General features: G+C 44.0%; 2 protein-coding genes and 1 long non-coding RNA gene across 22 annotated transcripts; 2 read left to right on the forward strand and 1 right to left on the reverse strand.

Annotated features, from left to right (window-relative positions):
• Positions 1 to 19,355: 19,355 nt before the first annotated feature.
• Positions 19,356 to 289,833, forward strand: MICAL2 (microtubule associated monooxygenase, calponin and LIM domain containing 2). Of its 20 annotated transcripts, XM_055094134.3 has the most exons (37): positions 38,936 to 39,114; positions 66,458 to 66,528; positions 90,095 to 90,435; positions 132,274 to 132,481; positions 136,048 to 136,164; positions 137,522 to 137,623; positions 141,285 to 141,440; positions 144,274 to 144,374; positions 148,267 to 148,524; positions 149,703 to 149,818; positions 150,675 to 150,801; positions 151,446 to 151,536; positions 152,708 to 152,855; positions 154,207 to 154,406; positions 155,060 to 155,166; positions 164,186 to 164,254; positions 167,456 to 167,605; positions 169,061 to 169,183; positions 170,235 to 170,453; positions 170,685 to 170,786; positions 172,001 to 172,126; positions 177,206 to 177,268; positions 183,617 to 183,724; positions 184,759 to 184,945; positions 186,445 to 186,533; positions 187,768 to 187,870; positions 203,994 to 204,174; positions 208,940 to 209,106; positions 215,101 to 215,178; positions 220,154 to 220,308; positions 221,571 to 222,849; positions 247,668 to 247,783; positions 251,953 to 252,045; positions 255,144 to 255,237; positions 277,511 to 277,610; positions 282,479 to 282,552; positions 285,997 to 289,833. In XM_055094134.3, the coding sequence occupies exons 3-37, from the start codon at positions 90,172 to 90,174 to the stop codon at positions 286,179 to 286,181; spliced, it is 5,856 nt and encodes a 1,951-aa protein (XP_054950109.2). In that variant the 5' UTR covers positions 38,936 to 39,114; positions 66,458 to 66,528; positions 90,095 to 90,171; the 3' UTR covers positions 286,182 to 289,833. The 20 variants fall into 20 exon arrangements, 14 of the variants coding, with proteins under 14 accessions (XP_054950108.1, XP_054950106.1, XP_057155080.1 ...); XR_008954575.2 differs by lacking the exons at positions 203,994 to 204,174; positions 208,940 to 209,106; positions 215,101 to 215,178; ... (6 more) ...; positions 282,479 to 282,552; positions 285,997 to 289,833 and adding exons at positions 190,482 to 190,637; positions 191,564 to 191,789 and having other exon boundaries at positions 38,894 to 39,114; positions 66,458 to 66,532; XM_057299097.2 differs by lacking the exons at positions 203,994 to 204,174; positions 208,940 to 209,106; positions 215,101 to 215,178; ... (6 more) ...; positions 282,479 to 282,552; positions 285,997 to 289,833 and adding exons at positions 190,482 to 190,539; positions 191,564 to 191,789 and having other exon boundaries at positions 38,894 to 39,114; positions 66,458 to 66,532.
• LOC134731225 (uncharacterized) lies at positions 22,372 to 38,832 on the reverse strand. The gene is made up of 3 exons (XR_010113416.1): positions 38,713 to 38,832; positions 37,644 to 37,861; positions 22,372 to 31,800 (listed from the first exon to the last, which is right to left on the reverse strand). It is a non-coding gene; the product is annotated as an uncharacterized LOC134731225 (long non-coding RNA).
• Positions 289,834 to 302,949: 13,116 nt separating the features above from the next.
• PARVA (parvin alpha) lies at positions 302,950 to 457,985 on the forward strand. The gene is made up of 13 exons (XM_003818174.5): positions 302,950 to 304,701; positions 400,946 to 401,035; positions 401,114 to 401,184; positions 404,987 to 405,089; positions 423,587 to 423,727; positions 431,442 to 431,557; positions 435,759 to 435,817; positions 438,673 to 438,692; positions 440,455 to 440,516; positions 441,153 to 441,221; positions 444,765 to 444,866; positions 445,620 to 445,692; positions 455,039 to 457,985. The coding sequence occupies exons 1-13, from the start codon at positions 304,446 to 304,448 to the stop codon at positions 455,113 to 455,115; spliced, it is 1,239 nt and encodes a 412-aa protein (XP_003818222.1). The 5' UTR covers positions 302,950 to 304,445; the 3' UTR covers positions 455,116 to 457,985.
• The last annotated feature ends 118,731 nt before the right edge of the window (positions 457,986 to 576,716 follow it).

Genomic DNA, 576,716 nt, shown 5'->3' on the forward strand with positions numbered 1-576,716 from the left:
GGTTTCATTTTTCCTGCAGGTTTTTGGGTAAATCATCTTTGATCCTTTTGAAAGTAAACAATGAGTAAATAAATCTGTGTAGAAGCTCTCTCAAACATTAACTCCTGTTGCGCAGTTAACTAATTTCTGTGTTGACCTCAGAATCGAGCTTTTCTAACAATCTGTTTATTGAAGAGTTTCTGGAGCTTACAAGTTAAAAAATACTTGTTACCATGTGCAGTTACTAATTTATGTTCATCAGAACTCCTTCAATACTGTGTAAGCAGTCAATACAAAACACAGAGACAAATCAGGTGCAGAGGGCGGACTACAGCTGAGTAGCAGAATCCCTGATTTCATTTTGTTGTTGGTCAAGGAAACTTCTTGTTCACATAGAGTTTATGTCATAGACCAACTTATTGTGAAAATAAGCAAATGCTATACTTACTTACAAAATTTAGTACCATATAACATTTATGAAGTATGTTTATGCAAATTCTTTTTTTTTTTTTTTTTTTAGAAACAGTCTTGCTCTGTTGCCAGGCTGGAGTACAGTGGCACGATCTTGGCTCACTGCAATCTCCACCTCCCGGGTTCAAGCGATTCTCCTGCCTCAGACTCCTGAATAGCTGGGACTACAGGCATGTGCCACCACATCCGGCTAATTTTTTGTATTTTTTTTAGTAGAGATGCGGTTTCACCATGTTGGCCAGGATGGTCTCAATCTCCTGACCTCATGATCCACCCGCCTTGGCCTCCCAAAGGGCTGGGATTGCAGGCATGAGCCACTGTGCCCGGCCTGCAAATTCTTTTAAAGTACACTTTTATAGTTGTATAATGCCAGTGTAGACTAACCTCTGTAACAACCAACCTTCAAATGTCAATGTCTTAATATCTTACTTTCATATCAAAATACAAAGTGAGTCAGCAGGGAGACTGTTCCAGTGTCATTCAGGGACCCTGACTTCTTCCATCCTGTGGTTCTACCTTACCCTGGGTACTCTTCACTCAACTTATGGATGGGCAAAGGGAAGCGTTCATCTGAGGTGGTCGTGTGAGTCTGTGTGAGCCTGCAAGCACTGCCCATCTCTTACACCCACACCCCATTGGCCAGAACTCTGTTCTCTGATAAACAGTGGCATCGTTGTTGTGCTTGACCACAAGAAAAGGAACAGTGTGTCCAGAAAAGAGAGAAGATGCATGTAGCTGAGGAGTGGCAGTTTCTGCTGTAAATATATAACCTCACCCAAGGGGGTGCTTCATCTAAAAACTTGCAGTAGGCAGAATGATGGTGTCCCCAGTGACGTCCACATCCTGATCCCAGACTCTGTGACTATGTCACCTTACATGCACAAGGACCTTGCAGATGGGATTAAGCTGAGAATCCTGAGATGGGGATGTTTTCCTGGATAATCTGGGCAGGCCCAATGTCATCACAAAGGTCCTTAGAAGTGCAAGAGGGAGGCAGGAGAGTCAGAGAGAGGTTTGAAGATGCCGTACTGAAGGCTTTGAAGGTGGAGGAAAGGGCAAGGAACCCAGGCAGCCTCTGGAAGCAGGAAAAGGTGAAGGAATGAATCCCAGGAGGACGCAGCCCTGCCAACACCTTAATTTCAGCACAGTGAGACCCATTTTGGACCTCTGATCTTTAAGACTATGAGATAATAAATCTGCATTTTTGTAAGCCTCCAAGTTTGTGGCAATTTGTTACAGCAGCCATAGGAAATGGATACGGAGCTCTCTCAATGTTGTATCCCTACTATGTGCCTGATCCATTGGAGGTTCACACAGTAGGCACATTTTTTTCATGTGGGTTTCAATGGGGGAGCAAAGGGCACCTGTGAAGCAGGAACTGAAATGATGGAGGAAGCGGGGACCATGTCCTAAAGGTTAGGAGAGTGTTTTCACAAAGCCAAGGTAAGACAGGGTGACTGAAATTGCAAAAAGGAGATGCCACGGAAGGCGATGTCCTGGAAGCCACAGAGTAAGAAGCACACCTGTTCCTTTCCTCCTGCCTCTTTGGGCCAGCATGTGGGGAATGGAGTGGTTTCTGATGATGACGAGGTGGCATCAGGGGAGCCATGCTTCTCTTCTGGTGAGGGAGGAGTGTGGGAGCAGAAGGATCACAGAGGAGACGGGGAGAAAACAGGAGAGTGGTTAGGAACTCAGACTCAGGAGTTAAACTGCTAGGGTTTGAAGCATCTTCACTCCCCTTCCTGTTACCTAGCAATGTAAACATAGGTATTCTATCTTCTGGCTGTGTAACAAGCCACCCCAAAACCCAGTAGAGTAAACATCCATTTAGTTATGCTTATTCTGTGGGTCGGACAGGGCACAGTGGGGACAGGAGTTCTCTGATCTATGACATCTGGGCCTCAAGGTGGAAGGTTCAATGTCTGGGGATGACTCAACAGCTGGGGACTAGAATCACCTGGATTTCCACCTAGACTGGAACACCTGCATGTGAGCTCTCTGTGTGTGCTAGGATTTCTCATAGCATGGCAACTTTGGGTCACCCGACTTCTTTCTTGGAAGTCCGGGCTTCAAAGGTAAGTGCCAGGCTGGGCTTGGTGGCTCATGGCTGTAATCCCAGCAATCTGTGAGGCTGGGGAGGGAGGATTGCTTGAGGTCGGGAGTTTGAGACCAGCCTGGACAACAGAGCAAGACCCTGTCTCCATTAAAAAAAAAAAAAAAAAAGCGAGTGCCCCAGCTCATAAGATGGAACTTGTAGCATCTCTTATGACTAAGCCTCAGAAGTCATGGTAGGTCACTTCTGCTTCATTGTATCGGTTTACAGTCAAAGCCCACCCAGATTCAAGAAGGGCATCAGACTCTGCCTCTTAATAGGGCCCTGGCAAGGTCCAAGCAGAGCATGTCAGTCGGCAGATATTGTTGCAGCTGCCTTTGGAGAATACAGTCTGCCACATTTGGCAATTTCTTTACCTCCTCTGAGATTTGGTTTCTTCATCAGGAAGATGGTGGTGACACTGTGACATTCTCATCTGGATTAAGCATGGAAAGCCTTTGGCAGTGCCTGGTATGTGATAATGTCATAAGTGTCCTGAGACAGCAGAGCTCATGTGCATTCTTTCTCGTGGCTGCATCCACAGTGCCTCCTACAGTGCCTGGCATGTGAATGAACTTGAAAGGGCTGTGTCGGATTGTCAGTGTATCCAGTAGTTATTGCTGTGTAACAAACCACCCCAAAACTTTGTGGCTTAAGACAACAGCCATTTTATTTGCTGTGGGTTTTGTGATTTCAGCTGGGCTCAGCTCTCCTGGGATCGTTCATGGTGTTGCAGTTCCTGGCAGTGTGGCTAAGGCTAGGTCTTCCGACGTGGCTTTACTCATGCATCTAGCAGTTAGTGCTGGCTTTCAGCTGGAACACCTTGGTTGGCGTCCACATGGCCTGTTCAGCAGGCTAACTCAGGCCTATTCGCATCCTGGCCTCAGGGCTCCCATTGTAGCCAGGAGAGCAAGCCCTGATAAGTGGGTGCTTCATAAGCCTCTATCTGTGTCTCATTTGCTCATTTCCTATTGTCCACAGCAAGTCACATGGATTGAAGCCTGGGTTCAAGGGATGAAGAAATAAACTCCACTGCTTGGTAGGAGAAACAGTAAAGTCATATCGCGAAGTGCACAGAGATAGGAGAAATCATTACAGTGATCTTTGCAAAGTTTCCCACAATCAATAACTGAAATAACTGAAAGGCAGGCTAGAGGTTGGGAAGGGGTGGAGGCTCAGTTAGCCTGAGATGGAGGTGGCAGGGAGAACCGCTGAGCACATGCAGTCGATCCATGGACACGTGTTAGGGGGCTTCACTCCAACTTCTGGCTTACACCACAGGGAAATGGATTGTTTCACATAACGGGGAGTGCAGAGGCAGGACAAGCAGCTAAGCTGAAATGGCCACTCAGCAAGGTCCTCTGCTGCCAGGTTCTTTCCATCCACTCTCTGTCCTTTTTGGCAAGGGCTTTGTCCCTTAGGCTCTCATAAGATGACTGCAGCAACTACTAGAGTCACATCTAGGCACAGGTGGGGGAAAGATCAGAAACCTTTCTCCAAATCCAGCCCAGCAGTCTTCCTCTTATGGTTCCTTGGCAAGGACTGGGCCAACAGGATGGGACTACCATGGTTGGCTACATGGTTTCCCAGGGCTGTGTAACAAAGTACCATGCACTGGGTGGCTTGAAGAAACAGAATTGTATTTTTTCACACTTCTGGAGGCTGGAAGTCCAAACTTGAGGTGTCAGCAGGGCCATTCCTCCTCTGAAGGCTGCAGGGGAATCCTCCCTTGCGTCTTCCTAGCTTCTGGTGGTTTGCTGGCAAGTCTTGGCCTTTGTGGCTCGTTTATGTATGATTCCAATCCTCTGTCTTCACATGGCCTTCCCTCTGTGTCTTCACATCAGGTTCCCTGTAGGCATGTCTGTGTCCAAATTTCTCCTTTTCATAAGAATACCAGTCAGATTAAGTCCCACCCAAATAACCTCATTTCAACTTGATCTTCTCTGTAAATACCCTATTTCCAAATAAGGTTACATTCTGAAGCACTGGAGGTTAGGATGCTTACATATCTTTTTTAAGGAACACAATTCAACCCATTATCCTGGCTAAGAAGATGAATCATCCGAGGTGGAATAGATGTTGGGAGCGAACCACGGTGACCCCTACAGCCACCGAATGAATCAATGAGTGAGTGAATGAGTGAACATGGTACACAGGGCTTCACACAGAGTCAAGCGATAGCTTGCTGGTGAGCCTTGGAGTATAATTTTAGCCTTGGAACTCACTGAGGATATTTGGGCACTTGTGCCTTCTGCTTACGACAGATTGTTGATCACAGTTATGATTTATCTCCGGCTGCGTCTTTGGGCAGGAACGCAACCCCTCGAGGAGAACAAATCCTGCTCCTCTGGGGAATTTTGATGAACCACATTATGACATGGTTTCAAGGAATGTATTGTGGTGGAAAAGTCCAGCCTGCTTATACAGACACTCAGCAAGTAACTACCAAGCACCCCCTCATACACACAAACCATCATCACCAGGGCAACTGCAGGACAGCAGACAGCTACCTAGCAACACAGCCTCCCCCTCCAGCACCTTCCATTACCCTAAGGCAGCTCCATGGGTGGAACAATTCGATTTCACTCGGGGAGGGAGAGGGCACCCATGGAGACCCTACTGTCAAAGCTTACTGAGGTTGCCTTGTTTTAGAATCTGCTTAGGTCTACACTGTCTCCAAATGTACTATGCACTTCTTAAGAAGCGAAACTTAAAATGTGCACCCACCATTGAAAGTCCTGAGTAAATGCATAATGCCAGATTAGGGATTGCCACATTTCTGAGTAGGCACTGTGTTCTTTTGAGGAGGAGGGAACTGGATGGAGTTGGGGCTTCAGAGTGGCCCTGGGAATGTCTAGAGTTAAAAGTAAAAACCTCCTTATCTTAGACTCTTAGAGATTCATCATAGTATATCCTTTAAATTGTGCAGTTCTATCCACAGAGAGCTAGCAGTCACTCAGTTTTTATTGGAACTGTTTTTTCTTTCAAGAACAGGTGTTTTGACTGATGGACAGGGGAGAGAAGTGGGGCAGAGAAATCCTTCTGCAGCCTGGGAAGCTTGAGGAGGGCAGACCTACACTAACATGGGTACTCAGGAGCTGCGGAGTGGTAGAGAAAAAGGCACAGAAGTGGAAGGAGAAGGACAGTAGAAACCGCTATGATTCCACCCAGCACAGGGACCAGGGAAGCCATCTGTCTCCCCGCCTATAGCAACCTTTGCTGGCTGGAAGACTGATTTCTTTGTCCAATAGCAGTGCCTTCTCTTAGAGACTCCCTCTGCTAGTTAATGGTGCCACCATCCGGCCTCCCTCCTCCTTTGTCTCTGTTCTACCTCGAATCCTTCTCTTCCTCCCCATTTCCATGATGATGCTTAATTCAGATCCTGAACTCTCTTCCTGTCCTCCTCCCTCTGCCTCTTTCATTCTCCACTCTGCCCAGATGGTCTTGCTGAACAGCTCATCCGATCACACCACTCATGCAGGACATCTTTCATTTGCTCCTCTGATCCACTCTCTGCCCTTCTCTATCCTGCTTTTTGCCCTGGGAGGCTGACCCATATGGACCATGACAATGGCCTCCCTTGGCTCTGGCTTCTGTTCGGTTTGGCCAGTGTTAGGGAACCTGCAGGGGGTCAGATGGTGGGGAGAGTGAGGTTGGGGTATTTATGCCCTAGCTTCCTCACTGCAACCAAAGGCCACAGCTTCTTCCAAAGTGACCTTCACATGACTTCAGCAACTGCTCCTTACGAATCTCTTCCTGCTCGGTAGCCCTGACATCACTTGCTCTGCATAGAGCATTACACCTAGTAGTGGTACTACACACTGCCCAAACCTTTGTAAATAGTCTCTTCATAAGACTCCTCAAATTACCCTCATCTGAATGTGTCATCTCTTTCTACTGGGTCCCTGAGTGATTCAGCTCTCCCATTCAAAACCCTCAATGGTTCCCACAGGCCTTTAAAATAAAGTCCCAAGCTGGGCGCTGTGGCTCACACCTGTAATTCCAACACTTTGGGAGACAGAGGCGGGCAGATCACCTGAGGCCAGGAGTTCGAGACCAGCCTGGCCAACATGGCAAAACCCCATCTCTACTAAAAATATAAAAAAATTAGCCAGGCATGGTGGTAGGTGCCTGTAATCCCAGCTACTTGGAAGGCTGAGGCAGAAGAGTCACAAGAACCTGGGAGAGGAGGAAGCTGCAGTGAGCCAATATTGCGCCATTGCATTCCAGCCTGGGCAGCAAGAGCAAAACTCCGTCTCAAAAATAAATAAATAAATTAATTAAATAAAGTCAAGTCCCCATTGATGATTTTGAGATTGAAAGCCCTGCATCATCCAGCCCGAGTTACCTTTCCAGCTTCATGCTTGCCACTGGCCCTCACTTACTCCAGAATCTAATCATAGTGGGTGATTTGCATTTCCTCTCAGACATTTGCACCTCTGCACACACTGTGCCTTACTTCTGAGCTGCCTTTCTCCCCTTATTGGCCTCAGGAAAACATGGTTATCTTTTTTTTTTAATTTTTATTTTTATTTTAAGTTCTGGGGTACATGTACAGGACTTGCAGGTTTGTTCAATAGGTAAACATGTGCCATGGTGGTTTGCTGCACCTATCAACCCCTCACCTAGGTATTAAGCCCAGCGTGCATTAGCTATTTTTCATAATGTTCTCCCTCCCCCATCCCACTCCCCAAAATGTCGCGGTGTGTTTGTTCCCTTCCCTGTGTTCTCGTGTTCTCATTGTTCAACTCCCACTTATGAGTGAGAACACGCGGTGTTTGGTTTTCTGTCCCTGTGTTAGTTTGCTGAGAATAATGACTTCCAACTCCATCCATGTCCCTGCAAAGGACATGATCTCATTCCTTTTAATGGCTGCATAGTATTCTATGGTATATATGTACCACATTTTCTTTATCCAGTCTATCATTGATGGGCATTCGGATTGATTCTATGTCTTTGCTATTGTGAATAGTGCTGCAGTGAACATATGTGTACACGTATCTTTGTAACAGAATGACTTACATTCCTTTGGGTATATACCCAGTAAAGGGATTGCTGGGTCAAATGGTATTTCTGGTTCTAGATCTTTGAGGAATCACCACACCATCTTCCACAATGTTTGAACTAATTTACATTCCCACCAACAGTGTAAAAGCCTTCCTATTTCTCCACAGCCTCGCCAGTATCTGTTGTTTCTTGACTTTTTAATAACTGCCATTCTGACTGACATGAGATGGTATTTCAATGAGGTTTTGGTTTGCATTTCTCTAATGATCAGTGATGTTGCGCTTTTTTTTTAATGTTTGTTGACTGCATGAATGTCTTCTTTTGCGAAGTGTCTGTTCATGTCAATACCATTCAGGACATAGGCACGGGCAAAAATTTCATGACCAAATTGCGAAAAGTAATTGCAACAAAAGCAAAAATTGACAAATGGGATCTAATTAAACTAAAGAGCTTCTGAAAGCAAAAGAAACTACCATCAAGGTGAAAAGGCAACCTACAGAATGGGAGAAATATTTTGCAATCGATCCATCTGAAAAAGGTCTAATATCCAGAATCTACAAGGAAATTAAACAAATTTACAAGAAAAAAATAATCCCATTAAAAAGTAGGCAAAGGACATGAACGTGTCATCTTTTAAGGCTCACATAAAAGTGTTAAACGTCTAGGGCAGTTCCTGGTAATTGGCAAATTCTCAGTCACTACATACGTGATGAATAAGTAAATAAATAAATAAATAAATAAAAATTATTCAGCGCCTTGTCCTTTTCTTCAGGTCCCGTGTCATGTATGCCCGGTATCATGTAAAGGCTTGTTTGTGGATACAGGACTTTATCCTGAATGAAAGTGATTTCGTACTAATGTAAACCCCAGGCACTATACGGTCTTCTGCCCTAAGTTTTGGGCGTAAGTGGCAAAGGGGAAATGAGGCTTCTAAGCACAAACCAGCACAAAGTTATATAACCTTGATCAAAGCTTGGGAGGGAAAAACGTCATCATCCCCATCAGGCTGTCTCTGATGATTGCTGGATGAATCACTGTTGGAAAAAATAAGAGTAAATGTTCTCAAGTAGCAGACATGTAATCAGTGGGAAAATGCTTCCCTTTAGGGCTTTCTCATTCAGTAAATATTCCTTCGCTGTGAGTTTCCCCAAGAGGCGGTGCCGTGGTGAGTTGCGGGGGGCAGCGGGAGGCAGCCCAAGTCCATTAGCAAGATTGCACTTGGAGCCAGGGCAGGGAGGCATGCTTGGGAGGGGGTCAGAGGGCCTGGAATGTTTTGGGTCTGTCCCCATTCAGGTGGGACCTCTAAGAGAGCAATTCTCCAATCCTCCTTTGCTCTGGGTCTGGTGGCTAAAGAAATAATCTTCTAGAAAGTAAGAAACTCTGATTAGTGGGTCCCTGTGGAAAGGGAGGCTAAGGAAGAGGATTTAGCTTTTTCTCATTTTACACCTTTCTCTATAAATAACATGCATGAGATCTTTTTTTTTTTTTTTAATGCCAAGGAGTTTGTCTCATCAGTGGGACTTTGGGCCACTTAGTTTTTACTTTTCTTTTCTTTCTTTTTTTTTTTTTATTATACTTTAAGTTCTAGGACACATGTGCACAACGTGCAGGTTAGTTACATATGTATACATGTGCCATGTTGGTGTGCTGCACCCATTAACTCATCATTTAACATTAGGTATATCTCCTAATGCTATCCCTCCCCCCTCCTCCCACCCCACAACAGGCCCGGGTGTGTGATGTTCCCCTTCCTGTGTCCATGTGTTCTCATTGTTCAATTCCCACCTATGAGTGAGAACATGCATTGTTTGGTTTTTTGTCCTTGCGATAGTTTGCTGAGAATGATGGTTTCCAGCTTCCTCCATGTCTCTGCAAAGGACATGAACTCATCATTTTTTATGGCTGCGTAGTATTCCATGGTGTATATGTGCCACATTTTCTTAATCCAGTCTATCATTTTTGGATATTTGGGTTGGTTCCAAGTCTTTGCTATTGTGAATAGTTCCACAATAAACATACGTGTGCATGTGTCTTTATAGCAGCATGATTTATAATCCTTTGGGTATATACCCAGCAATGGGATGGCTGGGTCAAATGGTATTTCTAGTTCTAGATCCCTGAGGAATTGCCACACTGACTTCCACAATGGTTGAACTAGTTTACAGTCCCACCAACAGTGTAAAAGTGTTCCTATTTCTCCACATCCTTGCCAGCACCTGTTGTTTCCTGACTTTTTAATGATTGCCATTCTAACTGGTGTGAGATGGTATCTCATTGTGGTTTTGATTTCCATTTCTCTGATGGCCAGTGATGATGAGCATTTCATGTGTCTTTTGGCTGCATAAATGTCTTCTTTTGAGAAGTGTCTGTTCATATCCTTCGCCCATTTGTTGATGGGGTTGCTTGTTTTTTTCTTGTAAATTTGTTTGAGTTCATTGTAGATTCTGGATATTAGCCCTTTGTCAGATGAGTAGATTGCAAACATTTTCTCCCATTCTGTAGGTTGCCTGTTCACTCTGATGGTAGTTTCTCTTGCTGTGCAGAAGCTCTTGAGTTTAATTAGATCCCATTTCTCAATTTTGGCTTTTGTTGCCATTGTTTTTGGTGTTTTAGACATGAAGTCCTTGCCCATGCCTATGTCCTGAATGGTATTGCCTAGGTTTTCTTCTAGGGTTTTTATGGTTTTAGGTCTAACATTAAAGTCTTTAATCCATCTTGAATTAATTTTTGTATAAGGTGTAAGGAAGGGATCCAGGTTCAGCTTTCTGCATATGGCTAGCCAGTTTTCCCAGCACCATTTATTAAATAGGGAATCCTTTCCCCATTGCTTGTTTTTGTCAGGTTTGTCAAAGATCAGATAGTTGTAGATATGCGGCATTACTTCTGAGGGCTCTGTTCTGTTCCATTGGTCTATATCTCTGTTTTGGTACCAGTACCATGCTGTTCTGGTTACTGTAGCCTTGTAGTACAGTTTGAAGTCAGGTAGTGTGATGCCTCCAGCTTTGTTCTTTTGGCTTAGGATTGACTTGGCAATGCGGGCTGTTTTTTGGTTCCATATGAACTTTAAAGTAGTTTTTTCCCAATTCTGTGGAGAAAGTCATTGGTAGCTTGATGGGATGGCATTGAATCTATAAATTACCTTGGGCAGTATGGCCATTTTCACGATATTGATTCTTCCTATCCATGAGCGTGGAATGTTCTTCCATTTGTTTGTATCCTCTTTTATTTCATTGAGCAGTGGTTTGTAGTTCTCCTTGAAGAGGTCCTTCACATCCCTTGTAAGTTGGATTCCTAGGTATTTTATTCTCTTTGAAGCAATTGTGAATGGGAGTTCACTCATGATTTGGCTCTCTGTTTGTCTGTTATTGGTGTATAAGAATGCTTGTGATTTTTGCACATTGATTTTGTATCCTGAGACTCTGCTGAATTTGCCTATCAGCTTCAGGAAATTTTGGGCTGAGACGATGGGGTTTTCTAGATATACAATCATGTCATCTGCAAACAGGGACAATTTGACTTCCTCTTTTCCTAATTGAATACCCTTTATTTCCTTCTCCTGCCTAACTGCCCTGGCCAGAACTTCCAACACTATGTTGAATAGGAGTGGTGAGAGAGGGCATCCCAGTCTTGTGCCAGTTTTCAAAGGGAATGCTTACAGTTTTTGTCCATTCAGTATGGTATTGGCTGTGGGTTTGTCATAGATAGCTCTTATTATTTTGAGATACGTCCCATCAATACCTAATTTATTGAGAGTTTTTAGCATGAAGGTTGTTGAATTTTGTCAAAGGCCTTTTCTGCATCTATTGAGATAATCATATGGTTTTGTCTTTGGTTCTGTTTATATGCTGGATTACGTTTATTGATTTTCGTATGTTGAACCAGCCTTGCATCCCAGGAATGAAGCCCACTTGATCATGGTGGATAAGCTTTTTAAATTAAAAAACAAACCTAATACATGCTATTAAAAATCAATGCAGCTACTGTACTTCTAGGATTTTCCAAGACAGCCATGAGTTCAAATATGCTGTCCGTTTGGTCTCATACACTAAAGAAATGTCCCAGAAGTTTTAACAGCATTTAGAAATGAAACTTCCTCCCCAACTTGGAAGTACTGCCAAATCTTAAATCAGACCTCAGGTTCCAATTTCTAGTATAGAAAATGTATTCAAAATTTTTCTTTAATAAGAACATTCCTTTTTTTTTCCTCTCTGGGAGTCCTCTCCAAATGCTCAGAATAATAATAGATTAACATTTTTAGGAATCTGAGGATGTGAACATGCCTTTATAGAGTTGTGTGTGTCTGCCAACCCCTAAGCTTAAAAGAGTGGTTCCCCAGGTACTAGGACCACCAGGGGGCACCCACTGTGTCCAGAGATGCAGGGGCACTTTCTGAGTTGTCCCCAGTTATAGATCCTGCCGATGACAGGACTGCTGCTGTCCATTCCTGTTCCAAGGTCTCATCTTTTCTGTGCATCTTCATCTTACCTTTTCTTGGTGATTGCTGACTCTCCTACAGCAGAGACAAGATATTCCAAGAACCCAGTCTGATGACATCGTTTGAGATTCTAGATCAAGCTTCTCTTAAAGGCAGGCCTATCATTATATTTTGTTACAAGCGCATAGATTCTCCTTTTTTGTTAAACTATTTATGTGAGTTTTTGGTCTTAATTGTAAGATTTGTAAGCCCCCATCCTGAGTCATCTCCTCTGACTTCCTGTCTGATGACTGGGGTCCCACTACCCTTGGACTAACCTTCACATGACAACTGCCCACCATGTCCTTAACCAGATGAGTCTGGAAACCACAATGAACTGAACCCGAGGTTGGGAAGTAGTGTGCTTTGCTATGGAGGGCTGCAATAGCAGAGTCTGGAACAATGAGGCAGGGACCGGCAGTGAGAAGAGAGAGAAACAAAGGTGCATACAGATTAATTTCTCTGGAGAAGTTTTTCCACCTGAAGCATCTCTGCAGGTCCAGCAATTCTGGACCTGTGGTCTCCTTCCCCAAGTATCTGTTGCAGTTGTCTAAAAAAGAGAGCAAAGGCACTACAACTTGGAAAACAATGTGTTGTTATCTGGTAAAGGTGAAGAAACACATACCCCATGACCTAGCAATTCCACTCTTAGATATAAACCCTGGGGAAATATGTGCACATTTACTTCAGGATATACATACCAAGAATACTTATTGCAGCATCACTCATAGTACTTAAAACCTGGAAACAACCCAAATGTTCATCAGTAGTAGTATGGATAAATAAATATGGCATATTTAGCCAGTGGAATACTATACAGCCATGAAAATTAATTCACTATAGCTACCACAACAACATGGATGAATCTCATAGACACAATTGAGCAAAAAAAGCCAGATATGGAGAAACCCCATAAACTCCATAATGTGATTCTATTCATGTAAAGCTCCAAGTAGGTAAAATGAAACTATTTTCTTTAGGGATGCGAACTCAGGTGGTAAAACTAAAGGGAAAGGACGGAGACACCACAAATTCTAGGGAAGAGGGGATGAGTATGATCAGATAGGGCCACGCAAGGGGTTTGGGGTGCTGGCAATCGTTCACATCTTTTTTTTTTTTTGAGACGGAGTCTCACTCTGTCATCCAGGCTGGAGTGCAATGGCCCAATCTCAGCTCACTGCAACCTCCACCTTCTGGGTTCAAGCGATTCTCCTGTCTCAGCCTCCCGAGTACCGGGGATTACAGGCATGTGCCACGACACCTGGCTAATGTTTTTGTATTTTTAGTAGAGACGGGGTTTCACCCTGTTGGCCAGGCTGGTCTTGAACTCCTGACCTCAGGTGATTTGCCCACCTCAGCCTCCCAAGGTGCTGGGATTACAGGCATGAGCCACCATGCCCAGCCAATGATTTATGTCTTGACATGAGTAGTGAGGACATGGGTGTTTGCTTTATAGTTATTTATTAGAATGTATAATTTTCTATGCACTTTTCTGCGTGTGCATTCATTTTCATGATCTAAAAAGTAGAAGTGGGAGACAGCCTTGTTTTAAGAGGAGGTTGGATGACAGTGTCACCCTCCACTTTCTTTTCACTTCCAAATTTACCACTGTGGTCCCAGAAGAGAAGTCCCTGCTTGGTGCTCATGTCTCCACCCTTCTCCTGGATCCCCCATCCCCTGGGGATCAGTCCGGAGACCTCCACTGTCAGAAGCAAACTCATCCTTGACTGCGCCTGACTCAGCCATCCCTGATGGCATCTTCTGGGCTCTTGTGCTCCCAAGGATGTAATTGAGTGTGCTATGTGGGGAGACAGTCTCATGATTTCCTCGGATGGAAACCAAGTGGGAATAAAAATAGTTGTGCCAGATTGTTGGTGTGCATCACAGCTCAGGAGTGGCCCTGGGATGCCTGGGCCTGGGCTGGAACCTGGCATCCATGTTGTATGCCTGATTTCCTCCACCTCCTCCGCTCAGGGTGCTGGTGTGTATGCCACCTCTCTGAGTGAGACAGGAAGATTGCGTTTAGCTCAGGCACCTTCTCATCAAGACTATTTCGGAGGGTTCAGAGGGCTTGTTTCTGAAGCACCCAGCAGGCAGCCTGGCATAAAGCAGATGCTCAGTGACCAGTGGGTATCAGTTGGTCCCTTGCTGCTTTGACTTGGGCAACACTGAGGTTGGGACTACAGAGGTCATTGCCCCTTAAGAAGAGCCTAGAGCAAGTTATCTCTGAGGCCCTCGGAAGCTTTGTTCAAGGGACATTAAGTCCTTTGTTTGGGGCTGGGGAGTACTGAGACTACAGTTTGGGAAAATGTTGGTCTCTGAGATGTAGGCTGCCTGATGACTAGCTGTGCAAACAGAACCTCGGACTTCCCTCCGCATTTCTTTCCTTTGACCCTTCAGGGTCAGCAAGCTCAGGGTCAGAAACCCTGCACTCAACTCCTTTGCTAGGGATTTGTGGAGGCTGATCAAAGCCCTCAAGGTGGCCAGGGCTGCTGGGCAATGTTGGCATCCTGCTGATACAAAAACTCAGCTTGGATCTCCAGCACCCTCTCCTCGGATAAAGCCGGTAATTTCCTGGAGCAACCACACTTGGAGAGAACCAAGCTTGCAGGGAGCTCAGAGCAGCCTAGGCAGGTCACAGTGGACAGGAGGGATGTGGGACTGGCAGGAGGAAGTCAGGAAGGAGCCTTGATCACTGACTGCAAATAAAAGCTTCATGTGGTGCAATGAAATCACCCTATATGGCTTGAGAGGAAATTCTCTGCAAGGAGCTGCATGCAAATAGGTCATCAAGTAATGGCAAAAGTATGCAGCCAAATGGAGGTGCCCCTGCAGTTTCTGTGTCTCCAAGGACTAGATAAACTCCAGGAAGGACTCAGGGCTTGATGCCACAAAGGATGGGGAATAAGAGATGCTCCCTCTGCCCCCATGAGCCCCCTTAGCCAGCCTCCTGCCTCCTGCTTCCCATCTCTCCAAGGGGATCCGCCCTGAGTCTGACCAGCATCCCCGTGTTCCCTGTGGCCGGGATCAGGCAGGGACACAGAGATTGCTTGAGACACTTTCTGGTGACTAATGCAGTATACTTGAACAGGAAACAGACTGGAAAGGACTTAGGAGGAGCTATAAATAGCCCATGTCCTAAAAAAATGAACTTGGGAAGAAATGGAATTAACAAACTGGGAGGAGAACAAGGAGATCACAGGCTCCAAGCAAGACCAAGCTTTCTCTTGGGAAATGAGCTTTTCTCCCAGATGGAGCTCCATCTGCCCTTGCAGGATCAGCTCCCCCAAGTGTGCCCTGCTCCACCCTGGGGTTGACCAGCCAGCTCAGCCTGCCTGCCAATATGATGCCTGGAATTGTCTGTGGTTCTGGGGACCAAGCCTTGTCAGGATCATCACGTAAGGGTGTGTATGTGTGGAAGGGCGGGTGGCTGAGGCTCAGGATTCAAGGACTATGGACCATGGTGGGAAAGTAGAGAATTGGAGCAGTGACAGGTCAGGGACATCCCTTCTGATGTTCCTCAGTTCTCTCCTGTTCTCTGGGCTTCAGCAATCTGCTGTCTCTTGAACCCAGTGAAGGGAGGGGTGAGTCAGGCAGGAGAATGAGCTCAGGTAGGATGGCACGTCAGCAGCCTGGAGTCTGACACCAGCCAAGACACTCAGTGGCAGAGTAATGTAGAATAGAACACTCCGTTTCACTAAGACTGGTTCCTTTTCTGTAAGATTGAGAGGTTAGACTAGTTCACTGGATTTGAAATATTTTTATTTTTTAAAGCTGCATAACCTTTCTCCAAAGGAAATCACAAGGAAGGAAGAGTACTGCCCTGGTTAAGGTGGGGACTCAGGGTTTCTCACACTTACACTCAACCATTTCCCTTGTGGTAGCCCTGAGAAACTGCCACAGTGCACCAGGGCGTCGCCCAGCACTGTTGAAAGCCACAGGACTGGAGCACGTGGCAAGTTTGGCTGGCCACCCAAACACAGCTCCTCACGGTTTCTTTCTGTCTTTCCTTTCTCCATAGAGGCTGGAAAGCTAAAACAGTGAAAGGTAATCCTGAGCAATGGAGGCTTAACTAATGATGTCAGTCAAAACGGAGAAGGAACTTGTAATTTACACTCCCCAGCTAACTTCTTCCTCCTCTTCTTCTTTTTTTTTTTTTTTTAAAGACAGCATCCTCCTGTCACTTAGGCTGGAGTGCAGTGGCATGATCATGGCTCACTGCAGCCTCAAACTCCTAGGCTCAAGCAATCCTCCTGCCTCAGCCTCCCAAGTAGCTGGGATGACAGAGGCATGCCACTATACGCGGCTCCTAGCAAACTTCTTAATATCCTCATTAGTTATTGTGATAGACTGATTGCAAAAACAGCCACAATCGTCTATCCCTTCCAGTCCACACCCTCTGCATCCTCAATCCACACCCTCTGCAATGTGACTGTGTAGCTCCTCCCATCAAGAGACAGAATCCATTTCCCCACCCTTTGAATATGGGCTGGACTTGAAATTTGCTTTGAACAGTGTTTATTGAAAGCGACAATGTGCCAGCTCCACGCTTAGGTCTTAAGAAGCCTGTGTCTTCTACTCTCTCTCTCTTAAACCCCTGCTGCTGCCATGAGAACAAGCTGGGGCTAGCCTATGAGAAATGAAATATCACACAGAGCAGAGCCGAGTTGTCCCAGCAGAGGCCACCCCAGGCCAGCCATCCTCCAGCCAACCTGCCAACGGACCCGAGATGCATGAGCAACTAGACTCATGAGAAATAATACATGTTGTTTTAAGGCATACGTTTTGGGGGTAGTCTATTTCTGTTCTAGTATTTATTGTTGAGTAACACACCACCCCAAAACTTAGTGATTTAAAACAATGTATTATATACTCATTTATTACAATCTCCCAAGGTTCTACGCATTGACTAGTCGCCGTGGGGCAATTCCCACCTGAGGGCTTTCAGATGATTAGTCAGATGTCGGCTAGGGCTGCAGGTATCTGAAAGGTTCAGCTTGAGTGGGTGCCTGGGATGGCTCACCCAGGTGGCTGGCACTGGATGCCAGCTGTCATGCTGGACTCAGCTGGGCTGTTGACTGCACATGGCCTCTGCATGGGCAAGGGCTTTTCACACCGGGGCGCTGGGTTCCACGAGGCAGGAAGAGGATGCTGCTAGGCCAGGTAAGAGTTGTGGCAGCACTGGCACGGCATCACTTTCTTTCTATTCTATTGGTCAAAACAATCACAGCATCGACCCTTGGAAACATAGATGTCACATCTTGATAGGGAAATGGCAAGGTCACATTTCAAAAGAGAAGATAGGATGGGAGATATTGTTGGGGCCATCTTTGGGAAATACAATCTGCCACAGTTGCATAGCATTATTGAAGCAATGAGTAACACAGACAGACATTTTTGTTTTCCAGGTCTCCATCTTCCTTGCAGCACTGCTTTCTGTCCAGCCTCCCTGCCTACCCACTTCATCACACAGGGAATGGCAAACACTGAGCTGCTGGGGGAAAGGCCTGCAGGGCCCTTCTGAGGTTTGTCACCAGCTCTGGGGTAAGCAGGAAAGAATGCAGTGACTGACCAGTGATCACTGCCTCAAGGACCACGAGAAGAGGGGAAAGCCCTGGTATGAATGAGCTTGTACCCTTCACCTCGCTGCGTCTTGGTTTCCTCTTTTACATTTTTCTAAGGATTCTTCATTATGGGTATGAGGAAATACAATTGTCTAATTTCATTAGAGAGTGGATCCAGGCAATGCAAGCCAAGTGCTTTGCCAGTACTAGGTGCGGTGGAGGAAAAAATTAGATTATTCACAGGTTCAAATTGAGATTCTCACCTTATTACTCACACAGAGAGACTAAAGGTATCAATTTCTGCTCTCCCCAGCCAGGCCTACCCACAGAAGCTAGAGATATTCAACTGCCTTATTTAGCTTCACCCAGGCCCAGGAGCTGCTGAAATTAGACCTGGCCTGGTAGTGGGAAGCCCATCTGGGCAGTGGGAGAGAAAGGGTTAAGATCTGTGATCATCGCATGTTCTTACTCATAAGTGGAAGCCAAACAATGGGAACACATGGACACAGGGAGGGGAACAACACACACTGGGGCCTGTGGCAGGGGCAGGGGGAAGGAGAGCATCAGGTCAAATAGCTAATGCACGCTGGGCTTAATACCTAGGTGATGGGTTGATAGGTGTAGCAAACCACCATGGCACATGTTTACCTATGTAGCAAACCTGCACATTCTGCACATGTATCCTGGAACTTAAAGTAAAACTAAAAAATTTTTAAAATAATTAAAAAGAAAAAAGATCTGCGTTTATGACCCAAGGTTCCTGAGAAGGCTCCCTGCCTTGGGCCTCCACCTCTGTTCTCAGCTCCAGCCTTTCCCCAGCCCAATCTGGGTAACTGAGCTTCTGCCCCAGGTTTTCCAGTGAGCAAGAAGGCCCCTTAACCCCGTTCAGCTGGGATTCTATGGTCTTGCCAACTTCCCCTATCATTTTTCCTTTTAGACCACGCCCTGTTCCTGAATCCAAAACCACTTCCTGCTTCAAAGAGGAAGTTCCTTCAGAAGCCAGATGCTGTTACCCACCTGAAAACAAGTATCTTTGGCAAAAGCCAGAGACTCCTCCTGTCAGAGCCCTGCCCACCTGCCTGAGAGCCCCTGCCAGGTCAGCAGCCAGTATGTTAACCCCCCTGAGGGCCCTAGGACCCCGCTACTCCTGTCCCGGCAGGTCTCAGAACTGAGCCCAGAGGGTTACGACAGGAAGAAGGCAGATGCCTCCCATACTGACTAGGTTTTTGGCTTGCTTTGCACCAACATCCTGTCTGCCCTGTTTCCTACTGAGGGCAAACTTGACTGGTTTTTAATTAAACCCATTCCCCCAGAGAGCTTGGGGGAGAGATAGCCTCATAGAATTCCTTCAGTAGTTATCAGAAGGAGACCCCGTGGAGGCAGAGGTTGCAGTGAGCAGAGATCGTGCCACTGCACTCCGGCCTAGGCAACAGAGTAAGACTCCGTCTAAAAAAAAAAAAGAAAAAAGAAGGAGCCGGGGTGGGGGGTGGGAACAGGAGAGAGGGAGGGCGGAAAGTGAAGTCACAAGTCCAGAGTGGTTCCTTCCTGGCTGAGCTAATGCCCTAGCAATGCACCTTATGTAATGGGCAACTCACCTGAGCGTCTGAGCCCATAGGAGTGCCAGCCCCTCCCTGTGGTGCCTCCCCTGCAGGGCCCACAGCCACACCCTCAGTGCACACACTTTCCTTCCTATCCGTCCACTGATACCTGGGGATGACCTTTGAACGATGTCCAGCAAATCAAGCAAATTAAAGGCAATCACATCCACTGTAATACATCTGCTTGGTAGAACATTTGAACAGAGAAAACATTCCCCAGAGCTCCACCCCTAGAGATAGTTTTTCTTTTATTTTTTTCACCCAGGTTGGAGTGCAGTGGCGCAATCTTGGCTCACTACAACCTCTGCCTCCCAGGCTCAAGCAATTCTCCCACTTCAGCCTCTCGAGTAGCTGCGACAACAGGTGCATACCACCACACCCGGCTAATTTTTTGTGTTTTTGGCAGAGACGAAGTTTTGCCATATTGCCCAGGCTGGTCTCAAATTCCTGAGCTCAGGTCATCCACCTGCCTTAGCCTCCCAAAATGCTGGGATTACAGGTGTAAGCCACAACACCTGGACTTCTAGAGATAGTTTCTATATTCTAGAGATGTTTTTATTTTTATTTATGTTTAACCAAATTAAACTCTTCAGTTCTTCTTTCGGTCTTTAGCTGAGTCCCTCTCCAAAACTAGAGGCCATAGGGTTGCTGTGGCTTTTCCATCCCCATCATAAAGGGTAGTGCTCCCTCAGTGATTGGTTTCAGGATTCTCCCCAATACAAATCAGGCCTCCAAGAACCATGTCCCCTTCAGAGAGGATTCCTAAGCTTCCTCCTCTTCCTCCTCTTCTTACTGCAAGGGAAATACAAGATCAGTCTGGAATGGGCTTCCAGATTCATAGGACCTCCCCCAGGACGCAGATTCCGGGAGAGAGAAGAGGAAGGCAGGTTTGGAGCCTCCACCACCACCAGTTTCCCTCACGCCCTCCTCTCTCCCTTCCCCTCTTTCTCAACTTCCTCCTTTCCCTCTCTTCCTTCTATGATCTGTCCCTGCCCCTCTGTCTCCTCTTCCTTTCCTTCCTTCCTCCCTTTTCTCCTCCCTTCCTTAGCAGGCAGCAATGAGCAGGTGGCACTGAACTTAGATTCCACCATCACAGGTGGGTAGATCTTGGCTCACAAGCCTGTCATTGAGTAGTTAAGTAGCCCTGATTGGAGTAGTCATTTTATTTCCCTGAGCCTTTGTTTCTCACCTGCAACATGGAGATTTTACCCACCACCGTGGTGCAGACAAAGTAGGACAAAGTATCCTTTAACCCAGGGCTTGACACGTGACACTCATCAAACATTGCTGAGCTCTAATCTGCATCAGGATATGGTAAGTGTCTACTGCGTGCTGGGACAAAAGGTACAGAAGGGAGCAAGGCAGAGATCCCTAAACAGACCTCTGTTGTGATCTTTATTGTAATACATGGTAATTATTTGTTTCCAAAAGAGGTGGAAGGAGACATAAATAGCTTCTACCGCCAGGCATTCAGGCACCAGCTGTGAAGGCCTTCTGCACATTGAAAAACTCAGAGTAGCCTGGTGGCTGGAATGAAAAGTCAACACCAGTTCCCCCAGCAAAATATTTCTCCATTCAGCCTTTTCGGCTCATTGGTTTGCCTGAAATCAGTTGTTTCTCCCTGGGGAAGCAATCTTTAAAATGGTGAGGAGAGTGTGCATCTGATGTGCCTGCACTTGTGCCTGTGGAACAGGGTAGGCTCAGAGCCCCATGCAGGCCCATGAAGTCCCCTCAGAGCCATCAGTGTTGGGTTGTCATAGGGTCCCAGAAAATGCCTGTCTGCTTCGTGAGATTTAGGCTGGGTGCACAGAGGTTTCACTTGGTGTGCCTGACTTATTTAGGGGACTGCCTGAAGTGCCATGTGAGAAAGGAGGCTGAGGGCTTTGGGTTTGGAGGAAGAGAGCACTAGGATGGATTAGCAGTATCTGCTGCAAGTGGAATTTGGAGGTGATAGAAATCGTGCGTTCAGCTTATTTGCCATCTCTGGGTTGGCCTCACTTTGGCAGTTGGTTCCTGCTGGCTGGACTCTGCTCACACGCAGTGAGAGGTCTCTCAGAGGCTCTTTGTTCTGCTGCTGGGGATGCCTTGGGAATGATGCCCTGGGGTGCACTGCCACATCCCACACAAAAGGTCTCCATAGCTGGAGAGCCTTACCAGGTGCATGGAGGGGAAGATGTGGTACCATAAAGATGAGGATTCCTCTCAAAGTAATATATGCATTGAATGAAATGCCTACTTCAATAAGCAATTTCACAAAGCTTTACAAGCTAATTCTAAAATTCACATGGAAGAGAGGCCAGAGAATAGCTTAAATTACTTTGAACAAGGAGGAGAGACTTAGCCTGCCAGCTATTAAAATCCATTATAAAGGCACTGATGTTAAAGAATCACCACACAAATAGACAAACAGACATTGGAGCAGAAGTCAGGGAACAGAAAGACGCTCATATGTATCTGGATAACATTGACAGGAAAATCAAATTGTAACGTCACATACAGGAGTCTTCATGAAGGTAAGATGTTTAAAAACATTTTTAAAAGTATAAAACATTGTTTAGAAACATACGCCTTTGTAGTAAATGTGTAAAAACACGCATTAGAATGATGAACACCAAATTCCAGAGAAAGGGAATGGATCCCTATGGGGCACAGAGTGTGCATTAACTATGTTTATGTCTTTAAAGGAAGAAAATATTTGAAGCAGATATGGCAAACGGAGAAGATTCATGAAAGCTGGATGGCCGGCGCATGAGCGTTTGCGGTGTCATACTTTGTTTCCTTATGTTTGAAATATTAGCATGGCTGGGCATGGTGGCTCACACCTGTGATCCTAGCATTTTGGGAGGCTGAAGCTGGGGGAACACTTGAGGTCAGGAGTTCAAGACTAGCCTGGGCAACATAGTGAGACCTCATCTCCAAAAAAAAAAAAAAAAAAGAAAGAAAGAAAATGAAACATTAGGGAAAAAAAATCCCCCATGTGCCTGGTCTGCAGGATTCCCCCAGTAGCCTGGTTATGGCTTGGGAGGGGAAAAGGAGGGGTGTTTTTGTCTATTTCTCATATATGACACTCAATGACTTCACAATCATTAATTCATCACCCACTAAGGGTCAAGCACTGAGGTACCAAGACTAATGAAGTTCCGGCCCTCCCCAGTGTAGGAGGCGGGTAAATGATCACACTGTGACAAATGCTCAAACGGGGATGTGCTTGCAAAGGCTAGAGACAGCACAGGAGGAAGGAACAGTCCATTCTGCTGAGAGGGTGAGTACCGAGAAAGCATGGCACTGGGCTTGAAGGATGAGGAGTTCGCCAGACACAGAGGATGAGGAGAGCAGCACGTGAGTAAAGAAAACAAAGGAACTGTCTGTCATGTTGTGGGCTGGAGGGCAGCATTCACACTGGACAAGTGCTTCAGAAAGATCCTTCTGGCAGGTAGTGGGCAGAAAAATGAGTGAAGTCAGAGCGATCGACTGGGAATCCACTGAAAGTGGATTTAAATGAGAGGTGATGAAAAACTCAGCTACATCTGGGCGAGGTGGCTCACACCTGTGATCCCAGCATTTTGGGAGGCCGAGGCGGGCGGATCACAAGGTCAGGAGTTTAGGACCAGCCTGGCCAACATGGTGAAACCCTGTCTCTACTAAAACAAAGAAAGAAAGAAACAAAACTCTCTCTCTATATATGTATAATATATTAATATATTATAGATCTATATTAATATAATATAGATCTATAATATATTAATATAATATAGATCTATAATATATTAATATAATGTATTATAGATCTATAATATATTAATATAATGTATTATATATAAATATATTATATATAATATATATTTTATATATATATATATACACACACACACACACAAATTAGCCAGGTGTGGTGGCAGGCACCTGCAGTCCCAGCTACTCGGGAGGGTGAGGCAGGAGAATTGCTTAAGCTCAGGAGACAGAGGTTGCAGTGAGCTGAGGTCACACCACTGCACTCCAGCCTGGGCGAAAGAGCAAAACTGTTTCAAAAAAATAAATAAATAAGAAAAAAAGAAAAGAAAAAGAAAAACTCAGCTACAACAGAGTGACTGGTTATAATTTCCCTGCAAAACTGCTAATTCTCTGATGGAGGGACAAGCGCCGAATCAGGTTTTGTTTATCTCTGCAGAGTACCTACATTGTTCCCTCTTATGATAGGAGCTCAAACACATGTTGATGAAAGGGAGGGAGGAAGGAAGCAGGCAGGCCCGCAGGCCCATGCCCTTCTTTTACAGATAAGGAGACAGAGCTGGGACGGGTGGAGGAGTGTTCAAGGACATTCTTGGCTAGAAACTTACTATCTAAAATAGTAAAGAGACCTCTAACCATTCTGCTGACAAACTTATAAGCACAATAAGCTCTGAATAACAAACACTCCGCAGGTAAAGTTCCATGACAACGATTCTTGTTATAAAGTTGTGGTCTTCATAGAGAAGTGCTTTCCTCTCAGGCAGGAAAAGAGTTCCTTTAAAATAGATCGAAATGCTCTGTGATGAATAATACGAAACAGTAAGGCCTTCACCTGGCCTGGGTCCAAATAACAGGTTCTATTCAGGTGGCTCCGAAAGCACCTGATTGTGTGCTGTCGCCACTGTGGGCAGGGCAAGTCCAGCAGAACTTTACAAGTCTTTTGTTCTGCCAGCAAGCAGTAATTGGTTCTCCACCCCAGTGCAGTAAACTTCCAGCCACCTGAATGAAATTCACCTAATTTAACAAACTGCACGAGAAGCAAAGCAACTCCCAGAGCACACACAGTTGTGAATATTGTGCATCTGTCTTCTCTGTGATTCCTCTTGTCTTGAGGCTTCCACACCCCTCTGGTCCTTGGTTCGTCCTGTCCCCTCTTCTCCAGACCCATCTCCCCATCTACTGCAGATCTGGCTCTATTGGGTATTGAATCTGCTTCTCTCCACACCTCAGTTTCCCCCTTTCACCTAGCTCTTCCTTTTAGCTTCTAAACATGCTCAAGGCTTGCAGCCTAAAAATGAAAGTACTACAAACTACTCTTTATTCTGCTTCTTCCCCCACTGTGTGCCCCTTCCAGTCATAAGCGATTCTGCAAGGAACCATCTATACTCAGTCTCTACCATCTCATTGCTTGCTACATAACAAACAACATTCTAAGAATTTTACATGTATTAACTTATGGAAGCCTGACAACATCACTGTGATGTAAGTGCTATTGTTATCTACATTTTATGGATGAGGACAAGGAGGCACTGAATAGCAAAGTATTTGCCCTGGATCACCAGGATTTGGGCAAAGGTACGCTCTTAGACCTTTTTCCCCACCTTATGCCCATTGCAAGGTACCTTGAATGAAAAAATACACAAGAACGTTGCATGGACCTGTCTCATTTATTGATTCATTCATTTCTTCATTATTTAACACTTACTGGAGGCCTACCATGTGCAAGACAAGAGAAAGACATGAGTCCGCTGTTGACATGCTCAGAGTCCAAAATGGGAGGCAGGCCTGCAATATAGCATAAGAAGAGCTCTGGTAAATCGGTGGCGGGGGCTAGGGAAGCCCAGGGGAAGCAGCTCACTTTGCTCATAGCGGTGGTTCCCGAATTTCACCATGCACTGGAATTACCTGAGATCTTTCAAAACTACCAATTCCTGCCTCCCACCCCAAGATATTATGACTTAATTGACATGGCAGTTGGATTTAAAAGCTCTCCAGGTGATTCTAATGTTCAGCAACATTTGGGAAACACTGGCTTCAAGGGTAATGAGTAGGGAGTTTGGTTTGTAACAACACAAAGCCTAGCTTAAACTATCTTAAGAATAGAAAATGAAGTGGGTAAGGTGTTGTGCCAAACCCCTATCAACTCCCAGAGAGATGGCACCAGCCTCAAGGGGCTGAAGAAGAGACCCAGAGCCAGCAAACGAGACATAGGGTTTTACTGAGGCTCACAAACAGGGAAGAGAGTCCAGTGGTGGCGGACTGGGCAGAAGAACCACATGCTGCGAAACCATGCAGTTTACATAGCATTCTCACTTAACACCCTCCCCCTAAAAACCTCCACTTGACAAACTGCATTTAACCCCTCAAAAGGGCCTGGATCCCATGTATGGAATTGTGGCTGGGCTGGGGGCGCTCAGATGTTCCTCATAGTTAAGGAATGAGTCTCCGGGTTGGCCACTCTGGGATTCCTTAGCTCAGAACTCTAAACACACATTCAGGTGCGTCTGTTACACAGGGTCGTTCTCAGGGTATGCTTAAGTTATGACTGCCAGTTGCGTCTACCAGGCACCGATGCGTCTACCATAAAGGAAGGGAGTTGTGTATTGGCTTACATTAGATTTTTAAAAGATGGTCAAAGGCTATATGGTTCTTGAAAGGGTTTGATCCAGGTCTCAAAAGATGTCACCAGGATAACGTTTTCCTTTTTTCCCAGTGATGGTTGCATTCTAAGTCTCCCATTGGTTGCAAGATGCAGCAGTTCCAATCTCTGTTCCTGCTTCCCTCACATCCAGTGCAAAGAAGAGGTCTGAGGTTCTTATATCTCAAAAACCTAGCATTGCATTTCATTGGCTCTGGTTTGGGCCTGAGCCAATGACTGGGGCCACAGAGGTGGAGACTGCTGATGGCTTAATCTAGTCATGTGCCCCACCTCTGGGGCCAGAAATTGGAGGCAGTCTCATCTAGAAGGCCGTGGTAGAGAATGGAGGATTTGTAACAGATCCTGCAGGGAGATGAGGGTGAGGAGGTAGTCAGGGCTAGACAGAGGAGAGTTGCTGTATTTTGTAGGAGGTAGAGGTATTTAAGTAGGAGAATGATAACATGACTTTTGTATTTTAAGATGCCACTCTGCCAGTTATGGAAAAAACATGTAACTTTTTTTCTTTCTTTTTTTTTTTTTTAAGACACAGTCTCGTTCTGTCACCCAGGCTGGAGTGCAGTGGCGAGATCTCAGCTCACTGTTACCTCTGCCTTGCAGGTTGAAGCGATTCTCATGCCTCAGCCTGCAGAGTAGCTGGGACTACAGGCGTGCACTACCACGCCCATCTAATTTTTTTGTATTTTTAATAGAGATGGCATTTTGCTATGTTGGCCAGGCTGATCTTGAACTCCTGGGCTGAAGCCATCCTCCTGCCTCGGCCCCAAAGTGCTGGGATTACAGGCATGAGCCTGGTCATGAATTTTTTAAAAAGGTGTATAGGCTGTGTACAGTGGCTCACACCTGTAATCCCAGTGCTTTGCATGCCAAGGCAAGAGGATAGGAGACAGGTAAATGACCATACTGTGACAAATGCTAAAATGGAGGTTTGCTTGAAAAGGCTAGGGAGAGCAAAATAGGAAGGAGCAATCTGAGTGTGACTTGAGCCCAGGAGTTCGAGACCCTATGTATTAAAAAAAAAAGAGAGAGAGAGAGAGAGAGAAATTAGCTGGATGTGGTGGTTCATGCCTGTAGTCCTAGCTACTCAGGAGGCTGAGGTGGGAGGATCACTTGAGCCCCAGGAGTTTGAAGCTGCATTGAGCTATGATCGCACCACGCACTCCAGCCTGGGTGACAGAATGAGACTCAGTCTCTTTTAAAAAGGTAATTGTAGTTGTTCAGAGGAGAGATATTGGGAACCTAAACTAAGACAGCAACAATAGGGATGAATAGTGGGGAGGGGATTCAAGAGATGTGTCTGAACTATAATTTAAAGGATTTGTTAACCAACTGGAAAAGAAGATTTAGACAAAGAGAGAAACCACAGAACCACAGAAGAACCACTAAGAATTCCAGTTCGGGAAATGGGGTGGATGGTGATACCATCAGTGAGATTTGGAATATAGATCATTAAGAGGGTTTTGGACAATGCACTTTGGACATGCTGACTTTGAGATGTGTTGAAGGCATCCAGGGAGCAACATCCAAGGGCAGAAGAACATGAATTTGGAATTTGGGAGACAGCTGGAATTCCAGTGCCCATATGATAGCTGAGACAGGGGTGAGGAATGTGGTCACTCAAGGAGAGACATCGAGGGAGAAGAGCAGGAAGAGAAGCTCTTATGGCATGGAAAATTGAGGTGGAGCAGTGGTGTTTGGGAAACAAAGGAAGATGGCTGGGCGCAGTGGCTCACACCTGCAATCCCAATACTTGGGAATGAAAAGGCAGGAGGATCACTTGAGCTCTGGAGTTCAAGACCAGCCTGGGCAACATGGCAAAACCACATCTCTACAAATCAAGAAAAAAAATAGGTGTGGTGGTGCATGCCTGTAGCCCCAGCTACCTGGGAGGCTGAGGTAGGAGGATCTCCTGAGTCGGGGAGGCAGAGGTTGCCTCAGTGAGCTGAGATTGTGCCACTCCAGCCTGGGTGACAGAGTGAGACCTTGTCTCAAAAAAAAAAAAAAAGAAAAAGGAAGAGAGAGTTTCAAAGAGGGGTGGTCAACTGTGTCCTGTGATGCAAAGAAATTAAGGAAGTTAAAAGCCAAAAGTATTTTTGGCTCTATAACAGGGATTTGACCACTAGGAGGGCTCTGGCATCCTAACAAGAGCCAGCTTATAGGGTTTAGGGTGAGTGAAACTGGAGGATGCAGAGAGAAAAAGCATGGATGGATCACTCTTAAAGAAGTTTGATGGTAAGAGACAGGGCCAGTGGCTCAAGTAGATGTGCCACATCTTTTTTCATTCTTTTTGTGATTTGTTTCCTTTTTAAAGTTCGGTTTGATGAGAGAAGTTTGACTACAATTAATGCTGCAGGAAAAACTAAAGGAGAGAGAAAGTCTGAAGATAAAAGATAGTGATTTTTCCATAGAGACAGAAAGCAGATTAGCAGTTGCTGGGGACTATGAGGAAGGGGGAGTGGAGTGACTGTTTAATGGGCGTGGGTTTCCTTTTGGGGTGATAAAAATGTTCTGAAACTATGTGTGAAGCAGCTCCCATATAAGAAAGAAAAATGTTCTGGAATCAGATAGTGGTGGTTGTACAACACTGTGACTTTACTTTGAATTTTATTTTATTTTATTTTGAGACAGGGTCTTGCTCTGTTACCCAGGCTGGAGTTCAGTGGCATCATCTCAGCTCACTGCAACCTCTGCCTCCCAGGTTCAAGAGATTCTCATGCCTCAGCCTCCCGAGAAGCTGGAATTATAGGTGTGTGCCACCACACCTGGCTAATTTTTGTGTTTTTAGTAGAGATGGTTTCACCATGTTGGCCAGGCTGGTCTTGAACTCCTGGCCTCAAATAATCTGCCCACCTTGGCCTCCCAAAGTGCTGGGATTCCAGGTGTGGGCCACCGCACCTGGCCAACTTTATGACAACTTTATAACAACTTCACTACCCCTATTTGATGAAAGAGGAAGCTGAGAATCAGAGAGACTCACTTATCCCAGGTCATACAGCTAGATTTGAGATTCCACCCCAAGCTGCTTTAACTACAACGCCCAAACCCTTAACCCTCTCATCTGGCCTCTACAGCTACAAGATTTCATAAGTACATATGTTGATAATGTGAATTGATCCATATTCTCCAAGGTGTAATGGCCCCAATCCCTGGATAATGAGAATGTCTTTTTTTATTTTTACATTATTCCTTTTGATTGACCTTTTTGATTGGGCACAGCTTTGATTATAAAAAAGATAAAGCCTATTTTTAATACAAGGAGGAAAAGATGTTAGAGGTAGGGCGCTTCTCTGAAGGAGATGTCATAGGCATGTAAGCAACCACTAGCGAGGATGTGAAACTTCACGGGGACGTGGGTGAGTCTGTTTGCAGAATGTGAAAGGAGCATGAACTGGGGCAATAAGGAAGACTTCCCAAGGTGGTGACCTGTAGTACAGTCTTCTCACTGGGTGGAAAGGAACAGGGAGGGCCTTTTACAAGGGTAGCACTAAGCCTGAAGCCGAGATCAGGAGGGATGGGGGAGGAACGGACAGACAGGCTGGATCCATAGGGTGATGTTTCATGCCATCTCTTTCCTGGTCCTCCCTCTGCCCCTCTTCCAGTTCCCATTCCCCCTCCTCTGCCCACAGTGAGCCATGCAACATAAATTTGCTTTGCTCTCTGCTGTCAACAGAGCAGCTATAGCCTTGTTCTAAGATGCTTCCCTTGGTCCTTAGGGAAATAGAAAACCTCGAGGGCTGGCCGCTCAGGCATTCTTAGAAGGCCGGGGTGGCTCGTGCCTTCCCACTTTGTTCTGGGATCCTGTGACTCTCGGGCACAGACCCAGCACAGCCTTCACTCAATGGCTTCTTTGATTTTCTCCCAGTTGGACTGTCAGAGACTGTTGGCCAGCGGGAAGAATGCTGAGTGGTAAACTGTGCAGAGAAACAACTATTGCATTTCTGCCAGAAGTCAAATTTCTTTTCAGCCTTGCCCTTATACAGAAGGACCAGACCCCTGCACTTGAGATATTGCCTAAACCAGGTTGCCCAATCTGCCACTTACCTGATGACCAGCAAGTCTACAATTCATTTCCTTTCATCTGTGTTTTAATATCTTTTGTGGGGGGGATGGCCTCCTTTTTTTTGTTTTTGCCACTTCTTTGGCAATGTCTTTGGATATATCTAAAAGTTTTTCCTATTTCTAATAAGTATATATCACATTTGCAGTAGTTTTACTGCTAATGAGATATGTGCTTGTGATAAGTTTCAGAGTGACTGAGTGACTAATTGACAAGAGCTGAGGCTCAGGAGATGGACAGATCAGGGTTTGAATGCTAGTTCTGCCTGTTACTATGACTTAACCACCCTGGTCTTTGGTTTCCCCAAGTGTAGAATGGGGTTAAAAATCTCAGCCTGCTATATGGATGTTGTGAAGATAAATAAGGTAATATATGGGCCCATTGTAGGTGCCTGAAAAACGGCAGTTTCTATTTACCTATTGTATCAGTTAAGGTTTGATCAGGGAAGCAAGACCATTAATATGTAGAAGAGGGAATTACTATAGGGATTAGAGTTCACATAATTGTGGGAGCTGACAAAGAGATCACAGAAAGCTGTTGCCTCAGTGTTTACTTGTGGACTTGAATTGCTGTAGATCCACAGGGTCATCAGGTGAGAAGAAAACCCGATGTGAAGAGGGGCAAATCAAGAGCCAGCTGAAACTTGGACAAATGGATCCCTTGAGGAGAAGGTGGAATTCATGTCTATTTCTCATCACCTCTAACTTGGACGATGTGGTGACCCTTAGAAGAAGGTTGCACCTTTCACCAAATAAGTGAACCCGCACCTGGCCCTAGATTCAGCAAAGCTGAAGGAGGAGAATCTGCGTGAGCTGCAGGAGCTGGAAGCCTGGCAACTGCCCCATGCCAGCAACACATGAGTGGCAGTGTTGCCTGGTGACCTGTGCTGATCTGGCGCAACGATTGCTTGCTACGGCTGGGCACAGTGGCTCATGCCTGTAATCCCAGCACTTTGGGAGGCTGAGGCAGGTGGATCACCTGAGGTAGGGAGTTTGAGACCAGCCTGGCCAACATGGTGAAACCCTGTCTCTACTAAAAATACAAAAATTAGCTGGCTGCAGTGGCGCATGCCTGTAATCCCAACTACTCAGAAGGCTGAGGCAGGAGTATCACTTGAACCTGGGAGGCAGAGGTTGCAGTGAGCTGAGATCGCACCACTGCACTCCAGCCTGGGCACCAGAGTGAGATGGAGTCTCAAAAAAAAAAAAAAAGAAAAAAATCCTTCCTGATCTCATGCAAATATCCCTTATGGCCAGTCCTAATTCAGAACCATCCAGGAAAGGAAATTCTGGAAAACAGGTCTAGCTTAGCAAGTTGTTATAATACAAAGCCACCACACTTATAAATAGGAGGGAAGGCAACTAACATTAATTGAGAGCCTTTACATATGCCATCTTATTTGATCTATGCTCTGATCTTACAAACACAGGGTTATTATCTCCATCTACTGGCTTGCTCCAATTCACACCATTAGGGAGCACACATGTTGGAATCCAGGTTGTTGGAGGTTGAACTCTTTTCAAGGGAATTTGACCAGTGAAGCTGGTTTGGGCTTTTCTATTTGGGAACTTGGTTCCATCACAGTAATGCTTGGAATGCCCCTGTGGACCTCGTTCACCTGAAAAGGAGGAGAACACCCCTTCTGAACCAATCAGAGCTAGTGCTGCCCTAGGTTGTCTCTTGGCATCTAAGCTGTTCCTAGGAGAAAGCTTTTAAGAGAAAAGTAGGTAGGAATTTAATTTTCATTTAAAAGTATTAATCTACTACACAATGTACTGCACTTAGAGAGCAGCTTAATGTGAGGGCTGATGTGTGAAAGTAGGGGTGGGGAGGGGATAATACGGGAGGAGGTCAGGATGATGTGACTTTCCCAGAGGTAAAAAGCATAAATTCCTCTGAAATTTCATATGGGCCCAGGTCTATAACTAGGGCTCAGGCTCATTAGCGAAATAGTTGCTGGGTGGTACAAGCACTTGTCTAGTCTATTTTTTGTTTGTTTTTAAATAGTTTCCTTTTATTCTTTCAACAAACATTTCCTGACACCTCCCACCTGCTGGGTGCTGTTTAAGCAATGTGCATTGAGGTTACAATGTTGCATACCACACGGAGGAGCCTCCTGAAGAGTTTTAAAGCCAAGGGCGCAGATGAGTTGCTCCTGTCTTCACGTGGGTTCCTGCAAAAGCCGACCCTGGGATAAGAGTCTGAATGTCAGCAGTTTATTGGGAAGTAACCCCAGGAAGCACCAGTGAGGGACCGGGGAAGTGTGATGGAGAAGTGGCAGGAGGAAGCCAATACAGGTTACTGCTGTGAGACCTGGAGCCCAGTCCTGCTGGGGCTCTCTGAGACAGAGCTAGAGATAGAGAACTCACCTTTAAGATGTCTTACCCGGAAGGGTGAGAAATTGGGGGTATATATCCACAAACCCTCGCCCACACTGTGTTGAAGGTTGCTCCCTGTGGTGTTAAATCACCTGTATTTCTGGTCTGCCCTGTGCATTGGCTGAGCTTACTGCTGAGGCTAGGGGAGAACCCTCAGGCAGAGTCCGAGATGTTTGCATTAGAAAGCCAGTGGCATATATGGAAATCAACTGCCTGTGCTAGATCTACCTGACATATGTATACATGTCCTTCCTCCCTTCCTAACTGCTCTCAGTGTTCACTCAGGTGTTCCCCCTCTCCCATGCAGCCCAGGTGTCTCAGGAAAGCTGAGTCCACCCCAGCTCTAGGAGGGGGCCTTGACTGGCATGGACAATCAGCACATTCCATTCCTCTGGCTATGGCACCAGTTCAACTGGGCATGTGACCCACTCCAATCCGATGAAGCTCAGGACCATGCTTGGAATGCTGGGCCAGAAATATTCTTTTGGATAAGGAAGCGTGTGGCAGTGAGAGCAATGACACTTGCTACCATGAGGAAAACCAGTCTGAAGAGAAGCTGACAGAGAGGAGGGCAGAGCTGAGACAACTGCAGAGTAAGGTGGCTGGAGCTTTCACCCCTGCAGTCTTCAGTTATAGGAGTTTCTTTCTCTCTTTCTCTTCTTGTGGTCAGGTTTCCTCCATGGCACCTGGCACACAATTGTTGGTAGCCCTAAGTTTCATGGAAAGAGAGCCTCTCTCACTGTGTATCTACACACTGGTCTTAAAGAATTCTGCTTGGACCAGGCGCTTGGCTGTTGGACTGATCACCATCGGGGCTTGATGTTTCACCAGGCCTGGGAACTGTGTCCAGTTCTGTAGCCAGGAGGGCAGGGATGTTACCAAAACAAGGAGGAATGGAGGAGCTGGCCAGTTAATTCCCTCCTCCACATACAACAACTAGCTTCCACAGTCCCCTGTGTGGTTCTTGCCACCTCTCCAGCTTCATCTTGGATTACTTTCATGTTTTATTCCCTGCTGCATCCCCTCCACTAAGAATAGTGCATGGAAGATGGCAGGCACTCAGTCAGCATCTGCTCAATGAATGAAGGAAGGAATCTCTTGCAGTTCCTGGCTCTGCCCCTCATCCCTGATTCCGTGTTTCAGTTGCTGCCTGTCCTGAGCACTCACCATACTCCTTCCCATCTGCCTGCCACTCATCTCTCAAGGCTCAGTGGAAGGGATGCCACCTCTGTGAAGTCTTCCCACTCCCCTCAGCCTCCTTGCTGTCCCCCAGCACCCCAGATAGATCTGGGGAGGCAGTATTGGGAATTGTAAAGAGCACGGGCTTGGAAGTCCACCAATTCGATACATTTTGCCAGATGCTGGCCCCTAGGAGACTCTGGGCCAGTGGTTTCACTTCTCCAAAATCCCATTTTCTCATCTCTAAGGAGTGGATGAAAATAGTACCTGCCTTTATAACATACACACAAGTCTGAGGCTGGGGACTAGGCAAGTCCCTGACCAGGAGTTGCTTACAGAATTGATGCCTCCTACAGACTCTAGTTCTCTATACCCTTAGTGGTATCATCACCAAGTATATTTACTCACAAACCCTTACATATGATTTATTATGTGCCTGGCACTGTACTAGCATGCATCTCCCCATTACTATTCCCCTACTACCTGCTGCACAAGGAAGTTAAGTCCCTTGCTCAAGGTCACACAGTTAATAAGTGGCAGAACTGGGATTCAAACCCGGTCATCTTGACTTCAGAGTCTGTGCTATTAATGGCTTGGCTATGACACCTCCAGCCTAACTGCACTGTACATATTTCTGGGGTGGACACATGATGGGTAGATAGACAGATGAACTTGATTGAGTTCCCTCCTTGGACTAGAACAGAGAAGAATATTCCTGTCCTTGCCTCTAGCCAGCTCTTCTGGGAAGGGTTTGGAAGTACAAGTTGAAAGCTGTCTCCCAAGATCCGTCAGTTACAGCAGTTCTGGAATGGGCTTCGGGTTTATGTGGACAGGAATCTGCCCAGGCTGCAGGTGTGGCCCAGCCTGCCATGAGGGTGCTCTGGGTTTTGTGGCATCGTTTGATCTCTAGAGGTCAGAATTATGTTATGCCCCTGGAATTCACAATTGTCTGTGAATCCCCAGTCTATCTGGGGCTAAGGCTAGACTACTTACATGACCTATGTTTCTTCCCCTCTCTTCTGCACACCCACTCCATCTCTGTTTGCTCTGGTTGCTACATCTGGCTGGGATGTCACCTCCTGCCTGCAGCCACAGCTGTTTGCTCTCCAGCACTGACTTTCTCACCATTGCTGGCAACGTGCACACATTCCCCAAAGTGCTGGGGTGCCTCCGAGGGCATTACTGACTTCAGCAGGTCCCAGACCGGTGCCATTTTTCTCTAAACCACCTCTGGAAAAGCCACTTAAAGCGTGGTAGGCCTGATGAGTTTTTAGTGACCTTGAAAACTTTTAGATGTGTTATCCGTGAACAAGCGGTTTGTTCTGAGGACTATGAAGATGATGAAGAGCTTGAACAAGGCCCCAGGGATCTTGCTTCTCACATACTGCTGAGTCTGTCTGCGGGAGATACAAATGTTTCCACTTCCTGGCTTAGAAAGTCCCCCAAGCACAGCTCCCAAGGTGCCCGGGGCCAATCAGCCCTTTCTCATCATTTAACCAGGTCACTGGACTCTGTCTAGATACCAGCCTTCCTCTTCCTTCCGAAAGACCAAAGCACTTTGATAGCAGCTTGGGGAGGAAGCCAGTGAGAACCACACTCACTGTTTTGCCCTTCTCTGGAATCTATGGCCTCTAGGAAGAGATCCAGAGCCCGGTGCAACTGTCTTCTCTGCCATTCAAATATCTTGAGGGGCACCCTGGCTTCATTACAGAAAATCTCTCATCAGGAGTCCACTTAGTTCAACTCTGACCTCTCTTCAAGCATATTGTTAGGCTGGAAATAAAAGGAAGCCAGAACTGCCACCCCCACAGTCCTCTGAACACCATCAGGTGGATAACCGATGATGCCCGTGAGCACCAGCTGGGTTCTTTCAGGGGGAGGCGTGCATAGTGCTGTGGAGGCCATTGCTTCCGTCTGAGATGAAGCTATATTTAGGGATGAATCTGGGCCTTCCTTCTCTTCCTCCCTCTCATGCTAAGTGGCCATCTGCATCTCCCAGACAACCTCCACAAGCAGGAAAAGTGGCCTGGGGAAGAGGTGGCTATTAAATATAGACTATTGAGCCTGCGCATAAAGAGATTGAGTTAGTTTGTCTGTCATGCTAAGAGTGAGAAAGGGACATTGCATGCCTGGAACACACTTATTCACTCACTCTGTGACCATCAGAAGCATCCTTCTGTCTCTGGGCCTCCGTTTCTTTCCTTTTCTTTTCTTTCTTCTTTTTTTTTTTTTTTTTTTTTTGTTGTTGTTGTTGTTGTTGTTGTTGTTGAGATGGAGTTTCGCTCTTGTCGCCCAGGCTGGAGTGCAGTGGTGTGATCTCGGCTCACTGCAACTTCCACCTCCTGGATTCAAGTGATTCTCCTGCCTCAGCCTCCTGAGTAGCTGGGATTACAGGTGCACACCACAATGCCCAGCTAATTTTTGTATTTTTAGTAGAGATGGGGTTTCACCATGTTGGCCAGGCTGGTCTCAAACTCCTAGCCTCAGGTGATCCACCTGCTTCGGCCTCCCAAACTGTTGGGATTACAGGCATGAGCCACTGTACCCGGCCTCTTTTTCTTTTCTTTCTCTTCCTTTCTTCCTTATTCTTTCTTCCCTCCCTCCTTCCCTCCTTCCCTCCCTCCCTCCCTCCCTTCCTTCTTTTTTTTCTCTCTCTCTCTTTCTTTTTTCTATTTTTGAGACAGAGTCTTGCTCTGTCGCCCAGGTTGGAGTGCAGTGGTGTGATCTCGGTTCACTGTAACCTCTACCTCCTGGGTTTAAGAATTCTCTGGCCTCAGCCTCCCAAGTAACTGGGATTACAGGTGTGTGCCACCACACCTAGCTAATTTTTATATTTATGGTAGAGACAGAGTTTCACCATGTTGGCCATGCTGGTCTTGAACTTCTGACCTCAAGTGATCCACCCACCTCAGCTTTCCAAAGTGCTGGGATTACAGGCATGAGCCACCATGCCTGGCCTCTTGTTTTCTTTCATCTTCTAGGTAAGGGATTAGATAAATATTCCTCTAAAGTTTTCCCTAACTTTAGATCTTTCATTTGAAGAGCTGAGTTGTATAATTCCTAGACATAGTCACAGCCCAGCAGGACATCCCATGGTGACTGCTTAGTCCAGAGGAAGGTGAGTTGTGACATCCTTAACCCATTCCTCTTCACTCTCCAGGAAGATGGTCAGCAAGGGTGGCTTGTGTGAGGTGGTGAGTGGCTCTGGTCACTGGCTCAAGAAGTCCCCAGGTTTATCTTCCTCCATGCAGTTAACCCTTCTCAGTTCCCAGGTTGCCCTGCATCCAAGGAAAAGCTCACCTCTCAGCCCTCAGATGCACCAACCTAGCAAGAGTCTTTCTTATCTGAGCCCCCTGAGTTAAAAAGATTGGGAGTAGGGTAGGGGAGAGGAGGCAGAGGTTCTGGGAATGCATTGGTAAGTTTGAATTTTTAAGTTGCTTGAACTTCTGTGCTGAGCAATGCTATCTTTGTTAAACTTGGTTGGCCCACAGTGCTCCTGAAATAGCATTAAGCTTGTTTTAATCTGAAGGGACAATGTTGTGCTATTGGTAAGGTGATAAAACTGTAAAAAAAAAAAAAAAAAGAGAGTAATAAAGAATACAGCTCCCAAAGCATTGTGGTCTTCTTCTTCTTCCTTTTCTTCCTTTTTTTTTTTTTTTTTTTTTTGAGATGGAGTCTCGCTGTACGAGCAATTCTCCTGCCTCAGCCCCCTGAGTAGTTGGGATTATAGGCATGTGCCATGATGCCCAGATCATTTTTTGTGTTTTTTAGTAGAAACGGGGTTTCACCATATTGGCCAGGCTGGTCTTGAACTCCTGACCTCAGGTGATCTGCCCACCTCAGCCTCCCAAGTGCTGGGATTACAGGCCTAAGCCACCATGTCTGGACAGCATTGTATACTTCTGATTATCCATCTGTTGCATTATAAGTTACATGAGTGCAGGAACCACATTTGGTTCGCAGTAGGGTTTGTTAAATGAATGAATGACTCTGTCTCCATCTCTGTCCACAACATGGGTGTCTCAGGTCCAGGCCAATAGCAAGAGGCTTTATGTCCAGTGCAGTCAAGGTGGGGACAGATGTAACACTGCTTCCTGAAGCTCCTCACTGCCTTGGGTTTTCCATATCACTCTTCTAAATAAGGTAGGGCCAGGCCAGTGGAGTCTCCTCTCCCTCACAGTGCCGTGGCCTGAGCTTGACAGACTGTTTGGATAGACTGGGAGTGGGTCAGGCCTAGAGCAGCTCTTTCAGGGTTAGACTTGACCTGTCAAGTACCCTAGAGGCATGGGCAGTGCTGTAGAGGCCCCAGCACATAGTGTTTAGGCATGTAGATTCTGGAACCAGATCTGGCTCAAATCCGGACTCTGATACTTACTAACCATGTGATCTTGACCAGTTGCTTTACCTCACTGGTCTCAGTTTCCACATCTGTGAAATGGGATGATGATACAATACATACCTGTCAAGCCAGGCTTAGATGAGATCACGTGTGAAGGGCACTCCCCAGGCTGGCATCACAGGCAGATTTCCATCAGAGTGGAGTGCTGGCCCTCGGAGAGTACAAGCTGACTGGGCCTTGCAAACTGGGCAGGAACAGCTTTTGCTGGAAAGTTCATCTACAGGAAGTTGATTGAATTCTGAAGAGAGAGCTAAGAGAGCTGCCAGGTAGGACAATACCTGGTAAACACCAAAGGGCTGAGAGTAGGATCACATGGCAAGAAGTAGAGTAGAGAAAAAATAATAATAAGCTGCAGGTTTGGGGAGGCAAACTGTTCTGTTTGCACTTGTCTGGCAAGGGAACATGGTGTCTCCTGGAGGTGGTCTTGTGCTGGGGAAATTCCAGCAGCCTGGAGCCACAATACTGTTTCTCACTGCTCAAGCCTGCCTGTTTTCCTCTGCCTAGGTAGCTCAGTTCCAAGAACACTTATTGATGCTTACACCGGGCCAAGCCCTGTGATGGGCCCTGGGTTCCAGAGGTGAGTCAGACATGGTTCCTGCCCATGGAGATCCCCATTTCATGATAACTGCTACAAGAGCCGTTTAAACACAAGGTGTTTTACAGTAGTTATAGTCTACAGAGTGCTTCTGATTGCTCACTAGGCCCCACTCCATTCACACTGTGTTGTCTGTGAATGTTGCTCTCTGGAGCTGTGGGGGGTAAGGGTAACCCGGGAAGGTGGGCAGAGCAGAGATTAAGATAGGGAACTGACAGCCAAAGGTAGAGGGTGTTTAGGTGATCTGACCAAGGTAACACAGGTAGTCTGCACCACCGCCCCCTTCCCACTAGCTTTAGCCTAAGCAAGGCCAGGTGAGGGGAAGATCCTATTAGCTAGCAAGGAGGTTTGCGGAAGCTCAGGATGGTCAAGGAACCAAGCAAAGAGGGAGGTCCACAGGACGTACACAGTCGGTACTAGAAGTGCCATGCTGCTCCCCCATGTCCAAAAGGGGATGCGGTGGCTTGCTTTCCAGCCGCCTAGACCAAGAAGCGTGAGGCCCAGGCCCTCGCCGCTCCCTTGATACCCGCTTACCAACACCGGGGGTTTCATCTCGCAGCGCCACCACGCCCCACTCCCAGCAGCCCTCCCCTGGTCTCCGACCTGCGCGGGTCAGGGTGGGAGCGCCCGGCCACTCCCTGCGTTCTGGGCCGGGCTACAGCCCACGTGCGCCGGCGGCAGCGGCGGTGACAGCCGGCCCCACGGGGGCGGGGCGGGCTCCGTGCTGTCCTGTCATTGGCCGCGCCGCTGTCGGGGGCGTTCCCCAGCCCGGTCCACCGCGCGGCGCAGAACCGCAGGCGCTCGGCTGGCTAAGCCTGCGCCGGGCCGCCTCGCTCGCTCCCAGCTCTGTCAGTGGCCCGCGGGGCCCGATCGCTGCGCCCGCGGCCAGGGCCGAGGCAGGCCTGACCCGGGGCCGGGCAGCCCGCGCGACTTTCGGTAAGGCGGGGGCGGCGCTGGCCTCCGGGTGGGGAGGGCGGGCGGGCGCGGGTGGGGACCGTGCCAGCCACGGCTGGACTCTGCGCCGTGTCCAACGCCCGGGAGGGTCAGGTGCGGCAGCAGCATCCCCCGCCTCAAACCCACCCGGCGGGGCGCACGGTGAGCAGGTGGCGCTGCGACGAAGCCCGGGGCGGCCCTGGCCGGCCTCTGAACCAATTAGAACGCAATAAAAGCCTCCCACCCGCACGCCGAACTACCTCTTACTCCGCTCCGCAACACCCAAACCCTGCAGTTCCAAGCCTAGAAAATCGCAAGCGCCAAAACGGGGTGGGAGTGACGCGCCTGCAGTGCTGCCTGTCACCTGGCAGAAGACCATCCCCAAACTTCCCAGGATTGGGGCTCCGAGCCTTGCGCGCCCCGTTCCAGCTCTTCACTGGGCGCCCTTTTCCCCCTCCCTTGTCCCCTCCCTCTTGAGTAACAGGAAGTTAAGTTGGGCCAAATGTCAGTGGCCTGGCTGGCCGCGGGCTGGAACCCAGTCGGGATGGGGTCGTGGCAGTGGTCCGAGGGGCCGCGGCACTGTCCGCTCTGCATCGCGTCTCCCGCATCCCCAGTAGCCCGCTCTCGCTCCAGGCCCAGGAGCACCCCCGCAGGGTGTCCGCGGCACCCACCCTGTAGGTGCCTGGCTGGCCCCGGGGAGAGGTGGGATCTTGCCCACAGCGTCTAAGCCGCTGCCGGGCCAGACGGAGCAGGTGGGGTTAATTTTATTCACCGCCAGACTCACTGGCAGAGCTGGGAACGGCCTTTACTGGATGGGGATGAGGGGATGTGGAAACCAGAGTAGTGTGCCTCCTTCCACATTGTTTATTCTGAGGCCTGGGTTCTTAAAGCAGAAAGAGCTTTTATTTGGAAGCCTGTAGGGCCCCGCCGGCTCTCTTGCTGTGATTGTCGCCTGTTAACTACAGTCTACAATGATTTTGGTGAAGGATGAAGTCACCAGCCAGGCCCCTTGTGGGCTGGTCCCACGGGAGAAAAGCCAGAGGTGAATTGGCCCTCCAACGATTGTGCCAGGTTCCCTGACACCTGCACTTACTCTGTCCTGCTCCCCCTCCCCAGTGGCAGTCGACCCAACAAGTGGGCCTCCGGTCTCCAGGGTAGTCCTGTGCAATGCCCTGGAGACTCTAATACCGTAAGAACTCACTTTCTTCATGCAGAGAGAAGATGGATTTATTAAGTGCCTACTGGGCAACAGGTCCTGTCTTGTGGCGCTTTTGCAGCCAATTTCATGGTTATTCCAAAAACGCTGAGAGTTTTGCCCTCCCCATTTTAGAGATGGGGAAAGAGGCTCAGGTATGGTAGGTGCCCAAGGTCACACAACAAGTGTCTGAGCCAGGTCCTGGCCCTGTCAGTGTGAGTCCAGTGCTCTTGTTTCATGGCTGTGGGAAGTGGCGTGCTGTGTGCAGGACTATGGCCCCACCGCGTGCTGACTAGAGCCTTCCAGCCTCTGAAAAGATGCTCTCCACCAGGATTTCAGGGGATGCTTCTTTGGCAAAACAGTTGAAGTGACCCAGGTTAGCCAAGTTGTTCAACCTGCAAACCCCTTATCCTCCCCCTAGTCAAGAGTAGTGGATAGTGTTGGCCAGATTGCTATGGGGAGGGATTGGGTGCTATTTTGGAAGGAAGCCTGCTTCTACCATTGACCTGGCCTCACCTCTGAGAAGCTGGCTTCTGGTATAGTCTAGGAGGACTGTGTTAGCTGAAATAACCTCTACCTTAGGACTGATTCTAGTTTCGTGGGGCTTTTGGGGGTGGGGGGGCAGGTGTTGGGGTGTAGTGTTATGGTTGTGGGGTAATTGAAATCCAGTTTGAACATACCTCTATAAAAACATGACATCACTTTTATCTCCACCCCCTTCTTCCTTTAGGCCTAGGGCTCTGGCTTTCTGCTCATCTCCTCTTTCAAAAGAAAATCATGATAAGTCATGATTTTCATGATGTCATGAAAATCATGAAAACTGATACCAATCCATTATACTTTAGTATAAATCAGCTTTTAAGAACTATGCCTGGTTGTGGCTGTGGCCATTGGAGGCCCATTCCCAGGCTGCAAGGAGCAGCCATATGATCCCAGATTCCTTCTCTGCCTATAATTGGGGTATGTTTCTATTCTCTCCACCCACACCTGGGTTTGCCTCCCAGCCATGGGCCTGCCCCCTTTGCTTCCCACTGCTGAAGTATAGAGGTCTTGTCTTCTTGGTGGAAGCCTTGGCTCTGGCAGGACGGGACGTGGTATGGGTAAAAGAATAACTTGGTTAAACATTGCTGATCCTAGATGTCCTCTGAGGGCTAACAGTCTCTATTCTTTAAAGAGTCAGAGAAGAGAATACTGTTCATCATGCTGAGATGTTTCATTCTTTACATCATTCTATTGTTTCATTCTGCCTCTGAAGAAGTGGGGTTAACTGCATTTTACAGATGAGGAAGCTGAGACCCAGAAAGGTTACAACTTGGCCGGGTGTGGTGGCTCATGCCTGTAAAACCAGCACTTTGGAGGCTGAGGTAGGAGGATCGTGTGAGGCCAGGAGTTCAAGGCCACCTTGGGCAACATAGCAAGACTGCTGTCTTTAGTAACAACAACAACAAAAAAGGTTACAACTTGCCTGCATCACACAGCATGTATGAGTGCGGTTTGAGTGTGGAGAATTAAATGCTATGGGAAGCAGGAAAAGCCTGTGGCTGTCTCTGCACTCTGGAGGCTTGGCAGGCACAGCTCCTCTGCTGCGCAGTCATCTCCCTTATCCGCGGTTTCACCTTTCGAGGTTTCGGTTACAGTCAGCCATGGTCTGAAAATATTATAGTATTTTGAGAGAGACGGAGACCACATTTACATCGCTTTTATTATAGTATATTGTTATAATTGTTCTATTTTATCATTAATGTTGTAATCTCTTAATGTACCTCATTTGTAAAGAAAACTTAGTCGCTCCTGCATGTATAGAAAAAAAAAACAGCATATATAGGGTTTGGTACTATCCAAGGTTTCAGGCATTTACTGGGGGTCTTGGGATGTATCTCCCTGAGATGAGGGGGGCTACAGTACTTACCCTTTCTCACCCTATATCATAATTATTTATGAACATGTCTTCTCACCTCACTATGAAATGGCATTTAAAACACTCATAAACTTGGCAGATTTATTTTCTGGTTTTGCAAATCCTCCGTGCTCTTTGCTCTGTATTTCCTTAGCCTTTATGCGAGCTATGTCCATGAGGGTATCTACCAGGATGTATTGCAGTCCTCTCTCAAAAATATTACAAACATTTTCACATACACAAACTCATAATGCATAATCAGCCCCATATACTCATTACCCAGCTTCCACAGTTATTGAGATTATGCCTGGTTGGCTTCCTCTCTCTCTTTTTCTCCCTTTCCCTCTGAAAGGAATATTTATTCCTGAGATATTTTAAAGCAAATGTCTGATGTCATGTCATTTGGCCTCTATATAATCCAGTATACAACTCTTTTAAAAAGGACATTGTCTTGCATAACCACACTTCACTACTGCACGTAACAGAATTAACTGTGCTTCTTAGACATCACCTGTCCACATGCAGATATCCTTGATTGTGTCAGAAATGACCTTTAGAGTTGGTTTGTTTGAACGAGGATCCAGTTTGTATGCCGCATTAGGCCGTTGGTCCTTTTATGCCTGGTTTTAGTTTAGAGAAGCGCCCCCTCTCTAGCCATTACCCTCTGTGTTAACTGCCCATCTCCCCTACTACATAGGGAGCACCTTAAGACGAGCCCACCTCTTGGCTGTGCTGGATCCTCAGCACTGAACGCCGTGACTGGGACACGCAGAGGCTCCATAAGCATTTGTCCAGTTGTATCATAGCCACTCAGGAAATGTGCTTTGAATTGATGAACCCAGTCACGGATTTGTGTGACTACCAGTGCAGGTGCTTAGATAAGAGGTTTTAAAAAAATGACTTGCTTACGTGTGGACGTTTCCTCAGCACGCGTCAGTCTGTAAACATCCTAAAATAATAGAAGAACTATCTGCTGCTCCCCCTCACTGTGCTGGTTTGTGGTGGGGAGCCGAGACAGCTGTGTTTGTGCCTTGATCAGCAACCGGCCTCCACAGGTCACGCGTGGGGCTGACGGAGACTGAGGTCACTTCTGTCCAAGCTTTGAATTCTGCCACAGGAATGACCATGTTATGACCCAGAAACCTGGCCCTGGGCTTGGTGGAGACCACTCATCTTTTCTTCTTCCTTCTGTCTCTGGACAGTGCTGCTTCTCCTGTGCCTTTCAGAGCCTTCTCTAACCTGCCTTACTCTTGGGAAAGTTGTGGTGCCTTCTTCAAATCACTATTCATCCACAACTGGGGCAGGTCGTGATGGAAAATAAGTGTTTATAACCTTCAAGTGTCTTGTCTGAATTTGTTCTATAGAGTTAGCACCACCACTGGCACATTTGTGGGTGACCTAATGAAGGAGACCGGAGGTTTAGGAGGGCAGGAGAAGATGTACCTTCTTCTCTTGGTAATGGACTTCACACCTGGTTCTCTCACCAGATGTCCTTAGGGGTGCTGGACACCTCGATAGGTGTCTTTTACCCATCCAGTAATGGCCCTTCCCTGCGAACAGCCCTCAACATGAAGACATGGTTTGTTTGGGGCTTTTTTTCTTTTTTTCCTTTTTAACACAGACAGGCTTTTAATTTTTATTTTTTATTTTTGGTAGAGACAAAGTCTTGCTATGTTGCCCAGGCTGGTCTCAAACTCCTGAGCTCAAGCAACTCAACTGCCTTGACCCTCCAAAGTACTGGGATCACAGGTATGAACCACTATGCCTGGCCTAGCCTTTTGCACTAGGACAAAATCTAACAAAATTTTAAGTCTTCTGACTCTGGATGGCAGTGCTACAGTTGATTTTTTCCTTTATCTTTTGCTTTTTAGTACTATTTTTCAAAATTTTTGTAGGACAAATATTTTATGTTTATAAAGAAAAATCCAAATATTTATTTTCTTAAAAAAGAAGACTTCTTTCAACCAATTTGAAGGAGGTAGACAGAATTATACATGTATTTGGAACGGTTATACATGCAGATAAAGCCCCAGCACTACTGGGATTTCGATATTTGCTTGGATCATTATTTCCACGATGAACATATCCCGACTTTCTGAAAGTTAGAAAATACTACCCTCTTTCCCTTTCTTTTTTTTTTTTTTTTTTTTTTGAGATGGAGTCTCGCTCTTTCACCCAGGCTGGAGTGCAGTGGGGCCATCTTGGCTCACTGCAAGCTCCGCCAGGTTCACGCCATTCTTCTGCCTCTGCCTCCTGAGTAGCTGGGACTACAGGCACCGGCCACCATGCCCAGCTAATTTTTTTGTATTTTTAGTAGAGACGGGGTTTCACCATGTTAGCCAGGATGGTCTTGATCTCCTGACCTCGTGATCCACCTGCCTCGGCCTCCCAAAGTGCTGGGATTATAGGCGTGAGCCACTGCGCCTGGCCCCTCTTTCCCTTTCTACTTCCTCCTTTGCTATCCCTCAGATGAAATCTTTCTAATGTTAGGCTCTTGATTTTGATTTTTTTTTTTAACTCAGGAAGTTTGAGCCCTCAGGGGAAGACAAAATGGCACAGAGTGCTAAGACAAGGCAGGGAAAAGTTCCACGCTCCAGTGGCCTGTCTTGTCCTCTCAGGAAAGTGCCCAATGGCCAAACACCCTGCTCCCTCACTTTGGGGTGCCTGGACTCCTCCCTCCTCTAGTTTCTGTTTTCCTCCCTACACCCTCCCCAGAGGTAGACAGCATGGCTGGCCTGGGCTGATAAGGCTTCTTCTTCCTAAAACATCGATCACGTGGCCTCAGAAATTCAGAGCCGGTGGGAGTGATAGGTGACTCTGGCCCTCTGTTCACGAACAAACTTTCTTGGCAGGATTGGGTCAACCATGGGGTCTGATTTGGAGATGCTTCCCTTCTCTGTCAGCTGCTCATGTCTCAAATGAAGAGCCTTTTGTGATGACCATGTATGGAATAGTGTCTGAAGTACCACTGCACTGTACCTGTCTTTGCGTCTAAACATCACTACCATCATCACGGGACAAACCGCCCATCTCAGTGGTGTCTGGCAGTGAGCTGTGCGTATGTGGATAGTGCTGGTGTTTTTAGGGTTGAAATTTTTAGTTTGTTCTTTATTTGAGCTAATGTTTCTCTCCCCTGAGGGTCAGGGTAATTTCCCTGCCTTCCTCTTTCTCTCAAATCCCCACCTCCCAGTGGCTGTCCTGATACCTTGAGGCACCTGCATTCCTTCCAAGGCTTGGTTAGATTTCTTTTGATGAATTACAGAGGTAAGGGCAGGCAGAAGAACCGGAGCTGTGCTTCCTGCTGGTTTGGGGCTCAGGTTTTTCTCCTTTGCTGGGCAAGAGAGAATGTCTAGTGCAGATGTTCTTTCTGCTGGCAGCAAGAGGAGGGCAGCAAGGGGTTGGACGGTGGTCCCTGGGCTCTGAGCCACTGCAACAGCAGGTTTCTGGGACATCTCCAGACCCAAGGTCTTGACACACACAGCCTGGAAGCCCAGCACATGCTGGAGACACGAGTGGGAGTCTAAGAACACCCTGTTCTGGCCTTGCTGCAGCAGTACCAACATGTTGAGGTGCAGAAACTACTTCTTTGTTCCCATGACTCTGAATGGCTGGCCCTGGCCACTTATCTGAATACTGACTTATCTGGTGAAGCTTTGCAGGATCTCAGTATATAGTGTGTTGGAGCCAGGATAATGAGGTGTAAGGGAGACTGAAGAAGCAGCTCTCACTAACAAGAGCTGCCCTCTGAAACAGAGTGGGCCCAGGGTCTGCCAGGGTCTTGGTTGCTGAGCCCTCATTGGACAACTGTTCATCCAAAAGGAGCAGAATGGGGGTTGGGTGCTGTGTGTAGAGTCTGTGGCTGCTGTCAAATCAGCTCCATGTATCAGGACAGCCAGGTTTTGCACAATCTGATGCAAAGGTAGTAAGATCAGGATCTCCCTGCTTGTAAGAAAGAGGCTACATCATTTGTCTGATGGCTAAATGAAAGGAAAACAGAATAGAGAAACACACAGGGGGATTTCCAACCTCTTTCCAGACCCTCAGGGAGAGGATTCACTCAGTCTTTTTCTTCAGGGAATGTCCTGTGAGGCTCATGCAGTTGGAGCCTTGGGGACCATGGGGTCCATGTCGGGAGAGCTTCCCGGCCACATGCCTGGAGTTGCCACACATTACTGTTGTGAAGGAGGAGTAGGAGGAAGCACTGTGTGAAATTTCAGGCTTCTTCTGGATTCCAGGTTTGCCCCAACCAGATGACCTAGAAGGTCTTGCTTGGGCGTGTTGGTTATCTTGTATCTTGGGCTTTCTTAAAAGTGACTTACCCACACATACATACATATATGTGTGGTACTCATCCCACACATACATACATATATGTGTGGTACTCATCCCACACATACATAGATGCATAGGACTTACCTTCACACGCACACACAGATGCACAGTAAGATATCCACTCAGTACAAAGGAAATTGAATGAAAAGTACATCTCCCTTCTTTCCCTGTCCTCCAGCCCTCAGTTCTTACTTCTTTGGCAGCTGTTGTCCCCAGCCCCCTGTGGATCCTTCCAGACATAGTCTAGGCATGTCCTGGTGCCTGTTCCCCTTCTGCTCTTCCTGCGGCCTGCCGAAGAAGCAACCAGGATGTAAAGAGACAGGGCCCACAGGGCTGCAGAGACTTGGCCATTGTCTCATTTGGCCAAGGCCTAACCATTTCCCCTTCCACTCTACTTTGCCAGCTCTCTCCTTTAGGAGCCCCCTTGTGTTCGATTTGGGGGTTCAAAGAGCCTGGAATCTGCGAATAAACCTCAGGGGCATGTTGTGGATGCAGGTGACATAGGCAAAAACAAAAAGCACTAAGACAGACCTGGGCTCAAATCCGAGCCCTGTGGCCTTGGGCGAGTTAATGAATCCTAGTATTTTAGTCTACATAAAGGAGGTAATTATACCTATTACAAGAGCTTGATCTGGAGATGAAATTAAAATATTTGTGAAGTCCCTTGCCTGGATATGCACTCCAAAATGTCAGGGTTTTTGTTGTTGTTGTTGTTGTTGTTTTGTTTTTTCACATTTAACGAGTGACCCATTGCCAGAATGAATGACACTGGTATGGAGTCCTCTGGATGGCTTTCTGAAAATCCTCTAGGTGGGTTCCTGACCTTTTCTTTCCCTGCAGAAGGCAACCAGTTCTCCATTTTCTACCAAGTTGAGTTGGCCCCACTACTTCCTCCTCCTGTAGGGAGCCACCCTCCATCCTTCCCAGCCACTGGATACCACCTCCTCCTCTGCCCTTGACCCCTGAACCCTCTTCTCTGTTTCCCTGGGCTCTGGGTTCCCCCCTCCTCCCCTCGTGAACAGGATGCTGCCTGCCGCCTGGAGAGTGCTGTGGGCTGTTTATGGCTGCTCTCTGGGGTGTTTATGTTGTATCTCTTCAGAAGCTCCTAGCAGATGTCTGTTTATTGCTGAAACTTCATCTACAGCATGAGAGGAGAGAGGCTATTTTTAAAGATCTTTAATTGGCATGGCTGCACAATACAGCTTAGATTGCCTCCAAGTTTAATTCTTCATCGCTCTTATGCTCTATCCATTATGAAACCCTTCAAATCCAGCCTGAGAGACCTTATATGTCCTGATTTTAGAGCAGCACTTAAATTTAGCAGACAGTTGTAATCTCTAAAAAAGGTAGGCCAAGGAGGTGAAGGCAACTGGCTGACTGTCTTTTGTCTAGGCCGAGACAGATGGCATGAATGAGAGCATAGAATGCAACACCTTTCCCCCACTTCTGCCCCTTCTTTCCACCTGCAGTGGTTGAGGCCCGCCCTCATAGGCCACCTGCAGATTGGCTGGGAGATCTCTAGCTCTCCCTTTCCCTTTGGACTCAGGTGGGGCTTGAGAGTGGGGTAGTTTCAAATGACACTGACCTCCCAGGAGGGAGGAGGCCACAGAGGCCATGAGTCACAGAGCCTTGGGATGTCAGGTTGGATGGGCCTCATGGGATGGTCTAGTTCTCATCCTGGCCACCTTGTTTTACCTATGAAGAAACTGACACTCGGATGCTTCCTGATGCTGAGTGGACAGAGAGGTGTGTTTCTTGCTCAAGGTCACCCAGCCAGGTCAGAGTCAGGTCTCTTTTCCATCTACCATTTCCCACCAGGCTGTGGTCCTTGATCAGTCGAATGCAGCTGTGCTTACAGTTGGCTGCGTGTACTGAAGGACAGAGCCTCATCCTCCCTTTCTAAAACCTCCCACATTCTTTGAATTTATGCTGTGTACGCTTGCAGCACTGGCTGGTCTCAGTCCCAAGATCTTTTCTTATCATAACCACCTCCCCCAGAGCCTTGGGGCTTAGAATTCCCACCTTTGTTCCTAGCCCTTGTCCTCAGAAGCCGTTTGTTAAAAATACAGAATTTAACTGGGAAGGACCATATGTTGACAGAGATGAGTTTATCTTTGATTAGCTGTCAGCCAAGGGCTGAACCTTAAGAGGATGGGGCATAGGATGAGTCAGCTGGGAACAGGAGGAGGAGGGAATCCTGAGAGATGGCAAATAGGGTGCTGGGGGCATCAACAGCCATAGGCCCAGGCTCGGAGCTCACAGTGTGCAGCTGCTGGGCTAGAGTCCCTGTAATGACTGGTGGAAGCTGCCTGCTCTTCTAACTCATGGAGGGAGGTGCATTAGACAAGCTCACCTGTGGCTGAACACCAAGACAGAGTATGGAATGTCCACAGAGTCCCACAGTAGGGGAACCAGGGGAGGCTTCCTGGAGGAGGTGGAGTTTGTAGATTGAGAAGGGTATTGGAAGATAGGTATGATTTCCATAGGCAGAGATGGGCAGAGGTAACAGCACAAAGAGATGTAGAAAAGTGAGGGCACAGTCAGGGTACCATGTGGTAGAAACGTGAGGGCTGCCTAGAGAAGCTGAGGCTGGAATCAGGCTGCTCTGAGGCATGGAGAGCCCTGAGTTCTGGGGGCGGTGTGGGTGTGGACTGAACCCAGCGGACTGTGGGAAGCTGTCAGAGAGGGATAGTCAGAGTCATCCTTCAGGACACTGCCCTCCGTTCACGGGAGGTGCACACTGCCAGACAGCTGCCATTCCCCTGGACTGAGGAGGGCTGTGGGGAACAGGGTGGGGGGCAGTAAGGCTGGGCCCCCAAAAAGACTTTGTCTGTATCCTGGCTTTTGACCCACAGCCTTCTTTGTGAAGGGAGTCTGCAAACAAAGGGTTGTCTTTGGTTTATCAGGAGGGCAGCCCTTTTTGGAACTCCTGGTTAGGTCTTAGGATATGGGACATCTGTCACATTCGGCAGCTTGTACACCCAAGTGTGGCTGTCTGAGCTTTGGTGGCTCTTGACTCTGTGTAGCAAATAGCATCTGCTTCACTTTCACCACCTCGCTGCGGGCTAAGCTCTTCACACCGATCTTCTCCTGACTCAAGGTCAATTTGAGGGGAATAAATAGGGCAGTCGAGGTGCTGAGCTCCTCTGGGGGCTACTGCTGGAGCAGGAGCAGGAGTTCCCTGTCTGTGTGTGAGGGAGGCAGCAAAGCTGGGATGGTGCAGGAACCCAGCTGACCACCTGCTCCAAAGAAAGCGCCTTTGGAAGAATTGGCTCTGTAGGAGTCAGCGGCTGTCAGAGCATTTGTACATCATCTGGAATGATGCTGATTCTCTCCTCTGCACAGCCTCACAATCACCTGAATATCCCCTTCAAGTGCATCCTGCCCTGGGTTTCCTGTGTGCACATTGAGTTTCCTTCTCTAGTTGAAGAGAGAGTTTGCAGAGGCTGGCAAACCTGGAGCTGGACTGAATGGCCTGGACAGGTGGAGCAGGTAGGGGGTTGGTTGCCTCCCAGCCCTCTGGCCATCGTGGCCACAGGGAGGTGGATAAAGGCTGAGCTCTGCTTCCGCCTGCTCCCGTGTTAACCTGGCAGATGGGAGGCACCACAGCCTGGTGCATTTTCAGCTTTGACATTTGAGCGGGGCTGGCACCTGTTCTCTTCCATGTATGTCTCAGGGACACTTTTGCTTTATGTGATGGAATAAATTGTTCCTGCAAGCAGCAAATGTAATGAGTTTAGTGCTATTGATGGGAGGTATTGATGGGATTTGGGGTGGGGCACTGAAATGGGCTTGCTTTCTTTTTTATTCTAGGATCAGTGCTACCCATATGAGAACAAGCTGATTTGTTCACTGATTGATACATTGATTGCTCAGTGCATTCATTCTGTCCACCAAGATTTTTGGAGTACTCTCAATTTGAAGCATGCTGTCACAGACAGACCATGGGTTTTCAGTCACTGTAAACATTGGACAAGACACACACATACTATCTCTAAACCTTGGGTTTGTTCTCTGTAAAATGGGAGTGATGCTACTTACCTCACGGGGAGGTTGTGAGGATTAAATGGGGTAATGGGCGTAGCACACCTCTCATGGTGCCTGGCACATAGTGGCATGCAGGTGGCCTGTTCCCCTCTGGCTCATTCCTGAATTGGCCTACAGGAGTCTTGGAGCACAGATGCGGGCAGGGTTCCTTGTTGCCTCAGGCCTCTCATTCGGTACTGGCCCCTAAGTGCCTTTTACCTTTAATAACTTTTAATTTTTTTTTAAAGACAGAGTCTCACTCTGTCACCCAGGCTGCAGTGTAGTGCGATCCTGGCTCACTGCAACCTCTGCCTCCCAGGTTCAAGCAATTCTCCTGCCTCGGCCTCCCGAGTAGCTGGGATTACAGGCACGTGTCACCACGCCTGGCTAATTTTTGTATTTTTAGTAGAGACAAGGTTTCTCCATGTTGGCCAGGCTGATCTCAACCTCCTGACCTCAAGTGATCTGCCTGCCTCAGCTTCCCAAAGTGCTGGGATTACAGGAGTGAGCTACCGCGCCTGGCCTGCCTTTAATGACTTTTTAAAGGAAATGGCTCAGTCAAAGCACCTGTGTGTGCAGTGAAGAACGATGGGCCACCTTTCACTTCCTGGTGAGAAGTTCTTCTCATAAACCTTGGAACTGCAGGTCTGGGAGAGCCTTATCATCAACCCCACTGGATGCTTGATCGCTCCCCAGTGGTGGTTTAGCCTGAGTTTATAGGTTGGAGGTGATCCATCCTGTCTTTGAACTCCTCCTCCTGATGGCTTCCTATAGCTTCTGGCATTTGGTCCCAGTTCTTCCTCTTGGGTGCCATGGAGAGTAGGTCTAATCTGTCTACCGCCCAATCAATAGCTCTTCAGAAATTTTTTTTTAAATCAAATCTCTAACACCATCAACTGAAAGATATACCATTATTTCATGTACCCTCAAGAAAGAAGAAGAGCTGCCAATTAAACTGTGGCACAATGCTTCGCCATTGCTTAAAATTTTTATTTTATATTTTCTGAATTTTTTAAGATTTTAGACATACTTTTTTAATTTTATATCACTCTTGCATATATACAAAAGTAAATTGGTTAAGGCATTTCTAAAACTTCGCTTTCAGAATCTAACTCTTCTGAATCACTTTTTGACTGAGATTCATCAATGTCCATGTTTTTCTGACTCACTGTTCTCTTCTAGTCAAGTGGGGATGTATTTCTTCATCTCTCTTGTCCCTGGAATTTTTTCCAGCTGCTGACACCCATTATGTCAGTTCTGGTGTTTTCTTGATTTTACCAGAAGGTATCAATGAAAGTTTTTTTGTTAACAACCAGGACTCACATTCCTTTCTTAAATGGTCCTTAAAAGTATTGGCTCCTGAAATGTTTTAGATCATGGTTGTTCAGATATGCCACCAGGAATGAGTCAAATTTCCATATGTGAGGCAGTGACAGCTATGCCACAGCTGCATCCCGGGAGAGATTGTTAGGTTTCGAGGGGTTTTAAGACACATTCTGCTTTCAGACATTTTATAATGGGAAAAATGCATTTCTGATCAGTGAAATATGTTATTTGAAGACAGCCCTCTGTTTCTCTACTGCATCTTCTTCCAGATTAACAACCCACTGTGTGGGTTCAGGATTTTTACCTTCTCTGTGGTTTTCCTCTGAACATGCCCTAGTTTGTTCAGATCTTTTTATACAGCGAAGGCAGTGTCCAGACCATATATTGTGTTTATGGTATGAGGATAGCAGAAGAAGGGAGCTATCACCTCCAGTTCCGGACATTCTGCTTCTCTTAATGCAGCCCAAGACTCTATGAGCTTTGCTGGCAGCAGCATCACATCACAGACATTACTGCTGACTAGGTCTTTTTAACATGTGCTGTTGCTAAGCTGCTTCTCCCCTGTCCTAAACTTGTGTGGCTTTAGAATTTAAAGGCAGAGCCTCCTATTTTGCTCCTGCTTGATTCAGAATGATCATTCCTGTTAAGTTTCAACTTGTTAAATTCAGTGCAGCCCTGTTCCATTGATCAGAATCCTATTTAAGTATGCCTTCCACAGCGTCACCCAAGTCATGATAAATGCTTATCAAAGGGACCCCTCTGTCACACTCCTGGAGACCTCCCCTCAGTGGACTTGCGATCTTTGACCAACTTACTTTGGGAAGAGTGATTGAAGCCGCCCCTAGCCTAGTCTCTGTCCTTTTGCTTCTCTGACCTAAGACGCCTTTCTGAAGCTAGATAGGCCATGCCCATTGCAGTTCTGCATCTACTATCAAGTGCTTCATCAAAAAGGACATGAACAGCCTTAACGTTACGTGTTCTCAGCTCCTCGAGGGCTCCAAGGTTGCTTTCAGCTGTTCCTGGGCTGCTCCCCAGAGATTGCACCAGGCAGCTTAGCATCTCATCTGTGAACGTTTTCAGTGCTCTGGAAGGTCACTTTCCCGGGCTAGGGGACTTGAAGTCATTGCAAATGTCTAAATATCCTTTTTAAAAAACAAAACAAAAAAACTAAACCCCTATCTCCACTCTACTCTTTATTCCAGTGTTGGTTCTTTGCTCCCCTGTCCTGGTCTCCTCAATTGTTTGGCTGGAGTTGCATTCAGAGTCCAAGTCATTAACTTCCTCCATCTCGCATCTAGCAGCTCTTCTGATCTCCCAGCCACTTGAAGTCTGTGTTCTTTGAGTCTCCAGCACCAACTTCCCCTTCTTGGTCTTTTGCTAATTTCACAGGAAATGATTGTTTTTCCTCCACAGTTCCTGTGTCCTTCTGGTCACTAACCCATTCCACCATTGTTGTGGGAATTAGGGAACTAGGTTAGTCCCTGTTTCTATGGACACATCCTCTCTTTTCTAGATGATGAAACTCTCTGCAAAGCCAGGCTTAGCCTTTAGCCACTGGGTCTTCCTGCGCTCTCAGGGTGTCTGATCTCAGCCCCACCCACCAGAGCTCATCTCTGGCTAGCCTGGGATCTGTATCAGCAGCAGCCCAGTGGGGTCCATTTCCATGGTATCTCTATGCCTTAGTTCTTCCCTTGTCACCCATGTGTTCTCCAGAATATTTCTCTTTATTTCATGGGCTTTTCACATAGCTGTACATCTTTTTTTTGAGACGTAGTCTCGCTCTGTCACCCAGGATGGAGGGCAGTGGCGCGATCTCGGCTCACTGCAACCTCCGCCTCCTGGGTTCAAGTGATTCTCCTGCCTCGACCTCCCGAGTAGCTGGGAATACAGGCATGCACCACCATGCCCTGCTAATTTTTTGTATTTTTAGTACAGACGGGGTTTCACCATGTTAGCCAGGATAGTCTTGATCTCCTGACCTCGTGATCTGCCCGCCTCGGCCTCTCAAATTGCTGGGATTACAGGCGTGAGCCACCGTGCCCGGCATCTTTTTTTTGTTATGTAGAGATACTCTATCTCTCTGCCCTGTCCCAAGTCTAGTCCTTTAAAAGATAAAGCCTGGGTGCAAAGAAGTGTGTCTAGTCTGCTATCAGTTAATGTAAAGAAAAGGACACATATTTATATTTGTGTATATATGCATAATCATGGTCCGGAAACAGACACAAGCAACTGATAATAGTGGTGACCTGTTTTAGAGTGGGGACGTGGTAGGTAGATGGGGACACGAGTAGGAGGGAAACTTTTTCTGAATACTTTTGTATTCTTTTGACTTTGGAATCCAGTGCAAGTATTTCTTATTCAGTTTTTTTCTTTAAATAACAGATAATCTGGGATGCCTGATTGGCTAATGTGAACTGGGGAGGCCATGTGGAGTGAGTGACTCACCTGCTTGAGTCAGGGCTCTGCAGCCTCCTACCCACCTGGGCCTCAGCTCCTCAGGTGTAAAGCTGGCTGGTCCCAGCCCACTTACCTTGCAGAGGGGACTCAGGGAGGCCCTCCTCCAGAGCCTGGCATAGGCCAGCACATGGAGGGTCTGCAGTAAACAGGGCCTCTCCCTCAGAAGTCATGTGGGATTTTAGGACCATTACAGTAAACTGTAATCTCGGTTTAGTGATAGCTGGTGCTCAAGGCGTGCACCTGAGCCTCATGTTGGTTTTCTGCTGTCGGTCACTTAAAACTTACACCATGGTTTTTTCCTCTTGTGAACTCCAGTATTTAAGGAGATTGGAAGCTCTGAATCTCTGGGTTTGCCTGGAAGAAGTATGTACTTTGCTTTGCCAGACCTGAGATGCTTTACAAATCATCTCGTCTGCCCAGTTCAGTGGAGTGAGATTAGAATAGGTCTAAGATCCTTTGAAAACATAGGCCCATGGTGAGGTTTGCAGGTAACCGAGATCACAGCTGGCTCTGAAGAAAAAATGCAGCCTCTTGGGAGTGGCCAGTCCAGGTACCTATAATTGAGGAAGTGACCTGATTGGGGAGGTGACTTATTTACCCTGGGCAATTAAGAAGCATTTATTGAACACCTACTATGTGCCCTAGGCTCTGTGCTGTGGGGATGACAAGATGCATAAGGCTCAACTTCTCCTCCTAAAGTATTTACAGGGGGCTTGGGAAAGCAAGGCTTATGTGTGTAAAAAAAAAAAAAAATTAAGTAACAGGAGATTTTCGCAACAGTTCAGCTCAATCATAGAAGAAAAACCACAAGGTAGTTCATGACTAATGTCCATCTGCCTGAAGGAGGCAGCAGTGGGTGTGGGGAGTGTTTTCTGTGGGCTAGGGAGGGCCTGGAAAGCTTCCTGGAGGAGGGAGCAGAGGTGGCGGCAGCAGCAGCATTTGATCTGGATCCTGATGGGTAGTTGCAGTGCAGATGGATAAGTTGGGAGTAAGAAGAGAGCATCTCTAGTGGGTGTTGAGGCCAGGAGAAATGGGGAATTGCCTGCTTTGAAGGTGGGCAGCGGGAAATGAGGCTAGGCAGGTGAGTTTAGGACAGATGCAAAGAGGCTTTAATGAGAGAGAGATTGAGTTGGAGTGTGTTTAACTTCAGAACAGGGATGGGAGGATGAAGGCCCAGGGTCTCACAGGTAAATCTCAGGAAGATAGGCAAGAAAGGGTCTAGCTCCAAGACATTTCAGTCTAGGCATCTCTAGCCTCCAGCCTCCTGGAGCCATTCTTTCACCATTGCTCTATGGGGACATTTTCTTCTTAGGCATTTTACATGTCTGCTCATTCATTCATTCAGCAGGTATTTATGAGCTCTTACTCTGTGGCAGGCACTGCTCTCAGTGCTGGGTTGCAGCAGGGAAAAAAACAAAACAAGATAACATCCCTTGCCACATTCCCAGAAGGGGAGAGGGACAATAAACAAGTGAGCTAAATGTGTGGGAGGCCAGGTGATGAGAGGTAGGGTGGAGAAAATCAAAGCAGGGAAGGAGATGGTGTGTGCTGCATGGAGAGGGGAGCAGCTTGGGGAGGGCTGTAATTTTAAACAGAGTGGTTAGAGGAGGTTTCACTGACTCACCCTGTCACTGGGACTTTGGGAGCACAGGGAAGGAGGCAAGGCCTGATCCTACTGGGATCTTGAGCCCACAGTTGATCCTCTTCCACCTGCTGGGGGTCTCTGACTAGGCAGTAGGGAGTCTTTGAGTGCTCTTGAGCAGAGGAGTGACATGTGTGGGGAGATCTCCCTAGTGGCTTTGTAGAGGATAGGATATTGGCGGCTGAGACAGGGGAGCAGAGGTTCAGGAGGAGATGACCACTGTAGACTAAAAAAGTCTACTCATTTGACACTTTCCTCACTGTGCTGCAAGCTCCACATCTGTAAATGGAGATAAAATGGTACTTACCATTTCAGGCACGTTTTCAAGAGGATGAAGTGGGTTACTGAATGTAGAATACTTAGACTAGCACCTGACCTATAATAAGTGCCTAAAAATATTGTCTTGCTCTACTGTCTGTCCCTCTGTCTGCATATACGTATGTGTGTGTAAAATTAATGTGTTAGGGACATCCTTTCTTGTCCTGAAGCCAAGTCAAATGAAGAAAATAATGGCGCTTTTCAGGATTAAATGAGATCATCCATGTTGTGGGTGTAGGTTAGTGGCAGATGAAAACCAGATGAATACTAGTTAAAAGTACTACTGTTACCACCAGATCTTACCTTGAAGAAAATGATTTTGCAATGGAAATCCTTTGTAAAGTCTTCCTATTTAACAGTTGTTTATCAAGACTGCAACATGCCAGGTGCTGCACTAGACATATCCCATTTCATCTTTGCAATAACTGCCCAAGATAATAAGTGTTAACCACATCTTACAGATGAGGAAGCAGAAGCCCTGGACTAAGACTTGACAAGGTCACATAGCTGGTAAATGGCAGAGCTGGGATTAATCCATGAGTGTTCCATTGTGTAAATGTAAACATTGACATATAGGTTCTCATATCAGTCTCTCTTGGTATTAGGTACCCACAAAGAGGTGCAGGGAGAGCAGAGGCATGGCCAATTTCCAGGACAGATCGGGGCAGTGTGAATGTAGTGGGGAAAGCATGGGTGGGAGACACTGTGGGTGAAACAGTACCTTTCTTCAATGACTCAGCCCTGCAGGCTTTATCAGAGCCTTTCAGCCACCCTCTCAGAGTCTATCTGAAACCCATTTTGGTTTCCCAAAAGGAGCAGAGCCTGACAAGTTCAAATCCTGGCTCCAGCACTTACCAGCCATGTAAGTCCAAGATAGAAGTCAATTTCTTTGTGCCTCAGTTTTGTCATCTGCAAACTTGCTTCATAGGGTTGTTATGAGAATATCAGAGAAGCTATGTCAACACTTAGAACAGTGCCTGGCCCATAGCAAGCACTCTGAAAGAGTTATTATTATGTTAACAATTCTTATATTATTTTTATATTATAATATTATTGTAAGTGCCTTCTTAATCTCTGAGGTCAGGATAGAATGTCCATCCTCTCTGCAGGATCATTCTGTAACACATTCTGTTTTGCCTTATTATATAGATGTGGGTGTAGGTCTCCCCTTTACAAGACCATGAATAGAATTCAATCAGCATCTTTCTAAAATCCCTGAAGACTTGTGCCTTGTCCTAGAAGCTGTCAATAGAGACTTGTGCCAAAAGAAGTGATTCTTGGTTTTCTTTTACCCTTCAAGCCACATATTCTGACCTGAAGACCCCACCTCTCAGGATTTGGAAAATGTCTGATATTTCCAAAGGTGCTTTACAGTTTGCCAAACACATTCCCATTCATATTTCATTTGGTCTTCACAGTTACCCTGTGCAGTTACTGGGTACTGTCCCCATTGAACAGGTCAGGAGACTGATGCTCTGCAGGGTTGAATAACTTGCTCCAAAACGTGCAAGTGGAAGGTAATGAAACACGCACCCCCCTTCCTATCCCAGAAAGCTTTGTTCTGGAGTTTCAGATTGACTCTTCCCCTAAAGCCAGTCATCATTTCCCCCTTAGCCCTTTTCCTAAAGAGGACTGGGAGGAGGTCATGGGTGACCAGCCGACCTTTATACAATTCTACTCTCTTTCTTCTTCTTCTTCTTTTTTTTTTTGGTGGTCCTCAATTACGTGGACAGTTTTTCATTTGTTTTTCTCTTAATTTTATGATTCATTTATTTATATGAGACAGGGTCTCACTCTGTCACCCAGGCTGGAGAGCAGTGGTGGGATCATAGCTCACTGCAGCCTCAACCTCCTGGGCCCAGATGATCCTCCCAGTTCTGCCTCTGGAGTAGCTGGGACTTCAGGTGCACGCCACCATGCCTGGCTAATTTTTTCTTTTGTTTTTAGTTGAGACAGGGTCTTCCTGTGTTGCCCAGGCTGGTCTCAAACTCCTGGACTCTAAGTTATCCTTCCATCTTGGCCTCCCAAAGTGCTGGGATTACAGGCGTGAGCCACTGCGCCCAGGCTATACAATTCTACTTTCACCCTTTGTTCCCAGGTCTTGTTACTCCTGAACTAAGCACATGGTGATGGCTTTGAGCAGAGCTGATTATTGGAGTTGCTCAAATCATCCCCACTCCATTGTCCTTTCTCTGTGGATCTGAGGTCTGGGCTGGGACTCAGCATTTGGAACTTGGTGGGGAGTGGGAGACAATGGGGGAGAGCATTGTAGCTTTAAGCATTTGCAGTGCCTGAGTATGAAATTGTCCTGAGCATAAATGTGCCATGAGGGACCCTGCAACTGAAGGTGGAGGAGGCAAGAGGAGGAGCAGGTGCTGAGGTGTAGAGCCCAGAATCACTGCCTGGAGCCTGGCCAGGGGCCTGCAGGGGGCTGAATCAGAGGCCACAGGGCAGAGGGATGGGATGGGGAGTACTTACTCCCTGGGAGGCAAACAGGCAAATGATCCTTCTAGCCAAGGTGGGACTAAACCCAGGGCTCAAAGTCAGCCCTTAATTCAGACTTGTTAAACTCCTTGGAGTTGTTCCTTAAGCCGAAGAATCTCCTGTTTAGTTCAGCCCAACAAAAGTTTATTGAGGAAGTACCTACAGTGTCCCAGCAGGCATGAGGAATACAAAGTCCAGCAAGACAGGGACCCTGCCACAAGGGGCTCAGGTCCTACAACCTCGGCTTTACCTGTGCCTCTTCCTCCCTCCTGCCAACTTTGAATGCTTGGGTGGAGGCTCTGAGGGTGGTGCTTCTTAAGTGCACATGGCAGCATTTTAGCTTCCTGGCACCCCAGCACTTGGGCTAGAATTAAGGCCTGGCAGGTCTGCAGAGCAGCACAGACTGGGAATTGGCAAACACACCTGCTTATGGAGGTGGACCCTGATCCTGCTGTGGGAAGAGAGAGGTTTCTGGGCTTTGGCATCTGGAACTGCTTCTCAGCTCCCTCTGTGATGGTCGCATGACTGGAGGAGCAGAGGCAGGAGGGCCTCTGGGTTGCAAGTGAGAAAGATCCCAGTAGAATTGCCCCAAGGTAATGGCTCAGGCTGCCCATCCCTCAGTCAGACCAGCTCCCCCTTCTCATCCTCCAAGCTGGCTGGTCTCCTCTCCTCTGCACCTGGGCCATCCCTGGCCCCAGTTCTTTGCTTTGGTTCTTCAGCACTTTCCTTCTTCTCTGCCTTTTCAACACCCTCATCCCCCAAGTCTGGATTCAGCCCTGCTGTCTTCAGAAAGGCTTCCTAAACCCTCTCAGACCCAGTTTCCGCTCCTTTCTCCATATGCTTGCTGGGCAGAGAATCAACAGCCCCCAGTTCAGCATTTACCTGTTTCCTGGGAGTTCTTTCTCACCCTCTCTGCTTCCTGAAGGGAAGGCAGGCAACATGTTTTGTGCACCCACCATGTTCCAGGCAGTTGCATGGAGGCTGGGTATGTCCTAGCTCTGTTTTTTATGAGCTGTGTGACTTTGGGTAAGTGTTTTCATTTCTCTGAGTCTCATTTTCTCATTTGAGATTGAGGATGTGATGCCTACTCAGAGGGAAGTTGTAAGAACTGGATGGAATAATCCATGCAAAGCACTTTGCACACAGGTCCAGGCTCATAGTAAATGGCTAACATATGGCAGCTTTTGTTATTCTTTGATAGGTATTATCTCATTGAATCCTCACCCTAGCTTTATAAGGTAGACATCATTCCACAAAGGGGAGCAAATGAGCCTTAGGGCTGAAATGACTTGCTTGAGGTCGCACAACAGACAGGCAGCAAGGCAGGGATCCAAGCCTAGGGGTGGGCTGCTCTGAGGCAACACCCATCCTTCTACCACCTCTGCTTCCTGAGTCCTGGCCCCTGTTTCCCATGCTTTTTAATGTTCCTCACAGTCCCAGCCAGGGCACTCAGCAAATGCTGTTTGAATAATCTTTCCTGGCTGGTTTAAGGGAAACCAGGTTTGCAGCAGGAGTGCAGGAAATGCGACCCCTTGAACATTCCACTCTCTTTCAGATTTCTATCTGGTCCAAGTTGCCCATGGATCCCTGCTAGTGTACTGCATGCCACTCCAACACCAGGCAGTGCTATGCTGTGTGGCACCATATCTCACCCAGGAGTGAAACCAAATCATGCCCTCAGGGAAAATGAGCCGGTTCCTTTTGATTTTTTAAATAGCAGAGAATAAAGTTATGAAAAGAAAAAGAAAAGTAAGGGAAATACCTGCCTGGATAATCCCCCATGACTGGGGCAACCACTGTCTGAAGCTGGCAGCTGGAAAACAAAGAGAATAGCCATTAGCTGCCAGCTGGGCACTGGGCGGTGTGGCATTATGAAGCCTGTGTCCTGTGAGGGTCAGCAGGCGAGGCTTCCTGCTTGGGATGGCTTCTTGATCTTCCCTATTCCCACAGATAGAGCCAAGGCTCTGCCAAGAGCTTTTCTTCTTGACATGATTGTAGTCAGGAAGATTTTCATGTCATTCCAGATCATAGTTCCCAGTTTAATTCTCTAGCAAATGCTAGAAGCTACCACTTCCATCTTGGCTGTGTGTTCTTTTGTACCAACTGATGCTTGTATCTTTACTCCTTACTCCACTGGTTATTTAGTTTATGCCCGTGCAGACCTCGGTGCTGGGTTCCCTGGGGCTTGTGGAAGAAGGCGCTTGCCTGTGCTCATTTGTGTGTTCATCTCATGGCCCATGCTGCAGGAGAGGTGGGCGGTTGTCAGCATATTTTGGTTCTTAGTTTTTGCTACCAGGCCATGGATTTTTTTCTGTTGCTTTGTATTTTGTATTATTTATTTTATTTTTGAGAGTCTTGCTCTGTCACCCAGGCTGGAGTGCAGTGGCACCATCTCGGCTCACTGCAGCTTCTGTCTCCTGGGTTCAAGAGGTTCTTGTGCCTCAGACTCCCAAGTAGCTGGGATTACAGGCGTGCGCCACCACACCTGGCTAATTTTTGTATTTTTAGTAGAGATGGGGTTTCACCATGTTGGTCAGGCTGGTCTTGAACTCCTGACCTCAAGCGATCTGCCTGCCTCGGGCTCCCAAAGTGCTGGGATTACAGGTGTGAGCCACTGTGCCCGGCCATTTTTTCCATTTAAAACCCTTTAAAAACACACCTGAAGGTGCAGCTTCCTTTCCTGAAGGGAATTAAAACCATGCTATTAGTAGGCATGGGATACGGGAATAGATCATCTTTGGGTGCTGGTCCAGAAAGTAGTGAGTAAGTGAGACAAGCAAAGATAATATTGTTTAGCACAATGCTTTGTGACAGGCACTATAGTCGTCCCTATTAAGTCAGAATCTCTTGGGACAGGTGACTGAGTAAAAAAAACAAAAGTAAAACAAAAAACATGCAAAGGAGATGATGTTTTACAGCCTGTTGGCTGGTTGTCAGGCATAGGCAAATCTTGCCCTCAAGAGCAGGAAACCCACTGATACATGCCATCCAGTAAAATCACACTAGAGCTCTTTGAGATTGAAATAACTAAGGTCTCGAAAAGGAAACTTGCCCAAGGATGCACCTGAGCTGTCAAGATACTGCCTCTCCTGTCTGTGTCTCAGGGCTGCGCTTTCCTCTGAGTAGTTATGAATAAAGGAGCAGCAGGACATTGCCATCACCTCTGAGGGATCTGAGCACAGATGTGAGTGACAGTAGAAATGGGCTGTGTGAGGAAAAGACCCCAGGCTCCACTGAAATCAGAGTGTACTGAGGAGGTGGTGTGCATTGGATGGAACAGGCATGAGGCACTAGTGGCATGACCTTGGCGAGTTAGTTATTGACCTTCATGAGCCTCAGTTTCTTCACCTGGAAAATGGGTTGGATGATCATCCAGTTCCCAGTGTTTCATTGAAGGTTAGACAAGATCATACAATTCAATGAGTGTGACCAACAGTGCATGGCACATTTAAGTACTCAAACAAGGCAAGTTTTCTTCCCATATCCATGCTCCCCACTTTCTCCCTTACTTCCTCCTTTAAAAAGAGTTGTTTTAAATAGCTATCTGGATTTTTCTTCTGCACCACTTCAAAGTCAATGAAAATCAGCTTTAGCTTCCTTCTTTCTCTTCTTCCCCTCTCATAATGGGCATGGCTCCGGGGCTGGGTCTGAGGCTCCGTTCTCAACCAGGAAGCACAGGGCTGGGCTGCTCGCTGTTGGTTTCGGTACCTTCTTCTCCCAGGAAGGGCCCTGGTCCAGGGGCTTGCAGTGGCCTCCCCTCACTTCAGTCTGTAGATACCTTGCTGTACATATTTGCTCTCCCTTGGCTGCCTGGGTCTCACTGGGTGTGCAGCTGGCTTTTCTTCCTGGGTGGGATTTGGTGATGATAAAGCAGGCACTTGTTGAGGGCTGTTATTACTTGGGAGTTTTTTGGTTTCAAGGCACAGGAACCAAACTTGAATGAGCTTAAGCAAAAATGGGATGCATAGCTCATGCCTCTCATACCAACACTTTGGGAGGCTGAGGCTGGAGGAGCACTCAAGGCCAGCAGTTCAAGATCAGCATGGTCAATATAGCAAGAGCTTGTCTCTACAAAAAAAAAAAAAAAAAAAAATTAAATTAAATTAAAAAGGATACATTGGAAGGTTTCGAGGAGGCTCAAAGATTCAAAAGAGGTGCAGAAGAATCAAGCCCCAGGAAGACAGCATGTGACCTCCAGCATCCCCAGACCAGAGTCCCCTGTTCAGTGCACTATGGCTGCAGGCAGCTCCCAGCTGACCCCACACAGCCCTGCCGCCAACCTAAGAGGACCAGGCCTTCCCCAGGAGTTTTCAGATTGGAATTTGGCCTGGCCTGGAGCATGTGCACACCCCATGTACCACTGCTAAGGAGAAAAGATACTCCCATGAGCCCACCTTGAGTCCTCTACCCTCCTTTTTGGCTGGAGAGTGGGAGATGGGGTGGAGTCTGTTATCAGGAGAGAGACACAGAGAGAAGAATACTAGTAATATTAATAATTAAGTATAATGCTCACTTTTCTTGAGCTACTTTATGCAAGTCACATTCTAAGCTCTTTACCTGCATAACTCATTTAATCTTCACAGTCAACCCATTTTACATACCAGGAAACTGAGGTAGAGAGAGGTTAAGCCATTTGCCCAAAGTCACATAGCTAGTTAGGAGGAGAGCTGGAAGTGAACCCAAGCAGAGGGCTCCAGAAGTGCCGTTACCCACCCACTCTGATGCAGACAATAACAGACATCACCTCCAAGCACCTGCTCTGAGCAAGCAATGGGCTAAGTCCTTTATAGCATTATCTCATTTAATCTTCAGAGAAGCCCTATGAAGTGGGTGCTAACATCATCCACATTTTAAAAAAAGAAATTGAGGCTCACAGAGATGATGTGATTTGCCTAGGGCCACCCAACTAATTTAAAGTGACAGAGCTGGGATAGGACCCTTGGTTTGACTGATCATAGGGCCCAAGTTCTTAACTGCCTCACTGGGTAGCCTGCACATTTAGACACTTCTCTTGCTCTGTCTGAAGCTCCCCTGGTTTGGCTCAGCACCTGAGTCTTTGTCCACAGTCTGGGGAGGGGCTGGGATGTGGAGACCCCTACCTGCTGCATGCTGCTGAGGGGTCGGCTGTGAGGTTTGAGCTGGTCTTGATCTATCTCACACTGACCTACACCAGATGGTTCTTGAACAAGTCTTCAGTGCATTGAAACTCTGAGTTTATTCATTTCTTCATTCAACAAATATTTACTGAGTGCCTGGAGGCTCCAGGCCCTGTCCAAGTGCTGGGGTCCCTCAGGGAAGAGCTTAGACTTGGAAAACATCCAAGAGGAAGGTTCCCGGAGTTCCTGTCACTTGGGCCTGTCATGTCCCACTCAATCTCACAGGAAACCTTCCCTGTATTACCCAAATCAGGCCCATGAGGGACCAGAGACCTCGTGCTTCTTTGCTTGGCACTGGCCTGATGGCAAGTCCAAGGAGAGACAGCATTTCTTCATTCTGGTTGATTACAAAGGAAAATATAGTGTCAGGGAATGAGCATGGGTGTGGACTCAGGCCAGCTCCATCAGGAGTCCCAGGGCTGCTGTGGTCTCTGCTAATCGAGACTTTGGGTGAAGCACTTTGCTGTGCCATGCCTCAGTTTCCCCCTCTGTAATGATACTGTACTACCTGTCTTACAGGGTTGCTGGGAGGATTAGCTGAGGTAGCAGTGTTAACTACCCAAGGCAATACCTCTACACAGGTTAATCCCTCCCTCTTATAACAACTAAGTAGTTTTGTCGGTGTCTCTAAAAGTCAGGGTACCTGGAGGGGGGCAGCTGAATGGGGTCTTAGGTGAGGAAATCACCAACTGTATCAAGCTCCTCATTTTACGGATGAGGGAACAGAGGCCCTGACCCTCAAAGGCCAGAAGGTATTGGGCTCTAGGACCTTCTAATTTGTTGGTGTTACAGGGAGCTCAAGTGTATTTGGCTGTTGGTCAGACAAAGTGTACGAGTTGGTCCTTTGAGTGGCTGGACACAGTGTGCCCAGGCTTCTGTGAGCATCTGACCAGTGGTCAGCCCTTGTAGCCTGGTCCAGTCATACCTGCCTCCAACCCACCATGAAGACAGCCTAAGCAGAACCTTGAAGAGCCCCGTGTCCCTGCTGCTGGTCTCCGTAATGCCTTAGGGTGGGTAGGGACTTTTGTTCCTGAGATCTAGAGAGCATGGCGGGGTCCCTGGCTTCTGAAACTCTGGTTGGACCAATGATGGAATTCTGTACCAGGATGTCCAGCTCCCCACCCACAGATCCCAGAAGCTCCCCTTGAGAAGCAGAGGGCAGACAAGTCAAGGCCTCTAGCCGCTTTGACTTCTGGCTGGAAGCAGCAGCACCGAGCCTGCAGCACAGGCTGATAGAATGTGGCCCAGGCAGGCCAGCCTGTTTGTCAGCTGGCACAAGCCCCGAGGTGTGTGGGCTTGGTAATGATGATGACGGGCGGGCAGGGCTGCCGCTTCTGCCCAGGTGGCCGCCCTTGGAGCTTGCCAGGCTTGCCCGGTGTGTGGGCCCACCAGGACTACAATCAGAGTCGATGTCCAGTACACCTTTCCCTCAGCTTGGTGGGAACGACCATGAGCACAGGGGCAGCCAGTCCTGGGCTCCAATCCTGCCTTGCTGTAGGGGCTTGGCAAGTGCCATCTGTTCTGTAAGCCTCTGTTTGCTGTCTGTGAGGAGCCACTGAGATAAAACAGATCTAGTCTCCACCCTTGATGGTTCCATGTGTGACCAGTACACAGCACTTCATAGGCTGTCTCCCATTAACAGGCTGAGAATTCTGAACAGTGAGTCCCATCTCCCAGCACTCTAACAATGTGTGCTCTTTGTGTGCTAGAGAGAGAGAGAGTGTGTGTGTGAGTGTGTGTGTGGGGGGGAGCACCACTCTGTTGAGCAAAGTGTGCGTATACCTCCCTGGAGTATGAATATTGCCTCTTATAGATGTCAAATTTCACACCTGTGTTAGTTTTTGTCCCTTTGAGGTTACCTCTTAAATATTTTGATTTATTTTTTAATGTGGAAGTAAATCATTAGAAATATTTTGTAACTCTGGGCTTCGTTTTCCAAACAGGTGTAGAGGCATTTTCTGCAGAAGCAATAGGATGTCATGAAATAATGTGGGTCGTCACTGGAAGCCAAGAGAAAAATTGGTTTAGGAAACTCAGCCATGATCAGCTGGTGCACTTTCATAACTCCCTAGTTTACTCAGTGTTAGAAAATGGGACCCATTTCACACTGGGGACTTGTTATCCAGTTTTACACCTGCTTGATTTACTTTCATTGTGCCTCACACTTAAAAATTCTGACACTTTCTGTTTTTACTAAAGCAGCGAATAAAGCATTGTTTTCCGGATCCCTCCTACTCCTCAGCAAAGTCTTTGTGTAGAGATCTGATAAGCCCTTAGGGTGCCCTGACTGCAGCCAACAATAGAATTTGTTTATCCATCTTGCTATTCCTTTCTTCACGTGCAAAACTTGTTGGAGGCCAGGGAGAGATTCTCTGTCCATTTCCTCTTGCTGGGTGAAGTGTCCCACAAGGCAAAGTGCACAAGCATGCGTGACCTCTTGGAGGAGACTAGAAAGGAGGCATAAGCTACGATGATGTCACTGACATTAATTGTTGGGCTCTTGTTTTTTAAAGGAACATGGCAACCCGTGTGTGTCTCATCCCAGAAAGAGAAGACTTTAACCACTGTGATGCCTGAGAATCCAGTGAGTAAGTCACAGTGGTGGATCTTGTTTACCGTGGAGTAGCTCCTGGGGGCTGGTCCTAGGCTTAGGAAAGTGTGGGATGTTCCCACCATCCTGGGGCAGCTTGCCGTGCCCAGGGCGCGCTGTTCCCTCTGAGTCAGCACCACCTCCTCTGCACTCCCCTAGCGCTGTGTTCTTGCCTCAGATACACCAGTGAGTTAGGGTTTGTTCACCTGCTTGTCCCACCTACCGGCTGTGGGAGCCTCAAGGGCAAGGAACCAGACTCCAGCCTTCCTGTCTGAGCCAGGCAGCAATTCCCGGCAGGCACAGTACAAGGCACATCACAGGTGACCAACAGCTGTTTGTGGACTCAAGGAGTCTCAACCCTGAGGTTTGATCAGGGCTTTTATGGTCCACAAAGCTTCATCACAAACAGTGTCTTATGGGAACCTTTGTGTCCTGGGTGGGGTGGTCATATTATCCTTGTTTATTTTATAGACATGGAGGCTGGGGTCTGAGGAGTCAGATAGCCTGCCACAGGTGGTAGCCTAGTAAGTGCCCAGGACTCATGTTTTCTGTGTCCCAGGCTAGCCTGGTTTCTGTAACCTTATAATTAGAAAGGTTGTTTAGAGTAAACCCCTCATTGCCAAACAGGGAGACTGAGGCCCGGCCTGAAGATACTTCCTCAAGGTGACAGGGCTCACTGGTGTCCAATGGAGAATTGAAACGCAGGCCCTGGACTTCCTGTCTGGCGTTTTGGCACCCCTCCTCCCTCCTCCTCTGCCCTGCTCCTGTATTCAGCAATCAGAGAACATTTTGGGACCATATATCTGTGTTTACAGGAGGGTGAAGAACTTACAGAAAGCCATGAGTTAGAGGGAACATAGGGATGAATAAAACCCTCCCTTCTCTCCGGGAGCTTCCCTGGACATGTGAGCCTTGGCAGGGCCTTGAAGCGGCTCAGTTTAGTTGTGGGAGGAGGGAGGATGAAGGTGAGGGTGAGGGGAGAGCATCAGGGCCCAATCCAAGAAGCTGGGGCATGGGCGGAGGCCCCGGCGGAGGGGCAGCCGGCATGCATGTCAGGGCATTTGGCAGCTGGCCTGGTGGGCGCTGAGGGATCATGTGGGGTGAGGAGTCCACGGGAGTCCTGAATGGCAGGATGACAAGGGGTTGACTGGACCTCAGGGAAAGCTGCTCCAGGAGTTCTCATTCTTAGTATCTGGGGAAAGACCCAGGCAAAGAGCTGATTGGCCAGTCTGCCACAGCCTGAGAAACTGTCCCCTCTCTGGAGAAACAGAATACAGAGTTTGTCCACAGAGGAGGGTCAGGCAATGAACAGTGAATTCCAATGTTGTCTGAAATGTGTGGGGAGGGGAGTGTGAGCAATTCTGGCTGGCTCAATCCTATTGCCCTCAAATGAATTTTTGTTTTGTTCTGTTTCTGTTGAACACACGTGCTGTTGTTCTCTCTTCCCTTTGGAATCTTGGGTCCCTCCTGGCTCATCCATTCAACCCAGGCTTGACCCAGGGCCAGGTGGGTCCTGGCTACTCTTCTGTGTTCATTCTACCTTTTCTTGCAACTTCCTGGACTTGAGGACTGGGACTGATTGCCAGCTTCATCTCCATTGGCAGGGTGAAACATAAAATTTCCCCAAATTACAGAGAATGTGATGCTTGCCAAATAGGTACCTTGGATTATTTTCCAAAGCATTCCCAAATTATACACTTCTCTAGGGCAGGGGAAGTGTGTCATGTTGTATCATTATTATTTACACTTCATATTTCTTTGCACTTTATGTTTTATAAAGGTCATTTCATCTTCATGATCAAGCAGGTGGACTTCTCCCATTTTACAGATGAGAAATTTGCCTTAGGCAGGCTGTAACCTGCCCAAGGCAATGCAGCTGTCTAAGGGCTGAGCTGGGACATGGCCCAGTCCTACTGTTTATAAATTCCATGTCTCTCCTCTGCTAAACTCCAACCATAGTAAATCTCTGGAGGGCCTGAGACATAAGAGGAGCTCAATAAACACTTGTGGAATGAGTGAACTTTGGCTCTTTTTTTTTTTTTTTTGGCCACTCTCAACCATAAGTGGACCCTCTTTGGCAGCAAAGAGAACACTACCCTGTGGAATATTTGAGTTTCTTGCCATGATAAGGAACTGGTGAGCTCTCTTCTCACCCAGCCTTACCTCTGGGAACTAGGTCATGCACACTGAATAATTAATTCCTTAACTTTTACTCGGAGCTTCCTCCTCCTGACATTGAGATGCTACGTTAGACATTGATCTATGAGAGGTCCTTGGGAGAAGCAGATCCTACTGTTTGTTGTCACAGACCTTCAGTGACCCATCTAATTGCCCATGAATAATACCTGTGGCCTAAACAGGTCAGCCTTCCAGGCAGTTCACTCATCTCCTCCTTCTACCCTTCCCCCACCAACCTTCTCTAGACTGAGGAAGAAGGACAGGTGTGTATTATCTTAGATATGCAGGGTTCTGTACAGTTAGGGGAGCCTACCTCTTCCTTCTCACTGACCTCTGAACTTTTCCATATGTTGTGGCAAGGGCTGGAGAAACAACAAGAAAACCATGTCAAGATGGGAAAGAATTCATGGGCTCCGGGAGGCAGTTATCAAAATATCCGCTGGGTCTGCTCTTTCCCTAAGTGATACTTGGGTCATCTTTCTTCGAGTCTGCAAGGGGTCCAGCTGGCCTTGTTAGACTCTTGAGGTCAACAGAATAGAGTAGAAATAAGAGTGGGCTGAGACCAAGAGAGCCATGTTCTAGTGTTGACTGTCCACAGCTTAGCTATGTGGCCTTGGGCGAGTCACAGAACCTCAGGGGCCTTCAGATTTCTTATTCAGGAATTCAGGGAGGGGTGGAGGTTTGGTGGTATCTTAAGTCTCCTTGACTTCTGTGGTCCTGGTCCTCAGTGTCTCTCTCAGTTTGTCCTTGTGATTAGCGCTGTCTTCTCCTCCAGGTCACCTCCTCCTCATGTGGTCAGAGCTTGCTTCTGTAAGCACTTTCATCCTGATCTTTGTAGCTTTGCCATCTCTCCCCTGAGCCACCCTGAGTTATGCCAGAGTGCAGATAAGAACTCCTTGTTGTTGCCCTACTCTTCTGCCAAGCAGCATGGGAGAAAACTCTAACCTTGTGAGATTCTTAGAGATCTAAGGAGTGAAAGTTGGTTGGTATCAGAGGAAAATGGGATTAAAGGTTGTTGGGATTTTCAAGTCCTTGATGCCCCAGGGTACCTGGATTGTACTGAATTTTTGATCAGAGGGTAGTCAATATGTTCTTAAGAATATGGCCCCAAGTTGGCCAACCCTTGTGATCAGGGGTGACCAGACACTTTGGAGAAATAAAGGGAATAGCATTGGTAGAAGGTTGCTCAGTGAGAGATGAGAGATACCTCAGATGGACAACCAATATGAAAAGGGGAAAGGCTAGGGAAGGTGGATTTGTCTCTAACATTTACAATTGTAAAGTATTAAAGCTGAAAAGAATGACGGATCCTTTAATCCACTTCTCCCGTTTATTAGTAAAGAAACTGAGGCCCAGAGACATGACTCAAGCACACCCATAGAGCACGCTGGTGGTAGAAGTGAGACAGAAGCTAAGTCTCCTGATTCCCAGCAAGTGGCTCTCTCTGCAGTTCCATGTTGCCTCCTCATGTGGGTTCAGCCACCGTGCCTTCCTCTTTTCTCCTCCACCCTGCACTTGAATGTCTAAGGTGTTAGCAGGGCCCCCACAGCTCCTACCTCATTGTTTATCAAGGCCTAATAAAACCTGGGTGCAACAGCATGGAGAGGTTGAGGCTTCTTATGTGCAGGCTGTTTTGATTTGTATTTAGTGACTTAACACTGTTGAGTTGCCGTTATTCTGTTTTATGATGTGTCTTGGGGTGAAAGATTAATTCAAGACAGGAAATGAAGGCTATAAGATGGCCCAGCCTTAGCAGGAGTAGCCTCTTGTGAGTTTGCCATTCAAATCAAAATCATATGAGCGTTGTTGCTAAGCAGGCCTTGTTGTGAGAACCTCCAGCAAAGGGCATGGATTACACTGTTGCTTGCTCTGAGAGGGGCTTTTTCAGTCAGAGACTGGCCATCCCAGCACTATGCTGATGGCACATAAACCAGAATGGAAACCACTCACTTTTTCTGTAGAACTCCATTTGGCCCAACACTTCCTGCTGAGCTCAAGGAAATGCATCTTGAGCACTTTGCATTGGGCAAGCACTAGGTTTACATATATTACCTTGTTTTTCCTCATAGCAGCTCTCTGAGAGATAGGCATGGCTACCTGTTGTATTGAGGAGAAAATTGAGACAGTTACAGGTTAAATAACTTGTCCATGCCCACAAGGGCCAGGACTCAAATGCAAGGTATCTGACTCTAAAGCCCTTCCTGGTTCCACATTTCACATGGCTCTCTGCACACAGAAGGAAGGGCTGGGGAAAAATAGGCAAGGCATTGACTGAAGCGTCAAACATTTATTGTGGGACTTCCAAATGCCAGGTCCTGGGCTTGGTTCTTGGGATGCAAAAGTGAGTAAGACCTAGTCCCTTTACTCCTAGGACTTGTGGCCTAGCCTGGTGGTGGGACAGATGTATATGATGACAGTCATAGCTCCCTTATCGCTCTGGAAGCACTGAGAAGAGAGCAGCACAGAGGGAAGACTGCACCAAGGAGGGGCTGTGAGACTTGGGTACTGAAGGATGATCAGAAGGTTGCCAGGCAGAAAAGGAGGCAGACAGTTCTCCAAGAAAACTGGGTGGTGGTGTGAAAGGGCCTGATTTGGTGTTTGGAAGTAAGGAGGAGTAGTGTGCCTGCTTTTTTCTTAGCTGAGGGTGCAAGGAATGAGACATTCAGTTGAGAGATCAGCTCTGAAGTGGGAGAGGAGGGGAGTTCAGAATTAGACTGTCAAGGGCTTTGCAAAACAGTTGCTGCTAGGTGAGATTCATTGAAAGAAACATTAGCAGAGACCAGGAAAGCTTCTCCAAATATGAATTCTGCAGCTGTCTGATGGATGTTTCCATATAGAGAAAGGAACTTCTGCTGGGGGCTCATTTTCAGAGAGTTTGTGTCCGTTTTCTGCATTTTGTGTCTCACACACCAATGGAAGTGATTATTGATGGGGCAAAGTGAATGGGGTGGGACGGGCCACACCAACAGTTCATATTTAAAATGTCTCAGATTCCTCTTGCCAGATAAGCTGATAGCAAACACCCTTGTGAGTTCCTGCACAGATTGACTCTCCAGGGATCGTTTTGCATTCCAGACAGGGTCACATAATATTTCTGCAGGAGCTGGGGCTCTGGGTTGAGAAAGCTACTTAAAAATAAAGACCCACAAAAAATATAGTTGTTTTTAAGGATGACATTTGCAAGGCAAAAGTATCCAGGAAGTAGATTATTTGTCATGAGGGTGAGCCAGAATTTTTAAAAATATCAGATCATTAGAGTGGAAAGAATAATGGCGGAGAGAGAGAGGGAAAGAGAGAGAGAGAGAGCTCCAGGAACTCTTGTCTCCTGGGCGTGGTTGTTCCCTCACACCCCCACTTTAATGAATACCTTGTGAGGTCTGCCCCAGGAAATGAGTTTCAAACATTGAACTTGGAGCCTGAATTGTCTTCTGTGGAGAGGAGCAGACCAATAAACCAGAGAGTGATTTGGAGTCTAAGACTTCTTGGTCTTGTATCAACAGTCCCTATCTGCTGCCCGTGGGTTTTGTATCTTTATGAGAAAAGAAAAAAATCTTTTTTGGAACAGTTGGGGCTTATTTTAGTAAACATGTTTTTCAGAGCATAAGCCCAAATACCAAGGAAAGAGTCCAATGTCTTTATTCAGCCAAGAGAAATGTATTCATCAGGATGATGGGAGGCTGTCTCCCTCCCACCAGGGAAGAGTCACTATCGGGGCCATACCTTCGGGGCTCCCCTCCTCTGGGGCTTCTGGATGTTGGGGTTTGGGGCTGGTGAGGGACATTTTGACCCCCTGAATGGTCAAGGCCCTTTCTGGGCCCTGGAACCTATGACCCAGCCTCTCTGAGCTCTCAGGAATGTGGCCTCTGAGTGTGGCCTGGAGAGGCAGCGTTCTTCCCCGAGACTGTCTCACACAGGTCTGCATTGCTCTCAATGTAGTGAATTGCTCAGAACCATAAATTGCAACGGTTCTGCAGCCTCCGAGCCAAGTAGGCAAATGTTATAGGACTTTCAAACCTCAGTGCTCGTGCACCTAGTTCAGGGAAGTGAAATACAACCTGTCAGACCAATAACCTCCTCCAGTCAGTTCAGCTACAACCTGTCAGACCAATAACCTCCTCCAGTTAGTTCAGCAACTGAGTATACATTAGGGACTGGTTCTACCCTGTCTTCTCAGACAGGCATTTTTGTATTTGCCATCTGTAACCTTACTTGGCTTTATAGACATCTGGGGAGAAGTTCCCGAGAGACTTCAGTTCCTCTGTATAGTAAAGGACTGGGTCAAAACTGTCCTGATCTCTTTCACTTCTGTTCAGATGTCTGAAATGCCTCCTGATAGCAGCATATTTTCCGTGGGCAGAGAGCTCCTCTCAGCCCACATCCTGATGAAGGAAGGAATCCTTTCTCAGAACTGTCTCACCTTGCCGGTTTCTGGTCTGTTCACTCTCCTGAGGTTGTACCTAAGAACTGTCCAGCTGGGTTCATGTAGCACATCGCCTGGCACATGGTAATCAGCGTTGAATGAATGACCAGCAAGGAAATCCTTCTGTTTTCCAGCAGAACAAAATGGAAGTGAACAGGCCTCAGACTATGTGGCCTGCATGCTATCAGGACCCAGCATGCACTTCAGAAAAGACCCCTTCGGTGTTTGGCATAAAGGAAGTTACCCGATAAAGGCATCTTCTAGGCCAGGGCCTGGAAAGACAGATGATGTTTAATCCACATCACCTCAAGATGACGAGTCCTGTTTTCAGGGGTTAAAACAAACAAACATCAATAGCGACAATGATCTACTGGGAATGCTGGCCCTGGAGAAAGCAGGGGGAGTCATTCTGCTGGCAACCCCTGCATACCTAGCCAACCCTAGCTGGCCCAATGTCCTGTGCTTGGACAGGTCTCCCAGGAACCTCATGATGGGGCTCTTCCTTTGTCATGCTGCCTCTCTGCAGCGCAGGCAATTTTACATCTAAATCTTAGATCCTGACTTCCCAAGTGTGTTGACATTTTGGTAGGCTTCGAATAGCCATTAGTTATTTCTGACTCAGGCAGGGCTCACCTGTCCATGCAGGTGTATACACCTGCTTATAAAGGCTGAATGCAGTGTATAGGCTCTTGTGCAGACTCTGGGGTGAGGGACATGGCCATTTGGACTGCCAGTTGGATGGACGGCCCAATGAAAGGCGTGCACAAGCATCTCAGAGGCCAGCAGACTACTGAGAGCCAGGAAGGTGTTATTTGTGTTGTTAATAACATTAATGACAATATAAACAACAAAGCTTCTGTAATTGTATATCAGGAAATTAATCCTGAAATTGGTGGTCTGTAATTCAAATGAAAAATTTAGAAATCGTGATGTGTAGAAAGCTGAAACTGGATCCCTTCCTTACACCTTATACAAAAATTAATTCAAGATGGATTAAAGACTTAAATGTTAGACCTAAAACCATAAAAATCCTAGAAGAAAACCTAGGCAATACCATTCAGGACATAGGCATGGGCAAGGACTTCATGTCTAAAACACCAAAAGCAATGGCAACAAAAGCCAAAATTGACAAATGGGATCTAATTAAACTAAAGAGCTTCTGCACTGCAAAAGAAACTACCATCAGAGTGAATAGGCAACCTACAGAATGGGAGAAAATGTTTGCAATCTACTCATCTGACAAAGGGCTAATATCCAGAATCCACAAAGAACTCAAACAAATTTACAAGAAAAAGACAACGCCATCAACAAGTGGGCGAAGGATATGAACAGACACTTCTCAAAAGAAGACATTTATGCAGACAACAGACACATGAAAAAATGCTCATCTTCACTGGCCATCAGAGAAATGGAAATCAAAACCACAATGAGATACCATCTCACACCAGTTAGAATGGCGATCATTAAAAAGTAAGGAAACAACAGGTGCTGGAGAGGATGTGGAGAAATAAGAACACTTTTACACAGTTGGTGGGACTGTAAACTAGTTCAACCATTGTGGAAGACAGTGTGGCGATTCCTCAAGGATCTAGAACTAGAAATACCATTTGACCCAGCCATCCTATTGCTGGGTATATACCCAAAGGGTTATAAATCATCCTGCTATAAAGACACATGCACACATATGTTTATTGTGGCACTATTCACAACGGAAAGACTTGGAACCAACCCAAATGTCCATCAATGATAGACTGGATTAAGAAAATGTGGCACATATACACCATGGAATACTATGCAGCCATAAAAATGGATGAGTTCATGTCCTTTGTAGGGACATGGATGACGCTGGAAACCATCATTCTCAGCAAACTATTGCAAGGACAGAAAACCAAACACTGCATGTTCTCACTCATAGGTGGATATTGAACAATGAGAACACTTGGACACAGGAAGGGGAACATCACACACCGGGGCCTGTTATGGGGTGGGGGGAGAGGGGAGGGATAGCATTAGGAGACATACCTAATGCAAATGATGAGTTAATGGGTGCAGCACACCAACATGGCACATGTATACATATGTAACAAACCTGCACGTTGTGCACATGTACCCTAGCACTTAAAGTATAATAAAAAAAAAAAAAAGAAAGCAAAAAAAAAAATTAGAAATCTTTTAAGTGAACTCTAAAGGTGCTACCATGGAAGCAGTTCCATCCCTCCTGAGCCAGATTTCTATGGTAAGCATTCATTGATTCAACAAACATATACTACCTACTGGGAGCAGGCACCATGTTGGCACTGGAATTACAAAGATGAAGATCAGTAAACAGCTCATCAATGAGTGAATTAGCTACAAAATACCATAATACAGAAAGCTGAATTATTTGAACCTTAAATATTGATTACCAACTGAGAACCCAGAGCTGGGGTGAATACTCTGGGAAATAGAAAATAAATTTAAAAATCTGCCTTTCCTTAAGTTTACACATTAAATTGTCCAGACAAGATTAGTGCACAAAACACATGATAGGTTCAAGACTAAAGGAAGAGCCAAATGGTGTGGTCTGTGACCTGTGTGGGAACTCTTCATCTCCCCCATTTCTCAGAAGATGGGAAGAAGCATCTTGTTCCCTTGGCATCCACAGCACCTACCAAGGCCCCAGTCACAATATAGATTCTCAGTAAATTGAATGAATGGAATTGAATGTGGCTAGTGGTTCCCAAAGTTGGCTGATCAACAGAATTCCCTGGGGGAGTTAAAAACATCTTTTCCTCTTGAACCTCAGGCTGCAGGGATTCTATTTGGGAACAGGCCCAGGAAACTGAGTTTTCATAGACTTCCTGGGCGAATCTGCCCGACAGCCAGGTTTGGTGAGCTTAGGCATAGACTCTGAGTTAGACGAACACAGATGGGTAAGGGATGGGGTGGTGGAGGGCTTCTGAACCTGAATGCTCCAGCCCATCCCTTAAGATCCTGCCCTGGTGCCACCTTCTCAGGGAGCTTTTCTCAGGTGCTGAGTCACTCCATCTTCCAACTCTGCATCCACATGTCTTGGCACTCACCTCCCCGGCAGCTCTTACCAATAACTGTTAGTTTGTTTGGATTCCCTGAATAGACTGTGAAGCTCCTAGGGGGCACAGCTTGTAGTAGGTTTTCAGTCAGCACCATGCAGCTGACTGGGCTTCAGAGGATGGGCGAGGTTTGAGAAGTAAGACAGAGACTTGATATGAGGGCAGCCACAGGATAAGCCCAAATGCCTTTGGGAATTGAGCCTAACAAGGAAGAGAGGGCTGCATGATGGTGGGTGGGAACCCACTGAGCCTGGCAGGAGGGTTTGGATTTGTACAAGGGCTGTAGGGAGCCCTGAGAGATTTATGAACAGGATAAAGGTGAAGCTGGTGAGTTGGGAAGGGGGAGATCAGTGAGGAGGCCCATGGTAGCTCAGGTCAGAGCTGGCCAGGTCCTGGATAAAGTGGCAGGGTTGTTGACAAAGGGCAGCCACACCCTAGCCACTACACACCCTGAATTGTGTGCGATACTCTTGATTTGATTGTATCTACCAGTGGTGGTTATTGAGCACCCACCATTGTCAGAGGCATGGGCACCAGGCCCCGGGGCTTGCAGCCTTCAGCTTCAGAGCGCACAGTCAGGTGAGGTAGGAGGGGCCACAAGTAGATCAATGCAAGGGTATGTGCAAAACCATCATACAAACTTCCCCAGAGTACAGTGTAGAAAAGGGGGCCCAGGGAGGGCAAAATAATGCTTCAAAGAAGAACAGTGCAGCTAAGGATGCAGCCCAGCCAGGCGTCACTGTGTTTCATCCTGAAGTCACCCAAGGGGTCAGGACTGTTATTATACCCATTTTATGGATGAAGAAACTGAGGTTCAAAGAGGTTAGGCAACTCCTCCAGGCTCACACACCTAGTAAATGGTGGGTTGGGTTTGGTGACCAGTCTGCCTGACTCCAGAGTCCAAACTGGGACCTGTGACACTCTGCTGCCTTTGATGTTTCAGCCCTAAAGACCACTGGGCTTTCACAAGGTAAACAGAGTCCAGATAGGCATTCCAGACAGAGGGATCAGCATCAGCAAAGGCATGTGGGTGGAAGTGTGTCGGAGTGGAGTTTATCAGGAAATTACAAATGGTTCCTGAGTCTAGAGTATGAGGGGGCGGGGAAGTGATGAAAGCAGAGGCTGGAGGGGCAAGCTAGGGCTGGATCACGAAGGTAGTTTTTGTTTTGCTCCATTAAGATGTTTGGACTTCACGCTGCAGATTGTCAGGGAGCTGTTGAAGGATTTTGAACGGCAATGGAACCTGACTAAGTGCACATTTTTGAAATAAAGATCTCTCTGGCAACAGTTTGAGGACTAGGCTGGTGGATTGGAGGGAGGTGAATCTGGAGGCAGGAAATGTTTTTACGAGGAGATTTTGAGAGTTCCAGGTGACAGCAGGTGGAGACCTGACCCTCCTAGGAAGGATGGGAGGCAGTAAATGGGGCTGCTGAAGAGGCAGGACTTGGTGACTGGCTGGCTCTGCAAGATGAGGGAAAAGGGGCAGAGAAATTTGACTCGAAGGATTTGGCTGCAGAGTCACGATGGGGCTGCTCACTGAGGTTGGGGCTGCAGGAGAAGGAACAGGTGGGGTTGCAAGGGAAATTGGCCACACGTGAGGTCTCTATAAGATAGTGAGAGGAGAATGTCCAATTGTTGGTGACACAAGGGCCTGAAATGCAGCAGGGAGCTGTGTGGTGCAAGTACAGCCTGGGGAGTCATGAGGACACAGATACTGGTTGAACTGTAGGAGTGTCGCGGTCCATGACAGTGAAGACCAGAACCTTCATTTTCAGGGGCAAGTAGAGAGGGGTCTGCCCTCTCTATGGGGCCTCAAGATAAGGCCCCATAAGTGGCGGTTGCATTTAGCAGCAGTTGGTGGTGACGTTGGCTTGATGCACCGGGTGGCGTGTGAGGAGAAACCAGACTGTGGTAGTTTGATGGATGAGTGGGAGGTGAGGAAGTGCACATTGCAAGGCTGGACTATTCATTTGGAAACCTAGGCTGTGAGGGGAAGAAAGAAGAGTGCTATTTGTTTTCTCCCATAAAAGCAAATATAGATCTAACTGTGGTTGGATTTGTGCGCATTTTGGGGAATGACTTCATATTGATAAATTCACAAATCAGAGAAACAAAAATAAACTTTTGTTGAGCAGTGAACTTTTTCTAAGGGTGTTTGAGAAAAATGAGGTCAAATGGTACAGTTCTTCAGAACAGAGGGATTGGCCCAGGAGGTCAAGGCTGCAGTGAGCCATGACCATACCACTGCTCTCCAACCTGGGCAACAGAGTGAGATCCTGTCTGAAAAAACAAACAAACAAAAACAAAAAATGCACACAAAACATAGGGGATCTTTGGGGGACAGACTCCATCAGATATAGCTGGGTTGTGAGCTGCTCTGGGTGGGGCGGCTCTGCAGTCGTCCTGGGCTCCAGGTATGGTACCATGCACACAGTGAACAGGCATAGAGAAATCCTTTTCAAGTTCACTTGGCTGTGACTTTGATGCCTCTTCCCCAGCATCCCTCTATGTCCTCCAGACTAATTACTCTACTGGCATCAAGTCCCAAAGGCCTAATTTCAGCAAGACGCAGTGCCATTCAGATACAAAGATTCCCCTGGAGAGTGCCTTTAAGAGGGTGCCGGGCAGAGACTTGGTGGAAAATCTGTTTTTAGCCATCTTACCATAGCAGAGAGTTGGTTAAGGCGAGGATGAGCTACGCTCAACTTTTATGTGAAAATGTATCAATTTCTGCCTTGGTTTGGCTTGGGCTACCTAGAGCTTGAGGTGGTGGGAGTTATCCCCATGCAGCTTCCCGGGAACTGATGCTTATTGAGCTCATCTGTGGGCCCAGCGCTGTGAGAGGCCCCTCCGTTTAATTTTCACAGGAACTCTGTTGTTTATGACTTGCTCAAAGGAGCACTTAGTGACTCAGAAGCCCATGTTCTTTCTACCACATCACATTGGCTTCCAGGGACTCAAGAGCTGAGTGCCTGGGGGTGTTTCTGAAACCAAGGAAATGAACTAGCTTATCTGTTCTAGTCTCCTGTCTTATGCTATTTGCAAAGAGGGAAAGGATGTCTTTTTCAAGATAGGGTGCACATGTGTGAGTGCCTACGTAGAGGGGTGGGCAGGCTTATTTCCGGGGGTCAGGCAACTTTTGCAGAACACTAAGGTACTAATAGAAGGTAAGATGTAAAATGACGGACCCGGTTGTTATTGGAAGTTGGCCTGCAACAGTCGGGTAAGAGACATCTTAATTCCCATGTGGTTGACCTTCACATTGGGAAGGAATGCCTTCTGATCCAGGCCAAATTTGACATACCCACTCCTAATACCTACTGTATTAGCTAGGGTAATGCCTCCTGCCTAAGAGATAAGTTCCCAGTTCTCAGTGACTTCGCATACTGCATATTTATAGCTCACATATGTAAAGTCCAAAACATGTGTTCTGGTCAAAGAGGGCTTTCCCCCATGCAGGCATCCAGGGGACTGGGTCCCTTCCTTCTTGTGGCTCACCAACTTCAACACACAGTTTCCAAGGTCTTTGTGCCCTGGCAGAAGTAGAAAAGGCACCAAAAACCACTATGGGGGATTCTTATGAGTCAGTCTTAGAAGTGGCATGCGCCATTCCTGCTTGGATTCCATGACTTAGAACCTGGTCACCTGGACTCACAGCTGCAAGCAAGGGTCCAGGAGGAAGGAGCGGTCCAGCTGGTGGTGAGCTAGCTCATCTCCACAACACCCACCAAGGCTCCAAAGATACCTCTCAGCTTAGCTTTCACTGGTGGATTGGATGCTGTTCTCATTTGATCTATAGATCCTAGCATTTTGGAGTTTGATGAAAGAAGGGCAGCAGAGTATTAAGAATCAAAGGTCTTAGCTGGGCTTGGTGGCTCATGCCTGTAATTCCAGCACTTTGGGAGGCCGAGGAGGGTGGATCACTTGAGGCCAGGAGTTTGAGACCACCCTGGCCAACATGGTGAAACCCCGTCTCTACTAAAAATACAAAAAAAAAAAAAAAAATTAGCCGGGCCTGGTGGGAGGCACCTGTAATGCCAGCTACTTGGGAGGCTGAGGCAGGAGAATCACTTGAACCCAGGAGGTGGAGGTTGCAGTAAGCCAAGATTGCACCACTGCACTCTAGCTTTGGCAACAAAGCAAGACTCTGTCTCAAAAAAAAAAAAAAAGAATAAAAAGAATCAAAGGTCTAGACCAGAGACTACATCCTGATGTGGTGTGCAAGACAGTAGTGCTTGTGTGCCTGTGGCCCCATCTACTTTGTGTGGGAGCAATATGGGTATGCTTATTTAGGGCACCACCCACTCTGTATAGGAATCGTTGGAACACAGGGTCTGAGTGTTTTTCCTGGGTAGGGCGATGTATGGTAGGCCCTGAGAGCTAAGACCAGGGAACTGGTGCCCAACCTTCCCTGGGGTGTTGAAGAATATTTCACAGGTGCAGAGTGGTGGGGGAGGAGTGTACCTGTGGTGAGAGTCTGGGGAAGACAGAATAGGAGATAAAAATGGGGAACTTGGCAAGGCTGAGCTTTGGTGGGCTTCCTGCAGTCAAATGAGATTTGGAAAGAATGAGAGAAGCCTAGATGACTTTTTAAAAACAGGTAAAAAATATTTCATTGAACCAATAAAAAACAGCAAATGTCTTTCATTGACCTAATGATTTATTTTGTTTATTGTATTTTAACTCAAAAGTATTTCAGAAAGTTAGCAAGATTATTAATTAGACCACAGATTCTATTCCCTGGCCTTGGGCAGCTCCCACTTATAGAAGGTGGTGATGGTGGTAGTGGTGGTAGGGTTTTTTTTTTGTTTGTTTGCATTTTATTATTGTTTTTGTGGTAAAATTTACATAACATACAATTTATCATTTTAACCTTTTTTTTGTTTGTTTGTTTTGAGGCAGGCTCTTGTTCTAGTCACCCAGGCTGGAGGGCAGTGGCATGATCATGGCTTACAGCAGCCTCGACCTCCTGGGTCCAAGCAATCCTCCCACCTCAGTTCCCCAAGTACCACAAGTGGGACCACAGACGCACCCCACCACACCTGGCTAATTTTTCTTTGTTTTTTTGTAGAGACAGAGTCTCACTGCGTTGCCCAGGCTGGTCTTGAACTCTTGGACTCAAGCAATCCTCCCACCTTGGCCTCCCAAAGAGCAGGAATTACAGGCATGAGCCACTGTGGCTGGCCCATTTTAACTATTTTTAATTGTAAGATTTAATGGTATTAAGTACATTCATGTTGTTATGCAACCATCACTACCATCCTTCCACAGAATAAACTGAAAGTTGGCACCTATTTTTTTCTGAGACGGAGTCTCGCTCTGTCACCCAGGCTGGAGTGCGGTGGCGCAATCTTGGCTGACTGCAACCTCCACCTCCCAGGTTCAAGCGATTCTCTTGCCTCAGCCTCCTCAGTAGATGGAATTACAGGCAGGCGCCACCACATCCAGCTAATTTTTGTATTTTTGGTAGAGATGGGGTTTCACCATATTGGTCAGGCTGGTCTCAAACTCCTGACCTCGAGTCTGCACCTATTTAATAATAACTCTCCATTCCCCACTTCCCCCAGATCCTGGTAACCACCCTTCTACTTTATGTCTCTATGAATTTGCTTATTGTGGTCACCTCTCACTGTTAGTTTTGAGATAGGCTGGCCTCCTAGAAATTGGGATTCAGAGTTCACAGTTTTCCTGGGCACCCAATGTGGGATCAAGATGATTCAGGTCACATGCAGAAGTGTCTGCAAAGGTTTTGGTGGTAAGATGAGCTCTGCATGTGGGGTAAGATGTACGTTACTTTGTCAACACAGCACAGGTTTCCTTCTTGGGGACTTCACCAGCAGGGGATCCTGCAGGAAATGAGATTTGGGTTGGAGGCAATGCCTTTCCCATTCTGCTCTGGAATGTGGGTGGGAGAGCATGGGCTTTGGAAGACACCTGCTGCACTGGATGCAAGGGCCCTGTAGTCCCTCGGGAGTGGAGCTGCTGGAAGGAACACAGCCTTGGGGGACTTGGCCCTGACCTGTTAACATTTAAGCTAATTCCTTAAATTAGCACAATGTCAGGGTTTCATGCAGGATGACCCTTTCTGTTTTGGAGAAAGATCACATTGCTAGTGCTGTGTAGCCACACAAGGGCCCAGGTGCTGAGTTCCACCAAGACCTGAGCGCTTGTTAGGCCTGGAGAAGATAAGATACAGGAAGCCCACCTCCTGTTGTTGAGATGGACAGTCAGGGAAAGAAGACTCCTGGCCTTGGAATGTGTATGTAAGAGGGGTTGTAAAAGTCATGCATGTTCCTGGTAGAAACTTTGGGAAATACAGAAAAGTATAGAGTAAAAGTATACTAACAGCTATCTGAAATGCGATCCTACACACACATCACCACTGTTCACATCTGGCTTATTTCTCTTTTCCTATAGACACTAGACATTATTTTATGGAGTTGAAATTGTATTGACTTTCTGGATCCATATCCTGCTCTTTTCACTCTGCATTATGGCATAAGCATTTTCCCATGGATTAAATGTCTTTATAAATATTATTTTTAAAGGACTGCCTGATACTTGTTTGGTTGTACCATGACTTATAAGACCATGCCTCATTTGATACTTGTAGACTCTCCAAGCCCAGAATAACTTGAGAGACAATAGAAGTTAACTGATTTAATTTACACAGCAGCTTCAGAAAAGGAAGACCATACGATTTCTGTATATATGGCTCATATGGACTGGGGCTAAGAGCATGGATTTCAAAGTGAAATGGCCTGGGCTCATTTCACAGCACCCCTACTAGCTGCCTGCATGATATGGAGGCATTTACTCACCTCTGTAAAGCTGTCTTCTATCAAACAAGGGTGGTGAAATGAGACAGGATGGTAAAGGCCTGGTACACTGTGAGTGCCCGCTGTCAGTGTCCTCACATGGGTGGTGCAAGGTGAGGGCTGGGCTTGAACCCAGGTATCCTCATGCCTAGGCCAGAGTTCTTTCCACCTCAAAGGCTTCCCCTGTTCTAGAAGGTCCTTGAAGAGAGACTTAGTGGTACAGATGAAGATATGGAGTGCTGGCTAGAAATCCTTATGGAAAATTTTAAATATATATATGTATATGATATATTTGCATACACACCACACATACATGTACATATACACACATGCACACATACACATGTACGTACACATGCTACATATACATGTGTGTTTGCACATACATGAATACACATACATATGTGCTCACATATACCCATATATACACAAACACACATATATACACACATGCACACATATACACATACATGTACACATGTATACCCTGCAAACATACACACATACACATACACATATACACACATTCATACATATATACACATATGCACACACATACACACATGCACACATATATACATATATGAAATAATCACACATGGCAAACATAGTTGTGTTACAGAAAAGGAAGATAGGCAACTTCTGCAATTACTTCTCTCTCTCTCTTTTTAAGGCCTTTGCTTTTTGCAGAATAAAAATGAAAAAAGAAAGAAAAAAGTCTTACCTCCCCCACGTCCACATAGACGTGTTGTGAGGATTCCTTAGGTTAACACTGGTGAGAGTGCCTGGGTGGTACTGGGCCCTGATGACGTTGGCTTCCTTCTGCCATTCCAAGCACTGTGACTGGTCAGCATACAGATGTTTCTTGATGCCAGGAGGGGAGGCCTGGAGGGTGGGCGCTGCCTCATTGGGACCTCCCGGCGCCTGGTACTGTTGAGTGGCTATAAGAAGCAATGGATGAGGTGAGGAAGGGGGAATGTATGAGGCGCCTTCAAGCTAGACCAGTGGAGTCTACTAACTATTGAAAAGGAGTGGGGAAGAGGGCTGGGGCCAGAAGGGCAAGAGTCAAAGAACTTGGGTTCTCAGTGAAGGAGCGGGCATAGAAGGCCAGGGCCTGCAGTGGACCTGGGGTCTCTCCCCAGCACTCCAGCCCTGAGGCTGTGTGGCAAAAGGGGGAAGGTCTGGGCCCTTGCTACCTCCTGGAAACTTGGTTGAGCTTCATGGTGAGTCTCTTGGGTGCTCTTTCATTGGCCTTTCCTAGTAGGGGTTTCAGACAGCATGTATAAGAGGACTCTCCATGTGTGCCTTCAGTGTGCATGGAAAGGGGCTTTGGCTTCCTGGAGGTGATCTCAAGGCAACACCCAGGAGCAATAGAGAAGGCTTTGGAGAAGTGGAACTTATCTTTCCGGGGAATGACTAAGAAGAATTATTTCACTGAGGCTGTCTTCCAGAGGAGGCAAGGGTGGAGCAGGCATCCCCAGGAGGCAGTACACACTCCTCTGTTTGTGGAAGTGACCGAGGCAAGGCTGGGGACACCTGGATGAAAGATTACCAAGAAGACAAGGTGGCCCTCTCAGTCCCTTCCCAACCCTGGAAGTGCTCCTTTTGGTTAAATTGGGTGCCTAGTGCCCTGGTAGGTGGAAAGCCAGCCCTACCTGGGCCAGGTGGGAAGATGGGGTCTGTAGGCCCCACCTGGGAGCCAGGTGTTCCTGCCCATGGTGGGCTCTGTGGGGATGCACCAGGTGTGGAAGGCATCTCGCACTGCTGAGCCCCTGGCTGGCTCCTGCCTCATCTCAGGTGTTGGATTCAGACGGCCATAACTGAAGGTCTTCTGTGTGCGAGAGTTAGAGCTGGAGCTTTTAGTTTCCTGAGCACCCTGCGAGTGTGGGGTGAACACCCCACTTCATTGCCAAGGAACCTGGGCCTTCCTCCAGAGCTCCTTAGTGACGTAGAGCTGGGAGAGGGTAAGTTTGAACAGGGCTGCTTGGCAGTATACATGGGTTTTGTTTTTGGATTGCATTGACCTTGAAACAGATTTTGTCTGTGAGCCTCAAGGGTGGGTTGAAAAATGAGCTTTTCTCCTGGGCAAACTGCTGCTTTGTGGGAAGGTTCTGCCTAGTGTCCACCCCCATATCTCCTTAAGTTTGTATAAACTCCATCATTTATCAAAACCCTGGTTGCACTGTCTGATATGCCATTTGGGAGAAGAGGCTCAGGGAAGGCAAGAGGCATCAGAGTCCTAAATTTGAGGGCACCTGCAGATCGGGATGGGGAGGCTCCTCCTCTCATTTGGAGGGGTGCTCAGGGACTCTGCATAAACCTTGAGCTTGACTCTCAGATTTTGTGGGCTTAGCCCATTACCAATGCTGTTGCCTGCAATCCGGGGCCCTTAATTATAATTTTTAGCAGCTAGAGGCAGGGAAAGGAAGTTGCTTTGTGACTCATGAAGTCACATAGGCAGGGGAGCAGAAGAACCACAAATAAGAGACTCCACTTGGCAAAAACCAAATTGCTTCAAAGCTATTTTTGGAAACTTAAAGCATCACATCTTGTTTCTTCCCAGAAAATGCAGAAAGCCTCATATTTCTGGCTAGTTGGTTTTATTTCTATTGCATATCAAACCTCAAAAAGGCAACAGCTGGGTGGTGGTTAACAAGGAAAACTTTAATAAGAGCTAGTTACCAGGATCCTCTGATAAAAAAAAAAAATCCTGACTACGTTCTTTTGGGGTGAGGGGAAGGATAGCCACCAAAGGTTTTGCATTCCAGTTCTCTGGAAGAAAGGTTTGAAGCTCAGAATCACTGAGTCCTTCTGAGTGCTAGGTCAGCCCTTCCCAGTTCATTCCCAGCACTGTCCTGAATTCTGTATGTTTTCAGTTCATTACCAAAACTACTTTCTATGAGGTTCCCTAGTTATACATGGGAAACTAAAACCCAAAAAATAAATGAGTTGTCCAAGTCTACACAGAGAGGAAGTGAGTTTGAACTCAGACCTTCTAAATGGAAGGCCCTTGTCCTCTAGTTTTAAAGTATACAGGTTGACTATACCTAAACTGAAATCTAGAATACTCCAAAATTTGAAGCTTTTTGAGTGCTGACATGATGCTGTAAGGAAGTGTTCATTGGAGTCTTCTGGATTTTGGATTTTGGGATTTGGGATGCTCAACCAAGTAAGTATGATGGACATATTCTAAAAAAAAAAAGAAAAAATAGAAATCCAAAACACTTCTGGTCCCAAGCATTTTGGATAAGGGATACTCAACCTGTATATAACTCCTTGACCCAGAAAGCTAGTCTCAGTAGTCTTGAATGATGTTTCTTTTGCCCTTCCTTTTGATGTGATGATGTTTGGGCTGTTTGAAGAATCATAATGAGTATTGGTTATCACATACATGATCTCACTGATTCCTTAGAGCCCCATGAAGTGAGAACAGGTGGCCCTCTGCATCCATTGGTCCCACATCACAGATACAACCAACTGTGGATTGAAAATATTCAGGAAAAAAAAAAAAGAGATAATTTCATCTGTACTGAATATGTACAGACTTTTTTACTGTCATTATTTCCTAAACAATGCAATGTAAGTATTTACATAGCACTCGTATTAGGTATTATAAGTAATCTAGAGATGATTTAAAGTATACGAGAGAATGTGTGTAAGTTATATGCGAACATGACATCATTTTATATAAGGGACTTGAGCATCTACGGATTTTGGTATCTGCATGGGATCCTGAAACCAATCTCCCATGGTTACTTAGGGCAGCCTGTATTATCCCCATTTCACGCATGAGAAAACTGAGGCCAAGATGGATGAGGGAACTTGCCTAGGGTCACATGACTAGCAAGTGCTTGAGAGCAGATTCACACTCAGGTTGCCCTGACTCTAAATATTCTGATGTTAATCCCACGAGGAAAGCTACCCGCCGTGGGTGTTAGAGTCATTTTTAAGGTCTATGACCTAACTTGGAAAGCCAGTTGTAAAGGGTGAGACGGGTGTTTAGGTCCAGGGTGGCAAGTCTGAGCCTGGTACAGGCTGCTGGGCTACATATCCAAGCTGCGCTTATCTTCTCCTGTCAAACCATCTCCCTCCACCTCCCCTTATCTCACTCTAGATAAGGGCTGGTTCCTGGAGCTCCCACGCCTATCCAGCCCTCAGCACCACCTTTAGCTCTTTTTCCACTGGAGCCCGAAGACGAAGTTGTTCATTCTTCTTCTAGGGGAGGAGGGGTGGCCATTGGGGTGCGGAGGAGACAGCTTCTTCCAGTTTGTAAATTATTGTCTGGCTTGATGCCTCTAAACTGTTCATAATTTTAGACAAGGAGGAGCTGGCAACTTGGAGAACTGATTTACAAGACTATTTTCTAAACTGGTACATTTCCCCAGGTACAAATCTGCCTCCTGTGGTAGATGCAGCGTGCGTTACCACATCTACTGAGTGCCTGCCGGGACCTGGCTCTGCCGTCATCCACATTTCTTGCCCTTCACAGCTACCCCGCAAGGATGAGATTATAATTTGTCTGTTACAGTAAGGGAACTGAGAATCAGAAGTGGCTTGTGTGAGGCAATAGCTCTGAAGCCTTACAGTTTTCTCTGTACTGCTTGCCTGTCCTCAGAAAAGACTGTAGTGTAGCAGGCAAGTTCAAATAGCCTTGTGTTTTTCGGCCAGCCACTGCAGCCTTTGTTCAATGCTGGGCACAGAAGTGGTTCCAAAGATAGATAAAGACTGAGAATGTTAATACGATCTGCAAAGCAAATGAGTCCTTCCTTCTGTTTATGCTCTCTGGGTGGCAACATTGCACATGGGGAAAGTGGAGACATAGTAGGAGGCAGTGTTTATGTGAGTCATGCCCAAGTAAGCACAGTGGACGCTCACAGAGCCCAGAGAGGATCTGTGAAGGAATCCATGCTTGTCGTACCAGGCAGGGCACAGAGCCCCCTTCCCCAGTCTACTGAAGTTGCTGAGTGTCATAGACCGGGGTCACTGGGTAAGGCCTCATGGAGGACCCAGCCTGGGTAGGGCAAGGAAGCTGGCCAGGCCTGAGCAGGGAATGAGTGCTAGTCTCCCTTCAGCCAAGCATAGTGCCAGGCACCTCGGAAGCTCTCCGGGAAAGAGGGAAGGTCGGGTAGGGCCCTACAAAGTTGCTGGGATCCTGTCACCCCCAAGTCTGGGCATCCAGTGTCTGAGACCTCGCCAGCCCCAGCAGGCTCCTCCTGGCAGGTGGTGCCCAGTGGGCTCCTATGCTCCTTTGCATGTGCTGTTCTTCCCCCTTCTCTTCCAGCTCCTCTCATTGCTGCCTGGACAGCCCCTTAGCTGCCTCCTTGCCTCCAGCCTCCTCCTCCAGTCCACTGCTGCCCTATCATCTTCCCAAAGACTTGTCTCTTCCTGCTCCTCTGTCTTCTGCTCCTCACCACCCACTGGAGAGGCCAGTCCCCCTCCTTGGCCTGGAGGGGACACCTGCCACCACGTGCGCTGGACATCCCCACCGCACCTCCTCACGAATCCTGAACCTTGAACTTGCTGTCATTCCACCACTGTCCCGCTCTTTCCACACTCACATCCCTGTGTGGGTATTTCCATGGCCTGGAATGTCCACTGCCCAGTCTTCTAGTAAAATAAATCTCATTCCTAAAATTGAAGCTTTCTTGAGATTTCTCTCTTGTGGCCCCTCTGGACTCCTCGAGGCTCTGTTGGACACCGCCTGCTCTGGGCTTCCATGCCCTTGGTTCATATTCCGCAAGCACTTGCCTGTGGTCTTGTAATCCATCTGCCCCTGTGGGCGGGGCCTGAGCCTACGTATTCCCGGCCCCTTGAGGGGTGCCCGACTCTTGCTAATGCACCAGTAATTGTTGCTGAGTGAATAAGTAAGAGATTAAGGAGGAAGATAAACACCATTCTCTGCTTTTAGTATTATAAAACCGTCCCACAATTCCAACTTGTCCACGATGAACACTGCCCCTCTGGGGAGTGCAGAGCTGCCGTGAGGCCTGCGCTCTGTGTGCTGCTGACCTCCTCTTACCAGGCCTCAGCGGTGGAGCTCGGTCTGCTGTGCCCTCTTGCTCAGAGACCCCTCCAGCCCTCCTGACAGCTGGGTCAGCCCCAGCTCCTCCACATTTGTTTTCTTGCGCCAGCTTTGGATTCTGGAAAAACAGCTAGTGCTTTGGAAAATCAGCTCTACTTTATTTTTGTTCCTTTGAAACTTAAATGACTTTCCTAAGAAATGTCTGAGGTTAGAATGGTGCAGAAAGGACCATGGCCAAAGCCCAGGCAAGCTATTTTTGGGATGTGAATGAGCACCCATCGCATTTTTCCCTTCCATGAGCCGGAGCACTTGTTCCAAATAGCTCACAGCCTGGACTTACGAAGCACAGGCCCCCTTTGCACAGGCGGAGGAGGTCCACGTGTCTCTGTCTGTCTGTCTGTGAGTCTGACTGAGGTAGATGGTGTGCTTCCAGCTGATACCAGGAGCAGAAGTTTTGAGAAGAGACTGTTTGTCATGTGTATAGTGGAAAGCCCTGCTCTCTGGTAACGAATGAAGAAAGGCTTTAAAGCTGGGTGTCTACGGAGAGGTGGGCAGTCATGAAATATCTAGAGAGATGTTCTCTGGAGTTTTTTCTGTCTGTGCCTTAGTATAATGTGGCTGGGTTATATTCACATCAGCCAACCAATTTGCAGCACCGAGAATGATAGACTTTCAATGGTGCTATATGTAGTGTACTTTTCTGGGTTTTTTTCCCTTTTCCTAGTCACTATTTGCAGAACCGCTTGGCTTAGAGCAAGATTGACTAGGTACTGTTGGCATTAGCCAGGGCATAGCCCTGTGCAATCTGTGGTACTTTTCAGCCAGCAAGAGGAGCAGAGCATAGGGGAAGAGATTACCTGCAATGCCACATCGACAGGCCAAAAGGCACAATTCTATATCTGTTACAAATATTTATGTTTAGTATTGAACACTAAATAGTGTGGTTAATATTTGAATGTCTTAAAGAAATGGTATTTTTACTTCTCAGCACCTATCCCCCACCCTAAGCTCATCGTCCAAAGCTGACCTCTGCCTCCCCCTACTTTCACAGGTGTGACGTTTCTCCAGATACTTCATGCTGTTCACCTGTGTCCTCGCCACACCACTGCCGCACACGACTCCTGAACCATGGGGGAAAACGAGGATGAGAAGCAGGCCCAGGCGGGGCAGGTTTTTGAGAACTTTGTCCAGGCATCCACGTGCAAAGGTACCCTCCAGGCCTTCAACATTCTCACACGACACCTGGACCTAGACCCTCTGGACCACAGAAACTTTTATTCCAAGCTGAAGTCCAAGGTGACCACCTGGAAAGCCAAAGCCCTGTGGTACAAATTGGATAAGCGTGGTTCCCACAAAGAGTATAAGCGAGGGAAGTCGTGCACGAACACCAAGGTAAGGGGAAACCCTCCTAGTCTTACCTTTGCAGGGCGTGTGGGTTGACATTTGGGAGGTTAGGAAGCTGTTGCCATTTTGGCACTCTACGGTTCTTAGGTGTGGGTGTGAATGTTGCATTGTTTTCCTCCGGTAAAGGTTTCCTTTGTCTCTAAGCATCAGCTTTTCCTGGCTGGGAGGTTCCCTCCACTCCTGCCCTCTCCAAGGGAGGGAAGCCAGAGGCAAAGTTGAGGGAGAGAAGCCCATGCTTGATATTACCCCCACTTCTATTATCCCTGCTGCCACTACTACTACTTCTAGTAGCTGCTATTTATTGAGCAGCTTCTAGGTACAAGGTACTTTATGTCCATGATTTCAATGAACAGCTACAGCAGTCCTTCAGGCCATTTTAGAGATGGGGAAATTGAGAAGTCAGTTGTGCCCAAGGTCACACAACTAGAGGGCAACCTTAGTCCGTCTGATTCTAGGGCCTAAGTCCTAAATCTCAGGGAGAGGCATAGTTACAGAGTTGTGTTCGCCTGGGTGTGGACATTTTAGAAAGATCCCCTGGTTTTGGATTAATTGGCTAAGAAATAGGTCTAGGTCCTTACTGCCTCTTCCTCCCTGTCTCTTTCTCTTCCTCCTGATACCCCTGCATTCTCCGCCTGCCCACTCCCTTCCTCAGGATGCATTTCTCTACCTAGGACCACACTCACAGTTAAGCCTACACGAACTGGTTGCATCCCCCATCATTTGGCCATAGACAGCATCGGCGAACATAGGCTCACTATCGCAACCTTTCTCTGACATTTCTGAAATGCCCAGCACCAGATGGGCAGGTGGGAGTCCAGGCTTCTCAGCTGACTTCCCTGGTGGCCGCTGGGGACTATCAGCCCTGAGCACTGGTGCAGGCTGTGTGTTTAGTTTAAAATCGAATGTGCTGTATTTAGACCTCACAGGAGGTAGCTCAGCTAGAACCCTAGGAATTCCAGCCGGTGCCAATCCCGGGACAAGAGGATTGAACTCTCCATGGCAATCGGGACTGTTGTGTTTTTGTTTTGGTGATGAGAAGCTGTCGAGTCCACCATGGGATATGCTGCTTTCCACTGCCCCTGGGGAGACAGCTGCCAAGCTCCTGTGAGCCTGGGGCACACTGACACTGCGGGACATAGGAAAAGCATTCCATCAGGTTGAAACAGACCAGTCGCCTCAGCCCAGAGCAGACTAGCTATCCAGGCAGTGCCTGTTCATAACCTACTATGCTCCAGCTAGGCAGAGGAGATGGGGGAGGTAGGGAAAAGGAAGGGGGAGGAGAAGGTGAGACCAATGTCCTGGGTGCCACTCCTGCCCAGTGCCTCCCTTCCTCGTTGTTGTGACTTCATGGTTCAGAGTTCACTGGGTGGCTCTTCAGAGTTAAAGGAGGGGAAGCTTTTCGCTTCCAAAGTGTCATCCCTCTTAGTAATTGTATATGGTGGCTTCTTTTTTTTAAAGGTCCCATAAAAGTCAGGTGGCCCAGTTGCACTATGTTCTCTCACAGAGGGTTTTCAGAGCTCTGGTTTTTATTAGGGAATGCTATTGCCCCATACACCCAACATGTTGTGGCTGCTGAGGGACCCTCTTGGTGATCTGAAGACAGATTGTCACAGGGAGTCAGCCAGCAGAGGGATGGAACGGAGGGCTGACCACCAAGAAGAGACCCTTCTTCCAAAACGTGCTAGCCAGTTGCCTAGCTGGTGTGGCCAGCCTCTATTTTACAAGCTTTGGTAGCTTGAAATAGAACAGTCATCACATCTTGTGGTTGGCAGGTCACCACTGGCTTCTGAGATACAAAGGGAAAGAAAGCTCCTTTTGTCAGGGATGCTGGGTAAGGTGCCTCTTGCCCAGGAATTTTTATGCCTGTCTTGTGAGGAGGAACAAAGACATTTCACACGTGAGATAACCCATCTTGTAAAAACCACCTGAATGCTGAGGAGTGGAAGATACATTTGAGAATGCATTGTAAGTATGAACTGTGACTGTGTTAGGCTACTTGAGCTGCGCTTTTCAGAAACGCAGCTCAAAATAACCACAAAGAACAGGAAAATCATTGACTCATATTAACAGGAAGGTCCAGACACTTTAAGTCCTGACCTTAACTTGGATGCTTTGATGCTTTGCTCTCTATTGGCTCCATGCTTCCCTCCTGCAAACACATTTTTCTCCATGTTCGAAGCCTCTCATTCAAATCTTTATAGCTCCATTCCAAAAGGCTGGAATCTGTCTTCCAGGTCAATATTGAAAAAAACCTCAGAGAAGGATTCCGATTGGCCCACTTCTGGATTTATTATGGCCAAAGCCAGAGGAACTGGTTACTGTGATTGGCAGCCCTTTCAAGCATCACATGATTGATGTGAGGGAGGAGCAAATCCCCAAGGATGTGGGAGTGTGAGACAGATAATCAACAGGTGTCCTTGGCTGGGCGTCACGGCTCACGCCTGTAATCCCAGCACTTTGGGAAGCCAAGGCAGGTGGATCACTTGAGGTCAGGAGTTCGAGATCAGCCTGGCCAACATGGTGAAACCCCATCTCTACTAAAAAATACAAAAAAAATTAGCCGGGTGTGGTGGCAAGTGCCTGTAGTCCAGCTACTCAGGAGGCTGAGGCAGGAGAATCACTTGAACCCAGGAGGCATAGGTTGCAGTGAGCTGAGATCACACCACTGCACTCCAGCCTGGGTGACAGAGCGAGACTCCATCTCAAAAAAAAAAAAAAAAAGAAAGAAAGAAAGAAAGAAAAAATCACACAAAAAATGGGTGTCATCTACAGTGAGTGTTGATTTGTATTCTGGCCATGATATAGGCCCCTGGCATATCACATTTATGTGTGGGTGGTTAATGGCCAGCTCCATGAGGCCGGTGCTTGTACTCCTTGTTGTGAGTCAAAACACAGAACAGGGGTCCTCACCTCTTCCAACATGAACAGACACTGTCTTGCTCACATACCATGTTCAGGCATCCTTTGGTGTCATGGTTTATGCTGAGCATTAGTCAAGGAAGAAATGCTGGGCATTTGCATACATGTGGCTGATCATTAATGCTAAGCCAGATGACACAGGTTTGTCAGGTACCAGGCATAAAGCCAAGCTCCTGGTTAGCCATAGGCAGAGCAAGAATAAATGTAATTCAGCCAGAACCTTGACCTTTGTGCTGAAGTGGATGCATCTCAGCACCACCTGGAGTGGGTCTGGGCTTAAGCATTTCACAAGCATTTATCAGCCCCTGCCATATGCTGAGCACCATGCTCCTGCCTCCGTGCCACCATATGTGTGTGTATACACACGTGCGTGTGACAGTGGTGAGAGATTGGGGACCAGGATCTATTTGGAGAAGAGGGAAGGACTCTAATGGAGGTGTCAGGGGACAAGGAGAGTGGCCTGAGAGCTCTCTAGAGCAGTGGCTCAGGTGCCAGTTCCAAAATCTCACTTGGGATTATTGTTTATTATTGATGATTATTTATGAGGGTTTTATTGGCACTGAATATTAATAATTATTTCCCTGGGCGTGACTGTGTTTGGATAAGAATGAGGGTGAACTGAGGATCATGCCAAATGAACTCTTTCAGGATTGATACTGGCTCTGTATTAGGGTAACACCTGACTCGAATGTCACACCCAACTGAGTAGTGTTACAGAGGAAAACAACCCAGAAGAACCTGCAATATGTAATTTGGTGTGGGAAATGCTATAATCACAAAATTTTGGACTCTGGTTATTTTTATATATAAATCTTTAATGCTAGAAGGAACTTAAGCAGATGTTATGTGCAATCTCTGCATTTAACAGGCCACAAACTGAGGTCCAGAAAGCTGAAGAGAGTGGCATTACTGGGATTTGGGCTCTATTTACTGGTTTGCTCTTATATTCTTTTGTTTATTTGCTCATTAGCAGGTGTTTCCAGTGCCCTACACCTTACCAGGCATTTGGCAGAGAGGATAGATAGTTTGGAAGATGAATAAGATGTGGTTCTTACTTGAGCTTTATGTAAAGACAGATATGTAATTATTTCTGTATTCACTTATTCATCATTAATCAGGTGAATAGTTATTGAGCAGCTACTATGTGTCAGGCATTTGTCTAGGTATGTAATAGCTCTGTAGCCTTGGGCAAGTTACTTAATATCTCTGGTCCTCAGTAGCATTCTCTGTAAAATGAGGATAATAAGAGTAGCTACTTCATGGAGTTACCATTAGAGTTAAATAAGGTAACCTTTGTAAAGTGTAGAAGGCTGTCTAGCATTCTGATAAGTGATCAGTAAACATTTAGCCCTTATTATCATTAATATCTTAAGAGCTATGAGAGAGGTATATATACTGGTCTGCAGGAGGATAGAAAAGCAAATGACTAACTGTGACAGGGGTAGTCTGGGAACGCTTCCTGGAAGAGGAGGTTTGATGTGGGGCTTGGCAGATGAGTAGGAGTTTGCCATGTAGAGCTGAGGAAACAGCTAAAGGGAGTGCATATATTCTAGGGAGAGTGTGTTGCTCTGTAATGGGAAAGGAGGAGTGTGTGGGGTGTGGGGAAAGGGTGAAAGCCAGAGAGAACAGAGTGGATGGATGGTAGGAAAGGCTGGAGGAAAACACCTCCTGGTCCAGGCTGTGAACAGAGGGTCTCGTACTCAAACAGAGGACCTGGGAAACCATTAACAATGAGCGCCTGATTCCCAATCCTGTCCAGGGTTCTTTCCACCACTCCCCACAGGATTGCTCAGTAATCACAGGTACCATTACAGACCAGGGGGTATTTGTACATTGTTGCCATAAAAACTCGCAGGAAATGACTCATGGACTCTTGTCACCAGCAGGAATCAGGCCAGCGTATGTAATGAAAACTCTTGCGTTATCTTTTTAGAAGGATGTGACTGTATTTTATGAGTATGCAGCAGGGTTACCACACACCTTTTGCTCCTGGGCCCCTCCCCTGTGTGTAGCCCAGTCCCCAGTTTGTGCTTGAGGGCCAGACGGCCCTATGGTCCCCAGTTTCCTCCGTAGATCACACAGGGAGGCAGCGAGGCAGGGTGCAAGGGTGTTAGGGGTGGAAGGGGTGACACCGGGAGCAAAGGCTGCTACCCCTTGGCCTGGATAAACCTGTCTGACATTCCCGACGTCTGAAGTCATCCATCATGGCTGTGCTGGCTCAGACACTTCAAGGGCCACTTTGCCTGATACGGGCAGTTCCAGTCATAACCGATAAAGCAGAAGATGGTCTCTGGGGTGTGAAACTCTGTGCGAGTTGAAGAAAAAGCTTAAAAGAACTCTGGATTTGTCTGCTTACCTGACAATAGACTGCCGGCCCTGCAACATTGAACATGTTTCTGAGCCTGGATTGCCAGTCGGGTTGTACCAATGGTTGCATTTGTTACCACAGCTGCACATGGAATGTGTGGGGTTTGCATGATTGTGTGTGTTGGGCATTATATGTGAGCTTGAGTAAGTCCAATTCACAGCAATGTCATATGGAGAAGAAAAAAACTTTCCTTTTTAGCTGTCTTCATAGGAAGTTGTTAATCCAGGTTTACTGAGTTCACTTTATAAATATATTTCTAAATAAAGACTTTTTTGTCTTTTTATGAAAAAACTAGGCCAGGTGGGATGGCTCACGCCTGTAACCCCAGCACTTTGGGAGGCTAAGCTGGGAGGAATGCTCAGGGCCAGGAGTTCGAAACCAAATTGGGCGACATAGTGAGACCTGGTCTCTACAGCAAATACACACACACACACACACACACACTTATGCACACATACACCATACATACACGTACACTTAGTCACACATACACACACCACACACACATACACACATAGATACACAAACATATACACCACACACATACACACATGCCACACACCATACACACATACATACACACATCACACATACATATATACAAATACACACATATATACATAAATACACACATACACACACATACCACACACACCACAAACCATACACACATTCACACACACCCCACACACACCATATACACACATACACACACCACACACACACACATACACGTGCACTTATACACACATATACATGCATACATACCACACACATACATAACACCACACACACACTACACACATATCTATTTCTTTATATAGACACATATATATTTCTTTAAATATGTATATATAAATATATATTTCTGCCCCCATACTTATCTATATATTTCCATATATATTTCTTTATATATATATTTTTTCTTTATAAGGAAAAGAAAAGGTTTCTTTGAAAAAAATGCCTGCTCATGATAAAAAATAACTCAAGTAGGGTAAGAAAATATAGGGTGAGACCAGGCAAGTGGGACCAACACAGTGAGAAAACAATGTGTTTTCATTAGCTGAGGGTGGTGCACCCCACCATGCCTGTGGTCCCAGCTACGTGGGAGGCTGAGGTGGGAGGATTGCTTGAGCCCAGGAGGTCAAGGCTTCAGTGAGCTATGATTGCACCAGAGTACTCTAGCCTGGGCAACAGAGCAAGATCCTGTCTCAAAAAAAAAAAAAGAGAAAAGAAAAGAAAAGAGAGAGAAAAAAAAGACAAGACAAGACAGTGTGGATTTGAGCCTAAGCCAAGCTAATTAAAAAAAAAGGAAAGAAAATTTAGTGTGGAAGAAGTTTCTTTTCTCCATTCCCCCAGTGTTCCTTCCTAGAGGCAAGTACTCTCCCATTTCTTTTGTGACCTTCCTGAAAATCTCTGCATGTTTGTGGATGTGTGTTATGGATGCATGCACTGCCCCCTTTATTTTCTTAATGGGAAAAAAAATCTACACACATTTTTTCTACACTGGTTCTGAACTTTTTTCACTGAAAAATATATCTTTGAGATTGCTTTATCTCAGTAGGTGTGGATCTAACTCTTTTATTCATGTCTTTTATGGTTTCTCATTTTATGGCTATAGCACAATAGCACCATTTCTTTTATTTATTTATTTATTTATTGAGATGGAATCTTGCTCTGTCACCCAGGCTGGAGTGCAGTGGCACGATCTCAGCTCACTGCAACCTCCGCCTCTCAGGTTCAAGTGATTCTCTTGCCTCAGCCTCCCAAGTAGCTGGGACTACAGGCATGAGCAACCATGCCCGGCTAACTTTGGTATTTTTAGTAGAAATGGAGTTTCACCATGTTGGCCAGGCTGGTCTCAAACTCCTGACCTCGTGATCTGCCTGCCTCGGCCTCCCAAAGTGCTGGAATTACAGGCATGAGCCACCACACCGTCTATAGCACAATTTCTTTAGCTTAGCTTATTTCCAGTCTATTGCCATTTTAAACAGTGCTGCAGTGCATTTCCTTAACCACACTTGTTGGTATACATGTGAAATTGTGAGACAAAGGGTATGTGTGCTACATTTAAAAATTATAGGCATTGTCAGATTCTCCTCCCTGGAGTGGATACTCCCACCAATAGTGCAAGGGAGTACCAAGAAGAGCCCTTCTTTAAAAAGAGAGTGCAGTAAGACATTGCCTACTTAGATTTCCTGGGCTTTGCTGAGTGGGCATTAATAGACACCCTCTGAGTCCTGCAGCCTGGACTAGGTGACCTTGAATGGGGCCACTGGGTGAAGAGCAGTCCAGCAGTGAAGTGGCAGGGATTACTGCCATCCTTGTAACAACAACAGTTTTATTACCACCACCAAACATTTGCGTGGTGCTTTACAGCTCACAACACAGTTCCATATACATCATTTCATTAAGAGATTTACTTTGTCAGTCCCCATTTCTCACTCCTATAACCCCAGCACTTTGGGAGGCCTAGGTGGGCGGGTCCCTTGAGCCCAGGAATTCGAGACCAGCCTGGGCAATATGGCAATACCCTGTCTATACAAAAAATACAAAAATTAGCCGGGTGTGATGGTGCATGCCTATAGTCTCAACTACTGGGGAGTCTGAGTGGGGAGGCTGACTTGAGCCTGGGAGGTCAAGGCAGCAATAAGCCATGATTGTGCCACAGCACTCCAGCCTGGGTGAAGAGCAAGACCCCATCTCAAAAAAATAAAAATAAAAAAGATTGCTGTATCAGTAAAAGTGAATGTTCTTTAAGAGAAGAACACATGTAAGTGTATCAAATCAAATGCACTTATATTTCTTTTGAAAATTTCATCAAATAATGGGAGACTTTAGGGCCCTGGCCCACAGAGGATCTGTCCTATCAGTGCTGAGCAGGGGCCTGGCCTGGCTAACTTGTTCTCTTTATGATTCAGTTCAAGCAGACATCACCTCCTCCTGGGAGCCTTCCCTGACCATCTCCTCCCCATTGCCTCCTCTTATTCCATCCCCAATCTGGGTTTGGTGCCCCAGTGGGCTCCTAGATTCTCTGGTCCTATTGCTATCTTGCTGATCAGTGCCCCACATTGATGGCTTTGTCTCTTTTGACGGTGAGCTCCCTAAGGACAGGGAGCATGCCTGGTTCATCCCCGGGTCTCAAGTCCCCAGCACAGGGCTTGGCACAGGGAAGATGCACAGGGATAGAGGAGCGAACTCTGTGGCTCAAAGGGCTTCTTTCTGGAGCTTTACTGTGTGAGCCCCGGTGTTTCCAAGCTTTGATGGTGGGTTTGAGGAAGACAAAACCAGACAATCCTTTCATTTCCTTATTTAAGCATCTGTCCAAGTTTGCATCTGAGCATTCCTTCCCTGCAGGGTGGGGATGGTGGCCACAGCCCTGTCTGGCCCTTGACTAGCATCTGGCTGCCCGTGGAGCTTTCAGAAGAGACGGGAAGTTAGCCAATAGGCTTGTGAAGCTGGAAGACTGAGCCTCCCTTTTCTTGGAGAAAAAAAGAAAACCCTCTTGCAGCTCCTGGCCCACCCAGGGTTGTACAAGGCCCTAGGGAGTCTCTGGCCAGGATTATCCAAATAAATGTGTATCTCTGGGCAGGGAGAAAGGAAACCATGAAGCAGTTTAACGCTCTCCTTCCCAGACTAAAAGGTAAACCCTGGCTTCCCTCTTCCTTGCTCACTGGGGACTCTTGTTCTGCTTTGTTTTTTTCCCACAATTAAAAATATCTTGGCAATCAGTGTATTCCTTGACCAGATAATTGTCCCACTTGATGTGAATGTATCTGTCTATCTCCTACTCAACACGGTGGAGTACCAGGTTCAGTTCAGCCTCCTGCCACAGGGAAGGTCCTGGGCAGTTCACTGAGCCTGATTCTCAGGTTGTTCTCCTGCGCTGAATTTGTAAGAGTGCATTCAGCTGCAGGTAACTGAGATGCTGACCAGAGGCGAAAACAAATAGGGGCTTATGTTTTTAAGGAGAAGTGAGGAGAGAGGCAGTGGCTGGAGGTTCAGTAGCTATATTCTCTGATTCTCTAGGCCAGTGCTGCCCAAAAGAAATATAATGTAAGCCCATATATAATGTTAAACTTTCTATTAGCCACATTTTAGAAATATAAAGATGTGTTGAAATTGTAATAATATATTTTATTTAACCTAATATATCCACACTATTTCAACATGTAGTAAATATAAAAAATGATTACTGAGATATTTTGCTTTTTGTATATTACATTTTTGAAATACTGTGTATTTTACAGCTCATCTCAGTTAAGTCTAGCCACACATCAAGTGCTTACTAGCCACATGTGGCTAGTGGCTGTCAAATTGGACAGTGCAGTTTTCCTCATGCTTGTCACCTTGTAGTCACAAGGTGGCTGCTGCAGCTCCAGCCATCACATTTGCTTTCAAAGCAGGAAGAAGGTAGATGGGGTTGCTCTAGCTACATACATCTCTTTATCATGTAGGCAAAAGTGTTCCCAGAAACTCTGCTAAAATGTAAGCTCCATGGGCACAGGAATGTTTGCCTATATGTTCTCGGCTGATTCCCCAGCACCTAGGAAAATGCCTGACACATAACATGTGTTTGTCTCAGGTTGAGTTCTTCAAATGCAGATGCTTAGTAGGTGTTTGGAGTGCAGGGTGCTCATTAGCAGTCAACATCTGTGAAAGGAATGGGGAAGACGATGATTGAGCTGAGGAAGAAGTCAAATTGTGTACAAGAGAATCAAATGTCTGCAGGTTCAAGCAATTAGGTCTCTTCCTACTTGGCCTTTCAGTAGATGAGTTTTGCAAGAAACAAGGTGGGAGACATCATGGTTCTCAGTTGATATTAGTGTTGTAGGACTTTCTCCTCAGTTCAGGGAAAAGCCGGGTTCTTGCCACATGGCCATGAAAGATTGGGCTCAAAGACACTTTGAAGGGTGAGAAAAATGGAATGTATTGGGCGAACAGGAAGAAAAAAAAACTCAGCAAACAGAGAGGCTCCTATTAACAGGCCCCCATCTCACACATTGAATCCCAGGTACCACCCAGAACAGGAGAGGTCAGTCTCCTCCCCCTGCTAATGGTGCAAACTTCCCGAGGCCCCAGCCCATCCTCCCAGTGCACAGGCAGGTCAGAGGTTCTCTGGAGATCTCTTTATACTCGGCTGTCTCCTTAGGATGGTCAGCCATAAGCTACCAGCTCTCCATGTAACATGTACTAACATATATCCCGATACAAATATTGAAATATATAACATACATAGTTATAGAAATATATACTTAAGAGAAGTTGTAAATATAGTATATACATATATTTTTATGTATTATAATTATATTACATTAAAAAGTTACTCATTTCAAACTTCTATGCAGCTTCTTAGAAAGATAAACCGAGTCTATTATAATTTCAGAGGCTGCTCAGAGCCTTTGGCTCTATGTGACAGATTTCACTGCAACCTGGCATATTCTACACCTCCTGCTATCGGTCTTATAGTCTTAAGAGATGTAAATACAGGGTAGCGAGCTATACCAAAGGGTGGTCTATGGGAAATCTGCAGTGGAAAGATTTTATTCTCAGGACCCTTTCTGCAGAGGACAGCTGTCAAAATCTGAGGAACATATAGGGGGAGATTTTTTTTAAGTTCAAATCTATAAGACTTAAGTCCAGGGGAAGTTTCATGTCCCCTTCCAGCCAAGGAGAACATGCTCATGTTTACGTGCAGCTGCCTGTTGCTCCTCTCTAGCTTTAAGAGAATGAGCTCTTGCATTTACTCTTTGCCCCTGGCATTCCCAATGTGTCTTTTTAAATTGTGGTAAAATATGTTTAACAAATTTGTCATCTCAACCATTTCTAAGTGTACAATTAATTCAGCGGCATTAATTACATTCTGGATGACGTACAACCATCACCACTTCCTGTTTCCAAAATTTTTCCTCACTCCAAATAGAAACTTTGTGACCATTACGCAAAAACTCCCTCTTCCCTTCTTCCCTCAGCCCCTGGTACCCTCTCATCTTTTTGTTTGTGTAAATTTGTTTGTAATATTTCATGTAAGTGGAATCATATTGTCTTTGTCTTTTTGTGTTTGGTTTATTTCACTTAGCATAATATTTTTGAGGTTTGTCCACATGGTAGCATGTGTTGGAATTTCATTCTTTTCTTTTTCAATCTTAATAATATATTTAACCAAATATATCCAAATTATTATTATTTCAGCATGTAATCACTGTGAAATTATTTAAAGCTATTTTACATTTTTTGTACTAAGTTTTTGAAATCTGGTGTGTGTTTTACTCTTATAGAGCATCTCAATTCAGATGCTAAATTTTAGTCAGAAATACTTAATCTATATTTAAATTTTATAAAACTTACAGTTGAAAAAAGTAGATTTACATATCCAAGTTATTCCAGTCATAATTAAAACTTTTCCAGTAACTGAATTGAGTTTGAGGTTTTTTTCAAGCAAAATGTGGTAAAATATACATAACATAAAATTTTAACCATTTTAAAATGTATAATTTGGTATCATGAAGTACATTTACATTGTGGTACACCCATTACTATCATTCATCTCCAGAAGGTTTTCCATCTTGCAAAAATGAAACTCTGTACCCATAATCAGTCACTCCCCTCTCCTCCCCACCCCCAGCCCCTGCCTACCACCATTCTACTTTCTGTCTCTAGAGTTTAACTATTAGGTACCTCGTTTAAGTGGAATTATACAGTATTTGTGGCTGGCTTATTCACTTGGCCTGATGTCCTCAAGGTTCATCTGTGACATATGCCAGAATTTCCTTCTTTTTAGGACTGAATAATATTCTATCCTATGTATGTACTGCATATGTTTATCCATTCATCCAGTGAGGAACCCTTGTTTTTTTTTTCTGCTTTTTGGCTAAGATGAATAATGTGGTGATGAACACTGACGTGCAAGTATCAGTTTGAGTCTTTGTTTTCAGTTATTTTAGGTATATACCAGGAGTGGAATTGCTGAGTCATACGGTAATTCAACTTTTTGAGGAACCACCAAACTGTTTCCATTTACCCTTATATTTTAAATTGCCATCCCTGAGTTAAACTTTTCGCAATTATTAATTCATTCAAAAAATCATTTTCAGCCAGGCATGGTGGCTCACTCCTGTAGTCCCAGCGCTTTGGGAGGCCAAGGTGAGTAGATTGCTTTAGCTCAGGAGATTGAGACCAGCCTGGACAACATGGCAAAATGCCATTTCTACAAAAAAATACAAAAAAGTAGTCTGGTGTGGTGGAATGCACCTGTAGTCCCAGCTACTTGGGAGGCTGAGATGGGAGGATCGCTTGAGCCTGGGAGGTCAAGGCTGTAGCAAGATGAGATGACACATCTGCATTCCAGCCTGGGCAACAGAGTAAGACTCTGCTTAAAAAAAAAAAAATCATTTTAAGTGCCTGCTACATGCCAGGTGCTAGGGACATAGCAGTAAAGAAAACAGACAAACCGAGCACGATGGCTCACGTCTGTAATCCCAGCACTTTGGGAAGCTGAGCCATGCAAATCACCTGAGGTCAGAAGTTCGAGACCAGCCTGGCCAACATGGTGAAACCCTGTCTCTACTAAAAATACAAAAATTAGCCAGGCGTGGTCGTGGGTGCCTGTAATCCCAGCTACTCAGGAGGCTAAGGCAGGAAAACTGCTTGAACCCAGGAGGTGGAGGTTGCAGTAAGCCGAGATCGCGCCACTCCACTCCAGCCCGGGCAACAGAGCAAGACTCTGGGTCGAAAACAAAAAAAAGAAAACAGACAAAATCCTTGTCCTCTTGGAGTTTATGTTCTTATCAGTGAGAGAGAGAGAGAAAGAGAGGGACAATAAGCAAATGCGTGGGGAGTGTGTGTGTGTGTGTGTGTATGTCAGGTGTGTGCATATCCTAGGTAGAAGATACAGCAGGGCAGGGAGAGGAGAGTAGGTTGCTGTTTGATATAGGATGTCCTGGGAAGGCTGCTAGAAGATGGTGACATTTGAGCAGAGACCTAAAGGAGCAAGGTGATGAGTGTGCAGTTCTTAGAGGGGAGTGAATGCTAGGCAAAGGAGCAGCAGGTACAGAGGTGCTGACAAGCAAGTGTGCTCAGGATGTTGTGGAAACAGCAAGGAGACCTATGTAGCTGGAAGGAGCCAGGCTGGGGGTGGTAAGAGATGGGCCAGAGAGAGAGTGGTGTTGGGCCTTGGAACTCTTGAAAGGACTTGGGCTTTCACTCTGCATGAGATGCAAAGCCACAGGAGGCTTTTGAGTGGAAAGTGACATGACTTCCTCAGGTAAGGAACTGTGAAATCTTGGGGATGAAAAACGTAAAGGAAGACTAGGGTCTCTCCCATCTGTGAGTCACAACCATCTCAGGCCTAAGGAATGTGTTACATCCTGTGCTCATCATGTCTTAGAGGAGCTGCTCACTCTCTCACCACAAACCAGCAGCTCAGGGACAGGCTGAAACCAGCCTCACTGCCAAGGTTAGGGCAGACTTGGCCATTCTGATTTAAAGTCTTTTTGGAAGAAAAAACCTTCCTGAGTACCCATGACACTTAACACTACCCATGACTTATTGTGTGATCTTGTATCTTGGAGCCTCTGATTCTTCACCTATGAAATGAGAGTAATATATGATAGTTGTTATCTCATAGGACTGGGGTAAAGGCTATATGAGAAAACACATGTAAAACATATTAAGTGCCCAGCAACCGTTAATCGCCTCCTTCTACTTCTTGAACTATCCCCTTGCCTTTTGTGACACAACTTTTTTTAACATAAAATTGACCATTTTAACCATCTTTAAGTGCACAGTTCAGTGGCAATACATTTTTGTGCAGCCATCACCAACGTTCATCCCCAGAACTTTTTTCATCTTGTAAAACTGAAACTCTACCCATTCAACAATAGCTGACAATTCTCCCCTCCCCTCAGCCCTTGGCAACCACCATTCTGCTTTCTGTCTCTATGAATTTGATTACCTAAGTATCTCATATGAGTGGAATCATACAGTATTTGTCCTTTTGTGACTGTCTTATTTCCCTTAGCATAATGTCTTCAAGGTTCATCCATGTTGTAATGTATGTCTGAATTTCCTTCTTTTTTATGGCTGAATAATATTCCATTGTATATATAGACCACATTTGTGTATCTGTTCACTCATCAATGGACACAGGTTACTACTAACTTTCGGCTATTGTGAATAATGCCACTATGGATATACGTATCTATTTCTTCATGATCTATGGCTATACATATCTATTTCTTCATGATCATGCTTTAATTCTTTTGGGTATGTGGTATACCCAGAAGTGAAATTACTGGGTCAAATGGTAATTCTATTTTTACTTTTTTGAGGAACTGTCCTATTGTTTTCAAGTAGTTGTACCATTTTATATTCCTACTAGCAATGTCCAAGGGCTGAATTTTCTCCACATCCTCATCATACTTATTTTTTGTTTTTTATATTAGGCATCCTAATGGGTGTGAGGTGGCATCTCGTTGTGATTTTGATTGGGATTTCCCTAATGATTAGTGATGTTAAGCATCTTTTCCTGTGCTTATTATCCACTCATAAGTCTTCTTTAGAGAAATGTTTATTCCAGTCCTTTGCCCATTTTCGAATCAGGTTTTTTGTTTTGTTTTTGTTGACTTTTAAGAGTTCTCTGTATATTCTGGATACTAACTCTTTGTCAGATATGGGATTTTTTGGAAATATTTTCTCTTATTCTATGGGTTATCTTTCTATTGTGTTGATAGTGTTCTTTGTTGCACAAAAGTTTTAAATTTTGATGAAGTCAAATTTGTCTATTTTTCCATTTGTTTCCTGTGGCTTTGGTGTCATATCCAAGAAATCCTGACCAAATTACTGTCATGAAGCTTTTGCCCTAAATTTTCTTCTAGGAGTTTTTAGTTTCAGCTCTTACAATTAGGTCTTTCATCCATTTTGATTAATTTTTGTATATGGGGTGAGGTACGGGTATGGCACAACTTTTCTGATTAATTTTTAAGAGTCTCATGCTTTATTTTTCTTTTCTGTAGTACATATTTGGTGTCTGAGGTTTGTCTCCAACTCCTTTTGTTTCTGTGAGGCCTGCTTTCTCAGGAAATCTCAGTTATATTTGCCTGTCACCCTCATGAAGATGACTCTCCACATTTCTATTTCTGGCCTGTACCTCTCTCTTGAGCCCCATGACCCCATTGAAGTAATCTGATATTGTGAAATATATATATTTGGTCTTCTCCCCTTGGAATCTCCAGGGTGATAAGAGTGTCTTCTGCATGCTGATAAGATGCTTGGTGGCTGGCAGCCCATAGGCAGCTTCAGGATGAAGGCTGCTGCCTGAAAGGCCAAGCCAGTTTCCAGGGAGGAGAGAAGGGCTGAAGGTTAACTCGCTCATCAATGGCCAATGATTTCATCAACTGTGCCTACATGATGAAGCTGCCATGAAAATCCAAAAGGACTGGGTTCAGGGATCTTCCACTAGCTGAACACGTGGCAGTGACTGAAGGGTGGTGTGCTCAGAGAAGGCATGGAAGCTGCTGACAAAAAACAAAGAACAAAAAAACCCCAACTTTTGTAAAATGTTTGAAGAGGTTTATTCTGAGCTAAATAAGAGTAACCATGGCCCGTGACACAGCCTCAGGAGGTCCTGAGAACATGTGCCCAAAGTAGTTGGGTTATAGCTTGGTTTTATACATTTTGGAGAGACAGAAATTATAGGCAAAGACATGAATCAATACATGTAAGGTATGGGGGGGGGCAGGCATGGGGGCTTCCAGGACATAGGTGGATTCAAAGATTTTCTGATTGGCAATTGGTTGAAAGAGTTAAGCTTTGCCTGAAGAGTTTAAGTTGGCATAAAGAAATGTTTGAGTTAAGAAAAAAGGGGTTGTGGAAGCTAAGGTTCGTGTTACCTAAATGAAGCCTCCAAGTAACAGGAGACTAGATGGTCTCCTTAAGAGAAACTAGATGGTAAATGTCTCTTATCAGACGGTATTATTATTATTACTATTATTTTTTTGAGACAATATCTCACTCTGTTGCCCAGGCTGGAGTGCAGTGGCATGATCACAGCTCACTGCAACCTCTGCCTCCAGGGCTCAAGCAATTCTACTGCCTCAGCCTCCCGAGTAGCTGGGACTCCAGGCCCATCTCCTTTCTTCCTCCCACATGCAATCACACCTTCCTTTGCAGTTCTCTTCATGCTTGTCCCCGGCTCTTCGCCCCCACTGTACCACTTTGGTTCAGGGACTGGCTGATTTCTTACCCAAGTGATCACACCTGCCAGCCTCTGAGCTCTCTTGGCCTTTCCTCCCCTCCAGTCCAGTACTGGCCCCTGCAGACTCACTCTTCCCAAGCACAGCTCAGATTGTAACTGCCCAAATTCAAAACTCCCACTGCCTGTGGATTAAAGTTCCAGCTGCAGCCTGGCCCAGTGACCTGTCTGATCAGCCCAGCTCCTGCCTCACCAACCTGTTTCCCACAACTCCCTTCTCACAGGCCGCCTTCTTGGCAGGCTCCTCCCCTAGTTCTCAGCCTCTCCTCCACCTGCCTCTGCCCAGCACTGTAGGCACTTTCCGTGTTCAGTCTGCTGAAATCCTGTCCTTGGAGATCCTCCACCTTTGCAGCTCCAGCAGCCTCCACCTCCTCCCACCTCTCACCTTCTCCCCAGCAGCCCAGCCCAGAGCCGCACCTAGGAGTTTTCCACTGCCCAAAACTGTCCCACCTAAACTCCCACTGGAAATGCTCCTCTCTAACCATGACTTGGAGCTGCTGCTTCTCTTACCATGTCATTCTCATGAGACCTGCTGCAAATCCACGTTCCCATCCTTAGCCAATGCCTGCCTGTCCTCCCCATCCACCTGCCTCCCAAGGGCTTCCTTCTTTTGCCCATCTGGGAGCCCACATTGTGCCTTTGCAATCATGTTCAGCAGCTGCTCAGTGCTCCTGACTTCAGGCTGGCCCCACCCAAAGAGACTCTAGTGTCTCTAATTCTGCGTCCTGCTCTCGAGGGCTGCCTGGCACTGTTAGAGAGAGCCGCAGAGCCCAGCTGGTTGGTGTTGTTACCAAGTTATGATAACTTAATGCTGAGCCTCTCAGTGCTGCTGGGACAGCCTTTTCAGAAAATCTAGCCAGTTTCCTGTCTGTATCAATTCCCACAGCAGCTGTTCCCATCCTTTACCTCCTTCTCTGTTTCTTCAGCCCCTTCCCTTTAAGCAGCCATCTGACTTCTCATGAAAATCAATATTATCAGCTCTGTTTCGTCTTCTGTTCTCCACCAAATTTCTGGGGAAAGTAACTCTGTACTCCTTGCTCCCATATCTTCACCTTCCCCTTATCCCCTAACACACTGAAATCAGGGTTCATTCCCCTGTGCTAGTAGAAATGCTTTTTTCAGGGCTACTAGAGGCCTTGGGGTTAGCAAAGACCGTGACTACCTTGTATTGTCTACTTGGCCTTTTTCAGACATCAGATGTGGTGGGTTGCCATCTCCTTGAAGTCTCTTCTCCTTGAAGAGACACCTTGAGGGAGGGGAGAATGAGGGTTATACTCCTTTGTGAGAAATTGTAAATCTGAGTTTTAAGAGGTCCAGACTCTTGCAGTGTTTATATATATATATATATATGTATATATATTTTTTGGCAGGAAGGTTTCCCATGAAGGGCATACCACTGGCCTTTCTTCTGGTGCTGCTGCACACGGCCACAGGTGTGGGTGACACTGATTTATGATCTCTTGTGCTGAAGAAAACTCCTGTATATTTTGCCTCCCACATTGATTCTGAAGCTCCTGATCATACCGAATGACTTATCCCTTGTTAGGGTTTAATAACATCACAATAGTATAAAGCTTTTCTGTTTACAGAGGAATTTTGCATTGAGTATCTCATTTGATTCACACAATAACTCTGTGGGGTAATAAGGGCTGGGATTATTATCCCCACTTTACAGATGAGGAAACTGAGGCTTCATTGGATTAAGGGACTTGCCTAGAATTTCCTGGGGATAAACGGAAGAATGTGACAGTGTTCAAAACCAACAGTCCTAGACTTTAGTTGCTCAACCTTTGAGGACTTCAGTGGAGAAAATGGGAAAGATATGAGATATATTGTATTTTCAAGTACACTATTTCTTCAACAGTTAATCTTGGGTGATAAGGATACAGAGAGGGCTCAGAAATTATTCTTGCCTTTATTTTCCTTTTTTTTTTTTTTTTTTTTTGAGATGGAGTTTTGCTCTTTTGCTCAGGCTGGAGTGAAATGGCATGATCTCAGCTCACTGGAATCTCCGCCCCGTCACACCCCACCCCCGGAGGTTCAAGCGATTCTCCTGCCTCAACCTCCCAAATAGCTGGGATTATAGGCGCCTGCCACCATGCCTGGATAATTTTTCTATTTTTAGTGGAGACAGGGTTTTGCTATGTTGGCCAGAATGGTCTCAAACTCCTGACCTCAGCCACCCGCCTTGGCCTCCCAAAGTGCTAGGATTACAGGCATGAGCCACCGTGCCCGGCCTATTCTTACATTTATTTTCAAAAGAAATTCTGTCAGAAATATTTAAGGAGGGCAACAGCATTATTTTATATTTATGAATGTCTGGTTTTAGAATTTCACCTTTGTTTATTAGAAATTCTCGATTAAAGTCCTGGTACTATGAATTTGATGGATTTAGTAGTTTTCAATTTGGAGTTAAGGATGGCATTTGTAGCCTTATATCAGCTTCAATGTCTAATTTATTTTGTTTTGTTTACGTGAACTCAAAATCCATCCAGCCAAGAAGAGAATTTCAAGTAAAATGGTTTTTTTTAACAGCTTACTTTACAGTCTCTTCAATTACAATAATCTGAAAACTTGAACATGAAGTAGGTAGATGTGTTTAACTTGCTTTAAGATTCAACCTTGAAACCAAACTTTTCTGCTTTGTAAGATCAAGGCAGCATCACCCACTTTAAAGAATAGCTGTCAGTAGGACATGAGTTAGCTTAACAGGGGCCTGCAACGTTAAAACATTCAATAAATCACAACTGCTATTATTTTGTCCTACAGGCTTAAGGAAAAGTTGACAACTGTCCCCCATGCTGGGGATTCATGGTAGTGCTAGTCTGGTACACGGATTTTTAATTTTCAGGGGTCTGTGAACTTGAATGAAGAAAAAACCCTTTATTTTTACTAACCTCTAACTGAAATGTAGTATATTCCCCAATTACAGGGACACTGTAGGCAACAAATCCATCTTAGGAGTGCCTGTGACTTCATCACTAATAGAAATCACAAATATTTTCATTCCTTCTTGCAGTGGTTGCAGATATCTCAAGCTAGGATTTACACTTACAACTAGAAATTATTATAAGTGAATAATTATTGAAATTATTGTAAGGTGTTAGACCTACAACTAGATCTTGTTACTTACTATTAGCTATGCTAGATCTGTTAATGTTTTGTTTTATGATTTAAAGAAAATATTCTGAGAAGGTGTCCATAGGTTTTATCAAGTTACTGAGATGGTTTGTGGCATAAAAATGGTTAAGGACCCCTGTTCTGATGCCATAGAGCTGGGAATAGAGGGGTCAGGAGCCATGTGGGGCCTGCCAGTATAGTGGGTCAGGGGTGGGGGAGTTGCTGAAAAGAACTTGGAAGGGATCCGGGTCAAATCTCTGCTCCTCTGCTTTTTAGTTTTGTGACTGGGGGCCAATTACTGGCTTGAGACCAAATTTCCACATCTGTAAAACAGCAATATTCTAACACACCGTAGCGGCTTTAGCACACACGACACCATTCCTAGCGATAGGAAATTGTCAGAAATGTAAATTCCTCTTTCCCTTCCTCCCAACTCTGTTCTGTTTCCTCTTGTGTGATATGAGAGATTTTAGTAGATGGCCTCTCTAAGGTCTTTTAAATCATTGTGATTCTACGTTTTTCCTTTAATTAAGGTCACACCACACAGTCCATTGTTCGAGTCAGAGGTGGTGTCGTAATGCCTCAATGGATGGCTAGTCTTCCCTTCCTGGAGCCGCAGTGAGACGTTCAGACCCTTTCTGACCCTCCTCCCACTGTCCACCTTGGCTCTCCCTGGCTCACCTCCAGCCTGAGCTCATGGGTTGGGAATGTGTAGGCTGATCCTCTGCTCACTGGAGTGCTTGCAAGAGGGCCTTGGGGTAACATGTTTTGAGACCTATTCCTATACTGCCTGCCCCAGCTGATAGCAGGCCTGGGAAACCCATTAATCATTGTCCTCGGTGGCCCCGCAGACCTGCGTTTACTCTCACTGCTTCTCTATCTGCTGTTCCAAGCCAACTGTTCTTAGGTGGAAAATGCAGCCTATTGTTGTCTTGGTGGAAAGGCGCTAAAATGATGGGATGCTTTCTTTGTTCAGGAAGTTAGGAGTATGTGGGGTGGGGGAAATGGCTTAATGCCTTCATGAAACCATATCCTGACTCCTTTTTTTTTTCTTGTTTTTTAATCCTGAATCAGAAAAGTTTTGTGGTCACTGGGTTTGGATGTAATGCATTGTTGTGGTTTTGTTGCTTTGTCATTTAACTGACCTGGGCCTTGGAATCATGCTCTATTTCAACTCAGTTTTCAGAGTGGGTGAACACGTTTGGTGTGCCCAGCTGACCGCTGCATTGCTCATTAAAATGATTGCCAGAGTCGTGGCCTGGTGGACATCTGTCCACACTCAGCTTGTCCTCCCCCTTGTCCTGGCCCAGACACAGAGCCTCTGCTCCAGCTCAGAGCCCAGAATCTAACCGCCTGTGCCCTTCTCAGGCACAGATGTTTCTGAGACTGAACTGAGCCAAGAGAGGTGGATGGTGCATTTGGGGTCTTAAATATCACTGGTAGGATGCTGGCTAGGGACTGTGGAGGTGAGAGGGACACTCTTGCTTCAGGACACAGGAGAAGTAGGTGTGCTGTGGACACTGTTGACATAGACTACCCTCGAAGCTCTTATTTCTTCAAGCCACAGAGTGAGACGGTGGTGTGGCACAGGGCCTGAGAGCATGGTCTTTGAGGTCAGACCAACCTGGGTTTGCATCCCACTTATGGCTGTGTGACTTTTTTTTATTTTTTTGAGACAGGGTCTCACTCTGTTGCCCAGGCTGTTGTGCAGTGGCACAAATCAGCTCACTGCAACCTCCATCTCCTGGGCTCAAGTGATCCTTCCACCTCAGCCTCCCGAGTAGCTGGGACCACAGGTGCGCACTACTATGTTTGCCTAATTTTTGTGTGCTTTTGCAGAGATGGGTTTTGCCATGTTGCCCAGGCTGGTCTTGAACTCCTGAGCTCAAGTGATCCACTCGCCTTGGTTTCCCAAAGTGCTGGGATTACAGGTGTGAGCCACCACGTCGGATCTTGGCTGTGTGACCTTAAGCATGTTACTTAACCTCTCTGTGCCTCAGTTTCCTTAATTGAAAAATGATAATAGTCTCCAACTTTGAGGGTGATTGTGAGGCCTGGATAAAATAATATGTGTAAAGCACTTAGAACAGTGGCCGGCATAGAGGAAGATGATTACCTTCGTCATGATTACTGTTTGTCAGGACTGTTTGAAAGGACTCTGAGCGGAAGCTCTCTATCTGGCTGCCTCCCTGTCCTGCAAGCCGCTCCCTGTTCACCATTCTCCTCCTGGTTAAGTACGGGCATCTGTGTCCCAAGAGAGGGCTCCACTGCAGACCCTGACCACCAGCATACCTGCCCACAGAGGCCGAAAATGTGGTAGTCAGCTGCTTCTCTGAAATTCCAGCCTGGGAGAGGTAAACTAAGGAAATGCCATCCTCCTGAGTGTCCTGAACTGTCATCTGTCCCAGCGAATGTCTGACATTAAGGTTTGTGATGGAATTAAGCTCTTCTGAGAGATTTCATAAATAAATTCCCAATACAGTATTAAACCAAGCCTACTGCTGGGCCTTTCTGTACTTTTACTGTCACAAGAATGAGCCTGGGAGAATCATTGTTTCAGTCAGTTGTGGGGAGGGAGTTCGGGTGAGTTTAATTTGGTGGCTGGTAACAACAGCAGTAACTGACCCATACTGAGCCATACAGTTAAAGCCCCCATCTGCTTCAGGTGTTGGTGAGGTTATCCCACCACACAGATTGCTCGAAGGAACTGTCAGCTCAGCTGCCTTGTGCTCAGAATCTCTCTAGTTAGCCAGGCCTCCTGAATCTATCTGCCTTGTGAGTTTGCATAGCAGAAGGGGAGGAAGCATGGCTTCATGTAGCCTAGTGAGTTAGGAAAAGGCCGATGACCCAAGGAGGGTGTCCCCATCTGCCCTCTCCATGATTCTTCCTGTTCAAATGAGGTGTTTGTAGAAGACCTAGAATAGCAGTTAGCTTTCATTCAGCAAGGCTGACTGGATGGGTGGGGGGATGGATAGGTGGGTGGGTGGGTGGATGGATGGATGGATGGATGAATGGGGGGATGGATGGGTGGGGGGATGGGTGGGTGGGGGGATGGATGGGTGGGGGGATGGGTGGGTGGGTGTGTGGATGAATAGGTGGGTGGATGGATGGATGGATGGGTGGGGGGATGGGTGGGTGGCAGGATGGATGGTTGGATGGGTGGGTAAGTAGATGGGTGGATGAATGGGTGGAGTCATGACTGCACTCTTCTAGATGCTGGAGGTAAAGCAGTAAGCACTCAATAAGCACTGCTGGGATAAAAACCATTACTGTTGTTCAGTGCTAGAGGGAATTGTGAAGACATATACACATTGGCCATTCCATCATGCCTTCCCACAAAGAAGATAAGCTTCTCTCCTTATATCCTTTCATCTTGATCCAAGCCACTCATGCTTCCTTCCCATCCCCATGACAGGATCTACCCATCTCAAAGCCGTCACTTGCTGTATTGCCTGGGGCTGGAAACTGAGCCTCCTACCAAGTCTCTGATGTGTGTTAGGTGTTACTGTTACCATTTCATGGATGAGCAGACTGTGGCTGGAGGAGACCAGGTACCTGAAGGGGAGGAGAATTTCAGTGTTTAATTCTTAGTTCTCTGTTCAGCCCTAGTTCTTAGTGTTCTTTGTACGGTACTCCGCACTGCTCAGCTCTCCCAGCAGAGGCAATAAAGACCAATAAAGTCCAAACCCATATACAGTGTGTAAAAAAGAAGATCCAGGATCTCTGGAGGCCTGGAGGAAGCCAAGGTGACCCTTTTGTACTCTGTCATGCTTCCTATAAACTGCTTCAGATTGAACCCCAACGCCAGCCTGCGATCATGTTTTCAAAATACTGCCGAGGCTTTGAAATTCTCTTTGCTACATATGATGTGCTTCCCAGGCACATAGCAGGTGCTCAGCAAAGGAGTCATGGAACTGGAGGGTTGGCCCAGTAGCTCTGATGGAGCCCCAGCTCTGGGCACTGGCGAGCATTTCCTCTCCACTTAGGCAGGGAGATGACAGCCCTCTTGCCAGCTGCAGGGGGAGGCCTTCCGTTATAGGATTAACTGGCGCCTGCACTTTTGCTGGAAACTTGTGGGAAGTGGCTGAGAGCTCTCCAGTGCTTAAGAAGTGGGTTTTGGAAAACAAACAAGATCTTGCCTACGCAGGAATAGGAATGAAGCAAAGGTTAGACATGGCTTGGGGGAGTTTTTTTCTTTTTTTTTCTTTTTTTGGTTTGGTTGAATAACAGGCTAGAAGGAACTCTCAAAGTTCAAAGTGGGCCTTAGACCCTTTAAAAGTAGGTCCATAAACTTGTGTAGAGGACAGTGAGTTCTCTGTTTAGAGTAAATTTAATGACAACTATCATTTGTAAAAGGCATCATAATTTACAAAGCCCTTTCCACATGCACTGTATGTGTATATAAATACTATATGTGACCTTCCCCTTTAAGATTATTTATCCCATGATTTGAGGGCGCCTAGACAATTTTTAAAAAAAGATTTTTTTTTTTTTTAAAGACGCACGGTCTCTTCATTTTGCCTGTAGTATAGTGGAAATAACACAGGCAGGCTTCCAGTCTCTGGGCCTCAGTTTACCCAGCTGCAAAACGAAGACAATAGGAGAGATGGATCCAGGGAAGGTTTGCCTCTTACGGGCTCAAGAGCCTACTGGGAGTGCAGAGAGTGGGAGCTGAGTTGACTCTGAACATATTGGGCCGTTTAAGGGTGCCCAGCACAGGTGGTGGGGACCCCAGACATCAGCGGCAGGGAGGTCCCCTTCAGATGCTGCCAGCTCAGAGGATGCAGAGCTGTCTCTTCCTGAAGCCAGATGGGGAGGCTGAGGCCCACGGGCCCATGAGCCGCTGGGCTGTGTACCCATCTGCCCTCCTACACCTGGTTCTCAAGGTGATCTGCCTGTGTCCCTGTCCCCGACTGTGCTAATTCTTGAGTGTAGTCCCTGAGTGGTGAATAGGATTTCCCTCCATGAATTGGAGCAGCGGTGTGCTTTCTGCCTGAGGCTCCAGCAAGGACTCTGATCCTGTGTCCCCTCTGCTCTCTCCCCGTGTGGGGCTCTGCCTCTTCCTCTTCCTGTGTGTCCTCCTCTGTCCTCTTCCTGCCCTCATTCATCTTTTCTTTCTCTTCTTCCCTCCTCTGTAATCCCATGGAGCTGACTGGTTTTTAACTGTATTTTATGTTTCTTGTTCCTTACATCAAACATTAATTCATTAAATGGTTTCATAGTCAAGGGAGAACATCTCTAAGATTGCTTTATTTGTGAATTATGTGTGCTTCAGTTAATATTTTTTTCTAAATAATTAGTGAAGCATCCTGGCCAGGGTTGTTTCTAGGGGTGTGGTCCTGGGTCTCCATCCTTACAATGGGGAGAGCAACACCTCCCCCTCCGGGGCAGCAGTGAGCAAATGAGGGACTGAATGCATCCAGACGGTGGCCGGCCCTGGCCCTTCTACTTGAGTTACCACAAGGATATGTCAGTTGTTACTGAGTGGTCCCAGGCAGCGGCCTCGGCTTTTCTGGAACTCACTTGAGATGGACTCAGACGCTGTGGTTTTGAAGGCTTTGTTTTAGCGGTTCCTTGGGCTGGAATCAGCCCTGTGTCAGCAGCTGCTGGTGGAGGTGACTGGGTGTACCCGAGAGTGGATGAGTTGTCCGTATCTGTCTTACTTCTCGGCTATCTTGCTGGTGGCTGGCAGCTGCCTCCCTGAAAGCCCAGGTTGACTCCCTGCTGTCTGTGTGGGTGGGCTTCCCAGGGCACCCTCCCTGGGCTTTCCCTCCACCTTTCTTCAGTCTCGTCTTTTGCCCTAGTTCCCTGGGGTAGGCGGGTTGTTGATAGGGAGGGGCAGTTCCCGGGGTGGGGTGGGGAAGGAAAAGCTTGAACTGCTAGGACCCCAGAGGTTGTCTGTGACCCTCTCTGCCCACTGTTCAGTGTTGCTTTTCCCCCTCCTCCTCCTCCCATCCATATATGTGGGCAATTCCCTCCTTTTTTCTCCAGCTTTTTGCTGTTCATTATGGGAGTCACAAGCCACGTGGCTAGGGCACTTGAAATGTGGTAAGTCCACATTGAGCTGCGCTGTAAGTATAAAATACTCACCTCATTTTAAAGGCTTAGTATAAAAAATGATTATCAAATATTTTATCGATACTTTTTATATTGATTACATGTTGAAATGATAATATTTTGGATATAATAGATTAGAACATCGAAATTAACTTCCTATTTCTTTTCACTTTTTTAGAAAAAATGTGGCTATCAGAAAATTTAAAATTGCATGTGTGGCTCACATTATATTTCTATTGCAGTGATTCTTAACTGGTGGCTGTTTTGCCTTCCAGGGACATTTGATAATATTTGAAGACTTTTCTTTACTGTCATGCTGTTGGGAGAGTGGCGTGGTTGGCACTAGCACCTAGCTGGAAGAGGCCAGGGATGCTGCTGAACATCCTACAATGCACAGGATAGCACCCTACAGCAAAAATTATCTGGTCCCAAATGTAGTAGTGCTGAGGTTGAGAAACCCAGTTCTATTGTATAGCACTGTTTTACTCTCACTTTTGATGAACCAATCTTCTCTCATTGACAATGACACTAAAATTGGAGGGCTTAGGGCATAGTAGAAAGAGCATAATGGCCAGAGTCAGATACCTGTGACCCTGGGCAGGTTATTTAACATTTCAGAGCCTCCACTTCCCCATCTGTGAAATGGACACAATCATACCTACTTTATAGGATTCTTGTTAGGACTCAATGAAATTGAACATAGCGTACCTGACACATGGTAGACCTCCACTAAGTAGAAATTAGCATTATTGTTAAAATTTGTGTCACTATGTGGACTCTCTGGATCAACTATTAGGATTTCTACACCTCTTTTAGATTTTCAATGAGTACCTTACACTCAACAAATAGAAAACTAAATTCATAATTTTACACTTCCTCTCCCCTCCCACTCCCTAAATTTATTCTTCTTTCTGACTTTCAGTCTTAGCGCACAGTATCACCATTCTCCCACTCTGAGAACCTGAGTCAGTTTCACTTCTTCCTTCTACCCTCTAGCCTGAATTTGTAATCTCTTAACCTTTATACGTTAACTGTGTCTCATCCAACCCCTCCTTTACATTCCTGCCTAGTGGGACCTCTGCATCTGCTGTAAGTGGCTTCCTTCCAGGTCCTTGCCTCTACTCTTTCCCAGTCCCCACTATGTGTAAAGTTCTTTTGCTCAGGAACCTTGATTTTTGTTTTGTTTTGTTTTTGTTTTTGTTTTGCTAAAGTGTGAGTACCTATGGTCAGAAAATGTGACATATCCATCTGTATTTCCCTAGCACCAGATATGATGCCTAGAAAATAGCTGTTCATTCAGTGTTTTTTGAATGAATGCATAGATAAATAAATGATAGATATCCTTTTCCCCTTGGTACATGGGTAGGATCAGGTATTACAGGGAGCTAGGGTAGCAGTTTCCAAATGCCCTATTTCCCTTTAATAGTTTTGCAGGGTTTAAATTATGCATTTCCTAACCTACCTTATCACACCACCCCCACTACCTCCACCACCTTCCTGATTTTGAGCTGGAGACTCAGTTTGTTTTCTCTGAAGGGTTACAGCAATGATGCATTAGACCTGGGTCTCGGAAATCCTGCCTTCCATATGTGGGCTTCCGCAGGCAGCCTGAGCCAGCTATGGCTCACGTTCTGCAAGCCCAGGCCTGCCACCAGAGGGAAAGTGCCCTAGATGCCCAGGCATGCCTTCCTCTTGGTGGCCAAAGATTCCCCAGGCAGCTCCCAGCAGGCTGTGAGGGGAGGCTTTCCAGAAATTTGCCCTTAAAGATGCTCTGATAGAGAAAACATAACATGTTCTTTGGCAGGTTGTGGGCATCTATCATACAGTAATCATGGGCAGTCGGGATGGTGTAGGATTGGAGCCTCCCGATGTCTAGACACTTTGGTCTGTTCACAGTTTCAAAAACATTTTAATTACAAACCACTTTATGGTGTAAGGTGACCCACATGGAGTTATCAAGAACTTCTGAGTAAGTTTGCTAACTTCTTTTGTGGCAGCTGCAAGTTGACTCAAAACTACATTCCACTGGTGAGTATGGGTTTTCTGGCCTGGAAGACATGTGTGAGTTGCTCTAAGGGGCTCGCTGTTCTCTTACTATCTGGAAGGCCTCAAAGTTCCTCTGGTGGGAAAGACTTTCTTCTGCAAACACCCTGGGATTTGTCTCTTGAAGAATCAGGGTTTTGGACTCTCCTACGTAACCATCTTCTGTGGGTTGGATATCAGATGTGTATCCAACCCCCAGAAGATGGATCAAGGTGCAGTTGACTAAATGGCTTTTCTCTTGGGAAACTTGAGGATTTTCTGTCACCTCTAACTGGCTTTGTGACATCTGAAGTTGTTTCCTGTATCTGAAGCTAGTTATTTCATTGGTAAAGGTAGTAAAACTCCCACCTATTTTCAGCTTTGATTCCTTTTCTCCCCTGACCCCAAAACTTGTGCTTCAGAATAAGTTGTTTCACAGACAAGGTTGCATATGTTAGGTGACAATATCTTCTCTCTGTTTTTGTAAAGTGTAAAGTCACATTACTGCCTGTCAGCATTTCTAATCAGCCACAGATAATTTGTGTTCACACTAAATTGTCACAATCCCATGCAAAATTAAGCAAGAGTGGTGATTAATAGCATGAGTCCAGAATTGAACAGATTTGGGTTTGAAACTTAGCTCTGCCTTTTACCAGATAAGCATCTTTAAGTAGCAGGACTTCAACTTCAATGTCCTCACCTGAAATCAGGAGATAAAATAGTTCCTACCTTATAAGTTAGTTTATCCCTTATTTAATAAGATAATATATGTAAAGCCCCAAGACAGTATCTTCTTAAATATAGACTATTATATTTCAGTTAGCCTCAGTGTGCATCCTGATTTGGGGTAAAGGTATGATTTGATTTGATTTGATTGACTGATTGATTTGGCAAATATTTATCAGTACCTGCTGAGGATGAGGGACTGCTCTAGCCTCTGGGGATACAGCTATGAATCAGAGACAAGGCCCCTGCTTTAGTGGAACTTATGTTCTAGAGGGAGACAAACAAAGTGAACTATTTAACAAATAAAAAAGATGGCCGGGTGCGGTGGCCCACGCCTGTAATCCCAGCACTTTGGGAGGCTGAGGCGGGCAGATCATTTGAGTTCAGGAGTTCAAGACCAGCCTGGCCAACATGGTGAAACCCAATCTCTATTTAAAAAAAAAAAATAGAAAAATTAGCTGGGTGTGGTGGCATGCGTCTGTAATCCCAGCTACTCAGGAGGCTGACGCAGGAGAGTTGCTTGAACCTGGAAGGCGGAGGTTGCAGTGAGCCGAGATCATGCCATTGCACTCCAGCCCGGGCAGCAGAGCAAGACTATGTCTCAAAAAAAAAAAAAAAAAATGATGTAGTCCAGATGCACCTGCAATCCCAGCAATTTGGGAGGCCAAGGCAGGTGGATTGCTTGAGTTCAGGAGTTTGATACCAGCCTGGGTAACATGGTGAAACCCCGTCTCTACAAAGAAATACAAAAAAATTAGCTGGGCATGGTGGTGCACACCTGTAGTCCCAGCTACTCGGGAAGCTGAGATGGGAGGATTGCTTGAGCCTGGGAGGTCAAGGCTACAGTGAGCCGTGATTGCACCACTGCACTCCAGGTTGGGCAAGAGTGAGACCCTGTCTCCAAAAAGAAAAAGAAAAAAAGAGAGAGATGTTGGGTTATGATAAGCACCATGCAGAAAATAAATGGAAATGTGAGAGAGTAATGGGTGGGGCTGAGAAGGTATCATCTCCAGGGAGTGGGATGTTTGAGCTCAGCCCTGAATGGTGAGAAGGAGCTGTGTTCAAAGATCTGAAGGAAGGGTGTCCAGGGCAGGAGGACCAGCAAGGAGCTCCCTTAGACTTTCAGAGGTACAAAAAATAGCCTCTGGGCTCCCTGAAATAACTTCTTGGAACCCCCACCCCCACCCCCGCCCGCCACCCAAAACCCACCAAAGGCAAGGGGTTATGGGGAGGGATGCATTGGACAGCATGATCTAAGCCTGCATTTGGTGAAAAGACTGAAATATTTACTATCTGGCCCTTTATAGAAAAAATGTGCTAATCTGAGGGATCTAAGGTCCCTTTCAGCTTGGACAGTGCACACACGTGCAAGTGCAGGTGGGCAGGGCAGCTCGCCAGTGCAGGAAAAGTCAGCTCAGCAGCCTCCTGGGCACCCAGGCTCCAGGTGGGACTCACTCACCACCTTGGAGATACCCCAACAGAGGCAGTGTGTCTGTCAAGCAATGCAAACTGCCATCAGCCTTCAACTGCTGGGATCACGGTGTCCATGTCCCCAAATGGGATGGACTGGACTCTGAGCTCTTAGAGGTCAAAATCTGATTTCACTTAAATGATTTCTCCTCTGAAGCAAGGCACGGTGGCTCACGCCTGTAATCCCAACACTTTGGGAGGCTGAGGCGGGCGGGTGAATCACTTGAAGTCAGGAGTTCGAGACCAGCCTGGCCAACATGGTGAAACCCCGTCTCTATTAAAAATACAAAAGTTACCCAGGTGCGGTGATGGGTACCTGTAATCCCAGCTACTTGGGAGGCTGAGGCAGGAGAATCACTTGAACCCAGGAGGCAGAGGTTCCAGTGAGCTGAGATCACATCACTGCACTCCAGCCTGGGTGACAGAGTGAGACTCAGTCTTAAAAAATAAAATAAAGGATTCCGTCTGAGAAAGGAGGGAGGAGAGGAGCCGTGGGTCATTGCTTGCCATTTACTGAGTGCTTGCCATATGCATACGAGGCTATTTTATGAACAATTCTGCAGTGTATTGACTCCATCCCCATAACAACCCTGCCTGGTAGGAACTGCTTTATTCCTCTTTTATGGTTGAGAGAACTGACATCAGATGTAATAAGCTGCTGTGTTCAAAGCTACATAGCGAGCAAACAGGCTGCCTGCTTCTAGTCTCAGGTCCCTCACTACACCACCATATCCGCTATTTTCCCAGTGATGTTCAGTCAAGGGCTGGTGAGTCTTCCTCTTTGCAGGCCTGAATTAAATCATGTTCAGACCCCTAAGCTGTGTTCATTCAGCACCTGTCTACAGGGCGAGAGACTTCATAGAAAGAGAAGGGGAACACTCTAAGGCTCTTGGCAAGGTGGTTAGCTGTGGACATAGCAGCCGGTCCAGATACGGCTGTAGAATAGCATGGTAGGCTTGCACTCCTTGGCTCCAGCTCTGGGCTGCAGCAACAGCTGCTAAACTCAGATAAGTAGTCTCTCCCTTGTTGACCTTAGAGCAATAGGAATTGGTGAAGTTGAAGGAATGCCTGACCTTTTCTCATACAGATCCACTTCCAGGCCTCATCATGGCCCTTCTATAGAGGCCAGCCTGAGACAAAGCTGTTGTCCATGGATAGGATCAGCCTTGTCTGTGGTCATGAGTGGTCATGGGATGAGGTGGTGCCAGTAGAGGATTCAAGTGCCTGTGAGGGAGAGAGAAGGGCCTAGAAAGACAGTGGGCCCTAATACCTCAAAGAAAGGTGGCAGAGATGGCAATGCAGGAGTCACACCTGGCAGTGACTCCCAGCTCCACCCTTTATCAGCTGTGTGAAGCCAGGCAGGGGTAACATGATGGATATGAGTTTCTGCTTTGGAGCTTAACCACCTGGATTCAGATGCCAGTTCCTCCACATACTGTGTGAGGTGACCTTGAGCATGCTACTTGAGCATTTCATGTCTTGGTTTTGTAATCTGGGCTTGTTGTGAGATTTGAATGAACTGATACATGTGACAACTGGTGCTGGATATGGAGTCAGAGTTCAGCACATGCTGGCTATGTTACATCATTTTGCCTCTGGACCTCAATTCCTCAACTGCAAAATGTGAGCAGCAATGCCATTTTCTTAGGAGTTCCTGCAAGGGCTAAATGAGTGAATACACTTCAAGCAGGTCTGGCAATAATATGGAAGACACTTAATAGACACCTTTACTGACCTCAAGTGGCCCCCGGCCATGGCACCTGCTGAGTGGAAATGTTTGTCATTGGGTAGATTGACAGCACTGCTTGCAGTCCTGCCTGGAGTTCTCTGGGCTAGGAAAGTCTAGGTGGTGGATGCCATTGTCCTCTCCCTCACTAACTGCTGTCATCTCTATGGCACAATGGTTAAAATCATGGTCTCTGAACCAGATACCGGGATTTGAATCCTAGCTTCACCACTGAATAGCTATAGCTCTAAGACATGGATGATGGATGTGCGTTGTTGTGAATACAGCCTTATAACAGGCCTGGCATGTAGTAAAGAGTGTTAGCTATTATTATTGCAGTGTGGGGACCCCTACATGACTGAACTGATAGGCTTTAACAGTTACTAAGCAACTAAGAAATAGAAAATGGCAGAAATGAACTGCTCTATTTCTGGATGTTATATTATTTATATATTTTAGCTCTGCTTTTTGCCCACATGTAGGTTACAACTGGCCCTACATTTTTTAGCTTTGAATATATCTTGACTCAGCCCATCTCAGAAGCCTCCCCTCTTTCTCCTAAAGAAATGTGAGATTTATCTGACACCCCTTTTTGGGTCTTGGAAGACCCTGTGTCTCCTGTTCTCCAGAAGAAGATAGCTGGCCAGACCCAGGCCTTACCCCTTGACTAGGAGCTCTGTGCTATTAAAAGAAAACACCAGGGTACCAGCACCAGAGCCCAAGGGACAAGAATTTACAGGGTCAGTTAGAAGAATGACCATTCACAGGGAGAAAACCGAGGCTATAAGAAGAAAATATATTGTAATTTTTCACATCAAATGATATGTTTAAGATATGTGCACCTTTCTGCAGTTATACAGGCAGTAGGAAAAAAAAGTATGTGGATTTCATTTTATATACATTTTACCTTAAACCTGGGCCAGACACAGTGGCTCATATCTATAATCCCAGCAGCACTTTGGGAGGCTGAGGCAGGATGATCGCTTGAGGGCCCACCAGCCTAGGCAACATAGGGAGACCCTCTCTCTACAACATTTTTTTGTAATTAGCCAGGTGTGGTGGTGTGTATCTATAGTCCCAGCTACTAGGGAGGTTGAGGTGGGAGGATCACTAGGGCCCAGGAGTTCGAGGCTGCAGTGAGCCATGATTGTGGCACTGTACTCCAGCCTGGGCTACAGAGCAAGACCCTGTCTCTAAAAACCAAACAAAACCAAACAAAACCTTGAGCAAATATTGAACTCTAGTCCATGAGATACATGCTGAAATATTTGGGAGGAAATGTATTGATTCTGCTATTTAATTGAAATGCACCACAAAATAAGATAAATTGACGAGTGAGTAGAAGGATAGACGGATGTGAATAGATACATGCTAAAGCAAGGAGAACAAAATCTAATCATAGAATCTAGGTGGTGAGTATTTGGATGTCTTGCAGCTTCTCTGTATATCTGAAAAGTATTATAATGAAATGTTGCCAAAAAATGTTGTAAAGCTACTAGATTAAAAACAAAAAAATTACAATGGGAAAATATAAAAGTAGATGCTGGAAATATTTACAAATGTTTAAAATGCTATTTGGAAAACTAGAGTTGAATATGAAGAAAAATAAAACTACGCCCGTGTATTTTCTGCAATAGATTTCTTTTTTTTTTTGTATTAGAAAATAGCAATATATATATTTTTAGAGGAAGAGTGTTCTAGACAGAAGACAAAGCGAGTGAAAAGCCCATGTGTGGGCTCAGTGAAGCCAGTACAGCTGGAGTGTGAGAGGAGGGGGTGGTGGGAGCTGAGGACAAAAGGGAAACTGTAGGTTGAGATCATATAGGGTCCTAAGGCCTAGCCACATCCTGTGATTCTGACTTCTGAGTGCCACAGGCAGACATGAAACGATGTGAGCTACGATTGAGTGACGTGATCTGACTTGAGGAGGACTGCTCTGGTTGCTGTGTGGGGACAGACTGCAAAGTGACAAGGGTGGAAGCTGGGAGACCAGATAGAAGCCCTGATATCAGTTCAAAGGAGAGATGGCCATGACTTGGATAAGGAGGCAGCGTGTGAGCCGGTGAAAATTGATTGGATTCTATATCTGTTCTGAAGATAGTCAACAAGATTTATTGGTGGATTGGTTGTGAGCTAAGAGGAGAAGAACCAAGACTGATTCCAGATTTTTGGTCTAAGCAAGTAGAAAAGTAGGTAGCACTTACCAAGACCATGTTGATGGGGGAGAAGCAGGTTTTTGCAGGGGGGGAATAAGAGTTCAGTTGTAGATCTGTTATGTGAGTAATGCGTATTGAAGCAGATAGAAATGTCAGTGCACAGTTGGCCGGATTCCGCGGGATATTCAGGGTTGAGCACCATCAGCATGTAGATGGTAATTAAAGTCATGGAAGTAGATGGTGTCAGGGTCAATAAGGGAAGGGTATAAAGGCTGAGCCCCAGGCACTTCCAGGTATAGAGGACAGGAAGATGAGGAGGAGCAGCAAGGGTGCCTGAGCAACTGCAGGGCAGGAGAGGATCAAGAAAGTAGGTCAACTGTTTCAAAGGCTGCCCTGACTGCCTCTCTACCTCTAGTTTCTTTTCTCTCTTCTTACCATCTTTGTTATTGCTCTGGAACCAATTGTCCTAAAGTAGCACCTCCATCCTATTCCAAGCTCATAAAATCCAAAGGGGAGGAATAAAGTCCAAACTCTTCAGTCTGCCATCCAAGTCCCTCCATGATCTGGCTCTTTCTTTCTCTTTCTCTCTTTCTTTCTCTACTCTCCTGGTTTCACCTTCCCCACCAACCCCTGACCCTCACTTCACTGGCCACTGCCCTGCAAACCACCTCCCTCTTTCTCAGCATGCCATTTGTTTTCTTTCTGCAAATCTTCAGCCTTAATTCTCCATTCATGGTCTATCTCCTGGAGGGATCCTTTCTTGACTGACGTCACTAATCTGTTTCTTCTCTAAATTCCTAAAGTACTCAGAGGTAATACCAAACAATCCAGCATTCATTGTATCTGTTTATCTTCTTCTGTAGTTCCCAGCCAATTTCCTGAGGTTTGGGAACATGAGCCTGTAATCCCCAGAGCCATCTCACCAGTCCTTTACATATCTTAGATGCTTTGCCACATAACACTCATGGAAACCTGGAAGGATTAATATAGGATTGGGATTTTGAGTATGGGCTCAGAGGCTAGGTTCTTCCCCTGGTTCTATTACCATGGCCAAGTCATTTAACCTTCCTGAGCTCCAGTTTTCCTATCTGCCAAATGGCTATGAACATGCCTAATCCAGGGTGATTGTAAGAACGATGCAGGATGCATTTCTTATAGTATGCTTAGCACACTTCACGTACATTATAAGCAGGCAATAAGCGGTAGCTTTGTCTTCATTATTGCTATTATTAATACTATTATTATTCTTGGTCTTTCCAACAGAGATGCACAGGCAACAACAAAGATGGGACTGTGTTGACCTGTTCACTCCATACTTTCAGATCTCAAGTGAAGTGTTCGACTCTGCTGCTGGCAGGGGTACGGGGGTGGCCCTCACACCCTGACTTCAGGGAACCTATGTGTTAAATGGGGAGATGCCATGAGACCCAACCGGTACCCAGAGAGAGGTACAAGCCCTGAGGATTGTGCTTATAACTTCTAAACTAGGCAGCAGTGTGAACAAACTTCTGAGGCCAAAAGGCAGAATGTCTGCGAATAAAACTGTCCCTGAAAATCCAGACCCTGCCGCTACTGGTTACAGTTGGTCACGGAGGAGAGCACTGGCTCAGGATGGAAGGGAAGAACAGAGAGAAACGGAATGTTTCTCAGAGGAATTAGTTGGTTTTTTTAGGGAACGTACAAAGCATAGGATACCTTTTTCCATTTTATTTCTGTAAATTTCTAAGATTGATAAGTGGTGTGTAATTGTTACTCAGGAATAACTGGATACAGAAGAGAGTCTGGAGATGTCAGGGCCATGTCAAGTCAGATGAGATGTAACTCCTTTCCCAGAGCAGCACTTGAAGTTCCCCTGGGGAGCCCCTACTGGCCAACCCCCTCTCAGAGATTCCTCCACAGCTAGAACCTCAGGTGATTTTGAGCATGTACCCTGGAATCAGAGGTTAGGTTTTCACCCTGGTTCTGTTACCACGGCTATGTCATTTAACCTTCCTGAGCTCCAGTTTCCTATGTGCCAAATGATGATGAATATGCCTAATTCAGGGTTATTGTAAGAATCAAGTGAGATGCATTTCTTAAAACATGCTTAGCACAGTTCTTATACATTATAAGCAGGCAGTAAGTGTTAACCCCATCTCTCATGAGTAAACCCCAGCACTGCCCTGCAGGGGTGAGGCTGTGCAGCCAGGTCCCTATTGCAAGCCCTCCCCCAACACACACATTCTGGCAGGTGGGTGGCACCTTGAATTTGAAAACTCTCCATCCTGCGATTCTGAATCAAGCTGTTCTTATTCACGGTAAACCAGTAACAGCCAGGGGCTTCCTGCCTGGATTCAGATAAGTGGCTGGAGCTGAGAGCCAGGGAGGCTGCAGAGCCACACCAGGAAGTATGGTGGCACGTCCCTGGCACCAGTGCACTGCCCTGGGGAGCTGGCCTGCAGGTCAGTGTGCTGGGAGGACTGCGGCTACCAGGGAGACAGCACCATGCATGACCTCCCCCATGCCCAGCTTGCTGCCAGGGCCACCCTCACCAAAGGAGGCTTGCACTATCCAAGCCCAAACTCCCACTGTGGTGGCACCTGCCAGTGTGACTTGCACAGGCTCAAGCTCTGTCCAGCCTATGATTTCCCACCCTGCGGAAGCACATGAAGCTCAGGCTGGACCTGGCTTGCTTGTTCCTTGCAGAGCCCCTGTGAACCCAGTCTGAACCCCAGCTCCTTTCAGGAGATCACAGTGTGTTCAATGCAGGGAAGGAGCCAAGTCCTCTCACTTCATCCTGACCTCACCACTGAGGTCGGGCTTCGCTGTCAGTCAAGCCGGTAAGAGCATAGACTTTAGACCAATACTACCTGGGTTAAAATCCAGATCTGACAGCTTATTTGTTATGTGACTTTAAAGACATTTCTTACCCTCTTTACTCAAAAAGAGAGTTAATAAGGGTGCCTGGAGCAAGTTGCTTAACTTTTCAGTGCCTTAGTTACCTCACTTATAAAGTGGGGATGATAATAACACTTTCATAGGGTAGTTGCAAGGATGAAACACACAAAGCAAATAGGACAGTGCCTGGCAAATAGAATGTGCCAGGCACCGTGCAGTTAGGTCTCACAACTGTCCTTTCTAGGTGAGGTGCAGGGTGGGTAAGCCAGCTGGAGAACGCCACAACCTGGTCAAGTGCTAGCTTCTGCACTCGACCTCGCTGCAGTGTCTGCACACACAGCTCTCAAGGAACACAAGGGCGGGATTCGGAAGTGGAAATGAAGCCTGCAGACTGCTAACCCCTGGCTTAGCACTTGGTCCCCTCAGCATCTCCCTCCTGACAGCCCCAGCACACTTGCCCACTTGTAGGCTGGTGAGAGGGGCGGCTGGAAGATGCACCATGTCAAGAAGTGGGTTGTGTTTGCAGGTTCCCCTGGGGAGGAGCAGAAGTCGCACATGAGCTGGGGCCGCCCAGTCCTTGTGTCCTGACTGTGGGCTAGTTGGTCACCATCCCCCCATCCTGACCCTTGATAAAGAGCTGATTTTTCCATGAGGCGTTTGTCTCTCCTCTGTGCTAACGTGGAGGCCTGAACACCGCCGAGCTTATCTATACAATGGATTTCCTGCAGGTGTTGGTTCTGCCCTGCTCCCCACTGGGTAATAATTTATGTCACCTGAGCACACAGATATGCTGACATCCATGATGCTGGTGGCCCTGGCAGACCCTGGCTCCCCAAGTCTGGGTGGAAATCTGCAAATGTGAACCCCCAACTGGTGTGAACTGAAACATCCCAGTTGTGAATGGAGAGCCAGAACTGGATGGGTGGAGAGGGTGTGGAGAGTTCATCAGCTGTCTATTGAGGCCTCCTAAGTAGCAGGCCTGGTACTGGGCTCTGAACACACAGAAATACAGAGGACAGGGGCAGCCTTAGAGGAACCCTTGGACTGGCTGTGGGTTAGACACAGACAATATGACCCGCAGAGCTGGTTCTGGGGAAGCAGAAAGGACAGAGCTCACGGGAGCACGGGGCAGGAGCACAAAATCTCATTGAGTTTTAATGAAAAGCTTTCCTTCCTTGGACATAAGGCCTAGCTGGGTCTGAGGAAAGAGCTCCTTCGGGTCGAGTTATCACAACCCTTTGCATCTGTGGTCTGTTTGGACCACATCCAGCATCCAGAGCTTCTACAGTGGCCATGCTGGGGAAGTCCTCGTCTCTCCCACTCCTCTGCCCGGGCATGTGGCTGCCATGGTATTTGGCCTCTTGTCAGAACACCGAGTTCCCGTATTAATCACAACAAGTGCGTTCAGAGAAGACCTGACTTGGCCCCTGCCAACAAGCCGTCTCTCTGGCCTTGATAACATCTGTACCAAATTTTCTCCCTTTATATAATTAGGCCCGTTGGTATTTGCTTTGAGTTTAGATTACGGTATGACTGGCATCTCTGAAATTTCAGGCCCAAAATATGTACTGGGGCCCAGGATGGTGGGAAAACCGAGCTTTCGCCAATGGGATTTTAGGTTTAGCCAAGAGAATCAGAAACTGTACACCAGCTACTGTTTGCGCGCAAAATGCATGGCAGCTCCCTGACTGGTGGGAAAGGGGTCTCCTGCCTTGTCCAGGGAGCAGTGCTGGGTCGGGCCTGGTGGACAGAAGGATGCAGGGGGCTCCCCTCCTTCTTTCCTGCCTCTCTTCACCCCACATCCTTCTACCCCTGCTCCAAAACAGGAAAAGATGTACTAACTGCAAAGAAATGCAGTGAATCCAGACTTAACCCCAAAGCAAACCTCACCAGTGTCGGGGCTTGGAGTCGTGCTTTGAAATGACTGTCATTGTCTGGCTATGTCCAAGCCAAGGAGCTGTTTGTGGAGTGAGATAAAGAGCAGTGCTGGGCTTGGGAAGCGGGGCTTGGTTCTTTCCCGGTGGCTCTATCCAGAGAGGAAGCACGTGGGCTTGCACACCCACTCACTCCCTGAAGTCTCGAGCTGGATCTCAGCGGTGACTTCATTTCCCCTAATTAGGTGTCTACAAACTCTCTGGAAGGTTCCAACCAGTAAGCCACACTGATTGTGGTGTGGGAGCTCTTGATATGCTTGTTTGCACTGTCCCTTTGGGACCCTGCAGGCCCAGCTGAGTGATAACTGGATGATGGAACGTTTGCTAGAGGAAGGGGAATGTGTTTTTTTAAGATAAGGTTTGATCTCAAGCAGAAGGGCAGTTACCAGATGCCTCTGCAATGTCAAGCAGTGAGGAGTGGGTGCACATTCCCTTGCCTGACGCCTTGCTGGGGGTAGTCAGATCCCCCAGGCAAACTCCTGCCTTAGGAAAGAGTTTCCTCTGATTCTTTCAGCCAGAGTATTGCCATTTTCCTCTGGTTTTAGACAGTATTGATGTTCCTCGTAAGATTTTCTGTGAATGAAAAGGCTTTTGCTCAATGTAGCTGTCCTAGGTCATTGTGGGGAAGTATCCTTGTCTTTTCCAGCATGCAGTGTCCGTTGAGGACCGAGCGTGGGACTTGTACAGAATCCTGTTTTGTCACTTCTGCCCACATGTCCCAAATGCCAACAGGACCAAGGCCATAAAATATGCCTTTGGCACTTAAGACTTTCACCGGCCGGGCACGGTGGCTCACGCCTGTAATCCCAGCACTCTGGGAGGCCAAGGCGGGCGGATCACCTGAGGTTGGGAGTTCGAGACCAGCCTGACCAACATGGAAAAACCCCATCTCTACTAAAAATACAAAAAAGTTAGCCAGGCATGGTGGCACATGCCTGTAATCCCAGCTACTCAGGAGGCTGAGGCAGGAGAAGCACTTGAACCCAGGAGGCAGAGGTTGCGGTGAGCCAAAATCACGCCATTGCACTCCAGCCTGGGCAACAAGAGTGAAACTGTGTCTCAAAAAAAAAAAAAAAAAAGAAGAAGAAGGCTTTTACCATTAGGCTGCAGACCAACTCTCATCTCTTTTCTCTCCTTCCCGTCTCTTCTCCCAAAGTATCCTTCTCTCCATCCACCTTGAGCTTCTTTCTCTTTCTCTTTGAAAGGGCAGTCACCTCTGCTGAAATGTTCTTTTTTCTTTTTTATTCCTGGCAAACCAGAAGCAGTCCAGCATGGTGGGCTCTGGAATAAGACTACCTGGGTTTGAATCCCAGCTCTCCCCCTTTCAATCTGTAAAAGCATGAGCCAATTAAGCAGCTGCTTTGTGCCTCAATTTCCCCATCTGTGAAAGGGGCACCGTAATAGTTCCTTAGATTTGTTGTGAGGATTAAGAGCTAAAACACAGAAAGCACTTGAAACCGTTCAACCCACAGTAAGTGTTCAACAAATGTAGGCCAAAGTAATAATTTTAAAGACTCTCCTCTGTGAAAATCTTTTCCAACCTACCAGGCAGGATTAGCTTTTCCGTCTGGGCTCCAGAAAAAGACCAGCCACAAGATGTTCTAGTGATTTATTTTATAAGTTAGGTATTTTACCCCTAGCCTGAGAATTCCTAGAAGACAGGGCCTAGGTCTAGGCAATAAGAATGACAACATTTACACCAGTACGTGCCAAGCTCTGTACCATGTTTTTTTCTCATGCGCTTTTTAAAATTATGACATAATTCACATTTACCCTCTTATAGTACACAATTCAGTGGTTTTAGTAAATTTACAAAGTTGTGCAACATCACCATTATCTAATTCCAGAACCTCCCAAAAATATAACCTGTATCCATTAGCGGTCATTCCCCAATTCTCCCTCCCCCATTTCCTGGCAATCACTAATCCACTTTTGTCTCATGGATTTGCCTATTCTGGACATTTCATATAAACGAAATACAATATGTGTCCTTTTGTATCTAGTTTCTTTCACTTAGCACAGTGTTTTTAAGGTTCATTCATGTATTAGAATTTGTTTCCTTTTCATGGCTGAATAATATTCCATGGTGTGGATATACCACATTTGGTTTCTTCATCAGTGGTGGCCATTTAGGTTGCTTTTACTTTGGGGCTATTGTGAATGATGCCGCCATGAACATTCACGTACAGGATTTTGTGTGAACATGTTTTCATTTCTTTTGGATATATATATCTAGAATTGCTAGCTCCTGTGGTTTAAACCTCTATGTTTAACTTTTGGAGGAATGGCCACGCTGTTTTCATGTATCTGCACCAATTTATTTTCCCACCAGCAATGTATGAGGGTTTCAGTTTTTCCATATCCTCACCACACTTGCCGTTCTCTTTTTTATCACAGCCGTCCTAGTGGGTGTGAAGTGATTTCTCCCTGTGGCTTTAATTTGCATTTCCCTGAAGGCAAATGGGGTTGAGCATCTTTTCATGTACTTAGTGACCATTTGTATATCTTCTCTGAAGAAAGGTCTACTAAAATCCCTTTGCCCAGTCTTTAGTGGGGCTATTTGTATTTTTATTATTGAGTTGTGAACATCCTTTATCTGTTTTGGATACAGGTCCCATATCAGATATATGATGTGCAACTATTTTCTCCCTTCTGTGTGGTTGTCTTTTCACTTTCTTCATGGTGGTCTTGGAAGCACCAAGTTTTAATTTTGAAGTCTCATTTATTAATTTTTTCTTTAGTTGTTTGTGCTTTTCCTGTTATATCTAAGACACTATTACCTAATTCAAGACCACAAAGATGTACCATATGCTTTTTAAAAGTGATCTTATTTACAATAACCTTATGAGGAGAGTAGTAGACCCACACAGATAAGGAAACTAAGTGGTCAAATGCTGGAGCTGAGACTTAAACCCAGTTCACTTTGACTCTGAAGTTCATGTGCATCTTACTGTGCCTCCTCGCCAAGTCCCTTTACCTCTGCACTCCTCACAGGGCTTGGTGCAGTGGCTGGTGCGTGGTAGGCCCACAGGTAAGGTACATTGGGTGGATGAATGACAGGCCCTAACAGGTACACAGCTTGCGCTTGCTGGTTGGTTCAGGAAGAGTGGGATTTGCGCTTCAGTTTTCCTGCTGACTGGGGGTTCGTGTCTGTGATGCTAGAGGTTACCAAGAGTCTCTCTCCTCTCTCACCTCTGCAGTGTCTCATAGTTGGGGGAGGACCCTGTGGCTTGCGCACTGCCATTGAACTTGCCTACCTGGGAGCCAAAGTGGTCGTGGTGGAGAAGAGGGACTCCTTCTCCCGGAACAACGTGCTACACCTCTGGCCTTTCACCATCCATGACCTTCGGGGCCTGGGAGCCAAGAAGTTCTATGGGAAGTTCTGTGCTGGCTCCATCGACCACATCAGTGAGTGGAGTCTATGGTGATATCCCATGAAGGGAGGGGACTGACCCTGGGTGGGACATATCTCTCCAGGTCTAGGAGTCCCCAGCTTGTTCCATCTTAGTCCCTGGGGGCACCATATATCAGACTAACAGACAACTAGTAAAAGGCCTGCTTTGTGCCTTGTTCTGGGCCCTGGGTTATCCCCCAGTGGACTGTAAGCACCATGAGGTCAGGGATTGCAGCATGCCTTAATCACCAGTCTATCTCCAGGACATGAAAGAGTGCTTGACTCATAGCAGATGCTTGATAAACATCTGTTGGATGATTGAGTGAAACAGAGAAACAGAGGCAGAGGTAAATAGCATAGTCTGCACCCTGATGGAGCGCATTGAGATTTTGTTGGTGGTAATGTGCTTCAACAGGGTTAGTCACACTTGCTTAAGGAATTTGGAGGAAGGGGCCACACAAAACCATTAATGGGCCAGATAGTCAAGACCTTCCATACAAAGGAGTTTGGACATTGTGCATTGTGCTGGTGTTGCTGGGGAGCCATGGCAGGTTTTAGAGCAGAGGAAAGAAATAATTGGATCCTTGTTTCCTGATGGATCCCATACCAAAGTTTTAAAAATATGAGCTTTAAAAAGAGAGAGAACATCATGATGGGACTTCAACCAGAATAGGAAGGAAAATAGAGAATGTGGACTTCAGGTCCTGGGCATCCCTGAATGCTTATATAGGGAGAGACGAGTGCTGAGGCCCTTCTGCTCTGATGTTCCTCAAGCCTGGAGCTCTCTGGGCTAGGTCTGTGCAGACAGGTTTTGGGAAAGGCAGCCTTCCTTCCTGCAGCTTTGCAGTAGGGAGGTCTTTAGCTGTTTTATATGCAGTTGACGCTTGAACAACACAGGTTTGAACTGCAAGGGTCCACTTATACATGGTTTTTTTCAACCAAACACCTGCAGGATGTAAAACCTACCTATATAGAAAGCTGACTTTTTGTATACTTGAATTCCACAGGGCCAACTGCAGGACTTAAGTATGCATGGATTTTGGCATACTCCGGGGTTCTGGAACCAATCTCCAGCATATACTCAGGGATGATTGTATAGCAATAGTGACCCATGAAAGGGAGGTTAACACTATGGGGAAAGCTCAAGAGTTTGAACAGATTTGGGTCCAAAATATGTCTCTTCCATTTCTGTCTGGCTTGGGGCAAATCCCTTACCCTCTTCAAGCCTCAATTTTATCTCCTGTAAAGTGTGATTAATTTCTGTCTCCTAGAATTGCTGAGAAGATTAAATGAGGTCAAGTTTATAATGTGCTTAGCACTATGCCTATCACATAGTAAGTGCTCAGGAAAACACATTGCATCCCATGCTGTACAGTGAGCAAGAAGCAGCCATCGTCCCCAGACTTCAGAATCCAGAGCTGCTTTCTCTGTAGGGGTAGGTGGGAGGAGGGCCCTGAGAGCCATGTTCTTATGAGGACAAGAATTGATGGGAAAAAGGAATGAGGCTTGGGCGGGAACAACTGGAGAGAATTATCAGTCACATAGGTTATAATTTATTCAGACACAGGAGAATTTACCAGCTGTGCCCCCAGAGTTTATTCACACTTTGAGATGAGAAAATTCCAGGAGTCCAGTGGAAATTTGGATTTACTCAGAAAGCTGCAGTGTCAGCTTTCAAGATGTGCTCTCCCACCTATGGAAGAATGTATGTCGGTTACCAATTTAGAACCACTGTATTGAGCACCACTTTGTCATCAAGTTCTCTTGGGGGGCAGAACTGGGTACCAGGATGCCTTGTGGGGCCCTGGGCTGGTTGGGCTGGCTTCCTGGCCAGGAGCCCTTCTCTGCCCTCATTGACGGGGCTTTCGTTTAACCCCTAGTCCTTGGAAATCCTGCAGCGTGCCGTAGTGCCGGTGGGACTCTAGAAATAACATCGAGATGGTCAGAATGATCATTGTCAAGGGTAGCTCCAGTACTTGTGAGAAAGGAGGCAAGGAGAATTTATTGAGCGCCTACTGTGTGCTGGAACCATACTGAATAGGAACCTCAGGACTATAAGGAAAGGCCAGGTCTCCCCTGGCAGGGTGGTTCATGGCAGGAGGTGGATTGGGCTCTTTAAGCTGATTGGCTTTGGATCACCCCAGCCACATCTCTAGCCTCAGCTGCACCATCATACTCAGCACTGCTCAGCAGTTCTCCATGTCTGTGTTAATTTCCTCCTCCAGTTCCCACTGTGGCCATTCCAAACCTCCAGCACGGTGACCTCGTTCCTAGCAGATGGCCTCCCTCCTGTGTTCCTGTTCTAGGCCCGCTTTTCTCCCCTGCTGCCCCAGCACCCTTTCCTTCCTCATGTCTCATGCCAGATCACAGCTTGTGCCTCCTTTCCAATTCCAATCCCTCTGGCTTCCTTCCTTCCTTTCTACCTGCCCCATCACTGAGTCTTCCTGCTCCTCCCCTCGTGCCAGCCCTCCAGCCCTGTTGTTGCCCTGCCACTTTTCCTTGCCGTAAGATATTTATTCTAGAAAGAAGGGCATAGACTTGGTCCATGCTTTCCATTCAAACCTTCTAACGTCGCAGTCTGCTGTCTTCCCCACCTGTGTGCTAAAGAGATTTTCAGCAGTGTCTCCAAAAGCTCCCAAACCCCCAAGTTCATTGGGCTCTTGTCACCTTCACAGCCCTTCCTCTCTCTGTGGGATTTGATATTCTTGGTCCCTCCTCTCTTGGCTTCCAGGACCCCCACTAAGGCCCTGTTCTACCACCACCACCCTCCCCCAACCACCATGTCTTGCCCCATTCTGTTTACCTCTCTTCCCTCCATTAGAGGGTGTGTTCTGTATCTCCTGTGCCTAGCATGGCACCTGACACAGTATAGATGCTCAATAAATACTAAGTAAATCAAACCCACCAAATACAGAAGGGCCCACAGAAAATTTAAAACTTCTCACTCTACAGAAAAGTATTTGGAGGCATACCCATTTGTGCTGAATGGCAGGAGACAAAACAGAAATGAGATTCCACTCACTAGGGGAGTTTTGAAGTGTGGGTAAGAGATGGGGAACCATGACCCAGCTTTGTGGGGAAAATTTCCTACCCACTCCTCACCACTGGATGTCTAAGAGCTGAGGCATAGGCCCCATGTAATGAGTCACTGATCACGGTCTTCACTGAGGCCCTTTACTCTTCATTTCATCAAACCCAGAGCCCAGCTGGGGAAGGAGGCTGGAAAGACAGAGCTTCCCTTGTTACAGCATCATCTAGCAGCTAGAACAGGGTCTAGAAATCAGACAGATGTGGGTCCATGTTCTAGCTTTGCTCTGTGTCGCCTTGAGCAAGTCATTTAACTTTGTTAAGCCTCAATTTCTCATCTACAGAATGAGAATAATAACGATTCCAAAGGGCCACTGTAAGAGTTAGATGAGAAAACACAGAGCTCTTGGTGCATAATCCCGCTCAGTAATGATCATTGTTGGTATACTGCTGTGCTCAAAGGTCACTGAGCGGCAGTGATTATGTAGCATTCTGCATATAGGTGGTGTTCAGGCATTGCTGTGACAGTTCCTCTCTCCTTCCTGCCTGACAGGTATTCGCCAACTACAGCTCATCCTATTCAAGGTGGCCCTGATGCTGGGAGTTGAAATCCATGTGAATGTGGAGTTCGTGAAGGTTCTAGAGCCTCCTGAAGATCAAGAAAATCAAAGTACAGTATAATTTTCTTTTTCTGCCTAGAAAGCAGATACTACAAAATAGAAATTCCACTTGCTGCTTCCAAAGGGTGTTTCTGTAGGAGTTATTCTTACTGGGAGCTGGTTGGCATAACGCCACTGAAGGGTATTTTACTGTTTTTTTTTACCATTGCTATGACTTTAGGTTTGCTGTTTGGCTCCAAGGGGATTTATGATTAAGCCATTAAACCTATAATTTGGTTACCCTGTCCCAAGGGGTTGCTACTTTGGCAAAGGAAATCTAATCAATAAATAGGACAGAAGACATAGATTTGGTTGTTTGGTAAGGTTCATTCACGTGTTCTTCAAGCTGTGTGTGTGTTTAACACATAGATGTGGTTGTACTTGTACCCATGGCACATTTTAAAATCCAGTAAAGTGAAGCTTCTAGAGCAACTGTGAAATAAGGTTCAAGATGTTATTTGGTATATAATACTCTTAACCATGTTGAGGTATCATTTATAAACTATGATATTTGCCCGTATAGGCATATCATAATGTTTCTCTTTTTTCCTTTTAGCATGTTTGTTTAAATTCTTATCCCTTACACACACCATGGTCAGAGAGTTTATTCAGGATGCCTCTGCATCTTACTTATTATTAAAAGTATCTACCGCCTGGGAAGGGCTTTGAGTTTGGGACCAGCTTAGTGTCAGAGACCTTGTGGTTTCCTGCTTAGGGTACATTTCTGATTTCTCCTGTCCTCTGCCCAGATTATTTGAGAATTTAGGGGAGGCTTTAGCTAGCTTTTGGAGCAGGACAGCATTCACTGTTTGGCATTCAGAGACTGTGTACTCTTAACCTTTTCCAGACCTCTGGTGGACATTAAATCTTAATTATCCAGGCTTCACCTGAATTTTTTTTTTTAAATAAAAGACAGTGTAGTGTACAACAGAACATTTTGAGCATACAATAGAAATTAAAAGTGGTTTCCTTACACCCTACATATCCTTTTGGGTCTGTTTAGCAATGAGAGGCACTGAAGGATGTGGGAGAAGGTGAAGAGAAGATGGTGGACTTTGTTGAGAATGATAAGGTGCAAATGAGAGTAGTTTATGGAGCATTGAGGATAGACTCCTAGCGGAGGCCAACAAAACCAGGCATGGAGTTGGTGTTGCTGGTTTACTTCATCCTGGATTGAACTGACACTCAGGTCAGAGGACACCAGATTAGAGAGTGAATCTGGACTGCTCTAGCCTTTCCCCTGGAGGCTCTCTCTGTGATACACAGACCTGGCTGCACTGTCCATTTCTCATAGCCACCACACGGGGGGTATAATCATTCTCTTCCCACCTCTCTCTGCCAACTCATCTCATTTCTCTGTCCTGGTAGAAATTGGCTGGCGGGCAGAATTTCTCCCTACAGACCATTCTCTGTCGGAGTTTGAGTTTGACGTCATCATTGGTGCCGATGGCCGCAGGAACACCCTGGAAGGTGAAGACTCTTCTTCTTGGTGTGGGAATGGGGGGATGGGAATGGGGGGATGGGAATGGGAGAGGGTACATTGGGGAAGAGTTGGAGAAAGTGGGCAAGATGCAGATGCCAGAGCTGGATGGAGGTCTTGATAGGAGGGCAGACCATCCTGTCCCTCTTGAGGTAGAACAGCCCATCCACCTGTGGGGTGGGCAGTTCAGGGGACAGCCATCTCATTCCGTCTGAACCTCGGTTTTCTCAACTGTAAGATGTGGATCACAGAACCCTTTCAAAGTGTTGTTATGCGGGCTGGGAAAGGACTGGTATGTGAAAATGCTTTATAAAGATAAAGTGTCATGGGGGAAAAATGAACATCCATTATTGAGCACCTCCTGGTGTGTGAGCCATGGTGCCGAGCACTTTCATACTTACTTCAGCTAAGATAAACATTTTTATAATACTATTAATGGTATTCGCTTACTTTCAAGTGTAATATTATTTATACTTGAAGGAGGAACTCACCTCTTTTTGTAACTTTTAAGCACACCCACTGCTGGGCAGGCAGGTATGTCTTGCCAAACTGTCAAGGTACAAAGGCCACACTTCTCTGAGTTCTAAAGCTGAAGCATAGTATCTTTCGTGGGGTAAGATCCTGTCAGTTTGTGAGAGAAACCCCATTGCCAGAAAATGCTTCCGTCCCCTCCACCTCAACACCAAGACTGATCCATCCACAGGCTGTACTCATTGATATTAACCATGCTAAATTGAGACCATGGGTTATAAACAACATGGCCCCAAATAGGGCAGTTCTGCTTTTTGAGCCTGCCCCCTCAAGAGCCACAGGCTGCAGATGCCTGACTGAGAGGATACGTCACTCTGAGGATGGGACATGCTCCCTGGAACAGGGCTAATCTTAGAAAACTCAGGATCTGTGGGCCGCCTGGCTCAGGACCTTCCCATCTGCCACATAACTGGGGCTGTTTGCCACTCCCTTTTCCCTTTCCATACCCACCTCGCCAACCATAGGTCATCAATATCTGACAGGGAATGTTTAAGCTGCCAACTTGGATGTAGTACTGTTGGAATTTTACACTTGGTAAAAGTGTAAGTTAGAATATTTGAGAATCCAGGACACATTTTCAGCTTGAGTATAGTTGGGCATTTCTTGAACATGGAAAGAAGGGTGGAGAGTGATGGAGCCATTTGAGCCACTCAAGGCCAAATGGGTAAACTAGAGCAGGGCTTCTTAGTATAAACACTGCAGACGTTTGGGGCCACACCATTCTTTGTCACAGAGACTGCCCTGTGCATTGTAGGGTGTTTAGCAGTATCCCTGGCCTCTGGCCCCCCAGACACTGGCAGCACCCCCAGGTGCGACAACCAAATATGTCTCCACACATCGCCAAGTGGCCCCTGGGAACAAAATCACCTCCAGCTAAGAAATGCTAGATGAGAATAATGGCCATTTCTGACCCTTTTGACAAAGGTCTAATGAAGGACAACTTAAAAGAGGACTATTGAATGGAAACCCAAGGTTGTTGGCCAGGCGTGGTGGCTCACACCTGTAATCCCAGCACTTTGGGAGGCTGAGGTGGGCGGATCACCTGAGGTCAGGAGATCGAGACCATCCTGGCTAACACGGTGAAACCCCGTCTCTACTAAAAACACAAAAAATTAGCCGGGCATGGTGGCACGTACCTGTAGTCCCAGCTGCTCGGGAGGCTGAGGCAGGAGAATCGCTTGAACGCAGGAGGTGGAGGTTGCAGTGAGCCAAGATCGCACCACTGCACTCCAGGCTGGGTGACAGAGCAAGACTCCATCTCAGAAAAAAAAAGAAAAAAACCCCAAGGTTGTCACTAAAAGGGATTTTTGACAGATGAGTGAGAATCAGCATGAGGCTGGAGTACATGGTGAGCAGATATGTGGGGCATTCCCAAAGGTGGCTAAGGAAAGGTTATGTCTGGAGGTCTGCACCTGTGTGACAGGCACCTGGCCTTACACAAAGTACACAGCATGCCTGGGGGCAGGGGCACTCAGGAAAGGTCAGATGACAGCAAGATGGGGGACTAGGAGGGAGACACACTGTTGAAAAGTGACCATCTGTTGTGTGGAACCCCTATTAACCTCAATAGGGAAAGTACCAAGTTCAAGAGGCCAAAGAAGAGACCAAGAGCCAGCAAAATAGACATGGGGTTTTATTAGGGATTCACAGGGGAGAGAGTCCAGTGGCAGTGAGTTGGACAGGAGACCCGGCTTCCCTACAGAAACGGTCCAATGGCGGCGGGCTGGACAGCACAACAGCCCAGTGGTGGCAACCTGGGCAGGAAAACCACAACTGCTTGCAAACAGCATGCAGTTTATTCAGCATTTTTACTTAACACCCTCCTCTTAACCTCCACCTGGCAACCTTCATCCAACCCAGAACTCAGGGCCTGGATCCCCCTGCATGGTCCATGTTCCACGGGATGGGCCAGGAGCTCAAATGTCCCTCATAGACAAAGAAGAAGTCTCGGGGTTGGCCACTCCTGGATTCCCCAGCTCAGAACACACATTCAGGTGCATCAGCCATACAGGGTCTTTCTAAAGGTGCGCTTCAGTTATTGCTGTCAGGTGAGTTTACCCTGCACCAGCTGCTCTGATCCTCCATAGCACTGCCATTCAAGAGCAATTTTAATGTAAATCATTGAAAACAAGAATTAGAGCGCTAAGCCTGGGCAACATGATGAAACTGTGTCTCCACAAACACTTAAAAAATAAATAAATAAGGCAGTCATGGTGACACATACATATTGTCCCAGCTCCTTGCCGGCTGAGGTGGGAGGATCGCTTGGCCCTGGGAGGTCGAGGCTGCAGTGAGCCATGACTGGCACCGCTGCTTTCCAGCCTGGGCAACAGAGCGAGACCCTGTCTGAAAAACAAAACAAAACAAAAAACGAATGAGAGCTAGAATTCCATTTATTCATTTATACATGCATTGTAGATGTACTAAATGCCAGTTACTGGGAACTGGTGCACTATTTTCCTCTTTTCAAAGGACACCAGTCATATTGGAGTAAGCTGGGTCCCACCCTACTCCAGTATGGCCTCATCTTGGCTAATTACACCTGCAATGACGCTATTTCCAATAGAGTCACATACTGAGGTACTGGGGTTAGGATTTCAACACATGAATTTGTGTGTGTGTGTTGGAGAGGCACATAATACAACCCAAAAAATTGGAGATACAAAGAAAATTTGTTAAAATCCCTGTCCTGCAGGAATTCAATGTAATCTACTTTTCAAGGGGGTCAGGAGCGGTGGCACCATGAGAAATGCTAACAGAGTAGTTTTAATCCTATAAATTCAAAGTGCATGTGGGTCTCTCATGAGTATATCTAGCAACGATGCCTGACACATCCTTAAAAGGGTACACCCTGTGACTGCCTGTTGGAAAGGATCGCTTTTCCTTTTGTTTATTGAAGCCTAACCAGGTCCTATAGATTTTAGAAACGGACAGTCTCACTGACTTTTAAAAGGCTTGGGAGCAAACCTCAGTATTTCTGCCCGCTCCTGTCCACTAGAGATCCAGAATCCTGGTTTCACTGGCCTGGGAGGCATCTGGGAACAGCTCTCCCAATAATCATTTTCAGTTTTCACACCAAGTCCAGAAGATAGACCCACTTTTTCGTTTCTCCTCATGCAGGATTCAGAAGAAAAGAATTCCGTGGGAAGCTGGCGATTGCCATCACCGCCAACTTCATAAACAGAAACAGCACAGCGGAAGCCAAGGTGGAAGAGATTAGTGGTGTGGCTTTCATCTTCAATCAGAAATTTTTTCAGGACCTTAAAGAAGAAACAGGTGGGACCTTCACCTTTCTCCCAACCAGACCAAGATCTAAAGTTTGCAGTTTCTAAAGTGTGCAGAGGCGTGTGCTGGCTTTCTGGGCTCTTGGGCCTCGAGGGACTCACTCTGATAGAGTGGAAGCAACGATTTTCCCTAGGATAGTGAATACAGACAGGATTTCTTCTGGGACAAGAGAGATTCTTGAGGGAATGTTCTGGATGTTGTACATGAAAGGAGATAGTGGACATTTGCTGAGTGCTCATTACATGCCAATTCTCAGTGTTAGGTAAAAAGTGGAGGTTGACACGATCCTTCCCACAGTGGCTCCCTGTCCAGTAAGGGATATCTGTATAAACCATCCTAAGGCAGGTGGCCAGCACTGCACCTGAGGTCAGCATGATATTTAGGGAATGCTAAGGAGGGAGCCAGTCACCTATGGATGGTTCCTAAAGGTTCCCAGGTGATTTTGTGCAATACAGCACTGCCCTTCCCCAAGAGGGACATCTGGATATGCTCAGGAACATAACCTATACTGGCATCAGTTGTCACCCAGCCATGGGCCTAGAGGATAGGAGGTATTGATTCATTCACTCAATATTTATTGAATGCCTACTATGTGCCAGATGCTGTTCTAGGGCTTGAGAATGAGCAGTGAGCAAAACAAAATCCGTCCCTCCTGGGCTTATATTCTACGAGAATAGACAGTCAATACACAAATAAACCAGTGACTCATCAGGTGGTAATAGGGACGGCAGAGAAAAACAGGGTGAGGGGAAAGGGGACGAGTCACCTGTCTCCAATTAAGTAAATTCCAGATACTTTTCCTTTCTTTTTAACCTGATTAAAAACACAGATTTCTCCTTGAAAAGCAATGTAACAACAATGTTAAATAAAATCTGTATATGGAAAATAAATCATCCGCAATCTGACCGCCCCACACGAGAATAGTCTTCAGACTCACCTACTCCTTTTCTGTAATTTTCCACCAGCGTGCTTGCTTGTTATGTGACTGTAGCTTAAATCGCAGTGTCCACACTCTTTAGTCAGCTTTTCTCATTCAGTGTCACATTCCAAACATCATCCTTCTGGTGGTGACTTTTAGGGGCTGTGGAATATCTCATCAAATTGATGTATTGTCACTGCCTAAGCATTGAAACCAGGGATTAGCAAACTATGGCTGGCCACATGGTTCTATACTGCCTTCGAGCTAAGAATGGTTTTATATATAGGCTGAATAAAACAATCAGAATATTTTATGACACATGAAGTTTATTTAAAATTCAAATTTCAGCATCCATAAATAAAAGCTGATTGTCGCCCAGCCATGTCCATTTCTTTACATAACTGTTGATGGCTGCTTCCACCATGAGAGGTCATGAAAGAGACCATAGGGCCCACAGGCCAGAAATATTTCCTAGCTTGTCCATCACACACACACACACACACACACACACACACACACACACACACACAACTTGCTGACCTCTGATTTAGGCCTTCCAGTTATTTACTGTTACAGATAACACTGCTTCTGTTAAATTATTTCTTTAACATCATTTCCTAGGAATGGCATTAGTTGTTGAGCAAGATTGTACTTCTCACTGGCCTGGAGGGTATGTGCTCACTGCACAACCCTCTCAGTTTCACCTCCATTGCATTATTTCATTAAAAGCTTGAATATTTCCTGCCAGCATATGGTGTCCTTTTGAATGCTTTGAGAATCCTCCAACCCTCCCTTCCCCTAAAAAACCAAGAAAATAAATACTTAAGTCACTCAATATAAATGAGAGCAGGACATTGAGTGTGTTTTTCCACGTTTCAGTGAACTTCCTTTAAACTTTGCTGTGGTTGTCACCTTCGGCCATTGTTTCACAACAGTGCCCTCAGACAGTGACAGTCGTGACCTTCCTGATTCTCCTGGGGGCCCTCTGCATTGATGCCTGTTTCCTATTTAACCGTAATAAAGGTGTTCCTATGGTTACCCAGCACGCCTTGTGTAAGTGCTGATATGTCGCCATGTGCCTGTTCCTTTCTCTCCCTTCAAATAAGCCAGTCAGCCTCACACTTGAGTATGAATTGGCATCACCTAGAGCTTGTTAAAGCACAGCATGCTGGCCCTATCCCCAGGGTTTCTGATTCAGTGAGTCTGAAGAAGGGCCCTGATAATTTGCATTGCTAGTATGTCCTCAGGTGATGCTGATGCTGTTGGCCAGGGACCTCCCTTTGAGAACCGTGGAGCTAAGCTCTCATTGCACAGCGTGGTTTTAAATGCAGGAACTTAGTGTGTAAAATGTCTTGTGATTGGTGGAAAGCACAAAAAGATACAGCCCAGCCTTCTAACCTGAGTTGTTCCTACCACTGCACTCGGGTTTTCACATACAAGCCGGGAAACAGTAGAAATATTCCTTGGCATAGTCATTGGAGAATTCCCACAGCTCTATGCTACTATGGGCACATGGAGGGCACAGTGGACAGGACTTGGAGCTAGATGGGCTGGGGTTCAAATCCCAGCCCTGTCATTGCTGAGCTTCTGTGGCCATGGCCGGCACTTGTCTTTTCTGCACAATTACCCGGCTCTAACTTACAAATACTGGCCCACAACCCCTACAGACATTGTGAGTTTTAACAGGAATAATGCCGCTATAGAACTATAGAAGCTAGCTGCTTTGACTTGGGTAGATTCTGGCACTCTGTTTTATCTTTGCCAGCCTTGTGTGCCTTAAAAACTGGTCTAACATGAATATTCTGCAGATAAATAACAAGACCAATAGTGAGGCAAAGTACAGTTCCTGGCACACAGTTGGTGCCGAGGAAGTAACACTGAGCTTGTGAATGCTTCTCTTTTCAGGCATAGATCTTGAGAACATTGTTTACTACAAGGACTGCACCCACTATTTTGTAATGACAGCCAAGAAGCAGAGCCTGCTCGACAAAGGTGTCATCATTAACGTACGTACCTCTTGGCCGCGATTTCCCGACTTCGCGACCTGGGCTGGTGACATCAGCAGGTGTGAAGGCAGATGTCGTCCTGCCAGAAACTGAGCGAGGGGAGGAGGGGGGAAGGTGCCACCAGCTTACACCCTTCTTTTTCTTGGTGTTACATGAGTGTTGGATAAAGGAGCCCACGCCAATATGCACAGAGAATTTTCTGCAGAGGGGCGTGTGCTGCTGTGAGACCTTTACCAGGTGTTAATGTGGATCAACTGAGTCTTTTCCTTCCCAAGTCTCATCCAGCCTTGCCTCTTCTCTGGGAGGTCACATGTCATTTGGAGGCAGATGGGGGCTCCTTGTCCTAATGAGACATAGGCATCCTTTGACTTGTGAATTTCATGCTGTGGAGCCTTGTCACAGTGTGGGGGAATTTCATTATTCATGCAGTCAAAAAGACTCGATCTGCATCTTGACTCTGCCACATACCTCCTCCAGACTGTGGGCAAACTGTGTTTCCTTCCTGAACCTCAGTCTTCTTATCTACAAAATAGGAATGATAGTTTCTGCCTGAAAGGGTTCTTGGAAGGAGCAAATAGAAGATATATATAGAGCACCTGGCACAGTGCCCGGCAGAGGATGGGTTTGTAGATTCCCTCTGTAACTTCTCAGCCTTGTTTGCACACTGGCTTTTTTGTCCTGCTGGCTTCCTGGCCTCTGCTTCGTGGCCTTGCGACTTCATGCTTAAGCACGGAGCAGGGTTGGAGGGAAGAAACATGGAGTAGTGGCCCCTGACTGGAAGCTTCTTCGGACAGGTGTACAACCCTTCCAGAGCCCCTGTTGTTGCTGCCACTGTCACTGCTGCTGCTGCAACCTCAAGATAAGGATCACACTGCCCAAGTTCAGCCTGCTGTCTGGGTGTCAGCCTGGAGCCCAGGCAGCACGGTGGCCATTCATTGCTGCTTGTCAGAGAAGAATGCAGCTATCTTCTTTCCTGCGTGTGCTGGCAGCCGTCTGGGTGGCATTAGTAACCCAGCCACCCCGTGGGCCTTCTCCACTTCAGCTCAGGTCTTTGCTGAGAGCCTGAGTTGTAGATGGAGGCTGTGAATACGGGCTTGGTGAAGTGGGCTGAGCACGCCAGCAGATGGGTGGGCGATGGGCTTCAGCAGTGTCCCACTGCTGACTGTCAGTCTGGGAGTGGTGGCATCCCCTTCTTCCCTCTGCCTCACAGAAGTTGCCTCCTGAAGTTGCCGCCTTAGTCTGAAACTGGGGGGGTGCAGGAGTGTAGGGGTAGCGGGCAGCTTTGCAGAGGAGAGGTTAGGCAGGCAGGCAAAGCTTGATGGGTTTTGTGTTTTGCAGAGCACCCTGGCCTCCTGGGATGCTAAGGTCACCCTCAGGTCATCCCAGGTGTTTGCTCATGGCAACTCGCTTCCCTGGCGGTTGTCAAAGCCCCTCCAGGCCCATGCTTGTCTTCACCAAGGCCTTTCTTTCTCCTTCAGAGGCCCCTGGGAGCAGCTCCTGAGCTGGTGCTGAGGAGCCTCAAGGTAAAAGATGGGAAAGAAATTGGAGGCCACAGGCTGGACACCTGATTGGAACAAGAGCTATAGCCTGAGCGTCCAGGTGTCCAGCCAAGTTCCCAACCCATCTTCCCTGAGCCGCTTAAATTTACATTGTTCTCTTGCTCCCTGGAGGAATGGCAAGTTTTCTGTTTTCCTCTCCCTACATGGATCCGTATCTTCCTATAGCCACACAAGGTGCCAAGTAAATGTTTGTTGAATGAATGACTGACCTCTGGACCAGAGGTTTTCCTGCTTCCCCATTGATTCCAGCTGATCTCTGGGCTTCTTTCCATGGCTACCGAAGGAAGAGTAAAGTTTCTCTTCAAGCAGCCGTGCCTCTGGGCTCTCAGCTGTGTCCATCTTCTCTTCCCCACAGGGAGGATGTCCCATCCCAGAGCATCCCTGGGCCCCTGCCTCTGCTGGCCCATACGTGTGTGGGCTGGGATTCTGTCCTCCTGTCCTTGTCCTCATCTGCTCCCTATGGTTTTGCTCCTTCTTCCATCCCCCCACTCATCTGGGACCCTCCAGCCGCTAAGAGACTCCACAGCAGCCCTAGGCCATTAGGCTTCCAGCCAGCTCTAGCCTAGTGTCTTCCCTTTGCTAGGTCCCCACTCTCCTGCATGAGGTGTCCACGCCAGGCACTGTCTTCATTGTGTAATGTCACCCACTCCATCTTAGGGATGCTTGGGGCATGTTTTGACGGGGGGGTGTTTGAGACCTCTCCCTTCTCTCTTCCCCCATCTCACCTCCACGCCTTCGGAGAGAGAAGTGATCATGTGACCGCGGAAACAGGGATCAGAAAGGAAATCAAATAACAGGAATTCCATCCTGGACACTGGGGCCTGACAAAGAGCTCTTGGACCAGTGCTGGATGCAATTTGGGTGGTTTGGTTTGGATGGGGGAAATATGAGTTTCCAGAACAGGGTATTTGAAATCATGGCTACTCAGAAAATTGAGGCAGTGGTCACTCTGGCTGTAAACGCGGCACTCTGTGATTGTCAAGCCCTTTGTAATTGAGGGTGCCTTGGCTGGGTCCAGGATATACTTCATCATAAGCCATATCTGGAGCCAGCATGAATTACAGGGGACAGGAATTCCCATTCGTCAGTCACTTCCCACATGGGGCTAGGGATTTCCTGTGTACACTCATTCCATCTTCTCACGTGGCTCTGTGAAGTAGGTTTTGATATTCCCTTTTTACAGATGAGAGAGTGGAGACTCTGAGAAGTTAAATAACTGGCCCAGATTTAGTTAGTAAACAGCAGAGGTGGACTTTGACCCATTGCTCTCACTGGCCCCAAAGCCTGTGTTCATGTTACACACTGGTCCCCTCCCACTCCAGGTGTCTGTACTTTTTGTGTCACCTTTGAGAAAGGTGGTCTTTTAGTTTCTTTAGCCACACGGTGAGCAGCTTGGACTCTGGGGATACACTAAACTTGCCAGCTCTCTTCAATCCTCACATCCTGTGTTTCATTGCTAGTGTCCCTCCAGGATGGATATTCCAGTCCTCGCAGCTCAGGGCTCTGCACTCCCCATGAAAGAAGCATAACAATTAGCACCAAAAGCAAGCTACTGGGGAGGCTGAGGCAGGAGAATTGCTTGAACCTGGGAGGTGGAGGTTGCAGTGAGCCAAAATCACACCATTGCTCTCTAACCTGGGAGACAAGAGTGAAACTCCATCTCAAAAAAAAAAAAAAAAAAAAAAAAAGCTATGCTGTGAGAGCCCTCGGCCCATCAAGTAAAGGAGTCACTGATTTTGGAAAGTGTGAGAGGTTTCCCATTTTCTTTTTCTGGTCTTGTTTGACCACTAAACATGGCATATTTGGATCATACTCGCTTAGCTGAATTTATTATAAAATCACACTTTCTGATGGCTCCTTTGTCTCTTAATTGTACTGAAAGTTCTCATGAGAACCAGACCTATGAAATGTGCTCGTTGTTTGCTCCAAGACCATTATCAAGTGCACTGTTCATTACAACTCTCAACGCGCCCTGTTGAAATTCCTACGTGAGACAGATCTTTTAGAATTTAATGCCAGGGAAAAATTGCCTTCCCTGAGGAATTTCTACACTTCCTTCTTTCTGATAAGGAGAGCTCTGGGGCATATCACATTTCCCTTTTGCCTTGGATGCCAGGAAGCTCAATGCCAAATTTGATGCTTAATCACAACCGTGTTAACCCTCACAGCTGGCTGATTTATTTCCTCTTTATTCCCTTGGTCCTGGTTTTTGTATGTCTTTTCTGACTAGCCTCACTGTATAGACCCATTCCAAGTCCTTTTGCCAAGAGGTGGGTATGAAGGCTAGCCCTTCAGAGGGGGAGGTTGCTGCACCATGTTTTCATCTTCCCCAGGACTACATCGACACAGAGATGCTGCTGTGTGCGGAGAACGTGAACCAAGACAACCTGCTATCCTATGCCCGGGAAGCTGCAGACTTTGCCACCAACTACCAGCTGCCATCCTTAGACTTTGCCATGAACCACTATGGGCAGCCTGATGTGGCCATGTTTGACTTTACCTGCATGTATGCCTCAGAGAACGCGGCCCTGGTGCGGGAGCGGCAGGCGCACCAGCTGCTCGTGGCCCTTGTGGGTGACAGCTTGCTTGAGGTACTGCCTGAGCTCGGAGCCCCCATGTTTCTCTGCGAGACAGATCCCACATTTGTATTCTGGCAGGCAGTATCTGCTGTTGTGCAGCGGGGAGAGGACAGGCTCTCAGCCAGTTGGCAGGACTCTGCCAAGCCTGTCCCGGCCTCAGAGCCTGTCCTGTTGCTGCACTCAGAGGAGCCTATTCTGCCTCTGTGTAGTTAGGAGAGACTTCTCTCCTATCTCCTGGCTCTTTTGCACTGACTTCTTTGATGAAGTACAAAATGAGGCAGCCCTGGTCTGGGCCGTATGAGCCATCCTTCTCAGAGTATGTGGACCCTCAGCTGGGCCAAGACTTCTTCCTCATGTGGGCGGCCCTTTGTGGCCTTTGAGATCACACAGAGTGCAGGAGAGGCCTATGGGCCCCAAAGTCTCCTTTCCATTCATAGCTTCCCTGCTGAAAAATTCTTCCCAGAAAATCTGCAAGGATCCTTAGATTAAATGAATGTTTTCAGAAAGGAGAAAGTTTTCTCTTTAGTGTGAGCACTGATTATGTATTTATTCCAAGTTAAGAGTCAAATTCCAGACCATGCTTTGGGTGCTCATGGAGCAGATTAGTCAGCACTCAGCTTGGTTGACTTGGTCCTTGGGCACTATTGTGCATGGACTTGAACCTAAGACCCTTGGTTGAGCCCTCAGTACCCATCCTGCTTCTGGCCCAGACTCCTTTCCCAGCTCAGTTTCTCCCTACCCACCTCCCATGCTCCATGTTACACCCAGAACAGACGGCTGTTCTTCCATCAGGCGCCAGCATTTTCCAACCACCATGCCTTTGCCCACACCATTCCCAAGTAGCTCAGGATCAGAATCTCATCCATTTGTTAAAATCAGCTTAATGCAACTCTTAAGAAGCTTATTCTGATTTCCATCTCCCTCTCCCAGGATGGGAATTTGTCTCGCCTTTTCTGAGCCCTAAAGCAGTTTTGCTATGCCTGCGTCATAGCACCGTTTACATTTAACCTTCTGCTATAGTTATTTGACCTTGTGATGAATCCTCATAGGTAGCAGGGTCCCTGCCCTGTCACCTCTCTGTCCCTCCAGTGCCCTGCACGGTCCTGGCAATCAGTGTGTGCTGGGTACAATGAGATCATAGATTGGGAGTCATCAGAATCAACTGGAATTTTGCACGTTTTCTTTTGCAGCCATTTTGGCCCATGGGTACAGGCTGTGCCCGTGGCTTCCTGGCAGCCTTTGACACGGCATGGATGGTGAAAAGCTGGAACCAGGGCACCCCTCCCCTGGAGCTGCTGGCTGAAAGGTGAGCTTTGACAGCAGGGCTCCTAACTGGGGGGCAGGGCACTCAGGCAGGAAAGGGGGCAAGATCACCCCGCAGGTGACTGCTGGATATACCTGGAGCCTCTGCCTCCTCCATTCTACCTTCCCATGTGTGGCCTGATTTGACATCAGCATCCCCAAGGATGCTTTCTCCATCATTATCTGACTCTTACAGTGACTTTCTCTGGGACCAGGACCTTGGGCCCTGGATGACAAAGAGAAATCTTCATCTAGGTTGGCCCTGCAGCTGGGGCTCCCCAGCATCACTCATTCACCGAAGAGCCAGAGAGGTTTATTTAAGGGAATCTTCCAGGGCAGTGCTGAGTCTCCTGTCCTGGATGTGGGTTGGATTCTCTGGCTTTCCAGGCCTCTCACACCACTGAGATCCTGGGCTTCTTCCCAGACCCCTGCTGCTGGCCACGTGGCTGTGACAGCTGGTGGACGGGGGGAGGTCAGGGCTGGTGGGCGGAGGCAGGCCCTGACAATCTTGGGTGTGGAAGCCTGTGGTCGTGGGGAGCAGGCCGCAGGAGGCAGCGTGGCTGAACATGGTTATGGCAAAACCACAGGCCACCGTGCTGCCAGCCCTGCATCCCTCCCCCTGCCTGGGTGGAGGAGCCCAGCATCCCCGTCACCCAGGCACCCCTTTCCTCTCGGCCCCTTTGACCTTCTCCCCACTTTGCAGATCTCAAGAACCAGGAGAGTCAGGTATTTCAGGGAAGGGTTAGACAAACATGTCCAGGAAGCCCTTGAGCCAGAGGAAGGGGGAAGTAGGGAAGGGTGGGGACAAGGCCTGAGGTGGCAAAAGTGATCCCTGACCTCCAGGCTCTGCCTCCCTCCAGGGAAAGTCTCTACCGGCTGTTACCTCAGACAACCCCGGAGAACATCAACAAGAACTTTGAGCAGTACACGTTGGACCCAGGGACACGGTACCCAAACCTCAACTCACACTGTGTCAGGCCCCATCAGGCAAGTCCATTGTTGCGGCCCTGTCTGAATCACTCTGCACTGAACAGTGGGAAGAGGCGGTGGGGAGGGGGTCACATTAAATTTTGGTCCATTCCTGGGACTAAGGCCACCAAGGCCTGCTGGCCTAATGGTGGGACCAGTTCTTCTCCCCACTCGAGTCAGCATTCTTTCTAACCCACACGACAGAACTAGAACACATGTAGGGGGAGAGATTTATATGTATATGTGCATATATTTATATATATTGTCACTATGCATATGCATTGCTGATCTTACCTGTCTCAAATAATCTACTTGGCCACATATGATCTCTGCATACCACCCTTGGTCCTGGGGTCCATTTCTTCTTCCACTAATTTAAAGCCACCAAACTCTCAACCTCTTTGGTCAATAGAACAGAAAATTGTGTGAATTTTTAAAATTAGCTACAGACATTCCCACTTAGTTTGCCTGCATCTGGGTGGAGGATTGAGGCCCATTGCTCTATGACTGAAGTTGCCTGCGTTCCCTTGCCGAAGGTCATGCCTCCCAGCAGTAGAGGAAAATGGTGGCAGGCACTGAATTGGGGGTGGGTCGAGTTTAGGGGCCCTGAGACTAGGATTTGGGGGAAAACTGGTGGGCAAGCATGTCTCTCTTGCTCATAGGTGAAGCATTTGTATATCACTAAGGAGCTGGAGCACTACCCTCTCGAGAGACTGGGCTCAGTGAGGAGATCTGTCAACCTCTCCAGGAAGGGTAAGCGGCCCTCCTGGGACCCTGGTGATTGGCTAGGAAGAGCTTTGAGGGGAGGAGGACTGCTCGGTGACCATGGTGACACAGGCACTGCAACCAGCCTGGCTTTCCCCCTTTACCTGTGTGGTCATGGGCAGGCACCTGTCCTCTTTGTACTCCAGTTCCTCCTCTGTGAGACCAAGAGAAGCCCTGCCCAGAGAATCATTATGAGGAGGAAAGGAGCTAGTGTGTGTCGAGAGCTTCACACAGTAAACATGAACCAGAGGATTATCTCACCGGGACTTGTTCTTATTTTGCTGTTGTTTCCTGCATGGGGGCCTTGTCCCCTTAAGTAGATAATGAGCTTAATGCACTTCACCCTTTTCCTGATCATCCTGGGCCTAGCAGTGCTCTGGACCCAGGACCAGTGCTCAACACAGGGAGATGGGATGGTTAAATGAGGAACTCCCAGTGCCCAGCTCAGCTCAGGATGCTCTCCTGCTTACAGACCTCTTTAGCTACCTGTGCCTGTCCAGGCTTTGCCTCCTCTCCTTCCTTAGGCAAACTCAGCTGTACTCCTCCCTCCCCTCCACACACCACGACATGCCCCACTGCTGTAATAAACCACTTACCATAATCAACCATTTTACTGTTACGCAAACATAGCAGGTTTTTCTAGATTCTTAGCCACCACACAGTCCTTTCTGTCTTCCTGGAATGACTTCTTCCGTCTGATAAGTTCCTAGGTGCTCTCAAAGAACAAGCTCAAACGTACCTCCCCATTACACTTTTCTTTGGAGAATTCCCCTCCCAGCGCAGACTCAGGCAAACCTGCTAATGTGCTCCCACAGCCCCCTGTTTCTCCCTCCATTGCAGCACTGTGTCAGCATCACCCCCTCTGTGACTATCTTCCCCACTAGATGAGCATGTTGTTGGCAGGGCCTAAACACAGTAGGTCTTAGGAACTCTGCTGGAAGAGAACATGCTTCCTCTCCCCTCCTGCCACACTCCTGACCAGGCGCCCAAGCAGCAGTCCTCAGGGAGCTGCACCCATGCCAGTGGCCCCCTGCCCTGGCCCCTTGCCTTGGGGCCGCTCCTCCTGGTCCCCAGCCATGGTGGCAATGAGAAGGGAGCGCCAGGGCAGACCGTGTGAGATTCCTGCAGAGCCTCACTGCCTGCGCTCTCCTTCTTGCAGAGTCAGATATCCGGCCCAGCAAGCTCCTAACCTGGTGCCAGCAGCAGACAGAGGGCTACCAGCATGTCAACGTCACCGACCTGACCACATCCTGGCGCAGTGGGTTGGCCCTGTGTGCCATCATCCACCGCTTCCGGCCTGAGCTCATGTGAGTCTGGGGCCCAGGCTGGCCCCTGGAGACGAGGGATGCCAAGGCCATTCTGCTGCATGTAGAATCTTCATTACTTGGTTCAATATTTCTCTTTCTGTGTTTCAATTTGAGATTTTTCTTAACATTTGTTCTTTTCCCTTTGCACTGATTACTCTGTCAGCAGTGTGTTTGATCTGTGTTCCTAATACGTGAGGATAAAAATTGGCTCAGGCTTAGTGATGGCACTCTTGACACCTCACCCCCCACTACCCTTCCCCCCCGAGCCCCATCACCACACTCTTTGGAATTTGAGCATTCACACCTTGGAGCTTCACCCTCAAGAGAGGAGTATGGGCCAGACCTAATTCCAGGGACTAGTTTGAGGGTTTTATAGAATTAGGTTTGAGACCCAGATCCATAAGCTGTGTGTCCTTGGGCAAGCCACTTACCTTCTCTGAGCTTTAGATTCTTCATCTCCAAATTAGAAATAGCAGCAGGGTCATTGGGGAGATCAGGTTATGTTTGAGGAAACACTGTGATGCTAAAGCATGGTGCATCTGTATTTAAATCAGCAGCAGCAGAACTTCACAGCCAGGTGCAAATCACAAAAAAGGCTGGCAGCAAACCTACCCAAGGGCTAGCAATTGGTACTTTAGGAAATGAGGTGGCCTTAGGAGGATGGACTGTCTTTTTTTTTTTTTTAAGCTGGAGTCTCTTGCTCTGTTGCCTGGGCTGGAGTGCAGTGACGCAATCTCAGCCCGTGGCAACCTCCGCCTCCCAGGTTCAAGCAATTCTCCTGCCTCAGTCTCCTGAGTAGCTGGGATTACAGGTGCCCACCACCACACCCGGCTAATTTTTGTATTTTTAGTAGAGATAGAGTTTTGCCATGTTGGCCAGCCTGGTCTCGAACTGAGCTCAAGTGATCTGCCCGCCTCTGCCTCCCAAACTGCTGGGATTATAGGTATGAGCCACTGCGCCTGGTCTCCCTTTTTACTTTATATGCTATATAACTCGATGTTTTTTACAAGATGCCCATTTTACTTTTGTAATTAAAAAGAAAAAAAGTAAGGGATATATTTAAAAGTAAAATAGCTCATAAATGTTCCCAAGAGGTTTAAATCATTTTCTGATGGCTTTAGCCCGGGCAGCAATAACGTCATCATGGCCCGAGTCTGATTTTGTCCCTTCCTGACCAGTGGAGTGGTGGGTGAGAACTGGGAGTAGGGGCTGGAGTCACTATTCCTCCCCTGTACCCTGCCGACACCTGGCAGAGTGTCACCCTCAGTGCTCCTTACCACCTGAAGGTGCTCAGCTCGTCACACCTCTGCCTCCTCTCCCTGAATTTCTCTGCTTTGTTTTGATTCTCTAGCAACTTTGACTCTTTGAATGAAGATGATGCTGTGGAGAACAACCAGCTCGCATTTGATGTGGCCGAGCGAGAGTTTGGGATCCCTCCAGTGACCACGGGCAAGGAGATGGCATCTGCCCAGGAGCCTGACAAGCTCAGCATGGTCATGTACCTCTCCAAGTTCTACGAGCTCTTCCGGGGCACCCCACTGAGGCCCGTGGGTAAGCACCTGCACAGAGGTTTTGCTTAGCCCCTTGAGCCAACTCTGTCCCTGTCTCTGAGTCTGGCTGCTCCTAACACTGTATGGTCTGTTCTGGGGCTGCCCAGTGTGTTCCCCTTGACTTTGAGGCCAAACAGGGGTGACTCCACTCACCCAGCCCCTGTGCATGTAAGTGGATCTGTATGCCATTTACATCTTGAGTTTGGGGTGAGAGAATTATTTTAGAGGGACCTGGTTACAATGACACCTCCTTGTTTTTGTTTTTTTGTTGTTTGTTTTTGGTTTTTTTTTTTTTTTTTTGAGAGGGAGTCTCGCTTTGTCGCCCAGGCTGGAGTGCAGTGGTGTGATCTCAGCTCACTGCAAGCTCTGCCTCCCAGGTTCACGCCATTCTCCTGCCTCAGCCTCCCGAGTAGCTGGGACTACAGGTGCCTACCACCACGTCTGGCTAATTTTTTTTGTATTTTTAGTAGAGACGTGGTTTCACTGTGTTAGCCAGGATGGTCTCGATCTCCTGACCTCGTGATCCGCCTGTCTTGGCCTCCCAAGTGCTGGGATTACAGGCGTGAGCCACCACACCCAGCCAACACCTCCTTGTTATAGCCATACTTCCCAGAGCCAGGTTCCAAATCACAGTTGCGCTTTATTTCCCAACAGATTCTTGGCGCAAAAACTATGGAGAAAATGCTGACCTCAGCTTGGCCAAATCATCCATTTCTAATAACTATCTCAACCTCACATTTCCAAGGAAGAGGACTCCACGAGTAAGTTTTGGCCTGGTTTTGGTTTTATTTCCCATTGCACATGGACGGGGTATGAGGAACGGAGATTGTCACATTCTCAGCCTGTTGAGACTAGTAAGTTACATGGATCAGGCGCTCCCGGAAGTTGCTAGTAAAACTTGGATTAGTGACTGAGTGTTTTTGGAAGTTCTTCCTGGCACTGTGTAGCTAGTTTCAATGACTTCAAAGTGGTTATAGGAAGGACATAGTAGCGAGCTGATAGAACATATTGGTGAATGCTTTTACAAGTAAATCAGATCAGCTCTGCTTCCTGAGGGATGGGGATGAAATGATTTCTCACTGTGCTGAGCAGTTTAGATCTGGAACATGACGGCCATCAGTTTAGTGGCAGAAGTGCATGGTGATGATGCTCTGTTTACACATCTGTTCCATTAATTTGTATTTATTCACTCATTCAACAAATATATATTGGGCTCTCCTATAGTTCAACTTCAGGGCTATATTTTTTGTTTCTGATGAGGGGAGCAAATATACAGAAGTGAATAATATATGGACCTTGCCTTTGAGGAGCTCGGAGCCTAATAAAGAGGTTCCCAAACTTTCTCAACTTATAGCACCCTTAGTGTCTCTGTAATTTTTTTCATGGTGTGCCTATACCAAAATAAATACCTAACAGTTTCATTTATTAAGTAGTTAAGACCAAATAACTTAATAGGAGCATTTTTCAAGATGTCTGACAGACATGATAGTGTTTTCCTAGAAAATTAAAAATATTCATGGTGCCATGGGACACAGTTTGGGCATCACATGCCTAAGGAGCAGTGACAGTTTTGTGTGAGTGCTAACATCTCTGTGGGAGGCATGATGCAAGTTCTCTTGCTTAATGTGCACATTTTACAGATAAAAATGGAGGCCTATGGTTGTGGTGGCTCACGCCTGTAATCCCAGCACTTTGGGAGGCCAAGGCAGGCAGATCACCTGAGGTCAGGAGTTTGAGACCAGCCTGGCCAATATGGTGAAACCCCGTATCTACTAAAAATACAAAAAATTAGCCAGGTGTGGTGACAGGTGCCTGTAATCCCAGCTACTCGGGAGGCTGAGGCAAGAGAATCGCTTGAACCCAGGAGGCGGAGGTTGCAGTGAGCCGAGATTGCACCATTGCACTCCAGCCTGAATAAGAAGAGTGAAATTCCACTTAAAAAAAAAAAATTGGAGGCCTAGAGAGGCTAGGTGCCTTGGCCAGCTCACCTGCTACTCTGTTGTACTTCATTACTTTGCCCCTACCCCATGCTTCCTTCACACTAATTAATCAACTCATCGAAAGGCATTTGTTGTGTATCCAGTGATAGGACATACAGAAGTAATGTGAGCCTTGACCTTGGAGTCCAGTTAGGAAGGTCGATGCTGGGAAGATAGGGAGAAAACTGAGAAGCAAGAGTCCGAACCTTGGGGAACAAGGGAGTTTGAGGCGCTGGCAGAGGCAGAGCAGCCAGGAAAGAAGATGGGAAGGGGAACAGACAGTTGGAAAGTCAGAGAGGGAGTCGGGAAGCCCACGGAGGAGAGCGCTTCTACGGGATGGGCCCTGGAGACCATGCCAGGCGACAGGGAAGCCAGCCAGGGTCGGGGCTGAGGACAGGCTATGGGATTTGGATGTGTTGGGGCAGATGGCAAATGTCAGAGTTCTAGGACTGGAGTGGGGAGTTCCTGGGGTGGTCAGTGGGAGCAGGGGAGAGAAGATGGGTGGAGGAGAATAGGACCAGAGTGAAGCCACTGGTGGGAGCAGGGGTGGCTTGGGGTAGGGGCAGTTGTAAGTACCTGCCCAGAGCTTGCCTGCCCTCTCCAGGATGGCAGGGTGCCCTCCACCAACAGGACAGTGGGCTGGAAGCCTCTGCAAGTTTCTGAGTCTCTCTAGGTGGCCAAGAGTCTATTTAAGCTTGGCCAAGGCAGCCATACCTAGCAGGGTGGGATGGGGCCACCCAGCCTCCTTTCCCTGGGCTGTGTGAGCAGTGGTCACTTTTTCCACTGAGGCCTGAACTCCCTGCTCCCTGGGATGCTGCAGCAGCTGTTTTGCCAACCCCAGGAGCAGGATACTTCATGCTTCTGTGGCTCCCTATCTCTAGGAAGGAATGGGCTAGCAAGGCCTTAGCTGGGCAAGGGAGATGGCAACAGAGCAGTTAAAATGATGAGCTGCACCCAGCCTCTCTCCCACTCTGAGCCGGCCCAACCTAGAGGCTCTGTGTGAGGGCTGCATTGTCCGCCATGTTCCCACTGAGTAAATGGGGCTGTCTTCTGGGTACCAGTGGTCAGCTTGTTCTACCTCCAGCCCAAGGACCCCTGTCTTGGGCTGTTTGGCCCCAGGCAAGCCAGTCAGTGTTTCTGGAAGCTCTCCGAAACAGACATTTACTGCCTTTCTCCATTCACCGCGTTTCTGCCGCTTGGCCCTCAGAGGGAACTGGAGAGGGATGTTTCCACCTTTCACTCACCACACCTCTATTTACAGAGTGACAGAATTGAAACAGCCTGGCCAGCACTGGCTTGGGAGCTGGGGATGGTTAAAAGTCAGGAATCAGCAAGGTTAGCCAGGCCTCCCAAGGGCTGAGGGCCTCACTCCACTTCCCTCTGGCTCTGCTAGAAAATGCTTGTGGTGGAGGGCTCTGCCCAGCCCAATTCTGGCCCCTTTTGAATCTTGTTCAGTCTTCTTCAGGGTGTGTCCCTTGGCTGCCCATTTTCAGAGGAGTCAAGGCCCACAGATCTGTCCTCTCCCACAGCCTCATTTAATCTTTGCACTCTACCCCATCTTTGGATAGGTAGAGATATTTGGCCATTGAGTTAAGTGCCTGGCATGGGCATTGTTTGTTCTCTCAGAGCGATGGAGCACTTCCTGTGGGTGGGTTAGGTTGTTTCGTAAGGCTACTGGGTCACCACACTGTGCCTTGGCCATCACTGAAATACCTCTGCATTCTGTCTACCACTCAATGCCAGCACAGTGATCAGGGCCACGTAGAAAGTACCTTCTTCCCATCCTACCAGATACCTTGTTGTATCTGAACGCTTTTTTGATTTGGGGAACCTAATGGCAATGCTCTTTGGCCTCAACATTTCCCTCTAGCAAAGAACACTGAGTCCACCCCGGTCTGGTCCTGCACAGCCACAGGGGATGTCTGCACGTAAGACTCTGAAATCCATACACAATTACACATCTGTACATAAAGGCTCCCTCACATTTACACCAAGATATCAGTACAACAAAACACGCAACCCTCAATGACCTTGCTCATCAGCCCTTCTGGAGTGGAGATACAGGGCAGGCATGCTTGCACGAGTCTATACAATAGCCCTCCCCACAAACACAGACAATATCTGTACATACAGGTGCATCCGTATTTGACCTTCCTCCCTGCCCCTTCCTAACTTCCTCTCCGTCTTCCAGAGGAATATATTGATGTGGGAATTGAGCTGTGAGTGCACATTTATTTACAATGTGGCGTCTTCATCTGAAGAGGATCTGCTGGTTCTCTGCTGAGTCAGGCTTAAGAACCTCCCTCCCTGATTTTCACTGACGATGTTAAATTCTTCTTCCCCCCCCATCTTATCTTCCTGATAACATGCAATCCAAGCAAGATGTATCAACTTCAAGCAAAATGAAAGGCTTTTTCTCCATCAAGGATCTCATTTACTTTTAAAGAGAGTAACTTTTCCATTCCCACCGTGAGTGGTAACCCATTGGGTTGATTAGTTCTGAAAACTGGGCAGCCCATGCCTGGAAAGAGGAGAGCTTGGGGAGTATATTTTCCTCTTAAAAGGCCCTTGGTCTGCTTCTGCAGATCTGTCTGTGGTCCTGGTGAGGATCTAAAAGCCTCATGGCATGGGACAGTTCCTGGGGGCTCCAGGGCTCTTGTCATCATGCATGTAGGTGACACCTGAACATATAACCAGGGCATCTATCATGCCTGTGTGCATGGGCACACACACAGACATACACCCTCAGACTCACAATACCTACCAGTACTCTCCTAGACCTGCCACACATGGTGACACCTGTACTTATGGCCACTACGGTCATTACTGTACACATATGCAGAACACCAATTTTTGTCCCATTCTGAGCCCACTCCTTGGGGGGATAAAACAGAAGTTGTTACTTGTCCCTGGAGAGCTCATCCCAGAAGCCAGATGGGTAGCCCCAGGTTTGATCCTGCTCAACCAGGTCCTCTTCCTCCTCCAGCACTGGTCCCTGACAGAGTGGCATTCACAAAATGTGACTGACATTTTTGTCAGTGTGTGGTCTGAGTGGTCCAGCTCCCCCTCCCCAACCCTCCTCTTCCTGAGCCACCTGCACACTTTCCGAAGAGCCGGGTGGCATTACGTGCGAAGGTGCCTCTTCCTTCCATCTACTCATTCAACAACTGTTTCTTGAGTGCCTATTTTATGTGGAGTTCTCCTCAGTACTGGGGATGGAGCAGTGAACGAAACAAGCGAGGACCCTGCCTAGGCAGCTTACCTTCTAGTGGGACTTACGAACTTCCTCTCACCTCACTTCCCCAACTTCTCTCACAGAACCACACGCCCAGCAGCCAAAGCTCCCTACTAGGTTTCCAGGACTTCTCATGGCAGAGGTTTGAAGAAGGCTTAGGGGAGTCAAGAGTGCCGCTTTCCAAGGCTGGGCCAGCACAGGGCCCTGGAGTATCCCCTCCAGGTGCGCGCAGGTCATGGCTGAAGCTACTCTCTCTCCTTTCCTCAGTGCAATCTCAGTCCAGGATTCAGAGCTGATTTACAGATTGGGAATGCAGTTAGAAGTCAAGCAGACAAACACAGATTTACGTCTGCTGGGGGTCTGGCAAATGTTCTAGCCTCTCAGAAATCTCCTTTGCTTGTCTGAAAAATGAGGGTAACAACATGTACACCATTGTATTGCTGCAAAGATGAGGTGATCAAATGCGTGCGGCAGGTCTGAGCACGATGTCTGGCAGGTGCAAGGCGCTTAGTAAATGATAGTTCTTTTCCTTTAGAAATGATGATTAAATGAAGATGCTTGTTTTCTCAAAAGATGAGTAAAATGATCTGGCTTGAACACTTGGTTCTGTACTGCAACCACAATCAATACAGCCCTTTGCAGCATACAAAACACTTTCACATGCATCTCATTTGCTCCTCATGTCACCTTTGGAGGAAGGCTGGGAACATATTTTCATGCCAGTTTTTAGATGAGGAAACTTGGACTTGGGGAGATTACATTTTGATAAGTCATGTAGGTGGTAAATGTCAAAGCCAGAAGTAGAACTCAGATGTTTAAAATTCTGTTACTCTGCCAAGCACGGTGTCTCATGCCTGTAATCCAGCACTTTGGGAGGCTGAGGTGGGCAGATTGCTTGAGGCCAGGAGTTCAAGACCAGCCTGGCCAACAAAGCGAAACCCTGTCTCTACTAAAAATACAAAAATTAGCCTGCGTGGTGGTGCACACCAGTAGTCCCAGCTTCTTGGGAGGCTGAGGCATGAGAATCACTTTAACCTGGGAGGCAGAGGTTGCAGTGAGCCAAGATCACACCACTGCACTCCAGCCTGGGCAACACAACAAGACCCTGTCCCCAAAAAGAGAATAAATAAAATAAATTATGTTACTAACACTAGCCTCACTAATAGTGTCTAATACTTGTACAGTAGTGCCCTCCTTATCTGCAGTTTTGCTTTCTAGGGTTTCAGTGACCTGTGTTCACCCATGGTCCAAAAATATTAAAAGGAAAATTCCAGAAACAATTCAGTTTTAGATTGCACACCATTCTGAGTAGCATGATGAAATCTCACAGCATCCCACTCCATCCTGCCTGGAATGTGAATCATCCCTTTGTCCAGCATATCCATGGTGTATTTGCTACCCACCCATTAGTCACCTTAGCTGTCTCAGTTACCAGATCAAAAAAACAGCATATCTAGGGTTTGGCAGTATCCATGGTTTCTGGATTCCACTGGGGGCCTTGGAATGTATCTGCCATGGATGAGGGGAGACTACTGTCTAGCACGTTATAGTTTAAGAAGTGTTTTACATCTGTGATTTCATTACTCTCACAAGAGCTTATGAACTAAACAATATAAGATCCCTTCTTATAGTTAAGGAAACTGAAGTCAAAGTAGTTGGATGGTTTTCCTGAGATCACACAGCTGGGAAATAATTAGTACCAATGCTCAAATCCATGATTCCTTGAAGAAAGAGCTCTCTTGCTATCACTGGCCATCTTCCTAACTATCATAGCTGCTGCCCAAATCAACAAAACCATAGCCTGCAATGGTCAACCTCTCTTCCTATGACCCATATCTAAATTATTCCTGGGCTAGGCTATACCAGCTAACTAAATATAAAGTTTGTTTGCTTTGAGCTAAAATCACATTAACTCGGGCAGTATGGGAACATGGTTATCTTGTGCTGATCAAATAAATGTTCAGATTGGCAGATATCTACGTCTTTGATTTTTTTTAATAGGAAAACCAATTAGTTTAATAAATGCCTTTTGGTATATAGACTCTTTCAAATCATTGGGAAATCATGATAAGAAAGTATTCTTAGGGCGGAAGAGCTGGAAACATTAATGGGAAAAGAACATAAGTTATTTATTCTCATGTTCTCTTTGGGCACAGTAAGTATTTTCTTTCTTCTTGTACTTTGAATTCTTTGTAGAGTGAAACAGGGTCCAAGGAAAAGGGAGTACTGAAGCAATTTTGGTTCACAAATATAGATATACAGATAAGAAAAAAGTAGATAAATCTCTAGGTTTGAGTGTTCTTAACCTTTTTGTTTTAGCCTAGCTCATAGTTGAGAATCAGTGCTTCAATGTTAAATTCATAAGGAAGAGTAGAAACCATTTGGGTATGTGTGTTGCTAACCTTTCCATAGACTGCATTTGGTTGTCCCATGGGTCAGGGTGGGTCAGAGGGGCTGAGGTTGTCCCCGTCCATGTCCTTTATTCCCCCTGAAGGATTTGGAGTCTTCTTAGGAGCTGCTGGTGGGCACGGCCTCCCCAGGAATGCCCTTCATAAGCCCATGGCTAATATGGCTGTCTTCAATCTATATAGGCTCCCGTGGAACAGTCCCACCCTGGGCTTGCTGAGTACAAAAGAGAGTAAAATGTTTTGCCCTTTGGAGGAAAAGCCAAATCCTCATTTAAGGTAGAAACCAAAAAAAAAACAACAGAAAACCCTAAGATTATGCATGAAGCATTCTTGTTGGGTAGGACATTCTGTACTTTCACAGGCCCCAGGTTTGGGCTGGCAAGAGTAGCATTCCCAGGCTGTGGAGCTGGGGGTCCAGACAGCCTGTTCCTCTAAGACCCAACATTGTTGCAAATAAGATCATCTGTTTCTCTTGGTGTTTGCCCAAGCTTTTGGCTTAAAATCTTTTCCATTCACAGAATAATGATTTATCAGAAGCTGAGGAAAATGTTCAAGAGAAGGCAGGGCCCTTTGATGTGTTGTTTTGTGCTGCCTGGGGCAAATTTTTGAACAAATGTCAATGGACTAAACTGTGATTGATCTTGTCTTTAAAAACAAACAAAAAAATCTGGTGCTGGTAAATATGGGGAGAGGGCAGGGGATGATGAAGAGGACAAGAGATGAGGAAGCAGGTGCTTTCCGTTGGAGGGAGGGGATGCGTACTGGGTTGTGTGTTGGGGCACCCATAGCTAGGGTTGTTGTTTCAGAACAACCAGGAGGTAAAAGAATCCTCCTGTGATCGGGTAGGTTAGGATTTACGGGGCTGATTGGGCTGTATGCCTGGGTTTGAGGTGAGCAGGTGGCCTGCAGCACTTCCCCCTGCATCCAAAATGGTAGAAAGGCTAGGATTTAATATGGGCCTGCAATGGAAGACCCCTCTGAGAGGGTAGATGGCTCCCTGCAGAAGCAATCTATGGTCAATGGGACATGGCTCCCTGGTTCTGACAGAACTAGCCATTTGGAGAAGGCTCCAGTGGCTGAAGACTGGTAGCAGAGAGGTCTTACCCCAGAAAAGGATGGGGGAGCCTAGGTGGACCCTAGCCCAGCGACAAGAGTAGGCTTACCCATGGGGTACGAAGGAGGTACTAAATTCAGTCTTTCCCACTCCAGCCATAGCATCAGCTCGGCCTCCAGAGTTCTGCTCATTCCCTGAGGAGACAAGCCTGACAGCCGAGTGCCCTTTGGGAGCCCTTGCAGGGTGATGCAATGGGCTTGGGTAGAGCAGGGCTTTCTGGATTTCAATGTCCAGATGCAGGCAGCAGAGAGTGGGCTGTGAGGCGTTCTCAGTAGGGCAACCATGTCATGTGTCATCTAAACCAGGAGACTTCTGAGAGTGAAGGGGGCACTGTTAACAATCAGGCTGGGGGTAAAAAGCGGTAAATCAGAACTACCCTCCACCTCCAACAAACTAGGCTGTATGGTCACGCTAGTCATCAGGCTATAGTTAATGCTTATTTGAAGTTAATAAAATATTGTTTACTAGGATCTGTGATGGTGAGTGAATTGCAGACTTGATTTGCCATCAAATCCCTAGGCAGCTCATTTGAGCCCTGAGAGTCCATGTGAGGTGAACCCGGTCACCTTCTTGTAGGAGAGAGGCTCCCTGGGTGCAGAGAGACCCCAGCTGGTCTCCATAAGGCAGCACACTGAAAGCATCAGCAGACCTGGCTGTGGCCTTGGGCAAACCATTAAACTGCTCTGAGCCCAAGGCCACTTTGCAATGGAGATCATCCCTGCCCTGCCTATGTCACCGGGATTCTTTTTGCTTTGATGTTTCATGAAGATCTTTTGGGATGTAATTCCAGCCCCTTCTGACGAAGCCTTGGCTCCCTAGGTGGAGTGAGGTTCTCTCCACTGTGCCTGAACAAAACTCTGTGACAGCATTTGTCACGGTGCGGAGTAATTTACTACCACTCCTGCCTGTAGGCTGACAGCTTTTTGTGGGCAGGGACACATCCTCAGCGCCAGCTCAAAGCCAGCCCTATGCCCTCAGGGATCTTAGTGGGACTGAAGCCCTTGGTGGCCCCCAGAGCTCACCCTGCTTTCTTGGCCATTGCAGGTGGATGGTCAAACCGGAGAGAATGACATGAACAAACGGAGGCGGAAGGGCTTCAATAACCTGGACGAGGTTTGTGTACACAGTGTGGGTTTAAACAGAGGCTCGTTTCCTGACAACCAGTGGCCACAGGCAGCCTCACTGTGATAGCAGCCTGGCCCTGTTCCTTCCCTCTCTCATGAACCACTGGGTTCCAAGCTTGGCGTGATGGAAAAACAGTTGGGGTTTTGGATCTCGCTTCACTGCTTACTAGCTGTGTAACCTTGAGAAACACAACCTCCCAGGATGTGGTTCATGTCTGTAACGTGCAATGATACACTTGAAATACATGAAACTTCGCAGGACTTTTAAAGATGAATAAGATGAACATGGTATCTGACACATGTTAATCAATATACAACCACTGTTAACAGTAAATAGTAAAGAGGCATCAGCACTCCCACTTTTCTCCCAATCATCGTTTGTATCCATTTGTGTTTCCCTTGCTTTTAGCCTTTAAGGCATATGTCCTGGTGCCCACAAGTGCCACCTTCTGGTGAAAGAAGAAAATTACAGGTTACTTTGTCAAAGGAGAGCCTGAATCTCTTGCCTGCTTCTGAAAAATTGATCAAGGGGAAAGAGTGTCAGTTCTTGCTTCCCTGGGCAGCTTTTAAAAGAGACCTGAGATATACACGTCATTCAAAAAAAGCCATTCCAACTCCACAAGCATGCATATTGTCAGCGAAGTGTGGGATGCCAGCTTTTGCCAGCCTACTGGCTGACCTCAAAATGATGACTTAGAGGCATGAGGGACGGTCTGTATAATACATTGATATCTGATTGATAGGAAGTAGAAGGGACTTTTTCTACTGTTTATGGTCGAAGAGTTTTTATTGCTGTATAGTTGCATGACATGGTTGTTCGTGTCTGACTTGCTGCCCCTCACAACAGTGAGCTTTATAATAAATAGAGTCATGAGGTTCACCTTGGGGAAAGCAGCAGCCAGCCATTCAACCCATTATCTGTGATGGTCAAAGGGAAGCGCTGACAAAGAAAAACGAGTTCAGTTCACATCTTAAAATATGAACAAACCCATTCTACCCAATGAGTTCAAAACACCCTGGGTGAACATTTTCCTAGAGCTTCTTGAAGGTGCACTTCAGGAAGCACTGTTTCTTCTCCACCACTTGGCTGTGGTGTAAGCAAGAAGCCAGCAAATAGAGACACAGAGAGGAAGCGGAGACTGCACAAGGCTACAGACACATTCCATTTCCCAGATTACGGGTGTCAGCTCTCTAGCTTCAGGGCCTGGGATTTGCTCCTGCCTGTTCCCAAGAAGCTTCCCTTGGGTACACTTTGTCTCAGGTGGAAGTCTTTTCCTACCTTTCACCCATGGCTTATTTAAGGGTATGTGAGTGTTGTTTCTGTTATTGGCAACCTAGGAGTTGGAGTGGGAAGAAATCTGGTTTGTGTCTACCCTTTCTGAGACAGCCCTGGACAGTCTCCTGGGGCAATGGTTTTGCTTAAAGTCAGTTTTAACAAAGCAATATTCTTTCTAAATTCTTGCTACTCAAAATGTAATCCAAGATCCAGGAGGAGCAGCAGCAGCTGGGTGCTTGTTAGAAGTATACAGGCTTTCAGGGCCCACCGCAGACCTATAGAAAGCAAATCTGCTTTTGAGGATTGATTTCCTGGTGATTCGTGGGCCCGTTAATGTCTGAAAGTGCTGGCCTGTATGGCCCACTGTCCTGGCTAACTTTGGTCTTGTACAAATAGTGATCACCCAAGTAAGCACAGCCTCTTCTCACTCAAGCCTGTGCTGTTGTGCACAGTTACACTTCACTTTGAAGGAGGGTATGCCTCTTCGGTTTGTGTTCGTCCAACACTCAGAGTGGCTCTACATACAAGGTTCCCCATAGGGCTGCCACACCTAGGGATCTTTTTTAAAAAAAAATTAACTATAGCTTGCCTTTTCCAGTGATTTTCTTCTAAATGAACACATCTTTGTTGTCGTGAGAATGTCTCTTCCTGTGAGGGACATTCCTGGTGTCCTTGGGAAAACTTACTGCCCACTTGCTGTGGCAGCACCATTTATACTCCTGAGGCCTGTGGGAGGAGATCCCGTAGTAAGGGGGAACAGACGTTCTTAGTAAACACTGGTCATTTTCAATTTTTTACTGTTAGCAGATGAGCTAGAGAAATCTTATATGGAACTCCGTTTTATAAAATAGCATAACCGAATGATCAAGGTCTACATCACCACTTATAAGTCACGTTGATATCATGCAGCCCGCTGTACTGGAATGAGAAGAGCATTTCACCTCGGTGGTGTCCTTCCCCAAAGTCTAATCATGAGAGAACATCAGACCAACCCAGACTGAGGGGCTTTCTATTAAACAGCTGCTCAGTACCCTACAAAAAGTGTCATTCTGTAACAGAAACTGTTACAGTTTGTAGGAAACCAAGGAGACAGGGTGATGAAATGCAGTGTGGGATCCTGGATTGAATCCTGGGACAGAAAAAAGATATTAGTGGAAAAACTGATGCAATCCGAATAAAGTGTATAATTTAGTTAATAGTATTGTGCCAGTGTTAATTTCTCAATCTTGATGACAGGAGCAATTATTCCAGATTTAACACTGTGGGCAGCTGGGTGAAGGGTATGCAGGGACAGTCTGTGCTATCTTTGCAACTTTTGTGTAAATCTAAAATTGTTTCTAAATTAAAAATTTTCTTTAAAAAGATAGCAAAAATAGAGCAGGGCTGGTTAAAGCTGGGGGTGGGTACAGAGGAGAAAGGAGAAAGATCTCCAGAGCCCAGGCCTTGCCTGAGTGACCCCCACCCGTGCTTCCTTCATTGGCCCCCAACCCCTGCTCTTCTCCTCTTCTCAGCCAGATGATGTATTTTTGAAAAGCATTTTGTTCAACACTTCATGATTATATTTGGTTTTTGCAGTAATCATGTGAAGTAGATTACTGTTCTCATTTTATACATGAAAAAATGTCAGAGAAGTAAAGTAAATCGCCAACATCACAGGGATAAGAAATGAGAGTCGGGATTCAAACCCCAACCACCTGGCTCCCAAGCCTAGCTGTGCCCATCCTTTGGAAAGACGCATCCCTCCTGTGAGCATTGCCTCTGCGGGGGTGGCCCTGCTGCCTCTGCCTCCCTTCCTCAGACCATGGAGGGAGCCCTTCTGCGGGAAGCTAGTCCCACGTCCTGAGTCCCCAAGTCTGCTTTCTGATATCCAGATTCCAGGATCCAACCATCAGTGTCCCGTTTCAACCTTTGCAGCCTTCAAACTTTTCCAGCCGTAGCTTGGGCTCCAATCAAGAGTGTGGGAGCAGTAAGGAAGGTGGAAATCAGAACAAAGTCAAGTCCATGGCGAATCAGCTGCTGGCCAAGTTTGAGGAGAGCACTCGGAACCCCTCACTCATGAAGCAGGTGAGTCATGTCAAATACTCACTGGATCTAACTTCCTGGTGACTTTTCAGCAGGAATGTTCTGGCTGCTGATAGACTTCAGATATGCCAGCCAGGCCTGGTCCCAAGGAGACTTGAGCTCCTTCTAGATCAGGAGTCAACAGACTTTTCTATAAGAGGCCAGATAGCTGTTTTTTAGGGCTTTGGAAGCCATACTGTCTCTGTTACAACTCTGCCATTGTAGTATGAAAGCAGCAGTAGACAATACCTAAACAAATGAGTCTGGCTGTGTTCCAATAAAACTTTATTTACAAAAAACAGGAGCAGGCCAGATATGGCCCATGGGCCTAGTTTGCTGGTGGTGGTTCTGCATTAAATAAATCCATTCCCTAATTTGGTTTTGCTTTCCAACCATGACTTGGTTTGCAGCCAGTTTTGAGGTGATACAGTTTGAAGGAGCTTTGAGAGGCTGGCTGGCTGGGAAAGTACAAAGTCCATAGTGAGAAGATCCATCCAAACCAGAGGAACTGAGTCCGAGCTCACAGTATTGAAGGCCAACCTCCCAGGTGTTTCCTGGCCCTCCCCTCTCTCCCTGCACCAGGGTCAGCCTGGCGGGGCTGTTTTGTCTGATGGGGGTTAGTGTGAGGCTGGAGGAGGCAGAATGCTGCGTCAGGCTGTAGGCTTCCTCCTGACTCCGGCTCCGAGGTCTGTGCCTCGTGGTTCCGTTTGCTCCCCTGAACTTCCTTTAGGGTGCTGTTGTCACATTACAGAAGCTTGGGAAAAGAGGTTGGGTTTTTCTATGGTGAACACCTGTCACATGACAGAATGAGACTCCTTTTGGGAGGACAGACTCATAGTTAATTAGCTTTTGAGGCAACCATAGATGTCTCCTTAGTCTTGATGTGGACTGTGTCCCTCCTGGGAGAATTGACCTTCTCCAGGAAGTGAAGGGATTTTATTATAAGGGGGCCATTTCCTTGAGACTTGTAACTCTCCACAAATTTTCTTGATTGCCCATTCTGGAGGCTTGGCCCCTCACAGTCCCCAAGTGCTGATGAGGGCTCAATTCCATCAGAAGCACTGGAGCGTCCCTGTCCTTGAGTGGGCAGGAAGCTTTTCTGTTTCCAGGTAGACTCCTGGGCCAGCCACCCTGGCCTAGCCACCCTGGCCTGGCATGGGTTCTGGCAGTGCCTGCTTAAGGCCCTGTGTCTGAGCCAAAAGCAAAGCCACCCTGGGATTCACACATTGTCCATAAGAAGGGGACTCCAGGACTTGCTGTTCACATGGACAGGGAGCCAGGGCTCAAGTTTCCCAGCTGGGCCCGGCTTGCAGGTGCTCAGCCCAGTGCTTCCTCTGCACTTGGAAACTTCGTCTCCCTGCTCCTCTTCTCTTCTCCCTCCAAGCCTCTCAATCTGACTCACCTTTTCCTTCATGTCTCCTGTGGCTGCTTTTTTTGGACTCGCCTTTCTTCTCCCAGGAATGCCGTGTCTCAGGGATAGGTAAGCCGGTCCTGTGCTCTTCCTCCGGCCCTCCTGCTCACTCTTGCTGCCCCAAGCCGGAGGAGGCCACACCCAGCCCATCACCTCCTCTGAAAAGGCAGGTAGGGCTCCTTCCAGTGGATGCTGTTTTGGTGAAGCCAGAGGGGACTTTGATCCAGATGGGTGGGGTCAGTGGCTCTTCCCACACCCCAAGTAGGGCTGATTGTAGATTTTCTGGACACACCTTGATGTCACCACACTTATAGGTAAGAATAACCAAGTATGCAACATCACAAAATACATTTTATTGATCCCTTAGCCAGTCAGAGGTATCAATTGACCAAATACCATGCTCTCGATGGTGCTGCTAGGGCAAAATAAACTGTACCACAGGGTATTTTGTATGATGCCCTATAACACTAAGCATTATCTGCAGACCATTCAAATAGGCTGATTTCCATATCAATGAAAAAGTGATGTTGGAATGGGCCCAGGTGGCCACTTGGCTGGACCCATTGAAGGGGTAAGGCTGGGATGTGGCGAAGGCCTTCCCGGTGCCAGAGTAGCTGAGGACCTGCATAGCGGGTGGGAAGGCAGCTGGCAGTCACGGAGTGTGGCTTATGGCAGGTAGTGCTCCTGAGTTTGGAATCTGAACCGAATCACTGTTATTGACCATAAGCCACAAAGTTGTCTGGTCAGCATTAGGATTTGTGTGTTGCTCCCAGGTGGTGGAGGTTGAGTAAAGTCGGTGTGACTACAGTGCAGCAATTTTATGTCTGTCTGCCTCACCTGGGGAGCTTTTAAAAAACTACCAATGTCTCATGCCCAGTCCAGAGCAATCCAATCGAAATCTCTGGGGGTTGGCCCCAGGCTTGGGTGTTTTTTTTTTAAGTACCCTAAATGTCAGTATGCAGCTAGGATTGAGAACCAGCATTGTAGAGGTTTTGATTCAGGGGGTTGGGGGTGAGGCCCCAGACTGTGTATTGTGAATGAGGAGGCCAGACAATTTTGATGCAGGTGGTGGAGAGTCAACACCTGGGGCTAGTTTGGAATCTTACTTAGGGTTGCACCTGGTGCGCCCTTTGTCTCTGGTCTTCACGGGGGATCCCTCATGGTGAGGGTGTATGAAAGGGCCGCAGTAGGGAAGGAAGCTTAATTTTCCCTCTTTCCCAGTTCCCCTCTGTGGTCGTGACGGGGCACGTGCTCAGAGAGCTCAAGCAAGTGTCTGCTGGCAGCGAGTGCCTGAGCAGGCCCTGGAGAGCCAGAGCCAAGTCTGACCTACAGCTGGGTGGGACAGAAAATTTCGCTACCCTGCCTTCTACCCGCCCGAGGGCGCAGGCTCTTTCCGGGGTGCTGTGGCGGCTGCAGCAAGTGGAGGAAAAGATTCTCCAGGTGAAAGACTCACTTTTTGCCCGTCTCCGTCCGTGTCTGGGTGACTTCCTTTCTTCCCCTCCCTCCTCCTACCCAGGTGGGTTCCTCCTCCCTCTGCCCACCCCCTGTCTCTCATCCTGCTGTGTGTGGTGAGCAGGCAAGGCCCCCGGCTGCCTCCCTCACCCACTTCTTGGAAGCCAACTGTCTCAGTCTCTGTCACTATCTCTCTTTTCTTTCTCACCTTCACTGCAGAAGAGGGCTCAGAACTTGGCCAACAGGGAATTTCACACAAAGAACATTAAGGAGAAGGCGGCTCACCTTGCCTCCATGTTTGGACACGGGGATTTCCCGCAGGTAAACATGGGGCTTTCAGAGCCCCCAGGAACCTGATGCTGGACATCCAGCCAGCTGACCTTGAATCAGGCTCTGAGCTCAATTTTCTCCTCCTTCCTCCTTTTATAGCATGAAGAGCTGTTTATTTTTCAAGCCACCAAATAATACAAGCTGGCATCTAGAAAAGACCCAAATGCGAAGATTCAAAATAAATAAATACATCATGAGAAAGGAAAAACTAAGACAGGAAAGTAAACACAGATCGAGAAAGGCATTACTATAAGAAGCACAAGCCGGTAGACCCTAGATATTTTCCAAGCAGGCTCTGAGCTTCCTAAGGGTCAACACAAAGAGGAAACAGTCATCAGTTGCAGAATCACAGTGCCTTTACCCAGTTGCTTGTGATGTTTTTGAGTGGGAGAGAAATCTCCCTGTGGCCCTGATCAGGAAGATACTGAATGATGAGGCCAACCACATGCTGTAACTGGGGCTCTGCTTCCCCATGGGATAAAGTCAAGCCAACAAGAATGGCTTTGCCTTAGAATTAGGAAGTACAGCCTCCTCCAAGCCAGGTACTTATTTGGAAATTTGCTGAAAAGAAGAGCATGTGCTCAAGAGGAAATGAAAGAGTTGATAATGAGATCCTACAGGTGGGTGTATGTGTAAAGTCCTCCCTCCCTCACAGCACACCTGTCCCTAGAACTTGCCTCTCCACTGTTTTCACTTAGTCTCCTCTTCTGCTACTTGGTGGAGTCACTGGCGTGGGAAGGATGCTTTACACTTCGTTCATTTTTAGGATTCCTCATGCCTGCCAGGAGGCTAGCACAGTTGCTTGCTGCAGCTATAGAGGCCCCTGCTGTGGCCACCTGCCCTAAACCAGCCCAGGGTTCTCCTCTCCTAAGCTCGCAGCTGCTACTTCATACCAAGCTCCAGGGTGAGGGCTTTGGTAATTGGCATCGGTGTCTGAGGCGGATGTAGGCAGGAACAGATTGAATCTGCATGAGCTATTTTGGTGTGACAAGGGAGCTGGAATAGTTGCAGCAGAATGCAGTGTAACCAGGAGCCAGATAATCCTTTCTGGCTCCAAAGACAGGGGTTTCTGTGTTGTCCTGAGACATGGGTCTCCTTTCTTTGCCTTCTTGAGTGCACAGGCATGGGACTGCATGATTGAGGCATGTATCACCATGTGTGACTCCTGGGATAATCCTTGTTTCTTCTATTTCTGTTCTGTGCAGAATAAACTACTCTCTAAAGGCCTGTCTCATACTCATCCTCCATCTCCTCCCTCTCGCCTTCCGTCTCCTGATCCAGCTGCTTCTTCCTCTCCATCAACTGTTGACTCTGCTTCTCCTGCCAGAAAGGTAGTTGTCCTGAACAATTTGCTTTCCCCATTCCCTGCATGTTCCCAGATGTTCTCATGCTCCACTTGACCTGCACAGACAAACATCTTGAGCCTGGCTTGGCTGGAATAAAAATTTGTAAGATATTTTACACCAGTGCTGGATTCGATTTTGTTTTTGTGTTAGAGCACACAACACGGCAGAACAGGCAGTGTACAAAAGCTTGCCAAACAGAGCTCATTCATTCAGCAAGCATTAATCAGGGCCCACCATATGCCACCCTTCGTGCCAGATGCTGAGAAAACAGAGAGGGCGGTGCAGTTCCCTTACTACAGTTGAGATAGGAAATAGCACATTAGCATAGAAATAAGTGACATTTTTATAATACGAAATATCACATCACATACTGCTGATATTTGCCTGTTTTGTCCTAATAAGATGGCAATTTCACACGATAAACTTAACGTAACCCTATTCATTCATTCTATAAGAGGTTTAAAGGGCAAGATTGTAGGAATGGAGAGGGGAGAAGATGGGGAGGTAATGCAGAGAAGGTAATATGGTAACTGAGTGAGTGTTGAAGGTTCCATGGGGGGATTTTGCTAGAGAGAAGTTTAGGGCAAGGGTGTTTTGGAGAGGGGCTAGCCTGTGCAAAGGCAGGCAGGCAGGGCTTACGTGACATGGAAAGATGGAATGTCTGGTGTGACTTGAACTTGGGGATAAAAGTATTTATGGGGGCATGGAGAGTGGAAGTGAGCACACTCTGTGTAAAGGAATTTCATTTTATCCTCTGGGTCATAGGAAGCCACTGCAGGATCTACTCTGTGTTCTAGAAGTACAGCTCAGATAGTAGTGCAGAGATCAGCCTGGAGGATGAGAAGAGTGGGGAGCTAACGTTGGTTAAGTAGTTAATGAAATGCACTGACAAACAATGATTAAGACTGGGTTTTGGGGTGCTTTTCGTGTTTTTCACTTGTCCTCCTGTTACCTCCTGTGCTGAGAACAATACCAGGCTGGGGTGGGAGAGGGTCTGTCTTCTGGGAAGGCTGGCCTCTGGAATGAATGAATCTAGAAATGGGCGTGAAGCCTACCTCGTGAGCTGTTCCTCGTGGAGTAGGTTTGGAGTCTTCCCCCACTCCACCCACCAACTGTGCTTCTCTGTTCACAGCCAGTGCGTCTGGCTCCCACCGAGGCTCTGTGTGTCATGCTGCACGTGCCGCTGCCGGAAGGAGTGCTGGTCTGTTTCTGTGCTGTTACACTGATGCACAAACCAGCTCCATGCTATTGCATTAGTGAAAAATTAGAAGCTGCCTCTTGGTGTGTAATTGGGGGTCCCACCCCTGTTGGCCTCCACCTCTGTGAGGAGAACGGTGTAGGTAGAGTCCCTAAGAAAGGAGCAAGGAATCTTACCAGCCCCATCCCATCTGAGGCCACCAGTGTTAATGGGAAGCACCCCAGAAAGGGCAGCAGCAGGTAACACAGAGAAACACTAACAGGATCTTCAATGCCACTGAAAATAGCCATGGTCAGCATATCAAGATCCCCAGCCACCTGCTCCAGGTCAGCCACAGGCCAGCTGTTTGACCTTAAGTCTCCTGACCTGTCTGGGCCTCCTCCTCCTCCTCAGTAAGAGTGGTTCTGGGTTCATGTTACAGTGAGCAACATGGGTGGAGACAGGCATTTTTGTCATCACCATCAGCAAGGTTGCAGGGTAGGCTTTTTGCCCAGTTAGGGAAAGGGACCTTCCCCAGGGTATACTCCCTACTACGGGAAAAGGTCATGGCACCCTTGGCAGGATGGTGGGAGGGGAGAAGGCACCTAGGCACAGACCAGGCAGTGGCTTGTGCCCATAGTTGGTCAGCCAGGCCCACACCTTGCTTCTCTCTGGCCCAGCCCACTCCAGCTGACTGGGCCCTTCAGGGTAGAGCCAGGCAAAGCCTTCTCTTGTCCCTGCTTTTCTCTCATCCCCAGAAAAGTCTGGCATGGTCACTGTTGGGGCCAAAACTGCTGCAAGAAAAGCTCCTACACCTCCCAAATACCCTGACTTGGTTTCCACCGGGCATTAGATCCTTCTAAGAGACGGCAGGGAGCAGCCTGCTGGAAACATGCAGAGCTGCTGGGTAAGACAGAGATGCTGTCAGCCACTAAGCGTGTCCCCATCACATCAGCATCACACCGGCTGAGGCCCTGCCTGCCGCTGTCTCTGGCTCTTCAGGCAGCCCTCCCCTGAGGACTCGGCTCCCTATCAGCCATTAGTTAATTTTGCTCCTCCAGAAGGGAGGCCATTGCTGATCTGGTCTGTGACATGGCTGCTGGCCATTTGCCATGCTGGTGAGCTCTTGCAAGAAGAAGAAGGCACAGCCTTTGCACAGCTGGGCAGGGGGGGCCCTTCACTGGGCTGGGAGCTACCCTTCAGTCCTCCTGGGTCAGAAGAGCACTGAGCATTGCAAAAGGAGCTTTCTCCACCAATGTCACTCCAAAAGCCAATGTGTGAACATTCATTCATTCAACAAATTTAATTTTTTTGTTTTTCTGGAGACAGGGTCTCTCTCTGTCACCCAGGCCAGAGTGCAGTGGTATGATCATAGCTCACTGCGTCCTCAAACTTTGGGACTCGAGTGATCCTCCTGCTTCAGCCTTCCACCCCTGAGTACCTGGGACTATAGACGTGAATCACCACCCTCAGTAAACAAATGTTTATTGAATGAAAATCCATTGTTAGGCATTTCAGGCTGTCAGGATATGCATTGATGAATAAGAGTTAAATCTCTGCCCTAATGAGGCTTACACCCTAGTAGCCTACAACAATCAATATATCAGTAAATTATATAATGTGTTAGAGGGCAAGATAATATTTCCTATGAAAAAATTAGAGCTGGTGGTGCGGACCTGGAATGCTGGGGAGGGAAGGGTGGCAATTTTAAATGGAGTGGTTGGGTGGGGGCTGGAGAGCTCTTCCTGTGATGGTGAGAACTGAGCAGGAGCAGAGTCACAGGTAAGAAGGCAAAGGCTCAGGGAGAAGACTGGAGCCCAGCATTCGGACTCCCAGGCCAGTGCTCTCCTGTGTCCTGCAGAAGCCATGCATGCATGGAGGCCTTGTCAGAGGCCCAGAGGCTGTGTGCATGTAAACCCTCACACTCAGGGACAGGGAGGGCTTTGGGGTGGCCAACCCCAGATCTGCTGTCCCCACCTCTACAGCTTTGTTCCTTGCTCCTCCCCAGTTGTGGTAGAACAATTGCCCCATTTTTGTTCTTTTAAAAAATTCTTTCTCCCTAGCCAGCGTTGGCCATTAGATGATGTAATTGGGCTATTTCGACAGCTTCCAACATCTTAATTATTGGCTGATGTTTCTTTCACAGTATGGCTGGGAATGATGGAGGACCTCTTAGAATGGACTCTTGGGCAAGTCACTTAGCCTCTCTGTGCCTCAGTTTCTCTGAATACCTACACTCGCAGGTTCATGCAGGTCACACTGTGAGGCCATTTTAGGCAGTTATGGATGGAGTGGTGAGTTTCTGGTTTCAAGCAGTCTTAGAAAGGATATTGCCAGCCTCACCCATTGCCTTGACTTCCCTCACTCCCCAAACTCTGCCCCACCATTGATTCAGCACTGGGCTTTGCACATGCAGAATTTGGCAGAATCACAACCTTCTCTAGGGAGAGAACTGGCTGTTCCTTAAAGTAGGTGATGATTTGGTGATAAACAGATTTATTCTATCCTGGTGCAGCTTAGGGAGTTTCTCTCCTAGAGTCTGGGGCCTTAATACTTCTTCCAAACAGATTTTGGGCTGCTCTTTTTGCTCAATGGACCCAAGTTCACCTGAATTCAGGGGAGCAAGAGGAAGAAAAATGCACTTGGAAACTGATGCTTAGTCCTTGACAACTTCCTGGCAGGCAGCATGTCTCTGTTCCTGCCCTATGGTCTTCCACACTGATTCCGAGGATCCGTGAATAATAATCTCCTCATGGGAACAGACTTAGCCAAACTTACTATGAGGAGCAATTGTTACTCACAGGGATGCAAACTTGAGTTGCTGACTCCAAGACAGGGAGCCAGGGCTCTGCCTTCAGACTCCACTTGCCTGCCCTCTCAGATTGATATTCCACTTTAAAATTCAGAGTGGTGCTGTGGGTTTCTTGGCCTGAATGGTCACAGGGAGTCTTGAGGGCTCTCACGGGGGGCTCAGATCCTTGGCAGAGTCTGTCTTTCCAGCCTGTGGACTGTGAGACCTATGCCCAGTTTTATGTCCCCAGCACCATTTCCTCATCTATCCCACCAAACCAGCCCTCTTCTGTGATCTCCGCTCCCTATCAGCCATAAGTTACTTTCACTCTTCCAGAAGGGAGGCCACTGTGCTGCTCTGGCCCATGGAATGGCTATTGGCTGCTGGCTGTTTGCCATGCTGTTGAGCTCTTGCAGGAACAAGAAGGCACTGAGCGTTTGCACAGCTGGGCAAGTGGGAGGGGTGGGGGCCTTCACTGGGCTGGGAATTGCCCCTCAGTCCTCCAGGGTCAGAAGAGCACTGAGCATTGCAAAAGGAGCTTTCTCTACCCTTGGGGTGTTTGTTTTAAAACTGGATTTGCAGGGTTTACTCTAGAGATTTGCATAGTAGAGAGAAACAGGGAAATGCTGGGAAGTTTTGTCTGGGGCATCCCGCCTTTGTTTGACCTGGTAGGAGGATAAATCTCAGGGACAGGTCTCAAGGCTGCCTCCAACCTCACTGTTCCTCCTTCTATCCTGGGACTAGAGCTAGGCAACCTTTTGGAGGTCTCCTGTGTGCATCCCAGCTTGGGGGATTTTAATTTGCAGAGTGCTGGTGTGGAAGAAGGATATGAGTTTCAAATCAGACTTCAGTTCAGAGCACCAATTACTCACTGTGTGGCCTTGGACAAGTTTGTGAACCTCTCTGAGCATTAGTTTCTTAACCTATAAAGTGGAGAGGACAGCAACTACTCTTGAGGGTAACTGGAATACTGCAATGTCCTAACCTATGCAAAATGCCTGAAGTATCCTGTAAAGCTTCTCTTTCCCCAGTGGAAGAGAATTCGGAAAGAAAGCTTATTTACCTAAAATGCATGTTGATCCCTCTCTTTCTAAAGGAAAAGAAGTCACCTTCAGGGTTCCATTTTCATCCCAGCCATTTGAGAACAGTGCATCCTCAGGTGAGTTAGAGCCTCCCTGAACTTCAGCTGCCTCACCTGCAAAGGGGGATTATCAGACCCACCTGCAGGGCTCTGGGAGTTAAGCGCATATGATCAGCAGCAGTACAGTGCCTGGCACCAGGGGACGAAGGTGGGCAGACATGTGCTTGTACTGGGAGCTCACAGCCCCTAAGGCCTGCCTGCGTCTCAGCTCTGAACTTGTAATTTCCAGACACCCTTGAACACAGTGATTTCAGTTCTTTGCCTGCCCTCCTACCCCCAGCCCTGGGCATATGGCCGAGGAATCAGATCCAACAGGCTGTCCTCTGATGTCTTCTCATACAGGGACTCCTCAGTGAGGATGTCCTTGCCCAAGTGGATCCAACAGACCACCTCTAGCCCTACCTGTCAAAAGCCCCCCTTCCTGTGAGCCCTCTCTTCTGAGGCCCTGCACATTCTGCTCTCACTGCTGCCTTACCCACGTGGGCTTGCTCGATGCTCCTGGCAGGCTGTGTGGCCACAGGTGGCCAAACTTAGCAGAGAAGTGTAGCCCGGACACCTGGTAATCTTGGCTCAGTTCCAGGCACAGGGAGGAACGTTTCCATTGTTCTCACACAAACAGGGCCTGGAGCCTACTTTTTCCTGCATTCACAGTTTCTGCCTTGTGCCAGGAATGTCGAGGTGAATAAGACAGGTCACTCAGGGAGTGCAAACTGAGGAAGAGATGGGCCAGCTCGGTGCAGTGTGAGGAATGCTCTGATATCTAGGCGGGGACCATCATTCTGCGTGGGGTCACAGGATCACTTGGAAAATGCCTCTTTGTAGAGGTCTAGCCATCGTCTGCAGCCTCTGACATGGGTGCATGTGACAACAGCTGCGTCGCCGTGTTTCTATCTAGATTGGCTCTGGGGAGAGGAGGCAGGGAGCTCGTCCTGTGTGGGCCATGCCACTCTTGTGCAGAGGAAAGTGATTTAAGACAAGAGAGAAGTCCCAGAACATGGAAATGCAAAGCTGCACAAACGGCCGTGCTTTGTTTTAATTTTTGTGGGTACGTAGTAGGTGTATATATGCATGGGGTACATGAGATGTTTGAATACAGGCATGCAATGTGAGATAAGCACATCACAGAGAATGGGGTATCCATTCCCTCAAGCATTTATCCCAATGGCCGTGCTTTGGACTCACTATCTGCCGCGTGCCTCCTGCATGGCCCAGGTTCTTTCAGGAGTCTTTTCCTCAGCCCTGCAAGGTTGGTGGAAGTCTCTCCATTTTACAGATGAAGAAGTTGAGGCTCACAGAAGGGAAATGGCGTATGTGAGGTTAACCTCGTGTAATGCAAGATGATTGCCCTCCTGAAATGTTCTAATTAATTTGCTGAAAAATAATTAGAATTCAAAAGGCAGGAAAAGGTAATGAAAAACACCTAAATTCTTGAAAATTACAAGAATATTGAGAGATATTTAAAGGGTTGCAAAAGCAGTCCCATGGGACTTTGAAATTACTAGTTCTTAAAAAACTAGAGGCTGGAACATGATCATCTTTGACCAGATCATCAGATTGCCCAACTTTGCATTTAGATGAATTGTTCCCAGCCTAATTATAAGCTCTTCTCTTGACCAGCCTCCCCAGGAGTGTGGTGTCTTGCCATCAATGCCTGCTTCTGTTTGGTAGGAACCACTGGACTGGCTCTAACCCTGAGGTCCACACCAGGGTGACTTATCTAGGATTTCTCCATGAGTTGAGCATTTATTTCTCAGGATCGTGAGAACCTGAGCAGTGCTACTCAAAGTGTGGGCCACAGGCAGGGACTGGGCTGTAATCCCATGATTATAGCAAGTGAGAGAGAGTAAGTGTTGGAAACTTGTAGAATCATTTGATATTGCCACACATTCAAGTGTGTGATCATATTTCTAGTTTATTTTCATTGTATCTGGAAATAACAGGCCATAGTGGATTAAATGTTTAAAAAGAAAAAACCTGTCATTAGCCACAGATAGTTTGAGGAGCAATGAGCTAACAGAAGCCAGCTAGTTAGTTATATCCTCACTCTGAGAGCCGGTAAGGCCGTCCTGCTGTCAAGAAATAGAAGATAACCCTTGATGCCCAGGGCAACATTCACCTTCACATTGGCCTTTGGGGTTGGCTTCAAAGGCTCTCCCCTCATCCCAGGAGACAAGTTCTCCATCACCTTATTTCCCTGTGGCCTCTCAAAGAAGTGCTGGTCTACCTCTTGGTGATTCTGGAATGCATTTCATCAGGTTGGGAAGGGCAGGTAGGAGACCCAGTACTGATTTCCTTAAGGGTGCTTCCATTTCACTTTAAAAAAAAAAAAAAAAAAAGGAATGTCACCGTCTCGGGGTGGATGTGTGGGTGCCACGGGGAGAAAGGGGGCTTTTGGACCTAATGAAAGGTGGGACCAGGTGTGGTCTGCATCCTGGATCCCCTGCGCAGATGACCCAGACTGTGCCCTGTGCTGCAGGACAATGGAGCAGCTCTGCAGCTGCTCAGTTTTGGCAGCACCTCCCAGCAACCTCGCAGCCCTCTGCATGCTTCAGTAATGCCTCCCCAAGTCACGGTTGCTCAGAAGCTCAGTGCACAAAGTGCTTATTAGCTAAGTAGTTAATAAGGTCTCATTAGGGATTTGTATTAAAAGCTCCAAAAAGTATAGTCTCTGCTTACTCAGGGGAGGCAGTAATTGTGCATGGGTATCTTGGCATCACTGTGGTGCCTTTCTGGGAGAATACTGTGGAGCCAGTTCACACACTGTGCCAGTGGAGGCAGTCACACAAGGGGCTGGGCAGGCAGTGCTGAGAATATAACTGACCTCCCTGCCTTTCCTCCTACAAAGCCCAGGAAGTCCTTTGTATCCTATAGCCCCTATCTGAGGGGCCAAGCTGGGGGCCCCAGCAGGGGATGGAACATCAGGCAAACAATGGCTTATTGTCCTGAGCTGATACACCTGAACCTTTCTTGGAAGCAGGGGCTAAATTTCTTGGCATTTGTGGCCTCCTGGAAATGGCAGACAGTATGCTTAGAAGCAGAATCCTAATCCCTCCCAGGTTGGGCCAGAGTAGAGGCCAGGGTGGAAGGGGGAGCCAGGCCTGACAGCTGCTCCCAAGAAGTGGCAGGCTTGGTAAACTCTGATGAGGTCCCATCTGTCTAAGTTCAAGGGATCAGACACCCCCAGCAAGCCTGCATCCATGTCCTCTGCAGGCCCCAAAGCCACACACATGGTCTGGAATGACCATTCCAAAGTTGCTGTAATGTTGGGCTTCCTAATGAGAAAGGGAGCAAGGAGCTCCTGGGCTTTGTTTGCACCAGTCTGCCAGGCACTCCTTTCCCTGCTCAGCCCTATTTAGTGCCTGTGCTTTTGCTGGAAGCCAGTGAGTTAGCCTTAGGCCCTGAGGATGGGCACTGCTACCAGGAATAGGGGAGCTGTGGTGAGCCCGTCATCTGCTTTGCAGTTCCCTGGACTCCCTGCTTTATATTTGAGGCTTTCTCTTATCAGTTTAGATGTGGCCTCCCAAGGGCAGTCTTGGGTTTTGATGGAAGTCATCATTTCACCCACACACAAGTTACTGTTATTTGGTGTGGTGATGGATATCAACCCCTGCCCAGAGGCCCTGCAGCCTCCATTGCTGCTCTCTCTGGCCACATCTCCCAGAGGCTGGGTTCAGAAGCTGGGGAGGACCTAGAGCTTCCCTCCCTCTACGATCTTGGGATCAGGAGCAGTGTTTCTAGAATCTCATGCTATGTGTATTTACCTCCCACAAGAAGAGACTGCAGCGATACCAGGGTGGGCTTCCAGAGCAGGCTTCCAGAGCCGGGGGTGAGGGGTGAAGGGGAGAGCAAGCTGGGGTTTGCAGAAGGGGGTATGTGTAATTGTGCCATGCTCTTTGGGCTGTCAGCTTCCACCCCTTCCCCAGCTCTTTGACACCTTGGTGGGGGTCCAGGCATTTGTAGGTACCCTCAGGAGCACAGGCACCCACAACCTGTCACTGGGCCATGCACCCCAGGGCCCAGGCAGAGCTGCCACCTCGCTGTCTCCAAGCTGACCTTGCCTGGCGCTAGCTCTGGAGCCTGCTGCAGTCCCCATCCTGTCCTACCTGCCCAGTGTGCGCCCATTCCACATACTGCTCTTGTTGGCAGGGTGGGCTGTGGTCCTGCTGGGAGGGACCTGGGAGCTTCAAGGCAGGCTAGGGCAGGCTGAATCTAGAGGAGGGAAGGGAGGGAGGAATCAAGGTATAAGAAAAAAACTGCTTCTCTCTACTCTCACACCACTCACCTCTGGTCACCAAATAAAGTGGGGATGTTTCTCCCCACCAACAAAATCTATAAATGGAAAGGTTTTCCCTGAGTTCTACGAGCGATCCTTGCAAATTAGTTAAACCCGAGGAGGGAAACACGGTTACTGGTTTATTATACAGGATCTTATCAAGGATAGGGAGGAACAGCCAGGTGAGGAGAGGCACAGGGCAGGGCATGTGGGAAAGGGTGGGCACCTCTCTGCCCTCTCTGAGGCACTGCCCTTCAGGGGCCTCTGCATGGTCCACCCTCCAGAAGCTCCAAACCCTAACCTTTTCGGTTTCTATGGAGGCTTCGTTATGAAGGGCATGATCTATTACATCACTGGCTGTTGGTGATTAACTCAACCTTCAGCCTCTCCGCCCTTGTAGGTCAGTGTGTGGGACTGAAAGTTCCAACCCTTTAATCACAGGGTTGGTTCCCCTGGCAACCAGCCCCATCCTGAAACTATCCAGGAGCTGAAGAGTCACCTCATTCCAGCAAAGGATGCTCCTATCACCCAGGAAATCCCAGGGGATTTAGGATCTCTGCATCAGATGCTGCTGTCACTCAGAAAGGTACAAAGGTCTTAGGAGCTCTGCCTCAGGAACCAGGGGGCAGAGTCCAAATATGTATTTCCGACCATATCACAATATCACACAAGGTAGTCCTGGCCCAGAGCCTGCTAAGTGCCAGGCAATAGGACACACATTCTCTCGTGTAGTCCTTCCCACAAACTCGGGAGACAGGTATAACTCTCCCCATTTTACTAAATGAGGAACTGAGCTCAGAAGTTCTGTGCTTTACGCCAAGTCTCAGCACTGGCCCATGGTGGAGCTGGGCCCATACCCTTCCCCTGGTCTTGCTGGTCCCTGAGCAGCTGCCTGCAGCCCTCCGGGAACAAGGGGTCTCTGGAAGAGGGTGGCCGCAGTCTGGCAGTCTACCTTTCTGTCTGAGGGGGCTTGGTTCCTGATTTTCTTCTCTTCTTTGCTTGGCTTGTCTAACTCGCAGGTTTTTGGGGCTTTTGGGTAATGATTGGGTCTGAGTATCACGTTTACCCCATGCCCCTGCTGAGTGAAGCTGTGAATGCCCCAGGGCTGGGGGGCAGGAGACCAGAGTACAGTCTGGAATATTGAATTTATTTGCTAAGCGGCCTCAGATAGACCGTTCCCTTCTCTGGGATTCATGTACGTATCTGTGCAATGAGAGGCTCAGGAACTTTGGAAGGCCTTGCACCCCACGGTGGATGTAACAGTCCCATGGCCCACCCAGGACTAAAAGGCTTTTGGTTTTTAATCTTTTTTTTCCTCGAATTTTTTTATTGTGTTAAAATATACATGACATAAAATTTACCACCTTAACTTTTTTTTTTTTTTTTGAGACAGTGTTTTACTCTTGTTGCTCAGGCTGGAGTACAATGGTACGATCTCAGCTCACTGCAACCTCTGCCTCCCAGGTTCAAGTGATTCTCCAGCCTCAGCCTCCCAAGTAGCTGAGATTACAGGCATGCACCACCATGCCTGGCTAATTTTGTATTTTTAGTAGAGACGTGGTTTCTCTATGTTGGTCAGGCTGGTCTTGAACTCCGGACCTCAGGTGATCCACCCATCTCGGCCTCCCAAAGTACTGGGATTACAGGCATGAGCCACCACACCCGGCCAGCCTTAACCATTTTTTAAGGGTACGGTTTAGTGGTATTAAATACATCCTTCATGTGCAACCCTCACCATCTTCCCACTCCAGAACTCTTAGTTGTTGTAAAACTGGAACTCTGTACCCACTAAACAACAGCAACCACTGTTCTACTGCCTGTCTCTACGATTTTGACTACTCTAGGTACCACATGTAGGTGGAATCCTAGAGTACTTGTGTTTTTGCGGCCACAGGGTTTTATTTAGTTTCTTTTCTCCACCTCCAGAATCCCCGCATTCTGCTCCTGGCTGGTTTTGCTTCTCCTGGGTCGTGGGGTGCTATTTGCATGTGGGTGAGGAGCCCTCTCCCCATCCATCCTGCTTGTGTTTTCCTCCTGGGTGCTAACTGGCCTCTACCTTTGTCTCTGTCTCCTCTGCCTCTGCTCTTGGTTAGCTGACGGTAGGGAAAGTGTCCAGCGGAATAGGGGCTGCAGCTGAAGTCCTGGTCAATCTGTACATGAATGATCACAGACCTAAGGCCCAGGCCACCTCTCCAGACCTGGTAAGGACATGCACCCCCAGCCTTCACCCACAGACACTGGCTCTGGCATCCCAGGGTGGGCACATGGGATGTGGAGAGGATGCCCTGGCCCTCCCAAGGCTCCTCTTCTCTTGGAACAAGAGGGGGCTGAGAATGAGCTGAATCAGGGCAGAAGTTAAAGGGAGCCTGCATTTCCTTAAAGACAGATCTGACTCAGGTCCCCTGCGGTCTTTTTGAAAATAGAGATCTTCCTGCTGTCTGTGGCTTTGGAGAACGGCCTGGTAGAAAGGCCCAGGTGAGGCCGTGAGAGTAATTGAATGGCCATCACTTTCAGTGTTTAGTGTCCAACCTGAACAGACTCTGTGCATTGGATTGAGAAAAAAGTCATGGGGAAAATATGCCTTTGATTTGAATTCTCCCTTTCTCTAAACTAGGCTGCTCGCTGCCATCACCAGGAATTTTAGTTGACCATTCTTTCTGTTTCCTTTTGGCACATTGCCCTGGAATCGCCCAGGGGTACTGCTGCCCTGGCCCGTGCCCTCCCAATTCACAATTAGGACTATAACTGACCAGATTTGATGCCACAAGCTTTCCTCACCCAACCTGTGCCACTGCAGGGGAACAGGACACCTAAAACATCCTCAGCAGGCCAGTTTCAGGACCTTTGTCCAGAACCAGGTGACACTTAATCCCAAGGACAGATCCTGGAAAGAATATCATGGGGTGGACAGGGTTGTAAGTAAAGCCCACTCCGTCAGACCAGGATCACTCCCACCCCAAAACCAGAGCAGCCAACCTCAGGGAGAGCCCCTCCCAGGCCCACCTTGTTGTCTCGGGCCTGTCTGGGAGTACAGTTAACAGCAGCCCCTGCAGGGTTGGGGTCTGGGTTGGGGGTGTATCTTCCTACCCCTCCCTCTTTGCTGCAGTGGCAGTAGCAGGAAGCAGAAGCCCACGAGGTCCCCAGCATTCAGTGTGGAATTTCTAAAAGCCTTGGCCTGGCATTTGAAGGCTCGGGATAAGCCATAATACACCCACTCTTCTCTCCCGATCCCCAGGAATCTATGCGAAAGTCATTTCCCCTTAACCTGGGAGGCAGCGACACATGTTACTTCTGTAAGAAACGTGTGTACGTGATGGAACGGCTGAGCGCCGAGGGCCACTTCTTCCACCGGGAGTGTTTCCGCTGCAGCATCTGTGCCACCACCTTGCGCCTGGCCGCCTACACCTTTGACTGCGATGAAGGTAACCCCAGGGGCCAGGGCAGTACTGGGCTCTGGCCTTGGCCTCAGGTGTGACCTTGGCTCAGGTTCCTGTCCCTCTGGTGGCTCTAGGACACCCAAACATACCCAAAAGAAAGTATGATGTCATCAGGAAAGCTGCTCAGGGAGACTGGGAGCTCCTGCTAGAAGGGGAGGCTGCCTGTGGTCCCAGGGAAGGGGTAGCATCAGCACTGTGGTATGGCATACCAGGTCCTGGTGGGCACCTGTGTGCCCAGGGCTCTATGTACCTCTTCTTATGTAGCCTCACCACCCTCCATTGTCCCTGTATGGCCAAGAAAATCCAACCTGATACTCTCTGTTGCATGCTCAGCACCACACCTGGCATGCAGTAAGGTTCACCAAATGATGCAATGTTAATATTACTTACATAGTATGTGTTTTTAAAATAACCATCATAATGACATTCCGTCTGATAAGTGGCCTAACAAAGACATCAATGGAGGAATCGTGCTCATCGGAACGAATGATTATTTTCTAATTTTCAGCAGTTGACATTTGCTCTGTCACCTATAACGAGAGGCAGTATAGCATGGTGCTCAATACACACCCTCAAACTAAACTGCCTGGGTTCCACTCCAGACTCTACCACCTCCTAAGCATGGAACCTTGGGCTTGTTACTTAAACTCTTCATCCCTCAGTTTCCTCATCTGTAAAATGAGGTTAACGGTAGTCCTTAGCTCTCAGGGTGGTTGTGATGACTGACGAGTTAATTCATGTGAAGCTCATAGCATCATGCCTGGCATACAGTCATTCCTATGTAAGTGTCCCCTACTGTTACAATTTTTACTATTGCTATTGTTACCAGTGTAGCAGTGAGCAAGGAAGGCTTTTCTGGAAGGCTCACAGTGGTCCTGGGCAGTGGCAGTTTCCCAGTGTGTGCCCCGTCTGGGTCTTTTCCTCCCCATCACTGCTGCCATTTGCTCTCAGCCTTTCCCACCCGCCAGGTATTCCACAAAGAAAGATTGAGGGTGTTCATACTCGAAGCTGTCTATTTAGCTGCCTGGCAACCGGTCTTATGAAGAAACTTGGCCTCAGTTTGATTTGGGGATTTTTTTTTTTTAATGTTGTCCTATTTATTATAAAGGATACAGAGGAGCAGCCAGATGGAAAAGAGGCATGGGGTGTGGTATGGGAGAAGGGGCTCAGAGCTCCCATGCCCTCTCCGGGTGCGGGCATGCCACCCTACGGGAGCCGGCATGGTTTGAAGGTCTTAGCCACATCCCCGGGAGCCCCCCATTGCTGGAGCTTGTCTCTGAGGCAGCAAAGGGCCCTCCTACGTCATCTCAGTGCCACTTCTTTAAGGAAGGTGACAGAAGCCGTTTCCCAAGTTTGAGCCACCCTGAGCTATTTCCATCGTTACTATTTTCTGACTTGGACAGTGGCGGGCACTTGGCTTTTGTCTACTTAGCTCTAGTTTACAGGAGAAAAATTTTTCTGTATATGTGTGCCTCTTTTTACAGGCAAATTTTACTGCAAGCCTCACTTCATTCACTGTAAAACCAATAGCAAACAACGGAAGAGACGGGCAGAGTTGAAGCAACAAAGAGAGGTATGTTTGTCTCAAACATGCTGGTGAAACGGGGAAGGCCCCTTGATAAGGGTTTCCAGTGATCCTCAAAGTTAGGCCAGCTTTGCTGGCCCTAGAGGGATTGAGATGACTCACAGATAAAGAAGAAAGCCTCTGCTTCCTGGTGTGGAGGGTTCTTTTGCTTCAGTCTGTTCCACAGCCTCTGGGGTGTGTCCCATTCCAGATGAGCTCCCAGGACAGTAGCCATGCTGGCTTCTCATAAGAAGCCTGGAAGAGCTTGCCCATGTGGCAGGGATGGGGTGATATGCTTAGCCACACAAAAGCCACGTGGCCCTCTGTACCTGGAACCCACCTGGCCACAAGGTGCTGTTTGCAAGAATGCCTGGTATAGGACCGACCCTTCTACATTTTCCAAGTCCTCTCCCAGGCTCTCGAAGTCAACAAAGTGACCAGCCCACTGAATTCATAGATGGTTTGTGGAAGCATCTCTTCTGGCATCTCTTAGCAAATATCTTCTCTCGGGCTTGATTAATCATCTACCACTAGCAACAACCCATAACTTAAAACTTTTTTCTAATTAGCCAAATATATAGGTTCAGTGTAAAAACATGGGAATGAAAGAATATAAAGAAACAAAGTTAAATCACCTGTAACCACTCTACCCTGAGAAAACCGCAGTTGACATTTTGTAACATCCCTTTCCAGGCTTTTTTCTATGTTAATGTATTTTAACCAAAGTGGAATCCTATGCCTAGAGTTTTATATTCTTCCTTTTCTTCACTAACTGTATATCAAGAATAGTTTCCCATGACATTAAAAATCCTGTTGGAGCATAATTTTTAATGCCTTTGGAAGATTCTAGTCTATAAATGGTCAATAATTTACTTCACTACTTCTGTATTACTGGATCTTTACGTCATTGGAATTTTTTATCTTACAAATGTTTTTACAGTGTATGCTAGTATGCCTATTGTTATCCATATTTCAAATTATTTACTTGATGTATATCATTAGGAGTGAGATTGCCGATCAAAAGGCATGCATATTTTTGAAGGCTCGTGACTCCTATGGTCAGTTGGCCCCTAGAAAAGTGCCCGTGTTCAGCACCGGCTTCAGCATGAGTCGGGGGGCTGAGATTATTGTGGGGGCTGGTTGCAGGGTCTGGCGAGTTCAGTTTGTATTGGCTGTTGGCTTTGTTGAAGTAGTCCTCTGGAAGACTTACAGACAAATGCCCTCATTTCCATCTCTTTCTCAGGAGGAGGCAACATGGCAAGAGCAGGAAGCCCCTCGGAGAGACACTCCCACCGAAAGTTCTTGCGCAGTGGCCGCCATTGGCACCCCAGAAGGCAGCCCCCCAGGTATCTCCACCTCCTTCTTTAGGAAGGTGCTGGGCTGGCCCCTCAGGCTGCCGAGGGACCTGTGTAACTGGATGCAGGGACTCCTGCAAGCCGCTGGCCTCCATATCAGGGACAATGCTTACAACTACTGCTACATGTACGAGCTCCTGAGCCTGGGGCTGCCACTCCTCTGGGCGTTCTCTGAGGTCCTGGCAGCCATGTACAGGGAATCTGAGGGCTCCCTCGAGAGCATCTGCAACTGGGTGCTCAGGTGCTTCCCAGTCAAGCTCCGCTGACATGGCTGGCTGCCCCAAAGTGCCTTCACATTTCCAGGGAGGCTTCAGATGGCAGTGCGTTTGCAGTTTGCTCAGGCTCTGGCCAGGAAGCCTAGCATTCTCTAAACAATTAGCTCAAAGCCAAAGAGTTTCACATGGGCCACCTCCGCCTGGCCTTATCAGGGTGAACATCTACTCACGGTGCTAGGGCCAGGGATGATATGAAGGATCTTTTCTATAGCTTTGTACTTTTATATATATATATATACACCAAAGTGAGCCATACTTCTGGGTTTACATTTCAATTTTTTAAATTTTAATTAGCCTAGAGAAAGCATTTTTTTCTATGAGTGTCAATTTTTCTAAACATGGGTTTGAAGCTTATAACCAGTTTTATAAACCCCTTGAACACTGCAGTGAGTTATCAAAGCCACTGCCTGCAAAGTGGATGATTTAAGATTTTACACACATGAAAATGAGTGTGCCATCTCCTGACCAGTGCCTTTTGACTTAGGTACCCAGATGCCACTTGTCAGCAGCAGGATACTTTTTACAACACGAAAGCATAATTATTTTAGAAGAAGAGAGTAGAAGGGCAGAATAGAATTCAACTTACAAAAGCACGGAGTAGTGTGTGGTTGGCTGTTATCTGTCCCCCTGGAAGGAGGACTGTTTTGCTCCCTTGTTTTGATGTTAAATAGTAGCTTAAAGGCTTTCCCCCGCATACCAACTCACAGCCAAATGACAAAGAACCGTGGGGTTTCAACAGATTCTACAAACATGCATTTTCCCTTCCCACTAATGGGCACTGCAGGGAAAGCCCATTGGCATTTGACCATGGAGCTGATGTGGTGCCGAAGATGAGCTCTTTCAACTGATGGCATTTTAGCCCCTGTGGCTCCCAGCAGATCCCCCAGCCCAGGCTGCAGGCTGAGCCAAGGCTGTGCAGGGTCCATATTGGTCAGGCCAAGTGGAGTGGAAGACTCTGTCCACTTATGTGGTGTCCTTTGGGACTGAGGGGGTTTGTTAGCACATCAGGCTATTGCTGGGAAGCGTGGCCTGCCCAGTGAGCATTGCCTGTGGACATCCTGACTGCTTAGCTGCTCCGCTGCCACACATATGTGGTCAAAACAGAAACCATTTTCACACTGCCCTGGGAAAGGAATGAGTCTGACCTCCAGGGGAAGCTCTACCATATCTTGACTGGCAGGGAAGGCTGGGAGTGGAAGCTATTTATGGACTGATCCACAGGAAATATGCATTAGTAAGGGTAAAAATGAGCATGCAGGTCCACCTACATTCTTCACTCTGGGTATCTAGAAGAGTCCTCAGCTCTCCCTACTCCACGCTGCCTAGACATACACAGCTGCAGGGTCTGCCTGAACAATCGAGGGGCTGCCAGAGAAAGGCCATCTATGGTGTGCAGTGTATCTGGAGTTGCTGGGCCCAAGATAGCTCTGTGGAGTTATCACTAGAGATGCCTCTGGATTAACTAAGAGGTGTGCCTGGGTGTGGGTGAGGAGTCAGAACCTTTGAGAGCTTTGAGATGACAGTTTCTATGGGGCGGGAAGAAGGAGGTGCATTTCTACAAACACTTCCCTGAAATCCTTGGGAAAAACAGAGGCATGGCCGTGGCCAACTCTGTGGGAACTGGCGCCTCTGTCCTTGTTGGCACTGTTCTCAGTCCGATGACTTGCATTGTGTTTTCTCCAATTTTTGCTGGGATTTTAATGTTCAGCATGGTGGGAGGAACCCTTGATTCCTTTTGTTTGAGTATAGAAAGTAAATTTTCGAGGTCGTGATGTGAACGGCCATGTTGTTGTGATTATCTTCAGCTCAGGATAGGCTGAGATGCTTTGTGGAGTGTTCCATGAAGCCCGAGTCGGAATCTGACTGTCATGTACAGCCATAAGGAGACTGGTTTGAATTACTGTGGTGAGACAGGGTGTGCCTGTCAGAAATCTGAGATGTTTGTATGCTCTGAGATGTTGAACCTTTCTGGTGGGCAGCACCAACACCCAGGGGTGGACCCCAGAGGTTGAATGCCTCTAGGCCTCCGCAACATATTCAAGAATGAATAAGAGACGCTAGAGTCAAATGGGGGCAGAGAGGATATCAGGGAGCAAGATGCAAACTGTGTGCATCCACTCTTGTAAACAAGTAGCTGCTCACAACCAGAAAGGTTCATCTCTCCTAAGCAAACAGCGACTCTTTCAGAGGAAGTTTCCCTCTTTCGATCGTTGACTTATTTTCAACTCCGGTGCCTTCTCGTGATGTTAATCATTTCCTTTTTTCCCCACACTAAGTTCTCTTTTCTATCTTTCTCTCTCTTTCCAATCTTACACCATGGCCATCAGTTCATTTCAGCCTTCCAGTGCTACACCCACTTCTTGGCTGACACACTTCTGCTCTAAGGTGACTGGTTTTCTTGCCAATTTTCAAAGAGTGGTACTAACCCCCAACCCGCTTTCCGCACCCCGTCCTCTCCGCCAGCAGTACTGGTTGCACTAACTGTGAGTGTCTTGCATACTGATGGACTCATTTGGTGGCATGGTTGGCTAACAGCATGGCGGGGGGGTGTTCAGCTTGAGACCCATGTCTGTGTTCATTTCCCATGGAGCTGGCAGCCTGTTCTACCCCAAGTGCATGCCCCGCCTCTCCTCTCTCCCTTGGGTCTGCCTGCGTGCATGCTTCTCCAGTTGCGCCTGCGAAGCTACCTACTTTCTTGGGAGGGTCGACCTCGATCATGAAACAATACCATGAGGGGGCCTCTGTCACCTTTGAAAAGAACACTTTTTGAGCAGCCTCAAAAAGCTCATACATACCAGCGCCTTCTTAAATTGGCTCTAATGTAAAGATTGTTAATGTCATTTATCAAAACCATAGGTGATTATTTGGAGGGATTTAAAAAAACTTAATTACTCTCAGGCCTCATCCCAAGCTTGACACATGCTCTGTAGGTTGAACACATAATCACAAATATTCTAGCAAATCCTGCCTTGGTTGCAGCCTGCACTGTAGACCCAAGGGTTTTGCTGTGGCTCTTCTTATCTCCCTTGGCTCATAAAGCCCCAGATGATGCCAGAGCTTCAATTAGAGCCATCATCATCCCAGGCAGGGATATCTTTGAGAAATGACTCAGTTCAGCCCCAGGCCCCTGTGACTCTGCTTAAAGCATACATTTCTGCTGACTCTTGTACCTGGGGCAGCAGGATAATCACCAATACACTCTTAACGAGAAACAACACACCAAGCACAGTGGAGCTGTCCTAGGCAACACTCGCGGTCTCAGGCTGCGGTGGGCGTCTGTCCTGCATGTGGCCCAGACCACCCTGACCCCTGGGCCTGCCTGCCTGGCCCTGCATGCTGCACGCTCACTGCATTTGTGCAGATCCTGGCCAGTACAAAGTCGTTGCTCTTGTCTTATCTTCTCTTACAGAGTCTCCCTCCCTTTATAGAATGTCAACCAAAGAGTGCTCTCCTCCCCTCTCAGCCTCCTCTTTAGCTAGCCTCCCCATCTCATCACAACGCATGTCTGTGACCTTTGGTAATCATTTACAGTGCCACATGGAACCCTGTATTTTGCACACAGCAAAACAAACAATGTTTAGCTTTATTTATGGTATTTGATGCTGTAAATGGAAATAAATATTGTTCTTTATAAAGCTCATTGTTTCCTCTCTTCTTTGCCGTGGAAGCTTCTAAAACCTCACACACAGGGATTGGTGTAGGGGGTTCATTTTCCCTAAACTGCTGGCGGGACTTGCACTTGAGGTAACACAGGACTCTCTGGGGCTGCACTGGGCACTCTGAAAGGAAATATTACCCCTGGGTAATATTTGGAAACTGTCACCAATGCTCCTGGGCCAGGCTTTGGGATCTCTTTCTTGAACACTCATTGTACTTTGCTGTTCTAGATGCTGGGCATAGTGGGTGAGGGTCAGTGTCCCCTCAGCGATTAGATACAGACTGTATTGACGGCTACCTGTACCCATTTCCCCCGCACACCCAAGCGTGGCTCTACAGGAGAGCTTTCCCTATGAACCTTACACTAATTTAGGTTCCTATTCAGCAAAGGTTGGTCTGGAACCCTTCACGCTGGTGCACAGCTGAGTGGCAAGTGGAAGGTAAGGAGGAAGGACTGGGCATCAATATTAGGATGGCAATGAAGTTGGCAGTGTGCTCATCAGATGGAGAGCCACTGCCATCCTAAGAGACCTCTCCTGTCCCAAAGGCTCAGGGTATTCAGTGTCTATGGTGTGAGGCCCTGCCCTAGCACCACCCTAAGTATAGTATTCATGGCAGGTCCCGGGCAACTCCAGGCTGTGTTTAAGGGAAAGATTTGGAGCCTCACTTGGCTATCCTGGGCAGTGCCAAAGTCATCTGGTCCTCAGACTCCCCTGGGTGGGATGCCTGCCATTTCCTGGCTGGGTGTAGCTGGGCTTCTGACACTGGTATGAAAAGTCACCTGGGAACCTCATGAGGTCCCTGGCACCTCCAAATGGGTGTTCCTGAGGCTGCGGTCTCTGATGCCTGGATCTACCTTCAGAGCTGCCTCAGGTCATGACCAAGGGTTCTGTACTCTTACCTGGGTGATATATTCCCACTTCCATTCAAGGAGGGATGTTAGGGACTGTAAGTCAGGTGCTGGGCTGTGCAAGTGACTCATTCCTTTATGCATTCATTTATTCAGCAAATGTTTGTCCTAGGCCTTATTCTAAGCCCTAGGTACAGCAGGGAACCATGCGAAGTCCCCACACCTCCCTGCACCTTAGAGATGTGGCTCAGTATTGCTGTACTAGATGAGATCTGTTATATTTAACTGTGCATGTGCTCATTTGTTTGCTCAACTATGTGATATTTCCTGAGCATCTACTATGTACTAGGAATACAGCAGGGAGTAAAGCAGACAAAAATTGTCACTTTATTGTCAAAGCGTGACACCCCAAGTGGTGCTTCACCAACAAAGGGGTCCATGATCACAACATTTGAGGAATATTTTGTACTGATCTTGCCAGTCCTCCCCCACCCTGGAGACTCGCAAGATTCATTAGCATGTTAAGTCTCTGAGGCATCCTCGTAGGGAAGTTTAATCAACTTTGTGAAAGTCAGCTGTCCCATACTTATGTGAACACTTTGTTTTTGTTTTGGTTTGCTTTTTTTGAATATTGCATTCTACATACATAGTTTTGGTAGACTAGTGTTTAATTCAGAGATATTGGATTAAAGACTTAGAATTTTAAAAGGAAAACCATATAATTAAATATTAAATGGAATTAAGTATTGATTAGATATGGGGTGATAACCTTCTAAGCATAAATCCTCTAATAGGAAGAACACCACACAGGGAAAACATGACACAAATCTGATTATATACATTTTTAAAACTTAATGTAGAGTAATAAAATATTAAATAGACCATTAGACTAGGGAAAAATATGAACTAAATGTAATAACAAAGAAGTTCATTGCATGGTATTTTCAAGGTTCATTTAAAACAGATGTTCCTGGGCACCTCTCATAGTGTAGATGATCAGTTAATATTTGTTGATTAAAGAGTCAATGATAAATAGGCAAAGGCTATGAACAGGCAATTTACCCTTAAGCAAATTTTAAAAGTAAACGCTAAAAAGAAAAAGCAAGCATTTACAAAAGTATTCCTACTTGGTTTTTAAAGGAAGTAAATTAATTATGATGCACATGGGCCAGGTGCGGTAGCTCACACCTGTAATCCCAGCACTTTGGGAGGCTGAGGCGGGCAGATCACTTGAGGTCAGGAGTTCATGACCAGCCTGACCAACATGACAAAACCCTGTCTCTACTAAAAAAAAATTAGCTGGGCATGGTGGCACATGCCTTTAATTCCAACTACTTGGGAGGCTGAGGCACAAGAATCTCTTGAACCCAGGAGGCAGAGGTTGCGGTGAGCTGAGATCATGCCACGGCACTCCAGCTTGGATTACAGAGTGAGACTCTGTCTCAAAAAGAAAATAATAAAAATTATAGTGCACCTACTGAATTAGTAAAGAAAAAAGTAAAACTGTAAGAAAAAAATATGAACTTCATCCCAAGTATTGAGTAAAAAGTAAACTGGGAGAATCTTTTCCTGGGAAGCATTATGGCAACCCTGATTAAGATCCAGAAAAGGGCTCTGACCTCTTGGCCTAATAATTCTACTGCAGGGAATTTATCCTGAGGAAATAATCCAGCAGAAGAAATAAATCTCTGTGCAACTTGAATGTGTAAGTCGGTCAAGCAGAGTGGGTGGGCTGTTCCCCTTTATTTCTGTAAATGCATTCATTTTTACAACTTAAGAAAAAAAAAGGCTTAAGTAAGTAAAAGAAGTTACTGCATCTTTTACTGCCCCCCAGCCAGCTGTTATATAGGGAACATTTTCTCTGTGCCAGGTACTGGGCCAAGAATTTTATGTGCAGAATTTCATTAGCTCTTCACCTCCTTGTGGCAACCTTGCGGTCAGTACTGATGTTAAAGAAGCTCCTGATACTAGGGAGGCAGAAGCAAGTCTAGAGCCACATTTTCCACTGTGAAGGGACTGAGTCCCACAGCCCAGGCTAGGAGTCAGGTGCCTGCTCTAAGAGGAACCTCGGTGCATGCTGAGGGCCTGGGCTCCACCAAAGACCAGGCTTTGCTCCCAGCAGTTGGTACTGACTCAGTGGCATTAGACAGGTCCCTTCTGTGAACTGGGGCTAAGGATGCCTCTAGTGTAGGGTTTTCCCTACACTAGACTCTCAGGACAGCAAGATCTCTTTGCCATGTTCTAGATAGCACTTTCCTGATCTTGCACAGCATAGAGCGCCCAGAGGAAAACTTGTCGGGCATTCTCGATTAACTGGGGCTCAGAACACCTGACAGGACACCTTCAGGTTGGGAACTAGACAGCAGTCTCGATTCACACTGGTGGCACCATCTGTTTTCCTCCAGGTTTCTGATTCCCCAGCCTTCTTAAAGGCAACAGCCACCTCCCTTTGGACACCCAGGCCTCAGCTCTGGAGCTCCCCTTCCCTCCCACCACCTGCCGGTGGACTTTGGTTTTGCCTTAGTGAGTGCCCGAGTCTCAGCAAGGAGGGGGCATAGGCTCTCACTTTGTGCCCAGCTGCCCGCTTGCTCCACACCTGATGTCTATTGGGCATGTCCAGCCCAAATGTCCACTCCAACTGCTGATTTTCCCCCAAACCAGGCTCCGCCCTTAGCCTTCCCCATTTCTGGAGACTGCAATTCCCCTTTTCTTGTTGCTCGGCCCAAAGGCCCTGGAGTCATTCTTGACTCTTCTTTCTCTTGACCTCACACGAAATCCATTAGCAAATTTGAGGAATATCCAGAACCTGTCCATTCCTCACCACCTCCGCACTAACCAACCTCCGCCACTGTCATCCAAGTTATTGCAGCCACCCCTCTGAGGCCTCCTGCTTCTCCCTTCACCCCTCAACCTCCTCAACAAAACAGCTGGATTATCCTTTTATTTATTTGTTTGTTTTGAGACAGTGTCTTACTCTGTCACCTAGGCTGGAGTGATGTCAGCTCACTGCAAACTTCACCTCCTGGATTCAAGTGATTCTTATGCCTCAGCCACCCGAGTAGCTGAGACTACAGGCACCTGCCACCACACCCAGCTAACTTTTGTATTTTTAGTAGAGACAGGGTTTTGCCAGGCTGTTTTCGAACTGCTGACCTCAAGTGATCCTCCCGCCTCAGCTTCCCAAAGTGCTGCGATTACAGGTGTGAGCCACTGTGCCTGGCCTGGATGATCCTTTTAGAATTTATGTCTCATTGCTGCTCAAAACTCCAGCAGCTCTCCAGCTCACTGAATGCAAACTCCATGAGGGCAGGGGTCTTGGTTGCCTTTGAATGCTTGTATAACCCCGACAGAATAGCACTTAGCACATAGTGGGCCCTCAAAAAATATTTTTAGGATATATTCCCTCTGGCCTGGACCTCAGACTGCAGAACATGCAGCCATCTCGGGCTGGGGAAGGTCTGGCTGGCATCCAGCATGGTTCAGGAGGGAGACCTGGAGGAAGAGAAGTCTGACATTGTGTGTCCTGGCTGCCACTGCAGACCCCCTGATTATGAGAAGGGAGTTTTGATTTTGCTTCTATTTTGCCTTCTGAGGGGCACCATTGTCATGTACAACTCTTGGGAGAGCTGAGTCTGCACAGCAGCAGGTGGGCCTTGGATGCCTCCTCTCAGGGACAAGCTGAGGTTGGCAGCAGAGAGCAGTTCCAGCAGCATCCCTTTTGGGGCATCGAGGCCCAGGCCACTGGCCCACACACATCCTCTGTCCCCTCTTCACTGTGCCTTGCTCTGGGGTCCTGACACAGGAATCCAGGTGGCAGATGTGAGACAAGGGACAGGGTGGGGAACACTCCACCCACCATAACCTGGGCTGGAGGGTGCGGCCCCCATGCCAAGGCATATGGGTGGCTCAGCATGGCTTTGATCCCCTGAGCCCAGTTATCCTGCAAGTGCCTATAACTGAGACCAAGAGAGGCTGCCTGCCCGGCAGCAGAGGGGCTGAGGAAGCAGGGGACCCACCCTCAGATAAAGAGGCCAACTCGGCCGGGCGCGGTCACTCACGCATGTAATCCAAGCACTTTGGGAGGCCAAGGTGGGCGGATCATGAGGTTAGGAGATTGAGACCATCCTGGCTAACATGGTGAAACACTGTCTCTACTAAAAATACAAAAAAAAAAAAAAATTAGCCGGGCGTAGTGGCGGGCGCCTGTAGTCCCAGCTACTCGGGAGGCTGAGGCAAGAGAATGGTGTGAAGCCGGGAGGCGGAGCTTGCAGTGAGCCAAGATTGTGCCACTGCACTCCAGCCTCGGTGACGAGCGAGACTCCGTCTCAAAGAAAAAATAAATAAATAAGAGGCCAACTCTTCCATTTGTAGGAGCCTAGAAATGCCAGAAGATCAGATTTTCTCTTTTCCCACCCCCAACCCACACTAGGCCCTGGCTGTGACTCCCTTGGGGACATGTGGCAGCTGGACGGGGATTGTTTGCTCAGTGCTGGGGTCTTGCTGCTGCTCTGGCCAGGTTCTGAACAGGAGGGAAGGACGGTGGGCCCCAGGCTACTTCCCTTCCTGCTTTACAGGATTGCTGCTGGGCTGCCTTCCCAGAAACTTAGAGTTCTTCCTGCCCGCCTCATTCAGAGGAATGCGGGTATAGGTCCTGGCTGTGCCCAAAGCTGAAGGCTCACAGCTGGCCAGACACAGTGCCTGTAGTGTCAGAATAAGAGGGAAGAAAAGAAGCAGGTTCCAAGAAGAAGGCTCCAGACATGCTGCTGTTAGCAAAGAAATTCAGCTTCCCTGATACTCTGGAGCCTGCAGAGCTGTTGGGAAGATACAGCGTGTGCCCCGACCCCTCACCTGAATGGAGGAGTCCTGGTGTCCAGAGGGAGCCATGTGTTGAGGGCTGGTGCCAGATCGCCAGCCGTCTGTGGCAGCATTTCCCTGTGTCTGGCCCAGTGTCCAGGATGAGGGCTTCGTGGGAGGAGCAGCTCAGCTCTGCTGAGGGCCGTGGGGAAGGGGCTGAGGCTTGGCACTACCTGTCAAAGGTTGCATCTTCCTCAGGTTTACATTTTAATTTATTGGTCCCTGCACAAAGGCTACTGCTAGGGCCAGCCAGGGCCCCTTGAATGACGCCATCCACCCTGGCTTGTGGGCAGTGGAGGGTGTGTCCGTGTGTATCTGCACACCTACACACACGGGCCAGGTCCACTCCTGGAAGGAGTACAGCAAGGCAGGACAGCCATGCCCCAGGGCAGAGGAGCCAGAGGCCCAAGATTGCCCATCAATTGGTTCACCCCCTGAAGATCCGTGGACTCCTGTTCCCATGACTGCACCCTGAGGGGTCACTCTCAGAAGCCCCCATGAGGGCAGCCAGCCCATCTTGGCACCTGTGCCTTTTCCCTAAAGGGCCACACACTGAAAAGGACTTTGGCTCTGGCATCGACTAGTCTCCTTCCCAGAGCAATTGTGACATACCCTGGCAGTGGGTAGAAGGACTGCCTGCCACAAGCATCTTCCTAGGGCCCTCCCTCATCCTGCTGGGGACTTGTAGTGTCCCCTCTTATAAGAGGGCAGGGAGGCCACTCTGCTCAGAATCCCAGATATCTGTCTGTGTGTGCTCAGATGCCTTCCCCGCCCTTCTCTGGCTGGCTCTGTATTGAAAAGGCGTATCCCTTGCAAACTACATTTTCCAGCTCCCTTGAAACTGGCTTACTGTTAGTTTTGACTGCTGGACGCGCTGGTGTGGGGCTGGAGGGCAGGATCCAAGGGGAAGCCAGGGTGTCCCTCCCAGCTCCCTGCCTTGCAGCAGTGGCAGTGTTGTGGCCTCTGCACTCTGGTGGCACCAGCTCTTCTCCTTGTCCCTCTGCTGTTGAGGGACAGTGGCCTGCTGCTGCTCCTCTCTGGGTTGCTTCATTCCCTGTTTGGCTTTTAGCTCTTCCAGCACCATTGCAGTTCATTTCCTGTCTGGATGCTTCTGTTGAACTCCCTGGCTTGGCCCTGTCTTCCTGACTGGATCCTGATCCTCTTAGTTTTGCCGCTTTCTTTCTCAACTTTTCTCTGCAGAGAGAACAGTGGACAGTGGCCAGAGATGGCTCTGGCCATTAGGAGCTGTGTGACATTGGTCAAGTGTGATAACTCCTCCAAGCTTTGGTTTCCTTTCCTGCAAAGTGGGGTTAATAGCAGCACACAGGAGGCCTGTTGCGTTGTCATCTCCCTGGGTTCTGGGGGTGAGAGGAAGAGTCTCAGACTTGAGTAGAAAGCAGCAGCAATTTCACCCGCAGAACCAGGGAGTGCCGCGCCTCTCCATAACTCTGCGGCAGGGGCCTGGCCAGGAAAGGGCCTCGGGACCTGGCTGTTGGGAGCTGTGTGTGAGGACAGACGTTTCCCCAGACCCTGCCTGGCTCTGCCTTTCCCAGGCTCATAGGTAGGCCTTGGACCCGGCACTTAGGATTTTTGGAGTCCTATCTTTTTTCAGGGAGCAGGTATCTGGCCAGAGCTGAGATGAGGCTGAGGTGCTCAGTTCTGGGCAAAGCTGCTTCGTGCCACAGGCTGGCAGCAGCTGCTCTGCAGGGTGCTGGATCCTTCTCACCCATGACTCCTAGGTACCTCCTCTCCTGTCATCCTCCAGCCCACATTAGAGTCCTTCATTCTCCAAATGAGCAAAGATGGCTTCAGGCAAAGTCTTAAAGAGCAGCCAGCCTCAAGGAGGCAGCAAGAGGGCTGGTGGTGTGGGCATGCAGCACAGGTGAGCACATCTGGCTCTTCACCTGGGGCTGGCCACATGTGCAGCTGCTCTGTGCCCAGCAGCCGGAGGCCCAGCTGCGGTGATACCCAGCACTGTGCACTCACTGGCTGGCCTGGTGGGTGTTCTCTCTGGACTCCAATCTTTTCCACTCATCCAGTGAGGATGCTAATACCATTGTCTTAGGGCTGTTGGGATGCTAGGGTGGATGAAGGCATATGGGCACTCGATGAGTCAGTGTTGCTTTTGTTACTGTCATTAGCATTATTTCCAGTGTTTGTACCAGTGCCACTAGTATTACTACTGTTATACGCACACAGACGGAGCTGTCTGGGAATGAAAAGAGATATCTGGAAGTAGCCACTTGACTGGAGGAATTTCCTCATGGAGGTGGCACTGAACCCCATAAAACCCAGCAGTAGCCATGGCCTGAGTGTTAGACTGCAGAAGTCGGGGAGGAGACTGGCCTCCTTTGAGGCTTTTTGCCTGGGCACATTGGCAAAAGGGGGCCCAGAGGAAGTACCAGCTTCTTTTTTACAGAGTCTCTACCTCAACACTGCTGCCCCTGCCCTGATGTCTGGGTTCACTGTGAGAGACGCTGGCCCTGGCTCTGTGCTCTGAGAGGCCATCTGTCAGCTGTGCCCTCCACCCTCCTGGAGCCCAGGGAGCCAGGCTGAGCCCTGGCCTGTTCCATCCCTCCATGGAAGGAGGAAAGAGAAAAGCAGGACACTGGTTGTTCCTTACAGGTTTGGTCTGGGCTCTGAGGTGTGGGGGCTGTGGGTCTGGTACCTCTGCAGACTGGCATAGCTGAGCTTGCCTTGGCCACCCGCAGCCGCCTCATCCTGCTAGGCCACCCTGGACTCCACCACTCTTGCCCCTCATCCCCAAGCCCAGTCATAGCAGTGCCTTTAAGCCAAAGCTGCTATTGCATGGAAGTCAGATCTCCTTCCCCTTCTGCCTCTTCCATGCCTCACTTTTACATGCTTTGTCTTATCACGTAGATATTTGTGAACATGCCTTATCTCCCTTGTGAGACAGAAAGAGATCCTTGAAGGCAGGGATTGTGGTGGCAGGTTCATCCCCAAACCCCTAGCACAGGCCTGGATCTGAGGAGTACACAGTTAGCATCTATTGGAAATACAAGCATTTGGGCACACAGCTCATAGGCACACAAGAAGCAAGGCACGGAGCTGGGTCTTTGCCACAGTCATTCTATGTAACAAGCCTCCCCAGTCTCAGTGGCATATGGCACCTATTTTCTTGCTCAGGAGTCTGTGGGTTGACTGAGTAGCTCTGCTTCAGGCTGTAGGTCTAAGGGCGAGGGAGGCCCCAAGGGATTGACTGGGTTGGCTCCAGGCTATAGCTTGGCTCCAGGTCTGTTTCATGTGCCCTCAATCAGGGACCCTGACTGAAGGGGTAGTGGCCACCTGCGACAAGTTCTTTTCATGGTAACCTAGCAGGAACGTGAGTGACAGCCAACTGGCAGGCCCACTTAAAGCCTCTGCTCACGTCCCATCCACGAGTTACCACAGGTCAAAGCAAGCCTTGCCGCCAAGCCTCACATCCATGGGGCAGGGCTATACACCCCACCAACTCCAGCAGGAAGGACTGCAAAGTCACAGCATAAAGCGCAACTCTAGTATAGGGAGGGAGTAAAGAACTGGGGGCACTTTCCAGCCAAAACCCCCAGCACAAAGGTCATGCGCAACAGTGTCCATTCATGGTTCTGTTGTGCTCACAGACACGCAGACTGATCCCCGTCCTCTGACAGAATACATGACCTTGTGCTGGTGTCGTAACCTCTCTGTGCTTGAGTTTTCTCAGCAGGAAAATGGGGGTAATAACAATGCTTTTCTGAGAGGATCGGGTGAGATTTAATAGACTTAATACATGTCAGATGCTCAAACAATTATTGGTATATATTGAGCACCCAATAAAAGTAAGCTGCAACTGCTTTTATTATGACTAATGCTGCCACCACCACCACCATCGCCATGTCATTATTATTATGTAGTGAAGCATCTGATTACATTCCTCAAATGCCTTCCATCCCCAGTTACACTAACTTAGAAGTGTAGACACGTGCACACAGCAAGCATCCACATGCACCAGGGGCTACAAACTAGCAACCCACTTGCTCAGTCTGCTGCAGACGTGTTTTTTTTTTTTTTTTTTGATGTGTCTGATATTTTAAGATGAGGTATTTCACATAAAAATCAAAATTTCTTCAGTCATCTTCACAGGTGATAAATACAGTTTGGGAAGAGATTGTATCTCCCAGAGAGAACACATGGGTAAAAAGATGAGAGGGCTCAGGTGGATGCATGGAGAACTCAGGTGTTTAAGGGTTGGCTGGAATACTGGATAGCTGAGACGGCCAGCCACAGGGGCAGGGAGAGAAGGTGTCCCCGGGAGCAGGGACAGGGCAGGCTCAAGGACCGCAGGAGGACTCCCAAAGTCCTGTGAATTGGACTTAGCAGCAAGGAGGTCACTGTGGACTGTGCTGGGGGTAGTTTGGGAGTGGTGGAAGCACAGGCAGGATTATAGGAATAGGGGGTTCATAAAGAAGAGGAGAGAGAGAAGAGTGTAGCCAACCCTTCCAGGAAGCTTGGCTAAGAAGGAAGAAGAAAGAATAGGCTGGGGGCTGGGGGTGAGGACTGGGATTAAAACAAGTTTTCTTAAGACAGGAGACTTTCAGCATATTTAAATATAGACAGGAAAGATTCAGTAGACAAATGAGGACACAAGAATGACACTGTGGAGAGGGAGGAGGGAAGTGAGAGGGAGCCAAGTTCAGGTGAAGGCTCCATCTTGAAGAGGAAAAATGACACCTGTTCTCTGGACACTGTCCCTGGAGATGAGGTCACCTAGCTAGTTAGTGGCCAAGACAGAGCTGGGCGCATTCACTCATGAACTCCTTCAGCAGACACTCACTAAACGCCTACCGTTCACCAGGTACCACCCTAGCAACAAATGAAACAGACAAAAATCACTGCTTACATTCTAGTCATAGAAGAAAGAGACAATAAACAAAATGAAAAAAGGAAATTGTATAGTTTATTGGAGGGTGAGACACAGTATGAATGAAAATCAAGGGGAGTGGAGAGCACTGAGGCATGGGCTGCAATATTAAATAGGATGGTCAGGGCGGGTGACGTTCCACAGGGACTTGAAGACAGCCAGTGAGTGAGTGAGGCCTGCATGGAAACGTCTGGGGATAACACCTTCCAGGCAGAAGCAAGAGCAGTGCAAGGGGTCTGAGAAGGACGTGTGCCCAGAGTGCTGGAGGAGCATCACGGAGGTGCCATGGTGAGGGCAGGGCAAGCCTGGGGCCAGTGCTAGGAGACAAGGTCATGGGACGCACGGGGACTACGTTATCTTGGACTTTGCAGGCCTCGGTAGGGCCTTCAGCTTTCACTCTGAGTAAATGAGGGGCCATTGGGGGATTTTAAGCAGAGGAGTGGCATGATCTCACTCAGGTTTTAACTGAGTCACCCTGGCTGCTGTGTTGAGAATAGACTGTGGGGGTGGGGCACAGCAAGAGGGCAGGGACGGAGGCCAGGCAGAGGCAGTTTCTATGATCCAAGCAAAAGACAATGGTGGCCGGACCAGGGGTGGGAAGCAGAGAGGCGGTGAGAAGGGTCTGGATTCCTGACGTGTTTTGAAGGCAGACCCACAAGGATTTGCCGATGGCTTGAATGAAGAATGAAAGGACGAGAGCAGTCAAAGATGCTGGCGAGGTGTTGGCTGGAGCAACAGGAAGCTGAAGTTGCCATTTACTGAGAGGGGGAAGGCTATGGGCAAGACATGTTGGGTGGGTGGAGAAGGTGAAGAACTCTGTTCGGACTTGATGAGTCTGATGTGTCTGTTAGACACTTAGATGGAGATGCAAGTGAGCAGTGGTCTATATAAGTCTAGAATCAGGAATGTCCGGGCTGGAGATAGAAATCTGGGGGTCATTGTTGCCTGGGGTTATTTAAAGCCATGAGACCAGATGAGGGCATCAAGAGCATGAGTGTAGACAGAGAAGAAAAGAGGTTCAGAGACTGAGTCCTGGGATCTTTCAGTGTTACAAGGTCAGGGGAAGAAGCTGGAGCCAGCAGAGGAAATGAAGGAGACAGCCAGTGAAGTAGGGGCTGGGGATTGGGCTGGCCTTGCCATCCTAGAAGCCGAGAGAGCTGTTTCTAGGACGGAGTGACCAGCTGGGTCAAAGGCTGCTGGTGTGTAGAATAGTCGAATAAAATGAGAACTGAGATGTTACCACTGGATTTAGCAACATGTTGGATGTTGCCGTCTTGACAGCAGCAGTTCAGAGGCTGGTTAGCCTGGAATGGCCCCTCTGAATGTTTCAGAACGTTCCCTGTGGACTAAATAGGATGATCTGTGCATTCACGCCCTACATGTGGGAAATATGCCCTAAATGCCTGGGCATCTGGCGGGCTTGGGGGTGAGGGTTCCAGAGGTGGCACAGAGGACAAGAAGGTCAGCTTTGGAGTATCTGAGTAGACCCCAGGCCTAGACGGGCCCTGAGCCCCTGGAAGGGTCCTGCTAGGCCATTCATTTGCACCATCTCTCTAGACCCTGCTCTCCTCTCAGCAGATGAGCCCACCTCCCCCAAGAGGCCGAAGAGCATCTCTGAGCCACAGCACAGTGATGCGGAAGGGGACGCCGCCTCTCCCCTGCCCTCCGAGTGGACCTCAGTGAGGATCAGCCCTGGGGAGGAAGCAGCTGGACAGGATGTGCTGGCTGTGCGTGTCCTGGTCACCAGCGAGGACAGCAGGTATGCTCAGGCTGCTGCCAGATGGGGACAGAAGCTGGGTTGGAGGAAGGGAATCACATTTGGGATTGGGTCTTCTCTCTACTTGCTTGCACTGTGGCCTCTCTGTGCCTCCATTTCCTCATCTGTAAAATGGTGACAATCATAGTACCCATCTCAGAGGGAGTGGTAAGATTCACAGAATTCATATGTATTAAGTGTATAGAACAGTGCCCACACATCATAAGCACTGTAAGTGTTAGCAATTGTTATTTTCTCGGGAAGAGAAAGGGCCTGGCCCCATGCTCTTCTCAGGAGGCAGTGTCATGCTAACTGTAGTGAGGGGTGCAGAATGGGTGTCACCTGTCCCTAGGGCTGCCCACTGCAAGATGGTGATGCACGGGGCTGGGCAGGCTAGGATTCAGAGTGGGGAACGTGAGGAGCGAAGCCCTGGTGCCTTAGGTGACTGTTTCTCAGAGCACTGTCCTCATCACCTGCATCAGAAGCACCTGGAGTGGTTATTAGACATGCAGACTCCAGGACTCGCCCAGATGCACTGAATTCACTCAAGAGGTAAGTCAACAGCAGGTATTGATTACTTATTATTTACTAGACTCTGAGGAAATAGCAGCGGCCAACACAAGACAAGGTCCTTGCTTTCCCATGGTTTCCATCACATTGGGAGCCATCTAGGAAGCAAGTTAAGTAGCTAAACAAGAAAAGCATCACCTATGTGCCAGGTCGATAAATAAAATAGACACATATGCTAGAGAGTGGCTGGTCAGCTGCCTTAGATTGGGTGGCCAGGAAAAGGCCTCTGTAGCAATTATTGATGCCCACAATAATGCTGAGTGACAAACCAGCCCCAAAGCGAGTGACTTAAACCAACCACCATTCATTACACCACGAATGTATAAAAAAGTAGACCGGAGTAAGCCAACCCTGACCAAGTAAGCCAGGTGCAGCTGGGCAGTTGTGGTCTTGGTGGGCTCGCCTGTGTGTTTGGGCCAGTAGGGTTCTGCTCTGGAGCCTGAGTGTCAGCTGGGGTGACAGAGGGCTATTGGGCCGTGGGTCTTTCATCCTCCAACTGGCAGCCCAGGCTTGTTAAGAGAAAGAGGGGAGGCATCCAAGATCTCCTGAGCCCCAGGCTTGACAATGCACAGTGCTATTCCAGTGCCATCTGATTGGCTACAGCATGTCACAAGGCCTAAACAGATTCAACAAGTGGGGAATAGGCTGCTCTCTTTAGGGGAAGAGCTGCAAAGCCCCCATTGCAAAGGGGCATGGATCTAAGGGGAATGATTGCAACCATCTTTGCAGACAAATTCCCACAGCCTCCCGGAGGAGGTGACATTTAAGCTGAGAATTAGTTGGCAAGAAAGGACAGCAAAGGGAGAAGGGGAATGCAGGAAGTGACAACAGCTAGTGACAGGCCCCTGGGTGAGACTGAGTGTGTCTGGGCTAAGAGAAGGTCGGTGCGGCAGGTACACCCTGAGTGGGAAAAGAATAAGAGATTACACCCCGAAGGAAGGCAGGAGCAAGGCTTATAAGACAAGGTAAGGAGTTTAAATTGTGTTCTAGGTATCCAGTCATGCATCGCTTAATAGCCGAGATATGTTCTAAGAAATGTGTTATCAGGTGATTCTGTCATTGTGTGAACATGATAGAGGGCATTTATGCGAACCTAGATGGGCAAGCTGACTCCACTCCTGGGCTATATGGTGTAACCTATTGCTCCCAGGCTACAGACCTGCACACTGTGTTACTCTACTGAATACTATCAGCAATTGTAACACAATGGTAAGTATTTGTGAATCTAAATATATATAAACATAGAAAAGGTACAGTAAAAATACAGTATAAAATATAAAAAATGGTTCACCTATATAGGGCACTTACTATAAATGGAGCTCACAGGACTGGAAGTTGCTCTGGGTGAGTGAGTGGGTGAGTGGTGTGTGAGTGTGAAGGCCTAGGACATCGCTGTACACTACTGTAGACTTTATCACACTGTGCACTTAGGCTACCCTACATTTATTTGAAAAATATTTTTCTTCAATAATAAATTGGCTTACTGTAACTTTGTTACTTTCTAAACTTCTTTATTGTAGTAACACAGCTTAAAACACACACACACATTGAATAGCTGGAAAAATATTTTCTTTCTTTATACCCTTATTCTATAAGCTTTTTTATTCTTTACTTCTTAACTGACTGGCAGCACTGTAGGTTTTAAACCAGCATCACCGCAAACACGTGAGTGACACCTTTCCCTATGATGTTAACAAGGGCTGCGGCATAAATAGGTGATAGGAATTTTCCTGCTCCATTATAATTTTATGGGACCACCATCAAATATGGGTTATATTGCTGACTAAAACATCATTATGAAAGACATGACTGTAATTCAAAGAATTTTTAAGTAGAAGAGTAACGTCTCATTTACAGTTTTCACAGATCAGCAGGCCTCGCTTTGGGGAATGGATGAAGCAGGGGTGTGTGAGGATAAAGGCAGGAAGAGCAGGTGGAAGCCTGGAGCTCGGGGTCAGGATGGGAGCAGTGGAGATGGATTTGTTAATGGACTGAATGAGAGGGAAAGAGAATTTCAGAGTGACTCTGAGAATTTTTCTAGAGTGACTGAATGGCTGGTATGGTCATTTCTAAAGTTATCTTGAGGTGGGGAAGATTTCAGAGAAGGTGGAAGGTGCACGTTAGTGGAGAAAGTCAAGAGTTCTGTTTTGGGCACGTTGGGTTTGAGATGCCGGTGTCTTTGTGGATGTCAGGTAAGTGGTTGAATATGTAAGTGTTCTGGGAGGCAGGGCTGGAGATGGTGATTTTAGAGGCTATTAAAGCCCAGGGCTCTGATGGGTTGTTTCCACAGTAAGAATATCTTCCTGTAGACAAAGAAGAGCTGGGCTCAGAAGAGAGCTCTGGGGCATTTGAACATTCAGTAGGCAAGTGGAGAAGGAGCTAGCAAAACCCACTGGGGAGCAAAGGAACCAGGAGATGGCACGTGGTGGAAGCCAAGAGAAGAAAGTGTCTCAAGAGGGAGGGTTTGGTTCTCTGCATCAGAGGCTGCTGGAGAGCCCAGTCGGATATGTATAGAGAAATGACCTTTGGACTTTCCAACGGGAGGCTCATTGTTAACTTGGACAAAGTGGCCTCAGTGGAGTGAACAAGTAGATGTGGGGAGAACATGAAGGGAAAGCAGGGACTGCAGTTGTAGACAACTGGCTCGTCAAGTCTTGATCATGCAGACTCTGGAATGGGGCTTGGGAACATAGGCTTGAGCATCCCACAGGTGATTCATTCTGATGCCCAGAGAAGGGAAATGACCTGCCCTGGATCACACAGCCTTCAGAGTCTTCTAAGCCTCAACGTAGGCAGGCCTGTTTCCATAATAACAGGCAGAAACCCAACTCAAACTAGCTTCGGTAACAAAGGCAAATGCATTGGCTCGTCTGACTGGGAAGTCCAAGGGTGGTCTTCCTTCAGGCAAGGCTGGAGCCAGAGTCTCAAACAGCCACTCTCCCTTCCTGCCTCTCTCTCTGCTGCTTTTACAGCCGTTGGCAGAGAGGCTGTCTCCACACATGGAACTCGGTTACTGAGGGTCTCAGACCATATCCATAAATTCATGTCCTCAGGTCAGGATGCCAAGGCAGGCCTCCAGCTGCTACTCCCACATCACATACTTCCCTCTGGGAACAATCGGTGAACAGGACTAGGGCACCATGACCAGCCAGGCTTGGGCACTCTGATGGATAGGGGGTCTGCCATAGACACAGGTGGACGAGTGGCAGTGACCTTGTGGAAGGAACCCTGCTGGATTTCCATGTACAGAGAGTGTGTGGATATATATAGTTTCACTAACACATCACTGCTTGACCAGTTTTGTACTTTCCCATCCTGGAACTGCGTGTGCTTGGGCTGCCCCTCTGTCTAGGACACCCTGCCTCCACGTCTTTGCCACTTGAATTCCAGTTATTTAAGGCCCATGTTAAATACTACCCACCCCTCACCCCCACCCAAGTAGAATTTTCCATTCCCTCATCCATTCCTTGGGAAGAGAGCAGTATTTAAATGCCTGAAGTTTCGGGACCAAGTCCCTAGTGATGAGCTTATCTGACCAGAGAGACCTTAGGAGTCATGCTCCGGGGCAGGTGCAGGTGAGCAGAGCAGGCTTTATTCAAACAGCTCCTCATGCATTGCTGGGCCCCTTCTGCTCTGAGCCAAGCCTGTATTGTTCTGCTCTGGCTGCCATAACAAAGCGCCACAGACTGGGTGGCTGAAACAACAGAAATGTATTTTCTCACTGATTTGGAGGCTGGAGTCTGAGACCAAGGTGTGGGCAGGGTTGGTTCCTACTGGGGGATTGGAGGGAAGGATCTGTTCCAGGCCTCCCTCTTTAGCTTGTAGATGGCATCTTCCTGTTTGCATAGTGTTTTCCTTCTGTGCATGTGTGTGTCCACATTTCCTCTTCTTAGAAAGATATCGGGTGCATGGGACAAGGGCCCAGCCTAATAACCTCATTTTACCTTAATGACCTCCTTAAAGGCCTTATCTCTAGATGCAGTCATATCTGAAGGTACTTGGGGTTAGGACTTCAGCATATGAGTTTTCAGGAATACAGTTCAACCCATAACAAAGTCTGAAGCTGGGCTCTGGGCACACAGGACTAAGCCCAGGCCCCCCAGGTGCACTGGAGCAGTGCTGGGCAGGACGCAGTGTGGGTGTGTTGGGGCGTGGGTTCCAGGCCCCCTGACACCCACCCACTCCTTCCTCCTTCCAGCTCTGACACAGAGTCTGACTATGGTGGCAGCGAGGCCTCCCACACAGAGCCCTGTGAAGAGAAACCCCGGCGGCCAGGATCCCCACATCTACCGCACACGTCCCTAGGGGAGGCCCTGAGCAGGGCGGTCTCTCCACAGTGCCCTGAGGAGCCCAGAGCTGTGCACGGTAAGCAGAGAGCCCACCAGGCTTGATTCTGGGAAGTGGGGAGGGAACAGAGACCCCCACAGCTGAATTTCCCTCTTGGAGGACCAGGTGACAGGAAGCCTCGCCCTCAGGCTCCAAGGCGGTGGGGCTAGGACCTTTGGGGAGTGGGACGCAAGTGGCAGTGAAGGGACTTGAACCAGGCCTGGCTTCCCTCTCCGTGAGAAGCTTTGGAATCCCAGTGGGGAAGACATCACGGGGCCTGGCTGGCTGTGGTTGGTCACAGGCTGGCAGGGATCAGGGGCCCGCAGGTCTCTCTTGCCTGGAGTGATCGCTCTCCTGCCTCCTGTATGGGCACCTCCTTAGGGGCCCCTCCAGCATCCCATAGCCCCTGAGGGAAGGGAGCTGGGTCCGGCTGCTGTTGGACAACATGCAGCCCTGGATGGCATCATCTCCCTGGGACCACCTGCACAGCACCGGGGCCATTACCAGTGTTTGGGGCTTGTGGGATGCACCCAAACTTCTACACAACAATTAATACACTTTTACTGCATAACTGTAATGGACCAGGACTTTTCCCATACGTGTGGTCATCCCAGGATGACCCTGTGGGGTAACTAGTGCGAAGCCTGTTTCACAGGTGAGCAAACAGGCTGAGTGGTCTCCCGAAGTCTCAGCCAGTGCTGGTGCCACCCTCCAGCCACCACTGCCCAAGCTCTGGCTTACTAAGAAGTAGCTGTCTTTAGCAGCCCAGCTTGTGTTTAATACAAAGTTGACCTGGAACTGAGTGTTTTGATTCAGTCAACAATTTGGGACCAAATCGTCTGATTTATGGGTAACTTCTGGACGAGCCTGGGAAGAAACAGGCTAACCTGACGGAAACGTGCTGCCCAATGGCCCCACAGCCTTAGTTGCCCTGGGAGAGCTGGAGCTCAAGTTGTCCTGCATCGTCACCTGGTGGTCATGAGCAGAATTGCCACCTGGTCCGTGAAATGTTTTCAGGAGTGATGGTTTCCCAGGAAGACGAGGGCTGGGGCAGAAAGAACTCATATAGATATTTTTAAATCCTGGAATTGTTGAATTTACTCTAGAAATGTTGAATTTTACCCTCATTTTTTAAAAAAGTGACACTTTTTAAAAAGGACAGATTATCATCCAAACACATTTGTTAAGTACCATTTGTGGGGCTGTGCAGAAAGGCTCAGCACTGGCACTGAACTGAGTACTCTCCTGTGCCCAGCTGGGTCCAGCCCCACCTCTGGTTACTGCGTGGCCTTGGTGTACCCTTCCATCCCCCTGGGCTCCAGCTCCCCATTTCCAAATATGAAGTTGGCCTGCCTTTCATCCCTTCCCTCCATTTCCCCTCCAATTGCCAGACGGTTTTAGGCAACTTACAAGAAAAACATAAAACAAAATTGTACATTTATAAATATGAAAGATCAAGCCTCAAAATCAGGTCTAACAAAACCAGTTTAGGAGGGATAGACCCCAGAGAGGCAGACCATAATCCTAAACAGTTGCTCTAATTGAATCATAAGTTTGATTCTGAGTTTTCTAGCTTCCAGCATTTAAAAGGAAACACAGAACATCGTTATTCTCATTGTTTATGAGGAAAACATATATTGGTTTGCAGCAGGTCTCTGAGTAGGCACGACTTCTCCTAATGTTTAACTCTGTAGTTTCTGGCTCATACCAAATAGATGATATTGAGAAATGTGTTCGATCATGTCTTAACAGTTCCTCAGAAAATGCAGCCTTAGTATTCTCGAGGCTGTTTCTTACAGCAACCCTTGCTGGAAGGTGAGGGCATGACAAAAAAACATGACTCAGTGATAGCAGTTTTCTTAGCGGGATGGGGTTGTGTTGAGAGACTAGTTGGGTTGGGTAGTGAAGCCAAAGCATTTTGTTTCTGACAGTCCAGTTTAACTCCAGAATAAAATACAGAGTAGGTAAGTGGGTAGAATGCGTGACTCTCAAACAATTCTTTGTTGAGTTAGTCTTCATCAGTCATTGTTTTATCATTGCTAGGTGGACCACATTGTACAGTTAAGCTCTCTGGCACAGGTCTAAGTGCTGTGCTTTGTGCTGCTGGTTATGGTAACCCCATCACTTTACCAAATAATGCAGGGTTGACCCCTTGTGTGGGTTTTATGGAGCTTCATTAACCACAATTCTCACCTGGATAAATGCCTCTAAGGTAGACCAAGGGAATGCCAGACAAGACCAGGATATTGCTTTGAAAAGACTCCTGGTTGCAGTGTGGAGTTGAAAAAAAAAAAAAAGACTCTACATTGGTCCAGCCATGCTCATAGAAGCATTATTCACATTAGCCAAAAGGGGGAAGCAAATCAAATGTTCAACAGACAAATGGATAAACAAAACGCAGTATATCCATACAGCAAAATGTTATTCAGACTTTAAAAGGAAGGGACTCTGACATGTGCTACAACTTAGATGAACCTGCAAAGCATGCTGCTAAGGGAAATAAGCCAGTCATAAAAGGACATACATCAGTTTGGGATGAGGGCAGAGTTCTGGAGATGGGTGGTGGTGAGGTGGTGATGGCTGCACAGCAGGGTAAGTGTACTTAATGTCACTGAAATCTAGACTTAAAAATGTATAAGTAACAATTTTTATATTATGTATATTATTTTCCACAATTTTTAAAAAGACTTCGGGGACTACCTTGGCACATGAAGAAACTTATTACATCCTCAAAGTTCACAGAGCATGCCCAAGAGAATGGCCTGAAATACAGCTCACACCCTATGTTATGGAGGCTGCAGAAAGCCCCCTAAAACATCAGGGTCAGTGATTCGTGATAATCTTGTTTAAAAGGCAGATTCCCAGGTTCTCACCATCAGAAATTCAGATTGAGTGGGTCTGGAGTGGTGCCAAGTGTGTGCATTCTGTGTAAGCGTCCCCAGGGGCTTTGACACAGTGGACCATGTTCTACACTTTGGGAATTTCAGAAATGCAGCTTTTATGGAAGGCCTTCCTAGATGAATTCACTGTGAAATCCACACCCAAGCAACTAAATGAATCGATCTAGTGCATTGGACTCTTAGCTATAAACTAATTAGATTTAGGAGAACAACCTGCCCCGAATTATTCTGGCTTAGAGGAATTGATATTTATCCATCTTTTTTTCTGGCAATAATTTGATAACAGGATGGTCCAATGGAATATGGAGGACACTTATCAGTTTGTAACAATAAAATGATATCATCAGCACCACATGGGAAAATACCCTCTCACTCCTTTTACAGTGGGTCATGCACTAAGATCTCTGAAAGTGCTCCTGTAAAATAAATAAACACACATAGAATATAAGCTAAAAAGAAGGGATCAGCCCACTTTATGCTGCTCAGCATTACTAGATGAAGTCATTACTACCCACCCTATTGTTCCCACTGTGGTAAAAATGTGTGCATGTGTGCTCTATTAACACCAGTGATGGAAAATCTCTCTTGAACTTTAGCCATTTCCAATAGCTTGCATTCCACAAAGTTACAAGCTAAGAAGAAGCAATTAGAGCTTTATGCAATTTTTTTTTTTAGAAATGTCTTCATTAAGTGATTAAGAGGCTAGCTTTGGCCAGCAGGATGTAGCTGTGCTTAAGACCTGCTTGCTCCTTATGGAAAACATCCAGCCTGGAAAGCCCAGGCAGCCAGCAATTGGGGGGTGGGCTATTCATCTCCTCATGGGGAGCTGGGAAGACTGTGTGCCCATCCACACAGGCTCCTCCTCAAACCCATGGGCTTGATTTTGAGAGCAGGCCTGTGGGATTGGGAACCTGCCAGACAGAGCAGACATGAAGCGCCTCCAAATGTAACCACCCGACGGGTTCTCCTTGCCTGCTGCCTAGACTGAGCTGATTTCTCAAGACAGGGGAATTGCGATAGAAGAAGAGTTTAATTTACACAGAGCTGGCTGTACAGGAGACCAGAATTTTATTATTACTTAAATCAGTCTCCCTGAAAACTCGGGGATCAGGGTTTTTAAAGATAATTTGTTGAGAAGGGGTTCGGAAAATGGGGAGTGCTGATTGGTCAGGTCAGAAATGAACTCATAGGGAGTCAAAGCTGTCCTCTTGCACTGAGTCAGTTCCTGAGTGGGGGCTAAAAGACCAGATGAGCCAGTTTATCAATCTAGGTGGTGCCAGTTGATCCTCTGAGCTCAGGGTCTGCAAAATATCCCAAGCACTGATCTTAGGCTTTACAATAGTGATGTTAGCCTCAAGATGCAATTTGGGAAGGTTCAGAATCTTGCAACTTCCAGCTGCATGACTCTTAAACCACAATTTCTAATCTTGCGGCTAATTTGTTAGTCCTGCAAAGGCAGTCTTGTCCCCAGGCAGGAAGGGGGTTTGTTTGGGGAAAGAGCTGTTATCATCTTTGTTTCCAAACTAAACTATAAACTAAGTTCCTCCCAAAGTTAGTTCAGCCTACGCCCAGGAATGAACAAAGACAGGGTGGAGGTTAGAAGCAAGAGGGATTGGTTAAGTCAGATCTCTGTCACTGTCATAATTTTCTCAGTTATAATTTTTGCAAAGGCATTTTCACAAATGGAGTAAGGGAGAGAGAGGAGCTGAAGGAGCTGGTCTTGAGGAAGGAAAGCCCCCAGGTAGTAATTGACACCTGTGCTCCATAGCCTGGCTGCTAAGAAAGAGTTCCACTGTGAGACCTGGCAGGGAGTGGAATATCTAGGACTGTTTCTAGACAGAAAGAAAGACAGAGGGCTGGGCTAGCTGGGCCTTGGATTTAGGGTCCTGGATTCAGACCCTCCCTGTGTCCATCTCCCACACCCACATCATGCCCTTGGGCTTCCTTTCCGTTCATGCTTCCTGGCCCTGCCTGTGTGCACACTCAGATGTTCACCGTCCCCATCCTTTCTCTCCAGCAATGATGGAGGTGCAGGGGCCTGAAGCCTGAGAATGCATCTGCAGGCCTTGCATGGGAACAGGGAACACGTGGACCCCACTGCTCACTCTCACACCCTAAGTGACCAAGACCTGTTTTTCTTCTGCATGTGATGTTCATTTTGCTCAGCTAATCCTCAAGGCCCAGCTGGCAGAGGGGTCTTCCACAGGAAGCACAGTGTCCCGCAAATATGTTTCCCTTGGAACCAGGCCAAGGGAGGGCCACAGCAATGATGGTCCACAGCCTCAATTAAACCTGGTTTCCAAAGGGTTTGGGGGGCTCTGTGGGGAAAGGGGAGGCAGAGAGTAGAACTTCCTGCAGCTTCCTGGCTTCAATCAGAGCAGCTCCAGTTTTTAATGTATTACATATATGGAACATTGATGGCCCGTGATGACCTTAGCTTTAAATAACTGTTCTGACATGAATGAATATGTGCATGTATGTATGTACACATGCCTGTATAAATATGTCTACACATATGCATATACGCATAGATGCATGTAGATGCTTACTGATGATCTTAGTAATGATGGTTCATAATTTGAGGCATTCTCTGAGGGTGGTACCTGTCCCATAGCAGGGTCTCAAATATTTGATGCCAGGTGTGGTGGCTCATGCCTGTAACCCCAGCACTTTGGGAGGCCAAGGTGGGAGGATCACTTGAGCCCAGGAGTTTGAGACCAACCTGGGCAACACAGTGGGACCCTGTCTCTATAAAAAATAAAAATTAAAAAATTATCTGCGTGTCGTGGTGCATGCCTATAGTCCCAGCTACTCGGGAGCCTGAGGTGGGAGTATCATTTGAGCCCAAGAGGTCGACGGGGCAGTGAGCCATGACCCCACCACTGCACTCCAGCCTGGTGACAAACAAACAAAAACACAGAAATATTTGATGTGTGAACAAATGAAAAGTTTGGTAGAGTGTGTTGTGGGGACAGCAGTATGGTGTGAGGGAAGGAGAGGGTTCAGTCTATTATAATCATTAGTCTATTGACTTGTGGTAATTGAGCTATAGGAGATAAATTCCTACTTACTCTACACATTTAATGGACTCTTCCTCCCACCCCATCTTCCCTGTCCCTTTCTTTTTCCACAGCAGCTCTGCAACGGGCCAATAGCTTCCAGTCTCCAACCCCAAGCAAATACCAGAACTGGAGGAGAGAATTCTGGTGGAGTGAGTCACTAGCTCTCTGGGGATGGGAGGCTGGGGCTGGGCAGAAGATCTCTGGTTAATTCTCAGGGGCAGCTGTTCTCATTCCTTACATGGTATCTCTCTGGCATGGCTCCTGGTTGTCAGAGGCAAGAAATAAAATATAAGGTTGACTTTATTTCCACTGCTGACTAGAGGGAGCCTTTTCCAAGGGACTCAAGATCTTCCCATCCCCCTCCACCCCACCCCTGGCTCAGGAATTATGGAGCCTTAGGATTCTACAGTTTCACCCAGACAGGGCCTTAGCCATCATCGCCTCTAAGCTTTTTGAAATACAGATGAGTAAACTGAGGTTCAGGAACTCTATGATTTGATTCTGTACACTGGAGTGAGACTGGGGCATCAGATTAACAGCCTCACACAAAACAGGATGCTACACACAGACACCCACACATCCACACACACACACATGCACACGCACACACACTCACACCCCTACACATACACACACGTACACACCTGCTCCTTTTTCTGAGTCACCCTTGGTCCCAGTGTCCTGGGGAAGAGCAGGGCTGCGGCAGGTGCTGAGGCAGCAGGCCCTGCCAGGGGGCGCAGTGAACACGCACAGTCTCACAGCATCTAGGCAGGCCAGGGATCCAGGGACTGCAGCACTTACTGAGCAGAGTTACCTCCTCAGGCCCTGAGCGAGGGGCAGAGACTCTTCATCCAGTTCCAGGCTCATCGCTGCCTTCCACCTCCCCCCACACCCACTCCCTCTCCAGCCTCACCCTAGGAAAGGAGGACCCAGAAAGGCCTTGGCTTAGACAGGGGTTTCTACCAAGAAATGTTGTTGCAGTTGGAACTGAGCCCTGGTCTTCCTTCCTTCTGAGTCAAGGCTCCCAGCCAGTGAGTCATTCCCCCACCATCCCCAGACGTACCACCGTCACACCAGGTCAGGCTGGGACAGGGGCACCTTGGGAGCAGGACCCAGGGCTGCACTCTTGGGCAGGCCACTTCATCTGGGGACAGCCTAGAGTCACTCCTGAATCCTCTGACAGCCCCCAGCGGCGACAGCAGAGGGCAGAGGAGCTAGCATTGCCACACATGGGTCATCGCCTTTACTGCCCTGCTCTGACCCTCCCCAAGTCCCTGGAAGCCTGCTGCCCAGGCCCGGACTGTATGGGTGTAGGGTCCATCCCAAGGCTTCCAGCCCACTCTACTGTGTGCCACCAGTGTGGGGGATCAGTCCCTCCTCAGGAAGCTCCCAGCCTGGGGCGAGAGCAGGGAGGCTGGTGGGAGACCCTCCCAATAGGGCTGGGTCGCTGGGGGAGGTGCAGGAACAAGAGGACTGCTGAACAGCCCCATGGTATCTGGGATGGGCCTGGGAAACTCAGCCTTTAGTTATCAAGGAGTATTGCACAGCGTTTCTCGAGAGTATATGAAAGCTGCTTTGAGGGCAGGGCTTGTGTTTTGATCATTTCAATCAGCCTAGTGTCTAGCATGGTCTGGCCCGGAGGAGGAACCCAATCCTTGTTTGCTGAATCAATGAATGAAGTAAGGAACCAAGGAGCCAGCTGGCTGGACTGAGTACAAAGGGAGGACATGGATTCAGGCCTGCTCAGGCTGCCGCCCCTAGAGGGCACTCCAAGACTTTGAGAGGGATTTGAGCCTTGCAAAACCTCCAAGTTCTGGGAAGCTGCACCGTGGAGTCCCAGTCTCCCGAAAATCCCCAGAGCTGAAAGCCACGAGAGCCATCTTTTTTATTGTCTTTTCTTTGCCCAGAAGAAAACCTCAGGGAGCAGGGCTGGCCTTGCCATTGGAAGCAGAATGCATGGTACCATCCCTCCTGTCCAGAGGCATTACTGCCCCATCACAGCTGGTTCTGGCCCCAAGCCCCAGGTGGGAGGGCCGGAGGGGCTATGTGGCTGCCCTGGGCACCCTCCCCAGCTGATCATGCTGCCAGATGACCTCTAGGATCTACGAGAAAGGTTGCTGCTGCCAGAGGGCCCAGAGAGGAGGTAGCACAAGCGCCTGACCCAGAGGTAGCCTGGATGCTGAAACTCAGGCGCTGGTGTGCGCATCAGCCTCCTTCGCACAAAACAACCCTAAGGGCCAGCTGCACGTGTGACTGAGACCCCTGCAGAAGGCAAGGCAGCCCCGGGTGGGCCATACCAAGGTTTCAAGGAAACGGCCAGCAGAGGGGGATGTGAGTTGGCCAATGAGGAGCTCTTGGCTCAAGAGTTGGAGAAATCCTGGCTGGGTAGAGTGTGCAGCCCCCTCTGGAATGGGCCAGGGCTTCAGCAATGTCTTTACTGGACGTGGCTTGAGTGCGTGAGAGGGTGGGAAACTAATGGAGTTCATATTTTGCTGACAACTAGCTTTTACTTTGTGTCCTGTGCCACTGGGCACCTCTTTTTTTTTTTTTTTCTTCTTGAAATGGGGTCTCACTTGGTCACCCAGACTGGAGTGCAGCGGCGTGATCTCAGCTCACTGCAATCTCCGCCTCCCAGGTTCAAGTGATCCTCCCACCTCAGCCTCTCGAGTAGCTGGGACCACAGGCGCGCACCACCATGCCTGGCTAATTTTTGTATTTTTGGTAAAAACAAGGTTTCGCCATGTTGGCCAGACTGGTCTTGAACTCCTGAGCTCAAGTGATCCATCCACCTCGGCCTCCAAAAGTGCTCTGATTACAGGTGTGAGGCACCATGCCTGGCCAACTGGCAATCTCTTTTTAGCCCATGTTATCCGCTCAACCACCCCATGAAGCTGCAGCAGACAGCCCACTTGTTGGATGAGGAGACAGGGGTTAAGTAACTTGCTCAGAGCCAGGCAGCTGGTATGTGTGTGAAGGAGTGGACTTCCAGGCTCCCCTTCACCATCTTCTGAGAGAACCCCAAGACACAGTGGGCATCAGGAAGGGTAGGTTTCTCATCACCTCTCTCCCCAGGCTGTGCCCACCTCCCAAGCAGTGGCTTGAATGGCAGCCCAGGGACAAGGGGCTCGGCCTGAGCTGGGGCTTTGCTTCCCCCATCTCCTCAAGCCCTGCTGGAGTTCCATCTTGAAGGCAGTGCATGAGGACCACATGTGGAGAGAAAGAGACCCCCTAGCAGGGGTGGGAGTGGGAATTAGAGAAAGGAGAAGAAGGGAGTGGCTTCTGGGTCATGACCTCGTGAGACCTGAGGTGTTTCTGTCAGGCTTGTTTCCTGAGGTGGCCCTGGCTTCCTGTCAGGAAGTCCCTGAGGGATGCTCAGGGGGAACAAAAAGGCAGTCTGCTGAGCTGAGGGGACTTGAGGCAAGTGAAGGAGTTTGATTCAGAAGATGGCAGAGAGGGAGAATGAGGGTGCAAGGAGGAAGGGAAGAAGGAATTTGGCAGGAATTTGGCAAGCTGAGGACAAGGACGGGAAGCAAGGCAAGGACTGACTCACAACTTTTGCCTTTTTAGGCTTGAACCTTCTAATCGTGGGCTGCGATGGGGGTGTGGTAGTGGGAGGCAGGCCAGCCGCCTCCCCAGCAGCTCCTTCCTGCCGCCCTCAGATCAGATCTGTTCCCAGAATTACCTTTTCCCTCCAAAGCTTTCTGCGAGGCCTCCCTCTGGGAGCTTGCTGACCGTGTGCAGTGGTGCCATCTGTTCAGAGCCCACGGCTGGGACACACAGTCGCACATGTTCGCATTGATGTATGGGAGAAGGCAGGACAGAATATCGAGAACGGTGTGGCCTCCTGGGGGTGGAGGGGACTCAATGGGACTCTTCTTGGGATGGGACGTGGGTTTGGCCTGGCCTGTGTGGGTCCCTGAGGAAGAGCTTATCACTCAGAGCTTTGGGGAAACTAAGACCAGGGGATTGTGTTGCGCTAAGAAGCGGATGAAAATCTGAAGGCTAGACACCCTGCAGGAAAATCTGAATGGGTCGGCTGAGTGGCCAGAAGCAGGGAGTTGAACAAGAGAGTGGACTCGTTCCACGTGGCGGTCCTGGGGAGTTTCTGGGGGACATCCCTATGTGCCACCACGGTTCATGGGAGAGCTGGTTGGGCTGGGGGTAGGTACTGAGAGGGCAGATCTGAAAAGGTGCATGGCATTTTACTGAATCAATTTGAGGACAAGTGATCTCAAATGACCCAATATGGAGACAAAATGTTTGAGATTTTAGATTTAAGGTTACCATGCTTGAGGGGAGGAAGGGGAGAGCGGGAGAAGGAGGGGAGAGGGAGAGGAAGACAGTGCGCACATGTGAGCTTGGTTGATCTTACAGTAGGCTATGACTGTCAGAATTCTGCTCTAAGCAGACTAGATGATCTCAGCCCCCCACAGCACTGAACCAGGCCTGTCCTCAGGGCCCTGCCCCACTCCTTTCACCTCCATCTCTGAGTAGCCACACTATATCCTGTTTGTTCCCTGACCAACAGGAGCTTGGCATGGGCCCACTCCATATCCTTCCAATGATTTGATACTCACTGTAACCTCCCTCTCTTGTGTGCTCTTCAAATCTCAAACGACTCTTCCTGTCTGAGAGCCTCTTGGCACACATTTGAGAAGAAAGAGCCCATCTCATTAGTTGTGGATGTCTATCCTGTCTGTGCCCATGGCTAAGGGTCTAGCATCTCGTGAGAAGAAAGCTCAGGTGGTTTATTGACTGAGTGATTTAACACAGCCCAGCTCCCAACCACAATGGTTTTAGGATGCTCTTTGGAGGCAGATGAGCATTTCTAAGAAATGTTCTGGAAATGCCCTGATACATTTCTCAAGAGCATCATCGCATGAGTCTGAAACACAATGGTTATTAGACTTCTTACCCTGGGACTTCCTTTGCCCCACGGGACCCTGCCACTGCTCTACCCATTCCTCTGAGTCCCACGCCTCGGGCACCAGGAACCTCTGAGTCAGGCTCTGACATCTTCCTCTTTCTGACTGTTTATAGAATTGGAGCTTCACTTAAAGCCTCCTCTTTTCTTGATAAAATAATAACACCTTTGTAATGAAGAGTGTGTTCTTTCCTTGGTAGGTTTGACGCCAGTGAACAAAAGAACTATGTCACCTCCTAAGGACCCTTCTCCTTCTCTTCCTCTTCCTTCATTGTCTTCCCATTCATCTTCCCCACCATCTTCTTCTTCAACCAGTGTTTCTGGGAATGCTCCAGATGGTTCCTCCCCGCCTCAGGTGAGTGTCCCTGTGGGTCCTGCCCAGGTGTCAGGAAGCTAAGCTACCTGTACTCTTCCCACCTTCCACACTTATCTCTGGATTCCACGTGCTCATAGGTCAACCTAAGTGCAAAGCCAGCGCCAGAAGATACTCTGTCAAGGGTCTACCCCAGCTGCCTTCATGTATACCTTTCACAAAAGCTCCTGCTGTTCCTTCACAGCCATCCCTGAGGACACAGTCATTCCCTCAGCAAACTTTACAGGGTTTAGACTCCATGCCAGGTCTCCATGAGATACAGAGCTGCTAGGACACCTTTCCCTTGAGAACTTGCAAAGGGCATTGAGGAATTTGCAGCTGTAGGATGGCAGGCACAGAAGTGAGCATCCCTTTGGTAGGGTCCAAGAACCTTGGAAGCAACATCTCCCTTGAATATAAAATGTCATCATTGGTATGCAGGCTGGACTCTTTCCTTCTGTATGTATTTATCAAGCCTCTGTTACCTGCCAGGCCTGTTCTAGACTCTGGAAAGTAGAATGCACAAGACAGAAAAGATGGGTGGTCTGGTGAAGCCCCTGTGCTATGACCTGCCCTTCAGGCACCAGAGCTCTTGGGAGGGCACAGCCACCCCTAGAGTCCACTCATGTTCCCTCTTTGCCAAGGGCCAAGTTCCTGCATGCTAGAAATAGCTACTTTCTCAGTGGTGCAATGTGGGAGGTTAAAAAGGGTCATTGAAAGGTCTTAAGGGCCACCCTTGTGCCACCAAGCTTCAGCCCAGAGAGTGACTGTCGCTTCTTACTTTGATGGCCTCCAAGGAAGAAGCCTTGGTTTCTTGGTTGTTGGAGGAACATACCTATGGGTGGATCATGCCTTTTAGTAGAGACAATGGCTGAGCAAGAAAATGAAGAGCTTATCTTCCCCTATGTGCCTGGCCACCCACAGAGGCCCAGCCAGTCCTACCATCATGGGCCCAGGAGCTTATCAACAGCAGGGTCCTACCTTTGCCTTCCCCCTGGCTTCCAACCCAGCTAATCTGGGATTCAGAAAAGCCTTTCGTCAGTACTGATTCGGGGGTTCCAGGCAGATCCTGGCAGGACCCAAGGCAGCTACTTAGAACAAAGAGTATCCCTTTAAAATCATCTTAGGCAAAATTATTTTTTAATTTGGGCATCTGAGATGGGAAGAAAAAACAGGGAGGGGGTTGTAGATTGAGATTTGCTTTCATCTTATAAATAAATGATGAAAATTTTTAAATAACTGCTATTTTTGCCCATCCCATCTAGATGACAGCTTCTGGGCCCCTCTCGCAAGTCTCGAGAGGTCATCCAAGTCCTCCCACCCCAACCTTTCGGAGGCGAGCCATAGCCCAAGGAGCACCCAGGGAAATTCCCCTGTATCTGCCTCATCACCCAAAGCCAGAGTGGGCAGAGTACTGCCTGGTGAGCCCTGGTGAAGATGGCCTCTCAGACCCTGCAGAGATGACTTCTGATGAGTGCCAGCCAGCAGAGGCCCCTCTTGGGGACATCGGAAGCAACCACAGAGACCCACACCCCATCTGGGGGAAGGACAGGAGCTGGACAGGCCAAGAGCTATCTCCCTTGGCTGGAGAAGACCGGGAAAAAGGGAGTACTGGAGCCAGGAAGGAAGAAGAGGGAGGGCCAGTGCTGGCAAAGGAGAAGTTGGGCCTGAAGAAGTTAGTCCTCACTCAGGAGCAGAAGACCATATTGTTGGATTGGAATGACTCCATCCCTGAGAGTGTGCACCTCAAAGCTGGGGAGCGACTTTCCCAGAAAAGTGCTGAGAATGGTAGAGGAGGCCGTGTGCTAAAACCAGTCCGCCCCCTGCTGCTCCCTAGGGCAGCAAGAGAGCCCCTGCCAACCCAGAGAGGGGCTCAGGAGAAGATGGGGACCCCTGCGGAACAAGCTCAGGGGGAGCGAAGCGTGCCTCCACCCAAGTCCCCACTGCAGCTCATAGCCAATGCCATCCGAAGGTCTCTAGAGCCCCTCCTTTCCAACTCTGAAGGTGGGAAGAAGGCCTGGGCCAAGCAAGAATCCAAAACTTTGCCCACACAGGCCTGCACTCACTCATTCAGCCTTCGGAAAACCAATTCCAATAAAGACAGGGACCAGCATTCCCCTGGGAGAAACCAGTCCTCAGCCTTTAGCCCTCCTGACCCTGCCCTCCGCACCCACAGTTTGCCCAATCGGCCATCCAAGGTCTTTCCTGCACTTAGGTCCCCACCCTGCAGCAAGATTGAAGATGTCCCCACACTCCTCGAGAAAGTGAGTTTGCAAGAGAACTTCCCAGATGCTTCTAAGCCTCCAAAGAAAAGAATCTCGCTTTTTTCCTCCCTCAGACTCAAAGACAAATCTTTTGAGAATTTCCTCCAAGAATCCAGACAAAGAAAGGACATCAGGGACCTCTTTGGCAGCCCCAAGAGGAAGGTGCTGCCTGAAGATAGTGCGCAGGCCCTGGAGAAGCTGCTGCAGCCTTTCAAAAGCACCTCCCTGCGCCAGGCAGCTCCTCCTCCTCCTCCTCCTCCTCCTACAGCGGGAGGTGCAGGTAAGTGGCTCTGTCCTGATAAATGTCTGCCCTTCATGCTGGGCAGTTAGTTATCTTCTTTGCATCGACAAGCAGGCATCTTTCACTTCGTTTTGCTTCTCAAATACTAACAAAAGTAGGAAAACTTTAAAGGCAAAAAATTTGAAAAAAATCTGAAAAAATTAGTTTTGAAATTATAGAAGGTTGAAAAGAGACCAGTCAACCATAACCCTACCACCACTTTCTCATTTATTTTCTTTCTTTCCATAGGAATATTTTTTACTAAGTTGTACATAAAATTTTGTATCTTTTTTTTTTTGAGGCAGAGTCTCACTCTATCACCCAGGCTGGAGTGCAGTGGCATGATCCCAGCTCACTGCAACCTCTGTCTCTTGGGTTCGAGTGATACTCATGCCTCAGCTTCCCAAGTAGCTGGGATTACAGATGTGTGTCACCACGCCCAGCTAATTTTTGTATTTTTAGTAGAGATGGGGTTTTACCATATTGGCCAGGCTGGTCTTAAACTCCTGGCCTCAGGTGATCCACCCATCTCAACCTCCCAAAGTGTTGGGATTACAGGCATGAGCCACCAGGCTCTTTTTTTTTTTTTTTTTTTTTTAGAGAAACAGGTCTTTCTCTGTCCCCCAAGCTGGAAGGCAGTGGCCTGATCATGGCTCATTGTAGCCTCAAACTCCTGGACTGAAGCACCCAGCTAATTTTTTATTTTTTGTGGAGATGGAGTCTCAATATGTTGCCCAGGCTGGTCTCAAACTCCTGACCTCAAGCAATCCTCTCACCTTGACTTCCCAAGGTGTTGGGATTACAGGTATGAGCCACCATGCCTAGCCAAAAATTTTGTATCATTTAAAAGTCAACATTATATCATAGATATTATGCCAATTACCATGTAGTATACATAAATGTGATTTAATTGAATATCCTGTCTGGTGGGTATGTTATTTAATGAACTATTGTCTTATTGTTAACTTATATTTGTATATATGTTATATATGCATATATTTATATTTTACATATGGTGTTGAATGAACATCTTTATGCATATAATGTTTTTCCCTTTAAACTCCTAGCCTAAACACTTAACGCGTATTTGCTTACCACCAATGAAAATGTAGGCTTTTTAATTTAAACCTGATTAAAATTTTTAAATTCTAAAATTAATATATCAAATAATCAGAGTAATCCAACAATATGGAAATATCTAATAAAAACTAAAATGTATTATCTCATCCCCTCTCCTCCTTGCCAAAGTTTTAGTCTATTCCCTTAGAGACAGTTTAGCTAAACATTCACATGAGTTCTTTTTTGTCGTTGATACTTGTTTGACTGCTTTGAACAAACTGTGATCCTACCATCCCTATTGTTGATCAACTTTGTTTTTCTTTTTTCCTAAAAAGCTTTTTTATTTTCTTATTTAACTTCTATTTTGAAACATAAGTTTTCAAGTAATATATTATTTCTCTTCAGTAGTACCTTAATCAAACAGCTGTATAGATTAACAAGAGACTTTATTTTCAACCAGGTTTAGGATAAGCATGGAAAGGCTGCAGTATAACTCTTAAACATGCATAATAAATTAATAAACTATTAAACTTTAGTTTAATAAATTAAATAGATTATTTAATAAACTACTAAAATGCATAACACATTAAATTTTGTGATGTGTGACATAAGGGTATATTATGTCACACATCGCAAAATTTAATGTGTTATGCATTTTTTGATAATACATTTGCATGGTTCAAAATCAAAGGGTACAAAAGGTGCAAAATAAAAAGTCCTCTTTCCCTTCCTTGTCCCTGAGCAATCCAGGTCCTATCCTGGTGATAGATATTGTCATCAGTTTCTTAGGCATTCCTGCAGACAGAATTTATGCATGTAAGAGCAAATTTATATACTATATTTTTTCTTTTTTTAACGCAAATGATAGCATGGCAGCATGCTGTGTGCACTTTTTTTGAACTTTTCATTTTATTTTGGAGCTCATTCCATATTAGTACGTAAAGCACTTTCTTCTTTTGTTTTATAGCTGTACAGTATCCCAGTGTGTAGATGTAACATAATTGATGTAGCCAGCCCCCTATGATGCAAAGTTTAAGTTATTTCAAATCTTTAGCTATTGCAAACAGTGCTACAATAATTAACTGATAGCTTAGGCCATTAAGCATGTGCGTGAATTTATCTTTAGGATAAATTCTTAGAAGTGGAAATGCTGGAGCAAAGGATATGTGAATTGGGAATTTTGATAGATATTGTCAACTTGTCCTTCATCACAGTGTGCTTGTTCACATTCCCAGCAGCAAAGTATGAGAACTCAATTTCTACATTTGCACTAACTGGTGTGTTACTGATCTGATGGTGAAATATAGATTTCGGAGTGGTGTGAATTTCATTTTTTGTTTAATAACGTGATTGAACATCTTTTTATATGTTGAGAAGCCATTTGCATCTCCATTTCTGTGACCAGTTGATTCTGTCCTTTGTCCAGTTTGCTATTGGTTTGTTGGGTTTTTCTTAATAGTATGTAGGGATTCTTTATCAAAAGGGAAATTTAGCCCTTTTTTGTAATGATACAAATTACAAGTACTTTTTACCAGTTTCTTGTTTGTGCTTGACTTTATTTACAGTGGCTTTTCTTATGTAAAATTTCTAGCTTTATATAGTAGTTTGAAACATTTTTATTGCATGTCTTCTGGGTTTTATATAGTAGTTAGAAAGAGCTTCTTCCAAGTTTGTAGAAGAATTTTCTCACAGTTTCTTCTAGTCTTCTTGATTGTTTTCAATATTTTTACATTTAAGTATTTACATCAAGAAATTATCCTAGTATAAAATGTGAGCTATAGATTCTGCCTTACTTTTTAGATGTTTCCCTGGCTATCCTAAAAAATCAGTGAATAATCTCTCTTTCCCTCTCTTATGTGAGATGACGTATTTATCATATATAAAATTCCTGAACTTGGACTTATTTCCACACCATCTATTATATTCCATTTAGTTGTCTGTTATATATCAATACCACACTGTTTTAAATTTCTAATTTTATGTATTTATATATTTTTTTATTTTAGGTATTTTACTATCTGATAGGAAGAGTATTCCATTATTGATTTTCTTTTTCTAAAATTTCCTGGCTCTCCTTGCTCCTTTGATGTTCTATATGAACTTAGTATAAGCTTGTCTATCTACCAAAAAAAAAGTCCTGTGAATACTCTCATGGGATTGAGTTAAATTTATAAGTAACTTGGCAAGAACTTATAAAATTATGATATGAGTTATCTTTCCATTTGTTCATGTCTTTTTTGTGACCCTCAGGAATATTTTACACTTTACAGTATATAGATCTAGCATAATTATTAATTTTATTAATAGATATATTAGTTTTTGTTGCTATTGTCAACAAGATATTTTCCAGTTTATCATTCTACTGTTGTTTGTATATATGAAAGTTATTGATTTTTGTGTGGTAATTTTGTACCCATCCATTTTATTAATTCCTCTTTGTTATAAAAGTTTTTCAATGGATTCCCCTGAGTTCCCCCCATATATACAATCATAACACCTGCAAATTATAACTTTACTTTTTGCTTTTAAATTGTATACCTCTGATTTATCTTGTCTCCCTGGTTTCTTTTGTTTCTAGACTCTCCAGAACAATGTTAAATAAAAGTAGTGATAATTATTTCCTTAATATATTCCTACTCATAATGAGAATGCTGCTGGTGTTTTTCCCAGTTAAGCACGGTAACTGGCTTCTGGGTTGACTGAGATATATTTTATCATTTGGAGAAAATAGCCATCTAGTTCTATTTCGGTGAGAGTATTTTTAATCACAGATGGATGTTGAATTTCATCAAATGTCTTTTCAGCATCTTTTGAGATGTCTGATTTTTTTCTTCTTAATTTGATTAATATTATGAATTATATAGTAGATTTATGGGTATTGAACCATCCTTGCATTGCTGAGATAAATACCACTTGGTCATGATGTGTTATTACTTTGTCTTATTACTTTACATGATGTCTTATTACTTTTTGATTATCTTTGATAATTTATTTAACATTTTTGCATTTAATTCATAGGGAATATTGGCCTACAGTTCATTGATATCACTTTTATATGATCTCTGTATGTGCTAATTACAATAACTTAGGGTAAATATATTTTCCTGGCTTGCTTAGCATGGAGAGCTACATTCATTTATATTCATCAGAAAATAGTATGACTTCCTTGCCTTGGAACAGAATGGGAATGTACAGAATGGAATTAGGTTAGAGTTAGCGCTGGAAGTAGTGCCTGCACCTATCTCTTAGAAGAGTTTTGTGTTTCTTTCAAGTGTTCTTAGGTCAGTATCCTAAGAATGTAAAGATTTTACCTAGCCTATCAGATTAGACCCATCAGTCTTTTTTTTTAGTTTCCTTGCTCAGTCCAGCAAACACACACTCACATATATGCACTGACACTGTTGCCTCCGCATTTAACTTGGGGGTACACACTTCCATGCAATGGAGAGAGAAAACAGCATCATGCTCATTCAAATTGAAGTACCTAATATTTATGATCATTTGAATAAGAGCCAGGCTGAAATTATTTAATTTGTTTGTATTTTTACAAGACAACTTTCCAATTAAATTAATGGTGTACATAAACTTATCAGCATATTTGAATTACTTGGAGGCATAAACTAATTGCAGGTACTTGTCAGTGGTCATCTTATAGAAACAATTTTAATGCTAGTTATCATTCTTGTGTATAATTAAAGAACATGCCCTGAGAACCTTTAATTTTTTGCATAAACATTTTTATTGCAGTATTACATACATACAGTAACATCCGCAAATATTAAGCCTACAGCTGATGAATTTTTGCAAAATGCACATTTGTGTAATCGCCCCTGAGATCAAGCTATAGAATGTTATCAACACCCAGAAGACTCCCTCATGCTTTCTCCCCATTATATGCCCTGCCCAACAAAGGTACTTATCATCTGCCTCTTATCATCTTAGATTACTCTTGCAGTTTTTATTTTATTTGGTTTTACTTTATAAAAATTGAATCATTCATTATTGTGGTAGGCAGAATTCTAAAAGGACCCCATGCTTCCTGCTCCCTAGTGTGCTTGCTGTGTAGAATCTAGTCCTCTAGACTGGGCATGGTGGCTCACAAATGTAATCCCAGTACTTTGGGAGGCAGAGGCGGGTGGATTACCTGAGGTCAGGAATTGAAGACCAGCCTGGCCAACATGGCAAAACCACGTCTCTACTAAAAATACAAAAATTATCTGGGCATGGTGGCAGGCGCTGTAATCCCAGCTACTCGGGAGGTTGAGGCAGGAGAATTGATTGAACCCAGGAGGCACAGTTTGCATTGAGCTGAGATCACACCATTGCCCTCCAGCCTGGGTGACAAGAGCAAAACTCCATCTCAAAAAAAAAGAATCTAGTCCTCTGGAATACGGTGGGAACATAAATATGATGGATTTCATTTCATCCCATGATTAAGTTAGGGGATTGTGCAAATATAGTTAAGCCCCAAAACAATTCACTTTGAGTTAATCAAAAGAGAGATTGTCCTGGGTGGGCCTAACTCAATCAGATGAGCCCTTAACAAGGACTTCCTGAAGTCAGAGACTGGATTCATAGCTTGAGAGAGACATGGTCCTCCTGGGCTTGAAGAAGTAGTAAATTTGCTATGGTGTGGGAGGGCCTATGAACAAGAGGCCTCTAGGAGCTGAGATTGACCTCCAGCTGACAAGCAGCAAGAAAACAGACCCTATGCCCTCTAACCACTAGGAAGTGAATTCTGCCAACAAACTGAATGTGCTTGGAAGAGAACCCTGAGCTATAGATGAGACCTGCAGCCCAGCTGACACTTTAATTGCAGCCTTATAAGACCCTGAGCAAAGGGCCCCATTGAGCCATGCCTGGACTTCCAACCTACAGAACTGTAAGATAATAAAAGGGTGTTGTTGTAAACCTCCAAACTTGTGGGAATTGGTTCCACAACAATAGAAAAACCCATACAAGTATATACTCTTTTGTGCCTGGCTTCTTTCATTAAACATTCTGTAATAGTCCGTTTTCACACTGCTGATAAAGACATACCCGAGACTGGGAAGAAAATGAGGTTTAATTGGACTTAACAGTTCCACATGGCTGGAGAGGCCTCAGAATCATGGCGGGAGGCAAAAGGCACTTCTTACATGGCAGTGGCAAGAGAAAATGAGGAAGATGTGAAAGAGTAAACCCCTAATAAAACCATCAGATCTCATGAGACTTTTTCACTATCACGAGACTAGCACAGGAAAGACCAGCCCCCATGATTCAATTACCCATCCCTGGGTCCTTCCCACAACACATGGGAATTCTGGGAGATACAATTCAAGTTGAGATTTGGGTGGGTACACAGCCAAACCATATCACATTCTTTGGAGGGGATTTATCCATGTTATGTGCAGAAGTGGTTTGTTCTTTTCCATTGCTCCATTTTATTCCATTGTATGACTATATCATAATTTATTCGTGCCTTCTGTTTTTGGGCATTGAGGTTGTTTTCAGTTGTTTTGATTGTGAATAGTGCTGTTAGGAGCACTCTTATACGTACGTATTTTTGGTGTACATATGTGCTTGTGTCTGTTGAGCATTGCTAAGGATAAATAAAGCTGGACACTAGTTAAAACAGTAAGGGCAGATTTTAATCAGTAACATGCTATTGCAATAAGATAGAGGTTCCAGTGTAAACTGAGCTCAACTTCAATTTCTACAGAAGCGACTGAGTGTTTTACAGGGAGAAGGAGGGCATAGGGAGGTGGTCAGGCTGGGGCTCAGTAGAGTCAGGGAAGTGAAAAATCACAAAGGGCTGGTCAGTGTCCATGCAGGTTAGTCCAGCTGCATCTGTTAGCTGGCAGTTAATAAAGTCAGAATTCTGTCTTTCCACAGAGACTGGGAGACAGTGGCCCTATCCTTCCGATGATTACATTTCAAAGGAATGGCTTATCAGGTCCTTGAGAAAGACACTCCTGAGTTGTAGGAGATACATATATGTCTCAAACGGACAGAGAAAGGATTCATGTTGTAAGCTCTTTTTAATAAATGTTCTGAGAACAAGTGACAGTGGTGCCTATCATCCCGTGTCGGCTAAAACAAGCAGTCCATTATTCTGGCAACCTTGAGTTTTCTTAGGCAGGAACTTTAAGGGAGGCTACGGCCATCTTAGTGATAGGGTCTTGAGCTTTCAGAGACTATGTTAGTGTTTGTTTAAGCCTTTTAATGTGGAGAGAAAAGGGATGGACAAAATCACTTATGTCACGAGTCTGTTCTTTTCATAGGCCAAGGTGAGGCCTAGTTAAGAAGAGGATTCAGAGGAGCCTGGCTTGGGTTTGGTTAAGAAAAGAACATTAGCATATACCTGGGGTGGAATTGCTAGGTCATAGGGTAGGTATGTATGATAGTTTTAGTAGATACTATCAAACAGTTTTGCAAAGTGGTTGTACCAATGTATATACTCTCAGCAGGGAATGAGAGCTCCCCTTGCTCCACATCCTTGTCAACACTTGACAGTCTCAGCTTTGTTTTGTTTTGTTGATGTTGCTATTTTTACAGGTGTACAGTGGTGTCTCATTATGGTTTTAATTTGCATTTGCCTGATAATGATTTTGCATAACTTTTCCCATGCTTATTTAGATATTCTTCTGTATGAAGTCTCTGTTGAAGTCTTTTGCCCATACTTTTATTGTGTTGTCTTCTCCTACTCTTTGGCTCCCTTTTTCACTCTCTAATGATGTCTTTGGATAAACAGAAGTACCTTTTTTTTTTTAAGAGACAGTGTCTGTAATAAAAGCCTGGGAATGCAGTGGCACAATCATAAAGTACAGAAGCCTCAAACTTTTGACTTCAAGCAATCTTCCCACTTCAGCCTCCCAAGTTAGCAGGGATTACAGGAAGATGCCACTGCACCTGGCCAGAAGTATTTATTTTAATAAAGCCAAATTTATCAATACTTTCTGTATTAGTTCTCACACTGCTATGAAGAAATACCTGAGACTGGATAATTTATAAAGGAAAGCGATTTAATCGAATCACAGTTCCACATTGCCAGGGAGGCCCCAGGAAATTTACAATCATGGTGGAAATCACCTCTTCACAGGGCAGCAGGACAGAGTGAGTGCAAGTAGGGGAAATGCCAGATGCTTATAAAACCATCAGGTCTGTGAGACTCACTCACTATCACAAAAACAGCATGAAGGAAACTGCCTCCATGATTCAATTACCTCCACCAGGTCCCACCCTTGATACATGGGGATTATGGGGATTACCATTCAAGGTGAGATTTGGGTGGGGACATGGAGCCAAACAGTATCACTTTCCTTTATTGCTGTTGATGTTTGCATCTTGTTTATGAAATCTTTCCCTACTCCAAGGTCATGTAGATGTTCTCGCTTACCTTCTAGAATTGTGCTGTCCAAATACAGTAGCCACTGTTTCATACTTGAGATGTAGCTAGTGTGAATGAGGAACTGAATTTTTAATTTTTAATTAATTTAAATTTAAAAACTGAAGCAGTGTAAAATGGTTTTCTATTAAACACAACTTTATTTGATAGGGTTACATTTCACTTTAACCATTAAAAATGTATCATCTGAACAGAGACATACTATATGTGTAAAATATGCATCAGATTCTGAAGACTTAGTATGAATGAAATAATGTAAAACATCTCATTAATAATTCTTGGCTCAGTGCAGTGGCTCATGCCAAATGATGTTGCATAACTTTTCACATGCTTATTTAGATATTCTTCTGTCAGAAGTCTCTGTTGAAGTCTTTTGCCCATACTTTTATTGTGTTATTAGCCCTTTTGTCATTGATTTGTAATCTGTATAGATTCTGGATATAAGTCCTTTGTTAGATATAAGAACTTTGAGAGGCTGAGGAAGAGGATTGCTTGAGTCCAGGAGTTCAAGACCAGCCCGGGCAACATAAGGAGACCCTGTCTCTATAGAAACTAAAAAAATTAGCCAGAGATGTTGACACATGCTCATAGTCCCACCTACTCAGCAGGTGTGAGGATCACTTAAGACCAGGAGGTCGAGGTTCAGTGAGCCACGATTGCACCACTGCACTCCAGCCTGGGCAAGAGACCAATACTGGTCACAAACAAATAAACAAATAAATAAAAAGTTGAAATGATATGATTTTTGAAATTGGTGGTAAATAAAATATATTAAAATTAATTTTATTTTAAAAATATTTTTAATGTAGCTATTAGAAAATTTTTAATTACATGCATGGCTTGTATTATATTTCTATTGGACAACACTGTTACAGAAGCCTTATTATTTTCCTTTCACAGTCATATCTATGATGAAACTGGGATAGATTTTTGGGTATTCTGTGAGGTAAGGTGAAGGTTTACTTTCTTCCATGTTGTTATCCAATCAATTAAGCAGCATTTATTAAAAAGGCCATTCTTCAGCCAGGCATGATAGCTCACACCTGTAATCCCAGCACTTTGGGAGGCTGAGGCGGGCAGATCACCTGAGGTGGGCAGTTTGAGACCAGCCTGACCAACATGGAGAAATCCCATCTCTACTAAAAATACAAAAAAAAAATTAGCCGGGCGTGGTGGCGCATGCCTGTAATCCCAGCTACTTGGGAGGCTGAGGCAAGAGAATTGCTTGAACTCGGGAGACTGAGGTTGCAGTGAGCTGAGATCGTGCCATTGCACTCCAGCATGGGCAACAAGAGCGAAACTCTGTCTCAAACACACACACACACACACACACACACACACAAAACATTCTTCTCCTCCCACTGTATTACAGTGACAGTTTTGTTATAAATTAGGCAGTCTGTTTTGGGTCCTTCTCTTCTGTCTCACTGGCTGGTTTGTCTGACCTTGTTCCTGAATCACACTGTTTTCATTATGCGGTTTTATAATAAATCGTCATAGTCTAGAGTAAATCCTTCACTTTGTTCTTCTTCAACATTGTCTTAGTATTCTTGGCTTTTGCATTGCCATGTGACTTCTGGAATGAATTCATCAATTTCTACAACATTTGCTGGGAATTTGAATGGGATTGTATTGAATCTATAGATAAATTTGGGGAGAATTAACATCTTTGCAATACAGTAGTTTCCCCCTTATCCACAGGGGGTACGTTCCAAGACCCCCAGTGGATACCTGAAACCATGGATAATACTGTATTAGTGCATTCTCACACTGCTATAAATATACTACCCAAGACTGGGTAACTTATAAAGGAAAAAGGTTTAATTGACTCTCAGTTCCACATGGCTGGGAAGGCCTTAGGAAACTTACAATTGTGGCAGAAGGGGAGGCAGGCGCATCTTACATGGTGGCAGGCAAGAGAAAGCATGTGCGAGAAGCAAAGCGGGAAGACCCCCTTATATAACCATCATATCTCGTGAGAATTCACTATCATGAGAACAGCATGGGGGAGACCACCCCCAAAATCCAATCACTTCCCTCTCTCAATATGGGATTACAGGTCCTTCCTTTGACACTTGGAGATTAGAATTGGAGATGAGATTTGGGTGGGAACACATAGCCAAACCATATCATTGTATTTACTACTACATTTTTTTACTGTACATACATACCTATGATAAAATTTAACTTATAAATTACCACAGTAAGAAATTAACAACTAATGATAGAATCATTATAACAGTATACTGTAATAAAAGTTGTGTGCCTGTGACCTAGCTCTCACAAAATATCTTACTGTAGTGTACTCACCTATTTTTTTACCACAGTCAACTGTGGATAACTGAAACTGAGGAAAGTGAAACTGTGAACATGGGGTACTACTGTAGCGAGTCTTCAAATCCATGGACATGATACATCCCTGAATTTATTGAGGTCTTCAATTTTTCTTAATGTTTTCTAGTTGTAGAGACCTTGTACAATTTTCATTAGATATTTTCCCAGGCATGTGGGGTTTTTTAAATGCGGATTCAAATGATATGGTTTTTAATTGATTAAAGACATTTGATAGCTTTAGAATATTGAGTCTTCCCATCTAAGAACACCCTATAGCCCTCTATTTAGTCAGATTTTTTTAAATTATTTACATTTGACGGTATTGTTGATAAAGGTATTTTGCATTTCTGAAGGTTTATTTCTAGATAGTCATTTTTCTTGCTTATAATACACAAAAGAAAAATACTCGTAAGTATAGAGCTTTTCACAGATTGAACACATACCTGTAATAGAAGCTAGATGAAGACATAACATTACCAGAACCCCAAAAGTCCTCTGTTTCTTTCAGTCACTAATCCCACATGGCTACCATCTACCACAAAGATAACCACTGATTTCTAACAGTATTCATTAGGTAAATGTAACCTTTTCTTTCAACATTTTTTTTTGAGATTTATCCTCATTGTTTCTTGTGGTTGCATTATTCTTCTGGTAAACTATATTTCATTGTGGGAATATACAGTGATTTATCCGTCGGTTCTGTGATTGACTATATGGTCATTTAGGTAGGAAAACAATTGAATTCATCTACTCTACCAAACTCTAATTTTTTATTGAGGTATAATTTACATGCAATAAAATTTACCCTTTTAAAATGTGCAGTTCCATGTGTTTTTACAGTTGTATATAGTAATGGAACTGCTTCCAAAATCAAAATAGAGATATTTTCACCATCCTAAATGGTCTTCTCATGACTCTTTAGAATTAATCCCTTTTCCATATTCCCAGTCCCTGGAAAACACTGATTTGTTTTCTGTCTCAATAGTGTTGCCTTTCCTAGAATGTCATATAAATGGAATCATACAGCATGTTGTCTTTTGTGTCTGGCTTCTTTCACTTAGCATAATGCTTTTGAGATTTATGCATGTTGTTGCACATTTCAGTAATCCATTCCTTTTTATTGCTAGTAGGATTTCATTGTATGGATGCGCCAACATTTGTTTATCCATTTACCAGTTGATAGACATGAGATGGGGTTTAGTTTTTGAATGCGAATAAAGCTTCTATGAACATTAATGCACAGGTCTCTGTGTAGAGACATGTTTTCATTTGCCTTAGCCAAGTTCCTAGCTATGGGGTTGTTTGGTCATTTGGCAAGTGCATGTTGAGTTTTATTTTTAAACTTGTCAAATTATTTTCCAAAGTGACATGCCATACAACCATGCACAAGAGTTTCGGTTACTGTACATCCATGCTAACACTTGACATTGTCAGACTCAAATTCTAGCCATCCTAATGCCTATGGTAGTATCTCATTGCAATTTTAATTTGCATTTCCCTAGTGACTAATGATGTTGAGCTTCTTTTAATGTATGAATTTTTTATTTGTATATTTTTTGGTAAAGTAGCTTTCAAATCTTTTGCCCATTTTTATATTGTGTTGTTTCTTAGTTTTGAGTTTTAAGAGTTCTGCATATAAATAAATCCTTTATCAGATATATGTTTGCAACATTCTTTCTTAGTCAGTGGATTGTTGTTTCATTTTCATTACAGTATCTTTCAAAGAGCAGAACTTTTTAATACGATGAAGTCAAATTTATTGATTTTTTCTTTTATAATTTGAGTTATAGTTAAGATATCTTTGCTAAACTCGAAGTCACTAAGAATTCCTCATATGTTTTCTCCCAAAAGTTTTATAGTTTCTAGATTTTCGGCTTCAGCCTTTAATCTGATTCTAGATAATTTTTTTACATTGCAATGAATGCAAGATTCTAGTTAATTTTTTATAGTGAATGTAAGTCATGGGTTTTGTTGTTGTTTTTGTTTGCCCAGAGGTATCTAATTGCTTCAGTACCACTTGTTTTAAAGACTGTTCTTTCCCCATTGAGTTACTTTGACACCTTTATATATAATCAATTGACCATATATGTGTAGGTCTATCTCTGTACTCTCTAATCTGCTCCATTGATCTATACAATCATCTTCACACTAAAAGCACACTTTCTTGATTATTGCAGCTTTAGAGTAAGCCTTTCTTTTTCTTGTCTTGTCTTTGAAACAGAGCCTCACTCTGTTGCCCAAGCTGGAGTGCAGTGGCTTAATCATAGCTCACTACAGCCTCCAACTCCTGGGCTCACGTGATCCTTCTGCCTCAGCCTCCTGAGTAGCTGGGACTGCAGGCACACACCAGCATGCCTGGCTAATTAAAAAACAATTTTTTTTAATAGAGACAAGGTCTCACTATGTTGTCCAGGCTAGTCTTGAACTCTTGAGCTCAAGTGATCCTCCTGCCTTGGCTTCCCAAAGTGCTGGGATTATAGGTGTGAGCCACCAAGCCCAGCTAGAATAAGTCTTGAAAACAGGTAGGGAAAGTCTTACAACTTTGTTTTTCTTAAAAATTAATATGGCTGTTCTAGGTCTTTTGTGTTTTCATATAAATTTTAGAATTAGCTTATCAGTTTCTACCAAAGAAGCCTACTGGAATTTTGCTTGTTATCTATAGATCAGTTTGGGATAAACTGACACCTGTTTGGTCTTTCAATCCATGAAAATGGTGTATCTCTCAATTTATTTAAGTTTCTTTCACTTTAATTTAGAATGTTTTTTTTTAGTTTTCAGTGTGTGGATTTTTCACACATATTAAATTTATCTTTTAAGTATTTCATGTTTTTGTTGCCATTGTAAATAAAATTGCTTCCTTAATTTTGCTTTTAAATTGTTCCTTATTAATATGTAGAAGCAAATTAACTTTATATTGACCTTACTAAACTCACTTATTATTGTAATAGCTTTTAAATAGAATTTTAGCAAGATAATCATGTTGTCTGCCAATAAAGACAGACTGACATCTTCCTTTCCAGTTTGTATACCTTTTTTTCCATTCTCTTGCCTTATTGCACTGCCTAGGACCTCCTATACAGTGCTGAATAGAAGTGGTGATAGTGTACACCATTGTCTCTTTCCCAATATGAGAGAGATTGTATTTCACCATTGAGTATAATGTTTGCTGCAGATTTCTTTTGTTAGTCCTTTATTAGATCAACAAAATTTCCTTCTATTCCTAGCTTGCTATGAGTTTTAATCATGAGTAATGATAAATGTAAGCAAATGCTTTTTCTGCATCTGTTGGATAATCATATGCTTTTGTTACTTTAGTCAATATGTGCTAAATGACATGATTTTATATGTAACTTTTTTGTATTTTTTACTTGATAAATCATAGTTTTATTTGTGTTTGGGATACATGTGATATTTTGATGCATATATGTAATGTGTCATGATCAATCAGTAATTGAAACATCAATTACTTCAAACATTCATCTCTTCTTTGTCTTAGGAAACTTACAATTCTTCTCTTCTAGCTATTTTGAAATTTACTATAAATCATTGTTAACTATAATTTTCCTATTGTACTATCAAATATTATAACTATTTCTTCTACTAATTGTATTTCGTACCCATTACCCAGCTTCCCTTTAGCCTTCCCTCCCCACTTCTGCTTCCGTGGTAACCACCATTCTACTGTCTATCTCCATGAGATCCACTTTTTCATTTTTAGCTCCTGTATAAGTGATAATATGTGATATTTGTCTTTCTGTGCCTGGTTTATTTCACTTAACATAATGACCTTCAGTTTCATCCATGTTGATGCAAATGACAAGATTTTATTTTTTATGGCTGAATAATATTCCGTTGTGTATATATATACCACATTTTCTTTATTCATTCATCTGTTTATGGACACTTAGGCTGATGCTGTATCTTGGCTATTCTGCTGCAATAAATGTGGGAATGTAGATGTCTCTTCAATATACTGTTTTCCTTTCTTTGCGTTATATACTCATCAGTAGGCCTGCTAGATCATATGGTAATTCTGTTTTTAGTTTTTTGAGAAACCGCCATACTGTTTGTCATAATGGTTTTACTACTTTATATTCCCACCAACAGTGTATAAGTAAATGTTCCCCTTTCTCCACATCCTTGCCAGCATTTTTGATTTTTTGGTCTTTTTGATAATAGCCATTCTAACTGGGGTGAGATGATATCTCACTGTGGCTCGGATTTGCATTTCCCTGATGATTAGTGATGTTGAGTATTTTTTCATACACTTGTTGGCCACTTGTATGTCTTCTTTTAATAAATATCTATTCAGGCCTTTTGCATTTTTTATTTGAATTATTTGGTTTTTTGTACTGAGTTGTTTGAGTTTCTTATATATTCCGGTTATTAATCCCTTTTCAGATGGATACTCTGCAAACATTCTCTCTCATTCTTTAGGTTGTGTCGTCATTTTGTTAATTGTTTCCTTTGCTGTACATAGGCTCTTTTGCTTGAATAATCTCAATAGCCTATTTTTGCTTTTGTTAGCTGTGTTTTGAGGTCTTTCCCAGAAAAATCTTTGCCCAGACCAATGTCCTATAGCACTTCTCCAGTGTTTTTGTCTAGTAGCTTCATAGTTTCAGGCCTTAAATTCAAGTCTTTAATTCACTTTGAGTTTATTTTTGTGTATGGTGAACGATGGAATCTAGTTTCATTCTTCTGCACATGAATATTGAGTTTTCCCAGCACTATTTATTTAAGAAACTATCCATTCCCCAATGTATGTTCTTGGCACCTTTGTTAAAATGAGTTTACTGTAAGTGTGTGGACTTATTTCTGGGTTCTCTATTCTGTTCCATTGGTCTATGTATCTGTTTTTATGCCAGTATCATGCTTTTGGTTACTATAGCTTTGTAATATAATTTGAAATCAAGGAATATGATACCTCCAGGTTTGTTCTTTTTGCTCAGGAATACTTTAGCTATTTGGGGTCTTTGGTGGTTCTGTACAAATTTTAGGATTTTTTTTTTCTATTTCTGTGAAGAATGTCATTGGTATTTTGATAGGGGTTGCATTGAATCTGTAGATGGCTTTGGGTAGTATAGACATTTTAACAATATTCTTCCATTTCATGAGGATGAGACTTCTTTCCATGTTTTGGGTGTCTTCTTCAATTTCTTTCATCATTGTTTTATAGTTTTTCTTGTAGAGATCTTTCACTTATTTGGTTAAATTTATTCCTAGGTGTTTTTTTTTATTTGTTTGTAGCTATTATAAATGGGATTGCTTTCTTGATTTCTTTTTCAGAAAAGAATCTTGATTGATTGCTCTTAGTGTATAGAAATGCTACTAATTTTTATATATTGATTTTGTATCCTGAAAATTTACTAAGTTTATCAGTTCTGAAAGGGTTTTTGTGTGGAGTCTTTCAGTTTTTCTGAATACAAAATCATGTCATCTGCAAATAAGCATTATTTGACTCCTTCTTTTCCAGTTTGGATGCCACTTATTTCTTTTTCTTGCCTAACTGCTCTGGCTAGGACTATTTAGATATTTGAATATTAAATCATTATTGTGTTCCTGAAATAAACCCAGCTTGGTCGTAATGTACTACCTTTTTATGTATCACTGTATTGAATTTACTAATTATTTTTCAGAGTTTCACACCTGTGTTTATAAATGATGTTGGCCTAAAATTTTTCTTTCTTTTTTTTTTTTTGGTTGGTGTTGTTGGTTTATTTTATTTTATTTTATTTTATTTTATTTTATTTTATTTTATTTTATTTTGAGACAGAGTCTTGCTCTGTTGCCCAGGCTGGAGTGCAGTGGCACAATCTTGACTCACTGCAACCTCTGCCTCTGGGGTTCAAGAGATTCTCCTGCCTTAGCCTCCAGAGTAGCTGGCGCACACCACCACACCAGCTAATTTTTGTATTTTTCTTAGAGACAGCGTTTCACCGTGTTAGCCAGGCTGGTCTCAAACTTCTGACTGCCTTGGCCTGATCCACCTGCCTCGGCCTCCCAAGGTGCTGGGATTACAGGTGTGAGGCACCATGCCTGGCCAAATTTTTCTTTATATCTTTATCAGGTTTTGGTATTAAGCTTACGCTAGTCTCATAACACAACTTGAGAGTGTCCTTTTTCTGTTCTCTGGAAGAGCTTTTTGTTTTAATATTGGTGACATTTTTATTAAACATCGGGAAACAAATGAAGTCATATAACCTAGAACTGTTTTTGTGGAACGTTTTTTAATTATAAATTTAGTCCCTTTAATAGAGAACTAATCACATTTTCTATTTCTTCTTGTGTTTGTTTTGGCAAATTGTGTTTCCAATGAATTTATTCAACCTACGTTTTTTAATTTATTATAATAGTTTATATAAAAACAAATTTTTAAAATTATTATTATATAATAGTTTATATAATAACTTCCTTTAATAATACTCTATGGGACTTCTCATCCCTAATATTGGTAATTTTTGTTTTCTGCCCATTTTTTGCTTAATCATTCTTAATTTTGTATTTTTAGAGTCAAATTTTCGCTTTGTTGATTTTCAATTTTATTTCTGCTTTATCTTTATTGTCTTTCATAATCTGTTCTTATCTTGATTATTTGCTTCCTTTTACATTCTTTAGGTTCAATTGTGGTTCTTTTTCTAGCTTCTTGAAATGGATCTTAGAACAACATTTCTCAACTTTTTTTTATTTTTTTTGCATGATGTGTGTTTTATGTAAGGCTCTAAATTTCTCTCTAATTACTACTTTAACTGCATCCCAGTCATTCTGTTATGACACACTTTTATCATCAGTCAGTTTAAATTTATTTATATTTTTTCTTCGATCCACAGGGTGTTTAGAAAAATATTACTTAATTTTGTCAAGTCCAAGAGAAAACTTTTCCCTCACCCTCTGAAAGGTTGCTGAAAATCACCAACAAAAGGCAGTTTAACAGGAGAAAAGGCATACAAATTTATTTGATCATAGTTTTTTGTGACATGGGAGTCTTCAGAATTCAGATCCAAAGATAGAGGGAAACTGTTCATTTTTATGCTTAGGTTCAACAACATATGGATTGTCATGAAGAAATATAATTGGACAAAAAGAGTAAAATCTTATGCTAATAGACTGGGGAAACCCAGCAAGGCCTGTCTCTTCAGATCTTTCTTGGCCTCTCTGTACAGCATTCCTTTATTTTGGGTATGGGGCAGGATCGTCTCTGGAATAGGAGTCTTAAGATCTAGAGTCGGCCGGGCGCTGTGGCTCACGCCTGTAATCCCAGCACTTTGGGAGGCCGAGATGGGCGGATCACAAGGTCAGGAGATCGAGACCATTCTGACTAACACGGTGAAACCCCGTCTCTACTAAAAAAATACAAAAATTAGCAGGGCGTCATGGCGGGCGCCTGTAGTCCCGGCTACTGGGGAGGCTGAGGCAGGAGAATGGCGTGAACCCGGGAGGCGGAGCTTGCAGTGAGCCGAGATAGCGCCACTGCACTCCAGCCTGGGCGACAGAGCAAGACTCCGTCTCAAAAAACAAACAAACAAAAAAAAAGATCTAGAGTCAAACAAGGCAAGTCAGATCATTTCTTTATGGACAGTATTTACACAGAAAGGTGGGTGGAAAGTTAGAGTAATATTTTTAGATTTTATGTCTGGCTTTGAGGGAAAGGGGTTCTGGTTGTTATGACCTGCCTTGAGGAAGAGGGAGTCTAGTTTCTATGAATAACCGCGGGGGGAGAATGAGAGGCCAGGAGGGCAGGAGAAGGTCAGAGAAAGCTGCTTCTGAGACCCTACAATTTCTACATGATTGTATTGATTTCTAGCTTAATTCCACTGTTATCCAAAGACATACTGTGTGTGACTTAAGTCCTTTGAGATTTGTTGATACTTGCTTTATAGCTTGACATATCATCAATTTAATAAATGTTTCTTATGTACTTCAAATAATTTATATATGTGTATATGTACATAGATATTAATATACTCTAGTTATTGGATGTGATATTCTATATTTGCTTATCAATTAGCTCAAATTTATTAATAGTGTTTAGTCATATCTTCTATATCCTTGCTGATTTTTTTTTATTTTGTCTGGTTTTTCTGTCACTTGCTAAGAGAGCTTTGTTTAAAATATCTAACAATGGTTGAGGAGTTTGACTATTTCTCTTTCTGGTTAAGTAAGTTTTTGCTTTATATAGTTTGAGGCTATGCTGTTAGGTATGTACACATTTCTGATTGTTATAGTATACTTTTGAATTGATGCTTTGATAATCATTACATGTCCCTGATTTTTGTTGTATTTCTGGCCTTAATGTCTTGGTCTGATTTTTTTTTTTTTTTTTGGATAGCTATACAAAGTTTCTTTTGGTTTGTTTTTCACATGATATCCCGTTTTCCTTCTTTTACTTTAATGTTACTGTATTATTATATTTAAAGTGTCTGTCCTATAAGCAACCTATAGTTTGGGTTTCTGAAAATCCAATTTGATGGTCTCTTTTATTTTGAATATTTAGTCTACTTACAATTAACATAATTACTGATATATTTGGGTTTAAATCTATCCGTTTACTGTTTGTTTTTCATTTGTCTCATCTGACTTGTTCATTTTTTCTCTTTTCTTGCTTTATTTTTAATTAATCCGGAATTTAAAAATTCAATTTCTTCTCTTTTACTTATTATTTATGTAATACATAGTATGTAGTGCTTGTCATTATGTATAGTTTGTTCATTATTATTTTGGCGGTTACCCAAGAGACTATAATGTTAATTGATAACTAAAATGAATCTATATTAAATTAATTCTCTTATCTCCTTCTGGATAACCTAAGACTTTAGAAAACTCTATTTTTTTTTTTTCTTTGAGATGGAGTCTCGCTCTGTCGCCCAGGCTGGAGTGCAGTGGCGCGATCTCGGCTCACTGCAAGTTCCGTCTCCTGGGTTCACGCCATTCCCCTGCCTCAGCCTCCCGAGTAGCTGGGACTACAGGTGCCCGCCACCACGCCCAGCTAATTTTTTTTTTTTTTTTTGTATTTTTAGTAGAGACGGGGTTTCACCGTGTTAGCCAGGATGGTCTCGATCTCCTGACCTCGTGATCCGCCTGCCTCGGCCTCCCAAAGTGCTGGGATTACAGACTTGAGCCACCTCGCCCAGCCAGAAAACTTTAAACTCCATTTATCTTCTTTCAACTTTTGTGTGATTGCTGTCATATATTTTAATTCAACACATATTTTAAACCCATAGATATTATAATTATGGTTTGAAACAGTCCTGAATGTGCATGGATTCATGCACATTTTCTATTTTAGTGGTTCTTCATCTTTTTCTGCATCACGATACTTTCATCTTAGATTGGTTTTCTTCTGCCTGGAGAACTCTCCGTGGCATTCCTTTTAGTGTGAGTCTGCTGAGGATAATTCTGCCAGGTTTTGTTTGAAAACATTTCACTTTTGCCTTTGTTTTTAAAGGATATTTCTTTAGAATATAGACTGCAAGTTGACAGTAGGCACTGTCTTTCATCATTTAATGATATCATGCCATTGTTCATAGCTTCCATTGTTTCTCTTCAAAGTCAATTGTCAGTCTTATTTTTACTTCTTTGAAATTAATACATATTTGTTAGCTTCTTACAGTATGCTTAAATCATTGATTTTAAACCTTTCTTCTGTTCTAATATAAACAAGGTAAAGCCATACATTTCCCTCTGGGCACTGCTTTAGCTGAATCCTACAAATTCTAATATGTTGTGTTTTCATTCCGTTCAAATTGTTTTTAATTTTCTTTGTAGTCTGGGTGACAGAGTGAGACTCTCTCAAAAATACATTGTTTTAATTTTCTTTGTGATTTCTTTTTTTGACCTATGGGTTATTTAGAAGTGTATTATTTAATTCTCAAATATTTTGTGGATATTCCAGAGTATCTTTCCGTTATTAATTTCTAATTTCTACTTTAATTCTCCTGTTGTCAGAGAACATGGTTTTTATTATTTCAATCTCCTTAGAACTTTATCAAGATTGTTTTAAAGCCAAGGATATCGTCTAACTTAGGAAATGTTTCCTGTGCACTTTCAAATAATCTGTTGCTGTTTGGTGAAGTGTTCTATGATGTGAAATAGGTCAAGTTGTTTAATAGCGTGTACAAGTTGCATACTCTTACTTTTGTGAACTTATTCTATCAATTTCCAAGAGAAAAGGGTTAATACCCCTTAGCTATAATTTTTGAATTGTCTATTTTTCTTTTCAGTTTGGTCAATTTTTGCTTCATGTATTTTGGAGCTCTGTAATTAATTAATATTTAATTAATCAAGCATGTCTGTATTTTGTTTCTTTAATTTAATCAAGTGCACACATATTTAAAATTGTTTCATTTTCTTGATAGGTTTACCTTTTATTATGGAATGTTCCTCTTTATCTTTGTTAATATTCCTGGTCCACAGATTACTTTGATACAGCCACATGATCTTTCTTATTGATTCGAGTTATCACACTCTAGTTTTTCTAAATTTTTACTTTTAATTTCTCTTTATATTTAAAATGAATTTATTATAGACAATATATAGCAGGTTCTTGCTTTTTTAAAATCCAGTCTGACAATATCTTCTTTTTAATTGCAATGCTTTGACTGTATATATTTAGTGAAAATGTTGACAGTAATTGTTTCAATACATTAACATGAGATATCTTTTGATTTCTTTGTGTCTTCAATTTCTTTTATTAATGTTTTATGATTTTCAATGTATAGGTCTTTCACCTCCTTGGTTAAATTTATTCCTAGGTGGGTTTTTTTTGAAGTTATTATAAATGAGATTTTTTTCATTCTTTTTCAGATAGTTTGTTGTTCATGTATAGAAATGCTCCTAATTTTCCTATGTTAATTTTGTGTACTGCAACTTTACTGATTTATTATAATAGTTTTTTTTGGTGGAGTTCTTGAGCACATTTATAATAGCTATTTCAAAATTCTCATCTGCTAATTCCCTCATATCTGTCATTTCTAGGTCTGCTTTTATTGACAAATTTTTCTCTTGATTATCAGACTTGTCCTGCTTTTTTACATATCTAGTAATTGTTCACCAGCTGCCAGACTCTGAATGTTACATTGTAGCATGTCTATGTTTTGTTTCTTTAATTAAGGAATTAAATAGGCAGTAAAGAATATTTGGCAGGCAGAAGTAGGGTAACTTGCAGATCACTTGTTTTCCTTTGAAGGCTTGCTTTTAAGCTTTGTTCAGGTGAATCTATAACAACCTTTACTCTAGGGCTAATTCATTCCCCGTGATTTTTCTGTGGTCTCTATCAATGCCTCAAATTTTTGTTCTACGCTGGCTAGGTAGAACTTGAACATCTCTCAGTCCTAAAGAAGCTTTCAAGATTGTTTAGGCTACAACTTTCCAGCAGCTATTTGCCCAACCTCATAGAGTTTCTCTTTATGCATCTATAGTTTACTATAAGCAATAGACTCAAGGGGATTTCTATGCTTAGGTGTGAATTTCTTCTTTTCATAGCTCCCTCTTCTCCAATACTCTGCCCCACGTATTCCAGCTGTCTCAGCCTGCCCAAACTTTCATCTATCTTTTCAACTCAATGAATCTGTTATGCTTTATTTAGTTTCTTCTTACCTGTACTGTGATCTGGAAAGACCCTCTAGGCAGAAAGTTACTGTGATTGTAGGACTTTCCTCATTTGCTTCTGTTCTTGCCTTTATCACAGTTCTGCACTGCCTGTTGTTCAGTGCCTGAAAATAGATGCTTCATGTATTTTGTCTTAATTTTCAGTGCTTTGTGTTGGGAGATGAATTCCAGAATCAGTCATTCTAACACAGCCAGAGTGGAACAATGCTGCAAAGTCTTCAAGATTTTACAAATGAAAAGTGTACTAGGCCAGGTGCAGTGGCTCACACCTATAATCCCGGCACTTTGGGAGGCCGAGGCAAGTGTATTACCTGAGATCAGGAGTCGAAACCAGCCTGGCCAACATGGCAAAACCCCATCTCTGTTAAAAATACAAAAATTAGCAGGGCATGTTGGTGGGCGCCTGTAATCCCAGCTACTCAGGAGGCTGAGGCATGAGAATCACTTGAACCTGGGAGGCGGAGGTTGCAGTGAGCCCAGATCATGCCACTACACTCCAGCCTGAGTGACAGAGCAAGACTCCATCTCAGAAAAAAAGTACTAGAATGATTGGTTCTGTAATGGAGAGAGTAACAAGAAAAAGACTCAGTGGCAACTATATAACTTCTTTCTTGCCAGAAGAGTAAGAAATGCCTTATCTTTGGAAGCATTTTCTCCTCAATTTCAAAAGAAATTTCAATGGAAATATTTATTTTTTGAAAGTTAAAAGAAGTTTCAACTTAAGTTTATATTTCTTCCATAAACAAAGGCTAACTAGGCAGTTTTCTAATGTTGCAGTATTGTTATTTTAGATCAGTGATGATGATCACGTGGTTCCTGCTGCTCTTGCTGCTACCAACAATAAGAACATTTACTCAGGCACTGCTAATATACCGGCATTGTGCTAGGCACTTTACACTGATTATCTCCACCCTTCCACAACAATTCTGCAAGTTAGAAATCATGATCCTGAGAAACTCAAGGAGGTAAAATTATTTCCTCAAGGTCATATGCTAAGAAGTGAACACTCAGTGACTGAATTACTCAGTGGTCATTTAGTGGCTAGAAATGGGAAACAATCTCAGCTCATCAGTAACAATGCTTCCTCCCATTATTATACTGCTCTCTGATTCTATCTTTACCTGAGCTTTCCATCTGGCAAATTAAACCAGAAAACAGGGATGTTTTGCATTATTTTGCTTTGAATAACAACATATGTAAATGTGCTCTTGGAGGCTAAAGCACCCTTATTTTGTCAAACTTGGCCTCTCTCACTAGGGTGAATAGTTGAAAATTTTAAGGAGGAAAAGGCAGATTGGAGAGAATGTTAGCTGACTTGGAGGTGCTTCTCCTTTCCCCCGATCCAACACCTATTTCTATTCAGACATAAGCAGCCACAGCAAAATAAAGATTAGTAAATTTCGTATCATGGAGTCCTAGCTGGTCCTGATATTCAGTAATCAGAGTGGGTTAATCCAGCTATTACTCATTAACTCTGCATCATGTTGATGTGTAGGGGCAGATGTTCTTGCTGAGAAGAATAAAAGCCTCCTGTGGCACCTGGAAGACCTTATCACACGTGGTCCCTGGCCCGATCACAGAGCGATTCTAGTTAACGTGGGCACTTTGCTGCCTCTAACCATCTACCTCTTGTTCAGAGACTGGCATATCTCCTCGAATTCGGCTCTCCCTTGGGCCCTGTGTTGTTGAGCCATCCCTATCTTAAACTGCCTTTCCTGGCATTTGAATCACCACTTCGATGATGTGATAATATCTGCAAGTTGGGAAAATAAAAATGGCATTTGTTTAGCCATAATTAATGAAATATTTATGTTGCATGAGACTATGTGATAAAACCTTAGGCTTAGAGTCCTTTTGCTTCTGATTACATTTGGGATTTTTTTTTCTATGACCAGACATTCTGACGCCAGCTCTTTTACACTGAGCAGATGTCATGTAGTAAAAATGGGTGCCAGATGCTGTGAGCCGCAGAAGGGCGATTTGTTTAAGAGCTGGCTCCAACTTTTTTGCATTCAATTACTCTGCAGAACGAACCTTACACAAGCATTTAGGTAACTCAACTAACTTCAGACATGCATTTTAATAATAGATTTTATCTCTGAATGCATTCTGAGCAACACACCATATAAATGGTGTTTAAGGAATTAATTGATTTCTGCATAATACCTTGGTTTTTTCTTTTCTTTTTTTTTTTTTTTAATGTGAAAAGAGAGCTGCAAAGCTCTTGGCAGGGACCCAGAAATGTAATTAACGTGGAGGGCCAAATTTTCAGTTGCCCTTAGGTACTGTTGCCTCATGCTCACGGCAGGTGCAGTGAGGGGAGGGCAGGGAGGAAGGGAATGAGAGTAAGTAGGGGAGGAGGAAGCAGCAGCTTTGGTTCATAAAGCAGGAAATGAAGCTAGCAGTTCATTGAGTTTTTCTGTTTCCATTTCAGACTCCAAGAACTTTCCCCTCAGAGCACAGGTAACAGAGGCTTCCTCTTCTGCCTCTTCAACCTCCTCCTCCTCTGCAGATGAAGAATTTGATCCCCAGCTTTCCTTGCAGTTAAAGGTAACAACACTTGACCAGCCAAAGAGGGCCTTGGCTGGTGGGGGCTGCTTACCATCCGGATTTCAGAACCAATGTGGGCTCCAGCTGCAGTGGTTTCCTTAGGAGGATCATGTTTCATTGCATCTGACAGAGTGCTCTCTTTACCTTGAACACCCAAAGAATTATCTTCTTTAAAAAAAACTTGTAGAAGTTTGCCTTTCTCAGACGCAAATTGGGGAGAAAAAAAAAGACATATTTACTTGAAACCATTTGGTGATGGCAGCTCTTAAAGTGGGTTTAATATGTGGTCCAACAAGCAAACCATCGAAAACATTACAACAAGCAGATGCATATTTCCCTGGGGGAAGCACAGCTTCATTTAAGAAGCACTAGAGGCAGATTGCATGGAAAATGTTATGTTTATTCTAATCAGAAATATGAAATGAACCATGCAGTTGCATCTAGACATGGATACTCCAAAGATCTCTGCTGTGGAAGGGACAAGCCCCGTGCCAGCTGGGGAGATGGCAGACTTCTTTTCTCAATGAACGTTAATGTTTTTGGAGAACTCTTTAAACAACTCTCATATCCATAGATTAAAAAACACAAACGTTTTATATGTTTATAAATGTGTCTGTATGTCACATACACAGAGACAGACGTCCCATAACCAAAGCCCATCATTGTTTTCTTTATCCACTGAAGCTGGAGCATTTTCACTGAGACAGTAGAGTACTTGGTGGGGTGGGGGTGGCAGGGGTTATTGAATGGTTGGACCTAAAATGCTTCCCGGGTAGAAAGAGAAGCAGTTCACTGCTCTGGTAGTGTTTATTTTTTGGAGTAGTGAGGATCTGGGGAGGGAGGAGGAGAACCAAATTTATTTACTTACACTCAACTTTTCCATATCTGGCATTAGGAGATTTGACATCATCTCAAGTCACTCTGGGGTTCCAACTCCCCATGGCCCAGCTTGGAGCAAGGCAGGAGGGGTCTGGGAGGTGTGGTGTGGGGAGGGGAGGAGAGAGGAAGAAAGAGGGAGGGAGAAGAGAGAGAGACAGAGAGAGTTGAGGGAGAAAGATGTATGAATTTCTCATTTCTAACAGTGGTGTCCCTGATTAATTCAGTATTCAACACAAATGAATTCCGTGTGTCTTGTGTTGATTTCTGTGGTTTTCTTACTGCCCCTCTCACCCCCTTGAATGACCCTGAGTTAATTCTATATTCAAATTAGGCAGAGATCCCAGCATCAGCCATCGTGACACTCATGGAAAATAAAAGAATAGAATGGCCCAAACATATTGAAATAGCAAGACGGTGGTATTTAGGACCAGTCTCACAAATAGCTCCTTGTTCTCCTGCTGGCCCAGAACAGAGCCCGCCATCACGTCAGCTTGCCAGGTGGTAAAGCATGCCCGCTTCACCTGGCTTCTGACCTGGCCCACTCTTACACTAAGGGAAGCTGGCAAGAAGATTTCTTTTTTCCAAGTTCTCGAGGGCTCACACTGAAGGAAAGAGAGGAGGTTTTCATCCTCTGGTTTCTTTGTCTCTTCTATCCCATGCAGGTGTGTCCCCAGCCAGGTGGCACGGAGACCATGACAGCTCAAATGAACCTTTGCACAGGAAACGAGGCAGGATGTGTCCTCTTGGCCTCTTCCCTTTGCTTCACCCTTGCTCCCCACTGCCTCTCCTCCCACACCACACCCAGATCTAAGAGACTAAGGCAGGAAGAGACGCAGCAGATTGTCTTTGATTCTGCCAAGTTTCTGCATCTTTTCTTCCCTAGCCCTTGGCGTCTTTCCCTCTCTGCATCATCACCATCAGTGAGGATATAAGAACTGTGCCTTGTATATGTAAGGCTGTGTGAGTGTTTATTAATGAAGCATTCTTCTTTTCTGTATCAGCAACTTTTTAATAAAAGGCAATACATGACTTTCTTTCCTCCTCTAGGTTCTGTTTTGCTGACTCTTGAGAAAGAGTCAGAGTTTGATAGCTTTGCTGCTGGGAAGCGCTAAGACCACATGATGCTGTTGAGGCAATTCCCCCCACCTTTCGCCTGGGAATTGCATTCAGTGGTCTTCATTTAGGGGGAACATTGACATTTCTTTTCCATAGTCCCACTATGGAAAAGTAGAGTAGGTCCTTGTTGTGTCTAAATGGTATTTGGCACAAGGAAAGGCAGTATAGACCAAATGAAATGTGGATACTAGATTCAGGCTACCTGTGCCGAACTCCTGGCTCTGCCTATTAATAATTGCATCATCTTGTATAAGTTAATTTCCTCTCTGAGTTTTTATTTCCTTACCTATAATGTAAGTGCAATTTGAGGAATAAATGGGATGATACATGTGAAATAATTAGCACAGTATCTGGCATATAACATTTGGTAAATGAGAGGATTTATTACATAGGTTAGTATAATGGAAGCTCAAGGGGCACTTGTTAATAAATGAACTGACTCCATATAGGCTAAGTTAGACAATCTCTGGATGACAGTTACCATTGATCCCCACCACCTCTTCCCTAGAGCCTTTCCAGAAAGATCCTAGCTGCCCCATGAAGAATCCCCCGTGCAAAAGGTCTGGAATCCCCATTCAGAGTGATTGACAGTCAATCTGGTAGTCATCTCATGGAAACAGAGATGATATGATATGGAATAAGTTGAGTTCTGAGAGTAAAATTTTCTTCCAAGGATGAAGATCTTTAGGATTTTAGGTCCTAAGGAGAATTCCAGAAAAATAGCCTGTAGGCACCAAACTAGCTACGACAATTTTTAAATTTCATATTTATTTATTCCAGCATTAAAAAGAAATGTCTAGCATGCTGTAATCCTCATCCTAGTATACAGAAAGTTGATGTGTATGCTCAGAGAAGGAAAATGAGTAAAAATAGCCCAATTTGAACATTTATTTTGTAGATACAGAATGTCTGTGTGTGTATGTATAATATATACTCCTACACACAAAAATCATAATAGATTTTAGTAAAATGTGATAATCATGCTAATTTAAAATATAATAATATACGAATGCTATAAAAATCATGCTATTAGTATTTACTGAGTGTTTATCCCATGTCTTTTTCAGGTATTCTACAAAAGGCTTAGCCTTATTATTTCATTTAGTCCTTAGTGTATCCCTACAAAGTAGGCAGTAAATTCTTCTCATTACTCTAAAGAGAGCACTGAAGTTCAGAATGTTGTGTGACATTCTGAAGCTCACACAGCTCAGCTGGGATTGGATGCCAGCTTTGCCTGTCTTGTGGGCCCAGTGCTCAACCATTAGTCTCTGCTATTTCTCCCATTTTTAAGTGCCTCCTGAACTTTCCAGTATGTGGAATTAACCACACCATCACTTCGTTTTTCTCTTGTGTCTAAAACCTGGAAGTGATACTATCAAGATCTAGACTTCTACTTTATATGCATCAATTTAAAATTTTTTTAACAAGCACAGGTACACACACAACCCAGTGACAGTAATGCTATAATTGTATAAACAAAGTGAGGTTGGGAAGAGAAGCAATCTCATGCTTCCCTCAAGCCAAAAAACACTTTCATTGGAATGATACATTTCTCCATTTCCAGGTTTAATTAGCCACTGTAGACTCAACCTAAGCACTATTTAAAGTTGTTAACTGGTTTTCATGTAGTGAGAGAGAGAGAGTATGTGTGTGTATGTCTGTCTACTTGCCTACCTGTCTCTCTCTCTCCCAAGCCCCTCATCCCTGGGCCATATCGTAGCACCCCTGTAAAGTATAATTCTTATACCATTCCTTCTCTCAGCTGAACCCAGACAGTATTCTATTATAGCAATTCCCAGCTACAGACCTACACATACACTCCCTCCCAATACACACATAGCAGCTTCCCAATCCAGAACCTACTAGCGACATGTGGCTACTTAAGTTTACATTTAAATTCATTAAAATTGAATAAAATTTAAAATTCAATTTCTAATCCACACTCACTTCGAGTGTCCACTAGCCACATGGGGCTTGTGGCTTCTGTATTTCAGACAGCCACAGCTATAGCTTATTTCTATCATTGCAGAGAGTTCTACCAGATGTCGTTATTTTAGAAGGTAAGCAGTGGCTGGGAATCATTAGTTGGAGAGGGTAGAAGCCTATAATGATATTTTGTAAATTTCAACCCCATTTTTCTCTGACATAATTTTTTTCTCTATTGGTTTTCATAGGAGAAGAAGACACTTAGAAGAAGAAAGAAGCTAGAAAAAGCAACGAAGCAGTTGGTTAAGCAAGAAGAATTGAAAAGACTCTATAAGGCTCAGGTCAGTAAATAGACTGGAGATGAGTGAGTGGGCCTGGGTCCAGGATCCTGGGACTCTGGATGGGAAAGAGTTTTGGGAGTCTGCACTGTATTAGGGAAAGCAGGCTGGAGAAAGGTCAGTCTTGTTCTCTGAGGAACCAGATTTGTGGCCGTTTTAAAGAGGCTCTGGCTTAGTCTCAGTAGGACTCTGGGTCCTGGAGAGCCCCCTTGTTAATCTGGCCTATTCTCAGCCACCCCTCCATCTGCAGACATGTGAGGCTGGAACAAGAGCCAACGCATGGCCTTGGGAGTCATCCCTGACTGCCACATAGCAGTGAACTTAGTTTTGTCTTCTGTGAGGACGCAAATCTTCCACCAACTCCCTGACAGTGTCTTTACTAAACTGACAGCTATTAAGGGCTGTCTCTATTTCAAGATTAGTTGAAATCATAAGTATCTAGCATTCCAATACAGATTTCCTGGCCTGATTGCTTACTTCAAACACTTCCTCCCAAGTTGCTCAGCCACAACTCCATCACAGACAGGCAAAATGAAGCAGAAATTCAAGGCATCCTCCACCTCTCTGAGGAACCCAAGCCTAGTCTTGAACAAGAGTTGGATTTTAGGATACACGGACTTAGAATGACCACTCATGTTAATCCAGTATACCCTCACATCCCTTTCTCCATTTATTCCCTTTATCTGGCTAATAATCCTATACACTATTTCTGACAGAGTGACGTCATTCAATCCACCCTCCTTTACCCTTCCCCATGGCTGACTTGGGAGCTACCTCTTTCACCTAGTGAATGGGGAAAAGTCACTTCTGTCTACTTGCAACCTCTAAAACAGGTTTCCTTGAAACACTGCAACTTTTCCTTCCAAGAACAAGACAAGTCTTATGATATTGATTGGCAAACTAGGCAATGCCTCTTCCTTGTATTTTCATCCCAGATGGTTGTGATGAGAGAGGAATTACAATGGCCTTTTGAGTCCTGCTGGCACCCATAGCAGCCCTTTTTAATCTCTGAGACTTTCATCCTTAGTTGTTTTTTGTTTTTTGTTGTTTTTTTATTTTTGAGACAGAGTCTTGCTGTGTCACCCAGGCTGGAGTGCAGTGGTGTGATCTCAGTTCACTGCAACCTCCACCTCCTAGGTTCAAGCGATTCTCTTGCCTCAGCCTCCTGAGTAGCTGGGATTACAGAAGCCCACCACCACGCCCAGCTAATTTTTGTATTTTTAGTAGAGACGGGTTTTCACCATGTTAGCTAGGCTGGTCTCGAACTCCTGAGCTCAAGTGATCCTCCCACCACATTTTCCCAAAATGCTGAGATTACTGGTGTGAGCCACCATGCCCAGCCTCATCCTTAGTGTCTAAAGAATGACACTGTATTCGTCTGCTTGGGCTGCCATAACAAAGTACCACGGACCGGATGGCTTAAACAACAGAAACTTATTTTCCTCATGTTCTGGAGCTGAGAAGTCCAAGATCAAGGTGCTGGCAGGTTTGGCACCTGGTGAGGCCTCTCTTCCTGGCTTATAGACAGCTGCCTTCTTCATGTGTCCTCACATGGTCTTTCTGTGAGTTCACATGAGCAGAGAAAAATATCTCTGGTGTCTTTTCCTCTTATAAGGACATCAGCTACATTGGATTAGGGCCCCAGCCCTGTGACTTCATTTCACCTGGATTACCTCCTTAAAGGCCCTATCTCCAAATATAGTCACACTGGGGGTTAGGGCTTCAACATATGCATTTGGGGTGGGACACAATTTAGTCTCTAAGAACCAGATAGCTGTTACTGCACAGTGTTCGGTAATAAAGCCATTTAGGTGCTTCCTTTCTTTAGCAATTCTACAGCATGCCAGCAAGAGATGGATTTATAAAGATATAATTGTCTTTAAGGGAGAGACAGGAAGAGGGCATGAAATTACAAATAGTTTTAAGTAGACTTTCCATCTATTTCAGATTTTATGTTGGGACTTAAGCACTCATAGCTGGGACAAGAAGAGCCCGGTGGCTGTGCAGGCCCCACCCCTCCCTGCTTGGGTCCCTTTCCAGGATTGGAGGGGCCTCGGCTGCTGTACTTGTGATTCCAGGGGAGATTTAGAAAGACGTGGGGTTAAGGAAGAAGGGGAGTGAGACAGAGTAAAGTAAAACAGAGGAGGAACACAGGCATTCTGTCTGCCCAAACAACTGACTGTTCCTTGAATATGCCTGTTCTGCCAGGTGCAAAGTCTGTTCTGCCAAGGGATGTGCCTTTTGACAGCATGGTATTTGAAAGCAGAGAAAATGGATGGGGATGAACAAAATTTATATAGGAATGGCTTTTCCCTAACTTCTTTCTAATATACACAAGAGATTAATAGTAAGGAAAATAAATATGTAAATGCAAATAAAGTCATGACCCCAGACCTTAACAGGTGTCTATAATGAACCTAAGGAGAGTATGATGTCATCCCCTAACAAGTTAAACATCTTGTGTCTCACCTTAATAACCTGCTAGTAACAAAGGCACAGTACACTTCCACAATGAAAGAACGCTGGGCATCTGCCCATGGTGCAATGAAAGAACAGGTACAATTTGTAGCTAAGGACAGGAGCAGGACAATCTAAAACAGGAGCACGAAACCCCGGGAGCTGGCCCAGTTCTCTTGCTCCAGACTGACTCCTTGGGAGGTATAGGCTGGTTCTTCTTGGGGAAAATAGATTATGCAAGTACTTTGTTTGCCCCTGGACCCCCTACCCTACTCTGAACAGTGGCTGCAGCTCCAATCATTATGCCACGGCCATAGTTAGGAGCCATGATGACTGCTCACCTCACCCAACAGCCTCTGTCTTGGAGGACATCTGTGATTGGCCTTGTCTAAGGGGACTGTTTTAATGTCTACTTAAGGGCCAGTTGAACATACATACAAATTCCTTGCTTTATGTTGCATGCTAAGGAAGGGAAACATCAGGGTATAGTTGTCTGGGAATTCAGAGGTCCTTGCCTAGTTATTCAAGGCAGGACCATCACAAGTGAAAGGGCCTCTTTCTCCTGGAAAGTAAGTGGCAGAATCAGCCCCTCTTGGGACTCTATGTGGAAAGTCCTTGTGTGACATCTGATCCTGGTGTTGCAGGCCATCCAGAGGCAGCTGGAGGAGGTGGAGGAGCGGCAGAGGGCTTCTGAGATCCAGGGTGTGAGGCTGGAGAAGGCGTTGCGAGGAGAAGCAGGTACGGCATCCCAGCAGATCCGGAGCAGTGGGCATGGTCTGAGAATAGTGCTAGCGTAACCATCTGAGGAAAACAGACCTTGTCACCTGCTGGAGATCTGTCAGCATGGACATATGGTGCTAAATCCACAACTGCCGCACACTTTAAACATCAAACTATTGTTTCTCGGCCTTTTGGCCAAGATCAAATGTAAAAATCAAACTAGTGGCCCACTTTGAAATTCCCAGGAGCATTGGTCAGCCCGCGGGCCTTGTAACTGGGCTTCTGTTCAGCCCCACCTCTCCACTGGCTAACACGAATGTTCTTTGCAATTCAAAGATTAAGATAAATTCAGGAGAAATATATGGGTATTGGAGCAGTATTGGTAGTAATTCAAAACTCAGAGTGAGAGTCAATGTCCTGGTTTTTCCTTTACTACCTGCATGACCTTGAGCCAGTCACATTATAAACCTTTATACTTTTTCATTTTCTCATCTAAAATGGGGATAATAGTGGTTTTCTCCTTTATAGAACTGATATAAGGATTAAAGAAGAAATTATATTTGATGCTTAAGTTAACACATTGCCTGGCCCAAGGTAAAGCAATAAGTGGTAACTTTTCCAGTAACAGCTTCAGATTCTTGGATTCAAACAGAACTCATCTGGTGAAGACCTACTATGCATTAGACATTAAAACACTGGGTCTGTAACAATGAGTATGATGCAGTTTCTACCTTGAGAAGTTTATAGTCCATTGAGAGACACACATAGGTAAAGAGGTAATCCACAATACAGTATGACAAATGCTGTCATAGGAACAAGCATTAGGGTACAACGTGAACAGAACCAAGAGGTTCCTAACTGATCTTGGGGCGAGGGAAGCCATCAAGCAAGGCTTCTGGGAAGGGGTGATCTATAAGATGAGAACCAGAGGAGGAACAAGAGTTAACCAGTAAGGAGGAGATTGTTTTGGCAGAGGGAACAGCACCTGCAAAGGTCAAATGTGGAAAGACATGAAATATCTTCACAAATGAGCTAGTGAAAGGTTTTCAGGTAAGGAGTGGCTTAAAGAAACCTACATTTTCGGAAATCTTTCAGTAGGGGTGTGGCTCATGAATTGGGGTGCCCTAAGAGTTTGTTGGGGGTATTGTCTCTTTAGTTTTATAATGTGATGTCTTCAGCCTTCAGCATTTGAGATATAAAAGGTGAAAAACTGAGCACTGAAATAATGTGCAATAATATAAACAACAGGTTACTTGTTACTTAACAAGTGAAACATTAGGATTTCAATTCTTTAAGAGTCCAGTTACATGAGAGCGATGAAACTAGCAGGTGCAGACCCAGATTTCCTGAGGCCTGGAGTTCATGCAAAGTCATGCATGTAAAATTGTGAGGGCTGCTTCCAGAACCTTGCAAGGACCCATCCAAGTAAGGGGTCCTGAGGTTTCAGTTTCATTAACTGCATGGTTAATTTAGCACTAGATTTCAGGGAAATGCTAGAGTCAGACTTTACCTCTTCTGTGCTTCAGTTTTCTTGTTGGTAAATTGGGAGTGCTAATAATACTTGTTACTTGTATTTGTGGTGAGGATTAGCTAAAATAATTTATGTAATATCCATAGCCAGTGCCTGGCATGGAGCAGATGATTAATCAATACCTGTTTGTTTTTTTTACTAAAATGCACTGGATTTCCTTGCAAAGATGACCCAAATTTGCTCATTAGAAATAGGCTTATTACAAATATAAAGAGTTTCTTGCTGCCTGGACTGAGAGTCACTGTCCATCTCTACAGCTGCTGTGGGACTTTTGGTAGAATGAACTGCCCTTGTTTGGTGCTTGGTCATATTCCCAGTCCAGAAGGCTCTGGTCCTTGTCTTTGACAATCTGCTGATCTCAGTGAGAGCATTAGAAAAGAAAAGGAAAAACCAGAAAAGCCAGGGTGTGCTTCAGTTTGCCGCCAGCAACACAGGCCAAGAGGTGGCATGGTGGGAAGTGGGGAGCTGTGGGTGCCAATAAGCCAATAAGCCCTGTGTTCAAATTCTATTCCACTCCACTTAGGCTGAATAGTCCTGGGAAAATCACTTAACCTCTCTGGTCCTAGATTTTTTGTCTGAAAAATGAAGATAATAATCCCCATATTATCAGGTCATTTTGAGAATTAGAAGTGTTGATAGGCAAAGTCTCTACCGGAGTATTGCCTACGTTGTAGGCATTTAGTAAACACTACTCATATCATTTTACAAAATATTACTAAGTATCCACACACATCTTCTTTTAAAGAATTTGTCTAATTTTTACTGCTTGAAATTTAAATGATAGAAACCAAAATTATAAAGCATCTTCTGAAAATCTTCCTCATCCCCAAATATGAAAAAAAAAAAAAAGAAAAGAGAGAGCTATTTTGAGTTATAGCAAAAGAAATCTGGCCAGCTTGTGACGTTTCAGAGGTGTGCCAAGCCAGCCAGAAGATGGATTCCATTCATTCCCTTTATATCCTTGGTAATTTAATTCCCCTGTTAAGTTTATGGGCCTTTTTCCCTTGATTGTCCTTGTGTGGGTGACAGATGCAGATCAACAAGGGGCTGGAGACTAAAAGAGTCAAGTCGGGAGAGTGGCCTCAAAAGCAACCAAATGGAAGTTTTGCAGACCAGCCACCAAAATTAATATACTCTAACTTGTAATAACATTTGTGCAATAATAATATTCCTTGGTGGTTTAATATTCTATTCAGTCCCTTTAAGAGATTGCCCTGTTGCTTAATGAATGACCAATGCTTATTAGGTTAAGTTGTATTTGAGCTGGCCTGTGCTGCTCCGGTTCAAGTGATTTAATGGGAATTATTTAATAGGTATTATTAGGATAATTAGAAAATGATCACAGTTAGGCAATAATATTGAGCTATAAAGGTTGTGAATAACCAAATTTAGAGACAGACCTGAAAACATGAGTAGTCTGCGACAGTTATGCAAGGCTCCTCTGATAATTATGTAGGCAGCCTGAAAGGGGCTTTTGTTCTGGGAGTTATTCATTAGGCGGGCATTGAATTAGAGGAACATGCGGGGGTGCGGGATGGAGGGCAATGATGGCTGATGAGCAAAATGAGGCTTTGATGAGCTCCTCATTGTCGTGACAACAATTCCTGCTTTCTTTTTTCCAGCAGTCAGAAATAAGCTCTCCCGCCCCCGGGAAGGGTTTTTCCCCATTTTGTCAAGGAAAGGGAAACAAAGGAAAACAAAAATCTAATAATCCACCCCAGATGACAAATCATTATGTTTTGCAGGACGTGGAGAGAGAGAGAGAGAGACAGAGACAGAGAGAGAGAGAGGGAGAGACAGAGAGAGAGAGAGAGAGAGAGAGAGAGAGTGTGTGTGTGTGTGTGTGTGTCTGTATGTGTGTGTGTGTGTGTGTGTGATGTCTTTGACAGAGGGAAGAGAGTCCCCTCTTGGTCCTAGCTGCCCAGGTGAAGGACCAGGATATGCAGTAACCTGATTCCTGGGGGCCCTACCACCTTCTGGAAAGAGGCCAGGCCCAGCTCTGCAGCCACTTAGACTCTTCTTGGTTGAGGCACTGTTACCTACTGGCTTGTTGCTTGTCAATATGATGATCAGTGTTACACACTAGGGGCATGGAATACCCCAGTCTAGCAAGAGACCACCATTCAAATTTAAATGGTCTGGATAACACAATCTGGGCTTTCTTTCAATACCTGGAATCTGATGAAAACCGAGTAACTTCGAAAGAGAAAGGATTTCTCCCCAGGGGAGGTCGATGAGAATAATTATTCCCTTATAGCTTTACCAGCTTTGGGGAAGATTTACCAGCTAGTTGTCTGCATGGAGCTTCTTGCCTTTTTTGGAGCCAGATGGTTTCTTCTTCCCGGAGATTGAGGGGTTTACCAAGAAAAAGTAGGATGCACAAGGTGCCAGCAGGTGGCAGCAGGAGCACACATTATGTGGGAAATGCTAGCGAAAGCCTCTCCAGGACCGGGGAAGTAGCTGAGCTTACACTCCATGGTTTTCACTGCAGCTGAGGACCCGAGGAATAAAAATTCCTGGATAATGTACAGTGAGGTGTCCTGGACAGAGCACAGGCATTAGAATCAGACACTCCTGAGTTTGAATCCCAATGTAGTCCTTATACAATTATTTACTTTTCTGCCAAATTTTCTCATCTGTAAAATTGAATGAATAATACCAACCTCACAGGGGTGCTATGAAGAAAAGATTAAGTGAAATAATGTTAGTAAAGTACCCACAAAAGGGCCTGAAATAAAATAGGTATCCAAAAATATTCCTTCTCTTTTATTTTATATCCCTATTATTATAAAACACAGCTGGATGGTCAATGACTTCTCAAATTGTATTTATTTGTTTGTTCATCCATTCACATTCATTTGTAACTATACTCCCTACAAGAGATTTAAGCCGGTTTCTCTAAATATTTGTAATACATGAATTTTGCGTGCCTGATCCAAACAAGGATCTCAATGAGGACTCATTGTTACCACTCCCACACCCCCGCCACCACCGCCCCCCAAAAACAGTAATGCAATAAAAGCTGTTCAACAAAGATAGCAGACTATGGGTTTTGAGGCATGCCTCTCTGACACTCTGCCACAATTTGGGAATGGGTTTTAGGAAATAGATATTCTTTAGGTTTCCTTCCATAACTATTTGTTCTCAAAAGGTACTGGAAGGCAATGAGTTAAAGGTTGTACCCTTTCATCCATCATTAGACATGGCTGGTTGCAGTGCATTCATAAGTCAGCAGAGCAGGGGAAGGCTTGAGATCTTCTGTGATTCTAAAGGAGTCTCTCTAAATACAGGTAGCCATGAACACAGAAACACAGATAATATTATTTTGTCACATAATATAATGGGATATTGTCAGAAAAGGACACCAACCTTATAGATAATGGTCAGGAGTAATAAGACTTCAAAGTGGATGATTAAGCATGCAAGGAACTTGGGTTGTTTGCCACAACTATGTAGGTGCAAAAAGTAAACAACAAAATTCAGTACATCAGAGCAAGAGAGTTTATTATTCACAGCATAGCAAACAGCAGGAACATCAGCTCGGTAGCCCAAGTTGCTGTGTCCCCAAGTCCCATGGTGTGACGTGATGAGCCCAGGTGGCACCTGTGCATGCAGTGAGTTGTCCCATAGCTAGGGAGCCCCAGGAAAAGGACTCAGCAGCTTTCATAGCAAGCAGTAAATGAGCTAATTCCCCTTTCCCAGGAAGCAAGTAGTTGTGCAGTAGTCACACAGTAGTATCCTGACCCACTTCTTGGAATTCTCTACCTGACTAGTTAGAGGAATGGCTAAGGTTCAGAGGATGGTAGGGCCTTGCAGTTTGACTCACTCAGCAAAGATGTACAGGGACACTCCTAGTCTATGGAAGACTGGCTCACTCAACAAATACCGACAGTCCGCTTGCTGTATATTCACCTCTGTTTCCAGCTTCACTGGCCACTCTGTAGGAAGGAAGTCCATGGCCTCATTGCAAGCCAAATATTGAACAAACATATTAATGAGAGACTAAAGCTGACCCTCGCAAGTTGTTTTTTAAAAATAAGACAGAAGACAGAAATAAAGAAGAAATGGAAAGGGCAGATGCAACCACAGATACAGCAAAGATTCAAAAAGATAAAAGAATATAACAAACACTTAATCCCGTTAGTTTTTAAATCTGGCAATCTAAGGGTGATTTTATAACTACCATATTGAAAAATTAAAGAGGAAAATCTTATGGTCTTTTCAATAGGAGAAGGAAAATCATTTGACACAATTTAACATCCATTTGCTAAAAACTTTTAGCAAAAAAAAAGCAATAGAACAGAATAGAACTTTCTTAATTGAAACATATTTTCCAAAACCATGCGGCAAACATCACTGTTAAATAGAAGCATTTCTTTAAAAATCAGTAATAAAATAATGTTGCCTACTCTTAAGTCTTCTATTTAACTTTGTGCAGGAGATCCCAACCAGTGTGGTAAGACAAGGCAGAGAAAGGCAAGAGGTTTGGAAAGAAAGAAAAAAAAATTTGTTGTTTCCAGATGCTAGGATTGTCTATATGAAAAAAACCCCAAAATGTACAAGTAAACTATTAAACATAATAAGGACCTAAATAACAGTGACTGGATATAAGCTCAAACTAGAAAAATTAATTGCATTTCAATATCTCAGCATGAAACACCTAGAAAATGAAGTAACAAAGATACCACTTATATTAACATCAAAAATATAAGGTACCTAGGAGTAAATCTAGCAAAAAACATGTACTATCTTATGGAGCCAATTTTAATACTTTTCTGAAAGTCATCAAAGGACCCAAACGTAATCTTATATATGTGAAAAGTTGATATAAGCCAGCAGTAGCATTAGAGATCACAGGAAGTAAGTGATTCTGAGACAATTGGTTTCCATAGAGGAAAAAACGAAATTGAGTCTTGTTTCGTACCATACAAACAAATCAATTCCATAAAGATTAAGGACTTTAATGTGAAAATTGAAACTTGAGATGTTAAGAAGAATCTTTTTTTGACCTCAAGTTGTTAGTCAATAGATACTATAAAGGAAATGAAAAGACACTCATTTGGAAAATATACAGTCACACTCTGTTATCCACAGAGGATTTGTTCCAGAACCCCTGAAGATACCAAAATTTGAGGATGCTCAAGTCCCTGATATAAAATGGCATAGTCACTGCGTATAACCTATGCAGGTCCTCTTGCATACTTGAAATCATCTCTAGATTACTCATAATACTGAATACAGTGTAAATGTTGTGTAAATAGTTGTTATACCATGTTGTTTAGGGAATAATGACAAGAAAAAGAGTCTGTGTATGTTCAGTACAGACACAACCATCCTTTTTTTATCCAGAATATTTTCTTTTTTTTAATTTTATTATTATTATACTTTAAGTTTTACGGTACACGTGCACAACGTGCAGGTTAGTTACATATGTATGCATGTGCCATGTTGGTGTGCTGCACCCATTAACTCGTCAATTAGCATTAGGTATATCTCCTAATGCTATCCCTCCCCCCTACCCCCACCCCACAACAGTCCCCAGTGTGTGATGTTCCCCTTCCTGTGTCCATGTGTTCTCATTGTTCAATTCCCACCTGTGAGTGAGAACATGTGGTGTTTGGTTTTTTTGTCCTTGTGATAGTTTGCTGAGAATGATGGTTTCCAGCTTTATCCATGTCCCTACAAAGGACATGAACTCATCATTTTTTATGGCTGCATAGTATTCCATGGTGTATATGTACATTTTCTTAATCCAGTCTATCATTGATGGACATTTGGGTTGGTTCCAAGTCTTGGCTATTGTGAATAGTGCTGCAGTAAACATACATGCGCATGTGTCTTTATAGCAGCATGGCTTATAATCCTTTGGGTATATACCCAGTAATGGGATGGCTGGGTCAAATGGTATTTCTAGTTCTAGATCCCTGAGGAATCACCACACTGTCTTCCACAATGGTTGAACTAGTTTACAGTCCCACCAACAGTGTAAAAGTGTTCCTATTTCTCCACATCCTCTCCAGCACCTGTTGTTTCCTGACTTTTTAATGATCGCCATTCTAACTGGTGTGAGATGGTATCTCATTGTGGTTTTGATTTGCATTTCTCTGATGGCCAGTGATGATGAGCATTTTTTCATGTGTTTTTTGGCTGCATAAATGTCTTCTTTTGAGAAGTGTCTCTTCATATCCTTCAACCACTTTTTGATGGGATTGTTTGTTTTTTTCTTGTAAATTTGTTTGAGTTCATTGCAGATTCTGGATATTAGCCCTTTGTCAGATGAGTAGGTTGCAAAAATTTTCTCCCATTCTGTAGGTTGCCTGTTCACTCTGATGGTAGTTTCTTTTGCTGTGCAGAAGCTCTTGAGTTTAATTAGATCCCATTTGTCAATTTTGGCTTTTGTTGCCATTGCTTTTGGTGTTTTAGACATGAAGTCCTTGCCCATGCCTATGTCCTGAATGGTATTGCCTAGGTTTTCTTCCAGGGTTTTTATGGTTTTAGGTCTAACATTTAAGTCTTTAATCCATCTTGAATTAATTTTTGTATAAGGTGTAAGGAAGGGATCCAGTTTCAGCTTTCTACATATGGCTAGCTAGTTTTCCCAGCACCATTTATTAAATAGGGAATCTTTTCCCCATTTCTTGTTTTTGTCAAGTTTGTCAAAGATCAGATAGTTGTAGATATGCAGCATTATTTCTGAGAGCTCTGTTCTGTTCCATTTGGTCTATGTCTCTGTTTTGGTACCAGTACCATGCTGTTTTGGTTACTGTAGCCTTGTAGTATAGTTTGAAGTCAGGTAGCATGATGCCTCCAGCTTTGTTCTTTTGGCTTAGGATTGACTTGGCAATGCGGGCTCTTTTTTGGTTCCATATGAACTTTAAAGAAGTTTTTCCAATTCTGTGAAGAAAGTCATTGGTAGCTTGATGGGGATGGCATTGAATCTATAAATTACCTTGGGCAGTATGGCCATTTTCATGATATTGATTCTTCCTACCCATGAGCATGCAATGTTCTTCCATTTGTTTGTATCCTCTTTTATTTCATTGAGCAGTGGTCTGTAGTTCTCCTTGAAGAGGTCCTTCACATCCGTTGTAAGTTGTATTCCTAGGTATTTTATTCTCTTGGAAGCAGTTGTGAATGGGAGTTCACTCATGATTTGGCTCTCTGTTTGTCTATTATTGGTGTATAATAATGTTTGTGATTTTTGCACCTTGATTTTCTATCCTGAGAATTTGCTGAAGTTGCTTATCAGCTTAAGGAGATTTTAGGCTGAGACAATGGGGTTTTCTAGATATATAATCATGTCATCTGCAAACAGGGAAATTTGACTTCCTCTTTTCCTAATTGAATGCCCTTTATTTCCTTCTCCTGCCTGATTGCCCTGACCAGAACTTCCAACACTATGTTGAATAGGAGTGGTGAGAGAAGGCATCCCTGTCTTGTGCCAGTTTTCAAAGGGAATGCTTCCAGTTTTTGTCCATTCAGTATGATATTGGCTGTGGGTTTGTCATAGATGGCTCTTATTATTTTGAGATACGTCCCATCAATACCTAATTTATTGAGAGTTTTTAGCATGAAGGGTTGTTGAATTTTGTCAAAGGCCTTTTCTGCATCTATTGAGATAATCATGCGGTTTTTGTCTTTGGTTCTGTTTATATGCTGGATTACGTTTATTGATTTTCATATGTTGAACCAGCCTTGCATCCCAGGGATGAAGCCGACTTGATCATAGTGGATAAGCTTTTTGATGTGCTGCTGGATTCAGTTTGCCAGTATTTTACTGAGGATCTTTACATCAATGTTCATCAAGGATATTGGTATAAAATTCTCTTTTTTTGTTGTGTCTCTACCAGGCTTTGTTATCAGGATGATGCTGGCCTCATAAAATGAGTTAGGAAGGATTCCTTCTTTTCCTATTGCTTGGAATAGTTTCAGAAGGAATGGTTCCAACTCCTCCTTGTACCTCTGGTGAATCCATCTGGTCCTGGACTTGTTTTGGTTGGTAAGCTATTAATTATTGCCTCAATTTCAGAGCCAGTTATTGGTCTATTCAGAGATTCAACTTCTTCCTGCTTTAGTCTTGGGAGGGTGTATGTGTCGAGGAATTTATCCATTTCTTCTAGATTTTCTAGTTGATTTGCATAGAGGTGTTTATAGTATTCTCTGATGGTGGTTTGTATTTCTGTGGGATCGGTGGTGATATCCCCTTTGTCATTTTTTATTGCGCCCATTTGATTCTTCTCTCTTTTATTCTTTGTTATTCTTGCTAGCGGTCTATCAATTTTGTTGATCTTTTCAAAAAACCAGCTCCTGGATTCATTGATTTTTTGAAGGGTTTTTTGTGTCTCTATTTCCTTCAGTTCTGCTCTGATCTTAGTTATTTCTTGCCTTCTGCTAGCTTTTGAATGTGTTTGCTCTTGCTTCTCTACTTCTTTTAATTGTGATGTTAGGGTGTCAATTTTAGATCTTTCCTGCTTTCTCTTGTGGGCATTTAGTGCTATAAATTTCTGTCTACACACTGCTTTGAATGTGTCCCAGAGATTCTGGTATGTTGTGTCTTTGTTCTCATTGGTTTCAAAGAACATCTTTATTTCTGCCTTCATTTTGTTATTTACCCAGTAGTCATTCAGGAGCAGGTTGTTCAGTTTCCATGTAGTTGAGTGGTTTTGAGTGAGTTTCTTAATCCTGAGTTCTAGTTTGATTGCACTATGGTCTGAGAAACAGTTTGTTATAATTTCTGTTCTTTTACATTTGCTGAGGAGAGCTTTACTTCCAACTATGTGGTCAGTTTTGGAATAGGTGTGGTGTGGTGCTGAAAAGAATGTATATTCTGTTGATTTGGGGTGGAGGGTTCTGTAGGTGTCTATTAGGTCCGCTTGGTGCAGAGCTGAGTTCAATTCCTCGATATCCTTGTTAACTTTCTGTCTCGTTGATCTGTCTAATGTTGACAGTGGGGTGTTAAAGTCTCCCATTATTATTGTGTGGGAGTCTAAGTCTCTTTGTAGGTCACTAAGGACTTGCTTTATGAATCTGTGTGCTCCTGTATTGGGTGCATCTATATTTAGGATAGTTAGATCTTCTTGTTGAATTGATCCCTTTACCATTATGTAATGGCCTTCTTTGTCTCTTTTGATCTTTGTTGGTTTAAAGTCTGTTTTATCAGAGACTAGGATTGCAACCCCTGCCTTTTTTTGTTCTCCATTTTCTTGGTAGATCTTCCTCCATCCCTTTATTTTGAGCCTATGTGTGTCTCTGCATGTGAAATGGGTTTCCTGAATACAGCACACTGATGGGTCTTGACTCTTTATCCAATTTGCCAGTCTGTGTCTTTTAATTGGAGCATTTAGCCCATTTACATTTAAGGTTAATATTGTTATGTGTGAATTTGATCCTGTCATTATGATGTTAGCTGGTTATTTTGCTCGTTAGTTGATGCGGTTTCTTCCTAGCCTGGATGGTCTTTACAATTTGGCATGTTTTTGCAGTGGCTGGTACCAGTTGTTCCTTTCCATATTTAGTGCTTCCTTCAGGAGCTCTTTTAGGGCAGGCCTTGTGGTGACAAAATCTCTCAACATTTGCTTGTCTGTAAAGTATTTTATTTCTCCTTCACTTATGAAGCTTAGTTTGGCTGGATATGAAATTCTGGGTTGAAAATTCTTTTCTTTAAGAATGTTGAATATTGGCCCCTACTCTCTTCTGGCTTGTAGAGTTTCTGTGGAGAGATCAGCTGTAAGTCTGATTGGCCTCCCTTTGTGGGTAACCTGACCTTTCTCTCTGGCTGCCCTTAACATTTTTTCCTTCATTTCAACTTTGGTGAATCTGACAATTATGTGTCTTGGAGTTGCTCTTCTCGAGGAGTATCTTTGTGGCATTCTCTGTATTTCCTGAATCTGAATGTTGGCCTGCCTTGCTAGATTGGGGAAGTTCTCCTGGATAATATCCTGCAGAGTGTTTTCCAACTTGATTCCATTTTCCCCATCACTTTCAGGTACACCAGTCATACGTAGATTTGGTCTTTTCACATAGTCCCATATTTCTTGGAGGCTTTGTTCATTTCTTTTTATTCTTTTTTCTCTAAACTTCTCTTCTCACTTCATTTCATTCATTTCATCTTCCATCACTGATACCCTTTCTTCCAGTTGATCACGTCAGCTACTGAGGCTTGTGCATTTGTCAAGTAGTTCTCGTGCCGTGGTTTTCAGCTCCATCAGGTCCTTTAAGGACTTCTCTGCATTGATTATTCTAGTTAGCCATTCGTCTAATTTTTTTTCAAGGTTTTTAACTTTTTTGCCATTGGTTCGAACTTCCTCCTTTAGCTCATAGTAGTTTGATCTTCTGAAGCCTTCTCTCAACTCATCAAAGTCATTCTCCATCCAGCTTTGTTCCGTTGCTGGTGAGGAGCTGTGTTCCTTTGGATGAGGAGAGGCGCTCTGATTTTTAGAGTTTCTGGTTTTTCTGCTCTGTTTTTTCCCCATCTTTGTGGTTTTATCTACCTTTGGTCTTTGATGATGGTGATGTACAGACGGGTTTTTGGTGTGGCTGTCCTTTCTGTTTGTTAGTTTTCCTTCTAACAGTCAGGACCCTCAGCTGCAGGTCTGTTGGAGTTTGCTGGAGGTCCACTCCAGACCCATTTGCCTGGGTATCAGCAGTGGTGGCTGCAGAACAGCGGATATTGGTGAACCGCAAATGCTGCTGCCTGATCGTTCCTTTGGAAGTTTTGTCTCAGAGGAGTACCCAGCCGTGTGAGGTGTCAGTCTGCCCCTACTGGGGGGTGCCTCCCACTTAGGCTACTCGGGGGTCAGGGACCCACTTGAGGAGGCAGTCTGCCCGTTCTCAGATCTCAAGCTGTGTGCTGGGAGAACCACTACTCTCTTCAAAGCTCATTTGGAAATGCAGAAATCACCCGTCTTCTGCGTCGCTCACGCTGGGAGCTATAGACTGGAGCTGTTCCTATTCAGCCATCTTGGCTCTACCTTCCAGAATATTTTCAATCCACAGTTGGTTGAATCTGAGGATGTAGAACCCTCAGATACAGATGGTCAACTGTGTTTGCAAAAAAAATAACCAAAAAAGAATCAGCATTCTAGAATATTCCCACTCTTACAAATCAGTAAGAAATAGGCAAACAACCCAATATAAATATAGACAAATAACATAAATATTCTCTTCACAGAAGAATACTTAATGTCCAATAAATCTATGAAAAAGACAGGAAAATACAAATAATTCAGACTGCAGTAAGAAACTATTGAAAACTATTAAATTATTAGAACTTTAAAAATCTGATAATACTAAGCATTTGGCAAGGGTGAGGGACAAGGGGCACTCTTATTCAATGCTAATGGGGACACAAATTGTCACAACACTTTGGAAAACAATTTGGCTTTAGGCTGTAAAGTTGAATATATGCATACCCTACAATTTAAGAATTTCATTCCTAATATATACTCCAGAGAAACTCTTACCCACATGGCCAAAAAGACACATACAAGAATGCTCATAACAGCATCACTCATAATAGCAGAACTCTAAGAACAACTCAGATATCCATTAACAGGAAAATGGATAATTTGTGGTATAGTCATACAACCGAATATTATATATATAGCAGTGAAAATGAATCAGTCACACGGATGCATTTTTACAACATAATTTTGAATTTAAAACAAGCAAGCTATGGAAGAATACATACAGTATAATATAATTTCAATAAAGCCCAAAGTCAATAAAAACTAATTTTTTTGTTTCTAAAAAATACACAGATTAAAACAAAACAAAAAGTAATTTAAAAGGGAAAGATTAGAATTTTTGTTTTTCAGCTGCATGCTCTGACTCCCAGAACAGAATTGTGAGCTAGCTACTAGCATCTTGGGCTTGTCAAGACTGAATCAGGCCAGATTCACAGCACAGCTTTCTGGATTATCATCATTCTGTGTAAGGAGCCTGTGGGAGGCAGACATACCCAGAGCTCCACATATGAAGGTTGGTAGAGACTTGAATGAAACAGGTCTATGCATGAGCTCCAGAGTGGAGTGCTGACCAGAGACCAGAGAACAAAAGGCAGGGACCGAAACCCAGCCATTCCAGGGGAGAGGCCCTGCACAGTGCTATTGAGAGTTCCTGCTCCACTTTCTCTAAAGCCCCTTGAAGGCCCCTAGATCATCAGTGAGGATGAAGACTACATCAACAAAATTGGAGCGAACACTGAATTAGGACTTCTCACAGATTCTAAGGAGGTGCAAAATCACATGAAAAGAGATAGATAGTTATGAACCACACGGCAAAACAAGACCCAACTTGGATAAAAAACATACACCAATACATAATCAGAGAAGCCTTCAGCATTACCTACAAAAAAAAATGGTTAAAAACAAACAAAAAAAAGACATGGGTTTAAAGAATAAATAGATCATTTTTTTCTCTACTACTATCCATTCCAAAAAATGTTATTGGCCCGGCGCGGTGGCTCATGCCTCTAATCCCAGCACTTTGGGAGGCCAAGACAGGCAGATCACCTGAGGTCAGGAGTTCAAGACCAGCCTGGCCAACATGGTGAAACCCCATCTCTACTAAAAATATAAAAATTAGCCGAGCATGGTGGCTCATGCCTGTAGTCCCAGCTACTTGGGAGGCTGAGGCAAAAGAATTGCTTGAACCCGGGAGGTGGAGTTTGTGGTGGGCCAAAATTGCACCACTGCACTCTAGCCTGGGCATCAGAGCAAGACTTTGTCTCAAAAAAAGAAAAGAAAAGAAAAAAGTTATTGACCTTTACATGCCAGTCATCGTAGGGTAAGTAGGGACTAAGATTTACCAGCCTTGGTGGTTGGAAGTAACATAGTATGCTTTGCAATTTTGAGAGTACTCTTGGGCAAAAGTGAGTCAATATAAATGACTCTATTAATAAAAAGTCATTTTGTGTTGGGTTTTGATCATTTCACCTCAGCAAGTGGGATACTTACATTTCGCACAGGAAAAGGCATGAGAGAGGACACAGGAGCAATTGAAGAGCCAGTTGACAGTGGACCCAGGCAGAGGGTGAGAGGAAGAAAGGGCTGGAGAACTGGGCCATTCTATTCACAGCCAGAGGCTGCTTGCCTTTTGGCTGCACCATTGCAGCTGCATCCTGGTTCCTAGCTGGTCATAAGAGTCCCAGCCGTGCCCTGTAAGGGCTTTCCATGCACCAGCAGCTATGGGACCAGATGGAGATGTGGATAAGCAAACCATCGCATAGGTACCAGGTGCTTGTGTCTTCCCAAGAAGTGCAGATGATCTACGCAGCCACATGACCTTTTCATTTACATGAGGCCAAAAAAAAATTATTATTTATGAGTTTTTGTTAACTTCACTTTAAGTTACAAAATAAAGTTTAGCCATGTATAATCAAGGCAGGGGTTATACTCTAGCTGAATTCTAAAGGTGAACAGAAAATAATCCATATTGAACTATAGAACTAGACATTGGAAGAAATGGCAAGGTAGGTGTGGTATGGTATAGTTTACTACAGAAATGGCATGGTATAGTTTACTGAGTGTTTACTACGTGCCAAGCACAATGCTTAGCCAAGCACAATGCTAAGCATTTGACATGCGTTAGCTCATTTAATCCAATTTATAAGGTAGGTACTATCATCACCATCCCCATTTTCCACAGGAGGAGACTCAGGCAGAGAGATGTGAGGTTACGTGCCCAAAGTCACATGTTTGTAAGTGGCAGAGCAAGGTCTGATTGACTTCAAAGCCCATGCTTCTTTCGCTTTGCTCTATTGCATTTATAGTGAGGGGCAATGCTGCCTTCGTCAGGACCCACAGGAAGGAATCTTACCGGGAGGGGGCAGGGAGCTGATGGAAATCGTAAAGGAGCCTCTTGGGGCGTGGTTGGAGTGGAGAGCAAGGCAAGGTTGAACTGGGCACAGTCATCCTGAACCCAATACTTTGGGAAGCCAGATTCCCTGGAAACCTGCACTTGATTCCACACCCAAAGATCCCCCAAAGTGCTTTTGACTACTGAAGAAAGGGAGACTGAAAAATAGGCTGGGCGCCATGGCTCACACCTGTAATCCCAGCACTTTGGGAGGCTGAGGTGGGCGGATCACCTGAGGTCAGGAGTTTGAGACCAGCCTGGCCAACATGGTGAAACCCTATCTCTACTAAAAATACAAAACTTAGCCAGGCATGGTGGCAGGTGCTTGTAATCTCAGCTACTCAGGAGGCTGAGGCAGGAGAATTGCTTGAACCCAGGAGGCAGAAGTTGCAGTAAGCCGAGATCATGCCATTGCACTCCAGCCTGGGCAACAAGAGCTTCATCTCATTAAAAAAAAAAAAAAAAAAAAAAACTGTAGCCAATAAAATTAGAAGTTATTCCACTGAAAAAATGATTAAATTGAGTGATTCTGTTCAACCTGTGTTTGTCAAGTACAGTGTCAAGGGGAATCAGTGTGGCAGCACAGGGAACTCTCTAACAGGCCAGATTTTAGGACACATAAGACTGAAAAAATGACATGTAATCCCGGATAAAAGTCTAGCTAGAACGTGTGGGTATAATGCAGCAAAGAGGCTGAATCTGAAAAACAACAACAAAAAATGCTCTAAAGACAGCAAAATAGTGTCTTGAAAGCTGCTTCTTTTGGATCGAGAACAAGGAAGGATAGGCCCAGTGCATGTGGCAGATGGTATAATGTTAGATGACGAGGAAAGGCAGAATTCTTAGCTCTCAGCTTTTCTGTTTTCTCTATCAAGGAAAAACGATCCTTAATCTAGAAACATTAAACAAATATCTAGAAGAGATTGAATCTAGATACGTGGAAAAAATGAGAGAGCTGTAAGGCCAGGTGAAAGATGGAACATAGAACAGTGTCTTGGATGTAGCATTACTCAATCAGAACTTGCTGAATTAAGCCCCTGCTTTTGAAATGTCTTGCACATTGACCGGGCACGATTGGGGACACCTGCAATCCCAGCACTTTGGGAGGCTGAGGCAGGTGGATCGCTTGAGCCCAGGAGTTCAAGACCAGCCTGGGCAACATAGCGAAACCCCATCTCTACTAAAAACACAAAAATTAGTCGGGCATGGTGGCACATACCTGTAATCCCAGCTACTCAGGAGGCTGAGGCAGGAGAATCTCTTGAATCGGGGAGGCAGAGGTTGCAGTGAGCTGAGATCATGCTACTGCACTCCAGCCTGGGTGACAGGGTGAGATTCAGTCTCAAAAAAACAAAACAAAACAAAAAAACAAAAGAAAAGAAATAGCTTATACATATGACCTCAGTCTTTGAAAACTCATGGAGAATTTTGGAACCAAAAGGCTAGAGGTCTTGGAGCACATTTTCTGTTTTTCGTATGGAAAAGAAGCATGAATTATGATCCTTGTCAAAATTCTAGAAACAATTATTATTATTATTATTATTATTATTATTATTATTATTTTGAGATGGAGTTTTGCTCCTGTTGCCCAGGCTGGAGAGCAATGGTGCAACTGGGGTTCACTGCAACCTCCGCCTCCCAGGTTCAAGCGACTCTCCTGTCTCAGCCTCTGAGTAGTTGGGATTACAGGTGCCTACCACTACGCCAAGCTAACTTTTGGTATTTTCAGTAGAGACGGGGTTTCACCATGTTGGCTCAGCTGGTCTTGAACTCCTGACCCCAGATGATCCGCTCACCTCGGCCTCCCAAAGTGCTGGGATTACAGGCTTGAGCCACTGCGCCCGGCCTAGAAATAATTATCAAAGAAATTGTGGACCAGGTGCAGTGGCTCACACCTGTAATCCCAGCATTTTGGGAGGCCAAGGCAGGCAGATCACAAGGCAGGATATGGAGACCATCATGGCTAACACGGTGAAACCCCGTCTGTACTAAAAAAAAGTACAAAAAATTAGCTGGTGTGGTGGCAGGTGCCTGTAGTCCCAGCTACTTGGGAGGCTGAGGCAGGAGAATGGTGTGAACCCGGGAAGCGGAGCTTGCAGTGAGCCGAGATTGCGCCACTGCGCTCCAGCCTGGGCGACAGAGCAAGACGAGAATCCATCTCAAAAGAAAGAAAGAGAGAGAGAGAGAGAGAGAGGGAGGGAGAGAGAGAGAGAGAGAGAATGAGAAATTGTGAGTATTTAGAAAGAATTTAGAGATTACTAGAAACCACTCGTGTTTCGTGAGAAGCTGTGAAAAACAAATGTCATTTCTTTTTCTGGATGGAGTTGCAAGGTTTGTAGTACCAATGAACATGACAGACATTGTGGAGCTTCAGTTCAGGAAATTATTTTGACCTTGGTCATTTCTCTGACAGCCTCATAGACAAGATATAGCAATGTGGGCTGGATGACACCAGTTTGATGCATATAGAGTCGGCTTCATCCAAAGGCTGAGAAAGGTCCCTAATGATGGTCCAGATGGCTGTCTTCCATGTCCAGTTCCATCTGACATTTTGCTTTCTAATATCACATAAATGTACAGGATGCCCATTTATCAATTCTGCAGAAATCTCAGGAGAAATGTATCAGCTGGATAAAATATTCAAAAGATGTCTCCATAACGTGCCAAATAAATAAGGTGATATTTAACAAGATGCATATAAAGTCTTGAATTGGGTTATGAAAAAGATCAGTTGCACAAGTAAAAGATGAAGGTATCAGACTTAACTACCACCATTGTGGAAAGGCCAGAGTTCATTTACTGGTAAATAAGAGCCCCAGTGAAGATGCTGCTAAAAAGACTTCTGCAATCTCTGGGCATAGGATGAAGGTGTGAGAGAGAGGGTCTCTCCATTTTGGGTTGTTTATATAGTGTTTAATTATAGACTATCTTTAAGATATATCTTGGAAAATTAGAGGGTAAACAGAATGGGCATCCTTCCTAGGACAAAATGACAGACGATCTGGAGGCGCTGTGAAAAGAGCAAACTTAGTGAATTGTGAGACGTGTCCTCAAATATCTAAAGGTCTGTCATGTAAAATATACAGTTACTGTTTTCCATCTTCCTCCAGGAAGAAAAACTGGAATCAGTGGTTAGCGGCCAACCCATTGAAGGCCAATAGAAAGAAGTTTTCAGGACTTAAAGTACACAGCCCTGCAGTGGGCTTCCTGGACAGGAGAGAGCTCTTTCATCCCATGGATAATTATAGAGCAGCCACCTGTGAGGGAGGAGCAGAGGGAATTCCTGCACTGGCTCATGGCTGGACCAGATGACCCCGGAGGGTTCTTCTACCATGTGTATTGTATGATTTCAATAGTGACAGTTCCCATTTATTGAGCTTATACTGTGTGCCAGGACTGGGATAAGGGCTTTGTGTGCATAATCCCACTGCAGCTGCATGGCAGATAGAGACTGAGGCTTAGGAAGTCTATGATAATTGCTCAAGCCCACACAATGGGAAGTAGAGGAGTGGCATTTTGATCCCAAGTCTGAGTTTAAAGTGTACATTCTTAACTTCTATGTTCTATGTGATCTCTGGCGTACATACTTCATTCTTTCATCCAATAACAAATGTCCGTGAATGCCTTGTTCTTCCCCTCCTCTCCTTGGCAAACTCTGTCATCCATTTAGACTGAGCGCACCTGCTGTCTCCTCTCTGAGGCTTTCCCTCGCTTTCTCCACACACAATTAATTGCCTGCCTCCTGTGTTCTCACAAGAGGCATGTTGTATTCTATTTGGCTACGTTGGTTTTCCCCAATGGACCATGAGCTCCCAGTTACCTAAAGAGCTGGAACCAGTGTTTACTCGCCCCTGTCCGGCACCACTAACAATGCGTAGAAGATGTTGGCCCTCAATGTTTATAAATTTGCTTGCTCATACATTCCTTCACTCAAGAAGCCTAAGAAAAATTAACACCTTATTTCCCTCCCTCCTCCCTTTCTCACTTTAGTCCTTTACACACAACACTTCACACATCATTCTCCTACTCCACCTCCTTTAATGTCCCTTTGTGTTCTACAGCATGACGTGCAAATGCCTTAGCACTACTCTCTGTGATGAGATCATCAAAAAATGCCAGGCCTCCTTGCCCACCCCTCCATGCCCCTCAGCCCCTCCCAATCTCTGTCTCCACCATCTTCTTCCCCATTGCCTTGTGTTTCCTCAAGTTGTTCCCTCTTCTTGAAAAATGCCCTCTTCCACCTTCATTATTTCCTCTCAAAAGTGTTACCTGTTCTTCCACCCCAGTCCCTCAGAAAGTCCAGCCTCACACCCTGATCAGGAAAATCCTCCCTCCCCTGTGTGCCCACAGTGCTTTTTGTTGCTTTATTGTGATTGTTTTCTAATATTCTATTTTATTCTAGCTATTTGAGTCCCTGTGATCCAAAGAGTATCTAATGATATCCTTTTTGGTAGGCACAATGCCTTACTATCTGCAAATTTCTCATGCAATGTAACATTATATATCACTGTATCTCCAGTACCTAAGGCAATACCAACACATAGGAGGTGTCTGATAGATAGATGTTATTAAGTGAATGGATGAAACAGAAGCCAAGCTCTGCATTCTAGCACCAGTTTCCCCATAAAGTAAATAATTTGGGATATTGCATATACAGTCCACCCTTCTGCATCTGTAAATTGAAAATATTTAGAGAAAAATTAAAATAATACAATAAAAAATAATACAAATAGAAAAACCAATACAATATGGCAAATATTGACATAGCATTTATATCATATTCAGTATTATAAATAATCTAGAAATTATATAAAGTATACTACAGGATGTGTATAGGTTATATGCAAATACAGTCACCTCTTGGTATCTATGTGGGACTGGGTCAGAACTCCTGTGCAGATACTAAAATGTATGAATGCACAAGACCCTGATATAAAATGACATAGCAGGCCAGGCACGGTGGCTCACACCTGTAATCCCAACAATTCGGGAGGCCAAGGCGAGAGGACCATCTGAGGCCAGGAGTTCGAGACCATCCTGGCCAACGTGGTGAAACCCCATCTCTACTAAAAATACAAAACTTAGCTAGGTGTGGTGGCGCACACCTGTAGTCCTAGCTACTCAGGAGGCTGAGGCAGGAGAATCACTTGAACCCGGGAGGCGGAGGTTGCAGTGAGCCAAGATCGTGCCACTGCACTCCAGATTGGGCAACAGAGAAAGACTCTGTCTCAAAAAAAAAAAAAAAGGCATAGTATTTGCATATAACCTATGTACATCTTCCCATATTTTAAAATCATGTCTGGATTACTCACCATACCAAACACAATGCCTACAAATTACTTCATTTGTATGGATTCAGCATAGTACTTGAAGTGCAGCAAATTTGTGTTTTTTGGAACTTTGTGAAATTTTTTTTCTGAATATTTTTGATCCACAGTTGGTTGAATCCACAGTTGAGGAACCCACAGATTGGAAGAGCTGACCATACTATGTCATTATATATAAGGGACTTGAGCACTCATGGATTTTGATATCCAAGAGGGGGTCCTAGAACTAGTCCTCCATAAATACTGAGAGATGACTGTAAATCTTTCTGGGCCCCGGTTTTATTATCAATAACAAGGTGATCCAGGAGACACGGAGAAAAGGGAACTAATTTTTATGGATTTCTTGCTATGTGCAAGGCAATGAACTAGGCATATTATTTATCTTAGACTATTTTAGCAGGAGGGAGGGAGAAATATACATAGCAGTGAAGATTGTGGGTTTAGGATCAGACACCGTTAAGTTCAGGCTCTAGCTCTGCTGCTTACTGTGAACTTGGGCAAGTTTAATCTTTTAAACCTCCATTTCTTCAGCTGTCAAGTGGTGATGATAAGTGTATCTACAGAAAAGTTTGTTATGAGGATTAAATTAGGTGCTGCATATAAGGCACATAGCCCATCAACTGGCATGTAATCACTACAAAATAAACAGCAGCTCATTATTATTGTATTGCCTGTGTGTCTTATTATTCCACTTTAACCAGTGAAGAAGCAGAGGTTCGGAGAAGTTAAGCAACTTGCACAAGGTCACACAAAGCTTCTGTCTGCCTTGTTTTCCCCTCTGTGTATGGGACCCTCCAGGATAAATCCTTCTAGGATGGCCGTGAGCTTTGCCATACAGCTTGTGTTCTCCTTTCAGGGTGAAATATTCGAAAGCCACCTTTTAACATTTTAGTACCTAGATATTTAGTATCTAACATTAAATATCTAAGAAGCAGTGCCAGTTTTCTTGTGATTCTTCTTCTGTTTAATAAAGGTCATAATCTAAGTAATAAGAATATATGGATATAACTTTTCCCCCATGAGACACAAAGCTAATAACTTTTTTATTATTATTATTTGGCTTTGTTCAAAAAATCAAAATGCCAGTCAGCACTCCTCTGTGACCAAATGTGGCACGAGCTTCCCTGCCCCATGGAAGGAGCCACATGCCACCTGGGCACTCAGTAGGCATTTGATCTGGGGGAGAAAAAGAAGAAGGAAATGATGACCAGCAGCTAGGGTTGTCCTTGGTGAAGGATGTGATGCATACACATATATAAGTTTTACAAAGAATATACGAGTAGGCGGGGGAGGGTCGTTTGTGGTGGGATGTTATCGTGGTTATGTGACAATTGGAACTGGAGTAGTCATGCCCTAAGTGTCCAAGAAGACCCCCCCCCGCGCACGTACCCACAGCATGCACAGGTGGATTTTATTTGTCATACCCATAACCTGGAGGCACCTACAGGGTGTCAGGGAGCTGCTGCCTGCAGAGCCCTTGTCACTACAAACATAACCTGCTAAAGTGGCTCAAAGCAGTTTGATCATGGGGAGAGAAATGCCAATCTAACCCATTTGCTGTTGATTTCTTAAGCAGATTCAGGCACACAGGATGAAGCACAGCTTTTGCAGGAATGGTTTAAGCTGGTTCTGGAGAAGAATAAATTAATGCGATATGAGTCGGAGCTCCTAATCATGTAAGTAAGGCAACACAGATACCAGCGAGTCCTAAAAGCAAAGGGGCAAAGGGGGGTGGCTTACCCTCCTAGGCCGAAGTCTCAGGACTTTTTCTCCTTGTGCATACAGAATAGTGATTGAGGCAAATTGATATTTTATGTCTTGCATATCATGCTGGCATTAGTGCAAAGAATCTTTAGCTGTCTGTTCTTTCTCTCTGCAGAGTCCTGTGGCTAAAATAGGTTTTGGGTAATGGGTCTGGAGCTGAAGGTCATTTGGATAAGGCATTTTCAATCCATCCCTGTTCCCTGGGTCCATCTTAAAAGAGGGATCACACACCTGCAATGGGAAGGCTGTGTCTGGCCTCTGAGTGTAAATCTTGGGAAGGACTCAGTGACATACGCCTGACCACTTCCTGTGGCTTTAAGCGAATGAAGGACTGAGATCTGTCTGGCTGTCCTCTCTGAATGCAGTTGCAGCCTCATTGGGAGACCAAAAAGTGGAGATGGATGTCACCACACTCTGAAAAAGCTGAAGGTCACTATACCTGTCATCATTCTAGAGGGAAAAAAGTAACATTTAGTATCAATTGAAGTGCCATAAGTTGTGCTGGGTGCTTCCATTTATGCTGTCTCGTTTCATTTTTGCCCCAACCCCAGGAAGTAATTTTAAGGGCTTTTGAAGGGGTGTAATAAATACTATCACTCTTCCCTGCCTGGGTTCTGAGCCAGGTGAGAAATAAGACAACCAAGTCAATAGAGGGAACATCAAAATATTATCTTTATTACCAATAATGGCTTATATGATAATGGCTTGTACCTGGCTAAGTATGACAGCCCAGATTAGCTTGCTACCTTTATTCGTTTCCTAGGCTGCAATAACAAATTGCCACAGACTGGATGGCTTACAACAGAAATTTATTCTCTCACTGTCTGGAAGCCAGAAGTTCAAAATCAAGGTGTTGGGGGAGCTGTGTTTCCTGCAGAAACACAAGGAAGGACCTGTCCTTGCCCTTTCCACTTTTCCTGGCTCCAGGCTTTCCTGAGTTTGTGGCTGCATCACTCTAGTCTCTGCCTCTGTCTTCACACAGCCTTCCCTGTGTGTCTGTGTCTTCTCTTCTGCTCTTATAAAGACACTTGGGTCATTGGGTTTAGGACCCACTGAGATAATCCAGAATGTTCTTATCTTAAGATCCTTAACTTAATTGCATCTGCAAAGACCCTTTACAAATAAGGTCACATTCAGTTTCCATGGGTTAGGACATGGACATATATTTTAGGGAGTCACCATTCAACCCACTACACTAACCAACCCCAGAATTAGACATATACCTACCTAATCACAAAAGGTAGTAGACTCACCTGCTCCTTAGGGGCAAGGCTGTTATCCTAGACCAGTGGGGTTCAGCCAGGGGCAATAACCTCAGAGGATATTTGGCAATGTCTGAAGACATTTTTGTTGTCACATCTAGGGGCAGGGGTGCTACTGATATCCAGTGAGCAGAGGCCAAGGATGCTACTAAACATCCTACAAAGTACAAGACAGTCCCTTCCTCCCACCAAAAAATAATTATTTGGCCTAAAATGTCAAAAGTGTCAGGGTTAAGAAACCTTGCCCTAGAACTATGGCAAGGCTTATTGAGAACACATGTTTGCTGAAGACTGGATGAGCCTGGGAGAGAAAGAGAGGAGTGAGTTGAGCTCACATAGTCTATTTTTCCCAAATTTACCTCCCCTGGGGTGAGAGTGAGGAAGGGTAGGGTTGGGAGAGGTGGCCCGGAGTTACATTCATTGAGTTCCATTGACATGGAAGGTAATGCCAGGAATTGGGAAGAAGGGGGGTCATCTCTAGTGATGATTTGTTTTATTATAACTTTTTTTTTTTTTTTTTGAGACAGAGTCTCGCTCTTTCACCCTGGCTGGAGTGCAGTGGCGTGATCTCGGCTCACTGCAGCCTCCACCTCCTGGGTTCAAGTGATTCTTCTGCCTCAGCCTCCCAAGAAGCTGGGACTACAGGTGCACACCACACCCAGCTAATTTTTGTATTTTTAGTAGAGACAGGGTTTCACCATGTTGACCAGGCTGGTCTCGAACTCCTGACTTCAAGTGATCCACCCACCTCGGCCTCCCAAAGTGCTGGAATTACAGGCCTGAGCCACCATGCCCAGCCTTATTACAACTTTTTAAGTTGATGCATATACTGAGATTCAGGGCAACTAAGTAATTTGTCCACTCTACCTGACTACAAAGCCCTTTTTATATAGCTACTGTGTCTGCATTGAGGCCAGGTATGAATGATAAATTGTAAAAATGTAAAAATTATTTTAAAAGTATAAAAAATTTATCAAGCAAATTCTATGCACCAGGGACTATGCTGGGTTCTGTGGAAATAAAGATGGATAAGGTCATAGACTCTATCTTCTAGGATCTTGTGGTTTTAAGGGAAACACATAGGCACGTGCATAGCACAGTAGTGATAAGAAAACTCAGAAGAGCTCCATGGCGATAGAAGGGTCTGCCTGAGAGTCAGGGAGGCATGGCTGCTGCCTGTGTCCCATAACTGCAGCTTCCCCGGTCAACGCGCTGTAGGAAGGACTTTCCTCTCCAAAGGAGGGTAAATAGGAAAACTTTGGTATGTGAACTAGACAAAGGCTAGTAGGAGCTCTGCTAAAGCATGGGTTTTAGTTTGGGGAAAGCCCTGAATGAGCATGGAGAAATGTCTTATTGGTATCTTGATTCAAGGCTTTTGGGAACCGGATGCCAAGACACTTCAAAGAACAAGAGGTCTATTGGGGAAAATGACTATGAAGGGAGAGGGAGCAGGAGGAAGTGAGAAGTCTTCAGACTCCACTGCAGTTCTGATGCCTGTAAAAGGAGAGTGGGGAGGGAGAAGAATTGGGCAGGAGGAGCCCCAGATGCAGCGCAGCTCTGAGAAAGTCTTGGCCAGGCCAATGGGAACATCAGTGCAAAGACTGCCCATCGAGGAATTCCATGCAGGCAGGAACGGGGCAACTGCAGCACCTCGTCTCTGCCCGGTCTGCATGACATGGAAGTGGATTTTGCAGCAGCAGTGAGCTCATTATGCTTCTCCCAGAAAGTTCTCTTAAAGGAAGATCTGACCGGTCCGTCTCCATTGGCTACCACAGTGGGCCACAAGAAGTTCAGGGTTGATAACAAGAAGCAGGGACCTTGGCCCACGTAGTAGCAGATGTAGTAAAAATAACGCCAGTAACTGGGTATAACAAAGTGACCCCAGCACCTATAGGGGTGATGTGTGATACACATGCAGATGGCAGGTGGAGGCTGGAAGAGGAGGCCCCACCAGGTCAAACCCAGGAACCTAGTCTCGGCCCTCACCCTCTTCAAGTCTCTGTTGCAGTGAACACCTTTGACCTTTCTCTTTTCTCTCAAAACATCCCTTGCTTGTCTCTGTGATGGTGCACTTCTTGTTTTGTTCTTCCAACCTTTGGATGGCTTCTTCCCTGGCTTCCTTTTTTGTTTGGCTTCTAAATGTAGGTATTTCTAGGCTTCTGTCTTCAAACTGTTTCTTTATCTATAGCCTTCCTTTTAGGGATCACACAACTTCAACTCTCACCTCTGACCACTGCCACATCTGTGTGTGGTCCTCCTTTCTTCTGAGAACTCCAGAGTGGCATTTGGGAGCCTCCACATTACCACATGGGCTAGCCTGTGGGGAGCTCACACACCCACGGTGATATCAGTGGGGCATCCCCTGGCATGGAAAACTTAAGTTCCATGTAACCTTCACTGAGGACTCACCTCATTTCTTGACTTTGCTGCTCCTCTCAGTAGAAATGTTGAGCCCCCAGCACTCAAGCCTGACCACCCCAAAGCATCACTGACTCTTTCCACCTCTCCTACAGCCAGCTGGAGAGTTGCCTGAGTTTTAAGTCCCCCACCCCACCCACACAAAATGTCTCACTTTTGTTTCCTCTATTTGGTTTTCTCATGTACCACAATCAGAGACTTGGGCATCATTGGAGTTAATGCTCTAAGTCAAGTTACTCCTAAAAGAGAGAAAAGCTTTTGATTGTCATTGCTTCTCCCGGGCCTATGCTAGTCATTTCTTCACTATTCTCCTCACCCCCACCCCATCCCTAAAGGGTGGTCTGGATGGCCTTCCAAAGCCTACTGAGAGCACATTGCAGCCTTCAGCTGCTCCCCCTGGTCTCTTGAGTTCAGTGTATCTCAGCAATCTTTCCATGTACCTTCAGAGATCCCAGCAGCAGCAGAACCTTCAGTTTAAAGACAGGCTAAGGCTGGGTGCAGTGGCTCATGCCTGTAATCCCAGCACTTTGGGAGGCCAAGGAGGGCGGGTCACCTGAGGTCAGCAGTTCGAGACCAGCCTGGCCAACAGGGTGAAACCCTGTCTCTACTAAAAAGACAAAAATTAGCCCAGTGGCAGATGCCTGTAATCCCAACTACTCAGGAGGCTGAGGCAGGAAAATCGCTTGAACCTGGGAGGTGGAGGTTGCAGTGAGCCAATACCGTGCCACTGCAGTCCAGCCTGGGTGACAAGAGCAAACTCTGTCTCCAAAAAAAAAAAAAAAAAAAAAAAAAAAAAAAAAATTAGCCAGGTGTGGTGGTGCACGCCTGTAATCCCAGCTACTTGGGAGGCTGAGGCAGAAGAATCACTTGAACCTGGGGGGCGAAGGTTGCAGGGAGCTGGTGCCACTGCACTCCAGCCCAGACGACAGGGTAAGACTCGGTCTCAAAAAAATAATAATTACAATAAAAAATAAAGATAGGCTAAAACTCTAGTCTTAATAAGGAAAAAAGAATGCTGTAGCTACTCTCAATGGGCTTATTCATCAATGTTTCCTCACAAATCTATAGTATTTATAAAATTTGAACATTTTCTCACCCAGGGCCCAGGAACTGGAATTAGAAGATCATCAAAGCAGACTGGAGCAGAAACTGAGAGAGAAAATTCTCAAGGAGGGTGAGTATGCTTGGGCCTTTGTTCAGAACTTCCCCCTAGAAAGGCTCCTGAGCAGCGTGTGCCACAAATCCCAGAGTGGGGCGCTTTTCCTGCCTGCCAGCCTGCAAGTCAGAGGAAAGTACAAAGCCAGCCTGCCTCCCACCAGCAGCACCACAAGCCCCATTTAGCCTCATTCACTTGGGCTGTGAGGGCAGTGCTTTCCCCCATCCCAAGTGGCAGTAGGAACAAAGTCCTATGTTCACTTATTCATTCACGTATCCACCCATTCATTTAACACACATTTACTAGGAACTGTGGTCCTGGTTTATGATGAAGAGCAAGCCCTGCCCTCTAGGAGTTTGTGGGCTCACTGGGGAGACTAACACCCCCAGTTCCGTAATGCTAGTTCAGTGAGATGAAGGCCACATCAGAAGGGCTTTGGGATCCCAGAGAAAGGCGGGCCTAGTGCTGCCAGGCACTAGAGCTGGTAAAGGAAACGTTCCCTCCCAGCGTGGGCAGGGCCAGGGCATCACACATGAGAAAACGATTCCACCAGGAAGCAAGGAGAGTAGAGATAAACTCAACTGACACAGTATACTGCTGTATGCATTTATTAGTTCCTGCCAGAAAGGCATATTCACTCTGTTTTGCACCTGTGTGTTTGCAGTGCCAGATCCATGCATGACCTTCCCATATTCAGACCTAGATCTAAAAGAACAACTTAAAGAATGTCTATACCTCAGGGATCTAATACTGCACCTACCTTATGAGGTTGCCCAGTATAGGGCAAGTGCTGAGCAAATGTTAGGCATTATTATCACTGATTTGTATTTAGGTATTTTCGTGCCCAATTTACAAATTAGAAAACTGAGTCTCAGAGAATTTAAATCCCATGCTCAAGGTGAATGGTAGGGCTAAGATTTAGGAACAGATCACAGATCAGGGTCTCCTGTTCTTTCCCATATGGCAGTAATTTGCAGACTGTTTCTTTATAGCAACAGAATTCTAACAAAATCCTTATGCAGCAGCTCTGTACAGACTAAAGTGGTATAAATCATTTTTTATATGTCAGAGGGGCTCAGATGGGTCCATCCATGACAAGCCTAAACTGAGAGAGGATTTTTTTCATTTTTCTGTGCTGTTTATTAAATGAATAGTAATCCTGGAATATACCTAACTTAATAAACCATAGGTTCTAACTGATATCTGATTTATATATCAGATTTGAAAAGTTTAATTTGTTCTGTTTCAGGATACTAAATAAATACCACCAAAGACTATTTGCCACCTTTGATTCTTTTTAAAAAAAATTCTTACTAAGAAGTGAAGGTCATAGGTTTTTCTCAACCCTGTCAGATGTATCCAAAAAATATAGTTTCTTTATTCTGTCTGTACCTGAGCTCATCTTCTGCCTACGCATCCTCCCACTGATTAGCAAGAAAAAAAAAATAGGAACTCTTTACCCCTCCATGGTAAACTTAATCTGATGCAATAACTTAAACAATCCGTGTAGGAGATGCTCGGTCTCTTTGGGATGAAAATGTGCAGTCTTGAAGATGCCACCCCTCCCTTCTCTGTCTCTCCCCAGGGTGACTGGCAGGTAATGGGAAAAGGCAGGTCTGTGTGACCTTGTGGTGGCATTAGGACTCTGTGTGGGGTGCTCTGCTTATTGAGTCCCCTCATGGCATCCCCCATCATTGGACTGCAACTCTCTCTGGTGGCATCTGCAACTGAGGTGTGTGCTGGTCTCATCCATAGCCTGCCCACTCTCTCAGGGTGCCTGAGAGCCTGCGGGCATTCCTGGCTCACCCAGCCTCACCTCAGCACATCCTCCATTCAGCATGGCTAGACAGTCTCTCCTGTGGGGTCACTCTGCCCCATGGGGGAACCCTATGGCAGGTCCACTAGCCAGCTATCTCTGGTAACAGTGGGGCAAGTGGACCCTTCTAGGCTCCACCCATGCCGCATACAGCACACCAAGATCTGAGGGGCCACACTCAGACCCTTCTTCTCTGCCCAACCATAACATAAGACAGTAGTCTTATGTTTATACATAGGGATGCCCTTTAAGCTGGCTTCTTTCCAGAATTCTGAACAAGGGCAGGGCAAGAGTCCTTTGCCCATCCACCAATGAGATATGACATTACCTGTCCCCTTTGGGGCTTCTAAGGCCCAGAATGGAGAGACCGAGCATGGGGCTGTAACCCTCTGCCCCTCCTGCCTCTCTTCTTTCTTCTTAAAACTTGAGGTGCAATGGGGTGGTGTTTCTTTGTCTCCCTTTCATCAGACCTACCTGCTTCCCGGCCCAGACCTCAGAGCTAAGCCTGATGAAGGAAGTGGCACCCTCTCTACTCTGGGAGGAGGCTCCCCACCCTGTCCTCTGTGTGTTAGACACAGGGGCTCTAGGAATTTAGAAAGTCTTCTCCCAAGGCAATTGTCTGCTTGACAAGACTTAAATCTGGCTTCAGAATCCTGTTTTCTGTGTCCAAAGCTCATTACTACTTGTTTCCTACTCTGTCCTTTCATTTTCTAACAATCCTATCTCCCCCAGGCAACCGAATGCCTCAGGCCAATTATCAAGAAGGTCAGGTACTCGAGAAGACAAAGGGAAAAGCAAAGTCAGTGTGGAAACACCTTCCTATCAGACAGTTGTAGCCTCACTTTGCTTCCCTGTGGTCCCTAAACAAAAGGCTAGTTTGTCATTAACTACACATGAAAAAGATTCTGGCTGGGCGCTGTGGTTCACGCCTGTAATCCCAGCACTTTGGGAGACTTTGGTGGGCTGATCACAAGGTCAGGAGTTTGAGACCACCCTGGCCAACATGGTGAAACCCCGTCTCTACTAAAAACACAAAAAATTGGCCAGGCGTGGTGGGAGACACCTGTAATCCCAGCTACTCAGGAGGCTGAGGCAGGAGAATCACATGAACCCAGGAGGTGGAGGTTGCAGAGAGCCAAGATCATGCCACTGCACTCCAGCCTGGGCAACAGAGTGAGACTCCATCTCAAAAAAAGAAAAAAGAAAAAAAAAGATTGTGGTCATTGAAACAGTAGCCACTGGTGCAGGTGGTTTACTTAGAAACTTCTCACAGATTTCTTTGCTGTGGCTCAGCTATGTTTATGGAAACCGCCTTTTTTGTTGTTTTGTTAGCTTCTCTTTGGGGCAGAGGGAAGGTTGGGGGATTTGATAGGGTTTGGCTGGTATTAAATTCCTTTTCTTACAAAGGGGTTTTCCCTGTCGCTTTGTACATATCTTCAAGATGAAAACTGAGTGAACTGCTTCACCGCACCCACCTTTCTCATTTCTCGCTCTAAGGGCGGTTCCTTGGTGTTAAATTCATTTCCTTGTTTTCTCCATTAAAATTAAAGGCAGAACAAGTCCATAACAATCGAGAATGTCCATGCCAAAAACTCTCCCGGGGCCCAATCTTCTCTGAGCCCAGTGGTTTTCTTTTTTTTCTTTAGAGAGCCAGAAAGATGAGAAGGATCTAAATGAAGAGCAAGAAATATTCACCGAGCTGATGCAAGTGATTGAGCAAAGGGACAAACTCGTCGATTCCTTAGAGGAACAACGCATCAGAGAAAAAGCCGAGGACCAGCATTTTGAAAGCTTCGTATTCTCCAGAGGCTGTCAGCTGAGCAGGACTTGAGGAGGCCCGTAGTCCCTCTCCCTGGCTGCACGTTGGGACCGAATCAGGCCAAGTGCACCACACACCCTCATGGGTCTTTCTGCAGGATTTATCATCCCTGGAACTTAAGTTATACCTTACTGCATTTTTTAAAATTAAAATTCTCTTGCACGCATGGCAGCTTCCCAAGGTCCTTCCAGAGATTCAAATGAAGAAAACCCAAAGACTGTTTGGCAATTGGCAGTCAACTTCAGCCAGGCTCTCAGACTGGAGGTGTTGTTGGCAGATGACCAGCATTGTTTTCCCTAGAAAGTGACACAAAGACTTGACTTTCCTGCTACTTTTATCATTTTCCTTCCCAATTCATTGAGTTACATACTTTAAGATTCTTGAGAAGCTGCCTTTTCATTAATATGTCCATATTTGCCTTTTTTGTATGGATGACCAGTTTCCAAATGTCAGAAAGAAGCAGCCGCAGTTTAAAGATTAGGTTAATATTTAAATTGTGTTTCCAGAGAAAGAGGAGAAACCTTGAGATTACTGATTACATAAAGCAAATAACTCATATAGCAGGTGTTAATTCAATCCAGGGTGAATTTAATTTACCAGGTGCATTTATAAGCCTTAATATAATATACATAAGCAATGAGAGCTTAATAGAACATTTGAGCCTTAATTTTATTTTAAGAAGAAAAGAAAAAAGGAAATAAAACTTTAACTTTATGCCAGTGGGATTGTTAGTGTTCACCAAACACTGCTGGCTTAGAAAAGCTTTTCGTCCCCGTGCTATGCTTTTTATGGACCCTGGAAAATAATGAAAAGCATTTTCAGAAAATGAATGATTTTAAAGTACTTTTTAAATAAGTGTTGATGATGGCAGAAAACAAAAGAGGGGAACTTCTTTTATTTGTTGATAAAATATTGGTGAGGTTGGTGCTGCTACTGAAACGGAACACACTAGGGTACAAGAGAAGGAATGCTTCTTGCTGGTGCTCTTCTTAAAGAGAGAAGTATCTCTCCCTCTCCCCAGGAACTCTACAGAGCAAGGACAAAACCACTTCTGACTTAGAGGGAGGGCTGAATGCAGTGACCCTATTTACCAAATCCCAAACTGGGTCATGAATTTTTTTAATGACATTTCAGTTTGAAAAGAAAGCTGGAAGATGGAGTTTGTGTGCTGACATGTTGGAATTCCTGGGGCATTATGAGGGTTCCCATGGGGGCCAAAGAAGAGAAGATTTAATATGGTGATGTGTTGTCATAAAACATTTGATTGTTTTTGCTCGGATTCTTTGAAGATTTAGTCTATTATCGATAAGAGAAACACTAAAGAACTCTTGGTTGTGTATTTGGCCGCTCTCATTTCGGCAAGTGTTTAAATGTGTCATTAGACAAAAGGTGCTCTGCAACAGTTGGCTCTGACTGGAGACCAAGTTTCTCTCAAATCAATCCATGAACCACTTCTGTCAGAGACGCTCTCTGCACGCACCAATCTGGCCAGCTCACAAGCCAGAAATTAGATGTATAACTGGATTTCCTCTGAGTCAGCCAATGCTTTGGGTTACATTTAAGCACAACCTTTCTATGTTATAGCAAGTTCCAAAGGTTGCAGTTCTTTTTCCTTTTCTTTCCTTCCTTCCTTTTTTTTAAAAAAAGATAAGAATCGGGTCTTCCAGGGCCTGAATTCTATTATTAGGCAATATGAGGAGGCACCTACCTACCTACCTACCTACCTATGAAAACTGTACCACCTCTGGATATTTATCTATTTTTATTTATTTGTGTATTGGTGAGAATTGATAATATCATTTCCTCATAATTCAGGTTTTCAGGTGTTATAATTTGGAGAAGACCTATTAGCACTAAGAAATTGGTACATAAGCTATTTAATATACAAATAACCCAGATGTTTGGGGCAGTGAGTTGTATAGTATTAAAGATTTCAGCTATCAGGCATTTAGAGGTAAGACTATGGATGCACAAGAATATCAACTCATTATAAGAAAAAGATTTATAACTTCAGTTTTCATTCTAGAATATGTAGCCATATTCAGGCCCCAGTCTTTTCTGTCAGTTGCATAAAAGTGCATCCTTTGATGCCTGCATACATTTAACAGATGATGTTCAAGTGTGTCATGTTTGAGTTGTTATTGTGCAAAAGAATTAATTGCCACTTACTTTAATTTGTTATATTTCCATCCCAAAGAATAAATCTCCCAAGAGGGCCAAGAGAGAAGATGGTTTGGCCCCTAGTATTCTGTTAATAGATGAGAGAAGCAATTTGTTCACTTGCTTTCACAGGCTGTGCTCTGTGGTTTATGGCTCAGTTTTATCTGGCCAAGTTAAAACGTAAACTTCATCCTTAACAGTTTTCTATATACACTGGCCTTTCTGTTTTACTAGTACATAAAAACCATTTCAACATTTCCAATGGACACAAATATTGTGTCTGTTGAACTATCTAAAATGATTCCATTCCTTATTTACAAGAGAGAGCATTCTAAGACTCTCAAAATGTAAAATACTGTACATTTTGAAGACAGTTTCTTTGTATGCAATATGAGTAGGATTATGATGAAAACACACAGAGTCTGCAGTGCCCCATAAAAGGGCACTAGTGAATGTGATCAAGGCCAAACTATATAGGACTCTGAATGGGACAGAAAGCCCAGCCTCAGGTCATATTTCACAGTCAGTCTCACACAGCTTCTAAGTTAAATCAAAGTGTTTATGATAGTTATAAGGTCAGAATTGTACCTAAGTTGGGCCAAGAGGACATTTCTTAAGCTTGCTCTCCCAAACCATTGATTTATTGGTCTATTTATTTAACATCCTCTGAATGCCCATGGGGTTCTGCAGCCCTGTGCCAGATGCTGAGATACAGAAAGAATATTAGTCCTTAACTCCACCTCCAAATAAATAGAAAGATCAAGAAGTAGGTACCATCCCCAAATACAAAGATGAAAAGCTATTTTTATTATAAGCATCAACCTATTCTACTCACGTTTATCTCAAGCATAAAGAATATCCCCCACTATCACAGGGCTTCTTGGGCTGTATTTAGAAATACAAAATAAGTTTGTATTTCTAAAACTGTGAAAAATCATCTCAGGTTGTACTGTTCATTTAAACCTTGACTTTGGCAGTGTTAGGCTGCTTGGAATCAATCAATGCCAAGATGCACCATGTTAATTGCAACCGAGAAAGGAAGTGGCAGGTGTTTCCAACCCTGATGAGCTGCAATGAAATTGATGTTTTCTGCATTCTGGAGGCAAATGACAATTCAGCAGTGTCTCTCTTCCCAGGAAGCAGATTTACAGGCTTTTCCTTCCAAACTGAAAATGGCAGCATGCCCCACCCAGGTGGCTGATCAGAGAACTACCTCAGCAGGGCAGAGGTGGCAGGGGGCAGCCGGGGCCGCCACATGAACAGAGAGCGGCAGTCATTGGATGTGGTGAGCTCAAATGTAGGAGTTTATTGTAATAAGAAAGTTCACATACAGGGGAAAGTGTACAATTTCATCTACTGTTTATCTTCTAACCTCACTGCTGAGTAGCTTGTAAAAGATTAATTTGCTCCAACAATTGGGAACTATTCATGTGGATGGAAATGTGTTATTTGTGCACTGCTATAGATACTGAAATGAACCAAAAATAAATGGTTTTGTGTCTCAGGAATCAAAACATTTTCATGTGGGCTTGGTCTGGCACCTCTGAGGGCAGCATCCATTTCATTTATTTGTTCTCAGTGAAAGAGCCTGGGCAAGGCTTTGATTTTGTGTGGGAGTCTGTTAATTAACCTGGGAGATTTTATTACCATGGGGCATCTAGAAGGACTTACCTGACCAGCAAATTGGATTTGAATGGGAGGAGAAGCGAAGAAGGCTCACCTCAGGTGTATTCCTTCAACAAAGAAAGCTGTTTTCAAGGCTGGGGAAGGGGAGGGATGAGGCTTATGGTAGCCCCAGATGTCCAGCCCCTTGCACAGCTCTTTGGCCAATACTCCTTCAAGTATACCCTTTAGTGTTTCCAGCAGACAACATCTGGCCTTGGTGATTTGGTTCCATTTCATTGTTAGATATAAGACTTCTAACCTTCCTCCCTAAGAGGAAACATCCAACGTATGAATAGCTATAATATCTCCCCCCAAGAAAGATGGAAGCGGGGTCTCTCACTCCTCCAGATCACACTGACCTAGGAAAGAATTGGGGAGAGGAAAATCAAGACCATGGGTATAATCTCAGTGGCCTGGGACATGGACCACACACCAGTATAATCACTGGGGCCCCAGGTATTCCCCCTTGCCTGGCTGAGTCTGCACTGGCTCACACCTACTGCTTTCTGCCCTTAAAAGCATTGCTGTGCTCTTGTTTACCTGTGTGTTATTCATTCCTCTGTTAGATTACCCAAGAAGGAACTACTGATTTTAGGGCTTCACTTCTGCAGCTGGCCCTCAGCTAGCATGCTGAGGTGAGAAAATCTCTCCACCACTGTCTGTAGTTCATTATTACCCCTGAAGGGTAGGTGAGCAGGTCATCTGTCTCAAAGAACTTTGGACTCATTCCCCCATGGCTGAATCAGAGGCAATTTGAGTGGCATCATCCTGTGTGGTCCTCAAAAACAGCCCTGCCTTCAGTCTACCATGTTACCAACTAAGGCTGAGGTTGTCCAACTTCCTCCTGTCCTGTGACTTCCCTGCCCACCAAAAGAATTCCTATTCTCCCACTCCATCCCTGCCACCTGGACAGCCTTCACCCAGACAGGTAGAATTCCTGGAGGACATGCTCACCGGCAGGCTGACCTTCAAAGGCCACCACTAATATTCCGGAGTTCCCAAGGGGGACATGCAATGAGGCTTGTCCCTTAAGACCCCCACTCCACAGACATTTCATTTCTCAGGCATTCCTTTCATCCTAAGAGCACATCTTGCTTGCAGTGATCAAAGAGATCCTCAAGAGGCTCTGGCTGGCTTCTCTCTTCCCCCTCCTGCTTTGCTGCAGTCAAATAACTCTGACTATTGTTTGGGATCCAGAGCTTTTGTAAAACCCTCATCTTGATCTGCAGGGGATGCCATTTTATCCCTTAGATGGTATGTGGTCCATGTCCCAGGCCACTGAGATGACACCAAGTTCTTGATTTTCCTCTCCCCAATCCTTTCCGAGGTCAGTGTGATCTGGAAGAGTGACAGTCTCCTAGGGCTGCTGTTACAAAATACAGCAGGTTTAAAACAGCAGAAATGTATTATCTCCCAGTCCTGGAGGCTAGAAATCCAAAGTTAAGGTGTCTGCTGAGCCATGTTCCCTCTGAGACTCTAGGGGAGGATTCTTTGTCGCCTCCTCCACCTTCTGGAAGTCCCAGGCATCCCTTGGCATGTGGCTGCATCACTCCAATGGCCATCTTCTTCCTGTATCTTTGCATCACATTCCCTCTGTGCATATCTGTGTCCAAATTTTCCTCTTCCCATAAAGATACAAGTCTCATTGGATTAGGTGCCCACCATATTCCAGTATGACCTAAATACAATTTTTAGCAACTAATTACATTGGCAATGACCCTACTTCCAGGATCCCATTCTGAAGTATTGGGTGTTACAGCGTCAACTTATCTTTTTTAGGGGACAAAATTCAACCCATAACAGATGGCCTTCACATTTAGGAAGAATATCTTTTCCTAGTGAAAGCCACTTTGGGCTTGAATTTTGCCTTAATTTGCTTTGATATGATTGGTTTACCTCTATCCTGGGTTTTTAAGCTATTCAATAAAAAGCAACCCAGTAAAATAAATAGATAACAGAATACAAAAGAAAAGCTTCCTTCTATATGACAGATATAGATCACATGTAATTTATGAAATCTGAATGCAGCACCTAGACTCCAATTTTCGTTCCATTATCTTGGTACTTATAGTTACTATTTTATTATTCCTTTAATGGTTACCCTAGAGATTACAACATGAACCTTGATTTATCAGAGTCCAATAGAAATTGCTACTTTTACTTCTTCCCAGACAATGCCTGGATCTTAAAACACTTAACTCCATTTATTCACTTCCCGATTTGAATGCTTCTGCTTTTGTGTATTTTATTTTGATTTAGTTTTTAAATCCTGTATTATTTATGTTGTTTTGTATAGTGAATAGGCTTTTATGCTTACCCATATACTTACCCTCACTTGGGATGATTTTCCTTCTGCCATTCACTTCAGTATTTCCTCTTGTTTGGATCAACTATTAATAATTTTTCTCATGGTGGATAAGCTTTTTGATGTGCTGCTGGATTCGGTTTGCTAATATTAGTCTCTCAGTTATTGGCTACATGTGATCTCTAGCCCATAATTTAAATTCTGGGTTTTGAATTACTTGTCCATAAAATGGTGGTGATGATAATATCATGTATGAGTCTCAAATGAAATACTAATAGCTTGGCTGGGCCCAATGGCTCATGCCGGTAATCCCAGCATTTTGGGAGGCCAAGGCAGGCGGATCACGAAGTCAGGAGTTTGAGACCAGCCTGACCAACGTGGTGAAACCCTGTCTCTACTAAAAATACAAAAATTAGCCAGGCTTGGTGGCATGCGCCTGTAATCCCAGCTACTCAGGAGGCTGAAGCAGGAGAATCGCTTGAACCCAGGAGGCAGAGTTTGCAGTGAGCCAAGATCATGCCACTGCACTCCAGCCTGGGCAACAGAGTGAGACTCAGTCTAAAAAAAAAAAAAGAAAAAAGGGCACTTTTAAGATGGCCAAATAAGAACAGCTCCGGTTTGCAGCTCCTAGCGAGATCGACACAGAAGACAGGTGATTCTTGCATTTCAAACTGAGGTATCTGGTTCCTCTCATTGGGACTGGTTGGACAGTGGATGCAGCCCATGGAGGGCGAGCTGAAGCAGGGCAGGGCGTCGCCTCACCCAGGAAGTGCAAGGGGTCAGGGGACTTCCCTTTCCTAGCCAAGGGAAGCCATGACAGACTGCACCTGGAGAAACGGTACACTCTTGACCAAATACTGCGCTTTCTCCACAGTCTCAGCAACTGGCAGACCAGGAGATACCCTCCCATGCCTGGCTTAGTGGGTCCCACGCCCACGGAGCCTTGCTCACTGCTAGCACAGCAGTCTGAGATCGATCTGCGATGCTGCAGATTGGCAGAGGGACGGGTGTCTGCCATTGCTGAGGCTTGAGTAGCTCACAGTGTAAACAAAGAGGCCAGGAAGCACGAATTGGGTGGAGCCCACTGCAGCTCAGCAAGGCCTACTGCCTCTGTAGATTCCACCTCTGGGGGCAGGGCATAATAGAACAAAAGGCAGCAGACAGCTTCTGCAGACTTAAACATCCCAGTCTGACAGCTCTGAAGAGAGCAGTGGTTCTCTCAGCATGGTGTTCGAGCTTCGAGAACGGACAGACTGCCTCCTCAAGTGGGTTCCTGACCCCCGTGTAGCCTGACTGGGAAACATCTCCCAGTAGGGGCCAACAGACACCTCAAACAGGTGGGTGCCCCTCTGGGACGAAGCTTCCAGAGGAAGGATCAGGTAGCAATACTTGCTGTTCTGCAGCTTCCGCTGGTGATACCCAGGCGAACAGCATCTGGAGTGGACCTCCAGCAAACTCCAACAGACCTGCAGCTGAGGGGTCTGACTGTTAGAAAACTAACAAACAGAAAGGAATAGCATCAATATCAACAAAAAGGACATCCACACCAAAACCCCATCTGTAGGTCACCAACATCAAAGATCAAAAACCACAAAGATGGGGAGAAGCCAGAGCAGAAAAGCTGAGAATTCCAAAAAACAGAGTGCCTCTTCTCCTCCAAAGGATCACAGCTCCTCGCCAGCAACAGAACAAAACTGGACAGAGAATGAGTTTGATGAGTTGACAGAAGTAGGCCTCAGAAGGTCGGTAATAACAAACTTCTCCGAGCTAAAGGAGCATATTCAAAACCATCGCAAGGAAGCTAAAAACCTTGAAAAAAGGTTAGACAAATGACTAACTAGAGTAAACAGTGTAGAGAAGACCTTAAATAACCTGATGGAGCTGAAAACCATGGCACAAGAACTTCATGATGCATGCACAAGCTTTGATAGCCAATTCGATTAAGTGGAAGAAAGGATATCAGTGATTGAAGATCAAATTAATGAAATAAAGCAAAAAGACAAGATTAGAGAGAAAAGAGTGAAAAGAAACAAACAAAGCCTCCAAGAAATACGGGACTATGTGAATAGACCAAATATACGTTTGATTGGTGTACCGGAAAGTGATGGGGAGAATGGAACCAAGTTAGAAAACATTCTTCAGGATATTATCCAGGAGAACTTCCCTAACCTAGCAAGGCAGGCCAACATTCAAATTCAGGAAATACAGAGAATACCACAAAGATACTCCTCGAGAAGAGCAACCCCAAGACACATAATTGTCAGATTCACCAAGGTTGAATTGAAGGAAAAAATGTTAAGGGCAGCCAGAGAGAAAGGTCAGGTTACCCACAAAGGGAGGCCAATCAGACTAACAGCAGATCTCTTGGCAGGAACACCATAAGCCAGAAGAGAGTAGGGGCTAATATTCAACATTCTTAAAGAAAAGAATTTTCAACCCAGAATCTCATATCCAGCCAAACTAAGCTTCATAAGTGAAGGAGAAATAAAACCCTTTACAGACAAGCAAATGCTGAGAGATTTTTGTCACCACCAAGCCTGCCTTATAAGATCTCCTGAAGGAAGCACTAAACATGCAAAGAAACAATCGGTACCAGCCACTGCAAAAACATCCCAAATGGTAAAGACCATTGACACTACAAAGAAACTGCATCAATTAATGGGCAAAATAACCAGCTAACATCATAATGACAAGATCAAATTCAAACATAACAATATTAATCTTACATGTAAGTGGGCTAACTGCCCCAATTAAAAGACAGACTGGCAAATTGGATAAAGAGTCAAGACCCATCAGTGTGCTGTATTCAGGAGACCCATCTCATGTGCAAAGACTCACATAGACTCAAAATAAAGGGATGGAGGAAGATCTACCAAGCAAATGGAAAGCAAAAAAAAAAAAAAAAAAAAAAAAAAAAGCAGGGGTTGCAATCCTAGTCTCTGATAAAACAGACTTTAAACCAACAAAGATCAAAAGAGACAAAGAAGGCCATTACATAATGGTAAAGGGATCAATTCACCAAGAAGAGCTAACTATCCTAAATATATATCAGGAGCACCCAGATTCATAAAGCAAGTCCTTAGAGACCTACAAATAGACGTAGACTCCCACAGAATCACAATGGGAGACTTTAACACCCCACTGTCAATATTAGAGAGATCAACGAGACAGAAGGTCAAGGATATCCAGGACTTGAACTCAGCTCTGGACCAAGCAGACCTAATAGACATCTACAGAGCTCTCCACCCCAAGTCAACAGAATATGCAGTCTTCTCAGCACCACATCACAATTATTCTAAAATTGACCACATAATTGGTAGTAAAACACTCCTCAGCAAATGTAAAAGAACAGAAATCACAACAAACTGTCTCTCAGACCACAGCGCAATCAAATTAGAACTCTGGATTAAGAAATTCACTCAAAACTGCACAACTATGTAGAAACTGAGCAACCTGCTCCTGAATGACTACTGGGTAAATAACAAAATGAAGGCAGAAATAAAGATGTTCTTTGAAACCAACGAGAACAAAGACACAACATACCAGAATCTCTGGGACACATTGAAAGCAGTCTGTAGAGGGAAATTTATACCACTAAGTGCCCACAAAGAAAGTAGGAAAGATCTAAAATTGACACCCTAACAACACAATTAAAAGAACTAGAGAAGCAAGAGCAAACAAATTCAAAAGCTAGCAGAAGGCAAGAAATAACTAAGATCAGAGCAGAACTAAAGGAGATAGAGACACAAAAAAACTTTCAAAAAATCAATGAATCCTGGAGCTGGTTTTTTGAAAAGATCAACAAAATAGACCACAAGCAAGACTAATAAAGAAGAAAAGAGAGAAGAATCAAATAGACACAATAAAAACTGATAAAGGGGATGTCACCACCAATCCCACAGAAATACAAACTACCATCAGAGAATACTATAAACACCTCTATGCAAATAAACTAGAAAATCTAGAAAAAATGGATAAATTCCTGGACACATACAACCTCCCAAGACTAAACCAGGAAGAAGTTGAATCTCTGAATACACCAATAACCGGTTCTGAAATTGAGACAATAATTAATAGCCTACCAATGAAAAAAAGTCCAGGACCAGAACGGATTCACAGCCGAATTCTATCAGAGGTACAAAGAGGAGCTGGTACCATTCCTTCTGAAACTATTTCAATCAATAGAAAAAGAGGGAATCCTCTCTAACTCATTTTATGAGGCTAGCCTGGTAGAGACACAACAAAAAAAGAGAATTTTAGGCCAATATCCCTGATAAACATCAATGTGATAATCCTCAATAAAATGCTGGCAAACAGAATCCAGCAGCACATCAAAAAGCTTATCCACCATGATCAAGTCAGCTTCATCCCTGGGATGCAAGGCTGGTTCAACATATGCAAATCAATAAACGTAATCCATCACATAAACAGAACCAATGACAAAAACCACCTGATTATCTCAATAGACGCAGAAAAGGCCTTCAACAAAATTCAACAGCCTTTCATGCTAAAATCTCTCAATAAACTAGGTATTAATGGAACATATCTCAAAAAAATAAGAGCTACTTATGACAAACCCACAGCCAATATCGTACTCGATGGCAAAAACTGGAAGCATTCCCTTTGAAAACTGGCACAAGACAAGGATGCCCTCTCTCACCACTCCTATTCAACATAGTGTTGGAAGTTCTGGTCAGGGCAATCAGGCAATAAAAAGAAATAAAGGGTATTCAATTAGGAAAAGAGGAAGTCAAATTGTCTCTGCTTGCAGATGACATGATTGTATATTTAGAAAACCCCATCATCTCAGCCCCAAATCTCCTTAAGCTGATAAGCAACTTTAGCAAAGTCTCAGGATACAAAATCAATGTGAAAAAATCACAAGCATTCCTATATACCAATAAAAGACAAACAGAGATCCAAATCATGAGTGAACTCCCATTCATGATTACTACAAAGAGAATAAAATACCTAGGAATTCAACTTACAAGGGATGTGAAGGATCTCTTCAAGGAGAACTACAAACCACTGCTCAATGAAATAAAAGAGAACACAAACAAATGGAAAAACATTTTCCATGCTCATGGATAGGAAGAATCGATATTGTGAAAATGCCCACACTGCCCAAAGTAATTTATAGATTCAATGCTATCCCCATCAAGCTACCACTGACTTTCTTCACAGAATTGGAAAAAACTACTTTAAAGTTCATATGGGACCAAAAAAGAGCCTGCATAGCCAAGACAATCCTAAGCAAAAAGAACAAAGCTGGAGGCATCACACTACGTGACTTCAAACTATACTATACTACAAGGCTACAGTAACCAAAACAACATGGTACTGATACCAAAACAGATATATAGACCAATGGAACAGAAAAGAGGCCTTAGAAATAACACCACACATCTACAACCATCTGATCTTTGACAAACCTGACAAAAACAAACAATGGGGAAAGGATTCCCTATTTAATAAATGGCGCTGGGATAACCCGCTAGCCATATGTAGAAAGCTGAAACTGGATCCCTTCCTTACACCTTATACAAAAATTAATTCAAGATGGATTAAAGACTTAAATGTAAGACCTAACAGCATAAAAACCCTAGAATAAAACCTAGGCAGTACCATTCAGGACATAGGCATGGGCAAAGACTTCATGACTAAAACACCAAAAGCAATGGCAACAAAAGCCAAAATAGACATACGGGATCTAATTAAACTAAAGAGCTTCTGCACAGCAAAATAAACTATCATCAGGGTGAACAGGCAACCTACAGAATGGGAAAGAATCTTTGCAATCTACCCATCTGACAAAGGGTTGATATACAGAATCTACAAAGAACTTAAACAAATTTACAAGAAAAAAAATCCCATCAAAAATGGGCAAAAGATATGAACAGACACTTCTCAAAAGAAGACATTTATGCAGCCAACAAACATATGAAAAAATGCTCATCATCACTGGTCATCAGAGAAATGCAAATCAAAACCACAATGAGATACCATCTCATGCCAGTTAGAATGGCCATCATTAAAAAGTCAGGAATCAACAGATGCTGGAGAGGATGTGGAGAAATAGGAACGCTTTTACACTGTTGGTGGGAGTATAAATTAGTTCAACCACTGTGGAGGACAGTGTGGTGATTCCCTAAGGATCTAGAGCTAGAAATATCATTTGACCCAGCTATCCCATTACTGGGTATATACCCAAAGGGTTATAAATCATGCTACTATAAAGACACATGCACATGTATGTTTATTGCGGCACTATTCACAATAGCCAAGACTTGGAACCAATCCAAATGCCCATCAATGATAGACTGGATTAAGAAAATGCACATATACACCATGGGATACTATGCAGCCATAAAAAAGGATGAGTTCCTGTCCTTCAAAGGGACATCGATGAAGCTGGAAACCATCATTCTAAGGAAACTATTCACAAGGACAGAAAACCAAACACTGCATGTTCTCACTCATAAGTGGGAGTTGAACAATGAGACACATGGACACAGGGCGAGGAGCATCACACACTGGGGCCCGTTGGGGGGTGGGGGGCTAGGGGAGGGATAGGATTAGGAGAAATACCTAATGTAAATGACGAGTTGATGGGTGCAGCAAACCAACATGGCACATATATACCTGTGTAACAAACCTGCACATTGTGCACATGTACGCTAGACCTTAAAGTATAATAAAAAAAAAGAAAAAAAAAAGAGAGATACTAATAGCCAGTATTTATTAAACTAAGGTCTTATCATCTGCTAGGCACTGAGCTGAGTTGCTTATTTATTCTCACTCTCTTGGTCCTCTCAACAACCTCATGAGGAATTACTCATTTTATGATAAAAGTGAGGCAACAGCAAGGTTAAGTAACTTGCACAGGATTATACAGCTTTGGCTGCAGAATGGTGATTTGAACCCATATGCTTCACCACTACGTGACCCTTTCTTGTACAACACACAGCCTGCCTGTTGGCATTCTTGAAGGAAGATGACAGGACCGGGATAGGAAAGCTGCTGGGTGGCTGAGAGTAGCCACAAGTTTATCTAGAAATGTAATTGCCTAAGAAAAGGCTGGGGACAGAACTGGCCTCATTTAGGAACTGTGAAGTTTTGAGTGACATGGGCCACCCAGGGATTTGGAGGAGACTAGACATAAACCCTACAGGGCATATAGTCCCATGGCTTCATTTTTAAAAATTAATCATGTTTGTGATAAATTCATAATTTTTTTTTGAGACAGGGTCTGGCTCTGTTGCCCAGACTGGAGTGCAGTGGCACAATCTCGGCTCACTGCAGCCTTTGCCTCCTTGGTTCAAGCCATCCTTACACCTCAGCCTCCTGAGAAGCCGGGACTACGGGCGCATGCCATCATACCTGGCTAATTTTTGTATTTTTTGTAGAGACAGGTTTTTGCCATGTTGTCCAGGCTAGGTTTTTGCCATGTTGTCCAGGCTGGCCTTGAATTCCAAACTCAAGCAATCCACCCGGCTCAGCCTCCCAAAGTGCTGGGATTACAGGCATGGGCCACCATGCCCAGCTGTAGATTTTTATTGAAGTATAAAATACATACAGAAAATCTGCTGAAAGTACTATGTGTATGTCTCATTGATTTTTAAAAGTGAATATATCCACGTAACCAGTATCCAGATCAGGAAACAGAACATTAGCAGCTTCAGTGGTTTCCCTCATGCCACCCACTCCATTCTAGTCACTACACCGTCCAAGGCTAATCAATATCCTGACTTCTAACATTATAGAGTAGTTTTGCCTGTTTGTGAACTTTACATGAATACAATTATACAGTATGTGCTCTTTTGTGTCTGATTTCCTTCGCTCAACATTATATTGTAAGATCCATTCCTGTTGCTGCTTGTAGTCGCAAATTGTTCACTCTCATTGCTGTGGTTATCACAATCAATTCAACTGTTAACAGGCAGCTGAATGGTGCTGCTGTGAACTTTCTAGAGCCTATATCTGTGTGTACACATGTACTTATTTTTGTTGGGTATAACCTATAATTGAAATTGTTGATCATAAGGTATGTATGATGGTTGGCTTTAGTAGGTACTGCCTTGGCTTCATTTTATAGATGATGGGAAAAATAAATGCAGAAAGGGAAGAGATTTATCCAAGATCACCTGGCTGCTAAGCTAAGATTGGAACCTGAGTTTATTCTCTTCCAGTGCATTTGTCTAGGCCCCAATTTCAAGAAGAGGCAGCCTAGAGATTCAGCAGAGTCTTACGTATCACACATTTAATTGATGATCTGTCCTTAGAATCAAACCCCTTGGGTAAGATGAAAACAATGACTGAGCATGAGAGGGGGGTGCTGTTCAGTGGGGACATAATTGTAAATACCAATTTAGAGTGGAGGGAGCTGGTACAAGGTCTTCCCATCCTATCAAAGAATAGCATGCAGCATGTCTCTAAGTAAGATTTAGATTCAGCCTACTTCAGTGCCAGGCCCTGTAGATGGTGCTTTCCCATAGATTATCTCATTTCCTCTTCTAAACAAAAACCAGATCAATTCACATTCTTAAGGATTCTAAAAGCATTATATCAAATGAGAGTAGATGAACTCTGTAAGTAAACAAGAGCAATGTAGAACAGTGCTTCTCAAACAATCTGCTAAAGGACCAATTCATCATACAGCAATATTTTTGTAAATAAAAATAAAAAATTACTAGAAAAATAGAATGAAAAGATATTCAAAATATAAGCTTCTGATTTTTATTATTAAACAGACATAAAGTGTTGTTAAATTGCTATAAAAGTTTCTAAAAACTCTCAATTTCTACATTTATGTCATTGGCTAATTGTTGGGAACAGGCCCCCCAAAATCTGGCCATAAACTGGCCCCAGAACTGGCCATAAACAAAATCTCTGCAGCACTGTGACATGTTCATGATGGCCATAACGCCCATGCTGGAAGGTTGTGGGTTTACCGGAATGAGGGCAAGGAACACTTGGCCCGCCCGGGGTGGAAAACCACTTAAAGGCGTTCTTAAACCACAAACAATAGCATGAGCGATCTGTGCCTTAAGGACATGCTTCTGCTGCAGATAACTAGCCCAACCCATCCCTTTATTTCGGCCCATCCCTTTGTTTCCCATAAGGGATACTTTTAGTTAATCTAATATCTATAGAAACAATGCTAATGACTGGCTGGCTTGCTGTTCATAAATACGTGGGTAAATCTCTTTTCGAGGCTTTCAGCTCTGAAGACTGTGAGACCCCTGATGTCCCACTTCACACCTCTATATTTCTGTGTGTGTGTCTTTAATTCCTCTAGCGCCGCTGGGTTAGGGTCTCCCTGACCAAGCTGGTCTTGGCAGCTAATAATGGTATCCAGATCAATACTGGTTTGCAGACTACACTGTGAGTAGCACTGATTTATAATTCACCACCCATTCCCACTGGCCTTTCCAGAAAGATTGATAATGATCTTACCAGTAGAAATGCTTGAATAACAAGGTATCAGCATAATATTGAGGAGACCCTGGGAACCATTCCCACCAATGCAGGTTACTGCATACATTAACAGGACTTTATTGTTCCCCTGTCTTCCAAAAATTTCTTGCCCAGGAAGATAAAAAGCTATGAATAACTTTCTTGTTCTTTTCAAGAACTCCCCACCAAATCTCATTGAAGTGAACATAAACCCATTAGACTTTTCAATAGATAGCATTAAAAAGACTATTTACTCTCCAAGACTCTTGGAAAGCTTTGCCTAGGGTCTACCAGTCCTTATCTATTATATCATGATCCTTAGTCAAACTTAATCAAGCACCATCCCACTGGAAGGCCTGTCTTCATCAAGATTCCAAAACCTTATAAATATCCCTTCCCCTACTCCAAGATGCTACTGAGACTCTGCCCAGGCAGGGCTCTCCTTATCATGGTGTACAAAAAAATTCAGCTTTGCCTTCTTCCACAGCTTATTTTGCTGATATTTTCTGGGAGCTAGCATTCAACAATCAAGACTTTACTCCTCCTTTTAGCCTTGCTTAGTGGTTTTCCAAGTTTAATGAACGTAACAATTACTGAGGAGTATTATATATGCAAAAGCATGCATGGGCAACTGAAGGAATCTCCATGGGTAATTTTGATTATGGCACATTTAGGACTAAGCCTTGCATACAGATATTAGCAATTTTTGAAAGAATAAAGAACCACAGACTGTTAAGAGCTGAAAGTAGCCCTAAATGGCAAGACATCAGGGTGTGAATCAGCTATTAATACATTGAAATCACCTGATGTAGTCTCTTTAAAAAACACCTATCCCTTGGTTTCACCTGAGATCCACTGAATCAGAATTTCTGGAGATGGGGCCTGTGAATGCAACAAACTTCTAAGGGACTGTGATGCACGATCAAGTTTGAGAACCACTGTTCTGTGCCAACCATTTCATTTTGTAGACGAGGAAATGGAGACTCAGAAAAGGGAGTAAACCTTTCCAAGATCACACCGCTATTGAGCTACGTGTCTCTTAATTCCCTGACAAGAGCTCTCGGGGCTGGAGATACGCTTTTGGAGATGTCCTATATCTGATATCCTGAACAAAAATGATTAATGATGTAATCAAAACACACTTATATTTTGGCTTGTCACCATCCCTTTAAGATTTATTGTCTAGGAGGAGTTGTAGTAATCTTCCCAGGCTAGCAGACATCATGACTTTTCTGCTGTTAAGTAAGAGGCACCAACTAAAGCAGAATTTTTTTTTTTTTTTAAAAAGGTAAAATTAAGACTCAAGATAAAATGAACCTATATGGTGTTGAGAATCTGTTGACTATCTTTTTGTTAAATTTTAGTTCTACTCAGAAACTGTTGCTTGTCACTTTATTTAGTTTAAGGAACGGTGGATGGGTTAATAAAAGGCTGAGTAACATCTCCTGCGAAGAAGCACAGCTGGCCCTGGCAGGAAGTGCAAGTGGGGTCTGGGAAAAGATTCAAGGTCCAAGCAGCTACTCCCCACGGTTTCCATTACTCAGACCACGTGGCTTCTTGAGCACACTTCTTTGCTCCATTCTTTGGTTTCCCTACTCCTCAGCATGCACGTGGCTAGAAACAACCACCCTAGTTTTGATTGCGAATGATCATCAGTCACGAGCACAACTTCTGACAACAGTCTCTCCAGCTTAATGCAGTCTTAACTGGGGCCAGCTGATCGGCTGCTCTTCAGTAAAGCAGTAGCGCCCTTTGGATTAGGTGTTCACCCAGGTTCAATCAGCTGTAGCCTAGAAGGAAGGGGCCACAAGGAGGAAACACAGTTGCCAAGGTGCTGTGAGTCTGTGTGTGAGAGAGAGACAGAGGGACAAAGAGCCCGAGTGAGAACTTGAGATGGGCAAGCTCAATAACACGTGCCTTTTAATCATTTCCAGTATGAGTCCTTCAAACACTGTGCTTTGTGTGACTCCCCTGTTATCTCAAATGAGTCTGGTTGTCACTCTCTTGCTTTTATTTAGGCAGGATAAATTTTGCGGAAAGTCCTGTAGGAGCTCATGGTTGTGCTTTTCCCATTCATGTTTCCACCACCATGTGGGATCTTCCTTTGTATAAGCTGCTAGAAACACGGATGTCTTACAAGAGTAAGAAGCCTCGGCTTTACCCTTGTGCACTCCAAGCTTCTCAGTCTTGGATGGGAGTAGAGACGAGGAGGTTGACGGTCATGGATAGGTTCAGGAGTGATTGGTTCTGCCCACTTTGGTGGGGCCTGGACACATTTTGGTTCACTGCAATAATTTCTTCCAGGAGCTGCAGTCTTGTGGGCGCAAGACGTGGGCCTGATAACCCCACAGGCAGTAGTGCTGGGGCAGAGCGAGCTCACCAGCCGCCGGCTGGAAGACCCCGGGAGAGTAGCAGGGTTGGGTTGGTTCTCAGATGTGTTTTGCGCCAGGCTGTGTGGTGGGTGCAGAGCCTGGGTAAATGAAGCTTTCCGGCTCGACCGCTCCCAACCTGGGCACACACGGCCTCCTGTCCTGCAAGGGGCAGTTTTGGGGCATCCTCCCTGCTTGGGGCAACCCGGGGGCGCAAGGCGCGGCCCCGGGAGCACAGCTCCTTCCAGGGCAGAGGGCGGCGCGAGGGAGGGAGCGAGGGAGGGAGCGAGGGAAGGGAAAGGCGAGCGTGAGCTGCCTCAAATGCTTGGAATAATTCCGCTTCCGTTTGGAAAGCCGCAGCCTCAGTCCCGCCGCCGCCCGCTGCGTCCGCCCAGCGCCAGCTCCGCGTCCCGACCGGCCCGCGGCAGCCTGCGCCGCGCCATGGCCACCTCCCCGCAGAAGTCGCCTTCTGTCCCCAAGTCTCCCACTCCCAAGTCGCCCCCGTCCCGCAAGAAAGATGATTCCTTCTTGGGGAAACTCGGAGGGACCCTGGCCCGGAGGAAGAAAGCCAAGGAGGGTGAGTGCGGCCAGGCCGGCCGGGCGGGTGGTAGGAGCCGGGGGTGCCGTAGGGGCCGAGGGGCCGGGGCGCTGGGACCGGGCGGGAGCGCGCCGCGGGTGCCCGGCGCGGTGGGGCGCGCGGCGATGCGTGCGCGCGCTTCCCGGGTACGTCGGGCAGGAGCGACGCGCACCCCACACTGAGCCCGGGGCTCGCGGGCCATCGAGGCCACCCCGCCCGCTCGCGTTCGCCCGGGCGCTGCCCTCCTGGGCCGGGGACCAGGCCAACGCCCCCGCCGGGCCGTGGGCGGGCGCCGCTTGGCGGCCGGAGGCGGCGGGACCGGAGCCCAGGCGGGGCCCCAGCCCGGGCCCCAGCCCGCAGACAGCGCGATCCAGTAGGCCCTGCCCCGCCCTCTGCGCCCGAAGGCTGGCATTTCCCAAGTTTCCGCTGCAACTTTCCTGGGCGCCGTCACTCTTACTCGTTGCCTTCATTGGTCCTTAAAATCAGGTCGTTTCCTGGACCTGCTGACGTCCTCTGGCAGCGGCGTCGTGGCTTTGGCCTCTTCGGGATCTTTTGTCCATCCCGAGGGCTGAGAAGGGCTCTGTTAATGGAGTAGGTGGACATCGAGTGTTTGTTGAATGAATGAGCGAAAAACTGGCAAACCTAGCGTGCCCTCGGTGTAATACACAATAAACTCCCACCAAACGAGAAAACCTGCGTGAGACACAAACTTCGTCATGGGCCTGCTGTGAACTCAGGCATTCAGGGCTTTTGTAAAAACCTTTGTTTTTTCCCCACCAGAGTGAATTGAGGCGACCTTATTCTTTTTTTTTTTTTTTTTTTTCAGGGTAGTTTGCATGTAGCATATTTTTTTCCCATGCACAGATTTTGCGTCCTGGTTTTTGGTTTGAAAACTGAGGTGGCAGTTCTCAAGAAGCACTGTGGTGAGTGGTGTGTGGATAGAAGTTGCTGAGTTAAACATTTTTGTTTTAAACATTTTTTAGTTGATGCATGATGTACATAGTTTTGGGGCACATGTGATAATGTAATACATTCATATAATTTGTAAAGATCAAATTGCACAGGAAAGGGGTCCCAGTCCAGACCCCAAGAGAGGGTTCTTGGATCTCACGCAAGAAAGAATTCAGGGTGAGTCCACACAGTAAAGTGAAAGCAAATTTATTAAGAAAGTAGAGGAATAAAAGAATGGCCACTCCATAGACAGAGCAGCCTGGGGCTGCTGGTTGCCCATTTTTATGGTTATTTCTTGATGGTATGCTAAACAAGGGGTGGATTATTCATGTCTCCTCTTTTTAGACCATTTAGGGTAACTTCCGGACGTTGCCATGGCATGTGTAAACTGTCCTGGCGCTGCTGGGAGTGTATCAGTGAGGACGACCAGAGGTCACTCTTGTCGCCATTTTGGTTTTGGTGGGTTTTAGCCGACTTCTTTACTGCGACCTGTTTTATCAGCAAGGTCTTTATGACCTGTTTCTTGTGCCCACATCCTATCTCATCCTGTAAGTTAGAATGCCTTAACCTTCTGGGAATGCAGCCCAGTAGGTCTCACTCAGCCTTGTTTTACCTGGCCCCATTCAAGATGGAGTTGCTCTGGTTCACATGCCTCTGACAAAATCACTGTACTTGGGATATCCATCACGTTAAAGATTTGTCTTTTCTCTATGCTAGACCATTGGAATTCTAGATATTTTGAAATATACAAGAGGTTATTGTAAAATATAGTTAGTTTACCAGTCTAACACTAGGTCTTCTTATATCAAATGGTATATTTGTAACCATTAATCAACTTCTCTTCCCCCCTAAAAAATGTTTTTAATAGATTGCTCCGTGAATTGGAAATAACCTTTTGAAAGCTGTGATGCTGTGTGAAATGTTTCATGTTTGTAAGTCATCTTAAAGTATAAAAACATCTTCAGCGTTGAGGATTATCAGACTTGATGAAGAACTAGACTTCTATTCCCTAGATTGAAACGAGAAGCAGCAAAAACATACGAAAGTTTCCCCACATTGGTTATTTTGGTAACCCATTGAGTAGTGTACAGTTGGTGGCAAATCATGAAACCCTGGCTTGGAAAGCTCTTTTCTAGACCATGTTTCTAACTTCTTCCTTGCAGCATTCCTGACATAGTCTCATCCAGTTTAAGATGGGGCAGCTGAGAAATATTGAAGCTCATGACCTACCAGGATAACCATCTTTACCTACTCTGTAGAAATTTATCTCTCTGTACCTGTCACTGCTGGTAGAGCCAGAGAATGAGTCTGGGGTGGCCTTTTATTAATACCTTGCTGAAGTAGGCTATCCTGCTTTCTAGAGTCTTCTCTCCAGCAGGCCCAACATCCTCTATTCATCACAGACATAATTTTAAGGACTTTTGCATCCTGTCTCTTTAGTTTCAGACAGGGTCCCTGCAGGAAAAAGAAGGCCAATTTAGTTGAGATTTTGAAAATAATTTAGTGAAAGGGCTGTTGACAGAGCTGTGGGCAGGGTTAAGGGAACTAAGAAGGGATGCTGAGGTCCCTAGGGGCTAGCAACAGGAGGAAGCTCTTAATCACTCCGAGGCCTGAGGGACAAGGGAAGCAAATTGGAACCTATTACAAGCTGGGGTTATGGACGAGGGGCTGCTGGACTGGAACTATAGTCATAGAGGGATGCAGCTACTGTCCGAAATATGCAGACAGAGCAAGGAGAGAGTGGCACAATAAGTGCACATTCTGCATGTTCTCTGTCTTCTTGCCCGTGCGTCACCTACTGGTGCTGAACCCAGTGGGAAGCCATCAGAGCAAGGGATCTGCAATAGATAGGGGCAGCGTCCATAGGGCACAGAGCAGTGCAGAGAATAGATCACAGTGGGGACGGTGGAAATGGAGAATACCTAGCAGATCAACCTGTTACCAGACCCGCTCAAAGTGAGCTCTCCAGAAGTCACCATAGTACAGTTGTAGTGCAAGCCAGCCACCCCAGATTAGGACTGTCACCTCCCTTATTCTAGCACAGACACAATGTTCTTTTAATGCAGCTAAGGTTGCTTCTAACTATTCTGCCAGCCACGTTGCACTGTGATCTCTCATTGAGCTTGCTATCAGCTTACTCAAAGACATTTTTATATTTGTTGCTCCTAAATCACAGCCTTCCCTACCTTGGATTTACTCAGTTGGGTTTTTGAAACCAAGTGTAAGATCTTATTTTCATCCCTGTTATATTTCACTGTAAAGTCCTGATTCCTTCATTCAGTCTGTCAACTAATCCAGGGGCTGTAAATGGGTGAATGGAAGAACACAGAGGCTCTTCTGAAGGGCCAGCCACCACCCAGCTCCAGCTGCTTGCTGCGGCATATGGTATTTCTGCAAGCCCAGGCAAAGAAGGCAGTGGGTTGGTTTGAAATGACTGTCCTTAGTGAGTATGTGCTGGATCTCAATGATCAGTGCTGAAGTGATGGTCAGTAGGTGTGGGGCCCCATTAACCATCACTTCAGTAAAAATAAGGCCGGATATTGCTCTGCATCCTGGATAAGCTCACAGCTTTGTGCTCTGTAGAATCTGCCTTCTTCAACTTTCTCTTTGGTGTTCTTGAACCTCTCATTCTTCATTCCTCAAGATCACTGCCATCAGTCTGTCCACAGATTATCTCAGTGCTTTGGTGTAGCATTCTCCGAGGCCCAAGGACTCCCATTCATTCATTTGGTACCTGCTATGTCCCACTGTAGGACACAACAAATGGAAAGATATAATACTTGTTAGAATATAGTTGACCCTTGAACTATGTGGGGGTTATGGACATTGACCCCCTGTACAGTCAAAAATCTGTGTATAGTTTTTAACTCCCCACAAACTTAACTGCTAATAGCCTACCGTTGACCAGAAGCCTTACTGATAATAGTCAATCAACACATATTTTGTATTGTATACTGTATACTTACAATAAACAAACTGGAGAAAAGAAAATGTTACCCCCTAAGAAAATCATAAGGAAGAGAAAATACATTTGCAAAACTGTGCTGCATTACCGATACTGTAAGTTTACATTGTCTGACTGAAATGGTAGGTAACCACAGCTGCACACCTCAACCTATGGTACATATCAAGCAATTCAACTTTTCTTATAATGTCATGACTTTTCTCTGATACTTGGGAGTACTTCCAGCATCTCTAGTGGCACTTTGTTAGAGTCCCATGGTGTTAGTCAAGGTTTATGGTATTTCACTAAGCATGAAAAATATGCAAGAACCTCAAGAGATCACTTTTAACTGCGGTACACAATTTACTGGAGAGATGAACTGTTCACGTGGAGATGATTAGCGTCACACGGTGTTTTAAGCAGATACTTGCAGCGCTTGAGCTCACCACAATAGCAACAGGAGGTAGCTGTGAAATTATTACAGTGGTACAGTATGTACTACAGTTCATTTCGTGCAGTGAGGATTTAATCTTTACGTTTACATTTCTCTCATCTGCAGATGGCATCATGCACAGTTCTTGTGTGTATGTGTACATTTTGACATTTCGATAAGTTCTAACTTTTTGTAATAGATTTGTTTATATTTTATGGTAGTAAATGAGAAGGCAGACAAGTATCGATGTATATTTTATGCATTCGTGACATGAGTAACTTTTTCTTTTTTTTTTTAATATTTCTAGGCTACATGGTTCATCTCAAGGTTTTTCTAATTGTCACAGATCTCCAAAAATATTTTCCCATATAGTTATTGAAAAAATTTGCATATAAGTGGACCCTCGCAGTTCAAACCTGTGTTGTTCAAGGATCAACTCTATTTAGGTTAATAATTTCATGTAAAAAATGTCCTCCTAAGGAAAACTACATCATAGAATGACTATGAGTCTCATAAGAATGCACTCAACTTGTCATCACTCCTGTGTTTTCATAAGAAAAAACTGTCAGAGTCCAAGAGAGAACAAGGGTTAAAAGCATGGTCTTTAGGATTAGACACATTTCAATTGGATTTCTGGTTCAACCCCTTATTCATTCTATGACTTAAGACAAGTTACTTAACCCCTGTAAGCCTCTGTGTCTTCATCTATAAAATGAGAATAAGAATTCCTTCTTTACATGGAAGTTGTGAGGTTTAAATGAGATCGAGAATGTAAAATGCATTGCATGGCACAAGTAATGGTAGCTATTAAAATTGACAACTCAATTTTCATTGGTCTTTGAAATTTGAAATAGTCTTTTTATTATGGACTGCACTGGCTTTTTCAGGTTCTGTAAATAGCCTAGTAGCCCATGACTATGTGCCTGTGGGACACTATTTTGTCCCTTTAGGAGTTAAGGGATCTTTCTTTGCAAGTGAGATCCTCCCTTTTCCCAAGATGACACATTTCAGCACTTTATCTGGGCCCCTTCTTATGAGTTGTAGCTTAAGCGGCTTTTGTTTTTCTCTGTTGATCTTTTTCTTCTTCTTTTGGGTTTTCAATTCCATTTCTGTTGGACATGGCCCTCCTGTGTGGATTCTTTCACTGCCCTTTCAGAGTCTACTTGCCAGAGGGCCACTTTTCAACTTTCTTTCCCTGAAACTGTCCTCAAGACGTGCTCTTTCAAGCAACACTAACTTGAATTGTACCTCTCTGCTGAAGGCACCCGAATTAGGCCAGCAGCACTGGTCATTCCTGTCGTTTACCCATTCATTTAAGTTTTTATCCCCCAGAGTTTTACATTTTGATCAGGACCTGAGGTATCCAATGAAGGCTTTAATTTCATAATTCTTCTAATAATACTAGTTCTTACCACTTGATTCTCATTGGCTGCCCAGTGTTGCTGGAGAAAAATCCACAAACCTTGCAACAAATTTATGGTTTCTAGAGTGAGTAGAACCCTTAGCACTGCAGAGCTACCCTTTTCTTCTAATCAGGGTGCATTCTCATTTTTCCAAAGTACATCTTTTTCTGTAGAGACACAGTCTTGCTATGTTGCCCTGGTGGGTCTCAAACTCCTGGGCATATCTAACTTTTTCTTAATTTTTTTTGATATTTCTAGATCACAAAATTCATCTGCAATTTTTTCAAATTGTTGCAATTCTCAAAAAAGTTTCTAATACATTTATTTTAAAAATTTGCATATAAGTGGACTCCTGAAATTCAAACCTGCATTGTTCAAGGGGCACGCCTTGAACAATGGCACCCATGTTGTTGTCCATAGCCCCTAAAACCCTTCCCTGGATTTTCAAATAGAAAATTGAGACCAGCTATGAGCTCCTTCAAGTTCCCTTTCTACCATATCTGGCCAGTCCCACCCATATGTGCAACTGTCTTTGTGCTCCCCACCTGCCCTAGTCCCTTCCAAGGAGGGTCCCTTCTCTCCTTGCTCATAAGGCCATTTCTTTCAGCTTCCTCCCAGACTTGGCATAGCCAGATATGCTATTTCTCATATCCCATCTTTTTTTGCCACTCTGTTGCCCTGACGTTCTGTAAATATGCTTGAGTCTTTCCTATTTGGAGAAAATCTCCTGATACTGGTTTCCTCTTTAGCTACTCACCAGATGCCTTGAAAGAGTTATCTCTACCTGCTTGTCTTTTCTTATCTCCCAGTCACTTTCTGATCCATTATTCCCATTCTTTCAGCAACTATTTATTGAGTGCCTAACATGTACCATGCACTGTACTAGGTGCTAGAAAGGAAAACAAAACAAAAACTCTTGCCTTCCTGGAGCTTACATTCTAACAGGGGAGACAGGTAATAAACAAGATAAATTGGTAACGTATGTATTTTGTTTGAGTGGTAGTAAGTGCTAGAGAGCAGAATAAAGCAAGAAAAAGAGAAATAGAGGGTTGTGGTATGAGGATGGTTGTCAGTATTAAGTAGGATGGCTAGAGAAGGCCTCACTAAGAAGGGTAGATTTGAGTCCCAATCTGAAGGAAGTGAGGAAGAGAACCATATGTATATCTTGGAAAATAACATTACAGGTGGAAGGAATGACAGATGCAAAGACCTTGAGGCAGGTGTGGACCTGGTACATTATTGAGGACCAAGAAGGAGGTTGATGTGACTGGAGAAGAGAGTGAGCATGATTGTGGAATGGGGGTTGGTCCCGGGTGTAACAGGAAGGGCAGAGGCAGGTTTTGTAGCGCCCTGGAAGCCATTGTAAAACTTGGGCCTTTACTCAGAGTTAGATGGGAAGGCTCGGGAAGACTTTGTGCACAGGAATGGCGTGATCTCACTTCTGTTTTAACTGATGGTGCTAAAACACCATCACTCAGATGGTGTTAAGTGACTGAAGCAGGCAGAGATGAAGCAGGGAGATGAGGCAAAAGGTTTCTAGAATGAGGCTGGGCATGGTGGCTCACGCCTGTAATCCCAGCACTTTGGGAGGCGAAGTGGGTGGATTGCTTGAGCTCAGGAGTTCAAGACCAGCCTGGGCAACATGGCGAAACCCCATCTCTACAAAAAAATTAGCCATGGGTGGTGGTGCACACCTGTAGTCCCAGCTACTCAGGAGGCTGACATGGGAGGATCGCTTTAGCCCAGGAGTTTGGGACTGCAGTGAGCCATGATCACACCACTGCACTCCAGTCTATGTGACAGAGCAAGACCCTGTCTCAATAAATAATAAATAAATAAAGGCTACCAGAATGACCCAGCTGAGAGATGATAGTGCTCAGGAACAGAGTGGTAGCAAGGGAAGGAGTGAGGGTCAAATTCTGGATATATTTTTAAAATACAGCAGATCTTGATGAAAGATCAGATGGCAGCTAAGAGTAGAATTAAGATGACCCCAAAGGTTTTGGTCTGGGCAACTAAAAAGATGAACTGATTTTAATTGAGTTGGAGAATCCTGAAGGAGGTCAGCAACTTTTTCTGAAAGGGCCAAATAGTAACTATCTAAGGCTTTATGAGACCTATGACCTGGTTTGCACTATTCAGCTCTGCCTTTGCTGCCAGAGACAATAGGTCAATGAACAAGTGTGGCTATGTTCCCATATAATTTTAGTTATGGTCACTGAAATTTGAATTTCCCATGATTTTCATGTGTTACAAAAGATGCTTCTTTTGTTTCTTCTCAGCTATTGAAGGAAGCATGTACATGTACATGAGAATGTAAAAACCATTCTTAGCACTTGGGCTGTACAAAATAGATGGCAGCCTGCACATGACCCAAGGGCAGTAGTTTGCTGCCCCATCCTCCATTTTATTCCCCATGTCTAATCATCTTTTATGAAATCCTGCTGAGTCTACCATCACTAAATATCTAAATATCACTGCTTTAATTCAGCCTTCACAAGTGCTCTGGATTGTTCGTTCATTTTCAAAATTTTTACTCTTATTTTCCACCTGAAATACTGTGTTATCCACCCAGCTAGGCTTCCTATCATGGGTCCATTTTTGTTCAACCCATTCTTCATCCTTTTGCCACTACATTGTTTTTTAAAGCACAAAGATGACTTCTCTCCAGGACAAACTTCTTAGCATGCCATCCAAGGCCTTCACAGCTACTCCTTCCCTTACCTTTTTGCTGTCTCCTCTATTTCCCTTCCAATAAATCTCCATTTTTACCATAGGAAACCACTCTTTATCCCCCAAACATGTCATTTTCTTTCACATGTTTATGCCTTTACATGCTGTTCCATATTCTGGAAAGACCTTTTCCCTTTCCTATACAACCAACTTCTATTCATTCATAAAGACCCAACTCAGAAGTCCTCTTCTGCATGAAGCCTTCCACAGTGCCCCCAGGAAGAGTGAGATGCTTCCTCCTCTGTGATTCCACAGTGCCTTGTCTATACTCTGTGCTAGCACTCGTCATGTTGCATTGCAGCTGCTTGTCACACACTATGGTGACAGCCCTCTTGCCTACCATAATATCATCAAACACATAGTTATTAGAATTTCTGTGGAATGAATTTCCCCATATTTACCTTGATGAAAATAGCCCACCATTAACTGGCCATGTAATCTTAGACAGATCTCTTCCCCTTTTGGTGTTATTTGCCCATTTCTAACATTAGAAGATTAGACTAAATAACCTCTTAGGCCCCTGCTGCACTGGTATTCTACGATTTCTGAGCTCTTATTTCACCCAGCTTCTCTCAAATTCAGTTTTATTGTCTGTGTAGGGTGGTCTGGGAATTACATCATCACAAAGACCTCTTTCTTTCCTCTACTAATGAAGGCACCTCTGTGTCGGGAGGAGGAGATGGATACCAGGATAAGTGGGCCCCGGCCCAAGGACACCTCCATATTAGGAATCAGCCGTCTTGTCTCATGGAATATCTCTATTTGGTTAACAAGCACAGTTCATAATTATGTTCCAGCCATGAGTCCAGGAGAAGAGATGAAATCCTCATGTAAACATTTGTAAGCATCTAAAATCTCCACTCACTGTCATGGAACAAAGAACAACATTTGAGGAAAGCCCTACAATCATTTCAAAAATAAAATACTTTTTAAAAGTATATGTAAACACATTCTGTTAGGTTTTCAATAGGTTGTGCAGCCTGAAATCAGTAGGAAATCCAATGAGGGCTTTGCCCGAGGACCAGAGCACCAGCACAAGGAGACCTCCTCCTGCATAGGCCCTAGGCAGCATCCTTTCTTTTCTGTTTTTTCTGCAGATGCCATGAGGGGAGCCATTGTGGTATCTTTGGTGCCTAGCATACTACCTAGTACTTAACCAATGCTCCCTAAAATGCTTCTTAACTAACTGTCTGAATCATCATTGGGCATCTTATTCCCATAGAGGGAGTCCCCAGGTTACCCCAAACTCTGCTTTAACCTTGGATGGCTCTTCCGGTCCCCAGATTCTATCCAGGTCTCTATTTTTGAGCGTGTGTGTATGTGTGTGTGTGTGTGTGTGTGTGTGTGTGTATGTATGTATGTATGTAGCTTATGAAAATGCCTCATCCCTACCCCCTAGGAATCTCTTTTCCTTTTGCGGGAAGACATTGTCAGTTAATCCTGTTATTTGACAAAGGCCTGTGAGACCAGAGGGTCCTAGAGTCCATGGGCACTGATTTCCCAGTGGCAGCAGTGAGCCCGGAGGAGGCCCATCGGTTGGGGGTTTGGGGTGGGGGTGGGGGTGCAGGGGGTGACCAGATGGAATGTGAAGGCCAGTTGACTTCTTTGTTTTCATCCAGAAAAGCTTGCTTTTCTGAAATGGCATGGCATGTATTTATATGAAGGAGGACTAAGGTAAAAGAGCCCAATAGCAAGATTTAGGAGAGATAAGAGACTTACAGACCAAAACTCTATAGGAGAGATTCAGAGTTCCCTTAATTCCCCAAAGTCTGTCTCATTCTCCCTCCCCTGCCTATTCCATCCCCTCTTGCCCATCTCAGCTTCATTTCCTCACTAAAGTGCAAAGTGAAGGCAGCTGAAAATCAGCCAGATGCAGAGCCACTATCATTCCTCCTCAACAAGAGTCTCCTCACTTCAGCCCTCCCCCAAAAGACAGAACTCACCAAGAGGAGAAGATGGCTGGAGGGCACACCTTTGGTGAGCTTTGCCTAGCCTCAGTTAATTGCAGCTGCTTAATTTTTGTTCAGGCCTGGGACAAATGTTAGCTGAATGTGTGGATCACTATAGGACTTACCTAAAATCTGGTTCTACTAGCATTTAATAAGTGACAATTCTGTTTGCTTGGAACAGGCCAGCCTGCCAAAGCCTTAGTAAACCGACACGTGACCAGTGTCACTGTCTTTGCTTCAAACCAGCTTTAGGGCAACGAGAGGCCATGGATGGAAGAGGCAGTGAACTTTTATCAGCTTAAACAGAAACATTCTTAATGACTGCACACTCTCTTGGGGGAAAGAAGAATGAACCAAATCACTTACCATCTGATTTTTTTTAATAAAAGTTTTTCCTTCCCCATTATAAAATTAGCCCATGCATATGGGATTTATGGAAAAATAGATAAAACCGTTGTGCAAAGTTCCAGCTCCCAAAGGCAATTGCTATTAGCGTTTTGCTTCATTTCTTTCTATTCTTCTTTATTATAATTTTTTTCTTTTTTAGTATTGTGAGTATACTATGTATGTTGTAAAGATAAGTTTTTTTATCTTTTTCATTTATTATAATGTAAATATTTTTGTGTTATAAATCTTATTAAACACAATTTTATAGGCACATAATACTCCATTGAGTGATTATCTTGTTGTTTACTTTGGTCTCATTTTTTTTCTTCTGTAAATAATGCAACCTAAAGCTTTTTTAAAAAAATTCAGAGTACTTTACTTTGGGTAAAGTCCTAAAAGTGCAATTACAGGGCCAGAGTGTGATAATTAGCTTATCATCAATAGGTTAGAACTGATAGCCAAGAAGAAATGATTGCCATTAATCATTATCAGAGGGATCTGAGTGATCCCTCTGATAGGTTGCTTGGAATTAAAACCAACATTGTGAGGCTGAAAGTTTCTATTTGCTCTGGGCTGGCAGGACCAGGTTACCTAAGGTGTAGGATGGGAGGATGATGGGTCAGGGAGAGGAGATTTCCAGCCTGGCCAGTAATGTGCTCAGAAGCAGGCCTTTATTTGAGAATGTTCTCTATGGCCATCTTTCCATCCATAGATGGCCCTGTATATCACCCTAGTGTCTACTCCCTTCTGACAGAGCCCAGAGCGTGGCTGCCCTGGGAACTGCCATCCTTGAAGCTGTCTGAGAAGCATGGCCACCATCCCCTCTTCCCCTCTGAGCCCTCGCCACTCCTGTGTGAGACCCAGTGGAGGTCTGGTCAAGAAGTCTCTTTCTCTTGCACACTTTTCTCCCCACCTCCCAGCTTCTGAGTTCTTGGACTTACCCCAAACTTGGCAATTACAGACACATGGGAGGTAATTGCAAGAGAGTGGGCTGAGTGCTGCAGTAGAAGCATTTAGGTGGAACCCTTAGGAGACTAGGTGATTTCAAGCTGGGTCTTGAAGCCAGCAAAGGGATCCCCTCCCACCCATTTCCCCTCCAGGGCAACAAGAGAAGGGATGGGCTTTGGGAACCTGAGTTTCAGCTGGTTTTGACAGAGTGGGTTGGGCTGATGCCTCAGGGGCTCAGTTTCCTGTACCTGCATTAGAAGTCAGTAGGCAGGTATCTCATTGCATCTCTGAAGAATGGATCTGAGCCAGTTGGAGCACGTCATTATCACACCTGACACCTCAGGGAGTGTTTCTGGGGAGTCACTGGAGGAGGTGGATGCTCTCCCTGGGAGGGATGTGTCAGGGCATTTATTTCATCATTGAATCATACTCTTTTCCGTTCACTCATTCCCTTATCTCTTTTAAAATCCAGAGGCAATGCTCCTCTTCTACTCTGAAAAGCAGCCTGGCTCTGGGGAGCTGTGAATGAGGCTCTTCATGAAAATGCAGCCCATCTCTTGGGGATGATGATGAACTACCAAGGGGCTTGGCTGGGGGCCTGTTTCTCCTCCCTTGGTGACATAAACCCAGGTGGAGCAGACTCTGTGCTCATTTCTTTCCAGGAAACATTCATAGGCAGAATCGTTAATCTGCCAATTGCAGTATTACATTGACTTTCCAATTCAAAACAATTATTCTGAAAGCATTTTTTGTCTTGGCTAGCATGGTTTTGGCTGTGGGATGTGTTGAGAGCCCCTGGTGGGGATGGGGAAGGAGAGAGGAATTCAGGAGGGGTCTGTAGTTCTAATCACCATGTTTAGGAAGCAGGGCACACCAGGTCTGTTGAGGTGGGCAGTGAGATGGCAGGGTGCAGAGATTCTGAGCAGAGAATTCTTGGCATCTCTTGAGTGCCTGAGTCCTGAATGAAGGAGACTCCTCAGAGTCCAGGGTGAGGTCTCAGATTCAGAGTCCTGGGGACAGAACCTGGCAGAATGTAGCAGGCAGGTTACGACCCTAGCTGAGTAAGTAAGGGGCAGAGGCTGCTGTAGTCTCTATGTGGAATTAGAACTCCTGGCCCTGCAAAGTAGAGGTCGGTGGGGAGGCTCACAAAGGGACCCTGGTTCTTGCCTCCCTCACTCCATTCTCCCACACTTGAGACTTGAAAGTAAACTTTCCTCTCTGTTGGGAGGGGTTTTCCTATTTACCGTGAGGCTGAGTTCTCCCTGGCTCTCAGCCCTGGTGAGGCAGACCTGCAGATGACAGGTAATTAATAATGACAGCTGGGAGAAGCTGGGGCAGCAGGAACCAACAGTTTTGATGCTGTTTGCAAAACACAGGAGGAGGGTAACACAATTCCATTTTAAAGCAGCTCTCAGGATACAGGCAAGTCCTGAAATAGCCCCATGTAAGGAGTAGCAGCTGCCTCTTGGCTGAGTGTTACAAGGCCTCTCTTGGTGGGCTCAGCAGCTCCTTCAGCACATGCCCAAGTTCCCAGAGAACAGAATGATCCCTTCGCCTGCATTTCCTCCATGGCCATCATTACAGTAAATTGCAAGGCTCTCATGATGACTATAGAGAGGCAGATTGATTTGTTCCTTCTGATTGTCACTGTGCTGAATGTGGCCAGAGTGATGGGCACCCAGATTTCACACCTTGTAATGGCCCTGCCAGGGTGGATGTTAGCGCAATTGGGACCTGACGCTTCAATAAATCTGAGACATTCTGCTGTGGAGATCAAAGTTCGGAATTGCTTAAATTGGTGTTGGAGCAGGTGGGAAACAGGAGTCCAGGGCCATGAATTGGCTAGATGGCAATTGTCGTTCAGTTTGTGAGATCCCAGTGTCGCCTCTTCAGATGATATGGCATCAATTTAAGTAATTTGGGCTCCCAGCTACCTAGCCCTTTCAGTATTACTGGTTCTGGGAAGTGTGATTCATGGTCTAGCTTATGCTCTTGTGTGAAAAAGAAAAACAACACCCCTGCTTGTATCTCTGGGGTTGGAAGGTTGTGTTTGTGCAGGTTGGTATCAATGGGTTATCAGTTTTCACGTGAGTGTGGATGACAATTTCATCTCCTACCTGCATATGCTGCTAACTCCCCAAGCTACACTTCCAGCCATGACCTCTCATCTTCACTTCAGACTCATTAGCATGTGTGTGTCATGTCATTGTCACTTGCACACAGAAATGGACCTGGATTTTAACACACAGCATGGAATTCCCAAAGACTTCTTATGAGCTGGAAACGTGCTCTGCCTTCTGATGGAAGCTCAAGTCCAGAGGAGAGGTGGTCTGATCCATTTGGAGGAGTGGGCACTTTTTTAATATAGCAGCTTTATTGAGATACAATTCACCCATTTAAATGGCATAATTCCGTGGTCTTTAGTATATTCATAGTTGTGCAACCATTGCCACAATCAATTTTAGAGCATTTTCATCATCCCGAAAAGCAACCCTGTACCCATTAGCAGTCACTCCTCCTCCCCTCCCCATTTCCTAACCCCAAGTTGTCACTAATCTACTTTCTGTTTCTCTGAATTTGCCTACTGTGGACATTCCATGTAAATGGAATAATATATATTATTATAATCATGGAATAATATATGTGGAATAATGGAATAATATATGGAATAGAATAATATATGGTGTTTTGTGACTGGCCTTTTACACTTAGCATAATATTTTCAAGGTTTCATCTATGTTGTAGCATGTATCTGTACTTCATTCCTTTTTTTTTTTTCTTTCCTGAGACAGAGTCTTGCTCTGTCACTCAGGCTGGAGTGCAGTGGTGCGATCTCAGCTCACTGCAACCTCCGCCTCTTGGGTTCAAGCGATTCTCTTGCCTCAGCCTCCCAACTGGCTGGGATTACAGGCACCTGCCACCACGCCCAGCTAATTTTTGTATTTTTAGTAGAGACGGGGTTTCACCATGTTGGCCAGGCTCGTCTCGAACTCTTGACCTCAAGTGATCTGCCCACCTCGGCTTCCCAAAGTGCTGGGATTACAGGCATGAGCCACCACACCCTTCATTCCTTTTTATGACTAAAAATATTATTTGAATATGCCACATTTTATCAGTTGATGGACACTTGGATATTCATACTTTTTGGTAATTATGAATAATGTGACTATGAATTTCCATATACAAGTTTTGGTGTAGACACATATTTTTATTTGTCTTAGGTATATACCTAGGAGTATACACTCAAGTGTATTTAAAAATTTTACAGAGTTCAGTGCCCATCTCCTCAGTCCTGAGCCTTATGAGTTATCTGACTGTTAACCCCGAAAGGTACACACTGAATCTCCTTCACCCATTTTTTAACCCTGACTGGGACACCAGAGACATGCTGCATTTTGTATTAGGTGTTTCATCTTGCAGAATGGCTGTGCTCCTGAAATATTTCCTGTGAAGAAAATTGTTACAATCCCGTTACATCACTGGCTTTTATTATTAAATTGGAAATTGTTGGCTGGAAACAATTTTAACCTCAAATTGTAAAAAAAAAAAAAAAAAAGAAAAAGAAAGAAAAAAAATACCAGAAAAGTAGCAAAGATTTACACGTAAGTGAAATGTAGACATTCTCGATGATGTACCATTATTTTTCAAATAATACTACTATTAATAACAACAATAATAATGTAAGTGCAACAGGGACAAGCACTTATAAAGTGCGATTATGGGCCAGGTAATGTGGTAGCTTTACATTTGTTAACATATTTGGTCTTCCTAACAACCTCACAAAATACGTATTAATATTAGCATCTTTGCCCCTTTACAGATGAGGAAACTGAGGCACAGAGAGGCCAGGTAACTTGCCCAAAGTCAAGACTAGTGTACTAGTTAAGATAACATTAGCTGCTGTAACAGATAAGCCCCAAGTTCTTGGAAGCTTAACATAATAAGCTTATTTCTTGCTTACAGCACAACCTGGTGGCATTGTTTTTGATTGAGTTGTCTTCCACATGGTCATTCAGGGATCCAGGCCCCTTTCATCTTATGGCTCTACCTTCCTGAAGGTTTTTCAAATCCTCATCACTCAGCTGGTGGGTGAGAAAGAAAGCAAGGACCCACAGTGGGAGTTCTTGGGGGACCAGCCTGAATGTGGCATATGTCACATCTGCCACTTCCCACTGGCCAGAACTCAGCTGTGTGGCCACACCTAAGTGCAAGAGATATATAATTTTGTTCTTGGCCCCAGGGGAAAGGAAATGGGTTTGAGCAAACACATGTTTCATTTTGGCACTGGTAGCAAGTGGAAGACATGGATTTGAACCCAGACAGTCTGGCTCCAGAAGCTTGCTCTTGAGTGGCACGCTCCTCTACCTTCCTCTGAATAGTAGCTCAGAGGTCTGGGAAAAATGTGTGGTTGCACAAGTTTTTACTCAGTTTTCTTCCCACATATAACTATATTTGGTTGCCTGGATGCTGTTGAAGTCATTGCCTTTTAGAAAAAGAGAAACAATAAAAACCAATATTAATCAAGTATTTGCCCTATGCCAGGCACTGTTGTAAGCATTTCACACTTACTATTTTGTTGAATTTTTACAAAACCCTATGGGATAGGGAATTATTGTTATTTTCATTTTTCAGGTGAGAAAGCTGAAGCAGAGAGCTTGGTTCCATGTCCAAGGCCATATTATTAGTAAGAGGTATCACTGGGCTTGGAATGCCCCCATACAACTACTGTGCTAGGAAGGGATTGAAGGGAAGAAGAAAGAAGATGAAAGATCCAAAGCCACCAGAGACACAATTCAAAGTCAAAACCCAAGCTAGTTGTTTTGAATCCTGCTTCAAACAAATCAACTTCTACAAGTCACTTATGAGACTATCAAGAAAATGTAAACACTCATGGGAGATCTGATGATATTAAGGAATCATTGTTAACTTACTGGGTGTGAGAATGATGTTGTGGTTATCTTACCAAAAATGTCCTTATCTTTTCAAGGTACATACTGAAATGTTTGTGGATGACACAATGAAATGTCTAGGATTTGCATCAAATAATGCAGTGTAGGGGTCAAGGTAAAGATGGAATGAAGAGTAGGCACAAGTTGTTCCTTGTTGTAGAATGGTGGTGGGTATGTGGAGAGTTGCTGTAGTATTCTGTCTACTCTGGGTATATCTGAAATTTTCCATTATGATTACAATCATCCTCCTGTATACACAAGAGATTGGTCCCAGGACCCCTGTGTATACCCAGATCCGAGCACACTCAAGTCCTGCAGTCAGCTCTACGGAATCCACCTATATGAAAAGGCCCTACAGGCTGGGCATGGTGGCTCAAGCCTGTAATTCCAGCACTTTGGGAGGCCGAGGTGGGCAGATCACCTGTGGTCACGAATTCGAGACCAGCCTGACCAACATGGTGAAACCCCATCTCTACTAAAAATACAAAATTAGCTGGGCGTGGTGGCTCATGCCTTTAATCCCAGCTACTTGGGAGGTGGAGGCAGGAGAATCGCTTGAACCCGGGAGGTGGAGGTTGCAGTGAACCGAGATCAGGCCATTGCACTCCAGCCTGGGCAACTGGAGCGAAACTCCATCCCCCCGAAAAAAAAGAAAGAAAGAAGAGGCCCTATGGAAGTTTTTACATGGGTTTTGCATCTTGCAGATACTTTATTTTTGATTCACGTTTGGTTGAAAAAAGTCCACATATAAGTGGGTCTCACAACTCAAACTGCTGTTGTTCAAAGGTCAACTGTATAATTTAAAAAAAAAGACTTTAATGAATCATGAGTGTAGACTTTCTGTAGTCCCCAGATAGTAAACTAAGAGCACCGAATGTGTTTACCGAAGAATAGCTTTACACAGGTCTTCAGGGGCTCTGTTTGGGAGCCATTGGTCAGCTTTTGAACTCTGATTCTGAGATACTCCTGGAGGTAGTGGTCAGTGCCGGGAGAATCGGGCTGCTGAAGATGAGCGCCGGAGCCTCTAAAAGTTAGAAGCACAGGCTTCCTGGGTAACAGGGAAGCCAGGCCAAAGTCTGGGCTCTGCCCTGGCCAGATTGGCTCAGCCTGGGTTAGTTGTTCAACCCATGACACATATCTTGCTTGAAAGGTACGGTGCGGCCCAGATCCCAGCTGCACGTTAATTAAACAGTGAAAATCCATCAAAGACTCGGCCTCTTCCACTGGCTAGTTCTCCTGAGTCCCAGGTGAAGCTTGCTCATGGCTGGCCAGGAGGACCTCCCAATTCTCCACCTAAAATCAACGGCCAACACTTGGCAGCCCAGCTTCTGACCCAGTGCAAATTAAGCCTGGCATTTGGAGATGGTATTAAATGTCCTAAATCAATATTTTGGAGGCAGAATCAGAACAATTAAAACCCTGCTTTCCTATTCAGACCATTGGAATATGAGTGGATATAAGACTTTCAGTTCACTTTTAAAACTCAGAAGGTCGAAAAAGAAAGATTATCCTTGGCAATGCTCTGAGCATAGTTTATTCCATCTTCAGCATCTTTTCCTTTTATTTGTATACGTATCCAACATATGTCAAGCACCTAGGGACCTCCATATATGATATCACATTTAATCCTTACAGGAACCCTGGGAGGTCCCAATTTTACAGATGAGGAAACTGAGGCCCAGAGAAGTGAACTGACTTGTCTAAGATCTCTCAGCTATTAATTGGTAGAACAGAGATTTCAACTAGTTTCTTCATACCAAAGTCTAACTCTTTGCCCACTATACCACAGCTGGCTTTTCGGAAGTATTTATTTTTCATTCATCAATAATAATTATTAATAAGATAAATCAACAGTAACAATAGAAGCTGTTTAATAATTTACCATTTTTCTAGTCTTTAAAGGTGCTGGCAATTTGTCTAGTTTGTCCATTTGTTCAACAAATGTTGATTGTGAGGCAAGCCTGTGAAGGAGGTGTCTGGGCCCTGGAAGCAAAGTGCCTGGTCCTAACACGCACTGGCTGTGTCACCTGGGACAGTTTCATCATTCTCTCTGAGCTCCAGTCTCCTCATCTGCAAAATGGCATGACTAGCACTGTCTCATAAGGTTGTCTTGAAGATGAAAGGAATTGATACTTGTGAAGTGTTTAAAACAGGGCCTGGCCCTCAGTGGGCATTCCAGAAATAGGATCCCCTGCCAGGCATTGCCCAAGCTCTATGTCTTTGCTCGCATGGAACTTCCTCTTGTTCACAGTACGTTTAACCAGTTGGTATTATGACTTCTATGTGTATTAACCTAGCTAAAACTGTTTAGGTTTATGGTAAAACAGAATTTTTAAAGGGTAGAAATATAAACTGAAAAGTAAGGGCCCCCTCTTTCTTACTTCCAGGCTTTGACTGTAGTAGTGTAGCCTGTGAGAAATGCTTGTTTTGTTCTTTCTTCCTTTCTCCTTTCCTTTCCTTTCATGTACTTGTTTTCTTTCCTTTCCTTTCCTTTCATGTACTTGTTTTGTTTATATACAACTGCAATATTATTGTTAAGAGTGTTCAGCGGTTTATTCTTTTTCACGTACCTATTTGTCCTGGGTATGTTTCACATGGGGAATTGACCTCATTTTTATAAGCAGCTTTATGCATTGCTTGGATGTGCCACTCAATGCATAAAGGTGTTTAATAGGTTCCCTATTGATGAACATTTAAGTTTTTTCATAGGCTGAAAGATAATTTATTTAATCATATCTTTCATTTATTTATTATTATTTTTAGAGATGGTATCTTGCTATATTGCCTATGCTGGACTTGAACTCTTGGGCTCAAGCAATCCCTCTGCCTCAGCCTCTCCAGTAGCTGGGGCTACAGGCATGAGCCACTGCACCCAGCTTAAATTTATTTTAGCGTTTTGCTACTCTGAACAATGCTGCATTAAACATGCTTGCAAACAACATTCTATGCCAGTTTATCTGCACAATAAATTCTTAGAGGTGGAATTGCTGAGGCAAAACGTTTTTAAGTTTGGATTTTGCTGGATTTTACCATATTGCTCTCCAAAAAGGAAATGCTAGGGAAGAAAAACACCTACACACATTTTAGTAAAACTCTTATTCTTGTTAAGAATTCGGTCTTGAAAAGAGAGGGTGGAAACTAAAAGTTATCCCGATCTCTAATCTTATTGGAAATACTTCTCTTTAGCCACACATTTTTAGGCAACAAATTCTCAGGCTCCTAGCTTCAGCATGTTGGTTCAGACAGGATGTTCTGGATCTCAAGGCGAAATCCTGTGTGTTCTTAACCATCTCTCCACTCCCAAGTCCCCTGCCCCCATTTTCTGGGGGAAGGTCTTTTTTTTTTTTTTTTCTTCAACTTTGAGGATAAACATTTAGAGATTTCACACTCCTCTGGATGCAGAGGGGCCAGATTTCTGACTAGAGGAGGAAGTCATGGAAGAGCATCCACACGCAGAGGTCTGAAGCCAGTGGTTGCTAAGTGTTCCACTAGCCCAGCACGGGCCTCTCTGCCCCCTTGAATTCCTCCAGGCCCAGAACAGCTGGGCCCTGCCAGTGTCCTTCCCTCTGCTTCCAGTCCATTTGGCAGGGAGAGATGGGAGTTGTTAACAGGCTGATTTCCTTTTAGGGATGACTGCTCCACCAACCCCCAGCCAACTAGGAGCAGACACCCAAATGATGAAGGTAATAAATTACATCCAAAGCCATGGTGAGGAGGGAGTGTTGAATGACTCAAGAGCCCCTGCATCCTCCCGTTACATTCCAAGAGCTGCCCTCCTTGGGACTTAGATCACTCCCTGAGAACAACACCCCAACCAGGCTGCGGAGGAAGACCAGCTGCTGTTTGCTGGCCTGCATGACAGGGACCAGGTGAGGGCCCTGGCTGGAAACAAGTTCTGGATTTTTATTTTGGCCTGGTCTTTTGAATAGGCTGGTGACCCTGGCTATTGTAAGAGCCCTGACTGGGGTAGGCACAGGAGGACAGGGGTCCCTAGAGGCTAGACCGTGAACCCCTTATAAGAGCAGAAATGAGACACAGGGCATTTCTACTTTTATAAGGGGTTCACAGTCTAGCCTCTAGGGACCCCCGTCCTCCTGTGCCTAGCCCAGTGTCCTGGAGGGAGACAGACCTAATAGCTTGGTGACCCTGGGCATGTCAGTTCATTTCTCTGAATCTTGGTTTTCCCTTCTACAAAATGGGCATAAGAACTCAATACCAGATCTCTAGTGTTAATAATTAAGGAGCTAATTCATGTTAAGTGCTTGGCATGGAACCAGGCTCATATAAAGCACTTAATATTCCTTGCTGTTATTACCACATATACCACTCCTCTTAACCCATGTTGCAAATAAGACATTGGAAGATATGGTCTGACTGTGGCTGTCACCCATGCCCATGACTTGTGATAATAATAGTGGGCACTTACATAGACCTTATTGTGTTCCATCACTTTGTATTTATTGAATTATTTAATCCTGCCGAACCCTATACGTAACTATGAGATAGGTTCTGTTTTTATCCCCATTTTATGCATGAATAAACTGAGGCACAGAGAGGTTGAGCAACTAGCCCATAGTTAGTAAATGGTGGAGCCAGGATTCAAACCAAGATTGTCGGTTCCAAAATCTATTTTCCTAACCATGATGTCATTCTGCCGCTCAGTATATATTACATTTCTATAGAAAAGTTTTCCAAACATAGCAGTCCACTGACATTTACTTTTCTCTTTTTTCTTTCATTAAAAAAGTTTTTTCTTGTAATAGCTATAAAGCATTATAAAAAATTTTGAACATATGGAAATATAACAATATTTTCCCACAGTGCTACTACCTACAGCAGAGGGGCAGTTCTTTTTTATTTCCAATCCTTTGTGGACTGTGATGTCCTACTGTGTGTGACTACTACGCAGCTTGTGTAACCTGTAATTCTCCACTGGAGTTGGACAGCAGTCAAGCTGGTGTATACCCTGTTCAACTAGACAGTGCCATGGTACACCCTCCTGAATGTCATAGCAATATCAAATTGCTAAATATTTCTAAATGTTTATTATAAGTTCTTGTCTTATCATGGACAGGGAGCAAACAGTTCCCAGGCTGATGCTGGTCTGCAGATCACACACTATGTAGCACTGACCTAGATAAACACTGTTTGCATTTTATCATATTTATTTCCAAGTTTTTTGTGTGTGTGTATTTTGTTGTTTTTAGCTTGTATATACTTTTTGATTTTTTTCTCATTACATTTCCCATTACAATGTTACAGTAAATAATTCTTGTATATCTTCTTTAGTGACTATAATGTAAATAATATAGCCATTTGGAAGATGTACCATAGATTACCAACCTTTTCCCTCATTGTTGGAGCTTAGGTATGTTTTCAGTTATTTGCTGTCATAAAAATACATTGATTAAGTTTTATATAAATATTTTTTCCATATTTAGTGTTACTTCTTTAGGGTAAATTTCCTAGAATGGAATTACTGGGTCAAACTTTTTTTTTTTTCTTTCTTTCTTTCTTTATTTTTTATTATACTTTAAGTTTTAGGGTACATGTGCACATTGTGCAGGTTAGTTACATATGCATACATGTGCCATGCTGGTGCGCTGCACCCACTAACTCGTCATCTAGCATTAGGTATATCTCCCAATGCTATCCCTCCCCTCTCCCCCCACCCCACCACAGTCCCCAGAGTGTGATATTCAACTGGGTCAAACATTATGAAGGCTTTTAAATTTCTTGATAGATGGCAGAAGGATCACTTGAGCCCAGGAGTTTGAGACCAGCCCGGGCAACATAGTGAGACCCAATCTGTATTAAAAAATAAAAATTAAAACATAAATAAATAAAAATTACTTGATATATATGCCTGATCAAATTCAAATTACTTTTTAAAAGGGATGTGCCAACATATGTTCCCAGCCATAGTCTATGAGAGTGCTTATTTAACTATATTATTTTTAGCATTTATTGTTTTAATTTATTACATTTGCTTTGTGGAAACAACTTTAATTGTTTTTATTTGAATTTCCATGATTACCAGTGAGGTTGAATGTTTTTCGTGCATAAACCCATTTATATTTCTCCTTTTGCTTTATAATCAGTTGAGCACTAGAATAAAAATATATTACTTTGAGTAGATTTCAAACTTCTTCAGATTGGAGGGCAAGTCAATGTGTGTAGAAAGTCTGTGCATATGGACATACCTTATCTCCACTGTCTGGATCCTTCTCCTTTTCTCTGCTCTTGGAATTGGGGAGTACTTTTATATGACCTTGATGGTCCTTGTCTTTAGAAAAATGCACTTGAATTCCAACCAAATACTATGTATTGATAATGTAGCAAGTGTATGGGACTTTTCTTGAGTATTTCCAATTATTTCTTCAGCCTTATTAAAAATTTTTCTTTCCTTCCGTCTCTTTTTTGTGAGTTGGGCCTATTTTGTAAGTATTACATACCAGTTTGAATTAATTTTTGCAACTGTTTTGTATCCAATGGAATTTCTGACATATTTTTGTTAATTATAGGGAAAGCAAGAAGAATATTTGAAATCTGGGTTATTTTGGGAACTTCTAGATGCCTGAACACAAATATTTAACTGTATTCCCATGTGATCTGTGCTATACTAGCAGTGTGGGCAAAGGGAGGCCTGAGGAGCAACATAGGCAGTTGGGGCTGGAGTCTGGCAATAAATGTTGACCTGTATTTCCCTTGAAGACTTTTTGAGGGCTCATTTGTTGTTTAATAACATGAGGAGATGTTTATCAATAAGACAGTGATTTCTCAGTGTGCACCAAAGTGCACACTTTCAAAATGTGTGCCACTGCGGCATGTAGTGGGACCAGGGTATTCCATCACGGTCGATTCCCACCTTAACAAGCCTTGGGTCCTTTCCCTGGGCTGGTAGTTATTTTTAAGCAAGACAAAAGAGCATACTTGGAATCTGCAGCGACCTCACAGGCAAATAATTATAAGTGGTTAAAATATGTGGATATCTGTTTTACATTTAGGAAAGCTATGTTAATAAATATCTACAGAAAAAATGTATTATGCTCAACTTTTTGGAAGAAGCAAGGTTAAAGGGACTTCTTTTCCTGCTAAGGCTTAACACACTATTTCAATTTCCAAAGAAGAGGCAAAGGTGGGATTTAATATGCAGTTTTTTCAGAACTTTTTTTGCCAATGGGATCCTATTTTTCAAAAAGCACCTACTAACTTCTTGCACAGTACCATTCTGCAGCACACACAGACAATGGAGCATGCTGGTGCCAGCCCAGTGTCTGTGGCATTGATGTTTACCTTGGTCATGAATCTTACGAAGTTGAGGACATCGTACTGAAGTATAGAATTATCTGTGAAGTGGGAATGATGGTCCCTACTTTAGAAAGGGCTGGATTTGAAATGCATTCACGTCCCTCAACTTTCCTTTGTGTCCAGTGACAGAACAGTAACATTTAGGGAACAATAGGATTGGGAAACCATGATCGCAGGGCATGAAAAAATGTTTTTAAAACAATCAAGACAGCCTAGTATGTTAGGATATTTTATACAATTTACAATACCAGTGCAATACTTACTGCACAGTAGCTAAGGTGTAATATAGGCATGGGAGTGTGATTGCTTGTGTCAAATCTAGACTTTGCCACTTAATTACCTTTAAGCAGTTAGTCAACCCATCAGAATTCTCAAGTTCCCCAACTAGAGAATGTAGATAATAATTTCACCCATTTATAGGGTTGATAGAGGGATTAAAAATTCATGTAAAGTGTTATAACCTCGTGTATGAGTCAAGGCCCTGGGAGGGAACGCTTTGCATACTCTATGGAGTGATTGAAGAGAGTAGTGGAGGGACCATTTACGAAGAGTGGGTTTGAAGGGAACCAATGAGGGTGAAATGCCCCAAGGCAACAGCAGGGAGCAGTGACTACCCTTAGATAAGAGGTAAGGGGACAGGATATTGACCAGCAGCTGGGGAGAAAGCTATTGGCACAGAAGAGGGCCTCAGCAGGAACTGTGGCCCTCAGAAGAGCAAAACCATAACTGCCAATGTGTGGCCCAGCAGGGAGGGAACCAGGGGAATAAACATCCATTATTCCTGACATCATCCATTGGCCAAACTCAACCACAGTACAGAGTGGATCTGGAGGGGCAAGTGGATATTTAGCATAGTAAATGTTAACTAAGGTTGATGGGTACTATGCAGTTAATTTCCTTTTCCCCCCTTGGTCACAAGAAGTTCTATAGGATTGCTATTACTATATGCGTAAGTTTTGGAAAATTGAAAATTACTTAACCACATGGTGCCTAAGCTTTTTCTGTCTTGGTAAAGGAGATACTACTAGTATATTCCCATGATGTAAGTAAGATAATGAGTTAATACACATCAAGTGCATAGAACAAATAATGTCTGACCCATAGTAGGCTCTCAATAAATGTGAAGCAGTGAGCTGTTTTCCTTCTTCACAATTTCAAAGAGATGTTGACATGTACATTCTGCTTTGTTTCAGAGACTACGCACACATACGTAAGAAGGAGCTTATTTTCCTCCTGGGTCTGGCCCTCTGTCAGAAAGTTGAATGCCTCTCTCATTTTCTTACTCAGAGTGGTTGAGTCTCCATTCTGGGCCTCGACTGAGTCTCAGAAATCCAAATACATTTTTCTGTTGCTGATGGTAACTTTTCTGTAATGTACTTGGCACGGCTGAGAATATGTCGTTCTCGTTCCCTCTCTATAGCCTGTGGTTAGCCCTGCCCATTAAATCTTGGTACTAAAGCACATATTATCAGCCCTGCTGGCACATGCCTCGCTGCCTCCTTCCCCACAGGGGCCAGCACAGGGCAGCTCGAAGGGCCTGTCCCCTCTTCTCAGTCTCCCTTCTCTCTCCCTTTTTCCCAAGGCTTCATTGTGAAACCCCTACTGTACTCTGCCTTGTATTTAACCCACTCCTGTCCCCCTCCCTCTTCCATTCCTATTTATCGTAATAGGAGGAGGGGGAGAAGGAATCTTCTTGTTTTTCCAGTTTTGCCAGGAGCAGCCTGAGTCCTTAGTTTTGAGGTCACTAGGATGGGGAGCAACAGGTACCCTGATTAGTCCCCTAGCAGGTGATGGAAGCCTACACAACCTTTAGGGAAGCTGAAGGCTTTTGCATGGTGATGATAGGAGGCCCCCAGCCTTCTCTGTGCCCAGCCAGTGCTCTGAGCATTTCCACTGTGTGCGTGGGAGGTTCTGATGCGGTGGGACTCAGAAGGTAGCAGGTCAAATACTTGAGGTATGTGCTCAATGTTTAGTTATGAGGAGAAACTGACATTACATTATCAAAGCCAGTAAGCCGGTTTCTTTATATTCAAAATAAGAGATTAGATTTGTTTATTTCATGTCATTTTCTGCACTAGGCAACGTCTTAGAAAATACAGTAAAGGAGTTAAAATTTAGCTACTCAGATACATTGCTCATTCCCACCAAACAGCTCTAATGTCTAGGGTTAGTTTAGTTTCAAACTTTCAGCTGACCTGCACCTCCCAACATCAGGTTCTGTCAGCCAGCTGGTTTTGGGGTTGGTGGCACCTCTAGTTACACCTTGCACCTTGCACTTTTGGCAGTGTAAACATGTTCATCCAAAGTAGCTCTCAGAGAGAACTGTGATTTTTAACCCTCTCTCACCAAATGCACTATCTTCTTTGACAGAAATGGAAACAATTTACACTTTACCAGTTATGGAAGAAGCAGCATGTAGAAACCTGAGTTAACTGGTACCATATTTCCAATTTATTCTAGGGATATTTCAGCATTTCTTATAAACTCGCACCCCAGGCAGCTGCCCAGTTGGCTCACCGTTTAATATAGCTCTTTTTTTTTTTAATCACTGAGAAATGCTTGGATAGGAGGCTTGCCAGGACCTCAGTAGTATGGCCTATGTGTAGTCTATTTATTCATTTTTTCAGCAAATACTGGAAGTTATCCCAGCCTGCATTACCATCAGGTCTTAGGGTTGCAGATTATAGCAGGATATTCCAGGGTACCAGTGCTTAGGAATGAAAGGCTTATGATTTGGAGAGATCAGTCCATTTGTTGCAGGGATGCTGATAGAGCAAGGTCCAGTTCCTTGGGGATGCAAAGGAGAGCATGAGGGCCCCAAAAAAGGGTCCAGTCCTAAAGGGATTCAAGAGTGCGCTCAGTCTGGGTGGGCCCAGGAGGGAAGAGGGAAAGCCCTTGGTGCTAGGACCCAATCAGAGCCTCCACAGAAGCAGAATTTGAAGTTGCTGGCAGAAGGAGTTCCTTTTGTATCCTAAATCTTCTGCAGTTGGGCTATCCCTTCATGGGCATGGGATGGCAGGTGGCCAGGGCCATGTGCCAATAATTAGATGGGGACTGGAGAGGCTGCTGAGACTGAAAGAAAGTGCTGAATTTGGCCCCATTTAGGGTAGCGCGGGTGGCCCTGTTCGCTTACAGCTGTGGAGCTTGAGTCATTAGGGGTCCTGGCCAGATGCTTTGGACACGTGGCATAGCCCAAAGCACTTTTTGTCCTGGCACCTGACCCTGGCCATCGTTACATCCTCATCTTTTCTGGAGCTTAATGACCCATTGTCTGAAGTCACTGAAGAAAGCTGTGGAAGGCCAAGGAGAAAACCCTGTAATGTAATTGACATGGTTCTCCCAAGGTCCATATGGGAGCAGTAGTGAAAGTCATTCACATGTGTCTAGTTTTACAGTTTACAAAGGTGGGAATCTGGGCTGGGTCAGCTACCGTCTGGGTATCTAGGTGCAACTCATTTAAACCCTTTTAGCCTCAGTTTCCTCATTTATAAAACAGATAATAAAAGTCTCTGCCTGACCCATCTAACAGGTTTTTCGTTTGAGAGAATAGGCTTTTTCCTTCTGGGCAAGAAAAAAGAGTCCAAAGGCAGAAAGGAACAAGAACAACAAAAAGGTGGGGCTGGGACAGGTCCAGAGGAAAGGCCAGGAATCAGATTTTTGATGTGAGATGGTAAAGAAGCATGCTGTCTTCTTCAGATTGCCTAAAATTGCACCATATACCTTTGAGTGGGCATTGAAATTGCTTTACTGAATTCAAATTACATTGTAATTATGTTTTCCCTGATTACAAATTTAACACATGCGTATAGGAAAAAGTTTAGAAAAATATATTAAGTATAAAGAAAAGCCAGGAGTGTTGCCTCATGCCTGTAATCCCAGCACTTTGGGAGGCTGAGCGGGAGGATCACTTGGGCCCTGGAGGTCAAGGCTGCAGTGAGCCGTTGAGTCCACCACTGAACTCCAGCCTGCATGACAGAGTGAGACCCTGTCTCAAGAAAATAATAATAAAGACAAAAAATAAACCATAGTGTTTTTGCTATTAATATTTGTATATGTTTTCTCTTTCATTGTTCATATATCTAATATTGCAATAATAGAATTAGAGCTGGACACAGTGGCTCACCCCTGTAATCCCAGCAATTTGGGAGGTTGAGGTGGGTGGATCACTTAAGGTCAGGAGTTTGAGACCAGCCTGGCCAACATGGTGAAACCCCATCTGTACTAAAAATACAAAAATTAGCTGGGTGCAGTGGCAGGTGCCTGTAATCCCAGCTACTTGGGAGGCTGAGGCAGGAGAATTGCTTGAACCTGGGAGGCGGAGGTTGCCGTGAGCTGAGATCCTGCCACTGCACTCCAGCCTGGGTGACAGAGAGTCTGTCTCAAAAGAAAAAAGAATTGGAATCATACTATATGTTCAATTATGAGACCCGAGCTTTTTCAGTGTTATTTATACATGTATATGTTTTTAGCTTTGTTTTTACAAAAATGAAATCATACTGTGTATTAGGGTTATCCAGAGAAACAGAACCAGTAGGGAAGATATACACACACACAAACACACATTTATTTTAAGGAGTTGGCTCAGGTGATTGTGGAGGCTGGGAAGTCCAAAATCCATAAGCAACCCAGCAGGCTGGAAATTCAGGCAGGAATTAATTAATTCTATTGTTTTACGATAGAATTCCATTTTCTCTGAGAAATCTCAGTTTTTGTTCTTAAGGCTTTTGACTGATTGGATGAGCTCCAGCCACGTTATGGAGGATAACCTCATTTACTTAAAGTCAACTGATTGTGGACGTTACCCACATCTACAAAATACCTTCAGAGCAACATCTAGATTAGTGGTTGATTAAATAACAGGATACTGTATCCTAGCCAAGATGACATATAAAACTAAAGTATAACATGCTGCATATCCCACTTTTGTATTTTGATTTTTTTTTTACTTTACATGTCATGAACATTTTCCCGTAACACCAAACGTTCTACAAGAATTTGATATTTAATGACTATATTGACTTTTCATCAAATGGCTTTCTCATGATTTATTTAAAATTTCCACATTGTTAGCTATTTAGGTTGTATCTTTTTTTTTTTTTTTTTTTTTTTTTGAGACGGAGTCTTGCTCTGTTGCCCAGGCTGGAATGCAGTGGCGCAATCTCGGCTCACTGCAAGCTCCGCCCCCCAGGTTCACACCATTCTCCTGCCTCAGCCTCCCAAGTAGCTGGGACTACAGGCACCCGCCACCATGCCTGGCTAATTGTTTGTGTTTTTAGTAGAGATGGGGTTTCACCATGTTAGCCAGGATCGTCTCGATCTCCTGGCCTCATGATCCACCCGCCTCGGCTTCCCAAAGTGCTGGGATTACAGGCGTGAGCCACCGTGCCTGGCCTGTATCTGGTTTTTATTATAAACATTCTTATTGACATCTTTTTGTGCATTTTCTTCTTATGTATGTCTTATTAGACCCTAGAATATATTCATTAGCCTGGAATTACTGGGTCAAAAGGTATGAAGATTTTAAGCTTTTGATGTACATTGCTAACATTTCCCTGGGATGTTGCTTCTCAAAGTGTGATCCTTGGGCCAATATCATTAGTATCAAAGCAGATTCACTGTTTTGATGTTTAAAATGTGTATATCTGTGATATATTAGCATCTGGAAATATCAATTCCTTGGGAGGCTGGAACCATCTTTTTTAAGGCTTATTTCTGATGTTTCAGTTCTACCTTGCGTGCCTTCAGGAAAAATAGTGGATAAATTTAGCTTTCTACTGTAGGCATCATAGATAGAACTGATGCTAGGGAAAGCCCATAGACATGTACACTGCTATTCTTTGGAGTTGAAGCATAGAGGAGATAAACCATGAAAGGATGTTTTTTAATGTTTCATTTAAAAGATGCCCAGTAAACAGTTCTTTCCAGCCAGCTTTTAAAGGTGTTTTTTGAAATCAGGAAATTGTAAATATTCACTATGGGGACATGGGAGAAGGGATTTCTTAGGCTCCAGTTACATGTTACAGTGTCCAATTTTTTCTCCTCTTGGTCTCTTCTCACACCCTCCTAAATGTCCCCAGCTGCTCAAATGATCACCAGCACAGAGGAAAGCAGTTTGATGCTCTAAGGCCTGGAAGTATTAGGTTCTCCCTGCATCACCCTCAGAGTGTACATGGCTCAGCCCTCTTGAAGGACCTCAGCATGAGGACAGAGCCCTGACAGGTGGCTTTGAGGTGCAGAAGTGTTTTGTGATTGGAGGCCTTTTTGCACCTCATAAGGAGTAGGTCTCCCTGCCATCTGATCCATCCTGCCTTTCATTGCTAAAATAAGTCTTCCTAAAACACAGGCTTCTCTGTTGTTCAGGAACCTGCAATGAGTCCCCATCCTTTTAAAGAGGAAGTATAAATTCTTTAGTCCAGGTTTAAGGACTCTAGAGTCTGGCTCTTACTTGGCTTTGTTTTCCTTTGCTTTATAATAGCAATTTCTACTGACTGTTTTTCACGTGTGTCCTGCCAGTTCTAAGGTCTGCACCTTTGCTTGGGCATTTCCCTGTTGTCACCACATGCCCCCACCCCGACCTGGCCCTACTTATTAAATCCAGCCACTGCGACCCCATTGTCTCTCACATGTCTGGCCCTGCAGCCTTTCCTGTCGCAGCAGTGAACCCAGGCTCATATGCCTCCTGTGCCACTGACCGTTTCATGTTTGGGGTTGGTTTTCCCAAATTGATTGTGCATTCCTGGTTTGTGGTGACCACACCCTCTCCTGTTCTCAGCCCTCTCGGTTGGCTGAGCTGCAGACCATACCTAGTGATGCACTGATTACTTGGGCCACAGCAGCCTCTCAGGAGGCCTCTGTCTTGGTTTCACTGCACTTCACAAAGCTGGGGACTGCTTGGGAGCTGGACCCAGTGTTTTCATCCCTGTGCCTCTCAGCCAGACCCTGTGATGAAGAGGTCAGTGATGGTTCCTTCGGAGGCTGGGGTGTAGAGTACATGCTTTGTTGGAATCCCAGCTAACTAGTTCTGGGAAGTTGGCCATATCACTTAGTTTTTTTCATTTATCCAGTTCAGAACTGCTCACTTAACAAATATTTCTTAAGACCCTACTATTTACTAAGCCCTATGTTAGGGGTTGGAGGATATAGCAGTGAATAGGGTAGACTAGGTTTCTGACCCCATGGACCAGACAGGCGATATAAAACAAATAATGATAATTTTAGATAATAGTGGCTTGGTGGGAAGCGGGGTGGTCACTTCAGAGCAGATGGCTAAGGAAGGCCTCCCTGAGGACAGATATTTCAGTGGAGATTGGAATAATGAAGTGGGACTAACTATGATCTTGGGAATGAATGTTCCAGAAAGAGGGGTCAGTAGGTACAGCCACGAGAGTTCAAGGAACCAAAAGGAGGCCCCCATGGCTGAAGCACGGAGGACCTAGGAGAGGCCGAGGGGGATGGTGCTAGATGTTGGGCCACAGGTAGGTCCCACAGGGCCTTGCAGGGCCACTGGAAGGCTATGAATTTTCCCAAGGACATATGGAAAGTCATTAGAGGATTTTAGCAAGTGAGTGACCAGTTCTGGTTTCTTAACAGTGCCTGCTTCATTAAACATCAAATACAATTAAGTAAGGTTATATATATAAAATATGTAGTGGTGTGCCTGGTACACAGAGATGCTTCAGAAGAGGTAATTATTGTTTTCACATTTTGGAGACAGAATGGTTATCTCCTACAGTTTGACCTTAAAATCTGGGGTTGTGGTAGGCTGAATAGTGGCAGCCCAAAAGTGTCTATGTCCTAATCCCTGGAATTGTAGGTATGTTATCTTCTACGGTAAAGGAGAATTAAAGTTGCAGATGGAGTTAAGGTTGCTAATCAGCTGGCCTTAACATAGGGAGAGTTTCCTGAGTTATCCAGGTGCACCGAATGTGATCACAAGTGTCCTTAAAAGTGGAAGAGAGGACAGAAGAAAGAGTCAGAAGGAAGTGTGACTGTGGAAGAATGGCCATGAAGATGTGACATCACTGGCTTTGAAGATGGAGTAAGGGGCCACAAACCAAAAAATAGGGGTGGCTGCTAGAAGATGGGAAAGGCAAGGAAATGGATTCTCTCCTAGAGCCCTCAGAACGGAATGCAGCCCTGCCAGCATGTTGATTTTAGCTCGACTTCTAACCTCCAGAATTGTGAAATAATAAATTAGTGTTGTAAGCCACTTAGCATTTAATAATTTGTTAGAGCCGCAGTTGGAAGCAAGTACGAAGTTTTTGCACCAAACATTGTCAACTGCAGTTTAGTACATTCCAGTATTACCCTTGACCCATGCAATTTTAATTCTTTCTTGAGTTCACTGCCTATTAATTGGTACCTGCTACATGCCAGGCTGTCTGAGACAGCATCTTTGCTTTTGCAGAGTTGACTATCTAGGGGACTTGCTATTGTTTTCTGTAAACTCTAGGAGTACCAAATTCCAAATGTGCCTCTAGGTGGCACATAGTAGCCTCTCAAGTACACTGGTGAAGTGACTCCCACTTTTAATTGATCCAGGAGGGCAGGAGAGACTACAGAGCTCATGGTAAGGCATTAGGCTCTCAGCCCTAGGCATCTCCGGGCTGGGCCACCCAGGCCCCGGGACTGCAGGGCAGGGATCAGGTTTGCCTTGTGCTGGCCTGGGCTCTGCTTGAAGTCCTCCTATCTGCCCTTTCCTCATCTTCAGGGCTCAGCCCACAGGCCTCCGCCAGGAACACCCCTGCCTACCCCAGGCCACAGGAAGCATTCCCTCCAAGGTCTGCCTTTCCCCCCGGCAGGGACTCCGGGCCAGCTGCTCCATCTCTTGGGCTGTGGTTATTTTCTCTTTACTGTCGGCTCCTGTCTGTGGAGACAGGCCTGTGCCAGGCATACATTCAGGGGCTCAGCAATGCCTGTGGTTTGATTGGTTGGGGCTAGATCCGAAGGATTGCTATACGAGGGCTTTTGCTTTATCCTTTTAGGGAAGTTCATTCTCTCTGGTTGCTTCTCCTCCTCCTCTTGGAGACATCACTAGAAAATCTCAGCAGCAGGAGCCCAGTGCCTACGCCAGCCCATCTTTCACACTGTAGCTGCCAGAATGTTCATTCCCAAACCAAACTCTGACCTAGTTCCTCCTCCAGTGGAAAACTACTGAGGATCCCTTCTTCTCCCCACCCCATCTATAGCTATGGCTTTCAGTGTTAAAAAGAAAGAAATAAATGAAAGTTGTGTGGACCCTTCTTTTTCAATAAAGTATCGCATGGAATGTTCGTCATTAAGCATCTGGACTCTGGCATCAGACAGACCTGGGTCCAAATGCAGGCTCTGCCACTTACCTGTATAACCTCAGGCAAGCTGTCTAACCTCGCCATACCTCACTTTTCTCAGCTGTAAAATGGGGGTGTGATACTGACGATCCCTAGTTCATGAGGCTGTTGTGGAGATCAAGTATGGTACTTAGCAGAGTACCTGGCCTGGTATAGCTACCAAATAAATGTTAGCTAATGTTACTAGAGCACAAGTTAATTTTCTAAGTTCTAACTTATAACAGTTATAAAGCCCATCAGTGACAATAATTTGGCTGTTTGGATGAACAAAGGATTTTTAAAAACAGATTTCACTTTTTATTAGGTTGCTGCAAAGGTAATTGCGATCTTTGCCATTTTAATGGTAAAAACCACAATTACCTTTGCACCAACCTAATAGAACAGTTTTAGATTTACAAGAAATTGTGGGATAGTGCAGAGAGTTCCCATATGCCCTGTACCCAGTTCCCCTATTGTCAACATTGTACATTGGTATGGTACATTTATTATAATTAATGAACCAATATTAATACATAATCATCAACTAAAGTTCATACTTTATTCAAAACTCCTTAGTTTTTCCCTAATAGATTTCTTTTTCTGTTCCAAGGTTCCACCAGGGAAGGTACCATAGTACATTAGGTTGTCACGCCTCCCTAGGTTCCTCTTGGCTATAATAGCTTTTTTACTTTCCTTGTTTTTGATGGCCTCGACACTTTTTAGGAGTACTGGTCAGGTGTTTTGTAGGATGCCCCTCTACTAGAATTTATCTGATATTCTTCTCATGGTTAGACGGAATTGAACACAGAAATGTAAAGTTAGCGGCTTATGGATGACCACTCCAATTTTCCCTTGGTCTCAGCATCCATGAAATTAGAATCAGATGTTTATGGGGAGTCTAAAAACATGGTTTGAAAAATCACTGGAGAAGATCAAGTCTACACTCCCTGGTGTGACCTACGAGGTCCTTCTCACTCCAAGCCCTGCCCACATCACCAGCCTGCTTTATCACTCCTTCCTGCTGCAGGCACCCCCAGCGTCTCAGCATTCCCCTAATAGGTCCGGGCATTGAGGCATATCGACTCATCCCCCAGGAATGCCTTCCCTCCTTTCTCTGCCTGCCTAGTTTCTTTCTAATCTCTATGCAAAGACTCTAAGATCCAGTTTAACTTATCCTTCCTCCCTGATGCAATTCCCACTTTCCTCACAGAGACTAACACTGTCCCTAGGGTTCCCTGGGCACATCTCTCTATTGTCCTTCTCAGCTCTCATGTCTGCCTCTTCCTGTACACTGGAAGCTTCTTAAGAGCAGGAGCTGAGTCATAATCCTCTATTCCTCATGTCCAGCGTGAGCCTGGCACACAGTAGGTGCTTAAGAGATGCTTAATGAGTGACTCTTGATGTTAGAGAAAGCTGCCATTTCTATACCATCTTTAACACAGAGCATGTTGCCTTCATCCTAAGAAAATGGGGTGCCCCAGTGGATGATGGATACCAGAGATTAACCCTTGGGTGGATCTTTTAAGGCCGTTTTCTCCCTGCCCCAGAGGGTGTGGGAATGAGGTGTGAGTATGGAAAGGGCCACCAGGGGGCTCCGGGATGCAGTTCACCAGCCCAGGCCTAGAGGAAGGCTCAGTGGTGGCTTCAGCAGCAAGCCTGGGTCTGGCAGAATCCTCAAAGAAAGTGTGTCAAAAGAGAGGTCTGTTTTGCTACTGATGTGCCAGGCTCTGTAGCAAGGACAGGATGTACCAGCCTGTTCTTCAAACATGTGTGGGCCCCTCACTGTCCTTTGCCTCAGAGGTCCCAGCCTACAGAGAAAGGGACAAAAGATCCTGAGAGCCAAGAAATAATATTTGCAGGAAAAATGGTCTTGTTATATGTGCAAGCAGACCTTTACTTCATTCAGACTTCCTAATTTCCCTTTCCACGCCAGTGTTAATAGTTCTCCTTGGATCGCAAACTCTTAATAGATATTCCTAAGGCCAAAAGTATCACTGAGAAGTTGGAGCCAAAATCTCAGGGCTTTTTTTTGAATTCTATAAGAAGAGGGGAAAACAGCTGAGTTAATTTGAAATAATGAAGCTGGAATTAGAAATTGCTCTGGTCAGTAACATCCACTGTTTTGTTTTTTTGTTGTTTGTGTTATTAACAGTAATAATAACAATAGCTCTTGTGCATTGGGTGCCAACTCTGTGCCAGGCATTGGGATGCAGGTGTCTGCCTGTGCCAGGCATTTGTCTTTGGGCATACAAGGGGAATTAGGCCAGGATAATCTCTGCCCATTCTGCCACAAAGGTATTATCTCCATTTCATAGATGAGGAAATTGAGGCCCGGAAACATTGCATGATTTGTTAAGGCTAGAAATCAGATTCTCTCCAGCTTCAAGATCTGAACCCTTTCCAATCACCCAAACATGCCTCAAAAGGATATAAAATAGTTGCCAATCTTAAAACATGACTGTGCTCCAGGGGAAGGGAAGGGATTATCACACGAGGCAGAAATGTATAGGCATTACAAGTACATCCATCGTTAATAATAATGACGAAAGGATGATAATATCTTACTGTTTTGGGCCATGGGCTTCCTAGCATTCATGTAGGCAAATGAAAATACAGAGGGATGTCTGCTAGAATGCGATATGGTTTGTATTCAAAAGATTCTTGTAGTTTACTTTAAAAGCAGTGTTATGATGGAACCTGTACACTCACACATTTTTAAGAAGCAGACTCTTCCTTCCAAGGGTTTTGACCCAGCTGCACATGATCTTACGTGCACCTCTCCTCTGCTTTAACCTCAGTAGTCAGGCGAGGTGCCCCGTAGGCTCCAGGGAGCTGGCACGGGCGGCTCCCTGTCCTGAAGGCTCTCTTCCCTCTATTTCCCAAGATGGGGATTCTAAACAGCAGAGCCCAGAACCAAACTTGGAGAACACTCGAGCCCCCAGCTGAAAGACATTAATCACCCATGGACAGGTTTCTTGAACAGGAGAAAGTTTGTAACCAGAGAACAAAGCAGTTTCTGCACAAAACAATCACTTAAGAAGGATATTCAAAAACCTCTTGGACTTTTGTCTCATGCCATAGCCTAAGTCCCTCTCAAAGCTGCCCAGATTCTCAGGACCAGACGTGTACCCTGCCTTTGGCCGGGCCCCTGGGATTCCAGGGCCACACGGCAGCCGTGCGTGGCACATCTTCAAGTTCACTTCTCCAAGCTCTGGGACTCTCCCCGTGCCAGCACAGAACTATTAATTATTTTTCTCTGTCAAACCTTTGTCAGCAACTTCATCCCAAAAGAGGAGGTTTATTTTCCCTTCGGCAGTGTTTGTGACTCTTGTAAATAAGAGATAATTACACTCCAGTTTTTAAATTAAAACAAAAAGAGCTAGAGATGCCCGTTAGGAGTTTACATTTTACAACCGCCCACTTCCTTAGTCAAAGATCCAACAGACTTCGTTTGCTGAGTTTTATGCAGATTCTGAGAAGTTTGAGTGGTTTAAATGCGAAACTTTTGTGTTAGCCGCCTGAAATGCCTTCGCTTTTGCTTCGAGTTAGTATTAAATAATTTTTAAATTCTTTCATCTTTCAGCGCTGCTGGAGGATCTTAAGGCTCTAAAACTGCAATTAAAATGTGAACATTAAGGAGTTATAAGATTAAATGAGAGAATGTATCAGAAAGCGTTTGGAGATGTTTTTATTGCACCATGATCTGACTTGGTAGCCGGAGAAATGCATTCTTGTCTTGTGGCTGCTGAAAATTTCATTTTTTTTTTTGTCTCTAAGTTTGTGCTTGGAAAGTGAAAATATATTCAAACGAGTCCTTATAAACATTTGATCTTGTTTTCATATGAAGTGAAAAGAATTGTGAAAAGTAATTCAAAACATGGAATTAGATTCTTACAGCGTTAGTTGCGTGGAGCCATCTGCAGGGCTAGGCCAGGAGTTCTGTGGGTTGTGGCCAGCCCTGGATCGATGTGAACTAACATCTAATTAGTGGGCCTGGTGGAAGTTGGCAAGCCTTTGGACAAGAAGGCTTTGGGGAGGTGAAGACATCTTTCCTCCCTAAGGAGGAATCATCCCACAGTCTCAAGGGCAGTGTTCTTCACAGAATGTAAGGGTGGACCTAGCGTCGGCTGTCAGGAACCAGCCTGGGCACTGGTGGGCTGACTTAACCCCTTGTTTTCCATCCCATCCCAACACCTTGATGAAGTGATGTGTTAACAACAGGAAAGGCAATATTGAGAATGTCATGACTTAGGGAGAGAGTTTATTTGACATGTCAGCTGCAGGCTGTGCTTACACAGATGGGCGTTTTGGGACTGGAAATCTGTGAATACCCCCAAAAGACACTATGAGGCTCATGGGAGCAAACATGGCATGAGAAACTTGAAACTAGGATTCCAGCATGGCAGAATAAGAGTACACAAAGTTTCATGTGTCATATGCTAAGCTTTCTCCTAGGCCTTTCATTTTTGTAAATCAGAGGAGAAAGCCGTATGTTGACAACCCTGCATTTAAGACATACCAACCACTTTGACAATGAAGTGGCGTGGCCTTGCCCACCCCATCCCCTTCCCCACCCCAACATGTGCTTCAATAACCAGGCAGCACTCCCTGATGTCATCAATACTTAGATTTATTGGGAGGGACCAGGAGAGCTTTAGTCTATGAGAAACAATGGCCAGACTTTACTCTCAAGGGGAATCAGCCTTTACATCATCTGAGCCTAAGATGTTTTCTGGACTACAATATATATTATCACAGATCTTAATTTGAGACATACATGTTAGAATAATTTCATTTTGAAATATGGTGGCAGTAAAATTCAGCATTAACATGAGCAGTCAGTAATTCAAATTTTATTTGCTCTGATATCAAAGGGATATCTTTCTGCTCCCACCAGCCAGGAAAAAGAGAGAGAGAGAGATTAGGCATTTTGCTGAGTACTTTTTCAGCCCAATTTTATTTAAAGATGAAGCCTTGTAATTGATTTGTTTGGTCTCTGAAACCCACAAGAGTCCCGCATAGCCCCCTGGATCTTGGTGAAAAGGCATAGCGCCTTCTCTACTTAGCTGTTGGCACTAATCTATGCTTGCCTTATTAGGGGCAGAAAGTTTGAAAACTTAGAACTGTTTATAACCTCCATTTGTTGTCCCTTTCAACATCATAATGCTGTGGTGAACTGGCTGTTTTGGGAAAGAGGTTGAAAGTGGAATGATTGAGGGGGAATTTTCCCCCTTGGTGAAACTGATTGACTAGCACAGTTTTAGAAAAATTTTCATCCGTAGAATAATTTTGGCCATTATGAACATAAATGGCTTTGTCACCCGTTAGCAGGCAGATAGAGCATGTGTTTCACATTATTAATTCGAGGCAACCTTAGGGCTGGTTGAGGCAGCTTTTAAGAAAGCAGAGTCTACACGTCCCCATCTTTCATCCAGTTCCACCTCAAGAGACAGCATTCAAACTGTCCCTAGCGGGAGAACAGCCCCTCTGGTGGAAATGCTGTGTGACATCAATCTTGCCAAAAACTAATGGATCATTTACAGGAAATAAGAAGTTGAAGAGAAGGATGAGTTAGTAGACTTCAAAGCAAACTCATTTCCACAGAACCTAAATAATGAATACCAAAACCTGAAGATTTCACAGACAGCTTATATGGCTCTCTGTACAGCTGGAACCTTCGCCGACTCCAGCGCCATCTGCCCTGATGAAGGGTCCCTGCTGCTTCAGGAAGGAAGGAAGAAAAGGAAAGAAGGAAGGAAATCAGGGGAGAAAGAGAAAGAAGGGAATGGAGAGAAAGAAGGAGAACAATTTTACAAAGAAAGGGAGAGGAGGAGAGAGGAAAGATAGGGAGGAGGCAGAGAAGGAAGGAAGAAAGCAATGGAGGGAGAAAGAAGGGAAGAGGAGGGAGGGAGGGAGAAAGGAGGGGAGGGCACGAGGGCAGAGAGATGGAAGGTGAGAGCATGAGGGCTGATCACAAGGTGGGTCGTTAAGTCTAATTTTGCACAAATGGGTTTTGTATGGCCAGTATCTTGGGACATCTGTCTTGTGGGTCTCTAGTAATCTTTAGATTACTAAAGTCAAAATAAAATTGTGTATCTTTTAAATGCCCCTGAGTCACTTTGTTGGAACTACTTATAATGGAGAACTGTGTTTGAGAAGGCCAAGGGCTGGTTCAGACTATAAGCACAATTCCAAGGTCTGTCACTATAAGGAAACTTGTATATCAGTGAAATCGACTGATTAGGGAGATTTATGCATATTACAAAAACATTTTGATCCAGCAATTCCACCTTTAGGAATTTATTCTTAATAAATAATTGGACGAGGTTGTAAATCCTGTGTAGATAACAGCATTGTTCACACTTGTGAAAAACTTGAAATAAACTATAAGTCTAATATGAAAAGATTGGTTAAATAAATTATGGTGTATCATAATAAAATACTGTAACATTAAAAATATACTGCAGTTCTATATTATTTTCTGGAATAATTTTTATGCTATATTAACTGAAGCTTTTTAAAAACAGTATTTATATATATTTGTAAGGGTATATATGTAAAAATATATATGTTTATACTTGCATTGAATAAAGTCTGGAAATGTGTACCTACAGTATTAACAGTGACTAAATCTGGAAGGTAGGATTTGGAGTGATTTTAATTTTTCTGTCTGCATTTTCTAATTTCTACCATGAATATGTATTACTTGCCTAATATAAAAAACAATCAGTAGGAGAGGAGGATTTTTCACTCTGCAAGACTGAAAAATGCAAGAGGATTTATTTAAGTGTTTTTCCACAGAGAAGGGCCCAAGTTAAGTTTGTATTTACAGAGTCCCTCCCAATGTTGGGAAGGGAAAAAACTTTCCCAAATGTCAAAATCCTGTTTCTGCATCTTTTTTGTCCTCAGGGCCCCCCGGTGCCAAGCCTTCCTTCTTGCTTATGGCCTGACCTGAGTTTTCTTCTGGAGCCAACAGCCCCTTCTAGCTGGGCAGCTCCCAGGGGCGAGGCATCTCTGGCCAGGGAGCACCTCCTACAAAGCACCCTTTCCTCCAGATTAGAGACCCCAGCAGTGCCAGATGCTGATGCAGAGTGCCTGTAGGCCACCTAAGGCTGGCTTGGAGTGGGGTAGGGAAGAGAAGTCACTTGAGAGAAAAAAACAAAAAACATCTGAAACTGCAAGTCATTGGAAGGTTCCTGCTGGCACCCCCTCTGGGCTCAGATAAGAATCAGGAACCGAATTCCTGCCACATTTCAGAAATTTTCTAAGGAAATCAGCATGGGCCAAGGGGCCCAATGAGAGTCTGAGGTGGAAGTGGGTCATTGGAGCCCAGACCGCCTACCTGGGCCTAATACTCTGTGACAGACACTCCTGGTCCCTGGGTGGGTGATGTGAGTTTTGTTCCCTTAGTTTGGGCTGGGTGATGGTGCCCAGCAGGCCCCGCCCACAGGCCTCTGTGGCTTCCTGTTTGGGTCTTGCCCTTCCGTCTGCTTGAGGGCCGTAGTGGTGACCTCTGGATCCAGCTTCCCACTTTGGGCTTGCATTCTCTTTGTTGGATCCAGCTGGTCTCATCCCTGGGGCAGGATGGGTGTGGGAGGAGGGCGAAGACAGTTGGGATTCTTTAGCGGGTGGGTTGTTGGCTTGGAGCAGAGCCCAGCTTCTCAGCGTGCCTGCCACAGCCTCCCCCACCCAGTTCATGGTCTGGGCCAGCATGATGACTGCTTGATTCTCTATCAGGCAACTGCACCTCACTGGAGCCAAATTCCATCTTTATTCTGCTCCCCATTACCACCCCGCCACCGGCTTTGTGACCTAGACTGATCACTGAATGCCTCTGAGCCTCTATGTCCTCATCTGTAAAATTTAGCTGTGTTGAGAGTGGAAGTGGGGGGTTGAAGACTAAATGCCACAACATAGGAAAGCACTTTGAATGCTGCCTTGCACCCTGTAACAGTAATAACCATTATTGCTGTGATAACTGATGTGTATTGAACAATACTTTGCACCAGGAACTCTTAGAAACCCTTTACATGTAGTAATTTACTTAATCCTCACAATGGTTTATGAGGTAGGTACTAATCAATCCCATTTGCAGATGAGTAAATTGAACCATGAAGAGATTGAATAACTTGCCAAAGTTATTAAGTGGTTGAATTTATGAAGTAACCAGGCTCTGACCAAGGAGCTGCTTTTTAAAAATTTTTTGGTTTTAAAAAGTCTTTCCAGCCATCTTAAAAAAATTGTAGTAAAATACATATAACTTAAATTCTTAACCATTTTAAGTGTACAGTTCAGTAGTATAAAGTGCATTCACACTGTTTTGTAACCAACCTCCTAAACCCTTTTCATCTTGCAAAACTGAAACCCTATACCCATTAAACAACTCCCCATTCTCCCCACCCCCCAGGCCCCAGCAGCCAATATCCTGTTTTATGTCTCGATGAATCTGAGTACTCTTGGTACCTCCTATGAGTGGAATCATATGATATTTGCCTTTTTATGACTGACTTATTTCACTCAGTATAATGTCCAGAGCTATATCTGTGTTGTAGCATGTGTCAGAATATTCTTTCTGTTTGAGGCTGAATGATATTCCATTGTATGTGTATACCACATTTTGTTTATCCATTCATCCATTGTTGGACACTTGAGTTGCTTCCATCTTTTGACTATTGTGAGTAATGCTGCTCTGGACATGGGTGTACAACTATATCTTCAAGACTGTTTTCAATTCTTTTGAGTGTATGCAGAAGTTAAATTGCTGGATCTTACAGGTAATTCTATGTTTAATTTTTTGAGGAACGGCCATACTGTTTTCCACAGTAGCTGCACCATTTTACATTCCACAGCAGGGCACAAGGGTTCCAGTTTCCCAACATCCTCACCAATACTTATTATTGTTATTTTTGTTATTAATAGTAACCATCCTAATGGATATGAAGCAGAGTCTAGCCCTACCATGGTTAATGTCAAACTGAATTCTTCTTACGTTGTTGCTGAAGGTGTGGGGGCAAAACCTAGGTAAATGCTGGCAGAAACACTTTTAAGATTCATATATACTGCTGTTCAGAATGTCTCCCATCATTATGAGGAAAATATATTATTTTTAGCAGATGTTAAATCAACTATATTAATTATAAGTTCTGTTCAGTAATATTCCGAATACATATGTAGCTAGTTCTCAAAATGCATTCCTTGAAGTCTTTGAGTTTCCACTAATAAAGAAAACTAAGGAAATCAGGCATTCATGGCTCTAGACAGGAATGAAGACTTTAGGAGAAAAAAAGGGTTAGTTCTGGGAGACTCACCTTCTAATGTGGACCCATTAAAAATTCCTAATAGGCATTTATTGTACACATCTGTTATTCCTTTTGGAGGCACTAATTTCAGCAAAGAATGTACGTTTGTGGTTTTTTTGAAAAACACTAGATCAAATTATTGTGTGTTTAATTTGAACGGGAACTTCATGAATGAGATGTCTCCCAAGTGCACCAAGCAAGAGTGAGGAAATGTAGGTTTAAACCTTTTGTTCTGTTTGGAAGTGTAAACAGTGTATTCAAATTCTTAAATATAGAGAAAAGATCTAGAACAGAGGGACAGTGAAGCTAATGTGTCTTGAGAGATTGGAGCAGACACATGGAAAATACCTATACCTAAAAGCACTGAGGATGTTTCCACCTAATAATAAGGAGTATGGTTCTGTAAGCTCCTGGAAGTAAGGATTGTCCTTTAGGCTCAGATCCAGAGCCCAACACCTGTTTTTAGTGGATGATGAGAATGATAATAATAGCTAACATTTATTGATTGCTTACTACATGCCAAACACTGTTCTAAGCACTTTACAGGTCTTAAATCACTTAATCTTCTTACCAATCTTGTGGGGCAAGAACCATCATTATTCTCAATTTATAGATGAAAAAGATGAGGCCCAGTGAAGTTGTTTGCCCATGTTCACACAGCTAGTAAATGGCATAACTAGCATTCAAGTCCAGGCGGTAGAGTCCAGAGCCTGTCCTCTTCACACCACCCCACCCAGCGAGAATGGAAGGAGTTAGCTGCCAGAGGTCTTAAATTCCTGGATCCTTCAATGATCACTCAAACGGTGGTCAACCATCTGTTTATATCAGCATGTTAGGACTTTTTTTTTTTGTACTTCTCAATCAGTACCGGCTCTAAAGGTGATACTACCATGATTTACTACTTGGTGTGTCTTGGTGGACTCGGAGCTTGCCATTATGGATTGCTAGGCATGAGATGGACAAGGTGGTGGGCTGGTAAGAGGGGCAACTAAGGATCTGACCCAGCTACAAAAAGTTGCACAGATGAGGCTATCCAAGCATGGTACCCAAGAGGGATTAGAAATATCTCTGCCCAAAACTGAAGTGTTTACATTATATACTTAGGAAGTCCAAGTAAAGACATGAGACTAGACTTTAGGTTGTGGGGCACTGGTGGTGGCCAGTAAGCCATGAGAATGGATGGACTTTCCTAGAGAGAGTGTGCAGGATGGTAACCTCAACACCATTTATCAGATTCTTCCTCTGGAAGTCTAAATTCCAGAAAAATCCCAGCAACAGATTTTTTTTTCTTTAATCTGCCTTTTAAAATCTTATACCTTTGAAGTGATTGCAGAGTACAGTTTTGCTGAAGTGGACTTCTCATGGTCTTAAGATAGCCAGAGGGGCATCTGTCAGCTGCCTACATGGTGGTATCACAGCTGTCCAGGCCATGCTCTGTGGACAGATCAGTGATGATACCATGGGCTGTCACAAACCAGGCTCTCACCAGCAATGCTCTAGTTGTAGTGTTTTTAGTTATTGATGTGTTTCAGGGGCCAACAATGGCCTTAATTCTTGAATTGCAATTGTGCAAATATAGTTTGTACACTCCATTCCTTAATCCACATAATAAAAGGAAAAGCCAAAAGGATGCATTCAACAAATATTGGGGCTGATCAGATCTTTATCTGATTATGTTCTTTTGGAGTTAAACTAAGTTCTAGAAATATGGAACAGGTCAGGCCCAGAACATTCTTGATTGAGTAGTTCAAGATCTTTTGATAGAATTCAGAGCCTCCATGGTGGCTAAGCCAGTTATTGCTGCTTTAACTTGACTTCTCCCCACATTTGGAGGATATGCCAGCCAAGAAAGGACTTTGATTCATAATCATCATCTTCTATGTACAATTTGAAATGTTTTGCATTTAGGGTTCTTATGCTTTTTTCCTAACTTAAAATTGTTTTGTATTTACATTTCTATCCATAGGTCAATTCACATGATCACTTAAAGTTTTAAATAATGTCATAGAAATCCTACTGAATTGCTATATTGAATTTACTTCACCCATTTCTCTGTGGTTGGATATTTAGACAGATCCCATTTTAGTTCTTAATAATATGCTGTTAGAAACATTGCTCACATTGGTTACGTTTCTTTCTGTGGGTCTCTTTTTTGAGCATTTCTTCAAGATATAGTCCCTAAAGAAGAATTAAGGATAAAAAATATGGATGGTTTTATAGCTCTAGTTCCATATCGTTAGACAACTGAGAGAAACACTAGAGTAATGTACAATGCCCCTGGCAGTAGTTGAGTGGGCTTGTCGTCCAACAGCTCTGCCCAGTATTTTACCATTGTGTTTCTTATTGTGTTCAAGTAGGTAAACAGTTATTTTCATTCATGTTTCTTTAATTGTGAGACTGAACACCTTCCCTGTGTTAGCTTATAGGGTACATTTCCCAGTGTGTGTAATGCACCTATAAAGTGCCTGGCACAGGGCTGCCACCTGCTAGTGTCCTTCTCTTTCCTGCTTTCCCCCTTTACTCTTTAGCCATTTGTCAAATGAAGTCTCATTACTGATGACAATATATGTTTATCTCACACTATAAGATTTTATTATTATTTTGGATTATAAATATTTATCCATTATATTTATCATAATTTAAAATTTTGGGGGGCTCCCTTGGTATTTGTTTTGTTACTTTTCTTATTTATTTATTTGATACTGAGTCTTGCTCTGTTGCCCAAGCTGGAGTGTAGTGGCACAATCTCAGCTCACTGCAACCTCCACCTCCCGGTTCAAGCAATTCTCGCGCCTCAGCCTCCGAGTAGCTGGGATTACAGGCTCCTGCCACCACGCCCAACTAAGTTTTGTATTTCTAGTAGAGACGGGCTTTCACCATGTTGGCCAGGCTGGTCTCGAACTCCTGACCTCAGGTGATCTGTCCACCTTGGCCTCTCAAAGTGCTGGGATTACAGGCGTGAGCCACCTCGCCTAGCCAGATGTTTTGTTACTTTTCATTAAGGAGATTTTTTTTTTTTTTTTTTTTTGAGACGGGGTCTTGCTTACCCATGCTGGACTGCAGTGGCGTGAACACAGCTCATTTCAGCCTTGACCTCCAGGGCTCAAGCCATTCTTCCACCCCAGTCTCCTGAGTAGCTAGGACCACAGGCGTGCGCCACCATGCGCGGCTAATTTTTGTTTGTTTGTTTTTTTTTTTTTTGGTAGAGACAGGGTTTTGCCATGTTGCCCGGGCTGACCTTGAACTCCTGGGCTCAAGCAGTCTGCCTTCCTTGGCCTTCCAAAGTGCAAAGAGACTTTAAATAGACTTTATGATATTCGAGTTCACCTACCTCAGTCTTATAATACTATTTAGTTTTTTAATCATGAATTTCTCTCTCTGCTATAGCTGGGATAAATATGCTCTCCTTTTTTTCTTTTAAATGCTTTCCATGTTTAATTAGTTCACTAACCAATTTAGAAAGTACTATTGTATATGGTGAGTTATGGATATAATATACTTTTCTTCATATTGATATCAGGTTGTTCCACCAGCATTTATTAAATGGTGATTCCGACATCTATTATCGTGATTCTTAGTTTTGTTTGGTTTGCCATGTCCTCAGGACTTATAAGTGCTTGAATCCATCTCTGGAGTCACTATTTTAGTAGAGTCTTTGTCCTGGCTTTGATTCAGCAAAATTCAGTTTTGATGAAGATCACTTTATAATATGTCTTAAAATTTGATTATTACATCCTCCTGCAATCTTCTTTGGAATTATTGTGTATTTATTTTTCTTTATTAATTTTGCCAGTCATTTATCACATTCTAGAATATTCTTGCAGGAATATAATTGTTATTATGTTAATCTATTTTTTGTTTTATGGATTAATGTTACTGGTATTACTCTAAATTTTCTAAATCAAGAGCAATGGATATAACTTTGTTTCTTTAGGTATTCCTTTATTTTTCCCATTATAATTGTATTATTTTTATCTCGCTAGATATTTATCTAGATATATAAATTCTCAGATGTTCTTTAATATTGTGAATAGCACCATTTTTCATTGCCTTTTCTAACTTTATAGCAGTGGTATGCATTTGGTTAATCTTGCTTTTTCTATTTACACTTTTATATCATCTGCAAAACAAGTGGTATGTCCATTTCCATCTTTCCTATATTTATTCTCTATTTATTTTTCATCTTGTCCTGCAGCATTTCCTATTACCTCCAACATGAGTACTGAGAGGAACATCTTATGCTTCTACCTGTGTTTGCAAAGTGAAGTCTCTAAGACAGTGCCATCATTACAGTAGCTAATAGCCACTTCTGGCTATTCAAATTTAAATAAATTTAAAAATAAAATAAAAAATTCAGTCCTTCAGTCACATTAGCCACATCGAAGTCTCAATAGTCATCCATAACTAGTTGCTACCAATACTAGTTGTCCAGTTGTACTGGACAGTGCGGAAATAAATATTTCCATCATTGCAGAAAGTCTTAATAGATAGCATTGCTCTAGAATTTCCACATAAAGAATAACCCTCAAGCCCAGATTTACGTCTATAATCATTGTTTTATCCTAAGGAATAAATCTCCTCTTCTGATTTTGAGTTCTTTTGAAGATTTAATGTTGAATTGATGGCCTCAGCATCCACCAAATAATTCTTACAGTAAAACCCTTTTTTTCTATCAAAGTTTTGAACTACCCTAATCATTTCCCTATGTGCTAGCTCTGTCTTTGTAGGATACCTCATACTTGTTTGTTTTTGAAACATTTCCCTTTTCTGTGTGTAGGATATTATTTGTGATTAAACTATATTTATGAATTAAATGGCCTGTAATCCACATGCTCTGTCTCCCCCTCTTTCAATTGGTGTTGTCCTCAGGTGTTTCAGATCAAGATCTTATTTATATAACATATAATCTTGTCTGTATTTTGAAATCATTTATGTAACTGGTATTTGAACAGTTCGAGATGTTCTGAGAATCCATTAGGGGCTTCCTTTAGAAGTGTGTAGAGAGGACAGAACTTTCCCTAACAGTTTCTCTGTCATTTGTCTGTGTTTTTAATTTTTTATTCAACACAATTAGTTCAGCAAGCACTGCTGAATGTAAACCACCTGTGAAACACTAGGCAACGTGCTGGAGGATAAGATGAACACAGTTTTGGCCATCAGAAAGAAATGAGAATGGTCATATCACCTCTTCATTGGATTCCTCAAGGCCTTCCCTCAGCCTGCAGTTTCCCCAACATGAATCTTACCAGGTCAGTCTTCTAGTTGCACCCCTAACCCCAAAATACCTTGATCTCCTCATTGCCTCTTCCCAACACAAAAGTTCTCTTGCAGAGAATGCCCTTTTTCTTTTCACCTCTCACTCATCCCAAAGTTCCTGTCTTTGTGATTCTCCCTGAGTGATTTCTCTCTGCTCTCATCTTAATGTTTCCCTTCAGTGTGCCTTCATCTTGGCAAATAATTATTCATAGCCTTGTCATATTATCTAGTTACCTCCTGTGTTATTATGTACATCTCATATGTCTAATATCCCTGTAGGGATGGGGCAGAGGGAGATCTGAAGTCTTCTATTTCTTTTGTTTAGCAAACAGAGTCCACTATACAGTGCTAAATATATGGCAGATGTTAAGAAATACTTATTGAATAAGTGTGTTGAGGCGTTAACAATTCTTACTTCGTTACCAGGCAGAGCCAGTAAAATCTGTGGCCAAGGACAGGTTTTATTCGCTTTAGTAAACTATTATAACCTATTTGGAGATAAAGGCAAAAGTTTCTACAAAGAACCAAACTCATCTTCGAAGTTCATTAATCAGCCATCCACTCCCATTCATTCAACAGATAATGATTGAGTACCTCCCATGTGCCAGGTGTTGGGGAGACAGGGTCAAGCAAAGCAAACATGGTTCATGGTGTTCACAGTACCGGGGGAGACGTATTAAACAAGTCAACCGACAAATAAGTGTATAACTTCAAATTTTGTTAAGTACTGTAAAGGAATGACAATGACATGGACCATTAAAGTTAGCCTGGGTGGTTGAGCAGGGCCTCAGATTAGGAAGTGACATTTAAGCTGAGAGCTGAAGGATGGGTCACTAACCATGTGAAGCTGGGTGAAGAAGCCTGTCTGAGGGAACAGCATATGCAAAGGCACTGAGGTGTGAAAGAGCTTAGTAGGCCTGAAAGGCAACCAGGAGCCAGTGTGTGGCTGGAGCGTGGTGAGTAAGGAGGGGGAGTGGCATGGGGTGAGGCAGGCCCTGATCTTGAAGACCCTTATGATCCAGGGCAGAGTATTTGGGTTGAAGTGGGTTTTAAGCAGTTTGATATATATTTTCAGAGATGTTTCAAAGTGCCTAAAGCCAGTTTATTGCTCCAAGCAATAAATATATTCTCTCATTTAATACTGAGAGCATCCAGATGACGTATGTGCTTTTAATTATGGGATTTTAATATGCTCATTTTCAGTGGAGGAAACCAAGGCCCAGAGATGTTAAGCAACTAGCCCAGGGTCACATCGTATGTTTGTGAAAGGGGCCAGGGTATCACCAGGTTGTCTTGTGCCTCCAGAGCCTAAGCTCTGCCCGCTGCCTGACCACCACAAGATTACTTGGCCACTGTGTGGCTGGAGGAATTGGTCAAGTATAGGAGCAGGTGAAATTAGGAGGCTCTTTCAGCAGTCCGGGTAAGAGGCCGTAGCTTGGACCAGGGTATGCAGTGTGACTGGAGAGGAATGGATATTCTGGGGGCAGAATGAGGACGGGGGAGAGAAAGGGAACTATGTGTTGAAATAAATAGACATGATTTATTTGGACCAAAAAAAGGCTTTGAAGTCTCATTTTAAAGAATTTAGAATCTAGAAAAGAAACAAAGTAGTAAGCTAAAGCAAACAGCATGAGAAAGAAAATAAAAATATGAACAGAAATGAAGTAAAAATCAGGCTAATAAGACAGGGTTTTAAATTTTAATTAATATAGTAGAGCTACTGAATGAGAAAGGAAATATAATTATTATAAAAGAAATTTGTCATATGTATGGCATATTATTTATAACTCTTGCTGAATTAGCTGACCCAGCTGAAACAGATACTTAGATAGCATGAGATAATGAAATTGGTCAACAATTTGTTGTCATAAAATCTGATATGCAGTCTCCTGCCCTGCATGTGGCCTACCCTTTCACTTTCTCCCCTCTCCCTTCCCTGCCTGTTGAAGTCTGACCAGTCTTCATGACCCTGTTCAAATCCCTTCCTAGGACAGAAAAATGAAAATCATTGACATGAATACATGGCTATTTTAGCCCAAATCAACAGTTATCAGCGTTAAGGATGGCCTTGAATTAGTGGAGGCAAAGGTTAAATTATGTACAGCCTTCTCTGTTGATGGAAGCAAGTATGGGCTTAATCTTCTTTAGAAATGTTTCCATCTACAACAGACATTTTTTTTTAAAGCAAGTTTTGACACTTTTAAAGGCATACAAAAAAACAATTATCTTGAAACTTTTGTCTTATGGGTCATCAGCAGGGTTGAATAAAGTCAGAATGAAGTATCTGTTGGCAAATTGAAGTTGTAAGCTTTAGGTAAAAACATCAAATACAGCTGCTATGTTCCTAACTTTTACTCTCTTGAGAAAAGGTGAATGACAGTGGTTAGAAGTCAGTTGCCCTCAGGTTCTCAAACTGAGAGATGAGGAAGCCTGTTCCCGATTTCTAGGTAACACAACTGCTTCTGGTCCAGGCGTGTGTCCCCGAAGCTTGTATACTGACCAGGGCGGAAAAGGGCAGCAGAACCTGGAGGGCAGCTGACATTGCCCACTGCATGCCCATCTCCAGGCCTCCCCTCCTCCTGGGAGAAGTCTCCCCATTTGTGGAGAACTTCACTATTGGGACAGGGCTCACTACCAGCCTGTGAGACCTCCCTTAGAGAGTGAGCAGCCATTTTAAATGGTGCCATGTGCTTTCTGTGAGGGGACTGGGAAATTTACAGAGCAGTAGCAAATGATGAGCAGAGAAGTTGGGCAAATGTGGAGTCTCTAGCCATGTGCTGCATTAGGTATTGCCGGATTACCAGTCTTAGGAAAGTAATATGGCTTTTCTATATCGTGTGCAGGCCACTTCAGCTTCCTTTTCCATATAGAGTCTCTCATATGAAAGGAGGGAAAGAAGGAAGGTAAGAGGAAAGAAGAGAAGACACAGCAGATCTATAACTAAATGCTAACAGTAGGGTACTCAATCAATCATTCATGCAGACATGTATGCTTCAACATTACTAAGCCAGGACAGGGCTGGGGCCTGAGGACTGAGATGACCAAGACCCAGTCTCAAGTCACTATCTTTGACTAGTTAGCCACATGTTCACAGATACCGCTGTATCTAGATAGTATATGCAGAGTCCCTGGCATAGTATCTGGCACCTGTTTGGTCCTCAGTAAACTCTGGCCATCATGGCATTACCGTCATCTCCATCATGATGAGATATTCATGCGTGTCTGAATCCCTGGTTTGGCTCAGTGTCGGGTGCAGAGGTCAAGATGGTAAGTTGGCCAATTGACTAACGGAGCAAATACAATTTTTTGGTGCTCACCCCACGCAGGCACCTTTAAAAGGCTCGGAGAAAGCTTCTGAGACTGACCTTTGTCTAAAACGAGAAGGAACATAAATTTAAAATGTTATAAATTGAAAAGCCAATACAGGGGTATCATTTGCTAAGTGAATAAAAACAGAAGGAGCTTCAGGAATTTGGGGGAAGGGTAAATTGTGTGGGTTGGTAAAAGCATGATGTGTATTATTAATCTAGAATCAAATCAGGTTCAGAGTTTTTGTTTGTTTTGTTTGAGACACAGTCTCTCTCTGTTGCCTAGGCTGGAGTGCAGCAGTGCGATCATAGCTCACTGCAGCCTCGACCTCCTGGGCTCATGTGATCCCCCTGCCCCAGCTTCTTCCCAAGTAGCTGGGACCACAGGTGCACATCACCATGCCCAGTTAATTTTTTAATTTTTGGTAGAGACAGGGTCTCACTTCATTGCCCAGGCTGGTCTTGAACTCCTCGCCTCAAACAGTCCTCCTGCCTCTGCCTCCCTGGGATTATAGGCATGAGCCACCATGCCTGGCTCAAAGTTTTAAAAGAAGTACTAACCCTTTAGCCCTTTAGCAGTGAGAAATAGGGAGAACAAACCCCTCCCTGAAGCCTGCATTTGCAGCACCCTCAATAAGTTGCACGTTGGTAAATGTTTAACAACCAGCTTTCCAGTAAAAAGTGTGTGTACAAATGCATATATAAGTTAATTATAAACTTCACTGATATAAAGGATATATAGCACACAGTTTACAAATAATAATAAAATATCAACACTGTTTATTGTAAATTCCATATGCCAATCCATTCTCACAGAATACTTTTGATACTTTGAGCTTTTGTAGCCATAGCTAACCTATGGTTAGCCATGATTTGATGCGTGGAATTTCATCAGTCCACTAACCTTTTCCCAATAAATTTATTGTCATTAAATCTGACATGTGATCACTAAACTATTTTTCATCTTTGTATCTATTAACCCATTTATGCTGGTGGTTGCAAATTTTTTTGTGAAAAATCAGACCTTGGCGATGACCTTGAGCAGTAGGATATAAATAACTCCCACAAGCTTAGCGTTCCAATAATGGAACACTAGGCATAACTGGGAAAAACTGAAACCTCTTTCAGCTTCAGTACTGAGTATAACTTCATTCACCAATGGCATGAGCACCTTCTTTGCTGATCGTATAACAGTTTTAAATACTGGAAGAATATTTTCCTTTTTTAATGTTATTCATGATATAATGACTACAGACACTTTTAAATTTTACAGACTCACTTTAAGTTTAATCTGCATCATTGACATTCCTTCATCATTTTCTTAAGTCTAGATAATCAACAGAATGAGAAATCAAACCCTGATTTGCAATGTTGGTTGATTTCCCAGAAGTAAATACCCCCACTAGGGCCAATTTTGTGGTATCCCTGAACATGGAATTGGGAAGAGCAGCACACCATTGTGTAGTAGTACTTCTGCCATATAGATGCAGAACATCACCTCAAGAACGTAGATCATCAATGTAAGTGATGAGTTTTGAGTATTACCTTTCTAAGTATAATTTACTTAATTGCAAATTTGTATTTTAAATTTTAATAATAACTGTATTTAACAACTGGCTCCCTGAATCCCTGAAAATTTAACATTTGAGAGCTGGTAGGAGCCAGTTCCAACACACCCATTGCCCTCTTGCCTAACGAGGGTAAAAGTCTCCTCTTTGGGTGAGTGAGTACCTTTCGTCACCTTGCCCCTCCTGGACACACAGGTCTTTGTTGCTCACGCTGCCTCCAGCAGAAAACCCACACACAGAGGCTCCTTTCTTTCCTGAATCTCATACCAAGATGCTGTGGGGGGTTTGACATGGATCTTGCCTAAGCCTTATTACTCACATGAATCATGCCGTTTAATGCATTTACTAATACCTTTCCATCTCACACTTATTTTCCCTTATATCTTAAAAAAAGGAATAAGAAAGAGGGCCCATGCCTGGCTATAATAGAGGAAAGTTATAGACATATCACTTGGGCAGCTGTCAAATTAGTTACTCTAAAGTGTTCAAAAGTTCCCTCCTGATCTCACCTCCTAAAAGAAATCCAAACCTGCTTGACAGGGCGGAGAAGTCTATGACTTTCTTTTCCCTCAACCATGCCACAACAACAAAGAGACACGATTCCTAATCGCAAAAGCACAAGCTTTTGTTTGTGCTAACCAGCAAAGCAAATGTTTGAGAAATTTGACAAAAACAAGCTCCTCCTGGCTCCACCCTCAGCCTTATTTTCCTTTCTTAAGCAATATCCCTTTCACACAGATGTGGACAGAGTGCCAACTGGAAGGCGGGAATAACCTGTCTGCCCCTGCTCCCAGGGCTGACTCACAGCAGTTTATTTTAGCAGTGGTTGATAAATAGCTGATCCCCCAATACCCCTGCCAGTGTTTCCCATCCTGTGTAGGCAGCCTTGTCCCCATTGGGGCCTGCCAGACCCTCCCATAATCTAGCAACAGCAAGTGCTTCCAGACCCTGCTGTGGTATCAGACTGGATAGTGCCTGGATGTTACGCATTGTTACATATCTGTCACCCCTGCTTCCATTCTTTCAATCTTGGCCTTGAGCCACTTAACACCCTGTGCATTCAGCCCCTGCCTGCAATCCAAACCAGGAGGCTCAGGCCCACCACGTGGCTGTGGGACCCATCTGATTTTTGGTTTTTCAATAGAGAAGAACTTAGCAGCTTAGAATCAGGCAAGAGTCTGCAGAACCCAAGGCCCCTTCTCTGAAGTTCTTGCCCCACATTTTTCAGTCCTGACATGTTCCCAGATGGCTTCACTCATTCATTCCCACACCCTAGGTCTTTTAAATGGGTTAAAGGACCTGTGTGCTCTCACCTGACCTGAAAGGCCACCTGTCCCATGCTAGGGCCTAACCATCTATTGGACCGCCTAAATGCAGACCCTGTGCTCGGCTGGGCCTTATGCCTGTATCTGCATGGCCCTGAGGCCAATGCCACCATGGGCCCCCCACTCCCTGCCAACTTCCTTCACTCATGTTACTCTTTTTGCTACCATCAACACTTAGCCACACTGCCTTGCTTGCCCTTTGGGACTTTTTTCTCATCTTGTTCTGTGGCTTCTAAATCTAAGCAACCATTTGAATCTAGCAGTTGTTGGAAATTCCCAACTTTCTTACTCTGGCTGCAGCCTTGGTCCTCACAGAGGTGAGGATACTAGTTTACACTGGGGTTGCTTGTCCATTGAATCAGAATCATAAACGAAATGAAACTCCTTTCTCCAAAAGGGAAGAGCTCTGCAAAGGAGCTATAATACGCCCAATATCTGATTATAAAATCAAAATAAAATTCTTTTTACAATTAACATAAAATTTTTCCTACTTTGCTTTGGGTTGGGAAATTACTACTATAGTTGAGTAGTGACTCGTTTTTCCTCATTTTCTTTCTCACCTGTCTCTTGAAAAATATTGCTCACACATGTTAAAGAATTTATATTAAAAGTGAATTCCAATAAAAGGCCTATTAAATTAGCCTGATTCATTAACTCTTTTTGAAAATAATGTGCATGTTTAGGACAGTAGTATCTTTCAGTTTTTATTTCATGAGATAAATGTGTTGGGAAATGGAGAGAGTACAAATAGATGTGAATGTCATTTTATCTAATTGAAGATGAATGCTGAATTTGGGAGCTGTAGAATTTAGTTTAACTTGCCTTGAAAGAGATTTATGATCATGGGATATGATGCTTTGTCTCCCAACGGCTCTGCCGTTAACCGTTCACCTCTTGTCTTTCTGAATCCAAAGAGGTAACTTGCAAGGTGGATGGGGGAAGAAAGAAGGATGTTGAAGTTTGTTTGGCAAGTCAACAGAACGAAACCAAACCAAAAAATAACTGCTTATCTGGGCCTGTGCAAGTTAAAGTAATTTGACAAAGAACTACGTTCTGTCATGTGTACGTTATTTAGGCTCTTGCTTCATTTTTTTCTGTATCAAGATTTTCGAGAATATTTTAAAAAGTGGAGAGCTGTTCTAGCACTGTTGGTGCTGCATTGTTGAAGCCAGGCATAGCCATTGTATTTGAACCTGTTTTCTATCATGACCTCTGAAAATTCCTTCCCAGAAAACTGATTGCTTAGGTCCTGTGGTTACACACAAAGGAGATGATGGCTAGAAATGAGGGCTCTGTCATAGCCGTGGTACTGAAAGATGCTTCCTTGATGGAATGTTGCCAGACACGATTTAAAAAATTAAAAGGTATATTAAATTGAATTGTTTTGAATCGTTTTAATACCCACAGGAGAAGCTAGGGAAAGCTAGAGTTCTTATTGACCTATTTGAAGAATAAAATACACCCGAACCTCTAGGTCAAATGCTAAATTCCTTCTGCAGGTGGAAAGGCTGCACCTCACAAGGGAGGCCAAGTTTCATTTTTGCGATGACCTTACCCAGCTGAAACTTTCCCGGAATCTTTTATCATTAGCTCCCCACCCAAAGGATGAAAAACACCATCTGATTTACAGTTTTCCCATCTCTTATTTGAGTTTGCAACTTTCTTGGATAACAGATGGCCACAAAATGTGTAAGCCCAAATAAAAGCAAAGCATGGGCTTCACTGGTTCTTCACTGGTATCAGCTGCTTCTTAAAATTAAAATTATGTAAATGATACCTTAGTTTTAAGTGAGAGAATCAGCAATGAAGGAAGCAACCCCAGCACTTGAGAGTATTTCAATTTGGGTTGTGTGGAAGGTTTTTTTTGTTTTGTTTTGTTTTTTGGTTTTTTTTTTTTTAAGCTTCTAATGTTTCCTTTTAAAGAGAAATAAAAGAGGCATTTCATAGAAGCATTTTGCAAGTTGCTCATTCACAAAGCTCGCAGATTCACCAGCAGCCGGCCTAGAATCAGAGAGAATATTAGGATTGGCAGAGACCTTAGAGGTTGTTGTTTTAACTGACTTGAAGAGGGAGGAAAAGACTTGGAGTAAGAGCCCCGAAAAAGGCCCCGGCCTCTCTGGGTTTGGCATCTTTCTTACCTCAAGGAGTTAAAAGTCCGGGCCTGGGCGTGATCGGCCAGATGGTCTTTAACAGTAACATGGTTCATATTGTTTAGATTATCCTGTTGCAAGTACCGTGCCTCCTTTACCTTTTATGGAATAAAGTGTGGAAAATTGACCACAGATGTAAGTAACCAAGAATGACGGGGAAGCTGTTGTTACCAGGCCTCTCTTGTTTCTCTCCAACACGCCTGATCCCACAGATAAAAATAAGGAGAAAAATGTGAGGCTGGCCGAGAATGAGCTTGCCTTACCTCGATGGCTCAGGTCTGAGCACCGCGAGCACTATGTTCTACGTGTTCATAAATCCAAGGTTGGCCTTAGGACTTGTGTGCAGGCTACCCTCGAATTCTGATTTTCCAAGTGCCCTCTGGTTAAAATATCATACCACGTAAGCAGTTTTTCCATCCTGTTTTGAAAGGCAGTGGGGGGCAAGGCCCACATACTGACACCGAGGAGTTTTGCAGCCCTGCGCTCCCTGAGGGAGAGCAGTGAGTGGCATTTTGCAGCCTGAGAAGTGTGGATAAATTCTGCATTCCCACTGCTTTGATGGCTATCTCAGCTGCAGGTCCCGCCTGCTGGGACCCCCAGTACTTTTCGTACTTACCAGGGACTCTGGCGCTTGGTCCCTATCAAATAGGCCTTCTCTTTCCCGGGTGAGTTTAACAGCCTCCCTCCTGACCTGTCTCCCAGCCTTGGAGTTCCTCCTCAGCTCTTCTGGCTGTCACAGCCCCCAACCATGTGACTTTGCTCCCATGGTTCATGGCTTGGATCATTCTATGTCTGAACACATAGTGCCCTCTGGGCTTCCCCTTCTTGACCACAATCCTCCACCTCCTGGTCTCTTCTACTCTGTAACTCCCATGAAGACTTGCTCTCAGCCTCTAGCTTCTGGGCCTCTATCCTTCCAGACCCTCCCAACCCAGCCTGGTTATCTGTTGATTATTCTAGCCACACTCACAGCATCCTCAGTGGCCCCCACCGCCAATCACCAACCCCTTTTGTTCTTACTGCTCAAACTGAGCAGTCCCCAACTTGAATCAACCCAGAAGGCATTTTTACCGAGCCTGCTCCAGGTCTGAAGATAATCACTTAGTCTGCCTAAATGACTTGGTTACAAACCCCCAGCTTCTAACATAACCCCAGTCCTCAGTCCGCCACCCCACACACCAGTCCCTTCTCAATCAGCTTCTTTCCTGCCCGTATTCACCAAATGTCTTGAAAACTCACGTATAGATAAGGTGCTGCTTTTTTGCTTCTATTCATACACCAAACTGCAGTCTGACTTGTACACCCATTGAAACTGTTCTGGCAAAGTTTACCTGGGACTTCCCAATTTCCAGACTTTCTTTCCTAATCTTACTTGATCTCTCTCTTCAGCTGCCTGCTTCTTGAAGCTCTCCTCTTCCTCAGCTGTGACAGGTGTTGCTCAAGGCTCCCCCCTCTCTCTGATCACTTGTTCCATTTTCCCCACTGACTCTCCCTTTTCTTCTTAAAAATTATTCCTCCTTAGTTCCCATCCTCTTCCCCTTCTCCTGTCACTCCAGCCAAGATCCTGATTCCAGAACATGGGGAAAAGTACAGAGGGTTGACCATTCCAAAGCTGCTTCTGAAAATATCCCTGTCATTCAACACAGATGAGATGTGAAACACGCAGATGGGTGACAGAGCTTCCGGTCTATTTCTAAGTCCCAGGACCGAAGAGTTCTTGTTTTTGTCATGATAGCAAGTGCTTGTGTTTGATGCTCCAAATAGCCAAACCCGTGGAATTACAGGGGGGTTTGAGCTGCATGTTGGATGTACAAACTCTCATAGGTCGTAAGGAATGATGAGTGGGTGGTTCCTAAACTCCGGAGAAGAGCTTCCATTTCAAAAGCTGGGCTGTGCAGTGGAAACAGTGTAGGGTTTGGAGTTACACATTAAATTTAGAATCCCTCTCTCCTCTCAACAGTTGTCTGATTTTGGGGCAAGTGACTTCTCCTGGCTATATCTCTGTTTATTTTTGTTGTTGTTGTTGTTGTTTTGTTCTGTTTTGCTTTGTTTTGCTTTTTGAGATGAAGTCTTGCTTTGTCGCCCAGGCTGGAGTGCAGTGGCGTGATCTCGGCTCACTGCAACCTCTGCTTCCTGGGTTCAAGTTCCCAGATTCACCTGCCTCAGCCTCCTGAGTAGATGGGACTACAGGCGCGTACCACCACACCCAGCTAATTTTTTGTATTTTTAGTAGAGATGGGGTTTCACTGTGTTAGCCAGGATGGTCTCGATCTCCTGACCTTGTGATCCACCTGCCTCAGTCTCCCAAAGTGCTGGGATTACAGGTATGAGCCACCTCACCCAGCCTCTGTTTTTATTTGTAAAATAGATAGCAATATCTCCCTCTTCTGAGGATTAGGGATAATGTGCATATTAGGAACATACTATTTGCTAGACTTAATTCGGTAGGATGATTGAGTCCGTATAGTGAAATTCTCTTAGACTAATTATAAACCTGACAACTCACCAAAAATTTTTTATTAACCTGTCTCATACACTGGTATCAGAGTTGAAGGGAGAGAATTAGCAGAACTGGTTGCTGGTCTCAGACTACGGAAACTACACACAACACAATTAGAGCCCATTCAGTAACAGTCTCCCATCAAGGTCTCAGTGGCCTTGGGAAGTAAGAGTCCTGGAGATGGAGAGAGATCTGTGTGGGCCAGAGCAGAGGGACATGTGACAAGTGGCCTAGGAGGACCTTTGGCTGCCTGTATAAAGTGAGTAATGAGTGATAAAGGCTTCTATGAAAGTTAGGGGAACTAAAATTGATGCCAGAGGCCACAAGGAGCCATTGAGTATTATTGAGGGAGAACACCAAGAAACAGTGTTTTGGGAAGATCAGTTTAGCTTCCTTTTATATATAAGGCATTTTTGCTTGGGAGGATGGGGGCAGGAAGGGTATTCAGCAGGTTGTTGCTGGAACCAGACCCTGATCTGAAGAAGTGTGGGGTTAGATTGGGAAGGAAAGGATGGAAATGCAAACTATTTCAAAAGAAAAAATGATTAAAAGTACTGATGATAAATTTGGTATTGCAGATGAGAGCAAAAGTGGCTTAAGAACAACTCCAGAGTTTCAATGAAACTTGAAATATGGGCATACTATGAAAATGAAAGGGAAACTTTTTTGTGTGTTGAAGTATACATTACATAAATTTTGCTGTTTTCACCATCTTTAAGTGCCCAGTTCAATGTGGTATCATCACCACCAAGGGAGAAACTTTTACAGCAATTTGACATTGTTGCAACATCTGAGCATGGGATTGGCATGCTAGTATTTTGTGTTATAATCCAATATTTTATAGTAGTTTATTTTATTATATTTTTGCAAAGTATCAGTCTGCAATTATTTGGAAATAAAAAGAAAAGAAACTGGTCCTTTACTTCAGAGAACTTAAGGAACCCTCTCCTAGAAGAACAAGAAAGGACTTCAGAAAGAAGAGGTGAGGTACAAGAAGGATATCCTCTCCCTGCCTTTGCCAGGCATGTGCCTATTCATTCTGTGAAGCCCAACTCCTGGGTCCCTCCTTCCAGGAAGCCTTCTCTTCCCTACATCCTCCCCAGCCTCCTAAGCCTCCTATCACAAGTTAATTAGCCTTTGTGGTGCTATTGTGCCCTGGACGTATTTCTATTGCCAGCATCATCACAGTGTATGAACTGGCCATCTTGGCAGTCTTCTCACTAGAATATGAGCTCTGTGAGTAAAGACTATGGCCTCTTCATCTCTATATCCACTTTGTCTTGCACATCTTAGGTGCTCAGTGAAGGTTTGTTCACATGAATTAAGAGAGCAGACTTAGAGAGTGGATATAGGGATGATGCTATGTTGGGGTAGGGGGTGGGAATAAAAGAGCATCAGGGCTGTGCTTAGTGTCCAAGTCTCCTTTGGGAAGGAATCAGATGGTGTGGGGAATACGCTGAAGCTGAAGACAGAATCAGGTTGAGCAGCCCATGTGGGGAATGTGCAGGGGAGGCAGAGAGAGAGTAAAAAGGAAAGGTGGCAGCTTGGTCGGTGCTTCCCATTCACCCCGTGACTTTGTACCTCTGCTGAAGCATTCATCATGGAGTTGCATCAATATCCAATCATCAGATGTACTTCCAACCTTGTCATTCATTGTCTTAGTCTGTCTTCTGGTTCTATAAAAGAATACCATACATAGGCCGGGCGCAGTGGCTTACGTCTGTAATCCCAGCACTTTGGGAGGCCGAGGCGGGTGGATCACGATGTCAAGAGATCGAGACCACCCTGGCTAACACGGTGCAACCCTGTCTCTACTAAAAATACAAAAAATTAGCCGGGCATGGTGGCGGGCGCCTGTAGTCCCAGCTACTTGGGAGGCTAAGGCAGGAGAATGGTGTGAACCTGGGAGGCGGAGCTTACAGTGAGCAGAGATGGCGCCACTACACCCCAGCCTGGGTGACAGAGCGAGACTGCATCTCAAAAAAAAAAAAAGAATACCATACATAGACTAGTTTTTGGCTCATGGTTGTGGAGGCTAGGAAGTACAAGATTGAGGGGCTTCATCTGGTGAGGAGCTTCTTGTTACTTTATCCTATGATGAGAGAGCAAGCAAGCACACCAGAGACAGGAAATCAGCCCAAACTCATCCTTTTTATCAGGAGTCCACTCCCAGGATAACTAATCCACTCCTGCAATAATGGCATTTATTTCGTCATGAGGGCTGAGCCTTCATGGCCTACTCACCTCTTAAAGTCCCCACCTCTTAATACTGTTACAATGGCATTTAAATTTCAACATGAGTTTTGAAGGGGACATTCAAACATAGCATTCATTAATTTATTCATTTATTCAATAAATATCCACTAAGGGCCTACTTTGTCTCCAGCTTCATGCTAGAGACTTGACTTTTATTGTTCCTAACCCCTAAACACCTCCTTAAAGTAGGTATTATTGTTCCCATTCATAGTTGAGACTCAGGGAGGTTCAGTTATTTGCCCAAATTAAGATAGTCAGTGGCAGCATTAGGTTTTGAACCCAGGGCTTAAATCCCTCCTGCCTTGTACAATGCCACAAGGTTGGCACTCAGTAGACATTTGCTTGATCAATTCCAGGAAAATTGGGAAACCAGGATGGGAAGAAAGAGGCTCTTTGGGATTAAAAATGGGCCCAGCAGTTCAGAGGAAGATTGAGGCAAAATGGTGTTAGGGTAGGTACTGTAGTGCCTGGGATGGCTCATGTCTTCAGAAGGGCCTAATGATATGGGAAAGAGAGGATGCATGAATAAGACTGTGTTTGGGATGGACAGTAGACTGGTTTGGGAAAGTGACAGAGGAGACCACTAGTTCTGATCCCAGGGGCACTTTAGGAACAGTAATTCTTTTGGAGTCTCTCTCATGGTTTCTGAGCTGTGTTCTTTTGATTGGATGCATCTCTCTAGGAATATGAGGGTGAATGGGGAAGGGGACAACTCCTTGGCCAGTGGTTCTGCTAATTCTTCCCCCAAACTACACTGCAGGAGAGATGAAAAGAAGGCCCAGCTATCTCTGTAGACTTTGGTATAGACACTGTCCCTTCATTTGCCACTGACCTTCCATTACATCCTGTGGACTCTGCCCGTTTGATTCAGTCCTCCAGCTTGAATCAAAGATGGTTGAGACATTATTGAATTAACCAAAGTTGTTCTTAGTGATAATGGGAGCATGAAGTAGATGTCTAGCCTGACTCACTCATCACCCCCATTCTTTGGGAATGATGGCACCCGGAGGCCCAGCTGAAGGGACAGGCCTGGGTTGCCATGTTTGAGACCTTGTTTGGATCTCTGACTGAAGACCAGCAATCCGTGTCACTACCTCGCAGTAAACTCCTTGATGGTTTTCCCATATTGGCCCTACCTGTGTTGGCCCATGTTGCTCCTCCCACCCCACTTCCTATCCTCCTCCCTCTGCTTTCTCTGCCCCAGCTGCCCTGGCCTTCTTGTTCCCTACAGGAGCAAAGTACATTTACATTTCAAAGCCTCTGCACTTCCTGTTTCTTCTTCCTGAATGTTCCCTATGTATTTGCATAACTGGCTCCTTCACTCCAGCCTCTGTTCAAATCCTCCTTATGCACAACCCTTCTTAGAGAGGCCTATGACCACCTGTTTAAATATAGCACTTCCTGGTTCTCTTTATTCCCATCGCCCTATTCTGCTTTCTCTTACAACCTGTCACTGCTGGCGTAGCATGCATGTTTCCTTGTTTGCCTTTCCATTGTTTCTCTCCTTCACTAGAATATAAACTCCCTGTGAGCAGGATGGCATCTTGTTTATTGCTGTATCCCCAGCACCTGGAACAATTCTTGACCATTGTATATGCTCAGTTAACATTTGTTGGATGAATAAATGGCCAACGACCAACTGGCCATTCATTCCAAATTCTCAGAATTTGAAGTAAGGACACAGTGGCTTTTTTGGTCAGTGATTGGTGCTGGCCCCGTGAGTTCAGTTAGGGTTGGGGCCAGCAGTCATATGTCATCACAGATAAGTGTAGGAAGCCGGTCAAGATCAAAAGAGAAGCTAAGGGGGAGAGTCCAGGTGGCCGGTGGAGAGGTTTTGCTTCCTTGGGACTTCTCTCCTTCCCACTGGGGCCTGGCCACATTTGGGTTCCTGTGCCCATGAACTGGGGCTCTGTATTAGTGTTCTAATGCTGTGTAACAAATTATCACAAACTTAGCAGCTTAAAACAATCCATGTATTATATCCCAGTTCTATAGGTCAGAAGTCCAGTGGGTTCAACTGGGTTCTCTGTTTAGAATCTCACAAAGCTGACGTCAAGTTGTTGGCTGGGCAGGGTTTTTATCTGGTGGCCCTGGAAAAGAATCTGCTTCTAAGCTCATTCAGGTTCTTGGCAAAATTTGTTTCCTTGCATTGTAGGACTGGAGTCCCTATTCCCTTGCTGGCCTTGGCCAGGGACTGTTCTTACCTCCAAGAGGCCACTCTCAGCTCCTTGCCACAGGGCCCCTCCATGTCAGCAACAGAGAATCACCCACACAACGAATCCCTCTCATACTAAGTCTCTCCGACTTCCTCTTCTGCTACCTGCTTTTAAAGGGTAAGAATGATTAGGTTAGGTTTATGCAGATCATCTCCTTTAGGGTAACTCAAATCAAAACTAGTACCCATGATTACATCTACATAATCCCTCTATCAGGTAACCTAACATAGCACATGATATCTCATCACATTCACAGTCCCAGGATTGGAGCAGGAAATCTTAAGGCACAGGATTTTGCCTACCACTGTATTTTTAAGCAATCTCCTTTAATTAATTAGCTTAGGGGAGGGGGATTCTGTTTCTTACAACTAAAGAGTAATGGCCCATAATCCACAGAGGCCCCAGCCTTGGGGGTGGAGGTGGGGCTGAAGTTACAAACTTTGCGTTCCTGACCTCTACTAAATTGTGGTTCTTTATTTTTCCTCTAGAATTGAGTTCAGACTATAGAGATGCAAAAGATTAGACCATCTGCCATGCTTCAGATGCCAAAAATAATGATAATTTTTGCCTCTATACTCTGGTAGAAAACTTTTTTTCTTTAATTGCTTTTCCTTGTGGATCACTCTCCAAGTGAGATCATTGGTGATCCTGAGCCTTTTCCCATGACTTAATTGACCAAGAGAAGACCGCCCAGCTAAATCTCACAGAATACATTCGGGGGTAATTGGCTTAAAGCCTCCAGGATCTTGTTAAAATGAGTGGTTTTGGTTATTCCACACCATAAAGCCGAAAAGCTATTATGTATGTATATTTTTGTCCTGAGGTATTATCAAGAAATTCCACATAGACGGGAATAAAGTATGGGTTGAGAATGAAAAAAAAAAAATTAAAACGCAAGACATAAACTCTATTTCCTACAGATGTAAATCAGAGCAAGTTTTAAAGCCTTTTTATGACTCAGAGAGAGGTCACCAACCAAATCTGCTGAGGGAGGCAGGATTAAACAAAGACGACTACATTTTAATGATTTTTCCCCCTGCTGCTGTTAGCTCTTTCATTTGCCCAATGTAACACAATTTTCCACAACGCTGTAGGAAATTGGAGATAGGGAATTGCTATCCAGTTGACTGCCTAGCTCCACAAAATGTATAGTAATAGTTGAGTGTCAAAAAATAGCATGTGGTAAGTTGGGGGGAGTTGAAGGGAGAAGCTTGCTTTGTGGAAAATTGCCGACAGGTCGAAGGATTGTGGGGTTAGAGAGTCAGAGAGACTCAGAGTTGGAAGGGGCCTTGCCCCTTGTAGCCTACCAATCCAAACTTTACTTGATGCGTGGACCAGTTCAGCAGCATGGAGGCAGGAAGCCATCAGCTCTACTTAATCATACTCTTCCGAGCAAGTGAGAAGTAGCGAGGCAGAAACTGTGACTGAGGATAAGGAGTCCTGGACAGGGAGGACCTTTGGGCAGTGCCCGATGCTGCTGTCCAGCTGAACAAATTTCTTACCTCTTTTGAGCCTCAGCATCAAATGGAGATCACAATACCTACTTAGCAGGATTGCTATAGAGTTAAATAAGATGCATATGTAAGCTTTGGGAAGCATTAAGCAAATGTAAGGTATGGTATTCATACTATTAACAGGAAGAAAGTGAGACTCTAACCTAGGATGGTGGATGGCCAGTGCCTGAAGAAAAGGTATGTGGAGCCCAAGACAGGTATTGGGAGTGCAGCAAAAGACTGCATTTTCAAGGTCAATAGCTGTGACACTAGGAGCTTGAGGCTGCTTTAAAGAGGGAGATGTGGAGGAGATATAGGGCAGAAGTCTCAGGTACAAGACAAAAAGCCCTCATTGCTTGGCTGTCCACAGGTACATTGACTAAGCTCTTAGGGGTACAGCCTAAGAGCAGAGCCCCTATGATCTATTCACCAGGCCCACTGAGAATCCAGGCACCATGAGAACCGAGGGGAAAAGAGCCTCCCCACGAAGCTTCAGGAGGGTAGAAGGCAGAGGCTGCTACACATAAAATAAATGACATAAGGGCAGTTTCCAAAAGCCATGGGACAACGTGGGATGCTATATATCAAGGTGTTTTGTACTGTTTGCTGACTTGACTTCCTTTTTTTTTTTTTTTTTTTTTGAGATGGAGTCTCGCTCTGTCTCCCAGGCTGGAGTGCAGTGGTGCGATTTTGGCTCACTGCAAGTTCCGCCTCCCGGGTTCACGCCATTCTCCTGCCTCAGTCTCCCGAGTAGCTGGGACTACAGGCACGTGCCACCACACCCAGCTAATTTTTTGTATTTTTAGTACAGATGGGGTTTCACCGTGTTAGCCAGGACGGTCTTGATCTCCTGATCTTGTGATCCGCCCGCCTCGGCCTCCCAAAGTGCTGGGATTACAGGCGTGAGCCACCATGCCCGGCCCCCCCACCTTTTTTTTTTTTGAGATGGAGTCTCGCTCTGTCATCAGGTTGGAGTGCAGTGGTGCAATCTCAGCTCACTGCAACCTTCGCATCCTGGGTTGAAGCGATTCCCTTGCCTCAGCCTCCTGAGTATGGGACTACAGGTGCGTGCCACCATGCCCAGCTAATTTTTTGTATTTCAGTAGAGACGGGGTTTCACCATGTTGGCCAGGATGGTCTCGATCTCCTGACCTCATGATCCGCCCACCTTGGCCTTCCAAAGTGCTGGGATTACAGGCGTGAGGCACCACACCTGGCCAACTTGACTTCTTAAAAGCATCTGTCACACACCACTTCTTCTCTTGGGTGACCTGTTTCCCCTGCAGGTGTAGGATTCAAAGGAACTACTGAACTCTTGGCTTTTGGCAATAACAGTTAAGTATATTCATTCATGCTTTTTAAGTATATTCATTCATGCTTTTATTTTACTGATACTTTCTCAACCATGTTTCTAGGCTCTGGGGATTCAGAGATGCAGCCTAGTGGATATCAGATGGGAACACGAGGTGCTTGGATGGAAGCAGGTGTAGCATAATTTTTGTTTTCCCTTGCCTGTACCCTTAGGCAATATGGCCACCATTGCTGATTCCTGCTCTGAAGACTTTGCTTCTGGGCTTGCTTCTTCTCCTCTACCTTCAAGTTCTAGGTTGAGCCCTGCTTCTTCTCCAAAGCCTTACCAGTCCTGTCACCACTTGCTTGTTGTCTGTGCTCCCATTTTACTGCCTTACTATCTCATTCCCGTTTGCCTCATGTCATTTTCAGCGTGCCTTTGTAGTACTGAACCTGGCTCCATGAATGCTTGTTGAGCTGAATCTTGAGGTCCTCACTTCAGACACCATGTGGTGGCTTCAGGGAGGCAGGTTTGCAGCTTCCTACCCACCCCCTAACGCCCCAGCATCCCTTTGCTCATGGTTTCCTCACAGAGAGGGGCATGTTGAGGTTGGCCCCAAATGGTAAGGATTTGGCAGAAGCGGAATCCAGGTTGTTAATGGGAACACACAGGAGGACATCAGGCAGTGCTGTTGGTAAGAGGTGGGTCAGTGGAGGCATTGCAAAATCTTCCAAAGAGCACCAAAAGCAAAATTCAAGGACCCAGAAGAAATGGATAGCCCATAAAGATGGGTGTTGAGGGCCAGAACAGGCAGCTTAGACAATTAATACTCACTAATTCATGGTGATGACTGAACCAATCCTTATGTATAATACTTACTCAGCCCAGTGTATCTTTCTTTTCTTTTCTTTTTTTTTTTATAGAGATATAGGGTCTCACTCTGTTGCCCAGGCTGGAGTGCAGTGACAAGATCAAAACTCGCTGCAGCCTGGAACTCCTGGGTTCAAGTGATCTGCTCACCTCAGCCTCCTGAGTAGCTGGGACTACAGGCATGCATCACCTCACCCAGCTATTTTTTAAATTTTTTTGTTGTTGCCCAGTCTGATCTCAAACTCCTGGCCTCAAGTGATCCTCCCACCTCAGCCTCCCAACCAGTTTATCTTAAATGCATTATATAATCTCTGGTATTCTGGTTGCCCCTGAAGGAAGAAGCCACTGGTTATTACTACATAGATGAACCCAGAGGCATGCTGAGACCTCAGCGTTGGCCCTAGGGGAAAAGAAAGCAGCTAGGACGGGGTAGAACCAAGACTGGAATTCAGGATTTCAGGTCAGCATGAGCAGCTGGATTGCTGTGCGTGGTGGTCTATCTGGAGTGTAGCAATTCTGCTGTCCGTAGGTGGAGTTGAGAGGGCTTGTCGTATAAAGAAGGGGCTGGCAAAGTAGCCAAGTAGGCAGTGGTCTAGGGGAGGGCTGTACTTCTAGGAGGAACTAGACTTTTAACCCTTGAGTGCACAGAGCCAACTGTAATGGGGTCTGGGGAAAACTAACTCTGATTGTATATGTACTTGTTCACTGAGGCAGCCTGGGTACTGGGTATATGAGGAAGGGTCCCCGCTGGACACCATGGCACACTCCAATTGATTAACATAACTACAGTTTAATAAAGGGTTTCTTCACATAGGAATGGGCTAAGTATACTCTATCCTGGGGCTGGGAACTGTGGGGAGCTGTTATTGCTCCTAAGCCTGAAACGGGAGGGATGTGAATGGTTACTAAATTCCAGGATAGAGAAGGTGGTGTGGGGAGGGCCACCCAACAGACAAGGCCTATGACCTTTGATCATGGTGACCTTACAGCAGGGGAATCAGGACATAAATACCCTGATTGTCTCTCCCCTCTCTCCCAGATTTCTTGGGGTACTTCCCATTGATCTAATGGGAGCTGAGGAGAGACAGCAAGTGTGCCCACTGAAACATGGAGCGGGGAACAAGGTGGGAAGGCATGGATCTAGAGGGGCAAATACCAGGCTCTTTGTAACATAACTAATTCTGGATCCTTCCTTCTGGTAGGAATGGCTGTATTGCCATTCTGCCTGCCCTCGTAAGGTTGGGCTCAGGACTTGGGTGACATTGAATCTTAGGCTAAAAAGCTCTATTGCTTAGAGTTGATAGGGGCTGAAAAAAGCGGGACGTTTAAAATAACAGCCTGCTCCATACATATGGGGGCCATATGTCCTTAATTTTCCAGGAAAGTCTCAATTTCAAATATTCTGTCCCATTTTACCCATGAGAACACTGGCATTTGTCAGATCACATGTTCCAATTTTTGATTCAGAAAATATGGTCAGTGTATCCCTATACCGCAACAAATGCCAGATGGTTTAAAGAGCTAATTTTTAAAATAGTATTCTTATCCCAATTGTTGAGGAAAGACAATTTTCTGACTATTGAAGCAATTGAAGAAATTATCAGTGACAAGTTTGTCGGGTTCAATTACTTTAAAAAAAAATACACACCTTTTTTTGTACAAAGAAAATCAACAAAACAAAAAGGTAAAAAGAGAAGCAACAGATTGGGGAAATAATTGTAATAAACATGACATCTAAAAACATAATATCCAAACACTTCGAGGGAGTTTTAGAAAAATCTGAGAGGTCCCAATCAAGACTTCATTGGACAGATGGTCAAAGGTTATGTGTAGACAATTCACACAGCTGTACACAAATCCTAGGGAGGTAAGTTAATAAATTCAAGTTAAAACAACTGTGAGTTACCACGCCCACCTACTACAATATCAAAAATAAAAAGACCTACAAAATCTAACATGGGCAGAGATACACCCATACACTCAAGAAGGCATTATAATTTTTTTTTCCTTCCTAGAGAACAGTGTGATGATATGCAAAAAATATCACCAAATCAGTCCTCCACTCTGACCCAGCAATTCTACTTTTAGAAATGTATCCTAAAGTAATAAAAAATTATATGGAGAGTTTTACCTAGACTGCAACAACCCAATGGCCAACAATTGTGTGATGACTTAAATATATTAAAATAGGCTAGGATCAATGAATATTATTAAAATATCAAATAGGTTCACTTTGTAAGTATGTGGAGAGATACACTTTAAATATTGACAAAAATACAATAATATAGCAGTAATGATTGTCATCATGTGAAAGCTAGCCTTGTCCAATTATAAGGATCAGATGAGTCTAAATTTTGCAGTTCATTGCTTTCCTGTGGTAAAAGTGTATTCTGTGGTTTCTGGCCCGCTGTTTCATGATTGTTGGTTTCATACATTCTCAATGTAGCCAAGTTTTCCATAAAAATAGAGAAAATTAAGAACATGGCTATGACTCCTATAAGTCTATAGGTTAAGTCTCAGGATAAATGTTGGTTGTGTCTTTAGAAAAATTCCCATACAGGATGAGTAACTTCTTCCAGGCCTGTGTTATATGCTTGGCTCTCTGTCTCCTCTCTGTGTCCTAAATGTGACTGATGAGCATGCCCAGGCACCTGGCTGTAACAGGTGATGAGGTTCCATCTATGTGTTACTCAAACCCTGTAATGTAGCAGTTTATACTTGACTGTAAAATTGCTCAGGTCAACCCATGTAAAGGTCAATCTAATGACACAACCCTGCCATGCCTCACTGTAGGGAAAAGCCAGTATAATCTCTAGTGTATTTTTTTTTGGTGGTATTTTTAAAGCCTTAAATGCTAATCTTAAAAGTGGGGGTGGGATCAGGAGAGGAGATAATTCATTATGCAAATGTGAAGTTTTCAAATACCTTGCCCTGTGTCCCTTTCATAAACAGCACCCCATCAGGGCTGGTGTGTAACTCACCATGGGCAATCCCTGGCATTCAGCAGAGAGAGAGAGGGACCAGAGCGCCTTGCCGAGCCCTGAGCCCTGTAGATATGGTCCCAGTCAGTATGGGTGCATTGACTTCCTTCTGGGAAATCCAAGTCTCACTCATGCCTTGCTTGCTGGGACAGCAGCTCCCATAAAGTTATAATACTTATTTGTACTCAGCTCCCTTGAGAGAGTTTGGAGAACTCCACATTTCATCTTCTGTGTGACCTGAATTTTAATAGTAGAAAAAAACTGGGAGAGGATGCTGAGAGCAGTTTGTATGAATACTCTGAGTACAGTCACTAACCCTGAAGGTAGATGCCCAATATATTATCAAAATTTATAAAAGGAAGAAAGGAAAAGATAAAAACCTCGTAGGGTTCCAGGCACCCATCAAAAAGACCACTCCCAGTGTTGGGGAATGAACATGAGGTTTGAAGTCAGTGAGACCCCTGTTGAGGGCCCTGCCTGATGCTTTGCTGGCTCTTTGAACTTAATCTTCTCATACACAAAATGTTAGTGATGATATATCTACTTCTTGGGTTTGTTATGAGTTAAAATAATTGTGTAAAGCAAGAAATCAATGTCTGGTACAAAATAAACCTTCAGCATTAGTTCTCCTCTCTTTCCCTCACCTGTCAAGGTATCTTACATACAGGAGGTGCTCAATTTATAATGTGTATAAATTACAATTGAATCACGTGCAGGGCTGCCGTCTGATTAACCTACCTTACAGTAGAGATAACCAAAACTCAGAGATTTTGGTCGTGTTGCAGCATGGCCAGTTACCTACAATGGAATGAGGAAGGCAGGGGGTCATAGAGATCTGACCCTTCCGCCAGGCTAGGATTGCACTAGGATTGCTGGCCTGCACACTAATGGTGAAGATGCAGCCTGGCCAGCATGGGTGCAGCCGTGATCCTTCTGAGATTCAACAGCAACACAGAAGGATCCAAGACAAAGTAGTAGGATGTTTCCAAGGGCAGATAAGTGCGGCAGCAGTTGGATGGGATGATGCTCAGATGTCCAGAAAGGCAGGCTTAGGACACCCAGGAGTTGTAGCTCCAGACATTGGGTAAGGGTGCTTGGCAATTCTCTGGGATGAGGTGCTCAGCAGATTCTTGGACAGGGATTCATCAACAGGGACCAAGGCAGGTCTTCAGTTATAAGAACCTGAGTAATGGATTAGAACTGTCGTTTATTGGAATGAAGCAGTGCCCTGGGATCAGACAGTGATGCTGTTGAGCCCAAGTCAGCCTCAGGTCAAGATGTGTCTTAGAAAATGAGGCAGAACTGAGTTACAGCAGAAGGTCAGCTGGTCCCTGTCATGGGGACAGGATGGAATGGGATACAACAGCTGGAAGCCAGGGATCATTGTCTATCTTGAAAGCAGACTCACTACTACTTGGGTAAAATTTAGACTCATTTCCAGAGATATCAGCAGACGTTGCTCCAAAGTTCTCCAAGTTCTTCAGGGATGACCTAGGTTCTCTGTCCCCTCTCCCTTCTGTCTGTCTTTTATCTCTTCCCAGCTTATTTAAACCACTGTGAGTTGACATTTAGCTAAGAAGCTTTATCAGAATTTTAGTGAGAGGAAGGAACTGTTTGTAATGCAAAATAATATTCACTATATTATAGTTGCTTTAATTTGGGTTTAGGCATGATGTTTGTTTTGAAATTTCAATCTCAATAAAAAGATTTTTATGTTTACCAAAAGGGACATTTATTTATTTATTTATTTATATTTTATTTTATTTTATATTTTTTGGAGACAGTCTCCCCGTCGCCCAGGCTGGAGGGCAGTGGCGCAATCTCGGCTCACTGCAACCTCTGCCTCTCCGGCTCAAGTGATTCTCCCGCCTCAGCCTCCCTCCAGGGTAGCTGGGATTACAGGTGTGCACCACCATGCCTGGCTAATTTTTGTATTTTTGTAAAGACAGGGTTTTGCCATGTCGGACAGGCTGGCTTCAAACTCCTGGCCTCAAGTGATCCGCCTGCCTCACCCTCCCTAAGTGCTGGGATTACATGTGCGTGAGCCACAGCACCTGGCGGGACATACATTTAAAATGGTCATGAAGCACCATTTAAGGCTCTGTCTTCTAAGGAACCTTCCCTGTTTCTGTCAATGAGTTCCTTTCATGGACTTACTGCTGCTCTTTTACCACAGGTTCTAGCTCCGCATTCTTCTTTCTTCCTCTCTGTATGTGGTACTTCCCAGCTAGATCAGTAGTTCTCCATGGGGGTGACTTTGCTCCCACCAGGCTCTCCTCTGGGGAACACTAAGCAATGTCTGGAGATATTTTTGGTTGTCACAACTGTGGGAGTGGGGGAATGCTACTGGCATTTAGTGGGTAGGGGCCAGGGATGCTATTAGACATTCTACAGTGTGCAGAACAGCCCCCCACAACAAGGGATTATCCTGTCCAAAGATCAATAGTGCCTCTGTTGAGAAACTCTGAGCTAGATTGTAAGCATATTATGAGCTGATGTATTGTCTTAGGATTCTACTCCCCAGATTCTTGCAAAATAATAATCACCACTAGCGACTAACATTGATCAGATAGATTCTTACCATGTGCCAGGTATTGTTCCAAACCCTTCCTGCATATTTACTCATTTAATCTTTTTCATGAAGAATTGTTGTTATCCCATTTTACTAAAACTGATCATTATGGGAAAATTGTAACATGAGAAAACTGAGACATGAGAGAGTTAAGTAACTTGCCCAAGGTCACACATCTGGTAACAGCTGAAGCTACACATTAGTAATAAGAATAATAGTAGTGCCAGTAGAATTTTTATTAAGTCAAGATCTTTGTACATATTGACTCATTTCATCTTTGCCACGACCCCATGGAATAGATATTCTCTAAATCTATTTCAGATATGCAGAAACTAGGACACAGTAGAACTTTGCTTGTATTTATTAATTTGTGTATTTCTTAGATTAATGTCTGTTTTCCCCACTGCACTGTAATCCAAAGAATGCAAGGACCTTGCTGATCTGGTGGATCTTGTGTTAACCCCACTATTCAGCTCTGGGTCTGCCAATACTACATATGCTAAGTGATTAAGGGAAAAGAGAATGAAGCCTCAGGGTGTTGGATGCCCATGTGTATTAGTCAGGGTTCTCTAGAGGGACAGAACTAATAGGATATAAGCATACATGAAAGGGAGTTTATTAAGGAGAATTGACTCACACTCTCACAAGGTAAAGTCTCACAATAGGCTGTCTGCAAGTTGAGGAGCAAGAAAGCCAGTGGTGGGTCAGTCTGAGACCCATGGCATTCAGTCTGTGGCCAAAGGCCTGAGAGCCCCTGGCAAACCACTCGTGGAAGTCCAAGAGTCCAAAAACTGAAGAACTGGAGTCTGATGTTTGAGGGCAGGAAGCATCCAGCACAGGAGAAAGATGAAGGCCGGAAGACTCAGCAAGTCTGCTCTTCCATCTTCTCCTACCTGCTTTATTCTAGCTGTGCTGGCAGCTCATTTAGATGGTGCCCACCCAGACTGAGGGCAGGTCTGCCTCTCCTAGTCCACTAACTCAAAATGTTAATCTCCTCTGGCAACACCCTCACAGACACACCCAGAAACAATATGTTACCAGCTATCTAGGCATCCTTCAGTCCAATCAAGTTGACACTCTATGTTAACCATCACACCCTGGAAGGACCAGTTGAGGCCTAGCTGTGGCTTGGTCAGTGTGCTGTGTTTTTCTTGCCCTGATGCTTTCCTGTGGCTCCGTCTTTCCACTAGACCTCAAAACTGCCCCATGAGAGGATCTGGTCCTTATCACTATACAGGGTCCCCAAACTAGTGGAAGTTTATTGAGAGTTCTCTGGTTTCTCCTGGGGCTTGTCAAAACAAGGAGAGCATCTCATCTCTAGCAGCTAAAAGCTCATGAGTATGTTAAACCCCAGATTTTCAGGCACCTTCGAAAGCCTTATGACTTGCTCTCAGAGGAGGGAAGGGTTTTCCTGCTGCTGGATACTCACGTCCCTACCTAATGAAATTTGATGACACATGAGGCTAGGTAGAGATGCTTTTTTTTTTTTTCTGTCTGATATCTGGATATTTTCAGAACCTAGATAATTTTATCCTATTTATATCAAACATGCAGGTAACTCTAGACTTTTATATCTGTATTATTTCTGGGGAGGTATAATATGATTATGAATGACAGTAATTGACATTACATGCTTTAATTAAATTTCTTTTGCCATGAATCAAAACCTTTTAGTTCAGTCCTACAGTGCTATTTCTAGATTTCTCTTTTACATACTCTAATGCATTAGGCAGTAGGTATGATAAATTCATTTACAAAGTCTGCATCCTATAGATTAAATGAGATAATGTGTGCAAGAGGCTCAGCCTAACAGTTACATAATAGTTATTAATCCAAGAATGTTAGCTAAATTTGCATACTCTGTACCTTTTAGCCATTGGCTCCTTGAAGAACATCGCGCTTCTTAGCTGATCATCATAAAGCCGATGGTTATGGAAAGAGCCCCTTTCTCAGATGATCATGGGTAGCATAGTAATTACATCTCGGGATTCCTCCTTCTAGGGCTTTTAGGGGATCTGTGGAGACTTAGAGTTTTGTCCTTTTCCAAAAGGGTGAAGTACCCCAAATAGTCTCCTGCCACCACCCCCCTGCAGGGCTACTCCAGCAGGGTGCAGATGAACTGGTCCCGGCACCTGAGCAATCCATTTAGCCGAGGGCCAGTGCTGCTCATCTCCCTGCCTTATATGCAAGCGGAAACAGGTATACGGTTGGTTCCAGGGCCTGCCTCCAGGCAGGGCTTAGCATTTAGCCAACCAAGCAGCAAACCCAAAGGGCCAGAATGACAGTTATTCAAAAATGAGAAAGTTTTCTTCTTTTCCTTAATGCATGCCTAAGATTACACACTTGTGCTTAGAAAAGTGTATGTAAATGCCCTCCTCTCCTGTGGGGAGAGCCTGTCCTATCATATGAGACAACCTAAACTAGTAGTTAGATCTTTGTGATCTAGTTTAAGTTATCTCACCTGATAGGACAGGCTCTCCCCACAACAATTGAGAAAAAGCTTTGAGAGCACAGCATAGCCACTCTGTGTCCAGTGTGGCCTTGGGGTCACCCAGCTATACCCACAATTTACCTCTGCCTTTGTCAGATCCCCATGACCTTGAGTCTGTGAGTCAGCTAAGAAATTTCAGATCCCCCCAGGTGAGACTCTTTTCTCAGTAGCCCCCAGCATTTGAGTACCCAGCCCAGCCTTCACCCCTACCCTGCTCTACAGGTAACTTATACCCCGAATGAGCAGAAACAAGCAGGCACTTCAGATTTCAGGTTGCCAAGAGGCGAGAGGCAGAATCCTGCTTGCTTTGCAGCAGGTCTGTGAGTCTCCAGTGGCATCGTATTAAATTATATAGGCAGCCACTTGTTTGCAACTGACGCACTGAGCTGAGAGTTGTGCCGAGCAGGAGGCATTCTCTTCGGGAAGCATTTGAGAAGATCCTATACTTCACAGACCTCCAGTTGGTCTGAAAGCAGAAGGGTAGAAACCATAGGGAGGGGGTCAGCTCTGGGCAGAAGATGCCATGATTGCCATGAAATCCTAGACCATGGGCTGCGGGGCACTTTGCCCTCAAGGTAGGTCAGAGCCTGGACAAAGTTGAACGTGCTGTGGTGGGAGCGATTCTTTGTTGGGGGGCGCCCTGGCCACCTCCCAGGCTCGTCTCTGGGGTTTGAGTTGAGATGGTGAGTGCTCCTCCTCTTGCATTTGAAGGGTTTTTATAGCATCCTGACCTGCCTTATTGTGGCTCTGTTGTTAGAGGTAGCTATGGGGGGTAGGTGGGGGTGTCTGATATTTAGAGATAGGAGGGAAGGGGTGAAGATGAACAAAGAAATGAAGGAGTAAAGGACTTGTGGAAGAAAAGCTCTACCTAAGTTTACTGCTTGCTGTTCTGTGCTCCTACATAATGGTAGGATTCTGAAACAATACAAAGAAGCTTTGGGCCTTTGTGAGTTGTGAGCCTGCTACTTGCTTTTCCTAAGACCTGACAGTGAGCTCCACTCCATAGCTGGAGTAGAGAGGGTGTTGTCATTCTGATTAGTGACGGTAATAGGAAAAGTACAAGTATCTTACTGTAAGAGCTCCTAATCAGTGAAGGCTAATAGGCCTTTCCAATTCTCCCACATAGTTTGGAATAAATAGATTAAAACAGAAACGGAGGTGGGTTTTATTGATGTGCACATAAGTTTTTGGCAAGATTTTCCATTCGGCTTCCACCCATAGGTTAAACATGGTTTTGAAAATTCATATGTTTGGGTTGATGGCTGAGCTGAAACGCCTCCCTGTAGATTTTGACAGGTTAAAGGTTACATTGGTCTGGGCTCACTGATTGGGTTCTGAAAACACACATAACTAATAAAGGAATAAAAAGGGTGGCTCTAAGCAACCTTCAGCCACAGTGGAGCCCAAGGGATGGCCATGGTGAGCGAGCCCTCTTGGTTCCCCTGAAGACGTATTGGGGGGGACACAGCATCTCCCTGGGGTCCTTTGTGCTGTCATCACAGATTAGCAGCCCCTTCCTAACGGATGAATGTATAAACCACAAATCCACTCCTTTGCCCCTTCCAGGAAGGCATTTGTATTGAAGGTCACAGCCAGAGAAGACAGTAACTTGGGGGGAAAACAGGAGACTTTGAGGGATCCAGAGGTCACAAGCAACCCCTGGAGGCTCCTCAGCAGAGCTGGTGTTTGCCCTTGGATCCAGGAAGTGGGCGGAGCAGATATGAAGGGAAGAAGGTGGTGAGAGGACCCTGGGCTGCTACTCATAGAAAAGAGCCCTTTCACTGTTTCACCTACATTTCAGTGGAGACCAGTGAAGATGGATATTTTCTCCAATATTGACTAAATAGTATAATTTTTTTCTTTACACAAATTGCCACTTAATGTAATTTGTTGACTTTCCTTAGGGGCTTTGATAGACTTTCATTATGGATTTTGACAGTAAAGTCATTATATATTAAATATAGTAATCTGTGCTTGCTACATTAGTTGAATATTTTTTTCAGATGGACATTATTCTGAGTCTGAAAAGCTTCTTGCTTTGATCTGCCTCCTTATGTTACAAAACAAGCCTGTGTGTCACTTCTGCTTTACCCCCGCAATCCAGTTCTAAAGTATCATTTAAAAAAAAAAAAAAAAAGAAGAACTTCTGACTATGGAAAACTTCTAACAATTACAAAGGTAGATAGTGTAATACACTACCAATGCACCCAGCAGCCAACAATGATCAATCCATGGCCAATCTTGGCTTCATTCACACTTCCCATCTGACCCTCTGCCCCTGCTGGAAGATTATTTTATTATTTTGAAGTGGTTACCAGATATATCATTTTAGCATATATATTTATAGCTCTTAAAAATAAGGATCCTTTTTAAAAAACACAACTATATTCATGTAAAAAAATTAATAATTCCTTAACATGTTCAGCTATTCAGTCTCATAGTTTTGATTGTTTCATCAGGCATGAGTCACATGCCCAACTTATTATTTGTTGTTTTTCTGGTTTGTTAGAATTAAGATTGAAATAAGGCCCATGCACTGCAGCTGGTGGACATCCTGTCATAAAATATATTTATTAAAGAAACCTGTAGAGTTTTCCACAGTCTAGACTTTGCTACTTGTATCTTGATGGTGTCATGTTCCCCTGACCCCTGCATTTCCCAAAAACTGATGGGTAGATATAGGACTGATGGTGGTGAGTCACTTCAGGGAAGATGGGGAAGCATTACTTCTGGTTGTCTCTCTTTTTGTGATGTTAGGAGCTATTGATGATCATTGCCTAGATAATTAATCCATTAGGGATTTCCAAGTGGTAATACTCTCATTCATTAAACATTTCCTCATTAAGTATTTGACCAGCCAGAGATACATTTCGATTTAGAAAAACAGGATATATGTTAGATTATTTCCCTTTATTTACCAGTTTTCAAAATGAGTGGGTTTCCTAGCATCCTCCAGAGGTGACTAGCAATGTGTTATATATTGTTTTTCTAGTGTCATTATTAACTCATGGATTTAAATATTTTTGATGTGTTTTGGTCCATTGCTGATATCCTTATTGATGCTCAAATTTTTCTGTCCTTGGCCATTGGAAGCCTCTTTGATACAACCCTATCTAGTAGAAATCTATTGCTTACTGGTTTCTAGTTCCAGGCTCTTCTCGTCTATTTTTTGTTCTATATATTTTTAGATCTAAAATCAGCCATTCCTCCAAGGAGCTCTGATTGCTTTTAGTGGGTAATAGCATTCATATTTATTTAGAGACCACAGTTCAGGTGCTGTGAGAATTGAGCACCATTTTTTTTCTGCTTCTTGCCACCTCTGAAACTTCATCTCAACACAGTTTCCACTATCAGCACCACCACCCATTACAGCCCCCAGGCCATCACCATACCATCTTCATCTTTCCTCAAGTGTCCAGCTTCCAGACTCCATTAACACCTGTAAAATATTCCTTCTCCAGTCTGCCTGGGTACTTTCACCATGCCACCTGTTCCAAAATGTCCTTCAATGTCATGAAGCATTGTGTGGGGCTTTTCTAGTCCCTTTTTCACCTTGCTGTCTCTTTGCATCTGTTTGAAACCCAAGACAAGGAGATAGATGATAATTTCTTAAAGTCTCCTCCAGTTTTGTTTTTGAGCTCTGCTGGCTTGCCAAGTCATTCTTATTCCACTAGGTCATCACTGGGCAGTCCTTCCCTCCCTCCCAGTATGTATGCGTTGTTGGCATGTACTGAGAAAAGGTAGGGAAAGGGTAAACCAAGAGTTAGAGGATGCTTACGAAGGCATGCACTACTGTGCTGGGCATTTCATATGTGCTGTGTCATCTAAGCTTCATTATAAACCTGTGAGCTAAGTATCATGATTCCCATTTTAGAGGGGGAACAAGTTAAGTAATAGTCAGAGCTGGGATTAATCCAAGATCTACCTTTCTACAGAGCCCAGGCTAATTCAAACTGTATCATCAGGGTAGTGTACATCCTATGAAGACTTCTGCTTGAATGGATCCATTAGGGAACCTGTTCCCAGCCATCCTACAGACTTGCAAAACTCTGCTTGTATCTTGTGGCTCCCCATTGCTTTCAGGATTAAACTCATACTTGGTATGTTCTGGCTTGTATGGCCCTGACTTAATTCTCTAACGGCACTCCACAGTTCCATTACCCTCCAGCAAACCTTCCCAAAAATGTTCCCTGTTCTCATGTCTCCAGCCCTTTTGTATGTCTTGTTCCCTCTTCACCTGGTGAACTCCTAATCCCCTTTAAGAAGCAACTGAAGCATGTCCTCCCTCGTGAGGCCCTCCCTGATTTCCACTTTCAGATGACTTAAGTGATATCCCTGGGCTCCCATAGAGTACTATGCTGTACTCTGGGGCTGGTTCTTACTCATCCCTTTTACCCCAGGACACAGCACAGGGCCTGACCTGGGAACATTGGTCAGCAATGCTGTCAAATGCACATTTAAATGAATGAGTCTGTACCAGCTACCCCACACTTGCTCACATGGGTAAAATGTTATCTTCTTTGAAATGGTTTTTATAGTTTCTTATGGCCTTTGCCACTCTATGCTTATATTGTGCGTGTTTATTTTTGTGTACAAGCTAAATTATGCTCTAGGCCTAGAAGATGCAACTGGAATGAGGCTCTCATCACATTGCCTTGCCCACAGTCAAGACTGAATAATTATCCATTGAATCGAATCAAATGGAAGGTTGTACAAAAGGAAGCTATAGTGGAAGTGTCAGGCATGCAATCAGCAGAACGTCAGACAGGCAGTTAAAGCATCTTCGATTTACTACAATTTCTTTTAATAGGTTCTCTGTACAGATTTGCTGTCAACATGAATTGTTGGTTTAGGAAAAAAAATCAGGGTGCTGCAATGGGTCTGTGCTGCACAGTGACTGGCAATGTTTTGCTGTTTCAAATGCAGTAGTCCATGGATTTCCAGTTGCTGACAGGGCTTAGTCATTCATGCTAAAAAGGCCTAAGTTATAAGCAAAAATGCTTCACAGTCAATGTCCTGAACCCCTACTCTCAGAATCAGCACTTGCTCACCCTCTCTGCTTCCTCCATTGCTGCCTCAGTTCCTCAGCCTTCCCCATTCCAGCTTCTTTTCTTAAAGCCCAGACCCTCTGATGATTAACGTCCTGGCTCTGGTGTAGAAGGGAGAGCTGTGTATTTGGATGTGGGACTCTGCTGGAAGGGGAAGACTGCTCAGGGCCGGCGTCGACAGACCACTCATCCATTCAGTAAATATGTATTTAGCATGTGTTGTGTGTCAGGTCCTGGCAGGACAGTGGTACGCAAAGCCTCAGTCCTCTTGGACCACTCAAAATAGTTGGGGGAGACAGGTGTCCTTCAGATATGCACACAGATGCACAGTTGCAAACTGTGGTGAGTGAGATAGAAGAGTAGAGATCTGTCCACAAAAGGGTCTGGCACTGCCTTTGCCATGAAGCCCTCCCTGGTCCCCCCTGGCAGTGTAAGGCTCACCTGGGGGTGCTCCTTCACCACTGGAGCTAGACCAGAGTCGGCCCTCAGCCCACTGAGACTGGGGTCATGTGTGACTGTGAGCTCCTGGGGCCAGGGTTCATTCTTTCCTAGAATAGTGTGTGGCATACAGTAGGTACTCAATCATTCTGTAAGACTGGGAGGAAAGGAATGAGTACATTTTCCAAGTCCCCATTCCATCAGATGAAGGGGTCACTGGCTTTCCCCAGTGCTGTGATCATGATTGTATTAACATGATGCACAAGCTCCAAAACTTCAGCCCCGTTCCCAGGAAGGTGTCTCTTCCCAGAAGAGTTGTAAAGCATGAAGTAATGAATGGACAGTCCTCGGCGCAGGGCCTGGCCCCAGGAGTTTTCTCAGGACAGTGTCATACCCTACTGAGAGTGAGCTGCCCAGCCAGCATGGCCTGCATTTTCTCAGACCAGACCTGAGCCAGGCTAGGGACAGGACTGACATCCTGATCATCTCAGCAGCATGGGCTTGCCATAGAGTTGGGACTGAGGAAATGCGTTTTTGCATGGCATTGGCCTAGTGTCATATATAAGGAACAGGATTCTGCAACCTGCTCATTCTTGGTTGCTTCTTCCTTGGAGGAAAAGAGCATGTTCTGTTCCCGGATTTGCTCCTAAAAATATACTCTCTTAACTCCCCGCCAGTTTCCTGTGATTTCTCTCCTGGGGAAAGGGGAGCAAGACTCTGGCCCCCAGTTCTCTGGGTGGGCACAGCAGATGCTTGTGCACCCCACATCCTACCCCCTCTGTGGCAGCCCAGGGTGGCAGCTTCTCACACCTCCCCATTTCTGTCTCAAGGCTTTGGCTTCTGAAGCCCCCTCAGCCTGCACTCTGCACAGCCTGGAAGTGTGGAGAGAGAGAACTCCCTGGGGGTAACCTCAACTAGTGGGAAAGTCGCCTTGAGACACTTTCTGCAGTTTCTCAGAGAGCCCCAGTAGGGATTAAGCCCCAGTTACCCCCACAGGACCAGCTCAGAAACTCACCTTTATTGTCTCTTCTTGGGTCTGTCATACTTTCTTTGTTCTTCTTTCCTTTCCTGGGATTTCTTTCCTGCTTTCAAGCAACTCCAAACTAAGACATTGGAGAAAGGAGACAACTCACTGTTAGGATCATCCTGTTAGGGATCTTTTCAGGGAAGTCCCTGAAGTTTTCCGGATGTTGGCTTCCCCCATGAAAGAGAAAGGATATAGCCTGTGCCAGCTGGGCATGGTGGCTTGAGCCTGTAATCCCAGCATTTTTGAGCCCAGGGGTTCGAGACTAGCCTGGGCAACATGGTGAAACCCTGTCTCCACAAAAAAAAGTACAAAAATTAGCTGGGCATGGTGGAATATGCCTATAGTCCCAGCTACTCAGGAGGTTAAGGTGGGAAGATCACTTAAGCCCAGGAGGTCAAGGCTGCAGTGAGCTGTGATCATATTACTGCACGCCAGCTTGGGTAACAGAGAGAGACCCTGTCTCAAAAAAAAAAAAAAAAAAGAAAAAGAGAAGAAAGAAAAAAGAAGAAGAAAGAATATAGTGTGTGCCCTAACTCTTATATAGAACTGTGCACGAGTTCCCAGAGGCCCCACATTCCTTGCTGGTCTGCCTGTGAGCACCCACTCACCCTTCATAGCTGGGAAATGACTCAACTGTCCCCTTCCAAAAACTGGAAACTACCTAAATGTTCAACAGTTACGGAATGGTTATGTACGGTGTGTACCTTCAATAGAGATTGAGAAGCCACTTAAAGTGATATTTTTTATGGCATATAGAAATATAACAAGATTGTATGACATGAAAAAAGCAGGCTATAGAACCCAGTATGTTTTGAAACTATATATAAAACATAGACACACTTGTGAGAAAATATAACATGTTACAGAGTTTAACTCTAAGCAGTAGGATTATTTTCTCTTTTTAAAAATATTTTCCAAGTTATCTTAAAGAGCATGTTTTTCTTTTATAGTCAGAAAAAAAATCAACCATTATTTAAAACAAACAAAAACACTGCTCAAATATCACCTCCTTTTTAATCTGTCCTTGCAGGGGCTGAGCCTCCATAGAATGACCAGGCAACCCCTAGGGCTTAGCTTATGCAAGATTATTCTCCATTAAATTTTCTCCTGGCTTTACGTGGGAATGCAGAAGTGACTGTGTTCCCATGCCTTCACAACAAATGTGGTTTGCAAAAATGGCGTGATATGTATTTTCAGGCCTTTTTTAGAGATATGCATTGTGTTTGGGGAGCACTTCCTCTGCCTAACCTAATGGACGAAACATTTTCGTATAAAAAGCAAATGTTGCTACATAAAACTGGGACAACATATAGCATAGTGTTAAGGATGTGAGAGCTGTGCAGCCAGCTGGCTCAGGATCAAACCTTGGCTCCACTTTCTAGCTGTGTGGCCTTGTTCAGAGTATATAACCTCTCTGGGCCTCATTTTCCTCATCTGTAAAATGAGGATAATAATAGTACCTACTCATTGGATTGTTGCAAAGATTATATGAGTTAATACATGTAAAAAACAAAGTGTTATATCGATGCACCTGATACAAGGGACATACAATGTGTGTGCCCTCACCATCATCATCATCGATGACAGGAGAGAGTTTCCACAAACAATGCTCTTCAGGGTAAACCACTGACTCTTCAGACAAACCCAGAATTAACTCACCAGCAAATCGATCCAACCAGAACACAGCATGTCTGTTTGCTTACTAGCCCCACTGAGAGCTGTTTCCAAGGTTACCTCTTAGGAATTCAGTGGACTAGTAGTTGATGTGGCACTTTTTAAGCAGCACTGAGCCACTGCAAAAATAAATGACTAGCTGTTCAGGATTCATAAATAAGAAGGATATAGACATGAAGGTCAAAGAGCCACAGAGAATGAGATGAAGAGAGGAAACTTAACTCAGGTGATGCATGAAGACGAAGGCCAGTGAGATGACAAGGCTTCACCAGGTGCCTCTTGTGCCCACATGGCCTTTGCTTAGGGGTCCTGCTGACAGCCTGTGGCTCCAAAATGCTCATCTATTGCTGCCTCAACCCTGGAAGAGTACGCTGCTCTCTGGTTCAGGACTGTGTGAGGGCCCTCATATTGCATTGCAGTTTGCGGGATGCAGTGTCCCCCCCTCTCACATTAAAACATCCTCCAGGTACTTAATAAGTGCTTATCAGGTACCTGGCACTGTGCTAGGCTCCGAGGGCCAACAAGGTGGCTGCCCTTCAGGAACCAACTAGCTCTGGAAGGCAGGTAGTTGTCTTTGTATTCATAGCTCCTGACCCATCTCCTAGCACCAGAGATACTCATACATGCTTATGAATCTGTGAGATAAGTAATGCCAGCTCCACCCTGGCTGTCCTTGGTTTAGGTGGCTTATTGTATCTACATTTCCTATGTAATTAGCCAGCCTACCAGGTCAAGTTCTATGTTCTCCCCAAGGCCATTACAAATGCTTAGGGCATGTGGACACACACAGATGCACACCCATGCACAAAGGCATGGCACTTCTTCTCTAAGTAGGAGCAGACTTTTAAACCAAGGAAATGGTTCTCATTCTCAATCTAAAAAGATAACAGTGTATGGCACGGCAAAAGACAAAGAACAGTGATGAATATTGTTCCCTGGGCCCTGTATGCCTGTTTTGTGTTTAAATTTAACTCCCATGGCTTACATGAGACCTCAAATAATGTTTTAACTCAGATTGTTTCGACTGCATGAAGCCATCCAATGGTGCTTCCATCTCCTTCCGTGCCTACGAGCAATTGGAGGACAGCCGCATCACATGGTTGGCTGAACAGTGAATAAGTGCCTAGGGGCCATTTGCTTGGCAGACTTCCAACTCTGCAGAGCCTATGAAACAGACCAAAACAAAGATGGGTGGAAACTGTAGGACTTGGGACTATAGATCCTGCTGTCAGCTCCCATCACAACACCGCCTCTAAGTTCTCTTTTTTGGTTGTGCTCCAAGGGCCATATGTCAACCTTGGTGACTAGACAGCTGTGTCAAGTACAAGAGAGTGTGGTGAGGCCCCAACATTCTGCTGAGACCACCAAGAGCTGGCTCCCATGTTTACCTGAAGCCACATATTGTAACCACTGAAACAAGTATCCTTTTAGTTAAATGTAGTAAAACTTCTCTTGTTTAAGGGACTGGGTTGGGGGGTGCAGATTTTGCATTTTCTTCTGGCAATCTCACGTGGGAAAAAAGTGAACCCATATGTTGTAGAGAAGGGTATTAAGAACAGAACTTGTTCCCTTAACAGAAAAAGCTATTGTAGGCAGAATAATCACTCTCCCAAAGCTATCCATGCCCTAATCCCTAGGATCTGTAAATATGTTACTTTATGTGGCAAAGGGGAATTTCAGTTGCTAATCAGCTGATCCTAAAATAGGGAGATTGGCCTGGATTATTCAGGTGGGCTTAATAAAATCACAGGAAACTTAAAAGTAGAAGAGGAGATTTAGAGTATGCAGTGAGAGGGATTTGAGCCTTGCCCCCACTGCTGGCTTTGAGATGGAGGAAAGGGACCACAGACCAAGGAATGAGGGCAGCCTCCAGATGCTAGAAAAGGAAAGAAAATGGATTACCCCCTAAGCCAGTAGAAAGGAACACAGCCCTGCTGACACTTTGGCTTTAGCCCAGTGAGACCCATGTTGGTCTTCTAACTTACAGGTCTGCAAGGATAATACATTTGTATTGTGTTATGCCATGAAGTTTGTGATTTGCTACTACAGCAATAGAGAACTAATACAAAAGCCCATGGTATAAAGACCTCCATAGGTGACCATGGATAGATGCAATTCCAGAGAAAAGTCATTGAAGAGACCACCGAACTTTCAGTGACACTTGTACTAGTGAGACAGACCCCTTTTTAATAAAGTAGAAATGACCCTGCCAGGCATCCCTAAGTTAGGAGGAAGCTCTGTCTTCTCCTAAATTTTCTCATCTCAGCCCTGGAAACAACCAACAACTTTGAGTTCTCAGGTGCTGTAGTGATCTTTGGGCTTTGCCTCCTGTCCAAATGCTTCTACAGAGCTTAGTCAGATAAGTTACTACTATCTCCTTGGTGATGGGAGGAAACATTTGTGTCTCATAAAATCTTGGATTTCCACCCCCCCTTCATGAACACTATATATTTTTAGGATAGTTTTAGATCTACCAAAAACAAAAAAAATTGCAAAGGGAGTACAGAGTTTTCGTATATCCCACGCCCACTTTTCTTTCTTATTAACATCTTAAATTAGTATGGTACAATTCTTAAAATTAATGGACAGTAGTGATATATTATTACTAACTTACAGTTACTGATATATTACTTTTGTTATATTATTGATATTACTATATTTTGTCTAAAGCCATAGTTTATTCAGATTTCTTTAGCTTGTACTTAACATACTCTATCTGTTCCACATTACGTTTTGTCTTCACGTCTCCTTAGGCTTCTCTTGGCTGTGACAGTTTCTCAGACTGTTTTTTTATGACTTTGACAGTTTTGAGGCGTACTGGTCAAGTATTTTTTAGGATGCCCTCCTGTTAGAATTGACATTTTTTCATTCTTAGGCTATAGTTATGGGTTTCTGGAAGGAAGGTCACAGAGGTAAAGTGCCATTTTCATCACATCATATCAAGGGTACATAACATCAACATGGTTTATGACTGTGGATATTGGTCTTGTTTTCCTGGCTGAGGTGGTGTTTGTCACATTTCTCCACTGTAAAGCCTAACTTTTTTCCTCCTTCCTATACAGTACTCTTTCAAAGGAAGTCACTAGACGCAGCCCACACATAAAGAGTGGGGAGTTATGCTCCATTCTTTCAGAACAGAGGATCTATGTAAATTTGAAATTCTGCACAGATTAGTTTCTTCTCTTCCATGTGTTAATTTATTCAATTATTTATATCACTATGGATTCACAGACATTTATTTTATCTGTGGGCTTCAAATTATTATAATACAATTTATATGATAATCCACTTTATTATAATCCAATACTACTTTATTTTGTTATTCAAATGGTTCCAACTTTGGCCAGCTCTTTCAATCAGCTCCTGTGAGCCTTTGACATCCCTCCTTTTTTTTTTTTTTTTCCTGAGTACTTCCTTCCTTTCTGGCTCCAAGCTTATCTCATATATTTTCTCTGCAGTCCTAGACTCAGCCATTTTTCCAAGGAGCCCTGGTTACTTTTATTGGAGAACAGGACTAGAAACAAACATCTGGGCTCTATGTACATTCATTGCTACTGGAATATTGATGCATCTAGGCCCTCTCAGTTAACACAGTAAGGAAATATATGTGTGTGCACTAATTTATAGAAATACTTAGAGATATATACACATATCTTGTAACCATCTGTATCTATATTAAGGTAAACATAAGTTCTTACTGATGTCTCTAACTCCAATGCATTACCACATGGACCATTCTAGCTTTCTCCCCTTGTTTATCTATAACCTCCCACTCCGGTGAGAAAACTGGCTCCTACCATCCACCATGCATTTACTTAATTGTTCAATTCCAGCATACACATATAGCAATATCAGCACTGTTAACCCATACCCTATGGGAAACAACTTTATCAACTAGAGTGCAGTGCCTAAATGCAGTTCCTTTTGCCTTTGGTCTTATAGAATCATCTCATTTCCAGAGATACTTAAGTTAGTACCATTCCCATCACCCCTTCCACTGAGGTCATCTCATACATTTGTAATACAGTTAGATTCTATTGTCACAATCTGCATTCCATCCTTGGGTCCTCTAACCTTCTAAATGATTTTTTAATTTGCTTACATTAAGGTTTACTCCTTGTTAGGGTTTGAATATTTGTCGCCTCTGAAACTCATGTTCAAACTTAATCCCCAATGTGGCAGTATTGAAAGGTGGGGCCTTTAAGAGGTGATTGACTCATGAGCACTCTACCTGGATTAATCCAGTAGTCCCCAACCTTTTTGGCATCAGGGACCAATTTCATGGAAGACAGTTTTTTCCATGGACATGGGGTTGGGTCGGGGGTAGTTTCGGGATGAAACTGTTCCACCTCAGATCATTAGGCATTAAATTCTCATAAGGAGCACACAACCTAGATCACTTGCATGCACAATTCACAATAGGGTTTGCGCTCCTATGAGAATCTAAGCCACTGATCTGACAGGAGGCAGAGCTCAGGCAGTAATACTCACCCACTGCTCACCTCCTGCTGTACAGCCTAGTTCCTAACAGGCCATGGACCAGTACCGGTCCACGTTCTAGTTCATAGCCTGGGGGATGGGGATGCCTGGATTAATCCATTAATGGATTAATGAGTTATGGAATAGGACTGGTGGCTTTATAAGAAGAGGAAGAGAGATGTGAGCTGGCACACTCAGCCCCTTTGCCATGTGCTGCCTCAGGACCCTGCAGAGAGTCCCCACCAGCACAAAGGCCCTCACTAGATGTGGCCCCGCAACCTGGGACATCTTAGCCTCCATAACTGTAAGAAATATTTTTTTTCAAGTTACCCAGTTTCAGACATTCTGTTATAAGCAACAGAAAATGGACTAAGACATTTCTTATACTATAAATATCATGTGTCTGCCATTACAGTATCATACAGAACACTTTCACTGCCTTAAAAATCTTCTGTACTTTGCCTATTCAGCATTTTCCCCCATTTATCTTTTTACTCTCTCTAGTTTCGCCTTTTCCAGAATGTCCTATAATTAGAATTGTATAGCATGTAGCCTTTTTAGACCAACTTCTTTGTCTAAGAATATGCATTTAAGGTTCTTTCATGTCTCTTCATGGCTTTATAGCTCATTTCCTTTTATCACTAAATAATAATTTTCATATAGATGTACTACAGTTTATCTACTCACCTATTAGAGGATATCTTGGTTGCTTGCAGTTTTGGGTGATTATGAATAAAGCTGCTATAAATATTCACATTCAGGGTTTTGTGTGAACATGTTTTCAAATCAGTTGGGTAAATACCTAGGAGCTTGACTGCTGGATTATATGGTAAAATTATAGTTTTGTAAGAAAACGCCAAAGTGGCTCTTACTATTTTGCATTCCTACCAGCAATAAATGAAAGTTCCTGTTGCTCCACACCCCTTGCCAGTGTTTAGTGTTGTCAGTTTTTTTTGGATTTTAGCCATTCTAATTGATGTCTAGTGATATCTCATTGGTGTTTTGTCATTCCCTAATCACAAAGGATAATGAACACCCTCTCATATGCCTCTTTGCTATATGTACATCTTCTCTGGTGATATGCTTATTCAGATCTTTTGCCCATTTTGTAGTTAAGTCAGACTTGCATACAAGTCTTATCAGATAGGTATTTTGCAAATATTTTCTCTCAGTCTATGCCTTGTCTTTTCATTCTCTTAACAGTATCTTTTGTAGAGTAGAAATATTTATTTATTTAGGTTTTTTTTTTTTTTTTTGAGACGGAGTCTTGCTCTGTTGCCCAGGCTGGAGTGCAGTGGCCTGATCTCAGCTCACTGCAACCTCTGCCTCTCGAGTTCAAGCAATTCTTCTGTCTCAGCCTCCCAAGTAGCTGGGACTACAGGCATGCGCCACCATGCCTGGCTAATTTTTGTATTTTTAGTGAGACGGGGTTTCACTATGTTGGCCAGGCTGGTCTCAAACTCCTGACCTTGTGATCCGCCCGCCTCAGCCACCCAGAGTGTTGAGATTACAGGCATAAGCCACCACGCCCGGCCTGTAGAGTAGAAGTATTAATAAAGCCCGACTCACCAAGTTTTCTTTCACTGATTATCCTTTTGGTGTTGTATCTAAAAACTCATTATCCAACCGTAGGTCACACAGATTTTCTCCTATGTTTTTTTTTCTAGAAGTTTTATAGTATTATGTTTTAACTTAGGTCTGTGATCATTTTAACAACTGATGATTGTATGTTTTTAGTAGTCTTGAAGTATGGTAGTGTTCGTCCTCCAACTTCGTTATTCTTCCATATTTTGTTGGCTACTCTAGGTCTCTCGCCTTTTTGTGTAAACTTTAGAATCAGTTTGTCAATATCCACAAAATAGCTTTCTGTGATTTTGACTGAGATTAACATTGAATCTATAGATGAAGTTGGAAAGAATTGAAATCTTAAGTTTTCCAGTCCATGAACACTGAATATCTCTTCCTTTATTTAGATCATCTGGGTTTTATAATCTTCTGCATATCAGAAGATATAGTGTGCCCATTATTTTAGATTTATACCCAAGTATTGCATTTTTTGTGCTACTATAAATGATACTGTGTTTTTAATTTTAAATTTCAACCATTCAGTGCTAGTATATAGGAAGCAATTGATTTTTGTATATTAGCCTTGTATCGTGCAACCTTGCTAGAATTGCTTATAGTAGGAATTTTAGGGGTGAGGAGCATTGGTGTTTTGTTTGTTTGTTTTATGGTTGATTCTTTAGAAATATCACTGGCAAACAAAGACAATTTCTTCCTTCCCAATCTGTATACCTTTTATTTTCTTCTCTTGTGTTTGTTATTGTACTAAGATTTCTAGTATAATTTTGAATAGGCATGGTGAGAGGAGACATCCTTGACTTGTTCCCATTTTTAGGGGCAAAGCATCCAATTTCTCACCATAATGTATGATGTTAGGCTGTAGGGTTTAATTTTTTTGTTGTTGTTGTTGTTGTAGATGTTCTTTCAGATTGATTTTTCACATAGAGAAACATTGCTGGGACTTGCTGACCAGATAATATAGCTGCCAAGAGCTTCTGTATAGGCCCTGGAACTATTTAGAAATTAAGAGAACTTTAATAACTTTCAAGAGGACTAGAAATTAATAATCAGAGTTCTGATAAGGATCTAGAGCAGCCTAAACATCTCACTGGGGCCCACTGGCCCTGAAGGAGAAAGAACATCCTGGTTCTTTTCTTGCCCTCTCTCAGAATGGTTTTTTGCAAGTACAGATACAGTGGGCGTGGTTCAGGGAATGTGGAGAATAGATGAATTCAAGACCCTAACACTCTGGAACCCTGCCCTACTTATCTGCTATTCCATTCCTCACCCCCTTCCCCTGTGCACATTTACATTCCCTGTGCTCAGACATAATCACTACTCCCTCAACACCTGCCCTGTTTTTCCACATCTTGCTATTTTTACACAAGATGTGCCTTTTGTAGTGCACCTGTGTTGGTTGAAAATTTACATTTTCAAGGTCCAGTTCAAATGTTCCCTTTTTAGGACTCTTTCCCAGTCTTCTCCATCCAAAGTTAGCCTTGTTCTACATGAGCCCTGTGGCTCTCTCCTTACATCTCTATCACCTCTGAGTGTAGCACCGTGTGCATTGCATCTGTGGGCCTGCCTTTCCCACCACCTTGAGCAGACTGAGGCAGGCCTATGTCAAATCCCCAAACCTGTATCACCAGTGCTGGCATGGGGACTGCTTCAGGGGAGGCACCCAGTAATGCTTATTGGTTGAATGAATGAAATTACTGGCCTTGCATATTTAGAGACCTCTGTCTATTCTCTCCATGTTTGCTTTTCCCCTGGTATTCTTTGAGTCCCTAGATGTATTCTGGAGTAAAAGAGATGCCATAGCATTTCTTTTCTTCATGAACAAAAATCAGGGGAAATTACCATTCATTGCAGACCTACTCTATTCACCCATTGACTTTAGAATCCTGGTATCCCCATGTTATCAGTTAGGGAGTTTGGGCTCTGAGGCCCAGAAAAATACCTCTTCTAATTGGCTCAAACAGTAAGGGAATTTATTGTATCTCCTATAACAAGACATATAGAGCTTGAGTGGTTCCAGGGGTGGTGGCTTAATAGTATCAACAAGAACCCCATCTTTCTATATTTTTTCTCTGCCAACCTCAACACACTAGCTTCTTCCTTGAGCTTACTCACTGCATGGCTACAAAATGGCTGCAACAAATCCAGGTATAATATCCTGACACAATAATGATTAGAAGGAGAAGGTTGCCTTTTCTTCCTTGGGCCTTTCTTCAGAATGAAGGAAAGTGATTCCAGAAGCTTCTAGAAATTTTCTGTCACAGTTCATTGACCAGAATTGACATGATGATGCTTGAGCCAACCACTGCTACAGGGATCAAGATCATCATGATTCGTTTAAACCAATAATGGCTTTACCTGGAGGCATAGGAGGGAGGGGTGTATACTGGAACAAAATGAGGGTTCTTTCAGCAGGGAAAACGGATAAATGTTGGGGAGCAAACCACCAGTGTCAGCTATACCCTTGTTATGTACAGAATTGTTTTATACCGAATTTCAGGGAGGTTAACCTACTTATATAAGGTTCCACAGCTGATAAAAATAGAAGTAGGGTTCAAATCCACACGCCAAAGCCCATCCAGGTACTTTCTTCTGCTCATGTGGCCTCAGAGTCAGACCACATATCCCTGGAAACAAAAGCCCCTTTTCTCACGGTGAGCACTTCAGGGGTTCAGGCAATCTCCCTGCTTTCCCTAGCCGGACCTTCAGCTGGGCATTTGATCTGTTTATTAAGTTATGACTTAATGGCGCTGCGAGACATTCGGACCTAGTTTTAGATTGTTAGAGGAGCTTCAGTGGATAAACATCAGATTCCCATTCTGTGCCGAGAAAATTCAGTTGTAGCTCTTTCTCTTTCAGTGTGTGAGGATTGGCAAGGGGCTTCTGCTGGGTCCTGCTTTGGTTTAATAGAAATGAAACCTCCAAAGCAGGAGGGCTGTTTTGGGAAAGTGGCCACTAATGGGGCCCCATGGGGCAAGGGCCAGGCCTGCACTGGGCAGTTTGCATATTCACTTTTACAAACAGTTGGCTCAGAGTCAGCAGTTAATGGAATGGGAATGATGTTCCTGTACCAAATCGTTTCCTGAAAAAAACATTTCCAATTGCAAACATATCTTGGCCTTTCTTCTTGGATTTGTTATGTCTCTGTGAGTGAATTAAAGAGGCAGGGCAGAGGGGAATGTTTCTGACTGGGGATTTTTCATCTGAAAACATTTTTAACAATGATCTACACAGAAAAAGAGATCCTGTTCAGACCCACCTTTAGGAGTCCTGGCTTCAAATATTGCGTTTCTAGTCACACTTTAGAGATGTTTCAATACCTCTCTATTTACAAATTGGCTCACTTTGGCTATACAACAAGTCTTGGGACAGGTGTGACTTTACTTACCTTATAAAATGTAAGCTGGAAATGCTGCCCCAGAAATGTGCGTGCATGTGTACGCACATGTGCACACACACAGTCAGGCTAAAATGGAAATGTATTTTGTTTTTCTGGGAAAAAGGTAAAATCCTTTGCATCCCATTCTCTGCTTTGGCAAATTCTGCCTCAACTCATAACCTGTGCAGTTGAAGGGTGGTCTTGACAGTTTGGATTATGTATTCAACAAATATTTCTTGAGTGCTTACAATGCTTGAGGTGTTGTTTTAAGTAATAATAATAGTTGCATGTATTTACCTAGCTCTTACCAGCTGCCAGGCATGCTTCTGGGTACTTTGCATATATTAACTCATTTAATCTTCTCAGCAACCCTTGGAGGTTGGCAATATTGCTGTCACTCCCATTTTGCAGGTGAGGAATCTAAGGCATGAGAGGTTGATGAACTTGCCCAAGACCACAGAGCTGGTGAGTGGTAGAGTCTGGATATGAATGTAGGCAGCTTGGCTTCTAACCACTGTGCCCTCTGGCTTCATGGGGCATCTAATAGTGAACAAAAGAGAAATAGTGCCAGTCCTTACAAAACTTACATTCTGGTGAGGGAGAGAGTTAACAGACATGTAAGTTTTTATTTCAGATCATGATGAGAAAATAGATCATGATTAGAAAATAAAACATGAGAGGGAGGTGGGAGGGTGCTAATCAGAGTCTCATAGAATAAAACCTCAACTCCTACCTATGACCTGAGTATGATGGGAAGTCACAAGAAAGCTTGAAGTGGGAGAATGTATGATCCTATTTACATTTTTGTAGAACATTCTGGCTGCACTGTGGGAAGTAGGTGAGAGTGGGGGAAATGCAAGCAAAGCGGTAGACCAGTTAGAAGGTGGTTCTGATAGGCCAGGCAAAAGATAACGGTGGCTCAAGTCAGGATGGTAGAGCAGGGAGATGGTGAGAAGTGTTTGGAATTGGGTCCTGGTTTGGAGGCGGAGCCCACAATACTTGCCAGTGTTTTGGACAGATGCAAAAGATGAGGAAAATGAGAACTTAAGAGTGATTCCTCGGAGCTTGGCATGAACCATGGTGTAAACAGTGGTGCCATCTACTGAAAAGGATAAGAATAAAGAACAGGTTCATTTTAGTGCTGGTATGGTGGGTATGAGGGTGTTGAGAATCACAAGTTCTGTTTGGATGTGTACATTTGAGATCTCTATTAGTAGACTTAAGAGGAGACATTGAATAAGTGATTAGATTCATAAGCTTGGAGCTCCAGGCTGGAGATTTAAATGTGGACATGGACATTAGTTGAATGGGATGACCTAGGACATTATCCACTTAATCTCTTTTAAAATTTTTATTTTTTAACTTTAAGTTCAGGGGTACATGTTTGTTACATAGGCAAACTTGTGTCCTGGGGGTTTGTTGTATGGATTATTTTCCCATCAACTATAGACTGGATAAAGAAAATGTGGTACATATACACCATGGAACACTATGCAGCCATGAATAAAGAAAGGATCATGTAATTTGCAGTGACATGGATGGAGCTGGAGGCCATTATCCTTAGCAAACTAACACAGGAGCAGAAAACCAAATATGGCATTTCCTCACTTAAATCATGAGAACATACTTGATGATCTTGTGATGGAAACTTTCTACATCCATGCTGTCCGGTGTTGTAGGTACCAGCCACCTGTGGCCATTGAGTACTTGAAATGTGGTTGGTGCAGCTAAGGAGCGGAATTTTTAATTCATTGAAATTTAAATAGCTCAAGTGGCTAGTAGCTACTGTATTGGACAGTGCAGATCAGTGTAGCTACAGGAGAGAAAGTCCCAGGCAGGAGCAAGTTCCTTCATTGGCCAGTAAGCCTAGCCTTGCAGCCACATTTAAACATGACTTTATTTCCACTGCTCACTCCTTGCGTAGCAATGCTTGTTAACAAAGTAATGAAAATTGTGCTTCTTTGCGAGAAATAGCCTGAGAAAGAAAGAAAACTGGTAGTTCTAGGGGAGATATTAGAAGAAACTATAGAATTTTAAGGAAACAGTTGTGCTTAGCTGGAAAACAAACACAATCTGTACCTGCAGAATCATTTAAGCCAGGGATGTCCAATCTTTTGGCTTCCCTGGGCCACATTGGAAGAAGGAGGATTGTCTTAGGCCACACATAAAATACACTAAACACTAATGATAGCTGATGAGCTATTAAAAAAAATTCTCCAGATAATCTCATAATGTTTTAAGAAAGTTTATGAATTTGTGTTGGGCTGCATTCAAAGCCATCCTGGACCACATTGCAGCCCATGAGCTGTGGGTTGGACAAGCTTGATTTAAGCTTTGAAGGTACCCCTTCTGTGTTTCTGTCATGTTTTATGGAGAATTCTATGAAATAGTCGGTGTCTGTGAATGTGGAGATCAAGGTGGTGACTGGCTGGTACCCTATGTGAATGTCAAAGGCCTGCTGCAAAGGTACTAAATACCAGCCTCGCCATGCAAGTAGTGTCTCTTAGGGCGTAGAGAGTGTTTCACTCCCTTTGTTTCTCAGTCTCCTTCCAGTCCAACTGCAGCTATCAGTGAGTGTATTGAGGTGAAAGAACTCTTTGTAAGTGGCTGCCTTGTGCTTAGGATTTCTTGCAAGTCTATGCTGGCAATTGGTGAGGCCAGAGTCAATAAAAAAAAATAAAATGGAAAGATGGGATGCTGCTTTTATTAAGGTTGATTGCAGCTGCTGTATTAGCTCTTTAAGAACCTCTTGGTGACCAATGCCTTCTGAGAAAATGGCCTTTCTGTGCTTAATTGGCAAAAAGCAAGGGGATTTAAGTCACTGCTTTTAGGAGGGGTAATCCAAGGTCAGCACTCACCAAACGTCTGTCACACAACTGGTTTTGTGGGAGGAATTTTTTTGTACTAAGGCTCCATGTGGGGGCTGGTCACTTGGAGGAGCGTGGGCTGGTAATCTTTGGTAGTTTTTACCTGTTTTTGTTTTTCTTTCTGAGGAAGGTGGAATTACAGATTTCTAGGATTTGAAGACTGTAAAAGAGCTTACTGTTCATCCAGTCAAACTCTATCTTCAGCTGAGGAAATGGGCCAAGGGAGATGAAGTGCCTGGCCCCAGGTCCCACAGCTGGTTCCATCTCAAGGGATAGGACCAGAGCTCAGGGAAGGGCCAGAACTGAGGTATTTTTGAGCAGTGGCTGGGGTTGGGTGGAGGTGGGAAGGCAGATAATTAGGAGAGTACCTCAGGGAAGCCAGGAGAGGTGAGAAGTCAGAGGACGGTTGAACTGAGGATGGAAATGCCTTACAGCGTACATATAGCCTCAAACCCATGACCCCATTCATCCTGTCAGCACACAGTCACCGGGCACCAGACAGGAAGTCCTGGAAGATGGGACAGGCAGGAGGTAGAGACTCAGAAAGAAGTCAGTGCCCACCTCGCTTCCATTCATTCCGAAATCTTTTCTGAGAGGAGGGAGATTTCTGTGCTTTTGAGACCTCCCTGCTTCCCTGAGGAAAGCAAGTGAAGTGACAGCTGGCAGAGGTGAGATTAAGGGGACAATTAGGTCCTTTCAGCCAGGCGAGGCCATGAATTGATCGTAGGCTGAGTAACAGCTGTAATCTACCCTTAGTGGGTTTTTTTCTCAGTGTCAATATCGAACACCCTTGTTACAGAGCTCCAACCCCCTGCCGTCCGTCAGCTGAAATGTGACCCTGCTCTTCCTTTTCTTCCAGTGTCCGAGCTGCAGGAGGAGGGAATGAACGCCATCAACCTGCCCCTCAGCCCGATTCCCTTCGAGCTGGACCCCGAGGACACGATGCTGGGTAACTGTGCTCTTGTCTCTGAATTCGCTTAAGCTTTCCTATGCCAGCACCCCCACTGAGTTCCTTTTCTTTTTAAAGAGGAGAATGAGGTGCGAACAATGGTGGATCCAAACTCACGCAGTGACCCCAAGCTTCAAGAACTGATGAAGGTAAGAAGAAATCAGGAGCGGCTTCAGGTGCCTCACTGACCCACCACGTGTCCATATGCCACCTGCTCTGTGCAGGCACCCCACGAGCCCCTCAGAGAAGGTAAAAAGTCATGGCAGCCCCTGCCTCAGGCAGTGAGTGGTCTAGCAGATGGCCATTGAAAACGTAACCGATTGTGTAAGCGTGGGATGTGACAAATGCCCAGTGAGTGGTGCTGGTCACAGCACCAGACAGTTCAGTACAGGTAAGCTCACGATGGCCAGGATTCCAGAGTGCACAAAATGCTTATTTTCTCAAGGACCCTCAAAAGCAGGCAGTGGAGCAGTAATTAGTCTCATCCCCATTTTCCAGATGACAAAATCAAGTTTCAGAAAAGCCAGATGCTTTGTTTATGGTCATAAACAAGGAGATGGAACTCAAGCAGAAATAAAGGAGATGAAGTGACATACTGTGCATAACGTACCTGTGCAGTGGCTGGCGTGCGCTTGTCCTTTCAAAACTGTTCATTTCTCCCCTGCGTCTTATTCCCTGTCCTATGTGCCTCCTCTTCAGCTTAACCAAGCTGCACTTAAGACAAAAGGCACTCATGAGTGTCATCCCAGCACTCTGCAGAGGCCAAGGCGGGCGGATCACTTGAGCTCAGGAGTTCGAGACCAGCCTGGGCAATGCAATGAAACATCATCTCTACTAAAAGTACAAAAAATTAGCTGGTGGGTGGATCACTTGAAGCCTGGGCAACAGGGTGAAACACCATCTCTACTAAAAATACAAAAAGTAGCCAAGTGTGGTGGCGCATGACTGTAATCCCAGCTACTCGGGAGGCTGAGGTGGGAGGATGGCTTGAATTTGGGAGGCAGAGGTTGCAGTGAGCCATGACCACGCCACTGCACTCCAGCCTGACCCTGTCTCAAAAAAAAAAAAAAAATAGCACTGAATGTCAGAGTGATTCATTCCCCCATGCAAATCTGAATACACGGTTCCCCTGTGCAAGACCTCTCAGAGTTTCTCATCCACCACAGGTTGCAGTCGACTCCTAAGAGGTGGTATTTAGACGCCTTGCTCTAGCTGCCTCTTCAACCTGAGATCAGCCACTACCCAGCAACACAAGGATGCCAGAACTGCTGCTCCCAGCAGCCCATGCGTGCTCCCAGCGCTCCCCACCGCCAAAGCCTGGCTAATGCAGTCCACTCTGAGTAGAATGCCTCTCATGCCCCTCATCTGAAAGTCTCAGCATGGCTGCTTGCTCCAGGAAGCTTGCTCTAAACTCTAGTGCCATGGCTCAACCACTCCACGGCTACTATAACCCTATCCTTAGTTCTGTTGTCGTCTCCACGTAATATTATAGCTTCTCATTTACTTCTCTGTCTCCTTCACTAAATGGTGAGCTTCTTGGGGTTAGAGACTGTCTTTTTTTTCTATCATTGTACCCCAAGGACCTAGCACAGAATGTCACATATAGCAGGTATTTAATAAACATTAGAGGATGGATGGAGGAAAGGAAGGGTGGGTGGATGAATGGGTAGGAATTTCAAAGTCAGCCAGGGGTATTCAGAAGTAAAATCAAACCCATGTGAGGGTTGGGCCATCTCACTAGGGACTGGAGGACTGAGGGCAGTCATCTCAGAGGAGATGTGTAAATGTCCCTTCTGTCTGCTGAAGGGAGTCTGTGCCCTGACCCCAGAGTTTAAGAGAAAGGAGGCAGCCTTGGCTAGGCCGCCATGCAGCCCCTTGCTCCCCTGGATCACAACCGGAGCCCCACAGGCAGCTAGGCTGTGCATGTTGGGTATCTGGCCTTTCCTGATGCAGTCTGTGCTGCATCCACAGATGACTGCCCCTGCCCAGTGAGACCCTGAGCCCTCACCTTTCTGTGCAGGAAGAAGATGGAACAGTTGAGGTGCAGGCCGTGCCTGCCGCTGCACACTCTCCGGGGTGCTGGGCCTGTGTGGGCAAGGGTAGGGGGAAAGGGGCTAGCCCTGGGCTTGCTCCTATCAGAGGGCGCTCACCATGCTAGAATGGGTATGCTACTACTTGCTCAGGAGACCTCTAAGGGTAAGGATGGTCAGAATGGGCTCCAAATGGTTTAGGCTTCAATGTTGATCTCCCAGACCTAGACCTGCACTCGGGCCCTGTTTGAGAGAGTGAAGGATTGGAGATGCACATAGGCCTGAGCACCGGGGTGCTGACCAAAGGCACAGCTACCTCCGTACTTCCAGAGGGAGGTTCAATTTTCTAGATCTAGGCTGCTTTGACCACCTTGAAATCCTACTCTTTCTGGTCAACTCCTAGTTTAAGAGTCTTCTTAGGAGCTGGGCACAGTGGCATGTACCTATAATGCCAGCTACTTTCAGATGAAGGTTTGAGGCCAGAAGTTCGAGGCTATAGTGCACTATGATTGCACCTGTGAATAGCCACTGCATTCCAGCCTGGGCAACATAGCAAGACCCTACCTCAAAAGGAAAAAAAAAAAAGTCTCCTCAAACACAAGGCTTTCTGGAAGCCTCCCCTCATTCCTGATCTCTCCTGCCCACTCCCAGCCTGTTGGGGCCTCTTCTCTACTCTGTCATAGCACCATGTCCTCCCCACCCCAGGATTTGAACTCTTTATGTCATAATCCTTTGGTTGACCGGTTTTCTGCCCCCATAAGCCTCTCCAGGACAGAGGCTGGGTCTTACTCTACTGGATACAGTGCAGTGCCTGGTATACAGTAGGTATTACAGTTGCCATCCTCTTGCCTTGGGACAGCAGAACAAAAGCCTCCAGACTCCAACATCAGCCCACCCAGGGATGGCAACGCCGTCTGGCTATTGCTGTGTTATAAAGGCAGCATACTTATGCTAAGGCAAAGACGTCCAACACAAAGGACGATGTCCACTTATAAGAAATCGGAGAAATGTCAAAACTGTCGTGGGTCCCCCAGGCCTGTGGTCAGGGATGAGGATTGAGTACAAAGGGACCTACGGAAGCATCCTACTGGGGAGGGAACTGTTCTGTATCTCGATTGTGGTGGGGATTAAACTACTGTGCACAATGACCAAGACATATCACTGTATACTTAACTTTTTTTTTTTGAGATAATAGAGTCTCACTCTGTTGCCCAGGCTGGAGTGCAGTGGCACGATCTCGGCTTACTGCAGCCTTGACCTCCCGGTTCAAGCAATTCTCCTACCTCAGCCACCCAAGTAGCTGGGATTACAGGCACCTATCACCACGCCTGACTAATCTTTGTAGTTTTAGTAGAGACGGGGTTTCACCATGTTGGCCACGCTGGTCTCAAACTCCTGACCTCAAGTGATCTGCCCGCCTCGACCTCCCAAAGTGTTGGGATTACAGGTGTGAAACACCACGCCCAGCCTAAAATTTTTTTTATGGCCGTACACTGTGAGTGTTGCTTGCCATTAGAGTAAGGAATAATAGGGGACATAGATATTAACAGGGACATGGCACTAGCAGGATATACATCTGAAAATTAAGAAGGCCAGTAGGGCTCACACTTACAGCTACCTGTGCACACACTGGGTTATGTGGATAGTTCTCCTGCTTTTAAAATCTGAAGTTCAAAGCAGGGCACAATGGAACACTCCCATAGTCTCAGCTACGCAGGAGGTTGAGGCAGGAAGATCACTTGAGCCCAGGAGTTTAAGTCCAGCCTAGGCAACATAGTGAGACCCCATCTCAAATAAAATGAAACTTAAAATCTAAAGTTCATTTAGATTTTAATTGTTTAGGATAAGAAAGCTGGTCTGTAAGAAAATACCCCATAACTCTTTTCTTACTATTGCACATTCCCTTTCTCTCTCTCTGTAGGTATTAATTGACTGGATTAATGATGTGTTGGTTGGAGAAAGAATCATTGTGAAAGACCTAGCTGAAGATTTATATGATGGACAAGTCCTGCAGAAGCTTTTCGGTAGGAGAGTTGAGTGCTGCAATGGATGTGTGTTTAATTGCAGGTGGTTGGATCACCTACTTGTAGCTAGAAGGAGTTATTCTCAGTTTACAGTGGCTTCCCTGGAAATGGATTACAAATGTGTGGAGCATGGAATAACAGCTCAGTGAAGGCTTTAGATGTCCTCTTGGAATGTTTCATATGAATGAATTGTAGAGGGAGTCTCCATGACTAGGTGGGCCTGCTCCTTCTAGCAGCCAAGAATCATCAGCTAGATGAAAAGACCCCACTGTATATTAATAACTAGAAAGCACGCCTCCGCCTCTCCAGAAAAGCATGCCTGTGTGGCCTCTGTCGGTATATTTACATGCATGGGCATGAGTATGCATTTTTACACCTGTGTCACCTTCAGATGCATGTGTGTGTGTTCCTCTGTCATCTGTGGACTTGTGTGTGTGTGTGTATTCCTCCCTGGGTCACTTTGCAGCTGTTCATGTGAAAATGTAAGGACAATGGGGAGAGAAAGGAGAATTCAGGGGTAATCTTAGTGTTGAAAGGACAAATTTCAGCTTGAATGGAGTTAAGGTGTCCCCCACTGCTCCTAATCTAACTGTGGCCCAAACCGTCCCCTCAGATTCTCGACTTCAATCCTTAGCTGCTCTCTGGGCACCTCTACCTGAATCTGCTTTGGACTGAATTCATCCACTTTTCTAAAGCTGTTTCATCCCCTCTGAGTTCATAGAATCCTCTCCCTTCCTCCTCTGCCCCCATGTATACAGGGATCAGCAAGACCCATTTCTACCTCTCCTGAATACATCCTCTGCCATTTCGACTTCTCTGAACTATTGAAAAAGCTTCCAAACTCACTTCTTTGCTTCCCCCGTCTCACCTCCTCCAACCTATTCCCTACACAGCTAGCAGAGGAAACTTTTAAAATCACAAGTCCAGTCTTGCCTGTACTTATTTATAACTCTTAGTGCCTCTCTCCTGCTGGACAAAGTCCAAACCCCTTGGCACAACATTCAAAGCATTCCATCATCCGATGACCCCCAGCTGTCTCCTTGGTCTCACCCACACATGTGGCTCATCCGTGTGGTAATACGTGTAAAGTGCTTAGGATAGTGCCTGACACATAGTAGATGCTCGATAAATGTCTGTCATCATTGGTTTTACTATTTTTTTTGTATACCATTGCTGCATTTTTATATATGCCACACATATTAACATGCCTGTACCTTTGATCATGCTAGTCCTTCTGCCTCTAAGGCCTGCCTTCCTCCTTTACCCACCAGGGCAAACCATTATTGCTCATCCTTCTGATCTCTAGAATTAATCAAATTAATCAAATGTGCCTCCCTATTATAGCCTTTACAGTACTGTCACTTTTTTTTTCTTGAGACAGATTCTCGCTGTCACCCAGGCTGGAGTGCAGTGGCATGATCTTGGCTTATTGCAGTCTCGACCTCCAGAGTTCAAGTGACCCTCCTGCCTTAGCCTCCTGAGTAGCTGGGACTACAGGGCATGTACCATCATGCCCAGCTAATTTTTGTATTTTTTCTGGAGACGGGGTTTTGCCTTGTTGCCCAGGCTGGTCTCAAACTCCTGGGCTCAAGCAACCCGCCTCAGCCTCCCAAGGTACTGTGATTACAGCAGTGAGCCACTGCGCCTGGCCCTATAGTCACATTTAGAAAAGATAGTCATATACTCTTTTTTTTGTGTTCCCCCTCCCCCCCACACACAAATGTTTCTCTCTCTGAGGGACTATATATACACTTGCACATATGTGCATATATGTATAGGTGTGTAGATATAAATGTGTACACACATATCTGTATACATACATGTAAGTATATATACATGCCTTATTATAAGACTTTCCATGTCATCTGTAGCTGTTTAGGTAAATGTGTATAGGCTTCCCAAGGGCACGAGCCATGTCCTATATATTTATCCAGGCTTCTCCAGCACCATCAGGTTGTCTAGCATATGTTGCCTAGCACTTAACCAATGTATATTGAGGCTGGGCGCGGTGGCTCATGCCTGTAATCCCAGCATTTTGGGAGGCCGAGGCAGGCAGATCACCTGAGGTCAAGAGTTTAAGAGCAGCCTGGTCAACATGGTAAAACCCTGTCTCTACTAAAAATACAAAAATTAGCCAGGCGTGGTGGCGGGTGCCTGTAATCCCAGCTACTCGGGATGCTGAGGCAGGAGAATCGCTTGAACCTGGGAGGCAGAGGTTGCAGAGAGCGGAGATCACGCCATTGCACTCTAGCATGGGGGACAGAGCAAGACTCCCTCTCAAAAAAAAAAAAAAGTGTATTGAATGAATGAATGGCTAATGTAATTTCTAGGAAGTTAAACTGATTTGGTTCTCAGACATCAGTATTAATGAGTGTTAATATTTAAAGGCTTGTAAACTGCAACTGAATACAGAGAGGAAATGAAAAAGCTTCGGCACATGAAGACATGGCTAAGCCGGGAGCCTCACCACGCATCTGTCCCAGTGACTACAGCTTTTAACTCCTCCAGCAGACATCTAGTCAGGATCTGAAACTGCCAAAATGTTCTATGCTAGGCTGTCAAAGCAAGGTAGAACATGGCCACAGAGTAATGGAACATGGTTGTGGAGGAATCTTGCCTCCAGGAATGGTTACAAAACCATCCAGCATCACATCTATGCAACCCCAAGTGAGGCATTGCGTACAAGCAGATTAGATCATTTCACATTTCACCCTTCATGCTGAAAAGGTGATTCACTATGGAGGTGATGCTTCTTTTGTGAACTTAAGTTTAGACCCTAATCTCAAAGGTCTGAGGCAGGGCATACACATTCAAAGCCCATAATGGGTAGGATACTCAGGTGGAGGGAACCAGTTTGCGGTAAAAAAAAAAATATGCATCAGGAGCTCCTGGGAGGGATCAGTCTGGAAGCAGAGATTTTGGGGAATGTTTTGGTTTGTTTTCTTTTTTTAACGACCCTGTGAGTATAAAGGAGGCAGAGTTTTGAGTGAGCACTCTGACCTTACGTTCCCCTCTGGCTATTTTTCGTGTCACTGGTCATGTTAACCTCAGTCACATTGTCAGGGTGGTATCTGCCAGATTTCTTCCTTATAAAGTGACTGTTTTCTCTTTGTAATTAATTTAAGTGGGGAGAGATACTTTGAGACCAGGTAAATATCCTGTTTCTCCTTAAACTTCTCCCTCTAGTTTTTGCATCCATTTAGAATGCATCTGCCGCAATTCTTATGGTAGTGTTCTAGCAGAGATGGTCTCTTCTCTGTATTCCTTCTGCATTTATTAACTGGAATTCTAAAAGGAAGAGTTGTCATTTCTATTTATTTATATCACTATGGACATATTTATTTTATACTTTGGGTTTAATCCAGTACTACTTTATCGTTCACTTTTTTGCTCATTGGCCTCCAGCTTCGGCCATTGGGAGCTCTTTCAGGTTGCCTCCTGGACACTTTCAACAAGCTGCCCATATTTTTTTTTTTTTCTGAGCATTTCCTTTGTTTCTCACATCATAAGATACTCCAAGACCATCTTATATTTTTCTTACTCCAGTCCTGAAATCAATCGCTTCTCCAACGAACCCTGATTTATTTTATTGGAGAATGGAATTTAGATATCAAGATTTGGGTATATTAGTGGATGTTTTTAACTTGTTGTCTGCAGCATAAATAACCAAACATCTGTACCTAGGTACAGTGCCCTTACGTGGTGGTATTAACCAGGCATGATTGTTCCCAGAAATCCAGCTTCTAATCGTACTGGGGCTTGAGCTTCCTTAATACTGAGTTGTTTGGGCAGCGAGCTGGAGGGGTCTGAGTTTGAGATTAGTAAAGTAACTATGAAACACTAGCACTTAGAAGATGATGGAAATGGCATAGGGGCCTCTCGTAGCCCAGGAGCATACACATCTGACATCAAGAAAAGGATACAGAGCCAGGCGTGGTGGCTCACACCTGTAATCCCAGCACTTTGGGAGACTGAGGCAGGTGGATCATCTGAGGTCAGGAGTTCGAGACCAGCCTGACCAACATGGTGAAACTCCATCTCTTCTAAATACAAAAAATTAGCCGGGCATGGTGGTGCATGCTACTTGCGAGGCTAAGACAGGAGAATCACTTGAACCCAGGAGGCAGAGGTTGCAGCAAGCCGAGATCGTGCCATTGCACTCCAGCCTGGGCAGCAAGAACAAAACTCTGTCTCAAAAAAAAAAAAAAAGAAAAAGAAAAAAAAAGGACATGGAATCCAGGAAGCCATGTTGATTACATTGTGGAGCAAAGACCCAGAACCTAGAGGCAGAAGTGTGTGAGAAGGTGTGGCAGTGTATTAGTCTGTTCTCACACTGCTCATAACGATATACCCAAGGCTGGGTAATTTAAAAAGGAAAGCTGGCCGGGTGTGGTGGCTCACGCCTGTAATCCCAACACTTTGGGAGGCCGAGGCAGGTGGATCATGAGGTCAGGAGTTCGAGACCAGCCTGACCAACATGGTGAAACCCCCATCTCTACTAAAAATACAAAAATTAGCCAGGCGTGGTGGCAGGCACCTGCAATCCCAGCTACTTGGGAGGCTGAGGCAGGAGAATTGCTTGAACCCAGGAGGCAGAGGTTGCAGTGAGCCAAGATCATACCATTGCACTCCAGCCTGGGTGACAGAGCAAGTCTCCATCTCAAAAAAAAAAAAAAAAGGAAAGAGGTTTAATTGACTCACAGTTCCACATGGCTGGTGAGGCCTCGCAATCATGGCTGAAGGCGAATGAAGAACAAAGTCATGTCTTACATGGTGGCAGGCAAAAAAGCTTGTGCAGGGGAACTCCCATTTATAAAACCATCAGATATTGTGAGACTTATTCACTACCCCATGATTCAGTTATGTCCACCTGGCCCCACCCTTGACACATGGGGATTATTACAATTCAAGGTGAGATTTGGGTAGGGACACAGCCAAACCATATTAGGCAGGGACTTCTTGGCAGAGAGTTGTATATGTTTCGTTGCTGTGGTGAAAGCCTGAACAGGTGAGCGTCTTTGAGATGCCATGTGACTTTGGCTGGCAAGGACTGGCTGGGTGTTCTCCAATTGTGAGCTCAATGGGGAGCAATAGCATGCCTGGCTCACCTCTGTGTGGCCACATGCCCCTTGCTCACAGCAATGTCTGCCTTCCTTGCAGGAAAATCACCCTTCTCACAGGCCCCAGGCATTTCTGGTAGATTCTATCAGAACAGCCTCTCCCTAGTCCTTTCTTAGCTGCCCAACCCAGCTGCCCCATTGCTGCATGTATTCCCTGGGTCTTCCCACTTGCCCTGGCAGCAGATCTTAGTTTAGGTTTTCCCAAAAGCAGATGCCAAGACAAGGATGTGGGTGGAGGAAGCTTATATAGAAGGTGACCTTAAAACCTACAAATAACTGAGTAGGGCACGTGAGAGGGGAAGAGAGAAATGCCAAACACGAGTATGTTAATCAGAACAGCAGCTCTGTTTCAACCAGGGCTCATAGCTGGGCCCTCTGAGAAACCACGTAACAACACATCTCAGAATCACCCTTCCCAGTGCAAGGTAGCAAGGGCGTTTATCCTATGGCTCCTTTCCCCCTGTGGTTGAGGGTGACCTGTGCAGGAAAGAAAAACTTCCAGGCTGTGCTCCTGTGGTGACAGAGGAGAGAGCCTTGGGGCCAGAGATGGCCATCAGTGTGCTAGGAGCTGTCTGTAGCTGCAGATGAATGCAGGTGGGCCAAGGAGCTGGGGGAAGGGGCATCGCTGTCATCCAGAGAGACCACAGGGACAGCAACCCCGCTGTGGGGACACTGGCCACTTCTCTGCGCTGTTGGTGTTGCTGCCAATAAAATATTAGCTGCCAGCAACGCTGGCCTGCCTCTTCATGATGTACACTTCATCCTCTCACGGGAGCAGCCCTAGCCCTTTCCAAACCTCAGAGCAGAGGTTTTCGAACCCCAGAATGAGGAGGAAGTTCCTTCCTACCCCAGCCAAAAAGTCACCTCATTTCTTGTCCAGGATTACCCCCTTCCAGGGTGATTGATGGAAGAAAGAGCCTTAGGTCTCCCAGAATATACTCTTACTCCATGGCATCAATAAGAAGTCACAGAATCATCCAAAGTTGGGACACATTTCCGAATACCTCAGTTATACAGGTATGTCCATGGTCACCTGGTTATATTTACATTCACAACACCTAGGCAGTAGGCATGACTGAGTGAGAGATGGGATAAGCGATTCCAGGAAGATGCCTATACAACATAATTCATCACTTCATTTGAACATGGCCCACTGCCTGCTTCTTATTGAGGTTTCCTGACTTGGGATGTCTATGTGAATTTCCTTGTGGTATGTTTCATTTGACTGATCCTTATGTTTGAACATGTACATGTGCTGGGAACAGAAAAGGCCTATTTTCAGAGATGAGAGTCATAAGCTTCCAGGGCTCTTCTTTCTGGTTTTCACAGTAACATGTGACTGAAACAGGATATCATTCTTCAGGCTTGAGACCAAAAGGTTCCCTGTGGCAGTAAAGTTCTGCAGGAGGGTGGTTTGGTTTTGTTTTGTGTGTGTGTGTGTGTGTGTGTGGTTTTCTTTTTCCCTGATAGACCCTAAAGAGTGCATTTTACACTGATCTTAATCAGTCAGATAATAATATCCACTAGGCAAAAACCATTTGGTGTGCTGTATGCTAACTGCTGAGTTCAGGAATATAAAAGTAAATGTGTCATATTGCTGTCTTGTGGAAACTCACAGCCTGGTAGTATACAGGTCTGTAAGAGATCAAGTAGGAGTTTGGGAAAGGTTTCAGGAAAGAGGGGGTATTTTGGTGTTTGATTTTTGTTGACTTTTTTTTTTTTTTTTTTTTTTTTTTGAGATAGGGCCTCACTCTATTGCCTAGGCTGGAGTGCAGTGGCACAATCATAGCTCTCTGCAGCCTTGACCTCCCCGGGCTCAGGAGATCTTCCCATCTCAGCCTCCCAGGTAGCTGGGATCACAGGTGTGTGCCACCACACCCAACTAATTTTTGTGTGTTTTGTAGAGATGGAATTTCACCATGTTGCCCAAGCTGGTCTTAAACTACTGGGCTCAAATGATTCACCCACCTTGGCCTCCCAAAGTGGTGGGATTAAAGGCATGAGCCACCTCACCCAGCCAGAGGGGGCATTTTGAATGGGGCCTTACAGAAAAAGATTCTCAACCATATGAGGAAGGAGGAAGGGCACTTTAGCCAAGACAACAAAAGAGTTTCCAGGAAGCCTCTGTTAATTTTGGTGCTAATGGAGGGAAAATGCTGTAGAGTCCAGGAGCCAGTGGGTAGATGACCATCAGGGTTGGGTGACTGGGATATGAGGCTAACAAAGAAAATGAGACCCAGCTCCCAGGTCGTGGTTTTTAGCACCATTTCCAACAGGAGAAACCAGGACTTCTTGGAGAAATGGCTAATTTTAGACCGGGGGCAGGGAATAGATGAGCCTAGAGCATCTTGCAGTGCCAAAAAGAAGTGCTAAGAAAAAATATATATACAGGGCCACACATTGAAAATGTCCGAAACCAACCTGAGGGAGCTCCCAGTGGCCAAAGCTGGAATTATTTGGGGGAAAAATTAATAATAGCAGTATTGGATTATAACCCAAAGTCTAAATATCCTTAAATTGATACTGATATAAATAACTGAACAAATAAGCAAATGGGAACAAAAAGACAACTCTGCCTTATAGAATTTCAAATACTTTGTGTAGATATAACCCCTTCAAAAAGGGTGGCAATTAATTCCACAATCCTTGAGTGGCTGAATTTAGTGACAGGCTTCCCATGATTAGGGTGTGGAAGTGGGGACAGGGTAGGGGGAGGGTGTAATGAAAGGGTACTTCACTTCTGTGGTCTTCCTCCCCAGCCTACCCATGAGAAAAATATAGGAAAAATCAAGCAGTCCTGACCATCACTTCTCAAAACTGTCAAGGTCATGGTAAAAACAATGAAAGTGTGAAAAACCATCACAGAACAGAGGAGGCTAAGGAGACATGAAGAAGAGAAGTGGTATCCTAGACCATTTCCTGAAACAGAAAAAGGGCATTAGAAAAAACCTAGTGAATCCAGATAAGATATAGAGTTAACAGTCATGTACTAATGTCATACATAAATAGCTGTGACATATGTACCATAGTAATGTGAGCTGTTAACAATAGGAGGGGAAACTGAGTTCGGAGTGCATAGGAACTGTCTGTACTGTTTGTAACTTTTCTATAAATCTAAAAACCATTCTAAAATGAAAAGTCCATTTAAAATAAAGGGCTGGGCGCCGTGGCTCACACCTGTAATCTCAGCACTTTGGGAGGCCAAGGTGGGTGGTTCACCTGAGGTCGGGAGTTCGAGACCAGCCTGACTAACATGGAGAAACTTTGTTTCTACTAAAAACACAAAAATTAGTCGGGCATGGTGGCACATACCTGTAATCCCAGCTACTTGGGAGGCTGAGGCAGGAGAATCGCTTGAACCCGGGAGGCGGAGGTTGCAGTGAGCCGAGATCACATCACTGTACTCCAGCGTGCGCAACAAGAGCGAAACTCTGTCTCAAAAATAAAAATAAAAATAAAATAAAATAAAGCTGGGTGCGGTGGCTCATGCCTGTAATCCCAGCACTTTAGGAGGCCGAGGCAGGCAGATCACTTGAGGCCAGGAATTCAAGACCAGCCTGACCAACATGATAAAACCTCATTTCTACTAAAAATACAAAAATTAGTGGGGCATGGTGGTGGGCGCCTGTAATCCCAGCTTCTCAGGAGACTGAGGCAGGAGGATCACTTGAGCCCAGGAGGCAGAGGTTGCAGTGAGCTGAGATTGTACCACTACACTCCGGCCTGGAAGACAAAGTGAGACTCTGTCTCAAAACAATAAATAAAATAAAGGAAGAAGATGAAGCTCACATTAGAGGACCATGAACTAAGAGTTTTAGACTGTATTGTTTTGGTAGCGGCAACTAGTGATGCCTTATGAGCAAAACAACACAGTCAGAAATGGGGCTTTAGGAAATAACATAGGAGCAGTATGGGAGATGCTCAGAGAGAGTGGAAGGAACTCCAGCAGAGCATCTCCTCATGAGAAAAGGATAGTAGTGTCAAACTAGAGGAGTGTCAGTTTGGATGGGGAAAAGCTTGAAGAGGATCTAGAGATGTAGGGAGAGTAGCCAGAGTAAACCAGGCTGATTCTATGTGGTGGATGTTGAACAGGTATGACTCCATGAACCCCAGGAGGAGATGCATCTTGAAGAGTTTGATCTTGTTTACTTTGAGAGTCACTTTTCTATGCCCCAAAATGCTGGGCTGAAGTGGCAGCTATGCTAAAATTGAAGCAGGAATGAAGAAACAGGAGATCTCAGTTCCAGTCTTGGTTTCACCACTAAAACATACCTCCGTTACTCCAATCACTCTCCTGTAAAGTCAGGAAGGTGGCTTTAAAAACCTCTATGGCTGAGCTATCCAATTCAGCAACCAATAGCCATATGCAGCTGTTAAAAGCAATTAAAATGGAACATTCATTTTCTCAGTTACACCAGCTAGATATCAAGTGCTCAATAGCCAAATGTAGCTAGTAGCTACCATGTTGGACAATTAAAAAATGAACATTGCCATCATACCAGATAGTTCTGTTGAATAGCACTGCTTGAAGATCCTCCTCCTATAATAGTCTGATTTTAGGATTGTTGATATATGCTGCTATTCTTAAACTGAAAGAGTTATTTTCTCATCTCAGAAACTCAAAAGTTAGATGAAAGTTTTTTATTATTATTCTTTATAAATAATAGAGAAGCTCTCTAAAATGTCTTACTATATAGAAAAAGGCATGGTAGAGAACGACTGTGTGTGTGTGTGTCAAGGGACACATACAATGTTTGTATGCATAGAATATTTCTGGTAATAGTCATAATAAACTGTCTCTATGAATGGGACTAGGGAACTTGGGACTGCCATGGAGAGGAGACAGTTTTCACAGCTTGAATTTTCTCTGTTTGTATATTATCAGTCTTATTGAAATTGGTTGAGTGCATATGTAAATTTCAGGAGCAAAACTGAATTAACCCATCAGTAGATATCAAATAACATTTGATATATATTTGAACAGTCATTTCAAGTAAAATAGAAAGAGGAAACTACTTAAATATGATAAAGACCACTAAATAAAACCTAACTGAACATATTAAATAGTGAAATATCAAAGATGTGGTATTAGGGACAAATGAGAAATAATGGCTGTTACAACTATTATAAGTGTTTCAGAGGTCCTAATTAATATAATAAGAAAATAGATTTTCATTTTTAGCATTATGGCTGATGACTAGATGTTCAGATAAATCTTATTGGTACCGCATACTTTTAAAATCTGGATAAGCCTTTAAGAACATATTTTTGTATGGGATGGCTAAACTGGTGTGAAAAGGAAGGAAATTCTTCTGATTCCAAGAACAAGAAGGAAGTATAAATCTAGTGGGATAAGTGCTAATTCCTAATAATCTATCATTCCTAATGGCCTATAGCCTGAAGTTTAAAGGGTCACACATACAGGGTCAGGAGACAAATCTTGGGTAGAGTCTGAGCAAGAAAGAGGGTTGGATTCGAGCCCCCTGAATAGAGCCATGGTCTTGAAAGGGCAACTCTTTCAATGAGTACAAAATTTGTCCCACAGAAGGAGGCAATAAGGATAAATTATCTTAGCCTTGGATGTGAACAGAACAATTAAAAAGAAGTCTGCTTCAGATAACTCCTCATCAAAAGTCTATACTCACACAGATTTAAGGCTAGGATTCACAGTACTTATGTGACTTTAAAAAATCTAAATTGAAATTTTAGTTACAAGTTGTCCCAGGTCACTAGTGCCCCAAGACAGAAGCAAACATATGTCCTTCTTTTAAAGAGGAAGGAACTCTAAACTCAGACCACAAAGAACTCCCAGAGTTAAAATTCCAAGGAATATGACCTCAAAATTAGAAATCACCAAAGACATGAGCGTAAGCCACCATGAGCACTGTCAACAGAAACAATAATCTATAGATTCATCCCACAAATACTATAAATATTAGAAACTGTTGAGCTATAGACTGGGTATGGTGGCTCATACCTGTAACCCCAGCACTTTGGGAAGCCAAGGTGGAAGGACTGCTTGAGCCCAGGAGTTCAAGACTAGCATGGGCAATATGGTGAGACCCCACCTCTATTTAAAAAAAAAAAGAAAAAGAAAAAAAGTGTTCAGTTATAGAATATAAAATGAGTATGTTTAATATGTCAAAATAAATGTTTTTAAAGACTTAAAAATGATAAAAGAACAAGAAACTATTAAGACTGGAAGGTAGATATGAAAAACAACCAAATAGAACTTCTAGAAATGAAAAAGTATGAATAATAATGAAACTAGAAACCTCGATGGATTAGACACAGCTAAAGAAGGAATTAATGAACCAGAAGACAGCACTAGAGAAATTACCCAGAATCCAGTATAGAGAGACAACAGAATAGAAAACGAGAAAGAGAATTTGAAAACATAGAGGTTAGTCTAAGTAGATGCAACATACATAGCTAATTGGAATTCTAGAAGAAAAGAAAATGGAGTAAATATTTAAAGAAAACATAATGAATGAGAATTTTCTAGAATTGATGAAAGACATGAATCCTCAGATTCAGGGAGCTCAGTGAATCCCAAATAGTATAAGTAGTGACAAATCTACACCTACACATTTTACAGTGAAACCTAAGAACACTGAAGACAAATGATTAAAAGCATAGAGGAAAAAATCAATTATTTATAAAGGAACAACAGACTGAAAGCTGTCTTTCACAAGGAACAAAAAAAGCCAAAAGATATTAATATTGAAGATATCAAAACACTTTGATGTCTTTAAAGTGCTGACAAAAATGATCAACTTGTAAGTTCATACACAGCCAAAAAAACTGTTAGGAGAGGCTGCTTTAAAAAGTTAGGAGAGGCAGCCAGGTGCAGTGGCTCACGCCTATAATCCCAGCATTTTGGGAGGCCAAGGCAGATGGATCACAAGGTCAGGAGATCGAGACCATCCTGGCTAACATGGTGAAACCCCGTCTCTATGAAAAATACAAAAAATTAGCCGGGTGTGGTGGCGGGCACCTGTAGTCCCAGCTACTCGGGAGGCTGAGGCAGGAGAATGGCGTGAACCAGGGAGGCAGAGCTTGCCGTGAGCCGAGATCGCGCCACTGCACTCTAGCCTGGGTGACAGAGTGAGACTCAGTCTCAAAAAAAAAAAAAAAAGTTAGGAGAGGCGGGGCTCAGTGACTCACGCCTGTAATCCCAGCACTTTGGGAGGCTGAGGCGAATGGATCACCTGAGCTCAGGAGTTCAAGACTAGCCTGATCAACATGGTGAAACCCCATTTCTACTAAAAATACAAAAATTAGCCAGGCAATAGTGGCGCACACCTGTAATCTCAGCTACTTGGGAGGTTGAGGCAGGAGAATCACTTGAACCCAGGAGGTGGAGGTTGCAGTGAGCAGAGATCGAGCCGCTGCACTCCAGCCTGGGTGATAGAGTGAGACTATGTCTCAGAAAAAAAAAAGAGAGAGAGAGAGAGAGAGAAAATAAAGGCATTTTCAATAAACACAAACTGAGAGGGTTTATTACCAATAGACCCCCGCAAAGGAATTTCTCAAGAATGTAAAATAGGAAGGAAAATGAACCCCCCAAAAATATCTAAAATGCAATAGTGAACAAAGATTATCATGGTGGGTAGATCAAAGCCACAATTAAATGAATATAAAATAATCACAATAATGTCTAATTTGTTAATTAAAACAAGATAGAATCAGAATCCCATACAACCGTAGCACATAAATCAGGAATTATGTAATTGGAGTCAATGCGTGCTGAGGTCTTTGTATTGTTTAGTATATGGGTAAAGATACCAATTAGCTTAAGACTTTATTAAGTTAAATATGAATGATAAATTTTCTATCATAAATACTGAAATAATAGAAACAGAGTATATAACCTCCCTACTAATCATGGGAAGAAAATGGAATGAGAAAGAATGAAAACATTAATCCAAAAAAAAAACAAGGCTGGAAGTGGGAGAAGAATCGGAAAACCCACTAAATAGAAAGTTCAGAATAAGTTGGTAGAAGTGAATCCAAGTATACTGGTAAACTCAATATCAGACCAAATAACAAAACAAATTCTTGCCAAATACTATATACAAGAGATAGTTTTGTTTTGTTTTGAGACAGGGTCTTGCTCTGTTACCCAGGCTGGAGTACAATGGCACAATCACAGCTGACTGTAGCCTCTACCTCCCAGGCTCAAAAGAAATCCTCCCATCTCAGCCCCCCAAGTAGTTAGGACTACAGGTGTGTGCCACCATGCCCAGCTAAGTTTCTTCTTATTTTTTGTACAGACAGGGTCTCACTATGTTGCCCAGGCTGGTCTCCAACTCCTGGCCTCAAGCAGTCCTCCTGCCTCAACTTCCCAAAGTGCTGGGATTACAGGCATAAAGCCACCACGCCCAGCTGAGATAGTTTTAATAAATGAGGGACACGCAAAGGTTGAAAGAAAAAGGGTGGAAATAATTATGTATACTGGACTAATTTTTTTAAAGCTGGGGTAACTATTTTACATCATACAAAATAGACTTTAAGGCAAAAGGCATTACTACAGAGAGTCACTACATATTAATAAGAAATTAAAGTCACTAGGAAAATATAGAAATTTTAAACTTATATGTACTTTTGTATATCAAATATTTAAAAATTTAAAATGATAATCATTACTTCAAGAATTTGACAAACCTATCACAGTGGTAGTTTTTAACATACTTCTCTTAATAACATATTAAGAAAAAAGTTCATAGAGAATATTTGAATAATACAGTTAATCAGCTCTAACTAATCTGTATATAGCATATGATACCCTGCAAACTGTATTCTTTTCAACTGCTCGTGGAACACTTACGAAATTTGACTATGCCCATAAAGCAAATCTCAACAAATTAGCATACAGACCAAATTCTCTGACTACAATGCAAGTTTCTCTCCTAATATACTTGGAGACAAAAGTATTTTTTAAACAACTCAGGAATTGTTCATACTGGAAAGAGTATTTTACATATTTTAGTTCTTGAAGGGTGGTTACATTAATATAGTGTGGTATATATGACAATTGTGTTTGTTAGAACATCTCAGTTCTCCCACCATTCAGGGTAATTGAGTTTATTCTGCCTTGTCTTTATGCGTCAGAACTTTTGAATACTGTTTCATTGTTTTCTATATATAATCTCTCCAAAAGCAAATTTGGGTAATACCTTCAAAAACAACTCAAAGATTCACAAAATAATCCACCTGAGAAAATTTTCTAAATCACATCCTATCAATTTCAAAATCATGCCTAATACTTATGAAGAGTTAAACTAGTTATGAACAATTTGTGTAACTATGGAAACATGAGAGAAACAGTTTCCTGGAAGAATAAAACTTCAGCAATAGAAAACTTTATGGAGCTAGCTGAAATTAGCCCACAAAAGAACATTATCTTTAAATCCTTAGTAATGTTGAGTAAATTACTATTAAGCTATAGAAATATTATTTGAGTGGGCCTCTTATATTTTAAGGGTTGAATACCTTAAAGATAAAGGAGGGGGTAGGAATAGCAGAAGAAGTTCGCAAATTAATCTTTTATTTAAAATGTTAGAAAATAAAATATGTCACATAAGCCTGCAAAATAGAGATAATGATGTTTTATTTGCATACCCAGAGAATGCTGAAGACTCAAACCGCAATAAGACTAATAAAGGGATTTGGTAAGATGACAACATACAAGGAAAAAATCTGTAAGGCAATAGCTTTCACGTTTACCAGCAGTAATCAATTAGTAATACATACACACACACACAAGATGTTTATTGCAACTTTATTACAAATACAGAAAATGTGGGTTATAACCTGGCTGTATATCAAGTTATAAGTCATATAATGCAATATGCAGTTTTGGAAAATAATGAGTTATATTCATATATTGACCTGAAAAGACTTATGATATATATATGAGTGGAAAAAAGCCAATAGCAAAAATATATATATACTATAATCTCATTTTCATTAAAAGAGAAAGAGAAGGCTGAGTGTGGTGGCTCATGCCTGTAATCCCAGCACTTTAGGAGGCTGAGGTGGGTGGATCTCTTGAGTCCAGGAGTTCGAGACTAGCCTGACCAACATAATGAAACCCCATCTCTACTAAAAATACAAAAATTAGCTGGGCGTGGTGGTGCATGCCTGTAATCCCAGCTACTTAGGAGGCTGAGACAGGAGAATCACTTGAACCCGGGAGGCAGAGGTTGCAGTAAGCTGAGATTGTGCCACTGCACTCCAGCTTGGGCAACATAATGAGACTCCATCTCAAAAAAAAAAAAAAAGAGAATATTAACACACACACAATAAGGATTACTTCGAGATATATTTTTATGCAAATCCATTTAATACCAATATCAATGCCTAAACTAAAATATCGAACAGCAAAAATTCAAAGCAAGAATATAAACCCAAAGCATAATGACTAAAATGGAAAGAAGTAAAGCAGAATTACATTTTATAAAACATTTGCAACACAAAACAAAGCCACAAAAATGCTTCTCCTAAATGAGAAATACCAGACGCTAAAAAAAAAAAAAAAAGGAAAAAATTTAATTTTAGGAAGAATGCACTACAATTTTAGTATCATAAACTAGTTAAATATATTAGTGGAAACAGAAAAACAATGGATGCTTCAGTAAGTAAGGTGTGAAATCCAATAATGGAAAACACATTTCTCTATACTCCTAACACTTCTGACACCAAATATGTGGGTTTTCCACACTAAGCAATTTTCCAGTTCTCTATGGACAGCAACAGGGTGTCCTACAATTTAATTTTGATACTACTGTCCCAAAGTTAGCACAGCCCTCGCAGGTTAAGGGCTCAGTGCCATAAGAGTGTCCCCACTTCAGTTGGCATTCGCCAAGTTCAGACCTCCGGTACTTCTGACCGACTAGCTATAATAGATCAGGGGTTTCCAAAACCCTTTCCTCAGATATGATCATTTGCTAGAATGGCACACAGAACTCAGGAAGGCACTTAGGTTTACTAGTCTATTATAAAGGATAAAACTCAAAATCAGCCAAAAGGAAGAGATGCATAGGGCATGGTTTGTGGGAGAGGCACAGAGCTTCCATGCTTTCTCATGTGCACAACCCTCCAGCACCTTCATATATTTAACAACCAGGAAGCTCTCTGAACATTTTCGGCCAGAGTTTTTATGAAGGGTCATTAAGTAGGCATAACTGATTAAATCACTGGCCATTGATAGTTGACCTCCAGCTTCCTTCCCCTTTCTCAGGGGTGGGGGGTATGAGGCTGAATGTTCCAATCCTTTAATCATATGCTTGGTTCTCCTGGCAATCAGCTTCCCCATCCTCAGAGCTTTCTAAAAGTTGCCTCATTAACATAAACTCAGATGTAGGTGAAAGGGGCTTGTTATGAATAACAAAAGATGTTCCTTTTACCTTAATCATTTCAGAGCTTTTTCAGGAACTGGGGACAAAACCCAAATATTATAACCATAGATGCCACTATCATCTTTCAGAAAGTTACAAGGTTTTTAGAAGCTCTGTGCTAGGAAGGGAGATCAAGGAGGCAAGATGTATATTTCTTCTTATGTCACACCATTTTTAAAAAAATAAGAATTAACTAGACAACTGTGCAAGAAAAAGTTATTGACCTAGAAAACAGACTCAGAGACCTAAGCTGAAAATCTGTTCAATGCCAGATTTTAAATATGAAAATTTATAGACAATGATGTAACACAGCAGAGCTAGCAAACAAGTGGCTCCTCCTCACTCCTCTCCTCCCCACCCAACCCTCTCTCACAACAGTCATCAGTAATCTTTGCCTGCAATCTTTGCCTCTGAGCCAAGATAAGACCAGAAGGTTCTTAACCTAGCATTTTGGGCAGCCTCTATCCAATGCTTGTAGTTGCAAAGTAAGATTAAAATAACTTGCTTCTATAGAGACAATTACATCATCTGAAAATAATGGGAAAAAGTGAAAGAAAATAACTTGTCATTTTTTCAGTAGGAGAGGATCCAAGATAAGAATTCAGCCTAAAAATGGATAAGGCACACACAAGGTCTCTTCGAGATGTAAGAAGAAGACATTTAGATATATTCTTGTTAAATCCCTGAACTTTAGAGATAAAAATGGCTTAAACAACTAAAGAGAACATTTCAGGCCATCACAGGTAAGAATAGCTTGAGATTATCCTACTGAGGTGCTTTAAAAAATTCACAAATCCACAGAACCTGCATAAATTCTCCACTGGGCAACTTTATCTTCAAAGAATGACTCAAGGGGCATTTGACTTAGATAAACCACAGTTACTTGAAAATAAATTATGTAAGCATTAGGGAAAATATTGATACATAGTAAAATTTAATTTGTATAGCAGCCCTTAAAAATTAGGAGAAAAGATATTTTAAATGTGTGCAGTTCTGTCAATCTTAAATTAATTAGAAGTGATTGGGTGAGTTCCAGTGGTAGGCAACCAATTTCCTGTTAAGGAGTCCAAAGTTGTTTTTTTCTTTGTAATAGATTAAAATATGAATTTAGATTAACAAAATGATTAGACTGAGTTTTTCCTTTTTTTTAAGTATTAAGGTGTTATGTCATTGCATAAAAAAACTATTGATTTTAAAACACACCATTATATAAAAACCACTCAGAAAGAGAAAAATCACTTTAAGCTATTACTCAATGCTTTCTTGTTGCTGAGAATTTTTATTTTATACTTTTTGAAGGTGCTCATGTAGGCTTATTGAGACATGTAAGTAATCATACTGTGAAGAGCTACAAGCAAGTTCACGCCCGTGGAGACAATGATAACTCTTAGACCTTCCACCTAGCTGGCAGCCATTGTAGGATGCCAGTAAAACACAACCTGACTTTAAGGATGTTAAAATGTGAAAAATATGTGCCTTAGAATTGATTAAATACGACACATTAAGTAAGTTACCTTCCAGGTGGGTTTAAAAGGAAAGAAGGTACTTAAAACAGATAAATATGATTGGACCTGACCAGACTGTACTACAGGAATGTACAAAATGCCTTGACTAACTCTACAGAGAAGGCTTTCCAGTCGGAGCACAGAGATGTCCTTGGAGAAGATAGAATTGAAAAGAAGGAGAAAACTCCAGAATGATAGAGTTCAAATATGACAGGCTAGGTTAAATGCCCCTGGGATCTGGGGATTCAAGTCATGATCATGAGGCTCTCACAGTACTGATGCTGCTGGTGCCACCATAAGGTGATGAGGGGACAGCAGTGTCCCTCTGCTGGTAGGCATCCAGTATCTATTGTTGCAAAAGTACATGCATGCATGAGTGCATGAGATACCGAATAACTGAGTAAGTGCATGCAGTAGGGTTGTCTGGGGCCCAGCATAACAGCTGTTCTCTTTTCCCTTGTCACCCTCAGAGAAACTGGAGAGTGAGAAGCTAAATGTGGCTGAGGTCACCCAGTCAGAGATTGCTCAGAAGCAAAAACTGCAGACTGTCCTGGAGAAGATCAATGAAACCCTGAAACTTCCTCCCAGGAGCATCAAGTGGAATGTGGATTGTGAGTTGAACAAAGTAAAGGGGCACCATTAAACAATGCCTGTGGTCCCTGCCATGGGGCTTCCCCAAGAAGCCATCCATAAGCTTGGCAGGCTTCAGGGGAGGGGTGTCAAACTCATTTATCTTTGAACAAGTTGCCCCGCTTCCTCAGAACTTGGAAGAAGTTCCATCCATACCATTGGGGAAAAATAACAGAATGTCAAAATCTCACGTTCCTCTTCTGTAAAAGGCTTTGCATAGAAACCTCACGTGAAATGGGGAAGGGAAGGAAACTCATTCACTGAGCTACTTCTTCTAAGTCCCAGCACAGCCTTTTGAGAAAGCTGTTGTCTGCAGCTTGGAGAGGCTTGGGAAGCTGAGGTCCCCACATTCACACAGCTGAGAAGCAGGGAGCAAGGATTCAGTTCTGTCTATTCCAAAGCCCACGCCCTTCCAATCCCCCTTCATTTTCTAGAAAGAGCAAAGATATGGCTGAAATCATAGGCACTGAAACAAGATGTTAAAATTCAGCTTTTTACAGCTAGCATAGCTCAGAGACCTCAGAAAGCATAAATTATTAGTTTATAATAATCATTAGTTTATAAATTATTAGTTCATTTGCTGCTCCAAAGGCCCGGTGTCTAATACGGACTTAATGAGTCCCTATCAGAATTATTCAGGGGATTAGGTGAATCTAGCAGTAGCAACTGGATTCCAAAGTTTATTGTAATAGATAAAAATATGAATTTAGATTAATAAAAGATTAGATTAGACTGTGTTTTGCCTTTAAGTATTAAGGGGTTAAGTACTATGCTTTACTGCGTCTCACTTACACAACTTAAAATCAACAGCCCCCTACAAAAAAAAAAAATACTTTTCAAACTTGGGAAAGAAAATGGAGTCTTCACCTCTAAAGTTAGAAACCCAGTAACTGCCAGTCACAATCTCTCCAGCAGGTCTCTAACATCTGACACTGGGGCTGAGACACCAAGTACCTCCTCAGCATAATTACACGTTTTTGTGCACAGCCTGATCAGCTGCTTTGCACAGCAGTGACGCTGGGAACAGGGCACAGGGCATTCTTTGCCTGCAGAGGGAGACACCTGAGGGCAGGAGGAGGGGAGGCCGTGCCCTGGGCCCTAGATGCTATCAAGGAGAGGGGCTCTGTTTCACTGTGTTCCAGGAATGCTAGTATTGTCAATGGGGGAGAACAAGGCAGGGCAGGGAGGTTGATGACTAGTTTGGGAAATGTATCTGCATTTTAAAAATCCACAATAGTCATAAACATTAGAGAAGTCCTCTAATGAAGACTGCTGTTTAGTTTGGTTTGATCCTATCTCCCGCTCCTTTGAATATGGACCACCTCCCTGTACCCCTCCAAAAAAAACAAGTCAAACATATTTAACTTATCATGGCACCCAATTTGGGAAAGTCTGAGATAGAAGAACGGAGTCTTTTATTATTATTATTATTGTTTTGTAGAGACAGAGTCTCACCCTTGCCCAGGCTGGAGGGCAGTGGTGCGATCTCAGCTCACTGCAACCTCCGCCTCCCAGGTTCAAGCGATTCTCATGCCTCAGCCTCCCGAGTAGCTGGGATTACAGGCGTGTGCCACCAAGCCCAGCTAATTTCTTTTGTATTTTACTAGAGACAGGGTTTCACCATGTTGCCCAGGCTGGTCTCGAACTCCTGAGCTCAGGCAGTCCGCCCGCCTCGGCCTCCCAAAGTGCTAGAATTACAGGCACAAGCCACTGTGCCCAGCCTAGAACAGGGTCTTTTAAAGCCACATGAAGAACATTGTCTCCAATGGCTTTGAATGATTTGTTTGGTTTATGCTTACTTTAATTGCTTACGGGGAAATGTGTGCAAGAAAAATCATCACTCGTATTACCATGCTAATCTAGCTTTTCATTTGTTTGTTTTCATTTGTTTCTTTTCACTGTTTCATTTGTTACTAGTTACATCACTGCATCATTTTGCTTGGTCAGGTCATATACACTTTTTTTTTCTTTTTTTTTGAGATGGAGTCTCACTCTGTTGCCCAGGCTGAAGTGAAGTGGCACAATCTTGGCTCACTGCAACCTTCGCCTCCTGGGTTCAAGCAGTTCTCCTGCCTCAGCCTCCTGAGTAGCTGGGATTACAGGGATGCCCCACCACGCCCACCTAACTTTTGTATTTTTAGTAGAGACAGGAATTCGCCATGGCCAGGCTGGTCTCAAAGTCCTGACTTCAGGTGATCCACCCGCCTTGGCCTCCCAAAGTGCCAGGACTACAGGCGTGAGCCACTGCACCTGGCCCAAGTCATATACATTTTTGTGTTTTGTTATTTTTCGCTTGATCTTACATCACACGTATTTTCTACATTCCCTCGTGGTCTTTGTAGTTAAAATTTTTGATACCTGTTTCTATTTTCTAGGGTAGATATCCCACAGTTAACTTAAACCCTAGGTTGATGCCTATCCTTTTAGGATGTTTCCCAACCTATTTCTAATATCAGATAGCACCAAACTGAATGTCTTAGCTTGTGCCTCTTTTTGCTTCTCTTGAATTACTCCCTTTAGATAAATTTCCAGAACTGAGATGGATTACTAGGTCAGAGGGAATAATTATCTCATCTTGGTGGCTAGCTCCCTGTGATGCCTTGGGGCTTTTGAAGAGCTGGGCTTGTTTACAAAGTCACAGTGGCTTGTTCCATAAGGAATGTGGCAGGCTCAGCTCCTGGGGGAAAAGCTCTGTCTTCCTCTCTCAGTTACCTTCCGTGGATGTAAACCTGAGGACACTGTGGCGCCTCTCCGCTCAGGATGAGGGTGGTAGGGACAGGCTGCTGAGTTACCAAGGTCCTTGATCTGGGGCTTTAGGGATTTCTTCCTTTTTTTTTTTTCTAAGTCACAACAGTAATTTTCATTATTGAAAATTTACAAAGTGCAGATAAATTTAAATATTAACATTTAACATATGTATTATGCTTATTGTATGTCTTGTCCTCTTCTAAACACTTTATGTATTTTAATCTTTGTAATCTTCACTCACCCATCTGAAGTAAAAATTCTTTTATTCCCATGTTACAGATGGGAAAGTCAGGGCATACAGAGGTTAAGAAACTATGAAGGTAAACTTCATGAGGGCAGGGACTTTTGTCTTTTCACTGCCCACCTAGAGACAAGAACCGTGAACATTGTGCTGTGTTCTTCAAGTTCTGTGTGTGTCTGTACGTGTGTAATAAGTAGTGTATAATATTTTATATATGTATATATAAAAAACTTTTAGCAAAAATGAGATCAACCTGTTTATGTTGTTTGGAAGATGTATATATTGACAAATCATTAAATATTCTTCTGTATGTCACTTCTAATACTATATAATGTGACATTGTATGGATCTACCATAATTTATTTAACTGATAATGGATTTTCAGATTGTTCTCCGTTTTCCCACTGATATCAATACAGCTGGATGCATTCTCCCTGCTTGTAGCCATAATTACTTCTTTAGGATAAATACTCAAGAGTGGTATGTTAGGGCCAAAGGGTGAGAGCATTTTTAAGGTCATAATACATAACGTTAAATTACCTCCAGAAAAATTACACCAATTTCTGTTTCCACCACAGGACGTGTTTGGAAGACTATTTCTAACTCAGCAGCCCTGTTTTAAATACTGCTTTCCAGCCCTAGAGTGACACTCTTAGCCTTGCAGCTGCGGTTCCCGGCTTGCACAGTGAGGCCTGGGCGCTTACTCTTATCCCATACATTCCCTCCTGACTTGACTGCGGGCACATGTTGGCCTCAGCTTCTGTTGAGCATAGGGAGAAAATTCCCAGGAGACGTGTTGAGAGGCAGCAATGATGAGGGTGCACAAATGTTCAACAGTGGGTAGAATCTGTTTTAATTGGAAAAATGGCATATTTTTGTTCTAAAGAATATTTGAAAATAGGCAAAAAGGCTGGGCGCTGTGGCTCACACCTGTAATCCCAGCACTTTGGAAGGCCAAGGTGGGTGGATCACCTGAGGTCAGGACTTTGAGACCAGCCTGGCCAACATGGCAAAACCCCGTCTCTACTAAAAAATACAAAAATTAGCCCAGCGTGGTGGCAGGTGCCTGTAATCCCAGCTACTCGGGAGGCTGAGGCAGGAGACTCGCTTGAACCCAGGAGGCGGAGCTTGCAGTGAGCCAAGATTGCACCAGTGCACTCCAGCCTGGGTGACAGAGTGAGACTCCATCTCAGAAAAAAGAAAAAAGGGGGGAAAAAAAACCTATCTGGCGGGGCATGGTGGCTCACACCTGTAATCCCAGCACTTTGGGAGGCCAAGGTGGGTGGATCACCTGAGGTCAGGAGTTTGATACCAGCCTGGCAAACATGGTGAAACTCCCTCTTTACTAAAAGCACAAAAATTGCCCGGTATGGTGGCATGCACCTATAATCCCAGCTACTCGGGAGGCTGAGTCAGGAGAATCACTTGAACCCAGGAGGAGGTGTTTGCAGTGAGACGAGATCTAGTCATTGCACTCCAACCTGGGCGACAAGAGCAAAAATCCATCTCAAAAAAAAACAACAACTATCTTTCCACTCTAGCATAACTATTTTCATTTTTTTAAATATATTCCTTTCCAAATGTTGGCCACAAGCACATGTTTGTGTGTGTATATGTAGATATACATACATATGTATATGCTTTTATGTATGCATATATCCATAAATGTATATTTATAGCTATGTATATTACACACATATACACATGTGTATATAGATATATACACATATACACATATATATAGCTATACTATCTTAACTATGATTTTCAAGCATGCAAACTATTCATTATGTGTATATACCATAACTTCTTAAAGCAGTGGTTATTCAACTATGGTTGGTCCAAAACTAGGGATTTGCAAGGAGAAACTCTAGCATCACCAAGGAGAAGACAAGAAGTCATGGGTAGGCTGCAGTTAGGACTCCAGAATCCTCGCTTTAAGCGGAGCAGTTGTACTTTTTTCATCAGTTTTAACTGTCAACTTTTAGAACAAAGGATTTCCGTGCTTAATATTTAAAAGTTTGAAAAATGCTGATCTAAACCATCCTCTTGTTATTGGACATAGTGTTTTCCAGGGTTTTAAAACATCATAGTATATTACACAGTAACATCTTTGTACACGTAGCGTAGTATGTATGTGTGTGAGACTATAGACTATTTCTTTCTCAAAAAAAATCCCAGGAGGATAGAGCATTCATTGAATGAGTCTGACATCTATATGATGCTTATGGTATAGCTCTGCATAGCTCACTAAGACAATGGAGATGGTGTACAATGTCACCAGGGTATAAGAACAACTTATTTGATCACAACTTTTCTAGCATTATATTTTGCCATTAAAGGGGAGAGGGGTAGCAAATGTTCTTACAACCCTCAGTGATGCCAGGTGGTGGGCCGGTAGTTCTGATGAGAAGAGCAAACCTGGATTTGCCTCTGATGGTGACCACACCATGTCAGTGGGTCACAGTGGGTCAGGATCTTTTTTTGAGGCTGTAAGTCTGGGTAAAACTTAGTTAACAAGGCCCGAAAGCCCAAAATTGAAACCTTCTGGAAGGCTAGGAGTTCAGAGCAGTTCAGCTTCTGTTTGTGGTGATGGTGAGCTGCTGTTCATAATCAGTAGAAAACCTTCTTTGAAGTAGCAGTGATAACCAGAAACCCTAATGAGTTACAAAGGAATGTCTGAATCATTCTCTTTTCTTAGTGATTTCTCAAAGCTTCTGCTAAATCAGACTCACTGATCCCAGGGAAGACAGAATGACATCCTAGTAATGGGCCTAGTGCATGCGAAGAACACAAAATAGGCATTTTTTTGTTGTTGTTATTCCCTTAAATGCCCCCTGTAATGAAAAGCTGTGAAGCTGGTAGGACTGTGAAGGCAGGCAAAATATCTGATGAATCTTCCCTTTGATGAGAAAGAAAGGGAATAAAGCTGGCATGTTTTAATTGCCTAGGTGCCAGGTAAATTCACATAAGGTATAATAAAAAAAAAAAATCAGCCATTCCTGGCCACCTGTTGTGTTCCAGGAGCATCAGAGAGAAAACTCCCAGGAGACATGTCGAGAGGCAGGAATGATAGGGTCACACAAATGTTCAACAGTGGCTAGAATTTGTTTTAATTGAAAAGATGGCAGATTTTTATTCTAAAGAATATTTTGAAATAGGAAAAAAATTAAGACTATCCACTCTAGTGTAACTATTTTCATTTTTTTTTTAATGAAGGCTTTTGGGGAATCTTTACAACCTGTACATGCACATAGGTTCTGTTACCTCCATTTGTAAAGATGAGCAAATTAAGGTTCAGAGGCCTTCGGTGGCCTACCCTACCCAAGGCCATGTAGCCAGTAAATAAGTGGTAGATTATAAAGTTAGAATTCAGGCTCCAGTCTGCCTGACCCTCTGTGCACCTCACTGAGTCTTTTTCTCCTCATCTAGTGAGAAAACTACAACCCAGTGTGACCCTGCCTTCTCTGGTGTAAATGGCTTGACTTTGAGCACATGACTCAGCAGCTTTGGCAGCCCCCTGGCTCAGTAACATCCCGTCCCAGCTGCTCCTTAAAGGGCATTGCCTACAGTGACCATAGTGACACTCAAGCAAGTAACATAGCCCTTTGAATGTCTCTCTCATGGCTTCTTCCAGGGATCTTAAAGCCCTGAACCAAGGAAGAGACCTAGTGTTCCTGACTCAATGTTTATTTATTAAGGGTGTGCTTTATGTGCAGTCTTGAGACAAGGGTAGTAGTGATAATCCAGAGTTCATGGTTAAGTGGGAAGGGAGAGGGAGTGCAGAGCAGACATGCTTATGGTGATTGGAGTGGAGTGGGCAGGGACATGGGACTGGGAGAGAGCTGATCTGAGCTCAGAGCTCAGCAGTTGTCAGGATCCTCATGGGAACCTGGGATTAGAGAGGTGCCACATTGGAAATCTGGCAATAATATGACCCAAGAAGGAGCCCCATGGGACCTGGCAAAGAACTGAGGGGGCCAGGCGTGGTGGCACATCCCTGTAGTCCCAGCTACTCCACAGAGGCCAAGGCGGGAGGATTGCTTGAGCCTAGGAGTTCGAGGCTGCAGTGAGCTAGGATTGTACCACTGCACTCCAGCCTGAGCAACAGAGCAAGACCCTGCTTCAAAAAAAAAGAAAGATTTGAGGGGGCCCAGAGTGAGGCCTGTGATGACCACAGGTGTCCCCTGACCCTCAGGCATGGTATAAAGGGACATTGGGTGGATATATTAGGCTGTTCATGCATAGCCATTAAGAAAGGCTGGAGGCTGGGTAATTTATAAATAAAAGAGGTTTAATTCGCCAGCATCTGCCTGGCTTCCAGGGAGGCCTCAGGGACCTTTTACTCATGGCAGAAGGCAAAGTGGGAACAGGCACTTCACATGACAAAAGCAGGAGCAAGAGAGAGAGTGGCCTGCGGGAAGGTGCCATATACTTTTCAACCACCAGATCACATGTGAGAGCTCAAGTGTACTTATCACCAAGGGGATGGCACTAAGCCATTCATGAGGGATCCACCCCCACAATCCAAATACCTCCCACCAGGCCCCACCTCCAACACCGGGGATTACATTTCAGCATGAGATTTGGGCAGGGACAAATATCCAAACTCTATCAGTGGGGTACTACTACACTTTGAACATCTGCTTAGATTGCCTAGAACCTGAAAGAAGATGCTGTAATTTTTCAATCTTCTTTCATTTCAGCTGTTCATGCCAAGAGCCTGGTGGCCATCTTACACCTGCTCGTTGCTCTGTCTCAGTATTTCCGGGCACCAATTCGACTCCCAGACCATGTTTCCATCCAAGTGGTTGTGGTCCAGGTAAGACAGATAACACTACAAACATCTGTGTCTTTGAAGAGTCGTGGAGGTCGAGTTCCTATGGTGCGTCGAGTAGATCATTAGAAGGATGGCTGCATGAATGTTGAGTGAGCCTGGGTGTGCAGTATATTGTGAGGCACTGAATGAGCTTTCTGTTGCATGGTGGCTTCCCCTGGTAAGTGTACACAAGATGGAAGAGCGTGTGCTTGTGTATAGATAGCTTTGTGTGGGGTATGTGCCTATTGTTTATGTGTTTTTGTCTGAGTTTTCTGTGTAATGTGTAGATGAGGGTTTGTGGTATGTATGTGAGCTGTGTGTCATGGGGTCAGGAGGAAAGGTATGTGGGTATGTGGGTATGTGTGTGTGTGTGTGTGTGTGTGTGTGTGTGTGTGTGTGTGTGTTTGTGTACAGGAGTGTACAGGTGCCCTGCAAACCATGGAGAACCATAATATTTTGGTTAAACAAATGATACTTAGGTATGGGGAGAACGATATCTGTGCATATAAGGGAATGTGTGTGTACATGTGCATGTGTTTGAGAGAGACCCCAACTGGCCATGTCTGTATTGAAGGCACTGCCACTGTTCACCCACTCACAGAAGCACAGCTGGGATCTCAAGTCATCTTTTCCAGATTGTTGGATGGAATTTCCATTCACATATGGCTGTGTAATTTCCACAATGAGGGTGTGCTCTCTCCCTGTGACTATCTCACTCCGCTCCTAACCCCATTAAATACCCAAATTCAATTTTATTTTCCAACTTTATACCCATTTAGCAAAAGGTCATCCTTTTGTTTGCTTGTTCCTGTTCTTTTCCGAATAAACATGCAGCAAAGGAGAGCTCTCCATCTAAGCAGCTCCCTGGCGATCCAGGCTCTGGAATAGGGAATGATAACAGTGGCTCTGCCATCCCTTGATAAGAAAAAGCCTTGAGGGCTGGTAGACTTTGCCCTATCAGATCAGGCCAGTTTCCAAGACAAAAGGACTTTGAGTTGAACTTCCAAGGATCAGCTGTCAACAGGAGGAGACGAGGAAATGGTCCTCCTAATCAACTGATCAGTTGTCCCCCAGTGAAAAACTATTTATTCCACACCTCTGGGTACTTAACTCCACTAAGCATTAAGAAGGTATAACAGGAATATGACACCTCGGCCCTGCCTGCTGAGGAGATAGGACTACAAGTAAGAAGCAGAGAGGGCTCATAGGAAATGGGAATGTGTGTGGCTCAGATACCGAGTGCCACTGGCCAAAAGGTCCTAAATGTCCTCGTTATTGAGCTCTTCACTTGTATCAAACATGGCACTAAGCATTTTATGTCTGCTATGGATATGTGGCCAACTCAGACTACTCTGGTTCAAGCATCTTCCTAGTGAGTCCAGGTCATCTCTGTCATGTTATTTTTACCAATCAATAATGTGTGAATGCAATTCTTTATGTTTTTAAAAACTACAATTAGGGAGGCAGAGATGAATAGGTGGACATCGTCCCCATAGGTGGGAGCACAGAGGATTTTTAGGTACATGTCACTATACATTTGTCAAAACCCATAGAATGGACAGCACCAAGAGTGAACCCTAATGTCAGTTATAGACTTTGGGTGATAGTGACAGTATCAATTATAAGCTCATCGGTTGTTAAAAGTGTATCATTCTGGCGTAGGATATTGAAAGTGGGTGAGGACAAGTATGTGTCAGGGCAGGGAATATATAGGAAATCTCTGGAAATGTCTGTACCTTCCTCTCAATTTTGCTGTGAACCTCAGACTGCTCTGGAAAATATAGTCTGTTTTTTTTAATCATGGTTCCTGGAACAGTTCATGAAAGAGTACTTTAAAAGTGACCACATATCACTAACATTGAAATTTTTAAAAATTATTTTCATAAGTAAACATACTGCTGTTATATTCATTTATAATAGGTCTCTTATCACTAGAGGAGATAAATACTTTTATTTAAATTGCCCTTCTTTATCTTCTCTTTTGTGACAAATCCAGTCCAGTTCTTTGTGCATGAATTTGTTGAACATCTTAAGACTTTTCTTATCAGCTAGAATAAACAGCCCTCTAACAGAAATAATAAAATCTGCCTGTTGGAATTACTACAGACTGAACGATGACTGAAAATATGAGCAGGAGAGAGGGGGCTTCTATTTTGAAACAGTGGTCATTGCGAGCCTGTGTCTCCTGCCTTATTTTGAGCTCAATTATAGGCCATCAGAAGCCTGTTGTCGGTTTAATTTCTCCTGTAGGCTGTTTTGTTAGCATGAGGGAGAAAAGAGGACATGTTCCATAGAATGGCATTAATGCACGTCAGGTTTTATGGGGTGTTTTTGCCTTATCAAGTTGAACAGGCACAGAAGCAAGACTCAGAATTGGTGGTGAGTCACAGACTGAACCACAGGGAGAACTCTTTAGGGAACAAATAATGGGTGGAGGTGAATCAGGATGCTGTGTGAGGGGTTATTGAACCCAGATTTCTTTTCCATTCTATGCAGAAGCATTTAATTTTGCATAAAGTTGGAGATGAGGTTTTATGTCTATGAATGGCCATGCAGGACAAGGACACAGATTCCATTAACCCCACATGAAAACACTGCCTGTGTTGAAACTGCATGTGGAAAGAAGTCCTGATTTATCTTCACCTGGTCCTCTTTAAATGATAGATTTTTTTTTCTTTTACCTCCTTTTTTGTTTTGATTAGTCCATTCTTAATCTAAGCCAGATAGACTCTTGGCCTTATCCAGTTCTTCCTTTCTTCTGTAAAAGTATTTTGCAAGGACGCTGGGTTCTGTGGAACTTTGGGCAGGAGGCTGGAGAAGGCAGGGCTCAGATGAGCCACCCAAGTTCAGAGGCTCCTTACTTCTTCACACTCATCTCAGCCTTGGGGAAGATGCATTTGCTTGGTCAATCGCTTGCTATGTCACAGCATCCTCCAGGTGTCTGGTGCTGGTGGTGGAGGGACGTAGTAGTATGAATCTCCCTCCTCACACCCATCAGAAAGTCTTCCTGCACCCCAACATTACCTCCTTCGTCAGCTCCCATGCCCACACAGTGCTTTTTAAACCCTCCAAACTGGCACTCAGAGCTGCCCCCTGACTGATGGCAGCTGCCCTCCCCTGGATGGCCTCTGGAACACATTTGTGCGTCCTGCCTCTGCCTCTTGGCTGGGGCCATTCCCCTTGGACCCCTGAAATAACCCCTTCTCAGTGTCCAGCTCCAGGGCCCCCTCCCCTTGGAAGGTTTCTCTGACCATTCTAGCTAAAAGTGCTTGCTCCTGGCCTGCGTTCAGCACTTTCTGCCGAGGGTGACCACGTAATCTATTATTCGTAACACTTTTGAGATGAAAGGGAATCTTACTAATATGCTGGGACATTGGGGATAAACCAGGACTGTTTTGGGGTAACCATTCTCAGGTGTCTACTTCATCTATCCCGATTGACTTTAGCTCCTCAAGGGCAGAAACTATATCATATACTCCATAGTATTTGTTCTAACTCCAGCACAGGGCCTTGTACATAGAAGGCACTGATTAATGAAATAAACAAGAAAGAGGATAAGTTGATGGGAGAAGTGTGGACGGATGGATGGATGGATGGATGGATGGATGGATGGACGGACGGACGGACGAGTTTCTAACGTGCTTAACCTTTTCTCAGAGAATAAGCTAGTTACCTGAGTGAGGACTTACTACTTATTTAAAGCTCCCATATTTATCAGTTAAAAAAAAAAAAAAAAACCAAAAACCAAAAAAAAAACCCTCTGCCTCTTGTCTGAATTCCGAGTTGGCCTCAGTTCCTCCACCCAGCCCCCCAGTTAAATGTGTTTCTCAGCTTCCCTCTGTGGCCCCAGCTGGAGGGCAGACACACCCTGGCCTTCATTTCCATTTGGTTTATTGTGGATTACTCCAGGAGGCAAACAGTTTGCTTCCAGCAGAATGTCTTCCAATAAAGAAAGGAAAGATTCACCATCCAAGAAACAGCCTACTTGTTTGGACTAAACACTAATTGCACTTGCGTCCTAATGGTTCAGTCCAGTCCCTGAAAATCAAGACCTCCTTTCACTTCCAGCATTATCTTATCTTGGGTGCATTTCTTAAACACCAGTAACTTTCTCATTATCAGGAATGCTCATCAGTGTTTCTGTATTTTTCTAAAGCATAGTTTTCTCTTCTCCTCCCAATCCCTTTCCCCACCCCCATTTCAGAAACGAGAAGGAATCCTCCAGTCTCGGCAAATCCAAGAGGAAATAACTGGTAACACAGAGTATGTCAACACCATTGTTGCCAGCGATTCTGTAATGGAACACAGATGTTTCTCTGAAATTCATCCATTTGCTGATATTTAGTTTTCATTTATTGGGATTGCAGGAGGGATTAGACTTCAGCCAATGATTATAGTTTAGCCTTTTCCATGCATTCAAAACATGCCTCTCAATGCTTAAGGTACAAACTTGGGTGGGGAAGTAGGGAGACGGAATTAGCAGTGATTGAAAAATTCTAATTTTGTGCCACTCCAGGAAAAAGTGTGCCCAAAAAAAGCCAACCCAGCATGAAATCATCATGCCATAAACACTGGGTTGAATTTAAATTGTTAACCTTCAAAAGGACGTTTTTCTTCCCTTTCTGAATCTGATTTGGTCATGTGCCATGACCCAGAAAGCCTCTCTACCTTAGATTTGTCTTTTGGTTTGGGGTGGGTTTTTTTTTTTATTTATTTTTAGAAATTGGGATATCAGAACCTATCAAAATTTTGCCATGGGGAACAGGAGTTTTCTCCTCAAGCAGAAAAAAAATTCATAGTGTGGGGTGAGTTTGTGATCCCGAGAACTGAACCCTGGCCCCATGCAAAGTCAGGCAGTTAGCTTTCAGCATCCCCTGCTCCCCAGACTTTTCTCTGAGTCTCCCTTGAACAAGAGCAGCATAGTGCAAAGAGCAGAGGCTGCTAAGCCAACCCAACTTGACTTCAAATACAGGCCCTGCCACTTACTCACCAGGTGAGTCCCTTAACCTCTCTGACCTCAGTTTCCCCACCCAGAGAGGTAGGAAAGATTTATTGTGGTCACAGCTGTGACTTCGTTCCCTTGCCCTCCGTAGCTGCTGTTCCATCTTTTCTCCAGCACAGCTGACCCGTACCTGCCAAGCCCATCCAGTCTCTAGGAGGTTCCTGCCCTCTGCCCAGCCATGGCTGACAGGAGTCTGGGGCACTGCCCGTCTAGATCACATTGTGTACATGGCTTAACAAGGACTAAGGGGCGTGGGCATTCCAGGCTGAGACTAGGGGCCAGAGATGTAAAGTGGCCTTTCCCAAGATGCCCTGTTTATGGCCTATTGAGACCCCATCAAGCAGCCTCTGTATCACCTCAGAGGCCAGTCTTGGTAGCTGAAGGGTCAACTGATCTATAGGGCACAACTTGGCCTTGGTTCTGTGAGGGATGGGAGGAGCCAGGCCTGTTGGGAAAGGAGAATTCCTCACTGTCCCACCGCCCACCACCCCTCCCCTATGCTGGGCTTGCCTGTGCCCACTATTTCACCTCTGGGAAAGAAGACGACAGAGCAGAGAGGAGCATGGCCTGGGAGAAACTCCCAAACCAGGGAGTGTGAAGTTTCAGATTATTGAACAATCTCTCGGATGCATGTTATGCTTTCTATGGTCCCTCTCTCTGCCACAAAGACATAAACATGGATGCAATGTCCTAATAATGACAACACAGTACAATTTATGGGACACTTTCCTATCTATTGATATTGATAGTAAACACATGAAGCCATGATTACACCCCCTAAAACCCCACAGCCCAAGGGTGAGGAAGGAGACTGTGCCCTTGGTTTATCCAGCACTTAACTCCAAGTTCATTATTCTTTCTAGTGCACTACTTGCAAGTGCTCACTTAGTGGGTGACAGGTGTGCTGATGGATAAACCAATATAATAATCATTATGAGAACCAAAAGTGTATTTGGAAAAAAGTGTTTTGAGCATTTACTACATACTAGGAATTATGCTAAAATATTTCTAGATATTAAATCATTTAATAATCACAACATCTGATTGAAGTATTTACCATAATTATCTTCATTTTAGAGATGAGAGACCTGGTGCCCAGAAAGGTTCATTAGCTTGCCCAAGGTCACTGTATGAGTTTTTTTTCACACTTCTGATAAAGACATACCCGAAACTGGGAATGAAAAATGGTTTAATTGGACTTACAGTTCCACATGGCCGAGGAGGCCTCAGAATCATGGCAGGAGGCAAAAGGCTCTTCTTACATGGTGGTGGCAGAGAAAATGAGGAAGAAGCAAAAGAGGAAATCCTGATAAACCCATCGGATCTCATGAGAATTATTCATTATCATGAGAATAGTATGGGAAAGACCAGTCCCCATGATTCAATTACCTCCCCCTGGGTCCCTCCCACAACACGTAGGAATTCTGGGAGATACAGTTCAAGTTGAGATTTGGGTAGGGACACAGCCAAACCATATCAGTCACACAGCAAAAAAATCACTCAGTGCAATTTAAACCTCAATGATGTGTCTTTAAAGCTTGTGCTCTTGATACTATGCTGCTTCTCTGCTATGAGTGTGGTTCCAGTTCCTGCACTCTTTGAGAAAACCTACCCTGGGTCAATGGCAGGTACATCTTGGTGGGTACTACAGGGTGGACAGGAGAGAGACAAAGCTGACCTGCCCACAGCAACCTAGGCAGTAAAATTCTGCATTGAGGGGTTGCTTGAGCTCACTCGTAAGAATTCTAAGATTTTCTGGTTGGAAATCTTCAGCCCCTGAGTCCAATATTCTTTAACTGCAGGCAATAATATGATTTTATTTAAGGCAAAAAGTGATCCTTTAGGCATCACTATGCCAGGCTTTGCATTACACCACTATATGGGTGTAACAGAGCGGGGGAAATGGGTGGTAATGTGGTAAAGTCTCAATAATTGGAGGCCGTGCAGAATAAAATGCCAATGGAAGGAGGCTTTTTGAGCTCCTCAACCAAGGGCAGGTGGGTGGCAGGCAGCATGGGGTGGGCTTCCAGCAGTGATGGAGTGTCCTTTCAGAGGACTGGCCTCTTATAAGGGACAAGAGAAGAGTCACACTATTTTCTTTCTCTTTTTCCTCCAGGGCTCTTTCCGGGAGGCATGGTAAGTCACATAAGATTGTCCTCTGGCACTGGTGGCTGCACTGGGGCTTTAGTTAATTCTGCAGCAGCTGGGAGGAACAGGCTTTCAGCTTGTCACCTGGATATATGTCTTCACCAGCCTGGGTGATATGGCCAATTGGGTTGGGAGGGACAGCTTACTGGCGGGAAGAAGACTACCTACACCTGCACAGTTGTCTTGAAAGTTATCAGGCCATTGACCTTGCCATTTACAAAGCACTTTTGTAGCTACTGATGTTCACAGTAAACACATGAAGCCACGATTACACCCCCTGGGACCCCACAGCCCAAGGGTGAAGGAGGAGATTATGATCTTGGTTTACCCAGCACTTAACTCCGAGTTTATTATTCTTGCCAGTGCACTACTTGCAAGTGCTTATTTAGTGGGTGATAGGTGTGCAGATGGATAAACAACAATCAAAAAGAACCAAAAGTGTCCTCAGAAAAAAATGTTTTGAGCATTTACTATGTCCTAGGAAGTATGCTAAAATATTTCTAGGTATTAAATCATCTAATGCTCATAACATCCCACTGAAATATTTACTGTAATTATCCTCATTTTAGAGATGAGAGACCTGTAGCCCAGAAAGATTCATTAGCTTGCCCGAGGCGTCTGGATGGGTCCTGGGCATTTTCAGGGCAGTTTTGCTCTAATTGTCTCGTGGAAATAAAGGAAGACATGCATGAACACAAGGACTGTCCCCTCTCCCCACTCTGTCCTTCTAGAGACTGTCTTCTCTTTCTTCCCTCATCACAGCTCTTATCTCTTCCATTTATCACGACTGGGTTTGTTTGTTTATGAAGTCCATGAATGTTAGGGATCACCATCCCCTTCCTGGTAGTCTCAGATTTACCCACTGGTGCCAGAGTTGGAAAAGGCAGGCCTGAGGGCCTCGCACCCTCCCAGCCCCAGGTTCACCTTGGAGACCCTTCTCCTTTCCTGAGTCAGATCCCTTCCACTGTGTCACCTCTCGGTTCTGAGAACACGGAGGCTGCAGCAAGGAGAATCCCTGCAGGGAGCATGGCTTTGCTATTTTCTATGATCCTGATATTTACTGTGGGTAATATTTTGAAATATTTCAATCATGCTAAAAATTATTCACTTCAGGAGAACATGTCAGAGTTTACAGAGCACGCACATGCTTGTTCTCACACTTCATCTTCATGACAAACCTGAGGGAGGGTTATTTTTAAAATGACATTTTATAGAAGAGGAAACTAAGGCACAAAGAGTTGAAGTGGCCTAGATCACTTAAGAGGAAGAGCTCATATCCCATCCTGGAGCTCCCTGGCTCCCAGCCCTCTTCTCTGTGCCCTCTGCCAGCTTGTTTGTCATGGGTCTCCTGTTTTTGAAAATTGGGGGGTGAAGTTATTTAATATTTGGATAACATTCTCCCTCTACAGAGGTTCAGAAACACCTGAACAATAGCTAAGTTAGGATATAATGGAATACAATGAAGGGAAATGACTAATCCCGGGTCACACTACCTAAAAGAGCCCTGAGCCTGCCCCAATCCAATAATGTACACATGCACGGACACAGACACAGGCTCCCAGGGTGAGAATCACCCCAAATCTTAGCCCCAAATCACATTCCAGAGTTCCCAGCACAGTCTATACCCCAGAGGCTTCCCATCGGTAGTTGACCTTGTGACCTTGAGAGGCGCATGGCTCTGGGACCCAAGGTGGGCTTCCCTGCCAGGGATCGGCTCTTGTGCTCCACATTGTGTTTCCCTCTTTTTCAGAACGTGATGCCTTTGACACCTTGTTCGACCATGCCCCAGACAAGCTGAATGTGGTGAAAAAGGTGGGAAAGGGGTGCCTGGGATGGACAGAGGGAAGCGAGATGCAACAGAACATTGGGAAAACCCATCCCTGCAGCTTGCGAGCTTCCTGCCAGAACTGGTGGCATCACCTAACCTCTGCACACACAGGGCTTTCCCCCTTGCCATCCATGTACCTGTCTGTTCCTCACTGGATGTTGCACCTGGGCCTTTTCCCCTCCATCAGCATGAACAGCCTGTCTTCCTACCCAGGCTAACCCCAGCAATCTCAGCCTTCCCCACTCCTCACAGAATTCCCTGTCTCCCTGGCCTAGGCACCTGTGCCGAAGAAGGGACAGGAAGGAGAGATCCAGTGGAATCATTTTATTTCAGTTCCCCCACCCAGACACTGGCTCAGACACTCCACCTATCATTCTGCCTCTTGGGACCTCCTTGTTCCTTACACGCCCTGAGTTGTATGGGACTGCAAAGTAGAGCCTGTGGCCCTCCCTGTGCACTCAACGGCCTTTGCAGAGAGAGCTCCTGGGCCCGGGGCTCTTGGCTGGGCCTGATCCCCTGCTTTCACCCTCACCCTTGCCCTCACGGGAGTCACGGAGCAGCCACAGGCTCCTGCACTAGTGCGAGTCCCCAGCTTAGGGCCTGCTTTGCTTCTCTTTTAGACACTCATCACTTTCGTGAACAAGCACCTGAATAAACTGAACCTGGAGGTCACAGAACTGGAAACCCAGGTGGGTGACAGACCCCAGCACAGCTAGAGGCAGGGCCCTGCCCTACAGCCCCTGTTCCAAGTGGCCCACCACACTTGGCCAGGAGGGCTTTCCCAGCTGAGGGGGATGAGGGCATGGGAATCTGTCCTACTCGGAGGGGTGGACTGAGTCTCTGTGGATTTTTTCCAACTTTTTATTATGAAAATTACAAGAATGAATACTCATATACCCTTCACTGGGATGCACCGATTGTTAATATTTGGCCACGCCTCTCTCTCTTTTTCTGCACCCCTAAATGCTTGAGCATATGTCTCTCAAGAACAAGCACATTCTCTTAGGTAACCACAACACAATTATCAAAGGCAGGCAGTTTTAACATAATACATTAATCTGTTTAGATTGAATCATATGAAATTGCTGACATTCGACTGTTTTTGTTTTTTGTTTTGTTTTGTTTTTTGAGATAGAGTTTCACTCTTGTTGCCCAGGCTGGAGTGCAGTGGCAAGATCTCGGCTCACTGCAACCTCTGCCTCCCAGGTTCAAGCGATTCTCCTGCCTCAGCCTGCCAGGTATCTGGGATTACAGGCATGCGCCACCAAGCCCGGCTAATTTTTTGTATTTAGTAGAGACGGGGTTTCACCATGTTGGTCAGGCTGGTCTCAAACTCAGACCTCAGGTGATCCACCCACCTTGGCCTCCCAAAGTGCTGGGGCTATAGGCATGAGCCACCGCGCCCAGCTGACTGTTCTTAACCTACTAAAATGGCAACATCATGTGGTTAGAAAAAACACTCTGTTCAGATTTTGCCAGTTGTCCAGTTTGCTCACATGCTGCATTTACTTGTCACATCTCTTTAGTCTCTTTTTAACGTAGAACAACTCCTCGGCCTTTCTTGTTGTGGCACTGACACTTTTTGAAGTGTTCAGGCCAGTTGGTTTATAGACTGTCTTTTCTGCACCTATTAGATTCAGGTCATGCATTTTCATTAACAGCACGCCCCAAGTAAGGCTGTGTTCTTCCCGGGGCATCCCAGGAGGAGGCACTCTGTCCATTAGTCCCACTGCTAGTGATAACGTGGATTATTTGGTTAGGATGGTGTTCACCGGATTTCCCTATTATAAAGTTATTTTTCCTCTCTTTATACTTAACTAATCTTTATTGGGGAGATATTTTGAGCCTGATGAATCCTGTTTCCCCACCTCCTTTCATTCTTGCTGAGCTTCTGCCTTATACTTCTCTTTCAGTCATCTGGGTACCTCCTTTTATTTTAAAGACAAATGCCAGCCTGTTGCTGAGCTCCATTTGAGTGTGTCTAGACTGTGTGAAATGAGCTTCATGTACTCTTGTAGGAAATAAGGAATGTTCTAGAAAAGTGACGCTTCCTTGAGTGAGCTAGAATGGGCCCTGGAATGATCAGCTCCGTTTTCAAGGGCAGGGAGTGCTATGACAGGGGTCACTGCCAAGCACTTTGGGTCTCTACAGTTTTATCTACGATTCCTACCAAGTCAGTGCAACCAGCCATGGGAGGTGAGGAGCAGTCTAAGCCTGGCACTCAGAGCTGTCAATGACCCCAACCCTAACCCAAGGTCACCCCTGAGCTCACAGATTGGATTCTTTTACTCCTAACTCCTTCTCACCACAGCTTGAATGAAGCCCAGTTGCTCAGTTCCCACCAGAAGGGCCTTGATCTTGACAGACTCTGGGGTCTGCTCTCCCGTGTCCACCTAGGGTGAGTCATGCTCAGGCCGTTCCCACCTGAGTTGCAGGCCTGATGGATGGAAGCTGGGAGGAGCTACCCTTTTGTTTTTGAGACAGGGTCTTACTCCTGTCATGCAGGCTAGAGTGCAGTGGCACGATCACGGCTTACTGCATCCTCAACTTCCCAGGCTCAGGTGATCCTCCCACCCCAGTCTCCTGAGCAGCTGGGACTACAGGCATGCACCACCATACCCGGTTAATTTTTTTGTATTTTTAGTACAGACAGGGTTTCACCATGTTGCCCAGGCCAGTCTTGAACTCCTGAGCTCAAGCGATCCGCCTGCCTCAGCCTCCCAAAGTGCCGCGATTACAGGCATGAGCCACCGCACTCGGCCAGGAGCTGCCTTTAAGGCAAGCCCAAGCTCAGGGTCTTATGCCCTTAATGACGGCTGAGCCGCAGGCCGGCTAGCTGGCTACCTGGAAAGCTCTCTGAGCAGACTCTGGGCTCCTAAGGTGATTCCAAGAAATGTGGCCTTCTGTAAACCCCAGCAGCCATATACACTCATAAACATTTGGTGGCCCAGCCTCCTTTGAAAGGGTTCTAGAATGTCAGATGTGCATCTGACCTCTATGTCTTTGCTAGGCCATCCCCCCTACCTGGAACCCCTGCTCCTCCCAAGGTCCATCATCCCCGGCCTCCACAAGCCTGTCCTGAGCCCTCAGTGTATGCCCACTTCACCCAGCCCTGAGCAGAAGAGCAGCAGCCTCCGCACTTAGCTGAGGGACTCTCCTGTCCCTTGGGCCTGGTTTCCCAACCAATCTGGCCTCTTCTGCCTAGGAAGGGACCGGGCTGCAAGCCTCCTGCCAGGGCCCTCAGCACATAGTTCTGCTTTTGCCAGCAAGAGCAAGTAAGTCATGTCCTGATTGCTTTGTTGTTTTCCCAGACAGTAATAGCAATATTTAATATTTATTCAATGCTACATGCCTAGCAGTTTACAGGCCCTCTCTGCATATTTAACTGGCTTAGTCCTCACAATAACTCTGTGACGTAGATGCTATTCTGTTACCATCCCTGTTTTACAGATAAGACATATGAGTACAGAGAAGTGACATAACTTGCCCAAGGCATATAGCTAGTAGGTGAGAGAGCTGGAATTTGCACCTGGGAGGCCTGGCCCCAGAGCCCACATTCATAACAGCTGCACTCTGCTGCTGTAATACTGGAGAGAGATGGGAGAAAGAATGCCCAGCCCTGTGTGACACTAGTCCTTTCTCTGTTCAGAAAGCACCGATCTCCCTAGGAACCTCATGCCATTCACCTTGGACATCACCTCCCCCTCCTCCCTCTGTCCCACTCTAGCCAATCCTGCTCATCCTCAGCTCTCCACTCAGGCTCTGTCCCCTCCAGAAGACTCCTCTGATGCCTTCAGTGCTTGTGGGCGACCTTTCTCAACCTCACTCAGGCCAGCGAGCTTCCTTCCATCAGAGAAGCTGTGCCTTACCCCCACACCAGTTTCCCTATTAGACTGTGTACTCCTCCAGGGCAGGAGCCACACTGACCACCCCCCACCCCCCACCCCCCGCCATGCTCTGGTCCCCATGCCTAGACCAGGAGTTGGTACACAGCCTCTGTTCAGTAAATGCTGGGTCAGCTGAGATCAGGGCCTGGGCTTGTGGCTCCTGTGCCAGCCAGACGTGGGGCAGAGCAGACCTCCTTGTCTCGGGCCACTGCCCCTACCCCCCAGCTAGCAGCCTGGCTGGGGTGGTAGGCTTCAGGTGGCATAGCACAGAAGTCGATGGGCCCCCTGGATGGGGATTGGCTGGGAGGCTCAGGGGCCAGTGCCATCACCTGGCTCTTCCTCCAGTTTGCAGATGGGGTGTACCTGGTGCTGCTCATGGGGCTCCTGGAGGGCTACTTTGTGCCCCTGCACAGCTTCTTCCTGACCCCGGACAGCTTTGAACAGAAGGTAAGGAGAAGGGACATCAAGGGAGGCCCCCTAGCCCACATCCCCTGACTCATGTGCCCACACCCATGCTGGGGCTATCCAGAAAAAAGGCAGAAGCTTCCCCTCTGCTCAACGTCTTCAGTGCCTGGAGGTGGGACCCATTATAAGAGCTGAGCTGGGAAGGAGCTACCTGCAGACCACTGGGCATCCCTGACTGCCTTTCCCTTCCCCTGAAGCCTGGCCCTGGTCCCCTGCCCTGTGTTCCTGTCAAGTGCCCCAGCCCAGCCTCCTCTCTCCCCAGAGATGACAAGGAAAGTGACTGTGAAGCTGGTCAGACCTGAGGCTCATGCTTAGCCTGGTTCCGATGGCCTCTCATAGGCTGCCACATCCTGCTCGCTACACAAAGGCATTTGGTCCACAGCAGAAAGCCTGCTCTGCCTGTTGAACATGTCCTGCCATCTGATTCTTCCAGACGTGTGCACTGACACCCCCAATTTGAAGTCCTGGCAGTTTACACAGGAACACAGTAGGATATGAAGGGAGTTTTGTGCTTCTCCAGGAGTGCTTCTCCAGGAGTGCTTCTCCCAACAGCAAGCTAGGTTCAGCTAGCTCACCCTCCCGGTGGCCTGCCCATTTTGGTAGCCATATTTCTCCTTGAAATTAGTTCAGCCTCTGTCCCTCTGGCTACAGTGCTGGGCTCCTTCACTTCCCAGGGCCAGGTCCTGGGGCTCCTGGGTGTGCAATGGTACATGCTGTCTGCATCTCTCTTGCCAGGTCTTGAATGTCTCCTTTGCCTTTGAGCTCATGCAAGATGGAGGGTTGGAAAAGCCAAAACCGCGGCCAGAAGGTACTTTGTTCTTTCCTGGGTTTGTGACAACAGAGTGAGACCCTCTCCCTGCACATGAGTACTCAGATTTTGTAGCAGAGGGAAGCATTTTCTGAAGCCTTCATTGCTGGGGAAGGTGGGACTCGGTGCAGCTGCTCAGTCCCAGAGACCCTTTGTGAGCTGCCAGCTGCACAGCCAGGGGAAGAAAAGAATCTGAAATCCCACACATGCCATGCATGGGATCACGGGGATCAGGGACCGAGCAGAACTGCTGCTGCAGGAACTGCCCTGTGCCCAATTTCCAGGTTTTCCTGTCCCTGCACAGGGTGCTGACCTGCCAAAGAGCTGTGTCCCCGCCAGTCGGGGTGAAGGTGCAGCGCAGACAGTTCTGGGCTGAGCAAAACTGCTTCTCTCCTTACAGATGCGGAGCTCTGCCTGCTCAGACTCTGTCTGAGGACAGGCCATGATTTGTGGGGTTTGGGTTGTAAATATAAGTCTGAGGGGAAATGCAGAAGGAACAAGTGCTTCTGCAGCCCTTGCATACTCGAGCTAAGAGTGCACACGTGCACTCGTGAGCAGAGGAGGCACACTTCTCTTAGTAGTCTTGGTACGGATGTTTGCTTTCTGCCCCTTACTGACTGAAGTATTCCATTTCACCAGAGCTGGCAGGTCACCACTGTGCTGCAGATAATCTCCTGCATATGTCCCCTGGGAACACTGAGAATGCCATCTGTGGCCCTTTTGCTCGCACTTTTCTGGTAGTTTATAGGCAAGTGGATGAGTAGGAATGGTGGGCTCTCATGCCCCCTTCCTGCCTCTGCTCTGAGCTCCTCTATCCAAACCCCCACCTAGTGGGGGCCATGCCCTGGTCTAGTGGGCTTGAGACCCTGTAGACCATGATATAACAAGAGGGGTAAGACCTTCCTGAACCTCAAGGCATGTGTAGCCAACCAGGGAAGAGAAAAGTTGCAGCCAGTTAGCAAAATGAAATGACAGTCTTGGGAACTGTTACGAAAGAGGTACAAGGAAGAGTCTGTGAGGACTGAGGAGGTGATACCACTTCTGTCTTGGGGGAGGAACAGTTTGATGGAGACAGTGGGGCTCAACCATAAGGACCAGGTAGGGCTTTGGTATATGGAGACTGGGAGAGAAGTATGTGCATGCCACACAGAATGACAGCATGAGCAAAAGTCCCCCCTGGGGAAGAATGGGGACCCTGTCTCATGACTCCTTCCAGACTCGTTATCTATTGACTCTAGCCAACAAAGGTCAACTCCTGTTCTCATTTATTACCACCTTGTCCTAAGCCCCTGGTCAACTGAGACCTGGGGAGGGCCTCTAGTAAGGCTGGTGTCCCCCTGGGGCTCTCTCTTTGGCAAGGCCACTCCAGCCTTCCTAATGCCATTAGGAATGGACTCTTCTTGTTCTGTGGGCAGATGATGAGCACCCTGCTTCTGGGAGGACAGACACAGTGAGAAAGTTCTGACCATCATTTTGCTTCCACTTTCTTCAACCACTTAATATGAAACTTCCTGGTTACAGATTGGAAGTACTTCTGATATTTTAGAATTGGGATATTTCTTTCCCTTGGGACAGATAATTTTCCCAATATAAATCAATCTATAGGAATATTTTGGAATATAGGTATATTTTTATGCAATTATTAAGTTGCTGAATGTGAAACTAACAGACTGATGTGGATGGAAAAACACATGTTTTATTTGTTATGACACAGGGCATTATGCCCATGCTGCAAATTTCCAGTACGTAAAGGGGAATGGAAATAGCATTTTATGAAATTGTACTTTGAAAGAAGTGAATCCCAGCATTCCGTCTGGTTTTTATGCTTCTACCTGGAAAGTGAGATTTGGAAGTAAATGATGCAGACATTTCAAAGGGTGCCAATGTGGGTAATTCTTTGAGGGCATTTCAAAATCAAACTGGTTGTGGTGGAGGCATTTTTCATGGCAACATGTTTTTAAGGTCAGGAAAATGCATTCTCTGCTGTGCTGTTTAACACTCAAAGCTCTGTTGTGCCTTGAAATCCCCTAGAAACTGGGTTTGTATCTGAGATGACTTGCTGCCCAGGCTTCATGACTGTTTAGTGCCTGAGTTAGCGTAAGCCAAGGGTTAGCATCAAGTTCCTAACCGGTGGAGCAGTCGAAATAATGGCCAGGCATGGAAGCTCACACCTGTAATCCCAACACTTTGGGAGGCCAAGGTGGGCAGACGGCTTGAGCTCAGGAGTTTGAGACCAGCCTGGGCAACATAGTGAGACCCCACCTGTACAAAAAATACAAAAAAATCATCCAGGTGTAGTGGTGCATGCCTGTGGTCCCAGCTCCTCAGGAGGCTGAGGTGGAAGGGATCGCTTGAGCCTGCGAGGCGGAAGTTGCACCACTGCACTCCAGCCTGGGCAACAAAGTGAGACCCTGTCTCAAAGAAAAGAAAAGAAAAAAAAAGGAAAGAAAAAGAAATATTGTCATGCAGCTGGCAGCTTTTTATTTAGGGCATTGTGCCACATGTCTTCAAATGCACATGTCCACCCTGTTATCACCTTTCAAGTAGACTCATCATCAATTATGGTTAAGACTCCAGAATAACAGGCAGGCAGGGACTCAGAAGACATCTAGTACCAGGCAGGATTGAAGTCTGTAGGACTAAATATCTAAAATTTAAGAAGTCTTATAGCTGGGACCAGATGGCAAGCAATGCTGAAAAACCAAGCAGGTGATGGCAGCTTAGTTCCAGGTGATCACTTCATTTGGGGAAGACTTGGTCAGTGGCTGATAACATGGAAAATGTTCAACTCCCCCATTCCCCTTGGAGATAGTGTACGGAAGCCAATGGTGACAAACATTTAAAACTCTAATCATACCAAGTGTTAGCAAGGATGTAGAGCAACAGAAACTGCTGGTGTTCTAAATTGCTAGAACCATTTTATTTTTATTCAGTCCCTATTTAGCTGAAAGTAGAAAACAGTTTGTTCTCATCTAACATAGTTGAAGATTTGTAATACGCTATAAAATAATGTGGTAGACACCCCCTGCCAAAATAATGTGGTCTCCACCCCTGGCCAAAAAAGTCCAGGTCCTAATCCTCAGTACCTGTTCATGTGTTATCTTACATGGCAAAAGGGACTTTGCAGATGTGATTAAATTTAGGGTCTTGAGATGATGACATTATCTAGGTGGTCCCAATGTCATCACAGGGGTCCTTATTATAAGTCGAAGTGGGAGGCAGGAGTGTGAGGGTGATGTAGCATAAGAAAGGCTCACCCAACCATTGCTGGCTTTGGGGATGGAAGAGGGCTATGAGCCAGAGAATGCAGGCAACCCCAGAGGGTTAGAACATGAGTAACTGCCTTATGGCCACCTAACTTATTCCATCCCCCACTTGGAAAGAACAAGTGTAAGGATCTCCATTTAGAGCCTCCAGAAAAAAATGCAGCTGTGCTGACACCGTGATTTTATCTCAGTGAGATGGATTTGGGGCTTTTGATTTCTAGAATTCAGAGATAATATATTTATGTTGTTTTTAGGCCACCAAATGTGTGCTAATTTACTACAGCAGTAATAGGAAGTTAGCACACTCCTTGACTTAGCAATTCCATTCATAGGTATGTATGTCCATACACCAGGAGACAAGCCCAAGAATACCCATGATAGCATAGGCTGGAGTGTACATCCCAGTAGACTAGCTACATAAATTGGAGCATATTCATATCATGGATTATAATACAACCATGACAATAAAAAAGACTGAACTGAGAAGTCAGGGGAGGAACTTGTAGTTACTGTAGCCTGAAGAGATCAGTGACTATTCTCTGCAAAAAAGCAAGTGTAAAACTGGACAAAAATCATCAAAACAATGATTTTGAAGCACTGAAAATCTACCAGAGGTAGACAACAAATCAAGAGCTTTATTCTTTTTTTTTTTTTTTTTCTTGAGATGGAGTTTCGCTCTCCAGGCTGGAGTGCAATGGCATGGTCTCGGCTCACTGGAACCTTCCCCTCCCAGGTTCAAGAGATTCTCCTGCCTCAGCCTCCCAAGTAGCTGGGATTACAGGCTGCCACCACCACACCCAGCTAATTTTTGTATTTTTAGTAGAGACGGAGTTTCACCATGTTGGCCAGGCTGGTCTTGAACTCCTGATCTCAGGTGATCCGCCTGCCTCGGCTTCCCAAAGTGCTGGGATTACAGGCATGAGCCACCCTGCCCGGCCAAGAAGCTTTATCCTTGAACAATTATAGAATTATAGTTGGATAATTATAGCTATACCTCAGTAAAACTGTTAAAAAAAACAGACAGCTCATGTAACAACATAGATGAATCCTGTGAAATACAAAAAGAGGCAACATTCGAATCTACTGTTCAAGGGCACGTATGTTGATGCTAGGACTGGTAAGAAAAGCAAGGAAGTAATCATAAGTGTCAGCACAGTGGTTATATTTGGGGAATGAGAGAGGGAATGTAGAAGGGGGAGGGGATGCTTCTAGGGTACTGACCATGTTCTATTTTTGACAGGCAGGAGTTCATTTTCAAATATTTAAAACAGTACATATATGTTGCATGGTTTTTTTTCTGGATGTATGTCATATTTTAAAAAAATTTTTAATGACTTAAAAGTTTTTAAAAATAAATAAAGCAAATGGCAAACTCACCACCAGATAGGGCAGTAGGTCACCACGAAAAGGAGCATCTGTACAGCATGGATCCTGCCCCGGTGGGGAATAGAGAGCAGGTAGAGATGCGAGACAGGATGAGATAGAGGCGCGGGGAGGTCGGCTGGGGGCTAGAGCATAAGTAACCACCTAGTGGCCACCTAACTGATTCCAGCCCCCACCAGCTGCCAGCCCTGAGCCAGCAGGGGCCTCCCACCTTGGTCAAGGGGTTCAGAGACCGTGGGGGAAGGCTTCGGAGAAGGGCCTTCAGCAGTGCCTTGGGATGAAGGAAACTGTGGTGTCACAAATGGCCACAGAGGGCCTTGTCCCTTTGTGCAAAGACGGTTTCTGCTGGGAAGAGAGTTCCTCTCTTTCCTTTGGCCTCTGCATCCTTTAGAGATTCATGAACTCATTTTTGATGGTCCTCTCCTGATAGAAAGAGTCACTAATACCTCTGTGGGGGAGGAGCAAACAATGAGCCCTTTCCCCTTGGCCAGAAGCTGTTTTATCTCTAGAGCCACCTCTTCCTTGGCCCCAGGCTGTCAGACAGCCTCTGTTCTGGTGTATCTGACCAGAAGCCCCATAGTCCTGGCTGTCTGCCTCCAGAGAGGCGCCCTGGGCCAGCACACAGAGGCTATCAGAACTGAACTGAGTTGCTAATCACATAATTTATGAGAACAGGGCTTTGACGTGGCTCTGTTTATACAGCATGAAGTTACAATATATTCCCAGGAATCCACAGCCCTTCTCCTGGCTGAGATAGTCCAGTCTCCTTTTGGCCTACTAGTCTGCCTGGGACTACCTGGGGGCCCAGGTCTTGGCTTTCTTGATAAGAACAGGTGATAAGTGATAGGCAGTGTCTCTGACTGCTGTCTCCCCTATTCACCCGGCCCATCTGTTGGCATTAGTGGTGAAGGTGGTAAAGAAGCAACTCAGTTTTCCAAGGAGCAGGGCTTAGTCCATGTGAATGATGCAGGCATTGTGCACTGCACAGACTGCACGGCTATACACAGCAGCTCTGCTAATGGGCAAAGATGGGAAAACAGAAAGAAAACTACCATTTAGGGGACCCTTAATATATTCTGGGTGTTTTTCATAAAGGTATTGCCCAATTTTACCAGTGAGAAAACTGATTCAGAGAATTTAAGTGACTGCCAGGGTCACACAGCTGGAGTGGAGATGGACTGCAAACTTCTGTGAACATAAAAATGTCACTTAGTAACCACTAAAATGGCCAGTTTAAAACATTCTCCCATATTGGACATTTTCTTTTTCTAGCAACCTCAGAACTCACCCACCTTTCAAAAGGGAAAACAAATCCCCGTGCCTCTATCAGTATCTGTCCTTCACCAGGCCCCCAAATTCCTCCTTTGTGACCCGTGCTCATGCCTCCACTTCTGATCTGCCCATGCTGTTATTAACATTTTACCTCCACCTGCTCTTGGCCTTGCTCTCTCCCAAGTCACCTGCTGGGCCTATGTTCCCTGGGAACTCTTTTCAGTCCTTAACCTCCTCGCCCTCTTGGGAGCACGTGGCCCTCTTGTCCGCCCTCTCTGGAATTTTTTTCCTTGGCTTCCAAGACACTGGGCAACCATTCATTCATGGATCTGTTAATATCCTTGGAGGGTCCATGCTCTCTGTGTTCAAGGAACCTACAGTCCAGGACAGAGGGAGATGTTAATCAATAAGCATACAAGTCACTGATTTACACCTGGAGTGAGTACTATGAAGGAAGCATGTGGGAGCTTTCAGAACATAAAACAGGACCCCTGCGCCCAGGCCGGGGTCAGGAAGGCCTCCCTCCAGGAGCCTGTGCTTTGAGCTGAGGTCTGCAGGAGGACCTAGAGCCAGCTATTTGGGAAGAGTGATCTAGATGTTGTAACAGCATGGGCGGAGGCCAAGCATGGCCCATGGGGAGGGTAGTGAAAGGAAGCCACAGTGACTGTGATACATAGTGAGGGAGGCAGTGTGGTACCAAATGAGAGTGGGAAGGTAGGCAGGTCGGGTCAGGTTACGCCTTACAAAGCCACAGTTTAGGATTTTGGACCTTCTAAGGGAAATAGTTGTATGGCCATACAAGCTGTGAGCTACACAGCTCCAAGGGGCTCTGTTTACCTTGCAGTCCATGACAGTGGTGCCCTGGAAGTGTGAATGATGTGCCTTGGAGTTGTGCAGTGCACATCCTGCACAGCCATGCCTGGAGGCCTATCATAGTCTGGCTCCAGTAGGTAGAATGGTTTGGAAAGGGTAAGGGGAGCTTATTAGGAGCCTGTTGCAGTAGCTCCAGGCCCACTTTACCTTCCCCTTTACACCCACTCCCTTGGCAAGCTCACCTTTGCCCCTCTCTGCCTTTCTAGCAGTTCCTCCCTGGAGTAACTTCCTGGTATTTGACTTGAGTGGAATTTAAGAAACACTCAACACCAAGCAGTCAGGGGAGGACAGGAATCGGCCTGGAGGGCATGGGATTCCATCTGGCAGAAGGTGATTCAGGGTGGGACTCCTGGCTCAGCATTAGCAAGGCAAGGTAGCAGGGCTCAGCCTCAAGCTGGGCCCCAGTTAGAGGTTCAGATATGTGATGAAGCACCATGGGAGCAGAAACAGAATCTGGGAGCTCCATGCCACTCCAGGCCTCTCCATGGGTCTCTGGAAGCCCCTGGTCTATCAGTAGGAGACCTTGGGCCCAGCCAGGGTGAAGCAGGGTTGGTCTATAACCAGGATAAGGCCTGGAGGGAGCAGGCAGGAGGGGCCCTGGGGTGGGGGGAACCTAAGGAGGTTCCCCCAAGCCCTGGGCCCTAGGCCTGGAGCTTGGGGCCTGAGCATGCCAGGCTGTGGCACTTCCAGTTGCAAGAATCCCAAGGCTAAATACAGAGTGATATAACGGACTTTAGAGACTGAGAATGGCACAGGCAGGAGCGGGCACAGGGATAAAGGAACTAATACATGTTAGGTACAATGTGCAGTACTTGGGTGATGGGCACACTAAAATCTCAGAATTCACTGCTATATAATTCATTCGTGTAACAGAAAACCACTGTACCCCAAAAGCTATTGAAATAAAAAATAAAATCTTTTTTTTTAAAGTCCCAAGGCTAAGACCTGGGAGCCCCTGGCTCCCCACTCTGCCTACTCTTGAAGGATCCCTGTGGGTATTGACCAGAGCATTGCTAGAATCCTGACACCTTCCCCCACCCCTTCTTTCCCAGTGGCTTGGTGTAATTTCTCCCATCTTTGAATCCCAGGGCATTTATTACCTTCTCTTAATCACCTACTTCATCTGACCTCCCATACGGTTGTTTTTTAATCATTTTTATTGTGAAAAATATCACATATACAGAAAGGTGCATGAAACATAAATGTACAGGTTAGTGAACTTTTACCAAGCGAGCCACCACGCAGCCACCACCCAGGACAAAGAAAAAAGTAATGCTGGCTCCCAAGAGCTCCCTTCAACTTGCCCTGCATCCTTTTTGAACATAACCTCTCCCTTCTCCCTAAAGGTAACCACTATTCTGAGTCCAGTCATCAAGGTTTTGCTTTGTTTTTGCTTTTCTTTATAATTTTATTACCTAAGTATGCATTCCTCAATAGTAGACAGAGTTCCATTTTTTTGTTTGTTTTCTCTTCTCCCACTCTTCAAAGGTTGGCTTTCTAGGAGAGTGACAGCAGAGGGACAAGAGCAGAGAGGGGGTCTTGTTGGGGGAGGGAGGAAGGTAGAGGAGCCAGCAGAGGGTTAGAGGAACAGCCAGAGAAAGTGGTGACCAGTAAATAGATGGATGAAGGGAGGAAGGGCTAAGCACAGTGTGTCAGTGAGTCATAGCTAGCCTGCCAGCTGCCAGTTTCCAGCCTCTAGCCTACAAAATCATGCAAGCTCTGTAACTTGGAATTCAAGGCCTTTCGGGATCCAGCCCCGTACACCCCAACCTCTCTAGCCATGGTAGCCTATTGGGAATTCTCCAGCATAGCTGGGTTTAGTAAGATACACTAAACTTTCCACATGGAATTCTTTGCCCACTTCTGTACCTGGAAAGCTCCTATTGCACAGGAAGGAAGGCAAAGAGGGAGGATGGGAAGATCCGGGGGGACGGAAGAAGGGAGGAATAGAGGGAGGGAAGGAGGATGGGAGGATCAGAGGAAAGGAGGGAGGATGGGAGGATTAGAGGGAGGGAGGGAGGAAGTGAGCGAGAGAGGGAATGGTAGCATAGAAGCTGAGGAACCTCCAGCTGAAGTTTTAGCACCTCAAACCCTTCTGCCGTGCTGTATTCTTAATCGGAACCTGTCTGTCCCCCATGACGCCTATTTCCTGAGTACTCCTTGCAAGTCCCCCTTCTCTGCTAGGCACGCTTCTGTGAGGCAGCTTGAGTCCTAACGCACCCCCTGGTCTTCCACTGTAGCCCCAGGCCTTCCCCTCCTTTCCACCACCCATGGTTGGTTCTATGATGGAGATTGGAGGCAGTGGGCAAAGAGCCCCCGGGACAGGTGGGGATAGTGGGGAGGGTCAGGCCTTCTTATCTGGAGATGCTGTGCCCCAGCACCTCTACCCTCACTGCCCCCTGCTCTGAATTCTCGCTGCCCACTCTACCCATCCGCCCCGAACATGCTGGGTACATGGGATTGGGTGGTGGGTGGAAGGGAGAGGCAGTGTATGCCAGCTTTGGAACATGTGGCCCCATGGAAACAATTGGTGTTTTTTGTTTTCTACGCAGACATAGTCAACTGTGACCTGAAATCTACACTACGAGTGTTGTACAACCTCTTCACCAAGTACCGCAACGTGGAGTGAGGGGCTGCCCTGGGCCCCCCACTGCCCAAGAGTTCTTGCCGTTGGTGTACTGGACCCTCCTCTGAACTGCCTTACCCTGCTTATTCCTGTCTCTTGCACTGTGCTCTCCCACAAGTCCAGCTGCAACCCAGAGATAGTGGAAACTGAAATTAGGAAGGAAATCATCAATAACTCAGTGGGCTGACCCATCCCTCCCAGGCGCTGGGGACCAACCTAGCAATGAAGGTTGGGAAGGTTGTTCCCATCCTGGTGCCAGGTCCAGATTTCCCTCCATGATTTGGGAACCAGCTTAGGCAAAAGAGTCCCCACAAGATGAAAATAAAGATCCTAGTTACCATTCAAAAGATGCTAACTGTGTGTCAGGCCCCACACTAAGTGCTCTGCTCTGATATATATACTCAAGGCCATTAATCTTCAGGACTCCCATTGAAGTAGGTGTTTCATTCCCCTTTTACAGATGAGGAAACTAAGGCTTGGAGGTTAAATGACTTGCCAGAAGTTGGAAATTTTTTCCTCTTTGAACATAACCTCTCCCTTCTCCCTAAAGGTAACCACTATTCTGAGTCCAATCATCAAGGTTTTGCTTTTCTTTTTAGCTAAGTATGCATTCCTCAATAGTAGACAGTACAACATGTTTATAACAAGCCAATTATGTTCTTTGCATGTTCTAAAGTTGTGTATGTGTGTGCACATATGAGCACGTGCACATGTACACCTGAGCCAAAAACACGAGAACCCACTGATCTCACCACTGGGGCAAGCTAGGTCAGAGCTTAGTGATTCACACTGAAATTGGCAAATTGGATTTAACCCAATTAATAGTGTGTGTGTGGCAGGAGTCATGTCCCTCACATCCTTTGTACAAATGAAAATTACTCTTAATTCCTTCAGATTTATAATAACTCTGTACTTTGGTTTCAGGGTGACATTTGGGAAGGATTCTGTTTAGAATTAATGGAGTGGCACATTTTGCAGCCTTTTTGCTTGATTGCATGTAATGGAAATGCCCTATATTTTCCTGCAAAATAAGTACTAAATTCATTATCGTTAAGCAAATGTACAATATGCTCAGGCACCGCAGAGAGCTGGGCACGGGCCCATGTGAGCATCACTTTGGAAGTAGGGCTCTTCAACAGGGACCCTTGAACTTTAAAGAAAGGAACTTCTTTTTGCCTTCTAATTGATCATTTAGACTATTCTGGCTAAGTCTGCCCACATGTAATTACCGGCTAATTCAGGCGAGGAAAAATGTAAGTCATTTAGACCAAAGCCAAGCAGTTTCTTTGCGTGGGTTACTCAAGGGCTTGTGGTTACTTGTATCTCCTCTATGTGAACTTGACTTTGAAAGACAGAGCTCTAGTGTGCCAGCCTGCTAGGTCCTGTAAGAATAGGGAAGGGCGGAGGGGGGTGGGCAGTGACTAGGGGACGAGAAGCATGGGGAAAATATTTGCACTCTAAACATATAGAGATAGAGGTGGGGCTTGTGGTACTTAACACTTGTAGCCATCAACTGACTGAGACCTTGGGCTAAATAATCAATTGTGCTGATATTACATCTCGTTATGGAATGCTCCTAAATATGCCAGGTAGACACCAGCCCAAGTACCCTCCTCCAGAAGTCTGTGACTACCTTGTCACTACTTTAGGCCCATTCCACAAAGCCCATCTCTGGTTTGAGAAATTCATTTTGATCTGTATCTACACCACCCAAAGTTAGGCCTCCTCTAGTGTCCAAAACATTCCTTTCAGCCTTTTTATTTCTTACTGTACTGTCTCTTACTGTACTATCTATCTGCAGTAATTGAGGACCCATAAAATTTAGATAACTACATGTCTTTGCTCTTAGAATTGTCACTCAGCATAATGAGCATTTAACATACAAAGGCAATGTACTGTTTTGGGTTGATCTATGTAAAAGAATACAATTCTTTTTTACATAATTAGTGAAATTTTATTTTTTATTAGGAAACACTAAATAGTGTAATATTTCTTTTGCTTTTAAAAAAATTCCTGGTAGCAAATCAAGATAAATAATTGCTTCATTTTCTTGAGCAATACTGGAGCAGGATGAAGTAAGAGGAGTGCATTCATTTAAACATGCTTTGCTTTATGAATTTTGTCTCTTTTTTGGTCTTTTTCTCTTATATTCAAGTTACAAATGTACAAGTGTCCTTACTAAGAGTGCTCCTTTTCTATTTTACATATATACAGTATGAAAATACATTGGAACACTAGGAAAGTTTTTAAATAACAGTTCTAATTTATCAGAAAGTTGTGTTTTGGGATTGAGTTCTTTGTCTCAGCCCAGAATCCCAGGTCCTGGGCCTGGTTTTCTAATGCTGTCATCTCATTTCGATATTTTACTTTAGAATCTGGAATCTCCTACTTAATATATGACCATGACTTTGAAAGGCAAAAGAGGAATCCACAATAAATAAAACAAACTTAATCTTCATCTTTAAAAAAAAGAAAAAAGAAACCAAAATGAGAATCAACACTTTATAGGCTCACTGGGTTTTCTTTTCTTTTCTGTTAATTTGAACTCAGTTATTTTTCATGCTTAATACATACATGGTGCAAAATTTTAAAAGCGCAAATAGGTATCTAGCAGAAAACCTAAGCCTCCCTCTCTCCTCCGGCACCCATTACCTCTCCCTGGAGGCAACTGTTTTGATCCATTTCTTACACACACTGCCAGAGATACTCTAGGCATGTAAAGCACAAACATACATATAAAATCTGCGGGCTTCAAAAAATATAAGTAGGATGTCATCTATACTGTCATACACTTTGTTTTTTATCACTTAATGTTATATCTTGGATATTGTATTACCCTGGGTATTAAAAAGAACTCCTTTCACATTTTAAAATAACAATCTGAGCACTTCATAAATCCAAATGCGTATCTCCAGTCTGCTTGAGCTAGGAAAGGAAAAAAGCCCTAGCCGAAGGGGAAAGGCTGCCTAGACAATGATTTCAAAAGTAGAGTCTAAAACCTATGGGGTGCAGGACCAGAGGCTGGGGCGCATTATCAGAGGCATCCTCATGTGCCTCGAACCGAACGTTTTTAAGTCCTCTTTTGGAACTTTATGGTGAATTGTATGCAGATTGATGAAGGTTTCATTTTTATATATTACCAGGACTACGAATTTGTAATCCACTAAGCATCACAAAGGTTACTACATACGCTATAATACTGTGCTATAAAGTCTAGCTGCCAGCAATGCAGTGCTCGCCTGCTATATTAGAAGGCTCCAGTTTCACATGTGCAGGCACAGAGATGACATTTCCCGATCTGGGAGAAGGTTTCTTTATCAGCACATCATCAGTGTTGCCTCGAGTTGGTTGCAATTTTCAATTGCTGCTATTGGTACTTTTTAATTATGAATTACTGTTAGCTTGCATTATCATCAGTTTGTTTTGTTGTGGGTTGCTTGGTTAACCCTACAGAGTATACTTGAAGCTTATTTGCATCAACAGTATTCTGGAGCTGTAATTTTTCAATAACTAGACTCTGAGACATGTATACATTGTGGTTCAAATAGGAATCATCCATAGTCCAGTGCTAGAACAAATGTATACATAATCCACTCCCCACAAATTATCACTCATTTATTTTTCCACTGGAAAATAAGACTAGATGGAGTCGGTAGGTGAAACAGTTTTGCCGTGCCTAAGTGGAGGCTGATCAAAACTAATTTGAGATCCGCTGCCTTTAATAGAGCTCCACCTCAGGAATCTTACCTTTATAATACATCCTAGATAGGCAAGAGGGATATGTCCTGAAATCTTCACTAATTCCAAGATTGTGTGTCATTTCCCCCGAAAATTTGCTTAACTCTATTGGAAAATCCAAGAGAATTGCTGCAGCTGCTGGAAACAAGAGAGCTGCATTAAGCTGCAAGGCCAGGTAGGGTAGGTAGACTGACTCACCACCTATGGGACCTGCCTCCACACATCAGCTTCCCAAATACTTGCAGATTTGGGTCTTACCAAAAGACAAGTCAGTATGAGTTACTCACAATCCTAACTACAAAGGCTACATTTACGAATACCAGAGTTTCGATTGTTTTTTTTACTCTCTGCTCCCTGAAAACTATAACCCCAGGCTAGCTCCAAACTCTGCTTATAGCCCATGCTTTACTACAGTGGTGGTCGCATATGTGAACGTGTGCATGCGTGTTCACGTGTTCATGACAACAGCAATGCAACCATGAGGGTGCTGCCCCCAAACCAAGCCTGATGACCTTGAGAACCTCTGGCTTCCCAGTAGGATCCTGCAAGAAAGCATCTCTTAAAAATAAATTCTACAGGATATTAGTAAATGTTAGATGAAAAAAAAAAAGTCACGTTTAAATATGTTTAGGAAACATGAGGTGAAAAAAGTTAGCTTACTGAGGTTTTTTGTTTTCTAGTTGGAGCCCACCTCAGAGTCCCCTACATAATGCATATTAGGACTTTCTAAGGGAAGACGGGGTACGATGGGTCCCAATCTTGTTTGATCACAGGACGTATCTGTCCCCTGAGAAATTTCTAGGATGAGTACTCTGAACTCAGGACTTCATTTAGTCATATATTCGGCAAGTACGTGTTGAGTGCAGCATGTCCCAGAGTGAGTGAGAGCTTATAGCTAGCAGGGGAGACAGATGAAAAATAACTATGAATCGACGTTAGTTACAAATTGTGACTGTCGCCATGGAGAAGTACTAAAATCTATGAAAGAGGTCTAATGTAGATTTAAGGTCATGAGAAGTCTCCGGCGAAGTGGCATTTTAAAGTAATCCCTCAGTCGTGGAGCTACTCCAGTGAGAAGCCTGCCACTCCAGGGCGCAGCATGGAGGAGGATCCCCAGACAAGAAGACCTGGCTCCCCAGAGGAGTGCGGAAAGCCAGCATGGCTAGAGGACACAGAGTGAGGGAGAAGACGGATCCGATCGCAGGCATCGGGAGTGCTGATTTTTCTCATTTGAAAAATAGGTTGCCATTTACCTTTTTAAATGTCCCACTGTGTAGGAAAACTCTGGGGAAAGCTACGTCAGCAATACGGAGTCTGGGATTGCCTTTCTCATGTCATACCATGGTCCTGGCTGGGGAGCGGAGGAGACCAGGAGAGGAGATCAGACCTCTGCCCACCCCAACACCAGTCTGGTCTTAGCAACCTCTGGGCATCCCACAGCTCCTCCTAACCTGCTGCTGCTGATGGACAGGAACTCCTGGACTACCCCCAGCCTCTCCACAATGTGTCCTGAGAAGAGCTAGGGGAACTGGACAGAGTGGACGAGGCTGCATGTGTGGAGGGAATGAAATAAGGGGCCTACCAGGCCAGAACGCTGATCCATGGAGACCAGTGCTTCCAGCCCTCTCACCTCGGAGGAGGACTCCTATTTTACCAACGGCAGGAGCAGGAATCCCACCATCCAGCCTGTGGGCTTGACAAACTATAAGCAAGCCTCCTGGATGTGGAATAATACGTTTTCAAAATTCATACTAATCAGCACGAACTATAACTGCTCCAATGCCCACCACATTATATAAAATCTACCAAAAGGGGGTCACTTAATGCTCCACAATGTTTGGTGAAACAACTTTCATATGAAAGTACAGTTGATCCTTGAATGATATGGGCACCGACCCCTGAGCAGCTGAAAATTTGCATGTAACTTGACTCCCCCAAAACGTAACTATAATACTAATAGCCTTACTGAACACGGTCAATTAACACATAGCTAGTATGTTATGTGCATTATATACTATATCCTTACCATACGGTAAGCTAGAGAAAAAATGTTACTAAGAAAAACATAAGCAAGAGAAAATATATTTACTATTCATTAAGTGAAAGCAGGTCATCATAAAGTCCTCATCCTCATGGTCATCACATTGAGTACGCTGAGGAGGAGGAGGAGGAGGAGGGGTTGGTCTTGCTGTCTGAGGGGTGGCAGAGGCAGAAAAAAAATCCATGGGCCGAGCACGGTGGCTCACACCTGTAATCCCAGCACTTTGGGAGGCCGAGACGGACGGATCACAAGGTCAGGAGATTGAGACTATCCTGGCTAATATGGTGAAACCCCGTCTGTACTAAAAATACAAAAAATTAGCCAGGTGTGGTGGTGCTGCCTGTAATCCCAGCTACTCGGGGGGCTGAGGCAGAAGTATTGCTTGAACCCAGGAGGCAGAGGTTGCAATGAGCTGAGATCGCATCACTGCACTCAAGCCTGGGCAACAGAGCAAGACTGCGTCTCAAAAAAACAAAACAAAACAAAACAAAAATCCATGAACAAGTGGACCTGCCCAGTTCAAATCATTGTTGTTCAAGGGTCAACTGTATATTATTTTCACTGGAAGTTTTGAAATTCCAGAAATATGCTTGGAAATCCCCGCTTGAAAGCTCCTTGGTTGGAAACCAGTCCAGTGGGTGACTGGCCCAGAATGATGCTTCTCCTCGGTGGCCCCCCTGGGCTGAGCAGCCTGTGTTCCTGCCTCAACTCCCCTGAACCCTCCTGAACTTTCTACACACATGTGGGCACTGGCTTTGATACTGGCATTTGGAAGGGCACTTGGGAAATTCAGAGAAGTACCCATTATTAAGATAAATGATGTTTTATCAATGAAGCAGACTTTTCATTTCTTTTTATTGATCTTCATGTTTTCACATCTTGAGATGCAATTTGTTAGCACAGGCCGACATTCCAAGACACACAAACGTCATTAAGGCAACCGCTTAAAGGAGTGTGATATTTTATTGAGGTAGACAGGACAATAGATAAATATTTAATCTGTTACATGTTTGCTCTGTGTGGAGCCAGGGTTGGGGCTGCACAACTCTCTGGCTGCTATGTGTCTTCCTGGAAACCCTGTCAAAGGCCTTACCGCCTGCCTGGAGAAACACAGTGCCTGCCCTTGGCAAATATATGTTGGTGTATCTGAAAAACAGCTCCTGGAAGCTTTTTCTCATTCAGGCTTTAGGGGTTACCCCATCTTTCCTTATGTGTGTAATATTGGAGAATGTACACTCTCACTGAACTGGGGATGTTTGACTTAAAATGATGGACAATAAGATAGTGAGCAGTAAGTGTGCTCTAGGCTAGGCTACGAGAGGCCATGAGCTCCTCATCTCTTCTCTGTTCTGAGCTCTCTGATCCACTGCACTTGGGGGCAGGGGGTGCATTCTCTGTGCCTCTCCTGAGTCTACTTTCTGCATCATTGGTTCTCCCAGCTCACTTCCATAATGTCCTCCTAGCCTGCATTGGAATTGTGTGTTGTCTAGACCCATGACCAAGACTGTCATTGCCTGTGGGGGAGACCAAGCTCACCACCAAGGGCTTTTGCCAGATTGCTTTCATTTACAAAATTTGCCCATTCATGTGTCTTTGTTTATGGATTAAATGGCTTTCTGACCAGCATCCCTTTGGTGTGCTTTGTCAATAAGACACAGAGCTTTCTCTCCCATTCTTTTCATGTGATTCCAATTCCCACATGGCAGCACAGGCCTGCCCTAACACTGATGAAGTGGAACTCCAAACACCATGGGACAAGAATTCTGGTCACTGCCCTGGGCTGGACCCCAAACCTCTCACAATCAGAATGCAGTCAAGTCAGCGAATATTTGTGGAATGTCTGTTCTGTCTTCAACCCCACTCTCTGCACAAAATGGGTTGGGAAAGTCCAGGGTCTCTTCCCAAATGACTCTCCCATCTTAGTGGGGATGACAGGTGCAGCTCATTTGAGGTAATTCAATGACATGATGAGATAGTATCAGATACCACTGAGGGTCCCTAGTTAGATTCTCCCAGAAAATACCCCAGCCACAGCTGCCATGGAATCTTTGGGAGCATCTCCCTCCAGGATCAACAACTTCATTTTCCATACAGATTTGCTGCTCCAAAAATCACACAACTCACCCTAAAGCCAAACGGAGACTTGGGGTCGTTCTTCTAAAGTACTACTTGTTGCTAGGAAATCACTGGCTTTATGCTACAGATTCCAGATAACCAGCAATGACCCAAAGTCCAGCCTAGGCTCTACTGCCAGCCATTTCCACTTTGTCTTCACACACAGCTTCCTTGCCTCTCTAAACTCACCGTTTGGTCATCCCCATTGGCAGGCATCTCTACTCTTGTCCCAGAACATAAAATTCCTGCAGAAAATTCCAGAATGGACATGCATCAGCCAATTACTTTGTCATTTTTCTATTGCCATTGCGTGCTCCCTGGCTTCTGAGAGTCCTCTAATTCTCACGGATTGCCTTCATCTTCCATACACCTGTGCCCTACCTAATCCCCATGTCTTTCCACTTTCTCCCCGCTTATGTCTTCATCTCTTCCTTCACCAAGAAAGTCAAAGCTATTTGCTTCATGTTCTTTCCATAGCATCTCAACATCTTTTCTCACTGCCTCTCTCACTACCTCCTGCCCCAATTCTGAGGCTGCCACTTCCTCCACCTGCCTGCTCCAGGACTGACTCCCTCCTTCTCCAGCATCTTGACTTTCACTCCTAACACATACAGGTTCCATTCTCACTGCAGTTCCATCTTCTGCCCTGTTTTACTTTTTCCTTAAGGCACTTTCCTGGTCTCATACAGACCCATGCTAATTCCATTTCCTTCCTTTCTCCCTTCTTTTATGAACCCCTAGATTCTGCCTTTAATTTTCCAGAAGACAAGTTGCCCTCTGAGTTGTCAGCACTGAACCCACTGGCTGGCCCTGGCCCCACTCCCCTGCTCCACTCCTCCAGGAACTTGGTTGCCACAGCCTCAGGGGCACTGCATTTGTCCCCTTCTCACCCGCCCTCTGGCTATAGCTCTGTGTGCTCCTAGGTGGAGGTCTTTCCTCTCCCCGCCCCCGAACATGGGTGTTCTCTGGAAGTGCCCTCCACACGTCTTTTCCTACATGTCCCCTGGCTTCCACCCCTGCTTGCCCTCCCTCCAACCCCAAGATCTCACCCATCCGTGTGGGCATGTCCAGCTTCACAGCATCTTTCAAGCGGGCTACCCCTTGTCCCCCTTAGCACATTCCAAACTGGATTTTTATCCTTCACCAGCCCTGCTCCTTCTTAGACATCCCTCATCTCTTCGAGAGCTACCATCTCCTTCCAGACCCACAAAGGAGTTCTACATTTTCTGCTCCCCCCAACACATCCAATCAGTTCTACCAATTGCTCCTTCATGAACCATCTGTTTTGCACTGGTCCTCTCCCTCTGTGGACCCCCAACTAGTCCCCTAATCTAGACCTCATCCTCTCATGCCCAGATATTGCAATGACTCTTAACTAGTTGCAGGGTTTTTTTCCCCATATTTTTTTCTTTCTATGCTCTAAAATCTATCACTATATTAAGAAGTTTCTCTTGAAGCTATCCATTCTGTGTGTATTCCCTGCCAAAACTTCTGGAAACACAGCTAATTTCACATCCCTCTCAATTAATACTAACAGTTGTGTTTATTGAGCACTTACAGTGTACACTTCACACAAATAATCTTTGGTCCTTTCAACAATCCTGTGAGGTAGGTTCTATTATCCCCATGTTATAGGCAAAAAATTAAAAGATAAAAAACATAATGAAGGCACAGAAAGATTTAGTGACATGATCCAGGTTCCATGTCTTGTAAGTGACAGAACTTTGAGTCCTGGCCACGTGGCTCCAGAGTTGAGGTTCTAGCCATTTAAACATGGTGTATCTTCAGAACCTTTGGTGGTTCCCACCTTTGTTTCCTGCCAGCAGCTGTTCTCCTTTGCCTTGTTTTCAAATAGAACTCCCGAAACAACCAGGCTCTGAACTGATAAGGCTGTCACTAATTCATTTATTCTTCATTTGTTCAATAAATATTTAAACACTGCCTATGATGCCAGATGCTGCGCTAGGCATGGGAGAATCCACAGCAAACAAAACAGACATGCTGTCAGCCTCATGCACTTATGCTCTAGTGACTTCCAAGCCTTGACACTTCCCTCTGACCCTTGAATTCAGATGCCAGATGGAACCAGGCTGCATCTCCTTCCAAGCTTTAGCTCGGTCTGACCCTCTCCAACAACAGTCACTGCTAGGATCCTGTTACTTCCTCCTCCGGTTGTGCCTTGCATAACCTGTGTGCTGCCAGAGCCTAGGGTGTTCCAAGAGAGACACATGCTCCGGCTGCCAACCCCCTTTCTGCTCAGGAGACCGCAACTCAGTGATGATCTCCAGTGGAAAAAGAAAGACTTGAAATAAATTCTTGTTGGACTCCAGCCATGTACCATGCACCGAAACCTATCCATCATGTAGATGCTAACCTGTCAGGTAGGTGCTATAGTTACCCATTTTACAGAAGAGAAAACAGAGGTTCGCCAGCTGGCTTCAAATCTAGCTCTCTCTGACTCTGAAGTCTTCATTCTCCCCAGGATGTCCTGCTGCCTCCACGTTCCTTTAACCCTGGCTCCCCAACACCACACAGGCTAGAGGTGAGGTCATGATCAGTGTCAACGAGGTTTGATTCCAACTGTGAATCAAAATTCCTTTTACCATCACAAATACTGTTTCCTCTTGACTTTATGTATTTATCTAGTTAGTTGACGGAGGGGGAGTGGTGCGGCTTTTCTTAACTGATTGCAGGAAACTCTGAAATTAAACAAAGAGGTTTATCCGAACTCTGAAGTTGTTCCATTTTTGTTTGTTTTTAGAGACAGGGTCTCACTCTATCACCCAAGCTAGAGTGCAGTGGTACAACCATAGCTCACTGCAGCCTCAAACTCTTGGCCTCAAGCAATCCTCCTGCCTCAGCCTCCCAAACAGCTGGGACTCGAGGCACATGCCACCCTACTTGTCTAATTCTTTTTTATTTTGTAGAGACAGAGTCTATGTTGCTAGGCTGGTCTTGAACTCCTGGCCTGAGCCTCCCAAAGCACTAGAATTATAAGTGCAAGCCATTGTGCCCAGCCTTGAAGTATTCTTTTAAGGGTATGCTCTGTGTCTTTTTATGCAAAACACTTGGTTATTTGGAGTACTCTGGGAAGAGGCACAGGTATGAATGCCTGAGGAAGCCTCACTTCCTCTCCAACAAACAAGTGGCCTGTCTCTGCCCTTGTGGGGACTTGGGGGGCTGTCCTCCTCTGGGTAGAAAGCTAGAGGCAGGTTGAGCTCCCGGCTTCTGGACTGGAGTTGGGGGGAGAGGGAAGGACATGGGTGGTACAGAGGCTGGAGTCTGCAGCACCACCCCAGCTGACCAATGCTGGGTCCAGGGAAATAGCCAGGCTTGCTGAGGTCTCATAGGCAGGAACACACAAGCTGGTCACAGTTCAGGCAGGTGTACAGGGAAAGGAGGATTCCAGCAGGTAGGGCTAAGCGACAGGCAGCAAGCAGGGCTTGAGATCAGGGGAGATGGCACCACACAGAGGGGGCTGGCCCAGTCTGCCAGCCTCAGACAGGGGACCAGCTGGAATTAGTAGTGGGCTTTTTGAGTCCCATTGGGCAATTGCTGTGCAGGGCAGGTGAAGGCAGGAGCTTAGGCCCGTGAGAGGGATGAGAGAGCCAGGGAGGAGGGTGCTGTCATCAAACAATGTCCAGGTGCTCCAGGTAGATACTAGGTCTTTAATAACAGAACTTTTCCAGGGCTGTTGAGTTATTGCCTGCCTGTGAACCTCTACCTCCCCACACTGCACATCAGCAGATTGGTTCCTGAGACTGTGGCTGGGAACACCAGTAGACCCAGAGACAGGGGACTGAAAAAGCAAGATGACAGCAATCCTGACTTACGGCCTACTTGAGCCCAGAGCACTGCCTGGAAGCACACGGCTCCACTGGCACAGCCTGTGCCCATATGTGAATAGACTTTACTGAAAGGCTCTGCTTCCTCCATTCATGACTCAGGTTTACTCACACTGGCTGTTTCAAAAGTTGAAGATGTACATCAATGCATGTTTATAATAAGCCTATGAGATCATTTTACAAAATCGAATTCCAGGGACTGAGAGAAAACAAGTCACATGCAGCAAGTTTCTTCTCTTGGATTTTCCCAATGTGAAAATCTGCAGTCAGGTTACACTGCTAGAGACTCGACTCAGGGGAAGCCCAGGGGAGAGAGTGCAAGCACATTTTATTAGGACAACCAGAACCCCTGAAAACTTTGATTTAGGGGCAAAGGGCCTATGTTCAAGCCTGGCATTTGCTAGCTGTCTGATACTGGGCAAGTCACTGTACCTCTGAGCCTCTCCGTCGGTAGTGAGGATGTAAGGGGGGCTTGTCACTTGTTGAATCCTGGTTTGATTTTGCCTGGCTCAGAAGTGTCTCCCACCCCGCCATCTTCAGGCCTCTCTCCTGAACCTATGCTCCAACTATGAGAGTAATCATCCCACACCGAGGAGGGCCACTCCACAACCCAGGGCTGGTGAAGAGGCTCAACAATAGTGTGGCTATGGACACTCTGTAAACCTGAAAGCTCCACAGCAGTAGGGGTTCTTAGTGCTACTGTTATTCCTGCAAGCCTTAGGCCAGTGTTGGCAAATAGTACCATGCTTCCTCTGCTCCTCACATATCTATGGCAGACATTACTAATCAACCCAGCACTCTCCCCAATGCCTTTTGACTAGTGATGTCTGTGGTAGAGTGGGAGGGAGGTAGGAATATTACAAGGAAAGCTGCTTGCCATTGTAGCCTTGTACAAATTTTATAGCTTAGGATGCCAATACAAGGCTCCAAATAAATTCTTAATGCCCACTCCTGGACCAATCAGTTATGATTGGGGATGGGGCAGGAGGTAAAATCTATAGAAAGATAGTAGCTACCACTCAAACTACATATTTACCAGAAGGCAGCATGTTCATCTGCTCAAGATGTTCTGTTTTTAGCCTCCAGAAAAGCCACGTCCCTAGGTTCTGAGGGTAGTACCGAGTCCATGTTAGAGATGAGCAAAGAAGCCCAGATAGGTTAAGTGGAGTGGCCAAAATGACCCTGTAGAAAGGGGTAGAACTGTCTGACTCCAGCTTCCAAGCATCTTACCTTTAGGCAGGAAGGCAAGGGTTCCAAACACCCATGCATTCCCCAGGCAAGCTCACCAAGGCCCACTGACCCCAGCAGCCAGAGGACAGCCCTGAAAAGTGAGGCCCGGGAGTCCTTGGCTACGTTCTAAGAACTGAGAGAAGCATTCACAGTGAAATCCAGAAGGCTCTTTGGAGAAGTCTGCAGTTTGGGAACAATCCTGCTAAGTCATAGATGCTTTGAATTCCTTAGCTTTTGCCTTCAGAATTCCTGGCAGCTGCAGGCAGTGGATGAGTATTCGTGGACAGACACTGATTTCTCCCCTGCTGGTGAAGGCCAGGGCAGGCCAGGTCCAAGACTGAGAAGCCAGCAGACTGAATCTCCACTCTAGAGACTAGAAGCAGGAAGGGCTTGTGCAGTGGATGCTGTGGTGCCCCCTGCCCAGGTGGCCCTGAGGACCAAGGCACTCATTCTTCCCTCTCTCCCTACCCTCCACACCCCCCAGCTGCCTCCCACTGCATGATAGGCCCTGCTGAAGAAAGATGTGAGCCTGTCTCCAAGATGACACGCCCTTGCATGGGCACCCAAGGACTGGTCGGTGCACACAGTCAGTGCATATACTTTCTTCCTTCCATCTGGACATCTCTGAAGGGAAGAGGCTCTTTCAAGATCCTCCCTCCAGCCCCAGAGCTCCAGGTAGGAGCAGTTGAGGCCACCCTCACAGCATATCACAGCCTAGCTCCTCTCCCTGAGCTCCCGCTCCCTCACTGGTGGTGTTCTTGGGCTCACTCCCCAGTAAGCCACCTGCTCATAAATCTCCATCTCAGAACCTGCCTCCCGGAGACCAGAACGGGGGCTGCTTGAAAAGAAAAGAGAAAGAAGAATCCTGGAGGTGGGACACTCAGCGTTCTTAGAAATAATCGCATCTAGCCCCACCACTGCAGAGGGGAGAGAGTTTGCCCAAGGTCACAGAGCCCGTTGATGGCAAAGCTGGCTCCAGGGACCTCTGACCCCCATTCCCTCCATTCTTGGGGCTGATATTAAAACTGCTGACATGTTTGAATGTTATTTGTATGTAAGCATTTTCCCTAATCATCACAGCACCCTCTGAGGTAGGTGTGATTAACTTCCTGTTTTTACAGATGATAAAACAGGCTCCAAGAAGTTGTGAGTGAGTTGCTCAAGGTTGCACTGCTTGCACGTGGCGGAGGTGGGATCCAACCCAGGTCTGTGTGATTCCCACACCCACATTCTTTGCACGATGGCACATTTCCTCTGGCTCTTTTGGGAAAGAGGGGGTCTTTGGATTGTTATGAGGCTTCCCAGACCTGCGTGGGTCCTATGCCCTGCTACTCTGAGCATAGAACCAGAGGTAGCAGGGCACAGGGCATAGTTCCCTCCCCTAAGAGAACCTCAGGGAGGCCCTCTGTGGAGGAGGCACACACTACCAGCCTCAGCGAGCCCCGGCCCAGGTGTGGCCCCTGTGTGGAGCGTCTCCTTTGGCAGATCAAGTTCCCACTCATTCCTCAGGGCAGCCCTGTTACTCTACATTCCAGCCCAGGGATGCCGCAGCTTTAGGGCCAGGATTTAAACCAAATATCCTGCCTCTCCCCAGGGATGTCCCCAAAGGTGGTAGAAATGTGTCACATTCACACTCTGTACACAAGACTCAGCATTGTTGTTGTGATCCAAGATGTGGCTCACTGAGGAGGCAGGAGGAACCTCTCAGGATGACATACAATGAGGGAGCTATGAATATAAAATTCTCATTGCATATCAGCCAGAACAGGAAAGGAGACATTCCCTCTGCATAAGTGAGAAAGGGAAATGGGCAGGAAGTCAGGTGGGCCGACCTGCCATCCCTGTGGGCTCCTGCACCACCCCCCACATGCACACATCTCTGGACCCCGTGTACCTCAGCTAATAAAGCCTCTACCTGCAACTTCCACCTCATCCAGTTTCTGAACATACTTGTGGACCCTCAGTGCCCCAATGACATTATTTTACTCAAGGCTAGCAGCTAAGATCCAAGGGGCTGTGGCCCTAAGCAGTGGTCTCTCCCCATTCCCCAACATACCTGAGTCTCTGCCTTGGTCTCCTTGCCTGGCACTCTTGTTTCCCAAAGGAATTATTGCTGCTTGTGGAGCCAACTTGCTTGACTGAGGTTTTCACATCAGGCCCAGCCCCTGGCTTTCTTTTCTGGGTGTCAGGGTGAAGGATGTCAGTATCTATGCTCCAAAATCTGGCCATTGGTGTTCCTTCTCAAAGGGATAGAGTTCCCAGAACTGTGCCGTGTCGGAGACAGCAGAGATCTGGGGATCAGTAGCCCAAACACAGAGAGAGGGTGGTCAGACGTGGGCACAGTACTATAGGGCTCCTGTGATGCTCCTTCTGAGCTCCTGAAGCTCAGGCAAGGTTTGGATGGGACGGACCTGGGAAGAAACAATCTCATAGGCAGACATAGTGTCCAATATCCAACGTCAGGAAGAAAGTGGGGGTTCTGGCTAGGGACAAGGCACTTGGCAGATTCAAAGCTCCAGAGAAGCATGAAAGGCTGAGCCCCAGGACAGAAGAGGCCTCAAGGGCTGGACTCTGAGTCTTAGGTTGAAGGACGGAACTATATCTGGACTAGCAGCGACAGTCCTGGAGATGGTAAAGCCAACCAGGGCAAAAAGATGAGGGCTCTTGACCCTGGGATGTTCACATTCTGTAATGTGTGGCTGAGGAATGCCAAGTGAGCAATCCCAAAAAAGTGATCCGGGTGGGCAATGGAATGTCCAGGGATGCTGCAAGGGACAAAAGTAAAGGTGCTCAGTCTTGGAGAGGACCTGGGGCAGAATGAGACAAGATTCAGACGCAAATATGCAGACTAGGGAGCAGAGCCAGCCCCAGGTAACACCATGAGGTGAATCATTAGAAAAACAGTTCTGAGATCTGTGTTTGAAAACCAGCCCCGCTCCTGAGTTGCTGAGAGACTTTGAACGAGTCACTTAAGGAAATGCATGGACCACTCAAATGGAGTGAGAAAAAATTAACAGTGAGACGATTGATGAGAATGTAAGGAAGGGGCTATTTTCAAAGGTGGGGTAGGATTAAGGGAAGCAACAAGGGCTGATAAAGCCCTGGGGCTGGCAGCAGTGGGTAGTTGGTGCCATGCCAGGGACAGAGGCTATTACTGGAACCCAGCAAGATCTATAACTATGAGAAAACTGGACAGGAGCCATGGCTTTAGGTAGAGGAATCCACTCACTTCTACCAGACTGAGGCCAGGCAGGGAGGGAGCGGAAGGGTAAACATCTCCTTCCTCCTCCTCCCGCCCTCCAGTCTCCTGCCAGCACCTACCAGAAGGAGGCCAGAGGCCAGGGCAGCCCAGCTGCGCTGTCCATAGGTGAGGCTCCTGGAACACGGGGAAGGTAGAGAGAGTTTCCAAGTGGGCCTGCAGGGGCAAACAGAACACGCAGCATGCCCTCTCTGAAAACTTATCCTTACCCACAAAATGAGGCAACAGTATTTGTCCTTCTTACCTCTTAGGGGGCTATGAGGATGGGCAGGAAGTTCAAGCTTCAGGGGAGGGGAAACTGGATGCCTCTTTAAGTTCCTTTCAGCTCTCAGTGCCCAGGATTCTCAGTAAATAAAATCACTGAAAGAAAAACTGGACAGAAGAGAAAAGCCTGGAGAAGCTTAGTAGACCTATTCCAGAGAGACAGCAGAGTTCAAGTCTGAATTCAAGTGGCCACCACAGTTGGAACAAACGTCCTTAGGAGACAGTGGGGCGTACTGAAAAGGAGTGGTTAAAAGACCCAGATTCAAATTCTGGCTTTGCCACTTATTATTCCTGGTGTACCTCCAGGAAAGGTACTAAATCCTTCTGAGCCTTAATATCCTGAACTGTAAAAATGGGAATAACGCCCTCCTAACACATATGTAGACTTGTTATAAAGATCAAATTCAAGGAGAAGATGCACCCCAGTACTGGCAGACAGCAGGTTCTCATTCTGTGTGATTTCCTTACTTTCCTTGCTTAGGGACACAGGTCATGGAAGGAAATCGCACAAACTTAACATGAACTGGTGAAAGTAAAAGTGAAAAAGCAAGTGAATTCTATGTGACTCTGGAGATGGGTTGCCCAGGAAACCTATCCCACTAAAGGAGGACTGGGGAAGGCCTGCAAGAATCTCAGAAAGGCTGTAAGATAAGTACATGAGACTACAGAGTGACCTGATGTGAACGTCCAGGCATGACTCACACTCAGGGCAGACCAGGACTCTCCGTGTTCCAAAGCATGAACCAGCCAAAGCCCCAGGTCCCCACAGAGGCTGGTCCATCATGTCTCAATGAACACATACTTCAACAGGCATCCAGTGGCTTCCAGGTGCCCTGGTGGTTAGGACAGGCAGGTAGGGAAACCCTTGAGCACATGCTGTCCTCTGAGTCAGGGGCCATGTGCCTTGTTCGTTCAGTGAGGGATGTGAATCGGGTACTGAGGAAAGAGCCTGGATGCAGAGCCAGCAGTTCCAGATTCCATTCCAGCTCTGCCACTGGTTACAGCTTCTCCTTGGGTCTCCCCTTCTTTCATCTACAGAATAGGGATAACATTATCCCCGTTTCAGAGTCTCCATGAGGATTCAGAAAGGACACATAGAAGAACATGTAAAAGTGGGCAGGGCACGGTGGCTTATGCAGGTAATCAGCACTTTGGGAGACGGAGGCAGGTGGATCACTTCAGGTCAGGAGTTCGAAACCAGCCTGGCCAACACGGTGAAACCCAGTCTCTACTAAAAATACAAAACTTAGCCTGGCATGGTGGTGCATACTTGTTATCCCAGCTACTCAGGAGGCTGAGGCATGAGAATCACTTGAACCTACGAGACACAGGTTGCAGCAAGCTGAGATTGCGCTACTGCACTCCAGCCTGGGTGACAGAGCAAGACTCTGTCTCAAAAAAAAAAAAAAAAGCGTATGTACAAGTGTGGTGTGATCAAACAGGAATGCCCCACACTTCCCTCCCCATGCTGCTGCTATATGTAGGGAAGCCACAATGGGGAAATGCCTCTTTCCATTAAAGGCCGAGAAGAAGCTAATCCTCCCTGCGATGGTTAACATTGGGTGTCAACTTGATTGGATTGAAGGATGCCTAGGTAGCTGGTAAAGTATTGTTTCTGGGTATGTCTGTGAGAGGGTTCCCAGAGGAGACTGACATTTGAGTCAGTGGACTGGGAGAGGAAGACCCACCCTCAGTGTGTGTGGGCACCAACCAATCTGCTGCCAGCATGGCTAGAACAAAGCAGGCCGAAGAAGGTGGGATGATTTTGCTTGCTGAGTCTTCTGGCTTTCATCTTTCTCCCGTTCCTCCTGCCCTTGGACATCAGACTCCAGGTTCTTGGGCCTTTGGACTCTTGGACTTACACCAGTAGTTTGCTGGGATCTCTCGGGCCTTCGGCCACAGACTAAAGGCTGCCCCATTGGCTTTCCTTCTTTTGAATTAGGACGAGCCACTTTCTTCCCCAGCTTGCCGGCGGCCTATCGTTGGACTTTGCCTTGTGATCGTGTGAACCAATTCTCCCTAAAAAACTCCTTTCTTATATACATATATCCTATTACGTCTGTCTCTCTGGAGAACACTGACTAATACGGTCCCCAAACCCTGAACAGGTGGGAACTTATGCTCACTGGGATTGAGAACACAGGCATCCGGGCCCAAAACTCTGGGGAAAGAAATCATCTGGGGATTTGTGGTGGAACTAGTAGGGCAGACAGATTTGACAGAAGTGACCTCCATGGTGATGAATTCACCAAGATTACACTCAGAGCAAACTGAGCCACTGCAGACTCATGGAAGGAGCACCAGGGAAAGGTGAGCAGTGAGATCCGAGGCTGGAAATGACAGGAGCTGGAAAGAGGAGAATCCTGCCTGAGCCAGGGAGGAGCTGGCTCCCCTTGTAATTCTCCTCCTTCCCCGCACACCGTATGCTAGAATGCAGCATAAACTGCGTAAGGTTCTCATTGCAGAGTGTGGGAGCAATCATTCCCTGCAAATCCTCTTATCCTCGTAAGAGCACTCCAGGTGTTGGTGATAAAGGGAGCCAATCTGGGTGGACACTAACTATAACCATCCTAGTTCTCAGAATGGGCCAATCAAAGAGGTTCCCTTTCTGCTTCCTATTCTTTGTCTGCAAAGATGGCATCTCAGGTAGACTTGCTGCTTTCTGGATGTGCTTCCTGGGACACCAGCTCCCAGCCTGATTCCTGGCCCCTTCTCAGCCCTCTGTAAATGTTCATGCTGCCACTCCTCCATGGGGTACACTGCCATCCAGGCCCAGGACAACTGATGCTCACTGTCTAATTTTGTGCTAAGCCCATTGTAAAAGGGTTCCTCCTTGGAGCAGCCTGGACCCAATGCCCAAGACAGTGCCCAGGTCCCAGGCCCATTTTAAAAGCCAAGCAACCCAAGGCTCAGGATCTCCAGAACTCAGCCTTGTAGACTGGGCCTTCCTCTGCTGTAGCCTCCTCTCCTGTAGACAGCCCTACCTCACACCCCACTCCTCATCCCTCCTATTCCACTTGCTGGGCCCTATTGACAAGGGTGATAGCTTTTCCTGCAGCCCCTGAACATCATGGCTGCTCCAGATGCTGTGCTGAGCTCCAGGAGTCTGAAAAGTCATAAGATGCGATCCTTGCCCTCAAAATGGCTATCCTGGGAATTGTAACTAGATCTGTGTGGGAATAGAAGGCTCAGAGTGGGAGTGAGTTTTGAAAGGAGGACAGGAGTTGGGTCATGAAGGACATCGAGTGTCAAACTATGGGACCTGACTTTGTCCTGCACAGAGGAAATCACACAAGGTCTCTAAGGCTCTGTAAGCATGGAGGTGATACAATCAGATGTGACCATGCAGTAAGGGGCCAAGGGCCCTGCCTGCGCCCAGAGCCCACACTGACGTGCTCAGCAACACCCTAGCCACCAGAGTTGTATCAATGCATACATCGATGCCTTCTGACCCCGAGTCCAAGTGTGAGGCCAGCTGTCTTTGCTCCCTTACTCACCCCATCCCACAGTCTCCTTACTGTTCTTTCCAACATGATTGAGGGGTTTAAATGGTCTTGTTGAAGGCCCAGAAGTCTCCCAGAGTTCAAAATGGAACACAAATGTTAGAGCACAGGCCTTGGAGACAGGCGGATTGAGATCTAAAACCAAAGGTCCTTTCTGTGTGACCTTGAACAGGCCACAACCCCTCTCTGAGCTGGGTTCTGTTTCAATACAATGGCTCTGGCTCATTCCTGTGATGGTGCAATGAGATAAGATGTGTCAAGACAGCTAGTGAGTGGCCTGAGGAGCCAAAACAGTTCACTACTGCTTGCTGAATGTGAACCTGACAGATCAGGCTGGGGTCTCTGTGGGAAGAGGCCCAGGCAGGCCCAATCCATTAGGGGAGAAAAAATTCCTAACTGGGAGAATTCTGGGGACCACCAGTTTTCTGCAGACTGTATCAGGCAGCCTTGTGACCCTCTCATGTCCCTGAGGTGGGAGGGGCTTGGGCTGCACTCCAAGGACTTAAAAGCTATTAATAGACGGCAGAGCTGTCGGTCATCGTCCGAGGGACTCCATGGCTTTCACATCTGCTCTCAGTTGCAACAGCCCTTTAGAACCACTGGGAAAGGGTTGTGTTATTTGCAAAGCTGGTAGGGAGAGGGCATGAAATCCTTTCTAGAGAAGATCACCACTTTCCCCAAATGGTTTGTTTTCCAACAAACATCCATCCATTTCATCTCTCTGTTTCCAGCACAATAAATAAAAGCCTTACTTTTCTGCTCCTTGTTTAGTTATGTGGGTTTTTCTTCTGCATAATTGTCTGTAAACAGGAGCGCACATTGTAAAGCATGTCAACACTTTCTCATTTAATCCTTATGCTGAGGTAGGGACTACTTTTATCCTCATTTTACAGATAAGACAACTGAGGCCATGAGAGCTTATGTGATTTGACCAAGCTGCAGAGCTGAAAATGGAATCTCCAGGATCAAGCTCAGGATTTCTGTCTCCACATCCTGCATGCTTCCCAGGGCTCCACGCTGCCTTTCATTCTCCTAAGAAGCTCCAACTAATGGCTTTTCAGAGTTGCTTTGTGAATAACACAGAAGCGGAGAATTTCAAAGTTTGAAAGGAGCCACCATGTTTCCCACACAAGGCAGGAATCCCTCCTGCAATATTCCTGGCAGATGGTCTTCCAGAAGGGGAGATGAGGGGAACCAAATTTAAGAACCTCATGAAGGAGTATCTCATCTAGGTTGCTTTCTCTGACTTAACTGACCTAAACCATAAGGAAAATTCATCTACGTAACAAGAATCCCAGGGCTGATTAGATCAGTGGCTCAGATGCTATCAAGGACCCAGGTTCTCCCAGCTTTCAGCTCCGCCATCCTCAGGGGATTGGTGTGGTTCTCCACATGGGCTCAAGATGGCTGCTCAGTTCCAGCCATCACAGGCACTCAAACAATAGCCAGTGGAAAAGAGAAGACTGTTTTGGGGGCTATTTCTCCTCATGTGTATTCTTCCTCTTCTTTGACGCAACAAGACCTTTCTTGGCAGCCTCCAGTGACATCCTCTTATGTCTCCTTGGCCAGGACAGAGCCTCATGGCCACCCCTAAACTAATCACAGGCAAAGGCAATGAGGTCATCAGGATGCTTCATCTGAAAGAATGAAGATTTACCCCGAGACAGAGACAGGAGACATAGGATTACTGCATACAATTGGGGTCTGTCAATAAGGAAAATAGGGAAAACTGTTTTGAGGGAGGTAAACAATTATCTCTGGTCTCAGTAGATGCATTTTCTCTGTCTTACAAATAAACTAATCCTCAGAAGAATTAAATAACTCAAATGCTTATCTGTTAGACTAAGCAGCACTGAAACAATTTCTACACATAGGTGATACTCAACAAATCAGCTCAGTTTAATGCAAAAAACATTCAAGGGGCTGCCTACTATATGCCAAGAATCTGTAGTGTGCTAGGGGTGCAAAGATAAATGAGACAGAGTCTCTGCCCTTGAGCTTACAATCTGGTACTTTTTGATTATTTTTATATGTTTTGGTCTACATTTTTGTCCTTATGACTGTAGTAACTAGCATTTAATTAGCACACATAATGTGCTTGGGATTTTGGAAATATATAACATTCATATCAAGATTCAGGATAATTATTTTCACTCCATTTGGCAGACAAGAAACTGAGGCGCATTGGCTCATGCCTGCAATCCCAGCATTTGGGAGGCCGAGGTGGGCAGATCGCTTGAGCTCAGGAGTTCAAGGCCAGCCTGGGAAACATGGCGAAACCCTGTGTCTAAAAAAGATACAAAAATTAGCAAGGCATGGTGGTGCATGCCTGCAGTCCCAGGTACTTGGGGAGCTGAGGTGGAAGGATCACTTGAGCCCAGAAGTTTGAGACTGCAGTGAACTGTGTTTGCACCACTGCGCCCCAGCCTGGGTGACAAAGCTAGACCCTGTTACTTGCCCCAAATCATGTAACTCAGTTTCAGACCAAAAACACACTCAGGTCCTTGCTCAGGGCCCACCACTTTCCTGTGAATCACATTCTACATGTCTCTTATCCTATTAAATGTTCCAGAGTATAAATAAAAAACATATAACATGAAGCCAGTATGTGGCTATGTAGGTCTCAAAAGTTACTGTGAAAAGACCAATATTTGTCTGTCTCTCATTGTACTTTTTACTCTATTCAGTGGGGGCTCCCCCTCCCCTACCTGAGATGCAAAGTTGGGCAGCTGCATCATTTTCTGCTGGTTCTTGGCTATTAGAATGCCTCACGCATTAAGTTCCCAATACAATAATTCACAGATTAAAATGTTGGCCGGGCACGGTGACTCACACCTGTAATCCCAGCACTTTGGGAGGCCGAGGTGGGCAGATCACGAGGTCAGGAGATCGAGACTATCCTGGCTCACACAGTGAGACCCCATCTCTACTACAAATACAAAAAAATTAGCTGGGCTTGGTGGCGGGCACCTGTAGTCCCAGCTACTTGGGAGGCTAAGGCAGGAGAATGGTGTGAATCCGGGAGGCAGAGTTTGCAGTGAGCTGAGATCGTGCCACTGCACTCCAGCCTGGGTGACAGAGCAAGACTCCATCTCAACAACAACAACAAAAGTGTCTCCCCTTCCCTGATGGAACCTGCTGCCAGGGAGAACCCACAGTCAGGGAAGAGGGTGTGGGATGCTGCTTCTCTCTTTACTTTTTTTTTTTTTTGATGCAGTCTTGCTCTGTGGCCCAGGCTGGAGTGCAGTGGCACAATCTCGGCTCACTACAAGCTCTGCCTCCCAGATTCATGCCATTCTCCTGCCTCAGCCTCACGAGTAGCTGGGACTACAGGTGCCTGCCACCACACCCAGCTAATTTTTTGTATTTTTTAGTAAAGACGGGTTTCACCGTGTTAGCCACGATGGTCTTGATCTCCTGACCTCATGATCCGCCCACCTTGGCCTCCCAAAGTGCTGGGATTACAGGCATGAGCCACCACACCCAGCCCTCTTTACTTTTTTGATAAGTCTTCCTCAGCTCAGAACCATTGGTGAGTCATTCCTGGAATCATTTCCACCATTTTGAATATCAGCCCTTTGCTACCACCAGCCTCTGGTATCTCTGGGCCTCTGCCTCGGGATGAGCCGAAGAACACGGTCTCCCATGCCACAGGCAAAAATGAAAGACATTTGTTGGCCAGCTTTGCTCAAAAGTGTGCTTCTGGACATGCCATGTGGTTCTGGATCCCATGGCTCCACTACGAACCCATACCCCTGTTCTTCACCAACACAGACTGCTGGATGTTGCTGAGGTGTACTCTGCCCAGAGTTCTTTTCCCTTTCTGGGTTAAAGATGCTTTATTCTCTAGAAACAGATCTACTTCCATTCTCCTGGGTGCCCATAATGGGGCAGGGGTCAGGAGTAGGGGCAGTGAGCCACCCATCTGGTCTAGAAAGCCTGTTTTAATTAGAAGAAATACAATAAACATTCCTCCCTAAACTTCAATGCGTCACACTGCAAGTCTCTTAGTGCCCTGGGACTTAGTGTCTGAAATCTTGAACCTCTTAGAGTACATTAAAACTTCCATGTTGAATGCACCCAGAGAGATTTCTCCTTTCTCTTGGGAGCAAAGAGTTTTGGACAACTTCTCAGAATACTTCAGTCTTTGTGTTAATGGCTGGAAGTTCTTTATAAATAAGTGATTTCTGGGGAAACCTCCCCACTAGGCTTCCAGGACCCACGAGGTCTTCAGAGGTTGGGCTCAGAATGAGCATGAATCTAGCCTCTACTGTTTTTTCCACACTCTTTATCTGCCTACTTCTACCTTCTCCCACGTGGGTCTCAGTTTTCTGCCTTTGTTCACTTTAGTTTTTCTTGTCCGAGTCTCTTTTACTCACCTCTAATTAAGGACTCATTTGCTTATGGCCAGTGTCATAGCGAGCACAAGTAGAGGCCTGAGATTCAGGCTACACTGGGTTCAGATCCAGATACTTCCATTTGCCAGCTGTTTGTTTTAAGGTAAGAGACTAAACGTATCTCTTTTGTATACAGGGATAATCATTCCTACGTCATAGGCTGTTGGTTGATTAAATGAGATCTTCTGTGTAGGAAGCTTGTAACAAAGCCTGGCACATCACTGGATACACAATCCATGTTAGCCAGTAGTTATACCACGCAGCTCACCTAAATAGACTCACTGAGTACTCAATATAGGTTTCTTAAATTGACCTGAAATAAACATTTTCCAGACTTCTGGGTTGCACTGAACAGGTTTCCTCTATCACCCCTATTTAAGTTAAAATTTAAAAACCAGAAGCTTGAAAGTTGAGGAGGGACAGGAGAGAAGGCAATGAAGTCAGCGGATGCTAGAAGCCTAGATTGCCTTTGGCTCAGTCCAGATTTGAGGGAAACCTGGAATTATTGCAATTTCATCACAGCAGCTGGTCCAAGCTAAACCTGCCAGAACTGCTTAGAGGCCAGATCTGGATTGCAGTGATAGCTGGGCCCTGCTGAGAAGCAAGAAGAAACTATTTATCTGGCATTTTTTTCAACCCCAACCAAGAATTTTCTTTGGCTCAAGATGCTGTTGGGACCGGTTTTCATTCGCATGGAGCTCATTTGAGGACTGGTGCCTCTGACAGCGGAGACTTCTTAGAAAGACTTCCATCTTCCATCCCCCTGCCTCCTTTCCATGTGTGCCTTTCTCATGATTCAGAAATAATTATTCATCCAGGAAAGCTAATCCCTGGGTCTTATTTGTACTTGGATTGTGCCAGAACCTCATGTATAAGTTCTCTCTGATTGAGCTCCACACACAGCCTGTGCAGTCCTGGGCATCAGCAAAGATGGCCACCAAGGAACATTTGCCCTCCTTCCAAACTGGCAACCTCCATCTAATTGAACCCATGTTAACTGATGTGGCACATTTTAATACATTTCACTGTTTCAAGCTGTGGCAGCAAATTAGAGTGTGAATCTTCTTAACAGCTGCTTCTAGAGTGGCTGTCTGAAATCTCTGCATCCTTGACTCTTTTCTGCCGGCGAAAGAAAGATTTGTCTATGTATTATATGTCCTGGAGGGGTTTCATGGCAGTCCTGTCTGGACTAAAATGTCACCATTCTGTATTATTATTACATAGATTCTGCATTTTTTTCTTTTTTTTCTTTTTTTTTTTTTTTTTTTTTTTTTTGGTAGATACAGGGTCTCAGTATGTACCCAAGCTGGTCTTGAACTCCTGACCTAAAGTGATCCTCCTGCCTTCGACTCTCAAAGTGCTGGGATCATAGGAATGAGCCACTGTGCCTGGCTCACTTTTCAAATAAGTAGCATTTGAGGGTGGTATCAATATTCTAGGAATAGAATAATGAGATGTTTTTTGAGAAAACATTCAGAATGTATCCAATCAGATCAGCATTTTCTGCTTCAAGCAGTCACCCAATTCCAGTGACATTGCCAGGAGCTGCCTTAAGAAGCCTGTTGTATTTCTTTAGTTTGCCATTCTTTGACTAGAAGTAGTCAAAGCTAAGCACAAGAATGGGCTTTGCTTTATTGTTGTCATGGTGAAAGATTAGAAAAAACTTAAATGTTTATTGATAGGGAAGTGGCTAAATCAATTATGACACATTCAGTCAATGGACTACCACATAATCATTTAAAAAGTATGAGGCAGTAAGAATGATCAACTACCCAAAGTGATTTATAGATTCAAAGCAGTCCTTATCAAAATTCCAATGGTGTTGTTTACAGAAATAGAAAAAAAAAAAACAATACTCACACAGAACCACAAAAGACCCCAAATAACCAAAGTAATCTTAAGAAAGAAGAATAAAATCAGAAGCATCATACTTCCTGATTTTAAACTATATAACAAAGCTATAGTAATCAAAACAGTGTGGTTCTGGCATAAAAGCAGACACAGGCTAATGGAACAGAATAGAGAGACTAGAAACCCATGCATATAAGGTCAACTATTATTTGACGGGGGCACCAAGATTACAAAATAGGGAAAGGAAAGTCTCCTCCATAAATAAAGTTAGGAAAGCTAGATATTGATACACAAAAAAAGAGAAAGAAATAGAATCTTTATCTTACACCAGCACAAAAATTAACTCAAAATGGATTAAAGACTTAAATATAAGACCTGAAATGATAAAACTCCTAGAAAAAAAAAAAAGAACAGAGAAAAAGCTTCTTGACATTGGCCTTAGTAACAATATTTTTACATATGACACCAAAAGTAAAGGCAACAAAAGCAAAAACAAATAAGTGGGACTACATCAAACAAAAAAATTTCTGCACAGCAAAGGAAACAACAAAATGAAAAGGCAACCTATGGAATGAGCAAAAAATATTTTCAAGTCATATATCTGATAAGGGGTAAATACCCAAAATATAAAAGATATTCATGCAACTCGATAGCAAAGAAATCCCAGATAATCTCTTCTAAAAAGTGTTACAAAGAACTTGAATTGATACTTTTCCAAAGGAGACATACAAATGGCCAACAGGTACATGAAAAAGTACTCAGTATCACTAATCATCAGGGACATGCAAGTCAAAACTACAATGAGATGTCACCTCACACCTGTTAGGATGGCTATTATCAAAAAGATGAAGTAAGTGTTGTTGAGGATGTGGAGGAAGAGGAATCCTTGTATACAGTGGGAGGGAATGTAAATTAGTACAGCCATTATGGAAAACAATATGGAGGTTCCTCAAAAAACTAAAACTAGAACTACCATGTGATCCAGCAATTCCACTTCTGGGTATGTATCTGAAGGAAGTTAGATCAGTGTCTCTCTGCACTCCTATGTTTGTTGCAGCATTATTCAAATTGCCAAGACATGGAAACAAATGGATAAAGAAAAAGTGGTATATATAGACAATGAAATATTATCCGGCCATAAAGAAGAAAAAAATTCTGCCATTCGTGACAGTGTGGATTAACCTGGAGGGCATTATGTTAAGTGAAATAAGCCAGAAACAGAAAGGCAAATATTGTATGATTCCACTTATATGTGAAATCTGAAAAGGTCAAACTCATACAAACAGAGTAGAAGGATGGTTGCCAAAGGCTGGGGGGTGGGGGAAATGGGGAGATGTTGGTCAAAGAGTACAAACTTTCAGTTATAAGACGAATACATTGTGGAGGTGTAATGTACAACACGGTGACTACAGTTTATACTATTGTATTGTACAGTTGAAATTTGCAAGTAGAGTAGTCCATAAGTGTTCTTACCACATACGCACAAATGGTAACTATGTGAGATGATGATGCATTAACTAACTTGATTCTGGTAATCATTTTACAATATATACGTATGTCAAATCATCACATTGTTCCCTTTAAATATATACAACATTATTTGTCAATTATACCTCAATTCGCTGAAAAAAGAAAAAAAAGAATGAGCACTAAGTGTTGCTATGGACCGATCTCTGAGAAATACAGTTAAATCTGGAAATATACAAGAACTTGGTTGTATTCTTTCTAGTAAGGAGAACTAATGGCAAGGGGTAAGGACAGGGAGAAGATATTCTTTTCATCATCTAATTTTTGTATACTTTGAATTTGGTACCTTGTGCATATTTCTCATGCACAGGATGATTAATTTTTCGAACAGTAAGAGTCTATCTAGTCCAAAAAAAAGACAGTTGAACTAGCTATGTAATTCAAACAATTAAAATCATAAGTGCTCTCATTTTCTGAGCAATTACTCTATATCAGCTTCTGTGCTAAGGCTGCTTACTACATATTTTCCTCTGATTTTCTCCTCAAAGACATCCCATCAAGTAGATTTTACCGTCTTCCTTTTAGAAATGGGGCACTGTGACTCAAAGAGTTTAGGAAAGTTGCCTGAGATTACACAATCTGCACGAGGCTAAACCAGGATTCAAATCCAGGTCAGACTAACTTTTTCCACTGGCCCCTGGGGGCTTCGCATGGTCAAACATTCAATAAGACTGTGCCTCCCCCATTGCTCTATCCCCAGAGCTTTGCAGAGTGCTTGGCACACAGGAGGTGTCCCATATGTGCTGACTGAATGATAAACAAAAAGCAAAACAGAGCAAGAGTGTAGTAATTTCCTTAAAGGAATTTTACACAGGTTGGAGCATCTTGGAATTGCAGGGTCACAGCCCACTGAGATTACTTGGAAGGCAACAACCTGAATTTGAGTGGCTACAGTTTGGTGTGATTGCTTAAAAAAAATTACTCACATTGTTTTGAGTCACACCTCACAAAGCCTCATTGCTTCAAAATGCCTTTCTGGTGGAAGATGATTTCAAACAAACCAAAGGATGTGATTTTCATTAAGCTACCCTTAAAAATAGCTGTTTTCCAGATGGGATCATATGAGTAAATAAATATCTCTTTTGTTTTATCTTCTGTTTTTTCTTCATGATTATTGGAAAAGTCCAACAACCTTGGTGATTCCTTTCAGGGTGAATTTGGGACCCAAACAGTTAAGCAACCAGCCAATTTGCTTTCCTGCTGCCTCCCAGCCAAGGAGATGAATGGAATGCACATGAGGTCGCTTGGCAGGCATCCACATTCCTATGGGAACGCTGCAGCAGCCAGAGCTTTGGGACATGAAGAAGCATATGTGTGGGAGTTATGGGGCAAACTGCAAACAATCCAAAGTCCCGAAAAAATGCATGGAGCCTCTTTGGCCCAAGGATGCTCTGCAGAACACCGGCAAAGACCCTGCCCTTGCTCAAATCAATGACAGAGGCAGGACTCGGCACTGCCCTGTTCTTTCTTACTGCTGCCAAGGCCTTGAATCGTACAGGCCACTTCCAGGACTACCGTGGATGTGAGCCATTAAAAGAAGCTCAACAAGGAGTTCCATTTCTTCAGCTGATCTTTATACTCGTTCCTTTTTCTCCCATGCTCAAGGAAATTACCTTGAAGAATTTGTCTCACCCCCTTCTTCCTTTTACCTTCCCCATCCCTGTCTTTGTCCTTCCCCATGAAAGAGGGCTTGAACCCAATGACATTTTCATTTTCTTCAACTATTTCCCTTGTGTCCTTTAAAATGCCCTCTAGGGACCAGATGAGCTCACTCGAATTCTGCATTACAACTCCCTCCAGCTTTTAGAAAAGGCTACATCTGATCAACAATGATGGTGATATGGTGGAAGGTGGACTTTTCATTTAAAATTAGAAACCATGATCCTCACATATTTTCCCCCAAAGAGCAGTTCCTAAGTTTTTTGTCACCACATTAAAAAAAGAAGCTCAAGCCTAGAGTTGTCCAACCAACCAGAGGCCTCTGGGTCTCCCCCAAACATCTTTTGTGCTAGTCATGCTGAGAAATGCTTCCTACTGAGAGAAGGGAGCCCTGAGAGTTCTGTTTTACCTTCTCACTAAGGTGACTATGGTACATGCGAGTCATAGGCATTTTAGAAGCATTCCCTGTGGTGATTCTGGCTATGAAGACTGCTTTCTCTAGCGCCATTACACTAGACTATGGAGGAAATAGAGCCATTTGAAGCTATGGAGTTCTCTGTTTCATCACATCCCTAGTTTTTGCAAAAAAAAAGATACATTTCCATTCCATCTACAAAGGCAAAGATAAACCAGCAAGTCACATGTTTTGTTAGCGAAGCCCTGCCTAATAAATTGCCCTTGAAGGCAAAACTAGCAGTCTCTCCCAAGGCCAGCAAGCTAGGCTGAGAAGGCTATAAGGAAGGGATCATTTTGGGGAGAAAGAGTAGTTTCTTGGGGGAGGAAAGGGGATCTTGGTTTTATTGGTCCTGCAAGGCACCAAAATCCTAGACACCCTTAGGACCAGAGCGAAAAGAATAAAGGGAATAAGATATCATGGGAATGACATTTCGCAGCTATTCAGTTTAAGTCATCTGCCTGGCCCATAATTCACTTTCCTCAGTAGCTGCATTCCTTTGGCCACAAAAGTAGCTCCTGGCAGCAATATCTGTATGTATGCCCTACTCCCTGACCCTGACAGATTGATCACTAGTGGATGCTGACTGACCCAAACAGACCAAATCAGATTCTGTCTCGCAGGAGTTCAGATTTGGGATCCAGATATGCTAGTTGTACCTGTTGGCCACTTGAACTGAAAAGATGTAATCTGGCAGCCATGGGGTGGCCACCTTCTGTCCTGTGGAGAAAGAAGTCTGAAACTCCCTCTGCAGAGAGAGGAGAGGAATGAACTAACCAGGTGAACAGAAACAGAGAGAGACATCACACAGGGCCAGACAGAGGCTGAAAGACCCCAAGCCTGGTTCCGGAGGGCATCCTTGCTCAGGCCTGGTCACAGGATCAGCCCCTGGATTCTGCAATACTCATTTGTTCTTATAATAAATCTCCCCACACACACACCCTTTTTAAAATTAAGCTAATACAAGTGGGTTTCTGTTACTTGTAACTGAAAGAACATTGGCTACCACAGCATAGGAAGGTCCACAGGCCAAGGTAGGCAAGGTTTGTATGGTCAAGTTGTCTACCTGGGCATCAGGGTGGGACTGCAACTGTCCATATCTGTTCTGGACCTCCCTCCTCCACAAAGCCCGAAGGGGTTAGCTGTTGTTGCCTTCTTACACAAGTCAGTCATATACATATTTCTCATAGCAAAGTTTCACATAATAAGAAGTAAATACAGAAGTGCCTTAGTTGGAAGTCCAAGTGTAACTAAAGAATAATAAAGTAAAAAGTCCCTTATCATCCTTACCCAATCATCAATCCTACCTCCAAGATAACCTTTGCTAATGCCATACTTTATCCAATCTTAGATGCCATCACTTGTAAGACACATTCCAGTTTTGGAAACGTTAAAAGGTAACATGAGGTACAGTAGTATGTTGAGTATCCTTTCAAATATTTGTCTTGGCATTTCACATGTCCATAGTTTTGGGTAAAGCTATTCGTTTTTGTCATTCATAGACTCATTCCAAGAACACTGTTTTGCAATTGCCTTCTTAACATTTCTTGGAGTATTTTGCTTTTCGATAAAGGATTTTGTTCTATCTACCACGGTATCTCCAGTGCCAGGATAGGGCCTGTCACATTATAGGAACTCAATAAAGAAAGGCTCAGCTAATCAATTACCAGTCTCCTTAATTCTTCTAATGCCTATATGGTCTTCAATAATATTTAACTTTTCCCCATTAAAGTAATCATTTTGGTTACTTACTTCTTTTTAATCTTTATAAATAATGCTGTTGTGAACATCCTAGCTCCATTGTGTTTCTATGACCACAATAATTCTCATTGAGTGTTTACTATGTTACAGTTGTTAATCTAAGGACTTTACATGTAGTCACTTTTTAAATATTCACAACAGCCATCTGAGGTCGGAGCTATGATCATTCCCACTTTTCAGATGACAAAGCTAAGAAAGAGGCTAAATAACTTGCAGCAGCAGGGAATAAGTTAATAAGCAGGATTCAACAAGCAAGCAACCGTGCTCATAAGTCCAGGTTCTTACCACTGTGCTCCTTTATCTGGATGAGTATCATGAAACTGACTTACTATGTTAGAAGGAAAGAACATTTCAATCCAAAAAAATGCTACATCAATTCAAATTCACCCTATTCGTATTTGACAGCACCAGCTTCTGAAACACCCTTGCCAATAACATATCAGTTTTTAAATAATTTAAAAACATAGGTAAAAAATTATTTTATTGTTCACTTAATTTGTATCTCCTGGTTAACTGGGACATTGAGCTTTTTTTCCATTGATTCTTGGCCATTTGTATTTTTCCTATGAGTTGCCAGCTCATTTTCCTTGCTCATTATTTTTCTTTTGGGTTGTCTTTTAATTATTTTTTTGGAATACTGAACATTATTATAAATGTGACAAAAGTTTTATCTCGGTTTCTTTGATATAGTCATTCAAAAGTTAAAAGAATTTGATACAGTCAAATTCATCAGTTTCGACACATGGCTTCTGAATTTTGTGTCCTTTTTCACCCACAATGATAAAGTATTCTAGTTTTCCTTCTAACATTTTATTTTTATGTTAAACTCCATATTCCATCTGGAACCTGTCTGGATATGTAACTTGGGCTCTAACTTTTTAAATGGAGACCAAGTGTTCTCATCACTATTCTTTGATGTGCTATGCTTATCGCATTTTACATTCCCATAAATGTAAGAGTCTATTTCTAGACTTTCTATCAAGCTTCATTGTCCTAATTGTGTAGTCCTGTGCCATGACATTTATGTAAAGCACCAGGAACACAGTCGGCCATAATTAATGTCAGTTATCTCCCTCACCTCTTCTTAACCTTTCTATATTTTTTTCCTTTCCACAGTTTCAACCTATAGAATAATACCTATGTTATTTTTCACCTATTTAGAATCTCTCATCCTGAATTCTAGGGTAGTCATCTGACTATTCTCGTTTCTAATGAAATGAGATGATGGGGTCACTTGACCAAATCATTTTTATAGCTTTACAGCTATGTATAATATGGCTTCCTCCCAATCCTATTAAACCAGCTAATCTTTCTTTATTGATCAGGATAAGAAACAAGGCTGAATTTCTTCAGGTTGCTTCTGAGGGTTCCCAGAGGTGAAATCACTTACAAAGCTGCTTGTCAATCATTCTGCTGTTGGCAGAGGTCTGAGGTTTTGGGAAAGAATCCAGAGAAATAGCCTCCCATCACGGCTGTGTGCACCATCTGTGTCCTTTCCGTCAGCTGGGTCAGGATGCATCCTTTGGTCTCACTCAAGGCCATGTGGTCTGCTGCCCTTGCCCTTTCTCTCTTTACATAAAGGTGACTCTGCTGTCACCATATTCCAACCCAGTTCTGGTCTCCACAGTGCCAATAACACTATAAAACTTCTCAAGTAATAAACAATAATCTCAGATCTGTTCTGCAAGTTACCAAATTTTCATGCATTGATGTTTCAATACTTAGGGCCATAATACAGTAAGTCCTCACTTAACATCATCAATAGGTTCTTGGAAACTGCAAGTTTAAGTGAAACAACATGTAACAAAACCACTTTTACCACATATAAACAAGAGGTAAGTTCCTAGAGCATATCTGTGGTCCCCAAAACATTACCAAACTTCTAAACAGAGACCCAAACACTTCTAATATTAAACATTGAAATAAGTGTGAGCTACATATACATTAAGAAAGGTTAATAAAAACAAGCTAATTGTTTATCCAATTTTTGGTAAATCAGCTAATGATGGTGGTCATAGTGGTGATGAGTTAAATCAAGAAATAAGTGCTTGCAAAGCAAAAATGGTCAGGAACACCTCCTCCTACCACATAGTTCCAAACCAACAGTCACAAATATGGCAGGCTCGCAGAGCTTTTTTTGTGCTGCACTGTTTATTGTTATGCATTTGTATGATTATGGTAGGCTTGACGAATATTTATTTGACAATAATTGGTATTCATTTATTCATTCCTTTTCTAACCCATTTATTGCAGTTCAGGGTCACAGGTGGCCAGAGCCTATCCCAGCAGCTTAGGGTGGAAGACAGGAGCCAGCCCTGGAGGGGACATCATCCCATCACAGAGCTCACTCACACACACATTCTTAAAACCGGGATCATTTAGACATGCCAGTTCACCTAACAGGCACAATTCTGGGATGTGGGAGGAAACCAGAGTCCCCAGAAAAACGTCATACATATATGTGGAGAATGTGTAAACTCCATACAGACAGTGGTCCCAGCAAGAGAGTAATTTTTTTTTCTCATCAACATTATAAGGAAATGAGTTGAAAGAAATGACATTATTCAAGGACCCGCTGCACTCTCTTCAACTGCTGTCCTAACTGTTCCTCGATATAACACATGTGGTTAAGAGCATGGCCCCTGAATCCAATCTGCTGGGTCTGAATTCCAGCTCCCTCAAGGAACCAGCTGTGCAACTTCAAGCCTCTGTCAACCTCAGTTTCCTTATTTATAAAGTCAAGGTGGCAGTGAAAATGTACCCATCCTATAGGGTTGTTGTAAAACTAAATGAATAATTGTAAAGTACTTAGAATACTGCTGATACGTTGTAAAGAACTCAAAGTGTTGGATGAAATAAACAGGATGACACATCAAGCCTTTCCTACACTTTCATTAATCTCCCCACGTCATTCCTTCTACTCTATATAACAATTGTTTGTTTCTCCCACCTTAAATTTTCATGTGAAGATAGTCTTTAAATATATCAACTAGGTTCAGAACATGGTTTTTTCATCCTCCGTAGATGTCCTGCAGACTTCGATAAGATGGATAATCTCACAGAAATAGCAGCAGCTGAAGTAACGATATTATTAAACAAAGAAATTTGAAGGTCTATGTGAAGAGAACTTTTTAATTCTCCTGAAGGATACAAAAGATGACTTGCCTCAATGGCAAGACAAACCACATTCCTGAGTAGGAAGACTCAAAAGGATGCCAGTTGTCCCTGAGTTTATTTCTATATTAACTCCATAAAAATACCAATAAGTTTTTTAGGACTAAACAAGGTAATTCTGAAGTTTGTGTGAAAGAAAAAAGCAAAAATATCCAGGAAAACTCTTAAAAAGACAAATGTGGAGGGAACTAAGATTAGCAGATTTTTAAAAATTCTTCTTATTATTATTTGAGACAGGGTCTCTCTCTGTCACCCAGGCTGGAGTGCAGTGGCACCATCACTGCAGCCTCCAACCTCCTGGGCTCAAAAGATGCTCCTACCTTGGCCCCCCAAGTATCTAGGACTACAGGTGGCCACCACACCTAGCTAATTTTTAAATTCTTTGTAGAGACAAGGTCTCGCTATATTGCACAGGCTGGTCTTGAATTCCTGGGCTTAAGCGATCCTCTCACTTTGGTGACTTTGAAGTGACACCTCAAATCAGTGGTGAGAGATAGACCATTCAAGTGATTGTATTAGAGGAGCTATGTAGTTATCTTGAAAAAACATATACAGTTGATTCTCATGATTAGCAGTAGTTCTATAAAGATGCTGCAAACATGAATTAGTGAATACTGAATCATTGCTGCTAGTGGAAATGCTGGGTTCAGTTTCTTCAAGCCTCCGGTCACAACATTTTTTATCAACTGATTAATCCATAACCTTGTTTATGTGTTTCTGTTAATGACACCTTAGTTAATATATATTGTTGATTCATTAACATTGAACTCATGGCCAACAGCACTGGAACTCATGCCTGAACAAAGCTAATCTAACACATACATTTGCTCTATAAGGCAGTTGGGAATACTAGATAACACTTCAGCACTATACTTAGGCACCAACAAACAGCACAAAAATGTAAAAATGTCATACTAAATAGGCTGGAAGGAGCCCACTTGCTTATAGTACTAGAGAAGGCAGAGCATCACTTGTTCGACCTCAGCTAGGAACACTCACATGTCACACAACTGAAATTTGTTGCCACTGCTTGTATCAAGAATGACTGCAAAAATACTATGAGTATAGATTCTGGGGTTATAAATACATTTTAGCAAGTAGGTGAATTCATAAATACAGAATCTGTGAATAATGAGAACAGACTGTAGTTAGACCCAAATTTCACACTATATACTAGAATAAATTACAAAAGATCAAATCTTTAAGTGTGAAACAAAATGACCATAAAGTAGTAGAGAAAATAGTGGAGAACTTTCTTTATGACCTTGGAATGAGGGTAGAACTTGAATTAAAACATAAAATCCAAAGGCCACAAATAAAGATAGTTAAATTGGACTGCAGTAAAAAAAACAAAAACAAAAAAATGTTTTCAAGGCAAAAAAAAGTACTACAACCAAGGTCAAATTTAACTTATCAAATAATTAAAATAGCAAAAGATAAATGATGAGTCAGGAAAATATTTGCAATTTGTGTGACAGCAGAGGGATAATCTCCCTAGAATGTTAAATGTCCTGGACATAGACAAGAAACACATTAAAAACCTAGTAGAAAAACTGAACAAAAGATATGATGAATTCACAGAATATATAAACAGTTCACAAAACATATATAAAAGGCTCAACTTTATTCTTAATAAGAGTAATGCAGACTAAAGCTATATTTAGCTATTATTTCTCAGTTATAATGGCAGAAATCCAAAAGATTTCAGAATGATGTAATAATGCTGATATGAAGTAGTATATTCTTTCATACTTTTTCTTTTTTTTTTTTTTTTGAGATGGAGTCTTGCTCTGTCGCCCAGGCTGGAGTGCAATGGTGTGCTCTTGGCTCACTGCAACCTCTGCCTCCCGGGGTTCAAGCGATTCTCCCACCTCAGCCTCCCAAGTAGCTGGGATTACAGGCACCCGCCATCATGCCCGGCTAATTTTTGTATTTTTAATAGAGATGGTGTTTCACCATGTTGGCCAGGCTGGTCTTGAACTCCCAACCTCAGGTGATCTGCCTGCCTCAGCCTCCCAAAGTACTGGGATTACAGGCATGACCCACCGTGCCCAGTTCCTTTCATACATTTCTATCAGGAGTTTTAATTGGTGCCATCCCTATAGATGATAAATTGGCAATAATTATCAGAATTCAAACACATATAGCCTTTTTCTGTGAAACGTATTTCAATTTTAAAATTATTTATTGATACCTAATAGATGTAAATATTTTCAGGGTACATATGCTATTTTGATACATTCATATAATGTGTAAAGATCAAGTCAGGGTAATTGAGACGTCTATCACCTTAAATATTTATCTTTCCTTTATACTAGGAGCATCTGAATTATTCTCTTCTAGCTATTTGGAAATATACAATAGAATATTGTCAACTGTAGTCACCCTACTAATCTATTGAACAGTAGGTCTTATTTCTTCTATCCAATTATATATTTGGACCCATTAATCAACATCTCTTCATTCCCCCACCTCCCAACTCCCTAACTCTTCTCAGCCTCTTGTCAGTATAAACTTTTACCCAGAAATTTATCTTGAGGATTTATCCTATACAGGCATACCTCAGAGATGCTATGGGTTCTGTTCCAGATACCACAATAAAGCGAATGTTGCAATAAAGTGAATCAATTTTTTTTGGTTTCCTACTGCATATACAAGTTATGTTTAGGGGAGGCACAGTGGCTCATGCCTGTAATCCCAGCATTTTGGGAGGCTGAGGGGGGAGGATTCCTTGAAGCCAGCAGTTCAAGACCAGCCTGGGAAACCCAGTGAGACCTTGTTGCTACAAAATTTTAAAAATTAGCTGGGCGTGGTAGTACATGCCTGTAATCCTAGTTATTCAAGAGACTGAGGTGGAAGGATTGCTTGAGCTCAGGAATTCAAGGCTATGTGAGTTATGATTACGCCACTACATTCCAGCCTGGGCAACAGAGCAAGATCCTGTCTTAAAAAAAATAAAACAAAATAAAAAGTATGTTTGCACTATACTGTAGTCTAAGTGTGCAATAGCATTATGTCTAAAAATGTACATAGTTAATTTTAAAATATTTTATTGCCAAACAATGCTAATGATCATCTGAGCCTTCAGCAATTTGTAATATTTTTGCTGGTGGAGGATCTTGCCTCCATGTTGATGGCTGCTGACTGATCAGGGTGGGTGGGGTTTGCTGAATTGAGGTGGCTGTGGCAATTTCTGAAAATAAGACAATAAAATTTGCTGCTCAGTGGACTCTTTCTTCCATGAAAGATTTCTCTGTAGCATACAATGCTGTTTGATAGCATTTTGCCCTCAGAACTTCTTTCAAAATTGGAGTCAATCCTCTCAAATCCTACCACTGTTTTATCAGCTACGTTTATGTAATCTTCTATACCCTTTGATATAATTTCCACAATGTTCATAGCATCTTCACCAGGAGCAGATCCCATGTCAAGAAACTACTTTCTTTGCTCATCCATAAGAAGCAACTCCCCATTCATTCAAGTTTTATCATGATATTGTAGCAATTCAGTCATATTTTCAGGCTCCATTTCTAATTCTAGTTCCCTTGCTAGCTCTACCACATCTGCAGTTACTTCTACTAAAGTCTTGAACTCCTCAAACTCATCCACAAGGACTGGAATCAACTTCTTCCAAATTCCTATTCATGTTGGCATTTTAACCTCCTCCCACAAATCATGAATCTTCTTGATAGCATCTAGAATGGTGAATCCTTTCCTGAAGATTTTCAATTTACTTTGCCCAGCTCCATCAAAGGAATCATTCTCTATGACAGCTATAGCCTTACAAAATGTATTTCTTAAATTAAGTCTTGAAAGTCAAAATTACTCCTTGATCTAGAATGTAGAATGGATGTTGTGCTAACAGTCATGAAAACGGTTTTAATCTCCTGTACATCTCCATCAGAACTCTGAGGTGACCAGGGGCATTGTCAATGAGCAGTACTTTCCTTTCCCCCCAAATGGAGTCTCACTTTGTCACCCAAGATGGCGTGCTATGGTGCAATCTCAGCTCACTGCAACTTCCACCTCCTGGGCTCAAGAAATCCTCCCATCTCAGCCTCTCAAGTAACCAGGACTACAGGCACACACCACCACACCAAGTTAATTTTTGTATTTTTTGTAGAGATGTGTTTCATCATGATGCCCAGGTTGGTTTCAAACTCCTGGTCTCAAGAGATCTGCCCATCTTAGCCTCCCCCAAGTGCTGGGATTACAGGTGTAAGCCACCACACCTGGCAGAGCAGTACTATTTTGAAAGGAATTTTTCTGAGCAGTAGGTCTCAACAGTGGGCTTAAAACATTTAGTAAACCATGCTGTAAACAGATGTGTTATTATCTAGGCTTTTTTGTTCCATTTATGGAGTGCAGCATAATTCTTAAGGTCTCTAGGATTTTTGAAATGGTAAATGAGCATAGGCTTCAACTGAAAGTTACCAACTGCATTAGCCCCTAACAAGAGAATCAGCCTGTCCTTTGAAGCTAGGCATTGACTTCTGTCCTCTCTGGCTACAGAAGTCCTAGTTGGCATCTTTTTCCCATAGAAAACTTTTTTATCTACATTGAAAATATATTGTTTAATGTAGCCACCATCATCAATTATCTTAGCCAAATCTTCTGGATAACTTGGTACAGCTTTATCATCAGCAGCACTTGCTGCTTCATCTTGCATTCTTACGTTATGGAGATGGCTTCTTTCCTTAAACCTCATGAACCAACTTCTCCTATCTTCCAGTTTTTCTTCTGCAGCTCCCTTGCCTCTCTCAGCCTTCACAGAATTGAAGACAGTTAGGCTCTCCTCTGGACTAGGCTTCAGTTTAAGGGAATGTTGTGGTTGGTTTCATCTTCTATCCAGACTTCTCAAACATTCTCCACATCAGCAATAAGGCTGTTTTGTTTTCTTACTGTGTGTTCACTGGAGTAGTACTTTTAATTTCCTTCAATAACTTTTCCATCGCATTCACAACTTAACTGTTGGGTGCAAGAGGACTTGCTTTCAGTCTATCTCACCTTTCAATATGTCTTCCTCATTAAGCTTAATAATTTCTGGCTTTTGATTTGAAGTGAGAGAATGTGCAACTCTTCCTTTCACTTGAACACTTAGAGTCCATTGTTAGGTTATTAACTGACCTCATTTTGCTATTGTTTTGTCTCAGGGAATAGGGAGGCCCAAGGACGGGGGAGAGACAAGGGAATAGCAGGTCAGTGGAGCTGTCAGAACAAACACATTTATCAAGCTTGCTGTCTTATATAGGCACAGTGATTCATAGTGCCTCAAAACAATATAATAGTAACATCAAAGATCACTAATCACAGATCATAACAGATATAATAATGAACAAGTTTTAAATATTGCTAGAATTACCAAAATGTGACACAGACACACAAAGTGAGCACATGCTGTTGGAAAAATGATGCCAATAAATTTGCTCCACACAAGGTTGCCATGAACCTTCAGTTTGTGAAAAACGCAACATCTGCAAAGCACAATAAATCAAAGTGCAGTAAAATGAGGTATGCCTATACTTAGACATGCAAAATAACAAACAGACAGGCTTATTCATTGCGATGGTGTTGGCAACAGCCAGAGATTAGAAAGTCTATGGATAAAACACAGATTTAAAAGCTATGGTTATTTATACAATGGAAAACTGTGCAGTTGCAAAATGCATGAAAAAACTATGGATTAACACAAAAAAATCACTAAGATATATTATTAAGTGAAAAAGCAAGATGCAGAATAATATTTTTGCTATCACTTATATATAAAGGTGAGAAGAAAAAATAGTTACGTGTACTGGCTTGCATATGCTTAAAAATTCGATGAAATGATTATTAAGAAACTAATACCAGTAATCACCCATTGTGGAAACTGAGCACATATAAAAATGAGGTGGAAAGGATATTGTCTTATAATTCCTGATATTTGACTCTCGGGAATGTATTACATATTCAAAAAATTAAATAGAAAATTTTATTTTAAAACGGAAGCTTGATAGATTTGATTATAAGATGAAAGCATGTTATCCTTTTATCAACACAAACACAGAAAGGCAATCACAAACTCTAGAAAGGGAGAAAAAATAAATAAAGGCTATACCTAAAGTCCTTGTCCAAACTGGAAGCAAAGTAAAATTCATCATGATTTGTGTAAATGGCATGCTATATGCAAAGAGAATCTATTTAACCTTGATGCTTGGGATAGCATTCAGGACCCACCTATTCCCTGATTTCCAGATTATTTAGTACACAGTCACATCAGTGGGTGCCTATTTAAATCCAGCCCAGTCTGTTACACCCTTGATGAAACTAAGATCAATAGCATTCAGTAGGGAAGATAACCAATGGGAAAAATCACTATTTGGACCGGTCACCTTGTCTTTCTGTAAAATTACTAAACTAGGCAAGGCGTGGTGGCTCATGCCTATAATCCCAGCACTTTGGGAGGCTGAGGCAGGAGGACTGTCTGAGCCCAGAAGTTCAAGACTAGCTTGGGCAACACAGTGAGACTCTATCTCCTTTTTTATAAATAAATTTTTAAAAATTACTAAACTATTAAAACTAAACCCAACTGTTGAAAATTTTTTTCTTTAAAAGTTCCACACTTCTCCATCTGACATTATCATAATCCAAAAACTCAACCTCGCTTTGGTCATTCTACCAGCCCTACAAGGCTCTCGGAAGACAAGAATGATTAAAAAGTCAATGGAATAGTATATTCATCTTATGAAAAGCTCCTTGGCCAAGATCAACATTGTTTACCTTCTTATTGCAGTCAGTCTGTGATAAGAGAAGAAGAGGTACATGCCAGGGTTCCATCTCATTGTCACTACTCTGTTGGATTTCCAAGAGGAGCCACCCAGATTCTCTCCACCTGACTCAGACAGCATCTGGGAATTCCATGCGCACAATGAAAGCCTTAGTTCATGGATACATGGATTATAGCATTTTATTATGGAATAGACTCAAGAGCAGGAGCCAGCAAACCACAACCCATGGACCAAATCTGTTTTTATAAATATAATTTAATTGGGACACAGCCACACCTAGTCATTTACATACTGTTTATGGTCCTTTCACACTATAACTGCAGAGTTGAGCAATTGTGACAGAGGCCATATGGCCTGCAAAGCCAAAAATATTTGTTCTCTAGGCCTTTACTGAAAAAGTTTTCTGAACCCTGCTCAAGAGTGTCCTGAAATGGTATTCAGCCAATTCCCACTAACAAAGCCAGACAGTTATAACACATGTAGCCTGAATCATCATCACTAAAAACTGTTTAGCCCTGTCCCTATGTGTGTACATATACACAGATATATATGTATGGTGGTATGCTCTTACTAAAAAATAACAATAAGATCACTAACAAAATGTTCATTCAAAGAGACTATAATAATCTTACACTCATTCTGCTTTCTCACAAGAATCCAGTGTGTTTCACATACCTAAGGGAGGCAGCATCATTTAAGGGACAGAACTGTAGGTATGCACCACCATGCCTGGAATTTTTTTTTACTTGTTGTAGAGACAAGGTCTTGCAATCTTGCCTAGGCTGATCCCAAACTCCTGGACGCAAGCAATTCTCCCACCTTGGCCTCCCAAAGTGTTGAGATTACAGTCATGAGCCACTCTGCATGGCCAGGTACTTAATTTTTGACTTCAAATTATTGAGGGCTGGAAGCTTCAGTAAGTTGCCACTAACTAGTAATCACAGAAAATATGTAGTTTATCTGAAATATTTTATTTATATAAATATATATAATCTTTCAGATATCTTTATAATTTTTATGTATAAAAATATACATATGTAGTTTTATATATGTGCATCCTTTAAAATTAATAACTAATACTATCAGAAATAGAGAGAAATCTTCACATCCTATGAATGAAGAGGAATCCGAAAATCAGAATAAATATGGGAACTAACTCTGAAATTCCTAGAGAATAGGGAAGAAATGCTTGTTTCAATAATGTAAGGATTTGGGTTCCACACCCATGTGAGACAGAAAAGTCCCATGTGATGCTGGGAGCTGGAACTGAGATATCTACACAAAGCTTGACATCTTCCAGGGAAGAAAAAACTATCCATCAGCATGCAAGCTGTATTAGTTCATTTTCACACTGCTATAAAGAACTACCTGTGACTGGGTAATATATTTAAAAAAAAAAAAGAGGATTAATTGACTCACAGTTCCACATGGCTGAAGAAGCCTCAGCAAACTTAAAATCATGGCAGAAGGTGAAGGGGAAGCAAGGCACGTCTTACATAGTGGCAAGAGAGAGAGCACGAAGGGGGAACTGCCTCACTTTTAAACCATCAGATCTTGTGAGAACTCACTCACTATCATGAGAATTACATGGAGGAACCACCCGCAGAATCCAATCACCTCCCACCAGGTCCCTTCCTCGACACATGGGGATTACAATTTGAGATGAGATTTGGGTGGGGACACAGAGCCAAACCATATCACAAGGATTATGAGAAAGTTTGTCAGTCTCTGCTTGGGCTCCATATTGAGAAAAGGAACTCTCAACAACTTAAAAATGTGGACCAACATCATACATTTGTTTCAACTTTGAATTTACATTCTCCATGTGATCTGAGGATACCAAAGACGTCTGATGTCTAAAAACAATTATTTCAGATATGTTTGTTAGCTCGTTTTCAGTGGATTTTCATCTGTGGAAATTCTGCAAAGTTGAGAAATTAACATAATCTGGTAGAAGGAAACACAAAACTACCCTTGAGGAATATTCCATCAACACAGGCTACATAGGATTCTGATAGGAAAAAAAAAATGTAATCAACAGGAATCGTAGATATAGTCTGCATCCATAAAATAAGTACTTTAAAAGTACTTTTAAAGTTATTAAAGGTGAGGACTTTTATAGAGAACCCAGAAATAAATCCATACATCTACAGTGAACTCATTTTTAACAAAGGTGTCAAGAACACACATTGGAGAAAGGACACATAAATGCTGCTGGGAAAACTGGATATCCATACTCAGAAGAATGAAGCTAGATCCTTATCTCTTACCATATACAAGAATCAAATCAAAATGAATTAAAGACTTAAATCTAAGACCTCAAACTAAGAAACTACTGAAAGAAAACATTGGAGAAACTTTTCAGGACATTGATCTGGGCCAAAGTTTCTTGTGTCACAAGCGCAAGCAACCAAAGTTTCTGTGCCTCAAGCACAGGCAACTAAAGCAAAAATGCACAAATGAGATCACATCAAGTTAGAAGGCTTCCGCACAGCAAAGCAACCATCAACAAAGTGAAGAGACAACCCACAGAATGGGAGAAAATATTTGCAAACTATCCATCTGACACAGGATTAATAACCAGAATATATAAGGAGGTCAAACAACTCATAGGAAAAAAATCTAATAATCTGATTTAAAAATTGGCAAAAGGTCTGAATAGCCTTTTCTCAAAAGGATACATATGAATGGCAAACAGCTATATGAAAAGGTGACTACCATTATTGATCATCAGAGAAATGCAAATTAAAACTACAATGAGATATTATCTCACCCCAATAAAAATGGCTTTTATCCAAAAGACAGGCAATAAGGAATGATGGCGAGGATGTGGAGGAAAGGGAATCCTTGTACACTGTTGGTGGGAATGTAAGTTACTACAACCACTATGGACAACAATATGGAGGTTCTTCAAAAAACTAAAAATAGAACTACCATATAATCTAGCAATCCCACTGCTAGGTATATACCCAAAATAAAGGAAATCAGAATTGTGAAGAGATATTTGCACTCCCATATTTATTGCAGCACTATTCACAATAACCAAGATCTGGAATCAACCTAAGTGTCCATCAGCAGACTAAGGGATAAAGAAAACATGATACATATACACAATGGAGTGCTCTTCAGCCATAAAAAAAGAATGAAATCTTGTCGTTTGTAACAACATGGATGGAACTGGATGATATCATGTTAAGTGAAATAAGCCAGGCACAGAAGAAAACAACTTTGCATGTTCTCACTCATTCGTGGAAGCTAAAAATTAAAACAATTGAACTCAGAAATAGAGAGTAGAATGATAGTTATCAGAGGCTTGGAATGGTGATGGTGGGAGGGGGAAGTGAGTATGGTTAATGGGTACAAAAATACAGTTAGATAGAATAAATACAATCTAGTATTTGATAACATGACAGAGTGACTATAGCCAAAAATAAAAAGAAATTAAAAAAATAAGGACTTCTACATTTGGTCAATATGGAATAATAGAGATTGGATACTCCCTCCCATCTGAAGCAATTGAGAAAAGGACAAAACACATGAAACAATTATTTTCAGACGTTGAACATCAGGCAGTTCTGGACAGTGACATCTCAGAGAGGGAAAACACAGGACATTTTAGCTTACTGCCTAGAGGGAGTTTCCAAGTCGCTGCATGAGAAGAGAGAATCCAGGCAGAGGCTAGCAGTCTCCTTGAGCTGAGGAGAAACAGCTGGAAGATAGGGAGGCTAAAGTGGCTAGACCTGACAGGACAGAGCACCAGAGAAGAGAGGGGCACATCGGGAGAGAACTCCAGAATCTTCAAAGCCTTGAGTCTTCAGCTGAGGACAGATCAGAGAATGCATGTGAGGAAACTACCCAAGGACGAGGAAAGAATCAACCAAAAAGAGTAGAAGGAAAAATCTCCAAAGCTCACACAGAGCCAAGAATAGTTTATATTCTTACCAGCCAGCATGGAAACCCTCATAATTCAAGGGCATTGAGTAAAGTACTTAAAAAGATATCATCTCATTAGTGATATCAAGATTTAGAACAATGAAATTTGCCATGGATAAAGACAGCTATGTAATAAGAATAATGATAATGATGATGATGATGATGATGATGATGATGATGATGAAGGGATCAATTCAACAAAAGGATGATGAGTTGAGAAGATGTAGCTGAGAGTCTAGAGAAGCCAAGGTGGCTAGCATTTGCAGGACAGAGTACCAGAGAAGAGAGAGTATCACAGAAAAGGAGAATCTGCAGAGGGTACCCATAGGAAGACAGCCTGTTGCACACCAAGACTGATGCCATCTTGCAGTGAAACTGCTATGATGACCCATGTTTGACCCTCACATACCAAGGTGTTCTGCAGTAAGATCTTTAAGCAATGCCTCTAGCATAGATAATCCCTCATAAAGATGCTTATCTAATCTCCCCAGTGGTTGCAAGTTTTGCAGAAAAATTTGAGGCATGACCAGCTGCACATGTCTTTACCTTAAAAACTTGCTACATAAAGGACATTTTCTGGAGGGCAGGTATGGGGAATTCACCATCTCACAGCTGCCTGAGACCACTTTTGTTTGCAAGCTCCTATTAAAAGTTTCTTTCTGAGAAACTGGATTTGTCAGCCTCTTTCTTCAGTCTATCAGCTCCCCAGCCTTTGGAGGTAGGTGTGCATATACTTGCTCACTGTGGAACAGTGCCCTTGAGTATTCAGCTGAGTATAATAAGCACATGCGTGTGGAGAAGCTAGACAAGGCTGGGGAAAGAACCACCAAAAGATTTGGAAGTAACATTGTCCAGTGCTCACATACAGCTAGACATGATGCCTTTCCCCTTCAGCCAGACTGAAAAACTTTATGATCCTCAGAGTGTAAGATAGACTGCACAGAACAGTCTTGCCTCAATAGTGGAAAAGAATTAGTACTGAGTACTGCTCCAGCTTTACATAATAATCTTAAAAGCAAAACCTGAAAAGATCAAATGCTTCAAGTAACTTAGCTATGTCCCAGAACAAAGAGCTATAACATTTTATGGAAACACAAAAATATGCAGTAACCATCATGGAAAAATTCACAGTATCTGGCATCCAATAAAAAAATTCCTAGGTACAAAAAAGGAGGGAAATATGACTTGTAATGAGAAAAACTAAATAAATTGAAAATAAACCATAACTGATAATAGATATTAGAAATAGCAAGCATAGTCATTGAAAGTTACTACAACTATATGCCACACATTTAAAAAGTTAAGTAGGGATATGGAAGATATAAAAAAGAACCAAGTAAAACTTCTAGAGAAGAAAACTGCAATGCGTGATGGCAAATACATTGGATAGGATTAGTGACACATTAGATTTTGCAGAAGAAAAAATTAGGGAACCTGAAGATGTAACAACAGAAACTATGCAAAAAACAAACAAACAAACAAAAACAGAGAGAAAAGGGAATTTTAAAAAATGAGCACAGACAGCATCAGTGAGCTATGGGAAAACTTCAAGTGGCTTAACATACTTGTAATGGAATCAGTAAAGAAGAGAAAACATAGGAGCAGAAAAAATTTTGAAGAAATAATGGCCATAATTTTTATAAATTTGATAAAAATCTTAATCCTACAAGATCTAAGAATCTAAAACGCTAAGCCCAAGAAATAGAAAGAAAAGCATCCCAAGGCCCATCATAATCAAATTGTTCAAAACCAGTGACGATTAAAAAAAAAAAAACTTAAAAGCAGCCAGGTTAAAAAAAAAAATAAAAATCACCAATATGTAACATATGGGGGAACAAAGATAACAGAAATGATGTCAGTGGAAAGACAACAGACAACATCTTCAAAATGCTGAAAAAAAAAGAACTGTCAGCCTCAATCTTTATATTCAGCAAAAATATCTTTCAGAAACAGAGGTGATTCAAGATCAAGGAGCTGGCAGGAAGAAGCAAAAAAAGAAGGTAATATTGGTTTTCCAGATATTCAAAAGCTGAGAGATTTCACCAAGAGCAGAGCCACACTACAAGAAATATTAAAAGAAGTCTTTCAGATAGAAGCAAAGAGTTATCAGATAAAAATATGAATCTACACAAAGAAAGCACACTAGAAATAATAACTACACAGGTAAATATACAAGACATTGTTATATAAATGCCTACGAAGGTCCCTGATTCTTTAAACTAAAGCAATAACTAATATGAGATTTATAATATGTAAAAGTAAAACATATGAAAATAGCACAAAGTTTAGGAGGAAGGAAGTAAAAGCACAATATTGGAAATAAAATGACATCATAAAAATATTCAATTAATTTTTAAAGAATTAGAGGAAAAAAGGAACAAAGACTAGATGGGACACATATTTTAAAAGAGCAAGATGATTTAAAGCTGACCATATTAATGATCATATTCACTGTAAATTGTCTAAGTATTCTAATTAACAGGCAAATTTTGTCCGATTAGATTTTAAAATTGTGAAGCCCAATTACATGCTGCCTATTAAAAATGTACTTCAAGGCCGGGCGCAGTGGCTCATGCCTGTAATCTCAACACTTTGGGTGGCCGAAGTGGGCGGATCACTTGAGATCAGGAGTTAAAGACCAGCCTGGCCAACATGGTGAAACCCTGTCTCTACTAAAAATACAAAAAAATTAGCCAGGTGTGGTGGCAGGCGCCTATAATTCCAGCTACTCGGGAGGCTGAGGCAGGAGAATCGCTTGAACCTGGGAGACAGAGGTTGCAGTGAGTGGAGATCGCACCACTACACTCCAGCCTGGGCAACGGAGCAAGACTCTGTCTCAAAAAAAAATAAAAAGAAAAACAGAAAAGTACTTCAAATATAGACACAAATAAGTTAAAAAGTAGGCAGATAGAAAAATACACAGCATGCAAACATTAATTAAAAGTCAGATAGTTGGAGTGATTATATCATTAGACTGAGTAGATTTCAGGCCAATGTCTATTTCCAGGACTAAATAAGGTCATTTTTAATAGTTGCTCTAGGGATTATAATACATACAACTAACCGTTCATGGGCTCCTTAGAATATTTTACCATATGAATTAAAATATAGATGTCTTACAACCACATTGTTCTCTTCACTCTCCCACTTCTTGTTATAGTTGTCATAGGTATTACATTTAGATACGTTGAAAACCCTACCAATCTTATATTTGTTTTCGACAGTCAGACATATTTTCAAGAACTTATGAGAAGAAAAATTATCTATTACATATACCCAGATATTTATCATTTCTGTTACTCTTCCTTCATACTGAAGTTTCAAGGATCCCTCTGGTATCATTTCCCCTTAAACTGAAGAACTTTCTTTAACATTTTTTAAGACCAGTTCAGCTTGGTGAATTCTCTTCGTTTTTCTTCATCTGCAAGTGCCTTATTTCTCCTTCATTCTCAATTAATATTTTTACTGGATATAGAATTCTGGATTAACAGTTCTCTTTCCTTAAAAATTTTATTCTACCATTCTTTGGCCTCCAAGGATACTAATAAGAAATCCACAGTCATAAAAATCATTATCCTCCTCTATATAATATGTCATTTTTTTTTCTGGATGCTTTCAAGATTTTTTTCTTTTTCTTTTTCTTTGGTATTCAGAAGTTTTTCTCTGATGAATAGATAGGCTTTGTTTGTTGTTGTTCTTCAGTTTTTCTTGTCTGGGGTTCAATGATCTTCTTGAAATATAAACTTATGTTTTTCACTGAATTTAGGAAGTTTTTTTGCTATTATTTCTTGAAAATATTTTTTCTGAATCCATCTCTTTCTCTTCTGTTTCTGGGACTCCAATGATATAAATATTAGATCTTTTGATAAGAGCTCACAGATTTGTCAATCTTTTTTCTCTTTGTTTTTCAAATCAGATCCTTCCTATTGCTCCATTTTCAAATGTCATCTCCATTTTGTTATTCGGTTCATTCAGTGAAGTTTTTATTTCACATAGTACATTTCTCAGTTTTAGAAGTCCCAATTGGGTCTTTTCGTAGTTTCTGTTTCCATATCTAAGGCTTTTATTTCTCTATTAACTTCAAATTGTAATAGCTGCTTAAAGCCATTGATAATTTCAGCATCTGGATCACCTTGGGATTAACATCTGTTTGTATTTTCTCTTGAGAATGTATCACATATTCCCAGCATTTTACATGTTGAGTAATTCTGGATTCATCTGGGTAATTTGAATGTTGTGTGTGAAAGCTTGGGCTTTGTCAAAACCCCTGAAGAAGGTTGATTTGGGCAGTGAACCTGTTTAGATCTAGACTGTAAATTCCGTTTCATTTTTCTAGGGGCTGTGCTTCTAATGCGAATTTTAAAAGCCTTTGCTATGCTCTAGTGAGTTTGCCCCATATGTGCGCCATTAGTCCAGGACTTAGCTGTGGATTATATTCTAGTTCAGTCCTCAAATCCCATGCTATGCTTCTCTGGGCCTGTTTCCACACATGCCCAGCTGAGGGATGACTTGTACTGGTTCATATAGAATCAGGGGATTCCCTTCTCCAGCTCTCTTCTCCTCAGGATTTCTCCCACACTTTCCAGCTCCTGAGGTCCCACCTTTTTTCATTTATTTGACTAGAAATACATGTTTCTCTCTCTGAGTTTTAGCTTCTGTGCTTTCACAGTTTTGCATGGCTGGAGCCACACCCAGAGTAAAATGATGAGATAAAACAGAGGGAGTGCTCCAGACTCTCACACCACAGGAATCCCTTATTTCGGTTTCTCTGACCAGAGAGATAAGTTTTCTCTCAAGGTTTTCAGTGTCTATGCTATTATCACCACTGCTACAGCAGGGAGCTTCACAAATGGGGCTGCTGAAAAAAGATAAAAGAAAAACAACTGGGATTTTCCCCCACACTCTCTGGCGTGCAGGAGTCTCTTCCTTTGGTCTCCTGGTCAGATGGGGAAGGCCTTCTCTGAGTTTTGCTGTCTGTACCTGTTACACAGTTCTGCCACTGGGGCTACCCTTGGATCAAACCTTGAAGACAAGGAAAAAAACCCAGAAAACTCCTTCCCATACTGCTTGTTCTTTAAGATTTGACATTCTTCCCCAATCTGACAACTAGTGTTTATTTTTCAGTCTTCAGGTAGTCTTTTTTTTTTAATTCTATCCAGAGCTATTAGTTGTGATCTGTGGGGAAGATAGGCCATAGTGGAGTGAGTCCATTTTGGCTAGCACCAGAAGTCTCAAATAAATTATTAAGGCAGGCAAAGGTTATAAACATACATTTGACAGTGGCAGAGAACCATAATGTCTGATAAACTCACGAAAGTACACTGACCTTCATTTACAATCAGGAAAATGGAAGTTAGTTTGATAAAATTTACACACAACAGTTTGGCAAAATTTTATCATCTGATAATATCCAGAGTGGAAGATAAAGTAAGAAAACAGGAATGGAATCATTTTATATTTTAAGTAGAATTATAAATCAGTATAACCAATTCCTAACCAAAGTCATAATACAGGTTAAAATAATTACAAGAGACTATCATATGCAACTCCACAGCTACAGATTTGGAAACCTACAGGAAATGTATCATTTCCTAACAAAATAAAAATTATCAACATTAATGCAAGAAGTAGCAAAAAAATTGAATACATCAATTACAAAAGCTGTTAGAAAATGACAAGAAATCTACCTTTGAAAGTAATACTAACTCCAAATGATTTTAGAATTGAGCTTTAAGCTATTGGACAAATTATTATAATACTATTTAAATTATTCCAGACCACATAAAAATATAGAAACTTCTTGAATTTATTTTACTAGTAAACATTTTAATAACCAAATTGCTTGAAGATAGTATGAAACAAAGAAGATCAAGCTCACCCAGGTATCTAGAAAAAGTTTTAATCAAAGTATTAGCAAAAAAACTGCAGGATGTAAAATAATACGATGTGACCAAATAGGGTATATTTCGAGATCCAAGGATGGTATAATAGCAAGAGATTGATAAACATATTACATAAAGAAATCAAAGGACAAAAACTGTACCATTAAGCATCATCTGTCAAGATGTTCAAGATTAAGAAGCATAGCTGAGAGGGACCCCACCTGATAGTCTTTTAACTCCCTGAATTCTAGTTGTTTATGATCAACACTTCATTTCTTCTTCTTCATTACATAAACCAATATACTTTCTTTTATTTTTTCTTAAGCTAGTTTGAGTTGGAATGCTGTCATGTGCAACTAAGTATATTTTCTGCTGGGTGCAGTGGCTCACACCTGTAACCCCAAGACTTTGGGAGGCTGAGGAGGAAGGATTACTTGAGACCATCCTGGGAAAGCATAACAAGATATCATACCTACAAAGTTTTTTTTTTTTTTTGAGACGGAGTCTCGCTCTGTTGCCCAGGCTGGAGTGCAGTGGCGCTATCTCGGCTCACTGCAAGCTCCGCCTCCCAGGAGACTGCAAGCTCAGCCTCCCAAGTAGCTGGATCTACAGGTGCCTGCCACCACGACCAGCTAATTTTTTTGTATTTTTAGTAGAGACAGGGTTTCACCATGTTAGCCAGGATGGTCTTGATCTCCTGACCTCGTGATCTGCCCACCTCGGCCTCCCAAAGTGCTGGGATTACTGGCATGAGCCACCGCGCCAGGCCACAAAAAAAAATTTTAAATAAAAATTAGCCAGGTATAAGTGGCACATGCCTATAGTCCTAGCTATTCAGGAGGCTGAGGCAGGGGGGTCACTTGAGCCCAGGAGTTCAAGGCTGCAATGAGCTGTAATTGTGCCAATGCACTCCAGCCATGACTACAGAGCAAGACCCTACCAGTAAAAACAAAACAAAACAAACAACAACAAAACAGAAAGAATGTATATTAATAAAAGCATCAACAGAAAAATAGTTAATAAAAACAATTTTCCGTAGTCACGTACAACATAAATATTTTAAAGTCAGTAGAAAACCATCATACATTGTTAGTAGGAATGTAAAACAGTATAGCCCTTTTAGAAAATAGTTTGGTAATTTCTCAAAAAGTTAAACATAATATTACTGTATAACCCAACAATTCCACTCCTATATATCTACCCCAGAGAAATGAAAACATGTCCACACAAAGACTTCATGTTCACAGTAACATTATTCATAATACTCCAAAACTGGAAAGAATCTAAATGTCCATCACTGGTAAATGAGTAGAGGAAATGTGGTATAACCATACAGTGAAATATTATTCAGCAGTAAAAACAAAATACTGACACACGCTACATCATAGATGAACCTTGCTAAGTGAAAGCAAGCCAGACACAAGAAACTACATATAGCAAGATTTCATTTACATGAATTGTTCAGAAAATCTATAGGGATAGAAAGTAGACTGGTGTTGCCCTGGGGGTAGGGGCTGGGATTCACTATAAATAAGTATAAAATATATCTTCAGAGAATGAAAATATTCTAAAACTAGTTTACGGTAGTAGTTGGACCACTCACTAAATGTTACCAAACATCATTGAACACTTGAAATGGATATAATACTACAAAATATGACTCAATAAGGTTGTTAAAAATTAGCCAATAGATTCCTAATATACAAACAATAATCAAGTAAAATAAAGATAGAAGAAAGCATTCCATTCACAACTACAGAAAGTCATAAAGTATCTAGCAATAATATAACCAGAAATGTTTGGTACTTATAGGAAACTACAAAATTTTACTAATAAACATTAAATCTTGAATAAAAGGAGAGAGCTTGTTTTTTAAAAGTATATTGCACCATCATACATATTTCCTAATTTACACTGTAAATTTAATATATTCGCAATCAAAATCTCAACAGCATTTTTAAGAGAAGAAACCTTAAAAATGATTGTTAACTTTATCTAAAATTATAAACATATGAAAATAATCAGGAAAATCTTTAAAAAGAAGAGCAAGAAATGGGAACATACCCTACAGTACTATATTATCATAAAACTACAATCCTTACAACAGTACAATAGAATTTACAGATGTATCAATAGAACAGAATTAAAAGCTAATAAATTAGCAAATAAATATGCAAGTTCAATATCTTACAAAGCAAATTTCAAAGGAACGGAAAAATATGAAATGTTCAATATGTGGTGTTTGGACCCATGTCAAGTCATTTGGAAAAACATAAAGCGTGATTCTGACCTCACTTCTTATACCAAAATAAAATCCAGATGGATGATACTTTTAGAATAGCTGAATGAGAAAGGCTTTAAGCATTTCACAAAGATTAATGTCTATAGAGAAAAGGATTATAAATTGGATTGCATTTTAGTTAATAGTATTTGAGAGCTCACTTTATACCAGGCACTTTTCTGAGCATTTTATTTAACCTAAGATTAAATGCAAGTAATGTATTTAATCCACACAATCAACTTGACCTATCTACTGTTCCTCCTCATAGTCTCTCAGCCTCACCTGTCTCCTGGACTCAGCCATTTGCTCTGCTTCACTCAGCATCTCAGCCAAAGGACACACCCTTCTGCTGCTTGAGGCTGAGCAGCCACTTATCTGGAGTCTCTGGCCCCTCCTACAATCTCCAGACCCAGATGAAATGCTACTCCACAGAAGTGGCTACCCATAGCTGCCAAAAAGCCTGATAATGCAACCCACAGTGTGGAAAAGTTAACTCCTATTGGGGAAAATTTTGACTAGTGAAAGACAGGAAGCAGAAGGATAAAATCTCTCCTTCCTCCTGCCCACTGACTGTGCTGAGACATAGATGGCCATGCAGCCTGTCTGGAGGCTTCATGCGTGGCTGAGTGACTGACTCACCTGCTGAGACGCAGTTATGTGTTTGTAGTCATAACAGTAGCCAGTGCGGAAAGGCTTTACCCTAAGTTGCTTCCCACACTTTACCACCTCCCTTTTCTTTTCATCCGTTCTTGCTGCCCTGGGATCACAGCTCTCACCTAACGCATTAGCACTTAATCCTTGTCCCAGTGTTTGCATTTTAGGGAATCCAGAGTAGGACATCCAATTTTTCTGATAAGGACACTAATTCACAGACAAGTAAAGAAACTGGTTAAAGATCACTCAGCCATTAAGCTTGGTTTTGAATACAAGGAAACTCATTAATCTTATACAGTGTAACTACAAAAATAAAAACCCAGCAGCAAACTGTGAACTATGGAATGCTATTTTTGGGATCAAGAGTAAGACAAGACAGGGCCGGGCACAGTGGCTCACACCTGTAATCCCAGCACTTTGAGAGGCCGAGGCAGGCGGATCATGAGGTCAGGAGATCCAGACCATCCTGGCCAACATGATGAAACCCTGTTTCTACTAAAAAATACAAAAAATTAGCCAGGTGTGGTGGCACGTGCCTGTAGTCCCAGCTACTCAGGAGGCTGAGGCAGGAGAATCGTTTGAACACGGGAGGCGGAAGTTGCAGTGAGCTGAGATTATGCCACTGCACTCCAGCCTGGGCGAGAGCAAGACTCCGTCTCAAAAAAAAAAAAAAAAAAGTAAGACAAGACTGCCCCTATTATCATCTCTCTTCAGTATTAGATTGTTATACTATTATACTATGATACTAGAAATCCTAGCATAATGGCAAACTAAAGAAACAGAACTGATATTACTCACAGATGTTTTGATTAAATATGTAGGTGATTTTTTAATCCATAAATGAATTATTAGAATAAACTTGAAATATAAAATGTTGCTGAATACAAGGGCAATATACAACTCTCAATTATATTTTTATATATCGCAACAAGACACAAAAACACAAATACTGCTTTTAACTGCATTTAAAATACCCAGGAATATATCTTACAGTAATTCTGCGAAACACTCACAAAACTATAAAACATTATCAAGAGAAATCAATAAGGATTCCAAAAATGGAGATACAAAGCACATTAATATATTGTAAGATTCAATTTTATTATGTCATTTCTCAAACTGATCTATAGATTCAAAGCAATCCCAATCAAAGTCCTAGCAAGTTTTTTGTTTGGAGGAAGCGGATTTTGAGTGTGTGAAATGTGTGCCAAGGGCCAAGAACAACCAAAAATGTCCTTGAAGAAGAAGAAATGGAGAGGAAGTTGTTCTAACAGATGTTAAGCTACAGGAAACTCAGTAGAGTATTGGTACGAAGGTTGACAAAAATGAAAAAGACACAGGCATAAGGTGAAAGATGCCATTGGACCTTACTTTACACCGTAACTAAAATCAACTCTAGGGAGATTAAAGGTAAAATGAGAAGGAGAAAACTATGTAACTTTTAGAAATTAATATATCTTCATTATCTCACAGCTGGAAATAATTTCTTTAAAAAGATGCAAAAAGAAAAAAAAAGCCATAGAGAAAAAGGTAGATAAATTCGACTTCCTTAAAAGCTAGAACTGCAGTTAATCAAAGAGAACTATAAAGAGAGGGAAAAACCAAGCAACAAATCAGGAGAAGCTATTTGCAACACATATAACTGGTAAAGGTCTTCTACTTAGAACATCATAGTTTTTGTATCTAAGACAAACAGTTTTCCACATTTTACCATCATGGACGTTGGGGTGCATCTTATGATCGCTGGCAGGTTACAACGTAATTGAAAATGTTTTTGTTCTTAATGTAATACAGTGGTACATTTTTAATGATGGCATCTTAGATTTGATGAAAAACTGCATATAAAGAACACTGAAGAATCCTTAAGTAAAAGACAATTCAAGACCAAAAATGGACAAATGACTTAACAGGAATTTCATGAGAGAGAAAACCAAAATGGTCAATAATTATGTGAAAAAAATAGCCTCATTAGGATCAGATAAATGCAAATTAAAGCTATAATGATATATGTAGGCAAAAATTTTTAAGCCTGGCAATACCAAGTATTAGCAAACATTTAAAGAAATAGGATCCTCTCATCCATCATGGATCAGAAAGTAAATTGGTAAATCATTCTAGAGTACAATTTGCATTACCTAGTAAAGATTAACACATCCAAATCCTGTGATTCAATAACCCCTCTCCTAGGTATATATCATAAGAAAACTTCAATATACTTACACCAGATACATGTATGTGTGTGTGTATGTATTTAAAATAGCATCATTAAAAATACCAAAAAACTAAAAATGACACAAATGTTCATCAAAAATCCACTGGCTAAACAAACTGATTTCTATCTCTGCAATGGAATATTATGCATCAATAAAAATGAATGAACTACAGCTACATGCAGCAAAATTAATATATCTCATTCTCAAAGCTGAATGAAAGAAAGTTACAAAAATGCATTCGGAATGATTTATTTCATGTAAGTTCAAAACAGTCAAAACTGAACAAAAGATTATTTAGGAATACACAGATACGCGGTGTAAGTATGAAGAAAAGCAAGACAACGGTTGTCACAAAAGTCAAGGTCATCTTTTCCTATGTTATTAGGAGTAAGTACTTGTGATTATGAAGGGGCACAGCAACTTTCAAAGGTGCAGGCAATTTTCTGTTTCATACCCTAAGTAGAGATTGCACCAGTGTTCATTTAGTTATAATTTGTATGCATCCATTTATATAATCTTCTGTAGGTATACCATATCACATTTTTTTAAATGAAAAGAGTTGCCGAGCAATATGATCTCATTTAATTTTCATATTTATATGTTAAGTACATATAGGTAGAAAAACTCAACTGTTTTACTTATGGGATATTACCTCTGGGGTTTGGGGTTGTGAGTGTGTAAGAGATTTGTAGTCTGTGTTATGTGAATTTTTACAATAAGCACATAAGACTTTGTAATGAATTAAAACAAGTAAGACATTTAATCAACTAGGAGAAGCATGCCAGGTAAAACACACCACTTACTGAGACTGGCCAACTTCACCCAGATAATTTGAATTGAACATTTCTATAAATTTTTATATTCCTTGCCCTACTGCCTGGGTTGCTATGAATCAGATTTCAAAGATAATTAAAGCCTTTAAGGAAAACCGATTCTACAAGCACAGCCAAAATTGTAAGGTGTTGACAGTAATTCTAACTACAGTCGCACCATCACATCATTTCACAATTCACCTTTACCTCTTATAAATAATTCTCAGCTTCTTCAGACAACATCCCAGAGCCTCTTCCAAATATAACAAGAGTCAAAAACGTTCCAAAATGTACACAACTGTCTTGTAGCTTTCCATAGAGAGAAGGCAGTGGTCATGCAGTAGCGGCGCAGTGGCAGGGTGTGACGAGTGTTCAATTTGTAACATACATTACGCCTCACACAACACCTCCAAGTTTAAAAGACAAAAGAATCCCAGTATCTCATCTCTAACTACTTTATATACTAATGGGGTTTTGTTAGACCTCAAAAAATGTTTACCAATTGAGTTTATATTAATATTATCTAATTTCTATTTCACAATTTTATTCTCATAAGCATTTAAACCATTTTTTTCTATACCAAACATTTCTATTTGCAAAATACCAAAACCCCATTCTCCAGCTCCCTGAATGCCAACTACACCAAATAACAGAGGGCAGCAACCACAGGCAACTACAACTTTAATCTGTACTGTTCTTTGCCTTTTGACATTTGGCTCTGATCTTGGCCCCTTTCCCAGGGATTAAAGCAGTAGTAGTGTGCTGACAAACATCTGACAACCAGCTTTCAGAAATGGGAGGACTGATATGTAGTGCTTGCCAATTTCCACGGTGTAAACATTGGACGATGGACAATTTCAAGCTACCTTCCCAACACAGAAGTGGGAAGAGATGCACAGTAGCATACCACTATATAGTATTTCTACCATTCAGTTTCAGTAGACGTAACTCAAGAGCATAAATAATAGTGAAATGTAATAAAATCATTAGGAAGTAATAAGTTTTAAGTATTTGTTACCTTTGCTTTTAATATACTTTTAAATTACAGGTTTATAAAAGTTAATGTTTAATAATGACTATATCCAATAACCAGCTTGCAAAATTCCTAAAAATTTAACAATCAGCTCTTAAGAGCTGGCACACCAGTGTCTTTGACCTGCCAAACTTCCTCCTGGTTCCAATTCGGACTTAACTTCCCGTAAAGACCTCTCTTGGCTCTTTGCAGCTGAGAGATATATATTCCACTGTGGGCTTCCTTGGGGGCTGCCACACCCCTGCACAAACAGGTGCCTGCTTTACTTACCTTTTGCCCAGGAAGGAACATTCCCTGAAGACTTTGTGCTATTCACAGCTTAGGTCTTCACCCTTGAGTTAGAAAAAAGAAAAAAAAAGCCTATTAAATTAAACTTAAAACTAGTTATTTAGAAGTTATAATAGTTACATTGCTTAATAAAGACAGAAAGACATCAATCCTAATCTTTGCTCCACTACTTATGAAATATAGGACATCATTCACCATCTGAGTTTCAGCGTCCTCATCAGTAAAATGGGAATAACCTTATAGGTGGTTGTGAGGATTAAATAATGTCTGTAAAACAGCACAGTGTTTGGCATGGGATAGTATTCAACAAATGGTAGTTGTTATTATGTTTTAAATGCCACTTTTACGGGTTACATATGTGATGCAACTTTTGAAAGTGTAGAATAATATCAACTCCTGACTGACCAGCTCATTATCAAAGCAAAATGCCTGCCAGAAATCACATTTCTATACTCACACTCAAATGTTAACATCAGGAATATGTTCTCTGGCCACCAAAACACCCAATCTGCTTTTTTATGCTAATGACCTGGAGAGGTGCATCCAGGCATGGCAAACACCATATTTAACAAAGTAGACACCATTTTCACCCTCATGGAACTTAGAGCCTAGCGGGGACAGGGACATAGAACATAATCACACAAATATAAGATCACATTGTTATAAGTGCCAGGAAGAGCAAGGAAGAGATGTTATAAGAAATTATTTCAGGCAGACCTTACCTAGTCTAGGGTGTTAGGGAGCTTTCTGTTAATAAGAGACATTTAAGCTAAGATCTAAATGATGAGGAGTTAACCAGTCACAGAGTATGGGGGAACACATTCCATGGTAAGGCATCAGCCTTTGTTTAGGCCTTGAAGTGGGAGAGAGCATGGTGTGGTCGGCACACTGAGAAAAGAAGCTACATAGGGCAATAAGTGTAGGAGGAAAACTGCGTTTGTTATTGATGTAAACTCGACTTGTTACTCCCCCCTTACTCTCCCCTACCGCATCTCTCTAGCTCTAAGAGGTGGATCCTATACCTAGAGAGCCCCTTGTGATTCATTTGATTGTCTACGTTTAGAGGTAGTGGTTGGGATCAAGTTTAATTAATTGCTCAGCATATTAAAGGCTGACTCAGAGGAGAAGCTGAGAGCCAGCAAGGCTGCATACTGCACTGGGGAAGGTAGTTGCAGCAAACAGGAAATACTTGCTGAAGATCAGAGGCTAGTGAAGGTATTTAACTCCCTGTCACTCTGCCTCCAGCTAGGTCTCTAGCAGCAGCTGCATCTCCACTGTGATTTCAGATCCTACCAGCCCCTCTCACCTTGGTCCCAGCTCCCATCAGGAAACCCTGGCCACAGGGCTAGCTACCACTCAGTGACACTGAAATATCATCCCCTCCCGTGTTTCTTCAACCCTAAGGAAAGTTGTGTCTTCCTGTTACTGCTAATCTCTGGTTTCCTCAACTTTTCCTATTTCCTTACTATTCAAAAAGTGTTTCAGGAACCAGCAGCATTGGCTTTATCTAGGAGCATCTTTAAAATGCTGAATCTCAGGGCTCATTCCAAATCTATTAAATTTGAATCTATTTGTTGTTTTTTTTTTTTTTTTGAGACGGAGTCTTGCTCTGTTGCCCAGGCTGGAGTACGGTGGCACAACCCCGGCTCACTGCAACCTCCGTCTCCTGGGATCAAGCAATTCTCCTACCTCAGCCTCCCGAGCAGCTGGATTATAGGCGTGCGCCACCACGCCTGGCTAATTTTTGTATTTTTAGTAGAGATGGGGTTTCGCCATGTTGGCCAGGCTGGTCTCAAACTCCTGACCTCAAGTGATCCGCCCGCCTCGGCCTCCCAAAGTGCTGGGATTACAGGTGCAAGCCACAACGCCCAGCCTGAATCTGCATTTTTAAAAGATCCCAGGTGACATTAAAGTTTGAGAAGTAAGGAAGACCATCCTCTAAGTAACAAATAGCCTATATTAAATTCCCTCTGATTGAAATATCTAGATGATTTCTGTCTTCTGACAGGATCCTGACAGTTTTCATGTTCACACTGTTCACTTATTTTCAATGTTTATTACCTGTTCTATTGTACTACAATTTTAACATTCTTGAATTAATTTAGGTTCTACTAGATTCTAGAATCTAATGATCTAGATTCTAGATTAGTGTTCACAGAACTCTACCGTTTCTACCACAATGTTTTTCCTTGAACAGTTATTCATTTCCAGATCCCTCACCTGGTTTCTCTGACCATTACTTGGTTCACATTTTTTCCTTCAAAACTATGCAGAATTGTTCTATTTTCTTAAGTTATTCAGTGTTGCCAATGAGAAGTCTGATTTTTGTTTCTTGATAATGTGTTGCTGTTGGTTTTGGTTGTGTTTTGTGATTTTTTTGCATGAATTTTTACAGAACTTTTTTTGTCTTCCTTAAACTTTAAAAAAAAGTCATCAGCAATATATAAAAGTCACCTGGAAAATACCAAATCACGTTAATCTCTAAACACTGGCCTTTTCTTCTACTAAAGAACAGTTTGTTTTATTAAAACTTAGATATTTTTGTTTCATTCCAATCTTTTCTTCAGGAAATTTCATTTTATAAAATCATGTCCAAAATGGACATGAATATTAGTCTTGCTTTTGGAATTGACTTTCAAACTCTTTTCACCTCACACCATTTCTGTTTCAGGCTCACCTGTCCTTTTTCAGAGATACCATGACTTTTTGCATTTTATTGAAAAAAGCAAATGTTTTCCAAAATATTTTCTGACTTCTGTAGCAAGTAATTTTTAGAGTTATGATTTCCCTTTGAGCCTAGAGAATAATTTTCCATTTCCTTTATGCTATAGTAATTTTTATAGGGCACTTTTAAAAACCCTATTGACTTATCCTTGTACAAGGACCACCTTATGCCAACAGGTAGAGGCCATGGCATCTCCTTGGTTTCTCTATGTCCCTTTGGGTGCTGAAGTATTCTTTTATAAGATTTAGACTTAAAGTAGGAGTGGATATGCATGGCCCCTAGTCCTAGGCTGGGTAGGTAATTATCCTTCTTGACTGATCAGGGCTGAGGAGAACTCTCCTCTCACTGACTTTGGGGCTAGATGCATTTGTTGGTTCTTTTATTATATAGAGCATAGAGACCCCATCCTTTCTCTCCTGCCTCTTCCTTCATCACTACCCCATCTCTACCTACTGCACTGTTCCCAGAACTCTACCATTTCTACCAGAAGGCTTTTCCTTGGATAGCTACTTTCCAGATGCAATGCATCACATGTTCTGTGAGTTGTAGCTTCTGATTATGTGTGGAGAAAAATTATGAAAATGAGAGGCTAGGACTTCTATCAAGCTAAAAAATATCCAAATGCAGAAGAGACGTTGCTGCATAAGGTTTGTCAATATTTCGGATCAATTTACATCCCTGCTTCCCAAAAGGGAGTTCCATGGTTTCTATATAACAGTATTATCCAGGATGGCCATATTTATCAATAGTAGAGCTGGAAAAAATTCCCCTTCAGACTTTGGCATATGGTCCTTTCTGTAGCATCCAGTGTTTGAGGTTTTGCATGTCTTCATGGATACATTAAGGGAAAAATATCAGAGAATATATTGGGCCCTGTTAATCTACTGCCATAGTAACAACAATAAAAGCTAACATTTGTTCAGTGTTTACTGCCTGCCAGGCACTATGCTTAGAGTGCTCGCTGTATATTTTACCTCATATTTAATCCAGTTCTTTGCTAATATGGATGTTGGAAGCACCCTCCCTTTCTCAGACTTCAGGTTTTCCTGTAGAATTAAGGATCTTCACTACAGCAAACTCTTAGCCTCTTGCTCACCCCTCATTCTCCCTGGGAGAATCGCTCAACCCATTGGTTAGTTGGGAAGAACAAACTAGATGCACTTGGCTCAGCCACGTCTAAAACCACTCTTTGACCTGAATGCATTCGAGTCTTCTTGCTGAGTAAGCTTCGTGGAGCACATTTTCCTCCTAAAAGGGGCCTGTAGTTTCCATTTCTGCCAGTGCCTAGTGACTATGTTCATTATTGGGGTGTAGAATTAGGAAGCCCATCATTTCTAAGCATCCAAGTTTTTCAATACAGTTTTATAAGTAGTAACATGACATTTTTATACTCATCTCTCTAATTTCCACCCTTTCAATTAGTTCCAAGTCTAAATGAGGAAGACAGGAAATTTTTTGTTGGTCCCTGAAAGTTTCCAAAGTAGCTATTACTAGCATCTCCATTTTAAGTTGTGTAAACACAAGCACCTGAACCAACTTATCCAAGGTTCATCCAACTCATCAATGACAGAGCATGGATTCTCACTCAGAGTTCTGCCTAGCTATAGAGCAAATATTTGATTATCATGCCAAGCTAATCATCACTTCACCACTTCCCACAGCGTTCTTCACAAAACCTCATCACAGTTTGAAGATGCCATTAGTGTTAATACCATCTGAGGAAAAGCCAACCTATCCTTCAACTCTCCTCTGCCCAGTTCTCCCAGGTAGAGTTAGAGGCTCCATGCTCTGTGTTCTTTGTACAGTCTTTTGTTGAAGAGCAAAGGTTTGTTCAGCAAATCAAAGGTTTACATATTCATTTCTCTCTCTAAACTTAGCATTCAGCACTGCATAGATGCCAGTTCAATTTTTTGTTAAATTGTTCATAGGAACAAATAAACTAACACCAACTTATCCAAAGCAGCCACTTTACGCACAAGGTCTACACTGATTCCAGGACAGACATAATTGCACTCCAGCAATATTTAAGCTACAGGGCTTGCCTTTATTCCATTTGGTTTGGTGCTTTTTCTTTTTGGTTTTAGGTTTTTAAAGTTCCCTCTACCCTTACTTTTAGAAAATATTGTGTGATAAGTCAGTTAATTGACAATATATATGATGTCCATTAGCCATTAGCAGTATTTCGCTGCACATGGCACCTGGTTTAATCTTACCCTGAATTGCTACAGGAAACCAAAGTAATTACATTAACAGAACATGAAAATAGTAACAATTATAGCTACCATTTATCAGCACCCACCAGGTACCAAACCCTGTGCTAAATGGCTTATGCATATTAGCTCTGAGTTATACAAGAAGCCTTTGAGTATTTTTATCCCCATTTTACAAATGAGAAAACTGAGGCTTAGTGAGGTAAAGATATTTGCCCCCTGCCACATCAGTAATTGGCAGAACAGGAATTGAATCAGTGCTGTCCAGCTCCAGAGCTGGATCTCTTTCCTTCATTCGGTGCCCTCTGGAATACCGTATACAGCAGCTGTTGTGGCGATTAGAAAAGATAATGGGTAGGAAAGTGCCTGGAAAACTCCACAGAGAACCAAGCATGTAAGAGATTATGAAGACTTGTTGAGAGCTTTGGCAAGGGCACTGTGACAATAGCCCTAGGGAGGGGGAACAAATTGATCTGGCTGGAGTTTCGGGACATTTCCCATTATCTAAGTGCTCTGAGTTCAGCATTTCTGAAATAGTGGAGCTGCAGACCCTCTTTCTTTGTGAACCAGTCCCCATGTCTGAGAATGAAGGCAGGAGAGGTTAGTTTGGCTTAAACCAGTCATTTTCTCTTGAGACAGATTAAAGGGTTGAGGGTGAATAGCGGTGGTGTCCACGTGCTTTTGGGTCCCAGACATTGATTGATTCCGGACCCTACTCTGAGGGACAGCAGTAACTTATAACACATGCTGAAACTTTTTCCATTTAAAATGCATTTCAAAAACACAATAGGCCTGCATGTTTATTCTCTGAAATATAGAACAACAGAGCACGGATTGTTACATATGTTCTGAATGTTTCACCAGACTTCAGAGACACAGAAAGGCTTTTTGTTCTTTCATTCACCCAAACATTTAATGGATAATTTCTGTATGTCGGGCATTGTGCTAGGCACCAAGGAACAAGACAGTGTCCCTGTTGTCAAAAACTAAAACTACAGTAGGAGAGGCTGACCTATAAGCTAATTTTTAAAATATTACGATACAACATCGGTACAACAAGAGGAGTTTATACAAGATAAAGAAAATAGAATGAAAGAGAGAAATACTTTCTGCCTATGGAGAGTCCTTCCAAGAAGAGATGATGTCTGAGCTGGCTTTTGATGACCAAATAGGAATATTAAGCTCCACTCCTCTTATGTGCATTGTTCCCCACTCTTCATATAGATCTGGTGCTTGGAAACACACTAAAATATTTTTTAATAATTATTAAGCACATAACATATACAGAACACTAAGTTAATATCTGTGCACAAGTCAAAGAACAAGGTATGATTCTGTCTTACTTGTAAAAACAGATTCGAGAAAACAAGACATGATCCAAAATAATAAAAGAATGAATAACAATAAGGAAAGCATTTAACATAACACTGGCTATAAAAGATCAAGCAGGGAAAATGCAAACCTGAATCGATAGGCAGATAACGGGTCAATAATACAACCTTAAGAAGCTAGAAAAAGAAGAGCAAATTATACCCCAAAAATATGTAAAAAGAAATAGTATAACCAAGAACAGAAAACAATAAAATAAAAAACAGATATTAGGGTTAGGGTTAGGGCAAAAGCAAAAGTTCGTTCTCTTAAATAATCAAAATAATTAATAAAATCCTACATCAACTTCTCAAAAATAAAAGAATACAGCCTGGGGCTGGGCGCAGTGACTCACGCCTATAACCTCAGCACTTTGGGAGGCCGAAGCGGGCGGATCATGAGGTCAGGAATTTGAGACCAGCCTGACCAACATGGTGAAACCCCGTCTTTACTAAAATCACAAAAATCAGCCAGGTGTGGTGGCACATACCTGTGATCCTAGCTACTCAGGGGGCTGAGGCAGAAGAATCATTTGAACCAGGCAGGCACAGGTTGCAGTGAGCGGACATCACACCATTGCACTCCAGCCTGGGCAAGAGAGCAAGACTCCATCTCTAAATAAATAAATAAATAAAAGAATACAGCCTGGGCAACGTGGCAAGACCTACTCTACAAAAAATTAAAAAAAAATTAGCTGGGCATGATGGTGCACACCTGTGGTCCCAGCTACTAGAGACACTGAGGCAGGAAGATTGGTTGAACCCAGTGGTTTGAGATTACAGTGAGCTATGATCATACCACTGCACTCCAGCCTGGGTGACAAAGACAGACCTGTCTCAGAAAAAATAAATAAATAAATAAAAGAATAGATATAAATTGCTAATATCAGGAATGAAAGAGAGAACATCGCTACAGATATTTCAGATATTAAAAGGATAAAATATTATCAATAATATAATGCCAAAAAAATTGGCAACTTAGATGAAATGGACAAATTTCCTAAAAGAATGCAACTTACCAAAACTGACTCAAGAAGAAATAGGAAATCTGAATAAACCTATGTCTTATTAAATAAATTAAATTTGTAATTAATCACCTTTACACACAGAAAAATCTCTGGGGCCAGATGGCTTCCTAATGAATTCTACATTCAACATTCAAACATTTCAAGAAAAAAATAATACAAATTCTACACAAGCTCTTTCAGAAAATAGAAGATGAGGCCAGTATTCCCTGTTAAGAAAACTTGACAAAGACATTATATGAAAAGAAAATTATAGATCACTGTCCTTTATGAACATGGATAAAAAAAATCCTTCCAACACAATTAGCAAATTGTATCTAGTAATATTTTTAAAGGATAGCAATACATAATCAAGTGGGGTTTATTCCTGGAATACAATCTTGGCTTTACATTTGTAAATCAATTAATGTAATTTATCATATTAACCTAGTAACAGAATTTAATGTTAATTTATAATTTAATATGTTAGTTTATCATATTATCATGGTAACAGAATATGGTGCATTTCAATAGATGTAGGAAGAGTATTTAACAACAGTTAACATCCATTCATGATCAAAACTCTGCAAACTAGGAATAGAACTTCTTCAACATGATTAACACTATCTACAAAAAAACCTACATCTAACATCATACTGAATGGTGCAAAACTGAATATTTTTCCACATAAATTTGGAACAAGGAAATATAATGCTGGAGGTCCTAGCTAACGTAAAAAGGCAAAACAAAAAGGGAAGGACATACCGTTTGGAAACAAAGAAATAAAACTATTTGTAATTACAGATGACATGACTGTATACCTAGAAAATCCTAAAAAGTCTTCCTACTAGAATTAATAAATGAGATTAATCTTGTTTCAGCATACAAGATTAACACGTAAAAATCAATTGCATCTGTATATATTAGCAACAAACAATTGGAAAAGTAACTAAAATATAATTTATAAGAGCATTCAAAAAGATGAGCTACTTAGGTATAAATTTTTAAAAATTATTCGAGATCTTAATTAAACTAAAGAGCTTCTGCATAGCAAAAGAAACTACCATCAGTGTGAAAAGGCAACCTACAGAATGGGAGAAAATTTTTGCAATCCACCCATCTGACAAAGGGCTAATATCCAGAATCTACAAAGAACTTAAACAAATTTACAAGAAAAAAAAATCCCATCAAAAAGTGGGCAAGGGATATGAACAGACACTTCTCAAAAGAAGACATTTATGCAGCCAACAGACACATGAAAAAATGCTCATCATCACTGGTCATCAGAGAAATCCAAATCAAAACCACAACGAGATACCATCTCACGCCAGTTAGAATGATGATCATTAAAAAGTCAGGAAACAACAGGTGCTGGAGAGGATGTGGAGAAATAGGAATGCTTTTACACTGTTGGTGGCAGTGTAAATTAGTTCAACCATTGTGGAAGACAGTGTGGCAACTCCTCAAGGATCTAGAACTAGAAATACCATTTGACCCAGCCATCCCATTACTGGGTATATACCCAAAGGATTATAAATCATGCTGCTATAAAGACACAGGCACACGTATGTTTATTGCGGCACTATTCACAATAGCAAAAACTTGGAACCAACCCAAATGTGCATCAATGATAGACTGGATTAAGAAAATGTGGCACATATACACCATGGAATATTATGCAGCCATAAAAAAGGATGAGTTCATGTCCTTTGCAAGGACATGGATGAAACAGGAAACCATCATTCTGAGCAAACTATCACAGGGACAGAAAACCAAACACCACATGTTCTCACTCATAGGTGGGAATTGAACAATGAGAACACCTGGACACATGGCAGGGAACATCACACACCAGGGCCCGTCATGGAGGGTGGACAGGGGGAGGGATAGCATTAGGAATTACCTAATGTAAATGACGAGTTAATGGGTGCAGCAAACCAACATGGCACATGTATACCTATGTAACAAACCTGCATATTGTGCACATATACCCTAGAACTTAAAGTATAATTTAAAAAAATTATTCAAGATCTGCAAAATGGAAACTAAAACACTGCTAAGAGAAATTAAAGAAAATTTAAATGAACACAGGGATATATTATGTTCATAGATTGGAAACTCAATATAGTTAATACTTTCCAAATTAATTTATATCTTTAACTCAATTCCTATCAAAATCTCAGCAGATTATTTTTAGATATTGATAAGCTTATTCCAAAATTCACAAAGGACATCAAATACCCAAAACAATTTGAAAAAGAACTAAGTTGGGGGACTTATATTACCTGATTATAAAGCTACAATCAGAGCCAGGCGCAGTGGCTCACGCCTCTAATTCTAGCACTTTGGGAGGCTGAGGCGGGCAGATCATGAGGTCAGGAGTTCGAGACCAGCCTGGCCAACACGGCAAAACCCCAGCTCTACTAAAAAAAAAAAAAAAAAAAAAAAACAAATTAGCCAGGCATGGTGGTGGGTGCCTGTAATCCCAGCTACTCAGGAGGCTGAGGCAGGAGAATCGCTTGAACCCGGGAGGCAGAGGTTGCAATGAGCCGAGATTGTGCCACTGCATTCCAGCGTGGGTGACAGAGCAAGACTCCGTCACAAAAAAAAAAAAAAAAAAAAAAAAAAAAGCTACAATCAGGACAGTGTAATGTTATATTGGCAGATATATAAATCAAAGGAACAGTATTGACAGTCCAGAAGTAGATCTAGTATATGTGATCTATTAATTTTTTTTGAGGCGGAGTCTCATTCCGTTGCCCAGGCTGGAGTGCAGTGGCATGATCTCAGCTCACCACAACCTCCATCTTTTTAACAAATGGTGATGGAACAACTTTGTATATTCATTTGGAAAAACTTGACCTCATCCCTTATGATATGGTTTGGCTCTGTGTCTCCACCCAAATCTCACCTCGAATTGTAATTCCCACGTGTCAAAGGAGGGACCTGGTGGGAGGTGATTGGATCGTGGGGGCAGTATCCCCCATGCTGTTCTCATGATAGTGAAGTGAGTTCTCACGAGGCCTGATGGTTTAAAAGTGTTTGGCAGTTCCCCCTTCGCTCTCTTTGTCTCCTGCCACCATGTAAGTCATGCCTTGCTTTCCCTTCACCTTCCACCATGATTTTAAGTTTCTGAGACCTCTTCAGCCATGTGGAACTGTGTATCAACTAAACCTCTTTCCTTTATAAATTACCCAGTCTTGGGTAGTTCTTTATAGCAGTGTGAAAACAGACTAATAACCTTACCTCAAACATACACAAAAATTAACTCTAAAATTACCGTAAGTATAACAAAGAGGCTAAAACTATTAAACTTCTAAACATTGAGAAAATTTTTGCAAACTTAAGGTTAAAGACTTTGTGTGTGTGATTTTCTTTTTTGTTATTTTCTTTTCTGAAAGACACAAAAAAGCATTAAGCACAAAAGAACAAAATTAATAAATTGGACTTAATCAAAAGTAAAAACTCCTGCTCTGTGAAAGACAGCATTTTTAAATATTAAAAAGGCAAGTTTCAGATACATGTATATAATATATAGTTACATAGTCATTCATATATATATATATATACACACACACACACACATATATATGTATACACACACACGGACATACACACATCTGACAAGGAATTTTTTTCTTTTTTTTTTGAGACAGAGTCTCACTCTGCCACCCAGGCTGGAGTGCAGTGGTATGATCTTGGCTGACTGCAACCTCCGCCTCCCGGGTTCAAGCAATTCTCCTGTCTCAGCCTCCCAAGTAGCTGGGATTGCAGGTGTCTGTCACCATGTCTGGCTAAATTTTGTACTTTTGGTAAAAACGGGGTTTCACCATGTTGGCCAGGCTGGTTTCAAACTCCTGACCTCAAGTAATCCACCCACCTCGACATCCCAAAGTGCTGGGATTACAGGCGTAAGCCACTGCGCCCAGCCCTGACAAGGAATTTATATCGAGAATATAAGAACTCCTATAACTCATTCAGAAACAGATAAGAGGCCCGATTTTTTTTAAATGGGCAAAATATTTAAACATCCATTTCACAAAAGAGGATTATGGACAGCTAATAAATACATAACAATATCTTCAACATAACCAATCTTCAGGGAAATGTAAATTAAAATTATGAGACAACATGAACTAAAACTTATGTGTAATGGTTAAAATTTGAAACACTGATAATAGTGTTAATGAGGATGTAGAACAACCGAAACTCCAACAGTGATAGTGGGAATATAAAATAGTACCACTTGGAAAAGCAGTTTGGCAATTTCTTAAAAAGTTAAACACATGCTTTGCATACAACTCAGAAATTTCATTCACAGGAAATAACATTTGAGAGAAAAACAAAAGTATATGTCTAAACAAAGAGTTGTACACAAATGTTCATAGCATTTTTCATAATCGCTCAAAATTGGAAGCCACACAAATGTCTATCAGGAGGAATGGTGAATAAATTGTTGTATATCAATACAACAGAGTACTACTCAGCAATAAAAAGAAACACACCCCTGATGTATGCAACAGTATGGATAAATCTCAGAAGTGTTATGCTGAGCAAAAGAGCCCAGACCCAAAGTGTACACAGTGTGTGTGTGTATACACACAGACACATACCCCTTAGAATATCTATCTATAAATCAGAATATGATACTTAATAGTGCTCCAATAACGTTACTTGTCTCTAAGTTCCACCCAAGAGATGACAGAATCAGAAGGTTCTGATATTTCTTGGAGATCTTTAGCCAGCCCTCTGAACCCTAACAGTTCAGAAGTAATTATGGCCCGAGTTACAGATCAAGCCAGCAGACACTACTTTCTTCTCTGGGTAATAAGACAAAACACAGGAAGCTGCGGCTTGGCAGTGATTCTTTGATAAAAGGAAAGCTTGTAGAACAAACCATAGGGAGGGAGAGGGATAGGAAGGAAGGAAGGAAGACACAAGTAGAATTGTGAATAATTAGGTTTCTCCCTTCTGCTTTGACTCCAGGTTTTTTCTTCAGTTCTATGATTGGTCATGTCTATAGGTAACAAATAATTACTGTGTTCAGTGCAGGATAGCCTGGTGGAAGGCAAACAGCCCTTGACGCTCTCAGATCTAGGCTTCAATGCCAACTTTTCTATTGCATGGCTGAGTGATCCTCGGCAGGAGACACAGGATCTCCGTATTGCAGTCTCCTCATCTCCAAGATGAGGATAATAAAAGAATCTAGCTTACAGGGGCATCCTGGGGATTAAACGGCACAGGCTTCCATTGAAATGTATTAGAAACTGGGTAGTCAAAAACTGGAGTTTTCAAGTGTGTGACCAAGAATAGACACAGGCTGCACAGAGCTCAGGGCCCAGTCCAGATTGGACGAGAAAGTTCCCTAGGCCAAGCTGGCTAAGCACCGCAGGTACCATTATAACGCCAGCCCTGAGGGATGTGAGCCAACTACTTAAGAATTAGAGAGGCCATAAAAGGCTTCGGCCTCCTCCACCCCATTCCTCAGCCACTTTCCTCCCAGAGGACCTAAGCTCTGTCCCCTACCACTGTTTGTCCTCTTGGTGCTGGAATCCCCAGAGCAGAATGTGAGTGTGTCCTCCACCTGGGGAAGGATTGCGTCACAAGCTGGGTGCCTCCTGCGAAGTGTTTGCCCTGCTTGGGCTTAGTAAATACAAATGGCGGCCACCATCTGCTCTTGACCCTTCTGCTCCACGAGCGCGGAGGCTCCCTGGCCCAGTTGGTACTGGGTGCTTCTCCGCAGCGGCCGCCAGGGGGAGCCTGGGCCGAGAGCTCTGGGAAATTGAACAACTCGTTGAGGTCTTAGTTATGGTAGAAAACCTTGAAGTGGTGTTAGGTCAGCACCTGCGAGGGTCTCATTCTAAATACACCAGTATTTGGAGGATGTTTGAGAAAGGGAAATTGTCCCACAGTTAAGTAAAAAGAGCTGGAAACAAATTATCTCCATACTCTCCCTTCACTGGCCGAGAGACTAGTCTGGGTCTTCCCTGACTGCCCAATTTACATTCAGATGCTATGCAGTGGAGCCAGGTGCCGTGGGTCATGCCTGTAATCCCCAGCACCTTGGGAGGCTGACGCAGGAGGATCACTTGAGCCCAGGAGTTCAAGGCTGCAGTGAGCCGTGATCACACCACTGTACTCCATCCAGCCTGGACAACAGTGCAAGACCCTATCTAAAAAAAAAAAAAAAAAAAAAAAACGGTGTAGTGGAAAGAACAAGAATCAGAAGTCATGGGTGGATCCAAGACTGTTCTGGACCCTCCCTAGTTATGAGAACTTGGACATGTCTCTATTTCCCTGAGCCTTTGTTTTTTAATAATGTCTGTTACCATTCATCAGTTATTTTCCATATGCCATGCTGCCAAAAATTATCTCATTCAATCCTTGCAATAATTACATGAACAAAGTGTTTGCTATGTACAGTTTATAGATTAAGAACTGAGGCATAAAAAGTAGCTTACCCGAGGTTTTTAATCTACTAGTTGTTCAGATCTTTCTGACTTCAAAGAGTATGCTGAAGCCCTCTTCTATTTCCACTATACTCTCATTTTCAAATGAGCAATAGTAATAATAATAATATTGCCTTTATAACAGATTTTTATTTGCAAACTTGAAAGTTATTCAAATGATTATATTCAAAGTTTCTTGTTGTATGTTTTGGGATCTGCAATGAGCTGAATGACATATGAATGTCTCAAAATTCATATGTTGAAATCTCAATCCCCAATATAATGGTATTAGGAATTGGGACCTTTGGGAGGTGATTCAGTCATGAGAGTGGAGCCCTCATGGATGGGATTAGTGCCCTTATAAAAGGGACCTCAGAGTGCTCTCTAGGGCACCCCCCACCGCTTTTTTTTTTCCACCGTGTGAAGACACAATGAGAAGACAGCAGTCTGCAACACAGAAGAGGGCCCTCATCAGAACCTGACCATGCAGGCACCTTGATTTCAGACTTCCAGCCTCCAAAACTGTGAGAAATAAATGTCCATCATTTATAAGCCACCGAGTCTGTTACTTTATTGTAGGAGCCGAAACTGATTAACACAAGGTCTAAAGGTCACTTTGCAAAGGGCTATGACATGGTATGTAAGTAGAGAGAAAAGGTCTGTGGAAAGGGCTGAAGGCAAGGCTGTGATCACAAGCGTGACAAGGGCCTGAGCAGAGCCCATCTCGGGAGCCTCGGGCAGGGAGCAGCCTTGCCTCTCTGCCTTCTCCCCTTGCCTGATGCTGATGCTGTTATAGAACAGCCCTATCTCCTTCCTGGCCACTCCTTTGCCCGTGGAAGAGAAGCCCCCCAGTCCTCTAATGAAAAGTCTGATGAAACAATCACCTCTCCCTTGGTTTAACTATGCAGGCTCAAGGTAGCCTCTTGCTGCTTTATTCTTAGGAAATTCTCTGTGCCTCTCACAAAACATTGGCTCTTTAATTTACCCAACATCTTCCTCCACCCCCTCCTTCCACCAGCTCCAGGGATTGCATGACTTATAACAGCTAAAACTTTGAGCAACTGAAATGCCCATCCATAGAGGACAGATTAAATAAGTGATGCCACATCCTTAACAATGTTCTTTAGTTACCTAAAATTTTATGGTAGTTGAAATAAGTACAACTCAAACTGCCTAAAGCCAAAATAGGGGTTTATTGGCTCTTGTAACTGAAAGGGCCTAGGACATCTGACTGCAGGACCGGGAGGAACCAGGTGTTCAAATAATGTTGTCAGGAACCTGCCTCTTTCCATCTCTTTTCTCTTTCTTTTGCATCAGCTTCATTCTCAGGCAGCAAAAATGGCTAAGAGCAGCTCTAGGTTTTTATCTCACAAAATATACCTCCCCAGAAACTTTCAAGCAAAAATCCTGTGACTGTCCATTTCTGGACCAATCTCGGTGATTCAGACCAGGTCAAGCCTTAATTAAGGGATTGATATAACATAAAGATTAGACCATTAAACTTCTAAAAGGAGACATGAGAAAATCTTCACAACCTAGGGATAGGCAAAGATTTTCTTAGATAAGATACAAAAAAGCACTACTTATAAAGGAAAAGAATGATAAATTGAACTTAACTGAAGTTAAAAGCTGTTGTTTGACAGATATCATTTGAAAATGGAAAGGTAAGACTCAGACTGAGAGAAAACAATGTCTCTTACACTGTAAAATAGTTCTGCCACTGTTAAAAAAGACGTGAATATATGTGTGTCAGTATGAAAAAAAATTGAAAAGATAGAGATATAGTGAATGAGTGAATAAAACAGAAATCTCTTATCTAAAGTAGTTCACAATATTTATTGAATGAATCTTTAAAATATATTATTAAATTTAAAAGATGTACAGATTGATCTATGTTTTTAAAAAGTATTTTGTGTATGTGTGTAAATGCATAGAAACAGATTAGAAGGGGTAACAGAAAGGTGGGCTTTTGTTTTTTACCCCCTTATACTTATGTAGATCTTTAATTTATATCAAAATAAGTAGAAAATAAAAGATAATAAAAATCATCATGCTATCTTAAGCCCTCAGACCACACCCTTCCTGGAGTAGAAGAGCCATATCTTGTGGTTCTGGGAATTTCTCCAGATCCTACCTCCCAACCCCACTTTAAAGTTTCATGCATGATTGATTTTTCAAGTTTTAGTCCAGTTTGTGTAAAACTGAGCTTCTTGCACTTGACAAATTGACTGTCTAGCTCTTAATTTGCCTTTTCTCCAAGACGCTACCTCTCTAGTCATTTCCTCAGTCCCACCCATTTCAGCTGTTAAATGAATGATACGCCAACCAGTCATTGATCTAAGCTCCCTACACACTATGTCCTGCCCCAGCAATGTCCTCAGCAAAACAAGTGAGGAATCAACCTGGCTTTCCCAATAGAGTAAAATGTTTGCAGTAGGACTTTGAGTAATTTGAATTATGTGAGACACAAGCGCATGAGAAAAACTAGCACATTTAACATGTGTTTAACACATAAGCATTACTATTTTCATTGAGTATGAACAGAACAAGCTTCATTATTGCCATATTAAATAGAGGGGGAGATTGAACCTCCAAGTTTGAAGAACATGTCCTAAGTCACACAGCTAGTAAGTGGCTCTGGCGCAAAAGGAAGTCTGTCTGAATATAAAGTTTATTCTTTCTCTTTTAACTACACCAGTTGGCAATGGGGAATATGAGGTGAGAGTAGGACCTTGGTTATCCCCAAATTTCCCTCCTGTAAATTTAGAACTAACAGACTCTATCTAAAGAATGAAGAAAGTTTCTAATCAGATTTAAGTCCTCTGCACATCCCATAGATAATGTTGTTTTGAAATAGCCAAGGTACTAACCATCTCTGAGCAGAAATGGACATCCCATCATCTGGAATGTGTCCCAAGTGGGCCTTATGAAAATTTTGAAGTCCCTGACAAGAGGAAGCTGACTACTCAAAATAGCTTGATTATTTTTCCACTCTCCCAAATCAAGAGGAGTGATTTCCTTGAAAATATAAGGATTTCAGAACTTTCAGAAGTGCTTCAAGTAAAACAAGATATAAGAATGTGCCTTATGAAGAATACGCCCATAATTTCCTCCCATTCAAATCCTCTTGGGAAAAAACATTCACCTCAGTGCCAAAGTGGCAACTCTATAACCTGTGACCAAGTCCCCTGATCACAGCTGATTGGGCCTGAGATGAACACCGGAAATTGAGGTAGTCATATTCTATTCCCAGGTGGAGATGATTTGAACTCAGGGAACAACTCAAAGAAGTGGTAAAGCATTGGTCTAAACATTGAAGAAATAAAAGTCATAAAACTGAACAGTGAGACTTCCCAGGACGTTGGCAGCTAGGAGTATAACCCTGCTCAAGAGAAAAGACACACATATACTGACATTTTGATGACCCCTCCAGCCTAAGGAAACAGCAAGGTTAGCCCTGATCAGTGAAGTCCACTAACATCTTTTCTCCCCTCCCCCACCCCCCTTGATCTCTCTCTCACACACACACCTCTCCAATCAGCATGTAGTCCCTGTTTTTAAAACATTAAAAAGACACACACACACATGGCTTACCATACATTTGAGGAAAGCCTTTTACCATAACAGACAAATAAAATAAAAAAACAGGAGGAAAAAAGGGGGAGAAGAGAGAGAGAGACATGGACAAATTAGTAAAAATTCAGGAAATGAATAGACTTTTAAAAATTATGGCCAGGTGCAGTGGCTCACACCTGTAATCCCAGCACTTTGGGAGGCTGAGGCAGGCGGATCATGAGGTCAAGAGATCGAGACTATCCTGGCCAACATGATGAAACCCCGTCTCTACTAAAAATAAAAAAATTAGCTGGGCGTGGTGGCTTGCGCCTGTAGTCCCAGCTACTCAGGAGGCTGAGGCAGGAGAACTGCTTGAATCCAGGAGGCAAAGTCTGCAGTGAGCCGAGATCGTGCCACTGCACTCCAGCCTGGCGACAGAGCGAGACTCCATCTCAGGGAAAAAATAAAATTATAATATACTCAAGGAAATGGCAAATGAGGTTATTAATGTGGGACTAGATAAGAGAACCATTCTTCTATTGGAAACATCTATAAAAACTGCATTTTAAAAAAGTTTAAAACTGCCTAGAGTACTGAAGGGCCCAAAAGATAGTGAAGAACTGGTGGACCAAGATGCATAAGACGACAGAGCTAACATGGAATTAGGAGCTTCTTCTAGAGACACTTATCAATTCCAGAAAAAGTATCTGAGATGTTTAGCAGCCTTTGATAAGCTTGCAGGCCTGGGGACCAACAGGAGATATCCAAGGCCTGCCAAGGAATAGAAGGTGATAAACTTGCTATGTTTGGGTTAGGATCCTAAAGGGCTATAACTTAGAAGTAAAGGCAAATCAGAAGGTGACTCACTTGTAGGAAATGCAGCCATGTTTTAAATTATCTCACTTGCTGAAATTACATTAAGTTTATCCCAAACTGGTAGTGGATCCAGAAACTTCACAGAAGCAAAGTAAAATCCTTTCCAGAGGAGGAACATAACTTCCAAGTCCTCACATGATTTATAAAATAATTTTCACATATAAGATCTGGCACACAATCTTAAAATAACTTGGCATACCGTAAGGCATGGCAACAGAAAAGACACCCAGCAGAAATAACAGACAATAGAAACAAACTCACAGAGATCCAAAGATTGCATAATTAAACAGTCTTTAACATAATTTGTATCAATATGATAAAAGATAAGATGTACAGTTTCAGTAAAGACCTAAAAATATGTACTTTTAAAACTCATAAAAGGACTTCTGCCATTTATGAGAAGCTATCTTATATCAGAACAATACTTTGCCATAAACAACTAGAAAAAGTGGGTTTAAATGTCTTTTGGGAGACAAAGAAGAGCTCCCAACTTGGCCAGGAGATGAAGGGATGTGAGCCCAGAGATGGGAATCTCATAATTGGGCATGGATTTTTCCTTTGTAGCATTTGCTTCAAAAATGAAAAAGAAAAATTTGAAAGCAGGGTAGAGAAAGAGAATATATTATCCATACAAAAAAACCCCACAACAATCACAGCTAACTTCTCAACAGAAGCTCTAAAAGCAAGAAATCAATGGGATGACATGTTTAAAGTGCCAAAGGACATTAAATTTTCATAGAAATAGAAACAAAATTCTTAGGCTGGGTGCAGTGGCTTGCACCTGTAATCCCAGCAATTTGGGAGGCTGAGGCAAAAGGATTGCTTGAGGTTTAAGAGTTCAAGAAACAGAATTCCTTATAGCAAAATAATATAAATCAACAGAATTGAAAACAAAAAAAGGAGAAAAAAGTAATGAAATCTAAAGCTAGTTAGTTGAAAAGATCAATATAATGGATAAATCTCCAGCCAGACTGATGAAGAAAAAAAAATTTTAAAGATACACATTACCAACAATAAGAATGCAGAGGCAGGGAAGATGTGGACATCACCACAGATTCTACAGACATAACAGGATAATAAAGGAATACTATGATCAACTTTATGCCAATATGCTTGATAACATAGATAAAATAAATTCCTGAAAATTGTGAACTATCATAGCTCACTCAAGAAGATATAGATAACATGAATATTCCTATATCTATTACATAAATTGAATGTGTTGTTTAAAACACTCCCTCAATGAAAACTCTGGGCCCTGATGGCATTACTGGTAAATAATATCAAGCATTTTAAGAAGAAATAGTATCAATTCTATTCAAAATCTTCCAGAATATGGAAGAGAAACACTTACCAACATATTTTGTAAAGCCAGAATTTTCCTAATATTGAAACCAGAAAAAAATATACTTAAAAAACTGCATAAAATTTGTCTTGTAAATAGACATAAAATTCTTCAACAAAATAGTAGTCAAACTCTAAAGGCTATATACTGTATATAGCCTTTAGAATTTGTATATTCCATTTACATGACATCTGCCAAACTCCAGAGGCAGAAACCAAATCATTAATTACTTGGAGCTTGGATGGGAGAAGACTGATTTCAAACAAGCATAAGAGAACTTTTTTGTGGTGATGAAAATGTTCTATGTGTCTCTTGCAGTGGTAGTTACATTACTATATATATATATGTCATATATCATTGAATTTATACCTAAAAAGGGAAAGTTTTACTGAATGTAAATTATGCCTGAATTAGCCTGAACTTTAAAAACAATACCACTTACAATAGTGTCAGTTTCCTGAGGCTGCTGTAACAAATTACTACAAACATGATGACTTAAAACAACAAAAATGTATTTTCTCATAGTTCTGGAGGCCAGAAGTCCAAAATCGGTTTCACTGGGGAAAAACAAGAAAATCAAAGACATGTTCCAGAGGATCTAGGAGAGAATCTGTTCCTTGCTCCTTCCAGCTTCTGGAGGCTGTTAGCATTCTTGAGCTAATAGTCATCTCTCTCCAGTCTTCAAGGCCAGCATCTTCAAATCTCTTTCTGCTCCATTTCCAGATGGTTTTCTCCCCTGTGTGTCTATGTCAAATCTCTCTCTGTCTCTCTTATAAGAATGTCTGTGACACAATTGTATATTTAGAAAACCCCATCGTCTCAGCCCAAAATCTCCTTAAGCTGACAAGCAACTTCAGCAAAGCCTCAGGATACAAAATCAATGTGAAAAAATCACAAGCATTCCTATACACCAAGAATAGACAAACAGCCAAAACATGAGTGAACTCCCATTCACAATTGCTGCAAAGAGATAAAAGGAATACAACTTACCAGGGATGTGAAGGACCTCTTCAAGGAGAACTACAAACCACTGCTCAAGGAAATAAGAGAGGACACAAACAAACGGAAAAACATTCCATGCTCATCAATAGGAAGAATCAATATCGTGAAAATGGCCATACTGCCCAAGTTAATTTATAGATTCAATGCTATCCCCATCAAGCTACCATTGACTTTCTTCACAGAATTAGAAAAAACCACTTAAAATTTCATATGGAACCAAAAAAGAGCCTGCATTGCCAAGACAATCCTAAGCAAAAAGAACAAAGCTGGAGGCATCATGCTACCTGACTTCAAACTATTCTATAAAGCTACAGTAACCAAAATAGCATGGTACTGGTACCAAAACAGCATGGTACTGGTACCAAAACAGATATATAGACCAATGGAACATACCAGAGGCCTCAAAAATAACACCACACATCTACAACCATCTGATCTTTGACAAACCTGACAAAAACAAACAATGGGGAAAGGATTCCCTATTTAATAAATGGTGTTGGGAAAACTGGCTAGCCATATGCAGAAAACTGAAACTGGACCCGTTCCTTACACCTTACACAAAAATTAACTCAAGATGGATTAAAGACTTAAATGTGGCCGGACGTGGTGACTCACACCTGTAATCCCAGCACTTTGGGAGGGCGAGGCAGGTGGATCACAAGGTCAGGAGATAGAGACCATCCTGGCTAGCATGGTGAAACCCTATCTCTACTAAAAATACAAAAAAATTAGCTGGGCATGGTGGCGGGCACCTGTAGTCCCAGCTACTCGGGAGGCTGAGGAAGGAAAATGGTGTGAACCTGAGAGGTGGAGCTTGCAGTGAGCCGAGATCATGCCACTGCACTCCAGCCTGGGCAACAGAGTGAGACTCTGTCTCAAAAAAAAAAAAAAAGAATTAAATGTAAGACCTAAAACCATAAAACTCCTAGAAGAAAACTAGGCAATACCATTCAGGACATAGGCACGGCCAAAGACTTCATGACATCAAAAGCAATGGCAACAAAGCCAAAATTGACAACTGGGATCAAATTAAACTAAAGACCTTCTGCACAGCAAAAGAAACTATCATCAGACTGAACAAGCAACCTACAGAATGGGAGAAAAATTTTGCAATCTATCCATCTGACAAAGGGCTAATATTCAGAATCTACAAAGAACTTAAACAAATTTACAAGAAAAAAACAACCCCATCAAAAAGTGCCCAAAGGATATGAACAGACACTTCTCACAAGAAGACATTTATGCGGTCAACAAACATATGAAAAAAGCTCATCATCACTGGTCATTAGAGAAATGCACATCAAAACCACTACAAGATACCATCTCACTCCAGTTAGAATGATGATCACTAAAAACTCAGGAAACAACAGATGCTGGAGAGGATGTGGAGAAATAGGAATGCTTTTACACTGGTGGTGGAAATGTAAATTAGTGCAACCATTGTGGAAGACAGTGTGGCAATTCCTCAAGGATCTAGAACCAGAAATACCATTTGACCCAGCAATCCCATTACTGGGTATATACCCAAAGAATTATAAATCATTCTGCTATAAAGACACATGCACACATATGTTTATTGCAGCACTGTTCACCATAGCAAAGTCTTGGAACCAACCCAAATGCCTATCAATGATAGACTGGATGAAGAAAATGTGGCACATATACACCATGGAATACTATGCAGCCATAAAAAAGGACGAGTTCACGTCCTTTGCAGGGACATGGATGAAGCTGGAAACCATCATGCTCAGCAAACTAACACAAGAACAGAAAACTAAACAGTGCACCAAGAACACATGGACACAGGAAAGGGAACATCATACACTGGGGCCTGTCGGGGGGTGTGGGTCTAGGGGAGGGATAGCATTAGGAGAAATACCTAACGTAGATGACGGGCTGATAAGTGCAGCAAACCACCATGACACGTGTAGACCTACGTAACAAACCTGCACATTCTGCACATGTATCCCAGAACTTAAAGTATAATTTAAAAAAATTTTTAAAGAGAAAAAGAATACCTGTGATAGCACTTAGGACCCACCCAGATAATTCAGGACAATTTCCTCACCTCAAGATCCTTAACCTAATCACATCTGCAGAGACCTTTTTTTCCAAATAAGATAACATTTATAGGTTTTTGGGAACTAGGACCCAACATTGTTACAGGCCATTTTTCAACCTACCCCAAGTAGGATCAAAAAACATCAAGTATCTAGCAATAAATTGAATTAACTATGATTAAGGCCTCTACACTGAAAACCACAAAATGTTATTGAGAGAAATGAGAAACTTAGATAAATGGAAGGAGAGACCATTTTCATGACTGTTTAGACTTAATATTTTAAGATACCAATTCTCTCCAAATCCTCATATAAGTTACATGCAAAGCTGACCAAAATGTCAATACTTTATTAATGGAAATTGACAAGCTGATTCTCAAATTTATATAAAAATGCAAATCTGAGAAGAGCCAAAACAAACTTGAAAAAATTAAAAAAGAGGAATTAGGATTAATCTGGTAGGGAAAATAGCAGATAGGGGACAGGACTAACGTGCAGCTCGAACCACCAAAGGAATGTGCCCGGAAAATTGAAAGAGTTCACAGATCTTGTGGAATAAGCGGCTTGCTGCTGGTAACTCCACAAGACAGCTGGAAAACTGTGAGTTCCCAAAGTGTGATGGGGGGAAACCTGCCTCTGAATACACAACCTCATGGGGGAATCTGGAAATCCAGCTCATGGGAGAGGATTTCATCTTACCTAGAGTTGAAACAGATTTAAGGAGCTGAGTGAAATATTAAAGTAGAAGGAGCAGCAGGAAGAGCCCTGTAGGCACTCCCAGTCCCCAGCTCAAGCCCAGGGAAGCTATCCCTGACTTTTTCTCACAGGGTCCTCAGGGAAGGCAGCCAGTGGAACTAGAGAGGGGTAATAGGGTGAAAGAAGCTTCCCACTAAACTTTGTAAAAATTTCAACCAAGCACAGATTTTCTTGAGCAGAATCGGGGGCAGTGGGGGGCAAACAGGAATTGCTGCAGGAGTTGCAGTCAATGGTGTGAGCAGGTGGGAGGTGTGAGGTCTGAAAGCTTGCTTTCTCAGTGGGGAAGATTGTAACTTGGGACAACATCTGAACTCCATGCATGGGATGCCTGGATAGAAACTTGGTGCTGTTAGCAGAGCACGACAGGAGTGAGACTGGCCTTGCTGGCTGCATGGAAGCTGGGTTATGCCTGCCACTGCCAGGTTCCGCCAGTTCCCTGGCAACCTGTATGATGCAGCAGAGGAAGCCAAAGTCTCCCTTGGAACCCCATCCCCCAAAGTGGCCGCAGCAAGCCCTGCCCAAGGAAAGTCTGAGCTCAGACCTGCCTAACCCTGCCCGCACCTGATGGTATCCCTCAACCCACCCCGGTAGCTGAACACAAAAGACATAAAGTCTTGGGAGCTTTATAGCCCTGCCCGTCACCTGAGAAACCCAAATAATTGTGCTGGCCAACTTAGGGCATGTTTATATCCCCCTTCTACTACCACAGCTGGTGCTCTCTTGAAAGTACCACCTCCTGGCTGGAGGTCAGCCAACTCAAGCCATTACAGCAACTCAAGACAGAATAATCCTGCTCCAAGAAAAGAGAAAACAGCAGCTAATTCCACCACCTGTAACATCCTGGCTAACCAGAGGTCCTGAGCCTATCTACAGACAACTTCACTGCTAGCTTAACCAGCATTCAAGAAAACCAGCACACTCAACAAAACTACAATCAAGGACTCTCAGAGTCTACCTCTCTCCCCTGCCACCTCCACCAGAGCAGGTGCTTGTATCCATGGCCATGAGACCTAAAGACAGATCACATCACAGGATTCTTTGCAGACACTCCCCAGCATCAGCCCAGAGCCTGGTAGCCCTGCTGGGTAGTTAGACCCAGAAGAGCAATAACAATCACTACAGTCTGGCTCTTGGGAAGCTCCATCCCTAGAGGAAGGGGGAGAGCACCACATCAAGTGATCACCCCATGGGACAAAAGAATCTAAACAGCAGCCTTTGAGTTCCAGATCTTTCCACTGAAATAGTCTACCCAAATGAGAAGTAACCAGGAAATTCTGGTGATATGACAAAATAAGGTTCTATCATACCCCCAACAGATTACCTCCCCAGCAATGGATCTAAACCAAGAAGAAATCCCTGAATTGTCAGATAAAAAATTCAGAAAGTTGATTATTAAGCTACTCAAGGAGGTATCAGAGAAAGGTGATAGCCAATGTAAAGAAATTAAAAAAAAAAAACCAAGGATATGGATAAAAAATTTTCCAGAGAAATAGATAGCATAAGGAAAAAAACAATCACAACTTCTGGAAATGAAAGACAAACTCAGAGAAATATAAAATACACTAGAAAGTTTCAACAATAGAGCAAGTAGAAGAAAGAACTTCAGAGCTCTAAGACAAGGCTTTTGAATTAACCCAATCTGACAAAGACAGAGAAAAAAGGAATTTTTCAAAAGTGAACAAAGCTTCCAAAAATTTGAGATTATGTTAAATGACCAAACCTAAGAATAATTATTGTTCCTGAGAAAGAAGAGGAATCTAAAAGTTTGGAAAACTTATTTGAGAAAATAATCAAGGAAAACTTCCCTGGCCTTGCTAGAGATCTAGACATCCAAATACAAGAAGCCCAAAGAACACCTTGGAAATTCATCAGAAAAAGGTTATCACCTAGGCACATAGTCATCAGGATATCTAAAATCAAGGTGAAGGAAAGAATCTTAAGAGCTGTGATGCAAAAGCATCACGTAACCTATAAAGGAAAACCTATCAGATTAACAGATTTCTCAGCAGAAACCCTAAATGCCAGAAGGTATTGGGGTCCTATCTTTAGCCTCCTCAAACAAAATCATCATCCAAGAATTTTGTACCTTGCAAAGCTAAGCTTCATAATTGAAGGAGAAATAAAGTCTTTTTCAAATAAACAAATGCTGAGAGAAGTCACCACTACCAAGTGAGCACTATAAGAAATGCTAAAAGGAGTTCTAAATCTTGAAACAAAACCTCAAGATACAGCAAAATAGAACTGCTTTAAAGCATAAATCTCACAGGGCCTATAAAACAATAACACAATGAAAAAAGAGGTATTCAGGCAATAACTAGCTTGATGAATTGAACAGTACCTCACATTGCAATATTAACATTGAATGTAAATGGCCTAAATACTCCACTTAAAAGATACAGAATGGCAGAATGGATAAAAATCCATCAACCAAGTAGCTGCTGTCTTCAAGAGACTCATCTAACACATAAGGACTCACATAAATATAAGTTAAAAAGTGGAAAAAGATATTCCATGCAAATGGAAACCAAAAAGGAACAGGAGTAGCTATTCTTATATCAGACAAAAAACAGATTTTAAAGCAAGACAAAGAGGAACATTACATAATTATAAAATGATTAGTCCAACAGGAAAATATCATAATTCTACATAGATATGTCCCTAACACTGGAGCTCCCAAATTTATTAAGCAATTACTACTAGACCTAAGAAATGAGATAGATGGCAACACAGTAATAGTGGGGGACTTCAGTACCCCACTTACAGCACTGGACAGATCATCAAAACAAAGTCAACAAAGAAATAATGGACTTAAAACTATACCCTAAAACAAATGGAATGAACAGATATTTACATAACATTGTATGCAACAACTGCAGAATATACTTTTTTCTTCAGCACATGGAACATTCTCCAAGACAGACCATATGATGGGCCACAAAACAAGTCTCAATAAATTTAAGAAAATCAGAATTATATCAAATATGCTCTCGGACCACAGTGGAATAAAACTGGAAATTAAATCTAAAAGGAACCCTCAAAATGATGCAAATACATGGAAATTAAATAATCTGCCCTGAATGATCTTTGGGTCAACAATGAAATCAAGATGCACATTAAAAAATTCTTTGAACTGAATGATAATAGTGACACAATGTATCGAAATCTCTGGGATACAGCAAAAGTGGTGCTAAGACAAAAGTTCATAGCATTAAATGCCTACATCAAAAAGTCTGAAAAAGCACAAATAGACAATCTAAGGTCACACCTCAAGGAACTAGAGAAACAAGAACAAACCAAACCCAAACCCAGCAGAAGAAATGAAATAACAAAGATCAGAGCAGAACTAAATGAAATTGAAACAAAAAAATGCAAAACGTAAATTAAAAAGCTCATTCTTTGAAAAGATAGACAAAATTGATAGACCGTTAGCAAGATTAACCAAGAAAAGAAGAGAGAAGATGCAAATAAGCTCAATTAGAAAAAAATGGCAGATATTACAACCAATACCACAGAAATACAAAAGACCATCCAAGGCTGCTATGAACACAAACTAGAAAACCTAGAGGAGATGGATAAATGTCTGGAAATATCCAACCCTCCTAGATTAAATCAGGAAGAAATAGAAACTCTGAACAGACCAATAACAAGGAAAGAAATTAAACAGTAATTTAAAAATTGCCAACAGCAAAAATAATCCAGGACCAGATGGATTCACAGCTGAATTCTATCAGACATTCAAATAATTAGTACCAATCTTACTGAAACTATTAAAAAAATTAGAGAAAGAGGGAATGTTCCCTAAATCATTCTATGAAGCCAGTATCACTCTAACACCCAAACCAGGGAAGGACATAAAAACACCAACAAAACACTACAAATCAATATCCCTGATGAACATACATGCAAAGTCCTCAACAAAATACTAGCTAACTGAATCCAACAGCATATCAAAAAGATATGGGTTTCATACCATATGCAGGATGGTTTAACATAAACAAGTCAATAAATGTGATACATCACATAAACAGAATTAGAAACAAAAATCATATGATTATCTCAATAGACACAGAAAAAGCATTTTACAAAATCCATCATCCCTTTATCATTAAAACCTTCAGCAAAATCGGCACAGAAGAGACATACCTCAAGGTACTAAAAGCCATCTATGATAAACCCACACCCAGTGTTATACTGAACAGGGAAAAGTTGAAAGCATTTCCCCTGAGAAATTAAACAGGAGAATGATGCCCACTTTCATCACTTTTATTCAACGTAGTACTGGAAGTCCTAGCCAGAGCAATCAGACAAGAGAAACAAATAAAACGCACCCAAATCAGCAAAAAGGAAGTTAAACTGTTGCTATTCACTGATGATGTGATCATATACCTAGAAAACCCTAAAGACTTATTCAAAAAGCTCCTAGATCTGATAAATGAATTCAGTAAAGTTTCAGGATACAAAATCAATGTACAAAAGTTAGAAGCACTGCTGTACAACAACCATCAAGCTGAGAATCAAATCAAGAACCCAACCCCTTTTACAACAGCTGCAAAAAGTAAAAATAAAATACTGAGAAATATACATAACCAAGGAGGTGAAATATCTCGACAAGGAAAACTACAAAACACTGCTGAAAGAAATCATAGACAACACAAACAAATGGAAACACATCCCATGCTCATGGATGGGTAGAATCAATATTGTGAAAGCGACTATACTGGCAAAAGCAGTCTACAAATTCAATGCAATTCCTATGAAAATACCAGCATCATTCTTCACAGAATTAGAAAAAACAATCCTAAAATTCATATGGAACAAAAAATAAAAAAAAAGGTTCACGTAGTCAAATTGAGACTAAGCAGAAAGAACAAATCTGGAGGCATCACATTACCTGACTTCAAACTATACTATAAGGCCATAGTCACCAAAATAGCATGGTACTGGTATAAACACAGGCATGTAGGCCAATGGAACAGAATAGAGAACACAGAAGTAAAGCCAAAAACTTACAGTCAACTGATCTTCAACAAAGCAAACAAAAACAAAGTGGGAAAGGATACTCTATTCAACAAATAGTGCTGGGATAATTGGCAAGCTACATGTAGAAGAATGAAACTGGATCTTCATCTCTCACCTTATACAAAATCAACTCAAGATGGATCAAATACTTAAATCTTAGACTGGAAACCATAAAAATTCTACAAGATAGCGTTGGAAAAACACTTCTAGACATTGGCTGGGCAACGGCTTCATGACCAATAACCCAAAAGCAATGCAACAAAAACAAAGATAAATAGATGGGACGTAAGTGAAAAAGCTTCTGCACAGCAAAAGAAATAATCAGCAGAGTCAACAGCCCACAGAGTGGGAGAAAATCTTTGCAATCTATACATCCAACAAAATACTAACATCCAGAATCTACAAGGAACTAAAACAAATCATCAAGAAAAAAACAAACAATCCCATCAAAAAGTGGGCTAAGGACACGAATAGACAATTCTTAAAAGAAGATATACAAATGGCCAACAAATATATGAAAAAATGCTCAACATCACTAATGATCAAGGAAATGCAAATCAAAACCACAATGTGATACCACCTTACTCCTGCAAGAATGGCCATAATCAAAAAATAACAGATGTTGGTGTGGATGTAGTGAAAAGGGAACACTTACACTGTTGGTGGGAAGGTAAACTAGTACAACACACTATGGAAAACAGTGTGGAGATTCCTTAAAGAACTGAAAGTAGAACTACCCTTTGATCCAGTAATCCCACTCCTGGGTATTTACCCATAAGGAAAAGAAGTCATTACATGAAAAAGATACTTGTACACGCATGTTTATAGTAGCACAATTCACAGTTGCAAAAATATGAAACCAGCCTAAATGCCCATCAACCAATGAGTAGATAAAGAAAATGTGGTATGTATATACACCATGGAATACTACTCAGCCATAAAAAGGAATGAAATAATGGCATTCGCAGCAACCTGAATGGAGTTGGAGACCATTATTCTAAGTGAAGTAACTCAGGAATGGAAAACCAAACATCGTATGTTCTCACTTATTAATACAAGTGGGAGCTAAGCTATGAGTATGCAAAGGCATAAGAATGATACAATGGATTGTGGGGACTTGGGGAAAAGGGTGGGGTGGGGGTAAGGGATAAAAGACTACACAATGGGTAGAGTGTATACTGCTCGGGTGATGGGTGCACCAAGCTCTCAGAAATTACCACTAAAAAACTTATCCATGAAACCAAAAACTACCTGTTCCCCAAATACGATTGAATAAAAAAGATTAAAAAGAAAAATTAAAGACCCAGATATCAATAAAAAGTTAAAAATATAAATGAAGCCATATGGCAATTGAATTCTAAAATAGCATTTTAATCATGTTAATGTACATGGGGGACTAGATAGGGATATCACTCAAATCATATTTCCCACTTTCTACCCCTGACTTTCCAGAGTAGCCACATCCATTGTAGTGAGGGCTTTAGTAAAGTGGAGAGAGCAGTAGGTGCTCAGGAAATATTTGTTAAATTGACTTTGGTAACTCAGTTCTGTTTGTAATTTTTAAAATAATAAATATCAAAAGAACAAAAACCTTCCCATACATGTCCATTAGTGATTCAGGGAAATAAGTGAGAACATACTAAATTTAGTGGATGTTAGATGAGTTAGTTTTCTATAAAGGTTTTTGTCCCATCTATGATCTACAGACCAAGACAGGGGGACTAATTCTATACTTCAGCTAATATCTAGGAAACGCCCGGCTCACTCAGTAATTCCTTCCGCTTAGGTGTGTATTTTACATCAGTACCTTTATCTACGCAAATGGCGCCAGAACCTCGCTCTATTGTAACTCAGCAAACAGTACCAGTTAGTGATCTGAAATCAGCTGCCTATACCAATAATGACTCTATTGGACCTTATCTTTCTATTGTGACTCCTTAAATTAGTATTTCTTTCTGTTATAATGAAAAAAAGATCTCCATTGATTGCAAAAAGCAATGCCTATTATAGCATGATTACTTTCAGAACAAATTGAATACAGTATTGTCCAGTAATAATTACCATGTTAAGGAGATTTTAGTCTGCAAGATAGGAATACTGCCAATTAGAGACAATATCCAATAAACCAATAACCAAACAGTACTAATATGTTAAACATAATTAGCCTTAGAGTTTCAAAAATACTTCGAAAGGCAAAGTTAAGTCATTTCCTGGGAAGATATTGTGATTGTCAACTGCAGCTTTAGTCATCCTTGTATCTGAGGCAGACTGAGGCTCAGAGGAGAGCATGATGTTTAAGAACAAGGGCTGTGTAGTGTTTTGCCTTTTTTATTGCCCTTTGCCTCCACTGGACTAAGCCTTGTTCAGGCCTTTGTCACTTAACTTATGTTCCAATTTCCAGGCTGTGCCTCCATCCATCTATGCTATATGCCATAATCCAATTAGCTTAAAAAACTAAAAAGTTAAAAGTTATGCTTTCCCAACCTGAAATTATTTTGGTCAGCTGGTATTGGTTACATTATGGTGAGGCAAAAAATATAGGTCTTATTGGCTTAACAAAAGTTTCTTTCTTTCTTACGCTGCATATTCAATTCTGATTGGCAGTGGGACTGTATTCTTTTTACACACTCAGACCTGCGTGGAAGAAGGCTGTGATGGGTCGTAAGCCCCACAGCTGAAGGAAGAAACGTGACAAATCACACAGTGATACTTAAATCTTCTGCCTGAAAGTGATATCCGTGATGGCCATTCACATTTCTTTGGCCAAGACAAGTCACATGACCCATGCCTATCTTCAAAAATGGGCAGGAAGGTGCTATCCTACTATGTGCCTGCAGAGAAGTGGAGTATGTGTGAACAATCCAAATAGCTCCTGCTTCTATAATAGGAGAATTTCAAGATGAGAAACATATCCCCCCTTATGGGAAAGCTGAGGACCATTAACATCTCTTATAAATATTTTTTAATTTTCAAAGAAAATAAATTACTTTAGCACATCAGATAGCATTAGTTTTTAAAAACATTAAATTAGCAATAAAGATCCTATACAATTAATTTCCTATTATTATGGTTTTTCTCTCTGGAAAATTTAAATTTCTTCTCCTCAATGATTTTGGCAGTAGCCATTTATTCATTTTGCTTAGAAGCAGATATAATGTGTGTGATGAGACATTGTCCTGTTTTATTTTAAAATCCTTATGACAAATAAATATTCACATACTCCAGGCCGGGCGCAGTAGCTCCTGCCTGTAATCTCAGCATTTTGGGAGGCCAAGGCAGGTGGATCACTTGAGATCAGGAGTTGGAGACCATCCTGGCCAACATGGTGGAACCCCATCTCTACTAAAAATACAAAAATTAGCTGGGCGTGGTGCCAGGTGCCTGTAATCCCAACTACTTGGGAGGCTGAGGTGGGAGAATCGCTTGAACCTAGGAGGCAGAGGTTGTAGTGAGCAAAGAAAAAAAAATTCACGTATTCTCTGTCATACATGTTTACAGTCTAATATAATTTTATCTTCAATAACTCAAATTTTACAGAAAAGATTTGAGATAGGAGAGAAATATCTGCAGTGGCTTATTCATATTTTATTTCTCTTCTCAAAACCTTCAAAAATTTCCATCACCCACCTGTTCAGACACAAATTCTAATGTTTGGCAAACATAGTTAGCTATTTGCCAAAAATTCAGAACTTCCCAGTTCCACAATGTGGAGTTGGCACTGGAAAACAGCTCCCCTTGCAGCCAGGTATAGCTAATGAAGTGAGCAGAAGTCTTTTTTTAATGTTTTTATTATTTTATCTAGAAAGTACTTATAAAGCCCATACTATGTACCAGGTATAGATAAGCATTTGACAAATATTAACTCAGTTACTGTGCATAACAATCTATGAGGTAGTTCTATAATTGCCCCCACTTTACAGATAAAGAAACCGAAGGTAAAAGCAGTTCAGTGACGGAGAAGCACAGCTAAGAAGTGACTGGGGTAAGATCTAATTCCAGGGCCAGAGCCCTTAAAAAGCAAGTGGGGCTTCTCTATGTTTCCTTCTTCTATCAACTCTGTGGCCCCAGTAGATTGCAGATCCACACAATTGTAGGGGTCTGGGTTTCTGATTAACCACAGGAAGCAAGCTGCCCACTGGCCAGGAACTCCCACACTACACTGCCACATGGATGAAAAATAAAATTCTGTTGAGCCAAGGCACTGAAATTTGGGCATTGTTACAGCATCTAGTGTTTTTTCTTATATCCATGGCAACCAAGACCACTGTAATTGGTCTATGTCTGGAATCAGGAGGCCTGGTTCTAGCCCAAGCACAGTCTCCAGCTTAAGGAATGACCTTAAGCAAGCACTTCTTCCCTCAGGGCAACATTTAAAAAAATAAGAAGATTGGATTGATCAACATTTTACTGCCTGTATTTCACAGGACATTCTCCTTTTAATATATTTGCTTGAACCTTCTTGAAAACAGGACTCCACGGACAAATAAGGTAGGCAAATTCTGGATAATACGTCTTGCTTTGGAGACTCATAATGCACATTTGCGACATCCTTCCCTGAGGACTTTAACACAGTATTCACCAGATGGATTTGACGATAGGACCTCTTAAATTTTTTGATTGGGAAATATTTATTAATACTTAGAGAGATACGAGTGTCCTAAGAAATGTAGTTTGGGGAATGATTAATTAGATGAATTCAAAAAGTATTCCAAGTACTAAAACTGCTCTGCTATGATTTCCTACCTTTCCACATTTCCCAAATGCAGCTCTAATCAGATTACCTCTTTATTGCTACACATGTGCAGCATGTATGTCCACTTAGGGCTGGGAACCTCTCACCTTGCTTCCTGAATCTGGAATAACATTTCCTCTCTTTTGCACCATTCCTAGTCTTGCCTATACTTAAAGGCCCAACTCAACTCTCTCTGGTCTAAGAAGATGTCACAGCATGATCTAGCACACATCTTACATCTCTCTCACTCAAAACACATTAAAATCCCTGGACTCTCCACATGCGTTCATTAATTAAATTCATTCATTTATGAGACGGACTCTCACTGCCGTCCAGGCTGAAGTGCAGTGGCGCAATCTCTGCTCACTGCAACCTCTGCCTCTGGGGTTCCAGCGGTTCCCCTGCCTCACCCTCCCAAGTAGCTGGGACTACAGGCATGCACCACCATGCCTGGCTAATTTTTGTATTTTTAGTAGAGATGGGATTTCAACATCTTGGCCAGGCTGGTCTCGAACTCCTAGGCTCAGGTGATCCACCCACCTCAGCCTCCCAAAGTGCTTGGATGACAGGCATGAGTCACTATGCCCAGCCTATGCATTTTAGAATTAGATCCCAGAGAAAAGTCTCTTGACAAACAGCATCTGTAAGACAAGGGTTAAGTAGAAGGTGAGGTTCTTGAACCATTTTGATATGCATTGCTGAAACTGAGACAAAATCTGTCTGGAAACAGTCATAAACAAGAAATATATGCGTTAACCCTGGAAGAAATGGGAGGACAAGTTGTGTGATTCTTACCCACAAAAAATCTATGAAGCTCAAACAAGGAGTGATATGCAGTTTCAACTGGAAGTTCAGAAGCTAGTCTACAAACAAAAGGGGGTTATGTTGGGATTTCCTTATAAGTAGTTGCTACAAGATGGGTTTTTCTGTTTAAACCAGAATGAACATGCATTGACTGTGTGGGATTGGCTGTGTACTCATTGTGCCTCTTCTACATTATAAGGGTATCCAGTCCCCTTAGATCTGGGTTTTAAAAATCTATCTCTGATTTGGTGTGGAAGGTGGATGGGAATTGAAGATTGGAGTTAAAGACCAATTCAGAACAAGTTTCAGTTTTCTCCAGGTGGAAAAGGCAATGAGATTTTGACTAAGGCATGGAGGTGAAAGAATAAAGAGGTATTAGGCTTATGGCATGTATAAAGGGATGGAAAAGGAGAGAGGGAAGAAAGAAGAAAGGAAATGAAAGAGGAAGAAGGAAAGGAGAAGGAAGAAAAGAGGAAAGAAGAGGCTGAAGATGACTCCCAGTCTGCTGGCTACAAAACTGGGTGAATCCTAGGATTTTTAGAAGACTCCTCCTATTTCCCCATACTCCCTGTTTGCAGAGTTGCCTGAGTGGGCAGCAGGAAAGGAGAGACTTTCCTCCCCCATATTATCCTGTTACGTTGGTCTCAAATTATCCCTTCAGCAGAGTAAATATTTCATGCCCATTCTTCATTGTTCTAGGATTGGGTTTGGTAATCAGGAGTACATAAGGCAAAGGAGACCTTTCAAAAGGCTTGAAGTGGCATAGCCAGGATAGTCATAAACCAAATTGTTAATGACATGAAGCTGACTTTGGTTTCTCATCCAGATCCAGTTCCAGACAGGCAGCTCTCCTTATCTGCCCCATTCCCCACCTTACCCTACCACAAACCTGTCCATCAAGGAGTTAAGTCATTGTGAAAGAGGCCCTGTTGAGGGTTTAGGAAAATAATAGAAAAGGAACATAGGAATCAGACCAACTTCATAGACCTTGCAGTCAGAGTGATCTGGATCTGAATTTCAGCTGTTGGACACAAAAGCCTATGGTTCAAGAGAAAGGATCAAGCTGAAAATAGAGACGCTGAGTCCCTTAGGTCCTAGGGAGAAAAGGAATTTAAGGAGATGGCTCAGGGAAAGTGAAGAAAGAGTGAACTGTTTCTGTATCTGTTTGCTTTGAACCCACCATGTTCAAAGCAGGCATTATGAGGGCCTTGCCTGTCTGTGGACACATTCACTAGGGGAAGAATTTTCACAAACAATGAAACAACAATTTCACAAACAATTTTAACAAACCTCTAGGTTGTTTCACTCCCATTCTGTCATTTTTATGCACTTGACTATCTATTCAGACCGAGGAACAAAAAAAAAAAAAAAAAAAAGGAAGAAAAAGAGCCTCAGAGACCTATGGGACACAATCAAGTGTATCAATATATTCATGAGAGTCCCAGAAAGAGAGGAAAGAAAGGGGAAAAATAATATTTGAAGAAACCATGGGCAAAAACTTCCCAAATTTGATTTTAAAATACGTGAATCTACACCTCCAAGAAGCTCAACAAATTCCAATAGGGTAAACTCAAAGAGTTTCATACGTAGAAACATCATAATCAAACTGTCGAAAGACAAACAGAGAATCTTAAAAACAGCAAGAGAGAAGCAATACAGCACAAGTGGTCTTCATTAAGATTAACTTATTTCTCATCAGGAACTATGGAATCTGGGAGGCAGTGGATGGCATATTCAAAGACCAGAAAGACTCAAAAGCTCTGTATCTAGCAAAACTGTCCTTTAAAAATGAAAGAGAAATTAGGTCATTCCAATATAAACGAAAACAGAGAATGGAGTTCTTCCTGCCTAAATGAAAGGACCCTAGACAATAACTTGAGTCCACATAAAGAAATATAAGTCTCTGGTAAAAACTAAATATAAAAGACAATGTAAATGTATCTTTTATTTATAACTCTTTTCTACTATATTATTTAAGAGACAACTACATAAAGCAATAATTATGAATCTGTATACCAGTCATGTATCAGACCATGCAATGTATAATGAGGTAATTTATATGAAAATAACAGCACAAATAAGAGGGTAGATACTAGAGCTATATAAGAGGAAAGTTTTATATATTGTTGTAATCAACTTTGTATTAATGCAAATTAGATTGTTATAAGATGTTAATTGTGGCTGGGCTTTGTGGCTCATGCCTGTAATCCCAGCACTTTGGGAGGCTGAGGCAGGCAGATCATGAGGTCAGGAGATCGAGACCATCCTGGCTAACACGGTGAAACCCCAACTCTACTAAAAATACAAAAAAATTAGCCGGGCGTGGTGGTGTGTGCCTATAGTCCCAGCTACTCAGGAGGCTGAGGCAGGAGAACAGTATGAGCCCAGGAGGCGGAGCTTGTAGTGAGTTGAGACTGTGCCATTGCACTCCAACCTGGGGGACAGAGTGAGACTCCGTCTCAAAAAAAAAAAAAAAAAAAGATGTTAATTGTAACACCCAGGGTAACCACTAAAAAAAAAAAAGTAAAATGGTCAACTAAAATGGCCCACTAAGTAATATCCATTTTACACAAAAGAAGGCAGTAACGGGGGAATGAATGAAGAAACAAAGAAGACATAATACATATAGAAAACAAGTAACAAATGGCAGATGTAAATCTTACCAGTTATTATATTAAATACAAACTGATTAAACACTCTAATTAAAAGACAAAGACTAGAATTATGATGGGAGGGTGCATGATTCAAATGTATGTTGTCTACAAAAGGTACATTTTAGAATCAAAGTCACAAATAGGTTTAAAGGATGGAAATATGTGTACCATGAAAACAGTAAACAAAAGAGCTGGAGTGGTTGCAGTATAGACAAAAGAGACTTTAAGTTAAAAATTGTTACTGGAGAAAAAAAGGACATTTTATAATGATAAAAGGGTCACTCCATCAAAATAATTATAAGCATATATGTACTTAAAAACAGAGCCCAGAAATGTATGCAGCAGAACTTGACACATTTGAAGGTATTCATAGGCAATTCATCAGTAACAGAAGGAAACACTTCCTAACTCATTATTTGGAGCCAGAATTACCCTGATACCAAAGCCAGACAACTCACAAGAAAACTACAGAAAGCTATATCCCTTATGAATATATATACAAATATCTTCAACAAGATACTAGCAAACCAAATCCAGCAGCATATAAAAAGGATCATACACCATGACAAAGTGTGATTAATCCCAGGAATGCAAGATTGGTTCAGCTCATGAAAAAAAATCAATGTACTAAATCATATTAATAGATTAAAGGACAAATCCACATTACTTTGCCAATAGATGCAGAGAAAGCATTGACAAAATCTAACCACCTTTCATAAGAACACTGAAGAAGGCAGGAATAGAAGGGAACTTCTTTGATCTGATAAAGAGCATTTAAGAAAAACCCACAACTATCATCATACTTAATGGTGAAAGCTGATAGCTTTGCCCCTAAGGTCAGGAAAAAGACCAGAATGTCTATCTCATCCCTTCTATCTAATCAGCATTGTAGTGGAGAATCTAGTCAAGGAACTAGGCAAGAAAAAGAAATAAAAAATCATCAGATTTAAAAGAAAGAAGTAGAACTACTTCTATTCATAGATAGCATACTTAGGAATAAATTTTTAAAAAGAAGTCTTGTACACTGAAAAGTACAAAACATTGTTAAGGAAAATAAAAGAAGGAAATAAATGAAAGAAATCTCATGTTCATGGATAAAAAGATATAATATTGTTAACATGCTAACACTACTCAAAATGATTTACAGATTCAACACAAGCTTTATCAAAATCCCAGCAGTATTTTAATTAACAAACACCCTAAAATTCTTATGAAAATATAAATAATCTTGAAAATAGCCAAACAGATATTGAAAAAGTAGAACAAAGGAGGACTCACACTTCCTGATTTCAAAACTTACCACAAAGCTACAATAATCAAAATGGTGTGGTACTAGCATAAGAATAGACAAATAGATTAATGAAATAGAATTGAGAATCCAGATAAATCCATATATGTGGCCAATTAATTACTGACAAGGGTGCTAAGACCGTTTGATGTAGAATGAACAGTCTCTTCAATTTATGATGCTGGGACAACTAGGCATCGAAATGCAAAAGAATTAAGTTGGCTCCTTTCCTCAAACCATATATAAAAATTAACTCAAAATAGATGAAAGACTAAATGTAAAATGCTAAGACTATAAAACGCTTGAAGAAAACATGGGTTAAATCTTCATAATCTTGGATTTGGAAAAAGATTATTAGATAATGACACCAAAATCTTAAGTAACAAAAGTAGATAAATTGGACTTTATCAAAATTTAAAATTTTTGTGTATCAGAAGATACTATCAAGAAAATGAGAAGACAACCCAAAGAATGGGAGAAAATATCACAAGTCATATATCTAATAAGCATTTAGTATCTAGACTATACAAAGAATTCTTACATCTCAATAACAAAAAGACAAGTAATCCAATTTAAAAATGAACAGAAGATATTTCTCTAAATACACATTCAACATGATTTGTCAAATTATGGCAAATAAAAATCTCAATAAGCTACGACTTCACATCCACTAGGATGGCTATCATGAAAAAAACAAATAACAACAAGTGCTGACGAGGATGTAGGGAAATTGGGACCCCCATATATTTGCTTCTGACGTCAAAAAATGTTGTAGTCACTTTGGAAAACATTTTGGCAGTTCCTCAAAAAGTTAACCACATAATTACCATATGACTCAGCAATTCTACCAAGTATATATATCTAACTTCTTTCACTTAATGTATATACAAACATTAAAAGCATATGTCCACACGAAGTATATACACAAATGTTCATAGCAGCTTTACTCATCATAGCCAAAACGTGAGAACAACCAAAACTTCTATCGGGTGATAAATGGAGAAACAAAATGTGATATTCATATAATGGAACGTTACTGATCCATAAAATGGAATAAAAGTCTGATTCATGCTACAATGGGTCAACTTTGAAACATTATGCTAAGTGAAAGAAGCTAGACATAAAAGGTCACATATTTTATGATTCTATTTATATGAAATGTCCAGACAAGGCAAACTCATAGAAACATAAAGCAGATTAGTGGTTGCCAGGGGCTGAGGGGTGGGGGAATGGGGAATGACTGTTAATGAGTATGAAGATTCTCTTTGGGGTGATGAAAATACTATGGAATTAGATAGTTATACAGTGGTAATGGTTACACTTCTTTATGAATATACTAAAAACCACTAAATTGTATACTTTAAAAGTGAATTTTGTGGTTTGTGAATTCTATCTCGATTTGAAAAACAATAAAAACATGGAAGACATTCCCACCGATCAGACGGAATCCCAGCAACATATCCCTAAGTTATTAGGGATAGTCTTTTAGGGCATCATTTCTTCATTTGTCAATTAGACATATACCATCTGATATGGTTTGGATCTCTGTCACCACCCAAATCTCATGTCAAATTGTAATCTCCAATGTTGGAGGTGGGGCCTGGTGGGAGGTGACTGCATCATGAGGGTGGTCTCATAAATGGTTTAGCATCATCCCCCCTTGGTGCTGTATAGTGAGTGGGTTCCTACAATATACGATTTTTTAAAAGTGTGTGGCACCTCCCCACTTTCTTGGTCCTGCTTCTGTCATGCAAGACGCCTGCTCTCACTTTGCCTTCAGCCATGAAAGCTCCCTGAGGCCTCCCCAGAAGCAGATGCTGCCATGCTTCCTGTACGCCCCATGGAACCATAAGCCAATTAAACCTCTTTTCTTTATAAATTACCCAGTCTCAGGTATTTCTTTACAGCAGTGCGAGAATGTACTAATACACCATCATTCCCACAAACTTGTGATGAAATCAGTATACGTGAAGTTCTGAGCCCCATATCCTCCATACTGTTAGTATTCCTAGTTGAATCTGAACCTACTTCTTGTTTATAGTATTGCCCTATCTAATCCAGCCTTACTCAGGCCACCAGATGTTTTTCTGGTTCTTTAGTGCGGTGTGGTTTTTTTTTACATGCTCTCTCTCTCTCTGAAAGTCCTGGGGAGGGAGACAAGGTAACATTCATTCAGGACCTGTTACCTGTCAGACTGTGGTCTAAAATACCATATTAATTTAGGCCTCCAGACAATGCCATAGACTAGGTTTTTTTTTTGGCGGTGGGGGGGGGGGGGGCGGGGGAGTCTCGCTCTGTTGCCCAGGCTGGAGTACAGTGGTGGGATCTCAGCTCACTGCAACATCTGCCCCCTGCCTCCTAGCTGCAAGCAATTCTCCTGCCTCAGCCTCCTGAGTAGCTGGGACTACAGGCACATGCCACCATGCCTAGCTAATTTTTTTGTATTTTTAGTAGAGACGGTGTTTCACCATGTTGGCCAGGCTGGTCTCGAACTCCTCGCCTCAAGTGATCTGCCCACCTCAGCCTCCCAAAGTGCTGGAATTACAGGCATGAGCCACCACGGCTGGCTTTATTTCTATTTTTTAATTTATGTTTTATTTTTTAATTTTATTTTTATTTTTTTTGAGATGGAGTCTTGCTCTGTTGCCCAGGCTGGAGTGCAGTGGCACGATCTCAGCTCACTGCAACTTCCGCCTCCCAGGTTCATGCCATTCTCTTGCCTCAGCCTCCTGAGCAGCTGGGACTACAGGCGCCCGCCACCACGCCCAGCTAATTTTTTGTATTTTTAGTAGAGACGGGGTTTCACTGTGTTAGCCAGGATGGTCTCGATCTCCTGACCTCGTGATCCACCCACCTCGGCCTCCCAAAGTCCTGGGATTACAGGCGTGAGCCACCGCGCCCGGCCGTTTATTTCTATTTTAAAGGAAAGGAAACGGAAACCTCAGTTTTAAAAATACCCTCCAAGTCATGCCTTTGAAGGTAGGGACATTGGACTTTGAAGGGCCCGAGTTCAAATCTGACTCTCAACAAATCCTGTGGGATCTCCAATAAGTGCCCTACGCTTCTGAACATCAGTTCTTCATCAATGAGATGGGACAATAGGAGACTAAATGGAATTATGGAGTGGTTTTGAAGATTAAATGAGATAGAGAACATACACCTAGCACAGATTATAAAATACATATGAGGCTCAATAAATGTTAGCTAGTATTAGTCTTATGAGGAACTAACCAGTGGCTAAATTGAAATTAAAGGCTAGATCCATGGCCTACCAAAGCCTTCTCTTCCACTTCTCCATGTTGCCTCTTTCTTCTCTATACTTGTCTGAGCTACTCACCCTATCAACTGAAATGTAAGTCAGCAAGGAGAGGGACTGAGGCAAATTATCGATAAACATACCTGTCCAGTTTCCCTGAACACTTGCCAATCCCAGCCTTTTCTTCATTGATGCTACCCATGCTCACACGTGCGCACACACACACACACACACACACACAGTGTTCTTGCCACTTCTGAGTAACTGGCACTCATACCCTCATGGAAAAAACGGATGCAGCTTGATCCGGAGTTTCACTGAAATATCCCCCCAATCTCACTTCATTGGCTTTTCACAAAAACTCCAAGACACATCCTAAAAGCTTGCAAAAACCTCTTTACCCTCTCTGGGTCTTCTTGGAAACTATTTGGCTTTTGCCTTTCCCAGCTACATCTGGTCTCAATGGAATGTGCTTATCGATCTTGGGAATGAGGCCAAACAACCTGGTACCCTGATGGCTAAAAAGGCTCATACAGTTTGTGACATGCCATCAGCAAGTGGGTTAACACAGGATTTCAATTTCTTATCTTCTGCTAACTTCCAGCAGACTCCGTAAGCACCCACCCTTCCAGACAAATTCTCTTCTCCTGTGTCAATCCTTCGTTTTGGATCTCTATTAGTATTAATTGAGCATCAACTCTCACTATAATTATGAACTTTTGATATAACTTATAGGAATCACTAATTCAGTTGGGCTTCCTGGTACAACTTGACAATAGGATTTCCCATTCTCTGGGGAGACATCATGGTAGCTACGGGCTTTGGTTTCGGGCAGGCCTGGCTTTGTATCCAGCTTTATTCTGAAAGAACTTAAACGAGGTTCTTCACGTATCTGAACCTCTTTTCTCATTTGTAAATGTATCTATAAAAATCACCTAACCAGGTTGTTAGTGGGAAATAAATAATAGGCACCATAGTAACTATTAGCATTGTCATCATTGCTGTTGCTCTTAGAATGCCACAAACAACCAGATACGAACCCAGTTCAAATCATGCCATGCCCTCTTTGAAATTGTTACTTGTTAAAAAATTAACTGTGGGATGTATAAACTTCAAGAGTATACACATTCTTTATACCCAAACACAATTTCTAAGACTTAGTAGAAAGAAGAAATAACCAAAGATGTAGGGCAAAGATTTAGCTACAAGACTGATTATCACATTGTTTACAATATTGAAAAACTGGAAACAAACTAGACATGAAAAATGAGTTCTTCTACAGATAGTGGAACTTCCAATTCAGTGGATGACTTGCAGCCCTTTTAAATGTGATAAACAAATGTTCATGACAGGGAAAGGTGTTTACAATGTGTATAGTTGAATATACAGTCAAAGTGTTAAAAGATACTTACAAAATGGCATCTAGAACATGGTCCTGATTTTATTTGAAGGAGAGTGTTGCAGAGGACATTTGAGTGCATACAGAAAAAATCAAAAGGATAATCATTAAAATATTAAAAGTAGGTTAGCCTTATTGCAATTTTTCTGTTCTATATTTTCTAAATTTTTGATAATGAAAATTTTGAGAAAAAGTAAACTTCTTGGTAAATTTTATTAATGAAAAACATACATAAAGTCAATAATTCTAGAACAGCTTCATGGATTTTGATAAAGTGAACACACATGAGTGATTAGTACCCAGATGTTGAAACAGAACCCATACCAGCATTCCACAAGCCACCCTTTTGCCCAGTTCCAGTCACTACTCACAGCCTAAAGATAACCACCATCCCAGTTTCTAACAGCCTGGACGAGTTTTGTTTATTTTTAAGCATTTCACAAATGAATCACCTCATATGCTCTGTGCCTATCTTTCTTCATTTGCCACTGTCTGTGAGAGTTATCAATGTTATTGCATGTAATTGTAGTTCATTCATCCTCATTGCTATCTTCTAGTGTGTGAAGAGTTATTTATCCATTCTCCTATAAATGTACATTTGTGTCACTATTTGTTTTTGACATTATGAATAGGGCTGCTAGCTATATTCGTGTCCTGTTTTTTGTTGAACATATGTACATGTGGAATTGCTGACTATAGGAAATGTACATGTACAGGTTAGTGATACCGTCAGTTTTCCGAAATAGTTATTCCCATACACACTTCCAGTGTCAGTGTGAGAATTCTCGTTGCTCAATTCCAATTACTTTCAACATTTGGTATTGTCTTGCGTTTTCACTTTAGCCATTTCTCATGGCATCACATTGAGGTCTTAATTTACATTTCCCAAGTAACTAGCAGAATTTAACACTTTTAAAAATGTGTATTGGCCATGTGGGTATTCTTTTTTTGAAGTGCCTGTTTACGTCCTTTGTCCATTTTTCTATTAAGTTATCTGCGTTGGAAGAATTCCTATATTCTCTACACAAGTCATATTAGATGCGTATATTAGAAATCTTTTTTTCCCATTGTGTAAACTTGATTTTTCAATCTCTTAATGGTATCTTTTGATGAAAGAGGGTCTTAATGATAATGTCCTGTAGTTCAATAGGACTCTCGTTGTGTCCCCTGGCAAGAGTGAGCCCCTGATGATATCCCATACCATGCCATCTAAACACAGGAAAGGCAAACTTGTACTCAGAAGAGGTCTCTCTCCTTGTGAGGACAAACTGCTGGTCTTTTCAAGATGGAACAGGACCAGTAGCACTACTATCCCATTCGCAATGCTACGTTTGTTATTCTGGGTCCTTGAGAAATATGCCAAAATGTAACTAAATGTGCAAAGATTTTAAGAAAATGGGGAAAGAGTTGCAAAAATCTGGAAGAGGCATCAGACTACAAGTCTAGGAGATCCCAAGTATTGGAGTGACAGAAGAAAGGTTGAATAAAAACATCCTAGACTGCCATGCAGCCTAGGGAAGATTCTGCAAGGCCATCAGGAAGTCCTTGAGCCAAAGTCAGTTGTCAAAGTTGTCCCATGTCTCTCAGCAACAGATCTGCCTTGGTGTCTTTACTAGGCTTAATTATTGCTGGGAACAGCCTGTGGAAAGCATGGTCGCAGGGCAAACACAGTGATAGATTTTAGGGCACAGAAGATGAGTCCTTGGTTAATGACACTCCCTGTGGCTGGAGTTCTGCTAACACACTCTCAGAGGCAACACGCCAAGATAGGGAATCATGGGAGGAGGAGACAGTAGTGGCAAACAGGGAAGGTTATTGATGTGTTGACTTTGGGCATATATTGAGTTTGATACATCTTTTCCTCCTAGATATTCCATGTCCAGCCAAATATACAGGTCTAGAATTCAACAAGGGGATCTGGGTTGCTCAGACAGAACATTAGGAGTGACTTCTAGAAGGGCCTTATGAGAAAAGGGAGTCTCAGGTATCTCCATAAAGGAACATCCAGGGGCTCCAGGCATTTCAGTGACTCCCTGCTCTTTCTGCCCAAATAGTTTAGTTGAGGCGATAGAGAGCAAAGAGGGAAGAGAGAGAGAGAAAGAGGCCCTTTGTGGTAGACCATGGGGCCATTCTCAGACTTCAGGACTCTCATTACTAAAATACCTCCCCAAACATGGCAGCCTAAGGCTGTTGACACATTTCAACTATATTTGTCTCTTGGATTTTCCTACCTTGAACCTGAACATAGCCAAAAGTAATTTGTAACAGCAAGAATTTTGGAGGGAAGCCAGCGTGCAATTATACAAAAGTGAGCTTGCATGCACACTTATACACATACACACACACACAGTGCAAAGGATGTGAGCAGCCAGATGCGATAAATCACAGAATCTACACTCCACAACCTGAGAAAGAGCATGTGGGCCCATGAGTCAGGATTAAACACCATAGCGACGAAGTCACTGAAGCCTGCCTAGTGAGGCAGCAATTTCTCCCCTTAATAGAGCCCTTAGGTCTCAATAATTGCTTCAAAATCCGCACACAGCAGCACACAGTTTTTCATAACTGGAGAAGCCAAAAATCCAAGTGTGAAGTGAGAACTGACAGCATCTCTTATGCACATCTGAGATGCAAGGAAGGTCTATGGTTCTGCCTGCTTTCCAGTATCTGCCTCATTTCCAGCAGCCAGAACAGTTTCCCAAATGTCTGCAGTCTGGAACCTGCTCTGTGCTTGAACTTCCCACTTGGCCTCCATCTTCCTGGCTGCTCCCAACTTCCCATTCTACTTTTTGTCCTTACCTGAAACTCTTTTCAGTACTGTCCAGTATTTCTGCCCATCTCCAGGAGTCTCATGGCAGACTAGGCTAGGTTTGTAGACAAGGGCAAGGTATTAAAATTAAATCTGAACTAAGATTAAAATTCAGTACTAAATTAAGTACTGAATTAAAATTCACAGATGCTACTGACCCTCAATAACCAACTAGAAAAAGGTGTCCCTTCTCAAGACACCTTTCTGAAAATCATAATATACTAATTTTGTTAAAACAATTTATAACCATCATCTGGAAATGTTATGATAAATATACAAATTAATGTTTATTTCATGAAGGATGTCCTACTAGATGTGACAGTATACAACCTAGACAACAGTCCATGGTAGCTGTCTCGGCAGTATACGGCAGCCATCTCAGCTCAGCATCCAGGAATTGTCTTTCCTCTGCCCTTTGTTTTTCCACTATTGAATTTAACAGACTACATTTATATGAGTGCTTTTTGTGTGTGTGTGGAACCAAGGGGCCGGGGTCCTCTGGCAGGAATTTCACAGATGAAGGTACTCACGGTCAAGCAAAGTCCTGGGGAGAAAAAGAGGCAAAGACTTCCTGCATGGGAGATACTCATGTGGTGGCCTTGGAGAGTAAAAGAGCTTAGAGTCAGGAAGTGTTCCAAGCAATCTAGAACACTGTTTCCCAAATGGCTGCAGCCTGAACCCGCTCTGTGCTTGGATTTCTCCGTTGGCCTCTGTCTTTCTGGCTGCTCCCAACTTCCCACTCTACTTCTCCTCCATCCTAGGGTGCCTCTGCAGCAGCAAATGTGGCTGTTCAACAATCTGAAGTCTTTGATTGTGAACAGTGCTAACCAGCCCTGGGAAAGAAAAGCAGCTCTCTTCCCTGCTCTCCAGGGCTAGCAGATGAACACTGTGGGGTCGAGCCCAGTCTGGCCAGAGCAAGTCCAGGAAAAGGTGCTTCTCACTCTTCAGGGCACTGCTCAGATCCCCAAGCATAATTTTGGAAACTCTGATCCAGAACCCTGGATTGCAGGTTTTAAATCTTTTTTCTTTTGCATTTACAAGTAATACAAAATCATTATGGAAAAATACTAAAAAGAATGAAGAAGAAAATAAGTTTCCCTTCATCTCATTAACCAGAAATAAGTTGTCTGTTTTTTGTTCTGATTACAGAAATAAAATAGTCATTGTAGAAAATCTAGAAGATAAAGTTAAGGGAAACACTTTATCATTGATTGTCACTTTTGGTATGATCTTTTCAGTCTTTTCCTATGTACATTTTTGTTTTGTTTTGAGACAGGGTCTGGCTCTATTGCCCAGGTTGGAGTGCAGCGGTGTGATCTTGGCTCACTGCAACCTCTACCTCCGGGGCTCAAGCAATCCTCCTATCTCAGCCTTCCAAGTAGCTGGGACTATAGGTACGTGCCACCGTGCTGGGCTAACTTTTGTATTTTTTGGTGGAGATGGGGTTTGCCTTGTTGCCTGGGCTGGTCTCGCTCTCCTGAGCTCAAGCAATCCTCCCACCTTGGCCTCCCAAAGTGCTGAGATTACAGATGTGAGCGACTGTGCCCGGCCTATGTACAATGTTTTTAAAACAAATTAAATTATATCACAAATATGGTTTGCTATGGTATTTTTAAATTATTTGTATAGTATGAGCATTTCCAATCATTTTAAAATGTATTTCTACTTCTTTACTTTTAAAATCATTTAATTTTTTATTAATTAATGAATAGGTAATATGTCTATATGGTACAAAATTTGAAAAATATGAAAGAACATAAAGTGAATAATTTTTCCCTTTATTCCTGCTCCCCAAATGGGCCACCAGTGTTAACAGGGTTTTATATGTCCTTCCTAATATAGTTTATCAATTTATACACACACACCCACATTCCATTTAATATATGTAGGATATAGTTCCACAGAACTACATGAGTGGAATGAACAATCTCATTGTTTTGAACAGCTGTATAGTATGTTACATTGAAAGCTGTCCCATACTATTTACCCAATGCCCTGTTGGTAGGCATTTAGGGCATTTCCAGCTTTTGCATTAAAGCAATATTGTAATAACTTTCCTTGTATATATTTATATATATCATTAGACACAAATGCAAATCTTGCAGTATAAATTCCTAAAAGTTAAATTCCTGGGTCAAAGGGTTTGCACATTTTAAATTTCAATAGATATTGCCAAATATCTTCCCACTTCCAGAGTATGTGGGACTCCAAGATGGCCCAGATAATCTTCATCTGATTCATATCCCCAAGTGCTCTCCTCCCACATTAAATCAGAGCTTGTCTATGTGATGCATGGAGTGTTGTGGAGATGATAGTGTGTGACTTGTGGGGCTAGATTATAAAAGGTCTTGCAGCCAAAATCTGTTCCCTTACTCAGGAGAGAGCCACCATGTCATGACAACACATGTCATGAGAAAGCCCTGAGGAGAAGTCCCTGTGGGGAGAAACTGAGACCTGCCACCAACAACTAGAATCGCCTTGCCAGCCATGTGAGTGAGGTATTTTGGAAGGGAACTGTGCATATCCAGTCGAGCTTTCAGCTGAGGGCAATCTCATGAAATACCCCAAGCTAGAAAGACCCCACTAAGATGCTCCAAAATAACTTACACACAGAAACTAGGAGACATTACAAATGTTTATTATTGTCGTAAGCCACTAAGTTTAAGAGTTTGTTATATTACAATAGTTAACTAATACAGTATATCAGAGTTCCAGTTCTCTCTCTCCCTCAATAACACAAATTATCAACCATTTTACTCTTTCACTATTGATAATTGTATCTCATGTTGCTTTAATTTTTCATCTCTCTTATTTGGAGTGAGGTGGAGCACTTTTTCACATATTTAAGAAAATTAGCTGGGCGCGGTGGCTAACACCTGTAATCCCAGCACTTCGGGAGGCTGAGGCAAGCAGATCATGAGATCAGGAGTTCAAGACCAGCCTGACCAACATGGTGAAACCCCGTCTCTACTAAAAATACAAAATTAAGCCAGGCGTGGTGGCATGCGCCTATAATCCCAGCTACTCAGGAGGCTGAGCCAGGAGAATCACTTGAACCCGGGAGGCAGAGGTTGCAGTGAGCCGAGATCATGCCACTGCACTCCAGCCTGTGTGACAGAACAAGACTCCATCTCAAAAAAAAAAAAAAAAAAAAGGAAATTAGTATTTTCTGTAAACTGTGCATATATTTTCTCTAAGTGTCATTTTTTCACGGAGGCCTAATATTTCACCAAATAAGTTTAATGTGACTAATTTAACTATTCTCTTATTATCAGACACTGAAGTAAATTTCCACATTTTGATATGAGCAATACTGGTATAAACATCACAATTCTTTCTCCATATATCTGATTATTTCCTGAAAGGGGATTACTATAAAGAGAATTATTGGGCAAAAGTGCATTATAAAACAGAATATGTGTAATCAGAGCTATCTTGAAATCTAATTTCTCAAGGCTCTTTGTACAGACTAGTAAATGTCTTTTGTTTGTTTTTTTGTTTTGTTTTGTTTTGAGATAGAGTTTCACTCTTGTTGCCCAGACGGGAGTGCAGTGGCGTGATCTCGGCTCACTGCAGCCTCCTCCTCCCGGGTTCAAGCGATTCTCCTGCCTCTGCCTCCCAAGTAGCTGGGACTACAGGCGACCGCCACTAATGCCCGGCTAATTTTTTGTATTTTTACTACAGACAGGGTTTCACCATGTTGGCCAGAATGGTATCAAACTCCTGACCTCAGGTAATCTGCCCGCCTTAGCCTCCCAAAGTGCTGGGATTACAAGTGTGAGCCACCATGCGCAGCCACAAATGTCTTTTACAAAAAACTTTCATTAACATATATTCCTACTTGTAGTATCTATCTCACCCCAACCCTTCACCAAAGTGAGTATTATCATTAAAAAAAAAATGTTGTGCTGAGTGTGGTAGCTTACACCTGCAATCCCAGCACTTTGGGAGGCCAAGGTGGGAAGAATACTTGAGGCCAGGAATTCAAGACCAGGCTGGGCAACAAAGCAAGATCCCATCTTTACAAACTAAAAAAAATTAGCCAGTCACGGTGGCGTGTACTTGTAGTGCCAGCTACTAGGGAGGCTGAGGAGGGAGCATCACTTGAGCCCTGGAGGTTGAGGCTCCAGTGAGCCATGATAGTGCCACGGTACTCCAGCCTGACCAACTGAGCAAGACCCTGTTGCCAAAAAAAAAAAAAAAAAAAAGTTGCTAAAAGACAAAAATGGCCTTATACTAGCAACATTGCTTTGGAGGAGCATTCTCATCAAGACTTGAGAGATTCTTCTCAATCCCAACTTTCCTACCTGAAGTTGGAATTGCACCAAGACATGATTATTCAGTAGAGACTCCTTAGGGCCTCCAGCATCATCACAGATTCCCACTGTCACCTGCCTGTTTCCTGAAATGAAACTAGCTTGGACAATAACTTAAGAAAAGGCAGCTGCTAAGCTTGTGAGAACCACAGAAGCTGGGATCCAATGCTCAAAGTTTTGGCCACATGGATGCCAAATTCCTGGGATATCTCTGATTATGCATATTCTGGTCATAATCCCAAAAGCACACGCATGCTTGTCAGACCTGGTGTCCCCAGACAGGGTGTGGAAAATGTGGGTGCAAATCTCATTACACATGCATTTCCTTGGCTCACATTCCCCAGGCAGACTGTGAGGTACAATCAGGATGGGCCTATGAATGGGCAAGAGCCCAGGGCCTTGACTGGGAGGGGTGAAAGTCTCCTAAAGTAAGATCTCAGGACCCCAGGCCTGTGAACTTCCCCTTCCAGGAGGTTTGGAATTCTCCAGGCCTCAAAAGCCTCTTTGATAAAACCTCAAACCAAGAGAGTTCATGTGATATTATTTAAGCTTCAGGCCTCCTTTCTGCCCAGTCCCAGTCTCGTGCTGCTCAGCAGTCAGGATCCTGTCCTCTTCTCTGACATTCCCTCCCAGTCCTGCCCTGGACATTCTCACAGGCTCCCCATGGACCTGGTCTTGCCCACCCTGCTTCCAGCCCTTTGACAGCCTCCAGCCTCCCTGTCTGCCTTTCCTACTCAGAGCTGTGGATCACAGGCCTTCCCTGGGACCTTGGGGAATTAAAAGAAGAAGGAAAAGAGCCTGCTTCCTACACCGCTAGTTAATTCGAACACTTGGGGCCAAGGCACACCACAGCCCCTTAGCAAAGGCTTTTTCTCAAGACAATGGCTATGAGGCAGCCCCCTCCAAATCCACACATAGAGTGACCACATTGTCTAAACCAACCCAATCAAAATGTCTAACAAAATAGGTGTATCTCTGATTGTACTATTTTAGAAAATTCTCATAAAGGTAAGGAATTATTTAACAGGCTGCTTTTATGTGGGGGAAGATCACTTACAAATAAGATATAAGGAAAATACCCCAAAATATTAATCTTTCTTTCCTGAAACTTCCTGACTTTCACCTAATAAGCAAAGTCATCCATGTTGCCTTAAGAAGTGAAGGCCTTGGCCGGGCACGGTGGCTCACGCCTGTAATCCCAGAACTTTGGGAAGCCGAGGTGGGTGGATCACGAGGTCAAGAGTTCAAGACCAGCCTGGCCAAGATGATGAAACCCCGTCTCTACTAAAAATACAAAAAATTAGTCGGGGGCAGTGACAGGTGCCTGTAATCCCAGCTACTCAGGAGGCTGAGGCAGGAGAATCACCTGAACCCAGGGGGCGGATGTTGCAGTGAGCCGAGGATCTGAGATCGTGCCACTGTACTCCAGCCTGGGTGACAGAGTGAGACTCTGTCTCAAAAAAAAAAAAAAAAAAAGAAGTGAGGGCCTTGAGGGGGTGAGTTCAGAGACCATTAGATATTAAGCCACACAAGTGATGGTGCCAAGAGGTGGTTCCACTGAAACGATTCCCCCCACACCCCCATTAAATGCCATTAGTTACCCCCTGCAGTCTCTCCACATCAACATAAAACTTAAGTTACAATTAAACTAATTCCCAAATTCCCAGCCCCTAATTTCCAGTAAGATTGTTCCCTCTATAGAAATCCATTCCTACCACAGGCCCCTACCCACCCCAAAGCCTCAGAGCAGGATTATACTGTTTAACGATTCCATATCCCACAGGGCAAACATGATGCCCAGTAGGCATGCTATGTTTGTCGGACTGAACAAACTTTTGTGCACTGGTCTTGCTTCTGCCTAGTCCTGCCTCATGAACCTTTTGAATCTTTCAAAAAACTGTCTTTCAAATATTTGAAGAAACCATCAAGTTTTATCTGAATATTCTCCAGTATGAAATTTCCAACCCCTTCAACTGTACTGTGTGTGGCATTCATTCACTCTTTCATTTAGTAATTGCATGCTCTGGGCTAATTACTGTGACAATGTGATTCAAATAACTGAGGTTCAATGTGAACCATGGGTGACAGAAAACTAGACTCACAATAGTGGAGATGGTTTTTACATTTCATTAAATGGACAATTTAAAATGGAAATAGAACAGGAAGGTCAAGTAAAAGTCAGAAAGCCCCCCAGAATTACCCTTCTCTGATGTCTGAGTGTTGTGTAGGTAGTTTTGAAATTCAGAGTAGTTACATCCCACTTTATATGATCCAATCTGCTTGGAACACAGATATTGTTTCCCATAGTCAGAAACAATGGTACATATAGAGGTGAATCCTCCCTATACCCTGAAAATCCAGCAAAGAGAGAAATCCATACTGAAGCTAACATGCTGTACATTTGCCACTGAATATTGTGAGGTATTCTGTGGCCACAGTTGCGATGATTAAACAAAACAGGAAAGCAACACAAGTTAATAAGGAAATTTTTACTTATTTTGCTGGTCCTTGAGGATAAGCAGATATTGTTCATTTATTCATTCATTCAAAAACCACATATTGGGTTTATTTAGAAAAGAAGGAAAAACTAGTTGACTATATCTGCAGGGCTTCTAAAAGGGACTTCTGGACATCTCAAGGTACTCAGAGAGTAATGCAATTAAATTACATGTGCTTTCTCTTCTGAATGCCCTGTTCTCTCTTCCTCAATACAGGTCTAACACCAGCAATATTTACACACCGAAGGCACGAGTATGGCCATTTGGGGGGCTGTGATATTGTTATTGAGGAGTTTTCCAGAGATAACTAGACAAGAGCTAGAAAACAATGGAAGGAACTTTAGAAGCTCACAGGTATGTAACTGAACTAAAACAATTAACTGTGTACTGGCAAAGAAAAGAGGAATTTATTAAGTATCTACTTGTGCCAATAAACAAGACAAATATTATTTTCATAATTCTACATGAGACAAAAGAAAGGAGGTGATAGGGAGGAGAGCTGAGTCAGCATATTCTGTGTTGGCCTTCACAATTTCCTGTCATCTAGGATGTCTCATTTGATTTCAGAGAAAGATCTAGGTAAGGGAGGGAAGAGTGACCTTCCCCATTGGCATCAGAGGTACCAGAAGCAACACCTACCACTGCCTCTGTGAGTTAAGGATGCCTGATCTGGGCAGCCAAACTATATATACCTCCAAATGTAGATCCAAAAGAATCTATACACCTTGACCAAAACGTAATTGTTTTAGAATAATTGCATAAATTCTCAAGAGAAGAAAAATAAAAAATAACTACTAACAACCATTGTGTTCTTCCCCACTTTATACCACAGGATAATCCGGCATTGTTCACCCTGTGTAAAGGCTCTATGGTGGATCCATCAGGCTATCAGTCAGGTCTTTGTTGAGCTCCTTGGAAATTCACAATAGAAAACTATCCCTCAGGGAGCTTACAATCAAATAGGGAAGTAGATGTTATTAAATAAGAAACAAGGCAGGGCACAGTGGCTCATGCCTGTAATCCCAACACTTTGAGAGGCCGAGGCAGAAGGATCACTTGAGCCCAGGAATTCAAGACCAGCCTAATCAACATAGGGAGACTGTGTACAAATGATTTAAAAATTAGTTGGGCACCATGGCGTGCACCTGTGGTTTCAGCTACTAGGGAAGCTGAGGTAGAAGAATCGCTTGAGCTTGAGAGGTCAAGGCTGCAGTGAGCTGTCATCTTGCTCACTCTCTTGCCCAGGTCTCAGAGCAAGATCCTGTCTCCAAAATAATAATAATAATAAACAACTTGAAATAATTAAATTATTACAGGTGTGGAAAGGGAAGATCTCAGTTTCAATGGAGCATTGGATTTACACAAGTCAAGAGGCAAAAAGTGGGCTTTGCTGAAGACTGATGCTAAAGCTGAATTCTGGACAATGAGTAGCAATGAGCCATGTAAAGAAAAGGAAGTGAGTAGGTCCTGAGGCAAAACAGAGTTTGCCACGTTTGAGGAACTGTGAGAGAACTGTTGTTCCCAGTGGGAGAACACTAAGAATGAAATTGACTCAAAATGAGGCTGGAGATGTAGGCTTAGATTACATAGGTTGGCCAGCATAGGAATTTTAGATTTCATTTTAAAAATCAATGGGGAATCATTAAATTGCTTTAAGTTAGAGAGGAGGAATAGCTGCAGAGCAAATTTCCATTTTTTGAAGATTATTTTATGGGTAAGACCTCCAGAATAGCCACCACCATCCCCCCATCACCATACCCCCCCACCATCTCCCCCCACCATACTCCCACCACATTCCCCCCATATCCCCCACCACCACAACATCCCCACCACCACCACATACCCCCCCCACCACATCCTCCCAACCACATCCCCCATCACCACATCCCCCCCCACATCCCCCCCACATCCCCCTCGACCACCACCACATCCCCACCACCACATCCCCCCACCACCTCCACATCCCCCCCACCACCTCCACATCCCCCCCCACCACCACATCCCCCCACCACCTCCACATCCCCCCCACCACCTCCACATCCCCACCACCTCCACATCACCCCCACCACCACATCCCCCCTAGCACCACCACCACATCCCCCACCACCACCACCACATCCCCCACCACCACCACCACATCCCCCCCACACCACATCCCCCACCACCACCACATCCCCCCCACCACCACATCCCCACCCCACCACCATATCCCTGATACCACCACCATCCCTGGATCATGGAAGCTGTATTCTAGGCAGGCACATCCGAGATAACCAGGGTACTCTTTCTCCACCCAGCCCTCAGTCATAGGATAGAAACTACCTCAGGCATGGCAAGCTGCAAACACTGGCAGTCCAATAGCTCTCTGCCCACATTCCATGTGCTCTTAGGAGAGTTTCCATGCCAGGAAGGTCAAGCCAAGTAGACAAGGGATTACCATCCACCCACCCCAACCCTATTCATAGAGCAAGGGTGTCACATCGATAAGTAGGTCTCCACCCCCAACTCCAGTGCATAGCACAGGGTCTCTGCCCAGAGGAGAGGCAGGCCATGAGATGAAGAGCTCTGTGGCTCTGCCTGAGGGGACCAGCTGTTTGGAACACAGAGTGGAGAATTCCAGGCCTAAGAATGCTGTGCAACATGGACAACATGGGGAAAACCCAGCTCTAAAAATAAATAAATAAATAAATAAATAAATAAATAAATACAAAAATTAGCCTGTGTGGTGGTGCATGCCTGTAATCCCAGCTACTCAGGAGGCTGAGGTGGGAAGATCACCTGAGTGTGGGGAGGTCGTGGCTGCAGTGAGCAGTGATCATGCTACTGCACACTGCACTCCAGCCAGGGCAACAGAGCAAGCCCCTGTGTAAAAAAGAAAAACAAAAAACAACAACGCTGTGGAAAACTATAAAGATCAGGTGGAGAATAATTAAGAGGAGGCTGGTAGCTCCGTTATACAAGCAAAACAGCAGAACAGAAGTTTACTAGAACCAGGGAAAGACAGCCAAAAAGAGGCCTGGTAGGATCACAGTCAACTCTAGGGGTCAAAAGGGTTGTGTGCAAGCACAAGGCTGCCCCCACACAGGAGAAATTGGAGCAGACGTGGGGGCGGACTTGAAAGCATTCCCCAAGCCTCACAGACTCATCAACACAAGGTGAAGCTTTACTGGAACAAGGAGCTTAAACAGAACATCTGACAAAACACTAAGTGAACAATAAGCTACTCTGCCCCAAGACGCAACTCCTATGAAGCCAAGCTTAAAAATAAAATCACACTCAGCCCTGGCAGTCTAGAAGACTGTGTGCATACACAAGGCCGCTTCCTCTCAGGAGCAGTCAGAGAGGAAACTTCCAAGTTACTAGTCCCCGGCTGAATCTGGAACGAAAATGTAAACTTCCTGCCCTATGATAGCTGACTGCACACCACACATACATCCAACAGTAAAAGGTAAAAATTTCACTGGTGACTTCCAGTTTCCAGTCTAGCACGTAAGAAGCTTGGAAGTCACCATTTCATTGTAACAATTAAAAAGCTAAGCACACAGAAAAACCAACTCTTCTTAGATCAGAGAAAGAAGTGAGATTAAGGTGCAAACCTCTGCCCCCCAAAAATTGGAAAGACTGACCGGTGAGTACAGAGAATCACAACTTACCACAGCAGAAACCACATGCGGAAACTTCCTCAGAACCAATGCTGGGGTACAGAAATCTGAACTGTAGCTGATAAATTGCTGGAGATAAAAATTCCATGGGGTCCCAGTCATCAGGGACCCTACACTTTAGTGGGTTTTAACTGCTAGAATCCAAAAAGTGATTTTGGGGAAAAATCTCCTTGTGCTGCTAGCAGAAGAGAGGAGAAAAGGGAACCATTTTGAAGTACACCAGTGCATTTTATTCTTCTTAACAAGGTCTGCCCTCAGGAGAAAGTAGTTAACTGGAGCCAAACCAGCTGGAGTTTTATCAGCACCTAACATGGAGGAAGGGAGATACCCAAATCTATTACAGCTGGTTCTAGCCTTCCACGTGAAGGAAGAAAAATACCTAACTCTAGCCCCTTCTAGATTTCCATGTGAGAGAAGGGAAATGCTTAACTCCAGCCCACTCTTGTTATTCTGCTCCGCCTGGGCTGGGAGGTGATGAGAAGCACATGTGAAGTTCATAGTCCAGAGGCACAGGATCACTAAAACACTGAAAACTACCTATGGGCCTGTAGAACACTTCTCCACCCCACAATACCTTACCACCACATTACTGAAGGCCTGTTTAGGGCGGTTCCTTTCACCCAGAACATCATCTCCAGCCATCATGAAGAAATTATGAGGCATACTCTAAAACAAAGAACACAGTTAGAAAAAACAAAGCAAGCATCAGAGCCAGACTCAAATATGGCAAGAATATTGGAATTATCAGACCAGGAATTTAAAACAAATATCATTAATATGCTAAGGGCTCTAATGGGTAAAGTTGGCAGAACACAGTAACAGATGGTCAATATAAGTAGAGAGGTGGAAATTCAAAGAAAAAAAATGCTAGAGATCAAAAACAACAAGAGAAATGAAGACTGCTTTGGTGGGGTTATTAGTAGACTGGACACAGCTGAGGAAAGAGTCACTGCGCTTAAGGATGTCTCAGTTGAAACCTCCAAAGTCGAAAATCAAATAGGAAAAAAAGACTAGAAAAAAACAGAACAGAATATCTAAAAACTGTGAGACAATTACAAAAGGTGTAAATATACATAATGAGAATACTAGAAGGAGAAGAAAAAAGGAACAAAAAATTATTTTTAAAAGGATAATTATTTTAAATATTTGAAAAAATAATGACTAAGAATTTCTGCAAATTAATGTCAGACACCAAACCACAGATACAGGAAACTCAGAGAACATCAAGCATCTTAAGTGCCAAAAATCTACACCTAGGTATATCATATTTAAACTACAGAAAATCAAAGATAAAGAAAAAGACCCTGAAACAAGTAGAGAAAATGGCCGGGCGTGGTGGCTCATTCCTGTGCTCCCAGCACTTTGGGAGGCTGAAGCCGGTGGATCACTTGAGGCCAGGAGTTCAAGACCAGCCTGGCCAACATGGAGAAACCCCATCTCTACAAAATATACAAAAATAATTAGCTAGGCATGGTGGCATGCACCTGTAATCCCAGCTACTTGGGAGGCTGAGACAGGAGAATCGCTTGAACCTGGGAGACAGAGGTTTCAGTGAGCCGAGATCATGCCACTGCACTTTAGCCTGGGCAACGGAGAAACTCGGTTTCCAAAAAAAAAAAAAGTAGAGAAAATGAACACCTTATCTACATAGAAGCAAAGATAAGAATTACATCCAACTTCTCCTCAGAAAGCATGCAAGCAAAAAGAGAACAGAGTGAAATACTTCAAGCGTTGAAAGTAAAAAACCACCAACCTAGAATGCTGTACCCTGAAAAATTATCTTTCAAAAATGAAGGAGAAATACAGGCTTGCAGACCAAAAAAAAAAAAAAAAAATTTGAAGGAATTCGTTACCAGTACACCTGAGTTTCAAAAAATATTACAAGAGTTTCTTTAGAGAGAAGGGAAATGATATAGGTGAGAAGCTTGAATCTATATAAACAAAGAACAGAAGAGAAGGCATACGTGAAGATAAAATAAAAACTATTATTTTTCTAATTCTTAATTGATCTAACAGACAAGTTTATTTAAAATAATAATACCAACAATGTATTTAATTATATATATTTTTTCACTAATATGCTTATGTATAAGTGAATGACAGCAGTGATACAAGGTACAGGAGGGAGGAATTGGGATGATTTTGTTATAAGGTACTCACATTACCCATGGAGTGGTATAGTGTTGTTTGAAAGCGAACATGGAATAGTTGTGAACATAAATTACAAACACTAGAAAAGAAGCAGAGGGGCAAGAAAATAAGAGGAAGTAAAATTGATACTCTAAGAAAGGAGAGAAAATGAAATTATAGATAATGCTCTCTTAAAACCACAAGAGGAAGAAAAAAAGACAAAAATAGGAACATAGAACAAGGGCAACAATGGAAAACCGTTTTTTAAATGATAGATATTGGCCGGGCGCAGTGGCTCACACCTTTAATCCTAGCACTTTGGGAGGCCAAGGCAGGTGGATCACCTGAGGTCAGAAGTTCAAGACCAGCCTGAACAACATGGTGAAACCCCATCTCTAAGAAAAATACAAAAATTAGTTGGGCAGGGGGCGGGCACCTGTAATCCCAGCTACTCTGAAGGCTGAGGCAGGAGAATCACTTGAACCTGGGAGGCGGAGTTTGCAGTGAGCCGAGATTGTGCCATTGCACTCCAGCCTGGGCAACACAGTGAAACTCCATCTCAAAAAAAAAAAAAAAAAAAATCTGATCAGAAATCAATGAAATTGAAATTGGAAATCAATAGAGAAGATTGATAAAATCAAAAGCTGTTTCTCTGAAAAGATCAACAAAACCAATGTCTCTAGCCATGCAAGCCAATTTAAAAAAAAAAAAGAGAGAGAAAATACAAATTGCTAATATCAGAAACAGAAGAGGGAACATCACTATAAACATTAAAAGAATAATTTTTAAAATACTATAAACAACTCTATGCTAATAAATTTGATAACCTAGATGAAATAGACCAATTCCTTGAAATACAATCTTCCAAACTCACACAAGAGTAAATTGACAATCTCAATAGGCCTATATCTATTAAAGAAATTGAATCAATAGCTTTCCAAAACAGAAAGGACCAGGCCCAGATGGGTTCACTGGTTAATTCTACCAAACATTTAAGGAAGAAATCCTTCCAACTCTCTACAATCTCATTCAGAAGATAGAAGCAGAGGGAATATTCCCTAGCTCATTCTATGAGGCCAGCATTACTCAATTCCAAAAACAGATGAAGACATTACTAAAATTAAAAAACTCTTAGATCAATGCTTCTCATGACTACAGAAGCAAAAATTTTCAACAAAATATTAGCAAATTACATCAAAAAATTTATAAAAAGAATTATGCCTCAAGACCTAGTGGGATTTATTAAAGGTATTTAAAACATATTCAGTATTCAAAAATCAATTAATATAATCCATCATATCATTAGGTTAAAGAAGAAAAAGCATATGATTATATCAAGAGATGCAGAAAAACCACTTGACAAAATCCAACACCCATTCATAATAAATACTCTCAGTTAACTAGGAATAGAGGGTGCTACAGTTTGGATGTTTGTCCCCTTCAAATCTTATGTTCAAATTTGGCCCCCAGTGTGGTGGTGTTGACAGGTAGAGCCTAACAGGAGGTGGATGGGTCATGGGGGTGGGCCCGTAATGAATAGATTAATGCCCTCCTTTGTTGGGGAAGGAGTGGAGTTAGTGAGTGAGTTCTTGCACTATTAGTTGCCATAAGAGCTGATTATTAAAAAACAAACCAACCAACAAACAAAAATCTAGCATTTTCCCTTTTGCTTCCTCTCTCACCATATGATCACTGAACACATTGGCTTGCCTTCACCTTCTGCCATGAGTTGAAGCAGGCTGAATCCTTCACCAGAAGCAGATGCTGATGCTATGCTTATTTTACAGCATGAAGAACTGTGACGCAAATAAACCTCTTTTCTTTATAAGTTACACAGCCTCCGGTATTCCTTTATAGCAACACTAAATGGACTAAGAAGGGAACTTCCCACCTTGCTAAAGAATATTTACAAAAAATTACTGCAGTTAACAGCATACTTAATGGTAAGTAACTTAAAATTTTCTGAATAAGATCAGAAACATGGAAAGAATGTTTCCTCTCATCATTAATTTTGAATATTGCACCGGAAGTTTCAGCCAATACAATAAGATTTAAAAATAAATAAATAAATAAAAGGGTTACAGATAGGGAAGAAAGAAGGAAAACAGGGGACATGATTATCTATGTAGAAAATCCAAAAAAATTCATTTAATAACTGGAAATAGTAAGTGAACACAGCAATGTTATAGGATACAAGATTAATATACAAACGCCAATCACTTTTTATGTATACCAGCAATAAACAGGTGGGATTTGAAAGTAAAAATACAATGCCATTTACCTTAGAACCAAGAGCAATGAAGTACTTAGGCATAAATCTAACAAAATATGTATTTAGGATGGTGCAAAGATAATTGTGGTTTTTGCAATTATTTTAATGGCAAAAACTGCAATTTCTTTTTTTTTCTTTTCTTTTTTTTTTTTTTGAGATGAAGTCTTGATCTGTCACCCAGGCTGGAGTGCAATGGCACAATCTTGGCTCATTGCGACCTCTGCCTCCTGGGTTCAAGTGATTCTCCTGTCTCAGCCTCCCAAGTAGCTGGGATTATAGGCGTGTGCCACCAGGCCCAGCTAATTTTTTTGTATTTTTGTAGAGATGGGGTTTCTCCATGTTGGCCAGGCTGGTCTCGAACTCCTGACCTCAAGTGATCCACCCGCCTCACCCTCCCAAAGTGCTGGGATTATAGGCGTGAGCCACTGCACCTGGCCAAAAAAACTGCAATTTCTTTCATATACATGTTGGGTATGATATGAGAAAAGTTACAAAACTCCGATGAAAGAAGGACTAAATAAATGGAGAGAGATTCCATGTTCATGAATAGGAAGATTCAGTTATATTAATAGAGACGTTGTGAAAAGGAATCAAATAATAGCAAGATACTATTTTTTTAATTCAAATTCAAAAAATACCTTTATAGAATTTCTAAAAATACAAAACAGTCCCTGAAATTAAAAACACAAGATACAGTGGGCTGCCTAAAGATCATATTAGATACTGCCAAGCTAGAAGACAAGGCTAAGATTGTAAAAGGAATGAAGTCTTAAAAAGAAAAATTGGGCCTGGTGCAGTGGCTCAGATCTGTAATTCCAGCACTTTGGGAGGCCTGGGTAGGTGGACTGTTTGAGCTCAGATGTTTGAGACCAGCCTGGGCAACATGACAAAACCCCATCTCTACGTAACACACACACACACACACACACACACACACACACACACACACACACACACAAAGTAACTGGGCATGGTGGCTCATGCCTGTAGTCCCAGCTACTTGGGGGGCTGAGGTGGAAGGATCAATCGAGCCTTGGAGGTCAAGGCTGCAGTGCACCATGATCACACCACTGCACTCCAGCCTGGGAGACAGACTAGCCCCACAACTTCCAAACCTGATGAAATATATTAAAACAGATTTAAAGACTTCTTTGAACCCCAAGTTGGATAAATATTAAAAAAAAACTATATATAGGTTTATTATAGTCAACCTGCTGAAAATCAAATGCAAAGAGTAAAATAAACATAGGAAAAAGCACATTGCCTTCAAAAGAAATAAGACTTGGATGCCTTTTGGCCGGGCACAGTGGCTCACGCCTGTAATCCCAGCACTTTGGGAGGCCGAAGTGGGTGGATCATGAAGTGAGGAGATCGAAACCAGCATGGCTCACACAGTGAAACCCCATCTCTACTAAAAATACAAAAAATTAGCCAGGCGTGGTGGCGGGCGCCTGTAGTCCCAGCTACTTGGGAGGCTGAGGCAGGAGAATGGCGTGAACCCGGGAGGCAGAGCTTGCAGTGAGCCGAGGTCATGCCATTGCACTCCAGCCTGGGTGACAGAGCAAGACTCCGTCTCAAAAAAAAAAAAAAAAAAAAAAAAAAAAATTACCAGCCTGGCCAACATAGTGAAACCTCGTCTCCAGTAAAAATACAAAAAAAAAAAAAAAAAAAAAAAGACTTGGTTGCCTTTTTAGCAAAGTTATAAAAGACAGAAGACAATAGAAAAATAATCTTCCAAATGGGATTTTAAAGAAATCTGCCAACTTAGAATTTTATCTTTTTTTTTTTTTTTTTTTTTTTTTTGAGACGGAGTCTCCCTGTCTCCCAGGCTGAGGTGCAGTGGCGCGATCTCGGCTCACTGCAACCTCCGCCTCCCGGGTTCACGCCATTCTCCTGCCTCAGCCTCCCGAGTAGTTGGGAGTACAGGCGCCGGCCACCACGCCCGGCTAATTTTTTGTATTTTTAGTAGAGACATAGTTTCGCCGTGTTTGCCAGGATGGTCTCGATCTCCTGACCCCCTGATCCGCCCGCCTCGGCCTCCCAAAGTGCTGGGATTACAGGCATGAGCCACCGCATCCGGCCTAGAATTTTATCTTTTAAAATTAAAGTAAACGCGGTGGCTCACGCTTGTAATCCCAGCACTTTGGGAGGCCGAGGCGGGCGGATCACGAGGTCAGGAGATCGAGACCATCCTGGCTAACACGGTGAAACCCCGTCTCTACTAAAAAATACAAAAAATTAGCCGGGCGTGGTGGCGGGCGCCTGTAATCCCAGCTACTCCGGAGGCTGAGGCAGGAGAATGGCGTGAACCCGGGAGGCGGAGCTTGCAGTGAGCCGAGATCGCACCACTGCACTCCAGCCTGGGGGACAGAGCGAGACTCCGCCTCAAAAAAAAAAAAAAAAGAAAAAAAAGTTAAAGTAAAAACTTTTCAGACAAAGCTAAGAAAATGTGTCACCAGAAGCCTTGTACTGTAAGAAATACTTAAGGGAATTCTTCATACTAAATGAAAATGATCCCAGTCAGAAGCATTTAACTATAAATATGTAGATAAATAAATTTTTACTGTTTAAAAACACTAGTAACAATGCCAGGTAGGGATTAATACATAGGTAGTAATAAAATGTGACAATAACATAAAGTGTGTGATGGATATAAATGGAACCAAACTTGTAAAATTTTTTTTTTTTTTTTTGAGATGGAGTCTCACTCTGTCACCCAGGTTGGAGTGCAGTGG

This window comes from Pan paniscus, chromosome 9 (assembly GCF_029289425.2).
Source record: "Pan paniscus chromosome 9, NHGRI_mPanPan1-v2.0_pri, whole genome shotgun sequence".
NCBI classification, from domain to species: domain Eukaryota; kingdom Metazoa; phylum Chordata; class Mammalia; order Primates; family Hominidae; genus Pan; species Pan paniscus.

Excerpts from the sequence above, each read along its gene's own strand:
- MICAL2 (XM_055094134.3), top strand. The coding sequence starts at position 90,172 with ATGGGGGAAAACGAGGATGAGAAGCAGGCCCAGGCGGGGCAGGTTTTT. Across the intron at positions 154,407-155,059 it reads CACCCCACTGAGGCCCGTGG|ATTCTTGGCGCAAAAACTAT; the intron begins GTAAGCACCTGC and ends ATTTCCCAACAG. Across the intron at positions 186,534-187,767 it reads AGTTGAAGCAACAAAGAGAG|GAGGAGGCAACATGGCAAGA; the intron begins GTATGTTTGTCT and ends TCTCTTTCTCAG.
- PARVA (XM_003818174.5), top strand. The coding sequence starts at position 304,446 with ATGCTTGGAATAATTCCGCTTCCGTTTGGAAAGCCGCAGCCTCAGTCC. Across the intron at positions 304,702-400,945 it reads GAGGAAGAAAGCCAAGGAGG|TGTCCGAGCTGCAGGAGGAG; the intron begins GTGAGTGCGGCC and ends CTTTTCTTCCAG. Across the intron at positions 438,693-440,454 it reads GGCTCTTTCCGGGAGGCATG|AACGTGATGCCTTTGACACC; the intron begins GTAAGTCACATA and ends CCTCTTTTTCAG.